Genomic DNA, 488,950 nt, shown 5'->3' with positions numbered 1-488,950 from the left:
CCACTCGCCGGTTAAATGAAGTAGCCTCTCATTTTGCATATCATAAATCTGTGTAAATTTCTTATTAGTGATGGGCCTACCTACCACACTCAAAATAAGGTAGTAATGAATCATTACCATGCGGAATGACTATGTGGCTCTACCACGTAGGTTACGATTTGTAGTAGAAATGGTAATAATAAGTTCAGGGAAATTCAAGTTTAATACATAATGGTATTAACTTCCTTAATATTGGTAATGAGTTTGAATTTCCCTGAAATTATTATTACCATTTCTTCTACGACAAATCGTAACCGACGTGGTAGAGCCACATAGTCATTCCGCATGGTAATGATTCATTACTACCTTATTTTGAGTGCAGAGTACGGTTGATTATGTTCTTAAATATCCTAAATATTTATGTAAAATGTTTATGTAAAATCAGATACCCAAAAGATGTATTTATGAAAAACATTTTTTAATTCGTTTTAAATTGCTTAAAAATTGATTTATTTGACTGCAAAAATGTCAAAAATTGTTTTAATATTTCACACTGACAAATAACAAGCTTTCCACATGCTTTGGTTTCATATTACATTAATGATCGAAATTATTTATGTATTGTGAATTTCTGCGATTTTACTAAAAAAATATATTTTTTGGAAAAAGCGCTAAAATATGTAAAAAAACCTATTTGAGTGTTTCAAAAAGATGCAGAATTTTAGCTAAATTCCAAAGCTGTATGTGCTATCCATTAGTGGTTTTTGCAATCTATACTAAATTTAAGATGAAAATAATAACTTTTAAAAACGGTATAGGTCACCGTATAGGGTCACTGATTGCACTTTGCTCACTTGTAACTTCATATTCTTTCATGTGAAGCAAGTTTAATCGCCAATTTCACTGGGCCGAATTTTACCTTTTTAAGACATTTTCTAGAAATCTCAACCCTATAGTTAGTTCGATTTTGCTGTGCTGATGTGAAAAAATCTACATGCACGTGTATCCGTTTTTTTACGAACGGGTACTGTATGTTTGTAAAGATGAACTTCGTCTAAATTATAAAATAATTTTTCGATGTGAATACAAAACCTGTACCAAGCGGAAGCGTGGAGGACCTGTTAAGTCCACAACAGCTTTGATTACCATGTGGTTTTAAAAAATGCATGCTTTTATGGAAGCCTCAACTTTAATTGCATATAAATGATACGTTTTTTATTTAAAATCCTAAAATTTTGGGTTGTAGATATGTACATTATTTTAAGAGGTAGTTTGCCACCAAAACCCTAATTCAAAAATAACTTTAGGAGGCAGATATCCATGAAGGGTACTTCTGAAATATTTGGAGGGTACTTCCCATTTAATTGGAGAGGCTTTAAATGCATGCCATTATATATTTCTTGGGCGTCACGAGTAGTAGGATTTTACTTGGCTTTGTTTGTTTGTTTATTAATTCTTTGATTTGCGGATCTTTGCCCCCCATTATAAGCTACCCGAGGGAAAATTTAGAGCATTAAGAGGTTGCTTTCCATTTAGGTTACTTCTTAAATATTCGGAGGGTAATTTCCATTGTTTTGGAGAGACATTAAATTACTTCCATATATAATTGTATGCAGATTAAATTCAAGGGTTTTCTTCATTACACAAATAAACACTTTATTCATTTATGATTATTTTATAATAGTAAATCGTCGTCATCATCAAATTATCATTATGATGAAAAGACACAAAATTCTGATATTATTATTACAACATACTTTTTCATTTCTTGTTGGTAGTATAATATTACTGATCAATGCTATTGTAGTAGTAGTTCGTGTGACAGGTTCGGATATTCTAAACATGTTTACAGTATCATACATACATAATTATACATATGTATCTCCCTCCTTCAAAAAAACATAAACGTTCAATTTCTGAGAGTTTCTGAGAGTTGTTGCATCTTGAATTTTCCATTATATTTAATAACCATTACGTAAGTAAACCTCGGTTGAGTAAATAATACATAATACCTTTTCGATTTCAAACCAATAAAAATGCAATATATTTACGTTAACTACAGAGAGCTCGTTATGATGTAATGAACTGAAGAACCATTATTATTGAGTAGATTTGTCATACTTTTCAAATTTTAACTACAAATCAGAGTTAATGAATGTCCTATAATTTTCTTTTTAAAAAAGAAAGTATTTCAGATTAAATGCGAAATTAGCAGTAATAAGCTGTACTTCGTAATCAAGATCATTATTTGTCCAGAGCCAACCATAATATATTTTCTTTGGATTGCTATACTTTTCGATGGAATATATGCTTGAACCTAAATAGAAAACTAGTTTTTCTCCCAACTAACTAAAAAAATTCTATAACTAAAACTAGGGTAAACGTGAAACTTATTTGTTATAATAAGTAATGTCAATTAAAAGTATAGTTCTATCGTAAAATGAGCTTATTAAAGTATTATGCATTATTATAATAATAATTATTATCATCATATCCAAGAGGAAGAACTGGTGTTCTTCTTTAAAGGACAAGTTTTAACAACTGAGAGACCTATATGAATCCACCATCCTCCGCTTTCTTAATAAATTATTAATTAGAAAAAAGTCGATAAGCAATCTTACGTAACTGATGATGACTCATTAAATACCACGGATCAAATAAGAGAGGCTGGGTTGAATTGTATTAATTATTATAATAGAAACTCAATGTAAGGTAAAATTAGTAAGCATTATGCATGTTTCTGTGATGAATGTACGCTTGTTATGACTGTTACATTTTATGGCACAAATATTAACAAAAATCAACAAATGAAGAATTTCCAACAAATCGACAAGTTAAAACAAAATGGAACAAAAAAAACACGCCTCGTTCGTTGATAAAAAGTTATTCGTTGCTAATTTAAAAAAATTAAACACAAACTCAACAAGTAAATTAGTGGGGATTTAAAAATGTCGGAAATCTGGTTTTATGAAGATGATTTGACCCGAAAATTAATTAACTATGCTTTCACCACTACCAGAAATAAATACAAATTTACATAAAAAAAAAGGCAAACAACTCATCAATCAACCCACTTTCCGTGCAGTTAGTATGGAATGTAAAAATCAAAAAAAAAATAAACTACACAGCCGGAATTGCAAAAGGAGATGGAGCATTATTATGATACAATAACCCCTATAAAAAAACAGCTAAAACATAACGAGTGAGTAAAAGTGAGTTACAGAAGATCAGTTTTTTTAAACACATCTTGGAAGATGATGAATTGATTATGCATTGATGAAAACTCTAAATATTGGTAGTCTAGCTGTTTTTCAATTTTTTTAGCAGATGAGAATTTACCGTCGCCGTCCTCCTTGTTTAATAAGGTAAGAATATCACACAGTATAGTTGTTGTAATGCAACAATAAAAATGCTCAGAGACAAGGATAAGTATTTCTTAATTAATATTAACTAATAACAATAGGAATAAATGCAAAATGCAATTATAGAAGAAATGCTTCCGTACCAAATAAGAAGACATTAAAGCTACAGCTTACATAGATATTTACTTATTTCGTACCTTATAGTCATGTCTCACAAAAATTGCAAACTTCGTAGCTTCAGCTTATCAAAGTAAAAATAGCTTAGATACTCTTCTGTTTGCTATAATGTACCTATTTTTGTTTTACCAGAAAGAGTACCGTCTTATTTACGTAGAAATAATGTCTGTCTGTACAACTGTTTATGTATATATGTGTGTATCCTTCCCGTACAAATTACTTATCAAGTATTACTTAATCGCTAATGATGATGACGATCTTAATTGTTTTGATGATGATGAAGATAATGATGATACATAATAGCTGTCTGTGTCTCATATATTTTGAACTTTTTGAATTCTATCCAATCGCTGCTAAAGTTGCTTTCATTAAATTCCACTGGAAGATACGACCATTGTTTTGTTACGAATTATAAGACCCAAAAGAGTTGCTTGAGTAGAGTCGTTTTCACTCTACTTGTATTATAATAAGTGGTAGTAATAAAGTGAGCTGTCATCAAAAAATTCACAAGTTATCTATAATGTTAGTTAATGTCCAAGCTGCGTGGCACTTTTGTTCACGTCGGAAGTCCCCTGAAAATAAAAGATGGGCACATTTTAAACATCAGTTTTTATGCACACATTTGATTTGCTCATATGATATGAATGAATTGGTGGCCTACATTGTTTCAGAGTTAGGATAGCTCACAGGAACTTGCATGGGGAAGGGAGGCGCCAAATGTGGGGGTGGTCCGAGAGGGTGGCCGCCGAGCTTTGGTCCGTCCTCTGCTTTCTCCTCTTCTCTCCGCTTTAAACAAGCTGCTTTGGGATTAAGGTTACGCTCTGAAATGAGCAAATGCACAAATCGGTAAGTTTGGGTACTCGTGAAAAGAACATGCAAACTTTACGTTACTGCTTGTAGAACGTGTTACCTCTAACTTGCTGTTCTAATTGCATTATTACTTCAACCGCCATATTTAATATTCCAAGCTTGGTTTGAGGCTTATCCGACTTCAAATGTTGCATACACATGCGACCCAATTCTTTCAGGGCCTCGTTAATATCTCGGATACGGATTCTACAAAAATCAGACAAAAGTTTAAGACAAGTTCCCATAAAATAAATTCGAATAACTTTCTGCATATCAACTTCCTCCGCCAATTTACCTTTCTCTTGCATTATTTGCCTGACGTCGTTCCCTTTCCCGTTGCAATTTGGTGTCGGGGTCAAGCCCTTCTTCATCTTCGGGATCATCCCTGCAAATGCGGATAGAATTTAGTTAAGAACAAGTTCCCAAACTCAGCCAGTGACAGACTAATTGAGAGAGAACTATAATAGTCGAGAGATCTTACGTAAGTGGGTCCTGCTCTTCATATCGTCTTGATCTCTTTGCATTTTTTGGCCCAGAAGATGTGGAAGAACTTGTACTTGCACTACTATTATTGGAACCCAGCCCTCCCAAATCAGGTTTGATGTCCGCAACCCCACCACCTGCAGCCGCGAGTTCTTTGCGTTTCTCTGCAAGCAAATCTAAAATTTTGAGATTTGATCCAGAATCGAGAAAAGGACCCAAATGTTTGAGGAGCATACTTCCTTTCGATGTATTGGGTGGTGGACGAGAGGGTTTCGTGTGAAGAGCGTCGGCATTCAGGTCGAGCGTGGAAGAAGAATGAGTTGGCATGGGTGGACCGTAACCTCCGGGACCTATCGAGCTCGCATTGCTGTGAGGGCTCTGAATAATCCATAAGAGAATTGTGATTAACACCAATTTCATAATTTCACATTTTTTTTTAAAAGTGACTACCAAGTGTGTGTCCATGGGAGGTGGGTAGGCCAAAAGTCCATTGGAATGTTGCTGAGCTGCGATATGAGGTGGGACAGTCAAACCATGAAACGAGGGGTGTGGACTGCAGACAAGTTGTTATCACGTTAAATTATGTATGCACAATCATCAAGATCAATTATTTGTCATCGTCGTTATTGCAATTTTTACCTTTCTGCGTGATTTCTTAACACGTTTATAGCGTCGTCCAACTCCGTTCTTGAACCCTGAGTTAAAAATGGCCAAGAAAACCTTGAGACATATACTCAAAACAAGGTGGAGAAAAGTATACCAAGTAAAATTACAAGTACAATTAAAAGTGAGAAGCGTAACATACATTCATGCAGCATGCGCCATGCCATGCACACATATACGTAAGAAAGCTTTTTGTGAATAAAGCCATCATGCGAGTTATAACTTTTTGCAGAAGAATACAAAATAAACAAAACAACAACAAAACATACCTCATTCTGATCGCGCAGAATACCGATCACATCATCCAAACGTTGCTGTTCAGGCACAGGCTGTTTTTCATTAGTATTACAAAACAATAAAATCAAACCGATTGTTTATTAACCCGACGTAATTAAGTATGTAAGTAGACTCCAATTATCAGAACAACAACTTGTGACCAGTAAAAAAAATAGAATTAAAATTCTATTTCGATAACAAAAAGCCATTCAAAAGCAAGTCATGAACATAAAAACGAACTACATGCATATATTTAGAAGAATTGGAGGTAAAAAAAAATGATGAGAAAAATGAGAGAAAGCACACTTGTGAAGCAGCTTTAGTTTAGATTAGAGTGAGCAGAGAAAAACAGTGGGTGTGAATAATGAGTGAATAATTAGTAGGAGTGAAGTACCATGTGATGTAAGGCCCTGTCATGAGAAGGGAATCCCCCAGGCGAGTTAGGCGTGTGGTTAAGAGGGGTGAAGGGTGTTACAGAACTGCCCCCACCCCACCCTGACCCCGCCGTGGCGGAGGTCAAAGGGGGCGGCGAGTTCACGGGCGTGGTCGGACTCGAGCTACTCGCACTATGATCCGTAGGATAAATCTGATCCAACAACATTCAAGAATACGCATGTCAGTCAAGCATTAGGTTCAAGTATGCACACTAATCTGGTTAAATATCTATTTAGGAAAAGAGAAAGTCGTATCCAGACCACAAAAGTAGGCAATTGGCGAGTTAATATTTTTTGAAAATTGATTCCAGGGTATGGGAAAAAGGTGAGAAGGGTGAACGTACCGAGGCCAAGGCTTTGCCCACCGTATCCCCAGGAGCTGAGTGAGGATGGGATGGGTGTGAGTGTTGTGGTACTGCAGGGCTGTGGTGATTGTTGTAGAGAGGACTGGACGCATTGTTGTTATTGTTGGGTTGGGATGGGTGCTGCTGCTGCTGCTGCTGCGAGGGGGGGCCGTTCGGGCGGAAGGACGACATTGGTGGGAGGGAGAGGTCACCATTTGGTGGATACCCGCCATGCATGGGGTCACCTCCGTGCATGGAACTCCCCCCGTTTGCTGGATATGATTGCGACAAATGGGGTGGGATCATGGAGGGTGAGTTGTAGTAATTGTTGCCACCCCCACCACCAGGACCACCCCCAGGATTCCCCCAGTCCACGCCACCCGTCCCGTCTGAAAACATAATTGGATAGCGTAAAGTTCCCGACTACTTTAGTGGGACCGACGAGTTAAAAAATAATCCGCTCCTATGTTATGGAACCTAACGGTTAAATATTAGTTTTTCTTACCGAGGAAGTAGTTGGATTCAGGATAGAGAGCTGACCCTTTCGGCGAAGCATACCGTGGCGAATCTTGAAAGTCTTCAGCACCAAACTAGATAAAACAAATTAGAGGAAAAATTAAAATTTCTGCCGACGAGACAATTAACCCGGATTTGATATACGAATTCCCGTCTCAATTTCATGATCACAAATAATTACGTTAATGATTATGCACATTTGCACGAGTACATATTTTGGTTAATTACTTTACTATTACATAGGTAGCCCAGTGTGTATGTATGTATGTACACACAGCAGTGCAACAGCTCAGGCTTCATTTCAGGAGGAAAATTCGAGCCGTAGTTGTTATGCGGACTGAATGCAGATTACGCTTGGTTTCACTCAACCAAATGATTATTAGGAATAAGAAAATGTGACTGGAATTTACAATTTACACAAATGTCCCATTCCCCGACCAACTCTGCTCTGAAGTGAAAGTCGCTCTCTACGTAAATCATGAGCACAAAGAGAGAGAAAGCAGGAGAGAAAGTGGACCAAGCAGAACTCAGCCAGGTGGAAATAATGGGAATCATTATCATGGACATGTTTAATAACTATTTTAGTCCCCTGTTGTGTACGGATTAATTCATCGCCTCTCTCACCACCAGCCAACCCACCACCGGATTTCTTGACGAATATTTTCCTGTACTTGCATAATAAATAATATATTTACCCTTAAACCATGTCTATGTACAGTAATGCATATATTACAAGATTATTTATTTGGGTTAATTAAACGAGATAGAATATATACATAGTTATAAATGTCAAGACTGACTGCGTACAATTGGGTGAGGATGTGGAGTGTATCGTCCAAAAAGCGAGGAGTACATGGAAGAACTGTACGCACAAAACATGATGAAACGCGTCAACTTGTCAAATACGTATTATCCAGATTACAAATTTACAATAACACCCCATCCCAAAATTTAATTTACAACAAATCTCGTATGAATTACTCTCTCTGAATCTGAGGATGGAAACTCGTGTATGTTTTCTACCCCGTTTCCAAAAGCGAACTAAAGGGAAAGTATGACCCTTTCTTCGAAGGCATGGTAGCAAGTGTCGTCTCATCATCACGACGACGAAGACCTACCCCCGTGTCGTATCCCAATCCAACAGCTTGGTGGATGTGCTACGCATAAGATCTGCAAGTCAGTATAAGTTTCCCTTCGCTTTTGTAAAGCTAACTAGGAGAAAAAACCAAGCCAAGGTATAAGAAAAATGTGTTTCATCCTCCACACCGACCAGAAAGCAAAGATCACTGAGTGGGATATCATGTCTCAGGATAAGTCCAGATTTTTTTCGGGGGGGTGCACCATCAACCATGCCACATTTGGAACTAATTCAGCCATGGATTCCTAAACAGCTTCGAGCTCAATGCTAATAAATAATGATACATATTTCCATTCGCTTATTTGTCATCAAACTTGACTAAGAGTGATGATTTGAGAATATTTATCACAGAGTTGATGGTCCTCCTCCTTAACGTAAACGATTGTATGCGTACAATCACAGTGTACCTTATCCATCCTCACTTATCATACTTTGCTTTCACCCAGGCCGACTTTCACTCACCCCAGACGAAAAAGATAACTCTATATATTGTTCCCTCTCTCATCTCGAAAACTTTCATCTTTCTCACACATTGTTTAGTCAACTTTTGGAAGATTCAACATTCTAGGAGATCCGAAACTTGGACTTCCTCTCTCTCTCTCGCAGTAGTTAGTTGGTTGCAGAGTCAAAAGTAAGTAAAGTAAAGTGGGAGAAGGGAAAGGAATTGGTTTGGGCGAAGGCAATTCTACACACGTGGTGCCACAGCCTAGCCTCATTTCTACCAAGAGGAAGACCACCACCACCACCGGTCCAATGGGTCCAACTTTCCATACTCCTCCTTTGGAAGTACAAGCTTCTTGTAGGAAACTTATTAGCCCCATGTAACCAGTCGTGACGATGGCATATGTATAGGGTGAAGATGAAGATAAGGTAGTGGAGGAGGAGGAGGATGATATCATAAGACGCATAACTGTAGATATTCCCCCCGCTTTCCCCAGTTTGCAGCTAATTTAACAGGTTTAAGTCGAGGATAACAACAAATTGGGCAGGAGCGAAATTGCTCTGGTATTATTCAAGAGGAGAAGAATCATTGATTTTTATTGTATTCCTTGTGTATGTGTCATTCCTGGGGAAGGGATGGAATAATGGAGACAAGTAAATCATCCCTTGTCATCGTTATTAGGTAGCCCGAGCTGACTGCTGAGCTCCAGTTGAGATGAAAAATTCATGAAAGAAAGTCAAATGTCGACTTTCGTTTCGTGGTTGGATTAGATGGATGAATGTAGAGCAGAGGCGGACATAATCCCAACCGCAGATATGTACAAGCCACCTTTCACTCTGATATTTACAATAGAAAAGTGTACGAAATTATTATTGGGGGTTAAAAAAATGATGCACGTTGGTCAAATTAGCAGTGAAAAGTTATGCTACCGTATTGTGTGTATTAATTTGGTTAATCGATCAAAAAAGCGGAAGGAAGTTGGGTAGGAAGTAAATGGGGAACTCGGTCAGCAACAATACCTCTAATACACCGGATATCACAACATATGAAGCAAATCAATCACCAATTTGATACTGAATTATTGACACGGTTTTAAAATTCACACCTGCCACAAAACCACAAAAGGGCATATATGTACAGATATGTATAGCATTGTAAAAAGACGGCTGGAAAATTAAGTCATTACCAATTTGTTCCTCTTATTTAAAAAAATCACCCGGGTATTGCAACTTTTAATAAGGATTCATTGGGTCGTGAAGAAAAAAAACAAACCTGTAGCAATAGTCATTTCCTGTTTTCTTTAATGTACAGAATGAGACTACGATACGACGATAAATCAGACACGAAAGCTAAATATCCTGCAAAACCAGCGTAAATCAATTATCTCACAGCACCTCATTCCTCATCCTTATATTCTTCCTCATTTTTGCATATTTTTCTTTATTCCTTTTCATAAAACCATCTTAAAATTTTAATTGCCTTCCAAACTCCCAAGATAAATAAGCATAGATTATCTCTCTCTAGATTTTTTGCAATATTACTCATAAAACACACCCATTAAAATTTTTGGAATTTCCACCACCACCACCACGACCACCACATTGGTTGGGTTATGATATGATAGAGCTGGATGGCCAAACCCGAAAATGCAACCAGCTTCGTTATGAAATGAAATAACATAACTTTCCCAACACTGGGCCAAGAAACAAAATGAAAACAAACAGAAAAAGACATAAATTGGGGATGGATGTGTGGCAGACAGACACATCACAAAAATGATGATGGTCCTTCTAGTGGGAATATGTAGAATATATCTCTCCTCTTCATAAATAAACCATCCGTCTGATTTACAACTACATATTTGTACATAGAGAACTACATACACTTGTAATCATCGGAGCAAAAATCATATTTAAAAACCTTGCAATTTGCATAAAAAATACTATTACGATTTCACCTAAAACGAGAGAAATTTCATGAAGGACAAATTCCTTCGGAGGAGGAAGCACGGTTAAAAATTCATTAAGTCAACAAACACCTCGGGCTGGTCGGAGACAAGCTCCTTTCCAACTACTTATTTGCATCAGCGACAATTCCTCGAGTAAAAACAACAACATGCAAACGACCAATATTTCTTCATTTCCTTGGAGGAGACAAATATCATGTCACCTCTGTCGTCTCATCATGTAACGACGGCCGGCTATATCGACTGACTAGCTCGCGGAAAGTGTCACCAGAAAGTAGAGAGAAGCCAAGTCGTTTTTTCAGAGTAAGTATCCTCATCATGGTGACATGATCGAGAAAAAAGTTGCCACTCTCGACTAGCTGACACGGTAATCACCCTGTACATTCTAATGTCGAGAACACGTCAGCAAATGTCTGTTTTACAAGAGTACAGGAAATTTATTCTACTCTCTGCCACGGAAAACGTAATGCAGCCACCTCATTTTTATTTCTCGTCTGTTTCTCCACTTTTTTATGGGAAATGCAAAATCTTTGAGAGAGAAGGAACACCGTTTAAAATCTCATTTAGTAGGAGGTTCCTTCCACCTAAGGAAATCTCTCTCTCTTTCGAAAAGAATGTCACCAGCGTCATCATTATTTCCCACTTTTTCTACATTAAAACACAATCTCCAGGCTTGTTTTTGTAGACAGACGACAGAACAGGATTTCAACAAGAACATGGGAAAAGTTTGTAGCAGTATTTGCTTTACAATAAGTTGCATCACTAATCTTCCGAACCGGGTGGTTGGTCCGTGTCGAGGAGTGAGTTAAGTCAAGAAAAAAAGCTGAAATTATAACTAGGATTAGCTAAGCAAGAGTCTACAATTTACATACTTTTTAACCAGAGAGGAGAGAAAGCGGATATGCATGTTTAATTGACTCAAAATATTTACAGAATTAATATTGTCGTTATTATTCCAATAAGCGAGCCTTTTCTCTCTTTGCAATTTCCGATAAAAATGATTGGGGTTTGATTTCTGCTCGGCATTGTTAATTCTCCGACTTCCGCCCTGGTGGGGGTCGAGATGATGCGGAGTCCTGGAATTCCAGTTGGCTTGGTTTTGTTGATAAGCGTGATTGTTGTTGTTGAGGAATGGTCGAGCATGGGGTCGATGATGATGAGTTTGCATTGTTTGTGGTTGATGAGGCCAATTAGAATTAGTCCCACCACCGATACTGCCACCACTATTACCATTCCCACCACCACCACCAACGCCCCGGATAAAGTGACCATTACCAAGAAAAGTTCTCTCGGGTCCAAAACTTTCACCACTTTTCCCATTATTGGGCAAAGAAGAGGAACGATTACTATTAGCACTGGTCCCATTAAGATAGCCATTACCACCACCACCGTTTGATTTCGCCATGCAGGCTGACTGGGAAAAACTCACATTTCCCCCCGAAGACGCACAAGACGAAGGTATTGGCAAAGTTGAGCTATTACTCCAGTTACAATTCCGATCCATCCTGATGATGATGATGATGGTAATGATGATCCGCACTTTTTTCGAAATTTTATTTCTCTCTCCTCCCGATTATTTTTTTTGTACACGGGTAGTCGACTTAATCCGTGTGGAGCAGCATCACCCCAGCAGCCCTCCTCCTCCTCCTCGGGCCATGTATCACTTTACGTTATTATTTTACTTTACGAGACCAACACTTTGCACGGAATGAAGGAAGAAGAGTCAGACTGGGAAGGAATATAAAACTCTTGGGGCTTTGCCAACCTTCACACAATCGTCAATTGTACTGGGAGAGGAGAGAGGAACATAGTAAGTTTTATTCTATTGCGCCGAGAAGATAAAGTTAACTAACTAACCATTATGCTGTGCTATGGATGGATAGGTGACAATTCCGAGCGCAATAAAATTCGCTCTCTCTCTTATTTCTTGAGGAGGAGGAGGAAATGAGAATGTTGAAATTCCAACGAGAGAGCAACCAGAAGGCAGCTCTAAAAAGTTGTGACTGGTTACTTCAAATTCATTATTAGGATTAACACATTCACTCCGAGAGGAAAACACAAGTAGCGAATAAATCAGCGAATAAAATCGGATCCAATTAGTCGGCGAGATGACGGAGATTAGATAAAAGAAGTAGTTTTAATTCCCCTTTGAATTATTGTACAAACACGAGTTGCCCCCTTAAAAAATTGGATGAGATGACTTTTTTTAATTTGCACGGTTTTATCTGCACTTTGTCAAATTGGTGTAGTAAAGTTAAAAAATATCTAAATGTTTAAACTTTGACACAATTTAGGAACAGTTTTACCCAGACGAAATGCAAGCCCGAACTGAGAGGCTGTAGCATTCACCTTTTTTAAAGTTTAAACAGGTATTTTGTATTCCTTGAATATTTCGATTCTTGTTTTATTTTTTATTATTTGGTGGATGGATGGATGGTTATGTGCAGACATGAACATGGTCCGCGATGAAGCTCTTATTAGTACGTAGGTAGATAGTAGATATGCAAGCTTCATGAATAATCTGAGTCAGTAAAGCAAGGTGAGTTAATAGTTGACTGACGGAGGATGAGTGCAGGTAGAAATGAAATAAGGCACAACTTTAGATAGATAGCCATACGTACACCTTGTACATATGTCCATATACCAATCCATCCATCTACCCATTCAAGCTTGGAAACCTTTTCTTGTTCTTTAAATCTGTTCCTTAGTTGTAATGAAATGATGTGATGTTGGTGGGTATGGCTGAAAAAAAGTAAGTGGTGGTGTGGCATTTCATCTCCTAAACGGAATGGACCTACACATGCACCTTACTTACTTACGTACTTACTTATCTATACGTATAACTTATACCTTCGTAGAAGCAGAAGGCAACAATTACTCGTAAAATATATCTACAGGGTGGAACTCCTCTTCCAACGCAGCAACAAAAACTAAATCGACTATTAATTGGGAAAAGTTGAGTAAGTTTTTAAAAAGAAATGACTTTTAAAAACATATTTATTAAAAATTTGATGAAAGAATTTTTTAAATTAGATTACATTACGAGAATAAATAAGTACGTATGAATATGAATTAAATAATCAACAAGGTTTTTTCATACGAAAGTTAGCCATTGGTAGAGGAGAGTTTTTCATGAAAATTGTGGATAGGACACCTTGTAAAGATCAGTTTGTTTTGTGTGTACGTAGTCGTCCATCGCTTGCACAACCTTTTGCTGCCCTTACCTGACCAAACCAGCTAGGCAACAATGTTATGAGTGCTTGAGCGTCGTCGTCCACTCTTTCTTGAAAGCCCTCCGGCCAAGAAAGGCAACACTCTGTCTGGTACAACCACGACCATTACGTGACATGGTGCACCCCTTTCCTTCAGCATCACCTAGCTCGACTACTACTTTAGTTTAGGAGGAGGAGAAGAAGTTGAAGAAAAAAGTTTAAATTATTTATGCAGGGTAAATTTCAAGTGTTATGTCTTGCTGTTGAGAACAGTGTTAATAAAAAGAGTTGAAAAATTCTTTCTCTGGCGTGCATGACATTGGCATTCCTTCCTTCCTCTCTCTCTTCAAACCTTTTTCTTCCATGTTCATTGCATCCTCGTTAACAATCAACTCCTAACCAAACTTGCTAACTTGGAAGTTTTCAAGAAAATGAGCCCTTAAGGCTTATTTGGGAAGAAAGACGAGAAAAATCAGAATGTAAAATTACTTTGTGCATGTACATATGTAGGTCTAAATATGCAGGTATCAAAATCAAATCTAGATATCAAAGAAATAGGGACAAGGATCACAGCCCTCACGGACGAGAAGAGGGCAACGAATTTTCTCATCCAAAGAATTAGTATAGCAGTTCAACGCGGAAATGTGGCCGCTATTTTAGGATCTCTGCCAGCAGGACGAGAGCTGGATGAGATTTTTTACCTTTAGGACTACAATTAGAAGAATTTTTTTAAATATTCAGATAGGGAAATTCATGTACGGCGCTGGTCGTTTAGCTTTTTCGAAATAAATGTATGTAAAATGATTTCATGGAAAGAATAATAATAATAAATAAAAATTTTTACAAATATGCAGGAGGCAAAAATTTCAAAAAATTATTCCAGATTTCTTATTAATAATGAGCACGTTTTCTTGGGGAATTCGTATTCTGCCCCTGCATATTTTTTCCTATCCAGCAAATAGTTTGGTGAGAAGAAGGATGAAGGAAACCAAAGTCCATCCGTGATGATTATGATGGCTCATTTTACGACCTTCTCTCTTCAGATGGGTATATGTAACTACGCCCGTCCTGGTCGACGACTTCTCCATCTCGACACTCTGCTGAGGAACCCTTTATATCTATACCGAATATCTAAAGATATGTGTGTGCGTCCTCTGCCTTTAGTTAAGTGCATATAAAATAGAGCCCTTAAACCGAAATGGCCGCCCAATTCCAGCCCAGCCAAAGGAGACCTTTATTCTCACCTCGACTGGTCTCCACTCATTTTATTTCCACGCAGAGACATAAGTTAACTGCATATTCCATTCCTTGAGTTAGCACTTCATATTTATTGCTGTACTTGTCTCCAACTCCATCATCATCGTCGGAGTCGTCGTCGTCGTCGTCGTCGTCGTCCCTCTAACGAAGGAACAACGCCAGAGAGCAAAAACCAGCTCGTCGTCCTTCTTGGAAATGTGTTGGAGGGAGAGGTGGACGGACGCACAGAATGCCAGATTATTACCCAATTCCAAAAATGGACTGGTGTGGGTGGGAAGATGGTGGTACACATCGCGCAGTAACTGGGTCTTTACATCATTTACACACTTCACCCTCTGACCGTGATGGGAATTATGCTATGAACTATCCGGCAGAGAGATTTGATTTGACCTCCTTCGCTCTTCATTTAAAAAATGGAATAAAATGAGCAATAAATTCGGATTTTAAATGAAAACATGTTATTACAGGTTTAATTGACAACTTCTGAATTGCATTACGACTTGAAAATTACAGACTTGATCCAGTTTCCCACACTGCGACCGACCCAGTGAGGACAGTGAATAAGTTCCCACAAGGAAATTCCGACTAACAATGCAATCCCTAATTCTGGACATGGCCTGTCAACCGTCATCATCAATGGTACTCGTTTAAATTCCCAATAAACCAACCCTTAATTTTTACAACGAGCATGTGCAACCTGTTCAAACTGAAGTACCTGGGACTAAACAAGGATAAAAAATGGCGTCCCCAGCCAGCTCAAGGAACCTTGAGGTCAACTCGACGCGAAATTAGCCAGCGATACCCTTGACATGGGTGCAGAGAATGGAATAAATTTCTCAAATTCTTTCCCCCTTGTCTGCATACAATAGAGGAAGGTGAACAATTGGGTAGAAGGGACGACTCTCTCGAGACCCAGATATATTTTTATTTTGTGCACAGCCATAAAAATAAGAGTCGTTTTTTCACACTTGAGAAGTAAGAAAAGGCGACAACCTGTCTGGCATGGCTGGCTCAAGAGTCGAGCCTCTCCTTGTTAAGAAAGGACAAATTACCTTATTTTTAAGGCGAACAACCGAGTCAATTACTCCCAAAGTTTATGTGCACATACATATGTCCATAGGTGATCTACATAATACAACTATGCACATACATATTTAGATACATTGCACACAATGAGTTCAACCTTTTCGATTGGGGAGTTTTTTCCTCCCTCGGATATCATTGTGTGTATGTGCTGGCATTATTTATGAGTGTGAGGTGCAAATTCATTGACTTAATAATCGGTCATTCCTTATAAATAAGGCTATCGCTGTTCCCATCAGGGCTATAACATGACAAAATGGACGTAAAATATGGTTACGTTTTACTGCACGGTTACAAATCCAGCATTAATTCGAGTTCGAAGCACACGAAGGAACGAGGAGACACAAAATGTAGTAAAAAAAACTGTTTCTAAATCCAACTAATCCCGAGAGAAATGATATCACGGCCATCGTCCGGTCCATGTCTCAGGCAGGGAATAGGCTTCTCCCTTCCCAAGAGACCCAGAGTACTTGTTTGTTACAAATTAGCGTTGGACGACTAGCTGACACTTTTGTCCATTAGGTGAGATCACCTCATTCCGTCCTTCCAAATCATGCCGTCCACTCCAGTCCACTTAAATGAAAATCCATTTTTAAAGCAAGTGAGGGGAAGTTTGGTGGAGCATGAAATTCAAAAATTTGTCCATGTCACCCTCCACCTGACCACATCCAATGTCCATCCTATTTGTCCGCAGTATTTTTCCTAATGTTGCTCATTTATTGTGAAACCTCGCTGTGCGTATGTAGTCTTGCGAGTGATTTGGTTAGAACGACGCATGTATGCTCATCTCTCTTCTTAAATTTGTAACAGTAATAAGTAATTCGTCTCACGGGTCGAATTTCTCAACATCAATTTTCAATCAATCAATACCAATATTTTACCTTGTACAGTCAACATTTATTTTAAATTGACACCTTAATTATAGGGTTGGAAAACCGGGACCAATTTCGTATTCCTCATTTCCAATTTAGAAGATTCTAGAGTTGATATGTGTTATAAAACAAAACCGGTATTGGGTACGAATCCCAGGGTTTTTCACTCTTCGTATGAATGAACATCATTATTCAGAAGGTCAAGAATAATCAGAAAAATGAGCGAATTTTTATACCATGTTGGCATTTTTTAGACCTTAGTCAACCTCAATTGAAGTGAGTATCAGCAAACTAATACAATTCGGAATCATTTAATAAAAGAGTGATGACATTTTTCAAAAAACGCTTACTGCCATTTTGAAGTTCGAAAATTCGAAAAATTTACACCTCCAGTCAGCCCTGATCTTAAAGTGAATCAAATTTGTACCCTTTAAATGCACCCAAAGCCGCGAACCTTTTAATAAATTTTGTATCCTGCAATGAAACAAGTTGGGTTAGTTTTTCACTCGCGAAAAACTGCACCTTAATAACAATAATATTATCTGCATAGCTTGCATAAAGTTGCATTATTGTGCAGGACTCGTGAATGCACTAAATTTTACCATTATCAATTTGTAACCGCATATTCCAATTTCATTGAGGAGTAAGAAAGCGACCACAATTTAGTAGATCAAGCCACAAACACCCACTTCTTCTTCTTCCTTTCACAATGAAAGATGAGCTTCTCTTACACGAAATCCTGCAAATCCCAAAATTACCAAAGTCTTCTCTACAAGACTGCAAATAAGCCCAGCATAATCTTGTCCTCATCGAAATGTAAATGTTTGCCTAGGCTCCTTCTTTCGCCCCGTGTCACCCACTTCCTCTCTCTCTCCAGCCTCATAATGCAGTCATTATTCCTCAGATGACACAAAAGACAAGAGGGACGAAACAGAAAGGAAAACCTCAACGGGACACTTGTAACTTGAGCCTCGCACGGTATTTTCCTTGAGCTTACGTATTTACAGACTTTCTCTCTGGCGGAAACCCCAATGTCAATGTCATGTTGTCCAGTGGTAAAAACCACACAAAGGATTACCGATTCATTACATAACGGTGAAGAGATTACACAAAGTGCCGGATATTAGGTATTTATTTGTACCGTAAAACCAAAATTAGATGTCAATCCAGCCAGGTTCAACACGTGGACACAAAAAATTAAGGGACAAGAAACTGTGGTTTAAAAAGCAAAACGGAACTTTCAAGAAGATGACAATCTTTATAGATTGAGAGAGTGGAAAAAACATCCTGCCCATTTTACAGGGATTCTTCCATTGCACTAATTAAATTCTGGGAATGTGTGCGTGTGGGGTTTTAAGGATCCCGGAATAGAAATCCATTTATTTCATGCTCGCATTTGTTTGATGACACATTTTTTTAAACTTTGCCTCTTTTCACTCACACGATACATATTTATTTTAATGAGGATAATGACCACTTCAATTAAGACTTGGAATCCTCGACTTACACAGACACGCTCTTTTTAAATCTTAATGAGACTCATAAAGCTACTTAATTCCAAATAATTCTAATAATGTGTGTGCAAGTGTTCCGCATCTAACTCCCACCACGCCTATGTACATGCTTATGTACTTACATATTAATATCCTCAGAAGAAAATATGAACATGAATCCCATACGTTTCTACCCATCTGATCTCGGAAATATGAAGGAAAGACATTTTTAGCCGTGTCAAAAATGCGGCCAAATCTTAAAGTGATGAATGAAACGAGTTCTCATCAACCATGTTATATATCCACGACTCATTTCTCATCGGAAAATGTGGACTTTTGCTTCCTCCGATATCGGGCTTACAAATTCCATGCAAAAAAAAACAACTACTGAGCAGATTGAAAATGAGTTGATTATGAATTCCAGAAGATCCATCGTCACTGAAACACTCGATGTTCGCTTTTATAAATCTACTCATAGACGAAAAAAGGTGTCGCAATCATGCCCCAAAATACTGTCCTACCGATTAGTTTCTTTTTCTAGTGAAAATAATAATACAAAACTTGCCTCCACTGGAAATAAATCTTTCGCCGATTTTTTCCATAAAAAATGACACACTTTAAGTTAATTTGATTGAAATCAGCTTTCACTTTTTCTTTCCCCACAAATGCAATTGAATTTCATTCCCTTTTTGACACTGATCTATAAATGCCAGCTCGTATCAATTTTGAAGCTCTCTTATCCCTGCATTATTCCGACTCGCATGGGAGGACTATTGCGTGGTGTATATTTATATCCCTCGTGACAAAGAGCTTGACAAATCCCAAGCCATCCAACAAAATAAAATAATCCCATCCCGAATCCGGAACATTTTACACTTGAAGAGTCACCCAACGAAGGCGGGGGGACTTCTTCTCCCCAATATTGCTCACTCTCTGCTCCTCTCGCGCTCCCTTCAGCCGAATAAATTTGGACGATTTACGATTCTCGATTTATGATCCGTCCCACTCCGCCAAACCAAACCAGCGTCACCATATAAATAACATACATAGACACACAAAGAAAGTGTGTAGGCAGCAAGGCAGAGCGACAAACAGATACAATTTGGTGGAGAGAGTGAGAGGGAGAAAGCACCACTCATTTTTACATCACATTATATCTGATTAGGACGCATTACACACTTCACCAGCTTAAAATCTCCCCTTTGTCATCAGACTCAGGAGGGTGTCCATTTCCACGCTGACGAAATCCAGAAATGGTGACAAATTCTGGGTGGGGATTTCAGTGTCTTCACATCTTCAAAGTTTTCTTTTTAAGCTGGGTCGAATTTCATATTCAAAACTTTATCACGGTTCAAAAGTGGTAAAAAATGTAGATAGTTTTTGAAAATTATAATTTCATGTCATAGAATTGATGAATGTCCTTCTTTCCGCTCATTTCATCCCTGATGGTCTTTTCTCTCTGTCCGCTTTATTATAACCTGGACAATATCAATCCGTAAAATTGGCTTCGCCTTCTATCCTCCTCCCCCTCTCGATCTCCTCCATACGACTGCACTACGTTTCTCTATAGCCGTTTGAAAATCAGAACTGCACTCCACACTGTCCATGTAGTATAGTATCGCCTCATAATAATAATAATAATGTCCTGCATCAGAATTCAGCCCGTTTCGGGGAAACATTTCCCCGAAAAAAAAAACGAAATCGTATTTTTTCCCTTCTTGAAATTCAGGTTGGAATAACGTGAATGAATGCATGATTCTGGGACGTAATGTAAGTAAAATGTATGATGGCGATCACAGCAGGGGAGAAGGACGTACTTGCGAATGGATAAGTTGACAGGGTTCTGAAATTCTGTAGGAAACTTTGTAGGAGTGGAATTTTTGGAAATTTTAGTCCACATTCTTATTAACCATTCTCATATTTCTCTCGTGCAATAAAATGGATAGAAAGCAGAAGTGAAAGTGAGGAAAGAGCAAGTTTCTCTCCGCTTTTATAACTTTGCCCAGCCAGGAAAGTTACTTGTCTTGTCTCCATTTTAAATTGCTCATACTCCATTTTCCATATTGTATCCGGGAGTGAAGAAGTAAGTTGGTTGGGAGGTTATTTCATATTCTGTTTTTCCGGTGCCTCTCCTCTTCCCTCGCCGTATGGATGACAGTGGATCCAGAGAGAGAGAGGGTAGTAATAGTAGTAACAGTAAAAAGTTGCCCATCCATTTCAATGCTATCTCCATAATAGGCCATAACCCAACGGTTGCCCTTCATAAATCTTGACAAATTGCGAGAAACGCTCTGTTATTAAATTTTTTAATGGGCTCACCCCAACTCTCTCTCTCTCTATTCGGATGGGAGGAGGAGGAGGAGGATAAAACAGAAAGTTGGGATTCTTCGAGTCACCGCCGTCCATGGGTGGTTCAATATATTGAGAAATATAGCAGGAAAAAGTTTGTTGTTAACAAAATACGTACGTACCCACACGGATGCATACATAAATACGTTTGAAATTAACTTTGAAAGGCCATTTTTAGTATCCAATAGTCTAAAAAGAGTGAATGAATGGTGGAAAGATGAGAGAAATTAATTTGCTCAGATCCTCCCGACTCGTAATGTCAATCCCAAGTCAATATGGATAATAATGGGGAACGGATGAGATGGTTGCAGAGAGTGTAAAAGTCACAAAACCCAACTTTTATCTCTTTTATATCTCTCTTAATCGTCAAAATCACTTTATGCTCTCGTCTCTTGAGGATGATTTCCTTCTGACACCCCATCCCACTAATCATCACGTCACATCATCATCTCATCCCGCTTTTTATATTGCCGTCCCAGTCGTCGTGATTAAGGTTAATACTTTTATGCCTTTTTCCAATCTGGGGAATGTGTCCTTTTAATTTTTAATCCGTCCCATTGAGTCTTACTTAATTCCTTCCAGTGGAAGGAATATTTTGCTCGTATAACGGAGGGAAGATGGGCATACATAATATATCCACCTGCCTCTATTTTTTCAGCACATATGGCAAAATGTGTAAAGTGCGTGGAATTGCACACGTGTTCCTTTGACCATCAATTCCTGCTCCGTCGTCGTCGCTGCACATGATGCAAAATGGGACACAACACACACCATGCAGCGTCAAAGGAAAGTAAGTAGGAGTACCACCCCATCTGGTCACGACCACTTTACACCTTTTGGTTTATTAGTAGTTGCACCTTCTGCTTCCCATGCCACACACACTTGTGTTAAAAATATTGTTGTCCCAGATCAGTTACTCGCAATATGTTCTCAACACCACGACCACGAGTGTGTGGATGCCGTTAGCTCATGGATGCATGCTCCTTATGCCGGATTCATTGGCACACTATCGGAATTTCTGGATAATGTCATTACACATTCGCACCAATTCACTCGCTCCACGAGTCAGCCAGCGCAGAATAATAACGCCAGAAGAAGAGCAGACCGAAATACAATTGGCGTGCAGTTGTAGACCTGGTGCGGCCTGGTGAAAGTGAAATCATTATCGGCCAGATGATGCTCCAGATGATTTAATTTCGCACATTACATATTCGCAACTACACATTTTTTAAATCATATATTTATGTATTTAATATCTTGGGATTGTTGAATTTTTTTCCCGGACATGGACCCAGTTTATGTCTCGCTCTTTACTGTAATGTGAGCTCGTTGCGTAATTTAGGGGATGATGATGAAGACGTGAAATGAAAGAATGTTGGTAATTCTTCGGGACACGTGTCGGAAATCTGGTCAGCAGAAACAGAAGGCACACCTGCACCTGCCCCACATTCATTCACAACATCGCCAACTGCAATGCATCTCATTCATGGATGGATGGATGATGCATATGGTTTCCTCACCAGCATGAATCTGAGGGAGGTGGTGCAGTTGCACTTGGTGCAAATAATATGTAGGACATAATGCCACATTTGCGAAAAAAGTAGATGACAGAGTGCAAAATTGTATTTTCACTCTACTCGGTGCTTATTAAATATATTCATAGCGCAATCGAGCTAAGGTTATCTTTCTAGTTTACAATAAATTTAAGAGTAAATAGTAATGAAGGAATTCTTTGCACAAATTGCTAGCGAGTTGAGATTGCATTCCTTCTTATCAGAAAATTAAAATCTGAGTGGAGCAGATTCTTTCTGACAGAAATATTCGGGTGAGTAAAAGCGGAGAAGATACCGATTAAAATTCTTGTCCTCGTACTCAAAAAAGATTTAGTGAATACGAATTCAATTATGGCTTGATTAGCAAAGTATTTAGTCAACAAACTCAAAAACCTTTAATCAATTAAGGAACCTTAATAAGCATGGTAAAATTTCAATAAAATATTTTAGTCTAGTAAAATTAAATTAAAATCAGAGCCTCGACATTCCACGTTTGAAGACATGGAATGAAGACAAGTTCTTCAGGGTTGTGAAGAGAGGACAGGTTTCGTGAGGAGGAGACAACAATAAATCCCTTGAGCCCTTGAAAGCCATCTTGGCTTAAATTACACAAGAATCCTGTCATTAAATCCCATTACGTAAGATCCATATTTCCTGCCTGGTCCTCCCAAAATACGGCCCCTTCTCCTTAAATTGGGTGAGAGAGCTTCACGTAAAATATATAATTTCTCAAAATAAGCCCTAAATGAATGATCGTTGGTTGGTTAACGAAACCCTCGTATTTCTGGAAACAACTGGAAACAAGACGAAAAAAATCCAAAAGTTGTACACCCTTCCTCCTCGTGTTTTGAACGTTTCAATAATTACCCAGAGTCCCCATGTCACAACACGAGGAAGACATATTCATCATCTTAACTTATTCTTTAAGACGCTCCATTTCTTGTGAAGAGCGATTATGAAATGTTAAAATGTTTTGAAAAATCCTAAATTTGTGAGATTACATGACTTGTAGAATTTCCCTATGAAATGCTCATTTACCCAAAAATCCTCATCAGGAATGAAATATTCCAACTAAATACAAAGCCCGAGTCTTTTTGGTATCTTTAAGGCTTGCTTGTGAAATGATGATTTTCACAAAAGGGTCTCATCTAATATATTTACTAGAGATATTTGTGCTCTATCCATACGCCTAACTTCACCCTTCCTCCGTTTTCCCTGGTGTGAACGTAAAGTGAAGTAAAAGGTAACTCGACACCATCCGGTGGAACATGTTCATGGTCCACTTTCCATTCCACCAAACTACATCTTCTCCTCCGCAGCCAAATTTCGACATGTCTTATATATTTAAGAAAGTATAAAGGGCACACTCAGAAAACAAGACCTTCCTCAACTCGAAAAGTGAAATCCTACAAACAACTACTTGCACTAATTAACTTTTCGTACTCAACAATTTAAGGGTAAACTAATTCTGAGTGAGGAACATACCAAGTTTTAAGGAAAATTTATATGTTTTACGTATATTTCTGTCTGGTTTCCAATCCTTTTTTTCTCACTCTTCTGCTCGTACCATGAGTGAGGGAACAAAGCAATATGATTTCCTTGTTATTTTTGAACCCAGCAGTCGGGATTAGATTTCATTCGTTTATAGCATTTCATACAAAATAAACATCCGGAACTGGACACAGACTCCACTCGAGCTACGTACATACGTACGCAGCCAGCGATAGTTTGTTTACTCTGCGAAACAAAGCTCGATAATCCCAGCCAACCAAAAATCCGATTCCCATTTCTGCTCTCAAAATAATTCAAAAACAATCATGTGGAACAAATGGAAGGATTGTTTCAATATTTTCTAGGAAAATAAAACCCTTCTTGGAAAACTAAAGTGCCAATTTGGAAAATTTAGCAGTGAAAGCATTTATTCTTGAACTAAACTCAGGTTTTGGCCACTTTTCATGACGTTTTTTTTTCTTCATTTAGATTGTTGAAATTGGTCTCATTCGTTTAGTATTAAACATGATATTTGATAAACTTGGGCATCTGTGTTTCCCATTCATCATCACCACGTGCCGCACTGACCTTGTCTTACTTATTCCGTAAGAAAACCTATTCTCTTAGAAAATTGTACCCCGGAAGTAAGTAGGAAACCAGAGATTCAATAGGCTGCATCTTTATGACGACCAACCCACCAACTGGCCACTTTTTCCTGGTTGTAGTCACAATGAAAAAACTGTGTGTGTAAATAAAAACAAGGCAAATTGTATATATGTATTTCGGCCTTGTATTTCATTTTGAAAAAATAAGATCTACATACATCCAACCGTAAGTTGAGATTCCAATTTTCATGCATCTTTTTCACAACAAACAGTAAGCAGAAGAAGGTTGACAACTATGTTTTAGCTGGTACTCGAGTAGGACATGTTTTCTCAATTAGTTCTGTCGTCACCCAATCTCATCCCTTGAAGCTCCTCAGCTACAAAATATGCATCCACGTACGTTCTTACGTACTACGCGGCGTCTGCTCAACATCAGACACGGAGACACAACAAAAAACTAGAGCAAATTACTTAGAAAGGACACAAATTCATTGTATTTATTATCCATACCTATTTTTCGTAAATGTCGTCCAAAAAATATTTAAAAAAATCAACTTCTAGATCGACATTAATCTCGTGAGAGTCAATCCAAAAAAAATAACAACAACAAGTTTACTGTTGCTGTTGCATTGGAGATGCCGTCATGGAGGAGGACGTAAAGTGCAAACCATCGCCTCGTCCTCCTCTCTCTCTCGGTTGGCAAAGAGCCCTCTGCGTCACATCACCCAAGCAAATTAGTTAATGACACATTACACCACACAATGCATTTCTCATTCATTACGACGAACGCCAGGCCATCAGCCCAAGAAACCATCCCGGGTGAGACAGAATGCATTTCCTTCAAATTTATTGTAACTACATCACTTCCCCAAGAAGAAGAAGAAGTCGACGAAGGAGAAGAAGGAAATCTTTATAATGCTTCATTCCATAAAATATGCATCCACCAACCAACCAACCAACCACTGTACATTGAGTGAGTGAGTGAGCATCCCTCTGTATCCAAGCCAAATTAGCTGCCAAATTTATTTCCTGCTCTCCTACCGCTCATTTCATCCAGAAATACCGAATTGAAATTAAAATACCTACAAATCAGTAAATTGTAAGAGGGTGAGGATAGCTTGACTCGATTAAATTTTGGACAACAAGATCAAACCTCGTGATAACTAGTCTACAATTTGGATTCTTAACGTACAAGAGGAGCCAGCCAGGCTAAATGTGTACGCGGCCAGAGATTCCTTAGCCTTGTTATCAATCCCAATAATAATTAGCTTGTTAATCTAATTTGTGAGTCGGATCAAGTCAAACATGTATGTGAGACTCTTCTTTTAGATGCTTCCATGCTGTAAATTCCCTCCCAATAAAACCCGTTATTTATCGTAATAAACTAAATGAGACGATAAATTTATCCGGATTGTAGTTCGGAGGGAAATTAGCGAATAAAATAAAATCCAGATTCCTCCATTCCATTCAATTGTTCAATTCCCAGTCTCTCTCTTTCTATCAGGCTCGATTAGTTTTAGATTTACTTATTGCCCCATTAAAAAGCATCTCTCCAACTTATCGAGTTAGTAAAACGCCTCTGTGCGACGATCCAATCACAAATTAGAGTTACACAAGTCCAATCCAATCCCAATTCAATATATTAAGTGAACGAGAGAGAGAGCCGTTATGCATTCTTGCTTGCTCGGTGACACACAAGACTTGAAATGGAATTAGTCCGAGTCAAGTCAAGTGTCGTTTACAGCTTTCACCAAATTACTGCCTATATCCTCCTCTCCACGAGAATACATAACAACATGGACCACTTTCTGCCTGTACTGTCTCTTATTTATTTACTGCTCCTCCTAAACGACTCCCATCCCAAGCTCCACCAAAATAAGTCCGAGGAGCTAATTAATTAATGGGATGTGAAATTTGTACTCTGCACGTTACGTACTCCACACTTTAGTCATGGGGAAAGTTGGACAAGTTTTTGACTTTTCGCTCCGTCAGAGCAAATATGTACGTACGATTTCATATGTTGTTGTGTGGGAATTTCATTGTGGAAAGATCACAAAGTTTGCCCAACCTGAAGTGCGCTAAGGCAACAAAAGAGTTATTTTTTATTCGGCTGCTCCGACCCGACCGACCCCCATGTGAGAATGGAGAATAAAATGTGGAAAAAGTAGGAGGAAAACACAACAGCACATCCGCCGGGGAAGGAGAGAGTCAAGTCAAGTGAGGCGTGGAATAAGTGAAAGTTGTTGTGCAAGAGGAAATATATGGTATGAAGTGAAAGGACATGGTCTGCTCGTGTAACGCAATGTAGGGCTACACCAAGGAAGGAGCCGTTCTTTCCCATGGGGAATACGGGACAAATCGCTCCTGATCTTTATGGCAAATCCACACTCCGTTCCACCTCCACAAATCTCCCAATAATAATGGAATGGATGGATGGATGAAGAAAGGGGATGCGGGGATAAATAAAGCTACCAGGCCAATCTGCCCACCCAAGTACCAGGCACACACAAACCTAACCTCACCACATACCAAGAAGGATGGACGGGATTTCGTACAAGTTGCCATTTTTAAACGCGGGTCCATCATAAACTAGGGTTCACATTCTTGCAAAGACGCACAATTTGTCTGAACGTTTAAAAATTTGGATTCTTTTGAGTAAGAATTGTTTCACTTTTTGCATTCATTTCTGGAAAAGTATGCATGTCTCAGGCCCCGTGTCGTTCATTTCGTTCCCTTTTGTCCTTGTAAAGTAAGTAAAGAAGTGTAAAGTGTGGACGCTTTTGGTAGAGAAGAACATGAACATAAATCCCGGGATCTTGTTCTTCTCGTGTAGCCTGGTTTTCACTCATGCAGTGGAAGCAAGGTCCCAAGGGTACCGTTCATACACCAACTCCATGCCATTTAACCCAACACATCTCTTTACCCCCCGTGTTATTTACCTTCCACGCAAATTATTTATTTATCGCCTTGGTACAACGTCCCTCGGTGCTGGGGTGGAACACGAGGACATGATCACATCACACCATCGTCAGCATCGTCATCACGATAATGACACGATTACTCCATTACTCTTCATCAAGAAATTAGCAGGGAAGAGCATTTTCCGTGGCAGTGCGCCCCCATTTTTATTTACAACCTTTAACTCCAAGGATTTTCTCTCTTTTTGAAATGATTTTATAAACAGATTTCTGCTCCCTCGAGAAGATTTATCCTTATCAGCTTTCAAATTCAAATTTAATTTACAAGACTTGAACACATATACAAAAGTCAAGAGTTGAAAACAAAGTAAACCAAACAAAAACTGGGAATCAGTCAGAGAGACAGTTGAGTCAAGTACAATGGATTTGAGAGAGGAGGAGATGAGGGAAAGGGGCAAAAACTTTTATTTATTTGTCTTTCCTTCTCCGTTCATTCCTTCCTAACACTTTTTTATATGCAAAGTTTAGTGCTCCATGCTAAATCGAGCTTTCTGTCCGTGTGTGTTAGTATTTTCTAGTATTCCCATTCTCATGAAATTCAATAGAAATTTATAAGGACGGGATTGCTCCAATAAATAAAATGCCCATCCAAAAAATTCCCATACTTCCCGTCAAATAATTTCCTTTCTGGTCTTAGCAATTAATCCACTTGCTTACGCGTGATTGATAATGCGGGACAACCCTCGGCAAATTCTTTGCATTTCTTTGAAAACCCCGAAAACAAATCAACTCTGGGGAGAAAGAAAGGTATCATCGACACGGCGTGACTGATGCACATGCATATTTTCCACAAAAAAGTTGCAGACGTTGTAAAGTTTTGCGTAGAAACATCAAAGCATTCCATTAGATTTACAAACACAGTTAAATTTATCGGTATTCTCGTAAATAAGGCACAAATGGTTTTGGGTGGGACTTTTGCTTACTCTTTATTTATGTGGGTGCGTGTATCCGTATAGGAGAGAGAGTGGGAAAAGGGAGGCATATCACATGCACATATGCACATAGATCAGCCCAACATGTAGCATGTATCTCAATGTGAGGAGAAACCCTCTTAAAAAAATTCAAAAAGTGCCCGACTTGTTCCAACCGACCTCCATAAAAAATGGTGGCTTATACTTGGTTGTTGGTTGGTGTGAGTGAGTGTGAATGCGAAATCGGACTAAAATTCGAGCATAAGTGGTAGCGGAGAAACCGAGGCGAGGGAAGATAAAAAGGCTAATTTTAGAGCTGGGCTTTTTAACTTGGAACCTCATAACCCATTACACATTAGTCAAAAAGATTACACCAAGAAACGCTTTGACTTTTAACTCGGGAACAAATCATGTTCTACTCGAAATTCAATTGGAACCGACAACCTACAAATATTACGAGAGACCAGCATATCATATCTGCAAAATGATTCACATTTCTAGTCCTTCATGCATACACCGTGGTGCCCCCACTTTAGCAAGATTCGCAAAATTTTGTACCATTCTCTTCCCAATGCACTGCGTACATACATCATTCGTATCATATCGCCTTGGATAGTGCCATAAGTATAAGTAATGCGGAGTGTCTATTTTTTAATGAATATTTCTTGGCACGATTAAATCTTTCCGGTGTAATATGAGCGTTGACGAGACCGACAAATCTTGCAAGAAGCTCGAATAATCTTGCTGTTTTTAAATGCAATTATTTTTTACAAGGAAAAATGTAAATCCTCATATTCTTTAGCGAAATGTAGGATTTTTCACTTATTATGATGTTAAAGGCGAAGCCAGTTTTCTCATCCTTTCTCTCGCCATGAATTTGTTCCCCTATTTGATTTATGAAGGGTTCATTTAGGTCACTTCATCCCTTTTCCCCGTTGTTTTCTCGCAGGAATGAAATTGTTGCCATTTGTTTCCCATCAAAAAGTGGATGGGGCCGAAGACTGGAATGGAGGGATTGGAATTGACCAGACCAACAGACCTCGTCGTCATCGTCGTCGTGGCCGTGGTGGAGCTCACCAGAGACCAGACTTTTTCCTTTCTCTCGCTTTTTAGATGAGGCTGAGAGAAAGAGAGAAATAAATCCCAAAGCCAATATACAAAATTGACCAGCCATCCGTAAAACTAAACTCAAGCTAATTCCACACTTTACTTGTTTTCTCTTACAACTTAAAATCGCCAAAGTTTTTTCCTCTCTCTCTCTCTCCCTTGAACGAAACAAGGAGCGAGAACCAAACCAATAACCGCGAATGACCATGGACAACCAACTACAATAATATAACAAAGTCGAGCATTATTATATGTTGGGGCGAAGTTTGGGCTGTAGTAGTTTCATCTTTATACTTACTTTCACCACTGACTTTCACCGAAAACCATCAATATCAAGAAGAGAGAAAGAGACCCACATCGTGCCACAAAATAAAACAAAACAGAAGACCACACCAGACCAGATGCCATGTAGCCAAGAGAGAGAGAAGCAGAAAATGGATCAATTCAAAATCCAATCAATCCATTTCCTCGCTAACAAAATAGATATGCCCAGGGTGGGAACAAGTAAACTCTGTTTGTTAGAAAAACAGCGCGACAAATTGCACTTACGACGATTTTTAAAGGATGAAAAATGCAAATGTGTAATAAATAGGAATGGACACAAATTAAATATAAAGTTAAGATGTCACCAATTATTATTGAGGGGAATCGTATACAGGCATCCGGGAAGTCAAAATTGCATTAAGTAGTCACTTGGCTTACCTGAAATTAACAAAAATTATAATTATTAATAAATACTTCTTATTAGCACATTGCCCAGTGATTATTGTTCTCCATTCATTTCTCAATCAAATCATGTAATGCGATCCTTGTAAAAATAGTGCACATGGAAAATATTGGTACAAAAAAGTTACACAAATGACCCCGCTGCTACAATGAAGATCAAGTCACAAAATCCAGTCGGGTTCACTTTCTCTTTTCCTTTTCTTCCTCTTGTGCTTCAATTCGAGAGAGAGAAAAACTCTTGTTGGACTGGACAACATTTGAGAAGAAAGTGGAAGATGGAAAGAGCAAAAAAGTAGGAAAAAAACTATTTTTTCCGTCCTCACTTAGAGTTAGTTAGCTAGTCGACCCAGGGCACTCTGCTGGGTAATCTACTGCTACGTACTTTTCCAGCCTCATGATACAGCATGATGAGTATATGTGCGCCACTTCTCGTCGTGGAGCTGGTCCAGCCAGGGAGGAGAAAAGAGAGAGCAAAAATAAAGTACCACCAAGAGAAAGAAGTCCTCCTCCTCCTTCTTATTATTGTCTTAAGAATCTCCCCGAATCTCGAGGATGAGGAGAGAACAAAGGAAACATAAGTCTTATACGGCATCCAGCAATCACGACACCCTAATTTCCCCTTCCTCTTACGTATAGAAAATACATCCCTCTTTTTAAATTTGTCCCATTTTCCACTAAATTACTAATTACTTACTTCATTTCCAGAATTCTGGGGAACAATTTTGTTGCAATGCTCGTAAAAAACTAGTTTCTCTCTCTCTCTCTCGGCAGTCTCTTAATCTTCATTTTCTTTTTATTTTCCCTCTGATGCCCGTCAACTCTACAGCCACCCGAAGCGACGACGACGACGAGGACGACGAGGAGGAGGACGACGTTAGACTCTCTTTATTTAAGCTACATTACATTACATCACATCACATTACGAGAGGAATTAAGGCTTCGTGGACCCTCTCTCACTCTCTTCTGGTATAAAACAATAAACTCTTTTTTCTATCTCTCTCTCTCTGCTCCCTTCTATTTTATCCTGACTTTTTTCTTGTTATGTTTAAACCCATTTCAGCTTTATTTTCTTTCTTCTCACTCAACTCAGTCAGTCCAAGCAGAAGAAGTCGACGGAGAAGAAAGGACAAAAAGTAAGGACGACGACGACGGGGGAAAGATAAAACACTTAAAAAATCAACAGTTCTACTCAACGAGTCATTTTAGAGAGAAAAGAGACGAAAAGTACAAACAATTCTCATCTTGGTATTAGTATTTGTTGGCAAGATTAAAAGGATGCACCCCTTAATCTGCGTCACTTTGAGAGTATTGTAATCTTGTTAAAAATCCTAGAAAGGCAGACATGCATAAGTCTCAAGAGAATAAAAAATATGTAATTTTTAAACATAATCTAGATTATAAATTATGCTGGTATTTTATGAGTGAGTAATAATGAAATTTCGCCGTCTTTTTTGTGCGATACATACTCACGTGAACCATTTCCTTCAAGACATGATTATTATTCACTTTATTAGGTGTACATGGCTTGTCTGTATGTATGCACGACTAGAAAAAGGTTACCCTTCATCTTTTGGCATTAGTGAAGGAATGATGATCTCATTTTTATTTCATTTCTCTTCTTATGCAGAATGATATCTGAAACCGATTTCCACTCCATTCTTCTTTTTTCTACTTTTTTACGATGAGGATATTTACAAGAGCCCGACCCTTCTTATCCTCTTCACTACTTCCTCCCCGTCCTGGCAAATAGAATAATAACACAATATCATTCGCCGTTACTTGTTCTCACAAAAAATGAGACTGGAGAAATATTGCTGGCATTCAAAAGTCTCCCAGCCAAACAATCCACGCAATCATGAAGAGTTGAATAATATACTCATTTTTTGCATCGCGATGTGTAGTTTACGTATGTACAACTAGACAAAGGAAATGAAAAGAAATGTGTAAGAAGACAGAGAGAGAAGTATCAAGTTTAATAACAAAAAAAGAGAGGGAGAGAATCATAATGATTTGATGAGGATGAGAACATTTGAATGGAAGTACTAATAAAAAATGTCGCTCAATTCGTAACTCAAAATGAATATTGTTCTCAATTTGTTACATCTGGATTTTGGAAGGAAAAGGTAGAGTACTAGGAATTTGAATGTATGTACAAATAAACAAATTGTTTCGTAAAGATCAAACGTAACTCGTGTAATAAAATTTAAAAATAAGTAAATTCCATTACAAAAAAATCCTTGATTCGTCAGAAAATAAGAAAATAGAAGAATTCATCCGTGAATTTCGTTCCTCAATTTCTTTCTTTTTTTACACTGCTCACTCCTTCTTAATCGGAGTGTCACATGCAATTGTGCTTTTTGACTTCTTTTGTTATTCTCTGATGATCCGAGAAAGAGGAAAAAAGAGAGAGAAAAAAGAGAAAGCGACGACGAGATTTGCCAATTTCTTCACTGATCTTTTCCTGTCAACCAAGAACAGCTCGACGACTTTTACCACCACCACCACCACCCAATTGTCATGGCTTTTATAAAGCAGCACATTTTCATAAATTATGCATGAGACACTTGAGCCCCACCAAGAACCAGCCACTCAATTGAGTCAAGTAGTCGAGAGCCATTGACAAATAATCGTGAAATCGAGATGAAAACACGGATTTTTGTACAAGAAAAGCGAATTAAATTAACCTTCCAGCGCAGAGATGAATTTCGAATCCGTCCTACGTCGTCGCTGTCCTTTTGCTGCTTTCTCATCAACAGCAATCATAAACAGGGTACAGGCTAGTGAGAAGAATATAAATTTAAGGAGCAAGACGAATAATTTAGGCGACTAAAAGTAAACTGGAGAATGTTGTCTCTCTCTCGTTTTCGTAAAAAATATGAGATTTTACTCGTAGTAAAAGGGACTGGGAAATAGTAAAAGTTGTTCAAAATCCAGTGAGCAGAGTAAGAATCGAAGACACAGTGAATCGTCCATTATTAGGGAATAAATGGGGATCGGGATGGGATTTCTCCATCCTGTGACTCGTATACCTATGTCATATGTACGTGGAGAGGGAAAGCCCATCCGGAGAAAGGAAGGAATGGTTGGAGATTGGGCTGAAATGGGTAATAGAATACAGCGGGGATTGAATTTTCTACTCTAATTGGCTCTGTCACTCAAACAAATCGCACTACACTCAGTCACTGGGAATGAATCCACTTCTCTTATTCCACTCTCTTGTTTTACTTCACTTCTTGTCTTTGAAAAGGGATGTAGCACCAGCATCATCATCATCATGACGGATCTGGCCCGACATTAAAATAATTCTCGGAAATAAAACCAGGAAAAAATCGAACCCAAGAAAATCAAAATCTTTCCCTATTCTTAAACATCTTGGTGTTTTTCCGTTTAGCGGAAATTTTGCGTAATGGGCTCATAATATTGGAATGATCCCTGACATGCATGGGAGGAGGAAAGGAAGCTAACTAACTTTGCCCATCATTCCGAGACATCTTCTTCATCTGTGTGAAATCAATGTGCTCTTTTCTACCTCTTTTGTCCCCGAAATCGCTACACTTGAGAATTCAATCCATGGCCAAATTGTGAAATGAGCTTATAGAAATCGTAGTGCGCACTAAACTCGTGCTTCCACTTCCCCTGCCTCACTTTCTCTTTCATTCATTCTAATTTGGAATTGACTCGACTTACTTGACTCGAGACTCCTTTGACTGGGAGAGCTTAAAGGATTAAATGGGAGTGAGATTGTGTAAGTAAGAGGGCTTCTCAGAGAGAGGAAAAGGATGGCAAAGTACGGCAAAGTGCGCTGTAAATGTCTGTAATGGGTGGGTGACTATAACACTAAAATCCACATTACCACCAAACCAAGAAGACTAATCCGACCAAACTTGAATTCATTTCCGTGAATTTGAAAGGAAATACAGTTAAGGAAAGTGAATCGTCTCATTTATTCCGTCCCTGGTGGTGGTGGTGGTGGATGTGTATGCATGCATGGCCGTGCTGACGGATTTAACGGGCAAGGAATCGGATCAACTTTCTCCGTCTCTCTCTCCTCGCACGGAGAAAGTTTAATTGTATGGAAGGGTCATGAGAAGCAAATAAATTGCCACAGTGTTTCTTCTCGCTTTACACAACAATTTGTCCTTTTGGGTGGAAAATAGCTCTTTTTCTTGATATGAAAACAACCATGCGGATGTATTTATGTGTGTATTTATACGTGTGGACATATTTAGACATCAAATGGAGCTGTCTCATGTGAATGTTGACTTGTCGAAAAGCTTTGGTGAATAGGAGGATTTGCATATCGAAAGTTGAATATAATTGTGGATGATGAACAACAAAATCTCTTTGAGGGCTGACCCCATGCCAGGCAGGCCAACATGGTCTCGAGTGAGGACAGTGAATCCTTTGTCTCTGGAGCCAAGCACAGGAGGAGGAGGAGGAGGAGGAGGAGGAGTATGTTATAAAGTGAAGGCAAGTTGAGCTCTTCTAGAGCAGAGTTGATTTGATGGGAAACTAGTAAAAGTAAATGAGGACCATAAAATAAACCCCAAATAGTCAAAACAGTTCTGGTTTTCTTCTCCCCAGGAAAACTTTCTTTATTTGATGAGCAAAGTCAGAAATTAGACTGGAACGATTATTTTATTTTATGTTATGATATGAATGTGTTTAATAGCTCTGCCTGCCTGGCTCCCTCAACTCCGCAAATTCCATATAGCTTGGAAACCAGTGGAGATTTTTAGGTTGCTTCCTTCCACCAGCATCCAAAATAAAAAAATTTAAAATGAGGAAAAATTGCAATAAACCGGTGATAAAAAAGCAAACAGCTTTAAAAATCTTTTTTTTGTGAGAAACTGCTTTGGTGTAAAACTGAAATAAAATTTGCACACTACTCGTAGCTCGTATTTCGTTCCCCTCTGGTCTTTCTATTTTGAGGAGGGTGACATAAAATTTGGGTGTAAATGAGTTGAAAAAAGATCATTATCATTTTAAACAGGGTGAACGTTGCGGAATATTTCGCAATATATTTTTTCACATTTCTTTGCAATTCCTTGTTACGTGTGTTGGACCTGTGTGAATAAACACTATTGTTGTAATTTTACCATCTAGTACTAATATTCACCCCTGGTCTCGTATATGTACATACATAAATAAACCACAATGCATTATTATTGCCTATTTTACGAATCCCCCGAAGTTTGTGTGCTACTTGTTCACTCAACAAAGAGTGAAACTTGCTGCTGAAATAAACACGGGTAAAGTGTAAGCTGGGGCAGTTTTTAAACGTGTGTGTGCATGCAGAAGGGCTCCATCAAGTCCCTTACGATGTGTACTCCACCCTCAAAAGTGATCCCAAGCAGGAGCAATAAGTAACCTGAACCTACCCTCACTAACTAACGACGACTTTAGTGGAGGAGCGACATCAACCCAAGTTTAGGTCCGAATGTTATGCCCCAAACTGATTCTGACTCAGCCAGAGTATGAGACTGTATGTGAAGATAAACCCGTTTTAAAAATGAGGTATTCTATTCTCGATATGCACGGCATTCAACAATTTTGCTGCCCGTTCGACAGCTGGCAGCTGCCAGACGAGAGAGCAAAGTAACCGACCTCAACCACCATCCAATGGACCCTCGGCCTTGGTCCAATCCTGACGCTACTTTACGCTATCCAGTACTCCTATGCTATGGCCCCAATAGGTTACAGCTTTGGAAAACCGGACTGGTTCAAAGGGTGGTGGATGTACGCTACTTATTCCCACTACGGCGTATGCACGTACAATGTAACGTGTTGACCACCAAGGTTCTTGCACTAATTGTAATTTGTAATCACACCTTCCTTATAGCAGTTTGGTTTTGGGTTTTATGGACGCCAAGGTAAAAGGGGAATGGATGCTGAGAGGTTGGAAAGATGGCACACGACCATGCATTCATATTCTCGCATTGTTTAACGATAACGAAGTTCATGCTCCTTCTTTCAGACTTGATTAATGCAAAATTTGTTTGTTTCTTGAATACATAAAATTGTGGACAGAGACGCTACATACATTTTATTTTCACGACTTAGAAATTCGTATTTCACAATGCCACGATCGCATGTATGGAGTCTCCTCCTCCTCTCTCTGATCCTCTCTGTAATCTCTGAATCCATATATTTTTTATCATCCAGTCTACAATCACAATCTATAAAATCTCCGATTTGAATGATTGAGTCAAACGTTTCGCGTCAGATGGTGAAGGATATCGTACAAGCGGATTATGTATTTATATATAAATTTATTCCGGTTTTTACAATGCAAAAATGCACCATTTCCAAAGGAGATTTGATTTTACATACTCGGCAAAGTGAGATTTTATCCAGCCAGGGAAGATTTCTCATGGGGGTGGTGTGCACTTTATTAAAGATTCTGCATAAGACGTTCAGATCTGGCCAATCCGGCCACAAAGCAATTTGAAATTCATACCCATTCAAAATATAATTCAACCTTCAACTCTTCTTCACGATCGAAATCCTCTTCCGATTCGTATTCCAAAAGGACGCACATTTCTGTACCGAGAAGCAGCAGCAGAAGGAGGAAAAACCACCTTGAATGGCAAACCGAGAAGTTGCATGTTTACCACTTAAAGGAGTCGTCCATGGTGAAACCAAACCAAAAAGGAAAGGATTCTCTGAGAGAGAATACCAAAGAGAGCAGATGGTCCGCACACTAGCACAGTTTATGTCAAGATGAAGAAGACTTGTAGGATCATCCACAGCACCAAATGCTTACCAAATTTCATTGTTCTTCTCACTCCAGCATTACATACATACTTCCAATCCAATCTTCCAACACAATTTGACCAGTTTCCATGAAATGATACAATTCAAGATGAAGTTGGTTAATTAACTCGAAGCCTCTCATACGCTAAATCAAAATATGGGGAAAGAATTGAACACAATGAAAAAGTTGACAATTGTTTCAAATTGTTTTTGCATAATCGACAGAAAATGACATGCTGCTCAAAATCAATCTGGTGATTATTTACTCAGAAATATCATATATATTTAGATCTCTCTTCTAGTTTCTTCTAGTGAATTTTACTTTAATTTTACCCAAGAACTTAATGAAACATGACACGACAAAAACAGGCTGGACTTTAGCAACAAAAAAGTAAAACTAGGATATAAAAAATAGCATCCTTTACTTTTACTTTACTGTCTTAAGAACTCATAAGCTTAAACTTAGAAACGAGATCATTAAGGATTTTTTCCTTGGTCCGACTCTTTCACGGTACATTAAGAAATTCATCATTTCTAATTAAAATTTTTCCTTTTTAAACAACAGGCTGGTCCAATAGTTAGGTAAAAAAATGGAAGCATCAAGTAACTGGCTGACGAGGTACATATGCATGTCCGTTCTTGTAAACGGAACAAAGACGACTAGATTTTGGCTGAGAAGCAGTGAGCATGACCACGGACGGAGGAAAATGGATTTCTAAACGGTGGTTTAAACAAAAGGAAGAAAACATATTCCGTTACGTTATGCAACTATGTAAACGACGAAAAGAGAGAGAGAGACATAACACATTCATTTCTTTGGAATTTTGCAAAAAAAAATGTTTTAAAAAAGTTCTATTTCCATCATAATTCTACACCATGCAAGGAACTCGATGCGACAGGGGACAAATTCTCAATGTCTCGTACAAAAGTAACCATGATGTTTGCGATGCTATTTCAACTCTTGTAATTTATTTGGTGACACTTTTAATAAAAGTCATAATAAGCGATGGGCGGCTATAAACTCGCATTTATCTTGACTTTTTTCATCTCACGACCGTTACCCACAACAAGTTTCATATACATACATACATAAATATGCAAATAGTATGCACATGAATCCTATCTATATTAAATATCCACTTGTTTTCACTTGGCCGGTTGTATATACATATCCTCAGTATATTGATTCTCTTATCAGTGGCTGAAATGAAATTATTTCGCTCGATCTCTCGCATGATGATACATATGAGTAATTGCGTGGGTGGGAGACTTTGAGACTAAAATTGCTATTGCAAGATTTCCTTTCTGAGATGGATGATCATCCAAGATTTTTTTTCAAGAAATTCTTGCGCCTTAAAAATTTCCACCCAAGAAATCAATTCTGTCCGATGTGTCGCATAAATCAAAGTATGGAGGACGCGAGTATAATAATCGTGTAAGCATGGCGTAACTGAGCCTGTCAAATTTCGCCGAGAGAGGAGAAAAAACATTTGGCACGGGGAAATGATGGCACACTTAGGAGTACATGACATGAACCGGGAATAAATATTTTGTCGCTTCATTTCCATTTGTACCAGTGACATTTATCTGCCAACTTACAACCAGGACTTGACTCTCCTAACCTTGCCGCTATGATCGACTCATCTACATCCATGTATACAAGCAGATTGGACCCTTTCATAAGTTTAGGTTCATGCAGTGGAAAAATGTTTCTCAAATCCGTTATTTTCAAAATTTCGAACTTGCATTTGTCATGGAAGATGACAACTGTCATTTTGATAAATTAAAGTGATTAAATGCTAAAATCTCGCGTTTTTTGTAAGAAAAAAGACCAAACAACGATCCAGAACCCGATCATGGTTATTTTACTTATTTTTTACAATAATAGAGCGATGATTATGAAAAAATCCGGGGGAAGTTGTTTGAATTTCTTTTTACGTAATGATAATGGGAAAATGGTTAGTGCGAGTCCCGTTTTTTAAAAATTATTCTGTTCATCATTGCATAATCGTGTATATCATAATACAACAGCAAGGCATGTTTAAAGAAGAGAAACGACAGGGCCACAATTGCCTTGATAACATGGCGACGTATTTACATATTTACTACTGCAGCTCTTTTATATAATGACGGGACTGTGACTTGTACTTTATTATTTGCAGGAGTAAATTAGCACATATTCAACCGCGATGATTATCTCGTGTCTTGTTACGTGTATAGAAAAGTAAATCAAGTTAACAACCAGTATCCATCCATGTATACAGGGTTTCTGAAAATGCAGTATTAAGTTCATGCATGCACATAGAGATTTGTAGCCTTGGTCTCGTGTGGGTTAAGTCCACTCCACAGATTTTAAGAAGAAGAACGGCAGATGGTCCAAATTTTCAACACGGCCATGGCCAAATCCACCCAGCACCAGCCGTCAATACCCAACGGAACAAGTAAAGTAATCAAACCACGGGGAGAATGGAATAATAATAATCATAGTAAAAACTTGAACCTGTTGCATGCCTCAAGTTTTATGTGACGATGAGGATGACAACCAATTCCTATTATCGAGATTATTTCGAGACATGATTTTGGCAAAATGTGCCTGAATTCTTTGGAATTCTATGCAATTTATTAGTTAGTTAGGTGTGCCTGTACCTGTGCGGCTGCAGCGAAAATGAGGTCAAACGTGGCTGCCGTGGCGTTGACAAGTCCACCCCCGTGACCGTTATGATGGTGATGATGAAGAAGATGATGGTCGGGAGGGAGGAGGCTGCCACCACCCAAGGGATGATTGAGATGGGGGTGATTCCCACCCCCCAACGGACCAGTGTTATGATGACCATTGCTCATATTGCCGCCATTGTTACTGTTTTGAAGACTATTTCCTAAACTTTGCAAGGCTTGGGTAACATTTTGCTGTACATTTTGTAACTGGTGGAACAACATGGTTTCCTGACTGTCCGGAAGTAGCCCGGGCATCTTGGTGTTAACAGTGGAGGATCCACCGGATGTCGGAGTGGTTGGTGACACTCGAGTAGAAGTCTCCCGAACTAACACCAAGTCCAGATTTCCACCATTGTTATTAACACCACTGCTACTGCTCGTTCTCGTCGTAGTAAATGAAGACGGGTGAGACACTTGCATTTGCATTTGGGCCAAGTTAAACGTTTAATTGGGTTCGACGTATAAAAATTAGAGTTTTGTAATGGCAGGAATTCATTTATAGCTGATTTTTTGAGTTCATATGAATTTACACGGGAAGAAAATCACAACGCTTGTTTTGCCCATGTTTAACTCCAATTTTGTTTATTAATATTTGATATTGCAAAATAACTTTAGATGTATTCGAAACGTGAAGAAATTTTCAGTACTTGGTTTTGTATTTCATTGCACAATCCCACTTCACTTTGTGAATAAATCACATTACGGTAAAAACCAAGCGCTGGATGATACAGACAAAAAACCAAATTGTAGATTTTCTTAATGTACACAAACTAACTCGGATTATTCAAGTAGTTCAACGAATTATTAAATAATTTATGTATATAAAGTAGCTTTAAACCTAGGGAGATAAATTTCCTGTAAAAATGTCCACAGATTGTGTTGATGTTAGGTCACTGCAGTTAACAGAACTGCGGGACTGATGGCTGGAAGGGTTCCATGCTCCTATTTTTTCATCTTTATTTAATTTAACATCTATGTGCGTGTGCATATGTATATAGGAAGAAGAGATGGAGTTTTATAGAACCATATCATGATGCCTCTTCTCCAAACTACTTCATCTATACGTGGGTACATACGTACTTACGTATAGGTGAAGTAAGTGAAATGGAAAGGGGTCGTCGGTTGGCTGGATGTCGGTTATATTGGAGGGTTGGTTGGGGGTACATACGTATCCAGCATTCTAAAGATGCACAAAAGTACCCGTCCCTTAAAAACCCGTCGGCCCAGACCACCTCACTCAACCACCGCATCATATAACAATTTCCACCATCCTTTGTGTCCCTCTAACCTCAACATCCCTGCAGTGTCGGGATGCAATGTGTGTAGATGCAATGCAATGAAAAGTGCGTCCCTATCTGAGAGAGAGTGATTTTAAATGAGATTCTCAAACACAAATAATGTCATCGTTGCCAAATGTCTCGAATTATTCTGCCATCAAGGCTCCGTAGTAGTTATTTCTAAAGACGTTGTATATACCATTTCTCATAGTTTCGTCGTGTTTGGTTGACTCTCTTTCTAAAATAGTGATTTCAAACTTGGTCCGGTGTTTATCTCCATTTTTTTCAGCCTCTGCCCCTCCGACCCAGAGAGATTCGAAACAGTATTTGAATGGAGACGCAAAGTCATTATGGATGGCCTGGCCTATACCTTTGCGTGCTATCGGAGGAAACAAGTTGAATCGGACATGGGCAGGGGTTGGGTTTGGTGGACCCTTTTCAGACTTTTCGACACGAGGACTGCACGCAAAATGCAGCCAGCAAGGTTTTGTTGGGGGAGAGGAAGGGAGCCTTTGAGATGATTATGATTTCATGGCAAGTAAAGTGCACCACGCTACATATTTGCTACTAGGTGTTTCTGTTTGCTACTGCAGATATGTATATATTAGTACTACCAACCAACGACCTATGTATTTATGTACAACCCGATTTTGAGGATTTTTATGGTATAGGCTACACTCGGTTTACGACTGATTCATCATTATCGAATCATGGCGGTGAAATCGTTAGTGGTAGAAAAACAGTGGTTAGAATAGAGCATACATTGGTGCAGTATGTTGAAATATGTAGCATGACAGAGACGCAAAGATCTACTGAAACAATCTAATAACACATACGAATTTTTTGGAAGATCAATTCAATTATTTTCATATCTCAATCGTCATCACCACCACCATCATCATGAAATATGTGCAAATGAAATGCATCGGATTATATAGTTTATATTGGCATCATCATCACTGTTCTGCGAGAAAGCGAAAAAGTGAACATCCCTCGTTCAAAACTGCTCCAGTTCTGTCCATTAAAAATATTCCTACGCTGCTGCTACTACGCCATCATCATCACCCTTTCTCTCCTACGTATTTACGAGATACTTCTAGCACGTTTACCATTTGTTGCGTATGTACGTACATTACTTATTTTTCACCCTTTACAATTCGAATCCTCATCCATAGTCATCATGCCTCGAAAAGTGCAACTTCTTCTACGACGCAGAGCAAGCAAGCCAAAAGGGAAGAAGATGGATTCAATTTGTTTACTTGTTACGTATTTTCCAGGACGAATCAAATTGCAAAAGGAGGAAGGTTGCCCTTGCCAAAAGAGGTTCGGATTTAATATTGCAGTCCTCTCTGCTGAAACAATTCCTTTATTTCCACCTATTTAATTCCAAAAGTAAACTTGTGTACCTTACACGATGCATGGGATGAGGATGACGACAATCTCTGGGTAAACTTGCTTCTCATCCGTCGTCGTCGTCGTATTCATTATTACACAAATTGTAATTATACTTGCCTTCCATGAAAAGTTACTTGGGATGATGATGAGATGACAAAATAAAGCACAAGCGATTCACCCATCCATCCATCACTAAATTAATTCATCTTTCATGACTCTCATCATCTCATATCCAGCAAATCCGGAGGGGTTCTCCAACTCTGTGATTTGCAGAGAAAATCACAGAAAATCACACAACTCGAGCAACTCGGCATCCTTTCAGCCCCGTCAACCAGAAGTAAACTTGACTCCATGAAAATGAAAACTTTCTCTCGGAACTAAAGTTTCGAAAGCAAACTTTCACTTTGAAATTTTGAACTTGTCATATTTCTCACAAACATGAGCTCCACCAGTTTAGGAAGGGTGTGTGTGGGGGGAAGGGCGAGGAGGGGGAGGTAGCTCATCCTCTCTGAGCCAGCTATACTATTCCGTAATGTTATTCCGTAATATTTTACATACATACACATCTACATATGTAACCTTTGCAACCTTTCCAGGAATAGAATTACAACAACGTCAACAAAATGCAGAAGGAAAATTATTATACAAATTTTAGCAAAAAATGCTGTAATATTTTCGCTTGTTATTGTTTCTCGCCCAAAATATCAAGTCACCACAACCTTGAAGTTTGAAAGGTTCTCAAATTTACATATGTAAAATGCCATGTCATTTATTGATGTTTTCTAATAACTCCTCCGAAATTGAGATGAAATTCTATACTTAGAAAAAATAGAATGCAATCCATCATTCAAATTGAACCTCACTCGTTCATTCTTTCTTTCTGCTACCCGAGGACTTTTCATGAGATGCATGCACGTAATATCCTTGTCCTTTATCAACCCGTCCGGCCAGAAAAGCATCTTGGTTTCGTTCTTCTTATTACTATTTATGCCAAAATTTCCCTTTTGCCTAGTGGGAGCCTGGACCTACGAATGTGTGCACATGATACGTGTACACTTTCATCACATCATATTCATATCTGACTGCTTACTTCCTCTGCATTCAATTCAGTCATCCACCTACTTCCGCTTATCCCTTTATCCATCTCTCTCTTTGGCATTCAGAGTAGCACAGCGAGGAGAAGGACAAGGAGTAAATAGATGAATTTTTAAAAAAGGCTGCTGCCCAGCATTATCCTTCCAAGAAATATGAAACTTTTCTCGCTCTCTTGATCTCCTCCCACGACATTCATCCCTCTCTCATAGTCACATACATACATACGTGGTGAGTATGTGAATTGTACGATTTTATAGTGGAGAAGTGCAGTGGCTTCTCGAAACCTGATGTATTTTCCATTCCATCCATTTCATTCAGCTCAACCCGAAAAGGAGAGAGTTTCGAAGAAGGAGATGAGAGTAAAAGGAAGAACGGCGACGGCGATCATCCATCTTCAATTTCTTAAAAAAGAGGACGAGGCGACGACAACTACTGGACTGACAACCAACCAGCAGAAGTGAATTACTCGAAATTGTAATGCACCACAATGGATTAACACAGCCCTTTTCCCTTTATTGGGACTAGAGTAAAAAGTGAAGTGACAAAAAGCGATGATGTAAAATAAAATGGGAACCGGCCGATTTTAGTGGAAAAAGGACACACTTCCGCTCCAGTTTCATTTAAGATGGCTTTCTAAAGAGTTAGTTTATATCGAAATGTATGTATCTCTGTAGTTATTTAGTTGACAAGTTTTTGTAATATAAATTTCAAGCGGTGCTATATTTTAAAATTGAGATAAATGCTGAAACGTATAGGATCTGTAAACCAGTGAATCTTGTTTTAAATTCAGCACGCCGAAAATCGTCCTATATCACATTCCATAAATAACTCGCTATCCGCTCTGAGTATTTAAGAAGGATTAAAGAAAGGTGAATACGATGTGGGTACACGTCGCGTGTCTAACCCTTTGCCACCACTTTTATCAGACTTAATACTCGTCAGATATCTCTGTGAGACGGCCCAATAAAGGGGTTCTTCATGTCCCCATGTTACGAGACAGGAGTGATATCCAGTCTCAACCCCATCTCTCTCCATCCATCCACAAACAATCCAGTTCATGTCGACACTGTGAAATCCCAAAAAATCTTGCATCTCAACCAGTCGGGAGACCAGCCAGGCCGGTTTTTAAACGTCACCACCACCACCACAATCACTAGCCTCCCTCATTATTGTGATGTTAAAACTTATTGTTGCCGAGAGGAACAGGGAGCCAGGAGTACAAGATAACCCCATCCTGCTAACTCCCTGGATGGATGGCAAGATTGTGCTCATGGCATGCTTCATCAGAGAGAAGTGCAAGTTCAGTCTAGTTTTTTTACTTGGATATTTATTTTATCTCTATGTTTGGCTCCCGTCGAAACACCTGCCACTTTTTTAACCGGTGGTCTCGTGGTTTCGTTATTAGGGTGGCGATACTATGTGCTCTGGCACTTGAATTACTACTCGGGCTCACTTGGACTTGTTGACTTTGTCTCATATTTTCACAAGAATTTTGATTGTACTTTCAGCAGTAGGATTTCATCATGGGCATGCATGCATTCTCTGGTGATAAGTAGGAGCAAAGTAATGCTTGGTTTCACTTCACTCTGGTTTTTAAAAACACGACATAATTGAAGAGATGAGTATATGGGAGGAAAGTTGGAGGAGTACAAAAAAAGCCAATGATTCATCGTGAGCTTCTCAAGGTGTACTCATATCCGTGAGAATTCTCAGTTGTAAATATGCAATAAGTGAGTGAGTAACAAACAACAAAAGCAGATGCTCTATGGTGAAATCATCATCGTTTATTAACCCGGTACCGTTTGCAGGTTTGAGTACATAATTGTGCTGAAACGGCCGCATTTTAATCGGACCAAAAATGAATTAGCAGAAATTGTAATCAATCCAATTTTAATACGAGTATGCCATGACAAGGAAGAAAAAAATAACAAAATATTAAATTTGACAAACCAAGACAGGAATGAAGCATAGAAAAATACAGCAAATATCTGTTATCAAAGTGTCAATCTTTTTATCAGATTCAGTCATTTATTTTTCTGATTATTGCATGCAAATCACTGATTTACATTTTGTGGTGCTTGTCTTTGTGTCTGGTCAATCATGCTATTTTCAACCTTCGTGACAATAACTCAAGTGGATAAACGAGATTTATTCCCCATTGTGTCAGAAACCACATCATGAAATCAGTAGAAATTTCCATTCACGAGTAAAAGTCAAAACAATTGGGATTACAAACATGTAATATCGCATGATGACAGCTTTTATTTTCAGCAGTTGTTACATTTGCATGACATGATATCACCCGTCCCTCACTTATCTTAGAAACCTGAATAATATTTTGGAAATAAATCCGTGCTTTACAAAATACATATTTTTCTGTATAAATGTCCTCGCAAATTCGACTCCACGTGTAGCTAAGGCTTATGTAAAGGATTCGTTTGCAAATCCAGTTTGCAAAAGGAGAAGTAAAAAACAGGTGAATACCAGAGTTAACAACATGATCTGATTGTTTGTTGCCATATTTGGATGTAATTATTTATCTCGTCTGATGTATGTGGGGTGGAGGAGAGCATGTTGACAGTACGTGTCACCGCATGAAAACTTTCCTAACCAAACGTGAACGGAATTAGGGAAGAAACTGCAAACTTGTACACATTATTATCAAGCATTGCATACATTCTCGGATGATACACACTCGGATAAGGGTTTAAAAAACCGTTAAATGTAATTGGCTCGCTGTAATGTGAGGAACAATAAAATAAAACCTAAAATGGAAGTCCATGCATGTGACGAGGACGTGGTAAAGGAATTCAGTTCCTTGCAAATATGTCTTATCCTTGGCAAAAATCTTTAGGTGTCAGTTTTTGGAAAATGTCAAATTTTTGAGGCTATTTAAACTAGTAGGCATACAAGTTAGGTAAACTATTATAATCGGTTAGTCATATTTACATGCACAATTATGCACACAAAAATTAAATTTGTATAAATATACATACATACAAATAGAAAACTTGTCCGTCATCTTGATTTGATTTGGATATCCAAAAATAGCTCAAATCTTGTCTGCAATCTTGAATAGCAAATTATGAAATTTCCGTGAAATAAAAATTCATAAGTTTTATGCAAAGATTTAAGCAAATTAAACCATAACGGACAACGAGATCTTATCTGAAGTTGTCACCAGTGTATATTACATAGCGTCTCTTTCACTTTTGACATGAATAATCCTCCTGGAATTTTTTAAACGATAGATATTTTCGATTTTTTAAACTATGCACGAAATTCTGGATGATTTTTTTATCCTCGAGGCAGGAAGGCGGGGGACTGCTTTCCATCAAATATTATTCTACCTTGTCCTCCCGTTTTATCCGAGCCACTGAATCCATATTAAAATAAAGGCATGATCCGTTATGAGATTTCACCCGTGTCGGTGGTGCCGAGTATAAAATGACATGGCACGATTTCATCTGTGAAAGCAAATAAGTGACATTTTCTTCCGTCTCTCTCTGGCCAGTCAGCCAACCAAAACTACGACTATGCATACATACATCTCTCTGTCTCTATATATATGAAACCATGTATCTCTCTCTCTCTTTAAACCCAGTGACAACCCAAGCAAACCACGAAACCCAAGGACAAAATCCCTACAAACCTCCCGAAATTGTAAACCAACCCGAGTTTTGATATTTGGCTTTGGCTTTGTGAGGAGTAGAACAAAATTTCGGATCTTCCCTATAATAATGCCGCCGTCATATTACTCGCTTGTTCCGTTTTGGTGGGTGAGAACGAGGAAATTTCAACACGTTCTCGGCAAATCTACAAATCCAGAAATGCATCGAATACAAACTAGGAGCGGATACTGAGATGGATACAACATGCATCAGCCAGAATACGTAAAACTAGAAACTGAACAAGTCAGCCAGGAGTATCGCGTTGGTCTTCTGAGGATGAGATGCATACAAGTTATTAAAAGGGGTGGTCCACAAACCATTACAAATATTGCCCAGCACGACGACTTCAAAGTTTCTGGATGATAAGAGTCTCCATGTTATCCGAATAGAGATTCGCACCATGCCCCAAAATGAATACCCACTTTCTCCGTACTTTCTCCACAACAAAGATTCCACGCAAGCACACTTTTACACACTTCCATGTGGTTTCATATCCGAAAAAGGGATGCAATTTTGTTGAGAGAAATATTCAAAATAAAATAAAACGTGGGGTGCTTCATGGTGGGTGGTGATGGTGTATTCTACTTTGCAGAGTTTCATGTTCGGTGTGCGGTGAATATTATATTATTTCATCCCAATTCACTCTTATTATTTGGTAAGGCGGCCTATATCCATGTGCGGAATATGTGGTGAGATATGCTCGTAGCGAATCGTGGAAGGCAGGAGGATCGGAGGATATATAAGTGGAAATCGCACCTAAATATAATAATATCTCGGCGAGTATCAAATATCCATATCTGCAACAACACGGCTAAAACTTTCCACACCACAAATATACAAATAGAGGAATAAATGATATTTCACTCGACACCTACGACACGACCATCGAGGAGATCACTTTTTGTTTGTTTTATTCAACTTTATTTAGTTTTGGTCTTTCAAAACGTGCCGTAAAAATTCAGGCGTTCTAAACCCCACTCTGTAAATGTGCTCATGTACATAGTTCTCGCTAATCCGACGCTTTCGGGATTAATGCGTGAAAATTGTCATTGGATAAAATAAAACGTATTTATACGTATTTACGTAGTTTATTTTATCCAATAACAAAATTACATAATAAATATTTACATCCCACCTCTTCTTTCGAGATTTCAGAAAAATGTTCCCAAGAAGGAAATAATTCATGACAGTAAAAAAATAGTAATTAAACGCAAGTAAATACGATATGATGAGGATTATGAATAAGGAGTTGTAGCGAGGGTGGTTACAGCATAAAGTGGATGATGAATGACTTAATTACTAATTTGGCTTTGATAATATACACGTTGAAATTGTGGGCATTGTTTTTTTGGTGTTGAATTATCCGCAATTTAGTCATAACCAATCCAGCCAAGTCATAAAGTCTCTCCAGCCACGACTTATTAAGAGGAATGAGGAAAATGCTGGATTTTATTGCATGATTTACTTTATAGAATCTATTAAGGGCAGTTAAAGTTAATAATATTTCATTCCATGGCGAAATGATGAAATAAGTTATTCTTTATCCTCAACATTGATTAGATGTCTCCATTTTGGACAATGCAATAATTTTTAGCTACGAACGATACAAAATCGATATGCATGAAGTGACATATCCAACTGATACATAAAAATGTACATACGTGCGTTCAGCGTGGACGGATTATGTGATACAAATATTTAAATCCATCTCATTAAAAATATGTATTCAAGTACTTATTTGCATTATGATGATGATGACACATCGATACCAAACCCATAAAATATTACATAGTATCGTATTCCTCTCCTCCTCGTACACCACTAATATTATGCAAATCGACAAATGATATCCTTCTATTACAACAACCTATCAAATTTAACGTGCTAATATTCTCTCCACTGATCCGATTACACACATTTTCATGATAATTTGTTTTCTACTATAATCCATTTTACTACTTCTTCTCCACAAAAATATAGAGCTGATTAATTCGAATTGAAGCGAAATTGAATGTAAAATTTAAATCTTTTTCTCTCCCGATTGCAAAATGGTTTTCTCATATTTAATCAACTCCATTTAACTTTTACATCTCATCTCTCTCTCTCATTGCTTGTCCACTAATTACATTTTCCTTTCCTGCCCAAGAACCCATCTCGAGCAGGGAGTCGTGGCATATGGCACACGTACTCCCTGCAGATTCAAAGAAAAAAGTTAATAAGTGGCACAATGCTAGATGGATGGATGGATACTATTCGTAGCTCTTCTGTACTCATCATCACCCAGAATGAAACCACCACCTTCCCGTTAAATACCAATAACACCCATGCCGCATCATTATCAGTGTCCGTCACGGTGCGATGGTCGTCGTATGCATATAAATAAAGTGTAAAAGGAACCAATAAGTAAACACTTTTGCGTTCGATCTTGTATCCATTCGTCTTGAATCATGAATGCATAGCTCGCCAGCCGACTCATCACGCCACTATCGGCTCGAGAGATGCGATAAATTTTATGCGGATATGACGACGACGACGACGACGACGACGATCGTAAGTAAAAAAGAGTATCCCTAATAACCAGCATGGAAATTGTGGACTGCACACGTATGTAACTGTAATGGGGGATGATGTGCTTTTACCTTACTGTTCTTTTCTGCATGATCCATCCATCCATCCATCTACATCTACACATAGGTCTACTCTACGGCTTTGTGCTAAGTTTATTTAGTGAGTCGAGTTCGTTCCCTTTTATTCTCATCTCATCATTATCATCGTGGTAATGTTTATCCTATTATAAAATGGTTGGTTAGGCTTAGCTCGAGCTGAAGCTGGTGTTGTGATGTAATAAGAATCGGAGTCGCCAGTAAAGCACCAGTAGAAGTTCAACTTTATATATTTTACTTTGTGCGGTAGCCTCAAGGCAGCAGGTGCTGCTGTTTAGCTTGATTTACTTGTTCAGCTTTACTTACAAACAACGCTAAGTACGCCGGCCACGACGACCACGACGACGACGATAACGACGACGAGGGGCAGATAAGTATTGGGTCAGACGCGTATTTAGCGGAGAGTACGAATGGATGGATGTGGGAGACGGGTGGGTTTGCTTTTTAAATGAAAACTTGTGTGCGAAAGTTTGGTCAAATGTGATTTTTTTTAAGTGTCATGAACATGTAGAGCGATGAGAGAAGCTCATCTCTAAAAGTAGTAAAGTTTAAAAATATTGATAATACGTGATGCATGTATAATAATTTGATGGAGATGGACAGAGTGACAGCTTGGTAAAAACAAGTAAATACTGATATAGCTCGAATCAAAATCATGTTGATGATAAGAATGAAATGAATGTTGCGAAATATCCACAAGTGCAGTGATGCAGTTCTTCTGACAGCGTCAAAACCAGGGATAAGTGAGTTGGATTATTATAGAGGCTACATATTTGTACATGCATGCAGAAATACAAATAGAACTGCATTATGTGGGCTGCTTTCACTTTGAAAACTTGAAAAGTTATCCCAGGAGTTATGCAATCCGATATTCCCGAAATGAAATTCAGCCATCAAGTCAGTATCATAAATAAATGTAGGTTTCCTCTGTGCAGTATCATGCACCATATTCGCCATAAAATTGGACAAGTGACATAAATTACAGGATAATTCTTCATTTTTTTTATACCAACTAAATATTTTCCACCCACCCAAATGTTGCGAAGGTCAAGGACAAAGCAACCAAGACCGATTTACATATTGAGTGCCTTACTTTTTGAATGGATGGACACGTAATAATGTGTCCTCAGAAGTACAAAAGTGGATAAAACATGAGTGAATGCTTACCCAGTTCTGCTGTTGTCCATCTCCAGGATCTAGGCTGCCCTCCATCCCCTATGAACACAAAAAGAAATATGCATATGTACGTGTGTTTTGCTTAAATAAATAACTCCCAATTCTAAAATGGTAATAATTCCACATAAATTTCCATTTAGTCGTGTTCCTTTCTTCCCATCCCACACGTCACATGGACCCATGGCATCTTAAGTGCTATATAATATGATGTATTATGATATACGGGCCTATGCGATAGTAGTAACAATGGATCGAAGCGTAATGAAATATATGTGAAAATTTTGCATGCTTCTTCTTTTCTGCTTAACTGGAATATTTGAATTTTGCATTCAAATTAAATAAAATTAACGTCAGACTTCTTGCAAGGATCTTACAGGGCTTGTCTGAAACAACGAAATTTATGAATCTTCCTGCTTTCTTGAATTCTTGTTGTTTCATATTGGCATCATTATTTGCATGTCATTCCAAATTTTGGGAGAGACCCATCCCAGACAAATCCTTATAAAGCAAAAATTGAATGATTAACAGCCACGAGTTTAGTCCAGAAAATAACTCATTTCATTCTAATTAAGGTGGATTAGGCGGTTTGGTGGTAGGACGAAAAAAAACTGGAGATTTGTTCTGTCTGTAACGAATTTAGGCATTAAATATTCTGTTATTGCGGCTTCTTTCTTGACGTGTTTTGCTTTGCGGTAGCCACTAATACATAAATAAGTGATTTTAATTTAACCGTTTTGGAGTAATAATTAGTAATTCAATTATTTTGCCCTTGTAAAAATTGTATTTAGATTGTTGGAAATCATCAATTGTGCACTTTCTTTTATTTCCTTAATATATTGAACACCCCATTTCCTGCATAGCACCTGTTAATGCGAATCCATATGGTTTTAAGTGAACAAAGTCTCCATTATTTGTCACAGAAAAAGAGTTGGGAAACAAAAGTTGGATATAATTAAGCTCATATTTTCCCAATTAATTTCTTCCAGCACACAATGGGGAAAATGTTAGGTTTCCTGAGAAAAGCGTACTTTGGTATTCTTGTCTGGAGCAAAAATGGAGACAGCACTTTCACGGTTCCCATTTGTCAGAATCAATCAGCGAAATGGTAATTATTCAACAAATGAAAAATTTTATGGAAAATAATTTTGTGAAAAAAAATTACGGGAATAAAAATAAATTATGCCTTGATTGACAACTAACAACTCCGAACGATTAGTATGTACAGATTAATGTCTGTATTAATATCGAATTGGGTATGGTAACAAAGCTCATAAAGTTACTGATGTTTCCTAATGCATGCAATGTAATTACATATTATGACAATTTCCAGGAATTATTTTTCGAGCAGTTCATACAATCAATTGTATTTTGTATGGCTATTTTTCTTGTTACGTTTCATCCAAAGAAAATGAAGTTTATCTTATTGTTTAAGTTTCTTTGAATTCCTAAATTAATTTATAAAGTTTGGTTTAAAAAAGCCGACCGATTTGCTCAGCCGTGTTTTTCATCCTTTATTCCGTTCAGTCATATGCCATAGCCGACTAATTGAATCTCTTTGTTTTCAGCTTGAAAATAAAACTTTTTGACAAACATAATTGAGGGTTTGACAAAATCCAATGTAAAACAGAAGCATATTGTGAGATACAAAAAATGTGTAGGAGGAGACAAATAAGAAACAACAAAGAAATGCCTTTTCAATAAGAATTTATTTAATACTTACTCAGATACAAGGATGAACATTTGTCGTTTTTTAAGCGGTTACAATTTCAGAAATAATATTCGTTTTCGTGAAACACATTTATTTATTTATTCGAAACCTTGTTTCGGAGAAAATTAAGAATTTCCACAAGCCATAAGCTTGAGGTACATGAATCCTATAAGGTTGGGCATATTAGTGATCTGCATCCTATCATTAACTGCTCATACCACGCAGCTCGTCATATTTATTTATTTATCTTCTCACATTTTGGCAAATATTCTCATAAAATTCAGACTTGCACGCGGAACAAGTATCCCACACAAAAGTGAACTTGCGTTGACATTGAATTACATGCACAAATATTGCAAGAAATGCTCATGTCCCAAACTTTAAAAAATCCAATGACTTTGCTTGATGATCAATAGCACAATTTCATCCGATTTGAAATATATTTCTTTCGTTTAAATATTCATCGCTAATTCAAACCTCGTTTTGTTTAAGTGATATATACATAGTTGAAGATATTTCATTTCGGAAAAGCATTAAATAATGGATTTGGGTACTGTGTCCTAGAATGATTCTCATGAAATATGTCTCCTTATAACAGTACACAATTATTAACGAGCCAATAATAATGAGATGCGCGTTTTCCTCGTCAACTCAACTCAATCCCCGTATCAATATTAACCAATAAGCAATTAAGCAAAACCTTATGACTGATAAATTACGAATTTCGTCATCCTGACCAAATTTCAATTAGGAGAGCTGTGACTTACCTCTTTCTTCCTTTTGACACTTCCTGGCAGCTGAGGATGGGACGACGACGACGACGACGGAATGATCCGCCGCTGCTGTTGGGAGGACGGGAAAGGGTTGTAGAAAGGCGACTCTGGGCCGAAGGAGGACTGGTCATCCACACCACCACCCCCGGCATACGGCGAGGGGGCGTAACCCCCCATCCCGTTGTTGTCCACCCCATAATTCCCCCCCTGCGAGTACGGCCCCTTCTCTACTGAAATCATATGAGAACCCCTTCGTGAGAATAAGATAATATCCAATTGCATCACCAGCGACTTGTGTATTTGCATACATACGTTTGTATGTATGTACATTTGTACATGCATAATTCCATTAATTCCGTTAATAACATTTAACCATTAAATACTTGTCCAGCTAGTATAATTTACTACGGTAATAAACGTTAGTGTTGTTTTTTATGGATGTGTGCCTTGCTTAAAATAGGAGTTGTTATGTGTTGATTTGATTGAAATGACCATGATTCTAACCCAGTAGAATTAATGCAGTTAGCTAAATATTGAAATATTTGAGTAAACCATTTCCTCTCTTTCATTACGGGTGTTTTTAAACATCGTATTATGTAAGACTACAAGTTTCAACTTTTTTGAGACTCACTGTTAAACAAATAGTGTCTTATCAGACTGGTCAGATAAGAAGACTATGTACTACATATGTATGCATCACAAGCATTATTGTTTTATGCATCTCTCCTTTATTTAATTATTTGTCACGATATTAAAAACAATATCATCTAATTCACCAATTCAGAAAAAAACACAATACACTCTTGAACGAATGACGCTCAAAAGTCATCAATAGTTTACTTAATACGTGGGTTATCAAACACGATGATATTGATAATGATAGGTGATAAAGTGATAAGAGGTTATCTAACTGTCACTCCCGTGCTTGCATGCAGATGAGTGCTCCACAAATACAAAGAAAATTAAATGACATTCTTCTATGTACATACATACATTTATAGGACTGTATGTTTTAAAGCTTCAGGTCAGGTGTGTAACTCCAAATCTATGATTTAGTTGAGTCTTGAGTTAATTAATTTTAAGTCATCTAAAAATATTGACTTCTCCTTGAAGGTATGTACTAGTAAGTATTTGTGAACACGGGTAAATAAATGCTTTCTCCAGGAGAAATTCTCCTGCTGCATTCCGAGTTTTGCACCAATTGTTACATGAAAATGTGATGTATGATTTGCAGTATTTGTCAATAATTTATTTTGAGACGATTTGTGCATTTTACTGTGAGTGAGTATGAAAGATATTGACCTTCTCAGATAATCAATTATAAAATTATTAATCCCAAGAATACATAATTCCCCTGAATATGAAGTAGTATGAAGGATTATATTTCTAACGATTTTCACTTGGAAAAAGGTTATGTTAACTAATAAACTACAAAAATTATGGAATTATGGAACCCGTTCTCGAAATGTAAACCAAAACGTGTAATGTAAGGAGTAAATGTACGTTTTACAAATTTTTGACCAAATAGATAATTGTATTTTTCAATAATCACTTACCTTGTGGCTGTTTATTTGCAATCTTGTTAAAACAATTTTGGAACACTTCATAGAGATGCATTGGCTCGTCATCACTCGCAGCCATGATGATAACCAGCTATTTTAATCGCAGGACACTACGTTTTTAACAATGAGTTAATTTCATAAAGACAAAGAAATGAATCCCAGTCGAAGTAGGAACTATTTATTTATTCACCTTGTAACACAAACTGCAACTAACTCAAACTTTAAACCGATGAAACAAATAATTCATAACTAAAACTAAAAATCCAAATTAACAAAATTTTCACCCTTTAAAATCCATAATTTGTGTCCATACTTTAATTCAGTCCTAAAAAACTAAGGTATAAAATTATTTTCTACTGTATAAAAACACTTTCACGGTGGAATTTTGCCACAGAGTTAGAGTTGTAATCTTTTTCACACATTAATTAAAGAATGTTTTACTAAATTAAAATCTCACGTTCCTAAATTTATGCTTTCCTTGCATAACATGTAAAATCTTTCAGCAACTTTTTGTTTTGTGTAATTGTACAATTGGTTTAAATTTTTTCTCGCAGTCCAATTATTCTGAGTAAATACTCGGCTTGCGAGAAGAAAGTAAATTAGCAATCGGACTCTTGTGAGTTGGTGATATTATTATTTTGTGAGTAATGAAATGTAAAATAGTTGTAGTAGGAGGCAGCAGGCCATCGAAGACCAAAAGCAACCAACCAACCAAACCACTGAACTGAACTGATCTCAGTCTTTTGTCCTTTGGCTCCTTGCTAAAGCCAAAAACTCGTATAAAAACTGAGAGCCGAACGAGTTAGTTGCATTTGGCTTAAAGCACAAGGGAGCATCCGGATATCAAATGACGAGAAAAAATTAACTAACGGACGGTCAAAAAGCAAAGGAGAAAATAATAGATTAAATCTGGACAAGGAAAAAAAGTGAAAGCAAAGTGAGAGTTGAAAGACCAAAACGCCAATAATAATTTTTTACAAAAATAGAAATATAAAAATAAATTATAATAATTAATTTACATCGTAAAAATCAACAAATGGCGTTGAAATATGCCCATTGTATTTTAGGGGATGGATTTTACTAAAAAATGCTGCAAACATGGGAGTCTTGCCATGTATGTGAATTCACCAGTGTAGTAAAAAGTCTAAAAGCCTCCACTCTCTTCACAAGAGTGAGCCAAACTACGGGCACTAAGGATAAGCTAAACCGTTTTAGCAGGGTTTACTCTCTTGTAAATAATATGGGAGAGAAAACAAGGGATGTAACGTTGTTGTTATAATGCCCCCAGTTTGCCGACTACTTATCAGAGTAATTGTAATGCATGTCGAATTTAGCTAAATTCTTGTTAAATTCATGAGATATTTCGTATGAAGATCATGAAATCAAAATTATCGTAATTTAATAACAATGCTTTATTTCGATACAGACACGGCTAAACTAGAATTTTGAATGAAAAAATTTCATAGGCTAAAATGTGTGACATGTAAAGTAAGATTAACAGATTTAACCATAGAAGAAGTCTATATTTATGCTAATATAGGAAAAAGCTAAAGGGTATTGAAGTAAGGAACATTAAGTTTATGAATTGGTGGATACGGAATTACTTGGAATTTAGAAACTTTTTTTGCAGGCAAACTACAAGTTAGCTTTGCATAAATATGAAATTCCAGTCGGGTTTCAAGTAGACAAGACAAAAGACATGAGTTAGTCATTAGTAGGAGGTCAAGGATGTGATAAGCTTGACATAGCAAGAAGAACATATGTAGGTTCGATAAATAAGATGACTGATAACCCATTCAAATATCGAAAGAGAACAAGACAAACACAAAATAAATTGTACACACAACAAAGTAAGATTCTTCCTAACGGAAAAACGGATAAGAATCCCTATCCCATAATTTTAGTAGGCTATGACGTAAAATCCTAGATAGATAAATAATAGGAAAGTCATAACTTATTCAAGTTTGAACTGAAACAGACGAGGAAAACAGTTTCAGGAAATTTTCGTTCAGTCCAGTCTAATCCAGTGGATTTGTTAAGCAAACAAGTAATAATAACGTATTGACATATCAACGTCGACTGCGATGTCCTCGAGAACGAGACCTTGATCTTGAACGAGATTTTGACTTTCTTGAGCGGCGATGACGATCCCGGTCCCTGTGGTCTTTCCGGTCTCTCGACGAGTCTTTGCGATGTCGGTGATGATGATCTCGGTCACGGTCACCGCGATGGCGACTCCCTTCATCCTTGGAAGAATTCCTTCGTCTTTTGGTTTCTTCACGACCTCCTCGATCGCGTCCTCGACCGTGACGATCCCTGGATTTTGATCTTGACTTTGATTTAGATCCTGATTTTGAACGGTCTTTCCGAGCAACTCGCTTCGATGTGGAAACGGCATCATCATCGTCCTTTTCTTTACCCGTGATCCCTACATCTGAACCACCACCACCAATGCTCGCAGTTCTGCGAGACAATCCTCTGTGCGCATTTAATGTTTTCAGTTCAGCCTCGATAGCACTCTGCAGCTTTTTTTGATCAACTGATTTATCCTTGTTTCCATCTTCGTCACCCTCGTCGGCACTATCTTCTTCCCAATCCTTCAACCTTTTCTTGAGAAGTTCACGTCTCAAACGAAGTTCAGCCAACACATTTTCGTCTTCTTCCCCAGGTGGTCCTTCATCTTCGTCCCCGTCCCCCTCTGTCGTAACTGCTGGGATGAATGATGATGACACGTTGTGCACTTCCTTGCTGACTTTTGGTGATGGTGGGTCCAAATCAAAGCCAATATTCCCGAGCAGAGCTTTATTAATTGGCAGAATATTTGCAACTTCATCATCATCATCGTCGTCGTCATCATTATTATCCGCGACTTTGTCATCATTCTTGTCTTTTGAATTTAAATTCATGGCCGAAGTGGTATTAGCCTTGTACAAGTGTTGATAATAAACAACTCCATCTCCAGCAGCCTGGAGTTTTGAGGTCAATTCTTCCACAATTTTAGCCGACCTTTCTTCATCCTTGGTTTTTGATTTTGGTTCAGATTCCCTATCCCGAGTGGATGAGGGCATGTCTTCAGATTCTGACTCTCTGAAGCGATTGCGGAGGGATTCTGAAAAGTGTCGACGGGGTTCTACTCCTCTGTTCTCAAGTTCCCTTGGTCGGTGGTCGCGTTCTCTGCCTCCTCCTCCTCCTCCTCGATGATCTGGTTGAGTGGCACGTTCAGGTCGAGACGATGGGCGCACAACCGCTTCTGTTTCTTCGTGGCGTTTTTTCTGTTCTTCTTGTCTTCGACGAAGCTCGTCATCCTTGTCACGTTTTCGTTTTTCGCGTTCCTAATTAAATGATTGAATTCAGTATTCCAGCAATAAATAATGAAACAAATAATTAATTAGACACCTCAAATTCCTTCATGGTAATGGTTTTCCTAGTTTCTGCCTTCCAATGAGGTGGGGTTTTACTTCTGGATCGGCTTGAGAAACGTGGAAAGCACTGAAATGAGGTTACAAGAATTAGGATTACACACAACCCACAATAAGAAAGACGTGTTAAATAAAAATCCTCACAATTCTGCCCCGTCCTTTAATTTTTCTTCCCTCATTGTCAGTAGATCTGGTAGGACCACCGAATCGAGCTCCACGATCACTGCCGTTACGATCACCCCTTCCTCTATCGTCTCTATCGTCTCTCCCTCCACGGTTACGACTTCGACTTCTCGACCTTGATTTACTCGTACTCCTTCGACTCTTCCTTCTATCCTTGCTGGTGTCCTTGTCCTTCTCACCTGTCTTATCCTTGTCATCAGCTTCCTCCAGTTTCCCTCTGCTTAAAAAATGATTTGATGGATCTTTCGGTATTTCATCTGGATCAATGCTTCGTAAAGAAACTAATGGATGCTGAACCTCCCTGTTGAACATTAATTTGTAAGAGTAAACAGCAAAGTTCAATTAAGGCAGTTCATTATGTAAGATGTGTACATATTAATAATGAACATAATATTAACAATAATTATTTACTGGTTTTCGATCACGTCGGCTGTAGTACTGCTTTCCGAAGCTTTTGCTTTACGTTTCTTAGAATCAGACCCGCTTTCAGATAACTCCCCAGAAGACCTTTCTTCATCCTCGACGTCAGATTTTTCCTTTACAGGTTTTTCTTTCTTTGGTTTTTTCTCTGGAAATATGCAAATTCAAAATTTAGTTTTGACATTAGACCAAACTTTGAGCAACTTTTCAAAAGTAACTTGTACAATACTTGAATAAGAAAATTGTCAGTCATTCAGTACCTTTCTTTTTCTTCATTAAAATCAACTCTCCGCAATTAGAAACTCGAACGTCACTTAAAGGTCTAGACTTTCTATCAACTGGCAATCCTTCGACCTGTTTTATAATCTGCTGACCACTAACAACTCTTCCAAAGACAACGTGAATACTGCAAAAACAATGCATGATTAAGAAACACAACCCAAAAATACTCATAAATATGCAGCAGAGCACAGTTAATATAATTTTTGTGGTGTTTACTTACCCATTCAGGTGAGAAGCAGGCTGGGTGAGTCTAGTTTATAAGAAGAGACAAAATACATCGGGTTAACATCGTATCTCAACATCATCATAAATCACCCACCAACACTTGCAAATAAAAGAACAAGAACGAAGTACAATTAGTTACCAATCTCAAGACCCTCATCATTGTCATCAAATCTCCTTCAAGACAAGCCCCGGTATTAATTTTATCATTTGTGGCATAATTAGTTAATTATAATGGATTTTTAAAAGAGAACATGGGTACGACAGAAATCGAATTCTTTAACGAACGCTGACGCCCCTTCCCCCAATCACGGGTTATATGTTTATATTTTTATTTTTATTTAATTTTAACCACAAAATCAACTTACATGAAGAACTGTGATCCATTAGTGTTGGGGCCACGATTCGCCATCGACAGGAGAAATGGTTCATCATGCTTCAGTGCCAAATCTTCATCTACAAGTTAAACCACCCACAAACAAAACAATAATAAGATCGATATGCTCACTTATTTGACTTATTTATTAATACGCAATTAATGTATAACCTTCAAATGTTCCACCGTAGATTGATTCTCCTCCGGTGCCATTAAAATTGGTAAAATCTCCACCTTGGATCCTGTGAAAAATTATGTGTCAAAATTTATAACTAATAAGCACGAAATATAGCGAATGTATTTCTTCGTCAAAGTCTAAAACGTACATAAACTCCTTGATGACCCTATGAAATACGGTTCCCTTGTAGTGGAGTGGCTTTCCCGTGGACTTTCCCACACCACCCTCTCCTGTGCACAGTTGGCGAAAATTGTCGACAGTCTTGGGACATTTATTAGCAAACAGCTCAAAAACTACCCGACCAGCACTAACGCCGCCGATCTCGACATCTATATAAAAAGTAACGCAATTAGTATCCAGAAAAGAAAAGTTATTTATTATATAAATAATGAAATGACGTGACTTAAGTTATTTATTATATAAATAATGAAATGACGTGACTTAAGTTATTTATTATATAAATAATGAAATGACGTGACTTAAGTTATTTATTATATAAATAATGAAATGACGTGACTTTTCTTATTTACTTACCAAAAAAACACCTTGGGTTGATTACCACGTCTATCTCGTCTTCCTCACCGCCCATCTCCTTCTCGTTACTAACTGTCATTTAAATTGACAGCAATTGACAATAATTTTTGGTAATTTATAAAGTATTCAAAATTTTAAATTTAATCAGAATTTCGAAACCGGCCCGCAGTGTTGTGTTACAATCTGCATTTCCTCCAACGCCACACACGATTTGGTTTCCCCTGTCATTCAAGCCCTTTTCCCATCTCAAAAGTCTCAATTTGCCTCAAAAAGTCTCAATCTGCATCCAACCAAGGGTGACGACTTTCACTGCTTTCTTTTCTTTCACACTCTGTTATGAGTACGTTGATAGAAATGCATAATAGAGAAATAAATAGTATGAAATATGTAATCAAGTATGCCACCAAATTTGTTTAATACAATACAATTACTGCCGTTTTATTATATTTCCTATATTTTTATCGTATCGTCAATATTGATTCAGCATAGCGCAACTATGCGATAATAATTTTAAGAGTATTGAGAAACTGATAAGCAATCGTAGTAAGTAGTATAATAATTAAATCAAGAACACTGAAGAAATTTAAGAAAAACGGAATCCGAGACCGAAAGGATTCATGAAAACTGATCTAAATAAGCAATTAAAAAGTTGTAGCAAGATGATACGTATTAATTCTAGTTGTATGAAGTTTCGTTTGATGTATAAACTAAAGAAGATAATATTGGAATAATAATTAATCCTATTTATAAGTTTGTTGACACAAATTCAAATAATTATTAATTTGTTTCAGTAATACTGCGGGATAGAGCATGTATACAATACATTGTAATATTGAAAAGTTTAAATTTCCTTCAAGTTAGCCAAGCAAACTTTCAAAGAGAATAATGGAAACATATATGTAGCTGCTTGGCCTTTGTCAAAAGTGGAAAAAATTAAATTAAATCATAGCTCGGTCATTAAGGTCCGTTCGCTAACATGTGCGCATTAACGTCGGTACTAATCAAGTTGCACGTGCAAGCATGGGAAGTAGGAATTATTAGTATCGAAGAGAGGAGAACAATTTGAAAAAAATAATTGTAACATGATTGCATCTTGAACTTGAGAATTTTCATTTCAGATCCATTTCGTCATATATTCTATTATTATTAGTAATTAAAACTTGGAGATTTTACGTGCATGAAATTAAATAGTTAAATTTTGACTACATTTTCCACCATGTACCTAATTATTTTATACACTGCTTCCCCGTAAATATAATGACCAGCACGTGACCTTATTTTATTATATCTGATTAATATGTTCCCGATCCTAATTCCATGCAGCAGAGCAGTCGTTATTTGTCGCTTTCTTTTCGTCATTAGGGGTCCAAATAGAACGGAATGGGTCACTGGAAGAGGATTTCGAACGAGTTCCCAAACCGAAGTAGTTGCCACCACTACTGTTGAAACTATTATTAAGATTACTAACGTAGGGAAGGGCCATGGGGCTCAAGCTGGCAGTGGAATTTGATGGACTTATCCCACCCCCAACGCCTCCCGAACTACAGAAACTACTGTTGCCATCTCCAAACTCAAAGCTCGGTGTGGAAACAGACGACGTGAAATTGTTATTTCCTCCTCCTTCTCCTCCCCCCAAAGAAGCCAGTCCAGATCGAAATATGCTGGTGAGGGCGACATTGCGACGACTTGGAAGGGCAGATGGTGAGCAACCTGAATTGTAGGTGGTTGCCTCTCCAAATTCGGCTCCATCGAAAGTATAAAATTTGAAATTGTCCGAGATGGACAAGCTGTCGGTGAATGATGATGAGGTAGTGTGTGGCTGAGATAGGGCTGGAGCAGTCTGCATTAGGCGATATAAACGATACGACTGGGTTTGTGGATCATTGTCGCCCAAAAGTATGGTCCCAATTGTGCTAAACAACAGAAATGTTGAAATATATATTTCTGCTACTAGTTGTTGTATCAATATTTTGTATTTATTAATGGCACATACCGAAGACTGGTATAGTCCAATGGTAGAAATCCAATAAGTCTTCTTTCTTCAGGTAAAATGAAATTACAGGTAGTAACGACATCTTCAAGGTCAATATCATGAGTTGTTGCATTAATTAAATTCAAGACTTTGACTAGATTCGACATGTGCGTTTTTTCTCGAAAGAATCTGACTTGTTTCACAGCCTTATCATTCCGGTAGAGACGGACCAGCCAGTCTATCACAAACTTCACTATAATGTAATTAGAAGAAAGAATAACTTAGACTTGAAAAAAAAATATTTACAATGAGTACAAAATAGATAGATATGGATACCATGAACTGTTGAAGCGATTCGTCTATCAGGCGTATTTTTATTATGAGCGAAATAATGATCTCCAAAAATTCCGACAGCTGTGATAGAACAAAAACCCATTTTAAATAAATAAATTAGCAAACCAATTCGAACTACTTTGATAAGAATTCATTGGGAATCATCAACGAGCTCATGAAGTAGTATTTTTGGCTGATGTACATATATGCAGATTGCTTAGCTTCCAATAATTGTTTAAAAGTCACTTACATGCGATTAAAATGGCGTTGAAAATTGCAGCAATAATTTCCAGAATGGCCTCTTCATTTCGCGAGCATTCTCCTTCTTCACTGTATAAAAGTCGCCATTGGGTCCACATTGCGATGCAAAGCATTTGGAACAGAATGCTCGGCTTGATTTGTTGATTGGCCACTAATGGGCTCAACATTGGCACCAAATTGCTTGTGAAACTGGAGGGTAACATATCTTTGCGAAGAACAGAAGAGATCATGAGCAAAAACTGACGAACAAATTCTTGATACTTGTTTGTACCAACGGGCATGCTAAATATGCACATAAACATATTATTCATCAGTAGTCATTATAATTAAAAGTAGCAATATGAAATGAAATTCTGTAAATTTATGTACTTACGCCAGTATCTTGGCCGTTATTGCATCGAAGGCGTGATAAGACTGCAAATGAGGATTGGAAACTGATAACGCTCGTGCATGGTAGAAGAAAGAAGACACAAAATTGTTCATGATAGTGTACTCGTCATTTGCTGGAATGAGCAATTGGGTCACACCCATCTGATGGAAGGAAAAGCCATTCGATGGACAAACTGAAGCAGATTTTTCGTACCTTGTAATAGATGCATTATCATTAATAATTACGTAATTATGCATGCAGACTGACCACATATTTGACAAAAAATGTCTAATAAACTTGACACTTACATTTTGCATGCTTCTGGAAAGCTGCCTTGATATCGCAGTAGATCACCGACATGAAGTAGACAATTTTGAATAATAAAGTACACAGAAGCCTTGGATGGACTCACCTTACAAACGGGAATATCAACTTATTGGACTGAAGGATATTTGCATTTTAACATTTATTCACTTACTAGTGGACTTTGCGATGTCTTTGTGCAGTAGAGTTTGTTGGTTGATGTTGTGTTCCTGAAAATTAATTAATTTATCAGATCAGATTCAGATCTCTCAGATTCATGGGTAAAGAATACTACAAGTATTATAATCGTCATTCTCGCCATACGTGATGAAGGAAATATCGAAATGAACCCCAATATCTTGAATCAGTCCCAAATAAAACCCGACCCCGGACTCAATCATAAAGTGGAACAAAGCCTTATCAGTGCGTCCAAATCGCGTCAATGGGGCCTTGAAACAATCTCCCCACAATCCCAATTCCAACTGACGGGACACTGCATCATCCAAATTGGCCAACAGTAACTTCTTGTACAAGGGCTACATAGCAGTAACAATCGATTAATAATTAAGAATACACAAGTTTATATATATTAATATTTTGAATTAGTCAAATAATATGACATATTTACCTGAAGTTGTGAGCCTATCGTCATAATTGCTTCATTCGTCAATGGTATCTTTGGCACATTCAGCTTTTGTCGCAATTCGTCTAATTGTCTGTGTAACAAAATCATAATATAGCCAGGCAGTTAGCAAAACTACTTTAAAAGTAATTAAACTTAAAACAACGCCCTCACAATAATTAAATTCGCGACTTACGCATGGACTTGGACCAAGTGTGAAATCGCTGTTAAAGATGCCATCTTTGAATGTTTTTCAACTGAAAAAGGATCAAATGGTCACGTTGTGGCGACCGATTTTTCAGCAAGGCAAGATTTCTTTCTACTAATTCTAAATACAAAATAGGGCTACACACTAGTATACAGACAGAGAGATAAAAAAGTGAAGGTTTGATCACTACCACCAGCCAGCAAACACTGCCACTACGTTACGTATGTACAAATGCACTGCTACTGAAGCCATCTCCACGCTATTTAAATCTGATGCAGATTAACAAATTGCAAACTAGCCCAAAATTGTACAATTCAAATTCTAGAAAAATGTCATCATGTGTAGCTTGTTTTGCAAGCAGAGTTTCGAGACAAATTTAAATAGCATCTCCGGTTCCCCATCTTTGTTACATTTCCATAATTTACATATGATTAATTTTTGTAAGCTCATGAAATAGGTTATGCCAGGTTAAATCCGATTATGTGTAGTTGTTAGTTTTAGTAAATTTTGGTAATATATGGTATTGTTTAGTCATTAGTATAAAGCATAACATGGGTAATGAAAGAACGGTAAATAAAATTTACATGTACATGTACTTCAACGATATTTACTTTCGATTTTATTTCTAATATTAATAAAATCACACGAGTATAAATTACAATCGCAAGTTTATGCATTTGCGGTAAAATAGTTATTTATAACAAAATAATGCTACAATAGAATCAGTACAGCAGTAGTACAACGTTGTGAAGGTAAATAAATAAAGGGAGAATGTAAAAAGATCATGATTATCAAAAGTCCGAATCGCAATATAATTTTAAAAAAAGAAGTGAATTATCTATCAATTATTCGGATGATATAAATAGACAGATTTCTACCATCTCTGAATTTTGAGATCGTAACACATTATAGAAAACGAAGAACGTTCGTTTCAAAACTGAGTCAAACAGGAATAGTGATAGAAAATAATGAACACACGAAAGTTATAATTATAGCAACACAAGTTATGGCTCATATTTTGATAATTCGAGGGAGGGAGGACAGTCGTCACATTCCCCAATTGCAGGGGTTTGATTAGTTTCTGGCTCAAGTATGGGTATGGGTGGAGACCCCAACGAGCTAGTTTGACACACAGCTTCGAGGGGAGAGACAACTGGTTCCATATTATTAGCTGGGCTGGTATCATAATTTTGTAATTGTTGAGGAGTCGGGGATGAGGGTGGATTAACAGCAGTTAAAGTTTCTTCTTTTTCTTCAAACAGAAATGAAAGTTCTGATTCAATAGGGTCAGCAGAGATGTTGGGAGTTGCGTTGGATTCGATTGGAGGGGAGACGCTTCTAGTACTTTGTGGGGATTGGCGATTATCCTGGAATGGGCTTGATACCTCATGAGCTGGAGCTTGTCTAATAATTTCTTCTGGCTTATCCTCGCCTGATGTTTGTGACAATTGCGTCCGATTTTCCATTCTATTAGCTGAAGGGGTGGGGTCCGGTTTTCTCATCTCCACGTGTTTCTCACTATTTGAGGCCACAAGATTGTCACCTTCTTGTTGATTTGTTGATAACCCTTCTGTAAATTGAAATAGTTGCGAATTTAAATTAATACAGTATCTCGAATAGTGATAATATTGAACCCAAAATACCTCTCCGATTAATTTCTGCATTTTCATAGAACTCATTATTATGCAATTGTGGCAAGTAGTTGTTTAAAACGTTGGTGTATTGCTTTCCACTCTCCAGTTCCCCTTCAGACTGATGCGGAGAGTTGTTTGACGAGGAAGAAAATGTTGAGATTTCACTGACATCCGTTTCCGAAGTTTGACGACTACTTGGTTTAGCAGAGGAGGGATAAGATGACATTCTTGTTTCGACATTCGCATCTGAGGAATTCTTGTCTCTAAATTCACAAAATAACTCATCTTCAATGGAAGCAAAGTTTTTTCGAGTTTCGACTTGTTGAGCTGTCATCAAGGAAATTATTTCAGTGGAATCTATTCCACAAACAATCGGACCTCCAATTTCAACAGATTGTTGTTGTTGCTGAGAACCAGTTATAAGTATTTCTCTAACGCCATCATTATCATCATCATCATCATTGTCTGGAACGATTCTGTAGTCACAAGAAGGAATTTCTTGAAATGAGAAAGACTGATGATCAGAAAAGATAGCTTCTTGGTTTCTGGTGAGGATGGATGGATGGATGGATTCAATTCCCATTCCATTCTGGTGAATTATTTGTGGTTGTACTTCAGCTTCATCGTCCGAGTCGCTAAGATTAATAACTTCAAGTAAAGGATCCTCGCGACGAGCTTGAGGTACCTTCTTCACTGTACAGTTTTTAGCTAGGTATGTTGTTTTGCTACGTATCCCATCACATGTTAGAGGCTTCGTTTGTGTCGGTAAATTATTTCCATTTGTCGTCGTCGTCGTCGTCGTCTTGGCTTTTTTCGTGGGCCTGCGTTTATTAACGACTGGGGGTGTAAACTCTTCAGCCTCTTCAACTGGACCTTGGAAAATGTTCATGTTATGCGTCAAAACGGGATGAGTTGGCGTAGAAAATACTCTTGGCGGTGGTTGGTTGGTTTTGTTGGTATTATTGGCGATGATAAGGGGAGTGTGATGACTTGTTCTTATATTTATAACTGGAAGGGGAAAATTCAAAGTTCTTAACTCAGACGAAGATGGCATTCTTAATGAACACACCGTGTTAGGGTTGGAAATTATATTAATGAAATTAAGGTCTTGTGGCGGTGGCGTACACTCGACAGGCTTGGTTTGAGAGGAAAGCACAGGTTCAAAAACGTTTCGTTGTGCCTTATTATTCATCTTGGACAGATCCATTTCATCCGGGACGTAATCAGGATCGCTATCTTTATCTTCGTCGGAACTTTCGTCCTCAAAATCATCAAAGTCATCGTCATCTGGACTCTTCCTCCCTTCATCGGCAGGAAGAATGTTCGCACTTTCACCCAAATCCTTCCCCGACATGGAATGTGAGGACGAAGAACTTGATGAAATGCGGCGGCGTCGTTGTGGTCGCTTGGTCCTCTTCCTGGCTACATTTTGTACTTTTCCGTTTGCTTCCTTTCGGATTTTACTATCCAGTACAGTGGCGGGGGAAATTGTAGGTTCTCTTGTCGTTGTCACTACAGCAGCAACCGCTGCCGCAATTGATGCTGAAACTGGGAGCAAGTTCTCTTTTTCTTTGTCCACACGGCGCTTCTTGCAAGTGTTGATAGTCGTGGAGGAGGAAGAATCCCCATTCTGTTGTTGTTGGACAGTCACTTCCTCAGGTTTTCGCTTATTGCTGGATGAGACGATAACCCCATTTATCGTCGGATCCTTGTCAATCGGATGAGCACCATTCAGCTCTGCAATTCTTGTTGGAATCCCACTCTTAAAAACTATTTTGGGCATACTGTGAATTCTTCTGGATCTTTTAACTTCTGTTGTGGCAGTGGAGGAACTTTCCATTATACTTTCCATTACTTTGATTTCTGGCGAGGGCAATGAAGGGGACAAAGAATAATTTGAGGAGGAGCTAGTACTAGGGTGCTTATCTATATATGCCTGCACTTCCTGACGATTCAAATATATTCGGCACTTGAGATTATTCTTGAAGACAATCTTCTGAGGTGTTGGGTCACCTATCACGGAATGGTAGATGACCTTGGTCTGAGATAGGTCCTCTTCTTGCCCCACCGTCTTCTTTTCAAGAGTGTCAACGAGGATCACATCACTACCCTTTTCATTTTTATCCTCTAAAGATATATTAATTTCCTTTTTCTTTTCAACTACGACTTCCTCATCAGACCACGGGGGAAGAGTCGCAATTATTTTATCCAATGCCGGGTCGTCTCCAGTGTCATCGACTATCTTAATTTCTCCGGTGCTATCATCGAGAATTTCTTTTTTCGGTCTTGTTGAAGGAATTGCTACACAATAAAGATTAGTTTGGCTGTGTACGACAATTTTATTGAGTCAAATTAACAAAAAAACGTACCAAGTGGTTTTCCAGAAATACTTTCAGCCGATTGTCGGAAGATGGGATTATAAAGCATTTGCAAATTAACTGTTGTTCTGGGTTTTTCCTTTGGCTTTTCCATTGGTGGTGGAATTTCGGGACCAGAAGTAGGGGCAAGGGTAGCAACAGAAGTTGCTGGGACAGGGGCATCGGTAGCAGCAGGAGTTGCTGGGACAGGGGCAATTTTGATGGCATTGTCTAAAAGCGAAACATCAGACGACTGTGTTGAGGAAGACTCTTGTTGGGAGGTTTGGTCATGTGATGGAGACGGGCTCCTTTTGTCTACGTCCAACGACATCTTTGGTCCAGGTTTCCTCAGTGGGGAATTTACTAAAAGTTTATTGCATTGAATTAAATTACCATAAAGTTATCCCAGACTTATGCGTGTGTATATTGCAAGTCGGTTGTGCTCACCTTTAAATCTATCCACAATAGCGACCAGCTTTTCGAATGAAATACCAGCCAATATCGCTGCTCGTTGCAAAGTAATCTTGCCTTTTCCAAACATTTTAAGTGCAGGCAAAAAGTCTTCGTCGCTCTCCTCCAAACTTCTAGCGTTACGGGCTAGCGAAGCTTCTTCAAATACATAAAAACATTGCAAAATTTTAATTTGCCCTTTCATAACCAATCTCATGACAAACCATGAACTACATATACCTAACAGTTTATCATCAGGATTGCCGTTCGCTAGTAAGTTCCTGTCATTGTAGGGTCCTTGTTTGATGTTCTTACAGTAGAATTGAACTGTAGGAGCAGGAACACCTGTTTTCAACTGTGCACTCTTACAGCTAAAGTTTCTGAAAATAACTAGTCGAATAGCTTCGTGTAAGTCAGCTTCAGAGTATGCCTTCCTTCTCTTGTCTGACGGGACATCCGAGGAGAAAGAGTTTCCTTTAAACGGGCAACAAAGTTTCAATTAATATTTTTTTATATTAAGCAGCCCTTCATTGAGACAAGGGACTAGAGACAGCATAGTGTGCATGTATAACAGTGATTTAATCTATCCCCAATATAATGTATATACGCTTTCATTAGTTTTGTACCTCAGGATATTGATTTGAAAGCTTTGGCATGGATGTACTACGTATTTTTTATCGATACACTAATCAAAATACAATTCAAACCTTCCGCGTCCACATTCATGGCCTCCAATAAATGCGGAGGGATGATGAGTTGACCCTTTTCTCGAATTTTCATGACATGGAGTCTCTTGCACAGAGCACTTCTGCCAATTCCGTTCATTTCTGCAGCATCCTTCATTGTTTTACCCCTTAACATGGCAATGATGGCCCTGTAAATGACACGATCAGGGTAATAGTTGTAGCGTCTTTTGTTGCTGGCGACGTGAGCGGAAGTCGAATACGAAGACGACGACGAAGAATCTTCAGAATCTGTGTATATATTCGCAAAAATATGCACCTGATGTTTCGTCCTTCATATTATTTAATCAAGCATAATTTCTTCTCACCAGACTCATCCAGATATTTTTGTTCCTTCCGACTGGCATTACTAGATGCTAAAAAATTGACCATTATCATTTAAAAAGGTTATCAAGAACATTTATAATAATTACAAACGAGAGAACAGAACCTGAAAATAAAACAGACACTAAAGAACAATACAATAGAATTTATCATTCACGTCAAAGCTTTCAAATCAAAATCGTGACAAAATGAGGAGAAAATAATTCGCAATAAAAAATTAAAATGATGATTTTGCTAGAAACAAAGAAACATGCATGTGTGCATACATATTGTCATAATTAAACAAATCTAATAGTACTAATACTACTAATTAGTAATTCCAGCAAACAAGTATTTCATACCTCTCCTTTTCGAACCTCTTTGAGAAGGAGGGTGGGTGGACGGGGTCGTTCTCGAGTCTACACTACTTCTCCTCCCTGATGATGCAAGGACAGATGACGGAGTCGAAAGTTCGGGTTGAGTCTTGTCTGTCGTGAGTCATAACGAAAACGCATAAATGTATTGCCGTTAACAAATTATTAAATAATTATTACATATTATTAAATTATCAAATGCATCATAGATTTGAGACTTGAAGCTTAACCTTACATTTCTTGTTAACTGGAGGGCATCTAAACGCAGGTGCTGATCGACGCGAAAGCCTTTCCTCTGCTCGATACTTGTCAAATGCAATTTGTTCTTCGGTGAGGTTCTCCCCAGTAACGTTGCACGCTGACAGGAACTCAGGCCATCTGGAAATTTCTGTTAAGAAAGAGAATATTTCAAATCTGGCTACATACATATACGAGAGAAAGTACATTCATACAAGTTGTTAATTATTACCAGACTCAGTTCTCATATCCTTCTTGGCGTTGTCCAAAACTTCTTTCCATTTGTACGTCTCCAGTTCCAAATTAGTCTTCATTCTCTCCGTAGCGTCCTTCAACATGGCTTGATGTTTTATCGTCCTAGACGGACCACGGGATGGCTCAATGCGCTTGCTGTTCAACCCCATTTCCATAATTAAGCCAAATTGGAATTCTGAAACAACATCGTCCTTGAACACCATTTTTCTAAATTTGTCTCGCATCTGAGCAGTAGTGGGGCTTCGATTAGTACGCCTCACATCGTGGTCTCCGGACTGGCCGTTTTCGCGCAATTGTTCAGATTTTAGGCTGAGATACCGGGCTGTAAGATTGATCAGCTCGACTGGAATCTCGTCAGAATTTAACCTGACTGTAGAACTCATCAGATTGAGATTGGAGTACATGTCTACATTCCTCTTCTCTTCAACCGCCATCCAATCAGATTCCTCAACTTCTGGGAGAAGCAAGTCAACCTGAGTCCTGACAGAAATTTGTCTCGCGTCTTCCTGAATGAAGCCACGAGCCAGTTTGGACGCCAGGGCATCTTCATCCTGATTCTGCCATCCCGTTGAAGAGTGGAAAGGAGTCTTCCTCGGAATGTACCGGGTTGGTACTTTCCTCACTGGTTGTGACTCTCCCTTTGTGAAAGAGGAAGGGATGGAATTGCTTGACGGTTTAGGATCAGGAATCCAATTGTATGATCCAGGCATTGGACGTGCCGGGTGACAGAACCGCTCCTCATAGGTTTTCATAATGTTCTTCTGCTGATGACGATTGCGCTGATTCTTGATATCGCACACATTTTTGTTGACGTACTGTTTGATAGTAGCCAACATTTTAGCCAAATCAGCGTTTGTTCCTTCATTTCTTGAATGACTCAAAGACTTGCGTGAGGTTTGTTTTGATGATGATGTTGAAGGACGAGTAAGATGATTAATCGAGGAGTTTTTCATAGCGATTCTTAAATCTGTCTTGAACCCGGGCGGGTGATGATTTCCTTTCCACGATAACTGACCAACTTTCCGATTAATATTGGCAGCATTTTGGATTCGTCTCTTCACAAAATTATTACCTCTAATTTTGCCGTTGTTATTTTTTCTATTAGCAATTCGTTTGGGACACTTGTTGGGGTCGTAGAAACCCCTCTCGAATCCATCGTGATCATCATATTTAACGGGCAGGTGGGCATACTTTTGATAATTGGGATTCACAAACTCTAGTTCTTTCTCTTTCACGAGAAAGTCACTTCCAGCTTTTAAGAGTTGCGTGCAAAGTCTTTTGACTTCGGGCCCTTTTGTAAAGCTACGCAACGCACCCCATCGTGATGTCTGCGAGACGGAGTTTAAATCATCAACCAGAGTTTCGGGAAGTTGGAGGTCTTCTTCTTCTTCTGGAGACGGGTTCTCGAGTTGTGACTTATTTTCCGACTTTCCCGTCTTTGCTGGTCCTTCTGTTGAAAATGATGAAATTGGTGACGGAGGTGTTGAAATTGCATCACTATCATCTGGATTAGAACTGCACGGAGCAGCGTTTGGCGGTGCAGTTCCTATTTGACTAGTAGAAGTAGTAGATGATTCATCATCACTTGGGAACAACTCGTTGAACAGTTTTTCCGTTGGATTGAGAGAAAATGCCGTCAACTTTAATTGTCTGGACATATTTTTAAAGTCTTGAAAGTAGTTGGAAAGGGAGACGAATCGATGAGATAATTTGAAATATTCTTCCTGTAATTTTACAGGGTCTTGAGGAGTGTCTGCACGAAGATTTTCAATCACGTTCATATCTTTGAGTATGGCCTTCAGAAAAGTGTTCACATAATGGCGTCGAGTGTCCTTATTTGCATGATCAAACTATAATTCAATTCATCCCAATTGCATTTTTTAAAACTTGCAAAAGTTGTGAAATAAAATGAAAAATGAAAGAAATCAGTTCAATACCTTCTCTAAAATCACTTCGCTCAGAGCGTAAATATTGTCAGATGTCTTCATCTTCTCGAGAGAGAGATCATCCAGCATTTCTTCCAACCGTTGAACTGGATCCGGATTATTACCAATGCAAATATCCAACCGTAGTGTGACTAACGATTTAATATGTCCCACTTCACAGACACGATCTAGGATGGGGGGTAGGACGAGCGAAATGAGTGGGGGGAGGATATCCTTTGTATTTTCTTGCCAAAGTTTTGGCAGCAATCGTCCTTTTGACCCAGTCGTTGATTTTTGTTTCAGCATGCTTATCACTTCAGAAATGATGGACGGGCTGAGATCAGTCAGTATCTGCACAGGACAAAGAAGTACATATTTACTGATATTATTACATAAATAATATCTATTATTCATGAACTACATGTACAAAATTAATACTTACATTCGTTGCGAATGCGGCTTCCACTTTACTCCAAAGGAGTGCGTAGATTTCCAAGTACTCCAGATAGTTATGGAATGTGAATCGGTAAGGATCGAAATCACTGTTTTCTTCACTGTCGTTTCCCAAAATAAATCTCGTCCTGCCCTTGTAAAGAAGTATGTGCAGAATTTTCGACATAAAAATTGCCGAAGCATCCTTAAGCTTCTTTCCGCGGGCCAAAACTTCCAATCTTGCCTCGAGAAAGATAACGCCTTCATTCTCCCAAAGCGAATCAATTACTGTGTATGTAAAAAACGATGATTGTAAAAAATCTTGTCAATTAAAAGATTCATTTAATTTTTCTAATGAGCAATTTATTAGAGCTCACCTTGGACTGACAACTCTTTTGTGGCAGCATCCTTGAAGGCCGCGTACTCCCAAGGGTCACCACAGATCGAGTTTAGGGCAGAACAAACTTTCTTTAAGTTTGAGTCAATCACGAATTTCTCCACCCCTTGAATGGCGTCAGTGAGTATTGTCTTTGTCGAATTCTCAATTTTGTTCTTATATTTTGCATCCAGCACCGTATACGCAGTGTATCTACAAATAAAATGTAAATTATTTAATGTTTAACTCGTAACAAACTCTAGTTGAATAAATGCGTAACTTTACTTACAATAGCAATTGACGCAAAACATCTTTAACTTCGACTATGGTGTTCTGTTCCAGGCTCGTTTTAACGCTTTGCCAAGCACTAGCAAGATTTTTCACCAACTCAAGATTAACATTCAACTGCTTTTCGCTTTCCAGATGTTCAAGTCCAGGAAGATCCAAGGGTTGCTGTGATTTAATATGATATATTTAATATAGACTTGCATAAACCTGAGGAGTCTAAAATACTATCATCACATACCATACAACCATCATCACGCTTTTCTAATGTGAGATCGCCCATCTTATTGATTGCTTCCTTTGTCTTTAGTAATAATCTTTGTAACAGACTCTCACTTGCCAACTACTGAAAGTCAGTTGGCAAGAAATAATCAGCCATCAGTCTCATCAGCACTCTCCTTGTAGTAAAAAAAATTACTTTATCCTCAGTCGACTGCAATCATACAAACAAATAAATGCAATTTGATTAATAAATATTTGTAATATTCTTATCTCACTTATTAAGTTTAGTTTCATCACGAATGAAATGAAACAATCAACATATTAAAGCAATTATAACTTCTTGCTAAATAATATCTGTTTCTCATACGAAATGATCAATATAGGGCAATATTTGTCAAATTTATTTACCAAAACAAATTTATTTAATCAAGCAAACAACCATAAAGACTCTTACCCTCGTTACAATAAGCCACCGCCTCGTTATGGTTTATTGTATTTTCTTGATTAATTTGCTACTCCATACTGTTAAGAGTTTACTAAGTTGAGGAATATAATATATATTTGTTAAAACACTTGAACAATTAAATATTAAATTTTTAAAATTGTTCATTCATTGTTTTTATTCTCTCGTCACTCGTGAGAAGCTCGTTCAACTCGACATTTGCATCTCCCAGATCAAGCACCGTGCGGTTGGGGAATCCTGAGCCCAGAAACTTGGGAAATTTTCTCACAACTTTCTCCACTTTCTTTTGACATGCACATGAGAAAAACTAGTCAATTAAATGTAGTAAGTAAATATGCGGATACGAGGTATGCGTACTTAATTTGGATAGCGGAACAACCTCTTAATCTCAATAGCAATAAAAATAGGATTTATTATCTCACTGCATGCAATTAAAATTATGGTATTGATTGATGCACGCTTTTACTTTTATTTTCACCTGCTGAACTTCTGATCGGGAAGAACCAAACCGTACTTACTTTCACTAGACTTCTTGGTTAATATTTTATATTTTGCGTATGTACACACATAATAAAAGAGTGATAAACTAACCTAATTACATAATAAATCGAGTCACATTATAATATGAAAGTTATGTATGTATAAGGAATGTCAGGTAGGAAATCTGTTTGCCATGTCCTCCTCATCGTCATCGTTGTTATCTTCTTGTTGTTCTTCTTTGTCCACGGCTTGTTCGTCCTCTTCATCCACGGTGGGGAGCATCTTCCTCGCATCTTGGTTTACACCAGTTCCACCCCCACTTTTAGCCACATTCTCCCATGCTGCATGATCCAATAATTGCTTCGAAATTTGGGGGAATTCCGACTTTCCGATGTTAACTCGAAGTTGGCGAGGCTTCTTTTTGGAGGACATGTCGCGAAAAAATTCTTGGCGGATGATGGCCAATTTGGATTTGAGTTTCATATAACGATTGTAACGACTGCGACGAATGGGTGTTACGCTGTAGCGAGATTCCATATTTTTTCGGTACATTGTTAACAGATTATCGGCCATTTGACGGTGCAGATTCATAAGTCTAACAAGAAAATAGGGGGAGAGTGTGTGTTAATTAATATAATTTTTTCCTCTGCATAAAAAAATGTCATTAAAGTATGAATATTGTCGTATTTACACATTTGCCGTGTGATGACATCGCATTTCGGATTTGTAAAACGAATCCATCCAAAGTGGCGAGAATTGAGCATTGTTCATCTCAACGAGATCATCGTGTCTGAGCAGTTTTAAGAATTGGGAACCTAAATAGTAAAAGTCTGCGTTGGTGGAAACGGTCTGTTTTGCGAGGAGTTGTCGCATGTCCAGCTTTTGACGACGGAAGACGATTTCCTTTTTGAGGGTAATGATTTCTTCGCGTTCGTCTCGCTCCCGAGTCTACGTGCATACAAATGCATACGTATATTTTTTATGCACGCACAACATTGGGGTTGATGGATTTTATGCGATTTATGACAAATACGATACCCTGAATGCTTCCGTAGCTTCGGAGATTTGCATGATAATAATGGCAATGAAAATATTGGAGATTAGAAAGTTTCCGAGAAGTATGCACACTAGACAAAAGACGCGTCCGCTGTGGGTATAGCCAGCTCGTTCAAACTCTTCACTCGTGTCTGTCCACCCGTCCAACTGTACACACAAACAACGTAGGGCTGAAATTCTATTTGGGAATGCTTAACCAAAAAAAGAAGAAGTATAAGTTGCAGAATAATTAACCGTGACGAATGAGAAGAGTCTGAGCATGCCCTTGAGAATGTTTCCCCAGGGGTGGTTGAGCCCTTCGGAGGGGGAGAAGAAGTAGTAGGCAATGATGGCCGTGATGTACATGAGGAGGAAGAGGAGGATGAGGACGGAGAGGACGTGCGTCTTGAGCGTCTCCACCAAAGCAGTGATCAGCACTTGGATTTGAACTGACATTGAGATTCCACGAAGGATTCGAAGCGCTCGGAAAATTACGAGAAGTTTCAAAGCAGGAAGATTGTCCACCTTTGTCCAGACGAGGATTGACTAGGAGTGCAAAATTAAATACATTACTCGTTATTGGTGCATCTAACGCGTCTCATATTTTAAGAAAAGTGTTGCCGAAGAGTTGGAACAGAGTTGAAGATGAGATCGCTTGCACAAGTTGCCAACTTGTGCAAAACTGAATTTTTAAGCAATTTTGAACTCCAAGATAAAAGGGTACTGCAAACTGCATGGTATAAATTGGAACAAAATTGAAAGTTGATAATTTTTGGCCAGCTTGTCTACAGCCCATTTACGGCTTAGTTTGCTCTAAAGATAAAAAAGATGAAATTTTTGTTATATGAAACTTGTACCGTTTCATTCCAAATTTATCTGAGAGTCCAAAAATGCTTAAAAATTCAGTTTTGCACAAGTCACAAGCTGGCCAGTGGCCACTATTTATGGTGCATGGCCAAACTTATCGGCAACACTTAAAAAAGTTGAGCCATGAATGTGCGCACGTTCAAGAGGGAGACTGCTAAGATTGCAAAGTCAAAGAGATTGAATCCGGATGTCCAATACCGATATGGATGCGCATACACTGTGCAAGCACGAGGATTTACAAAATAAGTTACCACTACTTCTTCGTATAACGACTATGATGTATCACCTTTCAGGAGAAATTCTGAAATTATAAGACATGACAGTCTTTAATAAATATGAGACTTGTGAACTAAGCGAACTAAAAGGGTTATTTATTGAAAAGCCTCACCCACAAGGTAGATTGACAAGAAGAGATTATCCAAGATGTCAAACACAACGTGATAAGTTTTCACCTCGCCAGTTTCGACGGCCAGAGACACGGCGTTGACCACGATTGCCACCATGATGAAGGACTTGAAAAAGCTCGACCCCACGAGGGCAACCACGTAGGCGTGGAAGCTCTCGTCACATCGGTAGTGGTGAGGGAACCGCTTTGCTTGTTTCCTGAAAAAGTAATATCCATCCAACCATCTTTTTATATCACGACCCTCTAACTTTAGGTGATAATTATGAAGTGGCGTCAGCCGCTTATTGTGATTGTGTTGTCCGTTTGTCTGTCTGTCCGTAAGCACGATATCTCCAGAACGTTGCAACGTAGTCAAAAGCGGGTATCGTCAATGACGATTCGTCATAGTGCTTCTAATTTTTAGTTCTCATTGTCAGTTCGAGTTTGATAATGGAGGGTTTGGTCCAAAATGAACCTTTCTCATCGTAAAGGAAAGTTCGCCACGAAATCAACACTGTCAATATTTTTGTCCTTTGACGTACACATGGGGACCAGGTCAAAAGTCACCTAATTTTTATGTGGTATCATTATGGCACAGTCCATAAGCTGATAATTCAAAAATCTTAAAATCTTACACTGGCTCCATTGGACAATTTTTGACCCAAATGTTGGAATACTTCCGAGATGGTGCTTTATCTTGCAAGTCTTTATTCTTCTTCTTTATTTCTTCTCGACGTTTCATGTAGTCCGAGTTCTTAATCCTTTCAATCCACGACTTTGGTTTGGGGGATACAAATTGGTCCCGTTTATTGGTCACGAGCCCAGCTAAACGTTCCTCCTCTTCTCGCTCGTGTTGTTTGAGACCTTTCGGGATTCTGTGGAGATCTTCTTCCACTTTCTCAGCAATCTGCGATATGGAGTGAGAGTTAACGTGGGACTCGATGACTCATCTCCTTAGTCGTCAAAATTAGCACGTTGTTAATCATTTCTCGGCTACGAGAACTTATTAAAAAATTCTGGACGACTAATTTGTAGTCAGTATAAGTTGATTCATAGAATGGAGGTGAGGTTTCGACGAGTTCCATATTTCTGAAGCCTTCCTAAACTTCAAATCTTCAAAAATTGTCAAATCTGGCGTGTGTATTTTTACATAAAAAATTGGCAACGACCTGCCTTACGAATTTGTCTGCAGAATTTTAAAATTAATCCCAGACCTAATAAATGATTAAAAATGTGCTAATGTTGACGATTTTGGCAACGAGTCCTACGTCAATTGGAAATTGGAACCCACGATATAAGAGTAATTAAGTAATTGATGACTACCGACCTCTTCCTTAAAAGTAAGATTGGTTCCAATGATGTCCTCCCAAGATGGTTTTTTGAAACGATCCGAATCAGCCACGGTCCCCTGTTCGAGCTCATCGTCATCGTCGCCCTCTCTTTTCATCATCCCCTTCTCATTCTTCGCCAATTTCTCATCCTCCGCCACCATTGCGATTTCAGACGGCAGGGGTTGCGTCAACAGCGCACGTCGCAATGTGGTCGCTGCCCGGTGAACGGTCGACGGTTCCCAATCCTGCTCCAGGGTTGTGGGGAGCTTCCACTTCCATGCTGAACAAAAAAACGCACGACATTGCACCGTTATGATTTTGTGATGCAAATTGTTCACACAACCATTTTTCCGGATTCTGCATTTCCTAAGTGGCGTCATTCGCTGACTGACTATGCATTGTACCGTACAATTTGTACGTTTGTCTGTCTGTCTGTGCGTCTGTCCACCCGTAAGCAGGGTGGACAGACAGTACATGATCTAACGTTTCGCCAATGTGCTTCTAATTTTAATTTTCGGTCGAGTTCGATAATGAGACCAATCGGACCACCCCCCAAACGCGGAGATGTGGTCCAAAAGTAAATTAATTTTCATATGGAGTGCCATTTTAAAGGAAATTTCACCCCGTGATCAACGCTGTCAAGAGTTTTGACCTCCGACCAACCCATGACCGCAAGGACGAGGTTGAAGGTCAAAAATACATAATTTTCATGGGATGTCATTTTACATTTCACTCTGCGACTTCCTTGTTTATGTTCGTTTGGGACGATTTATTGTTTGGACTGTTTGGACTATTTACCTGCAGTCTTCACCTTGAAAAGGTCATCTTTCTCCATGATAGCTTTCAATTCGCTATCCTCAGGTTCCGCCTCACCGCCACTGAACCTGGCGTGTTTGACGAGGGTGGGTCTATTCTTCTGGCCTTGTTTTGTGGGCCGATCCATGTCGTCGTCCTCCTCATCCAGGGGAGCGATTGTGGGTCTGCTGGGGGGCACGATGTCGCCCACTTCGAGCGTGTATCTGTCGAATATTTCAGATTCGTCCACGTCATCTTCGTCCATTGCTCCGTCGTGCTCATGCTCCATGTGCTCCGCTCCCGTCCCTGTCGTCGTGCGACGGGTCTCCACATAATTCGCAATCTCCTACAAACAGAAGTAATTCATGAATAGGTACATTCGTTTGATTGCATACTTCTTTGGAGGTCTCCCAGGGTATGGTTACAGATTGTGACCAAAATAGTGTCAATCGGTCACAAAATGTGACGTTTGGAAAAGACGCTCTCTCACAATACTCAGGTTTAGCGAGATATCTATCTGCATCCAAAGAGGAGAAAATGCTTTTTAAAGTTAACGAATTTTACACTTTCGAAATTTACTGCGGTTTCTCTCCTCTTCGGATGTAAAAACTGCGCATGCATATTTTGCAAATTTCATATTAATTAAATTTGCAATAAATCGGTACTACTTAATTTGGTCAAAGTCGGAGAGCACACGCTGGGAGACCTTCATTGTCATTTATGTATCAAAGGTTTTGATGTACAATTACTTTCATACTTTGATAAAATGGTGGGTATGATGCTCAAACTTTGCATGAATCTGGTCATAGCGCATCAAAATGAGGAATCTTAACCAGCTCGGGAGTCGGCTGAGTTGTTCTCGACTCTCATGCGACACGAAGGTGTTTGGCCGAAAAGATTCAATGACATCCAGTTGACACCCGTAATCGTAGTTGATGGCGATTTCATGCAACATGGCGATTCGCTCGTCCGACAGTGGCTTCGAGTAGGGCTGTTCTGCCAGGGTTTGCGTCTCAACCGCCGAGTTGGGCTTGTACACGTCGTTCGGATCGTTCCTTGGAATCGTGAACATCTCAACAATTTTGGCCTGTCGGTCTTCGTTCATCGCTTTCTGCCACTTGTTGGCAAACATGGCGGTTCCGAAAATCGTGGTGAAGAGGGAGACGCCTTGAGTGTTGGGATTGGTGGCGGAAGGAGGCTGAGGACCCGTTCGAAATGGCGACGGTGACGGCTTAATTATTGGGGAAGGAACGATGACTTTCTTGGCAGCCGGGGCCGTATTATTAGTTGCTGCAACTGGAGCAGAAATGACATTTTTTTGAGGAGGTTGCGACGGTGGAGGTGGTTTCGGAGGAGGTTTTGATTGTTCGGGTGGAGCTGGGGATGGTTTGTTTTGTTGTTGTGCAACCGGGGGTGGTTTACTAGGTCCCCCCACGCCTTTGATGCTCCCCACCCCGGATGGCGGAACACCTTTGCCACGGCCCGTCATTGACAAGTGTTTATTATATCAAAATTTGTTCTTTGTTTGAAGAAAGCGTGATTGTAACGTAAGGTTCCAGGATGAATAATTTAAGCTCGACGGCAGAATTGAGTTTGGGCTCGAATAAAAGAAATACCCAGATACAGGTAATTTGATAAGTTATCAAATTACTGTATCTTTAACAACCCTGACAAATACCTCTACTTCTGTCAAGCTTTAAATCAGGAATAACGCCTGACACGCAATGCAGTGGGTGGGGATTTCAGAAAGAGGGTGGATCCGTGTCGAAAGGTCTCATGTGTGCTACAGTACCCACAATGACGGATGATAAGTGCAGAGAGTCTTATGGGAAAAGTGAGATTTTTGATATAATGCTATGCGTCGGATATTCAGAGGGTGGGGTCGACTCGTGCCAGGTAATTAACTTCATACAACATAACTTTAATGATTAGCATATGTACATGATGATCATGTTTGATTTAAACATAGGGAGACAGTGGCGGAGGATTAGTTTGTGATGGTCGACTCAGGGGGATTGTTAGTTGAGGGTAAGTCGGCACCCTTATTAACATGCTGGATGGATAAAATTGAGTTGAGATAGCTAATTATTGACCTTTCCTTTCTAGCACACGACCTCAATTTCCTGGAGTGTACACAGAAGCCTCACAAAATGGACTCTAAACTGTTTCAAACCCAAACATTTTACAGGACCCAGAGTGCCTCTGAATTTTTTTACTTCTAACTTTCCTTCTTGGAAAAACAATAGTTAGAAATTTTGGACGCTACAATAATTGCTAATTTATTTGATTTGTTGAGTACACAGTTCTTCAATTCCAATGAAAAATGAGTTTTAAAGGAAATAAATTTTCTAATCTTCTCTTGGTTTTTCCCGTTCTCCAATGATTTGGGGTTTGTAATCTGGTTTGCTCGCTTTCGTAAAGAGTTCCCCATACATTGGTAACCGTTGAGTCATCTAAGATCATAGAAATGGAGCACATGCATAAATATTTATGGAACTAACTGTTTTGCACCTGTTGACGACAATTTAGATCTATATTTGATAATTCGTACCCTGAAGCCCCACTTGTCTCGAACTTGCCGACACAAATTCAGATCTAATTCAGCCACCAATAGTCCATCCGAAATCCGCGAAAGACCCTGCGGAAAATTCGCCAATAGAATTCAACCAAATATAATGTATCCTACAGATAATTTCTGGGATATTATATTATTACTGCACTTCGAGACCCATCCGGCCCTGCCACCTGCAACACAATGTTTGATATTTAGAGAAAATTTGGCCGTAGAGTCAAATTATTTGCATACTAAATTATTTATGAAATTATTTACGTAAGAAGATCCGTAGAAATGTCCAAAGTCCTTATGCGCCGGCTTTCCATCGCCTAATTGATTTGTACGTTAGCATAATTTAAGGTATAAAACGTGCAAAATCTGGATTACATATACAATTGATTTGCATGCGTACCTGATGTAAACTCATTCGGAAAGCTCTCCGTTCCAACACGGTTAATCGCACAGGCAAAGTAACTGTTGGCAATGGCTAAAATGGATAAAAAGACGGAATCTTTACATGTTTGCTTTGACAAGTTACTGCATGTGATTATCTGTCCATGCTTAACATAGTTGATGCTTGTTTGGCTATATAACAGGTTACATTGAATTTGTATTTGAGCTTACAATTCGTACACGTATAATTTGTGCATACACACCATTCACACGTTCTTACGAGTACGAGTACTTAATTTGTTATCCCCCCTGCTCCTCCCCCTTCCTCACACAAGCAGGCACAAACCTGCATTTCTGGCCTCTACGCCCCACAAGGGTTCGCTCAGTGCTCCCACAGTTGCCGACGGGTTGAAAACAATTTCCGCATTGTTGAATCCAAACATGGCCCAGTTCAAGGGGTGATGTCCTGGAAGTAATCAGTGAGATTAAGATTCAGTATGAGACAGAAGTGCTGTTTCGTGCTTCTCAATTTTATTTTGCTCACTCCCGTAACAAATGTTGATCCCAATGCGACCAAATGCAGTATCGAAGACGGGATGGCCAAGAGTGGATTCCATGTAATACGTCGACTCGTTAAAATCGCCAACTCGAGGGATGTGATTTTTCCTCGTTTTCCCCAAAACTTGTCCAGAATTAGAAATCACGACCTAGCAGAGAAAAGTGGATAAGCCTCCTAAAGGAGACCTAGAAGGCTTAACTCCATAAGAACGCATAAGCCACATTGAGATCAAAACTGACCAATTCGACGCCAGGGATCCGTTTTCGACCCCTCCCAACTTTCTCACCATATAACCTCTCACTTTTTTTGAGCTTGTGAAACAATCACAAATATAAACTTGTTTCGATTTTGGCGTCCAACCTTTACAATTTACTGCATTTTTGATAAAGTTGAACTCCGAAAACTAAAAAAGGTATAATAAATAATATTTAATTAAAAGAATTTTTTGATTGGATGGCGATGGGTGGGAGGAGTCGAAAACGGATCTCTGTCGTCGCATTGGTCAGTCTGACCCTCAATGTGGCTTATGCGTTCTTATGGAGTTAAACCTTCTATATGAATGTATGTTCAATGACGACCTAGAAGAAGAACACCTTCTCATCTCTACTCGTTAGCCATTTAAATTACTTTTCGTCAATTTTCGAAAAGTTGGAGTTTGTTTTTTGTTAAAATTAATTAGAATTCTCATCTTATTTCAATCTCAGAATAGTATGTATGCATGCATGTTGAGTGCATAAATTACATACTACACTTGCATCAAGATAACCTACACAATAGATAACCTTTCATGGCCTTTATGAAATATTTATGTACACCTCAGACGATTCACTCTGACTTACGGCCGTATTCCAAAGGACATCCCCACCATCTCGCTCAAGGATGGGATTAATGATGACCATGTTGTAACGTTGAGCGAGCTGTTGAAGGAATCGCGTTGTTGGGCCGTCCTCCGCCGGCTCGGCACATTCCACCCACGGAAGTCGCTCTCGAGTGCAGAATGCAAATGGCATGGCTGCATGAATGAAACAAGACAAGTGGAAGAATTTGTTAAAATAAGGCTTTGTAGGATTTATGCTTATGCATTTACAGGGACTTACTCCAGGTTTCTTGAAAGCAAAAGACATTAACGCCAGCCTGAGCGGCAATCGTGACAGCTTTCTCAGCAAGTTTATGTAGGGCCGCACGCTAAAAAAAATGCACTGTTACATCAACGTTCTATGCAGTTCTATGTAGAATTCACTGACCTGTTCTGCGACGGGGGTGGTTGTTGGGAGTGGCAACTTATTTTGGAAGAGACCCACACGTACGATGCGTGGGGGGCGGAGTTGCTCCGAAGCTGCGGAGAATTTGTGCGTCTTCACCTGAATCGAGGACGCGGAGGCCAAGTCTACCGTGGCTGGGGGAATTGTCAACCCACTATTTTTGTGCAGAGTAAATTTTGATTCAGCCAAGATGAGATATGCACATCAATTGTTAATGGAAATATTTTTAACTAAACCTAAGGTTAATGGGCTTACCAGGGTGGGTAGGTTGTCCCATACAAAATGGTCCACACCCTTGCCAGAGCGTCTGGGGGCAGGTTGGATTCCAGGATGGATTCAAGGCTTTCAACTTCTTTGACTTTGTCGGCCATTTTTGTCGCAAGTTTGTCAATTATGTACTCTTTTAGCAAAATTTAAGGATTCTACCCTGTTGAAAGTGTCGACTTTACGAAAGTGGAAATGTGATTTGCCGTGCCTGCTGTTATATACGCACAAACACTATTCAGACGAAAATTTATTAAGTTATGGGATCTGGGTTGGTGATAATAACCAGCATAATTATGCAACGATATATGCATTAAGAGAGTAGGCTCATAAGTAACACAGGATGATGAATGTAGGCATAAATTGGTGACCTTGGCATTGACTCGGACGGACTGGTTGGAAGATTATGAGAAACGAATGCTCAGCCAGATTCTGTGCACATTTTTGTATCCTCGTTTTATAACTTGTAGCAATTTTAATAGTTTTGATGAGGATTGAATTTTACAAACAATAAAAACATGGTCATGATCATGTGCTAACAAGACAGAGTAAATTGTAAGATTGTAAGACAGAGTAGAGAGTTAGTAAGTCTTAAATAATACAAATTACGATTAAAAATTCCCAATTCCAGAGAAGGGATCATCTTGTGGAGGGTTAAATGAATCGTCATCTTCTTCCTGTGTTGGAATGTTAACAAATTTCCATTTGTTAGGTTGTTCTGATAAACCAAACATATTTAACTTGTTGATATCATCGCTGATATCATCGCTTTCTCCGTTAAAAATTTCGTCTACTATTTCATCTTTCACCAAGTCCAGGTCAACCTCAGGATATATTTTGTCCTCAAAGGTTGTTGGAGGACGTTGAGGTGATTTAAAGGTCTTGGCAGACTTTTGAGGGAAAAGTTTTCTAGAATAGAGTTCCTCCAAGGTCCTGACCAGTTCGTCGCAACGTTCTAAAGATAGTATGAGTTCCTTGGATGCTGGCAGTGTAGGCTGAACAGTAGTGGGTCGCCTCATGGATCTTGGAGCAATAAGATTTAATTTTCTGGTTTGTATAGATTTTGGTGGTGCAGATTTCCTATTATTTCTTGTAGAATTATTTGAGCAGTCATCATTTTCGCCACAATTTGATTGGACCAGACGTTGTTCTCCAGCTCTGGTCGACTTGAGAGCTTTATCGAGAGGTTTTTTATTGTGGTCATCAACTTTCGTCTTTTTTCGTTTTGGTTGACGCCTTGAGCTACCAGGATTTTTGTACGATTCTTCAACCGAGTCGGACTCAGACTCGGTTTCTTTCATTGTTGACTTTCTTGGCCTCATAGACCTTAAACGTTTTTTGGTGCAAAGGTCAGGACGATCAGGGTTACTCATTGCTGATGATAATTTGTCTTCTCCTGAGTCCCCTTCTGACCCTTCTCCATACACGGCACAATCTTCATCAATGTTGTCACCCTTATCTTCGTCAGATGAAGAAAATATATCAGCGTCATCATCTTCTGACGAACTGGAACTTAAGTTCGTTTCTTCGTCCTCCTCCTCTGAACATGAATGCTCCTTCTTTTTCCTTGCAGATGAGATTTTCCTCCAGTGGGCAGCCATGATTCGCCATTTTGGCCATTTTTTTTTCTTTCGTTGCCTTGATTTTTTTGCAGGTTCAAAATCTGCCGACGTTTGAACTCCATGCTGGTTGTAAATTGTCTGGATCATTTCCACAACTTCCGTAAGGGTAAGGCAAACTCTATCTTTCTTCTTACGAATTTCACGTATGGACTATAAGACAAAAACACAAATCAAAATATTGGACTTATGGGTACTTTTAAAAGTACATTATAAGAGTATATTCATAAATATTTATGGCTTGCCTTGTTAAAATGGTACTGTTCTATGTGCGTGTTTATAAACTTTGGATTCATTTGAAGTCCACAGTGTTCTAAAGAATATAAAACTTGGGATCATTTATGTGTAATGTATAGAGAATAATAGGATAAAATATATGATGAAATTGTGGGGTACAAACCACAAAATGTTGAAAAATGCGTTGGAAAGTGTTTATTTGTCATGTGAGATTTTAAACCGTCGTCTGTTTTGAAGCTGGACGAGCAAATTTTGCATATGAAGCTATTGGGAACGGTTTCCAACACTTTCTCCAGTAAAATTTCCTGAAACGCGAATAGTACAAATTAATTTGGTAACCAAATTTAGGTTAACTTCATAGGCATGGATAAAGTTGTTCTATTTATTATTACCTCAACATCACCCACCGCCCACAGGTCGCGTGGGTGGGCTTTTCTCGAATGGTCTCTTAAATGATCCATTCGCTGAAAGAGTTTTTTGCAAACTGGGCACTTGAGTCTAGTCAAGTTCTCACGGTGGTGAAATCTGTCGTGCTTGGAAAGATTATTTTTTGTCGTAAATGTACAATTACACTTGGTACAGGCCACTCTTGTAAAGGCATCTTCTTTGTGAGCATCAGCAATGTGGGCATGCAGAAATTCCAACGTTTTGAAATTTTTTAGACATACTTTACAAGTTGAAATCGTGGTTTCTCCATTGGCCGTTTGTAACTTTGTTGTTGAGGACAGTTTTTCGTAATCTTCTGGAACCAGTTCTCGTGGCACAGTTGGTAAAGTTTTTCCTCTCATAACGACCATTTTTTCATTCTTGGGAACGCCGTGGTCTTTATGTATATGAGTGAGATAGTTGACGTGGGAAAAGAATTTTTTGTCGCAAATCTGACAAATTCTAATGTCGTTGTCTCTCTTTATGAAAAGATGATGAGTATGAAATTCTTGTATGGTGAAGTTGGTTCCACAAGTGCAGGGTATGCAATCGGTAGCATTAACATCAGGAGATCCTCTTCGACCAGAAGGCAGGGGCCGAGTCGTTTGATGGGGAAGGATACCATGAGTAGCTTCATTGTGTTGAGAGAGAACATTGGTTCGAGAAAATAGGCGATCGCATGGTACGCAGTATCGCCGCATTAACTTATCAAAAGTTTTATGGGTTTGGTGTACATCGAGGTTAGTAGCTTGGCACATCGGGCATGTTATGCCAGTAGCCTGTTCAGACCGTTGAGCATTTGCTTGTGCCAACTTGGGTTTCTCTTCTATTTCTTGCTCTGCTGTTTCACTTGCATTTTCTTGTGGCGGATTCTAAACAAAAATATTTTTTAAAGATGTCGCATATTTATAAGAGGGCATTAAAAATAAATAAAAGTACCTGTACTTTAACATTCTGCAAATACTTGTACAATTGGTGATTGTGAATCCAATGAAGTCGTAACGAATACAGCGAATAATATGATCGTTTGCAAAGTTCACACTTATAAGGCTCGTGGGAGTAAGTACAGTTGTCTTCCCGATTTTCAGGAACCTGTAAATGCATTGTTACAAAGAATACAAAAATAAGAAATGTGTAGAGATTTTAGTTTAGAGATGTTAGTTTACCGGTGGTTCTTGGGGGTGAAACTCCTTAATGTGAAGCTCAACTGCGTCTTCCGACGTTGCCTTGTATTTACACCAATAACAGATGTGATTACGATCCTTGCACGACTTGAAATGATTATCGCGTAATTCCTCCGTCTGGAATTTTTTATCACAAGCTCGGCAGAGGAAAAACAGTTTGTTCTTAACAGAATTGTCATCCGATTCATCGTGTAATAATGTGTGCCCTTGAGTTTTGTGTTCGTCCAAGAAATTTTGTGCAGAAAACTCCGAGTCACACTCGGCGCAGCGGAACAGATCCTCATTGTTTACTTCAATGGGATTTGGAGGAGATCGAAATGGTTTCTAAACATGGAAGGATAACAGACCGACGTGTGTTCATCCTGAATTTCAAATTGAAAACATGACGTAAATAGTACATTTTTACTCACATCAGGATGAAATAGTTTGACATGGTCCATCCAAAAGTCTTCCATTCTCAAATATATGCCACAGTAGACGCAGCAGTAACGAATTATTTCATGTGTGCTTTTGTAATGATCCATAAGATCTGAATACGTCTTGTAACATTGTTGACAGTGCAGACACCAAAAATCCACCTTATCTGCGATCGCCTTAGGCCGATGTATTCCCATGACCCACTGCAATAGATACATTGAATTACATATCAATTTGTGTCATTTATTGTTTGCTTACAATTAGACTTGCTTGTTTCTCACCGAAGTTTTTAAAACGTCGTAATGCTGACGATTAATATGATTCCTTAAACTGTTCCTTTCAAATTTATAACTATCGCATGCAATAGGGCGACCTTTTGAGAAAGACACTGTCTTTGAAGGATGTTTAAATGGACACTTGTACTGCTTCGCTTCAAAGTGGACACAAAAAATGTGTTGGACTAAATTATCAACTCCCTCCACTTGGCATGTACACTTTGGATCCGGACAGTCCAGTTTTGGAATGGGAGTTGCTGGACGTTTCCTTGTATTTGCTGCCGTGTCGTCTTGGGTAGCTGGTGGAGCTGGAGGATGTTCCGCAGCCACGTGTGACTTTAATGCAGCATCTCCATCCAGTACTTTATCACATTGAGGACACTTTGGTAACAGGGTGGGATAAATTTCAGTCAAGATGGAGTCACGTATTTGTTCAGGATTTCGTTCAAAAGGTGACTCCATTGGGGGAGGAGCAGTAATGGTGGGAGGAGGAGGAGGCTCCATATCCCGATAAGGAGTATTATAAAATTTTCTTCTCTTGTAGTTATTCCAAATATCTCGACGTTGTCCAGGAATGAAGGTCGATGAAGTATTTCTTTCCAACTTTGTCTTGGTCCAACCTTTTGGTCTTCCTCGTTTCTTTTGTTGTGTAGAGGGCGACAGATTCTTAGAGGAATTTGGCTCTTTCTTTGGTGTTTTAGTAGTGGAATAATGTTCTGAAGTTGTTAGTTTCGAAGAAAGCTTGGGTTTTACTTCGATTACTTTCTTTTGGGAGCGACGCTGCTGAGGTGGTGGACACTCCTCCTCACTACTACTTTCATCAGTATAAGTACATATTGGAGATGGAGGCGCAGAAACAGCATCGTGATCATCATCGGTAGCTCGTATGGGAAATTGAGCTTGCAGGTGTGGCATTTCACCGGAGATTTGATTGGTCATTGTACTGGATTGTGCATGGCTCCAATCATACGATTGCTGATTTGATTGGGACGACGAGGCGTGCTGTTGATATTGGAGCTGTCATGAAATGATAAATGTGGAGATTAACAATTATACAGTAGAAGATAATCTAGGCTACTTTATAGACGCCTCCCAACGGATGCTCACAGATTTTGACCAAACTAAAATCTATATAAATCAATCACAAAAGTTGGCAAATTTTACACTATCCAAATTTACTGCAGGTTTTCTCCACTTCGGATTCTAGTATCTCTGCCAAACTTGAACATTAGCAGATCGTGTCTTTTGCAAATTTCATATTAATTAAATTTGTGGTTGATTGACATAATTTGGTCAAAATTTATGCATCCGTTGGAAGACTTGGAAGAATTGCTAGTACTTACCATGTTAATTTGAGAATTTGGTAAAAACTGTACCGAGTAGTTGAGCGGTTGAGAAATGCCCTGCTGCATTTGGATGTTAGGATTCCACTGAATTTGTGAGTTTTGCTGATTGGTCATTTGATTCGTAAACTGGTCAACTAATTGAAGTTGTGGCATATTTTGATACAGATTAAAAGGATTTTGGTGTTGATTTTGAGGCTGTGAAAAATTTGCATATGAGATAGAAGTTTGTTGTGGAATGTTTCCGGTTCGTAATTGCTGCGGTATTCCTTGCAAAGTAGGAAATGATCCATGCTGAGCACTTTGAAAATGTGCAAAATTGAAAGAGTTTTGCTGTTGTTGAGTACCACCATTATTATTTGGAAGATTTAGCTATTCCAAATCAGAAACGAACCATTAATTAGTTAACCTGATTACTGAATTAATTAGAATATTCATAAAATTATGCTTAGATTACAATGTCATTTCGAATTACAGAGTCAATTTCACAAGATCCAAGCGGAACCCATCCGCTATCATCTTGATGGTCATGTGCATCCCCTGAGTCTGCAAACCCGTTGCTGGAATTGGAATATTCTACCTCAATCTCATTACTGTAACAAGGAGGAGTGACGGTGGTGGTGCCAATTGTTTTGCGTGATCTTTGACTTCTGGTAATCCGAGGGGATAAGGAGCGAGGGGGAGGGGTAGCTTTTTTCTGTCTAGGTTTTGGTTTCTGGATTTAATTTAATATACAAGTTCAATTTATTTATTTTCACATATATGACATCATAAACGTAAAAGTATTAAATTTTGTGGTAAAATTACCCTAGCCACATGCACTCGAGTGCCTTTAGAGGCTGTTGTTGGTGATTTTGCGGATCCGATTTCGGGGATTTCTTTACCAGCATTTTCACTATTTTCATTACACGTGGGGTTTGGATGTGTTCCTTCTTCTGCCCTTTTCCTTTCATACGCAAGATATTTCTTTGGTGGCTTCTTCACAGCAGACATTGTTTTCTTATCAAAATATTCCCCTTTGCCCAAAATGACGCCGTATTTTTTCTTAATATAACTTCTTCTAAGCCGTTCATTCTGTTCGATTCGGCGTTCTTCATAAAGTATGGGAGAGTCGTGTAAATTTTTGTAACTGTAGTCTTTGAGTTTTGTAAGTGTGTAAAACCTCTTGAATGACAAATGCTCTTTCACAGCATCACCAAACTTGGTCATAAAGTCAACAAACCTTCGAATATCTTGGAGAGATTGTTCCTCAGAAATAGGTATCCATTCATACTGAGGTAGTTCATTCGCGAGGATACTCTTGGTAACATCTCCCACGTTTTTGGTTGAGGATAGTTGAATCGAATCAGTAATTTGACCAGTAGGAGACACTATTTTTCTTCGAGCCGACAATAGTTCAAAGAGTACGTTTCGATAAGACCTGACTTCTACTCGAACATTAACTGAAACATTGACAGAAATCCAGTAATCAATTCCTTTATAATAGTTTTCGGTGCGAAAAGCGGATTCGAATTTATCTATCGAGATGTTGCCTTCGCCAGGCACGTTAGCAGTAGAATTTAATTTTTCAGCGTCTTTTTTATCTTTTGTCCGCCCTTTCCGCTTGCCAAATTTTGCCTTTGGGATTGGAAGCCCTGTAGCTTCCAAGAGGTCGATGTTCATCTCATATTCGGCTCGCTCCATTTTTATTCGCAGCTTTGCATCTATTTTTTAAATACATGTGTACATAAAAACCGGTGTTTTAAAATACAACAATACAATAATTCCTGTGAGTTTTAGACTTACTTGCCGCATTTATGGCGTTAAGTTCTGCTTTAGTTAGATCCTTGGACAAGATCAATTTTTGTTTCCTTTTCTCCTGTTTCTCCTCTTCCGTTAACTTTTTAACCGCTTCTTTCTGCTGATTGTATTGTTTTATATAGGAAGAGATGCCCTTGTAGAAATTTTCGATTCTAGCTTTCCTTGCAGCTAGTGTTTCCTGGCTAAACATTTCCCTTTTATGAACTAATTCTTTACTTATTTCCTGTAAATTGCGACGTTTTGCTTTGTTTATTGTTTCCATCAAAATATTCCTGTCCTTGTCTGCTTGAGTTCGTTTCTCCCCATCGTCAGGCTTCTCGGAGATCCAACGGTTTCTGGATAACAGGAATTGGTTTTGGAGTTTTTCTAATTTATACTCGTTCGCTGACTGCATAGCACGTTGTTCCCAATCACTAAGCATATTGTCTCGGGCTTCCTTTGAGGGTGCATTAACGATGTCCTGAAATTTGTCAATCGCTTGCGATTTAGCTGATCTTGTTACTTCTTCAGTTCCTTTTTCATCACTTTGGCCAGCCTTGTTTCTATTTCCTCCTTGTTCATCAGTGATTACTCGAGCAATCCAGTCTGTGACCTCGGTCTGGTATTGCCTATTATCAGTTGTTTCATCATCACCACCACCTTCATCACGTTCTTCTGCTTCTATTTTTATTTGAACTTGATTGAAACAATTCATAATCGCGTCTTCATCAGGGTTCAAGGCACCTTTCCAGCGATTTCGAACTACTTCCTTTTCTGCTTCATTTGTGGTTCCAGTACTACTACTAGGATTATCCATGTTGTCTATGTTTTAAATATTAAGATATGATAAAATGCCTGTTAATTAATTGATTAATTGACATAAACCCTTAAATAATGAGAAACTGGTGCTGACCATTATCATTTGGAGCTCTTACTACGCCCGGTAACGTAGGGACGTGTGGTCCTAATTCAAGTTCTAGTAACTCCTCACAAAGAATTTTTCTCTCATTTTCAAAGTTCATTCTAATTTTGAGTAACATAAACTCTTTCCAGGACAAATCGTCTTCCACTTCAGGATCCAATTTCGAATGGTTTAACTTCATCTTTTCCCATTCGGCTTTCAAATTCTTAACTTCTGCACGGATTCCTCGCTCATCTAGAGTATCTAATGCACGGTCAATTCTTGCAATAACTCTTTTTGGTGCATTCTCATTTGTTCGAACTTCAAGGGTTCTAGACGCCATTTTTTCTTGTCTTGATTTTTTAACTTTGGCCCGTTGACGGCGACGACGACGCTCCAAAAATGTTTCTCCTGGTACAGCATCATCCGGTGCATTTTCAGTGGGACAGACCAGATGATCAGTCTAAAATACATATGCATCCAATTAAAACTAGACAATCTGAATCCATGATCGATAAGCAAATAAGAAACTTACGCGCATTCTTCGCAAACGGGTGGTCAGGGTACGGTGAGCTCTTCGAGCATCCGCCTGACTCGTGTCTGCTCTAGACTAAAAAAAACGAACTTTTTATCAGTTTAAATGTGATTTGTGATGCAATCAAATTTCATAAATTAAGTTTTAGTAGTTTCTGCATTAACCTTCCTTGAGCGAAGTTTTCCCTTGAGACGTGCCAAATTTCTTTCTTCCTCGGTCATATTAGCTCGTTTCTAAACAAATAAACAAATGATTGATGACAAGAGAGCTTATAATAATTATTTATTTAATGCACTTTATTTAAGGCATACTCACTTGTCGTGTTCTTATCCGATTCAGTTCCCTTTTCCTCGCCAAGGCGGCATCCCTTTTGGACTGGACACTGGGACCAGAATTGTCAGGTTCATAATCAGAAGCACTGTCAGAATCAGAAATCGTGATCTCCTCAGGTTCTGGTATTTCCTCCTTGGAACCCTGGGATATATCAAAAATGTTATCAAAAATGTCGACTGTACGTATTTAAGTCAAATTAAAATGATATTTACTCACAAGGACTTGTTTTCTTCGGTTTCGTTGTTCATTCTGTTCCCGAGCAAGACGGGTAACAGTTCTCGTATTATTTGACATTTTGTCAATTATTTTGTCAACATTGCTTCAATTATTCAAGCACGATTTTAGACTTTAAAGTTTCATAGTACGTCACCGAATTCACAGTTTTGTCACCAACAAGGGATGTCTTATTATTGCTTATCGATTTTGTAATTACTTGAAACAATTTATTTCATGGAGTGAAAAAATCAGAAAAGCAGCCAACAACCAAAACAAAACCTACAAAATTCAATGTTCGCTCTTTTTGCTCAAATTCACAAGATTTCCAGACTTGAGAATTCTCATCGTTTACTTTCTTCAAATGTATTATGTTTTACTTTTTACACTTTTTTTACACCAATATTTTCGTCATTCAATTGAAATTCGGTTGAATGTGAAAGATGTTTAATTGTTGTAATTTAAGTAGTTCGTTTACTACTAAAGTCCTTTCTATTACCAGACCAGCATTCACTCACTTTACCGTCATAGTTGTAGAGTCAAGTCAAGTCAGCTAATTTTGAATCGAGACCGACAATAATAATAATATTAAAACTTGAATTAACCTACGTTAATTCAGTTTTATTGTATTTACAGTATGAAAATGTGATACCTATAGTATACCTACTCACTATTACTTGGAGCCCATTAATATAAATGGGATATTGCATTTAAGTAATGAAGTCATTAGCGTGTGAACTTCCCATAATAATAGTTAACCCTTTGCCGGTTTCAATGTGTGTAAAGTTCTACGTGAAGTGATCATTGAATGATCACTCTTGATAACAAATCATACACATGTACTATAACACAATCTAACGTTTCGTGGAACTTCAAAAATGTATAATTTTAACGTCGCGTACATACTTTTTTTTACTAGTCACATTGACTGATTTCATAATAAAATCTACATGTGATTTTCAGTGTTTTGGCCTCGATAAAAATGTGATATTTTTTTAAGACTTTAAAATCTACAAGTGTTTTTTGAGACGCTAATTACGTTACGTCTTACATTGTCAGCCATTGTTAGCCACTATTCTCATGGACGCATCATTATTAACCGGTGTACATAAATTACAGACGGAAGGAACAACGACAAACAACGAAAAACACTTTTGTAAATGAAAACCGATATGAAAAATTAACATGATATCAAAATCGTTGTTCCGGTTTGGAATCCCATTGGGAAGTGCGACTGTTTTAACGGCGTTGTTAGATTTTGTAAGATAATGTTTGACAAATAACCTTTACATAGTGATTCATACATGATGTATGAATCAGTTTTTTTTAATTTGCATGTATGATACATACAAATTGCATAACCTGTAATAAAATGATGGGTAATTTTGTTTTTAATTTAGGCCGTCTCCTGTTACTGGTTCCTAAACTATTTAGGAAGTTTTGTCTACACTCACACGTATGACGACGTGCCTATCGGATTTCGAACTATTTTCGGGTTGTGTATAATTTCTCTGAAAATTATTTTGTCGTTCTTTCTTTGGGGATTCATTTTCCTGGTAAATATGTATCCAATTTAAATCAAAAATTTGTAGAGTTACACATAGTTTTACATTATTATCTGCACGCAATTTTTCCAGGGTAGGCGAGGAATCCTCCTTTCATGGTTACCGATCTCCATTATTGCAGACTTTCTCTTCGTAGGCTTCGGTGTGTATAACACCACCCACGACTTGGTCTCGGACGAAATATGGTTCATAAATTTGGCCGTCGTTGTCATCCTTCGCTTTTATATTACCATCGTCCTCCTGCAAGCTTTACGACGACTCTTACAAAACGCTAAGGCGGAAGAAGCTTTAAAAACTGATGACATTAGCCCATCTCGAAAAAACGAACTAGAATTACAAAACTTTGACACATCAACGAAACTAGAAACTAATACGACACAGTTCAACAAAAATGACATTGTTGTTGTGGTGGATTCAACAATTCAGAGCCAGAATAATGCTTCCGAACCGGCAAGTTCACCCAAATACTCGCCGAGGTTCTTGCTCATGGAACCTGTCGGAGAAAGCATTGATAAGATTTTCGAATTTTACAATGACATACCAAGGCTCGGAGCAGCGATTTTAGTAATGTTCGAATTTGTAAGTGCATGCATGTTTATCATAGCTCATAAATATGACTTATAATTTTTTTTGTAATAACATGTTGAATTGATTTCACCGAGATTACAGATTTGGAACATATTTGCTCTTAGTTCTCATGCACTCACTGAGTTCTTATTGGGTGGAGGAATGTTCTTCATTAAAGGTACAAAGATCATGGCTTCTAATTTCAGTGCCCACTGTCGACCCAAAATCATTTTGTACAGTGGAAACAAAAATGTCCACGTGTCTCAATGATTTTGACAAGTTTGTATGTTTCCTTCCAGAGGAAGAATTGCGAATTTGGAGGATCATTCTAAATCTGGTTGGACTGCTATTTATCTTTAAGGTACTCGTTATGCTAATTATACAGTAATACTTATGATGCATAAACAAATAATCTAATATTATTTGTTTGCAGAAAAAGAAAACTTTCCTCCGTTTCTGGCTGATTGCGTATCTCTGGACTTTATTCGCCAGCCTTTGCATCTTTGTCTACGTCTTGGCAGACTGGCTTTACCCTCCTGTGGTTCAAATAATTAATGTTTGTGCATTTTTCTGTGGAGATAACTCCATTCGATTTGGAGTCGTATATTTTGTACTGAGAACAACCATTCAGCCTCCGGCAGCCACCCCTTCCAGTGACCTCAGCCCAGCTGGGTCGGGAGGAATGCAAGTTCGAAGTAGTCAAGCAAACAATGTGTTCAGATCACATAGTCTAAAAAGCCAAACCGGTCCTCGCATTAAAAGAAATAGTTTATCCAAAGCTACTCGGAAGAAATACGGCACCCGACGACTTCATACATTGACTGATCCAGATTTTGAAATTTATTGAAATTTGTGTACCTTATTTTTTGCAGAAATTCCATCCTGCAACGTCTCAGAGAGATATTAAGTGGATCTGATTTATTGATATGTATATTTATTAGTATTTTAATAATTTCCTGCCAAACTAAAAATTTGGCAGCTTTATTTAGTCAACTTAATTGACAATCCTACGAAAATGACAATATGTGATTATGTGATAATCAATTATAATAGATGCCATAATTTTAGTATACGCAAAAAATACCTCTTGTCAACAATTATATCACACAGACTTCCAATTTGTTTCGATTCTCATTATCCGTGATTTTAGGTTATACATAAACTTTTTAAAGCTGTTTATGCATTACTATTATTGTTATATTATCTTATTATTAAAATCAGGGTTCGGAATACCTACTTATTAAGGTCAAAGTCAAAAATTTACAACCCGTGAGTTTTAAAGGGACTTTTGGGTTTTTTTAGTAATAAATTCAACAAAAATTGTGGCAACTATTGCGAATTAAATTATGTACAAAATTCCGGATTTTCGAAAATTATAATGACGACTTGTGTCTTCCTCCCAGTTCTTGCAAAACGACAATTTTGTTTTCGTTACGAAGGGTTAAATTCGAGTACAGTACTCGGAGTACTTGAACCAGTTTTGTAAACTGATTACTATTGACACGTGAATAAAGGTCTAAATCAATTAAATCTAATCTAATTATTCACCGAAATAAGAAATCTTCCTCTCCACCAGATCCCCAGTAATTTGAGATATTTGATTTTTATTGCTTCTTTATTTTAATACACACACCGGTACAAGACAAGACGAGGCTTACTCTTAATAAATGGTAACTAACTATGCATAATCTATGAAAAACTGGCTAGCGACACTATAATTTTATCATTTTGTGAAAAGTCCATTTTCATGTAATGAAACGAAATTTTGGTAAGTATATCACCGTCTTGGTACGTATAAATATCAGGAAGTCATACTATTCATCATCACTCTAAATTCTATCATATCATAATATTACTGTAATTCAGCGTATGGATTAACTAAACTAAAATAACCGTTTGTATATATTCCCAAATTTTATAAATCCCAACCCCATTATTACAGTTTCTATATTAGTTTACTGATACCTTACCTAAACCTTACATTTAGCCTACCAAACTATTTATTACAAGCACATGATAAAAACGACTAACCAACCACCATAAGAACAACCCAAATATTTTAGAAATCCATAACCATCCGTAAATATAAACCACACTATTCCATTCCCAGCTTAAAATTAGGTATATTTGGCACTGTGATGAATTAGCGAAAAATTTACAAAACTATAACTTATGTATACTTCATATTATTATTTACAATGAAATTAACTAATCCCTGTTTTACTTGATTATACTAAAGCTAGATTAAATTAGCTAAATTAAAACCCCAAATTTGAATGTATGTATCCTAAATAATGTAATTCGAAAGGCTGGTACGAAATGAAAAGCATTTTTTGTATATGCAAAACATTTCACTGACTTTGTAAAAGTAATTGCTTTTCTACTGGTACAATTGTTCCGCGAAGGAACTAATCTTACTAAAATCATGTTTTCTATCCATTTTTGGAATCATCACAAGTTTAACATATTGCAATCGATAGCAAATAATCAAATAAAATCTACCAGCTTGGAATAATAACCAAATTATGTAAATTACGATTAAGGTCACATCGTACAAGGATTTCCGCTTTACTAGTAGACGCTCTTAAAAAACTATGGATTATTTTTACTCTTTTGATTATTTACTCGGCATATTATGAAAAACTACTGGGGACCGTCTTCATCATCGCTTTCCCATAATTGGTGGCATGGGGGATGACGTTGGGGACGCCCATCTCGGACTTGGGGTGGCAGCGTGATGAGAATATGGACGCAGAATATCAGCCACGTCCAACGAGTCGTCCAACGACTTGACTCGCCTCATCCGGAAACACATGATCATGGTGGAAATGGTGAGAAGTATGAGAATCAGAGTGCTCAGACCTGCGTAAATGTTCATAAAATAAATAAATCATTAAGAAAGGGACTCCATTTTTCGACTAATTGTGCAGATATTTTACGTACCAATCATTGCAGTGAAAGTCCCCGTTTTTACACACACGCTTTCATGATCATTAAACTCGGATCGGGTAGCTTCCGGTTCTTCGTCCTCTTGTAAAACTCGCAGTGCTTGGAATAAACTCAGATTTTCTGACAGCGTCGAATTCCGATCCTTGTCGTCAGATTCTATCCCGTACTCGTCTACGGAACGTTTCCTAACGCTTTTCACATTTCGCCAGTAGCATGGTTGGCTCTGTGATGCAAATAATTTTCAAGACAAAGTTTAGAAATTGGATTTCAATTTGAAAAACCCAATTTTAAAAAATACATAAATACTTAATTACCGGACACTGCCCATGACACATGCGAACATCACATTCAACTGAAAATAGAAAGGTTTTTAATACTTTGGATAAATATGGAAAATTTCATATGATTTTTATGGTCTCTAAAGACAATTATTTTATGAGTTTGTGCATAATTCGCATTCAGAACTTACTGTAGAGAGCTGGTGACCCAGTGAATCGGAACGTTTTAAGATAAGCAAACACTTGTGTTTCATAAACTCCCGTGTGAGACCACGTCCCTCGGAAGGGCGACATCAATTTGCTGTCCACAGGGCACCTATTCAAGAAATTAATGAATTAACGTACGAATAAATTAACATCGTCATAAATTTTGTCTGAATTCTTGTATCTCGTTTATTTTATGAAAAATAAGGTTTGACATATCTACTAGCAGATTGCTCTAAAAATTAAAAATTTTGGGAATAAATTGAATTCGTTGGGATGTATAAAACATCTTGGCTGCTTCAGACAATGTCACCTCGCAAGAAATGATAGCTATTACCGAGTCAACGATTTACTTAATTGCTGTAACAGTTACCTATAAAAATTAACTTGTGCTACCGTCGTTCGCTTCTATCCCTCCCTCCCCACTCAATAAAACTAAAAGCACCTGCATTTCACCCACATACCCGTAATGGTCGATGAGCTGAATCTTCTTGGTAGCCCCGTTATGCGCGTAACAGTCGTTGACAACAATGTCGAAACCGTCGTACTGCGATCTGTATCGGAAGAATTTAAAAAAACGTTGGATTAAGCGACATCATTGATAATTCATAGCTGGCTCATAATAAATATGGATTTGCATACCTCATGTAGATCATCAAGGTGAGCGGATCTCCGACGCGAACAGGACCGCCCACCCGGGTTCCACTAGTTCCAAACCCGTACCGAATTTCCATGTAGCATTCGGGCGGAGTAAGAGTAAATACGACTGGGTTTCCTGTCGCCACTCTGCATAATTACAATTGTTATTAAATAATGATCAACGAGATGATGCTAGGGACGAAATGTGAAAGTTCATCGTCTCAAACTTACTCGACATCCAGGAAGGGAAATGTCACCGTTTTCCAGAAATCTACGAATTTACATCATTTTATTATATGTGTCACTCTGAAACTTTGAAGATTTCAGATTTCTTCAACTCACCATATCCATATTCGCAAGTGACCTTAAAATGTTCGTCCCATTCCTCCTCTGCAATAATTATGTAATACAAACTTAAGTAAATATGTATCTACTTACATAATTGTGTTAATTTCTCTCACTGCACTGACAATCAGATTATTAGTCACAAATCTGGGGGACTTACCAATCATTGGATTGTACTGAACTGTGACCGTATTCCACATAAAATTTTTCTGGAGGATACAAAAAAGCAATTGTTTTTAGTCTCAAATTTCTCAAATTTCTACCTCTTCAAATGGCTATCAAACACGTGGAGTGGTTTACAAATTAAAAAAACTCGCTGTTAAATCTGTCACTTTTCGGAGGATGAGTGAATAACAACTAATGAAACGACGCGTTTAATTATTTTCTTCTCCAATTTGTTATTTTTGTAATTACCGACGGCTCTTTTCTGCCCTCCGCGTGATTGCTGGCCCCCAAAGTTCCGCAACGGTTGAGCTTGATCAAGTATTCATATCCGTCTCTTCCAGTCCCGTTAACATAGACGCAGTCAGGGTCGTAGGAATAACCTGTGGGTGAGAAAAATAGTGGTTTTACGGCATGGTAAAACTTATTTGTAGTCGTAAAATGGGAATCGGAAATTGAAAGTGGGGGGGAGAGGTACTTAAGGGCAGATAGTAAATTATTCTCCAGTCATGGAGAGCCAAAGGGACGTTGTTGGTTTGGTTAATTGGCTCCTGGTACATACATAAATCACGGTACAAAATTAACAAAAAAATGCATATGCATCCCTTCCGACGACGTTGCATGAAATAGGCGAGGAAAAAAGTGGTGGAGGGAGAGATCAAGAAAGGAAAAGAAATTAAGTTGACGATGATTATTTTCATCTCTAGAATGGAAAACTAATATATCTACATAAACAGCCAGTTTTTTCTAACATTTCATTTAATTTTGTCCTGATTTGTAGTTAGCAAGACCGAGGATGAAAATATGAGACAAACGAAAATGAAGCCATGCCCATAATTATTTAATATGCAATTCATTATCAATTTAATATTCATTGTGATGCTGCTAATTTAATTATTGCTACGTAAAGAAGCTGTCTAGAAACAATAATGTAATAAGTAAATCGAATTATAGAGTTTTGAATAAAGCATGGTTTTTGCACTGGCTAAAATGATAATAAGTACAATTGGCCACCTTCATTAAGAGCGATGAATCTTTACAAGTCTTGCAGCATAGTAGCTGTAGATTTGATGATGATGTATTTTATTACGTAATTTTACCTCAATTTCAACTAACTGGCACTGACACTAGAAGCAGAACTACTTGCGAATTACCACCACCATTGCATTGCCCATCTCTCCAAGATTTACAACCACGCTGCCCAAGTCACGTTAACTCATGGCACTACCCAACCAAAGTCGGTCGGTAACATAATAATGCACATTAATAAGATTACAAACTCTTTCGTCTCAAAATTCCCGTTTTCTTCATTAAAAAATCCTTCCATAATCATAATCATAAAATCGAATCTCTCTCCACGCGAGGAGGAGAGAGATTCTTGCCTGTTTGTTTTCCTCTATTTGCTCAAATAGATAATGCAACTTTGTAATTTTTCGACGAGCAGGAAATGTGATTTGTTTTGAGCACAATGAACAAACTGCCAAGATGAGATTTTTGGGGCTGGTTCTTGCCGTGTAAGAAATCAGAGCTTCCCTTTCTTTTCTGTCGTGATTTGCCACAATTCAAGTAAACTAATTGACGAGACGGATAACGATAACTAATCAGGCGTGATGAAGGTTTAATACGATTTTGTCAGCGTGTTGTGTAATTAATAACGCTAAATTTTTCACTGTTTCTCATACGTAGATACTTATATTGCGAACAAGTTGAAGAGGTAGGCACCCAACCTGGACACTAATATTCTGCTTGGATGGGACACCAAATTCTTATCCGTCTCAAAAATCCTTCTTTCTACTTTTGAGTCGTGCTTAGCTCATAAGTTGAACAATAAATAATTCAAGTCAACGTCAAAAGTTTGATTTTAACCCATTTTCGAAATTGCTCTGGCCTATTGAATCCCATCCCACGTATCCCCGTCCCGTTACACATTCTTCCCCTCTGAACATGTGCATATCTTGGACACAATCTCCTTCCTGTAGTCAATCCCACGTAGGAAGAAAAAGGTGTAATGGAAACCCAATAATGGAAACGAATGAATGACTGCACTCGAACCCGTCTCCATCTTAATTGTACGCAGCTCAAGACAATTACACGAGGCAAAGGATGATAATGGGACACCCACCACGGAACCAAAGTCAAGTCCGCTATCGTACACAAACGACGCTGTCTAAAACCAAATTGAATTGACAGTTATCCGTTTTACCCTCCTGTTTGCTTGCTTTAACTAATTACATTCTCTGATTAAAGTTACCGTAGCATAAATAAATAAAGTAAACGCGAATAATTAAGTACACAGAGAGATAAATGTCACGTTACTTGTGTGTAACGTGACTAAACGTCATTATGTAATTAGCCGTATTTCTTTTACTTTTTTGCCTTTGCGAGTCAAAAAATAATTGGGTTGAAGAAGACGAAGAAGATGTTATTTTAGCAAATTTTTCGAGGAGGAGTGCGAGGGTAATAAGGGTGTAAAAATGAGAATGCTAAGTGTTGGTAAGAGTGGACACTCACCTGAGGAGTAAACCAGACCGTGGAACGATCCATTAAATGCAACACGGATTTTCATAAAGTCGTCCTGGCACTCGGCTTCGATGTCTGCACAACCAAAAGTCCAGTTAATGACTCAAATTATAATATACGTATGAGTAATAGAAAGACGATTAGCACAATGTGAAATTAAGCTCTTTTTTGCAATAAAATGAAAAAATTGACGTGTTACCCATGTTGGGTAATAATAAAACTGACCCAATCTTTTTAAACCGTCCGGTTTTTATAACAGAAAAAACTCGTCGGACATAGATAATTAGCAAAAGTGTGTCACTACAAAGATGACGGCTTACGTTGAACTCTGGTCATGTTGAATGGATTCCTGTAATTGCGATCCCAGGGGGACTGGTGGTGAACGGGGTATCTGGACTCGGCCGGGGCGACGGGTCTCGTCTGGTAGATGGGATTCGCCGCCTCGAGAGACGGCCTTTGTCGCAAAGAGTTTGGAGGGACGTAGCCCGGCCCCCCCACAAAGACGACGGGTTGATGGTTGCTCCCCTCGCCTTGCAGCCCTTCTCGCGTCCCACTCTCATTTTTTAAGGGATCCCCACCAGCCCCAAGACCCGTTTTGTATTCATACTCGATCTTGTCCTTGTCGTTGGAATCTAGGATTGGGTCCTCCGTTTCTAACGAGTCTGCATGATGAAAATGCGTAGATGTCATTTGGTCACGCCATCCATTCCCTGGAACCAAGCGGTGTAAGTATATTTCAGATTTGAAATACTATAACCACTTGATTGTAAATTTACCTGTTGGGGGGAGTAAGTAGTCCCCACTTTTGTCGAATTTTCCCCCTGCCGAGGCCGACGTGCTGGTCTTGTCCACACCGAGGACTTCCATCGTGGAGCTTTCTCCCGAGAAGGAGGAAATCGTTTGGAGTTTGATGGGGGTCACGGACGCGGACGTCGTTTGGAATTCGGTGTCTTCAACGGATCCAAGCTCCGTTTTTAGGGCGGACGGGGATGGTTTCGTGTTCTGGAATTGAGAGCAAGAAAAATAGCATTTTTTATAAGAGAATCTCAGCTGCATATTAAACACTATCACAGTTTTTATAAAGTAACAATGACCCAGATGCAATGAAATAAAAAAACGTGTGAACAATGCAACGAACGTCCAGTCCAGCGATGACCCCGACACCCTTCCACGAATAAAGGGGGAGATGATGGAAAGCGATAAGCTCTTTGTAACTGATTTCTAGATTGCAATTTCTAGATTGCAATTTAATATGGAACGCTTTTTTGTGTGTATCAAGTTCAACAAGGATTTCATCATGGGTTTTATAACTAAATTCACTGCGAACGGTAACAAGAATCCCTTCATTCCACTTTTACTTATGTTACGTGTTACCCAACATGTCGGTCACCACATTTGCCATAAAATGATTTGTCGCGCATTGTCGTACACATTTTATTAAAGGATTATCTCACTAATACTAATGATATCCCGTCATTAGTTAAACACATAAATTATAATTATGATCACTGTCGGGATATGTGCCATGCTATGGACACACCTATTTAAAAAGGGACACTTCAGTAAACGTCCCATTGACACATAATTCCTGGGTGGGGTCGACAATTAGCAGCCTAATGGATTGGACAAGCATGCATGGTCAGTTTTTATTGGAAGGGGAAGAAAGTAAGAGTGAGAGGAAAGGATGTGGTGCAATTTGTCATGTACATATGTAAATTAGATAATGTAATCCATATCCTATTGTGCAAGTAAAACTTGGTGCAATTAATAATTTTGTTGGGAGGGAGCAGACGCGTACTTTACAGTTTTCAACGCATCAACAATCACCACGGTAAACAATACCAGACCACCATCGCTTTGAGACTGTACACACTGGACTAGATGGAGGAATGAGAGACGTGAAGGTGCACAATAGGCAGGCCTACGTACGTATATGTGCATACACCGGATGTGACATAATAAGCAAGATGAGTCCGCAACGTGTTTCAAATAGATAAATGAGGTGTTTATTGTTTATTTACAAGTGCTAATAACATGAGTGGGTATGAATTGGGCGTTTTTTGTGCCTTATTATGAATACGCGTACTTATTAAGTAGCTTCAGCTACTTTATGCGAAGACTTTGTCTGTCTGTCTGTCCGTCTGTCAGCAGGATAACGGAAGAACGGATTGAGATAATCGAAATCGGTTTTCGCCATTATACATATGACCCTAGGGGGAGGATCCTATCAACTTTTGGGGGCAACCGGACCACCCCCCTTGGCGCCAGGGGGTGTGGTCGGGGCAAAATGAGATTTATAGTGCAATTTGATCTATGGATGAAATAGAGTGAAATGAAGTGATCCCGAGTTGTGCCACACCCCCTCCGCGCCAGGGGGTGTGGTCGGGGCAAAATGAGATTAAAAAAAATTGAATCTATAGGTGAAATGGAGTGAAATTGAGTGTTTTCGCGATGTCATGGGAGTGGTTGGGGTGAAGTAGTCTGAAGCTACTTCCGTATGCGCGTTTGCGACGGTTTATTTTACTATGATACTGGACATGGTGTAAAATTAGAGGGATTCATTTAGAAAGTAGTTCATGGACTTTTCCTTCTTATCAATGGAATGAATCGGAAATATGTGAAACATGAAACTGTCCAAACAAATTCTCAAAAAACTAAACTGTTCTAAACAGTTACGTAAACAACTTGTGGACTTATAAAACCTCCCAAAGAGAGATCTTTTGCCCACAACACGTCTCATTCCATCCCCTGCACGACTTGTAATTTCACCCAGATTAATTGCCTATTGTTCCCATCGTACAAAATTAATTAGTTGAGGTTACCTCAGACAAAAGACGTACTAACTGATGACAATGTGCACACTCAACTATCCTCCTCTCAGGTTTTTAATCAATTAATCATCCCCAAATTATACCCACGTATGTATGAATATACGCTACTAAATAATCAGTGTGAAAGGTCGCTTTTAAATTGTTGCGGATGAAACAAATTCATGTTTTTGCCTCCACGGGGTCATTTCCGTGACGCAACTGACTCAGAGACGGACACGACTCGTCTTCTTCCCGATTTGACGACGTAATAATGTTTGTCACCCTTCCATTCATCGTGTCATTCTGAATTTGAGATCGGCTGAAAAGAAACGTTTTTCTCCCTAGGTACATACTTTACTGAGCAATCTGTAGCAATAACAAGGATGGTGAATGGCGATAATGATTGTCATCATTATGTCAATGTGAGAAGGACTGGGTGAATTTTTTAAAGAGGAGACGGAGAGCAGGAGCAATTCATTTGTTGTGAGAAGAACATCATATCGAGAGGAATGGGACACTTACGAGTGATGTAACGGGAGATCCGACCAAAAAAGTGGATACGATGAGGAGCACAGAGCCCAAGCAGAGGGGCGACGAGGAGAAAGGTGAGGACGACCAGGGTGACATGTTTCTTCTTCTAAAGACGCCATTGTTCCTCCTATTTCTTGAGGCTGGGGAGGGTTTCGGAAGATTATTCGTATCCATAATTCGGCACTGGTGGGAAGAATGGGCCGACTTTTTTGCACAGGTTTCCAAATTCTGGGTATTGCTGTCGGGCGGAGGAGGAGTAGAAGGGGATGGAAGGTTCAACATTCTTCTTGGTGACAAGATCCCCGAGAAAGCAAATCCTGCGGAATGAAATTAAGCATAAAATAAAATAATATATACTACATTTCACATGTTATTTGTTGTTGGAATTATTTTCGTAAAAGCTTCAAAGTTGTATTTAAAAGGTAGCACCGTTTAGGAATAGTCTCACTTCTACTATTAGCTAACCTTCAGTTTAAATAGTTGGGAACATTAGCTGGATAGTATTTAACCAATTTAATGCCATTTCAAAAGTAAAATTTTATGGCCTTACAAAATTTTCATGAATTTGTAGTACAAATTGTGTACATACATATGCAAAATGCCTTCAGAATATATATATGAAAATATGAGAATAATATGTGCATGCACACTTGCTGCATGGGGTTCAGGTACAGTTGATCTATTAAATTTCATATGATAAATTAACTTTTAACTCGTACAATAATCAAATTTTATTACATTTTAAACATTGTTATCCACATTTTTTGGATTTTAAAAATTTCATCATTTTGTATTTCTTCTTTGACGGAGAAGAGAACGGTAATTTTACCACATGCGTTGTACCAACTCATCTGCATACCTACCACGGCATCCTTATTCAGACCCCTTTAAACGAAACTTGTTAATTTGCCAATCTGAATTGGCTTCTTGAGTCAGTCCGCATTATTAGCAAGCGCCAGTCCTCATTGGCACAACTGAAATGCCACCGGTTCTCACATCTGTTCCCTTTATGTCAGTTTATGGTTTTGTTGGGTACAGTTGTTACAGTTTATTTTATGCAATTCTCACCACCTTCAGCCTGCATTCGTATTTTTACCACCTTTTACGCGTACACACAAAACCACGCGTCAAACAAGGACCACAATGCAAATAAATAAAGTGAAGTTAACCCTTCCTTCTCCCAATGTCCGTGCCTCAAATAAATTGGGCTGGTTCTGCTCCTTCCTTCGTAAATAACTGTACTCCACTAACTCATTTCTTAAATTCCTTGAATAAAACACACAAAAAGGGCTTCGATGTGATTGAGGATACATAAAAGAAAGTAAAGCAAGCAAGACGAGGAAAGATCAGTGGAATATGAATCGAGCAATGCATCTGCCATTCACTCAATTTAAAATCGCTTTAAAAAGCGAGTGCTCAAGTTTTATATTTGGAGATTATTTTGAGACACTACTCCTTTCCCAAATTTTTCCAAAAATTAATGAGAGATATTATTCGAATAGCTTGAGAATGAAAATTTCCATATTTTTAATCACAAGCTTTCTTCCAAAACCCTTTTTCCCTTTCATATAGTGCATTATCGAGAAACAAATTAGGGGAAATAAGACATTGCTAAAAATCATTTGCATGCAACGAGTCATTCATGTGTTTATCACTTGATTTACGAATAACGGATTGAACTTGATGTTCTGAGTGTCTCCAATGCACGCTGTTTTCTTTCACTTGCTCGCCTAAGCTAAGCCTTTGGTTCACCTCTTTAATACGAGAATGGCTGTGGGGATTTTTGCCTTCCTGCAACAATCTGTCCGTGGCCCGAGTAGTGTGACAATTACAAGGTAGGAGGTCTTAGAACAAAGGCTGGTAGCAGAGCAGCAGCTTTTTTTTACCACGGGAGTAATAATGCATTACTGCAACAATGAGGAGGGAGATGGATTACTCGTGGTAAAGTCTGACCGTCTGAGAGAGATCTGGCCTCGTCGTTCGTTCGTATAATGGTCGCCATAATAAAAATACCTTCTCCACTTGGAAATAATGACGAGCTTGTAATGCAATCCAATTGCATATTTAGTTGAATGTCATGTCATTGTTAAAAATTGCAAAGAAAGGAATGAAACTTGCAAGTTTAACTAACGGCAATTTTTAGCTATTTGCAAAAGTGCCGAATTTGGAAGCAAATTGAGTCTTGTCGACAAGTGATCCAGTTCCCACAAGCCGGCAGGTAGGGAAACGATTAAAAGGGGATGAGTGACATAATGAAGGCGGAAAATCCCTCGTCCCCGTGACATTTGACTCTTTCGTGAAACTGAGAGGTCTCTGTTCACATTTCAAAACGAGACAAGCACAAAGTTCCTTATCAAGGATTTATCTATCGAAATCGGTGAAATTTGGATCAGTCATGACTAAAGAGAGACAATGAATGGTGACATTATTCCGAGATTGATTCGTGGTGAATCTTGCCCTGATTCATGCGACCTTTCTTCACTGCAGGGTGACCTTTATTAATTTCACTGGGAATAAGGACGACAAATATGCACGAGTAGGTCACGTCATTTACAAATCATGTATTTATTTAGAATAATTCATCACGTTGACAATTTTGTCAGTGAAATGCATGGACGAAGACATAGATAATTTGTGACAAACTTACAGCCAATTGTGAAGGTGAAGGTAGTTCATTGCCGTCGTTTTTGGAAGCTATTAAACCAACTCCGTCCGTCTGTTGTATTGTCGACGCTATTTTAATTTAGTGCTTTAAATAAAAAAGAAAACAATAAAGCGCAGTCAGACTAAAAGCTTCGCCACCACGGAGTTTGCATTGCACTACTTGTTCGTTATGAACCTCACCCAACACGTTACTGCCTGAGTTTTAGAACCAGTTCCGTATTTCTCCAATTTTTTGTGGCCACTTTTATTACGTAATTCTCCGTCTGTCTACACCAATAAAGCAAACATTGAGTAAAATCAGGTAAAAAGGGATCCGTTTTCTATTTCATTAACTTCCTTAATTCCATTCCGCTCATTCGGTATCATTATTTTATAACGTTCCTGCCTCCTTTTAGCCAGATGTTGCACAAATCTGGCTGAAAATCATGCACTTTGGTAAATCGTAATGACAATGCGATTCAGTTTTTTTCCCTAAAACAATTGTCGGTCGGAAGAGGGGAAAAGAACATGTAAATAAATTGAGGCTTTATTTTGGTCAAAATTTTGGAAATCTTCGAAAACTTCATATTATACCACCAACCAAGAAGAGCATTCTCTCAGAATCATCATTCCTCATCATTTCGTAAATGTAAAAAAGGCCTAAAAGAACTCCCAAATTTGCGATTTATTTAATTCCGTTCACTTTTTTTCTATATTATTATTTGTTCAGTGATGAGTACGAAGAAGTTCAGTGAACGAGTCACAATGCGCCGTCTATAAGAAGATGATGCGGGTTTAATGCATGCACATGCTACACGGCCAAAAATAAATACACTGACACAACTGCAACATTACTTTACTTTTAATTGTTGCGGAGCATAAAGGGGAATGGAGGAAGGGTTTAATTGTTGCGGAATCAGTGTGTGGTATTGGTTGGTGAGAACTCGTGAATTTTTAGATAGACTTTATCCTCCAAGAAAAGAAGGTAATTGTTGTTTAAATTTAAACTCTGTCCGACGACGGATGAGGTAACTTCCTCACTTTTTCAGGGAAAATGCGATCTTGTTCTTGCTCAACTTCCTCCTTTTTGGACAACAGGATTCGATTTGTAGATTGTAATTTATTATTCCTTCTTCTATACATAGTTGAACAGCCAACGGTGCTTCTTTCTCTCAGGTCTCATCTCTCTCTTATCACTCCTTCAGTAGCAACTAGTGCTCAGGAGATGATGAAATGAGTGAAGGTGCAAATAAGTCACAAAAGTAAACGTGTTTTTCACCACAATGCACCGGATCATTGCCTCCCAAAGGCTAAAATCTACGCAACATGAATTGAATGGAGGAAGAAGAGGGAAACATTCCCATAAATAAAATGGAGTGGTGTCAGCTAAACCGCTTAACTTGCTCAGATTCCCATAAAAAATGACTTGCTCAAGAAAACTTTGCGAATTTTTAGCATCAAGTGCTACTACTTCAATAGAGAAACGTCATTCTCTTGGAATTAAGCAGTTTATATGCATCAAGTTTTTTGAGACGTGATAAAGTTCCAAAATTAATTGAAATGTGGATGTGATCGATGTGATCAAAGTTTCATTTTCTGTGGATTTGATTGAGCTATTTTTTGCCATTTTTGAACATATTTATCTATTTATCGATGTGCGAGTCTACTTGTTGACAATTTTTTGCCTCGTTTAGTAAAGTAATTCAAAGTGCAGTTATTTCGCCGTGGTTGTGCTTCGTCATCCGCATATTACTCATTTTGATCTCTTAAAGGAAATATATGGCTCGTTATTGTTCTTCGTACATATTTACTAATATTTTGCATCCTGTAAATAAGTAAGCATGCGAGAATTGCAAGCTTTCTAGCAAATCCATGCTTAAAACCATACCGTTTTGGCGAAACTTTGCCAATATCTCGACGCTTAAACCTCTTAGACGTTGTCCAAGTCCAGGAAGGAAAGGTCAGCAATAACTCAAGCTTTATATTCCTTACGTACGCATACCTCGCCCCATGCCGAAACTGTTACTATTATGCAGCCCCATGTGCAGCCGTCATTTAAGGAAAATCATTTATATAATAAACTGCACTCTTACTTAACTAACGTATGATTCTGATGGTGATGAGCTGATCTCACACCCTCCGCCTCGTCAGCCAGCCAGGAAGGGATGAGATGACAGATTCGCACAAGTTGACAAATGAGCCTTGTTTGCTGTAATGTCATCTCAGTTCATCTCACCTTATTATTCAGCACATTGCGAATAATAATACTTTTGCTAACCAAACCCATACTTAGTTCTGAGGGGAAGAAGAAGAAGAAGAAGAAGAAGAGGAACGTTAACAGTTTAGTTTAGTAAACAACAAAACAGCGAGAAGAGAAAGAAGGGTGACAAAGGCAAGAGGTGAACCGGGACCTTTTGTTAAATCCTTCAAGTTTCGTGTTACCAAATGTTTATCGTTGATGGGAAATTAGACTGTAAACTTTTTCACAAGTGTGACCCATCCTACGCATTCCTAAACCTTGCTGATGATGGGCACAACTAATTCTTCTCCCAAATGATCTCCAACTAAAGCCATCATCGGCTTGAGCAAATAACGCAAAACTGAATTAAACTAGGCATGCATGTGGTCGTAACGGTGATTATTGTTGGAATTAAGAGTTATTTTTGCAAGTGTAAATGTCATCTTATCGCCATCATAATCTTATCTCTTGGGCGAGGGGTGAAGGGTCAAGTCACCTTAGACGAGAAGGTTATCTTGGACGGATATCCATAAATATTCGATCTGGCAAAAATATTCTTAGTAGAGACGGAATAATGGTCATTAGTCCCAACCTGGGTCTCTGGTATATTAATTAAAATACGCTAACCACACCATCCACAATTCCACTTCAACAACTGCTCCCGTCCAAGTCTCAAGTCTTGTCCACCAAGTGGAAATGTGCAAATGGACTCTGCACAGATTTCCTTGGTATTGTAATCTAAATGAGATTTCCTCCTGGAGATAAGACACAAAGAACAATTGGTTTCGGCATCTCATCATTCGTCCCGTCCTTTTACTCACACTGATCGAGGAGTGATGAACCAAAAGTGCAATCAAATCATCATCATCACACCTCAGCTCAGCTCCACATTTTGATACACATATTCTGACATGTGTAATATCCTCAGTGCCTTTCTTGCCTGGTAAATGGTCTCTCTTTGTGCGGAAAAATGCGGATGTTCTGAATGAAACCGTTTTCGATGGGGTGGAGGAGATTGCATTGTTTCATTTTTAAAATTATACACATGGACGTGTATAGTGTAGCTCCAAATGTGCTAATGGCGAAGGTGATATGTATATATTACTCAAGCTAAAAGTGAATATTATGTTATTAGTGAATCAGTTCAGAATCATTTCTTCTTATGGGTTGATTAGATGACGGGATATTCCTTATCTCTTATTCCTAGCCATTTTTCTCCATTTAATTCATCTCTGACTTTTCTTATCTCACAATTTGCAAAACCGTTTCGTAACGGGACAATATTTTGGCAAAAATTTAATCTTGGAGTCTCAAGATGCAAAAATATTTTGGACACAAAATTACCATTTTTAATTGATCTTAAATAAACCCTTTCTGCGTGCGTGACCAGGACAGGTGTAATCTGCATGCATACATACATCGTTCTGGTACAAATCTTGTCCAAAAGTTGTGTAACTTTAATTCATACAGGATATTAAAAAAAGACCAAAACTAAAACAAATACTGATTGAAATTGAAGGTTGTTTAAGATTATGCGGTAAGTTTTTTCTCAAAAAAGTGAGAAGAAGACGATTTACTTGCACGCCTCTTCATGAAAGGAAACACGTGTCACTTGAGCACACAGTGGACCATAATTTGTCTTCCCAATTCGTAACGGGCAATCATCCACAAATTTAGGGAAAGAAGAGGAAAGAAAAAGTGTGAACATTGTAAATTGTTACAAGAAATTTGGAGAATTTTAAGAAAAAACGGGTGATATTTGCGAAGAGTCTTGTTCTAAAAGTGTCAATATACTTATTTACGTATGTTAGCTTCTGTACTAACTTATCTGGTATTCGTGCATACGTATATGTGCATATCCAGATAGCATAATATCGCGTGTCTCTAATTCACCATTTCATTGCATGCACTTAAATGCGCAACCATAAACACACAAAAATAAAATCCTGCCTGTGCATGCAGCCATTGACTAGCAGTAAACGGAATTATGAGTAAAAGTCATCCGTAAAGTCATCATCATCGTCACACGTTAAAAAACAAAACGTATTTTTTTATAGGCGCAAGTTCGACATGAGTATAAAATTAGCTTAAAATTAGACACTTCCGTGTCCGTGTGCAATATCCGAACACCGGTTCGTCCTCCTCCCTCCCTTTGCCTTGCTTCAGTTTCAGCCACAGGTCGTTTTTGCAGCAAAGAAAGTCAGCACGAGAAGTGAAACAAAAGTTGAGCTGAGCAAGGTGTCCAAGATGAGACGAGCAATGATCAAGTGTGGTGAGCAGTGGATTTGTGAGATTGAGAGGCAAGGTGAGACATCGCGTCGTATCATCCTTGCGCGTGAAAGGTGTGCAGTGTAATTGGAGGTGAGGTTTGTCGCAATTTGTGAGACGGAGCGAATTTGTGATACAACAATCAATCCTGCATGCTTGCTCTTTGCTATTTAAATAGGATGATGACAGTGTGACCAACGCATTTCCGGATGTCCGAGGGCACTTACATATTTGTTATGCAACAACATTTAAATTTGTATATGGTATTGAATTTAATTGTACATTGAAGTACCAAATATTGGTTGATGATTTGCATAATTTTTTGTAATTTATAATCTATCGGGAATTTAATTATTATAAAATTATTGACAATAGTTTCCGCAAATTGTGAAACATCGAAAATGAGTATTATTTTTTTCCCTTTCGTACCACCTTAAGTTAGAATTAGTGATAACTCCTGCTTGGCTGGCCTACCCAAAGAGTGAATTTATGACCAATTTAGAACACTTTACAGGAAACGTTTCATGTCCCATCAGAGAAAAGAACAAGTGATGAATGGGCAAGAGGATCATGTTTTTTTCGCCATCACCTTCCTGGTGGATCTGCTTTACCCACAAATAAAATTCAACCTGACTCCTCCAATAATTGCATGTTTTAAACTTTACTGTAGATAAGAAGGAGAGGTGGATGTGCGAGTGAGTGTTAAACTTTTATTGGTTCAGTCACATGGGCTGCAAGAGCGTAAACAATTTTAGTATCTGCTTTCTGAGCCTAGATTTCCCAGTCCTCCTTGTTTCAGAAATTATCCCTTTTTTGGGGAAGCCGTTGCGTTAATAGGAGCGATTAACTGCTCGAATCCAAACTAAGCGACGCGATTCACAGTTACTCGATGCACATGCACACACAAGGCTGCAATTACTTACCTCCTACTTTTCCGAAAAAATGAAATATGTGCATATGTACCTACGAGAGATTTGTAATGTAATGGAAAGTTGGAAAATTCCTAGTCGCACGTACGTACGTATCCTAAATAGCTATGCATGGATCAAGTTTCGAGTTTCCTAGCACTACGTAGTGCGTCTTTTTTTAAAAAAACGTGTACGTGCATTTTAGTTTTGTAATAAATTCATAAGAGAAGAATGTGTATGATTTGCAATTTCTTATCGAGTCTTCTCCTCCTCAGAAGTGCAAAAATATGACAAGTTTAGTTTATGTTTGTCATTTAATTGAGGAGAGAAAGAAATCACGATTTTCACCTAGTTTGGATATTTCCTTCAAAAGGAGCTCTTTACCTTGACAAAGAAGTTACATACGTAAATTTGCCATGTTGCTCAAAGTCAATGTTATTTATGGTACAGTTAAACACATACGTAAAGAAGCAACAAATAAGTTTTTTTCTGCGTGAATGATAAGGTGACACGGTCACAGGATTAGGGAACTGATTTGATTTTCCACCCCGTGGCAGACGAGATAAGACCAAGTCTCGCACGGAAGTAGACCAGATGACATAAAATCCCGAATGAGTAATATGGAAGTTACGTTATTGTGTCACCAAATAATCAACACTTGATCTTTTTACCCAGCACAAAAGAGAGCAAACAAGTCGTAAATACTGCAGATTTTTCTCCTCGAGAGAATCAGACTGAGAAAAGTATGTGTATGTCCATCCATTTAATTTAGGATTAGTCCTGCTGCCACTAAATCGTTATGAGATAACCGACCCTCGAGAGTTTCTCCAACTCTCATGTCTGATTATCCACCAATACATTTTACGTATTTTTAATGCACCAGCCACACAATTATCTAACAAAGCTATGGATTTGCTCGCTATGAAAGTTATGAAACTGCTTGGATACATACGTAATACGTAGCTTTGGTTGAGGACAATGGGTCAAGTGCAAATTAAAAATGTGTCGGTTAGTAAGTCAAGAGTTTCATTAGAGATTAAATAAGAGTCAAGTTGTTGAACTTCATCTTCTTCTCGAAAGAAGAAGAGCTCTTGTGACGAGGTTGAAGAGTTTCAAAGAGTTTACGGTAGAAAGAAAATGTCTCATCTCGCTTGACGATGGGTTCCTGTGAATCAAAGCAGAACCAAGCCAACCATCGCTCCGACCACGAACTTGGTCTTTCTTTGTACACCGTGCTTATCACCACCACCACGTCTCCTAAAGGCTTTTAAAACACGAAAAATGTCATTTAGCAAGAGAATGGTGGTGGTTATAGCAGGTAGCCGCAACAGGCTGTAATCCGTACACTGATAAATCAAGGTGGGTAAGTGATGCTCAAGGAAATAAGTATAAAAATACTTTGAAACGGTGATGTTGCATTTTAACGAGCCAATAAGGGAGCAAAATCAGCCAATTTTTTTGAAGACATTGCTAATTAATCCATAATCGTTTAAATTGTGCCATTAACAGTGACATGTGCCTATGTACTTTAAAAATGTTAATTTTAATTCAGTTTTTTTTACAAACTGTCGAATAAATAAATTTATAAACGGCTCGATTCAAATTTCTATGCATTTATACGACCATCCAACCCACAAATCTCGTGCAGACTTGCATGTGTGCATATGCAGACTCCTTGTCACACGGGATGCTTTTAAGGGATGCCTTTACATGAAAACCGTTCACTCTGTGTTACTTTGTTTCAGACTTTCAGAGGACAAATGCAGGTAAATAAATGAAATCCCCAACAATTTTGAGATTCGAGGAAATGGAGGGATGACATCAAGAGCGGCATGCAGCATGAAATCGGTGGCAGGATTTTTATTACACAGCAATTCCTCCACTATTTTGTACGCAAGCAACAATAATATTCCTACAGCCGCAGTTGTGGATTAAAATTCTACCAGAAGATCAAGGCAAAGTCTTATTTCCACATAAATGCGCGGATTTGGTTAAGACACAGACAAAGCACGTAAATAAATAAGCAACCAGCAGCAGCAGCTCGACTCTGTGATTACATGACAAGAAAAGGGGAAAGAAGAAACTGTGTGACTGTGACATAACTGGGATCTGGGTGTGTATCCGCTCGAAATAATTAGCCCGTGCACATCGTCATCACTTGATCATCACTAATCCCACCAACAAAGATTCATAAAAAATTGGTGTAACGATAAGTCAGGAATCAGGTGTCGTTTGGAAAAAAACTTCGAGGGAAAAAGTTCGAAAGAAATTGGCAAATTATGAACATATCTGGAAAATCTTGGAATTTATTACATTTTACTCTTGAAATTTGGACAAAACTGAGCAACAATATATTTATGAGCAACCCGCAAGTAACGTTTTTTTTCATTTTACTCGTAAAATAGAGAAAAATGAGTCAAAACGATGAATTCAAGCATAAGGTAAAGGATTTTAATCGGGTTCATTTGATTCCACGGTGGATGGCATTGGATTTGAAATGTTTCGAATTAAGGAAACTGTAACAGGACTAACGAGCCGTATTATTTTTTAGTAAATATTTCACTTGATTATTATTGTAGGGAGGATGGCATTCATTTTTTTTCTTTTCCTTCTTCTTGGTATGATACATATTTACCTACTTTGCCTACTGACTGACTCTGAGACATTGTTATTTATGTGTGTATTTATGGTTGCATGGTTGTCAGCTAACTAACTGTTGTACATACCACATCTTGGGTTATTTATGTGCCTATTTTTGCTCATTTTGGCCATTTTGTCTCATATGAATGTATGCAATGCATGTTATTGTCTGGTTTCGCACTGGGTTATGCAAGAACCGATTTATTTTGGAGTAAACAGCACAAGTATGGCAGAGGATTATTCGAGGATTTTGTTGACGAAGTCATATTCTTTTTGAATTTGAAGTCAATAAAATGTCTCTAAAATATGAAAATATTGCAAATAATTTCGGTTACCTGTTAAACTTGGAGGGACCTTTGTGGGTTATCTGGATGAACAAGAGATATCTCCGTCTCTGGGCAGGTTGAAGGTTCCTTTCCCCCAAGGTGAAATCCCCCCAAAAACACAAGATTAAAAAGGATTATGTCGTAAAAATCAATATGAATCTCTTTATTTCGTCATGTCCAATCCTCCAATTTCTTTCTGCGACTACTTCCTCTCGACAAAAAGTTTTCTTCTCACGCGTCGTTTCACAACTTTTTGCCACTTTCTTCCCACTTTCCTCGTACGAAATTGTCAACTCGTTGAAAAAACTCAACTGGGTGGAATACTGGTATTTAACAAGGCAGGAGAAACGTAGAGATAAATGTCGTTATGAAATAATCAATTCCACAAAACACTCCCAGTAACAAAATAGTCTCACGTTGCCTCCAAAAAAGATGCGATTACTTTACTTAATCCTTCTCCGATCCTATGCTTCCAATAAAATTTCAGATCAAACCGAGGAAATATTATTGGTATTTATTATTGCAAAAACTTTATCAAGCTGTCCAATTACTGTTGTGGGAATTTGCGACACTTAATAAAAATAGCTCGTCGTGCTGGTCCATTTACTTGAAGAGAGAAATGTGTAGGACGGATTTTGATCGGATGTGGTTGGCTTTGAGAGTGGAAATGACTCCGAGTGAGATCCGCTGCTGCTTTTTACGTTGCCTTGCCTGAGAGGCGCAGGCAGAGCAGATGCTACATAAGTTAAAAAGGTAATGTGAATTGTGATGCTAAATATTACATGCGATCTGCTTATGCCATCCTCTCAGCCTTTTGTCCATTCTTATTACGCTACGTTCTAAGCGTTACTTAACTCTGAGCTTGTGGAGAAGATGAGACGCTCTGTGTACACAGCAAGCAGACCAAGGTGACGAAACTAAATTGGGGTTGAGTGAGGTGCATTTTTGCACTGAAAGTCGGCTTAAATATGGTGACAAAGATAAGGTAGTTGAGCTGGCGTTAAAAAAGGTGGAGTGGTCTAAGAAATGAAAATTATTCTGTTAAAGAGACGGATTGATGAGACGTTTGAAAATAAAAATAATACGTTTTGATAAGTATTAAATTTGCATAAGAAAAAAGTAGATAATCAAATTAGAAACACGTCTGAACCATTTGTTATAGGAGTTGTGAAGGAAATTAAAATTTATCAGCAAGTCTTTAGAAATTGATTCCATCGTGGTAGCAAATTTAATACTTCTTGCAGTATTAAACTCGTAGCCACAATTTTCCTGCCTACTACTAAATACATTCTGCTACTGATGTATATTTATAAATATGTACAGCCGTCCGTCTCACAATGGGAAGCCTGCCTGCGTAATAATGCAGTAATTAAAAGGAGATCAAGAATTATCACCTTGAGCTGAGGAGGAGTGATTGGAAAAGTCCTGGTCAGACGGACTAATCAAGTCGGGAGCTTGATATGGGTTCAATGGATCGTTGAGGGATGAAATGACAATGAAATGGATGATGCATTATTAAAGGAATGAAATGCATGTTGTGTGCGGGTTGATGACTTAATTTAAATTAGTCTCGTACTTAATTCAACAGCGAAATTGTAATTATTGGTTATTGACAAGGATCATAACATTGCATGACTGACACGTACGTAGCTATCATCTAAAGCGACATACGAGCCAAAAAAATTTTTAGAAAGTTCACTAGTTAGGTCCAGTTGCAGCTCTAAATTGCAGGAAATGTGGGTATTAGGGAACGATTAGGCTGTAAGAAAAAATTAATTTTCCCCGGAATTTAGCCAACTTTTCCTTACTTTCCTCCGACAAAGGTATTAAGATCAATAATCACCGTGTCACAAGTAAATTGCTTTAAAGTGAACATCTCTCTGAATGGATTCTTGGTTGGGACGAGGACACGCCATAATTCGGTAGTTCAACATTTAAAGCCCGTTGTTTCATTGAACATTCTCCGTAATGCGAGGAAAAAAATAATTGCATCAAATTGGGATTTTATTGACCGTCCACTATGCACACAAAGTAAAGTAAAAACTTGATGTTGACTTTGTCCACTTACAAATGAACCAAACGTATGTAGCTTTTGCAAAACTGGTGCATTGTCAGAAGGCGGATATTAATTTCCAACTTTTTCATTAGGTGACGGTCGACGGTCAAACTTTGTGGGTGTATGTTCCCTAACTCGCATAGATCGCAAAAATTCTCGCATTTTTTTTACATGGCATTGCATATTTCTAGGCTTTCGGATGTATAAACATTTCCGCAATTATTAAATAAAAAATACGTAATTTTTTTGCACATTTTTTCAAAAATATATTTTGTAAATATTTCAACGATGTTAGAGAAATGTGATGCTGAAAGAAATTGGACCATAAAAAGATTAGAGTATTAAATTTCAAAATACAGGCTTTACAAAAATTCATATTTTAATGTTTTTCGCAAATATTTCGTAAATATTTGGCGTTTCTTTCGTAAATATACATATTTCAGCCATTTTTCGTAAGTACATATCCGCCCTCTGATCATTTGTGCGATTTACTACTATCAAAATTCTCAACGGAACTGTTGCTTCCTTTTTCTCCTACATTCATCATTGACTTATTGAACAATTTAAAATTTGAATCCCGTTTAAATTACGAATGAAATCTTGGACCAAATACTTGCATAAGCAAATATTATGTGTGCTCAACAACTCAAAAAGTTCAAGTGAATTATGAATCATAATGCAAAATAAAGTAGGCTCTTATCAACGTGTAGAATCTCCCCCTCGTCGCTGGACTGGATGACTGGCTTCACAGCACATTCGACTACAAAAACTGTCAAATTTGCGGAATTACTTTAAACTATAAAAAACGGAAAATTGTCGTCGTCCGCGTTATCAAAACGCTTCCAAAAGATTTATGAAAGAAAGAAAGGGAATTTTTTCTCGAGCCTGTAATCGTGTCCACCATAAAACAGGATAATTTGCACCTTTTACCACCTCTCTGACTACTTGGTAGTAATTGCTTGGTTGACTAGTGACGAGTCGAGTGATTAAGTGACATGACATCAAAATTAAAAAAAACATTGACATTGACATTAGTTTTCAGCTTTATTACTTGAAACTCTCACTTTGCAAGTCATCCCCTCCTCCTCCTTCTAACCAACACGGGATCGAATCAAGTACATATTTCTTGAAAAATTCCAAAAATTTCCACCAAATCAGATTTAAGCGAGACATTATGTAATAATTAAGTTGGTGTTGAGCCGAGGGGACTGACTTCTTCTGTCTGATGGCGAATTCCTCCATGTCGTCATTTGCATATGGATGGAGTATCTAAAAGCTTGGTGTGAATCACCTTTGCTTCTCGATTAACGAACAAACCACATCACTGACATCGCATCACTTGACTTTGACTTGGCAGTCAGTAGCCAATAAAAGAATTCGATTATACTCCCATTCCTTTCAGACTTTTTTTTCTTACACATGGTCCAAAATTACTGATTGAATTTATCGAATATTGATTTCCTCTCCTTCCTTCCTCCTTTTCGCCATGATTTATTCATCCTCAACGAGAAGAGTGTTGTGTTATGTTATTGCCGTGTTATTCTTCTTGGGGAGGAGGAGGAGTGGTTGCGTTCTGAATGTGGTTTTCTCCCCTGAAAGACAACACTTGAAGGCAACAATCAAATCAATCATCTCAATTTAAGTGTCCAATTCGTCCGACAATGAATTGGCAGTAACAAAAAGGAATGGGCGGCTGGTCCGACTGGCTACTGGCTGCTTGGCTTTCAAGATGAAGATGTGATCTTATCACGAGATGATGGAGATGGATGATAAGCCGAGTGAGTAGTCGAGTCGAGTGAGAATTGAGTGATTGATAAGTGTTTTATTACCAAGGCTTAATAAATATGTTGATGATGTATACATAATTTTTTTTATTTTGTTAAAAAGTTCAAGTAAAAAAAACGCGGATTTTTGCAGTCAGTTTATTTTTTTTATTAACTAATCAAGTGTACTCATGGATGGAGCATTATTCGATATAAATGGCGTAAATGACCGCCGTAGCGAAGGCGTGATTGGACTTTGCCGTGGCCATGTTGTACGTGTCTCGTTCCGCGTCGAGGAGACCACGAAACCCGATGTGGACACCTTGACGATTCAAGGGCCCCACATTCGTCATCACGATCACCTTGTAGCGGTCAAACTTGAGGGCGAGGACGCGTTGACGAATCTTCTCGGCCATCTTTATCGCCAAGTCGCTCGCCGTATCCGCGACGTAGTACACGCCCGAGATCATTTCCTCCAGCGTGGCTTCCAGTATTTTTTGCACGCGGTCTCGACTAGGAAATGGAACTCAGTTAATAATGGCTTATCTGAAAGGGGTTAAGGTTAACTTATCCCAACCTGTAGGGAACATGGGCCTCGAGACGGTAGCTGTTTTGATAAATTTTCTTCGGACGCCGGAGTGGTTTGGTGGCTTCGTCCTTGAGCCTTTGTCCTTCCGCTTGAGAGAAAAAGTTTTTGACTTTTCCTGCCAGCTCGACCGCGCCCTTGTCCGCCGTGGCGATGGCGCCTTTTCCCTCTTTCGGTCGCGAGACGGGTTCGGACTTTCTCTTCTCCTCGGAGGGAGGAGCAGCTTGGTCCAAAATCTTGGACTTCCGGTCAGATGATTCCGCTGGTGGTGCAGCGTTGGAAGTTCGAGGTGGTGGGGCGGGAGTGGTCGTGGCGGCGGCATCTCCACCCTCCGCGGGTGCGGGTGGTGGTGGGTGTGGTGCAGTAGAATCAGGCTCCGCTGCTGGTGGGGGTTCCGTGGGATCCGGCATTTTGAGACAATTTATGAAATCTTAAAAAAATCTTACACCACAAGAGTTGAAAGGTGTTTAAAAATGTTGAGAGATTTTATTACGAATTATTTTGCATGTTGATAAAGAGCAGAAGAATATATTTGATTTTCTTGGCAACTGATTAACTGATTACGCATTCATAATTTTTCATTGGATGTGCATGCATACGGGTCCAGTACATATGAAATATGCACATGCACATTATGTACTTTGAGTCGAATCAATAATAATAAATATCCGATCAATCTCCACTCCACAATGCAATGACAACATGAACCCCGCACTCATCCTGTCAAAAAGTACCTCCATCCATGCACCATCAAATTATCAATACGTACTCAATTCATAATTTTATCAAGTATATCCACTCATTTTTTACAACATTGTTCATTCCACAACAATCAGAACGGTATTCGATACAAAGATTTAACTGCAGATTGTTAAATACATCACATTAACAAATTAATGACACATAAAATACACATACGTTTGAAATCGTATTTTAAAAATGCTTCCGATTTTAGGTCGTGATTATGCTCAATTCAATCAGTGTATCGATCAATCACTTAAAAACAGTGGAGCTTAAACTGCACATTACAATATAAACAATATGTTAACTTGCCTCCCTTTGTGAATTATTTCCATCCGGAAAGCTACAAAAACATGATTCATTCGCATTCATTGTAGATAGATTTTTTAGCAATAATAATAAATCTTCAAGTTTAATGCTTTGTGTGAAAATGAAACAGTTATCTAAAGCACACTTGTAGATACACCTGAGGGATCCATTCGATCCTAATGACGGGGTTTGGCTGTGGAATGTATTTGAACAATAAATGGGTAAAGTTCTTCAAGAACACTTGGCTTGGGACTTGGGAAAGCCTACAGCGAAAATTTATTTCATCCATTCATGGGCAATCAGGGCATCAGGAGTGAGTTTGGTATTAAAATAGATGTGCGATTTCTTCCCAATCCTCCTCATCGAAGGATGCATTTACCAATATGTGCATATGTACGTTCGCAATAAACGAGTCCAGGTCAGTTCAAGCGAGAAATATTGCAAATATTTAGTATGTAGGAAGCATGTGCGAATTGTCATATCATAGATTCAAGTGTTGACCAACCCTGAAGTAAAAGTACCGTTCCTTCGAATCGGTGATATTAAACTTGTGCCAAAAATTATCCACTTTAACAATCGCGCTGAGTGAATCTAATTTAATGTAATGTAATGTAACAATTTTTTTTATTCAGGTTGGGTCAAGAAGACAAATTGGTGAAGCAGTTTTTTTTTAAATTCCAATGAGAAGTGGGACAGCCAACTGGATAGATTTATCTACATGCAAATAAAATGCATATGATGCAGCTCATAATTTTAGTAATTCAGAATTATATATTGTAGTTAAAAGTGTAAACCAGCCGTCCTTCACAAGCTATTTCATTGTTTCAGTATTCAAATGGAGGGACAACTACGAAGGTTATCTCGTAGGATCAGTACAACAACTGTTTTTTTACACATTGACGCACTGACAACTGGCAATACTGATATTTATCCATGAGAAAATAATGTTTGAATGAGCAGATCAGAATTTAGTGAATACTGTTGAACTTGTTCGAAGTTATCGGCGGTTCCAAGTTATCCACGATTACATCAGCAGAATCAGCCGAATTATTATAATATATTGATTCGGCTAATATAATCGCGGATAACTTGGAACTCTTATAACAAATGCAACATGTAGCTATTTAGTTTGGTTGGCTATTTTAGAGTTTGAGTGAGGTTCTGGGACGGATGCCGTTTCAAACCTGGACGAATGAGCGGATAAAATAACTCAATTATGTATTCGCCAAGTGAAGAAAGTTATTTACTGTCACGTTACATAAATGTATTGAATTTCATAACACGACAAAATCCATAAGAAGGATTATTACCACAGAGTGCAGAAGGGAATAAAGTAAAAGGTGACAAGTTGTATTTCTAGATAGTCGCTAACTAAATGTACACTGCGGTTCAAGTCCCGAAATAGTGAAACCATGAAAAATCTCTTCAAAACAACAACATCCCTCAACAGTAGCGTTGCACATTAATGGGCTCCAATATTTTTCATACGCCAACACCGCTGACAACGCATTGCTGGGAAAATCCGCTCCATTTCTGAGGTTTATACACACTGTCGATCATGATGCTTGAAAAACGGTTCGATTCAATTTGCTCACTGTACAAAAACCTCTTCATGGGAAACTATTTCATGCAGAGATTCATTCCTGTCCAAACAGATCAGCTTCTTCTTCCACGCGAATGCAAGTAAGTGATGGGCGCTACGGTAAATGAGACTTGTTTAAAAATCAAGAATAGAATAAAAATTCACTTTCTGGTCATCAAAGATAACTGGCGAATGGCCGTTATTATTTCCTAGCATTATGTCACCTTCATTGTGACTGAGGGTAAAAAAATTGCAGACAAAGTTTGAACTTGAGATTTCCAAGATGTTACGTTTTTCAAGTGTGGCTTCCGTGGATGTATTCGCCACAAGTTGAACACTGAACGGCGTGGCTGCTCGTCTCATCAGACCCCCGCCTTGGCCACACCCACCACGACATTCTGGGGGACAGATTAGATCCAAGGACTCGGTGTGGACAAAATGCCATTGTCGCATGGAAAATCTAATTGTTAAGCAAATACGGCGTTATGAAAAATTAAACGTGTAAGACAATTAAACTAACCTGAGATGTAATGGTTGCAAATGTAAATATGTATATTTGGGAGAATTTTGGTTTGAACGGGTTGTCCGTCTTCTTATCTCGACTTCCGATCCGACAAATGCTGTCTCATTTTATATGTTTTTGGTCATGAACTATATGAGTCAGTGAAGTAAAAGTATTGCTTAAATTGGAATTCGTTGAAGATGAGTACGGTTGACACATGCGTACCAAGGTATTCATGAGTAAAATATGCTGCTTTCTTGGTTGATAATCTTTTTTTATTTTCATGAAAGTCATGAATTCTATTATTATTCACGTCAAATGGTGCCACAAGTTACTAAATTTATGTTATGTTTAGAATTGTATTGGCAGAGAATTGAAAGAAATTTAAGGTACATACATAATAGGGACACATGGGCTGGTCGTTCAGCTTCCAAAGCTCGGTGACGTGAAAGCCTTCATTATTGTGCTAATTATGTATGTATGGCCATCGTTTTATTTTTTCAATCATGATCATGACACTTCATGACACTTATGACTTACCTCATCAGCTTCATGAAGAAAAACCGCATGCGCCCAACCTCAGCTAAACTGCTTTCTCTCTTGCACATTATTTACATTACGTATAAGGGTTGTAAATATTATAATTCTTAATGTGCAACTTTACTCCAGACCTCTTTCTTACCACCCACTATGAACTAGCTGGCTTAAAATCATTTCAAATCCATTGATTCCGGTCAGTCAGGGATTAAGCACGACTTAAACATGAAGTGCTAATCGAATAGGCGTCCCTATAAACGAGAATTATTTACAAAATTGAGAATGGAATACAAATTGACCTTCTGGACATTAAAGATGGTTGTACGTTATATAGTCTTTATTCGTAAGAAGAAGTGTTATGTCACATTCATTTATGTTCATGAACGTAAATTTAATGTTTCTTTCAGAAAACCCTTTTGCATCACGTGTAAAGTAAAGATGCGTTTATTTTATTGTTGTACGTTTATTTGTAATACCCATGTGCTGATTCATCTACATAATTAGCACAGACACATGGATTGGTTTGATCGAATCGAGGTGGTTTTTGGTGGTCTCAAGTTCTCAAAAACTTGTGAATTCCGAGTTCATTTTTAATTCCAAATTTACATATACTCATTCTAATATGTTTCCAATCAGTCATTATAATTAAACATGCCAATCAAATTTAATTCGTATCAAGTGATCATCATTCTAGGTCCCAAACCTACCAAGAAATCGCCCACATACCACACCACCACCAAGGACCAACTAGATGGATGGCAAACAAGGGAGAATGGATAAATAGAGTCATCATGAAAAGAAGACCATCCTCATCGCGTGTAAAATTGCACACAAGAAAAAACTGTTTTTTGTGCTGATTCCATTCATTCATGCCACGAGATGAACTTGAGGTTCGGATTTCCGATAACCAATTTCACGCTCGTTTGCTCCAATTTCACGTAAACTTGACTCCTTTTCTGATCTCTACTCCTTTGTAGCCACGAAATGAAGACTCCAAAAGCGTTCCTACGTGTAAGGGGATATTGCCTCGCAAATCTTGCATATTTGGATCCACAAACCAATCACCGTTGCCCGATTTGCAAATCATAATATCTGCATTAATAAACAAGACACCATTATCGACATGCTTCGTAAAAGTATACAAGAAACATGCAGGATTCGCTTAACGGAGCTTATTTCTTGATCATTCAGCACAAATCATTCTGTCAAATTCAATTTAGAACTATTTGCGTCCAACTTTGACGATTTAATGGCTGGGTGTGTGCTGTTTGTTCAATGGTAAAAATTAGCTTTGATTTCACGCCTTAACACGGCCCTCGCATTGCTACCCTCGTCTTGAAGGAAAGGATGGGAAAAAATCGGTAAAAAACAACTTCCTGTAAATCACGGAGCATGTGAAGCTCAAGGTCCACGAATATTATGACGCATGCTGATGAAATATGAAATTCTTTAAGACAAAATTTACCTAATTCTTTGTGTACTGTACGCACCACCAGTGGCAGGAATCATACTTTTCTTCTTCATTATAAATATGCCTCTGCAAATGGTAATAATTACTGGTATGAATAAAACCAGGGAAATCCTCCAAGGAAACGGGAAAAGGGAAAGGCATTTGCCTGAGGGAAAGTCTCACAGGTCAAGGCTATTGCTCCTTTTCGTATGAATAAACTTTTACCTTTCTCGCCAGGCAAATCCCCTTGGTTTCGGGCAAATCCCCTGACTTCAATTACATGTAATTAAAATAATACCATCGCAACGAACACAAATGCATTTCAAAAATTTCTCTGACCATGATTTTGATCAAATTCTTAAAGAAATGTCCCCCAATGACCCCCACTGGTTTGTGATGTTCGCTAAAAGGGCTAAAATTCGGTATCGGCGCATCTCAGAATTGCAAAAATCAAGGAAATTTCAGCGTTGTTTTGTTGTATATAAGTGTATTTAATTTAATCTATTTTTGATTTTTTGAACACCCTCCAAACTCACTCAGACTAACCTGGAAAAAACCACCTTCAAATGCTCGCCAAAAATCAAATTGTTCTCAGAATTTAAAAACTCTTTTACGATTATTGTCCCATACAGTTATTTTATAATATTCAAGATCAAACTCATTTTTGAATTTTTTATAGATTTTCAAAAATTTCCTAGCCAGGAAAAATACTAAAATTCTAACCTCCTAACTTTGTATAAAGCTAAAAATTTTCGAATTTTGAAACCTCCCTTTTTGTAAAATATGCACGACGATGAATGGGTTTCAAAATCGCCATTTATATGGAGGAATGGAAAGTTGAGACACAAAAATTCAAACTCAAAACCCACATGCAATGGACCCTTAAACGGCGAATAAATGAGCGAAAGCAGAATTTAATTAGAATCTTGGAAAATTTTCAACATTTATATGCAACTTGCGCGATACCGGTAGCATGACCAGTTGGCCGAAATCTGAATTTAAAAATATTTCAGAAAATATTTTCAGGTTTTCAATGAAAATATAAAATACATTTTTTCGATGTCGATAGCAAATAAAAATCTATATTTTTGTCGATAAATCTGGTTTTGTGAGTTTCAAAGCCCTAACATGTCCAACTAGTGTCCAACATTCATAAAAAGTACAACAGATGCTTAAAAACTAAGTTTTATTGCTAATTTTGTTAGTTGGGGTCAGCATAGTAGCTGATCGGTATTTTTTGGGGAGATTGCCTGAAGGAAAGGCTTTCACCTTGGTTTTATTCATACGAAAATCCCCCTCTCCAGGGAAAATCTTGAGGTTGAGGGAAAAGCTATTCCCTTTTTCCTTTCCCTCGGGGAAAAGCAAATGCCCAAATTTTTATTCATCTATATTGGGGCATTCTCCTCAATTTTTTCGGAAAAAGGATTTCCCTGGTTTTATTCATATCACCCAATTTGTCACCATTTTATTAGCGAACATCTTCACCCAAGCAGAATTAATTATAATGGCAAATTAAGAAATTTGTTCCACACCCACCATTTTTCTAAGGTCGAAACAAAGCCAAGTTGTATTTGTGACAAGTAATTAATTTGTGACATCCTCCCTCTCGCATTCACACTTGGACAAAGGGCTGCCCATTGAATTTTAACGGTAAAAAATGAAGGTGGTGTCGTCGTGCATACATGTTGAGTGACAAAAGATGAAAATACAAACAAACCACTGGACTGGACCTATCGTGACACTGACACAATAAGAGAACGGCAAACAGGTGCAGGCAGAGAGGATCTCCGGATTACAATGCTATTTGCACACACATTTATGTCGCCTACAAAAAAGATCGTTTCCCTTGTTAAACGTACACATTTGTCTTTTCTCCCTGCATTGTTGTGGGCTGGACAAATAGTGGGCTAACCAAGGAGGATTGATTGCATTGCGTAATAAATTTCTTTATTGGGTTGCAATTTGAGTGACCTTGCCTTGAAAAAATTTTCACTTTTGGGATGCTTCAAACATTAGATTATTATTAGGTAAGCTTTGACATGAACCTGTTTTTACATATGTAAACGGATTTTAAAATACAGTTGACCGTTGGAATAAATAAATTGCTCATACAGAAATATGCTAAATTATTTTATCCACTTATACAATAAGTGAATTATATGAAATATACAAATTTTCAGTATCGAAACTTTAATTTTAAACATCTTGTCGAAGGTTAAACACCTTCAAGAAGATGAATCACTTTAGAGAAGAATAGTTGGCAATTTTATGCCCGTTGGTTGATAATCTTTCTACTTGCTACATGATTCAGGTTTCAATTTCATTCTGTACGTAGATATGCAGCATTAGAAGAGGATTCCGTGGTGGTCGTGAGAACTGCACGAATCATTCGGGTTTTGGTGGGTGAGTTTCATCTCAGAAATGAAATTGAAATGTGATCCTGTAAGAAATAAGGAACGTCTAATTCGCATTAGTCGTCGGCTAAGGAAAAATATGTAAACTCATTCCAGGCCCAAAGCGTAGAAGCACTTTAAAAAATTGCACAAAATGCTAAAAGACCCATTCCAGTGGTCACTCACTTACTTAGGATTAGTTGCATGTCGTCCTGGGTAGATAATTATAATATTACCTCTTTTGACACGGTGTGGGCAGTCTTTTTTTCGAGTAAAAGTGTGAGGTATGAATTTCGTGAGGGATGAGATGCACTTTCTTCCGCGAGCGAGATTGACTTTTTCATTATTGACCATGTCAGCAGCAACTTTTAACTGGTCAGTCATGACGAGATGAAAAGATGACGCCAAAATGGACACCCGTCCAAATTAAACTCTTTTTTACTATATTCTTGAAGGAAATAGTAAAAGTGACCAAGTGATTACTACATTACACGTATCATCACCTTCAAATAAGTACACTACGTTATAATGCTTAATTAATATGTATGGAATTTTATAAGATATGTGAATGACTACAATTGTTGAGCACATTTTCTACCTTCTGATCTCTATATTATCATTTTCGATACAATACTTTTACAATTTTTGGCATGATACAAAAAAATTAATGAATAATTTATTTTTTACCTGAGGAATTAAATTAATTTTAGCATGAAAATACTTAAATTATAATTACGATCAGGTACAAATGACTGAAAACGTTTATTCTTATTTTATTTTACACTTTGAATAAACTAACATAGGTAAATAAATAAATAGATAAATGGTAACAACAACGCTTAAAAATGATACGCAGGTATTTACAATTTGATAACACACCTTGATCACAAATACAGCTTATAGAACCACCCAGTAACAATAACTTAATGTTGCAAAAAATCTGCAATCCCACGATTAACTACTAAAAATACAACTTATTAACAACTCATTAATAAAATTTACTTTGTCATAATGAAACCTAACATTTGGCAGTCATAAAAATAACAAATAAAACCCAACACCCATAATTTACAATATAAATTCACTAGCTACATATTTGCGACCTGGTAAAATGGCTCAGTCTACACGAAATACGAATTTCTCCCCAATTTTTGAATTACCAATGTGAGAATCTATAATAGGGCTGAACACCGGTGTGTTGTTGGGTGAATGGTGCGTGTTTCACGGCCTGTCGATACTTCCTCGCTTCCGACCTCTTCAGAGCGAACCACAAGGTCGCGGTGGCAGAAATGACGAGAACCACGCCCAGAATGACGAGGGCCAGAATTATCGAGCCGGGTGACACACAGACGGAACTCCCACCAAGAAAGTTGGGCTTCGTGGCGTTATTCTGAGCGTTGGAAGAGTCGCCGTCGTCCTCCTCGTGGGACGTGGACGAGGACGACGAGGACGAGTGTGCGGCAGACTTGGTGTCGCTGAACCGAAGGTGTCGACCTTGACCGTGCGTGGAGGTGATGGAGCCTCCCAAGGGCACCAAGGACTGGTGCCGTTCAAAGTGATGGTCCCCTGAAAAAAGGTAAAAGTTTCGTTTACTTAAACTTTTAAAACGCCGTTGCAGCAACCTTGTATGAGTGGTAATTATTGTGAAGAAATCCTATAATGACTGAATATGTATGATGGAGCTTGAATATGAAATGGAAATTGGACACGCTACATCATCATGCCCGTAACATTAGATTTGGAAAACGCATTTTCTAAATAGGCGGAAGTAACTATGTATTTGCTTCTTTGAGTTAATGTGATATCGTCACATGAATTCCATCAAATGAGCTGTTTGAGCATTTCATTATACGTCAGGAAGTAAATACTTACGTGCATACTGAAGTGACCTTTTGTCAAGTCAGGGAGTCAACTCTCGACTAATTTGTCTTCTCACGTAACGGTTCTTGTGATACGTAATATAATAAGATTTGTAAAGTGTGTTACTAATGAGGTTGGTCATTTTCATGGCATGCGTGCTATGATGCACACGAGTACAAGATTAACAAGTTGCAAAAGATGCATTGACTTAAGGAAACTGAGAATTACATTTCTGGAAATTTTAATTTTTTGGAGTTATTTGGTAGAACATGTACTATCTGTACTTTGTTTTACTTTTGAAATGTCTCTGTTATATAAGATGCTAACGCTTGACGAGATTCGATTTTTGTGCAGTCGCTAAAAAATCTTGACCCCCGACTGAGGAGAAGAACCGTTCACGTCGTATTATTTATTTGCAGCCAACAAGTGCAAGCTCAGTCTTGAGATTTTTGCATTCATTGTCAATTATTTGTGCATGTCTGTCCACGTCATTTGAGTTTGCTGTTACACATTCTCAATTCTTTCGTGGAATGAATGCACAACATGCCAAAAGTGACCACGCCATGTAAGGACCAGATTCTTCTGGTGAAATGAAATGATTACGGATATCAATCGATCAGTAATTATGTGGACATTGATCTACTCTTGATGACAGTAATTCTTTGTACCGAAATATTTTTCCCAGACAGGTTAGAAATGCTTTGTCGTTACTTAACTGTCTTCAGTTAAACATTATGAGTGGGTTAAGTACATATTATTTTTCTTTATGACATGAAATTTAGGTTCGAACGTATGAAAAACCTAAGAAAAGCATAACAAACGCTCATAAAAAAACACGAGTTAAAGGATTCTTACCCCCATTTGCACCCCCCGCACCCGCAGCATCTTCCAGCTCGGGGGCATACACTTCAACCGAGTTAACGATTTCGGCCGTGTCTACAAGTGCGTCCGCAATTCGGCCGTACCTTTGAAAAATCAGACATTTTACTTATTTTACAATCAGTTATGAGCTACGTATTTGTTTGCAATAGTTTCCTACTTGTCCCTCCAAGTGCCAAAGTGATTAAGTCCAGAGTCACAAGGTTCTTGAGGACAGGGTCCTTGGCAGTAGGCCACCATGCTGTTTGTATAAAAATATAAAAATTGTACCACACGCACCAAAATTATTTCACTTTCTTACAATGGAGGTCTCACAACATATGTTCTCCGATTTTGACCAAAATAGTGTCAATTGACCACGAATTTAACTAATTTGAAATTTGCAAGGAGCACTATCTGCCAAGGGACAGGTTTCATAGGGACCCAAACCCTTCTCCTGTTTAGATGCAAATATCTCCAACCTGCCCATTGGCAGATCGTACAATTCGCAAATTCCATGTAGTTTGGTGAAATTCGGAGAACATACTCTGGGAAGCCTCCATTGATACTTGTCTTTACCATTTAACGTGGAGATGATCCCTTTCTGGAAATTTAAATGCAGGGAAAGTAGAAAAATGTAGAGTAATCATGCGATTTCTGGATTCGATCGGAAGACGCCGCCTCCTAAAATTGGGCACCAACGAGGTGTCCACGGAACATCCCGCAGAATCAAGAATTTGTTGGGATCGGAATCCATCAATACTGCCCAGCCGAGTGCCATCGTTGGCGGAACAGTTCACGATTCTGGCATCATAACCTCCTGAAACAGAAAACATGTGCATAAGTTTCCATAAGTAAATTCACTTGAGTGAGGCAACAACAAAGTAGAAATGTTGACACGACGTACTCATGACTTTAGTTGAAATGACGAGCGTTACGTCCTGACCGACAGCGACGGGCAACATTTTCCTCGATTTTGGACTTGGATCCTAAACAAACAGGAGATTATAAATATATATTAAATGGATTAAAGACGCATATAATTTATGTAGCTATTCATTTTATTACCTTCCCATGAAGAATTTCCATCCAAGACTCTCCAATTTTGGATGAAATTTTTGTCCCAGTTTGTGAAGTCGAGGACGACGACGGTGCTGGAGAAATCGGTTTCCCCGTTTTCGTATCCTTCACGCTTCCCATCATTCTTCGAGCTTGGCGTGACGTTGTAGGGTTTGGATCTTCGTTCGAGGAGAAATCAAGCCTGTGAAGTACACACACATTTTGCTAATTAAATCCAAACCGAGTTTGATATAACAATCTCGCTCATCTAATCTTTGTGATATTTATTCATTGGGCATACAATTTATTTACAAATGGCGTCAACCAAACCCAAATTGAACACTTCTAGATGATGGACGGACACGTTTTTCATTTCCAACTTTCTTCAAAAGCCATTCTTGCCTTATCTCAACTTACAAGGCAACATTTTTGTGTGCTCACTATTCATTCATATTACTACCTGATGTCACAAATTATGGGTAGCTTTTAAGTGAAACAATGGATGGCACCATTACAATTGAATATTTTGCAATATCATCAGTAATTAGATTTAGGGGTGGACCTACATTTGCATGGATTCCTCGAGGGGTGAGCGATGTATCTCGACGCAACTGACGGACACCTTGTCATCAATTACTTGCTGGAGAAAGGAAGAATACTGAATGTACAAGGTGACTTCGTGCCGTTTAGGAGAATCAAATTCCTGGAGAAAAATAAATAAATCCACTGTAATTGCCGTTTTCTAAATCCATAACTAAATAACCAAATAAGTTGTGATACACCAACCGGGTCCAACCCCATCATTTGCACGCCGCACTGTCCCAGAGGAAGACTGAAGGTAACATTTTCTCCTGGATCTGAAAACGCACTTTTCCCACACTCGTTTTCATCCGGATATCCCAAGGAGTAAATTCGACCCTTGAATTTTGACAGAAATTGGCCAACAATGAACATTTGATTCGAATCACAATTGGCAGAAATGTCTGAAAATATATAGGAAATTTATTTTAGTTGAACTGAAAAATTCATGGTGTTACAAAAAACTTGTAAATATTGTACACGAACCGAGGTAACGTTTTCCATTTGGCCCAACGAGGACAGGGGTCGAATCCTCATTGACCACTCCTCGTCTCGCAAGACCCTCCGTCGTAGGGACGGTCGTCACCTTTGGCGTGGATGTGGGGACCTCTGTCTTTTTTGTCGACGCCGCATCCTCGTCCTCAATCGGTGTCATTGTCGTGGTTTCCACCTCGTCCTCCAAAATTCCAACGTCTGAGGCGACTGGTTCGAAAACGACTTCCGCCAGAGTATCGCCCACTTCTTCGGACCTTCCTCTCAAACTGAGATAACCTGGAGGCAGGTGAGATCCTTCGGCTTGAACAGAGAGCTCGAGCAACGCCACGAGCACGAGGCCCAATCTGGCTACCAAACTCCATTTCGTTGTCTTTGTCTGCACAATGAGGAAACCAAATCAGTGACAAATTGTTCCCACCTTTCTTAAATATCTATTATTTCTGCTAAAATTGCCATCACTTGATTTTTGTTTTCCTCTCATTTTGGCAATAATGCGACAATAGCAAAGGTACCCGTTACTGAATGACTTACCGTGGTGTCCCTTTCCACATAATGACCACTCATTTTGCCACAAGTTTTAGCTCTACGACTCCTTCTCGATCTACATCTCATTATTTCCTCGATGCATGGACCACTTGGCCATGCAACAAATCCTTTTATCCACCTTTCACTCCTTCTCTTCCGGTTTCTTTTACTCGCAATTAGTTCGGTTAGGTTAGTTGTTAGTGTTCTCGTCTTTGATTAATCAATGCAATCAATTCACCGGCAGATGCACAATTTCTGGGTAACACATTCACGTCAGAATTCCATTAAAAACTAATGACAATTCAGCAAATAAATAATGGTTTGTTTCAACTTTTCTAAGCACCAACCAACCACGGGACTCTGCTCACATTGTGTTTTTTTATGTGTAGTATGTAAGTTCAGTTTAATTCTTGCGTGTCAGTGTGAACAGGTTGCAACAAATTGTGCAATAGGGAGTCGTAATTGTTTAACTTTGGTGTAAACAATAGACCATGATTTTCGACTTTCTGCTCCTCCTTCGAATAATTCTTCCTCAGAAATGCGATAGTCAATAAACGACTTGTTTCCTACTTCCTGTCCAAAATGTGACTGTCGTCTCCTCTTCGGCGTCTCAAAAGTGACACCAGCGAATCTTTGGTACTTGTAAAATTAAAAAAATCCGAGTAGAATTGGTAATCTGCAGAAAAAGTAGATCCCTTTCCTCAAATTGGTCCAATTCCAATTTGCACAGTTGCTTCTTTCTTCTCTTAGAGCGTAACGGGTTTCTTATTTTTCTCCAATATAGAGATTTTCACAGGATTAGGAAAAATATGTGGCAATTTGGGTGCCAGGTTTTTCATAAAAAAAAGACGAGATTCTTCAGGATAGGAATAAATGAAGCGTTCACTTCCAATCTGAGGAGGAGATGATGTACGCAATTTTCAAAGATCTCGTTCAAGATTGTTGTGCGAGAAACTTGGTAAAATATTATTTTTTCTTTTCGACGTTGTGGATGATAAAGCTTGAGAATTAGTTTGGAGTCACATCCTCGGCTCCCTTTTTGTGTAATATTGTGTGCAAAGATGATGTGTCTGTTTTGTGTGTGGAATGGAGTTTAGTAGGTGAGGTGAGGTAACTGCAAATTACAAAAAATTATTTGGGTGAGCTATAGGATAAAGCGTGATAAATTAGTCACCCAGTCGGATTTGGGTAGGATTAGGTAGACGATTTTCTCCCAAATCTCAACATTCTCGCCTAAAAAAACATCTCAGAGACAACACGTTACGTTATTGTTGTGGGAATCATCTTTTTATTGCACCCTATTAACTCTAAGAAAGAACTGTTCAAGATGTAGGAAAAAAGTCAAATAGTAGAATATATTGGGTTAAAAAATTACTATTGCTGCGTGTCTACAAATTGTGAAACATACATGCTCTTGAAAAAATCTATGCGAAAATTGTGTGAATTTTATTTTTGTGACAACTACGTAAACAATGCGTACATGAGCAAAGTAATTGTTTTTTTAACTCGCCACCTCCTTCCGTATGTGCATGTATGATACCCTGTCCTGTTATTTTAATTGTTCTCCCTCAATGTGAAGGAGCCAGGAGTAAACAAACACTCGAGCTAAAAAAATGCATACAAACCGGAAATAGTCATTTACTTGTTTAACAATGTCAACTTTTTACTGTTCGCTCTGCAACTTAACTTATTTAACTGATTAAAACAAAAGGAGTGTTCCGTTTTAGAGTCAAAATTGTTTCCATTTGCAATTAAAAGGTTCATCTTTAATTTGAGAGGGTACACTATTCATTCATTGGCGTAGATGGTGAAGATTTCGGTGCAGAGTGACAACAGATGTCCACCAGTGTGATACATGGATGAGAAGAGTTTAATATGTGCAAGAAATTGCAATGGTTCGTTGGGTGAGTTCTTTTTACGGGTGTCGCATTGTTTCAGAGAAAAATAAGGAGCTAAAAAACACAATTTAACGGAGATTTGCATAAATTAAAGTGTTTCAGCTTCAACAAGTGAGTGACACTTCACGGTGGATGAGAAGATGATGAACTTCCGTTTTTTAGGTAATTTGGTATGATTAATTAGTTATTTGGACGTCACTAACACCTAACAACAATCTGGCATTTGGACAAGAGGAAAGACGTAGTATACCAAATTTACTAATTACATATAAGGAACTTATGTACATAAAGATAAAATATTAATAATTTCATTTCGCAATCCTATTGATTCAGAAATTGCATGATTTTCCTTCCGTAATCGGTAGGTGATTTTTGCATGCGAGTTAAGCAAAGCTCATCCCAATGAATGATCCTGTGTTACATACAAACAAGCTCCTAGCTTAATACGGTTTAAAAAAATTTGGTAAAAATCAACTCCAACTTCCGTGCCGATTCTTTGCCAAAGACTTATTTCTTGGTAAATATTACCAAACGCACATACCTATTGCACATAAATATAAATGCACATGTACTTGGTTAAAGTTCTGTAGTGGTCGTAAAGGAACAGGAACGTTCCACCTGTTTTTATCCTTTCATGGTCTATGATTTGCTATTTGTTATCATGACAAATCTTTCTTTCCTGACGTCTGACTGAGTAGGTTACCCTGCTCAGAAGGCGGATTCCTAATAAAAATCCAAGAGAAAAAATTATATGGTGCAATTCTACTCGAGTGAGATGCCATGTGTGGGTAGACATTTATTGCTTACTTACACGCTAATGATGCAATGCAATTTCAGTGGTTAAAGGTTACAGACAAAGTGCAGTATTGGGAGTAAAGAGGAGCAGTGTAAATGTCAGATTGCGATCGGAAAGCACCATTAACCGAGTAATATCGGATGTGTGGTCTGGTATGATTAAATTATTTTGTTGGTCTTCCTTTAAACTGGTGTAGTAATTGAATTATTTACTTTGTCAAGATTTTAAGATAAGTAACGATACGATTGCTGCGTGCGGCGTGGCGATCCGTGATAAATAAATAAATAAATACAAAATCTATGAAAGTGTATGTATTGTATAAAAAAGAGATAAGGAACGAGGCAAATGACAGAATTCGTACAATTTCCTCTATACGTAAACAGGATATTATTTTGAGAGATGTTGTTCATTCAATCATTACATTTCATGGTTTGGTTTCGGTTTCATAACTTTTTATAAATGCACGTACGCATGTATACGATTCCGTTAAAATGCTTAGGAAAGTGAGGATTTCTACTTAAGTCCAGATCACATTCTCATGAAAACATTTTAAAACTGTTCAACGAAACGGATTTCTGGCAAAATTGAATCGACAGAATTAGTCTGCCGAGCTAAATAAATTGTGAGAAAACAATATGCAGTAGCTGCTCTCATATTTATTTGAAATATTTCTTAATAGATATCCCTGACAAACTTCAATCCTGATTTCTGCCTCCTTCCAAAAACTAATTTCCCATGCACACGCACTAACTGATGAGAAAAATCCCGTATTTTTAACAAGTCCAAAAATTTGCTAAATCCCTGTGTCACGACGAAAATTACATGCATGATGATCATACGAGGAATATGATTACAGTCGTCTAAATCGACCTGCAGTTGTAACAACATAACTCACGACATGCCATTGATTACTGATACAAATCTGGCTTAATTACGTATCATATCGTATTCGGAGAAAACAACGGAGTGATTTAGCTCCCTTCCTAAAATCTCATGAATCTTGTCTCAAAAATTTCCTACTAAAAAATCTCAGCTCATATTTCTTCCTCTTATTAACCGAACCCACGGCATGCCCAACCTGCTAAACACACACACCCGCCAGACCCATTAAACCGGAGTGACAGTTATGTATATTAGCATCTTCACCACGACACGGCAAAAACTAACAATGACCAACTTTTTTTGCAAAGTTTGCTCTTGTCTCTTTTTCAGAGAGGATAATACATAATTCTGTTTAAGCAATTAAGTATAACAATACGACTTACACATGTTAATTGACGAAGAAATTACAGTAACGCGTGGCATGAACTTAAAGACATCACAATATTTGTACATTATTATTGTTCTTTATTTTATGACGACAATGCTTCTTGGTCCCCACGTGACTAATAAATATTCGAGTGGAATGAAAGGTGTCCTGCTGCGTTTTCCGTACTCATCATCATCACCCGATCATGACATCCGACAGGACTACTTTTGCAGTATTATTGTTATTACTATGAAAACTTGTCCGATTCGTCGGATTCCTGTTGTGGAGGAATTATAGCTCGCCTTAGTGGCCTACACTCGCTCACGGCCGAACCGGTCTTGTCCCTCGAAAAGAAACACAATGCACGACGACGACGACGACGACGACCACGAACGACGACTATTCAAGTTCACTGTTCAAGCCAATTCAAAGGAAAAAGTGACGTTATGTAATTTTCTCTGCCAGCCAAAGTGCGAACCTAGTTTTGTAATATTTCCTGTCAAATCGGGAATTACATTGTGTTTCGTAATTGCCAATTGTTTCTACTTTAGAGGAGAATTAGTAGCAGGAAGGTCGCTTCTAAATAAGGAGGATTTTTCAGTAAAGCTATTTCACCTATTTCCAACTATTCTATGAATACCGTAACATATTAATAGTAAGTACTTAATAGAAGTACAAGTCATGACATTGTGATGACGGGCAGTGGTTTATTAAGCAACAAAAAATTCAGATTTTTATGATTTCTGTATGTATGAAAAAAATCACTCGTTTGGGTGAAGAGAAATTGACAATATCGACTCATCTCTATTGTCCCATATCAATAATTAGGATTAATTTCTGGCCAATTAAATTATTAAATGGTCCACGATTAGGTTTGTAAATGATAAGAATTACACAACCCATCATTTTCAAGTTTAAAAAATTTCTAGCCTAATGACATAAAGTAATGATGTCATAATGAAAATATGTAAATATGTAAAATCTTAAAAAAATAAACCACGTCCATATCAAACTTGACTTAATTTCCAAAGTGGACGGGAAAGCACGTTCCAAAAACTCACGGTATTTTATGCATTAACTTTTGCATTATTTACTTATTAACCGCATACAGGTTGACACCGCTGGGTCGTAAGTGCTCCGTTCTTTTCCCATTGTTTAGTTATTAAATCGAACAAAAAGGGAGGATCATTACACGATTTAATTGTCATTTTATTGCGAGCGGCGTTTGTTATACCACTAAAAAAGTAAGTAATACCGGTGATGATGTAACTCCTTTTCCTATGCACTTTTCATTAATATTTCATAATAATTACTTTATATGACACAGTGGTGAGTGAGTGAGCGCATTACTCAAATATCTAGTTCGGAACAAAAGGTCAAGTGGATGTGGAAACTTTTTACTAAAAAAATTAACTCGCAATAAATTAATAATAATGAGGTATGAATAAGTACATAATTTTAATTTAAAAAAAAGTTGGGTCAGTTGAAACCCGTTGTTTTTTGCTGCTCAAATCTGTTACAATTGGTTCTTCTTTCTTGAGTTGTGACACTTGTCAACCGATAGGAACATATCACGCTCATAAAAACTGACATTTTTTCATAACCTACATTTAATTGTATAACATTTAAAGTAAGACGGACCGAATCTGGTCAAGAAGAAGGAGATCTTGATTGATCCGGCGGAAAGAAGTGTGCCAAACGAGCGAATAGAATCGATTGCATCTTGACTGACTGACTTTAAAAGACCTTCGAATGCATGTATGTAATACGGATCTATTTGTACGTAGGTAAAAAGAAGATCAACTTTTAGACCACTAATTCCTCTTGCATGCCCACTTTTCATGGCAAGCGGAGTTAGATGGAAATACGGCTTTCTTACCCAATCGTATTAGATCGGCATGTAGACACAATCATGCAAAATCTTTTGTGGGTTCATTCCCTGTCACAATCTCATCTCACTCACCGCAAAATCTCGTTTAAATTGTTATCGGTGGGCATGCCTGCACTTCTTCTTTTTCGAATGGTGAAGAATGCACCGTGTTATCTCACTCAACCACTTCACCTTTGGAGGAGTGAAGGTTAGATTTTTATTCCAAAATCTAAGTCAAAAGTTCAAGGTACGAAGAATGAAATGGGATAAATGAGATTGTCATGAAATTCTAATTTGTACGCTTTACATGCACACAGATTTTTTGTCATGATCGGAAGTCGGATATAATTTTTGGGCAAAATGCTATAATGTTTTAGATTTATGTTATCTTCTTTCTTTAAAAAGTTAGTTAGTTAGGCGTGAATATGAAAGATTTGCATAAAATTTAGTACTAAAAATATTTTACCTGTTCACAAGTTTCCTAATAATCCAGAGAATTTTCAGAATTTCAATTTTTCCAAATTTGTATAAAACCAAATTGTTCACAAACTCAAATAGGAAAACTCGCTGCCCTTTCCACACACTGCACTCTGGGATTTATCACAATTTTAGAATTTCTCACAAGTTCACAGTTTGATATTGGGCTGAGAGGAGATTAGAAGTTGTTCAAGGAAGGGACGCCATCAGGGGAATGGTTCTTGCGGACCGATGCATGCGTTTGCTTGGATTGGAGGCAAGCAGAAAGAGCTCGTGCTTATTTTTTGCATTTTGTATTCCACTCTAGCGCTGAAACATCTCGGAAGAAGAAGAAGGGATAGAAGAAAGAGTTGAAGGATGTTTTATGCAGCGACGGACCGAATCGTCGTCGTGGAATTCAAACCGTGAGATCTCGCCTTGCCAGTTTACTTGGTTAGTTAGCTGGCGTTCCTTGCCTATCTGCTGCTCAAGGGTATTTTTCTTCTTCTCCTTGTTCAATTGTGCAATTCAATGTAACGATAAAATACCCGTTAGTTTCTCTCCCACTTTTTAAACACGGCGATGCGTACGTACAAGTAAAGTATTACTTGTTGCAATTACTCTAAACTTGTGTAGTTTTAAGTTTCATACTCCTCAGAGTCGCATTGTGTTCAAGTGGTAATGAATACGAGGCTGAATTACATATTTTAAAAGGTTTACTTATTTACAAGTAACTCGTATTCTAAATGATGTAAATGTAATTTAGATTACTTAAGAATTTCAATAATGGGTGTGTAAAAGTATCCCAATCGAATTGGGAGTGACGAATGATATTTAATTTCAAGGTGACGATGCAATTTTAAGAAATTCCTTGGTCAGAAATCGCATGGCGTTGGGTAATTAATTGTCCCAGAGAGATGCATAAGTTGGGCATATTTTGAATAAAGATTTTCCCATAAATATGCAAAAAATATTTTGATGCTACTAATAACTTATGATGACCATTTTAAATAACTGATCCTGACGTATGTACATACACATTTCATTATTTCTAAAATCGGGGCTTCAGTCTTGCAAATTGTTAGAAAACTAAAATGTACAGTTTAAACCGAAGAGTTGGCAATAGCTCATCTGCTCTGTCAAATAGAAACCGCTGTGATTTTATTTTATTGCATTATTACGTATACCATTCGTCCCATTTGCTGTTCGTTTTAATTACTTTCGTCCGTTTAATTACTTCGTGTTCGATTCGGACAGTAAAAATACTCGCGGTCCACACTGCACCAGCATACCAATGATTTTTCTTCCTTGTTATCAACTATTCAAGTGCTTGTCAAAACTACAACCAGACTTTTATAAATCGTTGAATAACGAATAAGAAAAAATTTTACTGAAATGTATTCAATTTATTTTCATGTGGAAATGTTAAATTGGAATTAGGCATCCGTTCAAGGAATGAGAATTAAATGTTTATAATTCATCTTCCTCCCTGCAACTAGATCGTCTTTTGGATTGGAGGGGATTGGAAACTAAAAAATGGTATCTGTATATGTAAATGTGGGACAAAAAATAAATGCAAAAAAGTTGCACCAATATGGCTTGCATATCATGTGAATCTGATACGTGGGTATGGTATCAAATCAGATTGAAATTTTCTCTCCCGACAAAAAATTAATTACGTAGAAAAATTACAAAATTCACACCCATTTATGCAGTTTAACAATAAAACGCCATATTCAGATTTTTAAGTTTTTTCCTCTCCTTGCAGTGACACAAATCCATAAAATCGCGTGTTCGGTTTATGACTTACTTACCTAAACTTGTGTACATGCAATTTCCGTGCGTCGTTTACCGGATGTTACTGCAGCAGTAATAACATATAATAACACCAAGTTATCCCTATAATAATGTGTTATAAGTAATATTATGTTATGGAAGAGAGATAAATGGTTACATGTCCGAATTGCCAGCAGTATGTCAGTAGAAGAAAGTACGTCAATTGACATGCAGTCAATTTATGCATAATAAAAGTTGCCTTGCAAGACTCAAGGCCTGATTTAGAGAATCATGTCAAATTATTTATGAAATAACTATCAGATAATCTGGTAATTGAATTCAAATTAGTACGGATTATCCGTTTTTACCAAATTGATTGGAAGTAAATGCTACTATGTACGATGCGATTTCTGCTGGATCAAATTCACTGATCAAATCTTCAAACAAGGCGACGAGTTACTATCAGAATTTCGTATTGCTTACAAAATTATGGATCAAGCCAATTCAATATGATCTGCTAAATATCGCCCAAAATTATTTGAAGGGTTATTTCCTTGACCTTTACACAAGTTTTGGTCCACAATTAAATTTCTCAAAGGCTAAAGAAAAATATATTTGGATTATATCTCGAATACTGGTGGATTATTTATGTACACAAAAGGTGTTTTATACCACAAAAGGTAAGGTGCCACACTTTGAGGTATCAACATCAAAATCATTAAGCCCGAAAAAACACTATTTCATTGTAGATGTACCTCTAATTAATTATTCACATTAATTTTTGTCACATTTTTATTCAAGTTTTGTAATCCATGATTTTTCCAAATGAAGTTTGAAATTGTTACGGTAAGTTCCGGAAATCCCATCTCCTTTTGCTGCTCCCATGAATTGTCTCATTTTCCCATGAGATTTCCATCATCAACAAACACACTCCACTTTAAAGAGTGTCATCATACGTCGTGATATCCGTATCAAATCTGAACAAAGCTACTCCTACCTCCTTATTTGCTAACAGTATCTCACATTTTGCACAATTAAATCAATGTCACTGCCAAGAAGAAGCCTCGTCGACAAAACTCCACACTCAAGTACGTGCACCCACCAGGCAAATAATGATTGAGATGACGAGAAGATTGCCACCCTCATTTCAATAAACTTCATTTCATTTTTTCCATTCAAGCAGCAAAAACATGCCATTTCTTGCGTGATGCTAGATAAGAAGAGTTGTTGTTACCCTCATTATTGCGTGTGCATGTAACTCGACGTGAGATGCGGTGTGACTCTGGCTTTGATGTAAAAAGAGAGAAATGCCAACAGAACTGTCGGATCGGGTAGTACTTGAGTGAGAAGTGGAATAGATGATGATCCCCCCGACGAGGTGCATAAAAAAGGTGACCCAAATCTCATTTTTTGTTAGACCAGCATTGTCGGCGTGTTTTTTCAGTTGTGCGGATAATAATGAGATCTGTTTTGCATGGCACAATTCCTAGTTTCCCTTTACCTGCGTTGGAAAATAAAAGAGAATTTGCATCCTGCAGGCTTGTCTCACTCCTTGATGATAACATTCTATCAATTCGTAGAGATGAATGTGCTATTTTGAGATGTGGACGACGAGCCGAGTGATCATCTTTGTCGTAATGATGATGTTATTATAGCTTTGAGAATCGCTGCTTGGTCCACTTTCATGGTCGTCTCACAATAAAAGAAATCATGTCAGAAGAAGACGTATCAAATCGGTTATGAGATTCAAGAGATGACAAAACCACCATATACTATTTGGGTTGGAGAGGCTATGTGTTCACCATTAGTTGTAAATGGGGACAGGATTAATTAGTGATAAATAATGAGATAATTAACGGAATATGATTATATACTTATTACTTATGAAAGACTTTCTGTCCGTTGCAGGCTGAATTTGGAACATGATTTATTTATTAGTCAGCAATTACATACATGCAGAATGCAATTTGGGTGCATAGAGGATAATAGAGTTTAAAATTGTACAAATTCGCTGAAAACTGCAACAATTATACAGTAATTTTTCGAAAAGGGATACTGCCATGAATTTTTTAAAAAAGTAATAATTGGTGTGTCCACTCGACACAAAAAAACCTACTGAATCGAATCGGACTGATGAATGAATGATCTTTTACATAAGAAAGAATGCAAGTTTTTTGGTGTCATTTACCACACCTGCTGCTGGTTTTAAAAAAAACATGCGGTGCATTACCATTTATCATTTGCATCACCCTTATTTTTATCCAAATTTGTATTCTTATCTTGCATTCGGACCCACTCTTTGGAAAAATATCGATTTGTATGCAAAATTCGTAAAATAAAATCACTGTTACTTGCCATTCATTCTTTATTTGATAACTGAAAATTTAAAATTATAACAGTTTGTGTAAGTAATTATCTACTTATTTCCTGGTAGGTAAATATTTTTAATTTCTTGTGGTTTTTACATCCATATTTCTCTATTTTGTTAAACTATTCTACGCTACAAGATTTGTCTGGCGGTTTTGGTAATCATGATAATTTGGCCTTGATAATAAGAGGATAATTTACTCTTTAATTGGGGTAAATGTTAGTGCATGCTACACAATGTAAGAGGGTAGACTAGTACATAAGTAGCAAGGCTTTGTAAAATGCAAAATCCCAACAGCAAACATTTTAAACAATATAGCACAATTAAAACATAAGTAGATTAACCAAACAAATGCTATATTTTAAGAGTGAACAATGCCAGCAATCACTTCCATATGTCACCCGTAGGAAGACTTTGAGTTTAGGCTATTGAAATCATCACCGGGATATAAATCAAGAATCATGATACAAACACAGAAGAACTCGGATCCCAAAAAAGTCAACAGTTGAAATCAAAATGTCAAGAATAAAGAAAACTGCACACTCATCTTCTGTATAATGCACCCCATTAAGCCATATTATTATTATCATAAACACCACGTCAACAGTCTGAAAAAGAAGTATAATTCTTTGGAACGGGAAAAATAAACGCGACAGTTGGAGAGTGACTTGAGAAAGATTAGACACTTCTTCTTGCGCCCCATTATCACCATATTAGCCAAATAGCAGTCATGCTGCATGGGTTTGGAGAAGGGATGGGAATTGAGCACGGTCAAAATTATTGAAGGAGAATATATTGTCATTGCAGTCATTACACGACAGATGCAAACCAGTCCTGGGCATGTAATTAGAACAGAGTAACTGACCAAATCAGCATATTTTTTAAATATAGGCATCAGTTGAAGTTATTGAGTAATGGAAAAGGCCTTTTTACACATGTATGTATATTAATACTACTGCTAACCAGATCAATTTTACCTTGGCTCAATGAGATCTATGTATTTAAGGAAGGACACGGCGAAAGCTGCCTGAATACTTTTTTTCCCGACACGAACTACTGTCTACAGAATTAGTTTGGTCGCTTGAGGTAAACACAGAGTTTTATCAATCAAGGTGTCATCTAAAACTATATTCATTGTCTTTCTTTGGAAATCTTCCTTTGTCAACTAAATATTTCGTAAACGTTTGGATGGTTCGTATGTATGGTTTGTCATTGCATAGAAAAATTTTGTGATTATTCTATCCAAGCCGTCCTGTGCATAATTAGGCGTGTGAGAGGTATGACAAATACCCTGCTCCTACTGCACTCGAAGCCAAGAGAAGGAAATTACACCACCACGAAAGAAACCCAAATATTCCTCGAAACACGACAGGACTGAACACCTAGAACAAAATTTTAGTTTACATAATTGTAAAATTGTGCACTATTAACCATCAACATAGAGTTAGTTTGGGTTAATAATTCGTTAAAACTTACAACTTTGAGTGATGATAAAGCTACAGAAAAATGCTCGGCAGCATATTTCACGTCATCTGTATCTGGCATCACGGAAGAGAAAATGGGGGAGGTTCCATTTGCACCAAAGTCGGCAGCTTTCACGGAACCGTTCCACGATCCACCTCCTCCTTAAAAAATGGGACAAATAGAACCATTAAAACATTTCATACTACAAAACAAACACCTAAATTCTTAACCTAACCCACTAACATATTTAAATGAGGAGTAATAAAAAACAAATTGGTCTTTTTAAAACGTAATAATTCCTGACTCAAATGGGCAACATAAAACTCATTGCTGTACACAACAACGCACTACATAAAGTCTAAATCTCAATACAAAACGTCATCTTTTTCTTTTTCAAAGTGCAACAAAAGCCTTTGAATTGCTTTTGAATTGCAACCATTAGGATTATGTTATGAGATTTGATGCCATCCTCAGCAATAATGGTACTCAAAAATTACGTGTAGCGTAATCGAAAATGCAGAAGCCATCATAAAAGCATCATTAATATTTGTAAGCATTCTGGGATGAAAATATCCCGAGGCAGGCACATTAAAAAATATTATCGCCAAGCATCACTGACTTTGACTTTGAGACTTGATTAAGTTTTGTGGTTTTCAAATTTGGGAACTCGGACAAGAACTTGGGAATATGTACAAATGGAAAGAGTAGCAATTTGTGTAATAATAATATTCTTTTTCTTCTCTGCCGAGAAGACGAGGAGCGACGAGACGACTACTTTTTTGGTAGCATAAGAAATAATAAATTGAGGGTGAAAAACCAACAAAGAAAAAGTTTATCATTGTTCAGATAAAAAAAACTGTCATTGTTAAACAGGAGCTGCAATGAAGTGGGATTCTTCTTCTGTGTATAAAATCTATCTAATTGAAACTGAAAAAGCATTTGAATGAGTGGGTAATAAATTAAAACTCCCGTTACATAATGAGCAGACCACACCAACCAAATAATAAATGCATCCTCTCAAGAAAAGATCAACAATGGGAATAGCAAAACAACAGATCATGCCAAAAATATACAGAAACGTTCCAAACAATGAGTTTAGAGAAGAATCTCCCTTTTTACCGGATATTCGTACGGGATAATATGGAAATCTTACACACATAACCAATTGCACAATGGTATGACATAAAACGGAAAGCATGCATATTTAGAAATGCAGGGCTTTGGTCACCTTTTTTTGAACCAGCAAATAATAAATAAATACATAATATTCATACCTAAAGTTTTATAAAGGAAGGTACAATGAAGGACAATCAGAATCGGCGTTATGTACTGCAATGCCACGATGCAGAGGTAGTAGTACACACCGGCAACCTGAAACAACACAGATAACATACTTAATCAGTTGTATTGCCTTTTTTGAAAAGCAGGAGAAAAATATTCCCACGATAATATTATACCTTTTTCTGGAGGTCAATATTCAAAATGCGTCCAGCCTCTTTGTGCAGTTCAGTCAGTCTATCTTGTGCAATGTTGAGGAACGCTTGGAGAAAGTAAGGCATCATGGCTACGCGTAAAACTACCATCAACACAACAAGCACAAGTCGGAAAGTTTCAAATTGCTCCTCAGTCATTCTAATACATTAAAAAAGTACATAATTAATTACATAGTCAGGTTGTTAGTTAAAGTCAACTGACAAAGTGCTGCATCTAATACTCACAAAGCTGGAGAACGGCCAAAGGAATTTGTAAATAAGTCACGACCAATAGGACGAATCTGTATGACAATTTCAAGTCAGTATGTGCGTACGAATACATAAAAACAACCCCAACCTACATTAGATGATGATACTTACCCACATAGCTACCACGATCAAGGGCGACACAAATGATAAGTTGAGCAGCAGTTTAATAAATGGACGGCCTTCGCAGTACCTGAAATATAATATTTTGTTTAGATGTCAATAACTTAATTTAAACAATGTTTATGCTGAATATTAATTTTTAACCCACTTTAAACTATCGTAAAACATTCTGCTCATCCTGATTCCAGGAAAGGTGAATAAAACTCCGAGCATTCCACCTGCCACGGCTGAAAATGACGGAATAAAGTTTATTATGTTTTTCGTTAAGCCTTTCAATGTTTTATGTGTTATTATTTGAGATAAGAAAAATCATACCTGCTGTAAACTTGATGAGAAGCTTGGAGGCTGGACCACTACGAATGAATAGTTAGTTGATATTTTGTCAATCATTAGACGTTTTTGAAAGCATGAGCTTAGTAAGAGACTTACGCTGTTGGAAGTCCTTGTGCCTGTAAAAACGCGGAGGCGTGATCGTGAAAGCTTTTATATGCTGGGTCCACTCCCACTTCCAAGTTGCTCTCATCAATGATAAGAATAATCATGGCCACGAGTAGATAAATTCCCCCCATCACCATACACATGGCTCGTTCTCCCATCACTTCGTCCCCACGAAAATATACGGCCGTCACAGAACACAAAACTTTGCTACACGGAGGAAAAGGAGGACCATATTTAATTACAATTACACTAAGGAAATGATAAATTTATATTTAGTCAACTTACAGGCAAAGGCCTAATGACAAGAAACACCAATATACCGACAAGTTCATTTCGTCTTGTGGGACATTAAAGAAAGCGTAGTAAATCTAAAACAGATCAAGTCATTAGCTAACTACTTTCTTTCGCACAGCAATTATCCATTACTTACCTCAGTGACTATGTAAAGTAATGTGGCGTACACTGTATAATCCAAAACCCAGTGATATTCTGAATAAAATCGTAAATGAATCACTTCTACGGGTGTCACTTTTACTGTTTCTAACTATATTAAAAAGAGAGATGAATTTATAACCGCAATTTCCCATCTCATTATTATTATTACAGTGGAAACTTTGAGCTTACAGTAATGTCCAAATTTTTTGGAACGTGAAACGTGTTTGGACTTTTATAGTCATCCTTATTCCCTTTCTTGCCCTTCCCTTTTCCACCCCCAGACATGTCTTTTGGTACACCTGCCATTTCTCGAAGCTCCGTATCTGTAGGGTGTAGGTAACGGATAAGCCTATTTATGAAACAAATTCAACATTAGAAATTGTCACAATTAGTAAATATTAGTTATCACAGCAGAATATATAACTCGTACCCAGTATTGCACAACAAGTATCGAGCTAGGGACAGTGTTCCTCCCAATTTCGAAATGATACTTGCCACTATCATGGAAAAGGCTAGCTGAATTCCAAATATGGCCTAAAATATTTAATTACATTACAAATAATTAGAAATAATTTTTTTCACTAGATTTCTGGCTAGTTTAATTATCAACGTTAGTTGTTCCTAATAAAACCAATAATAATAAATGAAAGTTAGAGTAATAAACTTACCATTTTAAGTAATTACAAAAAATATAAATCGGCGAATGGGTCAAATGCTTTCACGTCACTCCACAATTATTCAATTTCTTCCACACAGAGGTCCAAATTTGTCACTCACTCTATCACACTTTCTCTCTGGCACTGCTCGAAAAGAAAACCCTCACATTGCTGAAAATGGACCAGATTTTGAAAATACCTAACTTTGCAGAAATAAAAAAAACCAAAACAAAATTAGAGCAGCGGCATAGAATTGGAGATTTTGAGGTTTGCCGGGGAAGTATTTTTGGCCCGAACTTGCACAGGTCAGGGGAGAATTCACCCTCCACGAAGAAGGGGGACCCCTTATCAGAAGAGTGTCGCAGCTTATCTGAAATAAAATTTCTAGAAATTTTCAGTCTTATTGAATATCTGATGGGGCTACGTGTCAGTTGATGAATGGTCCCTTGGCTCGCCATTCCAGCACATATTCGCCGCAGTTTGATCTTCACTATAACAGCAGAGAAGAGAGACGTGTGATTTGGTGATAAATTTTGTCTGCTCAAATTTCAAAAATTTAGAAAACTTGAAAATTTTGTAAGTTAAAATTTTATAATACACTTTTTGGTAAGCATAATAGAGTTGATAGATTATAGATTCTGAAATTCGTGAGTTTCCTATTTCCTGTATATGTTTTAATGTTTTCCAATTTAGTATTTTGAAAATTAATTCGTATAAAAAGTTATTTGTGCTTCACTTCGCACTTTATACTTTAAAGAATTTGCTTGTACGTGAAACGTGACTTACACGTAGATATATTTGGGTTAATATTATTGCACTTTTTAGGTGATCGCCTGGACCTTTATTGAAATCGCCAACATGTCGAAATCGAAAGGCATCGGGCTTTCTGGACTGAGCTGGTCTAGTGCTAAGAAGCATCCAGCTGTAAGTTCAAAGTTAAATTAACAAACGTTTTATGGAATCTAATCTCTGTATCTCTTAATTAGATTTTACCCATCTACGCCCTAATGGCGGCTGGGGCCTTGTTGGCTGGAGGCTACATCTTCCGTCTTGCTACCAGAAGCCCGGACGTTACATGGAATAGAAAAACCAACCCGGAACCTTGGAATGAGTATACTAACAAGCAATATAAGGTACACACACTAGTTAGTTACCCGAAAAGAATATGTGGTCTCTAAAGTTAAGTATATATTAATTAAACCTATTTTTTCAGTTTGTCGCTTCTGGTCGCGGTAAGTTGGTTATAACGAGAATATGCACCACCACCATTTAATAATAAACTATATATGCAGATAAGTAATTATTCATTGTGTCATAATTTGCAGACTACACGGAAGGAAGCCCTGCTCCCAAGTACAAGTAAAAAGCCGGAGAACAATGGGAGTGGTGAATGAAATCAAAATATCTTGCAACGCAATTCAATCCAGCTATGTTTCACCACCACCATAGAAGCAGAATAGTCCATCAAGTTAGCTAGCAAATTGATTCAACTATAAGAATATATAAACTGTAAACTGCTAATAGCGTAAATCTAAATCCTTGTTTTTCAAGTGGGATAGCGTACCAAATCCCTTGTAATATTTCGGAATTAAATTTTGTCCAGTCAGTCATCCAGACAATTAAATTCCGACAAAATATGAGAATATAATAAATCCACCTGACACCTCATTGCTTGGTCCGTAAGAAATACTTATTCCAAACACTTCAAAGTTGAAACGCATTTACTACGATGATAATTTAAGTGAACAGTTTATTTATTTGGGTAAATCAAAACCTTCGTAATTAAAATTTAGAAATAGTAGTAGTTTTTACTAGTGAATTTACTGCCACATCGGGCAAGAAATAAACCCCTTACCCAAAATCGAGACTTGAAAATTACTAAATAATAAATAAACTATGCATTTGGCTCGTTAAATATCGCTGAATAAAGTAGTTTGACTATATAATTATTGATAGCAGTTTATTTGGATTTCGTAATTAGTTAAATCAAGGAAACAAACAAGATTAACGCGAATTCATAGTGATAGCATCCAAGTCATCTCCAGTTTGATTGATCTGAAGTTCGGTCAGGGTTTTAGAAAATCTAGTCCATTCATCAGGTCTTGGGTTGGCCAATTGCTAAAATGTATGAAAACCGACAAGTTAATAAAGTACTGAGCTACATTCCTTTACTCGGAATTGAGTAAAAAGTGACGCACCTCGCCCACATCATACACGGAAATTTTGCCCATGTCATCAGCAGCGACGACATGAAGACCAGACTGTGTCCATGAGACTCGGTTAAGGGCTGCAGGACCATCAACGGTCACTGTGGCAGATGGGAGTTCAGTGTCGTTGTTCAAATTCCACAAGTTCAGCTTGCCAGCACCGTCAACATCGGCTGCAAAAATATTAATAGTTATTAAGCACTTCAATGATTCTAGTAAATTTCTAGTAAATCTGTCCTTAATTCTCATATCTATATCAACTTTTAAACACTGACTAACCAAAGACTGAGGGATGGATGGGGGACCATGCAACGTCGTAAATGTAGTCTCCACCGACTTCAAATGAGTAAATGGGTTTGGTTTCCTAAAGGAACATTAATTAAATTAATATACTAAATTTATAAATATATAAATTTCTGAGAAGTTGGGTACCTTTAAACTCCATAATTTTACACTCCAATCAAAACTAGAAGTTAAGTATAAATGAGAAAAGTCTACAGCTCCAGAAGCATTGTGAGGGTGAATTCCAGTAATTGGTGCATGATGATGACCTTCAAAACTATCTAGAATTCCGGTTTTTGTTCCGTGACGGCAAGCTGTAAGCACACAATTGTAATTGAAATACAGACAAATTTGTAAATTACTTCGAATTAGGAATTAGTTTTACCTGTATAAACTGCCCCTTCTTCACTACCAATCACAAAATTGTTGACGCTTCCTTGTGGAAATGCCAAACACGTGGCTGGAAACAAAAATTGCATACTTCTTATTTGACATAATTACAAAAGCGGGCCATTTCTATAGATGATTGCCTCTACCTGCCACCGCTTTGTTCTGCTTATGCTGAAGATCTAAAATTTCCTGGGGTTGAGCCAACATGTCCAACGACCAAGAACACAGTTTCCCATCCGTTGAAATACTAATGACGTTGTGAGAATTTTGGGTACCGACTACTTTAAGGCAATAGACAGGATGCTGCAAATTATAAAAAAACTATTATTTTTCTTGAACCATATTTTGCCTTTTAGAGTGCATCATCTTTCTAACCGTATGAGCACTTGTCGTCAATGGGCTTCGCTGGACAGGTGTCCTCTTTTCTAAGCGATTGTCCCAAAGCACAATAGAGCCAGAATATGTTCCACCAAGCACAAGATTGGGATGAAATCTATAAAAAAAACAATACAAAATATATTTATTTGTAATTACGTAGTAGTTTGTAATTCATGCAAAATAATAATTGATAGACACTCACTTTGCAAACGACACAGCCGTAACTGATGACTGACAATGGAAAATAAACTCTGGAGTCGTCTTGTTGAACTTTGTATTCCACACGAGACAAACGCCGTCAGGTTCATGGGGCGAATCTTCATTGTTGGAATAACTTGCTGCTAAAAGTTCTGGATACTGAGCTGACCAGTCGAGACAGGTGACGCAGCGATTCTTAGACCACTTTTCATCGTAAAATACTCTGTTGAGGGATAATCTCGTGGCAGACTTTTCGTCACTAGAGTATATAAGACCAATTAAAATGAAATTAATATTCCTAATGCATTATTATCTGCAAGATTATTTTTAATACATACCTTGCATCATCTGAATCCGCAGATCGTGAATAATCAATAAAAATATCTGCATGTGGTTCGCACAAGGCTCGCTCCATGATTCGGACCGATTTATCGAAAAATCTTTGAAAGGGCTGCGACATGATTAGCACTTGTTTTTCCTCGTCACTCAAGTCCTTGGGTTTCTCAACTTTCTCCTCCTTCTCCTTCTTGGCCTCCTTTTCCGCGGCCGTGAGGGCAGGCTGGACGTCGACGGCTTGGGGGAAGCCGTGCGGCAATATTCCCGGAGGAAGCTTGTGCCCCCGATGGTCCATTGTGAGTGAGGAGTCCTCTTCGTCCGCTTGATGGTCATCATCAAAAGCCAATACTGTGTGTCAGCCATTTTTCACAGGACAAAATGGAAAAGAGAGAAAAAAACCAAACCAAAACCAATAAGGCGTTTGGAAGCTTATCCGAAGCGGGTAAAGCACTCGTTTCAAGTTAACCAAAAACCGATAAAGATTCCAATAAAGGCTGAAAGGGGTTCCGTTATTTATTCCCCCTCCAAGGTTTTTTTGGTTTATCTTTTGTACGGTAACTTTTTGCAAATAAATTACTTTCCGTCACTTAACAAAAATATTTTGTGTGGTTCACAATTTTAGGTAATTACAAAACAACGTTATATTGCGTGGAGGTGCATTTGCATTTACCTTCTCTTCTCAATATGCTGCCAAGTTGTATAATAATTTACAATACAAGCTCTTAAAATTAAGCAGGTGGATGGATATCGGTTACCAATCGTTTAATATTATTTACTCAAGAGATTACTGCAATTACTTTCCAATTATTATTTTAGCAAAGCAAAAAATGATATGTAGCTGAACCCAAAAAAGAATTAAAATCGTGACACAACTCAGTGAATACGAGTGTTAAGAAGTGGAGTTGGGTACAAAAAGTATAAAAACGGTGTTAAACATGTAAAAATAAATCATAACTTTAGCCCGTGTAAAATTTCTCCAGTTATTAGTAGACCACACCATACATACATACATAGTAAAATTGCACATTAATTAGAACAAAGCTGTATACATACTTTCCGACCAACAACGGGGACAAGGTGCAAACTTGAGCAAGTATTTATAGCCAGCATTCGCGAATTTGCAAAAATGTTACCAACCAAAAGATTAGGATTAAGAACAAGACGCAATGGTGAAGATGTTCTACCTGCAAACTCGTCATCCCATTCTAACATCCCAATAGATGGGTTTAGATTGTATTCGTCTAAAATGGAGAATAGAAATAAAAATGTCCTTTTAAAAGGAGGCATTAAGTTTAAAGATTCTTGAAAAAAGGCAATTAAAAATGTGGGGAAATAAATAAAAAATAACGTAAAAAGTAAAATATTTGATACTTGTGTAAACAATCCGCGATACGTATAATTCAATAATTGCTTTTTATATGGCGTAATTAAAAATGAGACAACTTATTACTTTGGGAATGCAGATTCAAAATGAGAGAGATAAGAAATTGTATAGCCCAGCAGACCATTGAGATTTTTTTTAGCTCAGCCGAAGCTTTCTTCTAAATATACATACATAATTACTAAATAATAATCTAAACAAACCAACAAATAATAGCACAAACAATATAATAAACCCATCACCCAAAGAATCAAAACTAAAGATAAGTAAACGCAAAATGCACAACCACGAAATGATTCAACTTATTATCTGACCCATGTATTGCAGATTTAAATTCTGGCAACAACTTTTTATGAAATGGTAAGAATTACAGTTTAACGAATCACTCAGGAATAACGAACGACAAATTAACGGAAGTATATAAAGTGACTTTTGCAATGCTTTCTGACGACACGGTACGACAGACAAGACGAGGACTTACCGTAATAGTCGAATGCATGGGCTACGAAATTAAACAAAAAAAGAGTCAACAATCAATCAATAGTTCTATCTAACAAGTACTCAAGTCAAGTCTCTCAAAATCTCTACACACTCAACTAACTACATAAATATTTGCTAACTACAACAACTAGTAAAGTTAAGACGATGTAGTCTTTGAAAATAAATATTAAAAAAACTGACTGATGAAATATGTGGTTTGCATGCCGGCTATGTAATTTAGTTCATGCTGGACAACAATCAAATAAACTTTGAGCTTGTCAAAGACAGACTAATAGCGTAACGCACTGGACAAATTGTACATTTAACGTTACAACAATTTCATCATAAATTCAATTGAGTTTGCAAACCCAAAGCGTTCTCTCATTTTTCAGCTTAATCGCCAGCAGCAATTTTTTTGCAATGGAGTATAAAACAATTTACAATACTCAATGACTGACATGTGTATCAAGTACAAAATTCATTTGGAAATATTAAGCCATATTTATAAGCAGTAATTTTGAAAATGACGATAAAGAATTCGTAAAAAACTGGAGGGTATATATATGAGAAACATATAATGAACGATTTAAAGACAACTTGTTTGCCCAAACCAACAGACGTACCTTTTCGTGGTTTCAGCCACATATCATAGTAGGCTTTGCATAATAGGAAGTCAGATCATAATTTAATTATTTATATGAAATTTATCCCACAAAACGAATAATCGTAGAAATTCAATAATTTTCTCAAACAGATTTCACCCTATCAAATATGAATTCGGTTATTGTGCAAAGTTCAATTTACTAGTCGAATGACATATTTTCAACCGAGGAGTTCAAACGGTACATTGTAAAAAAGCCGTGTTTTAAAAGTATATCTGTAAATCTAAATTCTAAAGGATTTGAAGGAAGTACATAGATCTACTCTGAACCAACTGTGTAACCAAGTTAAAGAGGTCGAAAGATTTATTGGAGACTTACAGTCCCTATGATCAGGTCCACTTTGCGCAGTCTGCGTCTCCTTAGAGTACGCAACTTTTTCTTGGGCAGGAATGTTCGTTTGGGTCACTTGGGTCACCACGAGTTTAACTTTTTTCCTAATTAACAAACCAATAATCAATATCACAACTGGGATAGAATTTGTTTGCAATACAAATATTTCTGCCATACTTTTGACTATCATCACTCCTCAAGGATCCATCCTTCCCGTCGTGCGGTAAGCTGGAGTCTGGCGACGGGACCATCGAGTTTAAACTGTGCATTGCTTCTGAAAAAATCATTCATTTATTAACTAAAATGAAATTCCAAATTCTGATCGGTGACTTTCAGTATAATTCTTACTGGACACGGGATCAATATTGAAAGAGCCCAGCATTTTATCCACATCATCCATCGACAGCGACGCTCCCGCATCTCCACCAGCACCAGGATCCTACATCAACAAAGAATTAAGATTACAATATTTCGAAATAAACATTCACGACAGATTCCCACATTAAAATAAAATATTTCTAAACATTACGATGCCTTTTTGGATATTTGTTGGGCACGAGTTTTTACGCGTTCTTCTCGCTCTGCGCGCATAGCATTAATTCGTGCCTGCTTCCTCTCTTTCTCCGCTTTCCAATTTTTTGAAGATGGTAACATTTTCAGTTTTGTTATAATGATGGATAAGAAGACGAAACTAAAAACACAATCGAGAATACTCTGTCTTTGTCGATCAATCTTCTGTCATCGAATATTGAGCCCAAATATTGAATCTAGTAATAAGTTGAACTGGATGAAGGTAGCGTAGTGTACTTGGATTACAACTTTTTATCGCACACCCCAAATCTGATCTGATATTGATTTATGTTGCAAATTGATCAATATTACCTGACAGCACAATATTACGTAAAATAATACTACTTTAGAACAATTGGAACACAGACGCTGAACAGAACAAGTGATAAACTGCCAAATTGCCAAACATTAATATGAGATCGTCTTGTCGTCGAAAACAACAGACTTTGCTACAATATGTTGCAATACTGTTTAGAAACGGTTATAAATATAATAACCTTTCTGTGGTGATCTGAGGACATGCATATTGATGACGTGTATATAGTTGTAGCACGCACAAACAAATTGAGCAGTTATACTATACAAATGAACAACATCTAATTTACTTAATTGCAGGAATGCCAGATGAGAGTTGGCATTATATAAGTAGGTAGCTGATCTAGTTAACAAAGTAAATCCCAATTTAACACGAAACGCTAAATGTCACTATATCTAAAAGCTAAACCAAATTATCTGTCAGACAGATTTTTAAATCGCTGAATGAAATGAAAAGTAAAAAGAAATGCACACTTATATTCTTATTTAAATTGCCAAACAATTCATATTCTGAAGCTATAAACGTTTGGAATAACACTGACTGACTGAAACCAACAGATTTCTCATGCATCCCAAACATTTTAGCTTCATCATCATTTACAAAAAAACGACATCACGAAAAGTATATCGAAATTCAACGCATTCGCCTCGTTACTCGTGTTTTTATGTCGAAAAGCCAGATACTTGAAGCGTAAATAACATCAGTCTGTCTGTAACAGAACCACAATGTCCAACCCAAGAATAATGTGACAGACCAAGAATCACGAAAAAACCTGCAAATAAAATGCCTGGAGCAACTGCCATCATTCTTTTCTATTACATATTATGCGCAAAGCGTCAATACCGTTTTTTGCCGAGTTTTAAATCTCGCTAGTTTTTAAGCTATGCAATTCTGGGAGAAACATGGTTGCCGGCAATTGTACACCAATTCCATACAATAAAATACAGCAATAATTAAGCAACTGACTGCCAATCAATAATTAAATAAATATAAACGCCCAAAAAACGAAGAAATAACTTGCCAAACTTTTGAGCTGTGAATTTCTTTCGCGTTCCGTCCTCATGCGCTCTTTCTCCTCCCTAATCGCATTTAACTTTGCGCGTTTCCGCTCCAATTCTGCGCGACGGTCAGCCATCCTTTCTTCTTGAGCTGATCCCAATTAATTTGATTCGAAAAACAACACCGTAAACTAATTTAATCTTTGAAGTTGTATGTAACAATCAAATCAAACCATTGCAGGTGTTCAACGACTATTGTTGACCAATGATTGTTGGAGAGCAACAATGAACTGGCAACCAGTCTGAAGGTTGATAAGTCTAATCACTCGATAAGTTGTAAAATTAATAATTCCACTGCAGTTCAGTTTTTCTGTGAGTCAATAATAATTACTAAATAATAATAATAATAAGAAGAAATCCGGGCAAATGAGGGGATGAGCTGTCAAGAAGTAGTACGCGAAAACTCCAGTAGACGCCGCACAAGCTCGCAAATCCTATTTGCACCATGATGAAAATGAGATTTTGAGAATCTCAATTTGTGTAAAATCAAGGAATTTTCTCATTTCTCAAATTGCCCATGAAAGTGTAATATGATATTTTTCATATGAGCTTCAAGATGGAAATATTACTTTGAATGCAAGGAATAAAATCAAGTCGTGTCATTTTAACTATATTCTTTACTACAAAAAACACCAAATCAAACTGGGACATGAGATAACAAAACTTTTCTCCTATTATACAGCAGTATATGTATAAATATTACTGATACTGCACAACGTAAGAATCTATATCAAGTGGAGAATGCATCATCAAATCTCTTCACCACCTTTTCTAACCATATAATTGGTAATAATTCCTCTTGTTTTTAAATAAATATTATCAAGTCAGTAACAAAGTCAATAAGTAAATAATAATATGGCATAGTAGGTTCTTCTTCTTCTCTTTCTAGTTGGTGGTGAAATATTATTCTTACAGATATCCAAATACTCTATAAATAGATTATAGCACATTTCAGCATAGATTGATTCCTGTTATTGTGTACCAACTACATTTTACTCTTATCATAAAATTACAACTAATTTAACTTCAGTACAGTTACGTAATACATATAATAATAATAATAACAATAATAACGTAAAGATAAGCTACCTTATCATCTTCTTTAAGAGTCAACGGTATAAGTACTATAAGTAATAGTAACTTGGTGTAAATGTCATTAGATTTCATTTCATTTGGATTTCAAGGAAGAAAAAGACTCGAGTACTGTTTTATATAAATTAACAAATGGCTTATGTTTTCTTTTGTTTGGAGAACTCAGAACTATATTCTTTGGATTCTTGTTGTTGGTTTTTCTTTTAACTTATTTTGTCTTGCCTAAATGCTCTGCACTCTCGAGAAACTAAACTAAAATTTGTTTGCATTACCTCGACGAGTTTCCTTCTCATGGTAGTAGTTATTAATTTTATCTTAATTTAGATCCTGGGAATATCTGCTTTCTACATAATCTTCCTCTCGTGTACAACAACTTAACTAATGAGACCGATATAAACAGCTTGAATTTGTGGGGTAATAAATGAATTGGATTTACAATAAATAAATGCAAACCCCTGAAGAGGAAAGGCTACGTCATTTCTAAAAAAATCCGAGTCAAGAATCAGTACAAAATAAATAGGACTCTGTTGTATTTGCTACAAAAGTTATCATTAGTAATTAATTAATAGGTAGAACAATAACAAAATTAGGAAGCTTTTCCAATTATCAGAACTCAGTAATTTGTACAATTTGCATATTCTTCACCTGGCATGACCTGACCTGATACTGAAGTAGTTATTATTGTTTTGTTATCGAATTCATTATGAAACTTATCAAGTTAACAAAAAACAAATATAAATGTATATATTATATGTGTTCAACAGTTTAAATAAGTAGAAATTAAATGCATATAAATTCCTTGCTCTCTCACCTGCATATAAGTATTACCAGTTAGTGAAAGTCACTCATATATGTCATCAATAAAGTAACTGTTATTATTATTATCATTATTAGCTCAACTATGTAGTCTACTTATTCGTTTCACATCGTCAACAATTCATTGCACTCTATCCCAATTTTAAATTAGTTAATGAATAGATTCTACATGGTACGATGATTCATCGTCATGTACTTTTTTAATAGTGTATGTTAATCTCAATCATCTAATTTCAAGGGGTTTTCTTGTAAAGTCCGTCCAGGAGAGTCGGACAATTACGTTAAATCGTTAAGAATTTGACATGATGGTGGTGGGTCAGTATTTGTAAATTTGGTTCATAGGATTTTTTTGTTCTCCTGTGGGCGAATGATGACGATGACACACACCAACACCACCATACATACAACGTCATTGTTGAACTCTTTAAAAACTCACCAACAACCACACACACAGACAGAAGGGGCAAGTCTAACTTTTATACAAAAAAAACAACCATTTAATCATAAAGTATTCATTTTTTGAGAGAAAATGAATAGAAAATCAACAAAATGGGGAAAGAAGCTATATATAAATAATTTAAATTTGGAAGTAGAGTTACATAGGCCACGTGCATTAACTCTCTTTTGCTCTAAAAGTGTGTGAATTCCTACTTGTTGAATGGCTTTGTCTTCTTTAAACCTACTTTTGTACGAAGTAAAGGAGATTATTGTATTGCATTTGCAGAGATCGCTCTATTTCTTTTCTTTCTTTCTTTCTCTGGGGCCGAAGAACTGATGGATGGTGATGCTGTTGATCGCATAATGGTGAAGTGTTGTTGTATGAGGTCAACGTTTATAAGAAGGAATTTACAAGTCGAGTGTTGTAGGAGGAGGAGAATGCCTCTTATTCTTGTCGTCGAGAAAGTTGTTTGGGAAATGTTGTCCCGTCGTCGTTGTTGTCGTCATCGTCATTATTGTTGAATTGTGGTATTTGTGAGTGGTAAATCATTCTCCCTGCCACCGCATTATGATGATCTGTCGGATGTGAAACGAAGAAGAGAATTTAAGTTAAGCAAATCATAACTCAAGGCGACTAATGATATCCTTCACGCGATTCAGGAATGGAGCAAAATGAACTGAATTTGCCTGAAAAAATAAATAACGGTTTAAATAAAAAATTCTTCATGTTGCTCCATAAATAATCATGTGTTCGAAAGCTCTAGACCCTTACTTCCTGCATGGCTTTTACTTCGTTCATGTACTTGTCGATCGTGTGGATATTGGGGGGTTCGTGTGTCCCTGGAAGCGGAAGCGAGGCTGTAAGATTAAAAGAAAGTTTTGTCGTTAAACTACAATTCGCAAAAAAATTGGGAATATTATGAAACTAACCAAAAGACGACGCCAGCACTGACCGCAACCGATTTAAGTTTTGGCTCAACATTTCATTTTGTAGTTTTTGTTGCCTCATCTCGTGTTCCATCCTTTCAATCTCTTGCTGCATTTGCTCCACGTGCTTTTGCAGAGTCGCATTCTGTTCTTCGCATTCCGTCACGGTCTTACGAAGGGCACGCAACTCGAGCTCCCTCGCTGGAGGGGAAAATAAACAAAATTCATCAATTATTGTACGTTATTATGCGGAGGAGTAGAAAAAGTAGAAAAAGAGTGAAAGCGAGTTCCACACAATATGGTTTTATATAGGAAAAATAAAAAATTCAATTTCATCTGACAATTCTGTGTGACCATCGAAAGTAAGGCTGGGGAGGAGGAGGCAATTAAGGGGGGATTAGAGACGAATTCAATAATGGCCCTGCGACCTCCACCACTTTCACTTTAGCGCATAATCACTTCCTTGTTCTTCTAAGGATGATGCAGCGCTGCTCGCTCGCTTCCTTATCCATTAGGTGAAAGTAATAACATGGCAATAAAATAAATGTTCTCTCAAAATCTCCTTCCGGTTTTGTCCTGCGAGGCTGCTAATCGGGTAGTGATGATTCATGACCTGCCACTTTCCTTTCTGACTTTGAGTTTCACTGCGTTGCGTGTCACAATGGATTATTATATAACAAGAAGGTTCGTCGTCTTTGCATTGCATTATTTCCCTGTCCTCTGCATGAATTGGCTAATAAACTAATGATAACTACGACTAATTAGGGAATCTACCCACAATATGTCTAATCATACATGCTAAGCATAATTGGTAGCAAATTGGCCTCAACCAATTTCTTATCAATTTTGTTGTCTCCTCTTAATTACCTTCCATATAGCGACCATAGCCGAAAATTTGTTGCGTGGTTGGCTTATACGCTGGTAGATCTGTGTAATGGCAATTCCGTGAAAACAGAACTTTAGTGATCAACACTTTGCAAGAATAATTCGCACATACTCTGCCAAAAACTAATGCATTATTTTCGAGTCCAACTTATCAATCGGATAGTAAAATAAGTATCAAGAGAAGATTGGACTCTAGATCTACAAGCATTATTGTTACATTATTAATTTTCAAAAACTGATCAATGATTGATTTAATTTTTTTTAATGCAACAAATAACCTCGTGGTTCTTACATACCTGGTGCTGAGCTATGACATGATGTAAGAAGACAGAATACAAACAGGAAAATTTTTACCAGATAAATCCCTGATTCCATAAGCAAAGGTTTGTTCCCATTCTAAAAATCTAATTAAATAAACAAAACTGCGCAAACCATTTAGAAATTAAAAATAGATTGGCCAAAATAAATAAACCTGAATTATATGCAAAACTAAATGTTTGAACTAATACAAAAATTTTATACAGAAGGAATTTAAAAATAATTATTTTAAATATTTGACAATAATACTCAATGCAAAAACATGCTTCATTTCTTAACTCGCTATTACCATCTACATATTTCTAATATCACTGCCTTGATATTGTGACACTCGAAAAGTCAAGTATTGAAGAGTGCGTCGTACTTCGCATAATTCGTTCTTCATCTCAAATGTCCATTATTATACAACCATGGTCGGTGTGAATTGTCAGAATTGAACAATAAAACACTATCGTTGTGAATAAGTAGTGTGCAATAAGACTCTTATTATAAGAGAGAGGGAAGGAGAGAAAGGGAGAAAGATAAACAAACATTTAGGAACTTGAGACTTGCAGATCAGGGATTGCCAGTCTCAAGTTCCGAACTTGTCGTGTTTTCACTCTGGGATGAAATCGAATTTAATTAAACAAAAGTAAAAGAAAGCAGATGGACAAATTCATCAGAGAAATATCATTTCAGCTCGAACTAGTGAAACTTGGTTTTGAAAACTTGTGTCGATCTGCTTTACCTCGTTAGTTTGTTGAGTCATGATGTTTACTTAATTAAAACTGAGTAAAAAGAGGCGGAAAGTAATGAGACAACGGAGAAAGAAGCAAAACTCAACAAACCTTTGTTATGCTCAAGAAACTCCTCTGTAAAAATGGGTACTGAAAAAAACGTCGTTATTAGATTCGTGATTTCTGCCACGCAAGAAATTTGCCAGGGTGTTGGTTTCTTTCTATGTTAAAAATGAGCAATTGAATATGTCCACAGCCGCCTGACGGTTTAAAACAGCATGATGGCATTTAAAAAATTCTCTCTAGTTTAGTTCTAGCTGGTTTGTGACTAAATCTGATCTTACACATAATTGTATGCATATTAAGGTGTATAACCTACAGTTTTATTTTTGACTGAACTCTTTCACGTTTTTGTGCAAATATATATGCACCTTGTTTATTGGCAAATTATCCGAGCGAGGTAGTGATGGGATAAAAATTTGTCTCATGAAACCGTCAACGATACTCCAAATAGAATGAACAGGTTCGACTAATATCCAACACCCTGACAAATTTAGTGAAATCAGAAATCTAAACGATACTTACTTTCCATACCCGTATCATGATTTATGTGAGAAGGTCTGCTCATCATGTTCATAGCAGAGCTGCCAGGTAAGTTCGAACTCATCATGGGCGAATTGTACGAACTGTTGGCAGTGGACATTGCATTTGCTCCTGACATCGACATGTCCAGTGTGGAATTTTGGGCAGCTGCCGGATTCTTCTTCTTCCTCTTGTTCATACTTTTGTACTGTCGAGCCCAACCAGCAGCACAAACATCATAGAAAAAATTTAAAACTTGTGTCAAGGAATGTTAATGAATCTCAAATGCTTAATTAAAAGTAACAAACTAACCTGTTCAGTCTTCTTGTATGCGCTCATCTCTCGCTCATAATTTTGTTTATCAGCTTCCGCAGAGTCGAGGTATTTCTGAAAGTAAATAACCGAAATTAGTACGTGTACTGACGCTCATAACCTCAATCAATCAATATGGATGCTTTCTCCCTATACAAAATCAATTAAAAATTGTACTTATCGCTCACCTGTTTTACTTCGCGGTCCATATTATTCCACTCCTGAGCCTTTTTTTCAAAAAAGGTCACGATTAAGGTCACGACAAAAAAATATTATTAATAAGTGCCAAAATTCAAAATTTATGGACCTTAATAAATGCTTACGTGCCAAAATTCATAGAATGTTAAATAAATAATTGTAACAATAAATAGTAACATTAAGAAGGTAAGTTTGAGTAACAAATATACAAATATATAAAATGGTCGACACCTTTGTACCCAACACCATGAATCTTGAAATAATCGCACCCTGCTGCGATGCAAACCCAACGGAACCGCTGGAAAGAAAACTGGTCCTCGGTTAGTCCAAAGCAGCTGGGCAATTTGGATCTTTGGTATAGGTCACCATCCCCCTTCACGTTCATCTTATACATGACCTGTGATATGAAATAAAAATATTAATATTAAATGGATTAAATGTTGAAAACTAAATGTTGAAAAATTTCTAATATTCATACAAATCTACAGTTGTGCACGATGAGGTCACTGTCTTCCGTGATAACTGCAGAAATGATGCCATCTCGCTCAAGTTTTGCAAGCTGGACATCTGACTCGTACGGGGCTTCGATGACTTCCACGCCAAATTTCTCCAAGAACACGATAACATGTCTTATCAGTCTTGAGAATGATCCTGTCGAAATTGTGGATCCGGCTGCATCTCTGGATTTTCGCCTATCTTCCACGGTCCCTTCCTTCAATGGTGGAGTTTTCCCATCGAAAACGAAAATCGGCTGGATGTTGTTTTCAGCAAAGAGCTGTAGACGCCGGTGAAAGTAGTCCACCACAGCCTTCTCGTTGAATGTTACAAGTTTGTTGTAGCTCTTGCACAGCCAGATGTTGGCGTCAACTCCGACCACCTTTCCGGACAAAACGCTGATATTCGTCCTGGTAATGGCGTCCCCCAAGTTTGGAAGAAGTCCTGGGATCCCCATTCTAGAAAACATTAAAATATGAAATGAATTATCTGATTAAAAACCTCTCAATACAGCTTTGCTTAGCCCGAACCAAGGAAGTTGTCCGATTATATAACATAATTTCTACCAAATACTCTGACTATCTATATGCAATTAAACAATTTGGAACATTTAGAAAAATCGGTATGGGTTATCCCCCAGGGTACCTTCGGTTCAACATTTTCTCAATTTTAGTAGCAAAGCAACCCCCCAATCCAAATTTCACGTCCATCGGGAGATTTTGAAAAAAATCGGAATGGGTTACTCCCTAGCCTACCTCTGGTTCAATATCTTCACAGTTTTGCTTCTAAATTTTCTATCCGCAGTCACTAACAACCTGTGTGACAAATTTCAGCTTCCTACGACAATATATATGAAAACCAGTGTGGGTCACCTAATAGGGTCTCGCCAATTGAAAAATTTTCAAATTTGACTTCATTCTTCGAGTATATACCACCATTACTACCATAATACCGAATTTCAACCTTTTTTCGAATATTTTACACCAAATGCACACTACTTATATGACCCCCACCGGTCCGAAACTTTTTTGATCGAAGCCATCTTCGAACTTGGTTCCTGAATTGATGACGATGAAGATAAGTACGAGCCCCCAAAATGGGACCACAAGGTTAATCATAAAAAAAATATTTTTAAAAATATACATAAACTATTTGAACCATTTTTTGTTTAGGCAAAGAAAGATTGCAAGAAGGTAAACAATCCAGAGTGCTGCCTAGGGAAAAATTGTAAACCTGGATATTACTGCGCAAATTATGAGTGTCATTCGTACTATCCGAAGAAAAAAGGGGGCTTTTACTATGGGATAAGTAATTGTTGAATTTGATCCCTTCAGTTCTGCTAAATTAATGAATCGACAATCGACTTCTTATTTTCAGACTTATGGGAGCCTGGATGAACATCATCACTAATAAATCTTGAATCTGACTTAATTATTTTAATTTGCACACTTCAATTATGAAATGACAATTCTATGCAATTTATTGGAGACCATATTTAACTAATAAACAATGAGTTGTTCAATCCTGAAATTTGGGATAATCAGATCATCGCAGGTACATGTTTATGCCAAATTTCATGGAAATCGGTCAACCCGTTCGACAGCTATCGCTAGACAGACGGACATGACGATTACATAAGCCCTTGGTTCGGGCTAAAATATAAATATAAAAAACTTACCTCGTACCGAACCGGTCAACTTCTGGATAGGGGGAGGGGGGAAGAAGATTGGAGGAGGAGAGTACGACGACAACGACGAGAGTGTCGAGGTGGAGTGAACGTTTCACACGCAATTGAGAGGGAGTCTGTTGTTGAAGGTGAGGTGCGTGTGATGACGTCGCAACTTTCAAAGTTGCCCGTAACATCATCATGAACGGGGCATTGTGGGACACACGCATAATTATGTGTATATAATTAATAATAACAAAATTCCTTATAAAATCAGGTAACAAATTTATAAATGTTAAAATTTTAATAATAATTAATAATTAATTATAATTAAATAATTAATTATAATTAAATAATTAATTATAATTAAATAATTAATAATTATTTTAATAATATTAAATTAAAAATAAAATTTATAAAATGTGTAATAATTATAATTGTGAATTTTGGCACTTTAATTCATTATACTACTTTAAGATACACTATATACTACTTACAATGCGATGCCGTGACGTGTTCAACTCCGATCTTGATTAGACTAATTTTAGTTTGTTCATCTACAAAAATAAGATGACCCATATTTTTCCGTTTTCGATAATGCGCGAATTTGAACGCGTATCGGGAATTTGAAAACTTTTTCAAGATAAAATTTTGAATTTTCAAACCACCAGAACTTTTTCAATTTTGGCGCGAATTAAAAAATTCAAAAACATGTATGTTCAGAATTATTTCCTTGAATTTCAAAAAATACTTTCTCAAAAAATTTTTAAAATTTGAATTTTTAAGCTGATTATAATTTTTTCAATGTTTCGAAATTTTTTAAAATTCAGAAATTTTCGGAATTTTCGAAATTTCGAAAACTTTTACTTTCTGAATATCAAGGAAGTAATTCTGAACATACATGTTTTTGAATTTTTCAATTCGCGCCAAAATTGAAAAACTTCTGGTTATTTGAAAATCCATGATTTGGGCTGAAAAAAGTTTTCAAATTCCCGCCACGCCCTCAAATTCGAGCATTATCGAAAACGCAAAAATATGGGTCAGCTTATTTTTGTAGCTGAACAAATTAAAATTAGTCGCATCAAGATCGGAGGTGAACAGGTCACGGCCTCGCATTGTTAGTACTTACCAATTGTCGGATAATCTCATAGAAAGGCATCTCCGGGTACATTGAACGCAGTTGGTCACGGCGTTCCCTCATGTACACGTAGTATCCTGTTAAACAATACAATCAACAAATTATTACACAACGTGAACAAGCAATAAATAGCTAGATAGAAGTAGACATGCTAAAAAATCATATATTACACATTATTCCATTATCACTTGTAGACAATGGGAATCTCCTTCTTCCAAAATCAAATTTGAATAAGATGGGGATTATTTGTTCAATTTTAAAAAACTTTCTCCTACTAATGATGCCACGTGAAGAAAATAAGCTGCATCACTAAACTAAAAACACGTCCTAATAATACTACCAAGTTTGCATTCAGTAGTTAAAAATCATTCAAATATTCTACCTCACAGAAAAATAATCCGACAGATTTCATTGTAGGTTGATATATCCCTTCCTCCCTTGGCAATTGCACAGCTCACACAAGTATTACTCCCCCTTAATTATGCAATCAAAATCAAACTAAACTTCTCCATCTAAACTAAATAAAAACTCTACCGACTCAAGAGAGAGAGAGAGAGAAGAGTAATTAGCATACATTTGTCCACCCGACAAACAAAATAAGTCGTATCCACCCACCCCTCTCCTGGATTTTATTACATTTTCTTCTTTTACTACTCAAAGAGAAAGAGGAACTTTCATAAACTACTATACCCTCACCAATTTCGTATGCAAGTGCGATATTTCCCTCAGCAGGGAAAAGGAAATTATGGTGACGTACATGACATGAATAATAATAATGCTGCTGCGAGAAAGGAACAAAGCTACGGATTTTATCCAAAATTGAAAGTAAAATCAATTTGTAAAAGGGAAGAAAGAAAAAAAACAAAGGTGAAAGTCCAGAACGCAATTATTAATTATATCCCATTTCATAGTCAACATGTTTTCTCCATATCTTTGAACAATTTCGGTGAGACAGACCACACCCCTAAACAAGAAATGAAATAAATTTCAAAATCTCAACACAAATCTGCCCCCAAACCATTTCATTATTATTATTATTATCGTTTGAACTGCTAAAAAGGACCCATCCATCTCCAAAGTGTCGGATGTTTTCTGATTATTATGAATTCCTCGCATCGTAATAATAAAAATACATTCACATTCATTTCTCTCTATATTTTCTTCCCCCCCCTGAGGCGGATAGAGAGAGGGAATATTGGAGTAGTGGTGGTGGTGGTAGTGGGTGTCGAGGGTGGAGAACAGAGAGAGAGAGAGAAAGTAAAATAAAGTGGATGGATAGAGAGCCACAGAGACCAGACCCACAGCCAGCAAATCTTCCATTATTCTTCTCTGACGCCAACCCACCCAAAATGCCAACTAACGAGGAAGGAAACCAAAGCGAAGAAAGCAATCGATAATACTGACAGTCGGTTTGGTCTAAGCTATAATACTATAGCGTATGTAGCATCGTCTGCTGGGAAATTCCACTCTTTCTTCTTCTCCTAGATGGATAAAACTCTCAAGTGGCGAACAATGACTGGATTTCGAAAGAGAAAAGAAAGTTTTTTCTACATTGGGTAATAAATAACTCGGAAAAGTGTAAGAATTCAAACCAACAAATTGCAACCAAACCACAAAAGCTACTTACTACTCTACGATATCATAATAATAATAATGGCCATATAAATATAATGTGAAGAGAAAGTTTACAGAATAATTTTCCTCTGCCAGCAGACATCTTAATATTAAGTATTCCTTACCCGAAAATCTCCGCTGTTTGGGTGCATTAGGGTCAGGTTTCTTATAAACTTTCTTTTTAGGCCAAGACTTGTTATTATGCTGCTTCTTATTAGGACTGGAGGATTCCCCGCCGGAACCCGCACCCCCCATTCCGCCAGAATTTTCACCCCCACTGGCACTACCCGGATTGGAATTGGAACCTCCGGCATTATTACTCGAGGGGGCGTTACCCCCCTGGTTTTGATTTGTTACTCCTTGCTGCTGTTGTTGCTGCTGCTGCTGTTGCGAAGGGTGGGAGCTGGGGGCTTGCTGCTGCGGGGGACCGACGTTCATCTGTCCTTCGTTGTGATGTTGGGGTGGGCCGCCAGAAACGTTGTGCGGGGGTGGCGGGGGCATCATGGAGGGGGGCAGGTAGGGCTGGTGATAGCCGTTCGGATTCATCGACATATCCATTATTGGCCCCGGACCATTTATGTTCATACTGTCGTCACCGACGAGAAAAGCTCCTCTCGATCTAAACACAGAAATATTATTAGCCAGGTCAAAATATGTCTCCTTCCATTAACACACAATGGCATACCGTAGATGCACATAAGTACAAGAAAACCCATAATATACTAGATATGTGCAGCTAGAAATCACATTTCCGCCGTCAATTCAAGAAATAAACGGCACTCGAGTTGCAAATTGAAACAAATAGTTCAAACAACAAGTTCCATATCTTGTGCACTGTGCAGCGCTTGCAAGAAGTAGTAAACTGTCACGCTGGGAATAAACGGAGATGTCACTTGACAAAAAAAGGTAAAAACTTGGTAAAACTTGTTGTGAACTCGGCTCATGTAATATTTGCATAACCAACTTATGTACCAACTTGATACATGTGGAGGTGAAGTGCACATATGCATGCCTGACTTTCTCCTCTATATTTCGATCCAACTTTAAATTGGAATAAGTGAGTGGAAAAGGGTCTATAGTTTCAAATATTCGATACATTCCCTTCAATTCGATCAATGAAACGTAATAAGTCACGTTTCCTCAACATCAAAGTACAACTACGTGCATTCCCAGTGAAAAAATGCAAATAAATCTACAACGCACGCATGAATAGCAATAGAAGAAATGCAAAAACTGCATTTATCGTCCTGTTTTCTTTCCTTCTCTTTGCGGAAGAAAATCAATAAGTCAAGAAGTCAGCATTATTGTATTATTGTTATACGAGGAGTGGCTCATATATTAGATTAGTTTGCCTTGACCTTCACTTCCGTCGTTATTTTTTGGGGGTAAAGTGAAAGCAGTTGTCTTTGTCAATTATTGCATTGACTCAATCCACTCTTCCTCTCTCAACTTGGCTACATACCAGCCTTTTTTGCAAAAGGTTATCTTGCACGGCCGTTTTTAACGCGCCACATTTTCACAGTTTAGTTTGCCTTATCGCCACGAATAATTTGTAAAGATAAAGTTAACAAGTAGTTATGTATACTGGGTCGAGTATATATTGATGAATAGTGCTTTGTAGTCTGGCTGCTCTGCTTGCCCCACATAGATAACAACATCAGTAAATGTGTACGAGTGTAAAAATGTAAAAAGGCTTATCTGCAGTTCAATGCTCGACAACTTAACGCACATTCTCAAACACGTGGCGATACAAACAATTTAGCTTTAACGAAAAGACTGAGAAAAAATTGCGAGCTTTCACCGAAAGAAAGTCTCAAAACCGTGGTGCATCCTCTTCAAAAGGGGCAAAGTGAGAATCGTGAGTTCTCCTCTTTCACTCTTCTCAATTGGGTGAAATTTGTTACAAAATTCATACACATACCGAGCACATGATACACGACCTGAAATCGATACCTTTACAAGAACATGCATTTGGATTGGACTTTATAATATGAAACCAATCAATAGATCGATACCGCCCAGTGGACGTAACGTACATCTCTTGTACCTGCTGGAAAGTCTAGCCCACTTCAATATCTGTCTGAATGAAATGACAAAAAATGACATTTGCTTTATCACTTTATCATCCATCATCAAACAAACTCGAGTCGAACGAAGTAGGAGCAGCAGGAGGAGCAGTACGGATAATTTAAGGTAAACAAACATTAATCATCCCCACACTGTCCTCTCCTCGTGAGATTTTGCGATCTGCTGCGTATTATTATTATACACGAACAAGGATGAAGGATGAAGTTGACTGGCCTCTATTATGTATGTCCAGGTGTGTGTGCTGTACAATAACAAAATACCCCAGTAAAAAATCCATAACACCTCCATGTTAAAATTCGCTGCTAATCCTCTGCTCAAATCAGATCTTCTTCTCAGACAGTCTAGCCCATGCTCTGCTGCTAAATTGGATAATAAATTATATTTGCAACTTTGTCAAGTTGGGTGTTAATTTATATTTTATACAAATTGCAACAAAAACGATGGCACCAACACCAAAAATCTATGTATGAATTTGCAAAAAGTATGGGGTAACTTGAGAATTGGCAACTTTATTTAGAGCCGTGCAAATTTCCATGAATGAGAAAGGTAAAAAACGTCAACAGTACCATGATTATGGTGGAAAGTGGATCCATCCAAGTCCAATATATGTATAAAGTCCGATATTATATCCAAATGAAGTGTGCTAGTAGATAGTAGGTAGGAGCACATAGGAAACTGCACGCCATGTGCGAACGCGACGTAAATAATTCTCATTCACTTATCCAAGCAAACCATAGGGAACTATAGTCTAACAACCGCACCGTGAGTACTCTATCCATCCAATAAGTGAATTGGTTTTAGTTGGAGGAAAAAGCCGGTATAAAACAGTCCAAAAACTTGAAAACAAAGTGTATAGGAGGATAAAAGGATGATATTATTATAGAACAAGTCTCTTGTAAATGGCATAACAGAGACGTGCCAGCACGTGAGAGAAACCTTTACATATAAATAAATTGGTATAAACCTACTTGAAGGATATCCTTCCCCCAGAAAAACCAGAGACACGGACCAATTCTCGACTACTATCAACCAAAACCAACCCACTAACTAACTAATAATATAAATTGGACACACGAGAAGTAGTCTTATACATGCATGCTCACCCCGTATTTTGTCTACTTTGTCGAGACTGGTGGTGTATGTATATTCCATTGATCCGTCAAATAAGAACAAGACGCGACGGATATATAATCCGATCCAATCCAGCCAAAGAGATGCTTTTATAAAGAAAGTAAAAACAAGATACGCCTATAAAACTCGCTTCTGCACAAAACTATAGTACTTCTCTCTCTCAAGTCTCAATCTGTGTAATCTTGCCTGCCTTTCTTTCCCCCGGTATGAAACACGTATAAAATCTATTCTATAGTGAGTGTGCACACAGCTTCTATTATTCAATATGAACAACTACTTACTAACCGAGACGACGACGAATACGGAATAGTTTGAAAGAGTTGATAGTTTTAAAAGGTGGATGATTTGTTGTGGTTATTTTATAAGAGAGAGGTTTCATTCACAATTTGCCATTATATGCGCTCTCTGTGCTAACTGCTTACCCGTATATCTTTTGCTTTATAATAATAATACTCTCTCTCCTATCACTCACTCACTATTACGTACGATTGCTCTGCTTACATAATAATAATATCGCATAAAGCGAGTATAATTATACCTTTTTGTCAGTATTATATCAGCATCAACTCTATGTGCATATTCCTCCTTTCCTCCTCAACTTGCTTCACACATTAGTTTACTAACTTTGCTACACTTTGTATATATGTGAATGAGTGTTGTAATAATAATAAATTTAAACCTTCGGCCTTCTCTTTGTCCTTGCACCTGAAAATGCGGACACACTGTTTATATCCTAACCTTACCTAATGTGATGTTGACTCTTAATTTTACATTTGTTTATTTTTTACTTACTTGCGTTATTTGATTGTAAGCAAAATTGGATAAAATCTAGAGATGCAATTTGCAACGACTGTTTCTTGTTGTTTTTTTATCTAAGCTTCTTCCTTCTTCCGGAGGTGTTGATGGTTTTTTGCATCTTTTGTTTTGTGCAATGCAGAATATTGACTATTGAGGAATGTAGTAAATTGAAAATTATTAAATTATGCAAAATGGAAAAGTGTGCTGTGATGTTTGATATTTTTGTATCTCAATTAAATTCTAGCCCCCAGTCATAAGTATAAATTAATTGCGGTTTAGTAATTATGTTGCAAAACCCTAAATTGGTTCAAACTTTTTCGACCAGATAAAAAGTGATGTTTGAACTTTTAAAATTTCCAAAAAATGTGGCATTACCTTATCGAAAGATCCTTGGCGGAAACCTGGTGCATTTTGCAGTATATTATATTGTAACCTCAAGTAACTTGCAATGTTTCGTTCGAACTTTTCAATCAAATCAAATTACATTACACACCTCTTGACTTTACCTAACTTTGTAGTCTGCTCACCGAATGTTAAACTCGCAACCACCCAAGACCAATGTCACCGATAATAGGTTGTTAGAGTTGTTGAAATCGTTGTCGCACCAAAACATTACGTACAATGGTTAAATCTTTATAAACTTGAAGATCTCAATTAACCAAGCAAATCTTATTAAACTCAAAAATTGTGAACACTTAAAACTTGCGAAAATTGAGCTTTTTTGCCCTGAAAGAATGATGAGGAAATTCCGATCAAAGTCGTTTTACTTGCAATTAAACAAAATATTCTTTTAAAACTTGTGTTATTTGGAAATTGTAGATCAGAAACAGAGCGAACGATCCTCTCAAAATTGTGATAACCGGAAACGTTGTTCGTGCTGGATCTCTGCTGATGCGCGCTTTCCCTCCAAATTTAAAAAGTTTACTGATTTGCCGGCTCGTGCCTCGCTCTTTGTGTTTGATTGTTGAGTAATTAATTAATTAACTAAACTAAACAATTGTTCACAATTAACAATTAACTGGTAATTTTTCATTGCATGTTTGTAATCGAGGTTCGGTAAGTGTCTAATTTGATTACTACTCTAACTTTGAGTCTCAATTTGAGCCTCTCAAAGATGGACATAATTTGGAAAATAAATCGTAAATCTTTGGATTTGTGATTTATGTAACTTAAATTAAATTTCAAATCAAAATCCTTATTTCAATTGTGAATCACGGTATGAAGTTCATTGTCGTGCCAGTGTCATCACATTTAGTTAATTTAATTAATCTCGCCAAAATTTAATATTGTTCTTACAATCCAGTACGCCTTCAACTAAGCGAACTAGTCACTAGTTGCGGTTTTTGGTAGGTTTAAGTTTTTTTTACAAACGAATTTGCTAGTTGCATTACAATTAATACTAATTAAGCATGCTTACCTGTCGAGAAGAACGAGGGCTGGCTTGATGTCCGTGCTGCGGTCGCTGTGATCGGCAGCACTTTCAATAATGTCCACAAACACTTTGAAACCTTTTGAATCCCAGTTTTATAAAATGTTATCTCAGTCACACGACTTGTACTCTTCAAGTAAAATAACCCCCCAAGTTTTTTCAAGTTTCAAGGTTTATATAAACAACCACATTTGAATCTCAAAATCAACTTCTTGTAGTTGGAAGTAGCATTGGAATTGCCAATTTCAAGAAAAATGTGAGTGATTGTTGTTTTGTTGTTGTTTTTCAGACACGGAGTACGGAGAGAGGGGTGAACAAGTTAACGAGCAGCGGAATCACTCACATGCAAACAACAATACTTTTTCGAAACTTGCCAAACCTGAAACTTGTGTGATTCTTTGGAGTTGAAGTAAAAGGCCCATGTACACGTTAAGGAAATGGTTACTATCAGAAATCTGGTTTTCTTTTGCTATGTCTCTTATCAATTATTGCACTTGACACATTTTTAGGCTTCGTTGATTGCTCGCTTATCCGCCGGTTCAAGATAAGAAGTAATCTTTTGAGGTTTGTGGAACCTTCTTGATTGACGAATCGACGAATAAAACGACGTGGAAGAATACTCTACGAAAGACTTGATGAATGCAATTTGTCAAGCATTCCAGAGAACCAACTGTGATAGAAATCAAGAAAACAAAATTAACACCACGACCGACGTAAGAACACAAAACTTTTTAATGGATCAAGTATTTTTGTCCGAATCCATCATTCTCTCTCCTCCAATTTGGTGCAGAAACAATTCAATTATGTACAAGAACAGCCGAATATTATGCAGCACATGATAATTGGAACGACAGATTGCATGGTTTCCTCCAAGAGTAAAAAAAAGTGCGTTTAGTATTAGTTTACATTCCGGTAATGGTCGTCGATGGTCTCGCACAAGTATAAAATGAATGCGTGGGTTAGTTTATTTAGGTTTATTTAATGTTGTGACTGACTGACTGACTGACTATGCAAAAGTGTAATTATCATTTTGTTGTGTTACACATTGCGTATTATTATTGTTATTACTCACTACATATAATAAGTCTTATGTATGTAGGACTACATTATCCAAAAGGCAAAGTCGGTAGTGGAAATAATCGGAATATAGTTGCAGTAGTAGTGGTGGTAGTAGTAGAAGTAGTAAAAGTTAAAACGAGTATGAATGATGATCTTTACTCAATACTATAATATTATATGCAATAAGTGATCAAGTAATAACACGAGAACAACGATAGGTAGTAAGTATGTAAGTAGGAGATGGAGATACTCACTCACACTTCTTTCACAGTTTTGTTTTGTTCTGTTTTTCTCTTTTCTGTTTGATGTTACATATAAAGTGTAAGTCAGTAATGCGGTTGTGTGATGATGATGATATGATATTACGAATAGGGAGAAAAACGGTCCGTGTTGTGTGTGCAATGTAGTGTCTCCTCGTCTTGTGTGGATTGGAATTTATATGTAAAGTCAAAACCCAGTGTTGTGTAGACTTTGAGGAGTAATGTGTAATAATATATAATATGTAATGTAATGCAATGCAATATATGATGAGAAGAACGGTGTCCGTACCAAATATGCGAAGAGGAGTTGATAGGATTCGATACGAGACCAGTACCAGTAACCAAATAATAAGTATGTAAGCAAACCAGGGAAGATGGGAATAGTATTAGCCAACAGGGCACACATACACACACAGAGAGAGAATAGAATAATAGTTGATAGTACCTTACTTTACTGTTGTATGTTGTAATAATGTAAAAGTAAGTAAAGTAGTAGTAAGTAAGTGGTGAACGCGCTATGTCCTGGTCGTCCTAAACCGTACTAAAGTCGGAGGTATAATATTATTTTGTTATAAATATACGGGTAAAAGTAGTGGTGATGCTCTTAAAGGAGACGCTTGTAAAACTTGCTTGGGGTTGAAGGATGGATTGAATTGTATTCAACTTGGTGGCTATGTGGTTCTTCTCTCCGAGAGATGTGTATGTATATGCAGATGCAGAATAGGGTGGTATTATTATGGATTGTGTATGGTCTTCCAGAACCAGAGATAGATATTGCGTGGCGTGTAGTAGTGTAGAAGAGCCTTCCTCCGTAATGGCTATCCTGTGTGGTGTATCTCGAGCTGTTTCGATGGATGGAATGGATGCAGAGAATTTTATATTGCCTAACGAAACCCGAGATATATATGTATTCCTTTAAGCTGCAAAAAGCCTTTGAAAATACACGTATCTCTCCAGCGAGAGCGTTGTTGGTTGGCTTGGCGTAATAGGAATAGCTTGTGACTCGTTCTCTTATTATTATACGAATTGCTTGTTCTCTGACTAAGTTTTGTTCTTATTAAACTATGTGCAGGTCTCTCCCCACTACTACTTTTTGGTCGGTCGGATATGTCTATCCGCCCATTGGCTGCTGCCTCGGCTTTATTATCGTACTTGGTGTGGAGTCGGGCCTGCTGGATAAGTATGGAGAAGACTGCTTTAACGCTGGAGAGAAGGTCGTCCTCGCCGCTCCGAGTCGGTCTGATATGCGCTTCAGACTTTGGTACTAATAATGGTGCTGGATGTTGGACCTAGCCCCCTCGTGCGTTCACGTATATGATGTACAACCCAAGTCGTAAGTTGAAGCTGCCTACTATAGTATACGTACGAACGTACGTACCTCGTACTCAATCTCGCTTTTCCATTTCAACCCGTTCCATTTATTTTATTTAACTTGGCATCTCTCTCGCAGCTTCAGGCGAAGAAGGAAAGTTCGCTTTAACGAAGTTCCAAATATATCCAACCTGCAAAAGAGATGAAGCCAAGCCAAACCAGCAGCATCATGATGTGGAGGGCGAGGATGGATAGGATTTTAAGAGGATGGATGGATGGATGGATGAATGCATGCATGCATGCATGGAGGATAATAAATATCAGACCCAGACGTGGTGGATAGTAGTAAAAAGGTTTTAGGTAGGTATTTCGGAGCAAAAAGTTATAATAAACCTTATCTGGGTGCTTCCAAGAAACATGTTAATTCGGTGCAACGACTTTTAACACCTATCTCTAAATTTTGTCAATTCACACCTTTACAAACTACTTGTATCCCATTGTTGCATGTCATTTGTATGACCAGTCTTTGTAACAACGTTGCATTTCATTGATATTTTTAGATTTCCTCATTTGTGGAGCACCCTTTCTGGATTTCATGGAACTCCAACCTTTCTATAAGAGTCGACAACAACATGAAGCGAGACCGTCGGACCAGGCTGTCCGTCAGTGCATGTTTTTGTAAGAAGCCTTCCCAAAAGAGCGAGAGGGAGTGAGAAGAAGCCCAGCAGGGCAAAGTTTTCAAGATATTGGAGCTAATGCATATCCACTTTATACGAAGAAAGAACCCCAGGCAGTCAAGCAAGAGAGACGAAGAAGGGTAACAAATGTGATATACGGAATGCTATGTAGGTATATATCCTTAAAGAGAAGAGATCTTGTTTTTGGAGCCGTATATAGTGTGCGCTATATATATATTGCACCCGTGTATTTGCAGGCTTGACAGCTTGGGGTTATAATAAAACCGTCCGGAACTGATGCCCAGCCAGTCTTCTTCCCTCCCTCGCTATTCCTCCTATTACAGAGAATTCCACTCTAAAAGCATGACTTGCCTTCCATCCTTATGATGATGACGAGTAGGCGTTTGAAATATTATTTCTCGTCGTCTCCTCTTCTCTCGTTAGTGGCATGGACCCGGTTTAATACTTGGCTTCGTACCAGACATGGTTCAAATTCAAATGGTATAAACCTAGCAGGTAGTCGTCAACGCTTAAGTACGGGCTCCACTTGTACAAGTCTCACGTTTATTTGCATTCACTTAATACTTCTCTTTTTGGATGGATTCCACTTGATACGAGTTCTTGGAGACCTATGGACCAGTAGCAAAAGTAGTATATACAGACCCAAAAAGGTCCTCCCTCCTGTTTTCATTGATCCGAAATTCGGAAACGGAGAAAGCCGACGATGTCGGGACTCATGAAAACAAGGTCCCGCCATATCGCATCGCCTTGCCAAAAAAAACTTTTATGTGGCATTCGTCGAGTGTTCCTGGAAGAAGGAATGCTGCTGCATCATCATCATCATCACGCTTTATTTACACTTGGGAGAAATACGAACCCGGATAGATTGAAAGAATGCAAATGCCATTAAAAAAGTCGGCTGGAGCCCTAGGACAGACGAAGCGAGGGACGCTTTGTAAATCAGGATTATTTTTTATGCGGGTTTGAGGAAATGAGAAAATGAAATGAGGAGGTGAAAGCAGAATTTCTGAATATCTGATTTCATATATATATAAAAAGGTACAATTTCCAAATCTAAAATCAGACTGGAGTATAATCAATCAACTTTCTCACACTCGTCAAATCCATTCACTGAAACTTCACTCACTGCTCAATTCCTCATTTTCTGCCAAATACATACTTTCATCCACTTGAGAAAAAGTAGTTTCACCAGCTCTCTGATTTCACTATTTTTCCCAGTTTTGATCTATTAGATGATGACTGCCTATGTAAGTATGAGTGGTAGGGAGGAAAAATAGTATCAGATTTCTGTTGACTCAGCTTTTTCATGGCATGAAATTGTCCCCGAGTTGGCAAGGACTTCAAAAATCACGAGTTATTGCTTTGCATGCACTCGTCGTATGTAAAGTTTGTTGAGTATGTGACGTGTGATGGCCGGCTTAAAAATCATCATAATTCTCTAAAAGATTATGTGTTTGTCATTATCAGCATCTTATTTAATCTTGTTGTGTTGTGTCCGTTGGACTTAAGAAATTTCCAACCTTCCACTTCCCAGGCATTCTGTTGGATTTTACTTCCTCCTTGAGATACCTAATGACATGTGTACACACCCTTTTCATTTGTTTTAACAAAACCCAAACCTGCCATCCTGTTAATCTGATAAAGCCACCAATATATGCACAGCACATAGCAAATAAACGACACCAGTTACATTCAGTCACAAAACAGATTCAATTTGTATGGTCATGTTTGAGCTCATTTTATTTATATGCTAAAATTACACGTCCTATTTCATATTTGTACATTTTACACACATTTTCAGAACAATAATAGTACACACACACACCTTAGAATTTATATATTCAATTTGGTTTGTTACGGACTGGATTTCAATTTGACAGTTCTTAAATATCTAAGTGCATCGCTACTCTACATGAATGATATATTGCATTTGGTTAAAAATAATATCAGGATGTGACTTGTACATGTATTCAGTAAAAGTATATATTAGGTATTTATAAACGCAAAGTTTAAAATAGGATAATTGGATTGATAATGTCACTAGTGCATTTCGAGATTAAATTGCATTTTATGCGGAAGTGGATGAGTGATTTGCATTCTTAAATATCACATTGTTATTCAGGTTTTAACCTTTTCTACTATTAGTGAAAAGATTCTGATTTCTTTTTCATCACATCGTATTGCATTATTATTCGCATTTTAAAAGAAAAAAAGTAATGGGAAAGGAAACGAGATTTAATTCATTTTCAGAGGTCTCTACAAACCTTAAAAGTTTAAATATTATCTATCTTCTACACATTCAATATAACCAAGATAAATAAATGATTAAGAACTTGATTCCGGTCCGTCAGACTCATTTAATGAATACTGAATGGATACACAAAGATGAACCTCGATAAGACGTTTAAGAGACAACAAGGACGACTCAGGATTGATGGTGATATGAATTGAATACTCAAATTAACGAGTAGCATGAATACTTCATATCTCTCTCAACTTTTCACACATACATACGTACATACATGGCAAGGAAATCTGAATTATATGTTATGCTGCTGGCTGGACAAATGATCCAATGTTCTATATTCTCGTTCTGTTCCTGAACCTCTTCTCTTCACAAGGATTCCTTATTCTCCTGAGAATGACTTGACTAGAGATATACATATATCAGTTAAATATATATGTACGACGATGAGAGGTAGGATGGATTACAATAAGAGAATGAACTTGAATGTACTCTTCTTCCACATATATGTTTCTGAGCAGAGCATGCAGTCAAAATTCGAATTCGTCTATCTATTTGGCAAGAGTGCACCTATGTTGGTATGCTAAATTTTGTCTGCATAGTTTCGTTATAATTTTCCATAATGTAGATATATACATATATGACTTATCCGTGTTAGGCTCTTACTTCTTGGCTCAATCGCGATCTTTGTCCTTTTCTCGCTCCTTTTCTTTATCTTTGTCCTTGTCTTTATCTTTCGTAAACTGGACATGCCAAGCCATCACGACTCTGTCGAACCCGCATGTGAATAAATTGCACTTTTGGTCTTCGATCCAGGCAGCTGAAGTAACCATTCTTCGATGACCCTATAACCAAATTAGATTATTAGAATTTATGTTATTCAAGCTTACTGTTCTCCATTACTCTAGTAAGTTAGGCACCAACCTGACGATTTGACCGTGGTAGTCTAGCCAGTCTCTGCCCAGAGAGATCAAATATGCGAATCTGTCGGAATTTTTTCGTATGCATTAGGAACTACCTTTTGTTATACAAAAAATATGCTAATATATTTACGAACATGTCTATCGTCCTGTGGAATGGCAATTAATCCAGCGTTAGAGATTGAAATACGATTCACTGTAGAGTAAAAAAAATGGTTATCATTAACTGCTGCATAACTAATTAGGTATTGGGATTAAAATCTTCAGAAGATTGATTCCGTCAACACAAACCTGCCGAGTCCAGTCTTATCGTGACCAGAGATGCTCGCATGTTTCGTATATCCCAAACTTTCACAGTTCTGTATAATGAAGTAAACGATGTATCTTTTTTTTAAATCACCAGCAGCACATATTATTTAAATGCTGATGGTAGAATAGCGGTGTGGTCAACTAAACAATAAAATAATAAATAAACCAAAAAGTCTTTCGTTTAATAATTTTAATTTTGGATATACCCGTCAAATTGAATCAATACTCGTTAGCATTTATTAAGGGGTGAAAACCCCTTTATGGAAATGTCTTGTCTGTCCGTCCGTCCGTCCGTCTGTCCGTCTGTATCCACGATAACTTTAGAATGGTTTCGTATTTCGGCATGCGGTTTTCGTCAACGTGTTTCTAATTTTTGAAGTATGGATGAGTTCGAAGATGGGTGTTGTAGGTCGTAAGGTCACGGCGCCACGGTGATGACGCCAACGGTCAAAGGTGTCGAATTTTTCGTTTCCACCGTTTTAGACGTATTTTTGGATGAGGATTTCAGAAATCGCCATCATTTCGACGTGCGATCACCGTGTGACCGTGTGGACGACGCCAAAGTCGAAAATTGTCGAATTTTTTGTCGCCACCGTTTTAGACGTATTTTTTGGCGGGGATTTCAGAAATCGCCATCATTTCGACGTGCGACGACTCCATGACCGTGTGGGAGGTGTCGAATGTCGAAAAAATGACTTTTGTCATGTGGTGTGTCTATTGAAAGGTATTGTCGTGTACGTTTGAATTACGCGGGTGGGGTGTCAAAACGGGGCAAATTGAGACGTGGGGTAATGTGAGACAACGACGGGAAAGTGCTGAAAGACGCTGTGGGCGTGCCACAAAGACAATTCCGTGTGTTTTCACCCCTTTGCTACATTTCGTTTGCAACGGTTTATTTGTTATGTGAATAAAACCACGATAATAATAATTTTGCAGGAGTAAACAAAATTGCAATAAATTGATATACCTATCGTCCGAACCCGAAACCAGTCTGTCCTCCTTTGTAAATGCAGCACTTGTAATATTGCTGAAAATATTTATTAGAGTGTGTAAAGCAAACGAAAAATGCATAGGTCAACACAATTATGAATAAAATGAAACCTTACTCTGTATGGCCTTGAAATACGCTGACTGAATAGCCTTGACTGCGTAGATCCCACATGCGAAATGTAGCGTCTCTGCTCGTAGTCACAACTAGCTTTTGTGTGGGATGAGTAGACGCGTAACTAAGTTCTTGATCATGACCGCAAAATGTTTGAAGTCTTTCGCCCGTTAATGTATCCTAATTATATAGGAATTATATTCATAAATTATATTCATTTGCATTTCAATTTAGGTTATTGGAAAGTTTGAGATATTCAAAAACAGAAAAGGTTGGGGGCGTGTGTTACAATCCCCCGATCACCCGGTCATCACAAATAATTCACTATAGAATTCATCCTCCTTTCACTCTACTCACCGGCCCACCAACAACCTTATTTTTTTGCTCTGTTCACTTTTTGTAATTGATAATGGAGGGGGGCGGGTCATGCTCAGACGACTTCCAATTAAGTCAGATGAAGAGACCACGTGTGGTTAAGAAGAAGAACGTTGCTGGAGCTTCTAATCCTGCTGCTGAACAAAAGACGTGAGTTTTTTTCCTCCTCCTCCCAATAATAATTTATTATTTAAATGTATATTTTTATTGTGTATTACAGTGCCAAGAAAGTGAAGCCTACCCCTGCGCCACTTCTACCCACCCCTGACAAACTATTAACCGTGGAGAAAGCGAAACATCCTCTCGCTCCCCTTGGTCAACTGAATCCGGCTGGGACGGAAGATAAGGAAAAGAGAAAATCGGTGACCGCCACAAGTTCTGCTCGAGACGACCAGGATTTTCAACCCGTGCAGTGGTCACTCGTTGCTCAAGAGGAGGATATAGAGGTGAAGGAAGAGAGACGATTGAGAGATGGGAGGGGAATTAATATCAAAGAGGGGAATTTGGCTGACGAGTTTCAAATTAAATATTCGGGTTCATCGGATGCTCGAGTCGGAAGAATAACAAAAGGTGGGTGAACATTATTATTATTGGTTGATTACTAAATTATAATAAACATACTATATAGATGAAGGGGTGGATATCACTAAACGGAAAATACTGGAGTTGGCTGGTGTCGAGTCTACCTCCTCTGCCGGTCTGAACATAGACGAGGCGTCACCTGAACTTGTTTTGACGCAGGAAGATCATGGTCTGACAGATGAACAAAGAGAGTTCCTTTTTACCAAGATTTTCGAGAAAGGAGGTCGTGTCCCTGTCATTGACAAGCCTGGATGGAGTCTCATCATTCATAAAGCCCCCACCACCGGGTTTATTCATTTGTGTGTAGAGAAACCAAAAGTTCACAACGGAGTAGGCATTTATCAAGCTTACAGGCTTTGTACTGAACCCAGTGAGTATATTTCATGTGAATTAATTATTGTTTGCGAAATGCATTGAAATAATGTGTCAATATTATTGTATAGAATGCTACCAGTACGATCAAACACTCTCAACTGATGTCCTCCCAAAATGTACTCATCATCAACCTGAGCCAGTTTACACCGTGGTGAAAGTAACCGACTATAATCGGGAAGACGTTATGGTCCAACTACACATGAAATTTCTAATCTCCGTTAAATTAAATGTATCCGACAAACAGAAGGATGATGAGGCGGAATTTAACCTTGGTCGTGTGTGTCTTAAGAACTCGGTCTGGTTAAATTATTGTGCCACGAAAGGTTTAAAAATTCGTCCCATTCCCAAGGCAATTTCCATGAACCACTTTGCCAACGAGGGAGACGCTCTCAAAAAGTTGTCATTAGAGTCTGTGAGTGAAATTGATTCGAAAATGTGCATTATTGAGTAAAGAGTTGTGACTTTAACATTATTATTATGCATTTTTAGACAATCGGTATGTTCATGAAACCCCCGGAACTCAAAAATTCATCAACCTCGACAATCTCATCCCCCTCTGTTACGGAATGGAAGGTGAGATTGATGCTCGACTGAAGGAGCTGGGATGGAGCTCAAAATTCGTCGCCACTTAACACCGGAGGAGAGGGTAGAGGCCAAGTATCTGTTTCCAGGAGAGTACTTCCTCACCAGCACCTTCACAACCACTCCCACCACCACCACCTTCATCACTACCGCAACAGCAGCAGCAGCATTACAAAAACCGGGCAAAGGGATGTCGTTTTTATATGCCATCATGAGTCGGAACATGTGGTACTTTGGGTGGAGTGAGACCCCCGATTTCAAGGACCGATTAAAGAAAGGAAAAAAGACTGATGGTGCTAGTGAGTACATGCGAATCACTAAGGCTAGAGCTGAATCTGCAGGAGTAAAACCTCCCACGATGACCTGCTACCTTCTCTCAAAGTGTGACGATGATCATGAAAAGAAAATTAAGACAAAGTCGATTGAGGCTAAAATGATTATTGCAGGTTATGTTGCATACTTGTTAGGGTTGCGTAATCCCATTCGACCTAAGTCTGATCTAGGCTATTCAACAAATAAGTGTGTTTCTATAAATCTTGTTGATTCTACTTCCTGGGGAGAGATCTGTGACTTTGTTAAGTTATTTTGGGGGTTTGAGCCAATGCTGGGCCAATTTAAGAAAGATTAAACTATTTGAGATTTTTTGTACATGAAGGAAACCTGAATAAATTTTCAACAAAAACAACTTTCCCAAAGGCAAGCACTCCTGTCCCAGGAAGCCGTAATTATTTGATCTCCTCCAGGCAGCCAGTCTGCGCAAATCACGACGGATGTGTGTCCATTTAAAACCGAGGAAGGTGTTCTCAACGTTGCGAGACCCACGGGACCATCCACATTGTCATCGTACTCTTCTTTTTCCGATGACTCGAATTCTTCTTCGGATGAGACTCCTTTTTGGATCTAATTAAAAACGATCAAGATTAAATCATAACTGATTATTTATAGACCACGTTTAAGTGTGGTCACCATTTGTTCCCACGCCACCGACGCCTGCCAGATGTGCGCTGTGTGATCGCCGCTTGATGTCAAAGCCAACTCTCTTGAAGGATGAAATCGTATGGAATTTACAGACCCATTATGTCCCTGGTATTTTAACAGGCACCGACCCGAATCAATTGCCCACACTCCAGCTTTGTGATCTGGAAAGCAATAAGAATGTCTGACATACATTCTAGACCTCACACTGTTACAGTAAAATTACTACAAACCAGCAGAAGCCGTTCCAACAACGCCAATCCCCATTCGAGCCGCTGTAACATCCCAAATTCCATCCTTGTGTCCCGCAAATTCTTTAACGTAGTTGCAAGAGACGATATTAGTTTTGAAACTGGAAACGATCTTGCTCGTCTGTTGTTTTAGCCGTAGTGCAACCTTCTGCTGGCTTGGAAGTCCACCTGAAGTATTTGAAGTAAAATTATTTTTAAAAAACTGTACACTACCACCATCGTATAACCTTAATAATTATCGACTGACCTTTTGCCTTATCTTTACCCAAGATGCTTTTTTGTCCTCCACTCGGTGTATCAGGCACGTCAAATCCGTCATGTTTTTCCGGATTGGAAATAAGGCTCGAAGGCTCTCCACGCAGGTCTGATGTTGTTAAATTTTCCAGCTTCTCATGAACTAAACAAAATGAATTTTTCATCTAGAAAACACATCTACCTAGTTATGTAATGTATAGCAAAAATAATTTACGAGCAAGATTTTCCATATACAGAGCCTCATACTGAGCTTCGAACCTGAAAGTTTCGAAACTTTAAGTTTTCCTTTTTTCTGGAAAATATCCAACAACTTCTGTATGCAAGGCGTTACGGTAAGCAATTATTTGAAAATAAATAGAAAAAATGAGCCCACTGGCGACTTGGGAGATGTTAGATATTTACACATAATACGTAACGATAAAATTCAATTGGAGAAATTATAAATAGTTCATGGGCAAGTGCTACTGGATTTGCAAATTAACTCACTCTTTCTCGATCTGGTTGAAGAGATCGTTCAATCGGGATTGGAATCCTAGAGGTAGGATAGATTCCCCTTTTTCTGTTGAAAATACAAAATAGAAAGCTAGTTAATATTTACATTGCAATTAAATCTTAGAAGCATAACTTACTCAAGCTAGAGCGTTTTCTTGAAGCCTTTTTGTACGACATTTCGTACTTTGGCATCCCTTCTCACGTCCTCTCCAATACTGTTCCGCGTCACAAACGTATGGAATTAAGCCGATAAATCGATTTCTTCTAATTGACGCACAATCAATAAATTAATTTTTATCGAATTCAAAATCTATGTCGTGTTAGAAGTGGCAAGTGCCAAAGTGCAAAGGTGTTGTAAAACTGATCAAGGTCGTGACCCATTTCCCATCACTGGAGGAAATGGATTCAAGGCCGACCAAGAGTAATTAATAATTAAGCCTTAATTGACATTAAGTATTTAATAACTAATAATACAGATCGATGCGTGGTCGATGTCAATCCTTTCTCGCAACAACAATAATAACAAACTTTCAACTTGGCACGGTTGCATTACGCCCCGATTCTCATTTCACATTTTGCAAATAACACGTGTTTATTCCAGACCTCCTTCCAATAATAATTAAAAATAGTAAACTTTAAATATTTCTTCAAAATTTTACATTTCTAGTTTGACTTCCGCCAATGTCAAAATAACCATGTCTGCAGCTCTTGTCCGAAAAGCTCTCGAAGTTTCTGAAGATACGCCCAGACCGGTAGATAATTCAGGAAAGAGTGAGAAGACTATTATACAAATTACTTACTTAATTAGTTGTTTATTTAAATTAACAAGTATACCAATATTTAAATGTGTCATGTCGTTTAGGAAAATTAAAATCCATCGAGAAGAAGAAAAAGAGCAGATTATCCTCAGCGGAAGTGTTGAAGAAGAACTTGAAGATTTTGAAAGCACTTGAATTCTCTTCACGAGCTAAGAAATACGGAAAAATCTCGGTAACGCCCACTATCCCACTAGCACCAATTCCGGCAGCGATAACTAGTGACGAGGACGATAAGAAATCTAAAAGGAAAAACAAAAAAGGAAAGAAAAATAAACCCGACACCTCCTCAGGGTCCGCATTTACTGAAGAAGATTTTCTAAAATTCGAGAAGGAGTATTTCGTCACGGATTAATTTGCTTAAGAAATATTATAATGCTAAGTTTATTTATGAATGGGGACGTGGCGCTAGGAATATGTATATTTTTTGTGAGTGCACTCGCCTTTATTTTATTTGGGGCTCCCTTCCTCCCATTTCTTCGACACTGGGCGATAGGATCTATATTTGTATTGGCCATCTTAGGAAATATTTTTGTACTCGTGGTTATCATTGTGACGCTTTGTATTCGCTTTTTTGGGACACAAGCTTCAAAATGTGTTGAAGAATCTAAACAGAGGAAAGGGAAACCCATGCCGGAAGCTGATAAATTTTCCAAACTGGATGGTAAGGCTAATCAAGTTTATCGTGTTAATAATGTCAACTCGGAACGGAATAAGGATGTCGTAAAACGGCGGTCACGAAGATCTACGGTTAATTAGAGAATACGTAATATAAGCCTTACGATTTATAACGTTCTTTTAGAAATACATAAACAACAGTCTCAACCCTCTATTTCATTGTTATCGCGTGGTTCTTTTAGTCTAAATATTCTAAATTACGTGACATCATCATGAAGTATGCATAGTCGAGTTGATTTGGTCACATGATCTCATTCAATTGCGGTGGGTGAAAATTCTCTGAAAATTCTCTGAAAGTTTATATATATTGTCGGTGTCGGCACAATCTCGCTATACACTTGGCCATATTCATATGCAATCTCTCCCGAGTCGCTGTTTTCAGCACTTTTCGGTTAACTTGTTTCGGAATGATCTGGACGATGATGATGCCATAAACCTAAACCAGCAGCAGCAGTTCATGATCTTACGCGATTATTTTTAGCAATGCAGTTTTCTACTCGTCTTGACACTTCCGTATACACTTCATTTGTTTGAAACCGTTCGTCCCGAGAACATTGTGCATTTTTTCGCATCCGCTTAGCACCAAAATGAACCGTTTATTTCGATTTTTCCAACCGATTGGATGTGCACTTTTAACATTGGCTTTATTGGATACGGTATTTGCTCAAAATTTCACGTGCATGTCTTCATTTAATCCCTAAAATGGGTCCTTATTTATTTATTCCAATTATGTAGATCTGCAACTCATTTTGGCTTTTGTTGCAATACACGAGTTTGGAACACAAGTACTTTCGGGGTGAAACTGCTACTCAGGGTGACCTTTTTGAAAACATAATGCTGCTTTTATATCATTTCATAAACTGATTTTATATTTATAATTATGAAAAGTCTACAGATTTCTGGAAAAACATTTTATGGAACTTTCTCATAGTTTTGAGATTTCTGCTCAGCATTGTTTTATGGAGTGCAATACTTCTGGTATTAATAAGACAAATTAAATTTTACTATGTAATTAAATAAACCATTTAATTTTTTAATTTGTGCTTTTTACTATGTAAATAATTAGGGTAAAAATGCAGTTCTTGTATTTTGGATTGGTCTCTCATTTCTCACGGATTGTGGAACCGTGGCGTTTGTCTTAACGGAGAAACTGGTGTTACGGGGCTCCACTCCTCCCGATTATACGGATACGACCAGCACCGGGGGTATTAATATTTGGGGGATTATTACACTCGAAGATCCCTGGCCTATTTTTATCAGCCTCGGAATTTTCGTTCTTCTTCGACTTTACTTGCTCCTCGTGGGGGTCCAAGGCTGCCTCTGTCTCCACAGGAAATACGACGTCAGCAGGAACCGAAGCCTTGCTGAAGACATAAGTGACATTGAGGTCTGTCTGGAACCAATCGGATACGGATTTCAAGAAGTTTGGGCATTTCTTAAAGATTTCCCTGGAATGGGAGCAGTCATCTTGTTGACCACAGAAATGGTAATAGTATAATATGAGATTCAATACTAAATTGCTCCAATTTTTTATGGTATACAAAATAAATAATTAATGTAGATTTGGAACACTGAGCATTTAGGACTTCGCGAGCTATTCGTTTTCATGTTGGAGAAAGCAGGGAAAGCTTTATTGCTAGTTGAAACCGAAAAGGACGTCCTGGATTACGTATTTTGTAAGACGTCTCAAAATATTGTCAAAAATTTCAGACAACTTTCATAATCCCAAATTTTCTGAATTAGTGGAGGACAATGTGCTACGCGGAATTCGTATTTTTCTCGCATTTGTGGGAATCTATTTTATTAACAAGGTAGTATTTACACACATAAACATAAATATGTATGCATCTGCTACTTTCGCCTCATTCTTAAATAATTCGTATGTAATGTGCATATATTTATAGGAACACCTTAATTTTGTCCGTCTCTGGATCCTCGTCTACTTCATCTCGCTAATCAGCTCGAATGTGATCTTTGCCATCACCGTTACAATCAAGGACATCAGTTGGATCGTGTTTCACGCAATTTCTCACATTTTTGACAACTTGTTGCGACTTTTTGTCCTCTATTACAGCTTCAAATTCGCCATTGTTCATAGACAAACTTTTCGTAAATAGTTCGAACACACACACTTCCTAAATTTGTATAAATATCGTTGAGGCGGACTTTGTAGATTGTTTTGAAATTTGTCAAACACCTACTTTTCCCAGGGATTGTCTCCACCCAAACCTAGACCAGTCCTAAGCTAAAGCCTCTGTTGCACATTCTATGAATCCACAAAGTCATACTTAAATAATTCAAAAAATTATACGTATGTAAATCATTCATGAATTTCTTACTTTTAATAAATTATATATCCACATAAATCGTTCATGCGGACTGAGTTTTTCAGCAAAGTTTTACAGGGTCAGCTCAAAAAAATAATAACCAGACCTATTTTAGCAAAAAGTAAAGTTATTATTTTAATTCTCGCAATTTTATAAAATGGGTTTTATATACATCTCCACCAAAAGTCTACAATTTGGCTGCATAATGTCACAAATTTGCCAAACGGCACAGAATTGATCGATTGTAAAAAAGGCCGAGTAATTGGACTATCAACTAATTTACAAAGAACTATGAAGCATGCATAAGGTTTTTGATAGCTTTTCTCTCTTTTATTTATTTTAGTTTTGTCCTACGTTTAACCCGGATCTAATGTCAAAATCGATTTTCATTTAAGTAATTCTGGTTCTCTCAACTTTTTATCTATTTTTTGTATACGTGGAATATTTTGTATGCAAAATAAAACTCTTTTTCCTCAGAGTCAAATGTTATTGGGTTGACTTTCTCTCAAGACAAGAAAGACGTAAGAAATTCTACGCTATATTTTAGCAATGGGTTGAATACTCTCCTTCTCTGGACTGTTTTCTCCTTATCAAAATGGGCGTGGATAACGTAACTTTTCTCATCATGTGGTTTATGGTTATGTTCGTTACATTATCGGTAAAATTAATTAGTCCAATAAACAAATGTCTCATAATTAATTTTTGTAAGTAACCGTGAATAAAATTAGTCAGGAATTCTCGTCATCATGTATCGAGTTGGATGCTTCAAGTGCGACAGAAAAATCGGCGTTGCAGACCTCCCTACCAGTTTGCAGAAATTGATCCGTACTTAAACAACACCTTTTGCCGTCACCATCAATTCGCTAATAAGTTTTCATGAAAACTGTTCCCATGAAACAGGACCCCAACAATCCCAGCAGCAGCAGAAACAGGGAGAGCAAGAAAGGGACGCCGAAGCTGCTACTGCCGATGGGATACGTTTGGAAGACATGAGTCCACGTGATCAGCAGTCACACCCCCACAACAATCAGCCCCACTCGTCGTCATCGGCCAGGACGGTGGGGCCGGCCCCACGGATTCTGCTCCAACGTCAGCACACTGACCGGAGTGAGGGGAGCAGTGGCGGAGGTCGCGGCGTTGGGCCCAACAAGGTCTGCACCGTTTGTGGCGAACCTTTGGGACCGGAAGAGGTAACATTAAATACAAACAAAGAAATAAGATCAAGAAAAGAATAGGAAAAATCAAAAAAATCGTATATTTAAGGAGACGACGGACAATAGCCACCCCTCCTGCAGAGACATGGATGCATCATTTTTGTAAGAAGATTTATACGCTAGGAGGACGAGAAAATTAATAAGATTTTCTGCAAAGAATTGTTTGCCATTTTTTTAAGATTTCTTTAATTGTTTTTATTGTGTTTCTAGTTGAAAGACTTGCTTGATAATGACTGTCAACCAATGCATTCACATCACACATATGTACAACTTCTGTACCTTCATCATCTCTAATGGTCTCCTGCTCAATACTCTATTTTACTCATTTATCGATTATAAAATCTGTAAAAATACTGTGTTCCTCGTTTTACGGGATAAAGAACATTTAAAATAATTATTTATGTATTGGTCACCTAATTAATACCGAAGCCATTTAAAATTCCTTTGTTTCAAAATTCTTACAATTTTCTCGTCCTTTATCGTTAATCTGTTGAGGATGGGTTGTTTTTTGGTGGATATTGGTCCACATTCTCGATAATGATTGAGAAGCGCAACGCCAACGTCAGCAATGATGGAGTTTTGTTGTCTTGGGTCCTGATACACTTCGACTTTATCATCTGTCCTCCTGCCTGAATTGCTGCTGTTCCTCCAAAAATTATGAGCAGTGTGATGGCCCACCGAAATAGATAAAGTTGGCCGCAGGATAAATTTAGTTCTCAATTTCGCATGCCAAACTCGTTTCGTCCTTGTTCTGCACGTCGTAATGGGAAATGTGTCCTCCAAGGTCGCCGATGTCACTGTGTTCTCTCCAGTTGCAGAGCAAAATTCCGAACAGAAGAACGTGTTTCGGATCAAAATTTGAGGAGGAGAGATTGACAACCTGCAAACAAATCATAGCTCGAAAACACAAATATTTCACTACGACTTTCTCCAGCAGGCATAAATACGCACCTATTTTTGCTTCCACTTTTCTCCTCCAAATAATTGATCAGTTGTCCCAACGAGTGTTCTTTTTGCGGGACTATAAACTCATCGAGATCCAGGAAGAGGACATGATCGGCCCACATATTCCGGTAAAGACAGTCGTTCAACGCCGCCAGGGAACCATAATCCTGTGTATCAGTACAATTATGTTGAATTCTATTGTGGTATCCTATGCATATTTGTACATAAGTACGTACCCATAATTCGGAGGTATTTCCTGTCGGCAAATTCCACTTTTGTACATGCAACCGGAAATTGTGCCGGAAATCCTGACGGCGTCTCAACTCTCTCAAGTACTTCCTCACTCCTGGGAAAGTGCTGAGTTCGTAGAAAGTAAAGAAATTCACTCCAAGTGCGACGTAGTAGGAAATAAATTGAGTTAGTTTTCGAACGAGGGCAAAGTCTCCCTCGGGGGACGAGAACAGGGGCCGGGTGCAAATGGCCAATGATAAGTTTTTGACATTCTGTGGCGATACAACATCGGGCCGACGGGTATTCTGGATTTTTAGTAGTTTGAGTGGATATTCCCCCTCATTTTTGGGGACCAAAGCTACAAATCCTCCTCGAAATAAGTCGTCATTTCCTTCGAGGTCGAAATAACAGTTGAAGAAAGAGGCCGCAAATGTTTTGATTCCTTCCTCCACGACGTGATACGTGAGGACGGCGGAAGAGAAAGTGGAGCCATTCGCGAGGAATAATTTGCACTCGTGGTCATCACTGAACAGCGTCTCGTCCTTGATGAGAAGCCAGGCCATGGGATTCCGAGCGATGATGGTGGCCGTGGGTGGGAATCGCCTAATTCCGATTATTCGAACCAAGCTCGACTTATGCAAATTACTTGTTCTCATTTTCCAGGAATAGTCGGGGGAGAATATGGAAAAGTGAGGTCCGTGGATGATGCGTGGGTCGAAATGGGCGCTGTACACGTGGATGGAATCACTGATCCTGGTCCACACCGGTGAAGAGTATTCATCGTCATTGTCATTATTTTGCTCTAAATTAATGACACTTTCACTTTGACGACAATCATTATTTGAGAATGATGCATACAGTTTTGGGTTTCTTGTCATAAATAGAATCAGAACACAAGTAATGATTCCAGTGAAAGCGACAATCCCAAGATGTTGAGGATAATTTCGGAACACATTTTTACTTCTTTTGCACCCCATGTTACCGAATATTCAATTTTTGCGTGGAGTGAGGAATGGTCAGAGTCAGCGGTATAATTGACTTGCGGAAGGACAATAACTAAATATATACATGCGACAGGTAGGCATCTTATTATCACATAATTACGCTATCTGGATGGATACTTGTCCCCACTCGAGGTTACTGATCGTCATCATCATCTCCTGTCGATTCGATTAGTTAACATGTCAGTCAGTGTCACCGCACTGCACGCACCGCACCTTCCTTCACCTCACCATTGCTGCATAATAGATATCCACGACGGGTGAAAAGCTCACCTGCACAAATTGAAGAAAATACATGGCTCGAACTGGACTTGGTTAACTCGTTTGTACGTGTGGTGCACACATGCATTCACGAATTTCACAAGAATTTAGATACGACATGTATGATGAGACTCCTCGCTTTTTCCTGCTTTCACCAACGCGTGTCTCACCCACAACGTAGCCAGAGGTATTTTCATACGTAGCGTCGTCTGGAGTTTTCCATGTCACGAGAACGACGACTTTTTCATGAGAGTTATAACTTTGGAGACTTCTCACTTACAAATTGACTGGCTTACGGGAAACACATCACAGTATTTGAGGATTTTTTGATATTTTTTTAATTTCTGGGATTGCATCGGTACTGACAACTGAATAAATAAGATGACACGACTGCAGCCAGGTTTTTACTTATCCGTGTTAATCACACTCCTCTTCCTTGTCCAAACTGTGTTCGGAATTCTGCGCTACTCCGACCTCTCCTGTTCCGACTTTGTCCCCCGGAACGTGGACAGTGGGAACGACAACGGGCAGGATTACGCCCAGTACTACGGGTCCTCTCGCTTCGGGGAGGGCGGAAGTTGGGCTTCCAGGTACCGGATTCGAAATCGCTATGGGAAGAAACTAGTGCAGAAGAAGAGGTCGATTGGGGGGCTGGGGGAAGGCTACTCGAACGAACCGCCCTACAAAATATCCGTCACTGGGCGAAGGTATCGCAGGAACTCCGATCTCTTGGGTGAGTGGAAAGGCACGAATTATTCATGCCACAAAATTCATGAGCTTGTTTATTACACCGAAACCGTTACGTAATTAGCATGCGAGTAAACAAGAGTGTTTTTCTTGTAATTGCTTCCTAGTTCGCATTGAGGGTGGAGATTTTGACGGTTTAATGGTTCAGTCCCGTGTGGTTGCGGGGGACGACGTGCTGCGAGGCGGGGTCGGACTTATCGGCCAGTTTCGATATCTCCCTTATCTCTTCGAATACAGCCCCTGTTTCAACCTCCCATTCGCCACGGTCATCGACAAGGGGCGACCCGTGAAGCTGGGAAATGTTTCCTTCATCTGGACCGCACCAGATGCGGAGGCAGGCGACATCAGATTCATGTAAATTAGTTTTGTGCATAACTAATTTCATTAAACATGCGATGACTTGTTGTCGTCTGCACAGAGCCAGCGTCCTTCGTGGGATTCATTACTGGATCATAGTTTCCAACGTCCTCTCCTTCAATCCGTTTCGTAAGAACAATTCACAACCTTTTTCAAGTTCAGATACCGTAAACCGTACAAGTTTTAAGAAATATATGCAAATACAGCGATAAGCACTTATGCCTGTGGTTCGTCCATGGCGTGTTTCCGGGTGTGTCCATACGGAGCTTATCCTTGCACTGCTGCGGAGGCCTTGCTAATATTCTCGTACGGGGTGGACTTCCGGGACAAAAGCGAAATGTACTTTCACCATTATTTTCACTAATGCGTTCACCAGTTTTTCACTAATATTTTCGCCAATACGTTCACTAGCACTTTCACCCTCGGAGGACGTCTTCATCACAACAGGGTTGGTTCTAGTTTGCTTTACGTTTACTACATAACACGAAATGAGGTAGTGTTTAACACTGTTTATTTATTTAGACCTACATTGCGGTCGCGTTTGGGGACGACCTGAGCAAGCTGGTCCAGGCGGACATGACGGTGTGCTACTTGGAGCGAGGAAGGGCCAGAATGGAACATCTGCTCATCGAAAACCTCCAACTGCCTCCCTATCAGCACAACGAGGTGAAAGTTGGCAATTGCGTTTTTGTTTTCCTCTGCAACTTCTTTCCTATGTGTCTGGTTTTTATTTAATTAAACAAAATAGTAAAATTAGCACTTAACGATTGGCAGGTAATTGACCTTGACGATTTCGACGTGGACGGGAAAATGTTATGGTGCAAATTTCGAAGGCCGATTAATCCCTCGACCATAATTAACCCGAGGACGAGTCTTTACCATTTTTACTTTTCTGGGAACATCGACTACCAATACCAAAGTAGGAAATTTATGCTATATATTTTTTCCCTGGTCTTACCATTAATTTAAACTTTAAATGATACAGGATTCGTTTTGCCTTCGAGGGACAGGATCTATCATTCTGCTTTCAAACGCAACTTTTCACACGCTTTCAATGAAATTGTTTCCGGGACTGGAGTCCTATCGTCAGAAATTTGGAGTTCTTTTGCGTGTTTTGCCCTTGTCAAACTCATGCATTAAAAATTTATATATATATTTTTTGTGTACCAAAAATTAATAATAATTGAACGATTTAGAAGTTTCAAATAAAAAAGAATGAGTGAAGACAAGTTTTCTGGGCAAAATGATTGACCTCTATCCGCCACCGTACTCCCCGTGTACGTTTTTTCAAGAAAGAAAGTAAGTCAAGGTGAAAGTACGAGTTTCAAGTTCGTTGAAGCTATTCTGAAAAAGTGTCGATAAACTTTCTTTACGAAAAAAAGTCTCACCTTCACGACGAAATGGTGAATTTTATGAGACTTATTAATCCTAAATAACTTATTAATCCTTATTATGAATCACGCACACACATCAACACTCAAAAATGGGATTCTTCAGAACACGGACGTATGAAATCTGCTGGACAATGCGTGCAAGAATTGAATATGGATATAGTCCAAATCATTACCAAGCACGATGGGGGTTCTAGTTTCTATTGTGCCCTCATTTCATTGTGTTTCGTCCTTCAATGAAAACTAATACGAGATCGCATGGCATCAAAACTTTTACAATTTCCAAAATCAAGTTTACATTTTATTTATCACTGAAACTGATGGAAAAATGGATCAGTTCCCTAGTATGTATATATTTTGCTACAATTTTGACTGTTTTGGTGGATCCGGAATCCATTTGTACTCCGGAAGTTTGTCATGTTCTGTTGAAAATTAATGTTTTTGCATAGAATGAACTGCACCAAATGCATGCAAATTTATATAAATTTTAACCTACCATCAACATTGTGAAAAAGTGGGGAATAGAGACTTCCAGCAGCATCGATATTTAAGCAAGTTCCAGAAATGAAGCGTGCAGCAGGAGAAAGGAGAAAACACACGGCGCCGGAGACTTCATCAGGGCGACCCGTTCGCCAACTTGGCAGACGTTTCTTGGCTTCTTCGAAAACATCGACGTTATAATTCGCTGCCGCAGTTGGCGACTGAATAACTCCGGGAGCTGAAAAAGTGGAAATTTCACAAAGTTAGCGTATTTTCTTACTTTTTACATTTTAGAACTCGCTTTCACATACCCACGCAGTTTACCCTGACCCCGTCTTGCGCCCACTCGACAGACACGCTCTGAAACAAGTTGAAACTTGTAAATTTAATTCCCAGTTTTATGATTTTTAATTAAAATTAATAAGAATTCAGAGGAAACCTTGGTCAGATTCAGCACGGCAGCGCGTGCAGCTCCAGTATGTGACATCATTGGGAAACCTCGCCACATGTCGGCAATGATATTCACGATTGCACCCCCATTATCCCGCATCCACTGAGTATATGCTGAAAAACGTTAAAAATGCACTCTGAAGCATCTTACTTTATTTGCATGGTAAATTAATATGTTTACTTTCTCTCATCATTAAGTAAGTTCCGGTCAGATTGGTCTCAATCACGGCATTCCATCCTTTCAGGGTCATGTCCGCGGCAGGAGAGAGGAACTGACCACCACCGTTGTTGACTAAAAAGTCTATTTTTCCGTGGCGCTTGAGCGTCTCTGATATCAAGGATCTGTTAGAATATCAGGTTTTATCCGGCAGGCGATTTCAAAATTTCCATGTCCTCCGAGATGATTGCTCACCTGACTTCATTCTCCTTTCGAATATTACAAGGGATCGAGGTAATATTCCCGGAACCAACTTTAGCAAATTCATCCACCGCAATTTGCAATTTTTCTGCACTCCGTGAAGCAATTACAACTTTGGCACCTACATGTAATGTACACGTGTATTATGCATGGAATGTACGCAAGGTTTAAAATAAGGAGCATTACTACATTTTTAGCGGATAGTGTACGCACCCAAGGTTAACAGCTCATAGGTTATTGCACGTCCAATCCTGTGATATTTAAAGAAACATAAACCTTATATAAACCATGCAGCCGTTGGTATCCATAAATTTGTATTTACAAACCCAGTTCCACCACCGGTCACAATCGCCACACAATTTTTGAAGAGTTCCGGCCTTAACACAGACATTGCACTGTTTCTAATTAATTTTGTGAACAAATTATGCTTTCTCTCTGTTGTGATCTGCTGATTCCAGCTACATAAACTAACCCGTTTATTATGCTCTTCTACTCAATTGCATACATATACATACGTACACATCATAACAAGACAAAGTCCAAATCTCATGCATTATGCAATACAGTTGTTATGCGTATGCAAGTAATGCAAGATAACTTTATTTTATTTTACAATACTTTTATTCAAGAAATGCCTTAATTTCCACCATTGAAATACTGATAAAGTATAAGATACATAGACTCATATTATAAAATCATCCTAATTCTTAAATTTTTATTAAAATCTTATGACGTCAAAGATGCAAATTATTTTTTGCACCCCTCGCCATTTACATGCGATGTATTACCTTATGATCATCAAATTTTGCCAAATTACTCAAATTATTCCACCAGAGGGGAAGCCAAGTTTTGTAAATCAACTCAAACCACGGTGTCAGACTGACCCCTTCAATTTCTGACATTTTCTTGATGTTGTCCAAATTCACGTATCGAATTTCAGAAACCTCCTCCTTATTGGGTTTCAGTTGGATATCTTTCTGCAAAAAGAGGATGTAGTCAATCTCATGTTCGCCCCACATGTCGTTGGACAAGGCTTTATAATGGATTCGAGTGAGGTAATGGAAATCGGAAATGTCGATCGCATCAGGAGAAATTCCTAGTTCGAATTCCATCCTACGCTTCGCCGCAATCTTAATTCCGAGAGCTTCCTTCTCAATAATTTCATCCGAAACGTAGAGTGGATGACTGCAGCAACTATTCGTCCATAAGTTGGGGAACGTTATCTTGGTTTTGGATCTTTGCTGGAGCAGTAGTTCGCCTAGACGATGTAAAAATAAAGATTAGAGTCAGCACTGCCATAAAAACACGGCATTGGAGCAAATAAGATATTGTGCAATCGGGAAAATAATTTCCCACACACGCTCCATGTAAAGATATTATTACCTTTCGTATTGAAGAGGAAAACGCTGAAAGCCCGATGTAGCAATACATCCCCGTTGCGAATGAGATGACAATTCTTTTTAGAGTCGTGACCTATCACCTTGTCATCCTTATCTAGCACGATGCACTCTTCTTCCAGCAGCTTCTTCTGCACGGGGTCCAAATTCATGTCCCAATCTTGCACCATGGTTGGAGCTGAACGGATCGAGGATGAGAAGAAGGCTGAATTTTTAGCTCGGCGTTGTTGGTCGGACAAAGGTCTGGAAGGAAATGAGGAGCTGCGAATGTTCCGTCGAGTATTATAATGTGGCAATTGTGTCAGAAGAAGAGCTTTAGTAGTGCTAAGTAGTTTTCCCTGACGTCCTCCCACCACTTGAGCCAATGATGACAACTTTGAGGCGAAGAAGGTCGTCGTTGTTGGAACTACGGCTTGCGTCGTTAGAAGTCCAATGAGACCTCGGGAAGAAATTGTAGTTAATGTCATGTCAGGGATTGATATCTTGTAATGCAATATTCACACAATATTTAAGATAATTGTACGAGAGATATAGTGTGTTCTGTAGCGGGTGTATTTCATTCGTGTGGAGTAATCACATTGCTTGACGCACAGGATCACTGACGATTCTTCTTTCAGTCGAATGGCGTTTGTGTAAGTTGATTGTAGTACTATTGCAAAACAAGGAACGTAGGTTTCCCATCCATTTGTCTGAAAGGTATCAAGGTATATACATTAAAAAAGGTGTTAGACCAGTTATACTCGTGATCGACCGTGTGTTATACCGCACACCGTGTAGAATCAATATGGTCAGTTTGTTGGCTTATAAAATTTGGCATAAATTGGGGTCAATTAGTTTAATAGAGTAAAATGTTTCTTTTATGAAAATGATGATTGAAGACAATCATGTAGTGCCAAAAAGACCGACAGTCAACAAACAATGAGTCGCAAAGATTTATGTATTGTCGTAGTCTCAATTCTTTCGTGGTTTGAGAAAGTCATGGCCAAGATGTGACGCTAACTGACGGCAGTGCACGTGTAAAACCAAACCTTTATCTATCGCGTTGTGTAAACTGATGAGCGTAATGTCGATTTTTCATTCACTTGGATCAAGATCTAGTTAAAAAGTCATTAAATTTTCTATTTCATATCCTTTTTCCTCGTGATAAAACTACTATTTGCATTGGACTGGATATTTCATGCTGAGAAGTTTGTAGTTCATGTACTAGTAGCTTGTGAAAATTACCCAATAAAAAAATAAAGATCCAGCAAACCATGATACGATTCGCCATTAGTTAACAACAATGCTTAACAAGCTAGTTAAATAAATTGTTCCAGTTTCCTTCGTTAAACTAATATTGCCCAATCGAAAAATTAAAACCAGTACACACAAATATTCGCAAATTGCGAATCGCAATTCAATATGCTCTGCCTACTGATAACGATCAAGAGTAGATTTAATTTAATCAACCATTTATTTACTCAGGACTAGTCATACGAGGTGACTTTACCAGAATTTAAGATATTAATACTCATAATATCTTCACTGGCATCGATCGAGTAAAAGTAAAAGAAAGTTGATCTATTAAATCAACAAATGGATAAGAGCGAACAAAATGTGCTTACCTAAATCAATCTGTCTTGCAACTGGAATCGGCTAATAGCTGTGCAGACTAATTTTATGTTGTCACATATATCATCATGTAATTTACTTAATATATATGCCAAATTTAATCAAATAACGGGATAAAATGCACTTCTTCACAGTTTCACACCGACGAACAAACTACCATGTGTTTTGTTTTGCTTTGTTGGTGAAATGAAATGGGATCTCATCTCCGTGGTTGAATGTAACATGCGAATGCGAATCCGAAATGCAAAATGGTTAAATTAAAGATGGTGAAACATGGTGAAACAACAAAAACCTGTTTTTTATATACGTTTCTTGAATACTTTAATTGTTAATAAGTGTAATTTATTTTGAAATTATTAATCTGCTAAAATTACATACTCTTGCAATGTTTCATGATAAAATTATTTATTATGTTAATGGCGTTCGTCAGCTTTCACAAACCTCACTTTCTATCTGAATTAGGTGTCTTTTAGACTTTTTCTTCTTCTTTACCAACTCCTTACTGATTTCAAGTGATGGGTCTGGTTCACAATAATTCTCTTCAGGGGTAAATTTGTCAAATTGTACTTTATCCTTTGTTTTCTCCCTTTTCTTATTGTTAATTGATACATCTATGCATTCATCATTCTGTATATTTGGTTCGAATAAATCTGTCGCTTCTTTATTGCGTTTTCTTTTCTTCTTGGGGCGAACTTCTTGAGGAGCACATTCTTGACTGGTTTCGTCAACTGTTTTAATTTCTTGGGACAATTCAAACTCTTTCGATTTCCTGTCTTTCTTCTTTTTTACTTTGATTTGTTTCGAACTTTCTGAATTATCCGAGGACCTATTTGATTTATCCAAATATACAGAGTAACTGATTTCATCTTGTGCTGCAAGGCGTGCCAACTTTCCATTTAACTTGAGACCAAATCGGGCTGCCCTATAAGTAGATGAATCAGTCATAGTGAATTTATAATTTAAGTGTCAACATTAATACAATGTAGTTGCTTACTTGTGAGCTGTACGTCCACCACACGCTTTCAACAATTCTTCATCTGAAAGAACTTTCACTGCTAACGTTTCTTTTGAATCTGGGTCTTCGATTTCTTCCCCTTCTCCTTTAACCACCTCCCCATTAGTTAGAAGAGTGCCACCCTGCAAAGGAAAGTTTTTCAATTTCAAACCATTATGCACTACACAGTTGACAACAAACGGTCTTGCATGACAATCGTGATTACCTTTGAAAATGATGTAAAATTGGCTTTCATCATTCGTTTTCGCATTTTTTCTATCGGTCTCTCTTCAATCCCAGAGCAATAAAGATTGTTTTCACTTTTAGCTACTTTCTTCTTGTTATGTTTTATTTTTTTGGTGCTTTCACCCTCCACGTCCCCAACTTGGTTATCTTCTCGAATAGTCACACCCACATCTTCGGCGCTGGGAGAAGTGGATACATCGATTCTGTTGAGACAGTCGGAGTAAGCTTTCGTCCACCACGTGTCGGTAAGATCTTTACAGAGATCATAGCCCATTCCTTCCTTCCCCGATTTTAAACGAGGTTTTAGTGCGATTAACATTCCTTGGCACTCCTTCCCAAGACCAACCCCTACGGATAATGGATTATGTGATGGATTTTAAACAACAGACTTCACATTTACTACAGTTATAAATTTGAGCAAGCAAAGATTAGATTTTGCATTTAACGAAAACCTTACCATCTTTCCACCCATACTTCTCGAGCTGCTTCCTGGCAAAATCCATTTGCGACGAGATCAAAGGTAAACTACCTACGGAATACTAGCACTAGCGAAATTAATTACCAGTTCGTAATGGCATTAAAATACATAAATTTAAGTCGTCAACTCACAATTTTATCCGGCACATGGGTAACATTGAGAAATTGAATTTCGCGCTATGAACAAAGGAATATTAATACACAACTGATGCATTAACAGTTGATCCAAACGAGAGTGAATTCGAGTGTGACTTGAATTTAACTGATTAAAATTGATCTTAAATTGACACTGATAAGCAACTTAAGCAAACTTCAAATATAATATTTTATGCTGATGACTTCTATTAGCGCCTTAGCGCAAATGACCAAAGATAGTGTACTATTGTGATCGATTGACGATTATGTACAGATCTAGAAATAAACAACGCATTTGTGATTTGACAGTTTATTATTACAAAAATGTGACTAAATTTACAACACAATCTCTGTTGACTTGGTTGAAGTTACTACTTACTATATAGTATTACTTGATTAAATTCTTGATACGAGTTTCGTATAACATAACATTAATGACGATGTACGCAGAGGACATGGACAATGAATTAGTATTTATGAAGATTGATATAAAATAAGAAGATAGTTGTTCGCTTTCTTAGCTTCGTGCAACATTTGGTCCCAGAAGCATTTGACGTTGCTGCATCTTTTGCATTTCTTCCATTTGGTATTTTTCAACTTCCAGTAATACAGGGGCAATTGTGATGATCGCGGTGGAAAAGAAAAACCAAGTTCCTGTCCGACCCCAAGAGTAAGCTTCTGTACAAAGCAGACATTTAACTTATTAAATTCCTAATCTAAAATTAGCAATTAATAAAATCTTAAAGTTCAAACTCACTTTTCACCCCTTTCACCATAAACTCTATCGTTTTGGCCGTCCCCTTTCTCACACTTTCTGGAAACATTTCTGAAAGTGCGGTAATTCTCTCGAGCGTAGTCTCATCATCGTCCTATACAAAATTAGAAATAAAGATTAAAACAAAACTCAAAATTTCTTACACCTTTTTAAATTTTCTCAAAAAAACTCACGTCCTCTGGAAGGTAGTCTCCATCTCGTGAAGATGACGACAGAACCACATCTCCACCTTCCAATCCAAACATGTCACTTGTAATTTAAAAAAAATCCACTCCAAAAATTGGGATTTTTCGAAATTGACTAGCACTCAAAATCTTGGACTCGATGAGTGAGTGATTTTATTTTGCCGTGTGTGGAGTATTTTTTGCTTGGCGGGGTCTCCACCTTCTCGGTGTGATTCGACTCAACGCGGACTCAACCACGCTGAACGAGCCGTAGGGGATGTCCATTAATTATGCTCACGAGAAAATGATGCAACCTAATTAGTCATATCTAATTCAAGGTTAGATGGGTATTTTAGTATTTTTGGTATTAATATGTGGTTTTTAAATAAAAATAAGGCGTAGAAAATATTTGCAGTCCTCACTCAACCACTTTAAAGGAGGAATTTATCAAGGGTTGGATTGAATGAATGAGTGCATGGGGGTCGTATATATTAGGCACGTTTTTTAGTTCTGAATACTAGGATTGGGAACGATCGTAGAAGCTAAATCTTATCACCAACCAGTTTAAAACAGAGGTGTTCACATTCATGAATTTAACGTTGTGAATGAATATTCATTCCTATATTCATCAATGTTAAATTCACGAAGGTGAACAGGTTTTAAACTTTAAAACCGAACTTCGGTAACCGAAGCTGTTGAATATTGAATTATGATTTATTCATTTACGACATGCGTCTTCATAATTAGTTTTTCGAAAAAAAAGTGACTTCTGCTAAAGTTTGCAGTGATTTTAGTTAGACTTGTCTTTAGTGAAAAACTGACTTTTCCAAGCCTTATTTATTTTTGTAATCGAATGCTTTGCTCGCTTTGCATTGCGTAATCTATGAACGGCCCCTAATAACGAATTGCGACCACCACCAATAACCGCTCTAACATGCATTGATGTGATGTAAATGCTTTCTCTTCACTACATTGTACGTGTCTATATCATCATTTGATCATCATCTTGTAGTTTAACAATTTGAAAACATTTCTAAATTGATCACGAACAATTAAGGTGAGCATAAAACGGGGTGTCTGTTTATGAGAATGAGCAAAAAGAATTAATTATTGCCAACCGGTGTTGAATTTGAGTTAGAGCGAAGGTCAGTATGTGTTTTTAGGTTCCCACTCTTCACGAGCCGCTCTTGCCTTCAAATATTCAAAATTTTGAGCGAAATATATAAATACGATAAAAATATTAAACCGAACCGATTAAAAACTTGATTAAACTAGTGAATGAGATTCGGGTAGAATGTGGGTGGTGGGGAGACTGGGCGGATATTTGCAAGTTTTGTGGGGGACACATAAGTGTAATGATAAGCAAAATGTTCGCTTTTTAAGTCTTTTAGTTAGTTTGGAGTTTAAACAAGATTACTGACTTTCTTTTGCAATTAACGTTAACGATAATAATAATGAAATGAATAATAATACATTTTTGAAGATGCTTTTTATACTGTTTTAGGTGGCTAAAGTTGTACCAATTACTGTGTTAAATTCTTATTTACAATATGACGGATCAAGAACAAGATTTAGAGAATGTTCAAGGATACAAAGATGATGATATCCTGCAACAGTTTCAAACCGCAGACGGTGGAACAATTGTTCTTTCTTCGGAACAGATTGCTCAGATGCAGCAGGTCCGAAAGAATAACCTTTACTAACTTTGTGATTGTGAAATATGTCAAGCAGATTTAGATTGATTTAGTACAATTTGATTACTTTCGTAGGGGATGGAGGAACAGCAGCACTACGTCGAGGAAATAATTGGTGGTGACCCAAACGTGGAAGTACATCATCGTGACGACGGCGATCCCAATATGGAAGGGATGGAAACTCAGCAAATTCATTTAGATGCGGATGGAAATGCTCATATTGTTACCCAAGGTCAGATTGGAGACCTAGTAACGTTCCACGCCGTAGGTGTAGATTCGCAGGGGAACTATGTCGGACAACATGAGGCAGAGGAGGAGGAGGAAGAAGGAGAAGAAGAAGACGGCGATGTTGGTGTAAGCAACACTTTGCAGACAATGCAATTTTTAATCTGATTTACTTATAATTGTAATTAAATATAAAGGTCGAATTGGACCATGATGAACATGGAGGAATAGAGCAAATGATGGAAGCTGATAATGTCGTAGAAGAAGTGATTACACCAAATAATCAAGAAGAGGCTTATCTTGGAGGTGACGGACTAGAAATGGAAGTTGGGCAGGATATAAACCAACAATTCAACCAATATCAAGTTTTTAATCCTGATACTGGAACCTTCAGTCAAGTTCAGGCACCCGTCGTACAACAACAGCAGCAGCAGAAAACGATTCTGAGAAGACCAGTCCAAAAGGTTCAAACGCAACAACAATTCAAGTACGTCATAACTCAACCATCAGCAGATGGGCAGAATCAACAAATAGTTCTCGATGCAAATTCCTTGCAAGGATTAATACAGGGCGGCGCTTTCTCGCTGGATGGTTCAGGTGGAAAGGTAAAATCACTAAACACAATATTGTATTATAATAATAAAGATATAATTAGATGAGTACTAAATAACTCGTTCTTCTAATTAGCAACTGATTCTCTCTCAGCAACATTCTCCTCCTAAACCAAAACAGATAATGCCGACGACACGAAGTCCTGCAAAGATTCTCCCAGCCCCACTTCCCGTAGGTGACCAGCAACAGGCTGGCACAAAGAAGATTGTTTATATGCAAGGAGGCAATATAATGTCTACGGTACGGGTAAATAAACTATCATGCACTTTGTACCATTCAATTTAGTACCAACTCGACAGTATGTAATTAAGCTTCTGTTATAACTATTGATTTCATTTTTTGTTTGATTAATTTAGGGAGATACCAAGTTCATCACTACCGGATCCGGAAATCAATTACAGTTTGTCCGCGTGATTCAGAAAGGGACTGGAAATAAAATTCCGATTGCACCAGCAACACTGAAACCTAGACCAGTTGCTCCAAAACCAGGACCCGGAACGTTTATCCTACCAGCAGGAACTTCTGCCGCGGATATTGCTTCGATTCAGAACACGACAGGGCTCGGAAATGTTGTTGTCCTTCCCAATTATCTGGTAAGAAAAATTTGTGTATGTCACTTTCTTAAACTCTTAACGTTACAAAGATTCCACATATTTGCAAAATTATTTTACATTCCTTCCAGTTGCAAAAAGATCAGCAGTCTCTCAGACACTCGGACTCGGGATCAATTTTAACCGACTCCAATTCTATCATGAGTGGATTGGGATCCAGTTTGGCAACGGCAGGAAATTTAGACTCTTTCCGATCACTATTAGAACCTAATGGGATGAGGCCAAGAAAGCCTTGTAATTGTACAAAGTCCCAGTGCCTCAAATTATATTGTGACTGCTTCGCCAATGGGGAATTTTGTCATTTATGTAATTGTACAAATTGTTTTAATAATTTGAACCATGAAGAAGACCGTCAAAAGGTAACAACTCAAAAATATATTATTTTTTATTGAAACAGTGACACTAAAAAATGAAATTGGCTCATTTTCCAGGCAATTAAACTTGTACTTGAAAGAAATCCTGGCGCTTTCCGGCCGAAAATAGGAAAGAGTTCCATGACTGGAGAAGCACATGAACGGCGACATAATAAGGGATGTAATTGCAGAAGATCTGGCTGTTTAAAGAATTACTGCGAGTGTTACGAAGCTAAAATATTTTGTTCGTCTATCTGCAAATGCACTGGGTGTAAAAACTGTATAGAAAATATTCCCTCTGGCCTTCCCAATGGAGTTGGTGTAGAACAACACTTTGCAGGGGCTGGAACGGCCCACAGACAAACGTTAAAAGATCTCGCGGAAGCAGCAGAAGTTCGAGTACAACAACAAAACCAAGTAAAAAATAAAATGAGGGCACAGATGCAGGAAGTTTCTCCTCAGAATAATCTCGGAATCATGGTTCCACCCATTGTTTTTAGGTGCGTATACATGCCTTTTCACAAAATAAGTTCTTAGGGAATTATGTTTACTCGATATGTAATTAATCTAGTACTGCTTGTCTCACAGGTATCCACATGGGTCGATATCATATGAAGTTATAACTTCCACGGTAGAATTGCTCCTCGCAAAAGCTGAAGCTGGTGAAAAGCAAAAGTTAAATCAAGGAGAGATTGAAAGACTGGTTCTTGATGAATTCTCCGAGTGTCTTGCTTCCATCATGGATTTGGGAACTTCGGTAATTTCATATTTCCACTTATTGTCCTCTGTTAATTTGTGTTGATGCATAATAATTGTTACTTTCTCCATATTTGCAGATTGACAGACATTGGCCATAGGTGTGGTTTGCGACAAATTTGATACTGCGAGTAACTAAGTTTAGTATTTTTTTATCACTTTACATGTTTTATGACTCTCTTATAATATCCTGTCCATATTATGATCAGATCAACGTAAAAGTTGTTCATACCTACACATTATTATGATTTTTTTAAATTTAGCCGTTTCATCTACTACCGTTATCCGTTTTTCGAAGTTACAACCCCGTTATTACCATATTCTTAAAAGAGGAATTAAAAGAGTAACTTATAAAATAAGACAAAGACATGATAGTTTGAATTGTAGATTACCTGATTAATCTCACAAAATGCATAACAATAATGGTGGAGTTATAATCCCACAATGTTTTTAAGAGTCCTTAAAGAAAGAGTTTAAATAAATTATAAATTATTATGGCCTGAAAAATGCCCTAATGTTACACAGGTTTAAATAAGCCAAATAAAGTTATTCCGAAACAGTACACTTTCAAATCTGCTACCGTCATAAAAATCCTACAAGTGTGGTATGATTTTCTTTGTAGGTTTTCTTTTCAAAGTTAAATATTGATTAGTTCTGGTTCATGTTGTGCTAAACAACGTTTATCAAAAATCTATTTTGCCTATAAAATCCTAAATTGAACCAGGAGAATCATCCCTAAATTTCAGATCTCTTCAAAGCTTGCGTTACGTAAAGGACGGACCAGAAAATATGATGCATTTAGGAAGATGAAAATCGATTTGACAATTTCATCAAAATATTTTCAAGATGAATGAAATGCGCAAAAATGACTATGATTCTGCTGCTTACTCGTGTTGACTGTCAGTTGTCAACCATGTCTTCTTATTAAGGAATCCTTATTCCTATCTCTTTACGCAATGTTATGTTACGTTATTAGATACCAGATTTGCTACATACTTACTCTGTTATAAAATCACAGCAGTATTCCATCGCATCAAATCCTATACTTTGTACTTTGTTACTGGTTGTTGCGTGGTCTCATCTCTGCATCTGCCTCTCCTCATCGCCTCGTGCTCTTCCTATTGCCAAAAATGTGATCTCGCTCCTCTTGGTGGAAGTTGGTCCGGGGGTGAGACTCCCCTCACAGCGTCCTCATCTCCTATGTGATCTCTTACGAGGCGGATGTGATCTGCAAGGGAAGCTCTCTGCGAAGTACAATCGGTGGTTAGAAAAGTCTCTCTTTTGCTCAGATTCTTCCCCACGAAATCCTCTCACTTTCCATCCAAACAGTCTCACGACAATCTCATCTTCTCATCTCGCCTAGCCAAAACTCGGCATTTTGCGAAATTCTTGACATACCCCCACTCCTCTCCTCTCCTCACTACTCCTTACCAAATTCTCTACTTCTACATAATAAAATCGCTTCACTTTTACAGCCTCGCAATTTACAAGTTCTGGTGACATCGTTGTAAAATTTATGCACACTTTTTCCCAAACATGTGGTGCCCTCAAAATCCAGCTTCTTCTTTTGATATCGGAACCACCACTCTTGCGATTAAACGATGGAATTCTTTTGCAACATGAAAAACTTTCCATGCAATTCAATTTCACCTCTGATCCCCCACATCTCGGCCAAAATTGTCAAGCTTTCCTACTTTATTATGCTCTCTGCTGTATTTAAGAACCTCATAAATCATGGACATTGTATCGCCTCATAATTATCCTGTCGTTTTTGTGCATTCATGCCCAACCCAACTTCTCAATGCGAATATTCTCCATTTTTACACACACACTCTCCATTTATGATCGCAAGAAGCATTATTCTTTTATGATCACAATATTCCACAGCACTTTTGTCCATGCAGCAGAGTCTTTTAAAATCCCATGCAAAATCATGCGAGAAGGCATCACGTCGTCTTGAGCATGGAATTTCTCCACCCATTGTCCAGCCCTTATTATTTCCATAATATTCATCATCTAGCCCTTCACCCTTTCTTCCCCTCCCTCCTTCCTTTTGGAGGAACATTTTTCCAGTCTTGCTCCAGGCTAGGAGGGCAATTTAGCTGCAATTTGGTACATTTTCTCCTATATAAAGGAGTGATTGCCTGCTAAATTGCTGTAGGCGAGTTCTCCAGCATGATGAGAGCCTCTCCATAAATTGAGTTGATTGTATGCATATATGAGATATCTTGTAAGTATTTCTCTTCCATGGATTGTATGTATGCCGGAGATGCATGGATTAAGTTCCCCTCGGAAAACTTGGGCAGTGTTTTTTACCATATTTTTATGACTTGTTGTGTACATTCAGAGAATACAATGAGGTTGTCATGTTATGTAATGCATTCTTAATTTAATCAGTCCACTACTTGTGCAATAACAACGTCCCTCCTCCTCCTCCCTCGCTTCCCATCAGTAGTCCAGTTGGTCCTCTTTTTTGTCTTGTCATTCATCCCATGTCGTCATTTCATGGCAATATTTATCTTCAACTCGGCTGATCCCACTAAATGACTAACTCGCTTCTTGACATTCATTTATTTCGTCGAGTGGTATGGAAGCTGCATAAAGGCAAACTTTGGTCAAGTGCGACAAGAAGTGGGATCTTGATTGATGTCAAGTTTTATTTTTTAAAATTCGCATTAAAGTGACAAATTCAATTCCCGGCGTAAACTGAGGAGCTGTTTAATTAATTCGATTGTCGACATAAAATCTGTGAAGTAGTGAGTGCTAAAAACCTGATTAAGCTGAAACCCCCTTGGACACAAAAAGGTATCGAGTTACGAAGTCAAAGTGAAGTGAATATCTGAGTGCCGGTCCTCGCGTCCTCCTCTACAACTACCCGGGTATTATATTAATCCGGGACATATATTACTGAACTGACTCCTCTGAGCTCTTCTTGGCTTGTTGTTACCAAGCAAGAAACAAACCGAGAGCACGATTCCTCCCGATTTGCAAGGGAACAAAAACCAAGAATTTGGCACAACCGCACCACCAACTCTACCAACTCTATCGTCGCTCTATTTTAGCAAATGCCAGCACCAACCTTTCCAGTCTTGCAGTGTTCTCTCGCAGAATAATAATAAGCGACATGCTCCAGCCAAACACGCAAAAATACATGACAAAGTTTTTAAAAATCTAAATAAGAAAGACGATATTCTCAAAAAAAGACCTACACCACCTTTGCACATTCTTGTCTCAAATTCATTGCATTTTAATAAGAACGGCTCAGAATACATATGAAAGTAAGTGGCACTTTATTACCTCCGCATAATAACTATAATCAAATAAAGTTGCATTCCACTCGATTGAATTATTGTTCAGTTTGATTTTAACTTCTTGCCCACGCCACGCCACGGACCGAAGCCATTCTCTCCTCTTCGTTCTCGTGCATACATATTTGCATCATTGGAAGCAATAATGTTTATTGTTATTGTGAGAATCTAACCAAATCCATACCCAACAAAATAACTACATAGCTTCATCTCTCTCTCTCTCTTTCAACGTACGGACATAAACTTTTCGAGGAGTTGATTTGTTTAACCAGCTTCAGCAGCTTTATGCAACAAGCAAGTGAATGCAGTGATGATCTCATAAATGCGAAAACTGCCTGGAATCTGGGAGAAGAACTAAACTAACAAGTTACAGATAAATGTGGTGGTCTTCAAAATAGTTATATCATCCGCAGCATGACTCTTCTCTATTGTGGAGTGGATCTCGTTTTGCCGATTCCATTTGCTGCTTGGCAGATTCTGCATTATTCTGGAAATACGAGTCGGCTTCTTACTTGAGGTCGTTCGTTACATAATTTATACAGTAAATCAATATCTCCACACGTACATTGTTCCGTGCTATTAAATTTATTGCATTATTAATAATCAAATAAATAAGTGGGACTAAAATATCAAATTTTTTCATGTCGACTTGCTAAATGTTTATTTAAGTGAGTGAGTGACTTAGCAAAGTGACTTAGCAAATACATAAATGCGAGTTATGACTGTAATAATAGTAAAGTTGTTAAATATGTAAATGCGAGTGAACGATCTTCTCGCTAATAAATGAGCAAGACTTGGACTTGAGATTTTTGTTTGGTCACAAGTCGGCGTGAAATTGTTACGTAACAAGTTTTCGAACGCAGAGTGAAAGTGAATAAAAAAAGGATATTTCTCCGAGAAAATGCTGGCCGATAATTGGAATTTCCGAGAAACCGGTAAGAAAAAATTGACAATTTCTTCTCAATTTCAGTGAAAATGTGCAAAATTTTGAATTCGATTTCCTTAAAAGGTGTGTAACTATTATTGGGTTGAAAATGTATCTTCTTCTGTGTGTATGGTGCGTGTGTGTAAAGTGCGTGCGGTGTAAAGTGTGGATAAACACCATTTATCGATGCGTTTATTATTTCATGACCACTTCTTCTTCGGTGGGATCCCTTTACCTCCTCAGTCAGAACGTATTTATTCCTGGCTGAAAACACGAAACGGAAGCATAAAATAAATAAATGATTAGTTCCTCCGGAGTCTTGAACGGCTAAGTGAATGTACACACTTTTGCTTTCCTGGGCCCGTGCCGTGAAACGTAAATATTTCCACCTCATAAATCAATCAAGGATCGATACATTTTCCGTTTACCTCCAGGCAATCCTTGTTGGTTCAATAAAAAAGATGTGAAAATGCTACAATCATTGCATGCACGCCCATATTTATATTTTTGCATTTTTAATTAAGGGAATATTTTGCAAATTTACAAAATAATTTACGGGATACGTTTTCATCCAGCTCGACAACAATATCTACGTATCCGTATTTTTAATTATGCTTAACTAATTTAACGAGAAGTCGACACTGCAGTTGCACAAATTCTAGCTGTGCACCATTTCTCATCAGAATTGTGCGTGCCTTGGCGTCATAATGGTAACGTGTAACGGGATGAGGGGTTCCGGTTGGGTGTGGCTGATAACTTTCTACATATACCACCAGATATATTTATATCATATTCGTACAAAATGCACACGCCACCGTCCAGTCATTTGCCCAAGACAGCAAGAAATAGATGTACATACATACAAATAATGGCAGCAAAATGACATGACATGTAACGAGGGGAAAGAGTGAATAGATGTCATTCAGACAGACTTGATCCCCTTTTATTGGTGCTCAACAGAAGCGACGGATCTCACGATGATCATTTATTTTATGGTCAAAAGTAAACAAAAAACAACTGTCTGTAATGAATTAAATGAATCCCACGGAATATTTCCATTAGACGAAGTTCACCTAATTGGGAGTCGCCTTTCATGACATCGTTTAAGCCATGAGACACCCAAAACTGCACATTTCCACTGAAATTTTCGACATTCAAAATTATATCTCGGAGTTTACATAATCACACTTTACACGATTCTTATGTAATTTCAGGTAAATTGGGAACCATGCTTCGCTTAATGCTCTTACTCAGCGTGTCACTCACGGTGGGGTCGTCACCACCTCCGCTCGACGAGTATGAACCACTCCCCGTCCCGATGACGTTACAGGTAAATCAAATAAATTCTCTAGTTCACACACGGATTAATTTGGTCACAATTTTCCTAATTTTCTCACATCTACATACCCACGAAATAAATTTACTTGCATAAAATACCACTTTTCCTCCATTCGCTATTTCCATGCCCTGCTTTTCATGCCAAATAATAATGCCAGCCAGCGAGTAATTTAATTTTTGCCGAATTTCATTAGCGTACTTTCTCCATCTCTTCATCTAATTTGATCCAAAAGAACATTTATTCTCACTCGCTCGCTCACTTCACTAGCCAGCCGTCCAACTTTACTTTCTCCCCTTTCACCACCTTCGTCACAGGACAACTTTTCTCGTTAAGGTCACCGTTTGACATTTCGTTTTATTCCGTACAAAACATCTCCGCGGAGAAGAATGCTGTCGAAAGGTATGCATGCATACGGCCTCCACCGTACAATTCCTGCATATCATTACACTTATCAGAATTCAATACAATTTTCCATAAAGAAAAAGAAATGGAGAAAAAAAGAGAAAGAAAAGTACTTTCTTTTGTCAAGGTTATCACATTTTCTGCCTCGTTGGAGTTGAAGCACCTCATCTGCACTTCTGCATAGCAAAATAGTCACATCCCTCTCGCTCCTACAGATCTTTGGGAGACGTATGAATTTCATTTTCCTATGTAGTACATGCATACATATTTGTCCCCTTCTTCATCTCCATGCAACAGGAGATGTGCTCCGCTACGTATAAACCTCTAACTAATATGAGACAACGATACGGTCTTGTTTTGGCGTATCAAAATAGGCGTGCAGTCAGTGTTTCGGGGGCAAGTAAGTAACCACTTGCAAGAAACAACGGTAAAAAAGTGGTTTCTTGCAGCTAGTTTGACCTGCAGGAAATACACGGTGCTAGAAAATACGCCCTGACGCTAATACTTCATAGGACACATAGGCGCATATTTCTTGCACTTTCTTGCACCCTTTTTTGCATTTTTTGCGTTTCTTGCTTTGCGGTGCAAGAAATGTAGCAAACCCCCAAGAAACGAATCACTGCGTGAAAGTAGTCACTGCTGACCTTCTGTTTCGGATGCAAGAAATAACCGCAAAAAATAAACCACTTAAGTGGCTTCTTGCAGATATTTTGACCTGCAAGAAATGCAAGGCGCTAGAAAATACTTTCCGCCGCTATACTTCACACGCGCGTGGCTAAAAAGCGCATATTTCTCGCATTTTCTTGCAGTTTCTTGCACCTCGCATTTCTTACGTTTATTGCTTTGAAGTGCAAGAAATGCAGACAGTCCACAAGAAAGGAAACCCTGGGTGCAGTTTCCTTGCGGGTGTAATAAAGCAAAACTTCAATCCCCACCAAACTCAGAAATACAAAGCAGGTTTTTTTTTACCTTCCGTTTCCACTTGACGATTTGCCAGCAAAGTAAATCTACACCAGAAAGAAACACATGAAATTCGTGTCCTCATAAGAAAAATTCATACATTTGTTCCATTCCATGCAGGCTGTCCCGTCCCGAACAGCAGCAATTCAGTTAGTAACAACACAGATAATCATTTTTTGTAATGGCTTCATCTTCTGACATGGTTTTTTTTTATCTCCAAAGCTATTTCGGGTATTGCTATTTCCTTAATGTCCCTCATTTCGCATTATTCGCCATTCCATGAAATATGTATGTTTGTCGACACATAATCAATCATACGTAGCAGTGGATGACAAATGTGTTTCTTATCGATGTACACAAATAAATACATGTTTTGAACGAACCAAATGCACTTTATTGGATTCTTGCGAAATGTTTTCCTTCTTCGACTTTGCTGGAGTAGATATTTGCAATGTTTTTTTTATGTCAACAGGTCCCACCCCCGGGGATGAGTGGTCATCATTATTATGGAGATGAGGAACAAGGACGAGCATCGTCAAGGAGCAAGCGGGACATCACGAGCGACATATTCGATGCCGCGGGGTCTCTCGGCGTTGGAGGTTAGTTTCACCTCCAGTATATGCGTACAGAATAAATAATCGTAGAATTCCAGTAATTTTACAATCAAATTATGGACGATTTCTACATGTTTTTCATCGTACTCCGACCTTACTGCCTGACGTATTTTTTCCTCAACGTGATGATACTGACCAGGGAGTAATATTTTAGCTGTCCTTCTTCCTTTTGATGGCCAGATTACGTGTGTTCCATCAATAAAGGAGACAAAAACCAGGATACCATTCAATTCAGGGTTAGTCTTATAATCAGAGGGCGGATATATATTTACGAAAAATCAATGAAATATGTACGAAATGTGTACGAACAGAACCATAAAAATAAAAATTTTCGAAAAATTTGTACTTTCAAATTGAATACTCTGGATTATTTGTGATCCAACTTTTTTCAGTGGAAAAAAACGTTTCACATCGTTGAAATATTTACAAATTATGTGTATGTATTTAAAAAACACGTAAAAGATTTATGTATTTTTAAAATAATGCTGTTGCGAGTTGAGGAACACACCCACAAATTTTGATCGTCGGTTCTCATCAAATGAAAAAGTGAAAATAAATACATGTCCGTCCTCTGTTCGTAATGTAATCGATGAGAGAAGAGAGAAATGTCTCCTCTGGAAGGATACTATTGCAATGTCACCCCACCCACGGTCTCACCGACTCGGGAAACATTGCTCAAAACTCTATTTCCATTCGCATCATTGAGTTGGATGAGATCAACTCGACTGGGTTTTGATAGAGGAATAACCACCCAAGGAGGATTACGTGAAAAGGGAAATCCTAGAGAAAGTCAACATGGAGTAGGTAGATCAATTCGCTGGGTAATCATCATGGAGAAAGGAGGCAGGAGATGATGTCGAGTTGGGAAGTGACTACTCGTGTGTAGGATGCGTTGACGGATTGACGTGGGACGATGAGGACCTCGTCGTCACTCTATGCTCGGCTTGACGACGACAATTACTGGGATTGAAATGTGATATTATGTGACACGACGAGATCCTTGACAAAAATCAATAGACCGACATTTCCCCTCTCCATCCCCGGCATTAATTTCTAAACCGTGTGTCTCCTTTTTCTCTAATTTCATGTTTTCTACCTCCATCCGGATTTGATCCTCTTGATTCTAATTGGATTGGAACATTGAAGAGGGCTACCTCAAGTAAGTGCATGTATCATGGCGTCCTAAGTAGGAATATGTATGTATGCCTAATTGGAGATAAGGTGTTATCTCATGGCCATATTTTTCTCTCTATTTGTTCTTAGAAAGTTCCGCGCTCTTGTGGAGGGCACGCCGCCCAAAATGAAGGACGCCCTTCTCGCTCAGGATTTCTCGAACGTGACGGCTGACGACATGAGACGGCTTAACATCACCGTCATCGAATACCTTCCGGTAACTTGTGGAGCTGACTCATAAATTCTGAACTCAATTTTTATGCAAATTCTGTTTTTTTTGTTATCATAGCCGAAAATTATAGCGAAATTGAATTCCACTCTGCTCTTCCCCGTGGTGGAGAGGCTTCTTCAGGCCAATAAACCCATCGCGATGGGAAGGGTGATGACCGCTATGGGCGATAAGCTGGACTCGGACGCTCTTTTGGACAAGCTGCAGGATGCTGGTGGTTTTAAAGATGTGAGAAATTGGAGATAAGTTGGGACAATGGAGGTCTCCCACGATTTTAACCAAATTAGAGTCAATCGGTCACAAATTCAAATAATATGAAATTAGCGAAATGCACTATCTGCCAATCCTCGCAGGTTTGGTAAAGATGCTTGCATTTGGTAAATTTGAAATTTAGATTAGTGTAAAATTTTTGAACGGCACGTTTTACATATGTATCATCCTTTATGCAAATGTCTCCGCCAAACGTGAGCATTGAGAAATCTTGCCTTTTGAAAATTAAATATTAAGTTTGCGATCGATTTTTTGGTCAAAATCTGCAAGCATACGCTAGTAGCATATGCACTCGATGATCGTTGCAATTTCTGATTTTTTTTTTAAATTTGAAACGAAAAACAAGTTGCTTAAAGTTTAAAAAGATGACACTTTCGAAATAATATGTCGTCCAATTGTCACCATTTGTCATGTGAATCCTTGTAAAATCCCTCGCTAAAATATAATTTGGTTCCCTTTGTTGCATAGTCGACCGAGGAAGCAGCCAATGTGCTCTTGCACACCGCCCTGAACAAAATAAGCGACGGGAAGCGTGGTCTGGACGTCATGATGATCAATCGCCTGGGTCGAGAGCGTCTCCTCGACCTCGTCCCCGAAGAACAACTCATGAAAGTCAGAGACTCGGATGCAGCTAAAATCCTACTTCAACGAGTAAGATTAAATTAAGTCTATCCCACTCTAACATCCGCTCATGAAGTTAGTCGGTTCTCCGACTAATTAATTTACTCTGATATAACTCAGGTCTACTCTTCTCAAGCGACGGCATCTCCGGAACATAAAGATGTCGATGACCAAGCCCTCATTTATAAATTGGTGCAAACGAGTTATGGCAAGGCGGAAGATTGGTAATAACACAAAAATTAATCTAATTTTCTGTAAGCTAAAAAAATCATGAAAACCTACAGGACTCAGAATACCATCAAAAGTTTGGGCGGAGCTGTACTTGGCCAACTCCCGGCCAGTTTCTTAACCACTTTCAATCCCGAAGCGGTCAAAAATTCGATGGCGAAATTAAGCCAGGTCGGTCAGATTGTTTATGTAAAGTGAATGGTGAGGTGTATGTGGAGGTGTTGAAAAGTAATTAAAAATCTTTTCAATAACAATTTGCCTTGATGCAGACCGACTTTGGAAGTCCGCTCCAAGCTAAAGCGATCGCAGATGTGTTTATGAAGTCAGTCTCTGGAAATATTTCGACGACAGAGGTCGGAGAGATGGGAAACTTGGCGGCGTTCATTAACCCAGAATCCGTCGCTGATAGGCCGACCGTTCTTCATAGGATTATCTCGTCGTGTGAAAACCTCAACCTTCCCGCACCCCTCAAGGCAGTCTCCGAAATCTTGAAGCAGAAGGTAATGAATGTCCCAGGAATTTGCGAATTTTAAAATCTAAACCTATTTCTATTTTTATTAGTCCGAACCAGGGCTTATGTAATATATCCGTTCGTCTGTATGTCTTTCGACAAACATGTCGACAACACAATGGAGGAGATTGTGTCCAAAAATGGTGCAAATGGGATGAGAAATGGCAAAGTTATGGCGAAAAAAGGTTTGATTGAGATTTGTTGCGGTGCAGTAAAATTTGGCTGAAAATTGTGCCCGAAAACTGAGAATCTGCAAGGCCATCGACCTCGTCAAATCGCTTCCATATCAAAATTCTGAGACGAAAATTTTGAGATGGAAGCGATTTCACGAGTTCGATTGCCTTGCAGATTCTCAGTTTTCGGCCACAATTTTCAGTCAAATTTTACTTGGCACCGCAACAACCTCAAATCTTTTTTCGCCATAACTTTGCCATTTCTTATCCCATTTGCACCATTTTTGGACACAATCTTCTCCATTGTGTTGTCAACATGTGCGTATCGCCACGACCCGGTTTGAGTACAAGTTGAACGAAAAATTGCGAGATTATGACCTTGCGAATAATTACGAACTCGATAATTGTGGAATTTGGCATGGAGCGTGCCATTCTGACAACCATGAGTTTACGAAACATTCCTGGTTCGGGCCTTAGCCAAAGGGTTACTAATAGGTTTTTACCTTCTGTGTGTATTTCCAGCTGCAAGGTGGAGAGAAAGCCGTGTCAGATTTGGATTGGAGTGACATGAGGGAAATGTCGGGCTCTTTTTTGAAGAATTCGCCCCCCGCCGTCCTCGGCAGGGCCATAGAACTCACCGCACTTGATCCCAAACAACTCGGCGAGATTGCGGGAGGTTCCGGTGGGAAGGGATCCTTCATCAATCCATTCTTTCAGGGAGTCGTAAGTTGGTTATCGCATTTCAAACACATTTTATGCAAAATTTCTCACCCGACGCCTTCATACGTATCTCTCAGATTTCTCAAGTCTCCGCATACGCCGTAAAATTGTTCCGCGCCTCATCAACCGGTGGACAAGGGTTCCGCGGACTTCCAGCAGCATTTTTAGGGGCCCTTGGCATTCGTGGGATTCGAGACATGAGGTGAAGTAAAATTTGATTAAAATAGCCTAATCGTTTACACAATTAAATTTAAATATTTACAAAATTAATACAAAGCCAACGCGACATGACGGACGATCTCCCCGCAAAACTCCGTGATAATCCGGACGCTCTTGATGACGCGCAGAAAGCCATGTTGATCAAACGTCTCCGAGATCAAGATCTCCTCAATACGACGCTGCCCATCCTTCCGCCCGAAATTAGGGGGCTCCTCCCAAGAAAAGGTGACGGGATCCCGCAACCTCAACCACGCCGAAATAATAACGACATTCTCGATGGGCTCCCATCCGATGCGGAATTAAGATTGGCGTACGGATATGGGAAAAAGGTACAGAGTTTAAAGTTACACGAATAAAAATTCCTAAAATAAATCCCACCAATATTTTTGTAGTTCACCGCCGCTGATCTTGAACGTGATCCCCGTTTGGTGGGAACCTTAACGCCGAAACAAGTCATGGATATGGACATCGAGGAAATCCCCGCTGTGCTCGCTGCCGTTCGTGAAAGCAAGGATGGCCCACAACAACAAACCGTAAGCAGAAGAATTTTGCAATAATTAATACAATTCGCACTATAAAAGACCAACAACCATATTTTCAGCTCGCCGAGTTATCCAAACGTTTCGCTGAGTATATTCGGCTCAAATCGGAAGATTTTGATTCCCCGGATAAAAAATTGTTGAAATACATATCCGCCGCGGAAGTCTCAAAACTTCCCGCAACCGTTCTCGCCTATTTTATCGACTCCCGACAAACCGCCAAACTCCCGCCAGATGTGAGGAAGGAGATTATGATTGCAATGGGAGAACTATCGACGAAGGATCACGCCGCCATACCGGCTAAAACACGCGAAGAGATTATTCTCCAAGGACTGGCCGCTATTGTGAGTTTATTCTATTTATTAATTAACCGTCGGAAGAAGGTTATGCATATTGAATTTCATTCCATTAGGACAAATTGACGGGCGGGGCGTCCAAAAAATTGGACGTAACTGAACTTGCCGCCATTGGTGGCAGCGTCGGGGACCTATCTCCCTCCCGCATTGAATCCTTAACCCCAGTGGCTGCCGAGCAAGCCCTGGAAATAATTAAGGGCGCAGCGGATGATGACGACGACAGGCTAAAACAGCGCGCATGTCTCAACAAGGAACAAAGAGCTGCCTGGCGAACAAAGATTATTCAACTTTATGGGTATACATAACTCTGACTGAAATTATGCAGTTGAGTCTGTATAACTTTTAACAATTATGCAAATTTGATTGTCAGGGATCCGTCGAAATGGGACCCTTCCACGGTGACGTCCCTTTGTTGCGTGATCGGTCTGCTGAACGAGAACGACATGGTGGCAATCCACCCTGAAGCCCTGGCCACGTGCAGATGCGCATCCGACAGCAACCCACCCTCACATCTGCGCGAACTCAAGAAAGCTCTCGACGCCAATTGTCGTCATTCTCTGGGCGGCGATGCGTCCTCTGCCGCCTTGAAGAAAACCATGGACAAGGTCAAATCGGAAATTGCCTTCGATCTGGACGATCTTGAGTCTCAAATCGTTCCGTTGAGACGTCGTCGTCGTCGAAATTCGGAATCCGACAATGAAGACATTAAACTGACCTGTTTCAAGGTTCGCGTGGCAGGAAATGCGGCTCATTTTTCGAAGGAGCAGCTCGAGTCCCTGGACCCAATCGAGATCAAGGATTGTCTCTACGAGCTGGGCTCTGAACCTTTGCCGCACGATCATGCTCGCATCCTGTGGGCTAAACTGGTCAAGTCGAAGGGACGAGATGGCGGGGTTTTGCAACCGGACGATATCCGCGCGGGTGGCGCTGTACTGGGAGGAATTCGGCTAAGCGACGTGAACGGACTGAACTTGGGAGATTGGGATATCGTTTATCCGTTTGGGAAAACTGTGGGATTGTCGAAAAATGTGGTACGTAAAACATTGATCCTTCTTACAAATAGTTAAAAAATACGCTAAATTTAACATTGATTTCCCGCAGTTGGAAAAGATCGCGTCCAATTTGGAGGAGAAACAGTCGAAACCACTTTCTCAATTTGACACCAATGATCTCGTCGTGACTCGGAACATCCTTTGCGGCTTTAGTCCGGAACGTTTGAGTGAAATCCAGATTAAAGCTTTCCGGTAAGTAAATTTAAAGATCTTGCCAACATTTCAGCAGGAACTTTAATTACTATTGTCTTTCCCCCGCCCGCAGTGACGCTCTTCCTGTTCTGTCATCCCTCGACCCTGGCTGCGAACAAACCCGCCTCGCCAAACTTGCCGGTTTAACCCTTCGTCCCGAAATATTCGGTCCTCCCGCATCCTGGGGTCCTGCCGATGTTCGCGGCACGGGGATCCTCCTGGTCGGCCTGTCCTCTCGCGACATCGAGTCCATCCCACCCGAAGCGTTCCTTGGTCTGAGCCCCTCCGTCGCGGAATCCTTGCCATCCTCGCTGCTCGAAGTCCTCTCTCCCGAGCAGGTCGAACATATCCCGCAATTCTCGGCCCAAGCCATGACATCCGCTCAACGGGGCAGTTTGAGTTCAGAAGCGCAGGAAAAGCTAGACTCGCTCGTGGCGGGACCGGTCGTTTCGCTGGCCGGAAGCCTCAACCAAAACGGCTTCATCACAACTCCAATACTCTCCGTCCTTCTGACGGCAATTTTTGCACACAGAATATTACTCTAAACTTTTACGAGGAAAAATGAAAAATTTGACAATTTTTTAATTCAAATACCAAAGAAAGAATATCGACCAATTCAATAAGATAAAAATAGTATAACTCTACAACAACTTTCCAACAGCGACCCATCCCTTTTCTACGTCAAAGATAACCTATACAAGTTTCCCATCCATTTAAAAGGTGCATATTTACCTGGATGTTGTCCATTTCATGAATTAATTATATGTACACACTAATTACTCAATTTAACCTGTAGAAATTTCAGAGGCGAGTATTCACAAGAACAGAATTCAGTCTTCAGGAGGTATTATAAATAACTTGATAATACTTTGTAACGATTTGTAGGTTAATAACTTCCTCGGTTAACTTTGCTTCCACATTTTCCAATTTCTAGCTGTGTCTAGAGGTCGATGAGATTATTAACAATTAATTGTCTAGAGCAGAGCTTTAATTATATGAAATAGAACCAAAGCCGACATGCCCATTTAACTGTATGTAAAGCAAAAAAACTGGGATTTGCATTATTATACATTGCAAATCTATGAAATGAATCTCGTCTCACTACAAAATATATGTAAATTATGCACCACTAACAAGTAATGGCTAAAAATTTATATGTAACCATTTACAAGTGCAACTAATAAGATTCAAATATTTAATTAATATCCTCCGCATGTTTGTCATTAGAATAAATTACACGTATCAAATTTTACCATAAATCTAGAAGGTTCAACAAAATAATTGCGTATATACGTATTTACTAATTATTTCAATAATAGTGAAGAACAACTCTATACATTGAACAGTGTCATATTTAGATACTGAGAATATTTAATTGTCTTCTTTAACCATTCAGGGATTAATTATAGTTACGTTTTAATTAATTTTATTATTATTCTATGTTGTGTTAAAAAATCAGTATTTTTTGAAACTTTAACGTCTTTAACTATGTTGTAAAATTGGAGTCAACAAGTCAGAGAAAAGCGTGGGGGACAAGTTTAGCATTAATTAATTAATTCCCAGTAATAACAAAATAAATTTTAGCTCGAAAATCAATTTAGCATGTTAGACTTGTTTACAAATATGTCAATAAGTGTACAATTGTCAGTAAAATTACATAAGTAGTTATTAAATTAGTAAATAATTTGCTGCATGTTCACTGCCAACATTTTGCCGGGTGGGTGGATAAAATGAGGATGAAAGAATACAAGAAAAATTACGGTATACATACATAAATTACAACTTGATAAATGTGAAAGAAAAAGAATATTCATTAAATAAATAAATACCAGTACAAAACATAATCATCAAGTAATGACGGAATTATTAATTTGCATGGAAAAAGTTGACATTTTCATGGCTCTCGTCTGATGAGAGAGACGCGATGGTAATGGATTTTTGACATGTCAACTAACACATCGTTTCATGACTTACCTATACGGAAATTTTCATGGAAGGATATCATGGCAAATCCGATGGGTAGTATCTTAGCATTGGTAAATACAAAATGCATAAAAGATAGTATTAGTGAGGGCTCTAGCGACGAATAATTAACCACCACGATATGAAGATGCAGAAAGAGATGCTCCACCTCACATAACAGATGGAGTAGGAGTTAACTCTGCGAGTTTGCCATTTAGTTTAACATTGAGGGCTTCTGGCGACCTCTCGTATGTGACGTGGAGAGTCATCCCCCTTACTTGCTTAACAAAGAGCAGAGTGCTTCTTCTAATTCTTTCTATTCTATGGGCAAATCACAAATTGTACCACAATTTACATATAACTATCAGAGGGCGGATATGTATTTACGAAAACTAGCTGAAACATGTATCTAATATGTACGAAAAAACATAAAGATATAAAACTATCGTAAAAATTTGTATTTCTGAGTGTATTGAATATCTTTGAGCAAAAAATTTCGTCTCGTATGTTTGAGATATTTACAAATATCTGTGCTTTTTAAAAAATGTCTAAAATATTTACGCATTTTTCAAATATTGGGGGAAATATTTATAATATGCCTGAAAACCAAGAAATATTTCAAGGTATGTAAAAATATTCTGAAATTTGTGTGATCTACCCGAGATAGGGAACACACCGACAAAGTTTGACCGTCCGTCGTCATCATGAAATGAAAAGGTTTAAAATGAATACATATCCGCCCTCTGATATAACTATTCAGAGTACATGAAAGGTCACGATCAGGGGTCGCCCAGCCTCCTTTTCCTGGCTTGCTCATTCATCTCGGTCTTCTTCTGGGTATGTCCATTTTTATAGGAAAAGTGGAGTTATGTACTAATTACTTAGATGTATAATTAGAGGAGTCGGATAAGAAGAAGAGATGAGACCAAGACTGTACGATTACGAAATTATGCTTTATCGCGAACCCCACGAGGTGCAGACCATGCCACCAAGATTCATTTCACTAATTTACCAATCTAGTCCCACACCATGCACAAGGTCGCAAGCTAAATAGATACTGCTTCAGAAAATATATATATTTTGTTAATAAAATTCAGTTTTCCGATTTTAAAAATGAAATAAAAACTTTGATAAAAGAAAGGCTTCATAATAATTAATAAAAAGTTGACAATTTCTCCTCCGTCGCCGCTGCAGCAAAAGATAGTTTCCTGGTGGTTCAAAATGTTGGGGAAATGGGGCATCAAAGGGCTGGACCCTTTCTTCATTAAGAGGGCGAAAATGCGAGGATATTTTCCAACCGTTCGTCAAACCTCGTCGGTAATAAAAGTACAATTTTTCATATAAAGTTAAAATTTTTACACCATTTTTTAAGTTATTTTGAAAATTTATGCATTATACAAAAAATGTCTTTAAAAATTAGGGGTACTCACATCAGGTTTAGGGATAATTTTCCAAGGCATAAAAATGATGCAACATTCAATCGTAAAATATGAGTACGCATTTCATACAATAATTTTAGACCAAAATTTTTACTTAATTTCCTCCAACAAATTCTGACTTAATGACGTTATGCAAATAACTATGTAGTTACATACCCGTTACTTGTAGGCCAACATTCCTATCGCTCCTGTGGAGAAGAAGCGTCCCTTTTACGACATCCGTGGCCGGACTTTGGGTATCCGGCGGGAGGAGCAGTCGGTGTGGGAGCGAAGGGCCCCCTTGGCCCCTTCACACGTCAAGAATCTCGTCAAACGGGGGGCCCGCGTCCTCGTGCAGCCCTCAAACAGACGCGCCTACCCCATGCAGGCCTACGCCCAGGTCTCCTATCATTCGTTTTAGTGGCTGACTTATTATGAATGATTATATTTAACTACATATATTTTTTTCAGGCGGGTGCAGTCATTTCGGAGGACTTGGTGGATGCGGACGTCATCTGCGGCGTCAAGCAAGTTCCTATCGACACGCTAATCAAGGGAAAAACTTACTGCTTTTTCTCCCACACGATTAAAGCGCAAGAAGCAAATATGCCCTTGTTGGACGCCATTTTAGAAAAGGTACTCAAGTGTTCTAAGACGTTTGATGAGTTATTCTAACTAAATTTGTACTGTGTTCATAAAATTAATACGTTTTCAAAAATAAGTTTGAAAAACACTTCAAAATCCTTGAAATTATCCACCATTTTTCAGTTCAGATTATAAAATGCTTAATTTTTCACAAATTGTACAGAACATCCGCCTCCTCGACTATGAAAAGATGTGTGACGATCACGGTCAAAGGGTCGTCGCGTTCGGGAAGTATGCGGGCGTGGCAGGAATGGTCAACATTTTGCACGGACTGGGGCTACGTCTCCTCGCCTTAGGTCATCACACCCCTTTCATGGTATAAACTCCAATCTACGTAAAATCCCAAGAAATCAGAGTGACTTGAAAATTTTAACTTTTTGACTTGACAGCATATCGGTCCGGCCCACAATTACCGCAATAGCGGGATGGCACGCCAAGCCGTGAGAGATGCTGGGTATGAAAAATGTCACCATTTTCTCTAGGAAATACGTAATAACATTTGTACATGTTTCAGCTATGAAATGGCGATCGGAATGATGCCAAAATCCATCGGACCCCTCACATTCGTCTTTTCTGGAAGTGGGAATGTCAGCCAAGGGGCTCAAGAGGTCTTCCAAGAACTCCCCTTCGAATACGTCCCTCCCGATATGCTCCACAAAGTAGCGGAACATGGAGGTTCGTTGGCTATGCAAAATTCAACACAATGGTTAAATTAAAATCCATGTTCTGCATTAATTCACAAAAAATTCTTAATTGCTAATTTCAGCGACGAATAAAGTCTATGGTTGCGAAGTTCGTCGACACGACCACTTAATTCGTAAAGATAACGGAACGTACTCCGCTCGCGACTACGATCTCCATCCGGAAGCCTATATTTCCACGTTTTCCAAAAAAATTGCCCCCTACGCGTCCGTCATTCTCAACGGGATCTACTGGGCGGTGAATTCACCAAAGCTGCTCACCATCCCCGACGCCAAGTATCTCCTCCAACCCCAAGAAATCCCCTGGCTCCCTTCATCCCCCGGCTGCCCCGTCTTACCCCACAGGATGCTAGGTTTTGCTATTCATCATAAGTACAGGGGAATTATTGTGCGTGCCACCTCATTTGCATAAATACCACTTTGCCCATTTTCGTCTGTACGGGCTTTTCATGAATAAAGTCTCTCAACAATGCGTCAAAATATGCAAATGAGGTGACTGGCACAAACAATTCCAATTATTACCCTAGCTTAATGTTTTTTTACTCAAATTTTTAGCAATATGCGACATATCTGCTGATCCGGGGGGCTCGATAGAGTTTATGAACGAGTGCACCACCATAGACAATCCGTTCTGCCTTTACGACGCGGATCGGAACAAGGACATCACTTCCTTCAAGGGCCCTGGCGTCTTGGTCTGCTCCATCGACAACATGCCCACACAACTCCCCAGAGAGTCCACCGACTTCTTTGGCGAGCTCCTATTCCCCTACATTCCGGAGATTCTGCAGTCCGACGCCAAAAAACCCTTTCAGGAAGAAGACTATTCCACCGCGATTGGCGGCGTGAGCTAGAAAATTTAATTACATAAATTCCCGTAACGTCGTAATGTACTTAAATTTGCATAGGCCATAATTGCGAGCAATGGGAAATTAACGCCCAACTTTGAATATATCGACGAGCTGAGAAAGAACAATCGAAGTCGGCAAAAAATTGGTACGAACGTGGGAACGGTGGGGATTCATTCGAAGCGTGCTCTCGTTCTAGGAGCGGGATACGTGTCCTCCCCCCTCGTGGAGTATCTCACCCGAGAGAGTTCTAACGTCAACGTGACCGTGGGTATGAGAGCTGCATGGCCTTAATTTGCATATATGTGCATTTTTCTCAAGTTCTACAAATACGCAGCGTCCGCATTGAAGGACGAGGCGGACGCGTTGGCAGCAAAATATCCCGTCGAGCCTGTTCTACTGGACGTTACTGGGCGAACCGACCTTTTAGCTGACCACATCAGAAAAGCGGACATTGTCATCTCCCTCCTTCCCTACGGGCTGCACGCGCAGGTCAAGAAATATATAATTTCCATATCATATCATGTAATCCTGTAAGTGAATTAACTAACTATGACTATATGTAAATTAGATTGCTGAGGAATGCATCCGTTCGAAAGGTATAAAATAAATAAGGATAGACATTATAAAACAAAATAAACCATGCAATTTATAAATTTAATTCTCAGTGAACATGGTCACGGCGTCCTACTGCTCTCCGCAGATGACAGAGTTAAACGACGCGGCCAAAGCGGCTGGGGTCACGATTGTGAACGAGGTGGGGCTCGACCCTGGGATCGATCACCTCCTCGCGATGGAGGCATTTGACGAAATTCACTCCCACGGGGGCAAAGTCGAGTCCTTCGTCTCCTACTGCGGCGGACTCCCCGCTCCCGAAGCCTCCGATAATCCGCTCCGCTACAAGTTCTCCTGGTCACCAAAGGGCGTCCTGCTCAATGGACTCAACGGGGCCAAGTATCTCAAGGCTAACGAGGTGGGACACTAATTCGCATATCTATGCATACATTTTTGCACATTGTTTTGCACACATATTATTTGACCAGGTCGTCGAAATCCACCCCGGTGGCGCCCTCATGTCGCAAGACCACGTCCACAAGGTGTCCTTCCTCCCAGGATTTTCCTTCGAAGGCTTCGCCAACCGGGACTCGCTCACGTACAAAAGTCTGTACGGAATCCCCGAAGCGCACACCGTTCTCCGTGGAACGCTGAGGTACTCCGGATTCGCGGACACGATGCGGGCATTTATCCGACTCGGACTTATTGACCCCACTCCACACCCTGCCCTGCACCCCAAAGGCCCAGAAATTACTTGGGTAAGAATTACTATTACCAATAATTAAGTAACTTCACTTGAATTGTAATTACTAAAAAGTTGCATATTTAATTAGCGTCAACTCATCTCCCACCTGATTGGTCAAGTGGACTCGAACATCTTCTACGACAACTTGAAAGCCCTCGTGGGTCGCGAACTCGACGGGGACACGGTGATGGTGGGGGCGATTGAGAAGCTCGGTCTGCTCGACGACATCCCCGTCCTGAAACAGGGCTCCCCTCTCGACACCATTTCCCACTACCTGAACAAGCGGCTCGCCTTTGAGCGGGGGGAGCGGGACTTGGTCGTCCTTCGCCACGAGATCGTCGCCTGCTGGCAGGACGGGAAGCGAGAGTTTAGGGGGATCAACCTGGTCGTGTACGGCGGAACGTCGTCCCCCCTTTCCGGCGATGGTCATGCGTACTCCGCCATGGCCAAAACGGTCGGCTACCCAGCCGCCATCACGGCCAAGATGGTGCTTGATGGGGAGATTCAGTCCCCAGGAATGGTGTATCCCCTCTCCCCAGATATCTACAAACCCATCCTGAGCAGACTAGCTGGTGAAGGGATCGTCCCTGTGGAGAAGGCCTACTCGCTGGATGACCACAAATAGTGGAAATTTGGCAATAATTAAGTACTAATTATTAATTAGTCTGAAAATCAATAAGTACTCAAATACATATAAAAGTGGAGTTGATAATAATTCCGATAATGTGTTGGTTGGTTAAGAATAATTGCCACATCTTATATAACACAAATTTTTAATTTAAATTAAGCTGACTAGATATTGTCAAAGAGTTTTATTAAGAAATTAAACTTGTAATACATAATACCCAAATTTTTAACTGTAGCAATTTTAATTTCATCAAAAGTGAGAGTAGATCATGGTAAATCATCATCTTCTTTATGCCGTCTGCGTCTGTTTCTGTCTGCATTTTGGGTGCGGACAGTCGTTTACGGAGGGAGGCGTACCCGGAGGTGTGGCCGATGGGGAGGAGTCTTTATAACCCGGACAACAACGACACAACTTTCGCCAGCAGACCTGCCCCGCCCACAACGCTCGGAGGAACTTGATGCCTGCCAACTCCTTCCGCTCCTCGTCCTCTTCCTCTTCAGACTCATGGAAAAGCTTCTTCCAACAGATGAAGAACACGATCAGGTTCGCCACGAAGCCCAAGAGGACGACAAATCCGGCTGTTAATTGCATGATTTTATATACATTTACCTTATCATTGTGGCCAAATTTTAAATAAACATGGTCAATTTGATACAAACTAGTAAAATAATTGCTTTTTCAAGTCTAAATTACCAATTTTTGCCGACACGAGGAACGACTCATCTGTAATTTGGTTATAATCTGGCTTGTATTAAATTCGTAGCCTTCTTGATGACTGAATTTGGTGTATCATACCGTTCCGAGTGACGATGAACATTTTTTCCGAGAAACCTGCCGAATTTTCCGCCCTACACTTGAACTCGAGGGTGTGGTCCGTGTTGGAGGGGTCCATGCTTTCCGGAAGGGTGATTTGCGACCAGGACATTTGCTTCCCTTTCCCATACACTTCAACGACCTGGACAAAATTAAGTACATGACAAATTTCCAAAGTGGAAATATAGACAAAATTCGTGAGGAAAAATTGACACTGGAAATTTATTGGAAATCCACACCCACCAACCTTGACGCGATCTTCTCTATAAGTCCAGGAAATTTTAGGCGGCGGCACCCCCTTCGCCAAACAAGAAAAGTTTCTCCTCGGGGCAAACTCCATGCTCGTCGTCCCATTCCCCGTCACGAAATTGGGATACGTAACGTCTGCAATTTGGTTAAAGTTATCGGGACGAGATAAGAACAAAACTGCGAATTAAGACGACACCACTCACTTGCCACGGAGACGAGGACTCTCTTCTCCGTCCAGGCCGTGGAATTCCAGATGGGGGCGTAACAGGTAAACTCGTATTCGCCGGGGGGAAGGAGGACGTTCGAGGCGAGGAGGGTGCGCTGGATAGGAATTTGGTTCCGCCAGAGTTCCAGCGTTTCCTCCAAAGTTGCCGACGCCATGGAAGTGCTCAGTTCGTTTTCTGCGTAGGAGGGCCGACCCGAGACGCTCTTAAGGGTTAGATGTAGCCCCCCAGCAAAGTAGTAGGCGGAGGCTGAACATTCAATCTCGAGGGACTCGTTTTCCATGATGTGGGTCTTGGAGGTGGTCAAAGTCACGAGGTCAGAGGGGTCAGCCTCGTCCCAGTTCACATCTAAAACACAAATAATTTCAGAGTTAAGGTAGAGCCTGCAAATTTCTCTTGGGTGTGGCTACTTAAGTACTCACAGGAGGATGCCGGCCGACCATTGATCTCCCTCAGTGAGTGGAAATATCCGAGTAGCTTGACCACCCCCAGTTTATCGTCGTCCACATTACTTCCAACCAGAGGGGAAGCCGAGCAAGATATGACTTTCGGTATAGGGAACTCTGACCCCACACCCAAACTGGAGCAGGGGTTGACCCCAGGGTAGCATGACCTCGCGTTCCTGTTATTTGATCGGGTGGGGTGTTCCCAACAGTCGACAGAGTTCTCAAGGTCCTACATATTACATTTTGAGAAATTTTTCATGAAAAATCAGTCTTACAATTGGGTACGATTTTTTTCTACGCAAATTATTTATTACGGAAGTAGAGACGCCACACTCTGTGGGGTTGGAGCAGTATCTGAAACTCATGGTGGGAAGGAGGAGAGACTCATTCATCGTGGGTGGCGATCTATTTCGACAGAAGAAGTGACCCCCACTTCCGCTACCGCCATCGTCATCGTACCAAAGATCAACGCTGCTACAGTTCTTTCTCCTCGTTCCTACACCCCCTGCAATTCAGAGAAACAATCAGAACGGACCTATCCAATTTAAAAAATAGTCAAAGAATTTGCAGAACTTCAAACATCAAGTATGCAATTTACTTAATTTTGCTCAAATATGTACACCACTGTGAAAAACTTAGCTTATCTTCAGAAATTCGTACCAACTAGAACTAGAAATAGATTAAGGCATCAAATTAAATCACCATTTTCCAGGGTTTGATTCCTTGTCACATTGTTGTAAGAGTCACCACTCCCCTTCAACACGATTTCCGGTAGCCCCACCCCCGCACAGCTAACTCCCCCCTCGACGGGAGCACATTCCGCCACAAAACTGTCCCGCAACTCGTTCCGGGACACATTTTGAAAGGTGAGGACGGAGAGAAAAGTTTCCGCTCCGGGGGAGTCGTCCAACACGTCGCGTTTGACTCGAACATGGGACACGTTCCAGGCGAAGGGGGGACCATTTGAGGAGGATGGGTGGTGGTGGAAGGTCCAGTGAGTGGGGTAGTCGGAAGTGCAGTTCACCACGAGAAGGGCGTACGTGGTCAGATGAGGCGTCGAAATGGGAGTGGCTGTGACGAGCTGAACGAGGGGTGGAGGCTCCCCGTTCGTCGTGGGACAATGCGTTGGCGTGGGCGATGAGAACGTCTCCGTGGTCAAGGGTAAGATCAGGAACAATAATTTGAGACGGACATCTTGAAATAGGAACATTTTTTAGAGGGTGTGGTTTTGCTTTGTGGGAGGAAGAAAAATAATAATAATTAAGAGGACACTTAAGAGAATTCTTGAAGGAGAGTAAAATAACGTGATGCGTTTTGGAAGGGGAGAGCCCAACGAAAAAGAACTGTAACACGACCAAATTGTGAGAGACATGACAATTTGCATAATATAGAGTATGATAGGTTAGGAAAGAAACCTTTTAAAAATGCCTGTAAAATCCGGAAAACTTAATTAATTCCAATGACATTTTTAGGGGTTAAGAACAGGGTCCTTAGCGTTCAATTTTTTGCTTCATAAGGTCCATAGACCCCCATCCTTCCTATCTGTGAAATTATTTACCTCGCGGTCCCCAGAAGTGCTTTGCCACTCTTTCTCGCTACCACTTTTGAGGTGTGTGTCCAAATGTGACGGAATCTTACCAAGTTTTTGGGTGGTTTTGTTCGACGACTATATTGTCTCTTGCATAATGCCCAAAATCGTTCAATTGGTCTTGCCCGAGGGACGTAGGGAGCATATTCCTTTTTTGCAACAAAATCGATTTTTTCGACCGCAGGTAGTCCAGAACAACTTTTGAAGAATGACATGTTTCTGTGTCCGGTCAGAAAAGTACATTACGATTCTTGATAAAGGCGATCAAGATCTTCTTTACACAATCGTTCAGATATCTCTCCGAGGTCATGGTGGCTGGGGTCACGAACGACTTTGAGACGTCCCCCAATGAGTCCAATTCTTGCCCCATTATGTGCTTTGTGGGGAATTTTGACTTCGGCATGTATTTGAAAGAATCTTTAAACGTTTTTTTATTAGTACATGAGTAGTACTTCCTCCCAGGGACTTCATCTGGATCATTCGAGCACTTGGTCTCATTATCCATTACCAGAATCACGGGCATGTTTTGCTTGACTCGTTTTTCAGCATTCTGCCGAGAGTTGGGCTTTGCTCTTTTTTGTTGACCTTGGTTGTACTTTGGTGCTGGTGTCGCCCTATAGGATTTGACCCTCAACCTGGTAGGTTTAATAACATGTAAACTTAATTTTGCTATTTTCAATTTGTAGCCCAAATTACCATCTGATATCCCAAGGTTATTTTTGTCTTCTTTCTGAACTCTACCTATCACTTTGGGGGTCGCTACACGACCAGGACGATTTTTTAATTTTTTGAATTCAGCATTCCTGCTCTCCTCATACATATCTAAACCTCTGAAAATTGCTCCATTATGAATTTTTTCTCTTTCGAAGTGGCTATAAACCATTATCCGGACGCGCTCGCACACTTTTTCGTAGTAGTGGCAAATGTTTTTTGCGAGTTGTTCTCGATTTTTTGTTCTCATTTTTGAACTAGTCGAGATATCGACTTCCGGTTTTCGGATTTGGGTAGTTAATCGCATGGACTAGAAAACTACCGCGTTTCAACTCAGTGGCAATTTTTCTTTCATACGAATAAATACATTTTTCAAAGGTTTCTTTCCTAACCGACCATACCTTATTTGCTGCTAAGTACGTTGTTCCAGGAGTAATTAGCACCAATGCAAAAACTCTGGTGTCAGTTAGTTGATTTGCGCATTTCAAGTGACGAAACTTACCTAAAAACTGCACTGGACTGGAATCTTTAAAGTCATCAAGTTGCTCGTCAGACAAGTTTTTAATTAGCGTTGCATCCTAAATGTTGCTTCACAAAGTGATGGCAGAAATTGAAACCACCTTCACCTCCACGCGAGCGTCACTCCGTTACAAAATAATAATTGGAGTTTGGACCTCAACGGAAAATTTCACCCCGTTTAACAATGAAGAATCATTACCTGGTTAGACCTGGTTCTTAAATATTGACAATGAAAATACGCATTACACATTTGTTGGCATTCTTTCACAACAAGTCGAATCTTTTAATCCCATATGCTTTGTCAATTCTACAAAATTCTGATAATTATCTATTCAACTTTGACTCCACTCGTTTTCTCAGCGGGACAAATAAAGCATAATTGTTATGCTAATATGATTCATCTTAATAATACTCGTAATTGTAACTTACCTAACTAAATACTTAACAATACAATAACAGAAACATGGGAAAAAATTATTCGTAAAATATAAAATACGACTCCAATCTAATCAAAATAATCAATATCCACTCAATCAAATATTCTTACTCACAACATGTATATCAATAATAATTAGCAAGAAATGAGTAATCAAAATTCGGACATTCTGTTCTTGGAGCACTTGGAGGAAAGTGTGATTCTTTTACAAAGTTTGTTGTTGAACAAGAAGAATGAAAATACATTATGGACATAGGAAAATTAGTAAGGAAACCTATTCCTGTGAATAGTAATAACTCTAATCAGCCATCTAAAAACACTTAACAATAAATAATATTAACCATAAACTAAATTTAAAACTCTCTCCGATGGTACTGATCGGGGTCAAAGTAGGAGGTGACGACGACACGATTGCTGAACCTCCGTCCAGCCAAAGCTTGCTGCGCCTTTTGACAGTCTGCAGGAGAGTTGAACTCTACGAATACCTTCCCACATCCCGGCACGTCCACCCCCTCGATAGGGCGAGGTATCTCCAGAGATCTGCAGATTTTGATTGAACATGCTATTAGTTAATTACTCCCAACTTTAAAAATTATATAATACTAACCGGACGATCCCATATTTTCCACATTCTTCCTTGATGTCTTCGAGAATGTCCTCGTATTCTTCTTCGTCCTTGAGCTCGTCCGGCGTCACCATGTTCATAAGACAGAGGACTTCGGAGGGAGGTCCCGCTCCGCCCATGCTCATCAAACCCGCATTCAGCCCAGGCACCTGGATTGCCACCGCGCCCAATGCTCCAGCCACAGCTGTGTTCTTCGCCCCAATCGAGGCCCGCTGCACAATCAGTTTCTTATCGCCAAGCGTCATCCCGTTCAGTCCAGCAATAGCCTAATTAAAAAAAAACATTACGATAAGCATTTATCTTCTTATATGCACTAATTAATCTAATGATCTTACATGGTCCGTGATCGTGATGTCGGCATATTCACAGAACGCGTATCCCTTCGACAACCCTGTAGCGGAGTCCTTCACCAAGTTGAAGGCTCTCAGTTTCCCAAACGAGCTCAACAATTCTTTCACCTGGAAAAGAAATAAGAAAACATTATCCCCGAGAGTCCAGCACAAATTGACGCGTAATTGCTTTAAGTGATTCATACACAATGGAACAATAACATAGAAATAATTAATTAAGAATTGATGCTATGCTGCAATGAGGGAACAAAATTAAATTATGAGTTAATTGAGTGCAATCAGACTCCAACGATTAGTGATGAAGTGAAGACCTGAAATCATGATGACCTGAGAAGTTTAAACATAATTTAATCCCATCCCACCCGGATTCGATTAATTATTTCGCCTACCCCGAAAAGGGTCATGTTTCCTGATTTAATTTAGTAAGCCATTGCATAATGACTTGATAGTCTCCTTAATTGAAATTGAGAAAGTATTAAATCAGCAAACAGATCTGTCCACAATTCCGCACCGCATAGTTTCCGCCATCACCACACCGCCCTAAATATACTGTCACTCCACTTTCTCTCTCAATATCCGTTTGAACCTCTGGAACCTAATAAACCTAAAAATGACGGAAAAACCTAGAAAAGGCTGAAAAATGGAAATGATTTGAAATCCGTGACGTCTCTCTTTCTTTCCTCCTCATCCTCCAATGTCCAACCTCATTGCATCCTCTCTGTGACCGTGAAACCTGTGCCTGTGGGATTTTACTCAATCTTTTTGTACGCAAACTTACCCCACCACGACCGACCGTGATCATGCACCACCACCACCACTCAAACCTATGCTGCAAGGTTTTTAAGTACTTTTTTGACAATTGACAAGAGAGATGGTTGTACTTGCCTTGATTGGATTTTCATTTCGGAGAAGTTATAAAGTTAGTGCGTGAGCAGAACGGGTACCACCAAGCCAAAACCACCATGACTTGCACTTTTGCAAATACTTTGCCCACATACCTATGGGCTACAAAAGGGGAACAAGGAGAGAAAAAAACGGTATTTAAAATGGTCAACCCAAACACTTTTCTTTTCTTAACTTATAATTAGCTCTCTAATTAAGCAGCCTAACATAACCAACCACCAACTCCTTAGTTTAATCCCAATCATTTAAATTCAACTTTGTTATACACTAAAATATAGCCTGTATATTAAAACAAATCCTAAGTTATCGTCTCGTCTTGTCAATATCCTAACTCTTATCCTACTTCCTGCCTGAACCAGTTTAAAAATCCACGATCTCTTTTCTAAGCTTATTACTCTGGCTTATTATAATAAACTAAGCAAATGTTCAGCCATTTTACTTTCTGTCCTGTGTGAATTGTGAATTAGTTCTTAGAAGAACTAGTCCGACTTGCACACACAGAACAGCAAGCAAATGGAATATGTTTTTTAAAGAACTGATTCTTGTATGCTCTTGTTTATTTATGATGACGCCGTTTTCCGAAAAAGTTCTTGGGGTCCTTACCTGGTCTTCATTCAAATAGTTAGGAAGCCCACCGATAAATATTTTATGCGGACTGTCTGGAACGATGGTGCTCACCCCCGCCGCAGCAGCTAAATATTGCAAGAAAAAAATCAATTAGAGTGTCACCATAAAGTAAATTAATTGCAACTATCCTTCACTTACGAGCACCCCCCGCACCAATCGGAGCGACTGGATCTACCCCCGGCGTGGGTTGATAATCATGTGGCCTACGTATCTTTAAACTCTGGCCTCTAAAATTAATCCCGTCAAAAGCCATGGCCTGTGTCGTCTCGTCAATTGAGCGAAACTGTGTCGATCAAATCGCAAAATAAGTCAAAATTTCGATCAATTTTTAATGTGTGTGCAAAACTTACCTCCAGGAATGCAAAATTTTTATCTAGATTGACTTGGCAGGCGAGGATGGGGTTTCCTGGGGCTTGAGCGAGACCTGAGAGATGCATTTGCTGATTAAAGAACTCCATCATCTCATCCTCGCTGATTCCAAAGGGGATATTCCCCACGTAGAGTCGTCTCGCCTAGACATTGTTATGCAAATTAAGCCACCAATACGCACGTAAGGGGTAGGATGGGGTTAAAGTGTGTAAGATACAATTCAACTAACATGTCGGACTACCTGTCTCGTGACGGTCGCACCCACGGCCGGCACCGCAGCCTGGGGCGTCTCCAATATCAGATTAGCTGGAATCTGACCAGCAGCTGTAAATTTAGCAAAACAATACAAATTAGTGACAAATCCTGTTAGAGGGTATACTTATTTAAAGGGCAAGGGAATAAAAAATCGTGAATCTGAATTAAAATCTGCACACAAGAAAAACAAAACTAGATATCTCAAAATTTAGGGAAAAATTAGAACTAGTAAACTAATCGCAAATAGGAAGCATTTAAAACTTTCGACCCCAGGTCACGAGTTAGTTGGTGTGGTTAGTTTACCTTGCATGGCTTTGTACTGCATTGGGGTGATATGTTCGAAGCCGGTGGGAGGATAATCCCACCAGACAGAGACCTTCCTCCGTCGCGACACTCTCGGTCCCGATGGCTCCTTGGAGCGTGACCTTGAACGAGACTTGCTCTTTCGTTTTCTCTCTCGGGAACGGGAACGACGTTTCCGCTCAGAACGGTCGCGATCTGACCTGTCGCGCGATCGGGAACGAGATCGTTTCTTTTTATCTAATAGGTAAATATCAAACATGTACTTGTGTAATTAATTATGTAAACAGGAAACAATTCGAACGTAGTATAGACTAACCTTCCGATCCCATCGTAAATGATTAAAATAATAATCTATGAGGTAGTGGCGACAGGGAGGATGACGTTTTTTGGCGACACGATCTTTAGCAGATTGGACTAGAAAATCTAGAAAATAAAAACGACATATAGATAGAATAACAGATCAAAATGATCATATTTTCGAGCTAGAAAACAATAAAAAAGTGCAAAATATGATTAAATAAAATATTAAGATAAAATTCCAAACCTCGAACTTAATCGTAAATTGTGGGGTGGGCGTTGTCACTCTTTTCTTTTTGTTCCTCACATCCACCCACGTCAGGAAGATTTTAAAGTTTCCGAAAACTAGTTAATTTCAATCTACTAAATAAAAATTTGAAAATTTTTTGGAGGAGCTGTCTGGCTGTTCAATGGTGAAGCCAAAAGACGGAATATTCATTTGGTGGCTCTTCTTTAAAATGGTGGTGGACTCACCCGCGAAATTCATAATCTCACCCATTCCGACGGCTGGATTTATTTTCTTTTGGAAAATTGGAAATGCGAATTTAAAATTTTCAAAGGATTTTTATTTTTGATAAGGAAGAATAATATATTCGGGTGAGGCCAGCTAACCAGTAAATTTTGGACTCTTCAAGAGAGAATTAATTCGAAGATATGGAGCTTACTAAAGTTTAATAACTAAATTGTGTTAAATGCTTTCAATTTCAGAATCTGAAATTCAGATAGCTTGCAATTTTGACTTTTCGATTTTCGACATCAGGAACAGCGGTTGTTGTCTGGTCGTGGGATGTCGACACGTCTGATTAGTTAAATCTGTAAGTTGAAAAATATATTAAAATTTCCCCTAGTTGTGTGTGCTACTTTTGTGAATTACAGGTTGTAATTTTTGATTTAGATTTGATTCCTTGATTATTGGACAGAACTTGACGTAGCTATCTGATGAGATAAGGGAAATGGCGTTAAAAAAAGTGCCGTTCTACACTTACAGCAAGATCATCACGTCCGAATCTTCCTATGGAAAAAGGATGACGAGACTGAGAAACTCCATTTTCGGTGAACCCCTCCGCCCATCGCAGCACATCCCAAAAAACTACAAAGTACGCCATTATCGATAAATAGTTCAGTTTTATCATTTAACAGTGAAAGTATGCTAATTACTTCGATATCTGTGGTAGACGGTAAGGGTGCTATCTCGAGAGCCGGTGAATAGGAGAGATGAGGTTGCCAATTGGTACCCACGTCACAGGGAGACCCACTCCCTCATGATGGCCCTTCGCGAATATGGCCTTTTCAGGTATCAAAATCTGAAGAATATGATATAAACCAATGTAACGACTAGAATGTAAATATTTTATTTTGCTCTTTTATTTGACTGGGTGTAGAGATGAGCACGAGGATTTCAAAGAAGAGATGATCCGCCTACGCACTCTTCGTGGGAAACCCCCCTGGAATCCAAAGGAGAAGAACAAGGACAAAAAGAAGTAGAGACTCCGCATTTCGACAAGTACCTCTTGTTGTTGTACTTTTAGTCATCATGGTATTGAACAATTAGTTCAATATTTAAATACGGATATGATTAATTAGAATTAACTATCATTATTGTGTATGTGCATTGTTAAATAAAAGAATATGAACATTGGAGAATGAACAAATTGGAGAAATTGGAGAATGAATGAATTTTGCTAATCATACGATTAATCTAAGGATCACGTATAGCTTGTACCATTATTATTTATTAGCCATTCATTGATTGATTGGTAGATAACACACATATACAATAAATAACAAATGATAACCACTCCACGAGGATATCATGAAGATAAGCATGAAATGAGAGAGGGAAATTGAGATAAAAGTGAGACGGCGGTGGCAAGTCAGAGCTCTGCAACTTTTCCTACCATTCAGTCACGGGATGATTTTTTAATAGCTCTCTTTATCTTTAATCTCTATCGTCATCTATCTACTTAAATATAGTTAAATTATTTATCCAAACTTCCTTCCCACATCCTATTATGTGTAGTTAGTTGTTACGCCAGTGTTGGTTTCGTTACCACTTTTATACGGTCGTCTCCTGGCTGGATTGCTCTCTATTTTGATATTAAAGAAAACAACCTTGTTTTATCGGACGTGTAGTTTCGTGGGTTATCTTAATTTGGGTTTGGATGACTAACGATTCTGGACCAGATAAGACGAGAAATATCAATCCACTTATCATAATCCTCCTCCTAGAGTATGACTGGCTGGCGATGTGGCATTCCATAGCGTGTTTGTGAGGCTGGATTGTGATTTGTGGTGTCGAGTTTCGAGTCCAAACTTTCGACCGGCGAATTAGGCGAATGTCAAATCATTAAGTCATCTACCGTCTCACCGTTCAAATACCGTAAGAAATCAATGTCTTTACACTTGTGGCTTGAGACTAATTGATTTGCGTTGGTATGAGCCTGATTTTTATCGCTCTGCCGTCCTCGTCATTAACTCGACTCGAGATTGACTTGTCATGAATAATTCATTAATTGCAACTTAATTATAATCATGCGTGCTTAACCTTGCCTCTCATTCTTAAAAACAAACTAAATCGCTTTTTTGTTCCTTAACTGCAGGTTGTGTCTCTGATCCAGCTCTAATAACCTGAAGTTACAAATAATGTCTTGCCATTTTTGAAGCTACGTCGTCGTCGTCAATTAGCCAACACCTTTTACTTCTAGTCATCTTTACCACATATCCGAGCATTGGACGTTCCCATATACTCAACCAGATGTCTTTTTGATCTATCCAGTATCGCAGTCAACGAATTTCAGAAGTAGTGACCCTGCTGACCTCATCATAAATCGTCCCCCAAAAATAAGTTTATCCCCCTAAACGACAAGATGGCCTCCTCCACCCTCACAGCCTCTGAGATGAAACTGAAGCGAAAGTCTCGCTGGTTTTTTGGTGGAATTGCCTCATCTGCCGCGGCCTGCATTACCCATCCACTCGACCTGATCAAGGTAACCCCCTCCAATCCAGCACACAATATAAATTCTGATGCAATTTACTGATAGTCTGTATTTTCTTTTAGGTGCACATGCAAACTCAGCAAGAAGGAAAGTTGACGATGGCTGGACAATCGGTCAAGATCGTGCGGACTCAGGGGTTCCTAGCCCTTTACAACGGTCTCTCCGCCTCCATCCTTCGCCAAGCAACCTACTCCACCACACGATTTGGCATCTATGAGGTCAGTCACTGTCGTAGATTGTCTCTTTTTCGAACCGATTTTCAATTCACAAACTTCCATCAATTAATTGAATCCACAAAATAGTTAACTTGTATTTTCTGTAGGTGGGCAAGACGTATCTGACCCCGCCTGGGGCTTCGGATATTTCTTTTCTCCAAAAAGTGGGTCTAGCTGGCTTTGCGGGCGCGTGTGGCGGCTTTGTCGGGACACCCGGTGACATGATTAACGTCCGTATGCAGAACGATATCAAACTTCCTCCTGATCAAAGGCGAAAGTGAGTTAGAACTATAAAATTTGGTGTACAACTTATTTATGGTTAACGTTGGCTTTGTTTTTCGCAGCTATAAACACGCGATCGATGGGGTGTTCCGCATTCTGCGAGAGGAGGGCCTACCGCGTCTCTTTTCCGGCGCCTCCACCGCCACGACACGTGCCATTGTAGTGACGATCGGGCAGCTCAGCTTTTACGACCAAGTGAAAGTCATCCTTCTTGGTACGGGTGTCTTTGGCGACAATGTTCTCACCCACTTCCTCTCCTCGCTATCAGCCGTGAGTAGCAATAACATGAAAATATTAATGGCAAAGAATCATACATAATTTCTATTTTCTTACTCGTGTAGGGAGCAATCGCCACTTTTATGACTCAACCCTTAGACGTAATCAAGACAAGACAGATGAATGCGAAACCTGGGGAGTTTAAGGTTATTATTCAAATGTATATGCTTAATATTCAAATGAATAGGAGTAATTTAAAGAGATAATACCACAGAGTTTGTTTCATCTCATCACCTACACGGCGCGTCTCGGACCATCCGGTTTCTTCAAGGGGTTTGTCCCAGCTTTTGTTCGCTTAGGACCGCACACGATCTTCCTCTTCCTCATTCTCGAACAGTTGAGGGCGAACTTGGGCTATCTCCCAGCTGAAGACTCAGTTCCGGATAGGAAGAATTAAAAAACTCTTCTACTACTCCTCATTCTGCCTAATTTTTGCTTAATTAGTTATTTAATTAATTATGGACTTGATCTAATAATGAGCATTTCATGACATTTTATTACTTGCTACTTGCCAGCTAAAAAGATTATTTTGGAAACAAGAAGAACGAATTATCTATTTTGTATCTTACGTTACGTTACTTGCCAAATTAACTCTCTTGTTTCATTAGCACGTCGTCGTGAGTGGAAATGACCTGACGTAATTTGGCGATATAAGGATTATGCAATTGAGATGAACTTGGATAAGACAGTTGACAATATAGATAAACGAGCTAGTGTCGAGATAATGTCGATTTAGTGACTGGTAAATATGCTCTGAGTCTCAAATTACTGAAGGACAGAGAAAGAAGAACGACCTAAATAATGGGAATTTAATACTAAATGTGATTCACAAATAGTTTTAAGAGTCGAGTGGTCCATTGTGTTGTATCTTGTATAGTCATATTATCGAACAAAATGTAAAACATGTCCCGCAGATTTTATGCTGATTTCTAAATGTTCAAAGTGTTTTACTTAAAGTTGATATTTTTGTTCTGTTACGTCTTGTTTAAGAAACTTTAGAGGTCCAATGTTATCAATCCACAGGAAAATGGGAGGTGGAAAAGGGATGTAGTTGTTACTAGATGTTGATATTTTTATGTGACGCTAATCATCAATGTGAATTCCAAAAACATTCGTAATAATCATGAAGTAAATGTGTAGTCGTGTCGTCGTATCGTTAGTCAATCATGTCAATATTTAATTTAAATGAACTACTACTACGTATATATATATAGATTACATATACGACCTGTCAAGTGTCAGTTTCATTATTGTTCCAATTAATAGTTGAGCGAGACTCATCCTGTGATGATGGTGTGCTAGTAAATTAAACAGTAATTATAGTGGACATTCCTTAATTAAACGTTCATGGTGGTGCATAGCTCTCTATCAATGATTTATGTCATTTTGTAGTTGGGTGTGTTTAAATTTTAATTGGAAAATTACAGTAGTTCTGCGAAATAAAACAAACGAACTGAAGAAAAGACTTGTTCTAGGTATTTAAAAATCCATATTTATTTTCATCTTCTCAAAGTGGGGCTGTTACTTAATTGAGAAGATTGAAAACGGACGCTTAATTAATAAAATACGAATTAATTATTAATTAACCGAATCTGTAATTGGATTATGCTCGCTCCTTGACTTGCAGACCTAGAACAAATAAGAAGGAATTAGATAAAATGAAATACTTAGATTCGTAGGTGTGTTGGATGGATTTATATTTTTATTTACCTGGTGGGAGTGACTGCTTAAGTTTCTCGGCCTTTTCCTTGTCCGTGATGACGAGGGTATAAAGGAATCGAGAACAACGCACCTTGAACTTGACATTCTCCGTGTTCTTCTTTATCTTGACGCTTTTTGCATCCTTCCTCCTCGCCTTCAAAAGGAAGTCCTTGATCTCCTTGATTTCACGTGGCTGTAAAGAACAAAATTATGCATTTAATTATTATTTATTACAACTACAAGTTGTAGTTGTAATAAATTGAATTTGTATACGTTGTAGTCTATAACGTATACAAATTCAATTTAAAAATTTGAAATGAAAATAGATTGAATGAATAAAATCACAATAGAGTGACGAGGTTTAAAATCATCAGAATGTTTACATAACCGGTAATGACATTGACACCCTCGTTTAACTAGGATTAGAATTTCTAATTTAGAAATTTAAGTATAAATTTATACTTAAATTTTGGGTATTATTTATAATACCCAAAATGGAAACGAGACTAGAAATATATCCTGTCTCTCTCAAATTGCATAAAAACCTGAAATGACGAGTAACTCTCTTGACTCGATAGTTAGTAAAGTACTTACCATTTTGATAATCAATAAATTTCCTTATTTCTGGAAAAGCTGATAAAACTTTGACGATCAGTCTGCCGGAATGAGTGAGTCGAGAAGGTGTGCTTTCTCGTTTGAACGTGGCGACTGTACCGGCGCGATGTTCGAATTTGACAATTTGGGGTGAAGTGAGCCAATGCCCCGTACCCGCTTGAGTTCAAACCCCCTTCCACGAGATCCACGCTCCCATTGATCCATTCCATCAACAGCAAGAGGACCACCGGCCGGACTCGGATTTTGGATTAAATTTGTAAAGTTTTTCTTTGCCTGACCGTGTTTTAACAACCACTTCAACGCGTCAATCATGGGTCGCATGCACGCCCCTGGGTGAGTATCGACGTTGGTTAATATTCCCATTTGTACGGAGGGGGAGAGAAAGCAATTTTATGAAAATTTGGATTTATATGTTGTGTAGCACAATTTGTGCTGGAAAAATGAATTGAATGAAAGTGGTCATCATCATCTACAATAGTTTTGTTCCAACTCATTTCAATTTCCACTCCAGTTTTTACTTCGAATGATAATTAATTGTGGAGTATCACGTCTTGTTTAGTCTTTAATTAATTAATTAACTAAGTGCTCTCTTAATCTCTTTCTACAGGAAGGGTATTTCCCAATCTGCTCTCCCTTATCGTCGCGGAGTTCCCACGTGGTTGAAGCAAACTCCTGAAGATGTTAAGGACCAGATTTATCTCCTCGCCAAGAAGGGTCTAATGCCCTCCAAGATTGGTATGTCCCCATACTTACTACATACTAACACATTTAAATAGCTGTTATTACATTAATTTAACTATGCTTAATTCAGGTGGTATTTTGCGAGATTCTCACGGCGTTGCACAGGTGAGATTTGTCACTGGTAGCAAGATTCTCCGAATTTTGAGAGCCAAGGGACTCGCCCCCGATATTCCCGAGGACCTCTATTTCCTCATTAAGAAGGCCGTCTCGATCAGGAAACACTTGGAGAGAAATAGGTACGACACATAACCAAGATACTTTCATCAGTTTTACGTAGATTTACTACTTAAATCTGAATTATAAATGATTAACACAGAAATATTTATACATTTCTACTTAGTTTGATTAGACTGATGAATTAGTTAACCATGTATAATTAATGATTTTAATTTGACTGTCCTTACAGGAAGGACAAGGACTCTAAGTTCCGTCTGATTCTGGTAGAGTCTCGCATTCACAGGTTGGCCCGCTACTACAAGACCAAGCGAGTGCTTCCCCCCACTTGGAAGTACGAGTCCTCCACGGCTTCCGCCCTCGTCGCCTAATCAACACCTCGACAAACAAAAATCAAAAACACCTTTGTTTAATGATGACGACGGTCTTTAATAAATAAATATCTTAAAACCCAGATAAGTAACTACAAGTTTCATTTCTTTTGACCTTAATTAATAGAAGAACACATGGTCTTCACTTCATTATCATCAATCATCATTACCACACTATGTAATTGTTTATTTAAATTAAATATTATTAAATGAATCTTTAGTGACACTTGATTGAATTTAAGGTTTCACAGTTTGTTGATTAAGTAATATTTAAATTAGTATAGTTATCCACCTAGTCCGTAATTTTAATTATATATTTTCATAATTCAGGGTCAAGCATGTGGAAGAAGTATGCAGAGTTCAGCTGAAGTGCTCTCCTAAATTATAATTATGTTTTAATTATATATAATTAATCATTACATGCATTATTGAGAAATATCTTTTATCATGTGCACATACAACACATGTTCTGTTGACGTTATGATGTGGTTTTAGATAAGAGGAAGAGGTACTCAGTCTTTCAGTGGAGAAGGAAGCTTGCCATCCGAGTTTTCGTCATCGTCGCCTGAATGATTCTGTTTGTACGATTGTTGAATTTTTGTATGGTCTGGAAGAATCATTGCATTCTTGTCGAATGTTTCTAACATAGTCTTTGCATGAGTGGGTTGGCTATGAAACACCCATTTCTGAGTCAAGGCACGTGTATCCAAAGACATTCCACCAGGTTGGATCATTTGATCATAAAACAAAGGCGTTTGTTCTGGTTGAATTTGGGCCAATCTCAGTTTTCCTGACGCTATAAATAAAACGTTAAACGCTACTTAAATAAATCAATCTGAGTATTGATACGTGATTTTACGGTACAATTTTTACCCATCGTGTGAGGACTTGATGTTAACGGCCCAGGTCGTGACGGTCGTGACTGGGGACGATCTCGACTTTTTTTTAACTTTGACTTATTTGAAGAGTTAAATCTAATACAACGCAGTCCTGCTAATTACACATTAAAGTTAAATAACACATTTCAGACAAACAACTTTGAGAGTAACGTATTTAATTTATAAAAAAATACCTGAAATTGATTGTGGATCTGATTTTTCTACAAACAGAGGAACGGGAGGAACTGGAATTCGGATTGGATCCATGGAGTACTCCAAATATTTGAGATCAAGGGTGTTCGCTGCTATGTCTCTCAGTTGCGAAACGCAGCCAGGTTGCCGTACCGGAACTATGAACTTGGACCCTTGCCGGGCCAAAATTCTTAATTTTGGCTGTAGGCACCTGTCTCTGGCTTAATTGACAATTCTTAATAAAATAATACAATTTTGTAGTGTTTAAAAAGCATAAACTTCGAATTTAAGAACAATTTTTTTAATTCGAAAAAAATATTTTTTTTTAAAATAGCAGTTAGTGTTTAAAAATATGTTTTAAACACTCCAAAATTGTATTTTTTATTAGGAATTGTCAATTAAGCCAGAGACAGGTGCCTACAGCCAAAATTAAGAATTTTGCCCGGCAAGGGTCCAAGTTCATAGTTCCGGTACGGCAACTTTGGCTGCGTTTCGCAACTGAGAGACATAGCAGCGAACACCCTTGTTTGAGATACCACTTCTTGTACTTCGAGGGGTCTTGAAAACGGAAATAGGCCAAAAAATCGCGACGTCCTCTGGACTCACCTTGTCATCTCGTTGAACTATTTTCCTCAACTCTCGTACCCACACTTGATCTCCGGGTGACCTGCGTACCTCATCACAAGTGACCAGCAGTTCCTCTGTCACGGCGAGGATATCTTTTGCCAACTCTTGTTCCTTCCTGTGAATTCCATGCCTCCACAATAATGATTTGGTCAATTCTTCACAATAAGAGTACGCTTCTTTCATGAATCCAAAATCGATGAGTCTTTTCGCATAGTTTAATTTGCTCTCAACAAATGAACTAATTTCTCTGCCCTCTTGCCCGAATTCTTTACGGTTACGCCTGTGGCTGACATGCTTTACACCCGGACTGGGACTGCTACCATATCCGTTTCGAAGTGCTAATAATTTGTCTGAAACAAATGGAGAAAATTGTCGTTTTTACTACAATAATACTACATAAGTAATGCTTTTATGAAAATTAATAAAATTGTTGATCAAGTTACCCGTAGCTCGAAGTGGCGTCGTTCGCAATCTTAGCGAACGATTTTGGTTGGTCTGGACATCTTTAAATCTGGAGTCATCTTGGCCAATAACTCCATCAACTGTAGAACATTTGCTAAATGGAGAGCCGTCAGTCCTGTGAGGTGCACGATAACAACCGTACCTATTACTGTTCATATTTAATGGTTATTTTATGATATCTATTTTGCTCTTGTTTATTTATGTTCTGTTCCTCATTTGTAGGACTCATCCCAGGATGAATCAATTCGTTTCCTCTTAGGGTGCGGCCGTAACTCAGTCAACGAATTATTTTTTAATTATTTGCTAATTTGGTGGATTTTGCCAATCACTGACAATGAAGCCCGAGTCGGGGGAGTAGTACTTAGCGATAAATTCGATATCAAGTGCATTACATATTTTGTTGTATTCTGATTATTCTGAGGATTTACGTTTTAAGGCGGCCTTATAGATTTGTCAAGCCGTCCTTCCGTACGCACGATAACTCTATTTAAATACAACTGGAAATTTTGTATAGTTGATCTTCGGTGAAAAGTAAGGATGACTTAGAAGATGGGCATGATGGGTCAAGTGGTTGGTCGGTGGGGGTCATTTAACTAACAAAATGCGATGACGCCAGCAGTCTCGCTCTGATTTTGACGAAACCACGAAAATTATGTAGCATTAGATAAATTATTAAACACGTGTTTCAGTATTTTTCATAATGCTTAGCTTAAACGAAATTATGATGGGATCCGTGATCGAGAATTTCCATTTTTGTGACATTTATCTCGCGAGGGACATAAATACAGATTCTCGCTTATGGATTCCATCAGAATTTCGTTTAAACTTAAACTTAAAATGGGCATGAAGTGGTTTTTCCGATTTTGACAGGATCAGTTTTAAAATTTTCAGGAAAAAAGCGGAAGGCTTCAGTTGTACCAAGATCAGTCAAAGTCAAGATTTTTGAAAATGCCGTAAATTTTTCCAATTTTGACTTAAAAAATGCAAGAACCTTTCCCACACAATTCCATTGAAAATCTGCTTTTCAAAAAGTTCTCGTTTGTTACATTTTTCAAAATTTATCATAATTAAAAATTTGTGCGAGAAATTTAAATTCCGAAATTCTCGGAAAAAACCACGTCACGCCCACGAATTTTAAGTTTAAAGAAGATATGTATGATGGAATCTGAGAATCTGTACTTTCCTCCCTCGCGAGAAAATTTTCACAGTAAAATTGAAAAATCTCGCTCACGGATCCCGTCATAATTTCGTTTAAACTGAGCATTATGAAAAATCCTGAAACACGTGCTTAATGATTTATCTAATGCTACATAATTTTCGTGGTTTCGTCAAAATCGGAGCTAGACTGCTGGCGTCATCGCATTGTTAATAGTTATGTAAATGACCCCCACCGACCAACCACTTGACCCATCATGCCCAATGTAGATTGGATATTTAGCATTGGAATACTGATTTTTCAAAATCGTCATATCGAGCTGAAATGTTTCTTATGTATCTTAAAGTAAAAATATGGAATGAAATTGGTAAAATTTTTATCTGGAGCGACCCTATGGGGTGAACCATCCAGATTTTTAGAAATTGCTTTAAAAACATTAAATCCGGCACGGTGATACTTAATGGCTTCTTATGAAAGAATATGAAGTTAAAAGTGAGCAAAGTACAACCAGAGTGACCCTGGAGGCTGACCACCGTTTTTAGAAGTTGTTATTTCCGTCTGAAATTTGGTATTTGAGGGATAAAAACCACTTCTCGATAGCACACCCAGCTTTGGAAATTCAATGTGTTAAAGGTTTTTATGCCAAATTGCCAAATAATAGAGAATCTAACAAACATTTAACTATCCACAACGAGTTTGGTAATATTATGTCGGTCAATTCGGAGAAAAATTTAGAACTCACCGAGTAAGGACTCTATCCCTGACTCGGCTATATGGAGTCTGCCTGCACTATTGATTTTTATTGAGTATTTTAATTTCTTATTTAATTTTTATGTTAGTTAAATTGTAACGAACAAGCAGTTTACGTAAAAGCATGAATTTGTGGAATTTATGTACAGACAGACAGACAGACACATGGATACACAAGGCTGGATATTATAATATCCAGCTTTTCAAAAAATGAAATTTTCCATTTTTTCCGAGTTACAACCGAACCCAGAAACACCGGCGTAGCCGTTAGTGATTGAAGAATCCTGGACTCATCCATATTATTTTTCAGAATCTTATCAAAATTGTTCATAATCGGGAAGAAATAAAATTTACTGCAACAATCTTTGGTGTCATAGACAACCAACAAGTCGTTCGGCAGACGAACGTGCGTTGGGGAACGCTTTCTCTCAGGTCGAAGGATACAGGGAATTTACATTTGAGATTTTATGGTGAATTTATAAATGTGAGATTTATTTAACGTGGTACGTACATACATGTAAATGCCTACGTGGATTAACGAAAGACAAACACATTTTCAATGAAAATTACTGATTTCGAGAATATGCATAATTTTTAAAGGCGAATGCGAAATTTTTCGTCTGATTGGAACTGTTTAAATTCTGTCTGCAGACGCGCATCCACTCTAATAAAGCGTTAGTGTTAAGTCGCTGACTGAGTCCCTGTGGCTCTCAATGCAAGTTGCCCCGTAGAGGAGACAAAGAGGGAAGCGCATGCATAAATTTTCATACTGCATGAGTCTCACTTCGCCTGCACGTGACTTTCACGTACGTTCACTTGCCATCAAGCTCAAATTAAATGTTTTAATATATAAACACAGTGTGCAAGTAAATTGAGTGTGCAGTATACATACATACATCACATCACTCATCAATAGTGGTTATCATGATAATGGATCTTAATAAACACTATTAATTAATTATTTTAGTTTGAGAAACTCCACCCACAGCGAGTGGCATATCAATTCGAATGTATTTTTGACGCTGAATCCAACGCCGTCAATAGTTTTGACCTGCGAGGCCCTCGTGACCTTGCCGTGACCGTGGGGACTAAATATGGCTTATTCGTGATGTCGCATATCAATTCGAATGTATTTTTGACGCTGAATCCGAATCCGTCAATAGCTTGGCGTTAATTGTAGAAGTTAACGGGGTTTATGGAACTTAACGGGAGCGTGAAGCGGGGGAATTTAAATAGTTAGCTATGCAGTTACTCCCACGCGACGGGAATTTAAGTAATTAGCCATTCAACTACTCCCACAGGGGGAAATCAAATTGTACTGTGACCAGATTAATTAAAATGCAGTTGACCTGGGCAAACCCTCACTCTGATGCGTGTATTTGGTATGACAAAGTCTCCACTGGGAATTATTTAAAGTATAGTATGACGGATTTTTCGCTTTGGGCACACCCCCCACTGGAACCATAGAACCCGGCCTTGGCCGGGCTAAACGCTAGTAAGCTATAAGCTTGCAATTATAAGTTTATTAGCATAAGAAATCTACATAATACGAAAATAGTAGAGATAATAGAAGATAGAAATTTACATGCAAAATAAAATCTCGACCGTCCAGAATACACATACATTATGTACAAACTCTGATATGCATCCATTAAAATAGGTCACCGATGGCAATGTTTTGCTATAAATTTACGTAACACTTTTATTATTTTATTGCTCTCTTTAAAAAAGGAAGGAAGGAAGGGGTGGGGTTTTCAGTGGGTGGGGTTCGTTCTCTTGGACCATTTACAATTTCTCTCGCCCCCATCACTATTTTTTAGCCTTAAATCACCGCTCCATTATTCTCCCTAACATTCATCATGCCATTACACAGATCGCCGCAGTGCACACCTCTCGTTTCAAGTGATGTGACGACGACATGGATTACTTGTTAATTAGAAATACTACTAAAAAACTTAACTTATGCTTACGATTAATATATGATCGCAGCAGTTATTCGTTTGTTTTGTGGTTTGGGTTGGTATGTGATGATGATAAATATTACATATGATCAGATCTGCACATTTAGATGTAAATCTTTAACTTATCTACTCACTTATCATCATCACCCCGTTAGGAGGATAGGGAGGGCAGGATGGATGACACCGTTTAATTATTTAAACTTATATTCTAATCATGTAGCGATTATTGTTATGTATATTCATATCCAAATGTAAGTAATACCTAATCTAAGCTATAATTAATTAGTCTACTTGTTGTCCTAATTAATATGTAAAGTTAAATATACACATTTTGTAGTAATTTGTGGTTGAAAAAGTAGTATCACTCGTCCGTCTCTCTTTCTCTCTCTGGCCATTACAACTACATTATATTATCATGGCGTATTAGCTAATTAATACCTCGTTTAAACCAAACCATTTTACTAAATAATTAGTAGTCTACATGCATAACAATTAATTCATGTGTAAATAAGTACACATACGGTTTTTAAATATCCGACTTAGATTGACATTAATTTTTTCTCAGCGAAAGTAATGTAAAAACCAAGATGTTAGTCAGTTTACAATTAACAACAACTATTACTTATCACACTTTAAATTCTTGATAAGTTTCAAGCCATCTTTTCGTCTTGAGGAAAAATTCAATCTTAATCAAAATTAACGGGCAACAATAATTCTCAGAACAACGAACAATGAATGATTGCGTAATAATAGCATAACAATAACGGGAACGGGAAGTTAGTTAACAATTGATAACAAGTAGTTAAATAAATCAACAATTGTTCTCGGGTCAAAAACTTGTGTAGTAACAAACTTTTAGGTGATTCTGATCCTGACATCTTTTCTAACAAACAACACAAATTAAAAATTGTACTTCGAACTCGTAATGAAAATACAATAATTTCAGTATAGAAATTAACAAACTAATAAAAATGGATGTAATGTAAACTCTCTAAATGCCACACTTAAATTACGTACCAGAAATAATTTACATAACCATGATTAAACTCAAACGGTAATAATACACAAAGATTAATAATCTTAATCTTCCAGAATCCGTCCACTCTCGGGAATACACGATCACTTGTTCTCATTAAAATAAATTGTAAACTTTTCTTATTCTTTTAGTTTGGTTCTTCGATATATTAATTAATTAGCTAATTTTTAAGACAGTTCACTAATCATTTGTAGTAGGAGATAGATTTGCAGTAAACTGGCTTTGATTTGATTTTTTCTTTGTCCATCTGATGATTTATTTCACAACCCTTTTAATTTCCCGAACTCGTACTGCTACTCGTGCTCCCACCACCCCCACCAGTTTTGTGGGCTTTGCTCTGATGCTTTTTGAGGATAGAGTTTTCCGCAAACTTGCGGGAACAGATGGTGCAGATGTACGGGGTGGGACCGTCGTGGGCGGAAATCATGTGACGCTTAAGGTTATGCCCTTCCGCAAAGTCCTTGGTACACACGGGACACTTGTGGGCTGCAATCAAATATATTACAATTAGTTAAATAAATATCCTAATACATGCATAGTAATAATTTTATCAAGGCTCACGTTTTTCGCCCGTATGCGTTCGCATGTGGCGTTGAAGGTTGTGGTTTAAGGAGAAGGACTGGGAACAAACGGTACAGGAAAAGGGCTTCTCGCCCGTATGAATCCTCAAGTGACGCTGGACGTGCTGGCTGTTTTTGAAGGTCTTGTTACACAAGGAGCACGAGTACCTGGAATTTTAGGGGGAAATGACAACATTAGTTCAGAAGGAACAAAACCTACTTGTTTGTGTCGCAGGTATAGATATTTAACATTTCATTCAGGATCAACTATATCAGTGTTAGGAAAATTAATTTTAAAACAAAAAGCAAATAAACTTAGCACATTTAGTGTAACATAATTTCAGAAATTGTGGTCTAAAAAAATGATTACTTGAATTTTCTAAAGTCGTAAATAGACCTTGCATCGTTAAAAGCTAAAAAAAACTTTTTCTAACGTTGCAAATCATATTGTAATTTAGAAATTTGTTAGATAAAAAAAACAGAAACGATAAAGAAACAAAAGAGAAGCGGAAGTAACAAAACCAAACGAGCAGCGGACACATAATTCATAATAATCACCTATGGTTAGGATTAGCTAAAATTTCCACGTGGATATTCGTCCCCGAAATGGTGTGGGCGTGGGCCACTCCGTGCTGGATACTATTTGCTACCGCTATCACTCCGCTGTGATTATTATTCGCAGCGTTATTATTGTTTGCTCTCTTCTTTCGCTTCGCCTTTGGTTTGGAGGGGGGCGGGTTATTGGCCATGGAGGAATTGTTGTTGAGGTGCTGGTGGTGGGCGGCAGAGGAGGTCGTGATAATCCCAGAGGACGGGATCACAACGACGTGACCGAGGTGTGAGATGTCGATCTGGGAGGAGTCCACGGTAAGGGTATGGCCACCGCCTTGAAGCACGTCAAGGTCGAGGGCCATCGGGTCCTGTGGCTGAACTTGGATCTGGATCTGATATTCACTACGAAACCAAACAAAGAAAGGACAAACTCAGAAAAAAATGATAAAATTCAACGAAGCGAGTAAGTAAGAGAGTAAATTTGTCATGCGCATATGCAAATTGTATACAAATCATCACGCCACGGTCACGACACGACACGCTTCTCGTATAGACAATTTCATTTGAAGTTGTAACTAACTCGTGAAACGGAGGGCATTTCCGATTTCTGGAAACACTTGAAAATTTCTATCAAATTTCCATCAAGAGTGTTTGTATTATATATCCATTTCACTAGCTAGTTAGTCTTTCATCAGGAGGACTACAGATAAGCTATACTATTCTGAAATAAAGGTGTCGTGATCTGACCTCCTCTCTGCAGCCGGGTTGTCGATGATGACGGGAGCTGATCCGGCTTGTTTGTGGCAGTTGAGGTGATGGGTGAGGCAGGCTTGAGAGGGGAAGGTGGAGCCGCAGATACCGCAGTTGATGGGGTAGGGACCTTCCCCTTCCCCCTTGTTCCCCATGTGGGCTTTTAGCTCCTTGTGGGAGGGAAAGTTTTGCTCACAGAGCTTACACTGGAACAGTTTGTCCTTCATGTGTTTTCTCGTGTGGCCCATGAGCTGGGAACGAGTGGCGAACTGAACGTTGCAGACGGGACAGGCGTAGGAGGATCCGGAAGAGTCACCAGGAGAAGCCTCGTCCAACAGGTCCGAGGGGGAGGGGATCGGCATGGTCAAGTAGATTGTGTTCGCGTCGGTAGCCCATCCTCCTGCAGACAGATACAAATATTACTTCATACTCCGTAGTTTACAAATTAATAAATTATAAAGTGTGTTTTTTTTAGGCTGCGATTGAAAGGGGGATATGAAATGGGGAAGAGAGTGGTTACCAGTATTTTGAGCCTGAGATATATTAATGTTCATCGCAAGTTGGAAGGAGCTTTATATCCTTCGGTGTTGGGGGAGGTGGTTGGAGGACAGTGCAGTGTAGGAAGAAATGCGATTTGACGACACAATTTTTTCAAGTACGGCGACACACGGAATGTTAAATGTTCAACCACGATTTATCATTCATAACAATGTTTTGTATTGTTCAGCACAAGTTTTTTAAGTGGGTGACAATATAAAGTTGAAATTGTTCGTATAATGTGACGACACTGACACGGAATATTTTTAGCGTTTTTAAACTTAATGATGATGACACACGAAAGAGTCGTTAATTGTTTTCTATTCACAAGTTAATACTTGGTCACACTCAGAACAATTTGTCTTTTCAAAATTAATGTAACTGTTCTTTTCTCGACTTGATTTCGATTTCGTTGAATTATTCTACTTGTTCGCTGCGTTCGTTGGTGGGTACTTCTGTCCACAGATATTTATCGACATGGTCGTTTGAACAGGTTCAATCTTGTCTTGAAGGGAGGAGAAATGAGGTATCGGATTTCAACTCCGCGAAAAACTAAAATAAATCAAACGCATTAATCAAAATGGACAAAAATTAAACGGAAATTAATTACACAAGTCTTCTATATACATAGTTATACTTGAAATGTCAACCAATTTCTTACCTTAACGTGACGTTAACTAGAACGCCAACTAAAAAATTATGATATCTCATATTGTAAAACATCTACGCCACACCCCTCTTCTTTACAGTTATCAGATAAAAACTTTTGACAGCTTGCCCTCACTCTCACTAACTTACCAACTAAAACAATTACCAAACATTTAACTAATTAATCATCCCTTCCTTCCTATTTCCTTTAATATTTCCTCCTTTTCACAAGTTTAAGCCCTCTCTCCTCCTCTCTCGGAGAGATCAGCCTCGTTAAAAGTTCTCACTCTATGTTACCCACAGGAGTTAAGTGAGTAGTTAATCCATCATGATTAACTATGTACATAAATAAATTCGCAAGGACATGAGTTTGAGAAGAATTTGCGAAATTTTGGCTCGTTTTTTACTCTTAGCTGGAGGAGTTGGGAATAGGTTGATGTCAACAACAAAAGGCATTTTGTGTAAAGTGTAAACCGCAGGCAGGCATAGGAAAAAAATGTATTTCCCCAATCCCATCCTTCCCTCAACCCAGCAAGGTAACCGCAAGGCGCGAGGAGAAACTGAGAAACTCTCATCTCTCCATTCGTCTCAAATCCCTCTACGTTGCGTTTTGTATGTCGTCCCCAGCGCAGTGATTCTGAAGATAACAAAAGTACGCATTATGCAATATGCTTGTACCATTTCATTTCACGCAATGTTTATTCATAAATTGTAAAATGCAAAGTTAACAAGAACTATTTGATAAAATATGTAGTATTTTTGTAACGATTTTATAATGTCAGTTATATCCAGAAGTAGGAGGAAAAGTCGCATCTCGACTGGATTTTTCAGCTCTTGTAGAAGATAAAGCTAGCGCTGGAACCCGAGTCAAATAACTGGCATAAGGGACATCGGCGCAGCCTGTAGCACAAGTACGTGGGTTCAAATCTCAGTGGAGGCTAGTTTATATTTTTGCAACCCCGTTTTGACTAAAATGCTTTTAACTTTGCATACGAGGTCAAGTTCCACTAGTAGGATATTCGGACCGCACCGAGAGCGTGTGGGGGTGTGGTCAGTACGAAAAAATGATGACATTAACCACTCCCAAATATCTTCCCAGGGGTGGTCCGACTATGTTGCTAGTAGAACTTTACCCCCTATACAACAGTATAACGATTGTGGTGAAAACTAGGTTGCAAAAAGTAAAGTTAGCTGTACCGTGCTGGGGTTTGAACCTGGAAATGCTTGTACTCAAGCCGAGCCGATGTCCCTTACGCCAGTGTGTTTGACTCGGGTTGCGGCGCTAGCTTTATCTTCTACAAGAGCTGAAAAATCCAGTCGAGATGCGACTTTTCCTCGTACTTCTGGATATAACTGACATTATTTATGAGTATAAAACTTGCATAATTAAAATTTTAAACTGAATCCAGCCCCCGTGGGCTGTCTTCTCGCGTCTCCTCCACCAAGGAAAAATCCGGCCGTGTCTTCGTCATCCTTCATTCCTTTGAACTGATGCCCTCCAGAGGGTGGTTTTGGTGACGCGGCTGCTTTCCTATGACCCAGCTCGGACTTTGCTGGCCACGTTGGGAACATTGAGGGATCTATTGCTACGGGCATTTCTTTAAAGAAGGCGTGATCCAATGCATCTTCTGCAGTAATTCTTTTGGCTGGATTGAATGTGAGGAATTTGTTCATCAAGTCGATTCCTTGATCTGTCAAGTGTCCAAATCTTGTCTTTAACTTATTGACCGGATAATCGGCAAATGTCATCTTTTGTACGATGGGAAACTGTGAGTATCCTGGCCATATTCGGTCGTTGGGTGTACCTGGGAAGGAAGGAAGGATTTTTAATAGATTAATCTTTAAATGCATTAATATTTACTTGAAGAATGTATATTTTTAAAAAATGACTTAAAGGACTCACCCAAAGATTGAAATATTAAATTCAGTTGGTTTGATTCCATTTTTCCTGGAAACATGGGCTCCATTTTTAACAGTTCTCCGAAAATACATCCCACACTCCACACGTCAATGGGCGTCGAATATTCTTTTGTTCCTAGGAGGAGTTCCGGAGCTCGGTACCACAAAGTGACCACGATGGGAGTGTACGCTTTCAAGGGGGAACCATATTCTCTGGCCAAGCCGAAATCTCCCACTTTTAGAATTCCCTTATGGCTAAGAAGCAAATTTGAGGTTTTCAAATCCCGATGTAGAATCCAATTGTCGTGCAAATGTGCGACAGCACGCAACAACTGGATCATTAAGCATTTAACTTCTTCGGGGAGGAAAACTTGACCTTTTAACTTTAAAGTTTCCATTAATGCTTTAAGATCATGTTCTACGTAGTCCATCACCAGGAAAATCTTGTCTGTGTTACTTCCGACAACAATTTCTCTGACGGTGACAATGTTTTCGTGTTGTGCCTGTAAAAATACAAATGTAGATTTATAAATATAAAAGTATGAAGCATGATAGATAAGGAAGTACAGACTTAATAATAAATGCTTAATTATCCTTAGACTCACCTTCAATAAGGTGTTTATCTCTCTCAATGATGTGATGGGAAAACCGTCCTTTTCTTTCTCCATTTTCAGCCTCTTCAAAGCCACTACTTCGTCTGTCCTTTTTTCTTTTGCACGGTAAACTACTCCATAAGTTCCTTCCTCAATTCTATTCAGTAGTTGGAATTCCTCAACTCGACGGCATCCTTGAATTGCTGGATAATATGGGGGAAGCAAATCATCCTCTTCTTCGTTTTCATCCACGGTAATTACAACGGAAGGAACTTCTCTACTGTCATCACTCATCTGCTGCTTGGAAGAAGTAGGGTCATTATTTCCTTGTCCACCAAATGGTGTTGGCGAGTCCTTTCGTGGCACTTTGGACGGTTTTGACGGCCCGTCTTGTTCACCATTATCTTTGGTCTCGTTTCCTCCTTCATCATCAGAATCACTCTCAGAGCTAGAGGAGGACGAAGAGGATGCATCTGATTTTTCGGAATGAGATTTTCGAGACGATCCAGAACTGCTAACATCGCTCGCTGCCTTATTTGCTTGTTCTTCATCGTGTTCTGGTTTTTCTTCCGTTTCGTTATCTGAAGCACTGCTAACATCAGATTTATCCGAAGCATCTCCGTGTCCATCTTCCTCCTCCTCCTCCTCTGGTTCTTGATCTTCTCTCGAATGGGCTGATCCTGACCGTTCACCTTCTTCTAAATCAGAGCCACTGCTGTCTTCGATATCCTAGAAAATGAAAATGATACACACAATCCATAATATTCCACAACTTGAAGATTTTAAATAATTAGTAGTTGCATTTAAATTAATCATTGCACGGTGTGTACTACGTACCTGTACTTCTAACTGAATTCTGGGATCTACAGCTTCTACAATTTCTTCCTCCACGTGCTCTTCTGGTGGCGTAGTAGGCAAAGCTTGCCGCCGGGCTCTTTCCCTTTCACCGCCCCGTTGTTCACGGTCCCTGTCCCGATGTGACCTCTTTTCACGCCGATGTCTCCCACTTATTTCACCATCAAATGGATCTGGTTGACCCTTTTCCTTTTCTCGCCGCCTCTCAATTTCTCGTAGCGCCCGTTCATTCTCCAATTCAATATTTCTCCGTTCTTTCTTAACTTCGAATAGGACAACATCTCGCGAGCTACCGGCAGATTTGTCTTCGTCGCCTCGCTTTCTACTGCTGCTCGATCTATGGTGTCCCTGCTTCGACGACGATGATGATGAGGGACCTCTTTCCCTGTCAAGTAAAAGATCAACGATTTAGTAAATGATTAAAAATTACCTTCATGAGTAGTACATTCATATTACAACTAGTTTTTAAAATATAATTTAAAATAACTTTGGCATTTGGGTACCTTTCTTTTCTCTCAATCCTTTCCACCTCTCGATGTCGTGGTCGTTGATCTTCGTCACGATGATGATGTCTTCGCTCATGTTGCCTTCTTTCACCACTTCCTCCACTAACCACACCCATCGTCCCTTGAGTAAGTGGAACGTCTTTATTATTCCGACTCGACTTTTGTGAGTGCCGGTGACCTCGGTCTCGTTTACGATCCTTGTGTCGGTGGTGTGGTTGTGGAGGTTTAATGTGCAGTCCATCGTCCATCACTTCGTCCTCCGAGGCACTCATTTTGTTGTAACTATTTTACTATAACTCAATTTTAATTTAATTTTTTCTCAAACTTTATTTCACAAAAACAAAATTCACACAATTCGTTTTGCAATTTTGCAAAGCGAATCCTACTTTTCCCTCAAAACAGCAAGGCGCGAGGAAAAGGTGAGATTTCAGTCCATGTGACAAAACAAATCATGCAAATGAGAGCTCAACTGCTATTTAGGGATAAGAGGTAAGCTATAAAACTATAACCCCCACTTCATTTGCTCGGGCACACCCACCCACTTATTTGCTAATTAGTTTGAACAGGAGGAGCTTCCTTCTAGCTGTAAAACAGATCACAACCGGTTGAAGAATTTTAACCCGACAACAAACAATTTGGAATTTGAGGTATGCAAAAAATTAAATTTCAAAGATCACGAATTGGAATTTGTAATTACCAAAATGTGAAATACCTGCAATGTGTTCTTCAAAAATTATACAAAACAACGAGATGCATTTCACATCTTTCTTTAGGATTATTAGGATGCACTTTACCTCTGAAAGATTTGAAAGAAACCACATACAAAGTAAAAGTTAACGTTTAACAACTTTTCGTCTTTATTCTGTAATAATTAAGCAACCATCTTATCTATGTTACAATAGAAGGATATACATTTCATTTGTTTTGACGGGTGTGAATCTCACATACAAAAATATTTTACCCTTAAAATTTTCCATGAATTAAATAGTGTCGAGATCTTCTGGCCTGTGTCTTAATTATTATGTGCGTCCATATCCTATCCGTATACCTAACTAATTAATTAATTAACTAATTACAATAATTAATTAACAATTTGTCGTTCTTTCTCTCTCTAACTAGGATCTAGCAACGACGCTTTGAATCCAGTCGTGGTACTTGGCGACGTTGACGTAGACACCGGGAACACCGGCTTGACCGCAGCCTACGCCCCAGGACACGATCCCAGCGACCTGCCAGACTCCTCCCACTTCGCAGACGAGTGGTCCACCTCCGTCCCCTTTGCAGGCGTCTTTGCCCTCTTCTCCACCGGCGCAGAGAAAGCCGGGATGTAAGACAAAGGCGGCCCCCAGACGAGTCCTCTTCAGTCGCTGTTCGCATTCAAAGTTGTTCACGACGGGGAGGTCGACTTCCTTGAGAACGTTCTGGTACTTGCCTCGCTCTCCGAATGCATCCTTCCCCCATCCAGTGACGAAGCAGCGGTGGGAGGAAACGTCCATAGACGAAGGTGGTGTGCAGACGGGAGAAATGTGCGGGCTGTAAGTAAGGTAAGACACGAAAAGTTTTGTTAAATTTCGACCAGATTTACGTGTGGTTGGGTGGGTAGAATTTTAGTTACTCTCATACTTTTGTCTAAAGTCGACGAATCCTTCGAGTGTGACGATGGCGAGGTCGTTAAAGAGATTTCCAGCGTAGAATTCGGGATGGAGGGTGATCCCAGCGACGTCCCGTTCGACATGGGGGTAGAATTCGGTCTCATGGTTCACATCCCACTCTCCCAGTCGAACCCTGATGTCCTTCGGAGAATGACCCTTGATGCAATGTCTATAGAACATAGGTTAAATTAAGTTGCTAGTTTAATATTAAATACAACTTCTGGTTTAATTTTCTACTTACGCTGCCGTGAGAATGTGTCTCGAGTCAATCAAGGCTCCTCCACAAACGTAGACGTTGTCGTAGCCGTCCTTCTTGAGAATAGCCACCTGCCAGGGGTACTCGCCGTAGTCGGTGTCGCCATCGACATGACCTGGATTAGTGACACGACCCGTGATCCCGCGAGCATTCCTCTTTCCACATTGTCCAACTCCGGCAGTGAAGGGATTTCCATTTCCGACGGAGAATGGTCCTTGGCCAGGAACGTGTTGGATCGAGTTCTGGTTTGGGTACGGACTTTGATTAAAGCTGTTGGACTGCTGGGACTGAGAAGATTGAAATTGGTTATTGGACGAAAATTGGTTCTGATTCTGACGTGGGGCTCGGCAGCAGACGTATCCTCCTGGACAGGAACCTCCAATGTTGAGTTGTCTCTGAGAAAATAGAGCAAGGCGTATTTTAATTATGGAGGCCTTATCCAAACCGGAAGTGGATTACATACAATTTAAATAAGTAATTAAAGTATTAAATTTTTAATGTAATTGTTACAGCATGAGAATTAAGAAAATTAATGTTTGTCAGTATTTTATTTAGAACTTGGAGTGTACCAACCAACCAACCAACCACCAATTCCACACCCACCGATTGTCTACGTACTGTTTTGTGTTATTCTCAAATCGCTAGTAGTCACTTTCTTTGTGAATCGTGTGTTACCTGTGCACCATAATTTCGAGGTTGAACGTCGGTGGTGGTAGAATTGGTTTCGGTTGTGGCGTCGGACTCCAAGTCGGTGGTGGTGACGTTGTTCTCGTCGTCGGTCAGTGTGTCTCGTCGTCGTCGTCGTCTCGTAGTTTTTCCTTCATCGGGAAATGTCACCCTGCTTGTTGGCTCGTTATTATTATTAAAAGACATTACATTGTGCCCTGAATTTTGGTCTCGTGTTTCGTCAGGGAACGTGATCAATGAGGATGAGGCAGAGTGCGTGTGTATGTTTGGGGGCAGCCGTGTATGAGCAGGACCAGGAAGGTTAGTATTCTGATTATTAGTGTTCAACTTTCTACTCCCACGGACAGAGTTAGTCCCCCAGTTCGAATTGTAGTTGGAGTTAGTGGAATAACTGTCCCCAGGAATGCGGTCCTGCATGATGGACCGGAAACGGGAGTTGGTTAAGGCATCAATATCACCAGAAGAATCGGAAATTCCCTCCTCTTTCAGCAACGTGTTAAGCAGACTCTCTTCATTCGAGGTTAGACCAGAAGCTTGATTTCTAATGGGAGAAGATACCCCGGAAGTTGACCCTCCACCACCACCAGCAACCCCAGAAACTGTGTCAATCAGGGAAGAAATCCCGTCTCGAATCCCACTAAAGATTCCCCCACTGCTACTCCCAGAGTTAGTCGTCTTAAGACCATTATTGGCTGCCCCTATCTTGTCAAACTTTGTGTACCCTCCGTAACCTCCCAAACTACTAAAACCGGAAGTCGGCGTCGGTGTGCCGTAACTATAATACGGCGTCCCCACCAGTGAAGACGAGGAAGACCCAGTGCTATACCCACTCGACGGATAAGGTGAGGAATAACCATAAGGCGGATTACTAATCACGGTCGCTCCACTACCTTCGCTCCACCCTCCCACGGAAGTGGACAACCCTCCCGTCGCGTGATAGTGATCGTGATGATGCTTAACTTGATGATGCCCCAGAATTTGCACGGGGACTGGAATCTCGACCGGATGTGGGATTGGGACGGGCACGTATTCCACGCTGTTGTGCCCCCAACCGTGACCGTACCCGTGACCGTGACCGTAGTGGTATTCCGGCGCACCCCAACCGAACTTGTCCCCTTTTCCTAGAAGTCGCTTGATACCCTTGAGGACGCCCAGGTTCGGCGTGATGTGGAGATTGACGAGGGGGCGGAATATTTTGGTCTTGTGCTTGTCCTTCCCCTTTTGGAAGGAGACCAGCGGGTTGATGGAGATGGGACCGAGTGGGATCCCATCTTGGTACGGGTTGACCCCCAAGTGGGGATTCAGATGAGGCGCATAACCCCCCACAGCCCCATGATTCCCACCAGGCAGACCGAAACTCACCCCAACCGTGGGCTCCATGCCAAAAAGTTTCCCGAAAATCCGAAGTTGTTGCCCATCAATTTTAACCAACTGGGTCGGGTCATCCCCAAAGTCGTAGCCGGCGAATTTCGTGAGATTTTTGAGCATATCAGAGTCACGGAGCAGGGAGCCGAGGAGGCGACCCTCACCTGAAGCGGGCATTACGTGTGGTGGAATTTGGTTAGCTATCTAAAACGCGTGTCATTTCCGGTTTGTGTCAAAAAGTACAAATAATAGTCATCCAAAAAAGACATGAAATAGAAGAAGAAATAGATTGATGATACTACTGGAACTGGATTATGAGTATTTCCAGTTTCATGATGATGGTGTGTTAGTAGTCTGATACCCGGGTATTAAATATTTTGGATTAAATAAAACTTACGGGTTCTGAGGTACCATCTCCTTCACTTGCAGCCGTTTCCTCATCATGATTCTCCTCTTGTTGTTGGGATGCGCTCTGTGGGAAGTTGTTGTTGTTGCCTTGTTGACCATACGTTTGGACTTTTGTGACCTCTCGCCTTCGTCGCCGACTTGGCGCCACGGTGGTCGTCGTCGTCGTCGTGGTAGTAGTTGTTGTGGAATTGTCGTCATCTTCTTCTTGACTGGACAGAGCTTCGATGTCAGTGCTCAAGTGACGTGCCTGATTCTCCTGGCTTTCTTGCCCGCTGACCTCTTCACTCTCCTGGCTGTCGGGTTGCTCTTGACCTCCGAGGAGTTCGAGCGTGGTGGCGTTGGATTCGACGAGGGAGGCTGTGATTTTGTTCCGGGGATCGATTCCAAACCCGACTTGACCATAATTGGGGGAACCCAGGCCGGAAATTACTTGGTTTCCATTTGTCCCAGAGGACACAATGTCAAACTGGGCGCATTCCGAGATGCGGACGCACGTGCAGTCCTCGACCCTGTTGGAGTTGAAGGAGTAAATGTCCCCACCGTTGTTGTTGTTGCCGTTGTGGTTTGGAGTTCCGAGCGCTGGGATTGTTTGTGGTGGAGCGGCGATGGAAATTGGATTCTTGGCTCCAAGACCATACTCGTCACCGATCCCAATCTGTCCATACACTGAGTTTCCGTAGCCTCCACCTGCAAATTAATATTTAATCAAGTTGTTTAGGCTTTTGTCTCATCAGTGAGATTATTTTTTACAACTTACCCGAATTTCCTATTCCAATTCCTCCCGAGCTGGACGGCGTGTGGTGAATGTGATGATGAACATGTTCCACGAGCGGCTTTCCACCCCCAATTCCTCCTCCCAGTCCACCTCCATAAGTCGGTTTTGGAACATACTGTGGCGACGGTCTGAGTGGGATTGGTCCCGGTCCTGGTGGATGGTACACTGGTTTCGCAATGGGTGGACCGTACTGTTTCGCATAGGACGCGTGGTGTCCTCCACCACCATACCCACCACCTCCATTAAAAGGAGGGGGAGGAGGTCCTGGCAGATAACCACCACCTCCACCATGATGACCTCCGTGATGATGACCCTTTTCCAAAGGCACGGCCGCAATTGGGTACCCCACCGGTTTCAGCGCGACAGGTTGGACCAAGGTGACGTCCTTGGCTGGGATTCCTGGTCCCCATCCTCCCCCGTGACCTCCATGATGGCCTACGGGACGAAGACCATGGTGACCTCCATGATGTCCATGTGGTGGTCCGCACGGCATAAGTCCCAACCCACAAAGTTTGTTGCGAATGTAGCCACGAGCCTCGACCTCATTTCCGGACGCGAGCTGTTGCTGGATGACGGGATCGGAAGCAACTTTGGCCAAATCGGCGCCATTGCCATTTCCGCCATTGGTGGCAGAAGAGAGGTCCATGCTCTTTCCGGAACGGGCTGAGCGGAGGATAATGTCGATGGCCTCGTTCGCCGCAGCTTCGTCACTCACATCGGCGGCGGAGGAGGAGGATGAGTCCATGAGGGGAATGACCAGATCTGATTCTTGCGGAGCTGAGGACATTCTCTCATTCGTCGAGGGGGCAGAGGAGCCGGGAAACTTGAGACCTTTATTTTTGGGAGAGGAAGATGGAAAGAATTGAGAAGCCTCGGCCACGTAAGGGTCGCGATTTGAGGTTGTGATGTCAATCTTGTGACTGCTCGATGTTGGGGAGGAGGACGAGGGAAAGATGGATTTTGGAGCGTCACACGTGCAGGACGCTGCCAACGCTAGGGTCACCAGGACACTGGTCCATCCTATTCTCGGAGGCATTTTCTTTCCGATCTGTAATTTCGAGTTGTTTTCCAGTCTAGTGAAGTAAGCAGATACATAAAAAAATATTAATTTGCAGGGATAGAGGAAAAATGTAGATTAAGATTAGTTCATGGGGATGATTGGATCGATAATAATTTATTAATGGGCAACTTTCCATTTCATCTTTTGTCTACTAAATGCCTTGTGTGGGTGAGTGAGAGCATTATTCATCTTATTATGTGCATACGACGCCTATTACAATTTGAGAGGAGAACTGGTTCCTTCCCTTTACGACGACTTCCTTCCACTCGAAATAATCTAAAATGTCGTGGTCACTCACAAATCCTGCTGCACAGCCTTTTATTTAATGTTATCACACCCAAACTAACAGATCATGTAACGGAAAAGGTGCGAGAGAGTTTCTCTTCTGATCACAATCTCGCTTTGTTTATTCAAATCCTATCGTATCCCATTAAGTATTATTACGACGCTCCTAAACTTGTCACGTTACGTCAGCTTGTGAGCTGTTGGAAATGCATAATAACTCAGATTTCGTCACGGTCCTTCCATTTCTAATTTTGGATATTTAACCAACCACATATTTCTACAAATAAGTTTTCAAGATTGATTAATTATGCTTCGCTACGTGTAAAAAAATGTTTTCCGTTTCATCTAAATCTAATAAATGCGTAGTGACAATGACATTGACGTGATTGTGAACCAGAGCGGAAAATCAGACCTGGTGACGATTTCCATCAAAAAGAAAAAGCTAATTGTTTCATTTCTTCGTCTTGGCAGTAAAAAAAAATTTAAATGAGGTCTCCTCCTATGCAAATAGTGATAGAAATTGCAGATTGCTTGCTGCTGCCAAGTCAATTTCATGATAAAACCATCATCTACGTACGTACAACGTGACAATGGGACGATCTATCTGCTGGCGTCGGTCGTGCTTGGACGATTTCTACTACCTCGCAAAGACAAAGTACGCTGATAAATGACTGACTAGAGGAAAAAGTGAAATTTCAAATTTTTCTCGATTTGCTCATTATTCCAACTATTTTTAAAGTGATGAATTTCGTTTAAATCAAAATGTGCTATACAATAATGCAGCGACTTACCTTTGGTTTTATGGTAGAAAATCCGCACAATTCGTTTCCACCGACGCACTTTTTACAAAATATTCTGGACCAGTTTCGGTTAAACTCAGATTTTATGTATGCACTTCGGGTTGCGTTAACTCACTTTTTGAGATTATTTCCAAAATTCTGTCTTTTAACTTTGCATTCAATTTTATGATAAGCTGTTGTGCTCTTGTTGGCTGTCTGAGCCACTGTGTTGTTGATGACAAGCGGCGCAGCGTGGTTATATAGTGGGGCATGAATTTGAGATCCGCGTTCATGTACAAAGGGCTGACATTAAGGTCTGTCGTCGTCCCTCATCATCCATCCATCGCTGTAGTGCATATTTATCTCCAACTACATACACATCTCGCTGCCGGTATGACTCACAACAATCGAGTGGCATTGTTATTACCGTGTGAAGGGGTATTTTTGCCAACTAACCAAGTAATAAGAACGAGCTACATACATTAGAATTGCAATGTTGTTGGGAATTCTCACCTTACTCAACCATGTTGGTTGGCTGTGATTGTTGAAGGGTGCCTTACAATACAATCTGCAGTTGGGGGAATCCCGTGCAAATAGGTGTGCCATGCGATCTGATCCAATTGCTGTGAGGTTGGTTCCCTTTTCCGCTGGGGATTCCTTGCCATTTTTATTATGCAATTTTTGCTACCCTTCAGTGCTCCTTGGTTCCTTCTACTTCGATAAATCTGATGTTTAACTAGCATTAAATTCTTCCAACTAATTGAACCATTCGATTTGTGAGGAAGTCTTGAAATTATAAATATTTACATGGATCGATAATTCCCACAAAATTGACAAATTATTGTTAAAATCCACTGTATATATGATTGCTGCTGCATGGGCTTCCCTTGTTGGCTAAAAGTGAAAGTAAAAGTAATTCCAGGAATGCACGCAATTATTATAAGTTAAAGCAGTGCATAAATGGGTCAATCAAAAGTGGGATCAGGTTGGTTTGGTTGTTGACACGGCGCATGCAATGTTTATTTCCAACAAGACATGGAATAAGATGAATGAATTATGATAATGGAGATGAGAGATGAGCTCACAAGATGTTATGTCATCAGGATGCAGATCTGCACAAATTGCAACAGTAAACAATCAGTGAGCTGTTAACTGCATCCTCATTAATAATTTTAAAATGCATGTTTAACAAGGTATACGTAAGTAAAGTACACACGTCTTGGTACGTATGCACTTATCACCACCACCACTGCCGGATGGGATTACTTACTTACGTACACATGTGTATTTAGTTGGTTGGGTTGATGAGTACATGTATTGTTGTGTGTGTGCAGTTGTTGTTAATTGTTGTATGCACTTTTGTACACTAATTATCTCTCTGCTACTCATCGTCTTTATGTGCATTATGTAACTTGTGAATGACTTGTCTGTGCTGAAATGGAGATTTTATCGTAGGGAATCCCCAAGTTGGGCTGCTTCTTTCTTGGGATCATAAAATTGGTTCATTCATGCCCTATTTTTCTCTCCTTTTATTCTTCTCAGCCCCATTTGAAGGGTTGCGTTGACTGGGATTTCCTCAGGAAGGAAGGACCAGCAGATTTCAAGGGGTTAAAGAAAACAAATATTAAGCTGGTCTTTGTTCGTTCCTTCCTTGTTTATTATGTAGATCCATACGAGATCTCCTTCTTGTCCTTGGTAATTTCCAGGCATAATAACAATTGTGCAAATTTGTACGAGTAAGCCATGGTGTATGAACTCTTGCAAACAAGAATAAGTAATTTCAGTTTTTGTTACACCCGGATCTCGCAGGATTTGGGAAAGGTTTAATTGTCAAACGTCTAATTTAAGGGTTTGACTAACTAGTGACTAAGTTTTTTGCAACTTTTGCTGCTTTATGACGAAATGTTTCCCCTTTGCATTACGTCTTTAATATTTGTTTCGGTTGAGTAATACTGCGTGAGAGACTTATGTATAACTTGTGGTGTCTGTGGTGTTTGTTGGATGTATCTTAATAACTTTCTCCCGGATCTGTAGCAGTAAAAAAAATATGAAATTGGAGGAAATATGTTGGCATAAAAAGTTTGCAAAAAAATCAGTAGAAGAATCTGTGTGTATCTTATATTTTATGAGCCCTTATTTCATATCTTAATACGTAGGATGATTCGTGTAGGATTTATGACGTAGTAAAATGTAAGTGCGTGCAGAGTTATGCAATGTTTTGTCCCCCATTTCTTGTACGGATTTTTATTCTCAGAGAGAGGGATGCAAATTGAGATTTTTTTTCAATTACTTGAGATGTTGGTGGGTGTGTAATTATGCAATTGTGTAAAATGGCTTGATTTTAAATATATGAAATTAGTAAAAAAATCAGTCTTCCGTAAATAGCGTTGCACATGATTTACGTTATGCTAAAATTATTATGAGGAGAATTATCTATGGGATAGATAATTCTCATAGAATTCCAAACGTGGACGAACGCCACAGTTATTTAAGAAGCCACAAGGCGTTCATGTCATTCGGGTGGTGGCAGCAGTGATAATAATAAAAGAGTAAATATTATATTTTCTCCCCCTAAATGGACACCTGGCTGCGACGCCATTCAAATAACGACTTGTGTAGATATTAAAGCAGAGGAGAAAATATAAAGCCAAGTATAATTTGTTATTTAACAAGTACCATATTTGACACCTTCACAATATTAATTTAGCCGTCAATATTCAATTTCTCTGCTCCTTCTGGCAAACAAATTAATAAATCAAATCAATCTGAATGCACGGAAAGGAAATGAGGATTAATTAAAGTCGTCATCACGAACGCGTATCTAGAATACCGATTAGGAGTTGAAATGCAGTCTCACTTCTCATCATGAATGCCGCTGAGACTTTCATGACCAAAATACTGACCATGCATCCATCCACATCCGCCCACCCAGGAGTCACACAAACCCATCAAACAACTCTAAAACTGACCAACACTACGACTTTTCTAGTTAATGAGCAATTGTGTAATGACGATCAATGCCAATTTTTTTCTGGTTTTCTCTTTATTTTGTTGCCTAAATTCCAGGTGAAGGTGCCATAATTTTTGCGAGATATGGACCAAGACCATGATGAAGAGGAGGAGGTTTCCTCCTACTGGGGATCCGATGCCAACACCGCAACTGCTATTATCAACTGCGACGCCGATAGCAAAGTTGAAAAGATGGAAGTAATTGCCAGCCCTACGCCACGTCTTCTTCGTCATCCTCTCGGAAAAGCTAACTCGTCCCAATCCTCATTCTCGTCATGTTCCCCAGAGGATGGTGACAACGCCTCCTCCCCCAGCACAACCGAAACAACGACGGATACGCCGCCCACTTCCGGTGAAAGTGGAAGTAACCGAGTCATATTTGGGGGCAGGAGCAGTATAGGAATTGAATCTAAAAATGCCAACGATGGTGGTATTATTAAGGACCAAGTGATAGAAATAGGAAGTGACGACGACGGTGACGATATTGGCGAGGCAGATGAGACATTCTTTGAGGAGGAGGGCAGCAGCGGTGGGAGTGGCGTCGCCGAGAGTAGTCAGAGCAGTCAGATAAAGGCCATCCAGTCAGACGTGGTGCATCAAATATGCTCTGGGCAGGTGGGTTGCAATCGTTTAGTAATTATTGTCATCATTTCAGTATAATTACTAGAATCAAAAGTAAGCAGTTGCATTAAGTACGTAGTTGGTGACATTAGAACGACATGGTCAATCAGCTCATTGTTATGACGAGAGAGAGAGATGAGAGAGGATGTTAATAATTACTGTACTTTTTATTCTCACTTTCCATTTTGTGATTGCAGTAGAGTCTCTTTATTATTTATTTTGGATTGGATCCTGTAGTTCAGTGTCCTCGACCATCTATTGTCATTTCTGTTATGATCGCTTTGTTGACAGTTAACGGATTTTTTTTACTGCTGATGAGGTCCAACAATTTTATGAATATGACATGGTCACTAAAGTGCCAAACATCCATGCCAAAGTGATTTGAAACTGGATTTAATTAAACTCTGAAACAATGGAGTTATGAGGTGCCAATGAGTGTCGATGAGTAAAAGAGCAATCGAGAATGACATTGATTTGTCCAGTGGATCATTAAACGCATTTGGGTCAAGTACACCGATTTCATATGAAAACCGATAGTTTAATTAATTCTTTACGCAATAATTATGACTAGTTAACTGAGGGGTAGACAGGATGTCACAGTTTTACTAACTAAGGTCGACACTGTCTGAACCATCAATTACGTCACTGCAACAATTATTTATTAGGTGATCGTGACCTTATCAACGGCTGTGAAAGAGCTTGTCGAAAATGCCCTTGACGCTGGCGCAACTGCCGTCGAGGTTCGTCTCCTCGAGTGGGGTTCCTCTCTCATCCAGGTCATCGACAACGGGCGGGGCGTTGACGTGGACAATTTTGAAGGACTGGGTAAGTCTTAGGTTATCCTAAGCGTTGCTTAATTATCATCCACTTATAACTTCTTATTCTTGTCTAGCCTTGAAACATCACACTTCAAAACTATCAACATTCTCCGACCTCGGGACAGTGGACACTTTTGGCTTCCGGGGAGAGGCTCTTTCCTCCCTCGCAGGCCTAACTTCCACCGGACTCGTCATCCTCACGAGGTCATCTGGGTCACCGACCGGCTCCTTGTTGACCTACTCTCCTTCCGGAACGTTGATCTCAGTTGCCCCCACTCACCGTGAGGTCGGCACGACAGTCACGTTGAGAGACATCTTCGCTCCACTTCCGGTCAGGAGGGCAGAATTTCTCAAGAATTTAAAGCGAGAGTTTAACAAAATGGTGGGCGTGCTGAACGGGTATTGTCTCATAGCGAGAGGGGTGCGGTAAGTAGATCTTAATAATTATTAGCCAACCCTTCAATTTTGTGTGCTGATTGATTTTTGTTGTTGTTGATGCAAATAGAATCACGGTGGAACACAAGCATGGAGAAGCTACAACTTTCTCTCCAGTGGTTTCTGTTCCATCTACGAAAACGTTGCGAGAGCGGATCGTTGGGGTTTTTGGGGCGAAGCAGGTATTTACCACAGAACTTTCGGGACTTTACAAAATAAATTACTACTCAGTTTTTTTGGGTAGTTGGCTTCGCTGGTGGAGTTTGAGCAAGAGGAGGTGCTCGACGAGGAAACGTTGACAGAATTCGGGTTAAATTGGAAGACCTTTGTAAACGACCGATTTTTACTCGAGGGGTACATTTCGGGACGGAATGCGGGACGAGGGGGAGGAGATCGACAGTTCTTCTTTGTCAATGAGAGACCCGTCGATCTGCCAAAGGTACCGTTAGGATTGCCTACATATTATGACTTCGATTTATATTTCTCCTAATAATTGTGCTTATTTCACAGATTAGCAAGATTGTGAATTCGGTGTACAACACTTTCAGCACACGAGGAAGCAGTTCGTACCCCTTCGTCTGCCTCAACATCAAGACTGCGAGGGAGGACGTGGACGTTAACGTCACTCCAGACAAACGAAATCTCTACCTCATGAGTGAAAAATCCCTGTATGCCATCGTTAAGGTGACCAATCGGAAATTTTGGAGGGGAGAGGAATTGAATGAATTGTTATGTGATAGTAACTCGTGTCGTTTTTTTACAGGCATCACTTGTCTCCCTTTATACGACGGAATCGTCGTCACTCTCTGTTTCATCATCTTCACAACAGGTCGGGAAGCAGTTACCGTCCGCGACCATGTTTTCTACTCAGTTGTCCACTTCTGCTACAAGGCAGCAGCAAAAGGCCACCAAGACGACGACTACGTCACCCTCGTCGTCACAAATAAGGAAAATGCCCAGTTTGAGGGAACGGTTTGCTAAAACTGGAACCAACTCGTTTGGTCATTCTTCGTCGTCCAATTTCAAGCATACCAAACCGTCAAACGTGTCGGCCTCTGGTTGGATATCCACTCGTAGGGGGCCCATCGTGCATGTCGAGAGGAAAGTTCTCAAGAAGGAAGAAGAGCACGAGGAAGAAGAACCTGAAGCAGCAACTGAATCGGAAGTCATTCCCGTCGTAATGGATGTCAAGTCTTTACTGGAGCAACGCAATGACAATTCTGCAATGTTACGACGGCAAAGAAAGCGAGGTCATGATGATGACAAACAAGATGAAATTGACGACGTAAAAGTGTGTGTCTTGTATGACGACGACATCCTGGCAGTAGGAGACGACATCAACTACGACGCATCATTACAACCCAGCGTTTCTCTCTTCATTGATTGGGAGGAAATTAAGGAAAATGTGAAAAGAAGAGCTCGTCTGCAGGCAGAAAATTCTTCCTCCAAGACTTTCAACCAAAATTTCCGTGCCCGGATTTCCCCCGGAGAGAATGGTGTGGCGGAAGAAGAGCTGAAGAAGCAATTGAAGAAAGATTCCTTTAAAAAGGTGAGTAAGAAGTAAGATATTATTATGGACGATTTTGAAATTTAAAATGTTTTATGCATTTTGCTGCAGATGGAGGTGGTGGGTCAGTTTAATCTTGGTTTCATCGTGGCCAAGTCTGGGTCAGACTTGTTCATCGTGGATCAGCACGCGTCTGATGAGAAGTGGAACTTTGAAGAGTTGGAGAAATCGACCGTGTTGCAAACCCAGAAGCTCATTCGGTACATTGCTTGACGATGAGACATTAACGCTAACGTTTACATAAACCAATTTTCTATTCGCTTTTTCGGTTAGAATCGGTTTTGATTTGTTTAATTTGTTTGTCTTTTTCTGACAGTCCCCTCGACCTCGGCCTTCCCGCTGTGAGCGAAAACATTGTGCTCGATCATTTAGAAACGTTTCGAAAGAACGGATTCGATTTCGAAATTAATCCTTTGGGTAAATGAGTATTGAAATTTGATAAGCAAATTAAGATCCGTTATCAATGTGTCTGAACGTAGCGGAACCCACCCAGAGAGTAAAACTGGGCAAAATACCTTTCTCCAAGTCGTGCGAGTTTGGGAAGACTGACGTTGAAGAGTTGATCTGGATGCTGGAGGTGGTACTATTAGCTGATTGTGACCGTAATAAAGTTATTAATTACCATGTAACAATTATAATAATTATAGGACTGTGACGAACCCTACTTCTGCCGCCCCTCGAAAATAAGGAGAATGCTGGCGTCTCGCGCCTGTCGAAAGTCTGTTATGATCGGAAAGTCTTTGACGGGGGTTGAGATGCGGAGCATTCTGGACCACATGGCGGCCATGGACCAACCCTGGGTATCCAACTATGTTAATTCTTTACTACTTTTAAATTCCTGACTCGTCACGTCACGATCATCGGAGAAAAAGGATTGCAATTCGACACCCACCACATCACTGTTTCGCTCCGCCGAGTAAATTGTTCTGGCTGTTGAGTTGTTAAAAGGCAAAAAATTAGTAGTGGTGATGGTGGTGGTGGTGCTGGCAGTAGTATTTGTGTCGTATCCTGTTTCGTGCAAAAAATTGAATGGGATAAAATTTCGAATGAATTGAATTGACCACCGAACGTGAAAGGGTTACATTAACTTTTTGGTCTTTTTTTTGTCTCAGAACTGTCCACACGGAAGACCAACCATCCGACACTTGTTCAATGTAATGCTTCTCCCCGACTATGCAAATTAGGATTCGTGCAAGTATTTCGACGGGTGGAGGTCGAGGTGAAGGTTCTAATTAATTATGGCACCTGCTCCTCGTCGTCGTATCGAACATGGTACATCGTCTCCTAATTGACGCTCACGCCCAGGAACTAAATAAAACCAGGAGGAGATAAGGACTCACATACACTGAGGAGCGAGATTGATTAATGAGGCCTTTACGCCTACACCCACCCACCCAGACCGATACGTCGTTTAATTTAATGAGCAGATTATTTAAATTAGTGTTACAGAGTTGAAGAGCAGATCTCATATTTTCCCCAGTGATGCGATCGAGTTTATGAGATTATTTCGTTTAATACGCAATAATTTCTCACTTCAGATTTCAAGATTAGATATATGTAATTGTGATATTAAGGATAAAATACGTTATCATTATGTGGTATGATGACTATAATTAAGTCTTGTAATAGTAACTTTTAAGGGTGTAAAGTAAAGTACGCTTTTTTACCAGTATGACAGGAGTAGTAGATATTATCATCTCTTGTACCTAATTTAGAGTCACGTTGAAATCATGGATTAGAAGCATCATGCGTGATGATCTGTCCTTCTGCGGTTTTAGGAAGTTTAGTGGAATTTGGTCTCCATCTTCTTTTGTCTGTTTGTCTGTCTAGCGCATGTATACAATTTTAGATTTTCAATCGTGACCAAGACACGACTACCTCCATTAGAACAGACACAGACTAGAGAGAGATCAAAGTTTGATTTCTGTATCGGATGTGCAATTTAGTCTGGTGTGTGTGGAAGTAGAACTTGCACACAGCGTGGGTTTGCTTACATACTTGACGAGATTCGTACAGTGCACGACCCGGATCTTGATTTTTTGCTTCCCGACTTCTTTGCGGAACTTTTCCAATCAGTGAGCCCATTGTTGTCGTCAACCAGATCGGGGCCGAACATAAACCATGTGATCCATTTTTATCCCCACCCCCATGACAAATATGCCCCATCTTACAATTACTATGAGAAGGATATCTAGGTATCAATCACCTGCTTTTTGCACAGTCCGAAATGGACGACTCTCCTCTCCTGAAATCTAAACCACCCACCACCACAGCCATCCATTTATTTCATCTCCCTCCTCTTCTTGTCCAAGATGAAGAAGCAAATCAATCAGAAGCATCGAATTTCATCCATTACTGCCAACTTTTTGCACCTCCTCGCTCCGTTCCGTTTCATGATAAGACCCAACGCATTAAATAAAGCGCTACTAAAAAAACGAGTCTAGAGATTGATCCGGATTTCAGGAGCGTTTTAAACCTCACTTAAAACGTCTGACTCATCCCGCCCGACGCGAGAAGTAGTAATCGCACAGTTAGTTTTTAAGAAATGGGATGTGGTGTTGGTTACACAGCCAAACTGCGAACAAAGGATTCCTACAGAAGAATGTGCAATTTAGACTCAAACAACATTGTTGCATGTAATCATCTCAGAAAGAGATCGGAGGTAAAGTATGCGTGAAATTGCAAGTTTTTTTCTTTATCTTCGTACATGGAATAAATTGTGCATGCAGTATTATTAATTTGCAATTGGGACTACTGCATGTATTACATAGGAGGAGGCGGATACACTGCATGAACAAACGGCTACTACTGGATTTATGTATGTTGTTGGCTAAAATGCATCCTTAATTACTACCCGTCCGTCCTCCTCCTTTTCTTGCAATTTCTGTCCTTTTTTATGCACCCGGCTTATTATTTATCGTGTCCACCTAAAGAAGTGGTCCTGTTCTTGGTGCAAGAATAACGTGTAGTATGTCCGGATTCAGATGAAACTGGGAAAACCCAGTGAGTCGAGGTAATAATAATAAGCAGTGCAACAAAAGTGTGATAATAATGACATGCACAATTCTCCTGGATGAACAGGAACACAATGGGATCCTTTGTGTTTAAAAATATACTCATTATTTCGCATTCTTGTGGTTGGTCAGTAATCAGGAGTCCAGTCTGCGCATCCTTCATTATTATCTCGCCTGAGTTCATCAAAGATGACTTAATTCATAATTTCCTTCATCTTTCGCCATTTTTACCAAGTACATATTATTTACCTCGCTGTATTGCAAATTCTATTTTTCTATGCATTTCGTGGGGATGATGATTACCTTGCATGCATGCACATATTTTGTTTACCCGTTGATTATCGCATGCAATATTTTATGCAACTCTTCTACCACATCTTCATGATGATGAACAATGCAGAATGTGTAAATACGTTCTTGTGTAGGGACCACACCCTGCCCTAAAGGAGCAAAATGTAGACTTGGTAAACCCACGTTGTTCTGTATCTTCTTATTTATTCCAACTCGGTCTCCTCTTCTTCACTACAGCTAAGTTATTTAGCCAACAGGTGAGTTGAGTCGTCGGATTGAATCCAATAAATAAATATTTGCCGTGGAATTTCAACTTGAGTGAGACGAGATACAAACTTTTCCCCTTGTCAAGAAGAAGACGTTCATAGATAGATACGCTTCTGAGATGAAACTGTAGACACAACCCGAGTCGCGAGAACAGATCTCTGCGTTGATCTGGATTAGTTTATTTGACACCTTCTCAATTTTTCCAAAGTGAGGTGGCTGTGGCATCCTGGAGCGTCGCTCCAACATTTATTTCCAGATCCTTAACTACTTTGTCTGCACCTTCGCCATTATTACAAAATCCGATTTATTTACGACGATATCTTCCTCTTATCCCCGCTTGTTAACTGTGTTGTACGTGGCTGCTGAAAAATCGACACGATCAATAAAAAATCAATCCTATCAACCGTCTCCTTAATATTCTTATCTGCAACTAGTCGTCGCAATAAATTGGAGGCTTAAACAGCCTAATAGTTCCACTCCCTCCCTCCCTTCGTCTCCTCTACTTATGCAACTTGTCTGTTTAATTCATTGATTTTTGCCGAAATCAATACCTCATAATTTAAATTATCAACATGATGACGATTTGTCTTATAAATTATGCAATTCGAGACACTCTTTGATTTGAAAAAATTGTAATTTAGACGGACCAAATTCCGTACGTAGTTTTATTGGCACGCACACAGGAGACAAAAGTTATTAGGGAATCATTGATCTGCAAGACTGATTGATCTTTTTTCTTATCATGTTTTTTATTCTAGTTTGTTTTGACGCTGACTTTGACATATTAATCTGACGAGTAATCGTACAAGAGAGATGAAGAAGACGTTGTCTCATCAATGACACGATGAGAATGGCAGTGACACTTGTTATCCAATCCAATAAAACTCATTTCGTGGGTATGATCGTCCCTTAAGTCAGCCTTTTTCTGTCGAATTGTCTGTCTGAGTGGAAAAAGGTTTGCAATTTTGAACAATTGACAGGTTTCAATCCGCTTAAAAGCTGTTATTTATTTGTCTATGGTGTGACGCTTTTTAAAAGTTTCTGGTAAATGCAATATCATAAAAGAGAATTAGATAGATTAATTTTGCGTGAGTTCGAAATTGTTCAAGGAGGTAAACCTACTCTTTTCCAAGTCCCGTCCCGTTTTTCCTAGAATTTTCTATCTCTCAGATTCAATTGTAATTTGCTGGTTTTAAATCTACAGATTTGTTTGTATTAATTTGTGACCTTTATAATGACGATACGGCCGTTGAAAATTTTTAGTGACGAATGAAAAATGGAATGGAATGAAAAAAATCGCAACTAAATATGTGAAAAAACGGTTACATATTTACACCTATATAGTTGTGAATATTGGTTAAAACTCTTTAAGAAAAAATTTGAATTGTGGTTAACGTCTTACAAATAATAATACCAGTCGTTATTACAGAAACACACGGACTTTGACAACCAATACGAGCACTAAATTCACCGTGACAAATACAATTAGAAATTTTGTTCTGACTTATCACATTTTCGAGGCCTTTACCTCTTGCTGCACCCGAATATTCTTTGCAAAGGTTAGACTTATGTGCAGGAGGTTACTAATGCGATAATTACACCAGTTTGGTTCCACTAATCAATTTAATGTATCATTATTTTGCATATTTTGCATACTCTGCTATGCTTTCAAATTTCAGAATAATTGCCATTTGGATTTATTTGTGCTAAAAATTTATGATTATTGCTGTCATCTCGCTAACTAATGTTGAATTTTTGAAAGACGAGAATGATTCATTACATCGGCTAATTTGGGCTGGGTTAGCTTTTCGATGGATTCGATCCAGTTTTAACATGCAAAACATGATTTGATTTGATATGAGTTAATCAGATGGGACAAGATCGACTAAGAAAACCGACAAATATTACAAACGATCCGTATTGGGCAATTATTAAGGTGTTGATTTTATTAAAAATCGATAATTTCCGTAACAATTTCATGATATGTAAAAATATGCCCAACTTATTAGCATAAATTTTTAAAGTAAATCATTTTATTTAATGATAAGGTACTCTGATCCTTTAATTTGATAGTTTGTTCATTGTTCAACAGCAAAAAAAAACGTTTTTCCAAATTTGGCAAGAATTTTTGCAACAAATTGAAATTTTATGTTGTGTTTTAAACGGTGATTTTAACCTGAACTTTTTTGTTGGAGTAAGATTGCAAATATTTAGTTGTTGAATCAATTAAGGAGTAATCAGCGTAAAATTAGGAGGGACTGTATAGCATTTTGTGTCCAGGTGAATAAATCAGTCTGCTTAGGTGGTTTTTGTGAGCGGTGGAAAAACAGGAATACATAATAAAAAAGAGCTTTAAGCAAATAATACTGCAAGCACGCTCATTTAATTAATTGGACGGACAATCTCATAAACTTTGCTAGTTGATGATGTGATACGCTGTTTTCTGACCCATCTTCTTCGTTCAGGCCAGTTTGCACGGCCAAATGGACAGGGTGACAAAAATCTCTTGTCAAATTTGCGAATTTTTACCAACTTTGAGATTTGCTTAAAATTTAGACACGTTTTTATTTAAAATGTTTACGAACTTTGAAATTTTCAGACAACTCAATTTATTCCTACATAAAAGGTCTATAATATAATCGTACCCTGGGTTTTGCGCTTTTTGATAATTGTACCCAAACCGCAATTAGTTATTCAAGTATTTAAAATTAAGCAAGAAACATGAAACTCGCTATTACCCATTTTCCTTAAAAATGTAAAAAAAACAAGACAACCATTCCGCCACGATGCCACGAATTCGTTTTGTTTATCTTTAATTGTAATTACAATGTCAACTGCTACATCTAAAATAAATTAGCAAAATGAACCCAACGCCCACCCACATTCTTTCCCATCCACTTCCATTACATGCATATTTGCATGCTAAATTCGCATGGTTGGCAATACATGCAAAAATCTAAGCTTTTTTCGGATCTATGCATACAATCAGATGTATAAGAATATCACAAGAATGTTTTTTTCCCTGTAAACGAGGCTCAAGAACAATTGAGCTACTAATGAATTCACTTTTTTTAGATTTCGCAAATATTTGCAAAAACATGACAGGTCCAGCCAGATGACTAATAGGTAGACACACATATTGAATAACTTCCTTATTTGAAATTCAACCCAAGTCCGGTATCTCTTCGAAGTTACTTGACTTTTTCGCAACAAAAACAGGCGCAAAAACTATAAAAATTAATAAACCTTTCTTTTATATAGGTAACCTTTCCCTTACGAATAACCTTTAAATTATGGACACGTGTATTCCGTACCTACCTACCCACCGACCGCCGTCGTCGTGTCACGTAGGCAGACTTTAATATCGAGAAAGTATGCAAATTTTTCGCAAATTACAGATTACCCGCATGCAATGGGACTGAATCATGAATGGAGTAAACTTTATTTTAAGAATATTAATAAAGCAGAACAAGTTATGCGAAATAATAAAATTGTCAAAAAATTAATAAATTACGAAGCTATGCAGACACTTGGCCACTTGGCCTCATCTGTCAGGCACCTTATTTAGAGTGAGATTACGATCTCTTAAAACCATTTTCCCGAATCATGTGAAACTATTTTTATGCGTGTTACATACAAGTTGTTTGCCTCACCTTTCGTGAGAAGGTGACCCAAACAACCAGTCAAAACACAAGTTTGGTTTGTTTTGGTTTCTGCAAAAATGCAACCAACCGGTTGTAGCCAGTAGTAAATACCAAAATTTGTGGAATAATAAAAGTGCAACAACAAGTCGCTTTTTCATAACTTTCTTTAATAGATATTCTTAAATTCGGGGGAGTTACGCGAAGGTGGGAATACAATGAACCTGCCGGCGAGGCACGTGGATGACCGGAGACGACCGAAAAAAAATCTGGACAATTAGATTCATCGGATTAGCAGTGTTGACGCTAATTTAATTAAGTGCATTTCCCTAATAGTTATGCATATTCGTGGACATTGCGGTCTCATGCGTCGTGTCAAAAGGTAAATATTTAGTGCACCACACGCCGACTTCTTTATTGGAGGTGTCACATGCACAATCTCGTATTTAGTAATGCTCACTTTCTCCCCACTTATTTAATTGAACGCAACCTTTTCTTAAACTGTTTTCCTCCAAGATTGACAGGACAATGAGACCCGCGAGACACTCGTGTCTAACTTGTTTAAGATTTATTGTCCCAATATTGTGACACGTCGTCATCACCAACCAACGCTGATATCTTTATGGATGATAAGACAGGTAGATTTATTTTTTACTGGAAGTTTACCAACAATGTGACCAAATGTTGCATACCGACTGAAATTAACATATATGTAATATGCATTTTGCGAATTTCGGAATGTTCGGTAAAGATAGTTACCTGCAAATATAATCGTGGCATTACTTCGCTAAATTTACTAACCCTGGTACTACAAATTCATGTGGTGATAATTTTCAAATTTTTATATTTTTAGACTGCTCTTTTTTGGTCATGATTTTGTAATTTGCACAAATCGTACCGAAATATTCAAATTATGTTACAAGTATTCACTTACGTAGCCATGAAAAAATAAAGATAAGCTGGATACATTTCCAATGAGCCAATATTATATGTTACCTCCGTGCAAAAATAGTAATTTGCAATATAGACAAGCGTATACTTTCCCAACCTGGGATTACAACAAGTTCATTATTTTATCACAAAAAAGTTTACGAAACTAAAGTGCAAAGTTTTTCCTTGCAAAAAATACAGTAATAAATCGTTCATCGATATGTCGTTACAACTGTATGTAAATAAGTATGCAATTAAATTGACGAGATGACGACATGAATGTGACGAAGAGTGTCATTACAGGACAATTAAGAGGCAAACATTCCAGGAGGAAGAGATGACGGGGCAGATAAGGATCTGATCTGATAAACTCCACCACTTGGCTAAATCTCTCCTGTGTCAATGAAATGTAGACGATATGCAAAAAACTAGTTTTCTGCACCACATAAAACATCCCTGCCTATAGTGGCAATAATTGTGTCAGAGAAACCTTCCTGCTATTGATAAGATGAATGGCTAAGGGGCAAATAAACTGCCTCAAACGGACATAAAAACCTGGCGTCATACAATAAAATGACACCACATGATAATTATGTGATTTATGACCTTTGACCTCGTCCTCACGGGAAGGGTTGGTCGGAGGTCAAAAATATTGACGGCATTCATTTCGCGATGAAATTTCCTTTAAAATGGCACCTCATATGACAATTAGGGTTAAATTTAATTTAGGACCACACCCCCTCGCGCCTTGAGGGGTGATCCGATTTACTCCATTTTCGAATCTGACCCAGAATTAAAAATCAGAAGCACGATGGCGAAAACGACGTTTGATTAATAATTATGGTAAAGCGTTCTGGAGATAAATATCCTGCCCACGGACAGGTAGACGGATGGACAAAACGATCACAAAAAGCGGCTGACGCCGCTTAATAAATACGAACCGTTCCTTGCATATCGGGAAAATAAAATTATTTAAATTTTTATGCATTAATAAATCAAATCGCATTTAATGATGGGGAGCAATTTGACTCTGGTAGTGGGATGTTAAATACATACGTGAAAGAAGGGATAAAATGGGTGAAATATTTTTTAAGGGAGCAATAATTTGGATAATTTATAGATCAGCTTTTGGTTTCGAAATCGGAAACAATTCTTCCAAGTATGGGCACAGCGAGCGAGAGGTGAATACTCGCAATGCTTTTGCAGAGATCAATATCCGCAAAAAAATTAGATTTATGTATCCAAATAAAAATTCGTAATTAGTTTCATAACTTTTGGAAAAATTTAAATTGTTTTTATTTACTCGACAGTTTTATACATCATTGATTCAATTCACTCACTGGGATGTTTCTAACCCATAAAACCCGCAATAGCTAAACAACATCTAGAAATTTACAAAGGTTACGAAAATTTTGCCACAAATCAAAGGATGTTCTCTTTATTCTGTAAAATTTTGCAAGTAGAATTCTACCCTGAACTGGCTGATTAATTAGTACTAAAATTTGAGAAATTAATGTGACTCGAACTCCTTCAATTAATGATCCGTCTTCCTCAGCCTGAACTTTTTGCAAACTTGCATTTACAAACAGATCACATCGTACGGCAAGTTTTTAGTGCTGTTATGATGCAAGTGCCATTTCCTCGAGGTGAGACCCGTGCATGTAAGAAAAGGTTTTAACTTTAACGAGTTCAACAGTCTTTTAGCTTCAATCTTTTAGCTCTTTTCTGCACAAATCTACCAGTCTGGCTCCCATCTCTCGACGGGACGTGTGTGGATTTGTATTTGGACTGGACTATAAAAGCCAAAAAGGAACGGCACATGTCATCCCGAACTGACATTCACGAATGAATTGGCAAGTTTTATCACTCTTCAGCAAACCCCAGTCCAATTTGCAATTCAAGCAACTTCTTCGTACTTACTTACCTATGTATGTACATATCTCGTTGGATGGAAGAAGAATCCCAATAAAAGGAGGCAATTTGAGATTGAAAGGCAATAAAATCGAGAAAATGTGCCGTGTTACAGGCACACACACATTATTCCTTTCATGAAAAATGTACAATGTTACACACGGATTGTTGGGAAATTGACACTGCGACAAAGACAATGGAATTCACCCAGAATTACACGACTCTCTGGTTTTACGAGTCATCCGATTTCGTGGAATTTTACAATTGTAGTTTTCTCAGTTTGATTTAATTTTATTTCGATTAAAGAAATAAGATTAGGAAGAATTAAGCAAATCCAGATGCAAAAGTTTCTAAATAATTTGGTTATGTCTTATCAAGCTAGAGATGGCCGTTTACTTATCACCCCGTAATGACGGTGTTAGTCCAAATTAATGTGCAAGTTAAGCGTCGATTTGTAAATATTGGGGATTAATTTATATTAGAATAAATCGAGGTCCAATTTCTCCTAAAGGAAAAATTTGTATGAACAATCGTAATTCAGAATTTTTAGTTCATATTTTTGTTTACAACTCACCCCGTGTTTCATTTTTATGTATCTTACAATTTTTTGCCGACAGATATACAAATCATCAAGGTGCAAAACCCACTTCTGTGCATACATAAGTACAAATACATAAAATGGCACTGATTACAACCCATAAAATGTACTACACCACATAAAGAAAAACGTGCAAAAACCTTTAATTAACTTATTCCACAATCCATACATACCTCCATTTCTTAAATGGAAACGAATCAATAATTAAATTCAATTCATAACAATGACAAATGAGACATTAAATCAACCACTTTTTCTCGGTATGCCATTCCCCACGAGAAAAAAACAATTCTCGCTAATAAAAAAAATGAATGAATGAATGAATTCATTAATTAGATGGTGATTAATTGATTAACTTGTCACTTTGGCCATTGGAGGAGGACAGGACAAATCACCCCATGCTAAATATTCGCATCACTGAATAAACACAAAATATTAGCGAGAATGAGACTTGCTGTTCTCCTTGGAAGTCGATGTGTAGTAGTCACCAACCACTCAATCAATTACTTCATTACGTCACCAATTATTAAGTCATTATTAAAGTTTCTCAAGAGGTTAAGCTCATGACGCAGCAGGGTTATACACATTTATTTCAGGTCTGCATCCACCAACCAACTGACTGAGGGACCATGTACATAAATAAGTAAGTGGTGAAAATCCAATTTTTTTAATTAGCTGGAACTTGCATGTACACCTGAAAAATATTAAAAGTCGTGATTTCGACCAGTCATCCTCATTCTCCTCTCGAGAAGAATGACATACTTGGATGACGACGTGGATTGTTGGTGGGTTCCGTATTGAAGCGAATTAATAATAAGTGATGACGGCACCATAATATTCACCAATGGACAACTCGGTCCGCGTTCAATGGCGAAAATGTGCGAGCATGAGATCAGAAAAGATTTAAATTTATGAATGGACGGATTTTTTTAGAGATTGGATTGGATTGTTTGGCAGGACTGCACTTTAACCAGCCCCGCAGGGGAATTGCCCATTACATAATGGAGTTCCGACTTGCAGTAATTTGTTAATCATCATAATTCACTGGTATTCAGGATTTTTTCAAACACTGAAATTTCCAGGGACAAGACTCTTTAAAACTCTTAAAAATATTTATTTTTAAGAACTGGTTTTTCTATAAAACTTGGAATTTTACTCAACTTTTTTGCAATAATATCAAAGGTGCCCTGATAAAACGAGACTAATTTGGGAACCATACGCATAATAATACAAAATATGTTAGCTTCCTACAAGCAATTTAACTAGAAAATAAATTTTCTAAAAATACGGTTTTTTTAGTAACGATTTTATGATCGTTAAATCAGTATCACTTAAATTTTTCAGCAGAAATCAATCTCACTGAAGGAATATGTCACAAACCTATCTCTGCTTAAGAACTTGGCGACAACCTAACTTATTTTAAATATTTGCAAATCAAGGCATCTCAGATTGCACAATTCTTCTTTATTAATCGGGACATAAATCAGAAATCTCATCATTACAGAATTTTGGCGTGTAGTCTGCGTTGTGGTTGGGTCGAATTGCAAATTATGGATGCGGATGCATCGAGATCAACCGGACCCCGTGCATACGAATGGATGATACACGAAGCCGTTTAAGCGTCTGCTTCTTTCCCTTTTTTGTGCGGAATGCATTACAGCTCAGAGAAGAGCAAACATTGTACTTTGTACAGTTGAATGAGAAGTGGACAAAAAACGGCTTTAATGAGATCCTGATCAAGCAGAAGAAGAAGTGAATCGTCGTCCAGCTAAATAAAACGAGAAACAAGTCGCTGGCTGCATACTTTGCTCACCTGCAATCAGCAATTGCGGAGGTGAGGTTGCCCAGAGTTGAGATGTTGCAGTCGGCCCAAGACCAAATTCAGTCTTCTTTCCCCCGTTGGCCAGACTGGTCACCAAAACATTTTCTCTAGAGCAAAAAATTAGTTCAATTATTTCTAAACTTTTTTTTTTACAAAAATTTGCTCATTCACGTCGATTTTATTATAAAGATTAATTACTTCATAAGTTAATTAGGAGATTAATTAGGAACATGCAATTTAATTAGTTTATTAGAATTCTTGGTGGCATGCTTTGAAAAATTGAGACAAGAAATTTTGTACTGCTAAATAATTGTGGTCACACACTGAACAAGAGGGAGGAAAGTGAGACGGGAAAAATTGAGTGTGCCCAATTCCTGCTGGAGAAGATGAGACGACGACAAATTGACTAGCCGGCCGGCATATTCAGCAATTTGTGGTAAGCGTTTTATTTCTTTACTATTTTTGATATATTTTTTAGTTTTATTTATTAATAAGTAAACATTAGTGACATTTTATACATGCATTAAAACGTAAATATTGTATTGCACAAATTTAACATATTTTTTGTATGCAAAGTTTGCTATTAAATTGCATGAATTTTTCACAGAAAAAGCTCGTCTAGTCTTATCTGTCCATTTAAGATTTTATTAAATTTTTCGTGTTTTCTAAATAGCGTTTAGGATAAAAATATATATGAAAATCATTACTTATTAGGATACATACAGATTAGAGACCCCTGTTCATATAATTTTGTGATTCGTTACTTGTGTTCATCTAGATGTAAAATTATACAAATTTTTTGATAACCAAAAAACCAGCAGGGTGCAGTCTTACTTGGCCTGAGTCAGATTGTATGGTTCCAACTATCAATCGATTAGTTTGTCATTTTACATAGTTTCCAATAAATTGCATAGGTTTTAGGAAGCCAGAAAGACCGTCCGACAAACATGTACAAGCCTTGATTCCATTTTAAGAAAAAAACTTGTCCTCTAAACTTGTAACAATTCTCAAATTTTTATAAGATTACACAATGTTTCACACTGAATATTGACACCAGAATTGCACTCGTACATAAGTGGTCATTCGTCTCAAGAACGAGATGTATAGCTTCTCAGGATTTTTTGATTGACTGGTCTTATTAAATCCACGTGCCACCCAATTTCCCCACGATAAATAAACATCCAAGCATCGACCCCAAATCAGAAATAGGTGGTGAATCCATCAACCAGCGAAACAATCCGCGAGGGGAGTAGAAAATCTATTAAAATAATAATGAATTGTATAATGGACAGGCAGGTTATTCCCGTTTGGCTACTTTTCCCCCGATTCGCACACTATTTTACAACTTGCCCTTTTTAATAATCAATTATTTGCACACAGTCTCGTTATTCCTCGCGATGTGGGATTCTCGTTGGGTTTGAGTGCCGGTGTCACTCTCATTTTCTAATAAGGCACCATTCCAAAGTGGACACCGTTTAATGCTTGATTGATTGATTGATTGACACCTTTTGAATTAAAGCGTTTGAAATTGTGTTAAACAAACCCCTTGGGTTTCGTGTAGGATTAAGTTTTGCATAATTTATTAATACACGTTCATGGGTTTCTACATACGAATTTCCGTCATTGGATTTAATTGTTCCATGTTCAAAAATATTGACTGGATTATATTCACGAATATGTAGGACTGAAAAAGCGTCTTAATTTGTATCCTCTATTCGTCAGTATTTTTAATCCGTACAATTTAATCGTTAATAAAGTGTCGGGTATATTTTTAGCCTTAAAAGTAATAGTCGAAGACACATCCTTTATTGCTGGCTGAATAAAAAAATAAGGATTTTAGAGTCTCGTCTACTTGTTACATAAATTGAACTAAAGCCACGATTTTTTTCATACCACTCATCACTCGCCTCTAGGCAGTTAAAAGCTTAATGAAATCGGATTAAAAAATATTCCTTACTTACGAAACTTGAAATCTTTTTAAGCAAAGTCGAAAGTCAAACCACAATTCAAATTTGTATGCATAAGCAAATTTGTAAATGGACACGTGATCATCATGGTCTCTCTCGTTAAGGCAATTTCAGTTTCGATTCACCAATTCGCACATCATCGATTCACTCGTCATTGTTGTCCACTTGTTGGAAATTAATTTGCAAATTTGCAAAAGTGCACGTTCAATTCCATGAATGAGTTAAAAAAGTGGAATCTCATTTATACCAAGAAAACCACTTTTTTCCCATGAATTCGATTTCGGATGACATAATGAAGAGAGAGGAATTTATACCAAATTTTGTACCAGGTTTTAATTTCTTTATGTATTTATTCATTAAAAACTTGGGAAGGAGGGAGGAGCGGCGTCAAGGGCTGCGGAACATACCCTCGTCCTGGGGACATTTACAGGGTGGGACATCCCACAGCAAGTGTTCCCACGATGACGTGATGTTCCCCAGCCGCTGACCAGCCGTTGCAGAAGTCATGTCCAAAAAGTCAAGTGAAAGACGAACCGACGTCGGAAAGACCTGTCCCACACAGACTGCACACACCTTAATTAACTCCAATAGTGCCCGTCGTGGTGGTGTAACAGGTGTGTGAAATCGTTGTAATTGTGACTTGCACAAATTTGTGGGAATTTTATTTCTCCCAGGACGTAAATTTTTTTGCAAAAAAATACACTTAAAACCTTTTCCTGATTTGTCAATTTTTTAACATTAATTTATTCAAGCTGTTTTTTTTATATTGATCCATTACATCGGCATCAGAGGACATTTTAACTTGAAGTATTTATTGTTGCAAGCTTTCGATATTCATACAGAATTTCTTCATCAGGCAAAAATATATTTGTAAACTAAAATTCATGTGTACGTTTCCTCCTCCAAGTCAAGTTTTGTTTGATATCAAATAATTACATGGTTACATTTATAAATTTTTACGTGGACTTTGAGAGCTATTGTGTATATGTTAAAAAGTTTGCTAGTGTACTTGACCAGATAGGGCTGACTGCGACTCCTCTCGAAATATTCATCTTGTTAGTGGTACTTTTGATGAACAGTGCTTCTTTAAATTTCCGAAAATATCTTCTAGGTTCTTTTAGAATTAATTTATACGAATTTGGGTCCAAATTGTGTTCATGTTCATGCATGTGTATTCTGTTTTTTTTATTTCACATTAATTTCTAATGTATTAATTATAATAAAATGCGAGAAATGTTGGCTTATCTTTGAAATGCAAATTTGAGGAGGTAGAATTTCTCGAAGCGATTCGACTTATCTATCAGTGCCATTTTGGTGGGATACTTGTTTATTATTCTCGAGTGGAGATCCCACTGCAACCCCAAACTAAACAACTTTAGTGTGAACATGATCGTAAATATTTTATTGAGTGGGTTCCCACACGAATTAATGATTGAATGTCGTTGAGCTAAATTTCATGCAAATATTATTTCAGCGGGGACGGTACATGCTACACGTGTTTTTATGCAAATTTTTCTTGTTTTATGTCCATGCCAAAATGTACATGATGAATAAATGGCCTGGGAATAAAATGATGACCGGGCGACATGACGAGAATAAATTTAGTTTTGATGGTTCAATGTCATGTGCAATTTTTTAAGTGCAGCGAGACAGATGAAATATTTGCACAGAGTGAAAAGGTTAAGGTTTATTCTATCGGGTAAAAATAACATGAAAAACATGTGTAATTTGACAATTTACATGAAAACGTGCTCATGGATAGTTTTTTTGTAAATTTTATCGCAAAAAGAGATCAACAAATGTGTTTAATGTGAAGCATCTTTTTTACTTAATTTCACTGTAAATTCAGTTCATTTACTCGTCTAAAGTTGGTCCCATATTATTTATTTTGCCAATTTTTTTGCAAAAGAAATGTTCAACTAATCCTAAGTTTTAAAACCTGCAATTTTACAAACTTATTGCGTTCCTTAAATCAAACTAGATCAATAAGTATGAAGATTAGCTATCCCAAACGCCAAAATTCCTAGAATCGCCTTAAAAAATCAATTTTCATGACAATTTCATTGTTACCGACACGCAAAATATTTTTTTCCTTCCCTGTTACACACACAATTAATTTTTATGTATTCCCCTCTATCAACTGCTATGCTGCATGAAATGGATAAATGTGGTTGCACGTACATAAAGTCGCATTTTGTAGAATTTACATTTTCCGAATCTCCTTACCAGTTTTTTTTATTAGAATGGATGGACCAAGAAATGCTGTGTTGATTTTTATTGGTGGGATTGGATTGTCCATTATTCACTCACTTGAGTTGATGGAATAACATGCATAATTGTTTTTGGCAGAGAAAACCCCTCAACCATTTTACGACCGAGGAATGAACGAAACCACTGAAGAAGAAGAAGAATAGTAAATGCTACATTTGTTTTTTAGGAAAAAAATCTGGTCACTTTAGTCTTCTGGCTGAATTGTCGTGCAGGAAAGGTGAAGATGTTGATATAAAAATCTGCGGTTTCCCCGTCTTGTTAAATCCCAGAGAAAAATGAAGATTTTGCATTTTATTGGAGTCCGGTTTTTCGTCGGGCAATAAAGTTTTAGCATTATTTGGAAAGAATGTGATAGAAAATGAATTCTATGCAGAATAGGGAAACTATCCACTCTTCGGCTCTTTGTAAATTCCTGCGTGTGTAAACATAGAATTGCAAAAATTACGAAAGAAACTTAAAAACTTACTTATTATAAACTTACAAAGATCAAAAGACATCTACTCATTTCGTATCAAAATATTTTACAAAATTTACCCGGTTTACAAATGTCCGAGTAAAGGCAGCCCTAACTTGGGCTCAACTTTTACATATAAAAAGCCATACTTGTCAAACTTCGGGATTTTTGGTGCGGTTGAGAAGATTTCAAACTACTTAATCTACAACCGATTAATTAGACGTAAAAAAATACTAAAATAATATTAAACCAACATCAACATTAAAATACTAAATTATCCAAAATGCATAAATTAATTTTCTGTTTTTAATTTGCATCATCAAACCTGCAAACTTTATTGACAATTTCTTTATTAAACAAGTAAAATTTTGTGTATAATAATTTCTCTAATTTATTTTTTTAATAACTTAATCAAATTATTGCGTCTTTGTCTAACAACTTGCATATTTTATGACTCATTTATTCTTCATTATTATTTACGATATCCCAAACAGAACTTTTAATTTCAGCACATTTACTTAATTCTCTTTACAAAAGTGCATATTCCTCTTCTCCACACATCATCACTCCTTGTCCACAAGTTACTCGTGGAAGTGCAATCATAAAAAACAAACCAGGCTCACATCATTCATTCGCTTCTCTTCGTTTTACTTATTCCAATCTCATCTCCTCATTTGCAAAATGAAATATGATCTGGGCACGGAACGGTGCCTGGTGGGATAATTTATAGGGAATTGTGTACGTGGACATAATAAAGAGAAAACCGGATTCGATTTTTTTTGCAAGAAAACATAATGTAAATAATGGAATGGGTTTTGATTTTGTGTGCCTGCGTTTTTTTTTAGATTAACTACAAATTATTATCAAAGATGGATATTCTCACAAGTGTATCGAGTTGGGAGGAGTAGGAGTGGATTGATTTTGCAAAAGTGTTGATTGCAAATTTTTGGCACGTTTGTATCCACTCATTAGTTGGCGTAAAAGCGGAATTATGTAAGCATGTAGATTGACAGGTGAGGTGAGAGAAACACCTCCAATCGCTAATTACTAGAGGATTCAGATGAGGAAGATAGTTGGTTTGTTAGTTATTTAGGTATCCGTTTTATTATATATTGATGTCAATAACCCATAATAAGAAGAAAAATTAGGAAGTCTAGACTCCCGGGAGGGACATAGGCACAATACAGGTCGCCCACAGTATACCCTCCGATTTTGACGAAATTAGTGTCAATCTATCATAAATTAACGGACTATGACTTTTGCAAAAACCACTGTCTCCCAATGCGCAGATTTGGCAGAGATATCTGCATCCGAAAAAGAAAAAAAGTTGTCAAATCGCCCTAAAAGTTGACAAATTTACTGTGCATTTTCTCCTCCTCAATCCAAATATCTCTACAAAACCTAAGCATTGACAGGTTATAACTTTTGCAAATTAATATTAGTCTTAGAAACTGTAAACGTTTAAAAATGCATCTTTCTAAACATTGATAAAACAAAATTCGCAAAATATTTGCATATTTGCATTAAAATACACACATCTTCATATGTACATATTTAGTTCAAGATGCATTATGCAATTCACCAACATTTCATTTTTTGGCAATTGCACATATTTCCTTAAACATGAGGAGGGATCAAACTGAGATAGCACGCAATTACCAATATAAACTTGAATTTTATGGATTGCACATTTTAGACATTTGCCACACATTAAACCATACGAACTTAAAAATTCGGGTCTGAATTTTTAAAATTACTTATTTCGTAATATAATTATATGCAGATTTTATTGCCTGTAATTCGCATCATTACATAATTTGCGACTCGTCTCATGAATTCCTGAGGAGCAAGTTGATCGCAAATCCAGGGTGTGGATAAGGAAAGTGCATGAGCTACTTTTATTTGGTTTGCGTTCCATTTTTATTCCAAGTCTTGTTTGAACAAAGGAGATCCGGGTGTGGGTTTGGTTGCTACTTGATTCTTTCTTCTTTGGTCACTTAAATGCTCGCAAGATGACGATTCCGCAATAACTTTTTATATCCATTCTGCCTTCTTTTGTTCTCCTGCCTTTGATCCTGTTAGAGATGTGGAGCTCGATAAATGGCATGTATTGTAAGTACATCGATCGACCCGTCCGCTGAGTCCACTCCACGCCGTCAACCATATTTTGCCAATAATTGCATCCCAACAAAGCTGTTATCCAGATGAGAAACATTCTAAACCCAAAAGTTTGGAAGCTTGGAAATGTTAAGATTAAATTCGGTCACTTCAGCAAAAATGGATCCATTCATCGAGTAGCAGAATTTTAAAGAATGCTTATTTTTAATAGTTTGATTAGATTCTTTCTGGTGGTTATTTGTAAAGCAGTAAACTTGGTACAATCAGGAAATGTATATCACAATTTTTGGAAGATTGCAGAGGAAAATCAGGTTACAAATCTTCCAAGTATAAAAATGTATCTTTCTAAAACCCCAATTTTTTCTACACAAACTTACAAATTAATGGGTATTTTAACTGGCAAGACTTTCACCCAGCAGCAGCACAATTCAGGTGGCCACAATTTTTAAAAGTAAAACATCTCCACATTGTAAAACTAACCAGTTTAGGCAGAAGATGTTACACAAACGTAGTCAAAATCATGCACATATTTTGCTTGCAAATGGCTGTAACATTTTTCGTTGCAAATCGCAAACCGTGAAAGAAAATAGGTGTCAAATCTCTCACCCTTTAGTTTGGTGATTGCATACCTTTGCATAATTTTCATTTGCATATATACCTAAAATAATTCCATGCCCTTCTGGGATCTGAAAATGAACCGGACATTTTTACAATTTCATGTCGGACACGTCCAGGTGTGCCGTTATTCTTATCCGATCGGAAGGGATAATCAAAAACCAGAAATAAAAATCGGATAGATCGGAAATTTTTCAACTTATCCGAGAATATTTCGTAGATATTGGAATATCTGTCGGATAGGATAGTCATCTCAAATTTATCCTAATCTGATTACCTGAGTGGTGAATTTATCGGATATGGGTAATTTTTTACCCAATCCTATCCGATCGGACAGCGTCTTGCAAAATTCTTAAAGAGAGATAAGAGTTGCAGTTACTGCCAATAAAATGGAATCGAATCTAGTTTTTCACACAACTTATGCAACGCCTGGATTAGTAATGAGTAGCTATTTTCTCGCACGAGTTACACAAGAAGACGAGAGAGAGACTTGAGTATGATTTAATTGGACCAATAAACATAAAAATGAATGATCCGTGTCACGAGATAGGAGATTATCTGGGAGGATATGGTTTTGGACACTCATAACAACGTCATAAGTATTTTCCCAGTTTTGATAATCCCTAAGTGAATTTCATGATCCTTAACCACCCAATAAACTCTACACATTTGAAAAACATGATACTTTGTACGATTTCCATCTTACATAAATCATTACTAGAAAATAATTCATAAATACGTTGTGCCATGCTTAACATAGTCGCTGCAAAATTGGCAACTTTAAATTCTAACAATTTCACAATAAATACTTGCTATGCATTCTTTCACCTTCCTAATTCGGCTCTGAATACGTCAAACCCCTACAATTGACATATTTACTAATACTTCATGAAAACCGGCATGCGAATAACATGTAAATTATAAACTTGTTATATAATTTCTTTCCTTTGTAGTCATGACATTTCGCTAATTTTCCCCAATTTCTGGGTTCTTCTGGGCAGAAATGAGCCCACGGTCCGGTGGGGTTCTTGCTACCAGAAGAAGTGAGTGATTTGCTTAATGAATCCTAATCTGGGCAAGCCTCCATCCACATCATCCACCTGTTGCTCCTACTTCCTTAATTGTGTGGAACTCGATCCCATTATACTTCTTCCTTCCTTTCTACTAATTAACTCCCACGCGCCCATCCTAGCTGACACTCACAATCCGCACAAGAATACGTACGTACATAGTAGGTGCCAGACGTGCCCATAAAAAAGTGAGGCATATTCATTAACTGCTCTGTTGAGTGAACCTGATTAATCAGCAATAAGAGAGCTGCTTCCTTTTCTTTCAATTCATTCCATTTCGTCTTGAATGAAGGAATGAGTGACTTGAAAAAGTGCACTTAAAAGTAAATTAAACCTCGAATAAAGCCTGCAAAATAGCACCTGCTGCTCAAAAACTCATCCAAACTTGAAGGAATTAAATGAAATGAATGAAAATTGAGCCATTGGGAAGATTCCTAAGTAGTGTTTTTTTCTACCTTGAAAAAATTCTGGCTGGATTAAAAGTCAATGAATTTTGGTTTAACTATGTAATATGTATTTACATTTTCTGCCCACGATGTTTGCAATAAAATGTTGCAAAATTATTTTGCAAATTATAAATTAAAGAGAGAGACACGTTTAATTTAGAAGAAATTTTATAATAATATTTCACATAAAGATTTTCTGTGGAATTATTCTCAGTTCTCGACTAGTTTTATTTGTCGATTTTACCAAAATGCATCCTGTCATTTCATCCTCAAAGTCACACAGTTCAATTTTTTTTGCCTGCATTCCAATTAAAATTCCTTCCCAATTATGACAGCATCTCCATTTTTGACATACCTGAACTGAACAAAAGACCATTGCATTGAGCATTCTTTTAGACTTGCAGATAAATAAATTGCGAGCATTGCATTTCATTCTTTTCCTCTCGTCGAGAAATAAAATATTTATCTCTGTAATTACTTGGATGTGATTTGATACCCATTAATTTACTTCACTTTATCTCTCAGAGTACACAAAAGGTGCAGATAGATACCTGGGGAATTAGTTATGTACCTGCTCCGACTGCTCATTACACACATACACATCCAACTCTGGCGAGATTATATCATCCTCCATCTCACAATCAAACTTCTAACCTGATAAATTTCAGAGCTGCACAAATTTTTAAAACGCTGCCTGCATCCAGATTATAATATTATGGCGAAAAACACATTAAGATTTTCAACTACAATAATTGTACTGGTTTTCATGGCCTAAAAAGCCCATTAATAAAGACATTATCGAAAATCCACACCCTTTTACACTGGCCCCCACTCATTCACTCACTCACTCGCTACATAATAATAAGCACATCCCTCTCGCTCACTCAATTTAATTACGACCCGATACATACAATTTGCAATTTATGCAGATATGAATCTGCAAATAATCTGATAAATTTTATGTGCGCGAAAATCCAGCATACATGACATCACTTCGTCAGGTCAATGTGCAGGATTTCTCGGAAATATACCTAACACGAATGGATCAGGGCGGGTTGGCCGTGTCCCAGGTCGGGACTTAATCACGGATTGGGGTGCTTTTTATTGACTCGATAATGATAGGGCTGGGTTACCAGGTTTTTTCTTGGGTCAGGTCAAGATTTCCACCAATTTCCACATCAATCAAATTTACACGAGGGGTTTTCGCCCCGCGACAGGTGCGCAAAAGTGTGACGAATGTATGGTAAAGTTTTTACTGAGGTCTTGAACAGTTCAAGAATACTTTTTTGCGTGAATTGCCAAATGTCTCGTACATGCATACATGTAGTTCTATGAAAAATCAGCGTGTGAAATTTTACCCGGATAAAGAATACGTCGCAAAATGTCATGCAAAAAATTGGCTGTCCCATTCAGAGATACTTTATACATTATACTATAAATTCACAACTTGGCAAATACATTTCTACCCAACTTTTCCTCTCATCTCGAGATAAGCAATTCGCGAAAAATATTTGCAGCATCTTATACAAGATTGTGCAAATATTTTTAAGAGGGTATATCCTCCTACAGAGGTACACATATGTTATTCACCTCAGTCAAGTTTTCTGGAATCGTACTCGCCTAATTGTTTGGTTTGGGTACAAAATGGTGCAAAACGAGTAATAAATATGTATGCACATACATATTCTTCTGCATGGAATTCTTTTGGGTGGTGTATGTGTGTGCATGCTTAATTTCTGTGTAATCCATCCAGGTAGATTAGATTGGATCTGATTGCGCACTTTGTTTCACGTTGGGCTAGGTCGGGACGAGGAGGAGAGATCGTGATGTGTGGCAATTAACCTCTCAACACTCATTATTATCCGCATTACAAGGAGAGTTTGGAATTATTTTAATTTACCAAGTCCACAGCACAGGTTTAGCCAGATCTACCCGAAAAACTATTTCAATTATCTCATTTAAATACTATAATAAATATGTTCGACTGGTTTTGAATATGCAAAAATGACATCATGAAGCCCAAGAATTCCACCTGCTCATTAATTAATCCCTGGAAAACAATTACGCTCGACAAACGGATGAACACATTGAATTATGTATTCTCCTTTTACAGGGTTCGGAAAAACCCAGGGTTTTAATCAAAAAGTAACGACCCAGGGGTTTTAATGGGTTTTAATGGGTTTTTTGGGTTTTATGGGTTTTATTGGGTTTTATTAGGTTTTACATAAGTAATACATTGAACAACAATTTTCACTACTATTGCAATACAATTTCAATTAATATGCAAATCCTACTTGTCCATGTTAGAATTTGTATCCGTTTCGAAATAGTCTTGTTTAACTGATCATAGTTTAATACTTTATGAGAACATATATTACCTTTTTCTCTCCTCTCATCATAATGAAATCCAAGTTGTTTAAAAGTTTTAAAATTTAATATTTCAATGCGATCTTAACGTGTATTATCAATTCTGGAAAAAATCGAGTACTTATGAACAATGAAAGTACGTATTATTATGATCGAGAATATAATAGGGTGTCCCAACTTTGTAAAAAAAATCGCTTTTTCCGCTCACGATTTTTTCGCTCTTTTTGTAAACCGCACTGCGCATGCGATTCCGATCTGCCTTTTGAGATATCATGATGCACGAGTAATTCCTTGATCACGTAGCTCAAATTATGCATTTAGTCAAACATGGAATGCGAAACTTGTAATAAATCTGGAACTTGTTTAGGTGGAGGAAGAACTAAATAATTGCAGTAACAGATAGCAATTAGATAATTACTCAGGACAGGGTGGCATCGGATTTCAGTTAAACAGGTAGACGATAAGCTCTGGCCCGATATGATTTGTCAGGTCGGAAATCCATTCCTTCTAAAACTAACTAGTGACAAATTATCACCAACCTTTGTGCAATACAAAAATAGCGAAAATTATTCTAAATTCTGCTCTAATTTTATACATCATTTTTTTACGAGAACCCATTATCCAACCCATTTCAGTCCACTATTAAAATTATGTAGCTGGGTCCCGCCCGACTTGTCGACACTTTTTTTTCCCGTCTGCCCTAAAAATGCAGATAATCCGCAGCAATATATATTTCCATCCATGACATCACAAGAAGAGTCAGGTACCAGCTTGGGTTCGATTTCTCAAAATTATGCTGCATTGCATCCTTGCGGTTTTGGGGAGAACAGTGTTGCACACTTTTTTCACTTATCCATCTCCGCGTGGTTGGTAATAATAGCAGCGTAGGAAATAATCACCCCTCTGGGCGGTTGTCTTAGGTCAGTACTTATTTTCCATGAAAAACTGTAACCGTCAATAATCCAACACAAATATTGCATAAGATTTAACAACGACTAAGCATTCAAGACCCAAGGATTTAATGGTTACGTAAACATGCAAATTATTGTGTCAGACAAGATAATGTGTCGGGTTGGGTTAGCTGGGATGCCATGAGGTCTGCGGTCGGGAGGTCCTCCTCCTCCTCCTCAGCATGTTATATAATTACTCGTCGTGTTTTACATAAGGTGGGAAAATGACGAGGTATAAGACTGTCACCTGTGGCTGGCAAATCTGGAATAAAAAACGTCCCAAAAGTTGAGATAAAAGCGCAACCGAGCTGAAACCCGAAATCTAGCGTGTAAACTATTTCGTTACGTAAAATATTGTAAAAATTGGATGCAAAGATACACCTTGAGCGTAGGGATTCATTGCCATAAAGTAAGTAAGAGTATGTATGCACATAGGCACCTGCATAATTCCATTAGACGAGATACAACTTGAAGCAGGTAAACAAGTTGCATAAACACGTTTTCTTGGGCGTGAGGTTATACAGATAGGGGCGAAAGATCAGATTAATTTACATATTAGGAAAACGAGGAAGATGTAGAATTTCAATTTTGTCCAGCATTTAAGAAAATCTATTAAGCAAATCAGTGGGCCTCCTCAGACACACGAAAAAATCGTCGTTTCTAATTTCGCTAAGTTTTTCGCTTGCTTCCTGATAAGCGAGCTCTGGGATAAGCGAACAGAAACTCAACTCAGAAGTGGGGTTAAGGTCGGTTAGCTGAAGTCGAAACAAAATTTTACAATTTTCATAATTCTTGCCATGTTATCGATAAGCGAAAAACAAAGCAAACTTCGAAGCGACGATTTTTTCGTGTGTCTGAGGAGGCCCAGTATATTTAAATTATCTGTCTTCAACTTGAGGTTTGTGACGCAAGAAATGCAATTTCAGGGGTCAAGATTTATAAAACTGAATATATGCTACAAATAATTGCAAAATTACTACTTGTAAAAAGTTTATCTCGTTAAAATAAAATGCTTGCTTAAATTTTCATCTTGATGTGAATTTTCAAAAATTTTCAAAATTCGACTTTTCGAGTTTTTGAGAAGTTCCGAAAAAATAGAATTGTTATCAATATTTACTCTACGTTTTTAAGTGCCAATAAATTCTGTGTATTTTATTTTGTAAATTATACTCTTTTTTTTATATACTAATCTAAGCTTTTTTCCTCCGTCTCGTAAGAAGCAAATGATTTATAGTGCTTGTCTCGACTCGATGCGGTTTTTGATCTTCAGTTTCAGAATCACAAAGCACACACCGAGTTTGTTGATGATGCAGTAATCGGATGCAGTTTGGTTCTTGGAATGGCGTTCATTTTGGCAAGGTTACATTAAAGGTTACAATGTGCAATTCTTGGAACAAGATTACACCAAAAACTCGTTTTTACTCTCTGAATCAAATTCTGCATCTCTTGCACTTGATTTCATTTGGTTAACCAGTATCCTAACCAAAAATTTGGTCATGTTTCCATCCGCCCAATTAATTAGCAATATTTTGTTTTAGCGGACAAATTTTAAAAAATGGTGCCGTTTTTACCACTTTTTTGTTGTCTGGAATAAATTTATAGGAAGGGCATGCTAGACTAATCAGGGTTGGAAATTTATTGGATTTTTACTTTATAAATATTATCCAATAGAATAAACATGCATATTTTTTAAAAACCAGAAAAATTGCGTAAGTTTGCATCCATAAAGTAAAAGTTGGGCGTTATCCTTAGTAGGTATCGATTCATACAATTATTAACGTAGGACTCGATGACTCATGGCTAAAATCGTCAGAATCAGGAAATTTTAAATCGTTTCTCGGCTCTGGGAATTTAATTTAAAATTATGGAAGACAAATTTGTAAGTAGATTAATTGAATGACGGTGAGTTTTTTAAACCAGTTCGATAAGTTCCAGTTTTTCAGAAGGCATCTTAATCTTGAGTCTCATCCTTCAAAAACTGTCAAAATCAGGAGTGCGTATATTTTTTTAATTGGCAACGACAAATTCGTCGTCCAGAATTTTAAAATAAATTCACACAGCCGACAAATGATTAAAAATGTCCTGATTGTGGTGTTTTTGTCGATGAGTCATCGAGTTTGTAGAATCTTAAATGTTAAGCCTAAATATTTTGTGAATGAAAAGAAGATGATTTTTTCTTTCTTTGACATTTTTCCATCCACTGTCCATTCCATTATTCATTTGGATTACGCTGAGTTTTAGTAACGAAACGAGGAAACTTTTAATTTGCCAATATTTCCATTTCTTCTGACATCCATTATACACAGAAAAAGACGAAAAATTGTGGCGACGATTTTTGGAAATTCAGAAGAATTGTTGCCTTGTCATACATATGTTTGTGTATCGGATACTGGGGTCCAGTTTTTGAATTAAGAAAATTTTAGATAACCTTTCTTGAAAAACGAGAGTACGTTTAAATAATAAGGATGAAAATGACTCCATGCATGACCATGACCCTTATTAATTTAGGTATGTCTTAGACGCGCGTGCTCATGCCGAGCGTCTAAATTCCCTATGAAATTTTTTAAATGCAATTTTATCCCAAAAACCACTAAATTGTCGAAAATCAAATATTTATTCTGCTTGGTTTAAACTATAAACATATTTCTTAGCCCCCTGTTGGCTCAGCAGGTGGTAAAACACATTTAACGATCAAGTCATCCACCATCCATCCATTCATTTTTGGCAACAATGTCCAATTTGCGAAAAAATGGCAATTGCTACATTTCCATTCCATAGATGTCTCGCTCACATAAAATTGAACTTGACCGAGTAAATAATAATTCAATTGTATAGAACTTTGTTGCAAATTTAAATTGTAAAATTAACCAGGGTCGGAAAATTTGATTTGATTTTTATCCTTATTTTATCATCGTCGTGAGTCGTAAATTATAAGTCAATTTATTAAAGGCCAGAAATCACACGGGGTGAAAATAAGAGTGAGTGGGCCTACCTGCTAATAAGATAAACCACTTTTCAACAAAAAATAAATGTGATACTTCAAGCACATACCGCGGTTCACATTTATTTTGTAGTTATATAACAAAGTTGTTAAGAGATGCAAGGCTTATCTTTATCGCGATCTTTCCCCATTTTTTAGACGAGAAGAGCAGAACTAATAGGGATTCTTCGTTGTATGAGTTGCATATCATCCTCAATCCTCACAATTAGATAAGGTCTCATCGTGAAAATATGTTCCTGCACTTCTTCTCCTTGTTCAACCAATCAGCACTTTCTGGCTCCACAAATATTGCATGGGCAGGTTCATCAAGATCAAGGGTGCATAATTAATTTGAGCAAGTTTTACTGTATGTGAATCAAAATGCAAATCTATCTAGCATAGAAAAATACGAACAATTCTAGAAATTCAAGAAATTTTGGAAATTAGATTGGTTCCATGAACCTTGCAATAAATGCATAAATTTCAAGAGTTGCACAAAATCATAGAATTGCAGTTTGCACAAAGTTAAAGATTTACGAGGACAAGAATTTTGCATATGAAATTACAAAAAGTGAAGTTATAAAATGGTCACATCTCGAAATTTCCAACAAAATTTATGTCGCAATACTTTTCACACTGCAGTATCATGTACTCAACACCCTTGGTTTATTACATTCTTTGCCCTCTCAGCGGATCGGATGTTATGTTGTTTTAACCACCCATCCGGATATTTGAAGCAGTTCGTGAACAGAATATATTAAGATCTTTGATCCACACGTTTTAATTACTACAAAATTTTATCCCCATATAAAATGCTCCATTAAAATAATAATAAATGGGAAAAAGTAGAGTGTACCAAGATTATTCGCATCATTTTTACCTTTTATTTTTATTTTCCTTGTTACATAATTGATCTTAATTGATCCTGTCTTTACATAATTGTGAAGTATGCAATGCACCCGGATTTCAGGGCGTGTGATGTCTAATTATAACTTTTAATATTTTCTTTCCTTGCAGAGAAGATGAATCCACGGGGTGATTGTGAACATGACCAAGGAATTTGAGATATTTTGGGTATAACACTCGATTTTTCACTTTATTTCTAAATTTTTATACTCGCGTATCAAGATTTGGTAAGGATTTGGATAAATGTGTAATACTCATAAAGAATAGTGCAGTGTAAAGATGGCAAGATTTACGAAACACGTGCCGACAAAAGTTTACGAGTCAAATGAATGAAAAAACCGGATATGAATGGGTAAGGTGTGCAAAAAAATAAAATTGCAAAAAACACGTACATGTACACGTAGGAAGAATTACAAAGTTAACATTAATGCAGCCAAAGCAAAAATGGATGCAAAAGTTACAAACTTTTAATAAATATCGCTTTTAAAATAAATCTTAAATTAAATTTGTAAAATTTTCATTTCGACGTTTAGGGAAATACATAAATTATAAGTTCTCTAGAAATTAATTTGGTATATAACCAAAAATATAAATAAATATATGCACAAATATTCGCATATGCACAGATTATGCATTTTCACAAAATTGTGACTATTGTCAATTGTGAGTATTGTATGGAGAGAGAGACATAAATAATAGATGCAAGATATTTCCGTGTTTAATTTTAGATTTTTTAAATACAAAATCGTTCTCAGAGGGTTGATTTAATTGATTAGGCCCACACCAGCTAGTGAAAAATTGTATTGTCTGAGTTTGATTTTTTTTACCAAGTGTGCGCTTTTCACCATTCAACTAATTGAAATTAAAATAGCTTAGTGTACACAAAGTAATTTTCATGTAATGTAATAGCCACCCAGGGGGTGCAAATAAATGCCCAACATTTAAGACATTTTGGGCATGGCACAAATATGAACCTTGAGAATTTATTATAATAATGGCCTTGTGATGGCATAAATTTAAACGCGGGCAAAATAGGGCATGCTATAAATTTCTCGGGTCATAGACATGCATAAAATTATATTGCACAAAAATGGAGAAAGAAGTGTAAAACTTTTGGGAGATTTGGCGAAAGAAAAATCCACAGTTTAGCAATGTAAGCAGACCCTGCCTAATTAATACATTCCCATAAATCATACCGAGTACAAAACTTGACAGATTTGTGAGGATGCAACATGATTTCTAGTTTGGTTTCTTCTCAAATGCAGAAGCTAATTAATATTCTGCAAGTGTGTCCCTCCCCGATAATCGTTTCATTGTTGATGCACTTCAAAAAGCGAAATGCAAGTGCAAAAGCGTTTAGCTAATTTTTGCATAGCGTCATCATCTTTGTTTAACGGGGCGTGTCATTACTGCTAATTGCTTCACTAATAATGTAGAGATGAGAATCTGAATGGCTGAGTTATTTATGCACGTAGGATGGTTTAATCCGTAATTTTTTTTAAATATTGTGTATGAAAGTCGACTTGTCGAAAATGACACTGCAGAGGAGACGGGCAGGATTTTGCGTTTTACTTTTCAGACTTGAGGAGTTGTTTTTTTTACAAAAAAAATTCTGCAGGTTTGTGCAGAAAAATTTATCAATTGTTTCGGATTTTAAATCTCTAAATTTCCAAATCTCCAAATTGGTAAATTATGAAACACTTATTAAACCCAAAGTTCGAAAAATGCATACATAATACATATCTACAAAAAATATATTATTTGTAGTTAAGCCATGTCGTTTTTAGTTTCTTAATTTATTACACAGAATTTTTTATGACATTTAACCAAAACACTGCAAAAACTAATTACTCAATTTAATTCCAGTAAAAATTTGCTCTATTAATCTATTAAAAAAATATAATCCAGCCAAGTCTGGCAAAATAGATACATCATAACATGACATCACATCAGACGACCACTATCACTGGCAAGTATTTGAGCAGTATTACCACTTAGATAACAAAACAAAATTTTCCGTCCACATACAACTCCTACATAAACATGCAGCTAAACTCCCTCCAGTTACATAAACTTATGTAAAAGGAGAAAGGCTTCACTTTTGGCATGAATAATCCATTAGAGGATGACAGAGAAAAGTATAAAACCTACTCCAAGCAACTTTGCGGGGCCTTTTAAGATGGCATTAATGCCATCTTGGTAGTTAATGGCAACACATTTGGGTGGAAAAGACCCCCACCGGCCAACTACTTGGCCGATCATGCCCATCTCGGAACTCATCCTTACTTTTGACCCGAAGATGAAGTGTGTAAAATTTCAAGTCGATAGCTTGTGTTTAAAGAGAGTTATCGTGCGCACAGACGGACGCACAGACGGACGGACAGACAGACATCTTGGCAAATCTATAAGGCCATCTTAAAAGGCCTAAAAATGCAGTGGCAATGGATTCAGTGACCCATCTAAATAATGGGACAGGATTCGCAGCTTTTTTAACAATTTCGCCAGTTCTCATAATTCTGACGTGATTCTGCTGGCTAATTATTGTTATCTTTTGACAGCATTTTTTTTCACGACGAAGAAGAAACCCACCAAACCAGTGCTTTTTAAGCCTCCTCCTTGTCTAATGTCATGTCGAGCTGCTGCACATTTTTTAAAATTCAAATTTATTCCATAACTAATGAGAAGATGACAAATGGATTGGATCAAAAGAATCAAATTTTTTTCTAACATCAAGTGGCGGTTGCAATTTCAATATTTACAAGTAAAAATGCAGTAATGATTAATATTTGCCAGTGGTTAATTAAGATGCAGAATACAGATATACTTATTTATATTTTTTGATTTTACTGAAATGCTCGTTTGGAGGTTAAAAATAATAATATATACGATTAAAGTTAGGCCGATGAATGAAATATCAAATTATGAACTTCATTATAATTTTATTTTATTTTTGAATTTAGCTTTTATATTTAGTGCAATGCATTAATGAAATATGTATTTATTAAAAGTGAAGCCGGAATTAATTTAGCATCTTCTTAGTTTTTAAATTTACAAAATTAAATGCGAATGCAGCCTCCATCCATCACGTCTCATGCATAATATTTTTGCACATTAATTACTTGCTAGATTATGAAAAGTACTTTTATTTTGCATCTATTTCCAGGGACCGATTGCCATCGTTGGACCTTTCGTGTAAGGGGTAGGAGAAATTTTTTGAAGGGAATATTCCGCCCAGGGTCTTGGTAGCTCAGTTGCTTTTTAGAATTTTCATGTAAAATTCGATCTACTGGCCTGCTAAGTCCCAAGGAGGGTACTCCCCCAGTCACCACGCCCAACACCACCCACCCACGCAGCTAGAATCACTTGAAATTTTGACCTGTCTCCTAACTACAAGTGTCTCATGATGACAATAACCGAGTCGACTCACCTTACAACTTTGGGAAGTATTTTTTATAATCAATTTCTATAACCAAACCTTCGAAAATATTTCAATTTTTTCGTAAATTCTTGAAAATGAGTGCAGTAACAATACCACCTCAAAGCTCGAGACGTCAAAAATGTACATGCAGTATTTTTTAGCCCGAGTCAGGGCTTGTGGAACCGTCATGTCCGTCCGTCCGTCTGTCTGTCTGTCTGTCTGTCTGTCCGGCACGATAGAGCCAAAACGGCTGAACCGATTGACTTGAAATTTTTACCATATGCATATTGGACAAAGTTAGGAAACGAGTTCGAAGATGGGCGAAATCGGTCCAGTGGTTGACCGTTGGGGGTCATCGGAGTGGTTGGGGTAGTATGCACCAAAATTTCAAAATTGTTATAGAGAGCTGAAATTTGGTACAGAGGTTGCTAATGGCTCCTACGAGATAAAAATGACTTCAAGTTGGAAAATTTTTTATCTTGAGTGACCCTATGGGGTGACCCATACTGATTTTTCAAAATCGTTATATCGAGCTGAAATTTGATATGGAGGCTGAAAAAGTGAAAACCACTGCTGGGTAGCACATGCATACAGGAACAGCTTAGAACTTCAGGATGTTAAAGAAGCCCACTGGTCATGGTGGTCAAGGCACATGATTTGTAACTAATTCAAAAATTTTGTACCAAATGGTAGAAACTATCTAACAAATTTTGACCATCCACAACGCGGAAGTTTGTGCTATTATGTCGGTAAATTCGGAAAAAAATTAGAAGCGGGCTCGGACTTATTGAGTCAGGGACTATGTCCCTGACTCGGGCTATATGGAGTCTGCACTGTAGGTTTTTCAGCTCTAAATTGGAGAAATTGTACTCGTAGTAAATCTGACGTTGATACATATTTGTGCGGAGGGGTAACAAAATAAGTATCATGTCAGGATGATATATCTCCATTTGGCCATTATGTAATCATGTCAAGTAAAACTAAGGATAAGTAAATGTCGCGTTTTTTTAAAATTGTAATGACACCACAAAACCTGACTCGGGCTAAATAAGGTCTTGTTTACTCCACAGACACTATTACTTTTTGAATGCAACTTAATCCTAAATTTTTATTTATTGAATTTGTGTGAAACAGAGAAAGAGAAATAAAAGTGATACATAATGAAAGGTAATTTTTTATGAAATCATAAAATTTCAAATATTAATTAATCCCACTATAGGTATTCAATTCAAGTAGGATCAATTCAATCAGTTTTTTTTAGGCAGAGTTGGTAACGTCAAAGGTTTCGTAAATCGCGTCCCAAAATTCCATTCGCTTTTGGAAAGCTTCCGTATCTCGTACAATTTTGGGGGTGACATCCACCTTGTAAATTTTGTTGGGTTGGTTTCCATCAAAATGGAACTGCTCCCATTCCTCCCCTTCTCCCCAAGGTGCGCTGGGTTTCCTGGTAAAAAAATGGTAAAATGTACATCGGAAATTATGAACACTGATTTTATAAAATAATTTTCTCACCCAGTTTCAAAAAACGAAGTCCACATTCGAACCATTCCTTTGGACAAGATGTACTCGACTGGTGGCGAGTCTCCCGTCGTTACCGGAACCATGAAAGAGTTGGACATGTTGAACAAGTACTGGAGATCGTCCCAATGGCCTGGACCTACGCACACAAATATTTACTAACGTAACACTCGGGGACTTATCACCAAAATAAACATATTTTTAATCATAAGTAATTAATCAGTTTTAATTTTTGTCGTTAAGAATTTTAAAATAAATTCCCAGCGCCGAGAAATGATTAAAAATGTGTGGGTTTTGACCATTTTGGTGATGAGTCATCGAGTCCTATATTTATTAATTAATTAATGGAACATATTAAACGTGGCCTTTTTTACTGACCCTTGGGAAGATTTTGATATCCAATCATGTCCACTGCCCGATTCGGGGTTTCGGTGTGGTTGAATCGGTACACGTACATTGGGACAACGCCATCCCAATGTTTGGAAATAAATCGCAAAAAGTGTTCGTACTGCTTGTCCGTAAACATGTCAATGAAGCTTTCACTCGAAATGGTTCCGTCCTTGGAGTAAAAGTCGAAAATTTGTTTCGCCATTCCAGCAGGGTCTTGCGCATCCGAAAAATCCAGGATTTGAGGCCCATCTTCAATCCAATCTTTAATCGTTTTCTTATAAAGGGCCGTATCGTTGAGGAAGGCTAAGAATAAAAATTTGTGTATTTTAATCAGAATTTGGTTTATTTTGCTAATAAATATTCATATATTGTGCGTGACTAGATTTTTACTGGCACTGGCCGGGTCCAGCCCATCCATCGCGGTGGTGCCCATAATTAATGGCACGTTGTTCGGGACCTTTCCACTCTTTATAATTTCGAACGGATGTTTCGGCAGAAGTCCGCCCTTCCCATCGACTGATGGGCCAAAAATCGCGATCTGCTGCATCGCTTTGAAATCGGACATGTCTGCAGTTGGAACTTTCATTTTCTTGAGAAGCTCAAGTGGTTCCATTTCTGAAAATTTGCATCCATTCTTAATATCCAAATAAGTATGAAAATGCGTAACTTTTTTTTAGGAAATCTCACTCTTCAAGCATTTCACAAACTCGTCCGACTTCTCACTGTTTGGACACCCAACCTGTTCACCCATCTTTTTGGCCTGGATTACCGGATCTTTGACGAATGAGCAGGAATTAATCGTGCTGCTCATGACGACTGCGCGATGAAAAAGGCCTTTGTCCTCGGGGTTGATGAGATGGAGAAGCGCATCCACGCCCCCAGAGTCTGCCCCCATCAACGTCACCCTCTCCCAGTCTCCCGAAAACTTGTGAATATTCTTCCTCACCCAGTTCAAGGCGAGGCTCTGATCCCGCAGACCCACGTTTCCGGGAGCATTGGCATCTCCCGTGTTTAAGTAACCGAACGGGCCGAGGCGACTGTTGGGCGTGACGAGGACGACGTCTTGGTCCATCACGTAGTGCGGATTGTATTGTTGTGCAGAGCCGAAAAAGTGGCCCCCTAAGTGAAGAACGACCACGACTGGGTAAAGTTTCGTGAGATGACCGGATTTGGGTAACTGGTATGAATCAACATTTTATTTACAATTTATTACAGTATTTTCAAATTATTTATAAATTTCCAGAAATTTTATAAACACCTTTGGAGTAAAAACGTTCAAATTCAGACACTCTTTTTCCCCAGTGAATTCTCCGTTTAAGCAATCAAACTGGGCGCAGACTGGGCCAAACGCGGTAGCATTGAAGACATTTGACCACTTGTCGGCAGGGACGGATGGCTGCATAATTAGTCAAATTGATGCATATTTAATTTAAATACTCGAAAGGAGTTTACTTTTCGCACCTGAAATCTTTCAACGACTTTTCCGAATGGAATTCCCTTAAATTGATAGAACACTCGACCACCTCTCGCATTCTCCGTGGAACCCTGAACTAATCCGTCTCCTAATTCGAGCAAGGGTTCCTCAGCCAAAGTTGGAGTGACCGCTGCACCCACAACGAAAAGTAGAAGACAGGCCAAAAATGTACGAAAACTCATTTCTCTAGTTTTTTAAGAGTTTTTATCCGACTCAATCTAAAGTCAGGTACGGACTGGGACCCGGCATCAGGTTTCATTCCTTTATATATCGCTTACATTTTGATTTGCAGCACATCATCCTAGCAGCATTATCAGCGGAATGGGACTGAAAAAAGAATGAGAAGAACGCAAAAGGAAAGTTTGGCATGTCAATATTGTGCAGTTTTTTGCCGGTGATGCATGATGCTATTGACCAAGGTTAATGGGAATAATCGTGAATGCAACGTTCCTACATTTACTCGACTGAAGTGGGTTTTGCAATGTGTAAAATTCGTACAATTCGCGTTTCTGCAACTATTACGTAAAGACATGGGTACAATTATGCACCCACACATGTATTTTAGTGCTGGGTGTCGAGTTTTTAGCCTGTTTAGCATGGTGACTTATGTCTGTCGACACAAAAAGCGTTTTATTAACGTTGCTTTGCATGAAGATGTACTTCCAATTAATTATTTCAGGCATTTCTTCGCGACAATATAACGTTTTATACTATGTTTACTTACATGTAGAATTAGTATAATTTTACTTCACTAGTTAAATACTTTGCTACTGTAATCTGTGTTTTGCTGGAGATTGGCAATACCTGCATCTATAATCTTATGCACACTCTCGATAATCTTTGGATAAGATTGTTCCCGGTGGAAGCAGTATGCACTATGCAATTCTACCAATTTGGTAACTTGCCACTCAAGTGAGAAGGTAAACCCTGCTCAATCCATCATATCAGCGACCTAGTATGTAACTTGATTAAATTGGATATTTTACTAAATTTCTGAAAGTAATGAGAATTAGTCAGCAAATAAATAATCTAATTTAATTAGACTTGTACCTAAAATGCAACAATTTCAAATATTTGTAATTAGTACGAATTGTCTACAAATGTTGATAATATAATTTTATCAACCATTGATGGACACCTGCTGCAACTTTTTATTTCTTAATCGGATCTCCAGATTATCGTCGCTAAACCTTTCCGTATAAAATTCAATGTCACATTCCATAAATAATTCAATAGTTTAAACTTAAAAATAAATTAATTGCACGTTTCAAACTTTTCTTCCTTCTTTGGAATTTCGAAAAGTGCTTTCCTCAATTCAATCCTAGCTGAATGGTTTCGTTTTGTCGTTTGAAACGGAGCGATTTTTATGTTTTATGATTTATCCTAAAAAATCTTGCCATTGGTCAGAAGTTCAAATTTATACAAATCGTAAAATAATGAAAATAATTAATCCTGCAATGTATTAATTTAATTATTTAATACAGCAATTAAAATAGTGTATTGTCAATTTATGGCCAAAAAGAAAGTGATTAAATTGTTGCGGTGTGTCGACATTCCCATTTATTTTGACGTGTTTGGTTATCACATTAACATTTTAAAGTCTGCAAATACAAATTTAAATTACCAAAAGTAATCCTGTTATTTAATTTCGCATGTACATATTTACATACATACGTACTGAATAACACAAACAAATTATTCCTTACCTCATCTTTCTTATCCAATAATCCTTTGGCAAAACAAATCTGAAATTTTGCTGCTTTTATGCACACATTTTCGTTAGTTTTATCTGCAAAAAATAAGTAGATAAGTCTCAATGATAACCACATTTCATTATTTCTTACCTCCCTCATCCGCACATGCAGTCATAACACTCAATCACTTTATCAATTTTTTCAATCGAAAATTTCAGTAATTTTAAAAATTCCTGACGATTTAATTTTTGATCCGATGTTATCTGCAAAAAATTAAAACCACAAAAGTTAATTTCTTATTAATCACCACATTTAGCAACAACTCACCAATTTCAACTCGTCCCCAACACATTTAGCGAAACATTTGTCGTCAAACTTTGTCGCTTCAAAATCAATGAAAAACTTACTCAGGTCAGATTCACTTTTTATTTCTGGAAATGTAAATTTTGTAGAATTTAGACAAGATTTTATTGCCGATGCGATTTGAGGTGTATTCGGCAAAACGGCTCCATTTGCTGGGTCGCATTTTGCAGGGGGTGCGGCTTGGCTGGTTGCCAAAACCATGAAAAATACTATTTGACCCAAAATCATGATTTCGACGATTGGAATGATGTAATATTTTTTGTGCTCGTTCAATTTTATTATAAAATATTCGCAATGTAACGTCCGCTAATTATTTTAAATTCGACTTTTTGCACATGAACATATTGACAAGGTACATATTGGAGTGCAATTGCTGTCTCACTATAATTAACTTGTTAAATTTAAACTTGATTATTTCTAATAAAACTTTTATGATTTTTGTCCACTCATAAAAATGACAAAATACTTAACCTTGATCTCCATGCACTTACATAAATCTCTAAATTACGATCTTCACGTCTTTTTGCTGTATAGTTTTATTTCGGAAATATATAATCAGAGTCACCTACTCATAATTTAGCGAATGATGCTTAAAAAGGAACAAAAATGGAAAAAAGTATGAGCGTCATATCATATCGTAACTATTGAATTTTTACATCAACACTCAAATTTAGTAACATCCATCCAACCAATATGTGCATATGTGTAACACGTCATTTCATCGTGTCGCTAAAATTTTTTTCTTCTGTATCTACACTAATTGATTGATTAATGCTTTATTCAAGTGTCTAACAAGTTCACAGTACAAACTATACCTTCAATATTATTGCAATGGTTCAGAATAATTTTGTTTTATCGGCGTCACTTTTTCACACTTTAAAAAAGCTAAACTCAGAGATCACAGATTTCGCAGTTTTTATTTTTCATTTTGTAAAAATTGATTAAGAACAGATATCAAACTATTTAGGACGGAAATTATTTATTTACAAACTCGGTGGATACAATTAATCATGTATTCTTATTTAGCAGACCACTCTTGTTCCCAATCTGTTTCGCAGGATTTCCGGAAGTCGGACATCCTACAAGCAAATTAAAACCAAAAACAAAATTAGAAAACCAAAAAACCTACACGATTTTGAGAAGCACGTTGCATAATTTTCGTAAATTCTTTAATACCTTTAGGCTTAAGTTGATCTGTCTCCTTAACAGCGTATTGACTTCTTTCCTCATCTGAGGTTCGAAAGCTGCAAACAGTGCCGTGGCGAACATGTTGAGGACCGTGTTTGCAAACCCAGATGCGATTTTATTTCCTCCCAACCCGTCAAAATTCACTTCCAGCCGACCCACGCGCATCCGAAAGTCTAACGTCGACACGGAAACTCTCCCCGTGTCAGGATCGATCACAAATTTTACATAAAACGCATTCGAAATATTTTCATATCGCGTGGAAAACGGGCCAGAGCCGATCAGTGGGAAGATTTTTAGTAGCTGGCCGTGCAGTTCGTAATTACCTGCGGGTAAGAGATCAGCAAAGGTAAATGGCAAAATTCGTGGATGCAATTTTTACAAATAAGTTCGCATACAATTTTTGCATACAAATTTTGCATAGGGTTTTGACTGTAAATGCACACAAAATAGCACTAAATTTGCAAGGTTAATTAGGTGAAAACGATACGTAAACCAAAGACAATGTGTATGCGCCTAGTAGAAAACCTCACTTGTTTATTACCAAAGATGAATACTTACCCGATATTTTGAACCGGCCGAGATGAATGTCAAGGTCAAGGTCAACCCTTGATAGGAGGTGAGTATCGACACGGGTCAGATTAAAAGTGGATAAACCGTGGATGGAAATGTCTCTGAAAAGTAAACCATATTTTATTTTCAAAGTTTTCCTAATTAATTAATTTCTTGTGTTTTATGAACAACGTTAGTTATAAAAAATAAGTAACTAAATATTTAGACCATTGTCTAAAAATTTCCAAGGTTGAAGCCAAAACTGAAATTAAAGTGGGATGGCAGTATTAATGTAAATGAAAAGTAGAGTAGAGAATACGCTATGGCGTGAATACGTGGACGTGGAACGCGTCATGTTTATAATTAAATTACTGATAAACTGGCATAATTTAACGCCAAAAAGTTCAATCTTAAGGCTGTTAAAATATAGTATAGGCTTCCTATTGATCTGAATTTTGTTTTAAATTAGTAAATTAAAAGCTTTTAAGTGACAGTTTTAATTTAATTCCAAGTTTCTGGAGCTCATGGGTTACATAATTGATCAGTTTGAATATAAATGGATTTAGACTCACGTGAGCCACCCCCAGACCTCGTAGTACTCGTGGTACAGGTGGAATGGGAATTTTTGGATGTGCAGAGGTTCGAGGGGAGGTATCCCCCACTTGGTCAGCCCCTCCCTCATCCTCCCCCGCAATTCCTCAGCACCGGAAACCACCAGCTTTTTCACTTCCTCAACAGCTATGCATATTTGCGCCTCGATCTGCGAATTCAGCTCAACCATCGGACTCATGGCGACATTATTCGCCATCGCTTGCCAATCTGACGCCATTTCGGGCGAATCTGGTATTTCGGAAATAAATTTTCATATTAAAATTTTCTATTGAACTTCTGGTAAATATTTGTTTTTTAAAAATTAAGTGTGCTTAAAATTTCCAATTTTGTAAGTCAAAAATGTAGGAAAACATTCTATTCTTCAAAACTTTGGTTTATTTTCGCGTTATTTTCTACGAACTTTCCCAATACCTTAAAATTTCGTATTTTGAACGCCTACCAAAAAAATCTGCCTTCAAAACGCTCCATAAGTTCGGCAAGAGTAGGAAACTTCGTACGTCGGCACCTTTTTTCATTATGTAAATTACTTCCTTATTCTCAGTACAACTTTATGGTAGAACTAAACGATTGATTGGGAACGATTGGGAATTACTTTCGCGCAGAGATGCGAAATGGGACTGAAAACAAATATCGTGCAAATCTTGGAAAAACATCAAGCTCAAAAGCAAACTAATTAATGTCGGAGTGGAACAATAGGACATGAAATTATTTTTATAGTGACATTACTTAATCTAATTTTAATACTTTTTTACGACGGATGTACGCTTCATTAAGTTCACGTGCAAATATTATGATGTGCTCCATCAGAATAAATTTACTCACTTGTATTTACAAATACATAGTTTGTAACCCAGTAAAAAATGTGCAATAAGTTCGAAGTAAAAATTATTATAAACTTTATATTAAAAAACTCTACGATCTAGATGTATAAGCGAATTTTATTTTTAAATATTCAGTAAATGGATAATAATACTTCGAAATGAATGTCTTTGGTCATTACGATCTTGCATAGTTACAGTTGTATGGGCTATAACCTTTCTGCCCAAAAAGTCCTGTTTTGATAGGAATCGAGCGTGCACGCGCTCTTCCCAACTTTTGCACGAAATTTTAAACTTTGTCCTAGAGATGCGAAATTTGGCATGCACATGCACCAACATATGCTACATCATAATATAACATCAATTCCTGTTCCGTTCGCTATAAATTTTTCAGGAAAAATCAAAAACTAAATTGAATACGGGTGACATTTGGTTTTTGATTTTTCCTGAAAAATTTATAGCAAACGGAACGGGAATTGATGTTATATTATGATGTAGCATATGTTGGTGCATGTGCATGCCAAATTTCGCATCTCTAGGACAAAGTTTAAAATTTCGTGTAAAAGTTGGGAAGAGCGCGTGCACGCTCGATTCCTATCAAAACAGGACTTTTTGGGCAGAAAGGTTATAGCCCATACAACTGTAAATTAAATTTAAAGTATGAAAGTATTTATTAACGTCGTGTATGGTATACAATTTACGTTAATCTTGATTTGCTTGAAATGCCAGAATTTCAAGAATTGATTTCGGTTCTGAAGTTTAAAAACTAATGTGTCAAAGATAAGTACTGTCCAAGGCATGATTTCCGGCTAAATTGAAACGGCTGTAGCAAGTCTTGCCAAAATCACCTTTCTTAGATTTTCACACGAAATTTAGTTTATAATGTTAACTACCTCTGAGCGAAAAAGCTAAGAAAGGTGATTTTGGCAAGGACCGCTACGGGGGCTCAAAGTCAGGTTGGATTTTGACTTTTCCCATGAAAAATGAATGAAAAAATGTTTTGCATATTTTTAGTTGTTATGATGATAAAAAATTGTAAAGAGACAGATAATAACAAACACAAAGAGAACATCACATCACGGAACTGGGTTTGTTTTATTTCTCTGTCCTCCTGTTCATCTCATTTTTGAAATCTATGTTGGAGTTTTCGGTGCTACTCACCGTCATTAATCGTTCATTTTTACATCCTCATTTATATTTTCTGCACCACTCGTCGTTTTTCGTTCGTCCAACCTACTCAAGACAAGACGCTGCTCAACTTTACGTTCGAGACGATTCGACCACCTAATCTTCTCACGCCTCCAAAATTTTTTTTTTCTCCGCCATCATTGTTCAAGGTATATTTAACTTTTCTTAAATCATCATCACAGTTGCCAGTATTGTTGGATACAAGTCGTCAGACCACGATGCCGCTCTTCAAGTCACTAGATATATGGCAATATGTAAACTTGACGCTACTTCCTCCCCTCCCGCCATCATCGTCATCACCCCCGCTGCCGCTGTCATCGTCCCCGCTGCTGCCGTCATCGTCCCCGCTGCCGCCGTCATCGTCCCCGCTGCCGCCGCCATCGTCCCCGCTGCCGCCGCCATCATCATCCTCACCACGACCACATCCAGGACCAAGAAAGAAGAGGAATAAGCAAAAGAAGAGGACAGGACCAAGAAAATGTCCTCCTCCCACATCCTCCCGACCGCTCCCCCATACCACCGAGGGTTTAAATCCCGTTTCCGATGACCTTTTCTGTCCGGTGTCGGGCTGCCCAGGACCATCATCTTCAGCAACAGATGAGTGGATAGAATGTTCTGCATGTCTTTTGTGGTATCACACCTCTTGTCTTCTTTTGCAGGCCATTCCTGAAGATGACTGGTTCTGCGCAAACTGTCCCCAAATACATACACAAATAGGCCCCCAAGTAAACTCAAACACACCGTCGCCTGCAAATCAGTCTACTCTAGGCACACATAGTCAAATTACACAGTCAAGCCCCTGTACAAATCCACGTGCATCACAACCAATTTCTACATTAAGTACACCACTTTCAAATTTTATATCTAGCAAGGCAACATGTACATCTCTCACATTAGAGTGGCTAAATAACAATATAGTCCCAGGAGGTATAATTGAGAAAAATCTGTTACATGAAGCGTATAGACAGGACTCGTTCGGCATTTTCAAACCCTTAAACGATGCAGAAATTGGGAAATTGATAAAAAATTCATTTTCAAACATTAGGACCAAAAGACTTAGGACAGAATTTCATGGCGCTTCGAAATATCATTACGTAGGGATCCAGTTAAAATCAGAACAAGTTCCAGAAACTGTTTTTGATTTCAAATCTATTATTTCCTCTCTTAGGCAAAATTGTCCAACTCTCAAACAATGCCCCAAGGCCTGTAGAATTCCGGTAGCACAATCAATCAAGTCAGCCATAGATAAATGCATAACTGAAAACACACCAGAGGCATGGCACCTTCTTTTGACTTTTCCATATGTAACATTACAATGTGATTCAAGGGCAAATATAAAGAATGGTCAAAGTCTTAACAACAAAATTAGAAATAATTTATCTATTTTTGAATCCTTAGATAAAAATACTTATCAGGACTATCTCATTTCACTTTCATCCAAAAATTCAGTCTTTGATAAGTCAGGTAGCAAAATCAACGACATAGGGCCAAAAGTCATATCTAAAGTTTCCGAAGGAAATATTCGTGGCGCGATACGGGTTTTAACATCAGATGATGTTGTCGCTCCCAATTCTTCAGCGACTTTGGACACACTTGTAGAAAAGCACCCACAACAATCTTTAGACAATTTTACTGTTTTAGATGAGCCTAACATTCCACCATTTACTACGACAACAGAGCAGGTTATCTCAGCAATATTCTCATTTCCTAGTGGTTCAGCAGGGGGTTTAGATGCATTACGACCACAAATTCTGAAAGATCTAGTTTCACAACATACTGGTGACGTAGGAACTCAATTGTTAGAATCTCTTACAAAATTTTGCAATTTTATGTTAGCAGGAAAAGTTCCTTTAGATATTTGTCCTTTCATTTACGGTGCAAGTCTTACGGCCCTTAAAAAGAAATCAGGTGGTATTAGACCTATAGCGGTAGGTTGCACTTATCGTAGAATAGTTTCAAAGATTTGTGTGAAGGTCATGAATCATGTCTTTCAGGATTATTTTAGTCCAGTCCAAGTAGGTTTCAACGTAAAAAATGGTGCTGAAGCAGGAGCACACGCTGCCCGTAGATTCTTTTCCTTTCCACATCAATCACCTACAGCCTTCCTTAAAATCGATTTTAAGAATGCATTTAATATGGTAGATAGAGGGAAATTGCTTTCATCCGTTCACGAACTTGTACCAACTTTGCATCCTTATATTAATCAGTGCTATAGATTCTCATCCAGTCTTGTGTGGAATTCTTCTTTAATTGATTCATGTAGAGGTGTTCAACAAGGAGATCCGTTAGGTCCACCACTTTTCTGTTTAACCTTGCATCCAGTCATTTCAAATTTAGGGTCAGAATTTAATATGTGGTACTTAGATGATGGTACATTAGGTGGCAATCCTACTACAGTGTTAGACGATTTTCAACATATTATCTCATGTGCAAATGAAGTAGGTTTAGAATTGAACTTTGATAAATGTGAGGTTTCAGTTTTAGGTCCACAAACTAACACGCAATGTATACTAGAATCTTTCCAATCAGTTGCACCAGGTATTTCATGTATGACTCAGGAAAATGCTGAACTTTTAGGTGCACCTTTGACTCTTGAATCTATTGAACATGTTTTCCGCAAAAAGATTCACGCTTTTACTAACATGGCTGGTCGATTGCATTCCATTCCAAGCCATATTGCGTATTATCTCTTGAAACATTCACTAGCTATTCCACGATTAGTTTATCTACTAAGGGCAGCCCCTATTTTTAAATCTCCACATTTGCTAGAGGAGTTTGATTCATTGCTCCATAATGCCTTAGAACAAATTACAAATTGCCAAATTAATCCTTTGTCTTTAGAAGAAATTGCATTACCAATTAAATTAGGTGGTTTAGGAATTAGACAATCTAAAACATTAGCAACTCCATGTTTCCTTGCATCTTCATTTGCCACCACTGACTTGGTTTCTTTAATTTTGCCCTCGTATGTCACTGCTTTGTCCGATTAACTTGTGACCGAGGCGCAGGACTTGTGGAAGTCAATTAGTTGTGAAGAACTACCTCGCAGTACAATTACTTCTTTTCAATCATCCTGGGAAAGTCCAATTTTCAATTACGTATCTTCACGTATCCTGGAATCATCCACCACCCCAATAAATACTGCTAGGATTTTGGCATCAAGGTCAAAAGAATCAGGTGCATGGTTGCAAGCTTTACCATCGAGGAATTTAGGCACACTTTTAGACGATAATTCCTTCAGGATTGCAATAGGTTTGAGGTTAGGGTTAAATTTATGTTTCCCTCATAAATGTGTTTGCGGCGCACAAGTAGATGAACTAGGCTTACATGGTCTTTCATGTAAAAAAAGTGCTGGCAGGCACTCTAGACATACGCAAGCCAATGACATTATAAAGAGAGCCTTAATTTCTGCAGACATACCAAGCATTAGGGAACCATTAGGGTGTTGTAGGACAGATGGAAAAAGACCGGATGGTCTAACACTAATACCTTACAAACAGGGACGCTCACTAATATGGGACTTTACATGTACAGACACTTTTGCCCCCTCTTATCTCTCTCACACACTTAGACATGCTGGCACAGCAGCAAAACTAGCCGAGACCAAAAAACACAAACTGTACTCTGAACTTAAAACAAACTATATCTTTGTTCCGGTGGCTATCGAGACATCAGGAGTATGGGGGACGGAAGGGTTGAAGTTCATCCAAGATGTTGGGAGGAGGATGAAGGATGTCACTGGACCAATGTCGACAACTTTTCTCATTCAACGGATTAGTTTGGCAGTTCAACGCGGGAATGCGGCATCAATCATGGGAGCTGTCCCCAGTCAACGAGGATTAGAAGAATTATTTTATATTTTAAATTATAGGTCGTTTTATTTACAAAAATCATGTAAGGGGCCGAATGGTGATCTCGGACGCCTATCCGGATCAAGTAAAGGTTTTCCCAACCCACCAACATCGGGTTTTTCCTCTACTCCCCAAGCCAACTAAGCGTATTTCATAGTTTATCAATGTTTATGTTAATAATTGTTTTTAATTTTATAAATAGGCTAATAAAATAGAATAAAAGTTTGTAAACTTTTCTTAATACTCGTGCATAAAGTATGTGATGGATTTTTGCAAGATTTTAACCATTTCTTGCCATTATCATCAAGTTTTACCCACAATTCCTCACGCCCACCACAACTCGACCCCGGCTTTGATTAGTTTAACCGGTCGACATCTCTTCGCGTCCACCGACTCGTCATGGAAAAATTCCTCCTTCCCACAAAACCAGAACGAGATCGTGTTTACTGCTGCATGAAAAAACTCGGAAAATGTAAGAAGAGACTCGAAAAGAAAACCCCCAAGCCTAAAGTGCTAAAATCAAGTTTAGCTGAAGCCTTTAAACACTTTGTAGGCAACGACATCAATCTCTTCGATGAGCAGGATACACTTTGTCCCGGGCATCATATTAAAGTGAAGAATAGCTCAGAAAAGTTGGAACAATCAAGAAAATGGAAGTTAAGTAGCAACCTACCTCCACCAGCATTTAATAGGGAGTTACGATCTGGACGAGTTATAATCGGGGATATTTCTACAGTGCACAACTCACAACAACAACAACTCACTCTTCGAGTTTCCCAGAATTCGAATTCCAATGAAGTCAGTACAGTGCACGAAGATATAGGAATTCAGGACGAAGACAGCTCGATTTAGTCCTTTAATGACTATCCAAATTCTGCATCACTAATGGAATTCACCTGTTCAGAAACTCAAGACATGTCTTTATATGACGAAGAAGAGCAGTTTTCAGTAGGAACATCCGCTCAAGAGTCTCAACTTCACTTTAATGTCAGTCAAAGATGATCTATTTCAATGACAGATTCAGATACGACATCAACCTCCTCAGTACTTGCATTCAGATATATTCAAGGAACCAAGAGCACACAAAGCAAGTGTTTTATTTGTGACTCTGCGGGAGGACGGAAGTCGGTGCCATGGTCAGCCATACGTCAAGCCTGGTTCAAACTCAATTATTATATTCCGAAAACTAATCGAATTTGTCCTCGACATTTGGATGAAAATCAACGATTCACAGAAGAAGCTCTACTGCAAATTGAGGCCACCAAGCAAGGTATCCATGTAACCAGTTTCGACTTCGGACTATGGTTACATGAAGTATCAGACATGCCGATAAGTCCACCATTCTCCTTCAACCAAGGAGGTGTCGAATCTGGGAAGTACAAGACATGGCTTGGATTGGAGAAAACACAGTTTGAAGACTTACTGTCTTATCTACCTGAAACTGAAATGAGGAATACATCGGCCCGCTCTGTAAGAAACGGATTGGCAATGTTTCTCCTTCTTCTTCGAAATAATCTGAAGCAAGAAGTAATCGCAGAGATGTTCGGGACAACTCAGCAAGTAGTCAGCCGGACAATAGACAAAGTATCTCTAATCCTTGAACGCGAGTTTGTTCCAAAGTACCTTGGATACTATCACATCACGAGGGAGGAAGCCCTCGAGAAGCATTCAAGAAGCATGAGTTCCAGAGCAATAGGACAACCGCTTGATCATATTTGCATTGTCATCGACTGTACCTACATATATATTGAGAAACCAACCGACTTCACCCTCCAACGCAAGACCTTTTCCCTACACAAGAAGAGGAATCTGATCAAGCCGATGCTCATTGTATTTCCAAATGGATACATTCTAGAAGCTGCCGGCCCCTACTTCTGCGATTCAAGCAACAATGATGCGGCCATTATCTTGCACCACTATGAAAACTCTGACCTATTATTATTTCTTGAGGAGTGGGACAACATTTTCTGGGATCGAGGATACAAGTACGCAGAACCAGGAACAGCGGAACGCAAAATTCTATCCCATATGCCTGCATTACTTTCAAAAACGCAACAGCAATTTACGGCACAACAAGCAAATGATTTCAGTGGTTTCGGAGGAGGTGTCCATGTGGCCATGTCTTCATCGCGATGGACCGATCGTCGTCGTAGATAAGTTTTTGCTGTGTCCAATAATTTGTAACTCTGGTTAATTGTTTGCTGTCTAAATAAATTTGACAAAATTTCCAATATCTCCAGTAATTTGTAACCGTGGTTAATTTTTTTTGTTGTCGAAATAAAATTGACAAAATTTCCAATATCTCCAATAATTTGTAACCGTGGTTAATTTTTTTGTTGTCGAAATAAAATTGACAAAATTTCCAATATCTCCAATAATTTGTAACCGTGGTTAATTGTTGGTCTTCTGAATGAAATTGATGGTGCTGAGTGGGTAAAACGGGTGTCTGAGTTGCTTGAAAGAACGAGAAGGGTGGGGCGTGGGGTTTCAGATGGACGGCAGAGATTGGGATATTTAAGCAGGGGGAGATTTAGGGAGGGCCTGGGTGAGGAGGTCTACGGTGTAAAGAAAAGAAATATCCGTCGTAAATTGAAGGGGGGGTGGTCTTTGGAGGATTGAAAAATTGTTGCGCCAGGCCGGAAGTGTGTAAGAGTCTATGGCGTGGTCGATATCTGATGAGACCTGTAGAGTGACGACGAGAGGCGGAATAAGATAGAATTCCGGGGCGTGTCTTAAAATTCGGGGGTAGATTTGAGGAAGGGGAGGTCGTGGGGGTGATAACTGGTGACCCATGTGCCTCACCAGTATTTTGGGCTGAGGAGGGGAGGGTAAGCAAAGCTTGATTGTGCCTGCTGCAGGTGTCGAAAGCGCCTTGGTGGGTGAGGACTGAAGGGTGGGAGATAATTTCTGGCAAAATTCGTCGAACCACGCAATGTCAACGGTTGAAGTGGCGTGACAAAACTTGTTGGAGCGTGGGGGTTCCACTGTTGTGGCGAATACATAAAAAATTTGTTTGAGGTAAAGATGGGTGAGGTGGAGTCCCATTTTGAACAGGCGACGTAATTCGGAGACCAATAAAAGTTCTTCCTCGTCTGTCAGCATCAAGATAATCGAGTACGGGCGGTTCTGTTGGGAGAGATAAGTGATGTCGGGTAAGCATGGCAGGAGAGGATCCATGGTGGGGTGTTTTGGTCTTTGGTAGCGCACTGGCAAGTGGTTGTAGTCCAATGGTTGAATTTTGGGTTATGCGGTTGGAGAATGATCCTCGTGAAAAAAAACTGGATTGGAGCCGATGAGGCGTAGTTGAGGATCACCGATGTGTCTTCACTTTCAGAGTCGGGAAGTCTGGGTTACTTGTTGAAAACGTTGAAGTAGGAGAAGGGAGATCGGGAACTTTCAGAGTAAATGGAAGGCGAGAAAATAGTGAGGCCAACTTATATCGAGTGGAAGGTGTCCTTTAGATTGAAAAAAAATTGAAAGGGGGTTGTGTATGCAGGAAGTATTGACGCAAAGGGGCGTATTTAGGCAAGGAGGATCCGATGCATGGTGTGGGATAGGAGTCACATGAATCTAGGTGTCTGAACGTTGTCACGCTGGTTGGGTGAGGTGGAGAAGAGGGGTGAGGAGGTGGGTTGGAGCTAGATGGTGGTCGGGGGGTCGGATCGTTGTAATTGAGACGGCGAATTGTTTGTGAACAGCATGGGAGATGAGCCCTGAAGCGACGAGAGTAGTATTGTGGTCCAGTTGGTCCAAAAGGTATATGGATTGAGAATAATATCGGGGGCGAGTAAAGTGTTGAGTCAACCGGTGAGGTGAGGTATAGTGAGATTGGACAAAGTGTTGTAGCGATTGAGTATGTAGAGGTAGAGTAGATGATACCGTTATACCAAACGTATTGTTGAGTCGCGTACGTGGTTCGTGAACAGACGGGGAGGTACGTAGTAGCGATTAAGAAAGAAAACTAATGTAAACTAATGTAATTGAGCTGACAATTCGCTACTGGTTGAAGAAAGATCGAAGGTTGCCTAATACTGGAAAAATGTGCAGACGAAGGTGACCAGGAGGAGCTTACTAGTGTTAGATCTTAAGGTAGGGGAGTGAGGGTACTCATTAGGGGAGATGCCCATGGAAGTCTATATGCAACGTAAATGCACTGCACTGGAGAAGGAACTCTCCTGTGGATTTATGATTATTGCGTCGTTAGTTCTCTTATATATTTAATGCGGCGAATGGTTGTGGGGACCATAGAGCGACCGCTGTTTAATATGGTAGACTATCCGGGTTTCACTTCTAAGTAATAGTTATGTGGAACAAAAGAAGGTGGGATGTCTACGTAATCCTAGATATCGAAAATAACCTATGGAAAAGGGCAAAAAAAATACACAGGAGAAAGAATTCTCTTGTGGATTTTTTTTTTTTTTTGTAAATCATATGGGTAGGTTTTATATATATCTGTATGACCGGTAAGTATTACTATTTACTACTATTGTATTACGGGGATAGTCAAGGGGACCATCCTGGGTTCGCCGTGATACGTATAGAATTAATACAGCTATCTGGGTGACCGGCAATTATTACTATTTATTACTATTGTATTACGGGGACAGTCAAGGGGACCATCCTGGGTTCGCCGTGATACGTATAGAATTAATACAGCTATCTGGGTGACCGGTAATTATTACTATTTATTACTATTGTATTACGGGGACCGTCAAGGGGACCATCCTGGGTTCGCCGTGATACGTATAGAATTAATACAGCTATCTGGGTGACCGGTAATTATTACTATTTATTACCATTGTATTACGGGGACAGTCAAGGGGACATCCTGGGTTCAATTCAATTCAATTCAATCTTTATTCAAGTGACTGCGATAAAAATATGTAGGTACACATTGTTTCCATTACCAAGTCACAGAGGTCATAATAGGAAATTCTATTCTAGTCAATATCCTAATTCTATACTCGATTACTTTATATATTAAACAACTTCAACTCTCGCTATACTCGTGCTTTAATTTTATATTCTCTTAACTTAGGGTAAAATTGTGAAAACAGCTCACTATCTTTCATTTCATATGGTAAAGCATTCCACATTTTAATTGATTGGTACATAAATGACATTTGACCAAACTTAGTTTTCGCTTTAGGTAGTACAAAATCGTTCTTTGACCTTAAATTTTTATTGTGGTCCGATCGGGTGTATTCTGGAAAACATTTGAACAATGGAGATTTTAAAATAATATGTTTAAATATAAATTCTAGCGTATACACTTCGTACCTCTCTTTACATGATAGCCAGTTTAGTTTTTCGAATGCGTCATACATTAAAATCTTTTTATCTTTCAAGATCACTAATCTTGCAACTCTAAGTAAAATTTTATCAATTCTGTTACATACAGTTTCGCACATATTTCCATATACAGGCAAGCAATAGTCCAATTTACTACATATTATGGAAGTGCAAAAGATTTTCAACCAGTTACTACTAAAGTAGTTCTTATACTTATTTATCATATACATACGTGCACTCATTTCAGAACAGACTTTAGTGATATGCAAATGAAAGTTTAAACTTCTGTCTAAAATTACTCCAAGATATTTGAAGGAGGTGACACATTCAATTGTTTGCATGCCTACTTTCACTTTCACCTCTCCTTCTATTCTCAGGTTTGCAGGGGAGAAAGTCATACTTTGTGTTTTCTTAATGTTTATTTCCATCCCATTTTGATGGCACCAATCCTGTAGATTCTGGAGGTCTCTTTGCAATTTATCGTTGATCTCATTTATCGTCTTTCCTGTGGCAATCAGAACGAGATCGTCTGCATATTGATAAATGCTGCATTCTTTGATACAGCATGGGATGTCGTAGACATAAATGTCGAAGATAAGTCCAGAGAGGCTGCTACCTTGGCTAGTCCCTCGAAGGAGCTTGTGAACTGCAGACTTCATCTTTCCTCTTCTCACCAGCATGGTTCGATTAGTGAAATAAACTGCAAACCATTTGTTTAGTTCTCTGGTGATTCCTAATGATTCCATCTTTTGTAAGAGACGACTATGAATAATGTTGTCAAAAGCTGAAGAGAAATCAACAAAAATTGCTCCTGAAATTTCACGCGCGTCTCCAGTGTTCCGGATCTCGTTGGTCAATTTAAGGATAGCACTCTGTGTGGATCGGTATGGTCGATATCCGTGTTGTTGATGGTTTAATTTGTCCTCTTTCTCCATAAATGGCATAATTCTATGATATATGCAAGACTCGAACAGTTTTGTTGTTGTGCAAAGAATTGAGATTGGCCGATAACATTTAGGATCACATCTTTTTCCTTTTCCTTTGTAGAGTGGAAATACGGCGGCTTGCTTCAGTTCTTCAGGATATTCTCCAGTGGATAAAAATTCATTAAACAAAAGCGTGAGGATAGGGACCAGTGAGTCTGCACAAATTTTGTAAAAAATTGGTGGGATCGCATCGATTCTTGTAAGTTCTTGAATAGCTTTCTGTATATCTTCTGGGGTCAGTATGATATGACACATCGTGCTCAATGGTTTTTCGAATTTGAACGGATGAGTAGCAAAAGGTTCAGGTCTTATGAAAGCTTGACATAAAACGTTCAGCTTTTCTTTTTCATCACATATTTCTTGCCCATTTACAAATAGATTTGGGAGTGTAGAATCTCTTTTGGTTCGTCCAACTTCTTCATTAAACAGTTTCCAGCAAGTCTTACTTTGGTTATCAGATTCTGCTACAAATGATTTAATTACATTTGCTTTGAGTCTGCACTTGATATTGTTGGTTTTATTTCTGCATTTTCTAAAATCAGCCCAATCGTTTTCACTTCCAGTTTTTACTGCATTTTTCTTCAGCTTTTTGCACAAGTTGTGAATTTGCTCATATTCTGCATTGAGCCACTTCTTCCGAAAATGTTTCACTCTGATGTTTTTTAAAGGCGCATATATATTTAATGCACTAGTAACAAACATTTTGAAAATGTTGTACTTATCACCACTTGTTTTGCAATATTCAAAAATCCACCAGGGGGACTGCATTATTCTTTTATTTAATTTCTCTTGGTCAATGTCCTTGAATGATCGTATTTCGATTGACTTTAACGGGCACTTTGCAGTTTTATCTTTCTTTCGTATTGCATAGATTAAGTCATGATCAGAAATACACTCAGTTATCACTCCAGATTTTATGTTTAGTCGTGGTCGATTTGTGAAAATTAGATCGATTAGAGTTTTTGTTTGTGCAGTTTTGCGAGTAGCTTGCTTAATTATTTGATAAAAGCCTATTTGTTTCATCATTTCTAATAATTCACGCGCCTGATTGTTCGGGTTAAGTTGGTCGTAATTGAGGTCACCAATAACGTAGGTTTCATTATCTTTGTTTGCGAGGAGTTCATTTTGCAAAGACGTAATGAAGTGTTTCTTTGCAGTAGACACACGGTAAATTAGATAAAAATATATAGTTGGAAAGGAATGCTTTCTTAAACTGATTTTGATTGATTCAATAGGGGATGAGAATGGGGACTCATGACATAGAACTTCATACTCTTCTGCTACGTAGATTAGCAGTCCTCCTCCTCTTTTTCGGTAGGTCTTGATCTCAGGTCTATCTTGTCGGAACAGTTGGTATCCGGGTATTTGTATTTCTGTATCTGGGTTTTGGTCCCACAGCCATGTCTCGGAAACGCAGAAGACGTCGTATTTGTTTTGTTGTATTGTCATTGCTATGTCATCTTTTTTGGTCTTGGAAAGAAGATCTCGAACATTGAGATGTCCGACTCGAAAACCTCTAGGTAGGTTTTGATCTATCGTTGGTACTGAAGGTACTGATGGCGCAACAGTGTTGCATTCATAACATGTCCAGGAAAGATTATGATTTTTGAAGTTTGGGTGTTTTTTCTTATGACATGTGTTATGAAACGGTGTGAAGCATTGATTGCAAATTAACTGCACTTTTATATCCTGTTTTTTGAAGATGTTGCATGTGTTTGGTTGGTTGTTGGTACATGATAAGCATTTCCAGTCACCTCCATTATTTAGTTGGTGAAACGTTGCGTAGCTGGGCAGGGGGATCATGCACGTACGATGATAATTTGAAGAACATGATACACATTGAATGGTCAGTTGGTTGATTCTGCCTTCTCTCTCGCATGTTGCACAGTTTGGGCCTGGATTGATAAGATTTTGTCCAGCAAGTAATAGTAACAGCAATAGCAGTCGGTGAGATGTAGCTCTGGGTTTACTTCTTATCTTTGTAGATTTCTTCTGTTTGTGCCATGAATAGGAACGATACGATGAGATAAGGGAAGGTTTACCATATAACAGTATATGGAAGAATTGAGCATAATGAGTACCCTCACTACTTTTAACTGTCGGTGTTTGATGTGGTATACCTCTTAATGTATTTGTCCCAAGGCGAACAATATTTTCACTAAAATGCAGTTTTTCAAGAAACTTTATATTTTTGCTATTTGCACAATAAATAGAATCTTCGCAGTTTAGCCACTTAACTCTTCTGATAGGGCACGAATTTATCTTTGAAATGATAGTATTATAATTAGAGTAACTTATCAAAACTGCTAGCAGAATTGATGTGAAAATAATGTAACGAGAGCTTGACTTTTGCTGGTGCTCCATGGCTTCAGGGCAGATCTAATTCGCCGTGATACGTATAGAATTAATACAGCTATCTGGGTGACCGGTAATTATTACTATTTATTACTATTGTATTACGGGGATAGTCAAGGGGACCATCCTGGGTTCGCCGTGATACGTATAGAATTAATACAACTATCTGGGTGACCGGTAATTATTACTATTTATTACTATTGTATTACGGGAATAGTCAAGGGGACCATCCTGGGTTCGCCGTGATACGTATATAAGTAATACAGCTAGTGTAATATGGTGATCTAATTGAGAACGTTGCCGAGGGGCAGAGGTTGGTCAAACTCTGCCTGGTTTAAAAGTATGTGGGATAGAGAAATTCGTGTGTCGTGAGGCGACGCAATCGGGGCATGAAGGAAGAGGAATGTTGCCACCGGCGGTGTGGGGGGCGAGGCGTTGGCTGGGTGAAGAAGGTAGAGGGTTAGAATTGGAAAGTCGTCGGGAGAGGTTGTTAGGTTGATTAGGTCGAGTTAATAGATCTGCTCACCAGGTATTTGGGATATGTGAGAAGGAGCGATTTGGATTGTAGTTAGTATGTATAGGCAGTGAGTTATAACTTGATTGGCGGGGGTGTGCGTTAGGGGGAGAATACAACAAGTGATTATCACTACGAGGTCGGTTAGCATTGGGTTTGTAGCGTCATCGAGAATGGACTCTCCCACCTCCACCAAAATTACGGCCGACACCATCCTGTATGTGATGTGTATCTCGGAATTCTGTATTCCTGGATTGCCAGTGATTCGAAGGTGCTGTGATATGGAATTGGCTATGTACATTCTGGCGGGTAGAGAAACCGCCACCACGGTTGATGGAATACGAAGATCTACCCCTATGGTTACGGTTACCCTGGGAGGTGCGCTGTTGGTAGTTATTAGCTCACCCTGCGAAGCATGAGAGCTATTGAATTCCTCTTGTCCGTCCGTCTGTCTGTGTGTTCACGAGTTTTTTGCATCAATTGATGCTAATTAATAATCCCCTTGACCATTGTAGAATAAATTAGGCGCACCATTGGTATCGAACAATCCGTGGCGCAAATGGTGCGAATTAATTGTGCAAATGGATCGAGAAAGGACTACAATTTTGCAATAGGTAGCACCGTTCGTATTGAACAGTTGGTTCTCCAAGCTGATGCGAAACAATTGGATGAGCAACAACTGATACTCACTAGAATGGATCAGGTCCATTTTTTAATAAATTAATAGCACCGTTGGTATCTAACAATCGGTAACACAAAATGATGCGAAACAATTGGGTTAATTGATGCAAAACGCACCAATGGTACAGATTAGCCGGGAGAATTTATTATATAATTTTGACACAAATTTTTTGAAATTTTATGGACCCACCACGGTTAATCTCCAACAGTGGTGCAAAATACTTTGTCATCTACCTCGTTTTTCTGCATCATTGATGCATAATTGCATAATAATTATTGATCTATTTTATGCCTCGTTTTTCTGCACCATTGATGCATAATTGCATAATAATTATTGATCTATTTTATGCTTCGTTTTTCTGCACCACTGGTGCATAATTGCTTAAAAATTATTGATCCATTTTGTTGAACTACTATAATTTTGCACCCAAGGTGCAAAGGTGCCAGGTAATTATATATTACAGGGTGAGCTACTTCTAACGTTACTACGGTTTATTGTGTCTGAAACCACCCGTGGGTGGGGAATCTATGAAGGTCATGTGCTGACCCGACAACCGAGGGCGAGGTGCATCTAACATATGAATAGAATCTGAACCTGCAGAGACTACATGAGGCCTCATGTCGGATGTACCAATCCCTTGTTGTAATTGGGAAGGAAGTTGTTGGGCTAAGAGAGAGACGAAGTGCGGGTCGTTGGTCGATCGGGGATTGACGAATGGGGGGTGTGCATTACAGTCTTGAATGGAAGTAAACCTTAAGGCTTGAATGAGGTGGGCGAAAACTGCATCGTAGGAAGAAGATGTAGCGGGTGTGGGCCACCCCGTCAAATTGTCGATGTGAGAGATGTGTGGTGGGCAGGCGCAGAAGTCGCCATCAATGGTCGAGATATGCGAGGGAGGGAAAGGTGGTCGATAGAATGCGTTGGTATGGTGTTGAGGTACAGGTTGGGAGGAAGGTAGAACGTGAGGTGGCACAAAAATGTTAGCAGAGAGAGGTGCCGCGGGGGTTGGTAAAGGTTCCAACTCCGTATTAGGACAGACTTGTGGGAAAAAAGGAGGAGAGTTAGTATCTGTCAGGGGTGAACATCCTGGAGAGATGGTGATGTCGTTGATAGGTGTCCCCATTTGGAAAAGAGTGGGTGATGCAATAATGAAAGGAAAAATTGGTGGTGGTTGAAGAGCGGAAGGGTGTTTTGGGCAGGGTCTCAACCACTGCTGGGAGGTGGAGTAAAAGATGTTGTGGTACCAATAAGGATTGAGGGGTTGATGGGCACGGAGTCGTTGTGCAGGGGGTTTCGTAGACTACGGTGGTGGCTGGTGGAAGACGTTGAGGGCTGGCGTTTGGCTGAGGATAGAAAGTAGCCGGAGGCAAGATACTAGTTTTGAGATAAAAAGTCGCAGGGATGGATGCTGCAGGTAGTTGATTTGCACTCGAAACTGGATTTTTAGCTATCGGGGTCAGAAGAGAGAGGTGATGAAGGAGAAGCAGTTTCTGGTTGGGGTGAACGTCTTGGACTCAAAATGATATCGTGGTGAGGAGCAACAACCTCGTTTTGAGGTGGAGATGTTGAAATTGGAAAGGGGGTGGCAGGTTGGAGAGATTGACCAAGTGACGTGGCACCAAAAGTATGCGGAACAACCTCGATTTGGGGTCGAGATGTTGAAATTGGAAAGTTCCTCGCTGATGGGAGAGATTGGCCAATCGACGTGGCACCAAAATTATGAGGACCAAGAGTGGGAGATGATGCAGGGGTTAATTGAGATGTAAGGCCGACTCGTCCGCCGAAAAATGTGGGTCTAGTGGGCGTGTCGGATGAAAATGTGGATCGTATGTGGTTATAGGTAACCGGTAAGTAGGAGGAGAACGAGATTTCGGGGAGGACGATGTGGGGTTAGTGGTTTGGGATGTGTAATATCGATGTCGAGAAATGAAATTATCCTCAATGCCGTCGAGTTGAACGAACTGCCGCTCTCTCTTATTACAAAGTGATGTGAGTCAGGTATGGAAAAATAGCTATAACTACCAACACGCTAAATTAAACGGAGGATGCCCTAACGGCTGGAGAGACAACGGGGTGCGTACGACTTACTTTCACAGGGTAAATGATTTTCAAAATATATCGGCGCCCCCTCGGAGCGTGAACCGATAATTAGAAAAATACGCTTAATGGCGAAAAAATGGCTACTGTGGCCTACTTGTGGTGCAAAAAGGACTGAAAAACGACCTCGTCCTTGCTGTCTCCGCAGTCAAGGAAAATAAATTCATAAAGTCTTCTATGTGTACTTGAAATGTAGGGGCCCCTATGGGCAAGAAGTGTTCCCCAAACTTCTCCCCGTCCTTTTTAGTTCTGACAGGTACGTGATTCTAGGGAATTGTGGACGTATGGTCGGTGGTGGGAACTCAAATTTTTTTTTTCTGTAAAATATCGACGGAGTACCGACCAATGGTGGATCGTGTAAAATGGTGAAGGGGGGAGAGTGTGGAGGGGGTGGTTAAAAAGTCATGGAATTTTTTTTTACTTACTTTGGTGATAGTCTATCACACCGACGTCGTGAAGATGGGGGGTAGAGAGGGAATGGGGCGTTTTGTCGTTGTGACACTTCGTCACACTGCAGTCGTGAAGATTTGAGAGAGGGGGTGCGGCGTCCTTCTCTCCTTCTGACAAGGAGAGGCCGCCGTGGGTACCAATGTGAAGTTCCGTTTATGGGGGGTGTGAAGCTCCGTTTATGGGGGGTTCACTGCATTGATGGTGGTGATGAGGCAGATGAGACGATCGTCGTCGTTGCTGTTGTGTGTGCGTAATAATTGTGAGGCGAGATGAGACTTGATTGCACTTTTCTTATAGAGGTTTTATTCATTACTTGTACAACAGGCAGAACTCTGCCTCTCCCAATAATATTGGGAGAGGTAACCTGTAGTAGCACAAAATACTTCCTCGACCGTGGTTTTTGGTGGCTGCGCTTTCGCTTATATATCCTAGCAATACCTAATTGATACCTATGTGTTGACCGATTATGAACCGGTTGGCCACGCTGAATAGAGATATCTCAGATGAGCTTGTGACGAAGCTGGTTTGCAACATTGTCTCTGGTTTGTAAGAGATGATGGAGGTGAGTGGCATACTAATTAGGGGGTTTGGCATTAATGAAGTTGACCAAACCTGCTCTTTCACAGTTTTATGAATAACGTTACTTATAAAAAATATATTTAGACCGTTGCCTAAAAATTTGAAATTAAAGTGGGATAGGAATATTAATGTAAATGAAAAGTAGAGAATACGTTAGACGTGAATACGTGGACGTGGAACGCGTCATGTTTACAATTAAATTACTGAAACGCCAAAAAGTTCAATCTTAAGGCTGTTAAAATAAAGTATTTATAAGCTTCCTCTTGATCTGAATTTGGTTTTAAATGAGATAAATAATTGTGGACTGTTTTCTAATGATAATTTTAATTTACTTTCTTAATTTAAAGTCAACGATTCGTTTGTTTGTTTGTTTGTTTGCCTTTATTTCACGTGCCATACAACCTATCAGTACAAAATTAGACTGGTCTCCCTAGGGTGACACGACTGACCACATTATTATTAATTAATTAAATGATTAAAACTAAAATATAACTAAAATCTTAACCAAAATCATACAATTATGACCTCTTATCTATTAACCACTGATTAACGGATTTTCTGAAGTTGAGACTTTTGTCATCGATATCACAAAACTCTCGGGGAAGAGAGTCCCATAATTTGCAGGCCGAATAACTGAAAGAGTTCTGATATATAGATGTGTTGTGATTTTTAACTGAACAGAGGTTGGTATTTCTGGTGACCATGCTACAATTATTTATCTGAGGGGAAAATATTTCACATAACGTCGAGATCTTGCACCCATATTTTCTAACTTTATATATAAACCAAACAGAGAAAAAGCTAAATCTCTCGCCAACCGTTAAAAGATTGTGTTTCTCCAAGAGTAGCGAGAAGTCTATAGATTTGAAGGCTTTGTAGCATTCCTTACGAGCCTTCGTGGCTTCACCTGGAGTCAATTCTGACCAAAAACGCTTATGTTTGTATTTGTTTGTGTTTGGATAATAATAATTGGCGAGTATGTTACGTGTGACTCTTTGCGCCCCAAACTATTAGACTATAATCAATTATGGAATTAATATAAGCATTAATAAGCAACATCAGAACATGAGGAGTAATATTTCTTCTAATTTTACAAATTAGACCAGCATTTACACTAATTCTTCTGTAAACCTGATCAAAATGGCATTTATAATTTAAGTATTCATCAAGATACAGACCCAGGTACTTAAATGAAGATACTTTTTCGATCACATTATTATTAACAGTGATATTTGTCAGATCCATACGAGGTACTCCGGATTTCCTAAAAATCATAAACTTTGTCTTTGAAAAACTAATTGGAAGACCAACTGAATTACACCAAGTATCTAGACGGGATAGGATGACATGCATACGTTCACAGGCGGTCTCCAAATTTGAGGCCTCAAAATACACGACCAAATCATCGGCAAACGCTATGAAGCTACAATCGTTTAGTACGCTTGCGACTTTGTTAAAAAATAAAATAAACAGGGCGGGACCGTTGACCGTTCCCTGACCTATACCCCGGTTGTCGAAGAATGTGGTCGACACGTAATCACCTAATTTAAGAACAAATTGTCTTTCAGATAAGAAACTAAAAATAAGTAAAACTAATCTAGAATTAAGCTTAAAAATGTTAACAAGATCTTCTATTAATAAACAGTGTAGTATATTATTAAATGCTTGTTTTATGTCAATGAAACAAGCTATAACCAAAGTATTACGTTTGTCAAGAGAATTATACAAGTCGTTTGTAAAAACTGCATGCGCTGTTGTACATGAACGACCAGCCCTAAATCCGTGCTGGTTATCAATCAACAAACCTTTTCTTTCAACGTCCAACATTAATCGTGTGTTAATTACATACTCAAATAGTTTACTCAGATTCGGGAGCATAGAAATAGGTCGATAGTTTCCGGGATCAGTAACTGAACCTTTTCCCTTGTAGAGTGGTACAACAACAGCTTTCTTAAAATTAACAGGCAATGAACAAGATTCAAAAAAACAGGAAAATAATATTGATAAAGGTATTAAAATATGTGGTAGCAAATTTTTCAATGCTACAGCAGGTATGAAATCGGTGGGAGAAGACTTCCATTTCATTCTAGAAGAAGAATTTGCCACCTCAAATTCAGTTACATTACAGTTATCACTGACCCCCTCGTCCATTGCTTGCTCTTTCACGGATTGCATCAAGCTTTCTCTTACTTCTGGAGGAGTTAAGTCTGGAACTACAAAACAATTGGCCAAAGCCTGGGATTTTTTTAGATTATCCGATTCAAGGTTGTCATTTACTTTTAAAAACGGGATATCAGCACTTCGTTTAATATCCCTACCAGATAACTTGTAGTAAGTTTTCCAGATTGAAGCTGAATCGTCAATTTTGGAAAAATTTTGAAAATAAAAATCTTTTTTGCTTTAGAAACCCTGCAACCTACAAAATTTCTAAACTTTCTATACTTTAGCAATAATTCAGCAGATGGATTTGACTCGTAATCTTTTTTCAACGAATTTCTTTCATTAATTAACGAGAGTATTTCATTTGACATCCAGTTTGGCGAATTTCCTTTGATTTGCTTCTTTTTTTCTGGACAAAATTGATCCAACGCAAAAGTTACAACGTTTTCAAAAGACTCTAAATTTTCGTCACTAGATTTGCCTGGGTTTACTCCATCCCAATTAACTTTACTAATATACGAACCAACAGCCTCCCAACTGACATCTTTAAAAGAGCGATAAGTAATTAACTTCGAGGGTACCTTATCTTTTTATAACTGCTAACACAAAATGTAAAACGATGGTCAGCAGAAGTCAGAGAGAAAACACCAGATTGTTTGATTCTGCTTGGAAAGGATGTAAAAATATGGTCAATCAATGTTGACGTCGTTAACGTTACTCGTGTTGACTCGGTAATGGGTTGTTTGTAGCCGAATGAAGAAGTAAGGCTACTCAAGGAAGAGGTAATTTTGTCACTAATATTGAGATCAATATTGAAGTCCCCAAGAATAATGGATTCAACATTATCACGTTCAATTTGAAAAAGAAGAGATTCGAATGAACGAATAAATTGTGGTTTTAGTGAATCAACTGGAGGACGGTAAATTAATACCACAATAATAGGTTTGTGGAAAGGAGGAAAGAGTTGAACACAATTAACCTCGACTTCATTAGGAAATGTTACATCGTAATTTAAGGGTAGAAATCTAAATCCGTCTTTAATATAAATTAAGGATCCACCCCCATCCCTACCCTGCCTGTCAAATCTTAATAGTGAGTACCCTGGCACATTTATGAAGGAGGAGGGAGTTGAATCGTCAAGTTTGCTTTCATTAATACATAAAATTGTGAAACCTGCTGTTTCCAAAAAGTGACGAATTTCATCCCTCTTTCCCCACAAACGGTTGCAGTTTAGCTGCCCAAATTTCAAACCATCAACAAAGTTAGGAATTGGAACATTGATTATTTGATTGGTATCATAATTATAATTTGTATAACTAACAACGTCGTCGCCTTCACCCGGTAAGGGCTCTTCATAAAATGGAAGTGTTTGCAGAATTGTTGTGGAAATCGATTGGGGGTTATCGACACAAATGGGGCAAGTCCAGTTTGCTTTAAAAGTGATCCAATTCTTCGGAGGAACCTTTATCTGAAGACAGGTTCGGTGTGAAACTTTACAACAACTTTGACACGTAATTTTGTTCTGTCGAGGCTTGAATGACTCATGACAAGTTGAGCAGTTAAGTCGCATCTCGATAAACAAAACAGAACAATTATTAATAATAATCATATAATTAAATAAAATAATATAATAGGTAATAATGTGTAAGACAAGTTTCGATCAAATATATCTCGGCGACGTAATTCCTTGAAGTTGGAGGAGGTCGCAAGAAAAATTTTTAACTCGGTATCAGCTCACGTTGCTGGGTGGGAGTGGCTCTGTCTATATGTGTATATATGTGGCCAGGTGAGGAGGAATAGAACCTCACCAGTTCCAGGCAAATAATCACAGACTGCCCACACCCAGAGGTTCCTTTTCCAAATTAGGTCCTGGCGACTTAGAGGGGGTTGGGCGGTGTGCGTACCAGGCCAGGCATTGGCGTGCCATTACGGCAATTAGGGAACGATGGAGGGGAGGAGAATGCAGCAGTTGGTAATCAAATTCGCAGTGAAAGAAAAAGTACTATTTTTCACAATTTGTCAACATTGACAAGCTTCCAATTAATCAAATTTTATTAGTGGGGAGTTTTTAGTCACTTTTATATCTTTTTGTCAGTGGGTGTGGCCACTTTTGAACAATTTTAAATATTATTCTTTATTTTTATTTTTTGGGAGCGAGAGAAGGTGCGTGTCTCTCAGTTGAGCTCCCCGATATACTTCAAGCTTGTGGAGTTCATGGGTTACATAATTGAGCATTTTCAATATATGTAAATGGATTTAGACTCACGTGAGCCTCCCCCAGACCTCGTAGTGCAGGTGGAATGGGAATTTTTGGATGTGAAGAGGTTCGAGGGGAGGTATCTCCCACTTGCTCAGCCCCTCCCTCATCCTCCCACGCAATTCCTCAGCACCGGAAACCACTAGTTTTTTCACTTCCTCAACAGCTAGGGTGCGATGCAAAAGTAAAGAAACATTTGAAAAATGCCTGTAAAATCCGGAAAACTTAATTAATTCCAATCGAATTTTTAGGGGTTAAGAACAAGGTCCTTATCGTTCAATTTTTTGCTTCATATGGTCCATAGACCCCCATCCTTCCTATCTGGCGAATTATTTGCCTCGCGGTCCCCAGAGATGCTTTGCCACTCTTTCTCGCTACCACTTTTGAGGTGTGTGTCCAAATGTGATGGAATCTTACCAAGTTTTTGGGTGGTTTTGTTCGACGACTATATTGTCTCTTGCATAATGCCCAAAATCGTTCAATTGGTCTTGCCTGAGGGACGTAGGGAGCATATTCCTTTTTTGCAACAAAATCGATTTTTTTCGACCGCAGGTAGTCCAGAACAACTTTTGAAGAATGACATGTTTCTGTGTCCGGTCAGAAAAGTACATTACGATTCTTGATAAAGGGGATCAAGATCTTCTTTACACAATCGTTCAGATATCTCTCCGAGGTCATGGTGGCTGTGGTCACGAACGGCTTTGAGACGTCCCCCAATGAGTCCAATGCTTGCCCAATTATGTGCTTTGTGGGGAATTTTGACTTCGGCGTGTATTTAAAGGAATCATTAAACGTTTTCTTATTAGTACATGAGTAGTACTTCCTCCCAGGGAGTTCATCTGGATCAATCGAGCACTTGGTCTTATCATTCATGACCAGAATCACGGGCATGTTTTGCTCGACTCGTTTTTCAGCAATCTGCCGACATTTGGGCTTTGCTCTTTTTTGCTGACCTTGGTTGTACTTTGGTGCAGGTGTCGCCCTATAGGATTTGACCCCCAACTTCGTAGGTTTAATGTCATGTAAACTTAATTTTGCTATTTTCAATTTGTAGCCCAAATTACCATCTGATATCCCAAGGTTATTTTGACATTCCTGCTGAAGTCTACGTATCACTTTGGGGGTCGCTACACGAGCAAGACGATTTTTTTATTTTCTGAATTCAGCATTCCTCCTCCCCTCATACATATCTAAAACTGTGCAAATTGCTCCATTACGAATTTTTTCTCTTTCCAAGTGGCTATTAACCATTATCCGGACGCGCTCGCACACGTTTTCGTAGTAATGGCAAATTCTTTTTGCGAGGTGTTCTGAATTTTTTGTTTTCATTTTTGAGCTATTTGAGATATGGACTTCTGGTTTTCAGATTCGGGTAGTTAATCGCATGGACTACAAAACTATCGCGTTCCAACTCACAATGCGACGGTGTGAAGTGTAACCCTCCGATTTGGTTGAAATTTCGAAATTATGTTGCATGTCAATACAACCAACGTTTCTTCAGGCAGTTTGTGCGATAGTCAGAGTTTGACAAGATATTTGAGGTCAAAGTTGAAAAATGCGCAATTTTTAGCACGGGAAGAGAATGGAAGTTGAGTTTGCTTCCTCCGCCTGGCAAAAACTACCTGTTTTTCAACTTTGACCTCAAATATTTTGACTAATTCTGACTATCGCAAAAACTGCCTGAAGAAACGTTGGTTGTACTGACATGGACCACATAATTTCGAAATTTCAACCAAATCGGAGGGTTACACTTCACACCATCGCATTGTCAGTGACAATTTTTCTTTCATACAAATAAATATACCTTTTCAAATGTTTCTTTACTTTTGGACCGAACCCTATGCACATTTGGGCCTCGATCTGCGAATTCAGCTCAACCATCGGACTCATGGCGATATTATTCGCCATCGCTTGCCAATCTGACGCCATTTCGGGTGAATCTGGTATTTCGGAAATACATTTTCATACGTTAAAATTTTCTATTGAAAAATTATTGATGTAGCCAACATTTTTACAAGTATGAAATTATTTAAAAAATCCTAAGTTTTGTCATGTTTTGCAAAACTTTCAGAATTTTTGTTTGAAAACTATGTCACGCCACGCCTGTTAGAAAATAGATATACATATATTCAAAGGGCATTACTTACGCAGGTGTTTCATAAATTTTTGCTAAATTTGTAAGTGCAAAATAATTATCACAGCGGAAATATTTCCGGCAAATATTTGTTGTTAAAAATTAACTGTGCTCAAAATTTCCAATTTTGTAAGTCAAAAATGTAGAAAAACATTCTATTCTTAAAAACTTTGGTTTATTTTCGACTTATTTTCTACGAACTTTCTCAATACCTTAAAATTTCTTATTTTGTACGCCTACCAAAAAAATCTGCCTTCAAAACGCTCCATAAGTTCGGCAAGAGTAGGAAACTTCGTACGTCGGTACCTTTTTTCATTATGTAAATTACTTCCTTATTCTCAGTACAACTTTATGGTAGAACTAAACGATTGATTGGGAACGATTGGGAATTACTTTCGCGCAGAGTTGAGAAATGGGACTGAAAACAAATATCGTGCAAATCTTGGAAAAATATCAAGCTCAAAAGCAATGTCGTGGAACAATGGGACATGAATTTATTTTTATAGTGACATTACTTAATCTAATTTTAATACTTTTGTACGACGGATGTACGCTTCATTAAGTTCACGCGCAAATATTATGATGTGCTCCATTGATTGATTGATTGATTGATTGATTGAAGTTTTTATTAATGGTGTCGAACGAGCGTCAGCACACGTACTGATTTTCAGCCCTGGACACCAAGCGACAGTAATAGAATATAGTTTTACAACATAACTACTCTAAACTTAACTAAATCTATCAAATTAACAGAATATCCGAATGTATAAATAAGTACAGTTAACCTTTGTCTCGCATTCGAATAATATACTCTTTCAATGACTCGCAAAACGCTGAGTAAGTCATTTCATCGAATACCCAGTTTTTAGTTTTCAGTTTTTAGTTTTTCCATGCTCCATCAGAATAAATTTACTCACTTGTTTTTAGTTTTTCCATGCTCCATCAGAATAAATTTACTCACTTGTATTTACAAATACATACGTTTGTAACCCAATAAAAAATGTGCAATAAGTTCGAAATAAAAATTATTATAAACTTCATATTTAAAAACCTCCACGATCTAGATGTATAAGCGAATTTTATTTTAAAATATTCAGTAAATGGTTAAAAATACTTAAAAATCAAAAATGTCTTTACGATCTTGGGCAGTTAAATTAAATTTAAAGCACGAAAGTATTTATTAGCGTCGTGTATGCTATACAATTTATGTTAATCTTGTATTTCTTGAAATATCAGAATTTCAAGAATTGGTTTCGGTTCTAAAGCTTAAAAACTAATGTGTCAAATTTGTATCGTCCAATTAAGGAGAAAGTTTTTAAATGTCAAAATCACCATTAAACCCATGTGAAAATTTGCCTTTACATTACATTCAAACTCAATTTCTCCTTATCGATATATATTTTTTTAATACTTAATAGTCTTTGATGAGAATGCAGACGTTTTCCAGGAAAAATACTGCAGATGGGCAAAGAATTCGAAAAAAAATCCTTCCAATTTCATTTTGACAAATTCTCGATTTTATTTATTTGATTAGTAGGAAAGATTGAATTTATACAAAATATTAACACACATGGTTTTCATACAAAACCATAAGTTCAATTCATCCATTACAACCTCGTAACTCCCAAACCTTTAGACTAAACTGTTCGCTGAGTCTGAAATTATTTCCATGCAGCTCCAAACCTCTGCATAATTATTCGCAAATTCATATGTAATTCGGAGTGCATGTACCTCTCCATCTCCATACCTCCACCTGCTAATTCCGTACATATGTGCATGCATAACTGACTAAACCATCTTCCTACACACGTATCAGTGGCATTCTTCCATATTTCCACGCTAAATACATTCACCCCTTCAGTTTTACCTGGCTGGTTGGGATTTCACACACATCATCTTTTTCACCTCTGCAGCTTTTCTTTGTTTTTCTTACCGTGCAAAATTCCGTCTGGACTGGCATCATCATCATATCTTGGCAATGTCATCACGCTGATGCTGATTTTGCCAAGCTAAACATTTACAACGAGATTTCTTTACCAGATCCCTTTCCACATCAAGGCATAAACCAAACCGTTGTCGTTCTCCTAGGAAAAAAGAACAAGTGTGAGCATGCACCATGCTAAACTAAAAGGCACAGCAAACTGACAATAAGAGAATCACAACACAAAAGCCAACCAGCATAGATATTGGATATGCAAGTAGGAAGGGATCACAGATGAGAGAGAGAGGCCAGGATTTGCACACTAGATTACAAATCAAGCCTATAAATGTGCAACTAGTCCTTTCTTCCAATTTCCAAAATTTTAGCAACAAAAGACTTGAAAGTTCTTCAAAATTTGGATAAGAATCTAATTCCTTCCTTGCACTTAATTTGGATGAACTTGAGATTAATATATTTCTGAATTTTTTTAATAAACGGTGCTGAACTTGTGCTACAATTATTTTACTTCACTAAAATATGAAGTCTGTAAATCCTATGTGCAATAATTTAAATTTGTGATCGTATGTACCGTGTTTTGCTACATTAAATACTTGATATTAAATCGATGTGTTATTAAGTAAGTTATAATTGGTCATAAGAAGTTGCAACTAAATAAAAAAGGCGAGAAATTAAGTAATCGAGTATAAATAAATAAACACTCGTAAATCTCCTGGCATTTAAAAGGAGTCATATCTAATACAACTATAAACAAGTGAAGGAAATCATTTCGTGATAACGGTGGCATTTAAATGATTAACTATTTATGAACTTTATGCCATTTTGAGTGGAACAATTCTCCATACATTCGTACCACCAGGATGAGATGAATGAAATTCATTCAATGAATTACTAATTTGGTAAGTGAGAAATTTATAAATTATAAATTATAAATCTATAGATGAGTTTTTTTCCAAAGTGAAATTGAAATACTTTATGAAATACGTTTTCGGAATAAAAGAAAGTTGTACATTTCCATTTTTTCATTTTATTTTTGAGGAACATTAATTTGTTGTGGTCCATTTACATACATTCGTAAATATTAAATATGATGTTAAAAGTGATTAGTAATTGTGAAACGTGTGCAAATTATTTGAGTCAAGTTCACCTTTTACTTTTGGTATTAATGAATATTTATTTACTTTCATACGGTGTGAAATGGTTTAACCTAAATATTTACGTTATAATGAAATGCAAACAAATTAATAGTCGCTTTATTAATTTGCAAGTAGTTGAGAAGGCGTTGAATTATATTTTATGTACAGTTTTACTCGTAAGTTTTCCATAAATTTATTCGCAAATTTCAATTTTTCATGATGTAGGTTTACATTACTTTTTTAAAAATTTTTGCAAGAAAAAGCATCATAATTTTCATACCCCCCAAAACATAGGAATTTTGAAAAACTCGTTTAAAAAGACTTATTTAAAAAGTCCTAAATTAAAAGTACCTTTTAATACAAAAAGTTATTTAAAGTTGGCCAATTCTCGTCTACGGATTTGTCTCATGGGATTGATTAGTAAGCGATTACGGCTGTTTTTTATGTTTTCGAAGGTCCCTTCACTACCTTCTCTTCTGCTAAAGTCTGGCTTGCAGTACTTTCAGCTCAGCTGTACATTGTGGCGTCGCTACCATTTTAGTCGCTTTGATTACTGTTGACACGTCACCAAAGTACAATGTGTCTCTACATAAGTAAAACGAATGCCTAGGCAAAAGGGGCGAGAAAGGCCGTAATCGAATCAAACCACCTTTTAGGTGTGGTTGTTAACTCTTAACACGCCATGTGTGTAAAAGGTGCGATGATGGGAGGCCGCACAATCCACCATGACGGTAATTAGATTCTCCTTTATTATTAGCCCACAATTTCCACTCTGAAGACGGGAGAATGCGAAAATCTAATTTTACTCGACAAACTTTACTTACTCTCAAATCTATCAATTTATAATCGAATCTCACCTCGCATCCATACGTAACAGATTGAAATCCAGTAAAGTAAAAAGTTCGAGTAACCAAATTGCAAAAACTTACAGGAATGTTTTGCAGTTGAAAAGTTACCAAAAATTATGTTAGACGTATTTTTCGTAAGGAAGGACATCCATATTTAAAATATGTATGGTTATGTTAAAAATATATTTTTAGCTACCAGACTAAAATGTAGTCCTCGTTTTTGCTACAATTATTATTTACTATGTCGATTGTCTTTCTCAATTGGCGAATTAAAATAATGTTCCTTATTCCTTATCGAATTTAAATAAGTAGCTGGAAAGAAATCGGACACTCACACATTTAGAAAATTTCCTTGCTGAAACCCATATTTGTTGTTGCGTCGTGAATACCTTCACCTTGGCCTTCCTTCCATTAGGCAAACAGGATATGCAGAAAATCTCAGCCCTATATAAAACCAAGTAGGGACTCGATGTGTGGACGGATGACAATATAAAATCTACATGTTACACAAACCAAGACTTGAGCACATACATCAAACAAAACGATGTCAATAACTTTATTATACGTTCAGTCAACTCGAAAAAAAACAATAATTTTTGACGATTATTATTTACACGACGTTTTTGGTCATGAGATAGTTTTACGATTCGTCGTCATCCCTTATTTTTAGGCTCATCCAAGAAAAGAAATATCTAGGATCTACAATTTCACAAAGGATTTAGTTTCATCTCATATTTAATTATCTTGGTGACATAAATACCCTTTGCGGTCCGGCAAATAGCACTATTTTCTCATCGCATCGCAATTTTTCAGGTACTTTTTTTGTTCAGCTGCTGATTTAAATAAATTACTGTCCAGTTCACCAACTGAATAATAGCGTTCACATCATCATCAAGGACAGTTTATGATTCTCTGGCCAACATAAATCCTGGAATTGCAATAATTATTTATTTCAGTTACAAATTTTGGCTCGAGGATGATCATGGTGTGCATTATGTAGATATTTGGTGGCTGACTCTGACTCATCCCTTCAAATAGATTTCTTCTTGTGCAAGACGGACAGACAATTTTTTTGCAGACAAAAACGATTATCATCTGCACACATATGCGATGGAGGACCCAAAAGAAAGAAACGAACAAGTAGGCATTGATTTCTCGTCGGCCATGAACATTATTATTAACCATTTATTTGTGAGTGAGTGTGCATGTAATGAAGACCGAGATGAAGATTGTGTTACCAAATTGGTCATGTTTTTCCATATCTGCAATCTCTCTCTTCTGCAGCGTTGGTCGTCCCAACATGTTTGTTCGGCACGCAGAAGTAATTACAAATTAACTTCTGATACATACCTAATGAAGCTCGTCATGTCAAAAATAGGGACTTTTTTTAGGCTACAATTTTACGTGGACGATATGGATTTTTTTTAAGAATATCTGCTACTCACATACTTCCCTTAAAAATGGGATGTGAGCTTTGATAAATTTTGAGATATGAATTTAATTACTAAACAAAAATTTGATAACAAGAACCTGATAACAGCAACTTGATATGCAAAAATCTAACCTGCATTTGTGCCTATCTTGAGATCTTAATTAAACAAATTAGTACAATTTCAATTAGCAAAAATTTTGAGGATGATAGATTGAAAAACAAATTGTGAAGGTTGAACGCTTTTTATAAAATTAGAAACAAATAGTTATTTAATGGTTGCATAAGATACGGCATGTGCAGGACCAAATAAAATCAAAAACTCAAGTGGTGTTATCTGCATACAAAAATTAACAAAAATCCGTGCCTATTTACTTATTTTGTGTGGGTCAGTTGCACAAATTTGGCATGATCAAGACGAAGACGAGTCTTTTGATTATGAAAAAGAATTAGTCTAAAATTATCAATTTGATTTTTCACACGCTTTTGTTACGTTAAATCATCTTTATTTATATTTATATCGTAACTTCCAGTCCAGTTTATAAACCAAATAAAGTTTAACGTTTAATGAAAATCAATTAAAATGCAATTTACCCATGAATGTTAAATATTCGTATGCAGTAATCCAATGCTTTTCATGAATCTGTCGTCGTGTTAAGACGTCCGAAGCAAAAAATTTACTGGCTTCACTTTTCGAAACACTAATCAGATCGAGTCCACATGACTTTTAAATCGTCGAATTTAATAAATGACATACTAGCAAATTATGTATTGCGCCAATGTCGTACAAATTTTTTGTTGGTCGAGGTAGGAAATTCTAAATAGTTGCCATCTTACGTATGCACAATGTACGTACATGGATACTAAGAAATCGTTAAGGTGCAGTTATTGAGGAACGGGACCCCACCCACGCACCATTTTTATTATCATGATCAACCTCGAGAGTTGGATGACCACGACACACAAAGATTCGTCATCCCGTCATCCCGATCTGCAGCGAAATCAGTGCAGTTTCACTCATAAATTATGCTGCAAAACGTAATCCGCTTCCAGTTGACGTTCTTTTCGCCCGAAATTGAATCACAAGTCTGTTTGTCATTCTTCATTTACGCATTTTGAGGCAAACTGTTCAGTCCAAAGGCTTAAAAAAATTGCGTCCCATCCTTTTGTGCAAAGTTACCAACTTAAAACTCCACCGTGGCTAAAGTATATACAAAAATTCCAATTTCTAAAATTTCCGAAACATTTCCATCCGTTTCAAAATATTTAAACGTTTTTTAAAACATCTTTTTAATTCTTTCAGAGTAAACTAAACCACTCAAATATTTCCGACAATGTGGATTCGACATGAGTGACGAATAAGGTCGCCATTTCCGCCAGACCACACCCACTCGAAGGAGAGAAATATCACCGCCAAGTGGGTGGTGGGCTGGACAAGTAATAATCATGGAGACAATTACTACGCATCATCCCACGCCCACAGAAAACAATAATTACAACCAGGGTCCAGGCAAATTAATACCGAGATGGAAACCCTCCGTGAAGACGAAACATGTACCAAAGTGTTCTCTAGTGGATAATTTATTACCATCAAAATGGATCATGGTCACCGCGTCGGTAATGAGTGTCATCCTTGCTCTCACCCACTTTCAACCTGTGGAAGGGTACAGCATCCTGCCTAAAGGTTAGAATTATATTTATGCATACACATACGCTCCGTGGTGGCTTGCGCCATAGTTAAGCTATAACATTGGCGCAAGTGGAGTTGGGTATAATGAATAAAAAGGCTCGAGTGTTTTTAGTTAAGAAACAAGGTTACAAAGTTTAAAGTTTCTAAAGGAATATGAGCTGACAATTCAATTTTTATACAGATCGCTTTATTTTTCTTAGGTGAGGCATAGTAACCATAACCACATGAAAAAGTGCATGGTTACGGCGAAGCCTAAGAATGCAAACAGACCCCCCCTCCCAAAGTTCCACTCAAGTTTGTGACAAAACGGCTAATCGTATCAAAATGGTGTAAAAGACAATCGTGCAGACCTTGCTGGGTAGATGATGCCCGTCAGGTCTAGAGACATGGCAATCTTACTTTAACGCATTTAAAATCGATTTTAAACTTTCAAACGACTGGCAAATTCATTTCTTCCATGCAATGATAGTGCGAGACCCTGATTTTCATGTGCAGAAATCTATAACGCGTCATTTAAAGCAAACCCGAGCGAAATCGGATAAGAAATGAAAAACTTTTCTTGGTGGTATCTGCAACCAGTTACGTTACTTCTAGCAGTCCTCCATTACTTATCATGCATACCTAAATACGAGGTTTCCATTAGTAACCAACATAAGTGAAACAATTGAGACCTGTACTGGCGTATGGAAATATGTACATCTACATATATTATGTGTATATCTAATATTTATGCACACTCTTAACTGAAGTTAAGAATGTACACTCTTAAAACCCGGTGCTAATCGTAACCAAACGGTGTACATATGCCACTTAACCAAAAGGTGATATGTTTTTCACAGCCTGATGATAAATCTTCCAGGCATGGGGACAAATTGTCACTAGCTAGTGTTAATTTTAGGTGAGACACCTTATTACCGCACGGTGAAGTCACATACGCACACCGTTTGGTGACGATTAACACCGGGTTTTTAAGAGTGTAATAGAACATGTAATAGCTCCGTACTAAAGTTTTGCCATATCGGCAGCAAATTTTTACGGACCGGTATAATTTTAATACCACGCAGGAACTTTGATACTGAGAAAACAATACCTACCTGAATATACCAGATTTCTACAGTGTATTTACACTTACATATAGGGAATTTATCTGATATGTAACGCATCCGCACTCAAAGGTTATAATTAATTTGGTATGCAATGCAATGCATCTATACCATAGGGGATGGTGAAGTGAATTTGGGAGGGACTCTTATTTTTAGGCTTAAAAACAAAAAAATAAATGAATTCTTAAAAAAAAGCTTAGGTGAGGCTTGCTTAAAAGAGGAAAACAAGCTGTTATCATCGTGTACTAAAATAATATGCGAAGTCAATGCTCATCTCACGATTTATAATTTTTGGCAAATGTAACAGCAAATTATATGCGTTTGGGACAATTTGCCTCGCCGTGGGCCAGTTTGTGATACGAAGAATTAAAATATATTTTAAAATTTATTAGTGTCCAATGTCGATAAATAATTCATACGGAATGATGCGGGATTTAGTTAATTTCGTTATTAATAATCGCTTGCTGATCAAATTTACGAAGTGTGGGCTATTTATAATATAAAATATTATAGTTCAGAACACTTAATTTTTCAAATATATGTAGGCTGATTTTTGAAACATATTCATGCAAGTCATCAAAAATAACAGAATCAAATAATAACGAAGTTTAATTACTGCAATACGTATCATAGCTAAATATAGTTCAAATTTAGCTATGATCATTAAAAGATATATTTATATCAAACATTTAATCACGGCCCACGGCGAGGTATATTGTCCCAAACGCATATAATTTGCTGTTATATTTGCCAAAAATTATAAATCGTGAGATGAGCATTGACTTCGCATATTATTTTAGTACACGATGATAACAGCTTGTTTTCCTCTTTTAAGCAAGCCTCACCTAAGCTTTTTTTTAAGAATTCATTTATATAAATTTGAAAAAGCATATAAGTTACAAGTTCCGAGTGAATTGCATTGCCTCATTGTCTCGAAATCTATTCAGCTAAATTATATCAAACATTTTGATGTATTTAGCTCAGCGGCGTCTCGGCGATGCATATCAAGAATCCGTCTACTACGACCCCGATTCCCTATTGGAGTTGCATACGAGGAGAAAGCGTGAAATCCGGGATGCTGGAGAGGAATTCGAATTCGGAGAACCACTCCGATTTACATTACATGCAAAAAGCCGGTATTATAATTTCGTTTCATTTCTCAAAACAAAATTTCTCTCAACAAAATTCCCCTATTTGCGAATTTATGTATTTTGAAATTGTCACCTGAATTCAAATAATGTACTATTTTGTTATCTAAATTCACAGCGACTTCCACCTCGTACTAAAACCCGATGAGGAAGTGTTGCATCCCGGGATTGAAATTGAGTCAGCGACAGGACACAAATCCACGTATTCTCCGAAGGGAAACGTCTTTCATGGATATTTAGAAGGTTGCTTAATTTTTTTACTTAACTTAATTTGCATATGTACATATTTACCTCGAACTAATTTTTGCTTTCTCCCGCTTTTCTTAAGACGAACCTGGTTCTTCCCGGGTGGAAGGGCTTGTCACATCAGACGGTTACTTTGACGGTGTGATTACCACGGGAGATGGCGACCAGTTTCATATCGAACCGGCCGAGCGGTATGAAATAAAGCTTAAAATTTACCCAGTCGAACCATTCATGCTATTCAACCCTCCATTCCATTTAATTCCAGCTACATCGACTCCGCTACGCCTCCCACCAAACATTATTCATACTCTCCCGCCGGCGTGCTATACGATTCTGCCACAATTCCACTTCCCCCCGAAGACGAATCTCAACACCTCTTTCAGCACATTTCTCACCCTACGAACCTAAATTTTTCGTCCCCGCCCCGTTCCAAACGTGCCGTTACACTGGACCCACGACGAAAAACGTGCATGCTCTACCTCCAAGCGGACCATTTATTCCACGGTCACCTGGGCTCAGAAGAGGCCGCCATAAACATGATGACCCGCCACATTCAGCGTGTCAATGAAATCTACCGCGTCACGGATTTCGACGGGGACGGGACTCCGGACGGGATTTCCTTCATGATCAAGCGGATCAAGGTGCACAACTCGTCGAGCGGGGTCAACTACCCGTACCTCGGGGACTTCCAGGTCATCAAGTTCCTCGAAAAATTCAGCGAAGGGGACTATGAGTCATTCTGTCTGGCCTACATGTTCACGTTTCGCGACTTTGAAGGGGGCACGCTGGGATTGGCTTGGACGGGAGATTTGAAAAATGCGGGCGGCGTCTGCGAACGGAAGGGGCATTTCCGTGGGGGGCTAAAATCCTTGAACACGGGGATCATCACGTTGCTAAATTATGGCAAAGTCGTCCTTCCCGCGGTGTCATATGTCACCTTGGCGCACGAAATAGGACACAATTTCGGAAGTCCGCATGATCCCGAAAGCGAGCGGGAGTGTGTGCCGGGTGGGCGAGATGGCAATTATATTATGTACGTGACACATTTATTTATTAACTAATCTTGTGTTTAAATATTTAATACTATTTCTAACAACCGGGTATTTAAAATTTTCACTACCAGGTTTGCCCGAGCAACGGCGGGTGATCAGAGAAACAACCAACGCTTCTCACCATGCAGTTTGCGATCGATTAGACCAGTGTTGGCCGCCAAGGCGAGAAACATTCATGGCTGCTTTACCGAACCGAAGAAGGGAATTTGTGGCAATAGGGAAGTCGAGGTACAGATAACCACCTAAGATAACCCCATAAATTAGTAATAGCAACAATGACAACCATCCAATTTTGTTCCAGCCCGGCGAGGAATGCGATTGCGGTTGGGAAGAAGACTGTACGGAATCCTGCTGCTGGCCGAACCGCCTCGACCCTCCCCCCAACGAGACGCCCTGCACCCTGAAACCCTTCACCGCCTGTTCCCCATCCCAAGGCCCGTGCTGCACCTCGGCCTGCACCCTCACTGCGGGAAACGCTTGCCGATCCGACAACGGGTGCCGCCACACGGCCTCCTGCTCCGGCCGGTCCGCCGTCTGCCCCTCGTCCGTGCACAAACCCAACAAAACCGTGTGCGGGGACGGGGCTGCGGTGTGTTTCATGGGCGAATGCACCGGCTCCATCTGTCTCGCGTACGGGCTCAACTCGTGCCAGTGCTCCCCGCAACCCTGGGACTCGGCGGGAAAAGTGTGCGAGCTTTGTTGCAAACAGCCCGGAGATGGCGCCCCATGCTTGTCCTCCTTCGAGCTTAACGACGCTCCCTACGACGTCCCAGACCTTTATGCAAAACCAGGATCGCCCTGCAAAAATTACACCGGTTACTGCGACGCCTACCGAACTTGTCGCGAGGTCGATCCCTCCGGACCGCTGGCGACGTTGAGGAATTTACTACTCGCGGACGAAGGGCTGTCGGCCATTGCGGCGTGGATCGATACGCATTGGTACGCCGTCGTCAGTTTCGTCGCCTTGCTGATCGTCATGATGGTAAGAACTATTAATAGTTCTATGTAGTTTAGTAGTGGAGAGCGGGAATTTTGAAAATTTTGGAATTTCAGGTCCTCACCGCAAAGCTGTGTGGGAAGCAGGCCAAAAAGAAGCTGCGCAAGATCACGATCCTCCACTCGAACGTAGACGCCATTCAGATCGAGCGGTCGTACTGGGACGAAGGTGGCGAGGAACACGTCGTCCATCCCGCCGCGGTCAGGAAGAAGATCCCGCTGAGGAAGAAGATACGAGAGAAGAAGAACAAGGGCGGGAAGAGGAGAGGTTCCAATTTGAATGGAGGTGCCATACTGCAAAATGGGGCAGGTCCGTCCACATCCAGTGGACCTCCGGCAGGGGGCGGGAAGGAAAGTCATCGAGGTGGGGTGAGATATGGGACCCTGTGGAGAAAACGAAGGGCGGCTGAAAGGTGGGTTCGCATTCTGCATTAGCTAAATTCCTGCAATTTTATCGTTTCTTGTATTTTTTCAAGGTCCCGCCTCACCACCGGAAGTAGCAAGCACAAGACTGACAATAATGACCACTCTCCACCCTCACAACCCGTCCAGAGCTTTGATCTCGTCAAACTCAACACGCCTCCTCCCGTGGCCGCGCATCACAATTCCGCAGCGGGATCGTCAGCACCAGTGATTTATCCCAGTTTAGTTGTGGCTGAGGCCGCCACGCCGAGCACGAGCAGTGCCGGACCGCTGCCTCCCGCCACCACGAAAAATGAGCATCAGTACGAAGCCAAAACCGCCATTTTGCCCTCGGCGGGAGACGCCAGGAGAAAGAAAAGGTTTGCGACGTCGAAAGCGACGAATTTTGACTGCTAACCACATAAATAATACTAAAAAAACTGATATCCACTTGGTGCAGGGATACAAACATATGCAAAGAAACGCAATTCTAGTGATTTTTGAACGGTGATGGTGCCTTTTTAACTCTAAAAATAGTTATAAAATCCGGTTCAAAGTCAACGAATCCATGAAAGTTGTGTTCGTTATCCCGCCAAAATCTCGCTAATAAGTTGTTATACCCCGAACGTTTTAATTAAAATACGACTTGAAAGTGGATCCGTTGACCCTGAAGCAGACTTTTAAAAAGTAATTCTTCAATTTAATCTTTTTAGTTTAGTGTCTTTTTCATGACGTTCGCCTGTAATTTTTTAGCGGTGTTAGTTAGCAGGTCCTGAATTTTACAAATCGCGGTATTATTATTGCCGAGTCATTAATTATGATATTATTGCTGAGATTAAAACAATGCATTTATTACCACGTTGTTATTAAATTGTTGATGGTAACATTCTGATCTTGGTATTACTCACGCTCTAATTCTGTACACACACATTTGTAACCAGTAATTACTCACGTCAGTCTCACCTTAATTCACTATCACACACACCTTCATGTAATATTTGAATCTTATTCTCGCCTATTTAGATTCCTGAATAATTTCATAGTCACCACGGGTATTCATATACTTTCTCAAATCTTGCCCAACTTTCACTCACTTTCACCAATTCCCGCTTAACTAGCGCCACTATTAATTGCCACAAGGAACTTCCCATATGTATGATTTTTGTGTGTATAATTTGTGGCATTTTTTGAAAATTCTCATCCCCAGAAGTAGTCGACGTCCTGCCCCGTCGGGATCTCCCCGAGAGAAAGAAGGTAAAATTTCCGGCAGGACAAGCAAACCGTCCTCCTCCTCCCGCAATCCCGCCAAGATGCCCGGGGCAATAGGGAAAAGTAAAAAGTCCCCATCGGGAGCTCGTCCTGGTAAGAAATCTGTCACCACACCCGTCGCAGATAAGCCCAAGACAACCATGCAAATCGTCTACACGCCGCCCTTCTCGGTGAAAGTCGTCCACGTCCCGGTTCCAACGGACGCTGCTCCCACGCCGACGCCGACCACAAGTCAGCCATCGAAAATTACACCGCCTAAAAAGAAAACTCCCGCCATATTGGACACGCCCCTCCCGCCCGTCCCGGAAGGGGCCCTCCTCCCCACGCCGCTGGTGGTGGTGGAGGACACGAGCGGAGGTGGGCCCCCACCCCCCTACACCACGCTGCCCCCACTTCCACCCCAAGAGGCCGCCCCGCCGCGCCCACAGTCGTCGTCTTCGTCCTCGAAGCGGGTGAAATCGTCGGGGTCGTTCCTCTCCAAACCGCGGGGGGCGAGGGGGAGGATCAGGAAGGAGAAAGGCGAACTCAGGGTGCTAATCCCACCGCCAAATTTGAACGATGACGAAACAGAAACGCCAACGCCAGGGACTTAATAATCATTAATTAACCTATACAATGATACCCATCCATAACTAACAAAATGATAATCAATTCATGGCTAGCTTTGTAACTGTCTAAACTTTAGAAAGTAATCAAGTTTACGGAAATCTTGAATGCAACTTTAGTCAGGAAAATGTTTAAGGTTAAGTATCTCTTGAGTTTGCAAAGTATTCTTTTATGAAGTTTACTCATCCTCAGTTTACAAACGTGGCTTGAAGTCCGCCATTAAAAATTAATTTAGTAATTTATACAAACTTTATATGCACGTATTTAGTTTGGAATTTATTAATTTTTTAAATAACTAGTTTATGTAAATTGACGCGATTTTTTAGCCTAATTTATAACCATCCTGTTTTATGTGTTGCATCTCAGCCTGTTAAATATACATTTGATACAATTAAATAAAGGACATAAATAAGATTGCAAAAAGTACTCTATGAAGGATAAATATTAGAAAACGAAATTCTATAAATTCAAAGTCCTGGTCATGCTTTAATACTACAAAAGCAGAGTGAATTGCATATTGCAATAAGGCGTTTATGATGCACGTGGAGTTTCGTTGTAATTCATGATCGAGGAAGCAATTTCACCTAATTTGCGTAGTTTTACCGTTTTTTAGTGCTTGTGTCTGGATCTGAAAAATGGTGTGTAACTCGTGGTTTGAGACACTTATTGAATTAAATAGATTAAACAGTAATAATTAAACACATCGAACTACTGAACACAACCTGGGAATCGATCGAAGTACCAAAAACCACCTCATTTTGGGGTCAATTGGCTTCTCGGCCTGCTTAAATGATGTTAAACTTACAATAGAATTGTTAGAATAGTTAATAAATTTTTCTAATGCTGATGATGTTATAAAATATGAAGGATCCGAAAATATTGATGACATTGAACGAGACCACTCGTTCCACAGTGTATCAGCAACCTTCAAGGCCGAATTTGAAGACTTACAATCTACAATAAATAATCTGCAATATTTTAAGGTCTACAATCATCCTGTATGGGGGCAGGAAAGCTGGAAAGTATTCAGTGCTTGAAAGGGGGCGTGGTTAGGAGAGGGGTTTTAGTCGAATTTTTAAATAGTCTCAAATTCCCCAAGAAATTACACACACTTTGCACAGAGTTTCATGCTGGTTAAATCGAGCTATGCATCATACATGTCCTTAGCTCTCACCATTTTCTTGCAAAAGCATCGAAAGTAATAGAATTTTTATAAAAATTCCTTAAAATCGTCAAGTTCGAAGGGGTCTATACCCTTGAACCAAAAGTACACCAAAACCAGAACATGACAAACTCCGATGGACTTTGGATCTACTAAAACAGTCAAAATTGTAGCAAAATACTGATCCGAATTTCCATAAGTTCCAGTGATAAATAAATTATAAACTTGACTTTGGGAATTGTAAAAGTGTTGATGCGATGTAATCTCGTACGTGTTTTCATTGAAGGGCGAAACACAATGAAATGAAGGCACAATAGAAACCAGAACCCCCATCGTGCTTGGTAATGATTTTCACTATGACCATTTTCAATTCATTCACGCATTGTCCAGTCAGAAGACTTCATACTTTCTGAAGAATCACATTTTCGAGTATTGATATGTGCGTGATTCGCAATAAGGCTGCTATTTAGGATTTAATAAGTCTCATAAAATTCCCCCATTTATGAAGGTGAGACTCCTTTTTTGTGAGGAAAATCGACACTTTTTCTGAATAGCTTCAACGAACTTGAAAGTCGAACTTTCACCTTGACTTACTTTTTTTCTTTAAACACACTGAAAATAAGGTGCAGATGCAGTACATCAATCATTTTATGTACGCATATAAACCTACTTCCATAATATGTATGGATATGTTATGTTCGTATAAAAACTTATGTATTTAAAACTTCTAAATCGTTAAATTTATTTATTTTTGGAACACAAAAAAATATAAATTTCAATCCATGAGCTTGACAAGGACAAAGCATGCAAAAAAACTCAAAATTTCTGACGATAGGACTCGGGCCCCGGAAACAATTTCATTGAAAGCGTGTGAAAAGTTGCGTTTGAAAGCAGAATGATAGATCCTGTCCCTCGAAGGCAAAACGAATCCTGTATCATTTAAAGTTTAAATTAATGGTAAGACCAGGGAAAAAATATATAGCATAAATTTCCTACTTTGGTATTGGTAGTCGATGTTCCCAGAAAAGTAAAAATGGTAAAGACTCGTCCTCGGGTTAATTATGGTCGAGGGATTAATCGGCCTTCGAAATTTGCACCATAACATTTTCCCGTCCACGTCGAAATCGTCAAGGTCAATTACCTGCCAATCGTTAAGTGCTAATTTTACTATTTTGTTTAATTAAATAAAAACCAGACACATAGGAAAGAAGTTGCAGAGGAAAACAAAAACGCAATTGCCAACTTTCACCTCGTTGTGCTGATAGGGAGGCAGTTGGAGGTTTTCGATGAGCAGATGTTCCATTCTGGCCCTTCCTCGCTCCAAGTAGCACACCGTCATGTCCGCCTGGACCAGCTTGCTCAGGTCGTCCCCAAACGCGACCGCAATGTAGGTCTAAATAAATAAACAGTGTTAAACACTACCTCATTTCGTGTTATGTAGTAAACGTAAAGCAAACTAGAACCAACCCTGTTGTGATGAAGACGTCCTCCGAGGGTGAAAGTGCTAGTGAACGTATTGGCGAAAATATTAGTGAAAAACTGGTGAACGCATTAGTGAAAATAATGGTGAAAGTACATTTCGCTTTTGTCCCGGAAGTCCACCCCGTACGAGAATATTAGCAAGGCCTCCGCAGCAGTGCAAGGATAAGCTCCGTATGGACACACCCGGAAACACGCCATGGACGAACCACAGGCATAAGTGCTTATCGCTGTATTTGCATATATTTCTTAAAACTTGTACGGTTTACGGTATCTGAACTTGAAAAAGGTTGTGAATTGTTCTTACGAAACGGATTGAAGGAGAGGACGTTGGAAACTATGATCCAGTAATGAATCCCACGAAGGACGCTGGCTCTGTGCAGACGACAACAAGTCATCGCATGTTTAATGAAATTAGTTATGCACAAAACTAATTTACATGAATCTGATGTCGCCTGCCTCCGCATCTGGTGCGGTCCAGATGAAGGAAACATTTCCCAGCTTCACGGGTCGCCCCTTGTCGATGACCGTGGCGAATGGGAGGTTGAAACAGGGGCTGTATTCGAAGAGATAAGGGAGATATCGAAACTGGCCGATAAGTCCGACCCCGCCTCGCAGCACGTCGTCCCCCGCAACCACACGGGACTGAACCATTAAACCGTCAAAATCTCCACCCTCAATGCGAACTAGGAAGCAATTACAAGAAAAACACTCTTGTTTACTCGCATGCTAATTACGTAACGGTTTCGGTGTAATAAACAAGCTCATGAATTTTGTGGCATGAATAATTCGTGCCTTTCCACTCACCCAAGAGATCGGAGTTCCTGCGATACCTTCGCCCAGTGACGGATATTTTGTAGGGCGGTTCGTTCGAGTAGCCTTCCCCCAGCCCCCCAATCGACCTCTTCTTCTGCACTAGTTTCTTCCCATAGCGATTTCGAATCCGGTACCTGGAAGCCCAACTTCCGCCCTCCCCGAAGCGAGAGGACCCGTAGTACTGGGCGTAATCCTGCCCGTTGTCGTTCCCACTGTCCACGTTCCGGGGGACAAAGTCGGAACAGGAGAGGTCGGAGTAGCGCAGAATTCCGAACACAGTTTGGACAAGGAAGAGGAGTGTGATTAACACGGATAAGTAAAAACCTGGCTGCAGTCGTGTCATCTTATTTATTCAGTTGTCAGTACCGATGCAATCCCAGAAATTAAAAAAATATCAAAAAATCCTCAAATACTGTGATGTGTTTCCCGTAAGCCAGTCAATTTGTAAGTGAGAAGTCTCCAAAGTTATAACTCTCATGAAAAAGTCGTCGTTCTCGTGACATGGAAAACTCCAGACGACGCTACGTATGAAAATACCTCTGGCTACGTTGTGGGTGAGACACGCGTTGGTGAAAGCAGGAAAAAGCGAGGAGTCTCATCATACATGTCGTATCTAAATTCTTGTGAAATTCGTGAATGCATGTGTGCACCACACGTACAAACGAGTTAACCAAGTCCAGTTCGAGCCATGTATTTTCTTCAATTTGTGCAGGTGAGCTTTTCACCCGTCGTGGATATCTATTATGCAGCAATGGTGAGGTGAAGGAAGGTGCGGTGCGTGCAGTGCGGTGACACTGACTGACATGTTAACTAATCGAATCGACAGGAGATGATGATGACGATCAGTAACCTCGAGTGGGGACAAGTATCCATCCAGATAGCGTAATTATGTGATAATAAGATGCCTACCTGTCGCATGTATATATTTAGTTATTGTCCTTCCGCAAGTCAATTATACCGCTGACTCTGACCATTCCTCACTCCACGCAAAAATTGAATATTCGGTAACATGGGGTGCAAAAGAAGTAAAAATGTGTTCCGAAATTATCCTCAACATCTTGGGATTGTCGCTTTCACTGGAATCATTACTTGTGTTCTGATTCTATTTATGACAAGAAACCCAAAACTGTATGCATCATTCTCAAATAATGATTGTCGTCAAAGTGAAAGTGTCATTAATTTAGAGCAAAATAATGACAATGACGATGAATACTCTTCACCGGTGTGGACCAGGATCAGTGATTCCATCCACGTGTACAGCGCCCATTTCGACCCACGCATCATCCACGGACCTCACTTTTCCATATTCTCCCCCGACTATTCCTGGAAAATGAGAACAAGTAATTTGCATAAGTCGAGCTTGGTTCGAATAATCGGAATTAGGCGATTCCCACCCACGGCCACCATCATCGCTCGGAATCCCATGGCCTGGCTTCTCATCAAGGACGAGACGCTGTTCAGTGATGACCACGAGTGCAAATTATTCCTCGCGAATGGCTCCACTTTCTCTTCCGCCGTCCTCACGTATCACGTCGTGGAGGAAGGAATCAAAACATTTGCGGCCTCTTTCTTCAACTGTTATTTCGACCTCGAAGGAAATGACGACTTATTTCGAGGAGGATTTGTAGCTTTGGTCCCCAAAAATGAGGGGGAATATCCACTCAAACTACTAAAAATCCAGAATACCCGTCGGCCCGATGTTGTATCGCCACAGAATGTCAAAAACTTATCATTGGCCATTTGCACCCGGCCCCTGTTCTCGTCCCCCGAGGGAGACTTTGCCCTCGTTCGAAAACTAACTCAATTTATTTCCTACTACGTCGCACTTGGAGTGAATTTCTTTACTTTCTACGAACTCAGCACTTTCCCAGGAGTGAGGAAGTACTTGAGAGAGTTGAGACGCCGTCAGGATTTCCGGCACAATTTCCGGTTGCATGTACAAAAGTGGAATTTGCCGACAGGAAATACCTCCGAATTATGGGTACGTACTTATGTACAAATATGCATAGGATACCACAATAGAATTCAACATAATTGTACTGATACACAGGATTATGGTTCCCTGGCGGCGTTGAACGACTGTCTTTACCGGAATATGTGGGCCGATCATGTCCTCTTCCTGGATCTCGATGAGTTTATAGTCCCGCAAAAAGAACACTCGTTGGGACAACTGATCAATTATTTGGAGGAGAAAAGTGGAAGCAAAAATAGGTGCGTATTTATGCCTGCTGGAGAAAGTCGTAGTGAAATATTTGTGTTTTCGAGCTATGATTTGTTTGCAGGTTGTCAATCTCTCCTCCTCAAATTTTGATCCGAAACACGTTCTTCTGTTCGGAATTTTGCTCTGCAACTGGAGAGAACACAGTGACATCGGCGACCTTGGAGGACACATTTCCCATTACGACGTGCAGAACAAGGACGAAACGAGTTTGGCATGCGAAATTGAGAACTAAATTTATCCTGCGGCCAACTTTATCTATTTCGGTGGGCCATCACACTGCTCATAATTTTTGGAGGAACAGCAGCAATTCAGGCAGGAGGACAGATGATAAAGTCGAAGTGTATCAGGACCCAAGACAACAAAACTCCATCATTGCTGACGTTGGCGTTGCGCTTCTCAATCATTATCGAGAATGTGGACCAATATCCACCAAAAAACAACCCATCCTCAACAGATTAACGATAAAGGACGAGAAAATTGTAAGAATTTTGAAACAAAGGAATTTTAAATGGCTTCGGTATTAATTAGGTGACCAATACATAAATAATTATTTTAAATGTTCTTTATCCCGTAAAACGAGGAACACAGTATTTTTACAGATTTTATAATCGATAAATGAGTAAAATAGAGTATTGAGCAGGAGACCATTAGAGATGATGAAGGTACAGAAGTTGTACATATGTGTGATGTGAATGCATTGGTTGACAGTCATTATCAAGCAAGTCTTTCAACTAGAAACACAATAAAAACAATTAAAGAAATCTTAAAAAAATGGCAAACAATTCTTTGCAGAAAATCTTATTAATTTTCTCGTCCTCCTAGCGTATAAATCTTCTTACAAAAATGATGCATCCATGTCTCTGCAGGAGGGGTGGCTATTGTCCGTCGTCTCCTTAAATATACGATTTTTTTGATTTTTCCTATTCTTTTCTTGATCTTATTTCTTTGTTTGTATTTAATGTTACCTCTTCCGGTCCCAAAGGTTCGCCACAAACGGTGCAGACCTTGTTGGGCCCAACGCCGCGACCTCCGCCACTGCTCCCCTCACTCCGGTCAGTGTGCTGACGTTGGAGCAGAATCCGTGGGGCCGGCCCCACCGTCCTGGCCGATGACGACGAGTGGGGCTGATTGTTGTGGGGGTGTGACTGCTGATCACGTGGACTCATGTCTTCCAAACGTATCCCATCGGCAGTAGCAGCTTCGGCGTCCCTTTCTTGCTCTCCCTGTTTCTGCTGCTGCTGGGATTGTTGGGGTCCTGTTTCATGGGAACAGTTTTCATGAAAACTTATTAGCGAATTGATGGTGACGGCAAAAGGTGTTGTTTAAGTACGGATCAATTTCTGCAAACTGGTAGGGAGGTCTGCAACGCCGATTTTTCTGTCGCACTTGAAGCATCCAACTCGATACATGATGACGAGAATTCCTGACTAATTTTATTCACGGTTACTTACAAAAATTAATTATGAGACATTTGTTTATTGGACTAATTAATTTTACCGATAATGTAACGAACATAACCATAAACCACATGATGAGAAAAGTTACGTTATCCACGCCCATTTTGATAAGGAGAAAACAGTCCAGAGAAGGAGAGTATTCAACCCATTGCTAAAATATAGCGTAGAATTTCTTACGTCTTTCTTGTCTTGAGAGAAAGTCAACCCAATAACATTTGACTCTGAGGAAAAAGAGTTTTATTTTGCATACAAAATATTCCACGTATACAAAAAATAGATAAAAAGTTGAGAGAACCAGAATTACTTAAATGAAAATCGATTTTCACATTAGATCCGGGTTAACCGTAGGATAAAACTAAAATAAAAGAGAGAAGATAGAATAGCTATCAAAAACCTTATGCATGCTTCATAGTTCGTTGTAAATTAGTTGATAGTCCAATTACCCGGCCTTTTACAATCGATCAATTCTCTGACGTTTGTCAAATTTGTGACATTATGCTACCAAATTATAGACTTTAACCCGTTCTATAAAATTGCGACCAAGAATTAAAGTAATAACTTTACTTTTTGCTAAAATAGGCTATTTTTTGAGATGACGATGTGACCCACGCTGGTCCGGAATGCCGAATTTTGTCGCTAAAATCTGTTCCCACCGATTCGAAAATGAATTACCCTCTTTGACATACATTCATGGAACATGAACAATTATGGAAAGTTGGATTTACATCGTTCAACTATTTAGGTTGTGTTTTGAAGTGGCATATGCTGGAACTTGCATTATGAGATTAAGCTAAATTGGAAAAACTACAAGTTAAAAGTCCTACCTAGTCCTATGCTAAATGCATTATTAATTCCATATCTAAAAAGAAATTTGAATCTATTCAAAGGCAAATTGGCATAGGCAAACTACTGGGCGTGCTACAATCACGGGCTTGCCTTGACTTGTTCATGGTAAGACGGACTTATTTGGCTAGCATTTTTGTAGTTTTCCAACCTCCAATGAACTAAAATTAAGCAAATTGATGCACATTAAATTGGGAAACTATTCACCTGATTATGACTACAGGAAAGTGTAGCCCTATCAATTAGCAAGTCTTTATAGTCAAAGTTAAAACACCAAGGTCAAGAATAAATTACAATTTTGTTGTTCACATTTATACTCTTAATGAGACTTTAGTCAGCTATTAGTCACAACTCGAGTTCTAGATATTACATATCTCGACTTATCAACCTTCTCAACTTAATTGCACATTTGTGCCAAAAAAATTAAACAAAGTATTTCATTTTTACAACGGAATTATATTTAAATCGATAAGTATTTATATGGACGCCCAAGATGCGTTCATCGTTCTTGGCGATGATGAAGATATCCACAGTAGTTTAGAAACTGAGGTCAATTCATTGTGGGAGGTAATACTTCTTATCGCCGTTGTCCTTGGAATTCTTATCTTTCTGGCTTATCGAAAATGGAAAATTCACCAAGCAAGGAAAAAAACGTTGGCGATTTTTAACTTTCCATACTCAGGTTCGTGGGGAGGGGATAATTTTAAAGGGTGGAAATCTATATATGTGCAGATAGTATTTGTTAAAATCATTAAATCTAAATGTAAATTTTCCAGAGCTTTCAACCCCGATCGTGTCTGCAGAAGTCTGCAACGGTTGAAATTTTCCTTGGGCACAACTAAATAGACGCATTGAATAATTTACTAACGCGATCGTATAAATTATTTATTACTAATTATTTCGTATAAAATATAGATATAAACGATTTCTCATATTCACATTCACAAGATTTATGTAGGTTTGTTGGTCGTTTCTCATTTTGTCTCATGCAGTTCTTTCGCCATACAGTGAGCGAAAGCGAATAAACAAACTTTTTGTATTTTCACGTGTGACAGCAATTTGCTGTGCTCTTGTTTCTTTAATTTCGTACTTTTTTACCTTCATTCTAACAAAATCACACCATAAACTAACTGGTATGCGACATACCGTGTGCCGATTTATCACCATCTTTCAAAATCGGTATGATCTCATTTTGACTCAATCGTAAAGGTAGTGTTTTTATTGGCTCATTACTAATTCGAGGTTGCTTGACATTTTATCATTATACTAGAGTTGTCAAACAACCTTGAATTTTATTTGAAGACAAAAGACAAAGCAAAAATTGATAACACTATTTTGTTTTGTGTCAATCACAACCCTAATAAATTATACTTTATACTCAAAATTAATGAAAGGCAATTAAGAACCATAACTAGACGACTAACAAGACGAAGTTTACATAACTGGCAGAATGGATATGGATAACCAACAACCTGTTTCTGGGGATTCAAGTTTAGCAAAAAGGCCATTCTACATGACGGAGTCAAAAGGTAATACTTACCATGAATTAGGGCAATTTCGAGGGTCGAAGGTCATGTGTAATCTGTAACTATTTACAAATTTATAATAGAACCCTTGCTAAAGGTACAAGACATCCCTCAATGTGTTACAAATTGTCAAGGAGTTCCACCCCATATCCAAATGCTGATGAGCATCAAAGGGGACCAGGATTTCATCTCTGTCCACGAATTTTCTGCAAGATTGTGCCACATCTTACTCGTCGAGACGGGATTTTTCCCTGTTACTGGAGACGTTTTTCAGTCAACAGGTTTTACTTTTACACCACAGGCACTGATGGATATGCCGGATAGTTTGAGAATTCCAGAGTAATAATCATTGTTTGTTCTGCTTGATAACTAATTTTGGTACATCATTAAAATCTAATATCTGTTACACAGGTTTTCTCGGAAGATGCTGATTTCTTCAATGTTTTCACAACAAGGCATTTATGCATTAAAGTACAAAGTCATTCTTTGCGAGTTGGTGCCAGAAAGTGTGGAAAATAGTGGGGACGATAAAAGTACTGGTGAAAGCTCCGAGGCTAAGCCGTCCGAAAGTGGGGCTGAAAGTGTGTGGCAGTACAATTTCTCGAATGACATCAATGTAACAATGTTGTTTACGGAAGATCGACTAAATATTACAGGTACGAAACGGTATCTATACACGATAATAATTTTAAATTATACAAATAACACTTTCGATTATTTTAATCTGATTTGCAGCTGTGTGCAACATGGGAGTACCAAAAAGAACCATCACCCAGCAATTGACACTGAATATTGAAGAATTTTTTACACAAAGAGCAATAGTAGTCCCGGTTCGGTTAAGAGGAGATCAATGGATGCGAAAATTTGATATTAACTACACCAGATTGTCTGTATACTTTAAGAACAAGTTTGCAATTATTCTTCTGGACCAAATGGATGGAATTTTGCTGGAGCGAAGGGGTCTATTTTCATTGCCATATTTAGCACTAATTAAAATTTTGAAAAAGTCGGATGTCATTACAATTTTACGAATGAGCAAAACCTGCACATGCTTTTACAACATTGTGAGAGACAATAGACTGTGGGAATTCCTACTCAAGAGGTAATTTATGTAAATGTATCTGTTAACTGTGGGTTCTCGATCTATATTACGGACGTAACACCATCACGCTTTAATATTTTAATTTGTAGCCCAAACCAGGGCTTATGTAATCGTCATGTCCGTCTGTCCTTCGATAACTCGGCATCTCGTTTTGACGTACAAAGCACACAAAATTTTTGTAAATCTGAATTAAATCAATACATTTATGTAACTTGCCCGTCAAAACTAGATGCAAAAATGAAAATATTAAACCATGGGGGCGGTACAGTCCGCAACCACTTATTCCCCCCAGTGGATAACACAAGTGGTGGCGGATAAGTCAATCCGATGGAGAATGTACTCTAATTTTTTTTATATATTTCTCCTTTGTATAGGGACTTTCCAACTGACTCCGACCAACCCACCAGTGCCAGTATTTCGTCTCGCCCACCACCCCCACCTCCACCACTTCCAGGAATAATGGCCCCGCCACCAACACCTGCACCAAGATCTACGACTCCCACTGAACCCTCGTCCCCACCTGCTACGGATAATCAACAAAAACTGAAATCAGACGAGGATCCTAATTATTACGAGATTTATAAACAAAAGTATGCTTCCAAACATCGAAGGTTGCACCGAATGAACTCGTTTCCAATAAGGTTTTTCCCGACTTTACGAATTAACCGGAGAATTCCCAGTATTCCGTTTCATTTTGATCGTTTCTAACTTGTCAGAGGCAACCCACAGAATTGTAGGTCAGAATGAAAGTTGGATGATGCCACTAGATTTTGAGTGAGAATCTCTGACAATTGAATGTGATATTTCCTTGTCATATAAAATTTTAGTGTTTGAGGATGCAAACATAGTAATAAACATGCCAATATTTGTTGATAATTCCAAACCAATCAGTTATGCTTGTATAAACCAATATCATCTCCCTCCAGGGTGCATAAACTTTTTTGTTGTCCGTGGTTTCTCCTTAGAAGAAACCACGGACAACAAAAAAGTTTATGCACCCTGATCTCCCTCCAAGTACGATGGCTTTTGTTTCGTTTCACGCCCTTTGGGTTCCTCGGTGCAAAGTTGTATGCAGATTGCGATTAGCTTTCTTAATAAATTAGTGAAGGGGAGTTTGTAAATTCGATAAGTTTAGGAGATATTTATTTCATAGGCTCACTGAACAAATATGCAAATAGGTACTATTTCCCGTTACAACTTGGAATACAGGCTTTTGGAGATGTCTACCCAGTCTTTAGACTTTTCAAAGCAACCAGGCGTCTGTTTCATTGCATTTTCCAAGTGCTTATAAACTTGACCATCGCTCGCACCCAGGCACGAATTCAGAATAAAATCCGTAGGTGCGAGCGCATCTACTAAGGAAATCGCTTCAGCTTTCAATTCCTTACAAAGCTGGATAATATTCTCCCGGATGTACCTGCCGGGTTTGGGCCCTGAGAAGTAGCCACCCGCATACAAAATTCCTGCGTGCCTCTCCAAACAGGACAAGCCGTAAATCAACATTAGTTTTTTCAACACTAAGCGAATATTCCAAGAAATGTCTTCATTGTTTGCAAATTTGTGCCAGAAGACGTCCAGAGCATAATTCTCGACAAAAACGATGGACAAAGTTCGAGCGTGATAGAATTGAGAGTCGTTCTTGGCCGTGAAATTGTCTTCTCCGGAGGCTTGAATCCCTTGGAATTTTTCACTTGTTGACTTGAGAAGGTAGCAGACCAGCCATTTGTACGCTTTCAGAATTGCTCCCGGCTGCAAGAAATCTTCCCGAGGTTCTCGCGATTTGAAAACAAATTTCTTCTTTAGTCGAGCGTCCGCATTCTTCAAGAATTTGATGGCACCGAAGGGAGAACTTGTGGCCATTTCTTCTCGCTTGGTATTCACCCATACGTTGAGGAGCCAGTTACTGGCTTGCTGTAGAAGGACATTGTTATCCCCTAGAAAAAAGTCTTGCACTTTTAGTTAGGACTATTTTTTTCTAATTTCGATAATCTACATACCTTCGAAAGTCAAAAATGAATCTCCATCATCTCTCAACCTCCCAATTCCTGCCGCTTTCAAGTACCCGTGACCCCCACAGGCTTCTCTGCATGGGAACATATATACATGCATGACTAATGAGGATTTTTGCAAGGGTGTTTAATACGTGCATTATTCAGTATTATTTTAGCTCATCATCCAATTAAATGGTCTTACAATAGTGCAGTAATGCTCATGCAGGTATCACTTTGCGTTTGCATTGTTACACATTATTTTGCGACACTACGAATTTGATACTCTACTTTTCATAATAATATGAACCAATTCTGGCCTTCGGTCACTTTACATAATTCTGCTGCATATCTACCAATACGTTTTCAAAGGACACTCGATGAATTTGTTACCTGCTTTCTTGCACCGTATCTCGTGCCAGCCACCTATGCAATTTAATGTGTAATTAAATATGCATACATAACTGTCGTGTGACGATATATTTATCAAGCTACTGCACGTAAGTAAGTACCCTGCAACTGGTTTTGCGGCAGCGCTGATACCATGCAATTCTGCCCCCATTACTGCCCGCTCCTCAGCGGAAATGTCAGGATTGAACTGGCTGAGTATAAATTCAAACAACGTGTCAAACAAGTATCGACTGAAGCACTTGAAAACGTAACACCCAGCCAAAAGTGGGAACAAACGGCATTGCTGCATCTGGTACTCAATGACGGGAAGTTCTGGGCTTCCATCCGGTCCAAATTGTCGCCTCACGGCGCTGTACCGAATAGCGATAGAAATGGCAATGCTTGCATTGGCCACGACCAAACCAACGATTCCGAATCGTGGACCGGAAAGAACCCCAAGCGATGCGCCTGGTGAGAATATTTTTATGATAATCATTCATAAATGTGTAAAATTTTAAGGCCTACTGAAGCGTTTTTTGGTATCCTTGATTGGAGAAATGTAGGTTCCTTCCGGCGTCACTGTGCCGGTCTTATCGAGCAGCCCCTCGATGTCCAGCTCGTAATTGTCGAACATCATGAAGCCATTATCCAACCCGTTGAGGCCGATCTTGGCCCCCATGTCGCCTATCGTCACTCCGGGGAGCGGATTCATCTGCTTGTCCCGAATGGGAACGACGAAGCCGTGGAGACCGTGACATTCTCCGTCCGGAGTGTACAGTTGGGCGAGGATGTATGCATAATTTGCAGTCTTACCAAGATTGGCAGACCAACATTTTGCTGCCTTTTATATACGCGATTCATTAATAACGTGCGGAGGCAACTATTTCATGTACATTATGACTAATTCAAAAAAGGTGGATACATACCTCAAAATCGGGAGTATGCAAAATGAACTTTTGTTTCCGTGTGTCAAATGTAGCCCTGGTTCTGAATGCTTTTGTGTTGGTTCTATAAAATCAAGCATTTGATGATTTACTTCTACCAGTTTCTTGAAACATTTCCAATAAAATCTCGATTACCCATGAGAAATTTCGGTCATTGCAATGCAACCTGTTAGCTAGAATGATGGCGACAATTCTCATTGCATTCGTACAACGAATAATTTTAGATATGCGCATACTTGAAGTTTCTCAGCGGCATTGATATATTTCCTGTGCTTCTCGGTACCCAAACCTCTGACAGCGTTGGGGAAGAATCCCAGCAAAATTCCTCTTCTCAGACAAACGCTCCAGTCATATTGACCAAGCGCAGTAGCAATTTCAACATTCTTAAATTAAATCATGTTTAAATTCAAGTAGTATACATTTAACAACTTATTTATTATGAGGGCGGGTATGTATTTAACCAAAATCGCTGAAACGTGTATCTACGAAAAAAACGCCAAAGCACGAATCAGGCCCGTAGCGACGTGTTGTCCGGCCTGGAGAGTTTGGCCGTGGTACGGCCTCACTATGCTCTCCAAAAATTACTGAATCCCTTATTTTATTGCTGATTTATTGCTGACCCTGATTTTACCTAGTGTATTTTATTGCTGACCTTGACGGTACGGCCCCTTGGGCTGTACGGCCTGGAGAGTGTCTCTCCACCTCTCTCCAGCGTCGCTACGGCGCTGCACGAAATACAGATATGCACGAAAAAAATTTAAGATACATCGCAAAATGTGTATTTCTGAGTATCCAGGATTTATCTCCGGATTTTTTGTTTCCAATTTCTTTGAGCAAAAAAACTTCGTCTCATATCGTCTAGAAATTTACAAAGTCGTCATCAAATGCAAAAGTTGAGAAATAAATACATATCCGCCCTCTGATTATTATGAAGTGGCTAACCAAGCGTGGGTTAATATTTTTGGGAATGAACTCCTGAAATCTGAAAACTTTTTTCAAAGTGGATATTCGATGTTCTTCCAAAGATAAGTCGACAGGGGAATGAGCAAATAAGGGATCTTGCTCCATCTTTTTCCATAATCCGTTCTGTGGTTAAACAATTATTATAAAACTCAAATATTCACTGTATTTTGGGTTGAGTTGAAAGAATCGTACCTTTATTCGAATTGCTTCCTCATCGTCCAGAGTAGAAGCCATTTCCCTCCAATTAAACGAACATTGCTTCCGGTAAACGTCCAATGGGCCGGATTTACTGAAATCCGGAAGCACATTTTCCAACGGTTCAGACCAATCAATTTCAGACTCAATTTCTTTCACCATCTTATTATTTTGAGCGAACTTATTGTTAGTTAGAATTTATGTATTCTATTTTCCCAAATAAATGCAGATTGATGAATGAATGAGCTGTGATAAGCACATTTTACTCGTGTGACAGTACATTAAAGAAATTCAAGGACATATTTATCTTTGAGCTATGTATGTATATGATAATATGATATACAGCTTGATGCATTTAACCTATGAATTTTGTACCATAATATCATGACAGTCTGAATTGTATTTACGTATGTATTTTAAGGTCAAAGGTTAACAGTGAATAGTGCTCGTGTATGTAATTCATGCTGAAATTAAAACACAAAGAAGTTTCGCAGAATCCAATCAACATGTTTGTTCACAATATTTAAAAAACATACCGTCATTCTATAATTAATCAAAATTGACAGGCAATTAGTGCCCATTTGTAGCATTTGGGCGGGTTCGCTTGCTTTTATTACGCGCATAGATTTCGGAGAAAGTCCAAAGTGGGAGTCTACCATAGATCTTGCATATTAAGCAGATGGTACGAGTCATTCCTTTGTGGACAAAGGAGGATACTTTGGACCCTCAGGATTCAGAGGACGCGTACCTTATTGGACCTCTGGAGTGAGCTTGCGCGCCCTTCGAATCGTCAGCCAGCCTAAAATTGTGCTGAGGTAGTTAGCATTTTTAAACTCTGTTAGAATATTTTATCCAACAGTTTGATTAGAAAACGCAGCGCACATCAAGTGTCTTGTCCCACATTTAGCATTGGGGTCATAGGTCACGTGATGCGCGTTCCTGGGCAAACGTTTGGATAAAACTATAAAACTTCTAGCCCATTGGACTTTACCTACAACTATCATGAACGAATTGTGTCCTGCATTGTTCCTAATATAAAAAATATAGATACATTTATGAAACATGATTTTACTGTAAGCATAAAAAATAATTTTATTCTCTATACTACATTTTCCCAAGAAATGTAACCATTTCCTCTTTCCAGCCAGCCCTTTATCATGCTTCAGAATCAAAGGGTTTTCTAATAATCCGAAAATCTCGGGCTTTCTTCGGATTTTATATAAAATCTCTCCACGCGTGCAGGTGACGGAAGTGAAGGAACGGAAATTATATTTTCACAGACTTTCGTTTCGTCTCCTCACCCAGAACTTTCTCCCCGAACGAGTAGAATTTCAATCCATCCACGAAATGGAATGGGAGAGAAAGTCCAACTACTCGTACTGCAGCAGAGAAAAAGAAAGAAATGGAAGCGTAATTGTATTTTGTCCTTTGTCTCAGACAATCCAATCCCAATCGTCCAGAAGCGCATCAATCCTTACGTCGTGTCGCCATCATAATATCCTTTTTCACAGGCTTACGTATGTATGTACATACATTATATTCTGGCTCTTTCACTGAAAATCTTCAAAGTTCAACCGTCCCAACGAATTGCGACTAAATATTGGGCAGAAAGTTACTCTGACGATGCATGCACATTGACTGGTTGTAAATACGTATGCAATGCATACATACTATATGCATAAGGTTTCTCCATCTTGTAATAAAAATGTGACGAAGATGACAACTATATTTTGCATAAAAGCTGTACAAAAAATAATTAAATGAGTGATTGATTTTACTACTTATGTAGGATATTATTTTATATTAAAATAAATGACCTTTATATGTACAAATTGATGCAATCAATTTCTGAGCTACTTAATTTTTACCAATAATTTATTAGATTGATGGACCATATAGACTATGCAAACGCTGTAAGAACACGCTGTTATGCTAGCATGGTATTGGGAAGTTTATTTTTTGTGCGATAAACAATTCTGAAAATGCACGACATATCAACTCGTTCTGAAAATCCTGTCTCATTTGCATCGAGTCGTCATCGTCATTATCACCCTTAAAAGCCATCCAATATTACAGAGGGCACCCAGACTAAATACAAAATGCCTGCATTCTAAACGGATGAGTCACAATTACAGGCTTGAAATCGTTCCATTTTACTTCGGGTGGCCTCTGCACATCTTCTCGAGATTTTCCCTTGATCACGATGATCACTACAAGTGGAAAGCAAGATTACTTTTGATGCAGGCAGTGGTACACATCTTCATTCCCTTATTCGTTCATTTTCCATGCTATATACGTACATAGGCAATAATGACTACCAAACTGTAGAAAATGTGGGCTGGAGAGAGGAAAGAAGATCTCGAGTAAATCCCATCTTTTCACCAAAATCATTCAGCACAGACACGGGAGACTTGAGTCAGAAAGCGAAAGTCATCATTCTTTCTTTTCAGACGTCGTCATCGTCACTGCCGACCACAGACCACCACCACCACGCCCCGATAACTTAATTCCGACAGTCTCCAGACAAGAACATTTCTCCAGGACAAAATCTGCCATAAAATCCCACCGTTCAAGAGGGCCGAGTCTACACCCAACCAACCATCATGCCTGATTGACGTTAACAAGAAGAAGAGTAAGCCCAACCTTGAGATGAAATGTGGACCTCCAATTTATTTATTCCCTACATACCTTTCTCCCTCTGGACACAATATGTGCATCGTAAGTATCATTTCACACCAGGTGAAACTTTTAATTGCATTTGTAATGATGGTAAAATTACAGCGCAATTATGGATAATATGTATGAGCCTATAGTGTTTTTATGAATACAGCAGAACGACAAATATTAATAGCGTGTGGGTTGCTTGCATTTTTGCACACAGACTTTTTATAGGTCTGGGTATGACTACAGGACACGATGGACTGTCAGTGTGATTACTTTTCTTGTTGTGTTATGGTTATAATAATGTCACGTATCCCTTTGGGGAAAGCTTTCATCACACCATCAGCACCACCACCACCATCACTTTTGCTTTGAACATGCTCATCTCATCCTCCTCGCCAATCCGATCTCTCCCTCAACCCCAAGTGAACTTCTTCTTCTCCGGGGAGAGAGAAAGCAAAGCAAAGCAATATCCACCAAAAAACCAACAAGCCATGCACATCACCCTCGTGCCCACGACCGACACACGAAACGATACTGAATTCGATCCATCCATTCCCCATCCACGTCCGACACATCCATCCAAGCTGCACGGCCATCCATGGAGGCCACATGGATTCCGATGTAGGATGGACCCCCTTTAATTATCACTTTCAAATTTGATGACTTTCTTATGTCTAGCCAAAAGTGAAAGTCCTGCAAAATAGCGTAACCAAATTCATACCGAGTGCAAAATTGTAAATTACTTTTGGTCCTTTAAGTTCTTAGATAAACCTTAAATGTTCAATGCTTTATCACAACATGCATGTTTTCACAAATCTGGTGAATTTCTCCCATAATATGTACTACATACATATCCTCATGGGTTTGCTGGGAAGGACTTTCTCCCCACATCTCTCTCACTTTGCACTCTCTCCCAACTTTCTCCACTCATCTCTGTCGAGTTTCGGCTTTGCAGGGAAAGTAGAACAGGTCGGACTCAACAGTCTGCCTGGCTGGCTGGAGTCTGTCTGTGATATTCATAAAATAAAATGAAATAACACAACGCAGAGTCATTTTCATTTCATTCCTCCCTTGCTAACCGACCTGCAGAAGCTACCTTCATAAAAATCCAATTAACATCTGCCCCTCAATTTAGAGCTTCTCTCCGTGTGGGAGACAAACATACGTTATTAACAACACACGTACGTATGTGGATATATTTCAGGATCAGTCGTCAGTGTCACCCAGTTTATTGCTGATTGTATTTATTTACTGTGGGGAAAGTAGGGCTGTAAAATTGGCGTAATTATTTTCCTTGCTGTGCGTACGAGGGGGAATATTTTGAAGCTTGATCTTTCCGTAATTTCTGAATATTTTGCCAATGCTAAAAACTATAATGGCGACAACTTCAAAAAAGGCCCGGAAAGCGGTGCCCGTCCTCACGCTACTCATTCCTTTGTCCGCACTCATCTCCGTGGTCAATGTCGCAATTGCAATGTCCACAAGCAATTGGCTGGATTCTGCGGAGAGGATCCCCATATCCAATACCTCGTAAGTTATTTATATTTGCAAAAAGATAGCTTTTTTAATTAATTAATTTTAATTATAAAAAATTGTGATTCAGTTTTATGGAAGAATTCATGATCAAACGAACAATCTCTGGATTGTGGAACTTGTGCACGTTCAACCTGACTGAGAAGCAACAACGCGACTCTGTTTCGAGAGGTAATAATAATAATAGCAGTTATTACTAAATATGCAGTTAAATAAAGTGACGTTATCATGGCTTATCTAACAACGGAGGTCTCCCAGCGTGAGCTGTGCTCACAGATTTTGACAAAAATTAGTACTAATCGATCACAAATTTAATTAGTGTGACATTTGCAACAGGTCCGACCTCCCAGTGCGCAAGTTTGGCAGGGATATTTGCATCTGAAGAGGAGAAAGCGCGCAGTAAATTTGCGAAGTGTAAAATGTGTCAAGTTTAGGGTGTACTTTCTCCTTGTCGGGTGCAAATATCTCCGCCAGACGTGCGCATAGGGAGATTGCATGGTTTGCAATTCCACATATTTGTGATGGATTGGCACTAATTTGGTCAAAATCGGAGAATATATGGAGACCTTAGCTGCAAAGTGTATTGTAAAATGTAACTGATTGTACATATGTATTTCCAGTTCCGTCGGACTTGATGAACTGCAGCTCTATTGAATACTTTGTTAAAGATCGCTACACTTCTGACCCCAACGATTCTACGAACGCTATACGATGTAAGTGATGTTATTTTTATGAATTTATCAAATACATACCTAAATAAATTCACAATGAGTGTTTACTTACACGCAGTTGCGGTTACAAAGGCTGGACCTCTGTTTGTGATTGCTTCAATTATGTTGGGATTCGCAGTGATCGCTGCGATATTTGGGTACCAGCGGCACCGACGAATTGCCCTGTTCGTATCAGGAATCGCTTTCATTATAGCTGGTACTTAATAATCCATAAATGAATATGCATAGTTATCCATTTTAAGACATGCAATGACCAAATTCTCTCCATTCTGTAGGTCTCATGCTTCTCATAGGCCTCGTTGTCTACTTATCAGCTTTACAGTCTGAAATTGGTAATTTTTCAAAAGTTTAATTAATATTTAATTAATATTAGCCACTTCGGTTTGCCCTCGATCATCCGATTTGTTACTAAAAATTTGCAGGACCTAAACTTCGCCCCAAAAACTCAGTGGATTTGCCCCAGTTTTCATACAAGTATGGATTCTCCTTCGTTCTGGTTGTGGTTGGATTTATGGCGACGGAATTGACTGGGATTTTGGCCATCTTTTACTACATATATTGGCACCAGCTCGACTGGACTCAAAAACTGGGGTCCACCAACGACTTGATGATGGGAAATGGGAACAACAGCTTAAACTTGCGCAGCAGCAATGTGGGGGAAGGAATGGGTGGGAAATCTTGTGACGCAGCCTCATTTCGATGTCACTCGCGTCACCATCAGAGCAATTCGAAGCAGGGCTATAAAATAATGGACATTTACAACACGTCCAAAGTAGGGCCTCACAATCCCTCCTGCAATGCATATCTTCTAGACAAAGACATTCCTTACCCGCCTCCCCCGCCCCCGTCGTCCATGCCCCGTGATTACACGACCCTCACGTCATGTTCGGACGAAGAAGGAAGCGTCATGTTTCCACCCCCACCGGCCCCCTCAATGGGGAGGAGTAGCAACAATAAGGATGGGCGAAACACGTCCACGACCACAGTGTGATATTAGGCTTGGGAGTCTCAGCTTATATAATTGATAAGCTGTCTCCATAATGCGCAATTTTTACCATATAAATACATAGGTATGTATGTAAATAATCCAACCTTACCTTTATTCATTGAACTATGAATTGTATTCGCAGAGTATGCGTTATCATTTTATACATATGCATAATGGTTAGAAGAGAAAGTACTAATATTAAATTAATTATAGAGATGCAAAATGAAAGTCACATTTCTTGCTGTACAATTCTTTTAGCGCAATTTCAGTATGAGTGTCCTTAAAATTGTCAAATTTGTAAAAACGTAGCAAGTTCATGTATGTATGTAAATGAGTGAAGAAGTTTTGTGACAATCGTAATCTTAAGATTAGTACTCATGTATTTACGTTTGGTTAGTCCAAGATTTGTACAGATATGATATTTCGTCGGTAGAAATATTGTAGCGTGGAAAATAAAGCATGTATGTATAAGAATAGTACATTTGTAGTATTAATTCGATATTACACGTGTAGTTTTTAGCCCGAGTCAGGGCTTAATAGGATGACCCATACTGATTTTTCCAAAGTTATCATATCGAGCTGAAATTTCGTAGAGAGGTCTTAATTGAAGAAAACAAAATGATCAAACACGGTCGTAGCGATAAGTGCAGTATACAAACATGTCGACAACACAATGGAGGAGATTGTGTCCAAAAATGGTGCAAATCGGATAAGAAATGGATAAGTTATGGCGAAAAAAAAATTGAGACAGGTTGTTGCGGTGCAGTGAGATTTGGCTGAACGGGTCCCCGAAAAGTGAGAATCTGCACGGCCATTGACCTCGTCAAATCGCTTCCATCTCAAAATTCTGCCTTGCAGATTCTCAGTTTTCGGCCACAATTTTCAGCTAAATTTCACTGCACCGCAACAACCTGTCTCAAATCGTTTTTCGCCATAACTTTGTCATTTCTTATCCGATTTGCACCATTTTTGGACACAATCTCCTCCATTGTGTTGTCGACATGTTTGTATACTGCACTTATCGCTACGACCGTGTTTGAATACAAATTGAATGAAAAATCGAGCTGAAAGTTGATAAAGAGGTTGTTTGTGGGTCTTAATAGAAGAATACGAAATGGAATTGATGCAATTTTTATCTAGAGCGACCCTATGTTGTGAGTGGCCCATACCGATTTTCAGAAATTTCTTTAAAAACATTACATCCGGCACAATGATGGCTTCATTTATCTATGCATGAATTATGTTGACTTTTTCCTAATTTTCTTAATTTAAAAAACTATACATACAGACAGACCTTCGTACTGATCACATATATATTCTAGTCTTAAGAATGCATAATGAAATGATGCATGACAGAGGTAACTTTATTAACTGAAAACATATTTTGCTTGTCACCGGCTTAGATACATGAATATGTACATTCATAACAAGAAGACGCTTATTATTATATAGTTACAAAATAATTTCAAGGAATCATGAAACTAAAAGGATGTGTAATCGGTCCACAGAATTAATGCTATTACACATGCAGTAATAAAATGTACATCAACATAATTGACCAATTAATCCATCTTGCTGCTGGCTGCTGCAGCACTCTGCCGTCTTCCAGCTTGTCTTTTTTCGTCCACTACTGCCACCCGGAATGGGGTCAAAAGTTGATTCAGACCTGCAAAAAATAATTTAACGTGATTAGCGTAACGCGACAGGACAAGTGGGCAGGCAGTGCAGTATCACCTTCTCTCTTCAGGTCCTGCTCAACAGCCTGCAATTCGTCCAACTCTTCTCCGCTGCAAAGGGGTGTGTCCACCTCGTAAAATGAATTAAATAAACTGTAATCCACCGAATACTCGCCCAGTTCTTTCTTGAAGGAAACCAACGGCTCGAACCGATGACCCCACAAAATTTCTGCAAAAATAGATCCATGATTACGATCAAAGATAACGCTTACGGTATGCACATATCGTCCCTGTTCGTGCATAAGTTGTCGGCTGAAAAACCAGTTGGAAAACTAATAAGTTGTGGGGTGAAAATGTGGGGAAAACGTTACACAATATTATACTTATAAAGTCTCATATCTCCCAAAAAGGGATCCGACAACTTATGTTTTCTGGTTCTGAAGGCGACAACGTCTCACTAGTTTCTCAACCGATAACTTTTTCACGAACAGCGACGCAAAATCGTATCGCTTGTACATAATTCCCGACCTGAGGGCAAGTAGGATGTTCGAGCTTGTGTTGTCGCTCCCGTAGATTCAATGACGCCTTCGAGAATTACGACAATTTCAAATTTTTCACGGGCTAAATCTGCAGCAGAGATTGTATAGAGTGGACTGTCTTTGTCAATTTGATGGACAACTACCATTGGCCAGATGAAAAAAATGGCTTGCTGGTCGCTATCCACCCCCACTTTTAACTCATGCTGGTAAAACGGGAGCACTTCTCCTTCCATCGTACTCCGACGTTTAATCAGTTGAGCTCGAACAGATGCGCAGATAATGTGGCTCTGAAATGACAACGCAGTTTTTTATACAAAAGTTGGATTGGATGAGGACTGCATTCCAATAAGTTCTTTGATAGATTATACATTACCAATGGAACATTGTTTCAAGCTACACCGGGTTTGTCTACCGAGTTATGTCATGTGATTCCTAATTTTTGGCCAGATTTTTTGACATAATTCGCTGGACAATCCCGGTGTAGCTTGAAGAAAGGTTCCGTTGAGACTACCTTTCGCATATCTCCGACCCTCAACATGAGACAAAGTGAGCCATCCCTTTGACATATCACAGCATACTTGCTAAACATGAGGGTTTGAGTGCGCTTCTTGGGGCGACTAATTTTGGAAAATACGACACCGACCATGACTGCCTACAACAGATTCATTGTATTCATATCAATTTTTTAGCATGTCATATTTTTAGTTTAGGAAATATGCATGTACCTGAATTATGACTCCTAAAATGGTTTGAACACACTGAAAGAAAGAGAAAATCTTACTGTCAACGAGGAGAAAACACTTGTATTACAATTTGAAATTTGTATGTACCATGACGAAAATTGCGTCTGGACATTCGGTGGTGGTATATCTAAAACCGTAACCAATTGTGCTTTGAGTCTCCAAAGAGTACAGAAATGAGCTTGTGAACCCCCAGAAGTTGGCTATACACGGACTCCAACCTGAACAGAGAGAGACTCGAAATGTTAATCACCAGTATAGAAGGTACATATGTAAAACTTTTAACATTCTGTTCAACTGTTACCTGACGTTTCCTGATTTTGTGGCAAATTTTCCACTTCCAAATCCCCATGACTGAGGGAGATGGACCAGTAAATTATTGCAAAAAATGTCCAGGACAGAAGGAAGCTCATCGTAAATATTAGGAATGTCCATCGCCACTGGAGATCGACAAGCGTTACGAAAATATCCGCTAAATATTTTCTCCTCCTCTTGGAAATGTTAGTTTGATGAAGATTACAGTCCCCATTTTTAAATACGACCCTTTTCCTCATCCGACCGTATCTAAAAAAATCAACGTCAAACATGCTGGAAATCATAAGGCGAAATTTTTGTTAGAAGTAGTGCTCGACGACTTACTTGGAGCTCATGCGGTTCCTAATTTTTCGAAAAGTCGTGGAATCCACCGTGCTCGTGTCGGTAATCGTATTTTCATTATTGTTCGTGAGCGTATTTCTGTACAAGGACGTGGACATGGAGTCCATCGAAGTAATGGTGTCTCCACCACGGAGAGCCACGCTCTGAAATCTGCTAACCCCTTGATGAGTAGTGGTCGTCGCGATTGGAACTTGGTCATCCGACGGTGTGGAGGTGGAGGGGCTGAAGGCTAACCGTTTCCCACCCCCGGTGGTTGGGGTTCGGGGACTCGGAGGTGGAGAAGGTGACGCCAAACTGCTTTTGATCATGGCTTGATTATTACTTGGGAAATTCCAGGGTCGAATGATTGACGGTTTTGCGGTCTGTTTTCCATTTTTCTTAAGAATGGAGTCCTTTTCACTCCCCTCCACTTCAGGAGTGGAGGAGAGCAAGGGTGTGGTCGCTATGGGACTGGTCGTTCCTCCAGTCGGGCTGAATAATGTGGACGAGGAGGAGGACGACGGTGATGTCAGAGGAATTTGGGATTCAATGTCGACCACTTTGTGAGACATGGTGACAAATTGTGTCAAAAATCGATGGATTAATTAAGATGTTATGCAAAACCAAGAATCACGAAGTTAGAGTCACAACAACAAGTTGCTATAAATCCGAGGTCATAAGAGTTGCCAATTTTACGACTGGAGTTATCTATCTACATAAACATTTATCTCACATGTTTAAATTCAGCTTGGCCTAAAACACCACTATTAAACAGAATGGAAACCATACGCCTTTTAGAAAATTTAAACAACTGCTTCGCACGTGAATATGTATCCGTCCGTCACCAGGAGCAATACAGTTTAAAGTTGGAATGAAATCGATATAATTATTATGAAGTATTGTTCTGATTTCATTCATTCAAGGACTGATGAGTCTGAATCTGTCCGTCCTCCGAGTCTGACATACGTGCGATAAAATTCTGCATTTATGTACACTGCTGATTATTCACTTTAACTCATTCATTCATTTACCTACATTGACACGATAATAATACGGATAAATATACCTCGAATAACTCGCCCTGCAGTTGTCACTTTTCATTACAAGCTAGACCACTTGAATCACTCCACACAAAAATCCCAATATTAACATGCAGGACGAATCACTTTAAATTTTGTCCTGCTTTTTGAAGTGTGTCTGGAAATCGTTTTTTTTTCATGGGATTGTTTTCTGTCTTGGGGTGTGCGTCTTAATTATTTTGTGAATCTTAGCACCTGTCATTACACATAAATGTTTGTGGTGCAATTAAGTGGTGAAATGTGATCTGATGAGATGGAGATGAGAGTTAAATATGTAACGGCGTGGAATGCATACAAATGTGCATGCACACGTCCTTTCTAAATAAAATCTGAAACGTAACTAAAAACTGATGTGAACATGAAGTTAGTTAACCCTTCTCCTGTGCAGTAGTTATGCATGTATACTTGATTATTATAATATTAAAAGTCGTGTGGTTTGGCTGCTGATAATTCAGTTATAACACACGGTGGGTGGATGGATGGTGGTAGCGAGGCGGTGGTTGGGGGATGGAGAATTATTTAGAACCTTTTGCTTTGCTGTAAAGAAAGAAAGAAGGATCTCTGGACCTCAAATATTATTGGATGAATGCCGAACCTTTTTATTGCTCATTAAATAAAAATCATGGAAATCTTCTAGTGTCAATAAAATAAAATTGATGTATGAAGAAGCCGTCGAACCACTTGCACTAATAAAAATTACGCCTTATTACAGCTTGTTTGATGTTGATTTTTTTTAGATATGCACCTCTCTGCGTACAAAATAAATAAACAGAGACATAAGCACATATGTACAAGTCGTATAAAAAATATAGATAAATTATATTAGCTTGTGTACAAGTGTACCTACTTGTGTACCTACATATTTACGGAAAAGTTCAAGTCAAATCATTTAAGGACACTTTATGCAATCATGGCTACATGTGTATATAACCTTTGCAATTTTTTACAAGTGCAAATTTGCGATAATTTGTAACCTTGCAAAATCTGTGTACAACGTATGTATGTTTATTAAATATTTATTACTGGTTTACAAACATTCAGGTGAATATTAGCAACTTTGTTAAACTTCGATGGTAAACATGTCACTATTTTTTTGTCCATATTTTTTTTAATTTCCGGCATAAATGCCATATTTTTTCTTAAATTTACGGATCCTGCATAAATGATGTGATGAATTTAAAAAAATTGGTGGGTATACATACATAAATTGAGGCAATTAACGCCGTCATTTGTAACATATATGTACATAAAATCTGCAAATTTTATAAAACAATTTTTTTAACCTTTTATAAAAAAAAGACACAAAATTTGTACAATTTTGTGAAAGTTTGAACGCTTGCAGAATTTACAGTTTATAATGTTACCAAAACCTGTGTGAATTTTCTAATTATAAATATGGTAATTACGCCCTTCAGATCTCAAACACTGTCGGGTTAAGATCCCCTCGAACCAATCACATCCTTTATGCACCGCCCCTCGTAATTTTACCAAATTACAAAACTAACGTCTAACTAAGATATATATTTAAATATGTACACTCACCCAACTAAATTTCACCACGAACTGAACCCCCACAATAAAAAATAGTGGGATATTTTTACCCAATAAATTCAGAAATAATTCCCCTCTCAGCCGAACCGTCCCCACACTTGGCGTCATGTCGAACGATGAGGAACGACTAACACACAAAAATATTAAAATAAACTGCAACCATGACAATGGCATAAATTTGTCACTTTTAATTTTAGACGACAAAAGTAACATGATGGACACGTACATATACATAATTACAAATGTCATGCTTGATTGACGCGAATGCAAAACTTACTCGTCATCTTCTCGCCTGGTTCTTTATGCGTGTACCCAACACAGATTTGTGTTTACATATATTTGTATACAATTATTTTTTCCCGTCGTTCATGTGAAAGTAAATAAATAAATGAGCAAATCAGTGACAACCAAATTCGGACTGAGATTTATGGGTGTATTGTTTTTTTCACTCTGAGACGCGTCTGGTTTGACCAATCTGTCATAAATGGTGGGTCATTACTCGACACTTGTAGTTTTCATGGGATCCACTAATAAATAATGTAAATATGGAGGCGAAGCTGTGAGGAGGTTGGTTATCATAGAAGTAAATTTCACACTGCGTTAAATCTGAAAATTTACAAATAATTTCTCAATTTTCAAACACTACTCCGTTGAGACGAATGTATGTGTATACATATGTATGCACGTACATAGGCACAAAATGAGCAATGGTTCGTATGTAGGGATAACAAATTCAAAACCAACTTAAAAAATTTATCTAACTCACGAAATAAAATTTCCGGCTGGGCTAGGTGAACCGCATTTAGAAAATTTAGAAAAACAAGCGATTTGTAAATATTTATGTACATACATATGGGCAGGCATAACGAGCTTTGTAAAGAAGCGAGCTTGATTAATAAATAAATAATAATAATAATATGCAGAATCGAGCTCAATGTAGAATTTGTTATGTAATTCTAAATGCTAAATGAAACTTTATTCATGCAAAGGACGAACATACACAGTACTACGTATGCAAGTATGCAACTGTGTCTAATGTTGATTGACACTGCCTAAGTACATATGCACCTTCCTCCTACCTTCGAAGGAGCAGGTGAAAAATGGTTTACTAAAATGTGACTTTTATGTGCAATAACAATCTTTAACAACAAACTCGCATTTCTTTTATTCTCGGAGGAACAATGCAACGTGTATGACCATCAAACAAGCAGCATGTGCATACAGATATTTGCCAATGCTTAATTTCATATTTATTCATTATGTTATATATTATTGTGGTTTTTAACATGTTTTAACTGGTGTTTCGTCCACCCCCAACTTCATATGCATATGTACATGCACAACAACAATCTTAATCATTCTATGTTTGTACATTGTCAACTGTCGTAATTTAAATATTGTCTTTTTCTCAGCACAGACACGTACACGAAAATCTACTTCCACTGACAATTCCGGTCCACATCCTCCTTGAGACTCTTGTCATATTGATAAGATTGGTACGCATACGCCTCATTGGGTAAATGATACTTTATTGAATGGAAGAAAACCAACTGTTAGCTTTAAGAGAAAATAAAATAAAAATCAAGAGCGCGATTAGAAGCAATTGTGTGGATAATAGCATATAAAATCCTTTGCTAACTTTAGCCAAATTTAGAACGAAATTAAGTATGCAACTCGATTAAGCAGCTCGTTTTAAAATATGTAACCTGATTAAGCTGCTCATTTGCAGCTCATTTATAATTTTGTTACACAATTACCTAGCTAACTTAACACTCCATCCACACTCTCACATGGCTCTCCCAAAGGTTCGTTTGGACAAAGAAATCTCAACTCAAGATTATGTATTCAGCACTATTCAACCATCTGCAAACTTATTTCGTAAGCAACACCTCTTCACTTACATATTCTAAAATATTTACATTTTACTCTCCTTGTTCATGACATGTACTTACTTGCTTGCTATTCATGTTCATAACAACAGAAGACGTCTGAACATTGAATGCTTCATGTGGATGGACATTTCACTCATTTTGCAATGAAACTCAAACTCTTTGTTGTTAATATTTTTCTTTACACTTTGCACATGGAAAACCACGAAGTTCCAGACAGACTTTAGCCCTACTGGAAGGTCATGCACATGCTTATTTATTAGATGTCGTTATTACAGGAAGCTATAAACCAGAGCAGAATTTCTTCTAATCAAATAACAACTACAACATATTACATGTCACCATTGAACAAAACTAAACCTCCACTCCATCCATACATACATGCAGCTCGGTCTCTAATCTCGCCAGAAATTCAACCCTGCATCAGACGTGCTGTGCCTATTATATCAAACTGAATGATTTGATAAACTGTTGTTCCAAAGGAGCTTTGGCCTGTGAAAACGAACCAGTAATAATTTTGATGTCTAAAATAGATGAACTGTGAATTATGAGGATTTTAAATTTAGCACTGGGCTTTAACTTTGAAAAGGCAGCTACTCCATCGTTTCAAAGACTTTAATTGTGTAATTAATGGAATTGGATATTGTGATATGGGCTAAACTATGTATTGCAGCTCAAAAATTGGCGGTGCTTTTGTGATGCCATTCAACGCGTCAAAGTGTCGGACACTTTAACTCGTGTTAGTGTCAATCTGTCAACAAAATCATGCTAGGTTCAAAGATTTTAAGCACGTGTAATTTAATCTTCCATTTACTCAGATTTTGTAGCGGAGAAATCTTATTTACACATTGGTATTTGATATGTGTGGGTATAGTTCGTAAGTACAAGTAGAAGTGTACTTGTTAAAAAAGTAAGAGTTATGGGGTTATGTTTTCTAATTTTCTGGGTATGTAAATGAAATCAATAGTAAAAGTCATTTTTTTTAGATCTATACAACTAACAATGGAGCGTACGCTGTCCGATTTTGACCAATCTAGTATCACTCAATCACAAATAATTAACACGAATTTTGTAAAAGACGCTATCTCCCAACGCGCACGTTTGGCAGAGATATTTCATTGGCAAATCCTGACTTTTGCCAATTTCAAATTAATTTTTGTGATCGCTTGACACTAACTTGGAGAACATACGCTGCGAGACCTCCGTTATAAATATGTACATACATATGTAAATATATACGTAGATTAATATCTGTATACCAGATTGGTTTACACCCAGTCATCAATTCTAATGTATTTCAACCCCCACTTTGATTAGAGAAAATTCTAGTTTGATTTGGTTATAATAATGAGTGTTAAATCAAGTTTATGACGTGACGTGCAAAAAAACAAGGGGTTCTTAAATTAAATTCTATTCTTCTCCATAATCATTCACTCGATCGATCGATCGGTTCTTGAATATTGATGGGAACAAGGTACAAGATTTTGGTTCAATTAAGCCTGCACTGGAGCTGGACAGACGGTCGCAGTAAGACGAGTTTATTGTTCACAATCGAGAGGAGATGAGATCATGATGCAATTCATATTTATCGTGCAAAGAAGTTCAGCATCACGCCGAAGCAAAAAATTGCATATACGTGGGTGTTTTATTATTAATTTTCAAAATGTATGTTCCACACTGTTTCTGACCAAACTTTTGATGAAATAACAAACTTCAAATACTTTTAGAATGCTGTGATTTTTTTCAGTTCTGTAGGTTAACATTAACACTAGCAATAACTCATTAAAATTTACCTCGAAAATATGCCAAAATTTACGACTTGATTTCATTATCATCCGAAAACCGTTTTCCCCTGATGTTTTTCTTTAAGTTTCGAAACGAATAATAATCACTAAGGGTCAAGTCCGGACTGCACGGGGTGTGGTTTGTGCAGGTAAAGCGATTTTCGTCTGCACTAACCCTCGCAAAAAGCCAGGTATGAGGTGGCGCGTTGTCGTCTAAAAAAAGGCCAACTCTTTATTTTGACCCCACGTTTCTTTTCAACCGGAGGACGCAGCTCCTTCGGGGTTCCTGCATACACGGCCCCATTTATTGTAGTATTTACAGCAATAAATTTTATAAGGAGGGGACCTTTGGTATCCTTGAAAGTGGTCATCATCATTTTTTTGTCAGATTTTTGCACTTTTCAATTCACGGGCGGTGGCAACCCCTCGTGCTTCCAATGAGGGAATTATTATTTGGTCACCGGGTCATAATAGTAAACCCAAGTACCATACGCAACTAATAAAATATTGAGCAGGTTCAAGTCTTCATTTAATAGGTTAAAATTGGCATTGCAAAAGTCGACTCGATCCTGTTTTTGAGATGCTGAAAGCAATTTTGGTACCCAACGGGCGGAAACCATTTTCATACCTAAGTCTTCAGTTAACATGGAACAAATTGCTGGTTTTGAAACACCCATCTCATCTGCTAAATAGGACAGTTTCAATCGCGGATCTCTCATTATTTGTTCCTCTAGTTTCCGGAGCCTTTCTGTGGAAGAAACGGATTTTGAGCGTCCTGGCGACTTTTTGCCCGAGACCTCGTTTCGCCATCATTTAAAATTATTGACCCAATTGAATTTGTGTTTTGTGTTGGGCAGTCTTCATCGTAAATTTTAAGGATTCAACCATAAATCTGCGACACGTATTGCCGATCCAGCATTAAAAATTAAATCACACTACGATATTTAATTTGCAAATCTAGCATTTTTTCCGTCGAGGTAAAGTTTGCCGATTTATTGCTAGTGTTTATGTTAACCCACAGAGCTGAAAAAAATCACAGCCTCCTAAATGTATTTGAAGTTTGTTATTTCATCAAAATTTTGGTCAGAAACAGTGCGGAACATACCTTTTGAAAATTAATAATAAAACACCTACGTATTTTAATAACTATCGAGCAATCGAATCAGCCATCCTTATGACTGGTTCGAACGGAAATTCTTCGCACATGGTGGTTTCTTGTGCTTGTCAGGATTCTTCATCTGCTGGTGTAGAGCCCAAGACAAAGATGCGATATAATTGAGAGAGGGACATGTCTACGCATTATAACAACTTAATTCGTACTGGTGGTGGTGAATCGAAATCAATTGTATTCACATTTTGGAATGTGCATGATAATGTTACAAGCTAAATTTAGCATCTTCACGGCGAGACGAGTAAGATTCTTCATTGCACAAACTGCCAAATCTTACTCTGGGAAAATCATGTTCCTCGACTATGGCCCTATTTTTCGAATCCCTCATCCAAGGGATGGCCTACATAAATATTCCCGTGGATCGCTTGTCCCTGACCTATGAGCGAAAATCGACTATGTTTACATGCTTCATAAATCTATACATATAAGTACTAATTGTAACTATATTTCTGTTAGTTAGTACAATACTAATGTCAAAATTAATTATTAAACCAAGACAAACTTTCAATTCTAAGAATTTGTTTCTTTGTTCACATATTTATAAATTTATTCCACTCACCTAAGAAATACGAGATGTGTTTGTATTATGTACAAATATGTATGTATGTATATTGAGTAAACATGATGGACGGACGAAATAGGAACATGTACATACCTACAATATGCGGCGATAAAACTGTTTGTACAAAAAAATCAACATGAACACGTGCCTCTTATTCTCTTTACATACAAATTGAAAAAGATGATAATTAGCGTCGGTTGAAGTAGTTGAGCCACTAATGTCGGTTGAAGTTACCAAATACGACGATTTGTGTACCGGCATGTCACATGTAAAAAAAATACTGAAAAAATAATTTGTAACTAGTTAAACCCTTTTCATTTCAAATTGAAAGCTAAACTGAATACATATTCCAGTCAACAATTAAATGCTTCTTTGCATGCGAGTGAGAATCATATCGTGAATACTACAGCTCTGGTAATAATAGCCCGACAATGACATGTACAGCAGAGATGAGAGGTATGTAAATACATAGATGGCAAGGATGCGTTTCAATTGTAGCAATGAGATCAAGCCAAATTAACTCAATTAGCTGGATGTGCAATCTCTTGCATATCTAGTGTATTTATATTTATTCAACGATTATTACTGCCAGTTATTCACCAATTGCTATATGTATCTCGTTGACTGGTTAAAAGCGGATTGTTTGCTGTGCATGTTCAATCAGGACGTATGACAAGGCTTGGATGGTACGTACGTATGTATACAAATTAAATTGAAAATATGCATGTAAAAGTCTGCCTGGTCGAAAATGGCATGACCAGTGTCTGCATAAAAGGGGAAACACAATCTAATAAACATTAATGAAAAGCAGGTCAATTAGTCGAGTCTCTAACAAAGAAGGTTTAATTACGGCCATTTTGCAATTTAAATTTGTTTAGTACTTACAATAGTAAATTTGCGGTTCTGTTATTAAGACTTGTAAGAAGATTTTGCATGTGTGATAGATATGGACTAGTTTTCAGTTAGGAGGGTGGTAATTTTCCAATGAGACGTGCAAAATTACCTTCTTGCTTCAATAATTGTGAGGCTGGGGTTTATGACGGGGATGAATTGGTAAATTTATTAATTTCCATACGTATGGAGTGAAATGCACAAAATATGCAGCAAGAAAAACTGAAGTTATATTGGGAAATTTCCATCTGTTGTCTGTGGGCTTAATTCTGGCCGGAAGTGTACAGATAAATGGATGAGCAGTTCGTTCTTGATGCTTTTTAACCCATATTCAGGCATAACTTAAAAGATGGATTATCCGAAATTGGGAGATTAAAAAAAAAGGTTTTAGATTTATCCGATATTGAAAATTTTTCATGAAACCAAATTTTGGATTTCTCCGATTTCTACAAGTTTTTGTCAAACAAATTTTAGTGAAAGCGATTTAGTCTAAACTTGTGTCAACTTTACAGTATAGGCCTTGATCTCCAACTTATTTCCCATAGTTTTTCCCTGTAGAACAAAATATCCACAAGTTGGCTTTTCAACTGGACAAACTCGATGCTACGTCATCCCAAACCCAAGATGTAATCATTTTAAAAATTATTTTGTATAGTTAGGTTGTCTGATTTCCGCTGCAGATATAAACAATCATCTCTTGGCTGGAGCAGGTGGTTATCGAGATATGCACGAGTGAAACTAGTGCACAAAGTATAACAAATTTCCATCCTAACCTTTTACGTCATCTTAATTCTTTCACATTGAAAGTGAAATGAATAATATTGTCCGTGACGAAAATAGAAACGGAAATTACCCTTTTTCACGAGCAGTATTGTATTCATACATATTTAGTTTCACTTGCTCATTTTTGTAGAGAAATCATTTTTAAGCCCATTTATTCATATAGTTCATATGCTCATAATGCTCATATTGTTCGTGGCTTTGTGAATGGAACAGCTTATTTTAAAGCACATTTCCCAAATAAATGGGACGAAAACTCCAGTGCCCAAAGCCAAAACCACGATTTTTTTTTACTAAATATGGAGAGAATAAATTTATTTATTTAAAAAATAATAATTTTAATTAGTGCAGACAAAAATATGTTTAGAGTGTGTTATAACAAACTTGCATTAAACTAGTCTAATCGACTGAATATGATTTGAATAAAGGTATTGGTTTAAGGCTTGGGGCGCGGCTGAAATTCATTTTTAGCCGTGGTCCCATCAAAAGTGAAACGGGGTTTAATATAATCCTGACTTACAGCGGAAATTACGTAAGTTTCAGTTGCAAACTTAACGCATTTTTTAAATAAGTGCCACTATCATTGGAAGGATGAGTACATATAATCTTATCATATCGTGACTTGAACATGACTTATGGCTTCAATTAACCGTTCCACTTTTGCTTCAAAGCCTTTTATTCAACTACACAGCATAGAATGTCTGGTCCCTCCGTTGAAGGAAGAAGCCCTTATTTAAAGGGATCCCCATATCACGTATCCAGGTAGAAAAAGAACCTGTCTCGTCTCATATTCTTATTATGTATTTGTGAGACTATTACATAAAATGTAACATGCACATAATATAATACGACATAAACAAGGATAATCTCTACACGGGATGCATTTATGTATCTTATGCCCAGGATTTGTGGGAACCCTAGCTTTTCTCTGAATTATTTGAAAGGGATGGTTCGTAATGGCCTCATAATTACAAGCACTTACCGTGATATGGCATTTTTCCCTGCAGACAATAATATTGCCTTAGGGAGCGTCCATAAATCACGTGATCGACTCAAGGGGGGGGAGGGGTCTGAAATTTGTCACCAATTATCACCATAGGGGGGGGTAATGGCAGAAGGCACGTGACACGCGTGACATAATAAGCAAAGATTTTTTACTTTTGGTACTAAAACGTGCCAAGATATTTATATTTTGAATATAACGCAAATTAAATAAGTTTGATAAGATTTGCTTAGCCCAATATCTTTCACCTAAAATTCGTTGTGTGACGTATTTTTAAATTTTTGAAGTACAGTAAGCTGGCCTGTGTTTTACTTCATATTCTAGGTCGGATTTGCCAAATAAAATTTTACCTCTATAATTCCGTAATAATATCTTTACTGTGATGTCGGACATTGAATAACGATTTCTATTAAAAACACTTATCTGCATATTTAAATATCTGACATATTTGGTGTACAAACTGATCAGTATATCATTATGTTTGACAATAAGTACGGTAATACATACGCTTGTTCTCCAGACGCTAAGCATGCCAAATTACAGTTTTTACTATACATATATTAGTAAGTAATTTTTTTACATATCTTGAAATTTAATTTAATTGCAGATTTACAAAAGGCGTTAGGACATGGTTTTGACGAATTCGCGGGTGAATATCTCTGGCAGGGAGTTGAATTTTGAACTGATTTTTGGTCAGTTGCAAGATAATACTCTCAAAAAGATATATTTAAAATCTTAGGCCGATAGCTTTATAAATGCCCCCTCCAGTGCCCCTAGAGTTGGAAGGAGCCAAAAAAACACTTTCCAAACTGATTTACTCATATAGCATGATAACCTAAGAGGTCAGAGGTGAATGATTGTTAATATTACAACCCTAGATAATCATTGCATGTAATAATAAAAGAATCTACATGAATTACATAACGTTGGGGTTCAATCGTTGCTGATAATTTTTCATGAAAAGTGGTAAATCGGACCGTGCACAGGAAAATTGACCTGCTGACCTTGAAAGCGGACCCACTCGGTCAAATGAAGGTTGAGGGCAAAGTTCTAAGTGTCCCAAGTCACATTAAATTAAACAGTGAAGATTTTGTGTAAACAGTTTTGGAGAAGGACCCTAGCTAATCAGCTGACGGGGAATAGTAAAAAACTCGTGAACTAATTTGGGAAAATAATCGTCAAATTTTGTTGAAAACAAATTTTAATAACTTTTTTGTGCCCCCTGCTGCAGAACTATTTTATCTACAAGGTACATGTGACAAAATAATAAAATTATTGCGTTTTGGTTAGTTAAATTAATTCTGAAGTTCGACATCGAAAACGACGGGAACTTTTCCAAAAATTTTATAAGGTCTGATGAAAACTCAGTCCGTGGGGTATAACCACTTATCAACATTTTGTCAAAAGTACTTACAGTGCAATATACTATATGTACCTTGGATAAAAACCACGTTAGGGATTTTTAGCATCAAAGTCGTAAAATGTGGGGGCCTTAAAAGTCGAGGAGTTGCGTTCACGAGAGCATTCCATTAGGACAAGTATGAAGCTAGACTACAAAAGGGACTTAAAAGATAAGCATGATACAAAAGTGGTTTTATATAGTGAAAAGCATGCTTAGTCCCTTGATAATAGTCGCAAAAACGATTTACCACCACCAGGACCAGGACCTCAAAAAAAATATTTTGTTCAACGCCATTTTATAAGAACGCTGGTTTGGAAAACTAAAAAAGGACACCTCTCTAAATTTGACCTTGCCTCATTTCGCATAGTACACAAAATCGGAAGCCATATATGTTTATCTATAGTTTAAGACATGGGCTTTCACATAAAAAATGTTAGAAATCTCTACAACTAAATACCATCCTGCAATTAAGGTATGAATTCGTCAAAACCATGTCCTAACGCCTTTTGTAGAAAGACCCCGGAATAATATTATTAATCTACCCAAGAACATAGTTTGTAGGGAACATAGTATGTTCAACACACATAGTTTGCTTTGTGCAATTTGTCTGACTGTCACGTGACCGCAGGGGGGGGGTACTTAATTTATCATCATTGGTCACCAAGGGGGGGGAGGGGGTCAAAATTGCCTCAAAATCGATCACGTGATTTATGGACGCTCCCTTACTTGCACTAAAATTCTGAGTAGCGCATCAAGTTATTTCCTACCAGATAGGGTTTAATCATTCTTGTAAATCATTGACTAATTCGTGTGCTGGATCTAATTTGAACGGACTCCATATTCGCTTTAGCTGAAGAGTCCTAAGCTGACGACATCATAAAATAGACAGGAAAATACCAAACTTCTCACTATTTACTAGATTATTCAACCCTTCGTACCTGGTTAACTTTTTTAGCGACAGTAGAAACGTACTTCCCAACTCTTCACGGCGTTCCTTTTCTATGAATGGCTGTTGTTTTGTGCACCTGTTCCCTGATTGCCTTAACCTTAACCGACGAAGCTGAACCCAATGAAGAATCACAATAGGAGCCCTATCCGATTTATCCTTCAACTCCTTCAGCTACCTGTTGCTTCCATTCAATTCAACGTCACACACAATGTGAGACGACAAAAATGAGACACGCTAAAATATCCCATGCAACAAATCCTCCCGTTTAAGAAGTCATAATAAATATGCAGATGGGTGCCACAATATATGTCCAAAATATGCATACTAAATTGGTTGTAAATACGAAATGCCTGGATCCCCTCAACTTTAGGCACCTGTTTTTCCCTATTTTAAACGTAACCTTAACATAGACAGACTCTGAAAGTAAGCAAACCTCTGAAATAATGCGGACTAGAACACAACGGAAAACAACAATGCCCACAACACCATCAATCCTGCAACTTATTATTCTGCTTTTCTTCTTTGTTAAATAAGTGAGTTTCAGGCAGGCAGGTATATATTGCCCACCGAATCTACCCTCTCGTCGTCGTCATACCAGATAGCAAAATAGGAGGCAGTTGTAGCCAGAGGGGTTGTTGTTCTAACAGCTAAGACCGATTAAGAAGGTGCTTTATTTTATTTCTCGTCGTCGTTTTAACCCTTCTTCATCCTCTCTCACACACACATCATCATGATCATAATGGTAATAATAATAATATAATAATACCTGTTCGTTCTTGGGGTCTCCTCGCAAGAAGAAACTCGAATCTCGTAAGTAAGAAACCATCCCCAGCCGTCGTAGTACCTGTTTGCTGGTGCAGTCGAGTGCAGTAATTCTTCGCATATTTATTTATTTACTCGCATGACACTGGCTGAATTCAACGAGAAGGTATTCTGCAAGACCAATTTTGTGTTAGTGGATTGTGCTAAATTTTTTGCACGTATGAATCAAAGGAGGACTAATAATTATATGGGTTATACTTACTTCTCTTTCAAGACAAGTGATCGTCTCCACATTTTATCCAAGAGCTTGTTAAGAAAAGGGAAAAAAGTCTTTACAAGGACTGAAATTATTGGCGAGAGAGATATAAAATACTTATAGACGAAAAGAGGAAGGATAACGACACGAGAAGAGCGAGGCCTATATGTAAAAGTGTACGGTTTGCATAAAAGGAGGCCCAAGGCGAAAAGGGAAGGATTAAGATTATTAAATTGCAAAGATAGTTTTTTTTGGGAAAAAGGAAGGGTAGAAAATGTGCAGAATCAGAATAATCCAGTGCAAAAATAAGCAAGGGGGCGGTTTGCAAGTCTGAGAGCTTATTGTAAATTTGGCAGGATTATCTATTATATTGCAAATTTACTGATCGCGTTTACCCTATCCGGTTTTTGGTAAAGAATGCCGAGAAATTCTGAGGCCCTATTATTTGTGCTAAAAAGTGGTCACGAAAAATATGAAGGCTAGAGTTTCTTCAGTGTACCGAGTTTTGCCATGAGATTGAGTTTGTTGTATCCTTACAATGAACCTGTGCAAAAATGATTGCGCCTTCTCGGAAGATCAACCGCAGTACAATGGTACGGTGCAATTTCAAGATGTGATTTGGTGTGTATTTCTGAAGTAAATTACTAAATTTTCTCTTTTATCCAGTGATTAGCCCATCCAAGTCTGGCAGTTCAAATAATAATAATAATAATAACAAGAGCAATAGTCGCTACTCTGGGAAAATCAGGGCACTGGACGGACTTTGGTTAGAGTTGAGAAATGCTGCCGTGGTGGAGTCATCGTCAACGTCCGCAGAGTCAAACTCGAAGGGAAGTAACCACACCTCTTCTTCCGGTGGTGGGATGGTCAGTTGTCTCCCAATCCTGATGAGAGAGGCTTCAAGTCCCCTCCTGGGAGGTGATAAAGGAATCAGCAATGGATTCAGAATTGACTGCACGGGTCCAATCCATCGGAAAAGCCATCAAAGAATCATTTCCATTAAGAACTTGTTCTCAAATTCACCAAAATTCCAGAAAAATTTTCAAAGGTAGGTATCTACAAACCAATAACGTTATAAAATGGGGAGAATTTATGAAAGAGGCACGCTATGTGGGTAGTGGGTACATGTTATTACAATGAATGAATGGTAACGTCTAATCGTAAGACAAATCGTGGGAAATTAAGTATGCCTTCACTTTCCAATTGTCATCCTCTTAAACATGCATAGTATTTTTATTGATTTTCACACTATTTCTCCATTCATTAATTGCAGAGGCGTCTTCCTTTCATGTCTGATCTATTCTGAAGATAAAATCCTTGTGACATTGGACGATCTTTTGCCAACTTTTCAAATAGACGAAGATCTAAGCAGTTCTTTTCAACATGATTTTCACTGGCTTCACAAGGTGACATAAATTAATAATCAGACGATGCATTTTAAAGTAAGTACTGATAAACTAATGAAAAAATGTAAAATTTAGATTTCCTCGATATGGAATGATGCAAAATTTCTCAAGCAAGAAATGGAAAAGTGCGATAGTGCTTCGACTCTCCATTTCAGGGTCAAGCTACTGCAAACTGTTGTGACCATGCAGGTAAATATTTATGAGAAAATGTGACTTGTTTTATTGTATGGTTATAAATATCATATACAATTTTAATGCTACATAGGAATCCCTGGATTTGAGTGATCTTGGAAAAGTGTACTACAAACCAATTACAACGGAAAACAATAATGTCACCTTTCTCTGTACAGTCAATCATCTTCGATCCACTAAACTTGTGTCCACTCCGTGTGGGAAATGGATTCCTATCGAAAAGTATAAAGCTAAAAAAATGGTCAGTGATACGTACCAAGTTTTGAGTATTTCTTCGCAGGTAATTAATTAATAATTATGCGTTAAATATTCTTACTTTACAAGTTATCATATGACTTTGTTCCTTTAGAATTTGATGTTGTACCACCAAATGAGTAATATTCCACTGGGAAAGGGCCTATATATTGGATACTTTAAACTAGTCAGCTCAGTTGATCTGCTCAAACTCATTGTACCGGAGAAAACGCCTAGCATAATTCCATGCGTGAAAATTAGAAATAATCCACAAGTTTCAAAGTAAGTAAATCCGAGATTTCTACATTTAAATTACATTATTTTTTTATTGATTGTCCTTGTTGCAGGTCGGAATGGGAGCTCCTCACATCTTTAACCACTGCAAATCTGAATTTTATAAATAATAACGAAGTGGAGAAAGCTAGTCGTTCACGGTTGACAGAGGGACAACTTACATTCAAACATGATTTGGACTCAAGCCTAAAGAAATTATTTTCTAACTTGAAAATCGATCGAAATTCTGCCCTAAATCATAGGTACATAAATTATAGTAAACTGGATTAATTGAAACCATTGTGGAATTTTAAAATAAAATTCTATTAATATTTAGATTTTATACCACCGAAGTGATTGAGGGTATGTTGAAAATTCATGCATCAATTAATCTACCAGCGTATAGTTTCTGATTTTGCCCAAACTAGTGTGAATCGATCACAAATTGATTAGTATGAGATTTGCGAAAGACATGATCTGCGAACAGGAGAAAACGCGTCATAAATTTGACAAATTTTACATTTTCCAGATTTACTGTCAACGTGCGTTTTCTTTTCTTCGCATTGTCAGACCGTGTCTTTCGCAAAAGTCATGAATAATTAAATTTATGAGAGATTTACACTAATTTGGGTCAAAATCGGAGAGCTTACGCTAGGAGACCTCCATTGCAAGAAAAAAAACAAACTTGCAAGTTACAATTTATTAATTCATTTTTTACTCAATTTCAGTTAGCTCTTCAGTAACCCTCCTAATTCTGCTGCCCCCGATAGAAAAAGCGTGCTCAATTGAAGGTGACCCCGACGATCTGAAATGGATCGAGGATAATAAACTAATGGCACTCCCAGTTCAAGTATGAAAGACGTGTGTTAAACAAACTAACAATTATTGTGTTTAAATTTAAATATTGAACAGGTTTTCGAAATGACTCACATGCTAACGTATCATAATACTTTGGCCAGACGACTGATGCGACTAAGCTGTACTTTAGAAGTGGAAACAATTCTGGCACAGCATAATCGTCGCAAGGTATACAAGCTCCGAATTGTTCCAGGGTCGTCTTTTATTATATGATTTCTGATCATAGTGGTTTAAAATTTCAGGCATTTTCTACTGAAGAAATGTCCCATGCCCAAACCCAAATATCTACACTCACCAGATTGCAAACGAAACTTGAGCACAGTTGGAAAGAGTGTCGATGGATGATGGACGTTGTGAAAGCAGCTCGTGCGAAAGATAAGAACTTCATCAGTCTCCGAGACTTTCTCAACCAATACAATACCACGTCACCATCATCTTCGTCATCGTCATCCCCTACGAAGAAATTCAGTACTGCAAGTACAAATTGTTCATCTTCTTCATCAGCTTCTTCTTCTACTATTAAAAAATTTCCCAAAGGAAGTTATGTGAATGCGAATCAGCCATTCAGTCGACTCCAACTACAACAGTTACTCAACTTGAGACATGAATCCCAGCAGCAGAAAAAATGTGAAGAAACTAATCACAGAGGATCTTTAGAGCTTCAAGGACCTTGTATACCTTCGAACCCCAATTTTAAATTTGAATCCTGCTCAAGTCTGCCAATAGTTGGGAAGACCTCGACTACCAATTTGGACAAATTGAGAACCAGTGCAAGTTTGTTTGAATTACAACTTGGGCCAACGAACAAGAACCCTTCGAGTAGTAACCTCCACCAGAAATTGCAGCATTGCACTCAAGAATTTATGAAACTTGGGTTACACTTGAAAACTGAAGATGAACCAGACCACCATTACCAAAATGTTCAAGAAGCCCTAGAAGAGAATAAGAGAGACTTGTCAGTAGTTGATCCTCATGAGTACCAAAATCTCCAAGATTTACAGAATGAATTTATCAGATATCCGCCACCTCTGCCAACAATTTCGGTTAATAGTAATGTCCCAATGCAACTAGATTCTTACATGAGACATCAATCATCTCGAAGTAAATTAGTGAGCTTAACCACAATGACGAACAGACTGAAGGACAACCATAATGAGGGCAACAAGGGTGGAAACAGTGAATGTGTCCCAGGCACGAGTGACCCCGCAGGAGTAAGGACACTCTCTTGGACCAAGCAAAGAACAAGTTTGGATCGGTGTTTTAATATTAATAACTCAACCACGAACACGACCATGTCAAGTTCTTCAATCTGTTCGGATGGAAACAGTCATAGTCGAGAAATTCTTCACGAAGATGGAAATGAGACTGATTCTTCAACCGACGTTCGAAACAGCTCTGCCTTTGCTGTCTCGGGAATGTCTAAAATTGTCGAGGTTTATGCCGCGTACGAGTGTGGTCTTTTAACTGGGACATGCGTACGGTTACAAATTACTTGGGACACTGGCGCCAGACAAATTATTAATTTGTTGATTAATAAACTCAACGAGAAAATGCAAGTTAATCAGGATCAGCAATATCCCCAAAATGTGGATGACTTTTACTTGGGTAACATTTTTCCTCGTTACTATGATTGAATATTTTAAGCAAATTTTGTACTGTACTTTTCAGTTTCCGTAATCGGTGCAAGAGAACGCGTCCTCAGAATGGACTACAAGCCTTTACGACTTCAAAAGCCGTGGGATGGTGCCAGATTGTTTGTCCGGAAAAAGAAAGACGTAACCGCCGCAGTGAGCTTAGAATGGAATCTTAGATCCCATCTTAAAAATCCTGATTGATTAGTGCACATTTAGCACTGTTCAATTTTTAATTGCTCCTCCAACTTATTTATGTGTTTCAAATCGACTATGACGATCTCAACTTTGCAATATTATTATTTATTTCAACCCACGCGAGAATGGAGAAAAATGTTTAATCTTTTCACATTTCCTCTTATTTTTGTATCTGTATGATGATTTTTTTTACAATCACCGAGACAGTATTATCACTGCCAAGATTTTACGTTATATGTAATAAATACATCAAATAAATAAATAAATCTAATTATACAAACTCATTCATTATAGAGTATTTAATTTATTTATTGCGCTATCTCGTGTCGGGGTTATAAGCAGAATTGTCCACGACCAACATGGAGTTCCCATGCTCATCCTGGCTTTCGTACCACGTTGGGAAGGGGTGGACAACGAACCTCCAGTCGAGGTGCATGGGGGTGTGCCTCCCAGTCCCAAAGACGGTAGCACGCTGATCTAAAGTAAGCGGATGTTCGGGATAGTTGTGAGCTCCTCGCCAGGATCTGGGGTCATCGGTGGGAAGGAGTAAGGGTGGATCAAGATGTTCCGCGGTGGCGTGCTCAGCCCTGTTAAATCAGGTATCAGTTGAGTTAATCAAATCTTAAAAATAAGGACATTAGTAATATAAGATTTATTTCAGGTTATATATATTGTTATATCATACTCTGTGTTATATACTCACCACAAATCGAGACAGTAATGGAACGCACAGAGGAGAAAGTAGATCCTCAAAATCCAGTAAAACTCGAACCACCTGAGCCATATGTACGCATGTTGAAATGTAACCAACGCCCAAATCCTGATGATGGACGTCAAGATGTAAAATATCATCCAGAGCACGACGCAAAATCGGGACCTATTTTTCACTCCGAGGAACAAGAGGCCGGCGATGGGGGCGTAGAGAAAGCACGTGATGGAATGAAACCACAAACCTTGCAGGAGAGGGAGAGGCACCTTGCGTGTTAGGCTCTTAAAGTCATACGATTGATATTTTTTAAAAACCTTGTAAAGGATGTTGGTGTGCAAAATGTTATCAATCGTATGACTTTGGGGAAGCAGGACATGTAAATAAGGCCACCTTTTTCCCAGTCTTCATTGTGCTGATGGATGATCAGTTGATGCTCTTCAGAATCGAGTGCAAATTCGTCTTCGGATTCTCGTTTGGTGAACATAATTACGATCCATCCGCACATTACCGGCCAGAACCCGGTTTCCCAGAATGCAATCATTTTCAGGGTCCGAGGTTTCAGCATATTGCGGAGCTTGTGTTTGCACATTTTGCATCCTCTCTTATCTTCGCCTTTCTTGGGATTTTAACTAACGGAGAAAAATTAAAATACTCTAATTGGAGTGAATTGTTGGATAGTTTTTTGCGCAAACTTGGGGAATTTTCAGATCAACTGCAAGTATTTAAATTTTAAACCCTTGGTGATGGATGGTAAATGAAATTCAAATTATTTAATTAGTGGCAGAATGGTGATCGCTCTCGGACCCCTATTTAAAAAAAATTATGAATGTGTTTGTGTCCGAACAAATGCCCTCCGAAAGGGTTAATAAATTCATTCATGATTAAATTTCAATGAAAATTAAATAGTCAAAAGCTACTTTAGATTATATATCGCTGAGATGTTTGAACTTGCAAATAATTTTACGGTTTGTAAAATAATGATGGTAATTATTATCATAGTGAAGTGACGCTCATTATCAGTTTTAGTTAATACACGGTTTAAATTTAATGAGATTTCTCTTAGGAAAGTTTTAGGGGTATATTTATTTATTTCCACTACTTATTTATGTACGTCGTTCATCTACTATGAATGTGGTATTGTAGATACATACATATATTGAATGCGAATTATACTATTTATCACTAAAGTCTTCAGGTTTTGATCAAACTAGTGCCAATCGATCACAAATTTAACTAATATGGAGTTTGCAAAAGACACGATTTCCCATTGAGCAGGTTTGGCAGAGATATTTTCATCCAAAGAGGAGAAAACTCGCCTTTAAAGTTGACTAATTTTACACTTTCCTACTGCACATTTTCTCGAGATGCTAAAAAAATGCTCCTTCTCTTCAGATGCAAATATCCCTACCAAACCTAAGCACTGGGAGATGGTGTCTAAATTAAAGTCATACGAATTTTTGTGATCAATTGACACTCAAAATCGGAGAGCATACAGAACCTACATTTTAAGTTGTAGACCGTGTAATGGCATTATTAGTTTTACACCCTGGTCTTTTACCAAAGCCAGAATATGCCCGAGCCAAACGTATTCTCAAGGTCGAGTGATACAATAAATTGGTTATCAGCTAGTATGTACTTTCTACTCGTATGTATTGATTTTTTCTCTATTCCACTTATCTTAGAAACGGCGTATTAAGCAGGAACTGTGTCAAGCAACATGGCAATATCGATTGGGAGAGAAACATCTACAGAAGTATGTCATAAATGTATCACCTGTGCGTCAAGACTAAATTGATTGCATTTGTTGGACTTGTGAACTAATTGAATAGTGTACAATTCTGCCTTTTATACTGTTTTTCACCCCCTTTGAATGGGTGTGGCAGGCGGAAATTGTGTCACTTTATGGTTTCAGTTGACTCGTAGGATACCATTTACAACTTATTCAAAGGGCATCAAAATCTGAGGAGTAAAAGGCACAGGTCGCGTGCTCCTTAGGAATATGCACATATGCAAACCATTCGTGGTGTAATATCGTTTATTTCACGACTTGCGAATAGTTACTTAAAGTACCTTACTTTTGATGAGAATTACTTACAGTTGACAGTACATAGATCAGAAAATATGATTTACACGTGTACAATTATGCAAATAAACGCTATTTTCAGATTTTGTCTCTACGTACATCATAAAGTGTTGATATTAAACGCATATTATGTGCTTTCTTCATATGGACTTCCTTCCTTACTTCCTTCATTCAATGTGTCAAAGAATTTAAATTGCAAATAGGATGAGTGAGTGACTGTTAAATCGGTGTGAATCAATCAAGGCAATTAATTTAAATGTGAGCATATAGTATAGTACACACCTGCTCATTTCATCAATAAATTGTCCAAATCTAGACTTAATTTTAACTTATAACCTTCTACTTCTTCCATTGTCACCAATCGAACGCAGCGAAGTAAAGAAACTTGTGCAGTCAATGTACATGAACTTTTTAAGAAGTTACATATGTACAATGTGCAATAACTTGTTGACCACTTTCTTGAATCTTGACCATGGCATTGACGCCAACATACATGGAATTGCCATCACTATCAACGTTTTACTTTGCTCTGTAGACAGGCAAAACCAGAATTGTACTCCGTAACCAAATAAATAAGTAGCAAGTAAGCCGTGCTAAAACACGTGCTTAGATTAGATCTATGTATGTATGTACATACATATGTCCTTGGAGTTTTGCCTTGCAACTTGCAAGGCAATTTTTCAATGTGGAATTAATAGTTTGGGAAAATGACAAGGAAAAGAACTGGGTTAGCGAATTGCCGAATGCAAAGTGCATGCGCTGGAATTAACGTAAATTACAGATAATACGGGTATGAAATCCTTGTCATAATTGTGGAATTGGTATAGTTTTATTTTACAGTTAAAAATAACCGTTTTTTTAGATTTCACAGAATGGTTGGACTTGACAGAACTGACTTCACATATTCATAGATATTTCTTTGATGACATGAATTGCCATGAAATACATTGCATGGAATGAATGAGTAACGACTCCAAGTCAGATTTATTCCAGTCATATCTCATATCTTATCACAGTAATTATTGTCTTATCATTATCAACATCCCGTCATGTGATCCAGTGCTTACTGTTTATTTAACTGTCACTGTCGCGTATTTTCCTTTGTTCATAATACAGGTTCACTGATACACATGGTATATGACAAGTTCTAGACTTGTCTGCAACGCATATTTTAATCGGAGAGATGACAAGCTAAAAGTTCTCTCGACAAAAGTTAAACAATCCAATACTGTAGCAAATTTAGGTTTTGCTTCGTAGGAGCAATTTTTAATTGCATAAATCTAGAAATTTTAAAATTGAGATTTTCTTGTACTTAATAAGCGGTGACTCATCTCCCGTGACATCACAGGCCTCAGAATTAGCACATTTTTAATTATTTGTAACATAAAAGGCAAATGTAAACAAGATAAAAAGCTTTCGTGCTGTTGTATTTTTGCTTTGAGATTTTTTGAGACGATTAGTCACATTCTCACATTAAGAAAATAGTTCAATTTCTTCAAAATGGCTCACCACAAGGATAAAAATATGAAATTTGATCTTCGTATTTTTTATTTCACATCCGTCATTCGTACAGAAATGAGACGAGGGATACTAATTCGCGACGAAATGCCCATTCATGAGACACATGAGACTTGATCATGATGAGACAACGTCAATTTCATCATCATTGCAAACCACTTGGTACAAGTGATCGAGTTACAAGTAGTGCTTTGCAACTAGTTTTTGCATGCATCATGCACGGTCAGCAGAGCCGATTTCATCATTGCACTCGAGCCAGTAGTGTCGTCGCATTTCCCATGAATTCAACGTTAAAATTCTCATCTGAAATTACACATTTCTAAACAAACACGTCATGATAACGTGATTCATAATTTAGTCAGTAACCTATTCTATTGCATAATAATACAAATATTATAACAGGATCTCTCGTACCTTCCTGAATATTCCAAACATCTTTCCTGATTAATTTTTCATGAATCTGCACTAATTTGCCCACCTTGATTGATTGATTGATTGATTATGCTTTATTCAAGTGTCTACCAAGTTCACAGTAACAAACCATGCTCTTCCACGAGTGACACATACAATATACAAATACAAATACCTTAACCTCATCAATCATCACGAACCCTGTCGCAGTAATCCAAATTGTTTCTCCTTGTTTTTAATAACACATTTCTTTCTCATTTCATCATTCAAAAAAATCCGAACTGAACTTCTGGAATTATTTCCCAAAATTTCAGCAGAAATATCTAATCGTCTCACTTTTATGCAGTTCTTTGTTTCATTCATTCATTCCACGTTTTGCATACGCATACGCCGGCGGGGTGAGATGGAAGGTTCTCGTAGCTTGGACTTTTGGGGGGCGAGAAAAATCATGTCGTCCAATTTAACCGATCCCATGGAAGAGAAATACAAGATCTCTCATATATGAACCGATCCCATATTCACACTAAAACTACCACTGGCTAAATTATCTACTGCGATGGTTAAAAATGCAAAAATTAATAGAAATAATTATTTCTACCCGTCATATAATTATGCCTTAATAGAAAAATGTAGCTCATAAAAATAAAAGATGCAAATATATTTACATAAAATATAAAAATCGTCTCCTATAATTATGAGATAGAATCTTACCAATTTTTTTATATTTTTTTCAAAATTTTGAAATGCGTACGAAATGACGAACTTGATGGGTGGCCCAAGGTGGAAAATGACCAATGGGATGAGGACTACGTCAGAAGCGAGAGAATCTTCCAGACCAAAAATCCACCACCCATGCATCACCGGTACGAAGGAGGATTCCTCACTCTTTTCTCCTCTCTCTTTTCCTCACTGTATGAGCTCCTGGCAGCACGCAACCTCTCCAACTCTGCGAAATTCACGCCAAGAAGTCGGAAACTTTTCACTTTTTCACAATTATCAGGAGAATAGATAAGGTGAGTTGGTTATCTCCAGTGGGGGTGCCCTTCCTCAGTCGGTGGGGGACGAGGGAAGTGGGAAAGATAAAGTTCTTTTGGGGGGAAGAAAACGGAGGGATGGGCAACAAATAACGGCGTGGTTTAAGCCATGCAGTGAAGTTGGCTTTTTTCTTCTTTTCTTTTTGAGTAACTAATCAAGTTGAATTGTATTTATCCATTTGCAGTAAAATGGCTAAAGCTCCAGCTATCGGGATTGATTTGGGGACTACGTACTCCTGCGTGGGAGTGTTTCAGCATGGAAAGGTCGAAATCATCGCTAACGACCAGGGGAACCGGACCACCCCCTCGTACGTCGCCTTCACTGATACAGAACGTCTTATTGGAGATGCTGCCAAGAATCAGGTGGCAATGAACCCGACAAATACAATTTTCGGTAAGTTTTTTTTGTCTGCTCTCTTTGGTGTACCAGGTATATAATCATGTATTTATCAAATTATAATTATGTTTTAAGATGCGAAGCGGTTGATTGGGCGAAAATTTGAAGATGCTCCTGTCCAATCTGACATGAAGCACTGGCCATTTGAGGTGATCAGTGATGGTGGAAAACCCAAGTTGCAAGTTGACTATAAGGGAGAATCTAAAACCTTCTTCCCTGAAGAAATCTCGTCCATGGTTCTCACCAAGATGAAGGAAACGGCGGAAGCCTACTTGGGAAAGACGGTAATCACCTTTAAACCATAATTAAATAGTATCATAAATTGTGTATTCCTAATTCTTGACTTTTTTATTGAAATTGTTTTAGGTCACCGATGCTGTCGTCACTGTCCCTGCTTACTTTAACGATTCTCAACGTCAAGCGACGAAAGATGCTGGGACTATTGCTGGATTGAACGTATTACGAATTATCAACGAGCCCACCGCCGCTGCTATTGCTTACGGTTTGGACAAAAAGGTATGCAAATATATAAAATCATCAACACCATTTCCTTTATTTGCATCATTACGATTTACGTTTATTATGAATACGTTTGTAATCATTTTTTAAAAATTTATTTACAGGGCAAAGGCGAACGTAACGTGCTCATCTTCGACTTGGGTGGGGGAACTTTTGATGTTTCGATTCTGACGATTGAGGATGGAATCTTTGAAGTAAAGTCTACTGCTGGTGACACCCATTTGGGAGGAGAGGACTTTGACAACCGAATGGTCAACCATTTCACGGAAGAGTTCAAGAGGAAGTATAAGAAGGACTTGAAAACTAACAAGCGAGCTCTTCGTCGTCTTCGAACTGCTTGCGAAAGGGCCAAGCGAACTCTCTCCAGCTCTACCCAGGCCTCGATCGAAATCGACTCTCTCTTTGACGGAATTGACTTTTACACGTCCATTACCCGGGCTCGTTTCGAGGAGCTGAATGCTGATCTTTTCCGTGGAACTTTGGAACCTGTTGAGAAATCTCTCCGAGACGCCAAGATGGACAAGTCTCAGATTCACGACATTGTCTTGGTCGGTGGATCCACTCGTATCCCCAAGGTGCAAAAGTTGCTTCAAGATTTCTTCAACGGAAAGGAGTTGAACAAGTCGATCAATCCGGATGAGGCTGTTGCGTACGGAGCTGCTGTTCAAGCCGCCATTCTTCACGGAGATAAGTCTGAAGAGGTTCAAGATTTGCTTTTGCTCGACGTCACTCCTCTCAGTTTAGGAATTGAGACTGCCGGAGGTGTTATGACGACTTTGATCAAGCGAAATACCACCATTCCAACCAAGCAGACTCAGACTTTCACCACCTACTCTGATAACCAACCAGGTGTGTTGATCCAAGTCTACGAAGGTGAGCGAGCCATGACAAAGGACAACAACTTGTTGGGCAAGTTCGAACTGACTGGAATCCCACCTGCACCACGTGGAGTTCCCCAAATCGAGGTCACTTTCGATATTGATGCCAACGGTATTTTGAACGTGACTGCCATCGAGAAGAGCACGGGCAAGGAAAATAAGATCACCATCACGAATGACAAGGGTCGTCTCAGTAAAGAAGATATCGAACGGATGGTGAACGAGGCGGAGCGGTACAAGGCTGATGATGAGAAGCAGAAGGATAGAATAGGTGCCAAGAACAGTTTAGAGAGCTACTGCTTCAACCTTAAGAGTACCGTTGAGGATGAGAAGGTCAAGGATAAGATTCCAGGTAATTTTCGCTATAATTTGTATTGCCTATCTCAATCAGTCATTCAATATTTATTTATGTAGCCACTTTAATTATTTTAATTTTTTAAAAATATTTAAAATGCAGCAATTGTGAAGTAATTGATATTAATTGGACTATTTTGTGTTCTATTTTCAGAGGAGGACCGAAAAACAGTGATGGACAAGTGCGAAGAGGTCATCAAATGGCTCGATGCTAACCAACTTGCTGAGAAGGAGGAATTCGAAGACAAGCAGAAGGAACTCGAGAAAATCTGCAACCCCATCATTACAAAAATGTACGCTGCCGGTGGTGGTATGCCTCCTGGCGCTGGAGGCCCAGGATTCCCTGGTGCTGGAGCTCCCGGAGGTGGTGCCGCCCCAGGCGCAGGAGGAGCTGGGGGACCCACGATTGAAGAAGTTGATTAATGCCACTCACGTTAATTTCTATTCATAATAACTTAAATTATTACTGATAATAATAAGAATTACTTTGAAACTTATGATACAACTTGTACAAGCTCCACATATACTAGATAGCATTCAACCCCCTAAAAATTCCTGTTTTTTCTTCTTTTTCACCGATGCCAGCTTGTTGAAAGTCTTGTGGTTTTACACACTGATGAATACGACTGTAATATTCACGACTTTGTGTTAACTTTAATAAATAAAAAAATAATGTAAAAAATACACGAAAGTAAAAGTTGTGTAACGTTAATGGAAGGATGCTTATTATTATTGTTGCATATAATAATAATTAGTTAGTTAGTTAGATGTTTTTTTAACAATGATCCCTTCTTACAAACCACCCACGTTCTTTACCCCAGTAGTTCAGTGATTAAATAAAACATGAGAAAATAATCGTGATCTGGTCTTAAGACGTGAAAGGAAACACTGCTATTTGTTAGTCTGAATGCTCTCGTTTTAGAAGTTGGAAAGTAAGCAAGCAGGGAACTCCTCGATGAATGGTACAATTTTGATGTTAAATGAATTGAATGAGTATTAATGTAAACGAAATGTGGTAAACATTTGAACATTAATGAACCAAATAAAAAATAATCTTTAAAAACTCATTTGTGCATTTTTGAGAAATTATTGCCTCCAGTTTTTTTTCCGAAATCGCATAGAATGCTTCAACGTAAATATACTTTTATTAGTATCATCTCTCACATGGTTTAATCCCGAATGAATATTAATAATATAATGACTATGATGACGACTCGCCACTCAATCAGGCAATCTTTCATAATTTGATCTTTTACATATAGCTTTGTAGTAATAATACTTTTCAAATTTCTCAGCATCACAAATCCGTCACATCATTCGTAACATCACATTTATCTGTGCACACATGTACCAACTAAATAAATATACCTTATCTATATACATGGGACTCGTCATCCTCAGAAAACGACGCTACATTTAATGCTCGACTACTCTTTGGTTTTCTCATAATGTGAATCGTGTGAATTATGTACATAATCTTGCCATTCCTAAAATACTTACGTAAATATATGTACAAGCACGGTACATGGTATTCGGTGTTTTACATAGTAATTCTAGTGCTATGCTGTTCGATCTTCCACCCTTTTTTTCAGGGCTAGCTTATTATTATATACGATTAAAATATTAGATTGCTTGTTATCAATACCACGATCCGTAATACCGATAAAGTGCTGAATGAACTTTGGGTATCGGGCTTCTGTTTCATGCATACGTAAACTTTCACTCCAAGCATTATCCTAGTTATTATCTTAACTCTGATGCTAACCTTTCTTTCTAAAGCTTCATAAACTTGGGGAAATTAAGACTACATTTTCTGTACGTATGTATACATGCACATACAAAAGTAAAGTATATATACATAGTATCGTACATACCTAGCTACCTATGCTATGCCCTTGATATTTAACGCACAAGTTTCCATAATGCCAGCATAAATAATTAATTTTAATCAAACTGGAGTAAATTGGCATTTCATGAAAAAAAGCTTTGGTTCACTTGAAGCAAGTAAACGTAAAATTCCCCTAAATGTACTCATCTACTCAAAACAATGTACATGTACAAGCGTTGTGTTTAGGTGGGCGTTATTAAATTAATGGTGTCAGTTATCATATAGCGAATATCCTGTGTCATCTACTTGGTTGTGTTATGTTATACAAATCATCTAATGGAACACACATCCATCCACACGGAAATAATTACAAATTAATTCAAGCGAAAGGTGTGGGTAATTAGGTCACCTTCTATGATGGACCTTAGAATACAAAGCAAGTACAAATGTCAACTGTTCTACATATGTACATACAGGGAAGAAAGTTAAATTATGTACATCTAATCCTAATCCTGATACAATTATTATCGCTACACACGACATACTAGTATTTCACATAACAATTCTCTGCATGAATCTGTACTTTCCTTCAAATTAAAAAAAACTATTTACACAATGCAACATCATCAATGAAATAATATTAACTAAGTAATTAACTAGAAATATTTTAGTTTTAAAAAGTAATTAAGTATGTAACAATGTACAAAATAATAAACAAGTAATAATTTAAAAGGGATAATTTAAAAAGATGAAGATACACGTGGATTTATTTTTTCTCTGGAGAATGACTCCGAGACGAAGCTATTCGAACCCCAACTGGCCACCGTGTAGATAAATAATTCCATTTCGTCACAATTTGCATTCTGAGACCACTTAGCAGAGAGAGTGACACTGCGACGGGTGAAGAACGCCTTGGGCCAGACACCTTCAGAAGGAGAAAGCATTATATAATATTACAGTCTCAATAAATCGGCATCTTAAAAGTCTGGCTGGGATGGTGGATAGATTATTTACCTCCGCAAGCAGCGTGGACTCCGCTTCATCAATCGATTGTACCGGATGTAGGATGGGATCAGCGTCATTGTCATCTCGCTCGCTTCATTCGTTCCAGGAACTGGTTGCTCTGGGTGCTGGTGTCCTGTGGACAAAATTAATTTGCATCATCAGCACACACACACATGAAAGTGGGAGAGAAAAAGTGCAATAAAAGTGAGGAGAGATAGAGAAAGGAAAGAGATTAGACTTCTTTATGAGAAAAATGAGTGGGTAGAGGTTAGCGTTAGGCTTGGTATGACTGTATCCTCCCAATTAGGCGGACAGATAGCCCTGTGACGTCGTTGATTTCAGAGTGTTAAGATATTATCCGGTGAAAATGGATTTTTCTGATAGAATTACAATGAAGGGGCTAATTTTCTTTTCAATTTTCTAGAAATAGGGCAACAACTCGATTTTGTAGTGTGTGTGACGCAGACGGGGCGGCGGAGAAGATGATTTCTTAATTAAAATTGCTAATCACTAAATTACATCCGGATATAAAGTGGATACCTGAGTCAGAGTTGGTCTCGTCATCTCGTCCTCCCTCCGGATAAAGTTGGGCGGCTTGGCGTTTCCAATATTCCGAATCCCCTGAAGACGCCAACTTTCTCGCAGCACTTCCATCCCGCTCTGTCTGGCCGTCTATTTTTTGAATTACAAATTCAAACGTCAGCCCACTCGGTTATGTTAGGATAGTATTTTGCATACATAACATAACAAACAACTGGGTGAATAATTAATTTGCAATCAAATTTGCTTGTGATTGAGTAACGAGTCGAGAACAATGGGATCATAATGAATCGCACAAGTATTGTCAAGTTCACATTTGACTCTTGGTGAGGAAGGCAAGGCAAATACCTACCGATTATTTCCATATTACATAACAGAACTATTTAAATACTTTTAAGCACTCCTTCCTACACAGAATTCTGGCTGCAATTCCACAAAGGCAAATAAATCAGGCTAAATTTATTCTTGGAAGAAAGCCTATCTCGTGCAGCAGCATGGAAAGGTTTCCTTTCCAAAAAGAAATGGAAAAACTTTCGTCAACAAAAGAATGAATTAAAGAATGAAAGTCATAATTTTTCTGTTTCGTTTTTTTCTCTATTTTGATTAATGAATGAAAATATCGTCATATTTATTCATCCACGTCCACGACTTACCCAATGCAATCTCACTTCTTTTTTCGGCTTGAGGTTCGTCACTGTGCTTCGTACCGGTCGGAACGATCCATGGTTCAAACTCGTAGCGGTGCCGGATCCCCCCGTCGCGTCGTTTGTAACCTCTGATTTCCCCCCTTCGTCCCCCGTAGGTTGAGGCCGAGGTGGATTTCTGCGGAATTCTGTCGAGCATGGTCATCGGCATGTCGTCTGGATTGGTGTCACCTCCTCCTTCCGACTCTGGCGGTGACGAGAGGAGATATGCGGCACGAAACAGGGCGTTCTTGTCATTAGTTTGCGTGGGAGGAGATTGCGCCTCCTCCCAAGAAGATGATGCACAAGCATTGCAGGAAAAGGAGGTGGAAGGTGACATGTCGTCATATCTGGGTGACGGTGGCGAAATGACTCCCCGTGTTTCACTGGGTATGATCAAGTTCTGAGGTGCTGCCGTACTTGGGCATACTTGAGACAAAAGAGAAAGTCATAGGTAACAAAGTGGGTACAAATTAAAGGTGGATATCCAACATGGCAAAATGTTCGCTGGTTCGATTTTACCCAATGTTTGATATGTTGCAGAGCATTAAAGTACCCTTGAATTGAAGTCGTCACCTGTGACCGTGTTTTGGAGGTCGAAAGGTCACAGAGCCCCATAAATGGGATATCGTGGGAAAGTTCTCGGCGAAAGGATTCAGAATATCTGCATCTATAACTTTATGGGGTCTGGACCACCACCTTTGACCTCCTGGCTTTTCGACCCTCAAAACAAGGTCAAGCAGGTATATTTCGACTTTGAGGGTAACTTATCTATTGTTATACTGACATATAAGCTCTAGAACATATCAAGAATTGGGTTAAATCGAACGGGCGATCATTTTGGGTGTGTGATATCATTTATTTATTTGCTATCGGAGATGTAAGAAGCTCGGAAAATTCTCGCAATTTGTGAAAATAATGGGAAATTAGTTTATCACGCGAGACATAATAGTTATAATAATACCAACCAACTTGTATAATATTTGACATTATTATGCCATCGACTCCATTGCAGGATGTTTACTACAAACAACCTACGCGCAAATGCTGTTTCACGATTCGAAAGTTAATAAGTACGAAAGGTCAGAAGAAAAAGTAACGCGGTTGCGATAAATGCCTTTGTAACCGCCATCATTACGTAGTGAAATCTAATCATATCGATGCAAAAATGACGAAACTTCCGTAAAATATATGCATCTTTCACCAGCCGAGTGCATGGATCATCAGATTGTGCCGATTGTGGGTGTGTATGCAATATGTATAAAACTGACTTATTTAATTTCAATAACACCTACACTCATTTTGTATGTGCAGTTATTCCAGTTTGCAAAAACTGTATTATCCGCGACAACAACAGCTTCCTTGCGTAATCAGGATGATGAATATGCAGCATTGTCTGGTGCACTTTTCTATACGCTTTAAAATCATGTTTTTCACGCAATATGAAGAACTAAAATCTTCTCTGCCTGATATTATGTGAGCATATTTATGTAGTATTGAATATTCTGGTAGTAATTCCCACAAGGATGGAGACATACGCTGTTTGCATAGGCAAGACTGGATCCACGGACGGACAATAATTTCATGGAAGAGCTGCTTGAACTATGCCAATTGCCTTTGGCCACGCACAACCGAACCAAAATGCTTCATTTATCTGTACAATACCAAACTCTATATGTAAATATTCATAGCACATGTAGTAAATGGTTACAGGTAAATGTTTAGTTTTGGACGTCCAAAACCTTTTTGAACTCCAAAAGTGTCCAAAATGCCCAAAAAGGTTCAATATTGGAAAATGGGGCAACATGTTACAAGTTCTTTATTAGAGACTTTTTGCAAACAGATATGTAAACTCACATTAACTTTTAGCATTTTGGTGCATTTGCAATGCAACGAAATTTGGAAAAACTTTTGTTTTCACATGATTTTATGAGAAATTTCTAATAATTTAAACATAAACCATGTCGTAAAATGATCAAAATTTATGGGAGGTTACACATACTTACGTCAATACATTGACTTGACGAAAGATTTAGTAATAAAGAACTTGTATCATTTTGCCCCCTTTTATACTTTAGACACTTTTTGACATTTTGGAAGTCCAAAATTTAGTGTTCTAAACTCACTAACACCGGTTTTGGACACTGGTCAAAACCACGGCGACACACTGAGGGGCAAATATGCATGCCTCCCATGTAGTACGGATATTTGTAGTTTAATTTTGTAATTTTATGTTTTTGTGCTGTTAGTCTGTTGTTTTTGTTGTGTTGGGTTGCAAATTGGGATTTCAACACCAACCTCATCTCGATGCCACTAACCTTTTGAGCTAATTAACTCGTCCAATCATGGCTTAGTGCAATTTCCTAGTAGCATAATATTCCCAGCTTATTTATCTCGTCTCCATTTATCTAGTGGCATTTACAGGCTGCTACGACAAATTAAACACATTTCTTAATGCCTATGAATAAAGCCTTCTTTCTGACAAGGGAACCTTAAGTACTGTCACCTCTCGATTTCCTTCCAAATAGCCTTAATCGACAGATAATTTAGTGAAACTTAAACTTTGTCATAGAACATGCGGTGCAAAATCGCGTTTTCGCGAAATATTTGGCGAGAGCTGCACCAAAACCTGCCATTTGCCCAATGCTTTTAACATAGCCACCAGCCTTTCGAATGATTAAATGAACTTCATATAATCTTATTAAATTATATTTGTACCTGTCCGCGTAATTTCAGCCCGATCACCAATATGCATAAAACAATGCAAAGATTCGCATATTTTTTGCAAATTGCGAAAATCTGAAAACTTGCAAATTTGAATTTCTTCGTTTCTTTAAATTCAACAAACTTTAACAGTTTAACTGTTAGAAAATATATTTTTCTTATTGCAAAAAATTTGCAAAAATTTGCAAAAACTGAACTTCGCAATTTTTCATGAAAATAACTTAAATAACCAAGGCTAGTCTATTTTTACGTATTTTTCGAAATTATTTGCGGTATTTCTTTTGGTAAGTTGCAAAAACTTACAATTTTTTAATTCAATATTATTATGTAGAATTTGTTTGCAATGTTTGCATGTTTAATTGTTTAACAAATTATCTTTCCCTTTATTCGCTCATATCTGCATATATGACAATTTTTAAGTTTCTCTAAAATGCGAAATTTAAAAAATGTAAACTTTAATTGTTACAAATTTTTGCAAATTTTTTGCAATAAGAAAAATATATTTTATAACAGTTAAACTGATAAGTTTGTTGAATTTAAAGAAAGAAAGAAATTTAAATTTGCGAAAGTTTTCAGATTTTCGCAATTTGCAAAAAATTTGCCAATCTTTGCATTGTTTTATGCATATTTGTGATCGGGCTGAAATTACGCGGACAGGTACAAATATAATTTAATAAGATTATATGAAGTTCATTTCATCATTCGAAAGGCTGGTGGCTATGTTAAAACCATTGGGCAAATGGCAGGTTTTGGTTCAGCTCTCGCCAAATATTTCGCGAAAACGCGATTTTGCACCGCATGTTCTATGACAAAGATTTAGTTTCACTAAATTATCTGTCGATTAAGGCCATTCCGAAGGAAATCGAGAGGTGACAGTACTTAAGGTTCCCTTGTGAGTAGAATATTCGTCAAAAGTGTTGTCTCAAAACGCCCTCTAATTACTTTTCAGAATATGTATTTATGGAAGATATGATTCTATATTATGTACTTAATAATAGGAAAGTTTGTCGTGTACTATGTCGGCTTTGATTGGAATGCACTGCGTGGGTTATATCATAGAACTTGTGTTTTTCATGAAATAAACAAGTTATTGGGAATGTGATGCAACTCTGGAAAAGTGAAAGTTTGACGAACGAGGGAAAGTCTCTCATTTCAGGGTTAGGTCGTGTTTACGTGTTAAATTGCACCTTTGTTCAACTTCACTGCGAGTGAATTCTTTTCGGTGTGAAAGAAACCCAAGACTCGGATTCAGGTGTAATTTGTCACCTGGAGAAAGTGCAAAGGAGATCGCACGAGGCAATCGGCTGCTTACTTTTAGGAGAACATGCCACCGAAATATGAAGTTGGGAAATAAAAACTTATGCTTTTTTCGTCTCAGTTTGATCAAGTTTCGGAGAAAGTTTTTGAGAAAAACCCAACAAGAAAGTGAGTGGATGGGGGTTTGCAATTCTAAATGGTCTGATCCTGAGTAGACGGTCAAGATCCTCATATAACTTTTAGGTGCATTAATTGCTATGATAAATAATTATAATGTTATGAGTGAAAGGGTTTTTTTTGCAATCATGGGAGAAAGGCGACATTATTGTTGAGAACTTTTTTCATTCCAATTTTTTGATATTTTCATTCATACCTACGCAAATTCTTGGCATAACAGAAGCCTTGGGAAAGCAGTGTGTTTGTGATAATTATACTCTGCCTGCACAAGGTTCGCCAATCCCTAAATGTGCACATACATGCATTCGTTTGTCAAACTTCTATGATTTGTCCTCATCTGGACAATTGGCCGTGGTTCCAGTGAACAGTTTGTCGGTTTCAATAATTCAGCCTGTGAGGTTTCGTTCGAGCCAGGAAATTCAAGCTCTTAAAAACTTATTTCATCCCGATAAATGGGAGCTGATGACAATGGAAAATTTTGCATATTTCCGACTTTCGTAGGTACTATCATACCCAGCACGTACTTACATGTTTTAGGTACTTTTTTCAGGGAATTAGGTGTTTACAGTTCCACTGGCTAGGATCAAATAAAGAATAACAAATCCAGACTTTGAACCACCAAAGCCAAACTGATTAAAGGAAAACTCAAGTCAGAGAATACTTTGCACATGGCTTGTGCATATTATTTAGAAATGCGTGACTTCTCGCATAAATATCCTGTCGCTGATTTAATTGAGATGCTGTGATTCTCTATCGTCTGACCTTTACCTAAATATCATACAAATATGGTGTACATACATACATACGTAGAAGTACTCTCAATTGTGATCTGTTTATTTTAATGATGCCACTAGAATCAGCACAAATGCAGATTATTTGTATATAGACATGTACTTATATACGTTTGCATGTACAAGAATCTGACTCTGGAGTCTGTTTTGAGGAAAACGTCGTAAATTCAATTTTACGTAAAACTGCACATGTCCCTTATCTGGCTAATCTTAACTCTCCCCTTATTTGCAGGTCATGTCTAATCTTTATTGTTTACTGTAGCACTATTGTCGAGTGGGTCATAAAGTGGAGGGACGGAAGGAACTCGTTACGTGTTCCCTTCCCCGATCCGAATTTAGCTTTTGCCGTACCACAAATTTAACATTATTTTGCAGAAGTGACTCGTGTTTAATTGAAAGAACCGACCCGTAATGCAACTGGATTAATGCACGTCACCCAAACAAAGTTTATTGATGGGTGTAAATAAAATCGGTGTAAAATAAACTTTCATCGCCTCTCGATCCAGACGCAAAAATCTGCAAATCATAATTATTTAAGTACACCGACCAACCCACATAACACGATGGGAAGTTTCTACATATTTAAGTGCACATTGAAGATTTTTCTTATCTACCCATGCATCCAGTAAGCCCACTCAGTCAGGTCGTAGTCAGATTTAATTAAGATGTCGTCACGCGTCTTATCTTTTCATCTCCTAATTCGGTGCCTACTTGGTAATTAATTGGAGGAGATTGAGCAGGGTGAAGTTAGTGCGAGTTTATGCACCCCCTGCAAAAACAGGAAATGAACCAATTCCTTCTTATGTAAGTAGGTGCAGGGAGTAAAATGAAAGCGTTTTCTCATGCAAAACTATTTTATTTATTTCTTGCGGCTATTGTCCGTGTGCGTGGGTGCAGGCTTAATTCAGTATTTGTTAAGTGGTGTATTGGTGTATAAGTCGCTTATTGTGACCGTTTTGTCCGTCCGTAAGCAGGACCAGTCCAGAACGCCTCAACATAATCAAATGCCGTTTTCGCCATTGTGCTTCTAATTTTAAGCTCTTGGTTGAATTCGATAATGAGATCTTTCGGACCACCTTCCTAGCGCCAGGGGGTGTGTGCCAAAATTAAATTGAACTTCATTTTCATTAGGAGTGCCATTTAAAGGAAATTTCACTACGAAATCATCGTCCTCAATCTTTTTGACCTCCGACCACCCCATGACCCTGAGGATGAGGTCAAGGTTCATTAATCACATAATTTACATATTGATTTCATTTTACATTCCAGACGCCACTTTTTTATATTTGTTTGAGACAGTTTATTATATATATTTTCAACTTTCTGTCAGCTTATTTTTTACACAAGATAATTTATGTGAGACAATCAACCCAAAAATAGCTAACAATGGACATAAATATTCATACATTCTTCACGACCACGGAGCAGTAATATTCTTCCAGATTACTTTCTGTTTCGACTGACCACCTTCTACCTCGCCGCCTTGCAAAACAAAAATAGACTGATTAAAGAAATGTTGGGATCAAAATCGCATCGATAAAGATTAAGTAGGCCGTCAATCGGTCAAATTTGCAGGATCAGGTCAAGGAAAGTGATCGACATACGAGTTGGACTTGATTGATTGGATAAAAAACTTTTCCTCTTGCCACTGAAATCAATGCATCAAACAAGTCATGATTTATTGAGAAATATGTCACATGCTAACTAATCCTAAGATAAGGTGCAGACACGTTTGTGCACAACTAATTTCTATGGACTAAAGATGAGTTTCGTCTGCCTTCCTCATGCAATTGTATGTCCATTAGACATTCACAAGGAACAATGTTTGACAGGGAATCAATAGGATGTCCGAAGTCCCAGTCAATCAGATCAATAAAAAGTAATCAAGGCGAAGGACACAATGTTAATCGTGTAATAATCAAAGAAACTCGTATTGTTAAATGGCAAACCAATTTCATAACTTTCGCCCAGAAATCTAACTATCTACATGTGTAATCATTCCGGAAACTCATTGCAATACGAAATTGATTTGTGCATACATACGTATGCACATACGCCAAGAAGGAATATGTTGTGCACCTGATCTTTCAATTACAAGAAGGAAATTATCATGCATTTATTCTGAAGGCCAGCCAAGGACAGAATGACCGAGACAAGGTTATACAAGAAAAATTAATTTCATTCTGTGGTGAAAGTGGGGTGAGTAATAAGTTTAAAGCAATCCGTCAATTAAGTTAGAATTGACTACAATTAATGTTCAATTATTCATCGAATTTGAGGATGATTGACTCGAAAATATGTATTATGTATGCATGTCATACTTCAGTAGGAGTGTGCCGTTTGAAATTTAAATCAGTCGTTATGAATTTACACGTCTATAATAATTAATCGACTGAATTTAATTTCCATCGATTAAACGCTTATGCAAATTACGGAATAAATAATTTCTGTCCATCAAATAATGCGGGTATGCTTTTAAATTTTAGCTTTCACCAACAGAGCCGACCTGCTGTTTGCAGGGCATAGAACTCATGAATGGTGAAGAATGAGAAAAATGCAGAGACTTGTTCCCAAGTTGGTTGTGTCGCCATTAGGAAAAGCTCAAATCTTCAATTTAGCCTCTGATTCTTATTTTGGTTTGATGTGTCTGTAACCATCTCAAATTTACTGTTTTCAGACGGCTGGTCGGTTACGTAAGAAGAGAATCCATGTTGACAAACTTTTCCAAAAAGGTTCAATCTGAAACGAGGTCGAATTACCAATCTTCCCCGAATTCGACCACTTGGTGTCTACTAATCCTGAGAATAACACGTCTCGCATAACATTCGTCTTGTGTGGGACAAGTGAAAGCTACGTTCAACTGACACGCACAGTGAAGCCAAGCCAATGCACACATACATGTACATACAATTGTATTTGCATAATGAGTTTATAAGATGTAAATTATGTTCTTGTTATTCTCTTAAAACGTCAAATGAGAGTGACTGACCATCCCAGAATAGACCTAGCCTGACAAAACCAAATTCATAAAACCTTCTTGCGCCACCAGCGACAACAATGTGACCAATTCGATTGAGACAGCGACTTTAGTTAGTACAAATAGTCGTCCCTGCTCGTTCTGCTGGCGAAGTAGGTCGAATTAAGTGTACTTTCAAGTTTTGTTGTTCATGCGAATAAGAGGGTGGCAAATTCTAACGAGAGTCATCAATTTCTCGGCCCACACAAACACACACGGCCCAAAAATTCATCAAATTAGTGAATCAAGTAGTAGTGTACATCATACATATCAATCATTATACGGACACATTACGTAGCACTTCCGGTCTGACGTTTCTTATCAATTAGCAAATGAATGTTAGAGTGTTGAACAAATAACTTACTCGACATGATGTGACTCAGCACTACCACAGTCATTGGCAGGATTTGACCCCACATTTTCCTGTTAAATATTAAAATGCGGGTTTTTTAGACCACCGTAAATACATAGGTATATACACGAAGGAGCCGGGGAAATGTCAAATGCGTGCTTGGTGGTGATATTTATGTCAAAATGGCAGAGCTGGCCAAATTACTTGGAAGTCAAATTACAAATTACAATTACAATCACAACATTTCTACAATTACAATTACAAATTACAATTACTCAAGAAAACTCAATTACTAATTACAAATTACAATTACTTCTCTAAAAAAAATTCGCTTCAATTACAATTACAAATTACAAATTACGTAATTGAATTACATTACAAATTACAATTACATTTGAGATTTTTTAATGAAAATTCATCATGTACTAGTCAAATTATTTACAATACTTGTTCACGTTTAACAATGTAAATGCATTTACATCAAAATTTCCACCTAGAAAAAAATAATTTTCGAAGGAAAATTTTGCGAGTAAAAGCATTTGTTAGCATGTATATTGTTAAAAGTGAACAAGTATTGAAATTATTTGAATATTAAATGATGAATATTCATTTAAAATTGTAATTAGTAATTTGTCTTATAATTCAATTGCGTAATTTGTAGCATTTACTTATTTTCATGCATAAGGCCCTTATGCATGAAAATACACCCTAGTAATGAATTCTGACGTAATTAAAAAAAATTGCGAATGGGAAATAATGTTTGTTTTAATCCAAAAAGTGATAGGCAGTGAAATGTTCACGTATGAAAGTACGGCAAATTTAACAAAAACGTTGAATTTTGATTGGTTCTACTCACAGCAGATGGTGATTTAGTAATTGTAATTGAAGAATTAATTGAATTACAATTACACCATGTTGAAATGTGCAATTACAAATTACAAATTATCAATTACATTTGGTCCAATTACAAATTACAATTACAATTACATTTTTTGAATGAAGTAATTGAAATTACAAATTACAATTACTAATTTGTAATTTGTAATTGTAATTGTAATTGTCAATTACTAATTTGGCCAGGTCTGCAAAATGGATAAATGCCATCCATCTTTTTATAAATCAAACAAAACGTTTGACACGATAAATTGATACAGCAATTGATTCTATCTTTCTTTAAAGCTTGGAGTAATCCTACTCATTTTTTGTAAAATGAGAACTTAAGCTTAATAACTCGAACGGATCTAATTTGGATTAAAGTCGAAACGAATCAGACCACCAAAATAGTTTATGTATACTCGATAGTTGACTCGTTTCAAGGATCTTTCCGAATTTGACCTTTTCTTCGGAAAGTATTTCATACAAATCTACGTAATACGTAAAGATTAATCACAATTAATTTTTAATGAGACTCAGCACGTGACATTTATAAGCATCCAGAAATTTCTGGCCATGCACATACATCCGTGTTCCAAATTGATGGGTAAACGCACCGTCATGCAACTTGGAGTGGAAAGACACTCGTTGTTATCTCCCAGTCCACAAAACACACACATAAAAATTGACCATTCCGACTCAGACGTAAACAAGAAGTCCCAAAGGGCAAAACTTAATGATTGAGATGGCGTCCCCCCCGAACCCAAGTGGACAATTGAATGGCACCATGTACATATGTAAATGGAGACGGGCGAGTTTCACTTACCACTGATCAGCAGAAGATAGGATGAGACGAGATTGGGTGATGTGAAAGTCTGCCGGAGTGAAAGTTGTGGGTGGGTGGATGGGTCCGGCTCGAGACTGACTTTTCCTTTATGGCCAAGTCAATAACAAGGGCAGACGAACTTGAATCAAGGTCTTCAATCTCTCCAAGTCTTCGATTATGTAAATCCGCAACTCTTGGCCGTTCTATATTAAACGAATTAAAAGATTGTTTTACATCTGGGTGGACTTGCTTTTGACTCCATTATGAATTTCTTGTGCACGATTTCATTTCATTGAGAAATATCTCAGATTTGCATGGATGGATTTGAGTTGAATGGAAACACTTGAAAGGCATAGAATGAGAAACAGGATCGGGGAATTTGATATCTGGAGATGATTGAACCGATATCTGGAGAAAGGGGACGGTATAAGAATAAGAAAGTATTTTACTTTCTTTTAGGCGCACAATATTATGTCTGTCTGAAGACTATGTAAATCTGAATCATGGCAAAGTTTTGCTCTCGATTTTTGCAGGAATTGCTTTAAAACACAATTGACGTGACTGTGCTAAATGAAATAATATTACTTTGTTTTTAATGGTATGCATAGATGCCAAAAGTTGCGTACGTGCAATCTAAAGTATTGGTTAATCGACAGTTGACCGAATTGATGAAATTTTTTAATGAATTAATCCTCAGCAAGGAGACAGAACTTTTATGGAGAATACACAGATCCAGAGGATTAGGAAGTTTCTCAGTTCAAAAACGGGTTTAAAAAATCAGATATTTTGAAAACTTTGAAAATACATTTATGAAAACTCAATTTGCAAACATAATTCTACCTACGCATGCATGTTTTTGATAATTTAAATCTCACCGAGGTTCAAAACGTCACATCGTTTTTAAAACTCTAGGTTTTTAGGTGAAAGTGATTTTAAAAATTCTGTTAAGTGGCCAAATTCGCGTACTTGAAAAAAATGCAGAATACGATTCTGCCAATTTTTGTGCATGAAAAAATTGAAAGGTGGTCGTAGTCGGAATGTAATCGCCTTGCTTTGTAAAAACTTTGCATTGTTAGTCCTTATTTGTGATAGTAAAACATGTTCCTTGAAAAATATTGAATGCATGCCACAAGTTGTCAGCAGTTTTAAAACTCCTTACAACTTACTCTATTCAAGTGCCTTTGTTCGCATCCAAAATTTTCGTCACACGATCAAAATTTGGCCAATCATGCAAGTAGGTAAATTACGGGATAACGGCATTTTTGACATTCAAGGATTGTGTAAGGTTAAACAAACGGACGGAAATAGTGACCTGCATAAATAACGTGGGAGTTTGTGCCTCTGTGCAGAGCTATTATTGGAACAAAGATTATTGAAATAGTTGGGCAATAATGGGCACCTCGACCAAAACAGAAAAGTGAACATTTATGAAGTGAACATTTATTCGGATTGGTCCGTAATCTAGTGAACAAATATTTGCATTTTGATACACAGATACATTTTAGTACTCATTATGTGCCCATCTTTGTTTGCATTTACTAAAATCATGTTTGTTTTAGCATAACCAAAGGGTGGATATGTATTTCCGAAAAAATACTGAAATAAATATGTCAGAAAAATAATTACAAAAATGTTCGCAAAATTCGTATGTCTGAATACAATGCTCTGGATTTTTTGTGATCCAATTTTTTTAAGAAAAACAAATTTCGTCTCGTATCGTTGAAATATTTACAAATTATGCATTTTTTTATTGTCTAAAATATTTATGTATTTTTCAAATAATATATGTCTGAAAACCTAGAAATGCATGAAAATATTTTGAAATTCTTTTGATCTATTAATCTAGGGACATATTGGCCGTCATCAAATAAAAGAGTTGAAAATGAATACATATCCGACCTCTGATTATAACCTTCTCCAATTTCAATCCACTTTACAATTCGTCTCTGGGCATCACGCTAGTGTTGTAATTTTCAACGTGATCCTTTGATTTACAGGCCGATCTGTTCTAAATATGTGAGGCCTCCTTGAACAAGGTTGTTAACAAGCTCGAATGAATTTTAATGCAAAAAACGTATCTATTTATACCAAAAATAGCATCGGATATGTTGAAATTTACACTTTAATAACTTATTTTTAGCCTAGTCAATAAAAGGTTGTTGGCTGGAGGAGGTGCTGGGCAAGATTTTCAACAAATTTGACTAATGGCATCGTATATGAAGCCTTAAAAGATGTGTAAAAGTTTTGAAAAGTTTGGGGCAATTATTAGCACTCGCGGAGGTGGGAGAAAGCTTGCAAAATTTGTGGCCTAAAGCACAGCCTCCGCTTTCCTTCAAACCTGTTGAACATTTCACGACTTATTTGAAAAAGTGATGCAATTGTGGCTCGGGTCGAGGTTCTCCACACCACACACAACCAATCTCCAACTTTTGTCGAAAACATCCGTTAAACTGAAATCAAATTTTCCCCTTTTGGTTCTATAGTAAATACAAATAATATGGAAGGAAAACTGTGGTTTCTGCATCGCTGCAATTATATTCGCGTTACAAATTATTAGAACGAAACGAAACAATTACGACTTGATCTGAGAGGCAATTTATCACAGAGTAAATTAAAATGACGTCTTTCGTCTAAATAATTTCTCTCTTTTAGAAAAAGAAAACGTGAGACGGTCTCAATTTATGAAGTTGAGAGGATCCCAACCCTTTTTTCAGGCCAGTGATGATGTCACCTTTCCACATTTCGACCACTTTTCTCTCACCGAGAAGGATTGCGTGGTTCTTGTTATTTTCCGGCCACCAAGTGAGAGGCAGTGAACCCATAAATGAGTAAATTAGAATGAGAATGGTGAGAGAAAGGCGGAAATTAATGCAAATGTTTTCTTTCTCCCCAGCAGCAGCAGGAGGAGCAGGAGGATCTCAGCAAACAGGAGATGATGGGTGGCTGGGTGACGGTGAGATTAAATTGGTTTAAGTATCGTCGAGTTGAGAAAAAACTAGCTATCAACCTGTTTATTTCTGCAAAATAGGATTGTCCTAAAAAAATATGAAGGCTAAAAGAATGCCCCGCTTACCTTCTTTCCAAAGACAAAGGTTGTTTCCTCTCTTTTGCGTCGTGGGAAGATTGAGAATTAATTTGGGTTTGGTTATGTATCCAGGTAAAATTTATGTCGTGTTGGGTGGGCGTTATTAGAACGAGGCTGAAGTGAAAGTGGAGTTGGAAATTATATTTCTTGTAGGACCAAACGAGACAAAAATATCATGATACTTCTCAATTTGCTTAATCTCAATTCAATTAAAAGTTTGTATATCAAACTTTAAAATTGTCATGCATTTCTTGCAACTGGAGATGTAAACTTGAAAATAGAATTTGCATAAAGTTTTTGCTTATGAACTTTGATTTTGACTTTGACTTATCTGCTTTAATTTTTGGTGAGGTAATATGTTTAGTACGTTTTTACATAAGTCGTGGTGTAGCTCAAAGTGCTTTCTCTTTTGAAAGTGGGGTAAATTGAGACTGTTAGATTTAATTCAATTTTGTTTATAGATTTTTTGCTAAGATCAGGATTAAATCTGGCCTAGTTTCATTCACGTATTGGTAAAGAGTGGATTATTATCGAGTGGTTATTGTGTTGGGGTGAACGGTTTATCAACTTTGGCCAAAATGAGACGAGGAGTTCGGACGTGAGACGACGAGGTGTGCAGCAGGTCGGACTGTTGAAGCTCAACTGCTTTCACTCCAACCCTACGAAACCCATGGCTTCAACTTTTCCTCTCACTTGGTCGTCCTCCGTCTCGTCAAAGAAGTAGGCAGTGAGCAGTTAGTTTCTTCTCTTGTCAGAACAGAATACCTGATGGAACACCAACCAGACAGGTATTTTCTGTGGAACGTTTAAAGTACGCTCGGCATGCACCACAAATGCTATTTAAATACGTATAGATAGATGGATGGACAGATAGAGGGAAACAATTCCAAGTAGCGCGTGTTAAGTAAGCTAAAACCCGTACAAAAACGTCAACCCAACGATACCGGGAGGTTAATGATTTCGCATTTGTTTGTCTACCTGAATCACTAATTGGTTTAAACGTACGAGTTTCTGCGAGGGGAGATATGTAGGAGAAAAGGTGTGCTGAGATGACCCCATGTACATATGAGATCAAGATGACGTAGCAGAAGGAAATTTATTTCCCCATTAGAAACTACCTACATGTGGATTCAGAGTGGAGATAAGATTCAATTAGATGACGGTCAACATCTCTTCCCACTCGCTCATCTGTTTATGGATGACGACGACGAGAGTGTTATACTGATTGGATCACGGGACGTATGTATTGCAGACTTCTGCAGAGCGGTGGTCACACGTAATCTCTGGTAACGGGATAAGCTTAAAAACATTTTTTTCTTAAATGGATTTTCAGATTCCAGCGACTACCACACAAGGAGAGAAGAAAGGGTGAAAGGAAGCGTGTGTAGGTGTGGTGGGTGAAAAGGGTTTACTAGGAATGCCCACCACATACTCGCCTACATACATGTGTGCTAGAATATTATGCACTATAGAACATAACGACGGTCTGACTGAATGTGGGTTGAGTTTACGACTGTTTTGATTGCTGGGAAGAAATCAATTGGTCCTGAACAATTAAGAGTTTGATCAGTACCACATTTGGACACTTGCTCTTCGTTCCTTCACGTCTTGCTTGGATGGATTTGGAAGTGATTTGTTTCTAAAAATGGAAAATGTGCAGTGGGGCTTGAAATTCGATTTTGATAGGAAAAGAAAGAAAGAAAGCACTCTTTGTCCAGATTGAGGAAGGAATCAGGTTTATAACCTGTACGTATTTGTAGTAAAAAGGTCAAGTTTCTCGTTGGTGTGATATATAAAAAAATCAATTAGAATATTAGCAACTTTAGGACATATATAATTGCATGGACATAAATAGTGGACATTATCAAGATATTATTCACGTCAATATTTTTTTGCGTAGAATCTGAGCATCATGCATTCCATTTGAAGTTATGTGTGTACATAAACGCTCAAAATGAGACCGCTCAGCTCTATTTTTTCATGGAAAGGTTGATGGAATATGAGATGAAATATGGCCAGTCTTAGGTTATCTTTGTACCCAGCATGGCCAATATTATTTCTGATATTTCTTGTCTGTCTAATACTTTTCATCAATTTAATACGGTAATTTTATCTTATCCCACCATTAACATTAAGAATTGGTTCAACTTGTCCTCATTCGCAACCTCATTCTCTCTCAAATGAGGCCAGGTTACACTCGGAGAATGTTCCTTTTTGCAAATTTTCTATGTTGAGGAACACAGTGTAAACATTGGGCTCAGATTTCGGGAAAATGTTACAATACATTTTTAACCATGTATACAACATACGACATATATATCTGAATGCATAGGATTTATTTTAGTCACACTGGAACAATGTCATCGATTTTGACTCGCCGATTTTATTTCTCGACATCCAAGACCATGCATGTCTAATGATTTACATACGTCATCGAATACCTCGTATTATTTTAACTTATCCATAAACAGGACATTGAAATGACAATTGTATTTTTAGAAAAATTCATGCATATGCTTGTCGCGTGACAAATTGAAGGCGAAATCAAAATAAGTTGTTCAAACTTGTCGAATTACAAGGGTCGAATCAATTTCACTGCATTGGATGCATTTCTGGCTGCAGGGATATTGCATAACGTTATGCACTTCAAAAGATTTAAATTCAAGAGGCCGTGATGCGTTAAGTCCAAACTGCCCACATCTCATCATCCTTAACCGACATTGCGAAAATACTGACCTTTTTATGTCAAATATTGCAATTCAAGTGGAAAATCTGGGTTAAATAAACCTGTCTGTCGGTGGATGGAATTAATTCCGCAGGTCCGATAATACTAATAGAAATTAGGCACTCGATGATGCAATTCTCAGGTTTTGAAGTTATTGCCGACAGCATTTTGAGTGCATGCATACATTGCCAATTAGGTTATGAATGCTACCAATTCTGCATTATTTGATGCGCATCAAGTACAGATAATTCAAAGCCGAATAATCCCACTCGATTTAAAAATATCGCTTGACAGGTTGAATAAATTGTTTTATACGAAACCACTCATCAATTTTAAAAGGAGTTAATTTACGTAAGGAATATTAGTAGTGCATGCTTGTGGATGACCTTATGCGAAATTTCAAACATAATTTCTCAGACAAAACAATACGAGTTAAAAAGTTCAACTGAATTTTTCTGTCAATCGCATACTGACAGAATGATGAACCAAGTACGTAGTTCATGGAGATGCACTTATCAACCTCTCCCTTTACGTACTTACAATTTTGAACTTTTCCTCTTTTGATGATTGATGAGCAAGGTTTAATACACTTGATGAAGAGTGTGCCAAATAAATTAGCGGAATTAAATCACCGTCTGCATCTGCATCAAAAGTAAATTGAATATTTGTGCAATTTGAATTACAGACTGAGGATAAGCAAAGTCATTCACTTGTTGGTCTTCAGCGTTGACAAAGTAGCTTTGACTTTGACTCCCACGCCTCGCCACGTCACGGCTCCTTTTCATCGTCGATCATAAAGCGATCCTATGCTTATTGGACGACCTTTCAGTAACCGGTACCCGGAAGATATGGGAAATTCTGTGAATTTGATCCCGCAACCTGTTACTTATTTAGAAAGGACTTTAACTTCTAGGATTTCCTTGAGTTGTGAAAATTTGTTATGATGACACCTATGAAATATTTATTTATGGCGACTGACTTTAAAAACCAAAATTTTTCAGAGTTTTGTAAAAATGTTTCATTTTGCGTGTGTCAATTGAGGAGAAAAGCTACTTACTTATGTAAGAACGAGTAGTTGTACAATTTCCTACGCTGTATGTTTTTCCGTACTTCCTGCTTGGCTATTTCGTCAAAGATTTTAAAATGTGGGCCAACTTCAAACATATATTTGCATACATTTCGAGTTGAAAATTGTACAAATGGATTGAGAAAGAAGTTGGGAAGTAGGCTAACACGAGCACAAAATAGAAAGCTTTCACCCTGAATGACCAGATAAGTACGGATAATAAAAATCGTCCGTTCTACAGATACTCGCTCTCTCTGCCTCCACGAATTGCCGTTACTATTTCCCCCGGGGGATCGTACATAAAGCATGGGATAAGAATTTTTACCTCTACCGGGCGGGGCGGCTGTGGGCATTGGCGGCGCAAGCGGGGGGACATTGTCCCAAGAATTTCAGTAAAATCGTATCTTGTCCATATGTCCCTCCTGCTCCTATCCACAAGGAAAATGTCCCCCCAACGTCCCTCGGCTGTGGGACCGGTGTGGCTGATTGTAAAAGATGGAGAAAGAGGATGTCCCCAACCGACCACACTCTTTATTCAGGCTCCTTACCACAACCACCTACATACTACTACACAAAAAAGGAAGATCTGGAGTACAACGACATTTTCAAGTAAAAACCTTAAAAATCTTTGAAGTTCAAGTTTCTTTAAACTTTATTGCGAAACATTCATGTCTTCTTCTTAAGAGGAAGAAATACACGTACTTCTGGTTCGATCAATGAATTTGTCAACCAGGAAAACTTTCGTTGTGCAGTGCAGATTTTATGATATTCTAAATAATATGCGTCCCGTTTTACTCAATTGTTATTTCAAGTCTTTAAAAAAAAGTGAAAGCTACATATAAAGACTGCACGAAATAACAAAGTTTCACTGTGTCGTGGAAAAATTATTCATCAGGAGAGCGTACGACGATAGTTGTAGAAAGTTATTGCAAAAAGATCGCCATTCTTTCTTTCACCTTCTTTCTTTCTTTATTCCAATAAAATTATTAAAGTGGGAATTGAGCTATTCTTGTCTTGATTTCAGTCGACGGCGTTGGCGTGTTGTGCATATTTGGGTGTCTAATACAACCATTTTGTCACTTTTATGTGTGTACGTCCCTGATAAACCTCTCGAAAAACCAATCTGCCTGGGTGTTTTGAACTTTAGCGTTGAGTTCGTAATGGAATAAAGAAATACGTAAATAAATACATATGTACGTGACTTGAGTGATCTAGATTGGAGGCAGGTAAGCATATGTCAATGCGGGGGTGCGAATGATTGATATATTTAGACCACATACATAAGTGTGATGTAACCTATTACGGAATAATGTAAACATTATTTGAATATTTGGGATAATTGTACACACTAAATTTCACAAAACTAGAAAGTTATTTTGAAATTATTCATTTCATTTGTTAGAAAACTAATCAAGTTTGCCGAAAGATACATTTATTTGTATTGCCTCTATTCACTATCACAAGGTGAATATGTTCATGGATGGGCAACATACTTCGTCAAAATGCAGTGTTTTGATCTCCCTTCTTCACATAGGGTTAGGATTTCCAGGGCCCTGAGACCTACAAAATGTTTAGGTTTTATGAAGAAATTAATTCTTACTGTAGTCAAAATGCATTGTTTTCAATAAAGTATTTTCAGAGTGACAAAAAAGTTAATTTTTTCACAAAAAACTGCAATTTTCGTATGACTTGTGTATTCTCCATGCAGATTCTCGACTTGTAGATGTAAAGGCCCTGGAAATCATGCAAACCTTTGGTAGAGGCCAGAGGGAGATCAAAATACGGTACGTTGACAAGGTATTTTTCCCATCCATGAATACGTTAATCGTGAAGGTATATACATTACGGGAAAGCATTTGATGAATTGTTCACAAAGAATTGAAAATCAGGCCTCAAAAAATGAAACGTAGAAAAAATTATGCGCAAATGAAAGTAATTTAATTTCGCAGTTGTTACATATTTGTTACATAATCATCCTTCTTCTGCCTCCGCAAGTATCGGGACGATTGTCCTTTTGTTTTTAGGTACTGGTCCCCATTTTATTAGTTTTATCAATTTGTAGTTCATTATTACGCTCCAAGACGAACTTCTTCTGCTCCTTCTTCTTTGAACTCGTGTGCAAATAGATCCGAAAAATATGACCCATAATTTTACCAACATTTTCCTGACCCTCATCATAACTTCTTTTAGTGCATGGACAAAGGTTGTCATTCGTACGCTAAATGAAACAGAAAGTTATTTGGTTGCTAATTTATTGCAAAAACCTGAGTGGCGACGTTGGGTGAAGTTGAGACGCAGTTCACAAATATAAACCTGGAGATGCTCTCGTTGACTTTCACCATCAGGCCTAATTTGTCTAATTCATCACATCCCTTCCTTCCTTCCGTCATCAAACCTTCTACATTAATGGAAATTAAACGTTAACAACCCACACTTTAACATTGTCGTCATTTATGTACGAAGTTCATTTGATTTGAATGATCATCATCTCTCTCTGCTACGTGCTTGACATACATATTTATTTGTGTTCACATGTGAAAACAAATTGAGAATGAGGACGCAGAGTAAAACGCTTTTATCATTTGTTTGATAAGATGAAAAGCGGAAGGAAGGACGAGCCCGTTACATCATTTGTACGTGCGTAATAAGAATTTAATTAAAAAAACATCAACACAAATTAGTTTAAAAGTGAATTTCAGAAATCCGGGGTATAATTTAAGTGAGAGTCATATTTTAAGGGTTACACTGTCAGAGACGGAATATGCTCTGTTGAAGCATGTCCTTCGCAGGTGGGAGGCCGTGTAATGAGATGACACGAAATGTGACACGGACGTGACAATGACTTTCCACCGAAATCGGAGGACGGAGGAAATGGTGAAAATTGTCGTGTGTCTCACTTTGCCTCACATTTATTACACTCTACCCAACCGGACCTGTTGCTTATTACGATTTTATGTATGTAATAACACAAAGTAGTTGTGTGTACAAGGCAACAAGGCTGGAAGTTGTACTTTCTCCCGTGCAATAGGACATGCCACTGCGACTTACGTGGTCATAAACGTATTCTGCAAAGGAGAAGCTATTGTTGGTGGGATTAGTGACACCCCGTGGAGGATTAGGCATGATGAGTACGTGCAAACGTACTTTCAGTGAGAATTTGTAACATCTGGTGAAAGTCAGGCCACTCAAAACATGGTTGTCAAAATTGTAGGTTATCATGTAAACTATTTATATCCATTTTTGCATATGTAGTAAAGTAGTAAACAGGAGACAATTCTGTGTCATCACTCAACGTTACGTGGACTGGCTGGAGGATGGGGGCGAGTGAAAGGTTTAACCTGAGAATCGCACCATTCAGCTTTCTCTTTCTTGTGCAAATCGGCGAAAAGAGTTCTTTTGAAGTGTGTTTATTTATAAACGTCGTTTTCCTTATTTTTAAATCAGTCGGAGCAGATTCTAAAACAATGAGGCCGGAATATTTAGAAAAGCCTGTTTATCATTTGACAGAGTAGAGGAACATTATGAGACAGATGAGAGTGAGATAGATTCGATACGGTCGTGTTTAGAAGCCCCAGTAACTTGTTTTATTTCGAGATTTGACCCACCACCATTTATTTATTTTAGTACTTTCTCCAGAGAAAAGTCGAAGGGAGAGGAGGAAACAGCCCAATTTTTTCCAGATTTCAGACGTAACAAGGCGTGGGAGGCACTGATTTAATGCATGGCTACACAATTTGTGTCCTTGGAGAGGTGAGTCTCAATTCCGTTCTGTGAAGTAAAAAACAATATCTACAAAGAAAGAAAGATTGTTGTACAAGGTCCAGGTTGAAGGAATAATGATCCTAATTATGGGCGGATGATTGATTAAATTATGTAAATTATATGCAACACTCGAGTCGTAGTTTTACTTATTCGAACGAGCATATTTATTTTTATTTTTATGAGCTTTCTACATAGAAAACAGTTGTATCAAAAGTTGCATCTTTTGATTTCACGGAATTTTACATTACACATTCTGTGCATGCATGGAGGAGCTGTATCTATCTAGTAGAGTTAATAGATCGGATGACTTTCATTGTAGTTGGTTGGTGTTATCATTTTTTATCTCACTTACCGTTTATGATGGCCACTAATAATTTCACCATGGTGTAAGTGACCAAGGTTTCATTACTCTGAACCAATATAGAAGTACGTATGATCAGTAATCACCTCACTTTGTGGCATGGCATCTTGACAAAGTCGTCGACAAGGCACTCATCTCACCTCCACATACGCTTTTTTAGACGCTTGGCTTTGCTCATGGAATCAGAACTTGTGACAAGATGAGATTTTCAGCCTCTAGCAATCTCATACCATGCTATTTCCGTCGACCAACTAATGTCATATTCATATTGTGCATTAATATTGGTGGTGGTTGACGAGGGAAAGAGATATGCAAGTCGAGAACGTTTTTACTCCGTCTCAATTTCACTGCCTTTTTCTTTCTCCTTTGCAAACTGAGAATACGTTAAGTTTCTGAAAGCATCATAAATATACATGGATTGAACGTACAGATGGCCCATTAACTTTAACTATTTAGCATTTTATATTGTATGAAATTGCACTATGCTGTCTTTCCATGTTACATGCATATATGGTATTTGGTATCGAGTAATGGTGGGGGTGGATATAATATAATTTGGTACAATTAAATGCAGGAAATATTTTACTTCCGTTGCTTGCAAAATGCATAAGAAAGTTTCGTTTGATGCTGAGCAAAAGTTCATTATGAACAGGAAATGGTTTCAAAGAAAGACTACATAATATGCATCCCTTTAAGATATAGATGCACACATATTTTAAAGAAAAATATAATATAATCAACAAGCAGGCCATGTTCACTGCATAAAATATTTTACGCAAAAGTTTTATTCTTCCATACTCTTTAAACGTTAATGGAACATTTGCAAAAACAATTAGTTTATCTTCCAGCTGGCCTTAATGTTGTTTTTTCCTGAAGGAGCATCCTATAATAAACCAGAAATAAAATGATTAATTAATTGTCATCCTTTGCAACGACGGAGAAAGTTTTAAACAGTAAAATATAATATACCTTCCGTTAGCCTCGCTCTACCTCCAGTTGGTTGACAAAGAACTGTGGAGCAACCTGCACAGATAACAACTGATTGGGCATGGCTAAAAACAGTAGTGATCTTGTAACACCCTGAAATAACAGAAATAGATCATGGTTAGCACAACAATACGTCCACCCACACATTTAACGACATTCAAATGCACTACAAATTGTATTATACAACGCATAAATCCTTACCAGGACATTTCACGTCCATAAAGTAAGAGTTAGGATGTTGAACTAGGCGTTTTAATTTATGTGTCCTTCTTTCATCCTCCGGGGAGGGATGCAGCAAATCTCTCGCGAGCTGAAATAAAACAAAGTTTCAAAATTATCCGATAAGTTCAATACACGTTCTACATGCCATGCTCCCCCAATACATTTCTTACGAGGAAACGTCACAAAACGTTTCCTCCAATCTACGAGTGCAAAAACTAGAAACTTGTCACTCCCACTACTCCACCCATCCAGGGACACCTTACAACTACACAATTTGCTACAAACTATGATAATTTTCGAAAAGATTAGAAACTTACTGGCATTTTGAACTCGGTTTTTATGATAAGTTCGCAGCAAAAATACGGTCAGAGACACACAGAGAGAGTGAAGAGTGAGGGAAGGTTGAAGAATGGACCATGCTGCTTGTGGTGGTTCGTCGCCTCTGAAACACGACACCCGAACCAGCCGAAATATAGCACACAATTTTACATCCCCATTTTTCAGAATTTTATTTCGCAAATTGTATTTCTTTTGAAACGTACATCATCATATCTGAATGTACACCATAAGTCTAACATAACGTCTACCCTATCAAGTATATTATTCCCTAATTGTATTCAATTGTATTTAAAGAAGTATAAAAATGCATAGTAGTGCATGCACCTCCGAAGCCAAGAAACTGGTGAATTTATCTGCTCAACTTCGTTCTATTTGACAAATCTACTCAACTAATGTATTGTTCGTTACATTAATTACAAAGCATTTAATATTTAATTAATAGCACTTAAAATTGAAGCATTTAATTCGTTTTTAGTTTCATTTTCCAATTTCATACCGCAGTCCGGATTAAATTGGGCTGTGGTGTTCGCAAGTTCGGCTATCTTTCTCGACTACGAGCCGGTTGAGCTGGATTTGAGAAAATAATACCTCGTCATCGCCCATCGCTCCCACGTTAGGAATTCCGAGAAGTTAGCTGGACCGTGTGGGTTCGTTTAGTTGCAGACTTGTCCGCCATCCGGCGTTAATTCTCGAGCTGGGCAGCTTGTGGGAAAGAACCCGTTAAAATCTGGGAGGTGAGTTGGAATTTCGAGCTGAGTGATGATTGGCTCCTTGGTTTTCAGTGGGAAAATTGCAGAGTGAGCGGCAGAAGGCTGATGGATTTTTTTGCTCGCAGTTTTGTTGTGATTATTTTTTAAAAAGTGAAGCATTTTGAGCCTGAAGGTTCTTGAAGTGTGATCGATAAGATAAGAAGATACGATGGCTGGTAAGTACCAAGGTTGTGAAAGGTCAATGTGTACTTCGTCCTTCTCTGTCGTTGTGGCTGTTCGTTGTTGTGATTAAATTAAATAGATTATGGGCGAGATTTGTATTGTATTACGTAAAGTTTAGTATGCAAATTGCAGAATTGTGTTTTTTTGTAGCTGAAGACCCCAAGATAAAGTCAGACAAATCCTCCGAGATGGATCGGTTCGTCTGCGACGGGAACGATGCAGTACAGTTTAGATTGAGTAAGTGCAAAGTAACGTCAATATATAATTATCTTGATGGACTATTTTGTATTTTACATAGTACGCAACGTAAAGGATTTGGAGAATTCACGTGATGCTTTCCACCCAGAAATGTGCCATCAAGTTTTTAATGAAGGGTAACCTGTTTAATGTTTTAAAATACGATGAAATGAACCTAGTCTTATGCATTTATTATGTGTTTGATTTAGAGAAACAATTTTTGGATATGAAAACTTGTCAATTAATGTTTGCCTGACGGCAGGAAGTCTGAAACCGTACATGGGAATTTCGTACAACAAGAAGGTTTCAAAAGCCCAGAGTGATGGCATTGAGGTTTGTTGGACTTGATTTATACAACAATATTTCTTCTATAGTCCGAGACATGATGGAGCTAAAACAGCTTCACTAATTGAGTTCAAATTTTGCACACATGCATATTAGAAGTAGGCGTTCAGTTCGAAGGTGAGCCAAATCGGTCCAGCGGTTGACCGGCATGTAGGGTTCTGCACCAAAATTTCGAATTCGGCACAGGTCTCTAATGGCTTATAATGAAAGTTTCTGAGGTGCGAAATTGGAAAAAATTTTCAATCAGAGGGACCCATATCGAATTTCAAAAATCATATCTTGAAATGCGAAATTGGGCGTGGTGATTCTCAGAATATGAAGTTAAAAATGAACAAGGTGTGACCAGAGTATGTATGTTAAGCTTAAATAAATTTCTACTAGCTGTGGTAGGTAAGGATGATGTACATTAGTACCATTAGTACGGATTCCTTACAAACGACAAAATTTTATATAGAAATTGTTCTGTAAAGATATAATATTCCATGATATGGATATGGGCACTAAAATACGAGTACTGATTGACATTTTTTTTTACTTTGAAGGCTGACGATGTGATTAGTAAGATGAGTGAAGTCCTCAGAGAAGGCTACACGGAAAATTTAGATGAATTCTCAGGATTCGTCGAAAAAGAGGAAAATGAATTCAAACCTGTTGGAGAATTACTTCACAATTTTTCTACCAACTTCAAAGTCCGACAAGATGACAAAGGTCAAAAGGCAAGGAAGAATACGAATGGCGTGTCATCTAATGGGCATGGAGATATTGGAGCAGAGCGATGTTTCGAGATCTATTTGGTGGATGTAGTCAGCTCTCCCAAATTTATAGAGTATTTGAAACGAATGGAAACTTTCGTACTCTTTTTCATCGATGCTGCGACGTTTGTTCCGATCGAGGATGACAAATGGAGATTCTTCACAATGTAAGATAGCTAATTTTCTAAGCTAATCAACTTGTTCTGCATTTTCAATCACTCTTATTTTTACAATTTAAATTTCTCCTTTAGGTTTGAAAAGTACAAAACGTCACAGGGAAACACGGCGTATGCTTTTGTTGGTTACTCATCCGTCTATCAATTTTATGCGTATCCACTCAACATTCGCCCTCGCATCGCACAAATGCTTATTCTTCCGCCGTTTCAAAAACAAGGATTGGCCCCAAACCTTCTTTCAACGGTCTATCGTTATTACAGAACTAATCCAACGGTTACCGAAATTACTGGTAATAACTTATTTTATTCCCAAAATTTTTCTTAAAGTATGGAAACTTTTTACCTTTAGTATAACCTTTTTCACTATCTATTTTAGTCGAAGATCCGTCGGACGAATTTGAACTTCTGCGAGACTATGTAGACGCCAAAGACTGCAAACAGCTTGATTCATATTCTAAAGATAAGTTGAAGAATGGTTTTAGTGCTGAAATGGCGAAAGAAGCACATGATACTCTCAAAATGACTAAACGACAAGCTCATCGAGTCTATGAAATTTTACGGCTCCAAGTGACAAACGTGCATGATGACCTTGAATTCAAAGAATATCGATTGAATGTTAAGCAACGATTAAACATCCCTTACAAGGTATGCACAAAAGTTCGACATTATATGATTGATATAACATTATTCAAAATTTGTGGTTTGGTTACAGAAACAAGAGAATGACATTAAGCGAATGATTCGTAAAAAATGCTACGACCCGGAAATGAATAAAGCTGCAGCCCTGGATGATAGTACAAGAAAGACGGAGCTCGAAAGCAATTTTCAAATGCTGTTGTCCCATTATCAAAATGTCCACATGCGGCTAGATAAACATGGATGCTAAAGTGCTTAACTTAAATAATTCACTACGGACTCGGGACTATACACGGTGACTTCTTGGACTTCCTTTTTTCATATTGTTTTGTACAATAAGTTTGGTGACCAGTAAGTAGTGTGTAGTCTTTCCTTAAGTAGCAGTTTAGCATAAGGAATATACTTGCGTAGTAGCTAACTAAGATTCAAATAGATTTTTTCATAGGATAGGGGAAGTAGAGATTTAGAAATTAAAATGTAAAAATAAATAGTTAAAATATTTATATAATATCTTTCACCATTTCCTATATATTTTTCCTATATTCAACTCTTTCCCATTAATTTGTACGCTGTATCTGCATGCCAAATTTTAACAGCGAAATTAATTCCCAAGTCAAAATAAATAATTTGATTACAAAAATTACCTAATCAAAAAGTCTAATACGGATGACGGACTAAGTTAATTATCTGGTATGCGTTTGTCATGCATCACTTCAAGTGGTTATAAAATAATTATTCGTTCATTTTCTCACTCATCATATAAAATACAGAACTAGAAATATAGAATAGGTATGCATATGTGTAGATCATCATGAGGAACTCGCCCAACAGGCATCTGGCATCAATTTTTAAAAAGTACGTAATACAAAACAAACACTCATCATTATAACCTAGTCCCGGTGCAAAGTAAAATTGATAAAAGTAGTAATAACAGTTAAATAGCAGTGTAGATATCATATAGCATATCTATCCTTATATTATGTATCTCTATGTATCTATCATACGTGTTTTACCGACGAAATACAATTGAGCTTTGACTCAAAGCCTTTGAGCATCGTCAAAAAAGCGAGTAATGCTTGGTGTTTCGCGTTAGTAAAGACCAGTCCGTCTCTGTTTCTCATCGTGTAAAGAGGTGTTTTGCTCGAATGATGAAAGAGAAATAAGAATTCACACGTTTCTTTACACATATTATTGTAGTACCACTCGTTTACACGATTTACACTGTAAATTTTACAAACTTACAAGAAAATCAGCGCAAATTAATTACAGCTATCCATTCTATGCAAAATATGAAGTCCATTCTTCCCCTGTATGTGAAAGGAAAAGTGGTCAAAGGTTTCGGGCGAGGTTCTAAAAGTCTTGGAATTCCGACAGCAAATTACGAACAATCTGTAGTCGATAAATTACCGGACCAACTTAAAGCAGGGATCTATTTTGGGTGGGCAAAAGTTGGGAATCAGGGTGTGGTGGAGAAGTGCTGCTTATCCCTTGGATGGAACCCCTACTTTAAGAACCAGGTCAAGTCCATGGTAAGCGACTAATTTACATTCTGTTTATTTACATAAATAAACCGGTCTAAGGCATTTCAAATTATAAATTATAATTTGGTCGGTCATTTTTTGTATGAAAAGTTCTTATCCTTATGTGAAACCTAACTTTTATTTTCTTTTCTTTCAGGAAACTCATATAATCCATAATTATCAAGAAGATTTTTACGGGTCCATCCTTAAAGTTTGTGTTGCTGGTCATATACGAGACGAACAAAATTTTAGCAGCATTGGTACACAATTTACAATTTTATGTGTATATATAATATTAGTGTCCTTTAAAATAATAACAAATTGATTTAAATTTCAGACGAATTAAAAATCGCCATCGAAAATGATATACAATTTACTCTTAAAGAACTAGACAAACCGGAAATGCTGGAGTACAAGAACAACAATTTCTTCATGACTGAAAATGGATTCGCTTAGTTAGATTAATTGCGTTATGTGTGGTTAAATGTTAGTATGAGTCTGAATTTGCAACTGAAAATTTAATTAACAAAAATTACTTTGTAATTTCATAAAAATAGTCAGAATGCCTATAAAAACAGAAGAATCTCGCAAAAATTGTACCTGCGCACATTTTATGGAAATATGTATTAAATAAAGAATGACTATTTTAAGGATATTTTTACTTTCCGTTAAACTTGGTTTATTAAATTGACTAATAATACAGAGCAATAAGATTAATGCTAACGCAGACTATAATATTTTCTTAACTAGAATTTTTCCTTGAGATTTAAGTTTCATTTTCGCAATGAAATCCTCCAATTCATCCTCGTTCATTTTCAAGGGCTCAATTGCTGGGAGCTGGGCTTCAATAACTTTGTCTTCTTCGAATAAGAGTGGTGCAGGCTTTTTAAAAGGGAACGGAACCCAAGGCAGTCTTTCTTCGACTTTACTCGTCCAGTGAACGATTCTGCTTCTTACTATGACTTGCTCTGTTTTGTTTATCTTTAAATAAATGAAGAAAGATATAGAATTAAATCATAAGTAATGTCACGTTTACACTTACTGTTACTGTCACATAAAATTCTTTGCCATTTAAAGTAAGGTCTGGTCCTTTTATAGGATTTTTCGGCAATGTTATGGCATGGTCTGGAACTATGATGTGAGCTTTTCTAAATGCTAGAGGACACAATATCGTATTAGATTTCTCGGCCAACAAAAATTAAAAGGAAAGTGCTAAAGTAAGAAGTTAAATTGCTCAACGACGTTATCTTACCTACACGAACATGCCAAGGTTCCAAGGTCCAAGGAACATCTTTGTTCATTGTGATAAACAGGATAAGCTTTGACAAAATATCCATTGTCTGTAAAACAATAAATACATGCAACTAAAATGTATACTGAAATGGAATCGAAAATTGCAATCTATAAATAGAGATAAATCTTACATTTTTTACATATCTGGAACTGTAATTCATAATATTTAAAGCAGTCGCATCCCTATACTTTTCCTTATTTTCTGGCGTTGGGTAGACGGCTTTATGTTTTAAAATCAACTCACGTCCAGTTTTCGCCCAAATTTCGACACATTCTCCAGGTTGTCCCACATCTGAAGGTAAATAACAAAGTTTATCAAACAATCAAAGCTTTGTAAATCACATTTATGATAATATCCACTCACTTTCAACGTATTCGGTGAGCAAAACATTCATCAACGGGCGCACATAGGGAGTTGGATTTTTATCTTGGACTGTATTAAAAACCTGGTGACGTCTCCTTAAGCTAGGGTATTTATGAATCTTGGCCAATGGGGCTGGATATTTTCGTTCAACAATGTAAGTAGCTGTCTAAAATTAAGTACAAAAAATCCTAAATTAAATATGAAAAAATATTTTTTGTAACAAAATTATTGGAGTTGGTTGCGTTCATTATTTTAATAGTAGTTACCCACCCTGAAACTTTGTTGAAGGAACGGTCTTTTTGCGACGACCTGGAAAAGCTGCAACAATTGTTTCCCACTGGCAGAATTCATTTTCATAAATTTTATGAAATTAACTAATTTGAACAAAAATAATTCTTGTCCACATGTGCACCGGGTGGGAAATGTGAGACTTAAAATTTGACTTTGCCGCGACTCCAGTAAATGAGGTTTGTTGAGCGGTTAGAATTTCTGCTGTGTTGATTATTGTAAGAAAGACACGTTACAAAGTTTCTTTCTAGATTACCGTTAGTTAAAAATTAAAAATTAAAAATTTGAATTTGAATACAATGGTCCTGAGATAAGCGAGTCAAGAAGAGATTGGAAAGCAGAAGAAGAAGAACTTTAGTCGGAGTAAGAAACGGTAACAAAGTCACATTTTATTCACTCTTTACACTTTACATTTAATTGATTTAATCATAAATTGCAAATTGTATTTACAACTTTTTAGCCCGAGTCAGGGCTTATAGAGCTATTATGTCCGTATATCTGTCTGTCTCTTGCTAAACTCATGGCTAGACTTTAGTTAACCGTCGGTCTCCGATAGGGTTAAGTGATACGTCATTTTGTTCGTCTCGGCGAGCTGAACAAGAATATCGAAGCCAGAAGGCGCGGAAATGTCCCGTTCAAAAGTTATGGCGGGACAAAGTTTGAAATTTTTATTGCATTTTTGGACGTTTCAGAGAATTCTACGACTTTGTCTCACTTTGCCCCAAAGCGGGAAATTTTTTGGGGTATATTGAGATTTTAGGGGTAACGTGAGATTTTTAGTTTTTATTGCAGAGTATTGAATTTCAATCAATTTCCGACATGGGAGGACATTTTTGGGGTAAGATGAGATTTTCGGGGTAACGTGAGATTGTGGCAAAACGTGGCAAAACGGGGGCCCTCACATGGCGACCGCGAGCGAAGCGAACCTGGAAAATGCGAAAGCGGGAGCCCCGCACTGGTAGTAATTATGTCGAATATTGGGGTATTGTTCGTATTTTAGCGAGCGAAGCGAGCAGGTTAGGTTAGATTGAATACGCGGAAAGTGCTACCTAGGAGAGCTACCTAAAAGTGTTACCTAGAAGAGCTACCTAGAAGAGCTACCTAGAAGTGCTACCTAGCAGTGCTACCTAGAAGAGCTACCTAGAAGTGCTACCTAGAAGTGCTACCTAGAAGAGCTACATAAAAGTGCTACCTAGAAGAGCTACCTAGCAGTGCTACCTAGAAGAGCTACCTAGAAGTGCTACCTAGAAGTGCTACCTAGAAGAGCTACATAAAAGTGCTACCTAGAAGAGCTACCTAGCAGTGCTACCTAGAAGTGCTACCTAGAAGAGCTACATAAAAGTGCTACCTAGCAGTGCTACCTAGAAGTGCTACCTAGACGAGCTACCTAGAAGTGCTACCTAGAAGAGCTACATAAAAGTGCTACCTAGAAGAGCTACCTAGAAGAGCTACCTAGAAGTGCTACCTAGAAGAGCTACCTAGAAGTGCTACCTAGAAGAGCTATCTAGAAGTGCTACCTAGAATTGGGGAATTGGATAGGAAATAACCCCAAAAGTCTCAAAGTACCCCGAAACCCCTCCCGCCGTGCCGTAAAATGATTGTAATTCAATATTCTGGAATAAAAACTAAAAATCTCACCTTACCCCAAAATCTCAATATACCCCAAAAAATTTCCCGCTTTGGGGCAAAGTGAGACAAAGTCGTAGAATTCTCTGAAACGTCCAAAAATGCAATAAAAATTTCAAACTTTGACCCGCCATAACTTTTGAACGGAGCGTTTCCGCGCATTCGGGTTTCGATATTCTTGTTCAGCTCGTCGAACTGAACAAAATTACGTATCACTTAACCCTATCGGAGACCGACGGTTAACTAAATTTTTTCCAAACTCATTCTATCGACTTGTTCCAAAGTGATAGTACAATGTCATACGGACGAAATTATTATTTTAAAGGACCCCAATGCTTTTCTAATTTTAGATTAAATGTAAATTTACATAATCTAAGGCTCAATGCAAAAACTGAATCCATTTTCGTTGCTAATATTTCCTGCTCCCTCCAGTCGAATTAGCTCCTAGAGATCGCTCCTCCACCACCAGCAGACCCACCCCCCGGAGTAAACCGTCCTTTTCTGGTCTTCGCCTCGTACAGAATTTGAGACTGGCGTTTCACAAAATTTCGTGTCACAGCCTCCTCTTCTTCACTGGAGTCCTTTCTCCCCCTCCCTTTTCCTCCCTTCATGCCCCCTGCACTGTCCTCTCTTTGTGAGGACTCTCCTCCGCCTCCCACATGCAACCCACCACTAATTCGGTCATGGTCATGAACTAGAATGGAAGGGGCGCGATCTCGAAACGAGGCCAGAATATCGGATGCGGACCCTGTCGACATGTCTCCAAGTGCATGACCCCCGCCTATTCCTACGTCCAGGTCCGAGATGGAACCTCCAAGTCGGAAACTGGTCGTGGAACCCACGGGTGAAGGCAAGTTGAAAATCGACGGCCCTTCGGCTGCAATTTCGAATGGGATCAGGCCACCACCACCTTCCGAACTGGTATTGAGGTCGTCATTGTTTCCATATTTTTGAGCGAGTGTCGTCGGGGTAGTTGGGGGCATAGGAGAAAATGAAAATGACGACGACCCAAATTCAAACCCACTCCCCAATAATCTTTCCAATTGTTTAAGTACCAGTTTGAGTAAGCTTACTACATTTTCTGCCGGAATTTCACTGCTCACAGAATGAGCTGGGACTTTGAATTCATTTATTGTGCAGATTTCGTTAAGTTTTGCAAGCATTTGTTCCATGACGAGGATGTGATCTTCACGCCAACTATTGAGCTTGTCCCTTTGCATAGAAATTGACGACATCTCCTTGTTGATTTTAGAGGTTCGAGTATTCAGCTTTTCCCTCTTGAGGCCTCCGCTAAATTGGAGTTGGCTCAGTTTGTCGTCGAGGAAGCGTTTCCGGAGTTTCGCCTTCCGAACGACTGATTTTACGTTTTCTTCTTGCACGAGGAGCTCTTTCGCATGGTTTCTTTGTTCCTCAAACCTCGTGACAATGAGAGATGGATCAGATTCGCCAATCATTGCTGCCAATTCGGCGTAAACGGTCTCCACGATGGACTGACCTTTTCCTTCTCGCTTATCATCTGCAGATTGGTAGCCGACGTAGAGGCCTCCACCATCCGCAACTGAAGAGTCGCGATGAATCATATGGAATTTTGGGAAAGATAACTTTGCTCCAATTTGCTCCATTTTTTCTCGAATAGTTTTTAGCTGAAGGCGTGCCTCGTGGAGGTGTTGTTCTCGTTCAGAATAAGCTTTAATTGTCGTTTCCTCAATCTAGGCAAAGTTACCATACATTTTGATCATAAATAATACTTAAGAACTTAAATACCGAGATGATGAACCCATATTTTCTACCTCGGTCAATCTTGTCTTCGCCACCTTCTTCGCTTTCAACGAATCAGCTAGCACTTGTCGAATCCGTTCAATTTCTGCAACGTCAGAGGCCAACTTCTTATCATTTTCTGAAACTTGCATGTTCAGAGAAACGTTTTCTTCTTTTAAAAGAGTGATCATGTTTTTGTAACGGGATCGAATGTTGTCTGCCTCTGTAATTTTCATCATCATTGCGGCCGTGGACGTCTCGGTATGTTTTATCCCATCCAGTCTTCTGTAGTTGCAATTATACATATGTACGTTATGCATTATATTAATAGTTAAAATTAATTAAGCAAAATAGTGGCAAAATTGCCGTACTTTTTAACTGCTGGTGGAACAGTTTTATTATTAGAACTGGTCCGTTTTGGTCTTAAATTGCCTTCCATCATCTTATGCAATTGTTCCTCCTCCTCGGCCACTTTGCTCATTAAAGCGACTTGTTGTTCTTTCGAGTATTTCAAATAGTTTTGCTTGTTTCGCAACGTTCCAATTTTGCATTCTAAAATGTCTACGACCTCTGCAAACTTTTTGTTTTTGAATTCATACGCTTTCTTCTCTCCTCCCAATCTGGCAGAGATTTCCTTTACAAAAATCTCCTTGGACTGGATCATCGTCTTTCTTTCACTCTTCAACTGAACATTTTTTTCTTTTATCTCCTTTAAATTGGTCTCGTTCTTCTTTAACGTCTCTTCATTGGACTCGTAGTTTGCTTTTCGTTCTCCTTCGACCAGGTGAATGCGGCGTTTTAGATAAGAAATTTCCGTGTAAATTATTCGATGAGTGTCACTCACAAAGATATTTTCTAAGGATGTGGCTCGTGCTTTTTGCGACATTTTGAAAAAAATCTTTTAGTTATCAGACGGTTTTAAAAAATGTTATATTAATAACTTTAATAATTTGTCTTTAAAAATGCACAGAAAAGAAAGCTGGCATGTTAAATCAATAATAAATATTGATTCAACTCTTATGGAGAAGGTTTCAGATTGGTGTATTGATCCAACTGCTTAATTAAGTATGTTTTTAGTGCTTATAAGTTCATGCTTATATACATGTACTTATTTGAGGAAATTGTTTCTTACAGATAAGAGCCAAAGGTTAGAACAATGCCCAAGAGGGCGGCCGCCAACACCCCGGCGAAACCCAGGAAGCGGGGACGCCAAGCGAAAAACAAGGAAGGCGCTGGCGAAGATGTTGGAGAGAATGACGAGGACTTACTTCATCAGATGAAAAGACGTGCAATCATCGAAGCTAAAGATGATGAAGAAGACTGGGTTCGTGAAATGGAAAAGGAAGAGGGTGGGCATTACTTGGAGGACATTTACATCCCTCCAAAAATCACTCGAACGGAGCATCCCTTCACCGGAGAACGTTTAGTGATTGAGAAGATTGTTTGCGAGAACTTTAAAAGTTATGGAGGAATTAAAGAGATGGGACCCTTTCACAAGTCATTCTCTGCCATCATTGGGCCCAACGGGAACGGAAAGAGTAACATAATTGACGCCATGCTGTTCGTGTTTGGATATCGGGCATCTAAAATCCGCTGCAAGAAAGTATCCACTCTAATTCACACGTCAGAGTTGCTTCCTGATCTCAGAAGCTGTGCTGTCACTGTTCACTTTTTTAAAATCATTGACGACGGGGATAAAGTGAAAGAGGGGGCGGACGACTTTCAGATTGTGGAGGGGTCAAGAATCGCAGTTAGGAGGAAAGCATTCTCGGACAATAGTTCCAAATACTATTTGAATGGAAAGACTGTCAAATTCCAAGAAATTGCAAAATTTCTCAAGTCCAATGGTGTGGATTTGACACATAATCGGTTTCTTATTTTGCAAGGAGAAGTAGAGCAAATTGCTCAGGTATATAAATCATACACTGCTCACTTTATGTATACATTAAATGAATGAATACGATTAAAATATGCTTCTCTAATACATTTATAGCTACCACCGATTGGCTCTAATGGAAATGATGGCTTATTAGAGTTTTTGGAAGATGTAATTGGCACCCGTCGTTACATACGTCCCTTGGCTCAATTAGAGGAACGAGTAGAAAAGTTGGATTATGAACGTGACGAGAAATTGCAACGAGTGGACAAGGCAGAAAAAGAAAAGGCTGCTTTAGCTGAACCTGTCAGAAAGGTGATTGCATATTTAGGCTACATTGTTATATACAAAATTCAAATTGACTTATTTAGACATTTGTTCCCTTAATTTAATTCCTTACAACAGGCAAAGGAATATCTTCGAGATCAAAATGCAAAAATGCGCTACCAAAATATTCTTTTTCAAAAACAAAAGTACACGGCGAAGCAGAAAGTGGAGGAGAAGGAAAAAATCAAGCTGGAGTTGGAAGTAAAGATTAAAACTTTACAGATACGTCTCGACGAAATCCTTTCCACCAATCAAAAAAGAAAAGAAGAGACAAAGAAAGCAGAAGTTGAATACAAAACTGCAGAGAAAGAATATGCCAAGGTGAAGAAAAAGTTTGATGCTGCTGACGCCGAATTTATCCAACTTAATCAAGAGTTGCAACGGCTAAACGAAACACGTAAAAAACATTTGAAAGAAGTCACAAAGTTACAGGAAGACATCGAAAGACAAATCGGAATCCCAGCTACTCACAACAGGGACATTGAGCAGTTGACAAAACGACAGTTGGATTTGGATACGGACATTGAAAAAGAAGAACGTTCCGTCAAATCAGACTTGGAAAAATTGAACATAAAAGTTGAAGAAGCTCTGAAAATGAAGGAAATTACGGACAAGCAGTTTGCTGAACAAAAAGCTGTACGGGATGAAAAGAAAGCTGTGATGGACAAGCTTAAGAAACAATTGGGCAATTCAAAAGAGCGTGAGGGAGTCGAAAAGCAGAAATTGAATCAAATGGAAGAAGACCTCGAGAAATTGAAGGAAACTATTAGCAAAAAAGACAAGGAAGCAAGAACCAGTTTGGGAAATAACAAGATAGCTACGCTGGAGGGGAAACTAGAGCAATTGATCAGCGAGGAGACTCAACTTCAGGAGGTGGAAGCTGGAAAAAGAACTACATTCGAGCAGGCGAGAGACGAGTATCAAACGGCTCAAGAAGCATTGGAGGGTAACAATCAAATGGATAAGGTGAGGCATTAGGCATTTTGTTCGGCATTTATAAAACCACCCCCACCCTCGTCCACCCCCACCCCCATCCACCCCCACAATTTTTATGGGGCAACGTGAGATACCTTGGGGCAAAGTGAGATTCTATTTCATATTGGGGTATCGTTCGTAATTAGCGAGCGAAGCGAGCAGGTTAGGTTAGATCAACTAGGTACGCGGAAAGCCTGGAAGGCTGAGCTAGCAAATCTAGCTAGCTAGGCTAGATAGAACCTAGGTAGCTAGGGTAGCTAACCTAGCTAGCTAGGCTAGATAGAACCTAGGTAGCACTTCTAGCTAGCCTTGCTAGCTAGCAGAGCTACCTAGGTTAGCTAGCTAGAATTTCTACCTAGGTTCTATCTAGCCTAGCTACCTAGGTTCTATCTAGCCTAGCTACCTAGGTTCTATCTAGCCTAGCTACCTAGGTTCTAGCTACCCTAGCTACCTAGGTTCTATCTAGCCTAGCTAGCTAGATTTGCTAGCTCAGCCTTCCAGGCTTTCCGCGTACCTAGTTGATCTAACCTAACCTGCTCGCTTCGCTCGCTAATTACGAACGATACCCCAATATGAAATAGAATCTCACTTTGCCCCAAGGTATCTCACGTTGCCCCATAAAAATTGTGGGGGTGGACGAGGGTGGGGGTGGGGGTGGTTTTATAAATGCCGCATTTTGTTTACAAAAAATATGACCTCAACAAAATAATCATGTAATTTTATGCATTTATCTATATCTGACCTAATTATGATATAGGTTGATCGTGCCTTACTCGAAGCGAAAGCTGATGGGACACTTGCCGGGCTGTACGGAAGGTTAAAGAACTTGGCAAAAATTCCGGAAAAATACAACATTGCTGCAACTGTGAGCACCGGACAACTTGAGCACTGGATTACTGATAATGATGACACGGCCGGAAAATGCATTGAGTTTTTGCGAGCAAATGATCTCCCATTTCAAAACTTTGTATGCCTCAGCCGACTACATAACTATGTTCGACAGGCGAAAGAACGATTTGACACACCGAACCAGTCTCATCGTATTTTTGACTTGTTAGATATTAGTGATCGGGATCTTATTCCTGCTTACTACAAAGCGTTCAGAAATACTTTGGTGAGTCAACTCAAAACATTATACGATATTTCCTGTTTAATATATGGCATGAATTTTTTATGACATTTCACAATCTGACATCTTATGAATGAATATGTCGATTAGTGTCTTGTCAATTTATCACGTTGGTACTTAATGTCGTATGTTTTCTCCTAATTTCCAGGTTGCTGATAATATAGACATTGCTACAAAAGTTTCTTATGGTGGAAGCCGAAGACATCGAGTCGTAACATTGAAAGGAGAAATTGTAGAAGTCACTGGTAAGAGCGATTAAGTAAATAACAAGTAATTGATTGGGTAAGTAATTGCGTGCCCTGTCTTTCCTTTTAGGATCCCTTGTTGGCGGAGGAAGACCAATAACAGAAGGGAAACTGAACTCTAATCGGTCAGGTATTACAGTTACTAAACAGCAGTTGGCTAATTTAAGGAAACGCCACGACGATGCTCTCCAACACTATCAAAAGGCACAAGAAACTCGTCAAGCAGCAACGCAAAACGCACGAAAACTCAGCGAAGAGATTGAAGAAATTAAACGCAAATTGAATAATTTCACTTCGGATATGGCCGCACTGAAGGCACAACTTCCCTTGAAGCAAGCCAACGTTGAAACTCAGAGTAAAAAAGTGAAGGATGTAGCCCTCACTCCTGCTGTCCTAAAAGCGAAAGAGGCTGAAATTGAGCAAGCCGTCAGTGAATTCGACGAATTGCTAGAAGCATTCCAAGAGGCAGAAGAAAATGCTAATCGAATTAATCAAAAAGTTCATGATCTCCAAGTCATAAAGAAGAAAGAAATCACAAAGAAATTAGACAAGTTCAAAGAGCAGAGAAAGAAAGTTGAAGAGGAGCTTAACAAGAAGATCGTCGAGTTGAAAAATTGCGAGACTAACCGCAAAAAGTCGGAAAAGAAGCTGGAATCTCTTCAACAAGAAATTGTTAATTTGCAAAACACAATGGAGAAGAAGAATGAAAGGAGAAAGAAGGTGGAATCTGAAGCCAAGGAAATTAAAGATCTAGACGAAGGGCTCTCAGCAAGAGTGAAGGAAACTAAAAAAATATTCGACGAGTTAAATTCACACTCTCATGAAAATCAAAAAGAAGAGAATACGTTAACAAAACAAAAACTCTCTCTTGAGAACCAACATCAAGACGCCGCTAATGAGATGAAAGGATGCCAAACATATCTCAAAAATGTGGACGATTCGAGAAGCAAATTAAAGTTGCATGATATTCCAGAAGAAGACGTTGAGCAATTTAAAGAATTCACGGACAATGAAATCCGGGCATATCCTGTGCCAGAACTGGAGAGAAAAATTCAAAAGTATTCAGAAAAAATTAAAAGTAGACCTACTCCGAATTTGAATATTTTGGACGAATACAGAGATAAGGTGTGTATCAAGTCTCTTTGAGTGAGTACTGATTTGTTGTATGGATAAAAATGTTAAGTTCTTTCCTTCTAGATTGAGACATTACTGGAACGGATCAAAGAATTGGACATGATCACAACCCAAAGAGATAAATTTCGAGAAGCCTACTGCCTGCTGGACCAACAGCGATCTACGGAATTCATGGAAGGATTTGCTTTAATTTCATCACGTTTGAAGGAAATGTTCCGGATGATATCAATGGGCGGAGACGCTGAACTGGAAGTTGTGGACACGCTAGATCTCTTTGGCTGCGGGATTAATTTCTCGTGAGTATTATTTATGTACATTAATACTAAACTTGTTGAAATAGTTAAGAATGATGTTTATTTCTTCTGACACCTCTAATGAGCCGTGTTTTTCACAATGATTCAACATTGCATTAGCAACTTACTGACTTTTAAAAATAACTCCTTCTATAAATGTTAATTATATAAAGAGTCAAGGCAAAGAATTGTAATTTGATTATTTCGGCGTATTTTTAGGGTAAGACCGGCACGGAAGACATGGAAAAAGATTTCCAACTTGTCTGGTGGAGAGAAAACCTTGTCGTCACTTTCTCTGGTTTTTGCCTTGCATCATTTTAAACCCAGCCCTTTTTACGTCATGGATGAAATTGATGCTGCCCTGGATTTTAAAAATGTATCAATTATTGCGAATTACATTAAGGTAAGGTTAAAAATTCTACTACTTGTATTGAACATTTGTGTTATATGATGGTAATAAATTATTATTTTACTATTTTATGAATAGGACCGAACAAAGTTTACCCAATTTATCATCATTTCGCTGCGTTCCAACATGTTTGAACTGGCCGACAGTCTTCTCGGTGTTTACAAAGTGGACAATATGTCGTACTGCATTCACTTTGGTGTGAAAAAGATTGTTGCTGAACTTCGACGTAAGATTGACAGAGCGCGAAATCCATTGGCAAGCCAAGGACAAGGGAATACTGGTCCTTCTACGAAAGAACTCCAATCCCAAGACGTTCCAGCGTCACAAGTTCCTCCAGTGCAAAACAATTCTCCTATCGCCGGCACAAGCAAAGCTGCAATGTTGGAACTAATGCAGCAGCAGCAAAATAGGACGAGAAAGTTTCCAAGAATTGATTTATCAGCAATCATCGATGAGGATGTACAAGTTGACGTCGAAGAAGAAGAAGAAGATGGTGAAGAGGAGAATCATTCCCATTTACCAAAAAGTCCGACAGTTATAGAGAAAACTGTTTTAGAGCAACAAAAAGAAAACAGTTTTACACCTCCAGGACGAGTCTCCGATGCCCCAAGTGCTGCTGCTGAAGAAGCTCTTGGGAGTGCAGACATGTTTGAAGACATGGATGCAGATGCAGATGTAGCATCTATCCCCCCAAAACGAAGTTCCTTGCCAAAGTTTACCTCCACACCCTTTGTCGGTAGAAGGCCAGCACATGCAACGAGAAACCAGGGTGGTGGATTCATTAATGACAGTGACGAAGAGGGTGGTGTTATCGGCCCGACTGATGTCAGTCCTGAAATTTCTCCGATAAAGGGCAACCCACCCGTTGTGCCATTCACTCCCGCACCTGCTGGTGGTGGTGGTGGTGACGACGAGGAGGATAGTTTTAAGTCTGCTCGAGATTCTCAAGATTCTGACGTCGATGAGATTGGTCCGTCTCAAGAATGAGCCAGCTAACAGACACCAAATAATATGGCAATAACGGGACGATATGGTTTCTATCTATGTAATAATCATAATCATAATAATGACATGTTTATAAAACAAATCTATCATAAATTCCTTCTTGTCAAATTGTTCGTTAGAGTTTTATTGTATTTAGATTAATGTTTTCTTGTAAGATTCATGAATATTCTCTCTTCTCTCTTTCATGTCATTAACCAAGTACAGATATTTACGCTTATACCTCACGTAGCACAAGATTAGACAATATTAACCTATAAATAGATTCGTGACATTTTGCACTTTTTTATTGTCTACAATTCTACAAATCAACTACGGAGATTTAATAAAAGATGACAGAAGTATGAAACTAAAAACTCCTCTCATGCACGGCTCATCACTATATCAGATAATATCATCATATTAAATATTCATAACCAAAATGAATTGTATCCGTTCCGATGAGACCAAAAAGTGCACATAATCCATAATAGCAACAATTTTTTGCTTCTTCTTGATCTTCAATGAATCAAGGTCAAGTGAATCTCCTCTTCACCAAACCAACAATGAAGCTCGTCTTTGAATCCAAGAATCTGTTCTCCATTTGGCCAAAGCAGTGGTCAAGTCACAAAAAAATAACGATTTGATTTATGCCAAGTCGACTCGACCAAGCAACACCAACCTCTCCTCTCAGAAACAATGGATGGATGAAAGAGATGCTGTGCAAGTTGGATGAAATACATAAACCTTGTTTTCTGAATGCGAAAATCAAGTGCATGGTTATGATACCTATGATTAAGGTGTGTAATTCATAATTGAGTGATGAGACTAGAAGTGAGGTTAGCAGTTTGGAAAATCTGCACTTTGGGTATGTATGTACACATGTAAGTAAATACAAAGGTGGACGGTCAGTCAGTCAGTGAGGCATGCTAACTATCCACTTCTTGGTATCATTATATCATCATCTCACTTACTCATTGCATTCGTAATGGTAATGCTTTAACATTTAACAGCAGTATGGTAATTGGAAATTATTGGGTTAAACAGAATCCGGCAGCAGGGATAATAAACCTTCAAGAAATACCAGCACCACCATCATCGCTGCATCGCGTTTTGTTTGTTGCAAACAATAATGACGTGAAGGAATAGTGCTTCGAGGAAGATTCGTCAAGATTTTGGAGTCTTCGTAGTCCAGTCTTCAAAAAATAGCGATATTGAACAGAGTGCAGTTTCCTTCAAGCCGTGTTACTGATCGAGTTTGTTCATCTTATTTAATAATTAATTAAGCAAGTCAAGTTAAAATAATGAATATTCGATAACCAATTTCTATTGTGAAATACAAGTATTAAGCACGATAGCAAGTGTCTAAAATCTACAGTTTTCTGTAACAAATGCACCTCGTCTCAAAACTGTGAGCAATATGAGACTGCCCCAAACTTCTACCCCAGGAATCGTTCTCTTGCTCGTCTCACTTTCCCAGATCCACGGACAAATCGCGTTCGATGTGGGCAATCGTGACTAAATATCTTAAAGTGACAATTTTAATGTCATACTACTTGGAATTATTGATATGCATTCTTGATTCTAGGGACTTCAGACGATAGTGATTCAATTTGACGATGCCGTAACAACAAACGCGCCTGCTTGCAGCACCCCGGACGGTGTACGTAATGCGTTTTGGTTGGTCGTTTAGCAGTAGCTACCTAGATTTCGAATTTGAATAAATGAATTAGCAAATGTGTCAAGGGAAGCGGTTAAAGAAAATAATTAGCAATTCCCTTAAAGCTATTAATGATCCGTGTTTGAATGTCACTGGTGATGAGATGAATGTGGTTTGTTGCATGTCTGCATAATATTGAAATTATCAATGTTTTCATGCCTGAATTTTAAAACAGAGGCAAGGTTTCTGCAAACCTCTCGCTCAATGTGCCATCTTCTACGCGGAAATCCCCACTTTGCTGGAAAGGTACACACAATTATTGTCATCATTTTATTGTCCCATTTCCCATCCCGTATCATATCGCGTAGACCCTGTGAAACTAAGGCTGGTCAAAAAGGCGTTTGTTGTCCTATCGACAACGCCCAACAAGTGGTTGGACCTCGGCAAAAACCGCAGGGCACGGGCGTGGGTGCCAACGGAGTTCTCACGGCACCCCCGCCCCCTCAAGTCGTCATTCCTCGATTGAGTAGGAAGGAACTGGAGAATATTGCGGAGCGGAGTGTCGCAAAGTTTCAAGAACGGGTGGAACGTATTTCAGATTTGTTATTTAACAAGAGAGTTAGTTACACATTATTTCGCCCAATTAAATTGGGTAAAGAATTTGGATTAATCTCGCTATAATTAATTAGGTGACGATTCCGAAAGGGTCTCCAGCAGCAGCGCATCAAAAGTTTTTTGAGACAACGAACCAAGTTTTGGACAAGGGGAACGACGCCCAGCTGAACATTGAAGCTTCACAAAACATCGTAAACGAGTAGGTTTACTTTGTTGCAATGCTAAGCAAATTGTACTTGCAGAATTATCTTATGTACAATTTTCAGCCTGAACCTATCTCCGGAACAAGGGACATTTGGTCTGCCTCAGATAACCGTTCGTGGAACAAAGGTTAATATATGAAGGAATCATTGAGAAACTTGCATTCAAATTTTTAACACTGTTCTTCTTTTGCACAGGTTGAGAGTACTTGCCCCCCAGTGTCACGATGCAACCCAAACTTTCCTTACCGTACAATGGATGGAAGTTGCAACAATAAGCAGAATCCTGATTGGGGCGAGTCGTTAAACAATTAAATAAATTCTTTAAGTTAAAATAACAATTTAAAATTTTGCTTGTGCAAATTTTTAGGTAAAAGTCAGACCGCATTTCAAAGAATCCTCCCACCCAAATATGGAGACGGTATGCAGTGATTTGAGCATGAATACAAAGGTAAAAATGTTTCAATTCTAATTCCACATTTTTTAGGGATCAACAGTCCAAGGGCTCAAGCAAATCGTCAACCACTCCCGTCAGCAAGGACGATAAGTGATCGTTTCATTACGGATGAGAACAGACCGTACAACAATCTGACGTGAGTGAATATTTGTCCGATGAGAAACGTCAAAATCTTTAATAAAGTGAGGCATACATGTTGAAACGATATTATTTACAGGCTGATGGTAATGCAGTGGGGTAAAAAACAGTGTTTATCAAACTCATCTCGTGCATGACACATGTAAATATCATAATAGAATTTATGTGACTTTTTTGTTAAATTAGGTCAATTTTTAGACCATGACCTCACCCACACGCCAATTGTCAAAGGGAATAATTCAGTAGGAATCTCTTGCTGTCAAAATGGACAACCTCTCCCAGAAAAGTAAAACATTCCTGCAATATCCGAATTTTAATTCAGCGTCAATTTACTCTTATGAAAATATTTCAGCTTACGACACCCAGATTGTTTCCCGATTGAGGTGAGTGATACAGAGTCTGTACAAAATCTGTAGTAATTTAATTTATTTGCTTTATTTAGATCTCATCAGAAGACTCATTCTATCGTCGGTTCACGCAGCGTTGCATGGAATTTGTTAGGTTTGAATAGTGCAATCCTAGAAATATTCCTTAATAGTTACTTGATCATTAATTTCCTCTAGATCCTTGCCAGCTCCTCGAAGAGAGTGCAATTTTGGTCCCAGGGAACAAATGAATCAAATCACGGCGTATATTGACGGCTCAAATGTACGATTTTCAAATAAGATTATCTCGGTATTTCATAATGGAAACTTCTATAATTAATTTATTTCTACAGGTTTATGGATCTTCTGACAACAGGGCACGATCCCTCCGAGAAGGGGTCGGAGGCCGTCTTCTCGTTCAAACTAATCAACGCACCGAACTTCTCCCTGCAAATTCAAACGAGTGTTCGAACGCGGCTCAGGACCGATTCTGCTTCAGAGCTGGAGATCTTCGAGTTAATGGTAACATTTTTTCAATAAAAGAAATATGAATGATGTCGATAATTGTTGACATTTCTATTTCTAAGAACAAGTCGAACTTGCCCTCATGCACACGATTTGGCTTCGCGAGCACAACCGCATCGCTCGAATCCTTCAGGGTCTCAATCCCACGTGGAGCGATGAAATCCTGTATCAAGAAACGCGACGCATCGTAATTGCAGAGTTGGAGCATATCACGTACAATGAATTCCTCCCACTAATTCTTGGACCCGATTACATGCGAACCTTTGAGATGCAACCGAGGCAAAAGGGCTACACTCGATTGTACAATGAGGAAATCGATGCCAGTATCACGAATGCATTTTCAACGGCTGCCTACCGATTTGGACACTCTATGGTTCAAGGGATCATTCAGTGAGTTGCCTTAAATAATCCAGAAAGAAATATTTATTCGTATCGTGTTTTCAGAACGTTTTCGAAATTTGGTTCTTCTCGTACGATGCCATTCGCGAAAACCCAATTTCAGCCTTTTCAACTTTACGATTCTCTGGATGACCTAGTTCGTGGCCTGACTAACCAAGAGTCTCAGAGAATGGACCACTTTGTCTCAGAAGCTGTAATTGCATACGCTTTCTTTCTTTTCATATTGTCATTTCATGCCAGGTTTATGATGTTTTTGGCAAACATGTAGATTACGAACCATTTGTTCGAAGGGTCATCTGGGTTTGGATTGGATCTCATGGGTAAAATTGGACGCGATGATCTTTCCCCTGAGAATTAAGTACCTCATAAAATTTACGCTGTACTTGTTTACAGCTTTGAATATTCAACGGGGCAGGGACCACGGGCTTCCGTCCTACAATGATTGGAGAGAAGTTTGCAGTCTTAAAAAAATTGGGTCGTGGCAGGAACTCGTTGGCGTAATGGATGATTCGGTGCGTGAATATTAACACGAGGAGGATAATTATTGTGATACCGTGTTTTTAATGTTTTTTGTGTACTTACGAAATGAATCACCAAATGGTGGATTAATAGGCAGTCCGGATTCTGAGCCAGTTGTATCCAAGTGTGGACGAAATTGATTTATTCGTGGGAGGAATAGGAGAGCGACCCCAATCTGGAGCTGTGCTGGGCCCCACCTTCGTCTGTATTGTGGGTGTAAGTGTACAATTACGTCTCAATTTAGTTAATATACTCCAGCAACGGATATAATGAAGCGGAGTGCGAATTGTCGGAGGTTAAAAATATTGACGGCGTTGGTAAATTCATGGTGAAATTTCCTATAAATGGCGAGACATTTGAAAATTAAGGCCCAATGTGGCGTTTGACCTAACGCCAAGGATAACTTGACCGCAAGGACCCCATTTTCGAGTTAGACCGAGGGTCAAAAATTAGAAGCACAATGGCCAAAACCATGTTTGATTATGAGAGATATGAGTCCTACTGGGGATATCATGCTTGCGGACGGACGGACGGACAAAACGATCACAAAAACTCTGCATCTCTTGGTTCCGCTCGTTGATAAAATATGTACAACTTATGTATGTCATCCACTTTCAGGATCAATTTTCGAGGTTGAGGAGAGGAGATCGATTCTTTTATGAAGAAGTGAGTTCCAGGTTCACGGAAGGTACTGGTGAAGACGATAGAATCATAACAAACTGTGATATAACAGTAGTTTCATAATATTTATGGATGCATGTGTTTGATCTTTTGAAGCCCAACTGGACCAGATACGGAAAGTGAGCTTGGCCAGAATCATTTGCGACAACTCGGACGATATTTCCGTTATACAACCACTCGTTTTTCAACAAGCTTCTTTCTTGTAAGTGATCAGTTTGTTGCACTTTCTCCTCGTGTATGTGCATATGCATGACTTCAGTCCAGTCCCTGAGACACCTTTGCACATATACTCTCCATCGTTGTGCTGTTTTGCATTGAAAAATGCGTAAAAAATTGAACTACAAAAGGATGACTAGAAATTTAAATTGTCAGACATTTGTCCGTGACAGTTTGCTTAATTAAATTGAATTTGTAACAGGAACCAAAGACAACCATGTAATACGGAAGTCATCCCAAAATTGGATCTAAAATTTTGGACGGAGAAACGAAGAGAAAGCACTCCCACTCAAGGACCACCACCACAACAAAATCAAAATTTTAACCAAAATCGACCTAATCAGAGCTTTAACAATCAGAATCAAAACCAAAACTTTAATCAGAATCAGAATTTTAATCAGAATCAGAATTTTAATCAAAATCAGAATTTTAATCAGAACCAAAATTTTAATCAAAATCAAAACTTTAATCAAAATCGGCCAAACCAAAATTTTAATCAGAATCAAAACCAGAATTTTAACTCCAATCAATCCCCCAACAGAAATCCGTTCCAAAATCAAGGCCAAAATTTCCAAAGTAGTAATTTCCAACAAGGTGGCAATAGGCAAAATTTTGGGGGAGGAGGAAACTTTAATCGTGGATAAATCTTAGTAAATCTTTAGCTAGAAATAATATTTACTTACTGCACATAATCATAAGGTGTTTGTTAATCCTGTTGTTTTCTGCCTGTTAAAATAATCGAATTTCTTAATACCGGTGACTAAGTAAATATACTCAGAGTATGGAAACTGTATGCAAATCAATTATTTTAGCACACTTACCGAGTCTTGGACCAAAATTCTTGCACTACCATAAACTTATTTCGTTGCTCCAACATCCAACTTGACTAGAGCTGAACGAACAAACGCTTATAAATCTGGGCAACGCTTACCCGAACAGCTCTGGTCAACCGGTCTGCTTTCTTCGTTACTTAATTATTAGCACAACGACTTATCGAAAATTGGTACAGTAAAACCGGGATGATCCATGAAATCCCATTACTGTACAGACGGTCATCTCTCTACGTACTTACCAATACCGTCCCGTTACGCCGAATGCAATTACGATGCGTATCTACTCGCAGAGTCTGGACAAAAAAGTAGAATGTCTGGAAAATGGTTGATACTGCTCCAGCATCGAATTAATTTATTGCTGACACGTACCACCAACATATTGATTCGTGCATCCAGCAATACGAACGAAGGTAGCATTGTCACCGCGATTTTCCTAATATTTCTCATTCATCATTATTAAAATGTGAGGAATACATAAATAAAAGTGTGTGGGAGCATTATGATGGAGACGACAGCGACCAATTTGTTTTAGGGGAGCTAACTGGTGGCTTTTTTGGACCCTCCGTCCCGTACATCACCCAACGAGCTGGGCTAATTGTATAATAAGTTTTGTGGTCGACGAGTGTCGTGCACCTGTACCAGGTGTCAAGTGGTTTGCATTACACTGGTGGTGAGAATCCGCAGCCATTTTCACGAGCATAACCCGATTAAGTAGCTTTGGTGTTAAATTGGGTTCTAATCGGAACTGGATTATACATGGATTTAGTACGTATATTTATGGATGTATGTAGATCCTCATTTTATGGAATTGAACTCTTGGAACGTTCTCTCCACTTCCGTCAAATATGTACATGTGAATATTTTTAACATTGTTTGGCTAAATTACGTACTTAAAAATAGTAATAAAGTAAATATTTTCGCTAGAAGGGCGTGATGTCCCATTGAAAGTACAATGCTTGAGGTTTTGCAATTTGAATTTTATTAATCATACACGTAACATATTGATTAATATATATTGACTCCACGTTTACATAATATTTATAAATTGGGATTATTTTTATTCGCAAATTTCTAGCATGAAATAAAGACACAATTATTATGAGAGTATGTATTAAAGATGAATGCAAATCGTATATTGCGGTATAAGTATAACTCATTTACATATTAATAACAGCACGTGCATATATTTGCGAGATGGTGTAAATTGGAAGGAAATGGAGGGCTCTGGATAATTGAATTAGGTATTTCATTTACGTAAATGCGTAGCATTGTTTCATGCGGCCTTATTTATTTCTTGTTTGATAAATATTTTATCAATGTCCAGTTTTTGTGGTTGCATTTTTTCCATTAATAAGTATATATGCACCTTAAACTTAAAAACATGAATTGAAAATATTGTGTGGCAAAGTTTTAAAAATTTAGTCCTAATTGTAAAAGTAAATTTCCACCAAAGCCACAAAGAAATTAATTTATGCACATTATTCCAGCTATGCCATAATTATCTGTAATAACAATAATTACACACGGAATTTTCCATTCTCGGTCAATTTTACATTAAAGTATTTCCCAAGTGTTCAAAGTATTTGTGTTTTCACGTATATTGTTATGCAAATATTAAGTATAATCAAACCGTGGATAAAAAATACTTGAGAATAAGCCCAGCCAAGTGTATAATTAATTCTTCTTAAAAAATTAATTTGTTCATGCGAAAAAAAGAAAAATTTACACATGAGTTGAGAACTTGATGCCTGAAAGTGCGTATGTCGCATTCTCTTAATTGCTGCTGACCACAATTTATCACCAGCACGTTTTGACAACCTTATATGAAATAAATGATGAGATAGAATTTACTCATTGAGCGAATTGATGGGCAAAAAATATTTTTGTTTGTTTCATAATTTTCCTACATCCATCCTTCAATTATGTGGAGTAGTAGTTTGTTCACAAAGCATGGTCCTCAAATTGGTCTGACACCACAAACCAACCAAGGTGAGCTTACCTTATTATGGATCAAGTACGAAAGAGGTTTCGACTGACAAAGATGCATAATTATGGCAAATAAGGTGGTCATATTCCACGATTTGGTCTCCATTCTCTGTACCTGAGTCGTTGAAATGAGTTGAATTCGACGCTACAAATTTCCCTAATATAGAAGCTCAATTGTAACATTTGAAGTAATTGGAAAAAGTCCAACGATTGTTTTAAAATTGTTGTGTGCCAAAAAAATAGAGCTGTCGTTGAAGCAAGAGCGTTACAATTGCTCCGAGTGTGTTAAATGTATCGAAACCTAAAAGTCTTTGAACTTTCAAGTCAGAAATATTTACTTGCGTAAAAGTGCATCATCCACGTTTTTTACAACTAACTGCATGGCGTTGTGAGAGGTGTGCAGTGCAGAGGAAATTTTAGTTGAGCATCCCATACTGCATATTTCTTAAGCGAGTGCGAGCGTAAATTTTACAGTTCTCAAGTTCAACGTGTGGAATGAATGACTTTATCTTCAGAAGTGCATAAGTAGATGAATCAACCTCATTTATGACTGTATAAATGCTTGATTATAAACAGTCTCAGTTTATTTAGTTGCATTTGAAATGCCATTCGCAAACAACAAGCATGATTTTATTGAATTTGCAAAATAATTGAAGTAAGGTAAAGTAGATATTTAGTTAAGTCAACATGCAGAAGCTGCCCACAGTATTTGTGTGGGGAGGGGTCTTGTTCTTAATTGTGTCTGTGATATGTGGATGGATTCTGGGTCCTTTTGTGATACGAGATCAAATTGTCAGGGTAAGCTACAAACACAAGGTTTTCCTGGGGTTTTAACCACTGGTCAAAATAGCCGTCCAAAACCGGCATTAGACACTGAATTTTGCACGTCCAAAGTGCCTTAATGAAATGTCCAAAATAGAAAATGGGGCACAGTGTTACAAGTTATTCGTTATTGAATCGTTCGATAATCCGACGATGTACATATGTGTAATCTCCTATTAATTTTCAGCATTTAGGTATGTAATGTGGCATGGGTTTGAAAAGGTCTTCATTGCTCACAAAAAAACATGTGAAAACAAAGTTTTTCCAAACTTCTTGGTATTACACACCAAAATGATCAAAATCAATCAATCAATGTGCATTGATTCGCAAAAAAGTCTTTAACAAAAAAATTGTAACATTTTGCCTCATTTTTCAATGTTGGACGCTTTTGGACATTTTGGACACTTTTGAACGGTGTTCAGTCCAAAAAGAATTCTGTGTAAATATCAAAATTTTGTGATGCATGCAATAAATCATGTTAAATGACCACATTGCTTTCACTCCTATGAAACATGTACATTTTAGTAAAATGCATGTAAAATTTTACATTCAACTGTGACAACTTTCATAAGGTTTGCGCTATTTAATTTTGCAATCCGATCTACATAGATGGCTCAATTACGAAATAACACATTTATCTGGGACAAATGGACAAACCCCACGAATGAGATGTTCCTTCGCGTCTACTTCTTCAATGTGACCAACCCCTCGGACGTCGAAGCAGGGGGAATTCCTATCTTCCGACAAGCCGGACCATTCACCTATGAGTATGAACTTCCTTTAGCGTATGAAAGTGCGCTTTTAAATTGCAACTACCTGATTTAGGGAAACGCGATTCAAGGAAAATCTTGCCTACCACGAGCAAAATGACACCATTAGCTACACGCAACCAGTGACGTATCACTTTCGCCTGGATTTATCTTCCGGATCTGACAAAGATTTGCTAACCGTTCTCAATATTCCATTGGTGGTAAATATCTATGATACCCTGTCAAATAATCTGAATTGATGCTAAGGTGAAGTATGTAAAAATGCTGCATTTTGTAGGGAATTTCTGCCCGTCTTCATACCTACTCATCTTTTATTCGCTACATGGTTGGAACGTTCCTGACTCAATATGAGGAACCCCTTTTTGTTTCCAAAACCGTAAAGGAGATGCTCTTTGATGGGTATTATAACGAAATGGTGGACGAATTGCAACATTTGACTGGGGAAAACTTTTTTCCCGATGCATTGGTCGGTGTTTTAGTAGGAGTAAGTAAATAATGTGGATAAGAATATCGTCGCTGTTCTTGCAAAAGTTGTCGGTTGAAACACAGAAATCGCCTTCAAAACCAATTGGGAGTTATCGGATGCATTTTTGGGAGATATGAGACTCCATAAGTATAACATGGTGTCACGTTTTCCCCGCATTTTCATCTGACAACTTCTATTTCCGACTGGTTTAGAAGGCGACAACTAGTGCAAGAACAGCGACGACATGTTACAGATATTTTTCGTTCCAGTAATTGTCTCAGTAATCAATTGATTCGTTGTTCTTCCACAGAGAAACAATTCTCACGAAGGTTTGTACGAGGTTTACTCTGGAATAAAGGACTCCACTCGGCTGGGCGAGATTGCCTCGTTCAATGGTCACCGTCACCTCTCCGCCTGGCCCAGGGAGCCTTGCAACATGATCAACGGAAGCGATGGGTCCGTTCTCCCCCCGCTCTTGACCAAAGACTCCGTCCTCCGAGGATTCCATCACGATGTTTGTCGCTCATTTTACATCACATTTACGGGGGAGGTGGAGTACGAGGGTGTGGCTGGGTACAGGTTCGAACCACCAGAAGCTCAGTACCTGGGTCCCAAGAAGAATCCAGACAACGCCTGTTTTTGCTTGGAACCCAAGGAGGATTTCTCAAACTGCTTTGAAGACGGGGTTTACTCCGGGGCGGGGTGTCATCGAGGTGGGTGATTATCTGATTACTTATCAAGATGGATAAGATTAAGATGTGTGTAACATATTTCTTAGACGGACCAATCACCATTTCTAATCCACACTTTATGTATGCGCCATTCTACCTGAACAAAACCAAAGGGTTGATGCCAGATAAAGAGAAACACGGGCTGTTTGTAGACCTGGAACCGGTGAAATGCTTTTAGATACTCGTCGAGTTTTATAATGCATACATCAGTAACATTAGTAATAACTCTTTGCATTGGTTTTACAGAGTTCCGGACTAATTCTGCGGGCAGCGAGACGAATGCAAATAAATGTGGATTTGAAACCGAATCGGGCCGTGGATGGGATGCATAATGTGCCATCCATGCAATTTCCTATTCTTTGGGTGGAGGAGGTATCCATTTATTCAGCTTTAATGAAGTGAAAAATTTGCATATGTACTTAAAACCTGATGATTCGTGTTACTACTTGCGCAGACATTTGTGCTGGATAAGGAGGTTCACTCGAGCCTCCTGTACTACTTGGTGCTGGCGGAGACAACGCTTCAATTTGGGAAGTGGGTGTGCCTGGCAGCCAGCTTGGCTCTCCTCGTCGTGGCCATCACCATCTACGTCGCCAGGGCTCGGAATAAATCCTATATTTACAATTAGTACGAGTTTCTAGTTTAAAATCTGTTAATTTATAATACGTCCATAAATAAATCTATTCTTCTATGCATCACTTTAAATTTTACGATGAATATTTTAGAATTTTGCTGCTTTACATGCAAACTTTACATTTTGACAGCAAACGAACAATGGAGATCTCCCAGCAGTGAAGCCTCACAGATTTTAACCAAATTAGTGGCAATCGATCATAAATTTATTTAATATGAAATTTAAAAGAAAACACGATCTGCCAAGACTAAGGTTTGGCGGAGATATTTGCATCCAAAGAGGAGAAAACCGGCAGTAAATGTAGAAAGTGTACAGTGTATCAACTTTAAGGTGCATTTTCTCCTCTTTGGATGCAACTATTTCCGTCAAACGTACCCATTTGGAGATGGTGTATGTGAATGTCACACTAATTAAGTTTGTGATCGATAGATACTAATTTGGTCAAAATTGGAGAACATACGCTGGGAGACCTCCATTATATGTACATACTTGTGTAGCAATTAAGGCTCACTGATTTCCTAAAATTGATTTATCTGGGTAAATCCATCATTGAGCAACTTTCTGCTTATCAAATTGACGTGGAATTAAGGAACGAGTCAAACTCCACAATTGTATTGCATCTGGATTTAGGATGAGACATGAGCCAGACCGGAAGCAGTTTTCCTTATTTCCTGACCCTGACATCATGAACATGAACCCACAAGCCAAACCCTGCCTTTGAATGAGCACATATTTATACACGACTACTGGTTCGTTGGATGGCTTGGTGGTGGTGGTGATCGGAGGAGAAGAAGAAGAGTCGGTTAATAAATATATCATCATCCGTTTTGCATGCATTAAGTACTTACCTCCACAAACATTTGACTACTTTTTTCCCAAATGCTTCTCATGTACTTACGTCCGTATGTACGTACGTACCTCTTAAGAAGAAGAATAGACCAGAATATGTAATGAGTCGTCTTCTTCACAACATGAACATTTTTCGAGCCCGGCCAAATAAAAGTTTGCATTTTGTTTTACATTCGAGTTAAAAAGACGAACAATAGGACATATTATTGCTTTTTCTGTACAGTTCGAATTTGATGAAGTATTGATTACATTTATTGATCGGATATGCATATTTAATGTAAAGTAATAAAGTATATAATGCCAAAGAAAAGTGAATATTTTATGCTGAAAGATTGTTTGTCAGTCGTCGTCGTCGTCGCCATGTCATGTCGCATGCATGCACGGATGCTTATGCCTTTTCCTGTCCTCGAATAAGTAAAGTAGGGTACCCGTGGAGAGAGCCAAGCTAACCACGAAAATAGACAAGGGGTAAGTACTTTATGTCCCATTATTGAATTATACTTTGCGTGGTTTGGTTCCACACTTTTTAGGAATTATTTCCCCATGAAATTATTTATGAATGAGGACAAAACTCGGACTTTATAATTTCATATTTACGGCCTGTGTAAAGTGGATTAAATACAGGCTTATACGTTCCCCCCTCGCTTTTAATAAAGGTGATTTTGCATTATATGTACCACGGCACAAAATGCGGTATCATGACATGGATGAGGGAGACGAGGGTGGTTTGAAACGCTACTGCCCATAAAAAAGGATACCTATTTACACTGGACAAAATACCTGCCCTCCAAGGAACCACCAACAACCAGCGCTGCACACACGGTGGAAAACTAACTGGACAGAAAAAATATGTAACTCGAGTTGAACTTAAGCCTTTTTACTTTTTAGTGTTCAGTCGGTTTCATGCCTTTTGCCCGGACAGAGGACCGGAAACATCAGACCGGACACTGACTCCACTCCACTCCACTCGACGCAATAAACGGAAAAGTTTCACCCTGTAACCGACAACATTTTGAAAAATTCTGTCTGGAAGACTAACGATTTCGTTGCTTTTCTAAAAAATAAGGCAACGTGTCTTTGGTCTTTATTCAGAGTTGTTCTCTCTCCGCCGAGACGAGTCTGGAATTCGGGAGGTGGGCTGGCAGCGTGAGTAATTTGTCAGTAATTTGTAATTAGTCATTCATTTCGTACGGATTCATGTGACGGGGGCATGTTTAGCATCACGTTGTCTCCATCAGGGCAGCAAGTATCGTATTTGCAAAGGCTTGAGTGCATGCCAACGATTATGTACGTGTCCTTGCGTAATGTTTGTTATGTGGAAATTTGCGCATTGATTTGCTCATGACTCTCGCATCTTCACCAACGATTGCAAAAAACAATTGCAATGCCATTGCCATTAGCAGTATTATTTTATGGGAATATTTTTGTGACTGGATTTTTTTTATGTTTTTTTCAGATAAGACGCACCATCACCTTGAGACACACCTCGTAAGTAAGTGAGTGAGTGAAATGGATTAGTGGAGACAGCTTGACTCCAGCAAGGGCAAAGGTCACAAATCTTGACCATAATCATAGCAGTGAGAGAGAGAGGTTGTTAATGTAAATAAACAAAAATTGATTACGATTTGTAGCGCATACCTAAAAAAAGTTATATAAATTTAGCCACGGTGTATGTAAATGCATATGTAAACATATTATGATTCGCGACTAACAGCACTCGAATTGCGACGATCCAAGTACTTCAGACTTCATTCATGAAAAACCCATAATGCATGGAATCTTATTGCTAAAATATTTCCGCAATTTGCTACCTCCGTCTGATTAGCACAACCTGGAAAAATCCGTTCCATTCCCCAATGATTCATTTTCCTCACCAGTTGTGAAGCTGTAGGAGGGCAAAGGTTATCAACTCGAATAAGTGTTGAGTTATGAAGAAGAAGATATTTTTATTTATTTACATTTTACCCCAAACTGTAGTCGTAAACTAATGAAAACGTATTACTAACACTAATAAAGAGCTGTATGCATACATAGTCCGAAAGTATTTAGAGCCATACTGTCTACCACAACGATGACCTTTTTGCCACCACGCCATTTCTGATACATTTGGTCTTTTCCCTCTTAACCCCGACTAACCCCACCCCACCCCGTCCATCCATACTACGCGTCTACTATGTATGGCAGAACTTATTTATAAAATTTTGGCATAAGGAGGGCGGCGGCTCTCTGGTAATATTCCATGTCATTTCGGAGCAGTGATAGCTTGGAGGATCAACCTAGACAAGTCAATCAACAAGGGAAAAAGTCAGTCAAAAGTTCACTTGGATGTTTATAATTTATTAAAAACTACGTTGACCAAATCCATACAGATATAGTTTAAATATTTAATTGTAATACAAAGTTACAACTTGACGTCCTTGATGGAAACGTTGTAGGATTCATTCAAATGTTAAAATGAAACGACACGACGCCTTGAAGGGGTGGGTCGTAAGTTGGAGGAGACGTGACACGCATTCAGCATAGCTTACGTGTCCCAATAGTCGATCAGATTGAAAAAATTCAATAATATTCATTTATTTATGTAATTTATATTTATATTTGTACTCACAAATCGTTAAGTTGACCTAATTTCGTGACAAATGACATTTCTCGAATAATTCCGCATTCGTTGGTGTTGTCACATAAGTCATCATCATCATCATCATGGCTGGATTATATCATATCTAACCTCAGACTTTGACTATTGACTGACTGAGAGAAAAACCAATAAACATGGTCTCAAGTTGTCGATGATCTCATAAAAATAAATGTTTTTTCATCTAAATTCTTTCCTTGTGTTACTTTGAACTCTTTGGTAGTAAAAAAAATATTCGGGAAATTTGCACCAGTTTTATAGCAACAATGATGTCAGTGACATATGTATGATATCATTATTCTCGGGAATCAGTTCCGAAATGGTAGGTTGAGATTGTGGGAATAAAAAATGAGAAATATTTGCATAGATGTAACAACCGGTAATGAGTCTTAAAGATTCATGAACTGTGGTGCTAACCATTTCGGTAAATAGGATATTGCGATGTATCAGGAGTATTGGAATGTTGAACGAGATATTTCCAGTCTCCTATCTAAAAATGACGTTTTTATATGGTGCTCATGTTTTCGTCAACTATTGACGAATTTTGGGGGAAAGTGGTATAAATTAAAATTACAAAACGTAACAAAAAACATTACGATGTCCTTTGTAATTTCCAGTATTTCATGAGGACAATGGTTTCCTGTGTACATTTCCATACATCATCATTCATGATACATACGTACACCACTTAGCACATTTTCTTTCAATTCGTACTATTTGCCAATCATGTGAGCACTGTTTTTACCACAGACGTCAAAGAAAATCGTCACTCTAAGACGTAATTTTTTGTATCGGCAGCAATCATGCCAAAAACCGGTCCAGAAGGTTTATTATGCCATCCACGAGGTGAGAGTTTCACCAGCCAATAAACAATAAACCACGTTGTGCTCCATGCTGCCGACGGTAATGATGTCATGATTCAGCACATTTGACTGCGTACAGACAGATGGATTCACTTTCATTACAATTACCACGTCAATTCGCAACTCTTAACGAGTCTGGAATGTGAAAAAGGGTGACGTTCCGAACAAGAATGAATCAATATTAAACCAACTTCCTACACCGGCTGGAATGTATTGGATGCAGTGGGATTCCCTGCGATAATCACTTATCATCATTCTTTGATTCCCACCCAGAGCTTCATACATAAGTAGAGAGAGATGTGATTGTATTACGGAATTGTCAATATTTGATCATGATATTCAATTGGCTTTGGCAAGTGTGTGACACCAAATGATTTTTACCACTTTTCCAAATCGGGCCCCGTAATTGATTCCAGTTCAAGTGGATGTGTAACCAATCAATCAATCGGACGAGCCATCGTCTCACCTCACCTCATCCCACCAACTAATGTAGTAATGAACTAGATATAGTTCATTACTTCATAAGTACACGTTCATATTAATAAACGCGACACCAAGTAGACTACATTGCAGCCCATAAATCATGATGATGTCGCGTGTCAGGGATTTCATATAAATATCTCGTCTAATAAAAGAGGCTCGGGATTTGCCCAACCCAACAAACATGTCAATAAAAATACTTATACCATCATCATGCCTAATTTCACACCGATTAAAACGGAGGCGGTGGGGGTGTAATTGTATAAAATAAATGCATGCAGCATGTAATGTTTCTCTAATGACTGACACTTGAATTGAATGATTTTCACAGAACAAATATCATGACGGATTTAAGGAGAGAATGGATGGGGCAAAATCCAATCCAACGAACGAGAGGTAATTCCAGGAGGCAGTAAGCTATACAATATTAACGAAATAATCTATGGCGTCAAGTGGTTTGGACTCTGTCCATATTTCCAACGTTTCTTCTGCCTCTTCTTCTCTTCCTCCTCAAGTCAATGAATCAATTTGTGAATGAATAACAACGGCTGCTAATCTGCCTGCTCCTAATAATAAAAGAAGCAGGATGATGTGGGTGAGGAATACCGAGAAGATGTAAAAAAAAGTGGTGAAACAATGCAGGGGAATGTGGAGTGGGAAGCAGAAAATCCCAGTCAGTCAGTCAGTCATTAAGTAAACAAAATTTTTACGCTCTTTGCATCACTCACACTACGCGTACGACGACGTAACGAGTGCTGAGAGAGATTATGATGTGCTAATCGATCTAATGTATTGCAATATATGCATGAAATCATATCTATCATGCTTACTTGTCCATTGCATTCGCAATTCGTACATATCATCCGTGTTGGACTGAATTTAATAAAAGCGAAATCAGATCCCAGATCAGAACTCAGTTTGAACAAAGCAGTTAATTCGGAAAGATCGCGAGGTGCGAGAGACAAAATCGGAAGTTCAAAAAAGCGTATCTGTAAGTGCTTACCTTGGTGAAAATAAAGGATAATTTATTCAGTGCAAAGTGCAAGTTTGCAATAAAAGTGAAGCCAAGTATAATAAAATTTTGTACGTCAATTCCAAAGTTGAAGTGAGACAATAAAAAATATCTGTAAAATGCAGTACACGGCTTTGTCAGTTATAGTGGTTCTGGTAAGTTCCTATTTTTCAATTAATTAGTTAATTAATTAGCAATATTAAAAATATGCTTGGCTATAATTTCTTCTTTTTTTGGGAAAATTACAGATTTCCATGCTAAAAGTCTGCACCTCTTTCCCCGCAGACAAGGCGAAACCTTACAAAGTGATAGATCCACTTCCACTCTTCGTACTGAGGTAAGTTGAGACAAGTTGAGGCAAGTGGGTTTCTAGCTAGGAATGAAATCTCATTTTTCTCAATTTCCCCCAAACAGTCTCCCCATGGAAGTTGATGAGCCAGGAAACACTGTTGAGAACCTGCCAGGAAAACCGAGCAGTGAAAATGACCAAAAACCAAAAAGGAACGGAATCTTTAGCGACAATTCGGACGCGTGTTGTCCCACCGTCGTTGAAGTGATTGAACCACTCGGTGGCAAAAACAGATCAGGTACGTAAATCCAGCTCTTAGAAAAATCCTCAATTTTAGAAAAAAAATCTAAATTTTCTCTTTTACAGGAGACCTTGTCGAGCTTTATCAAGGCGTGGATGGCGTGCGCCAACGTTTTTACGAAGTTTCCTGCTCTCCCTCCATAGTGGATAAGCACTGTCGTTTTCTGGACCGGAAACACCAGCACAATTCCAGATGCGTGCAGCAGTACTCGTACACGTACGCGTTGGTTCGAGACTTTGGGGTTGATTACGACGACTCGGTGAACGGGGGTGGTTGGAGGCTGGACTATATTCAGGTCAGGTCGGGCTGCTCGTGCAAAGTGAATTCCTCCAGGCATCACAACAACGGAGGGTCAAATTGAACACTGGAGAGTTAAGTGAGATTTCAAAGAAAAGAACTGATGGAGCAAACCGAAAAGTCTTGATTTACCTCTCATCTCATCTTACTCACATTATTTAATTAAATACCTTTAAAATAATAATGATGCTAGTGGATTAACTTGTCAGTTAGGTCGGAAGGTGTCTGTTACCCACGCTTATGAGACAGAAACTATTAGTGGTGTACTTTTACGTTAAGAAATGAATCTCAATTTATGCAGTATTCCGTTTATTCTCAGGTGTTATATATACTTTGTGGATAAATTATGCAGTTGGTTTTAGAATTAGTTTTAGATTTTTGGTTGGAGAAAGTTTTTTATTATTTTTTTCAGTTTGTGATAAGGAAACTGTGATTTATTTTTTGTTACTAAACGTGGTTTTTAATTTAACGAAGGAGGGCGTGAATTGCCTCTTTGCGGATGTATAATAATTGTTAAAAAACAGTATTTGGCTGGTCCACATGCCCTTTTACATTTTAAATAGATTGCAAAACATAACATATTTAGAAAATTAGTTTCAAATAAATAAATAAATAATGAATAAATATTATGTATCAATCTACTGTGTTTCTGCATAAATAATTTCTCCCATTAAATGCAACATTCGTATATTTGACTCACTCATTAAACCCGAGAACTTAATTAATTCTGCAGGGAATTAACCCGATTAGCCGGCCACATTCGTCGGGGTTTCGTTTGGTTGTGGTAATTGGCTATTATCCAAATTAGTCTTTTCAGCGTAGCCGTCTCCTCCTCCCGGTTGCACAGGTTGGTTTTGGTAGTAATAATATGGATAATTATTTTGTGCAGAACTTTGCACAGATTGTCCTCCTTGATAAGCTTGGCTATAATTTTCCTCCAAATTATTAGGCAGCATTTTCTGTGGCTGTGTTTGGTCGTTATTGTTGCCGTACATGTTGGAGAGGTTGTCAATTGCGGTGAGGATGGAGGTTTGTCTGGAGAGTCCTCCTCCTCCAGGTGACCCGTAGGCTGGAGATGGAGCCCCATAAGAAGAGGACGGCACGCCGTAAGCTGAGGATGGGGCGGGGGCATAACCTTGACTTGGGGAAGACCAACCATACCCTGAATCGCTGGGTAATAATGGATCCACATTAACATTTTGATAATAAAATAAAAGTTGGTACATAGTTTTTTCTTGAACCGAACCTATCGCTGTCCTCGGAGGACTTGAATTTTTCGAAAAAATGACTCGTAACACTTGGGATCCAGGCTACAATGAGTCCGATGACTTTGATGGCAATCGCGACCCCAATTATGGTGGCGGGGGCGATGATAAAAATGGGGATTTTTACAATGTCCCAGAGTTGGAGGGCAGTCTGAGAAGGAGATATTTTAAGACAAATTTTATATTTTGTCGTTGAAAACTTACTTGACCACACCCTCCTCCACTCGAGATTAGACCGCTGGTTTGGTTTTGCACCGTGGTCTGGATATCATTTCCAAGTCCACTCGCAAGTAGTGTTATATTCGTAATAGTGTCATAAATCTGGTTTTGCAACATTTCGAAAACTGAAAATGTTCGACCCACTTCAAAAGTGTCCTTTCCAGAATTTGATGGTTTGACATTATCCGCTTCTAAAAAAATTGCAGGCAAAGTTTGCATAGTCTCGATTAATACATAATAGCTTTAAAAAACCTATTTTAAGTTTTAGCTGCCAGCAATTTATCGAACCGACAATTTAAAATGAAATGATACTACTTAAATAATAATTTCCTCCATTTCTGCTTACCGAGCAGTTTGCGTCCTTCAGCACATGAAAATCGGGAGGGATTTAATGCACAAAACAGTCCCAAAATTAATGTAATTTGGCTTTTCCACTGCATTTTTCCTTCTACATGGAGCAATTTGTTGCAATATCCGACCCACTAAAATGGCTGACCTTCTCTGACAACTTTTTAAAAACAAGTTCGCCTTTTTTCTGCAGAGAAAAAATATGAACGTGGGCTGGGTACTAAAATACGTCACATTTAGTTTCATGCTAAAAACGGCCTGCACCGATTTGCAACTGTTTACCCCACTTATTGCTTAAAATTGGCAATGTTGGTGAAAAGTCAAAGTTTTCGGTAAAGGCAAAGAGTGATGCATAACATAATAAAGCGGCTTTTTTACCGTTCAACACCACTTTCTATTCCGAGATAAATTTACATTTAAATGATTTCAGGTAAAAATGTCGTTGACTCTGCAAGGCAAGAACTTTAGGCTAATTTAAGCCACCAGTGCTGCTTAATTTTATGCGAGTGGAAACGTCTGTACGTACGTGGGTATGGGTCAAGGTGGTGGTGATTCATGTGGTATTTGTGTAATTGCTTTAAATTGCGCACGTACAAATTAGAAAAATGTTCTACGCAATTACAGAGAGCTGCACATGGTCCATTTTAGATTCCTCGAGTCCACACTAATTTATTTATTTGAAATGAAATGCCACGATTTATTTAAAAACTTGGGCAACAATTTGTAAAGTTAATATTGCAATTATGTACTAGACCCATATATAATGTTTAAAATAAAATAGTTTACCTCAGCGTAGCTATTTACATATTTAGTGCAGGTGAGTTTTAAAAACCTACAGTGCAGCTTTGCTTAGCCCGAGCCAGGGTGGGTACAACTAGAATTTGTTTACCAATCTTTACGCCAAAATTCAGCTTAATTGAGTGATTTTGCAAAATCAGTATGGGTCACCCCACCGGGTTCCTCTGGGTCAAAATTTTCAAAATTGTACATCATAAACTCCCATTATAAGCTGCTATCGACTTCCATACCAAATTTCAGCTTAATTGGACGATTTTGAAAAATCAGTTTGAGTGACCCCATAGGGTCCCTCCAGATAAAAATTTTCGCAAATTCACTTCATATCTTTTCATTAGAAGCCATTAGTTACATATTTACCAAATTTCAGCTTTCTACAACAATTTTGAAAATTTGATGCATAATAACCCCACCACCCATATGGCCCCCACCGGCCAACCACTTGACCGATTCGGCTCATCTTCGAACTTGATTTGTCTTTTGGGTAGATATAGATGTGGTAAAAATTTCAAGTCGATCGGTTGAGTTTGAAGAGAGTTATCGCGAAGACAGACGGACGGACGGACAGACAGACAGACATAACGGGTACATAAGCCCTGGCTCGGGCTAAAAATGCAGTGGTCTTTTTAGCAAATAAACTGCATAGCATTCAAAGTGCATGCAAGTACGAGTTATGCCCTGAACAAAGATCGAATGGAACTCGAATCCTTCCCGTGAGAGGGCTCGCCATTCCCTTACAACGAAGTTCTAGCTCCGAGCGATCTATCAAACATTGGTTTCGAAAAACGACTAATCTTTCGTTTTGAATTTTATTTACAAAATTCTCACTTTCAAAGCTCGTCCTCCCGAGACCCATGACTCGAAATTCGTAAAACTGACAAATTCAAAATAATCGCAAATTTTGATAAAAATATTTTTAAAAACCTCCTTGAGAGCTTTCTTCCTCTTTGATACTCTCTAAGATCTTTATTCCAAAATTACTTTACTAAATTTGTATTTTAAAATTCTCATTTTCGAAGATCACCCTCAAATTACATTTTGATATTAACCACTTGCCATGAATACGCCCATTACTGTCCGAGAGGAGAAAATAGCTGATGAGACTAATGTTTTCATGTACAATTCTGTTCATCATGAAATTCATTCTGTTCATCTAACCCGTTTTGCACAAATATGCTAATAAAAATCTCGTAAAATTGGATTTTCTTGAAATGACATTGTTCCAGTGGCGGCGGAAGTTGAGGGGACAGTCACATCGTGAGATAGGAAGAGGAGAGGTTTATTAACATGAGAAAGATATGATTTTTCTGAATTTCCGGGGGGGAAATGTCCCCTTCCAATGTAGTGTCCTAAACTATAATGATGAACTAAATACACTTACGCGCTCGCGACCTGATGCACTATTTATAAAAAAAATTTTTTTTTTGTAAATCCTTGATCGAAACTTATTGCACATTTACAGTGTCATTTTTATGAAATTGTAAATGTCTTTGGAAGATCATTAGTCATTATTATTAGCCTAAATGAGCAATGAACACAGCCAAGTCACGACTTTTTCTCGTGTTCCTTTTTCGATCCCTCTTAACAAAAAGTAACCTTTGACCCACCCATCGCTACAAGGATTCGACTTTTGAAACTTTGTTGCAGGGGATAGAATTTCATCCAACCAATTATCAATTTGGCTCAGCTCGATACAAAACTTTAGAAATTTTGAGAAAAAGGTGTGAGAAAATATAAAAATAATACAATCGTGACACATTTCATAACTGAAATGTGCGTACAAATAGTTAAACAAAATGGATAGCTGTAGTATTTAAGTACAAGTTTGCTGACAATACCATTTTGAAATTTTAACAGACAATTTTCTACAAATCTCCAGTTTTTAGGTGACAACTGCACTTGTTCACAACAAAGGACACGAATGACAATGGATTCATCGCATCCAACACCGCAAGGACCACCGTGAAATCGGAAATCACTTCACGCCAACTTTGCTCAAGCCTTTCTTTCTCGAGATGACAAAAAAGTGAGCGAGATTCTCAACAAACAATGAGAAATGTGTGTGTTATATATTTGACGAACTTTAATCTTCATTGTGAGACTTTGGCCCAGCTTGGGTCCGTTGTTTTCACATAAAATCGGTTATCGTAACTTTGTATGTTTATGCGAAAGGTGAAATATTGGCTGAAATATAATTCACGAGTTACATATTTATGTAAGTTTTAAGGATTCGTTTGGTCTGGTGCATTCAACTTTAGTGCAGTTGATTATTACTTCATAATTCATCCACTAATTACACGAGGAGGATGTTTGTTCTCATATTAAAACATTATTAAGTTTCAATTACACATACCGTCTTACATTTCGCCAATTACTGTAATAACACACGTGTCCATAAGTACTCAACTTCATACTTCATATATGCATGCATGTATGATGTATGTAAGTACCTCTTGAATTCAATAAAGTTGGAAATATTACAAACATGTACATATCTACATGCACATGTAGCAACTGGCAGAAAATAAGTCGGGTTGAAGTAATCCAAGCATATCTTTCATTAAGTAAAGTTATTGAGTACCCTGGCTTCCGAAACGTGTATGTAGGTGGATAATTGACCATGACGTACGAATACTTTCTCTGCGGTGATATATAGTAGTCATTTTTGAAAATATAATGTACGCACTGTGCCACTCGTCATATTGGGTCCAAGGGAGGAGCAATTATTTTGCGAGTGGCATCCCATCCAACGAAATGCCACCCTTCCAACCGGAAAAGAAAGAAATATGAAATGTGTAGGCTTGCTCAATCAATTCGCGACATGTGGAATTATTAGCATATTTATTAATTAGTGACCACACCCACGCCAAGCTACCCAGGCACAGGAATGACAACATGTACCAGAACTGATCCAGTATGGAAAAGGCAAACAGAGAGAGGGTGACAAGACAAACCCCTCCGGAATACAATACGTGATGTGTACAGACATACACGCAATATGGACGACTTGGTATGTATGTCGACGTGATGAAACAGAAAACTGAAATGTGACAAGAGGATTCTCGATATAGGCACTTGGTGTTGTTTGAAATGTGAGCAATATGGCAAATTAATTAGTTTCAGTCGCCACCATCCACTCAGCCAATCCACTCAGAATGGAGGTCTCCCAACATTTTTCACAGATTATGGCCAAATAATGAATTGATCAGAAATTTAATTAATAACAAATTTGCAAAAGATATTCTCAGCCAATGTGCAGGTTTGGCAGGGATATTTGCATTTGAAGAGGAGAAAACGCACAGTTAATTTTGAAAAGTGTAAAATTTGTCACCATTAGGGCGCGCTTTCTCCTCTTTTGATGCAAATATCTCTGCCAAACCTACGCGTTGAGAGATATTGTCTTTTACAACTTTCATATCACTTAACTTTGTGATCTATTGAGACTAATTTGACCAAAATCGGAGAGCATACGCTGGAAAACCTCCATTTTGAATGCGTAAAACTTTCACCACTAAGCGATTGATTCATCATTGTATGTTATGTAGCTTTTTTCCCTCCACAATAGCAATAATACTAATTCTGAGAGGCTCTTATGCCCATTTCGACTGGGGAGAGGTCGGCTATGATCATAAAAATATGTCATTCGATAATAATGGTAAAAAGACCAATTTATCCATCCACTCACAATAAATCCCGGCTCTTATAACACCAACCAACACCACACGGCCATGAGGAAAGTACAACAACAACAGGACGGGCTGGCATTCGAGGTGTGCCTTTACCCAACACCACAGGCAATTTATCAACTTAACAGGAGACAAGAATAAAAGAGGAAAGCAAGCAGGCAGAAAATTGGGCAATTTAGCGAATTCACCCCAATTCGGGTAATTGAATTGTCTAACAAACACTGACACTACGTAGCAGCCAAAACCCAACCGTTTCAACCTCTCTTGAATTATTTTCTCTACAATCTCGCAGAATTTCCTTCCCCAGAGCAATTTACAGAAATCTAAGAAAAGCAACAGTGGTGCAGTGTCGCGAATTATTTTATTAATAAAAGGACGCCATCGGTGCGTTCAGCAATTCTGCCACAGTTTTCGTGTCAGATCATATTTTATCTCGAGTACTTATTTACCACGACATTACTCACGATTTAATTGATCAAACTTCATTGTCCAACTTTTTCATGGCGTTTATGCATCAACTCCCAACTTTCCCCGCAACTTTCTCCTATTTCGTTGTTGGGAGAAGCTGTTTTTCGAGAAAATTGAGGTCCTAGTGGAATCGTTCCTCTAATATTTTATTCATCCTTCATCTATGTTCTTGGAGAAAGCCACAGGTAAAAGTGGCGGAATAACAGGAGGAGAAGCATGTTTCACCCACCACGGGCCAAACAAGTGCTAAATAAGTTATAAACTAAATTGCACATTTATCCAGCCCAAACTTTCCCGTAAACGGAGCTTATTCATCCATCCCCTCTCATTATTAGGGAAATAATAATTTTATTTTTCTCAATTTAAGAATTTCCCTTCCCTTCATTCGTGTCGACGAGGTGAACATTTATTTCTTTAATTCTTAAATCCCTTCAATTTCCTAATCCATAACATTACTTAAAACGTTTAATTGTGTTTAAATACAAGTCTTTAAATCTCTCAAGGACTGGTCAAATTTCGAGTTTTAGTTTCATTTTAAAATTGCTATGTATGTACCACCAGAAAATCGGCAGGATTATTTGATACACATTTCTAAAAACAAGAGATTTTCTATTTCGACACGATTTTCTGGTTGTGCTCGATTTGATTACAGAATCGAACGATGTAGGCAAGTCTTTGAATAGCGAAATCTTTCGACTCGGAGTCAAAAGTGGTTGGTGGCGTTGGAGGAGGTGGCCTGCGAGGCGTAATCCAGCCCAAGCGTTTCTGAGGCGGAGTCGGAAAACTACCCATCAGCCCAGCACGACCATAGCGTCAGAGCCATAGGAAAAAGGTACCTTTGCTGGGGGTAGTTTAGCATAGCTTTAGTTTAGTATGGGGAAGGTAAGGTTGGATTTGGTTTGGTAAGGTGAGGAATGATTCCCATCCGCAATTACAGTTTCACGAGGGCAAGCGAGCTGACGAGATCACGACTCACCTCACTTATTTACTCCCAACCAACTTCTTGTGAAAAAAGTCTCAATAAATTTATACACGGATCAGCCTCGCTTTTAGATACGATCTGTCATTTGTGGTTTCACAGATAAGCTGCACAAAGATTCCCAGCCCAACGCTTAATGGGCAATTTGTCCACGCTGCTCACTGCTCCTCTTCTTCTAATCCAGACCAATTTGTGGTTTATACGCGTCTCAAATGGTATCGGGAAAAGTGACACAAAACTAGAAACCTAGTTATCTAAAAGATAAGGACACGGAGGAAAAAGATAAGGCTGGAATTTTTTTGGGGGAAATGCAGCATTGAAAAGTGACTGAATTTTACGGAAAGTAAAAATAAAGCCGGCATTCAACAGTTTAGAGTTTTTGTGGTGCACTCATTAAGTGTAATTAGTGAAATTACTCTCACGTGCGCGTACCAACGAACGAATGAGCCCTTCTTCTTCGCCTTACTTCCGCTTGGGTTGAGTGCAGGAAGTGAAAGTTATTTATGAAATAAAACCTCGATTTTGACAAGAATATTGTAAAAGTAGAATTTTTCGAAATTTCAAAGACAACTTGACACGACTTAAGTAAGCTTGATATGGAACTACAGAGTGAGCTGAAACTTTGCAATTTGAATATCCTAGTGACTATTGCGGATAGTGAACATTTGATCAGCTAGAAATAAAGAAGGATTCCACGGGTGTCAGTTTACCCCCGATCGAACAAAACGTTAATCTCTGGGACTGAAACAGCCTGTCCCCCAGAGAAATTTCCAGTACCACGACCCGTCACACGACGTCGACAACAAGTCAGATTTATTTTGTCGTGATAACCTCGTTACAAACATTCTGAATTTCGGGGAATTAAACCCGTTTCCGGGCCTGGGACTTTCGTCACCGGGACCCGACGGGTTAGACGAAATGCAACACCAGGGGTCCTCGTATAGAGCGGCCGCGGCTGCTGCGGCCGTTGCTGCTTATCAAGAGCAGAACTACAGGTCAGGTGGATATCCCTTCCCCCCACAAAACCCGTACGGGTATCATCTCGGAAACTACCCGCCTCAATGTTCCTCCCCTCCGAAAGATGGTGAGTGACCGAATTTTTTAATAAGTTATTATTGTGACACGAGAATTGTAAAAATGTATTCACAGATAGTCAGGCATCGGAGAGAAATTCATTAGGGCGTACAAATTTTGGTGGTATAATGGACATTAATTGTCAGAAATTCTAAATAGTCAGATTTATTTATCGAACATTGCACTCCACAAGATCCTTTCTTATCATATTTTGTATTGCTGGTCATGATGCAATATCAATATAATCATATCACAATATATGTATAAGTCTGCATGGATTTTCTGCAGAACATTAATCCATTCTCACTCTTGTCAGTTGTAATGTTGTAAATGTATGTACACGCAAGTGTCTAAGAAAATGTGTCTCATAAAATCTCGACATTCCCCAAACAGGCATCGATGCTACCATGATTATTATTTTATCCTGGGCTTCCTTTTAAGTACTCGAATATTTTATGCATACGCTTTTTCCGGACATAATTTCTCCCATCGTGAATAATTAAGCATGTTTAACCAACTATTTAAACAAAAGCCTGGAATCATGCTCCCTACATTTATAAATATCTACTTGAGCCTAGTTAACTCTTTCACAAGGGCTGCAGGAGGGGTATCACGTATCCGACCGAATTTCCATCAGATAAACGACCACAAGAGCAAAATGGGTGCTTGCTAACTCGCTCATCCTATTAACCCGTATTACGTATTCATGATACCCGGTTGTTTGTATTCCTGGGAAAGGTTTACGAGCTCTTGTGTCACATATGTAGGAACCACCAAGGAGCTGTTGACATTAGCGGTTGGTGGGATTTCCTTCCTACGAGTGCTTAGTTAGCATGGCATGACAGTCTGTTTACTTTGGAGCTTATTACTGGGAAATATTTGAGCAAAATTGCAACTGCGAAGCCAAGAATGAAATGAAGTAACAAACCGTGAAAAGAGCAATTTTAGAGATAAAATAAAATAAAATAAATAAACGGGTTCGTATTTTTCGGCTTATGTACATATTCTTAGCTACATGTTTATGTAGTCGGCGTATTTTTGGTATTCAGCAGAACCTGAGTAAACAGAAAATAATATATAAAATAACAATGATTACGCAAAATCATTAAGTAGAAAATTTCCACGGCTCGCAGTCATAGTTGGTAAAATGAAATTGGTCTGGTTTCGTGTACAGCATGGAATAATTTAGTATGACGTGTTGAATAAGGAATTGAGGGCTCAAGTATTTCACTCTGCATTCACATTCATCATATCAAATGACACATGAAACTCTGGACAAACTGCGTACATGATCCCATCGTTAGTTGGTGAAGAACCAACCTGATCCACATCCCCCTTCCCAGCGGGACCAATAATAATAACTCGTCGCGTATGTATACCTGGTGGCCAGAATTGAATGACAATGAAACAAGGTCCTTGAGGAGTTGGGTCATGTTCGGGTCATCTGGTTTAAATGGGATCAAGTGTCAGACATACGAACTCACCCCCACCTCTCCGCCTGTACTGATCTCTGCCCTAATAAAATCGGGCATATCGTGTGCATACGTCCATTTGTGTTAAGACGGGCATAGATACGTGAAAATGGGAATAATTGTGATTTTCAGAGCCGAAAGAGGAGCCGGGTGGAATGCGGTTGAACGGAAAAGGGAAAAAGATGAGAAAACCACGGACAATTTATTCCTCCCTACAATTACAGCAGCTCAACCGCCGCTTCCAGCGCACGCAGGTTCGTTGCTTAATTATTTGGTTAATTAAACACTAATTAAAAATATGTAATAATGACTTAATTTCATTTTTGCAGTATTTAGCTCTACCTGAACGCGCGGAACTCGGTAAGAACCATCTTTATTTGCAATTAGTATTTGTAGTACAGTTTAAAATCTGGTAGAGTCACTAGTTTGGCATTAAATTCCTACCACATTGGTAGTAGTTTTGTTTCCCAGTGGTAAATTTTTCCTTATCACAACATTGCTAAACGGTAATGCCCGTGTTATTAGAGCCACATACGTACTCCGGTCAGTAATGATTTAATACCAGTTTTTTAAGAGTATATGGATAAAATATTAGCAAAAAATTCTGATCAAATTTCGATTAAGATTCCCTGTGCAATATTAATAACGCATCATTCTTATTTTATTTCAGCTGCCTCTCTTGGTCTCACACAGACACAGGTTTGCAACCCTTCCGTATTTTTGGAATTTTTACCTCATAAATACTACGAGCAATTCGGCTTGTTGTATCGCATATATACTTAAATGGTTGAGTAGATTTTACAGCAAATCATATCGTGGAGGAAAATATTATTGTATGAAATCTGAAAAGCACATCATCTCGAATATCAAAGAATTCCCTTTCGTCACCTTTTAAAAGAAGTATTAAGACTCCCAATAAATAAATCTCAAGTGCTCTGAATGTGTAAGGATCGTCATACGTGGTGCTGTTCCTCCTTCACTTCTTTTCCTCATCTTTTTCCCTCATGTCCCAATCTGCTCACCTTTCCTCACGTGAAGTTTGGCCGGAACGGAAATATCAAAGAAGCAAGACAGCCAAGATATGGGACTGAAAGAAGTTGAGAATTTAGAATCTCTTAAAGCAGCAGGGGACCATTCTTCAATTAGACACGGTTCTCCCTATTTCACTCGCCCTCTGTGCTCCACATTCCCTCATCTTCTCCTTCAGACTTATCACTTTTCGGTAGCTATTTCCTTCGTCCTAGGTGAGGTTGCAGACCTCACGAAATCTGAGACATTTCCACTTTTTACTACAAGTATGTACTCGAAAAAACAAATTTTTACACAGATTTTGAAGCCGAGAGCAATAAATTTCCTGGATAAAGATAACACAAAAACAATGCTGCTGCTCCTCTTGGTGGTAATAAAGCGAGAGATTAATTGCTTTCGGCTTGATATTTCACATTCTGTTGAGCACAGCAGTAGTTCACACAAACACAATGCGATATACGGACATAAATTCTGTTTCTAGTGAGTTATTCTCTACGTTCAAGTGTCCTTCCTGTCCCAGGTCGCACATACATAAGCATAAGTATTTAATAAATAGTAAAAAAGACAGCAGTACGGGTACCCTTTTTACTTTCCTTTTCTTAATAAAGTTCTTTTTTGCCGTAGTGTTGTACTCACCAAGTCAGAATTGAGAGCATGTCCATCCACATATCTGTAGGCAGGGAGAGGAGGAAATACAGGAACAATAGGCTGTGAGCAGGACAAGATAATTTATTTTGAGGAAGCCCGAACGGTAGCTAATCCAAGATAATTTATAAATTAGTCGTGAAGAGGGAGAAATGGAAAAAGCCTCATCATTATTTAACTTGTACAAGCAGAGAAAATCCATTGTGCTCCATTTAAAGCGTAGCGTATTAAAAGAGTCGAAGAGATGCAGCACAAGTAGTTCACTTCTTCTCCTTCTTTGGGGAAGAATGGATTAGATTTGCACGGTTGAGGTTGAGGTTGACGGTAAACAAGTGTGACATGATGTGATTGTGAGGACCTAAGTGATACCCCTCGAGCACAAGCAACCACATTTTTAACCCTTTTTTACTGTACCCCAGGAATTCCTTAAAGGATTGACAAAAAATAATGCATCGCAATTTATTTTACGATAATATTTGCGTAGGACTTGTGCACATTATGAAAATGTGGATGATGGGTGCATATTAATCGCACATGCACCCACTCCTTTCCAATGTTGTTGTTGTTTAGAATGCAGTTTGAAACAACACATTGTTGTCTGTGAGTGAGTGGAGATGGTGAATGTTTTAGCAGTTGGTAATGGAAGGGTTCTTCTACTCATTTGGTGTGGTTATTGGTGCCCCGGCCGAGTTGATGATGGGGCCGGTCTGACACCTTAGAATTAAAAGCAGCAGGGGAGCAGCTTGTCACTGTCAAAGTCTTCATGTCTTGCACTACACCAAACCAAAAGGTAATGATAAAATGCAATGTTGCGACTTTCTTCCTTCAAATGTGTGTCATGAATGAAATCCTTGGAACAAGCCATGAGACAGGGAAGTGTACATACATTCGATCGAGGGGTTCAAGTTTCTTAAACTTTTATAGAAATTGCAGAGTGGAAAGAAATGGTGAATCCCGTTGTGACGCCTTCAAAAAGTACGACTTGACTTGTTCTTGTCACATCAGAATCGAAATGAGATCAACTTTTGTAACATGGAGGGAGACGTCTGTGCTTGAATTGCTTAATCATCTCTTGGATTATTGTCCCGACGTCAGTGCGTGTGACACATGATTGTTCAAGAGGGGACTCAAGTATGGAAGTACTTGATCTCTAGGATAATCTACTCCTCCTCGTCGGAGGAACGTACTTACTTTATTATTTTGACTCCCGCCTGATGTGTGTACCGAAGGGCTTTTGTACTGCAAATTACAAATTACCTTAAATAAGTGACCTTCGTAGGCAGTAGGCACCCGCACCTTGCGGGCGTTGCATTGACCCTGTTCATTTACTAAAAGTGAAGTATTTACGAGGTTACTCCGTTCAGAGGGAAATAGGAGGACGAAAAAGTAATTGTGTTCCATTGTTCATACTGCATTCTGATCTGATCTTTTTGTATAGATTGTCAAAATATAGTATTCCAATCAGGCAGCTACTTTTGGCTTATTGCAAATTTGTTTGGGAACATTGAAATTCTAGTTTTTCCAAATTTGTGACTCGATTGAGTCGTAATTTTTTTTACAAATATAGGTAGATTTTTATTTTCACAACTGTCTCCACTTCTTGCTCCCTCGTGTACTTGGACCACTTTGAGCAAAAGTTTCCTCCTTTTCCTTTACTTTTGTGGTTTCGAGATGGTATAGGCTCGTAACTACATACGTTGCTGATGAGTGAAGTGGTGACCTTCCGAGAATAATTGAGGTATAGAAATTGAACGAGTGCTGACATTCACTTGAAAAGTGTGTATTCAAGCATTGTTCACGTTTCCTATTCTTTGATACAAGTTATACACATAGTTTCAAAACCGAAGGCCCTTCTTCGCCCATATTCACCAACCCAGCAGCATCATCTCGTCCCCGTACTGCATTGTATTCCATATTGTATTGTACAAGAGGAGAGTACATCATTTCATACAACATGAACCATAGTGAACAGCCTTTGTCTCTTTGTGCCGACTCATCTCGTCATAAACAAGAAATCTGCTGCTGCTCCTGGCTATGCATCCACGTCCAACTGACACCTTTTACCCGCAGTTTTATAAATTCTCTGAAAGGCTTCCTCAAAGTCAAGATCACTAAATATTCAGCGTTGATTTGTTACAAGTCGAGAGCGAGAGAGATGCGAGTAGTAAAGGATGGATGATGAGGTACAAAATTTCCAGTGAGTCAGTCAGTCAATTGCGGTTTCGTATTGTTGCGTAGAACTGAATGTGTCAAATCAAGATGAAGATAAAGAAAATGAGAAACAACAAGTCGACAAGGGAGCAGCAAAATACGTGGCGTGCATCATGATGCATAAGATCTTCCATTCTGGAGGAGAGTGGAAAAATTTTGGAAAATTGGACACAAAATTATGAATATTTATTTTGAAATATTTGAAATTATGATTTATTAAAAATCGTAGCAGCAACAAATCAAACACTGTTCAAAACTAAAATCTTGTGCAAATCCCATAATTGTTTTGTTGGGAATACTTTTTAAACTCGGCGAGGCTTATGAACCATTCTTCTCCTGTGTATCTGTGCATACGAAGTTTTTTAAGCCGACACCACAAATGGAACTCTTGCACAAAAGTAAAGTGATTTCATTTCGGTGCTTTGCTTTGCTTTACTTTTTTGTCGTTTTATTGACTTCGTGATGACTACAGTGGAGGGATGAATGGCGGTTGTTGGTGTTGTTGTGGACAGGAATTGAATGGTGGTGTAGTGACTCGGACACAAAACCAAGTGGAAAAAATGAATGAGTGCTAATTACAGGAAAAAGTGGAGCTTTTATTTGTCTGCTTTTTAAATGTGGTTGGTGGCATTGTGTGCTCTCTGCCACTGCCAAATTCAGCGCATCATATTTCATTGATGTTTTCCAATTTTAAATATTACTTTGAGTTCAAGTTTATAAGAAGCAATTATGAAATTACGGGATTATCAGAGATATGGTGAATTGAATTTGTGTCATTTTGATGCAAATCTCATGCCAAATAAGTTAAGACCGTGAGTAATAAACGAGATTGCTTAAATAGGCGATTGACCAGATATTTTGCAATGATTAGCACTAACACGCCGTACGAGTCATATGCAATATAAACTGAAACTTCAATTTATTTAGACAAGTATTGAGAAAAAATTCACACTTAAGCCCCACGGATTTGCATCACATGCATCCTTTTAACCCTAGGATGACCATTTTTATGTACATAAGTTATTTTAGCATTTTTTATAAAGTTGAATTTTTTTTCCCTCTGAAAGAACACAACAAGTGTTTACAAACGTGGATCTCTTATTTCTCTCGAGGCTTTTGGGAAAGGAGTGTCCCAATCCTGTCCCCGGAAGCTTCTTCGTCTTCACAACCGCCAGGGATTTCCTCGTCCTTTTCATTTCTCTCAAAATTTCCCCCAAACCCCAAAAAAATCTTATGAAACGGTAGAAGATCTACGATTAAAAATACTACGGACACCCAAACACCATAAATTTTACACTGCTATTTACTTAAATGGAACAGTATTTTTGCGTCTAGCGTGTGCATTTATTTCTGCTTAATTAGCAATCTCTGACTGGAACATTTCCACGTGTTACACAACCTCAACCCTAGGTAGACGTAGGAGTATTCGGGCGTCTCAAATAGCTCAGAGGTACATGATTTTCCAACAATACGACCTCGTATTTACAATACCGCAACCCTAATTTAATTGAACACTGTGTAAAAACACTTTTAGCTCGTACGGCACACGCTGTACAGCACCAAGCATCATTATCGTCATAAAGTTATTATATAAGTGAGTAAAAAGGAGTACGTAAACAAAGTAAACCGTGAAGATTACCAAAGAATTTTTCTCATCAAACTAATGTTTTTCAGCGAAATGAAATATATAATGGTGCACTTTTCTGTTGTACAAAGTCAAATTTTATGCTACACTTGCTTGCATTTACTCATTTTAGGTAGTGGTAAGCAAGGGAGGAATGTGCAGCATGCTGTAGTAAAATCGCATCCATTCATTCCTCCATTCCACTACTTGTTGGAGTACACTTAATTGTTTAATTGTTGAAGGTATTGTAGGAGATTTAGAGATACATATTCAAGATGCGAGATGAGTTATTTCAGACGTAAAGGAATCTGACAACGATATGTATGTGCATATGTGCATATGAAAAGTGTGGAAGAACCTGCACGATGACTTCTCATTTATTACATGCTCCGTGTAACGAGTAATTTCTATTTTCCGTACTATTATTATTATGGATGTAAGCTAAACTATCACTAATTTATTGCATAGGTACAACGCGATAGTGTTGTTCCTAATGCAAAATTACAATGTAGAATGGTCATAAATTTAGAGTCAAAATTCACTTCATGCTCGTTCCTCATGCTCGTACGTACCTACGTAGGTTCCTTATAAATTCGCGTGTGTGTGAATGGGTTTTCTTTTCACAGAGGCACATGAGTTATCGATTTCTGCAAAATTTTTTAGTGGATCAGATAACGCATAAATGGTGTTATCGTCACACTACGCCAAAACTGCTACCAGCTGGTGTACGTGTGCACATACGAGTTTATTCCATCCTGCATAATTCTACTCGCTGACCAATTGACCATTATTAAGTACTATTTTGCATTTTGGGTTGTTTCTTGGCAAGCTATTTGAGGTAAAAGTCCTTGTCAACGTGGTCGTCTTGTGGTGGTTGGTGTGCAGTGGTGGGTTCCATGCCTTGGTGCGTGTGGTTGTGGGCGAAGGCTGTCGTTTACGCTATCCGTGACATGTGGCCAGATTGGTTATGCGGTTTTCGCAATTTGTGGAATCGTGGCAAAAGAACAACAACAATGCGAAACGAGATGCAGTGCAATATCGATCACTTAAAATAAAAAAGTTGTGTGGGTGACATTGTTTTTTATTATCTTGTATTTTTTCTTCTTTCATGCGCACGCACAAGGTTAATATGTAAAATCATAGATATGAAGGGAATTTAGACGAAAACTGCATGCATGCACAAACGTGATGGTTGGTAAATATCTTAAAAAAGTTGTGCTCAGTTTATGATGATCAGACACAAGCTGAAATAATACGAAATGAAGGGAAATGAAACTTTTTAGAGCTAAGACTACATCCCTTCCTTCGCTCGCTTCGAATACGGCCAGTCTGTCAGTAACCAACTGTTTTATCTGGTCTGGCCTTCTTGTCAATCATCATCTCTTACTTTGCTTACCACATGCATTACCTGTTCTCTCGTGTTTTGTGCTATACTAAAATGCAGACTTTTCTATATGATATTCTCACTAAAGCTGCAACATACTTCGTTCCTCGCTGGCTTACATTCACATCACATCACAACATGGCATAATATGATGATGGCAGTAACAAAGGCTGCCAAGCTGCTTCATTTCATTTTATTACTTGTACAATTCCACACCACGTAAATGCATGCATGTAAGTAAGCACCTACTTTTACTTATTTACCACTCGTAAAATAATGCCGATTGGGTGCAGGTACCCACATTTTCGAGTGGCCCTAACAGCCCCATGGATCGAGTAAAGAACACAATTTTGGACATTATTGATTTTGCATGTACACAAATAAATAGGTTCGTTCGTGTTGCAAAATTGAGCTATTTATAATGTAATGTATCTTGTGTCGGATAATTAAAAATGAGATTACCTTTAAAGTAAACATGTAAATAGGGTTGATGAAAAAAGTCATATCCCTCACGGTCCTTGTGTCAGGTTGGTCGGCCCACATTAATTCAATCCCACATTATCCTCGCATCATAGAAAATGAGAGATATCTATGAGTGGAAAAGAATGGAAATATGTGAGTACTACGCGTTTTGTTTGATATGCATGTAGAATAGGTGCGATGTGTGATGGATGGATGGAAGAAAGAGGAGTGTGTAGAGATCATATAAAAGTTTTTAAGCAGATACAAGTACGTATTTGATGCATGTTATGCTCGGACCGGCCCAAACAGCAACCAGCTTGAGATTTTGGTTTGAAATTTTGAGATCAATCTGACAGCTTTTGATGTGGGTTGTCCCAACTCGAGTTAGTTTTCAGGCCATGGGAGATGCATCTCGTCATGATGATCATCAAATCATACCACCTCGCTCGTAAATACAAAGGCCAAACACGTACTCCTTGGATGGATGGAATCCTTCTCGAAGGTTGCTCCATCCCTGCAACACAAAATTTAAATGAATTTCAAGCATTTAGATTAAAATAAAATAATTAATTTCATCAAGAGTATCGTGAAGTTGCGCAATACGTAACTCACTCAGCTCCATTCTACTAAGGAGTATGTACAACTTGATTAAGAATTGCTTACATGATTCGATTAAATTGGAGAAAATGGAGTTGAGCAAATTTAATGTATCAACTGCTCATTATTGTGTAAAATAGTTGACCCAAGAACAGCATTAGATCAGCCATGAATAGGGTAGTACCACCACCAGACAACCAAATATAACAGCTCATTAGACGTCAATGTAGCAGAAAATCTCAGCCGGCTTATTTACCAAGTTACAAATGAATCTCACAAACAAATCCGTAAATCTTGTTGAGCTCTTTCTTCCTTTACCGGTACTTATCCTTAGCCAGAGTAAAGGGACCTGAGGGCCAGACTGGGCGAAAAAGCTTCTTCTTCATCTCGTAACAAGGGCCGACAGCAGCAGGCCAAAAGTTATACAACCTTTATTTTTATTACCAAACCAAACCAAATGAACCGACGGTCGACCACCGCTGCATACCTACCAGCACCTTTATCTACAATGCGATAATACTGCATGTAACAACTAACAAACCGCTAATTGATTTAAATGAATCTTATTCTTAAAGACTTGCTGAACTCGTCGATCTCATCATTCCATTGTTTGCGCAAAAGTTACATAAATACAATTGTAAGATGGAAAAATGATTAAAACAACAAAGTCAAAAGTTGTAAAGATTATCGGAGCACGTATCAATTCATAACCTGACTAATCAACATTTTCACCTTAAATGAGCTATACAGGAAGCTGAGGAGTTGGTTTAGCTGGGGGCACTTTTTGGTCATATGTTCATACTTTTGTGCAAATGACTTTATTCTCCAGTCCTGAAAAAGAAGAGCGTATTCGTTCGTTAGTTAGTTGGTCATCAGGAAGCCTTGCATTATTTTATTACGACCCGCATCATCTCTTTTTTAATAAATTAGTCGTACTTTGTTAGCTGCGTGGCGTGTGTGTGTGGATTATGGTAGTGGCAATAAATTATGGAAAAGCTTAGAAAAATTATTTCCAAAGAACTTCCTCTCTTTATTCCGAAGACTTCCTCAGGCAAATTTTTTCTCGCAGTTCGAAATGCGGAGGAAAACATTATTTTTAGATTAGCATCTCAACTCGCTGTCCCATACGCTTACCTGCCTTCGTATGTGTACCCTTTCCTTGAGAGTAAGGCCGAGTGGGCGTGGGAGGCGTTGTGCTGCAAGTTGGTCGATGTATTTAGATGGCAAAGTTCTCCGTAGGGAAGGTAAGGGTTGCTTTTTACACGGCAGAAGAGTCTCCTCGCATTGTCGGAAGAATAACACTTTGTAGCAATAATATACATAATGTGGACGTAATGCACGGTCAACGGTCCGCCGAACGAGAGTCTCCTCTTAATGATGATCATGTGAACGTACGTAAACATGTACCACGGGTCGGATTTTTTGTGAATTTAAGGTAAAAGTAAAAATATCGTAATCAGGGAAGAGAAATCTGAACGCATGGAATAAAAAATTAGGGTTAAGGGTTAAGATTTCGTGTGGTGGTGTGCGTCTGCCTACATGATCCTGCCTAATGTGGTGGTATGGCAGTAGACCGGGTAAAGGGGGGACTAATCACCCGTGAAAAAACGGGTTGATGATAATGACTCGAGTTAAAATTATCTAATGATGTTTGCCATTGACCGTGTGTGGCTTATTCGTCGCTGCTGCTTTGAGACATTTTATTTAGTCTGGAGGAACAGTTTTGTGAGACTTTTTGTGGTTTTAGCAGCAGTGGCGAGATTGTGGTGATGATGATACGACATAGCTTAACTATTTAAGCTTTTAGCTTTGGTGGGAGTGTGGGTAGTGGTGGGCCGAGAAAGTAAAGTGAAGGCGCCAGGGATGGGCCTTGTGTGTTCGGCCTTGTCTCAGAACAAATGATGAGGCACACCTCCCTTGTTCTCTGTCACCAGCGAGACACTTTTTTCCTCTCGAGGGAGACTACATACACTCGCCCGACACTTTTTTATCCACTTGGTTAGTACATATTTTAGCTCCTCTGGAAGTTAGTTTTAAGCCTTCCATTTTAGCTCTCGCAACGTCAGTAATTGTGGATAATGCAGACGTGATAAAAGTGAAAGCAGGGATTGCAATATTACACAAAGCTTCAAATTATCATTATCCCTTGTTACATAGAATATGTGTGTACACTTTAAAACGTGGAAATACGTAATGGATCAAGTAGTTTGAACGAGGAGCTTAATGAAGGATATAATGCTGCGTTTAACCCTTTCTGCAAACCTGGCGAGTGTACAACCACTTGCATAACTTTGATTTCACAAAAAGTCGTCCGACTCATCACTATGCGAGCAAGAAGTCATAAGTGAATTGTCGGTGGATTGAAGACACTTTAATGCTTTTCAAATGGTTTTTATATACTCATCTGCGTCCCGTCTCATAGCGTTGTCGTCATCATGATGAGAGTGTGAGTACCTAGATATGAACGAGTAGGTAAAGGCTTCTCCGTTCTTTGGAGCTCATCATGACCATCTTCATCGGATGTGGGATTCGAAAGGGAAGCAAAAGCAACCCGCCCAGGCGCCGGTTCAAAATATTACAACAAAACAATACCCTCAGGCCTACCAGTATTCCGTCCGGAGGAAAAAGACCTCCATTTCCACCACACACCAACACATTTCTTACTTTTATATAATTCCTCTCTAAAATTGTCGTCCGTTTATTAATGAAGATTAGGAAGAACTTCGACATAAATTGGTTAAAAACATGCATTTTTCCGAGTCAGAATAAAATGGGGAATCCGACTTATTTATAACTTTGTATGGCATGATGATCTATCTCCACACGTCATTAATTGGTGTCCATATCGAACACCTTCATGTCCAACCTTTATGCGACTTGCACTTTATCTCCCACTCGAAACTTGAAAGTATTAACAAGTGGCACGTTTTATCAGCGTTATTTACGTACATGTGTACGAGGAGGTATGCACCAGGTAAATTTCAAGGGTCATTAGGAATTGCACTTGAGGTGAAATGAATGCAGTTTTCTGCCCGTCATCCAGATCCCAATTGAGAACGATATAATATGTACTACAACACATTGCTTGAGTGTGTGAGGTGCATTGCATGTGAGGAGTGTATATTTTAATACTTGAGGTTTTACAACCATTCACCGAATTAATGCGGATGATACGGTTTGGGTCATTAAACATGATGAGATTCGGAAACAAATGTCTTGCCTTTCTTCATAACTGGGGTGATATATCGCTCTTTTTATTGAAATAAGCCACTTTATCATGATGAGAAGACTACCCTGCTGTCTGGCTGGGCTTCCTCTCTCCGTCCGTCTGAGGGCCACAATAAACTATGGGCTCGTATATAAGAAATATCAAAATCTGATAAAACTCTGATGGCATTCATTCCACTTTTCTCAATCTAGATCACATCTCACGCACTCCTCGTTGCCATTCCTGTGCATTCGTAACAGTGGTAAAATGATGTAAATTGCTCCTCGTGTCGTGTCGTCGTTACTAAATACGTACGTCCGAGATGTTGTCTCCTCTTGTCGTGGCATTGCATTGTCAGCAGGGCTTATCAGTGAGTTAGATAAGATGAAAAGGAAACTTGAGTAGTAGACAAATTGCATCCGTCGTCCGCATTTTGTTATTGCGTGCGTGAGTCCCAGCAATTTACTTATTTAGTGACTTTTATTGGCAAAAAGTACATAGGAAGGAAGCGAATTTATGAGTTTGAGAATAAATATGGGTAACTTGAAGATCTGCATATGCCCAAGTTTTGCACATATTTTCTCTCGTTACATAACTAAATATTTACCTATGAAGTGGCGGCACTATTTTCCTTCTTCTAAACTCGGCCAGTTAATGAGTCGCTTTGTTTCTCGTGAGTGTTACTTGTTGCACGTGCTGTTTTCAATAGTTTTCATTTTAACGCAACGCTGAAGCCCTCACCTGAAAGTTGAAGACGGTGAACGAGTGAGTATAAAGTTATTAACA

The 488,950-nt window shown here is 38.4% G+C and overlaps 62 protein-coding genes and 6 long non-coding RNA genes across 122 annotated transcripts in view; 29 read left to right on the top strand and 39 right to left on the bottom strand.

The window, feature by feature from the left end:
• Positions 1-1,609: 1,609 nt before the first annotated feature.
• Positions 1,610-56,302, bottom strand: LOC110858316 (transcription factor 12). 11 transcript variants are annotated; one of them, XM_035858709.1, is made up of 16 exons: positions 55,248-56,302; positions 55,052-55,167; positions 53,490-53,725; positions 51,006-51,053; positions 7,073-7,157; positions 6,568-6,956; positions 6,184-6,375; positions 5,783-5,842; positions 5,490-5,545; positions 5,301-5,403; positions 5,087-5,228; positions 4,849-5,014; positions 4,663-4,752; positions 4,429-4,574; positions 4,180-4,339; positions 1,610-4,090 (listed from the first exon to the last, which is right to left on the bottom strand). In XM_035858709.1, the coding sequence occupies exons 2-16, from the start codon at positions 55,134-55,136 to the stop codon at positions 4,075-4,077; spliced, it is 1,974 nt and encodes a 657-aa protein (XP_035714602.1). In that variant the 5' UTR covers positions 55,137-55,167; positions 55,248-56,302; the 3' UTR covers positions 1,610-4,074. The 11 variants fall into 11 exon arrangements, with proteins under 11 accessions (XP_035714602.1, XP_035714604.1, XP_035714601.1 ...); XM_035858711.1 differs by having other exon boundaries at positions 53,490-53,722; XM_035858708.1 differs by having other exon boundaries at positions 55,052-56,302.
• Positions 56,303-56,451: 149 nt separating this feature from the next.
• Positions 56,452-60,899, bottom strand: LOC110858380 (peptidyl-prolyl cis-trans isomerase G). The gene is made up of 10 exons (XM_022107145.2): positions 60,672-60,899; positions 60,286-60,466; positions 60,131-60,201; positions 59,952-60,039; positions 59,582-59,611; positions 59,340-59,485; positions 59,071-59,227; positions 58,621-58,960; positions 58,454-58,546; positions 56,452-58,389 (listed from the first exon to the last, which is right to left on the bottom strand). Exons 1-10 carry the CDS (start codon positions 60,748-60,750, stop codon positions 57,127-57,129), a joined length of 2,448 nt encoding a protein of 815 aa, XP_021962837.1. The 5' UTR covers positions 60,751-60,899; the 3' UTR covers positions 56,452-57,126.
• A 180-nt stretch (positions 60,900-61,079) lies between these two features.
• Positions 61,080-64,966, bottom strand: LOC110858504 (protein SMG7). The gene is made up of 10 exons (XM_022107314.2): positions 64,729-64,966; positions 64,539-64,626; positions 64,235-64,446; positions 64,086-64,140; positions 63,916-64,019; positions 63,611-63,820; positions 63,227-63,519; positions 62,980-63,057; positions 62,665-62,896; positions 61,080-62,584 (listed from the first exon to the last, which is right to left on the bottom strand). Exons 1-10 carry the CDS (start codon positions 64,770-64,772, stop codon positions 61,981-61,983), a joined length of 1,920 nt encoding a protein of 639 aa, XP_021963006.1. The 5' UTR covers positions 64,773-64,966; the 3' UTR covers positions 61,080-61,980.
• A 361-nt stretch (positions 64,967-65,327) lies between these two features.
• Positions 65,328-74,986, bottom strand: LOC110858346. 3 transcript variants are annotated; one of them, XM_035858705.1, is made up of 16 exons: positions 74,788-74,986; positions 74,353-74,544; positions 74,116-74,279; positions 73,828-74,039; positions 73,461-73,738; positions 73,031-73,369; positions 71,071-72,943; positions 70,837-70,989; positions 70,590-70,715; positions 70,233-70,280; positions 69,889-70,155; positions 69,422-69,655; positions 69,179-69,340; positions 68,744-69,094; positions 66,384-68,675; positions 65,328-66,310 (listed from the first exon to the last, which is right to left on the bottom strand). In XM_035858705.1, the coding sequence occupies exons 2-16, from the start codon at positions 74,392-74,394 to the stop codon at positions 65,745-65,747; spliced, it is 7,107 nt and encodes a 2,368-aa protein (XP_035714598.1). In that variant the 5' UTR covers positions 74,395-74,544; positions 74,788-74,986; the 3' UTR covers positions 65,328-65,744. The 3 variants fall into 3 exon arrangements, with proteins under 3 accessions (XP_035714598.1, XP_035714599.1, XP_021962775.1); XM_035858706.1 differs by having other exon boundaries at positions 69,179-69,337; XM_022107083.2 differs by lacking the exons at positions 69,889-70,155; positions 70,233-70,280.
• A 192-nt stretch (positions 74,987-75,178) lies between these two features.
• Positions 75,179-79,995, bottom strand: LOC118438444. Its single transcript, XM_035858750.1, has 10 exons — positions 79,693-79,995; positions 78,891-79,174; positions 78,199-78,470; positions 77,567-77,781; positions 77,465-77,479; positions 77,316-77,395; positions 76,567-76,857; positions 76,315-76,479; positions 75,968-76,224; positions 75,179-75,871 (listed from the first exon to the last, which is right to left on the bottom strand). The coding sequence occupies exons 1-10, from the start codon at positions 79,976-79,978 to the stop codon at positions 75,448-75,450; spliced, it is 2,289 nt and encodes a 762-aa protein (XP_035714643.1). The 5' UTR covers positions 79,979-79,995; the 3' UTR covers positions 75,179-75,447.
• A 1,940-nt stretch (positions 79,996-81,935) lies between these two features.
• LOC110858338 (beta-ureidopropionase) lies at positions 81,936-85,004 on the bottom strand. The gene is made up of 11 exons (XM_022107068.2): positions 84,713-85,004; positions 84,440-84,611; positions 84,293-84,380; positions 84,035-84,207; positions 83,181-83,343; positions 82,983-83,102; positions 82,656-82,730; positions 82,520-82,572; positions 82,405-82,434; positions 82,241-82,327; positions 81,936-82,142 (listed from the first exon to the last, which is right to left on the bottom strand). The coding sequence occupies exons 1-11, from the start codon at positions 84,826-84,828 to the stop codon at positions 82,038-82,040; spliced, it is 1,182 nt and encodes a 393-aa protein (XP_021962760.1). The 5' UTR covers positions 84,829-85,004; the 3' UTR covers positions 81,936-82,037.
• A 155-nt stretch (positions 85,005-85,159) lies between these two features.
• On the bottom strand, positions 85,160-94,250 carry LOC110858596. Of its 2 annotated transcripts, XM_022107414.2 has the most exons (17): positions 93,987-94,250; positions 93,753-93,911; positions 93,602-93,670; positions 93,438-93,512; positions 92,915-93,365; positions 92,008-92,823; positions 91,030-91,925; positions 90,680-90,937; positions 90,223-90,594; positions 88,886-89,896; positions 88,598-88,807; positions 88,170-88,511; positions 87,943-88,095; positions 86,970-87,875; positions 86,741-86,882; positions 86,586-86,653; positions 85,165-86,493 (listed from the first exon to the last, which is right to left on the bottom strand). In XM_022107414.2, exons 1-17 carry the CDS (start codon positions 94,062-94,064, stop codon positions 85,333-85,335), a joined length of 7,167 nt encoding a protein of 2,388 aa, XP_021963106.1. In that variant the 5' UTR covers positions 94,065-94,250; the 3' UTR covers positions 85,165-85,332. The 2 variants fall into 2 exon arrangements, with proteins under 2 accessions (XP_035714717.1, XP_021963106.1); XM_035858824.1 differs by lacking the exon at positions 93,987-94,250 and having other exon boundaries at positions 85,160-86,493; positions 93,438-93,507; positions 93,753-93,825.
• A 116-nt stretch (positions 94,251-94,366) lies between these two features.
• On the top strand, positions 94,367-97,650 carry LOC110858427. The gene is made up of 6 exons (XM_022107206.2): positions 94,367-95,243; positions 95,384-95,539; positions 95,621-96,127; positions 96,218-96,293; positions 96,415-96,476; positions 96,549-97,650. Exons 1-6 carry the CDS (start codon positions 95,169-95,171, stop codon positions 96,960-96,962), a joined length of 1,290 nt encoding a protein of 429 aa, XP_021962898.1. The 5' UTR covers positions 94,367-95,168; the 3' UTR covers positions 96,963-97,650.
• A 52-nt stretch (positions 97,651-97,702) lies between these two features.
• LOC110858426 lies at positions 97,703-118,257 on the bottom strand. The gene is made up of 15 exons (XM_022107204.2): positions 117,587-118,257; positions 106,545-106,870; positions 103,989-104,214; positions 103,533-103,922; positions 103,204-103,287; positions 100,945-101,075; positions 100,691-100,739; positions 100,528-100,575; positions 100,417-100,456; positions 100,189-100,332; positions 100,011-100,100; positions 99,534-99,658; positions 99,379-99,416; positions 99,059-99,287; positions 97,703-98,977 (listed from the first exon to the last, which is right to left on the bottom strand). Exons 2-15 carry the CDS (start codon positions 106,833-106,835, stop codon positions 98,778-98,780), a joined length of 2,085 nt encoding a protein of 694 aa, XP_021962896.1. The 5' UTR covers positions 106,836-106,870; positions 117,587-118,257; the 3' UTR covers positions 97,703-98,777.
• A 3,298-nt stretch (positions 118,258-121,555) lies between these two features.
• Positions 121,556-122,418, bottom strand: LOC110858595. Its single transcript, XM_022107413.2, has 2 exons — positions 121,974-122,418; positions 121,556-121,909 (listed from the first exon to the last, which is right to left on the bottom strand). The coding sequence occupies exons 1-2, from the start codon at positions 122,390-122,392 to the stop codon at positions 121,600-121,602; spliced, it is 729 nt and encodes a 242-aa protein (XP_021963105.1). The 5' UTR covers positions 122,393-122,418; the 3' UTR covers positions 121,556-121,599.
• A 7,668-nt stretch (positions 122,419-130,086) lies between these two features.
• Positions 130,087-141,762, bottom strand: LOC110858614. The gene is made up of 11 exons (XM_022107435.2): positions 141,152-141,762; positions 134,879-135,986; positions 134,339-134,723; positions 134,060-134,256; positions 133,840-133,976; positions 133,283-133,475; positions 133,122-133,203; positions 132,794-133,034; positions 132,396-132,476; positions 132,212-132,321; positions 130,087-131,062 (listed from the first exon to the last, which is right to left on the bottom strand). The coding sequence occupies exons 2-11, from the start codon at positions 134,957-134,959 to the stop codon at positions 130,653-130,655; spliced, it is 1,917 nt and encodes a 638-aa protein (XP_021963127.1). The 5' UTR covers positions 134,960-135,986; positions 141,152-141,762; the 3' UTR covers positions 130,087-130,652.
• Positions 141,763-145,263: 3,501 nt separating this feature from the next.
• LOC110858495 (transmembrane protein 161B) lies at positions 145,264-150,411 on the bottom strand. The gene is made up of 14 exons (XM_022107301.2): positions 150,153-150,411; positions 149,915-150,018; positions 149,674-149,833; positions 149,480-149,593; positions 149,335-149,417; positions 149,041-149,256; positions 148,927-148,964; positions 148,760-148,838; positions 148,603-148,681; positions 148,468-148,523; positions 148,207-148,381; positions 148,024-148,120; positions 146,762-146,910; positions 145,264-146,667 (listed from the first exon to the last, which is right to left on the bottom strand). Exons 1-14 carry the CDS (start codon positions 150,153-150,155, stop codon positions 146,548-146,550), a joined length of 1,473 nt encoding a protein of 490 aa, XP_021962993.1. The 5' UTR covers positions 150,156-150,411; the 3' UTR covers positions 145,264-146,547.
• Positions 150,412-150,575: 164 nt separating this feature from the next.
• On the top strand, positions 150,576-151,808 carry LOC110858309 (cytochrome c oxidase subunit NDUFA4). 2 transcript variants are annotated; one of them, XM_022107019.2, is made up of 5 exons: positions 150,576-150,716; positions 150,966-151,064; positions 151,127-151,273; positions 151,354-151,372; positions 151,466-151,808. In XM_022107019.2, exons 2-5 carry the CDS (start codon positions 150,999-151,001, stop codon positions 151,501-151,503), a joined length of 270 nt encoding a protein of 89 aa, XP_021962711.1. In that variant the 5' UTR covers positions 150,576-150,716; positions 150,966-150,998; the 3' UTR covers positions 151,504-151,808. The 2 variants fall into 2 exon arrangements, with proteins under 2 accessions (XP_021962711.1, XP_021962712.1); XM_022107020.2 differs by having other exon boundaries at positions 150,642-150,746.
• Positions 151,809-152,073: 265 nt separating this feature from the next.
• LOC110858307 (cytoplasmic dynein 1 intermediate chain) lies at positions 152,074-159,111 on the bottom strand. 11 transcript variants are annotated; one of them, XM_022107012.2, is made up of 15 exons: positions 158,692-159,111; positions 157,133-157,223; positions 156,962-157,058; positions 156,773-156,888; positions 156,416-156,448; positions 155,116-155,172; positions 153,934-154,279; positions 153,600-153,854; positions 153,395-153,512; positions 153,166-153,322; positions 153,015-153,089; positions 152,780-152,943; positions 152,627-152,711; positions 152,339-152,520; positions 152,074-152,258 (listed from the first exon to the last, which is right to left on the bottom strand). In XM_022107012.2, exons 1-15 carry the CDS (start codon positions 158,803-158,805, stop codon positions 152,145-152,147), a joined length of 2,004 nt encoding a protein of 667 aa, XP_021962704.1. In that variant the 5' UTR covers positions 158,806-159,111; the 3' UTR covers positions 152,074-152,144. The 11 variants fall into 11 exon arrangements, with proteins under 11 accessions (XP_021962704.1, XP_035714680.1, XP_035714682.1 ...); XM_035858787.1 differs by lacking the exon at positions 158,692-159,111 and adding an exon at positions 157,319-157,786; XM_035858789.1 differs by lacking the exon at positions 158,692-159,111 and adding an exon at positions 157,319-157,785 and having other exon boundaries at positions 153,934-154,252.
• Positions 159,112-159,327: 216 nt separating this feature from the next.
• LOC110858301 (high mobility group protein 20A) lies at positions 159,328-175,661 on the bottom strand. Of its 5 annotated transcripts, none has more exons than XM_022107000.2 (10): positions 175,360-175,661; positions 170,051-170,544; positions 168,303-168,388; positions 165,003-165,041; positions 164,815-164,889; positions 164,506-164,710; positions 164,032-164,070; positions 162,005-162,202; positions 161,847-161,932; positions 159,328-161,761 (listed from the first exon to the last, which is right to left on the bottom strand). In XM_022107000.2, the coding sequence occupies exons 2-10, from the start codon at positions 170,508-170,510 to the stop codon at positions 161,693-161,695; spliced, it is 1,257 nt and encodes a 418-aa protein (XP_021962692.1). In that variant the 5' UTR covers positions 170,511-170,544; positions 175,360-175,661; the 3' UTR covers positions 159,328-161,692. The 5 variants fall into 5 exon arrangements, with proteins under 5 accessions (XP_021962692.1, XP_035714692.1, XP_035714693.1 ...); XM_035858799.1 differs by lacking the exon at positions 175,360-175,661 and adding an exon at positions 174,318-174,367; XM_035858800.1 differs by lacking the exon at positions 175,360-175,661 and adding an exon at positions 174,318-174,367 and having other exon boundaries at positions 159,328-161,650.
• On the top strand, positions 173,648-180,405 carry LOC118438466. Of its 5 annotated transcripts, XR_004836811.1 has the most exons (8): positions 173,648-174,910; positions 174,994-174,998; positions 175,246-175,288; positions 175,661-177,243; positions 177,763-178,023; positions 178,141-178,361; positions 178,562-178,846; positions 178,936-180,405. It is a non-coding gene; the product is annotated as an uncharacterized LOC118438466 (long non-coding RNA). The 5 variants fall into 5 exon arrangements; XR_004836809.1 differs by having other exon boundaries at positions 173,648-174,998; XR_004836812.1 differs by lacking the exon at positions 175,246-175,288 and having other exon boundaries at positions 173,650-174,910.
• Positions 180,406-180,794: 389 nt separating this feature from the next.
• Positions 180,795-187,661, bottom strand: LOC110858660 (WD repeat-containing protein 37). 5 transcript variants are annotated; one of them, XR_004836807.1, is made up of 15 exons: positions 187,300-187,661; positions 187,157-187,229; positions 186,885-186,928; positions 186,663-186,812; positions 186,398-186,583; positions 186,156-186,328; positions 185,880-186,089; positions 183,280-183,455; positions 183,141-183,200; positions 182,156-182,223; positions 182,002-182,060; positions 181,869-181,928; positions 181,611-181,789; positions 181,412-181,495; positions 180,795-181,349 (listed from the first exon to the last, which is right to left on the bottom strand). XR_004836807.1 is itself a non-coding variant. In XM_035858798.1 (14 exons), the coding sequence occupies exons 1-13, from the start codon at positions 187,352-187,354 to the stop codon at positions 181,619-181,621; spliced, it is 1,485 nt and encodes a 494-aa protein (XP_035714691.1). In that variant the 5' UTR covers positions 187,355-187,661; the 3' UTR covers positions 180,795-181,495; positions 181,611-181,618. The 5 variants fall into 5 exon arrangements, 3 of the variants coding, with proteins under 3 accessions (XP_035714691.1, XP_021963185.1, XP_035714690.1); XM_035858798.1 differs by having other exon boundaries at positions 180,795-181,495; XM_022107493.2 differs by lacking the exon at positions 181,412-181,495.
• On the top strand, positions 183,455-185,858 carry LOC110858661. Its single transcript, XM_022107494.2, has 5 exons — positions 183,455-183,800; positions 183,871-184,220; positions 184,279-184,602; positions 184,676-185,019; positions 185,097-185,858. The coding sequence occupies exons 1-5, from the start codon at positions 183,685-183,687 to the stop codon at positions 185,199-185,201; spliced, it is 1,239 nt and encodes a 412-aa protein (XP_021963186.1). The 5' UTR covers positions 183,455-183,684; the 3' UTR covers positions 185,202-185,858.
• Positions 187,662-187,730: 69 nt separating the features above from the next.
• On the top strand, positions 187,731-191,021 carry LOC110858594. Its single transcript, XM_022107412.2, has 8 exons — positions 187,731-187,933; positions 188,025-189,311; positions 189,391-189,469; positions 189,551-189,633; positions 189,722-190,141; positions 190,217-190,331; positions 190,399-190,466; positions 190,560-191,021. Exons 2-8 carry the CDS (start codon positions 189,243-189,245, stop codon positions 190,770-190,772), a joined length of 1,047 nt encoding a protein of 348 aa, XP_021963104.1. The 5' UTR covers positions 187,731-187,933; positions 188,025-189,242; the 3' UTR covers positions 190,773-191,021.
• On the top strand, positions 187,858-188,332 carry LOC110858662 (active regulator of SIRT1). Its single transcript, XM_022107495.2, has 2 exons — positions 187,858-187,933; positions 188,025-188,332. Exons 1-2 carry the CDS (start codon positions 187,858-187,860, stop codon positions 188,330-188,332), a joined length of 384 nt encoding a protein of 127 aa, XP_021963187.1.
• A 122-nt stretch (positions 191,022-191,143) lies between the features above and the next one.
• On the top strand, positions 191,144-192,528 carry LOC118438465. The gene is made up of 5 exons (XM_035858803.1): positions 191,144-191,640; positions 191,711-191,807; positions 191,883-192,172; positions 192,246-192,298; positions 192,407-192,528. Exons 1-5 carry the CDS (start codon positions 191,578-191,580, stop codon positions 192,408-192,410), a joined length of 507 nt encoding a protein of 168 aa, XP_035714696.1. The 5' UTR covers positions 191,144-191,577; the 3' UTR covers positions 192,411-192,528.
• LOC110858593 lies at positions 192,407-194,522 on the bottom strand. Its single transcript, XM_022107411.2, has 3 exons — positions 193,378-194,522; positions 193,148-193,308; positions 192,407-193,076 (listed from the first exon to the last, which is right to left on the bottom strand). Exons 1-3 carry the CDS (start codon positions 194,347-194,349, stop codon positions 192,614-192,616), a joined length of 1,596 nt encoding a protein of 531 aa, XP_021963103.2. The 5' UTR covers positions 194,350-194,522; the 3' UTR covers positions 192,407-192,613.
• A 467-nt stretch (positions 194,523-194,989) lies between these two features.
• Positions 194,990-197,260, top strand: LOC110858592. Its single transcript, XM_022107410.2, has 8 exons — positions 194,990-195,367; positions 195,489-195,735; positions 195,800-195,867; positions 195,945-196,077; positions 196,150-196,186; positions 196,261-196,404; positions 196,513-196,657; positions 196,724-197,260. Exons 1-8 carry the CDS (start codon positions 195,016-195,018, stop codon positions 196,876-196,878), a joined length of 1,281 nt encoding a protein of 426 aa, XP_021963102.1. The 5' UTR covers positions 194,990-195,015; the 3' UTR covers positions 196,879-197,260.
• Positions 197,261-197,400: 140 nt separating this feature from the next.
• Positions 197,401-198,964, bottom strand: LOC110858447 (peroxisomal trans-2-enoyl-CoA reductase). Its single transcript, XM_022107233.2, has 8 exons — positions 198,804-198,964; positions 198,691-198,728; positions 198,472-198,598; positions 198,241-198,401; positions 198,049-198,173; positions 197,921-197,969; positions 197,626-197,847; positions 197,401-197,551 (listed from the first exon to the last, which is right to left on the bottom strand). Exons 1-8 carry the CDS (start codon positions 198,866-198,868, stop codon positions 197,490-197,492), a joined length of 849 nt encoding a protein of 282 aa, XP_021962925.1. The 5' UTR covers positions 198,869-198,964; the 3' UTR covers positions 197,401-197,489.
• Positions 198,965-199,075: 111 nt separating this feature from the next.
• On the bottom strand, positions 199,076-201,669 carry LOC110858446 (isopentenyl-diphosphate Delta-isomerase 1). Of its 2 annotated transcripts, XM_022107231.2 has the most exons (4): positions 201,479-201,669; positions 200,398-200,563; positions 199,861-200,313; positions 199,076-199,735 (listed from the first exon to the last, which is right to left on the bottom strand). In XM_022107231.2, the coding sequence occupies exons 2-4, from the start codon at positions 200,432-200,434 to the stop codon at positions 199,248-199,250; spliced, it is 978 nt and encodes a 325-aa protein (XP_021962923.1). In that variant the 5' UTR covers positions 200,435-200,563; positions 201,479-201,669; the 3' UTR covers positions 199,076-199,247. The 2 variants fall into 2 exon arrangements, with proteins under 2 accessions (XP_021962923.1, XP_021962924.1); XM_022107232.2 differs by having other exon boundaries at positions 199,861-200,563.
• Positions 201,670-201,787: 118 nt separating this feature from the next.
• LOC110858425 (G patch domain-containing protein 4) lies at positions 201,788-203,396 on the bottom strand. Of its 3 annotated transcripts, none has more exons than XM_022107203.2 (5): positions 203,335-203,396; positions 203,183-203,264; positions 202,706-203,073; positions 202,480-202,622; positions 201,788-202,407 (listed from the first exon to the last, which is right to left on the bottom strand). In XM_022107203.2, the coding sequence occupies exons 2-5, from the start codon at positions 203,226-203,228 to the stop codon at positions 201,912-201,914; spliced, it is 1,053 nt and encodes a 350-aa protein (XP_021962895.1). In that variant the 5' UTR covers positions 203,229-203,264; positions 203,335-203,396; the 3' UTR covers positions 201,788-201,911. The 3 variants fall into 3 exon arrangements, with proteins under 3 accessions (XP_021962895.1, XP_035714540.1, XP_035714539.1); XM_035858647.1 differs by having other exon boundaries at positions 203,183-203,254; positions 203,335-203,391; XM_035858646.1 differs by having other exon boundaries at positions 203,183-203,364.
• Positions 203,397-203,631: 235 nt separating this feature from the next.
• LOC110858490 (mitochondrial import receptor subunit TOM22 homolog) lies at positions 203,632-204,487 on the bottom strand. Its single transcript, XM_022107294.2, has 3 exons — positions 204,286-204,487; positions 204,095-204,206; positions 203,632-204,015 (listed from the first exon to the last, which is right to left on the bottom strand). The coding sequence occupies exons 1-3, from the start codon at positions 204,355-204,357 to the stop codon at positions 203,855-203,857; spliced, it is 345 nt and encodes a 114-aa protein (XP_021962986.1). The 5' UTR covers positions 204,358-204,487; the 3' UTR covers positions 203,632-203,854.
• Positions 204,488-205,186: 699 nt separating this feature from the next.
• On the top strand, positions 205,187-209,091 carry LOC110858509 (protein lin-54 homolog). Of its 5 annotated transcripts, none has more exons than XM_022107319.2 (10): positions 205,187-205,333; positions 205,781-205,955; positions 206,046-206,324; positions 206,393-206,800; positions 206,883-207,053; positions 207,164-207,400; positions 207,490-207,777; positions 207,850-208,271; positions 208,360-208,528; positions 208,608-209,091. In XM_022107319.2, exons 2-10 carry the CDS (start codon positions 205,827-205,829, stop codon positions 208,626-208,628), a joined length of 2,124 nt encoding a protein of 707 aa, XP_021963011.1. In that variant the 5' UTR covers positions 205,187-205,333; positions 205,781-205,826; the 3' UTR covers positions 208,629-209,091. The 5 variants fall into 5 exon arrangements, with proteins under 5 accessions (XP_021963011.1, XP_021963016.1, XP_021963015.1 ...); XM_022107324.2 differs by having other exon boundaries at positions 205,188-205,333; positions 206,883-207,047; XM_022107323.2 differs by having other exon boundaries at positions 205,251-205,421.
• A 1,844-nt stretch (positions 209,092-210,935) lies between these two features.
• Positions 210,936-224,202, top strand: LOC110858458. Its single transcript, XM_022107245.2, has 19 exons — positions 210,936-212,770; positions 213,975-214,090; positions 215,934-216,060; positions 217,222-217,234; positions 217,339-217,465; positions 217,538-217,705; positions 218,216-218,398; positions 218,489-218,592; positions 218,653-218,767; positions 218,866-219,096; positions 219,803-220,003; positions 220,078-220,202; positions 220,278-220,548; positions 220,612-220,752; positions 220,821-221,102; positions 221,171-221,409; positions 221,485-222,145; positions 222,216-222,358; positions 222,432-224,202. Exons 1-19 carry the CDS (start codon positions 212,737-212,739, stop codon positions 222,901-222,903), a joined length of 3,753 nt encoding a protein of 1,250 aa, XP_021962937.1. The 5' UTR covers positions 210,936-212,736; the 3' UTR covers positions 222,904-224,202.
• Positions 224,203-225,307: 1,105 nt separating this feature from the next.
• LOC110858421 (alpha-aminoadipic semialdehyde synthase, mitochondrial) lies at positions 225,308-230,079 on the top strand. Its single transcript, XM_022107198.2, has 14 exons — positions 225,308-225,637; positions 225,929-226,138; positions 226,210-226,374; positions 226,547-226,699; positions 226,773-226,837; positions 226,898-227,058; positions 227,150-227,437; positions 227,640-227,926; positions 227,990-228,200; positions 228,267-228,421; positions 228,501-228,528; positions 228,598-228,902; positions 228,973-229,242; positions 229,318-230,079. The coding sequence occupies exons 1-14, from the start codon at positions 225,542-225,544 to the stop codon at positions 229,852-229,854; spliced, it is 2,931 nt and encodes a 976-aa protein (XP_021962890.1). The 5' UTR covers positions 225,308-225,541; the 3' UTR covers positions 229,855-230,079.
• LOC110858422 lies at positions 230,013-232,940 on the bottom strand. Its single transcript, XM_022107199.2, has 8 exons — positions 232,292-232,940; positions 231,904-232,094; positions 231,566-231,818; positions 231,123-231,491; positions 230,918-231,054; positions 230,653-230,812; positions 230,551-230,580; positions 230,013-230,435 (listed from the first exon to the last, which is right to left on the bottom strand). Exons 1-8 carry the CDS (start codon positions 232,797-232,799, stop codon positions 230,146-230,148), a joined length of 1,938 nt encoding a protein of 645 aa, XP_021962891.1. The 5' UTR covers positions 232,800-232,940; the 3' UTR covers positions 230,013-230,145.
• Positions 232,941-234,656: 1,716 nt separating this feature from the next.
• LOC110858474 (splicing factor U2AF 50 kDa subunit) lies at positions 234,657-238,977 on the bottom strand. 2 transcript variants are annotated; one of them, XM_022107271.2, is made up of 10 exons: positions 238,820-238,977; positions 238,592-238,698; positions 238,276-238,512; positions 237,947-238,041; positions 237,699-237,860; positions 237,487-237,631; positions 237,325-237,413; positions 235,804-235,926; positions 235,451-235,734; positions 234,657-235,383 (listed from the first exon to the last, which is right to left on the bottom strand). In XM_022107271.2, the coding sequence occupies exons 2-10, from the start codon at positions 238,602-238,604 to the stop codon at positions 235,197-235,199; spliced, it is 1,335 nt and encodes a 444-aa protein (XP_021962963.1). In that variant the 5' UTR covers positions 238,605-238,698; positions 238,820-238,977; the 3' UTR covers positions 234,657-235,196. The 2 variants fall into 2 exon arrangements, with proteins under 2 accessions (XP_021962963.1, XP_021962964.1); XM_022107272.1 differs by lacking the exons at positions 238,592-238,698; positions 238,820-238,977 and having other exon boundaries at positions 235,197-235,383; positions 237,959-238,041; positions 238,276-238,534.
• A 58-nt stretch (positions 238,978-239,035) lies between these two features.
• LOC110858496 (28S ribosomal protein S33, mitochondrial) lies at positions 239,036-240,225 on the top strand. Its single transcript, XM_022107302.2, has 5 exons — positions 239,036-239,169; positions 239,281-239,387; positions 239,468-239,669; positions 239,748-239,866; positions 239,955-240,225. Exons 3-5 carry the CDS (start codon positions 239,526-239,528, stop codon positions 240,055-240,057), a joined length of 366 nt encoding a protein of 121 aa, XP_021962994.1. The 5' UTR covers positions 239,036-239,169; positions 239,281-239,387; positions 239,468-239,525; the 3' UTR covers positions 240,058-240,225.
• A 226-nt stretch (positions 240,226-240,451) lies between these two features.
• Positions 240,452-243,806, top strand: LOC110858384 (mitochondrial dicarboxylate carrier). The gene is made up of 7 exons (XM_022107151.2): positions 240,452-240,952; positions 241,173-241,559; positions 241,631-241,786; positions 241,891-242,060; positions 242,128-242,335; positions 242,407-242,487; positions 242,556-243,806. The coding sequence occupies exons 2-7, from the start codon at positions 241,440-241,442 to the stop codon at positions 242,736-242,738; spliced, it is 918 nt and encodes a 305-aa protein (XP_021962843.1). The 5' UTR covers positions 240,452-240,952; positions 241,173-241,439; the 3' UTR covers positions 242,739-243,806.
• A 1,023-nt stretch (positions 243,807-244,829) lies between these two features.
• On the top strand, positions 244,830-246,035 carry LOC110858310 (40S ribosomal protein S13). The gene is made up of 4 exons (XM_022107022.2): positions 244,830-244,990; positions 245,265-245,392; positions 245,469-245,634; positions 245,805-246,035. The coding sequence occupies exons 1-4, from the start codon at positions 244,968-244,970 to the stop codon at positions 245,941-245,943; spliced, it is 456 nt and encodes a 151-aa protein (XP_021962714.1). The 5' UTR covers positions 244,830-244,967; the 3' UTR covers positions 245,944-246,035.
• Positions 246,036-246,162: 127 nt separating this feature from the next.
• On the bottom strand, positions 246,163-247,342 carry LOC118438463. Its single transcript, XM_035858783.1, has 4 exons — positions 247,016-247,342; positions 246,817-246,933; positions 246,403-246,739; positions 246,163-246,320 (listed from the first exon to the last, which is right to left on the bottom strand). Exons 1-3 carry the CDS (start codon positions 247,086-247,088, stop codon positions 246,456-246,458), a joined length of 474 nt encoding a protein of 157 aa, XP_035714676.1. The 5' UTR covers positions 247,089-247,342; the 3' UTR covers positions 246,163-246,320; positions 246,403-246,455.
• A 4,342-nt stretch (positions 247,343-251,684) lies between these two features.
• Positions 251,685-256,589, bottom strand: LOC110858489 (zinc finger protein 658B). Its single transcript, XM_022107293.2, has 6 exons — positions 256,066-256,589; positions 255,388-255,956; positions 254,865-255,267; positions 254,124-254,519; positions 253,567-253,733; positions 251,685-253,491 (listed from the first exon to the last, which is right to left on the bottom strand). The coding sequence occupies exons 2-6, from the start codon at positions 255,419-255,421 to the stop codon at positions 253,277-253,279; spliced, it is 1,215 nt and encodes a 404-aa protein (XP_021962985.1). The 5' UTR covers positions 255,422-255,956; positions 256,066-256,589; the 3' UTR covers positions 251,685-253,276.
• Positions 256,590-257,000: 411 nt separating this feature from the next.
• Positions 257,001-260,206, bottom strand: LOC110858394 (cyclin-dependent kinase 11B). Its single transcript, XM_022107163.2, has 5 exons — positions 259,903-260,206; positions 259,382-259,784; positions 258,557-259,273; positions 257,956-258,454; positions 257,001-257,857 (listed from the first exon to the last, which is right to left on the bottom strand). Exons 1-5 carry the CDS (start codon positions 260,175-260,177, stop codon positions 257,439-257,441), a joined length of 2,313 nt encoding a protein of 770 aa, XP_021962855.1. The 5' UTR covers positions 260,178-260,206; the 3' UTR covers positions 257,001-257,438.
• A 77-nt stretch (positions 260,207-260,283) lies between these two features.
• LOC118438457 lies at positions 260,284-260,894 on the top strand. The gene is made up of 2 exons (XR_004836800.1): positions 260,284-260,394; positions 260,463-260,894. It is a non-coding gene; the product is annotated as an uncharacterized LOC118438457 (long non-coding RNA).
• LOC110858657 lies at positions 260,739-267,412 on the bottom strand. The gene is made up of 7 exons (XM_022107489.2): positions 267,185-267,412; positions 265,031-266,121; positions 264,263-264,960; positions 262,489-264,069; positions 261,799-262,208; positions 261,529-261,726; positions 260,739-261,438 (listed from the first exon to the last, which is right to left on the bottom strand). The coding sequence occupies exons 2-7, from the start codon at positions 266,082-266,084 to the stop codon at positions 261,021-261,023; spliced, it is 4,359 nt and encodes a 1,452-aa protein (XP_021963181.1). The 5' UTR covers positions 266,085-266,121; positions 267,185-267,412; the 3' UTR covers positions 260,739-261,020.
• LOC110858656 (mismatch repair endonuclease PMS2) lies at positions 261,317-275,295 on the top strand. Its single transcript, XM_022107488.2, has 13 exons — positions 261,317-261,449; positions 270,239-270,796; positions 271,468-271,627; positions 271,695-272,046; positions 272,126-272,237; positions 272,300-272,494; positions 272,566-272,739; positions 272,819-273,604; positions 273,674-273,822; positions 273,939-274,039; positions 274,102-274,199; positions 274,270-274,422; positions 274,735-275,295. Exons 2-13 carry the CDS (start codon positions 270,266-270,268, stop codon positions 274,804-274,806), a joined length of 2,883 nt encoding a protein of 960 aa, XP_021963180.1. The 5' UTR covers positions 261,317-261,449; positions 270,239-270,265; the 3' UTR covers positions 274,807-275,295.
• Positions 275,296-306,737: 31,442 nt separating this feature from the next.
• On the bottom strand, positions 306,738-309,253 carry LOC110858591 (esterase E4). Its single transcript, XM_022107409.2, has 7 exons — positions 309,028-309,253; positions 308,825-308,962; positions 308,254-308,743; positions 307,957-308,181; positions 307,555-307,869; positions 307,171-307,315; positions 306,738-307,102 (listed from the first exon to the last, which is right to left on the bottom strand). Exons 1-7 carry the CDS (start codon positions 309,220-309,222, stop codon positions 306,916-306,918), a joined length of 1,695 nt encoding a protein of 564 aa, XP_021963101.1. The 5' UTR covers positions 309,223-309,253; the 3' UTR covers positions 306,738-306,915.
• Positions 308,606-310,083, top strand: LOC118438413. Of its 2 annotated transcripts, none has more exons than XR_004836766.1 (3): positions 308,606-308,746; positions 308,810-309,208; positions 309,333-310,083. It is a non-coding gene; the product is annotated as an uncharacterized LOC118438413 (long non-coding RNA). The 2 variants fall into 2 exon arrangements; XR_004836765.1 differs by having other exon boundaries at positions 308,810-309,268.
• A 396-nt stretch (positions 310,084-310,479) lies between these two features.
• LOC118438412 lies at positions 310,480-311,535 on the bottom strand. Its single transcript, XR_004836764.1, has 4 exons — positions 311,062-311,535; positions 310,885-310,997; positions 310,747-310,829; positions 310,480-310,641 (listed from the first exon to the last, which is right to left on the bottom strand). It is a non-coding gene; the product is annotated as an uncharacterized LOC118438412 (long non-coding RNA).
• Positions 311,536-312,011: 476 nt separating this feature from the next.
• LOC118438411 lies at positions 312,012-313,678 on the bottom strand. Its single transcript, XM_035858630.1, has 4 exons — positions 313,407-313,678; positions 312,844-312,956; positions 312,274-312,608; positions 312,012-312,176 (listed from the first exon to the last, which is right to left on the bottom strand). The coding sequence occupies exons 1-4, from the start codon at positions 313,661-313,663 to the stop codon at positions 312,120-312,122; spliced, it is 762 nt and encodes a 253-aa protein (XP_035714523.1). The 5' UTR covers positions 313,664-313,678; the 3' UTR covers positions 312,012-312,119.
• Positions 313,679-340,797: 27,119 nt separating this feature from the next.
• Positions 340,798-353,099, top strand: LOC110858640 (disintegrin and metalloproteinase domain-containing protein 10). Of its 2 annotated transcripts, none has more exons than XM_022107471.2 (11): positions 340,798-341,647; positions 345,465-345,845; positions 347,934-348,090; positions 348,221-348,345; positions 348,431-348,539; positions 348,614-349,381; positions 349,472-349,628; positions 349,702-350,382; positions 350,454-350,809; positions 350,873-351,178; positions 352,006-353,099. In XM_022107471.2, exons 2-11 carry the CDS (start codon positions 345,608-345,610, stop codon positions 352,658-352,660), a joined length of 3,552 nt encoding a protein of 1,183 aa, XP_021963163.1. In that variant the 5' UTR covers positions 340,798-341,647; positions 345,465-345,607; the 3' UTR covers positions 352,661-353,099. The 2 variants fall into 2 exon arrangements, with proteins under 2 accessions (XP_021963163.1, XP_035714522.1); XM_035858629.1 differs by lacking the exon at positions 340,798-341,647 and adding an exon at positions 345,244-345,367.
• A 1,453-nt stretch (positions 353,100-354,552) lies between these two features.
• Positions 354,553-356,499, bottom strand: LOC110858590. Its single transcript, XM_022107407.2, has 8 exons — positions 356,122-356,499; positions 355,754-356,000; positions 355,622-355,689; positions 355,412-355,544; positions 355,303-355,339; positions 355,085-355,228; positions 354,832-354,976; positions 354,553-354,765 (listed from the first exon to the last, which is right to left on the bottom strand). The coding sequence occupies exons 1-8, from the start codon at positions 356,471-356,473 to the stop codon at positions 354,611-354,613; spliced, it is 1,281 nt and encodes a 426-aa protein (XP_021963099.1). The 5' UTR covers positions 356,474-356,499; the 3' UTR covers positions 354,553-354,610.
• Positions 356,500-356,966: 467 nt separating this feature from the next.
• On the top strand, positions 356,967-364,166 carry LOC110858639. 4 transcript variants are annotated; one of them, XM_022107468.2, is made up of 7 exons: positions 360,936-361,333; positions 361,428-361,830; positions 362,101-362,180; positions 362,261-362,516; positions 362,589-362,833; positions 362,913-363,279; positions 363,654-364,166. In XM_022107468.2, exons 2-7 carry the CDS (start codon positions 361,787-361,789, stop codon positions 363,985-363,987), a joined length of 1,326 nt encoding a protein of 441 aa, XP_021963160.1. In that variant the 5' UTR covers positions 360,936-361,333; positions 361,428-361,786; the 3' UTR covers positions 363,988-364,166. The 4 variants fall into 4 exon arrangements, 3 of the variants coding, with proteins under 3 accessions (XP_021963160.1, XP_021963161.1, XP_021963162.1); XM_022107469.2 differs by having other exon boundaries at positions 362,046-362,180; XM_022107470.2 differs by having other exon boundaries at positions 361,428-361,860; positions 362,046-362,180.
• LOC118438410 lies at positions 358,914-359,966 on the bottom strand. Its single transcript, XR_004836763.1, has 4 exons — positions 359,849-359,966; positions 359,317-359,778; positions 359,191-359,243; positions 358,914-359,082 (listed from the first exon to the last, which is right to left on the bottom strand). It is a non-coding gene; the product is annotated as an uncharacterized LOC118438410 (long non-coding RNA).
• A 234-nt stretch (positions 364,167-364,400) lies between the features above and the next one.
• Positions 364,401-368,038, bottom strand: LOC110858588 (peroxisomal acyl-coenzyme A oxidase 3). Its single transcript, XM_022107405.2, has 10 exons — positions 367,757-368,038; positions 367,544-367,687; positions 366,838-366,984; positions 366,737-366,774; positions 366,584-366,665; positions 366,183-366,498; positions 365,780-366,125; positions 365,661-365,693; positions 365,277-365,362; positions 364,401-365,213 (listed from the first exon to the last, which is right to left on the bottom strand). The coding sequence occupies exons 1-10, from the start codon at positions 367,919-367,921 to the stop codon at positions 364,471-364,473; spliced, it is 2,100 nt and encodes a 699-aa protein (XP_021963097.1). The 5' UTR covers positions 367,922-368,038; the 3' UTR covers positions 364,401-364,470.
• Positions 368,039-371,364: 3,326 nt separating this feature from the next.
• LOC110858586 (voltage-dependent calcium channel gamma-5 subunit) lies at positions 371,365-374,156 on the top strand. The gene is made up of 6 exons (XM_022107404.2): positions 371,365-371,953; positions 372,027-372,127; positions 372,577-372,669; positions 372,746-372,883; positions 372,963-373,019; positions 373,110-374,156. The coding sequence occupies exons 1-6, from the start codon at positions 371,784-371,786 to the stop codon at positions 373,676-373,678; spliced, it is 1,128 nt and encodes a 375-aa protein (XP_021963096.2). The 5' UTR covers positions 371,365-371,783; the 3' UTR covers positions 373,679-374,156.
• An 857-nt stretch (positions 374,157-375,013) lies between these two features.
• Positions 375,014-380,012, bottom strand: LOC110858638 (G protein-activated inward rectifier potassium channel 3). Of its 3 annotated transcripts, none has more exons than XM_035858628.1 (9): positions 379,888-380,012; positions 377,270-377,825; positions 376,935-377,194; positions 376,721-376,851; positions 376,616-376,648; positions 376,402-376,542; positions 375,880-376,177; positions 375,410-375,580; positions 375,014-375,341 (listed from the first exon to the last, which is right to left on the bottom strand). In XM_035858628.1, the coding sequence occupies exons 2-9, from the start codon at positions 377,593-377,595 to the stop codon at positions 375,238-375,240; spliced, it is 1,464 nt and encodes a 487-aa protein (XP_035714521.1). In that variant the 5' UTR covers positions 377,596-377,825; positions 379,888-380,012; the 3' UTR covers positions 375,014-375,237. The 3 variants fall into 3 exon arrangements, with proteins under 3 accessions (XP_035714521.1, XP_035714519.1, XP_021963159.1); XM_035858626.1 differs by lacking the exon at positions 379,888-380,012 and adding an exon at positions 378,333-379,095 and having other exon boundaries at positions 377,270-378,245; XM_022107467.2 differs by lacking the exon at positions 379,888-380,012 and having other exon boundaries at positions 377,270-379,095.
• A 743-nt stretch (positions 380,013-380,755) lies between these two features.
• LOC118438409 lies at positions 380,756-391,460 on the bottom strand. The gene is made up of 3 exons (XR_004836761.1): positions 391,352-391,460; positions 391,094-391,260; positions 380,756-381,453 (listed from the first exon to the last, which is right to left on the bottom strand). It is a non-coding gene; the product is annotated as an uncharacterized LOC118438409 (long non-coding RNA).
• On the top strand, positions 391,108-396,421 carry LOC110858585. The gene is made up of 12 exons (XM_022107403.2): positions 391,108-391,938; positions 392,012-392,393; positions 392,619-392,751; positions 392,827-392,940; positions 393,017-393,223; positions 393,293-393,459; positions 393,525-393,713; positions 393,788-393,813; positions 394,179-394,300; positions 394,363-394,476; positions 394,551-395,913; positions 395,977-396,421. Exons 1-12 carry the CDS (start codon positions 391,884-391,886, stop codon positions 396,141-396,143), a joined length of 3,039 nt encoding a protein of 1,012 aa, XP_021963095.2. The 5' UTR covers positions 391,108-391,883; the 3' UTR covers positions 396,144-396,421.
• LOC118438455 lies at positions 396,239-397,435 on the bottom strand. The gene is made up of 3 exons (XM_035858769.1): positions 397,205-397,435; positions 396,841-397,127; positions 396,239-396,724 (listed from the first exon to the last, which is right to left on the bottom strand). The coding sequence occupies exons 1-3, from the start codon at positions 397,433-397,435 to the stop codon at positions 396,454-396,456; spliced, it is 789 nt and encodes a 262-aa protein (XP_035714662.1). The 3' UTR covers positions 396,239-396,453.
• A 4,277-nt stretch (positions 397,436-401,712) lies between these two features.
• LOC110858637 (heat shock 70 kDa protein cognate 4) lies at positions 401,713-405,107 on the top strand. Its single transcript, XM_022107466.2, has 6 exons — positions 401,713-401,871; positions 402,078-402,286; positions 402,365-402,573; positions 402,656-402,805; positions 402,913-404,038; positions 404,195-405,107. Exons 2-6 carry the CDS (start codon positions 402,082-402,084, stop codon positions 404,461-404,463), a joined length of 1,959 nt encoding a protein of 652 aa, XP_021963158.1. The 5' UTR covers positions 401,713-401,871; positions 402,078-402,081; the 3' UTR covers positions 404,464-405,107.
• LOC110858584 lies at positions 404,779-421,820 on the bottom strand. The gene is made up of 7 exons (XM_022107402.2): positions 421,186-421,820; positions 418,113-418,315; positions 416,426-416,484; positions 408,067-408,525; positions 407,414-407,545; positions 406,883-407,006; positions 404,779-406,793 (listed from the first exon to the last, which is right to left on the bottom strand). The coding sequence occupies exons 3-7, from the start codon at positions 416,478-416,480 to the stop codon at positions 406,742-406,744; spliced, it is 822 nt and encodes a 273-aa protein (XP_021963094.2). The 5' UTR covers positions 416,481-416,484; positions 418,113-418,315; positions 421,186-421,820; the 3' UTR covers positions 404,779-406,741.
• An 8,042-nt stretch (positions 421,821-429,862) lies between these two features.
• On the bottom strand, positions 429,863-430,795 carry LOC110858636 (40S ribosomal protein S27). Its single transcript, XM_022107464.2, has 4 exons — positions 430,638-430,795; positions 430,300-430,408; positions 430,081-430,191; positions 429,863-429,994 (listed from the first exon to the last, which is right to left on the bottom strand). Exons 1-4 carry the CDS (start codon positions 430,641-430,643, stop codon positions 429,966-429,968), a joined length of 255 nt encoding a protein of 84 aa, XP_021963156.1. The 5' UTR covers positions 430,644-430,795; the 3' UTR covers positions 429,863-429,965.
• A 637-nt stretch (positions 430,796-431,432) lies between these two features.
• On the top strand, positions 431,433-434,380 carry LOC110858632 (histone acetyltransferase type B catalytic subunit). Its single transcript, XM_022107460.2, has 8 exons — positions 431,433-431,584; positions 431,742-431,828; positions 431,890-431,965; positions 432,038-432,161; positions 432,716-433,092; positions 433,177-433,391; positions 433,478-433,746; positions 433,814-434,380. The coding sequence occupies exons 1-8, from the start codon at positions 431,578-431,580 to the stop codon at positions 433,985-433,987; spliced, it is 1,329 nt and encodes a 442-aa protein (XP_021963152.1). The 5' UTR covers positions 431,433-431,577; the 3' UTR covers positions 433,988-434,380.
• A 331-nt stretch (positions 434,381-434,711) lies between these two features.
• LOC110858635 (riboflavin kinase) lies at positions 434,712-435,910 on the top strand. The gene is made up of 3 exons (XM_022107463.2): positions 434,712-435,266; positions 435,415-435,517; positions 435,595-435,910. Exons 1-3 carry the CDS (start codon positions 435,018-435,020, stop codon positions 435,711-435,713), a joined length of 471 nt encoding a protein of 156 aa, XP_021963155.1. The 5' UTR covers positions 434,712-435,017; the 3' UTR covers positions 435,714-435,910.
• Positions 435,904-437,369, bottom strand: LOC110858634 (39S ribosomal protein L9, mitochondrial). 2 transcript variants are annotated; one of them, XM_022107461.2, is made up of 6 exons: positions 437,185-437,369; positions 436,915-437,080; positions 436,682-436,842; positions 436,510-436,597; positions 436,300-436,412; positions 435,904-436,238 (listed from the first exon to the last, which is right to left on the bottom strand). In XM_022107461.2, exons 1-6 carry the CDS (start codon positions 437,269-437,271, stop codon positions 435,987-435,989), a joined length of 867 nt encoding a protein of 288 aa, XP_021963153.1. In that variant the 5' UTR covers positions 437,272-437,369; the 3' UTR covers positions 435,904-435,986. The 2 variants fall into 2 exon arrangements, with proteins under 2 accessions (XP_021963153.1, XP_021963154.1); XM_022107462.2 differs by having other exon boundaries at positions 435,911-436,238; positions 436,915-437,102; positions 437,185-437,325.
• A 52-nt stretch (positions 437,370-437,421) lies between these two features.
• Positions 437,422-448,332, top strand: LOC110858631 (structural maintenance of chromosomes protein 4). Of its 2 annotated transcripts, XM_035858625.1 has the most exons (11): positions 437,422-437,575; positions 441,557-441,651; positions 441,721-442,495; positions 442,580-442,777; positions 442,868-443,755; positions 444,522-444,878; positions 445,042-445,138; positions 445,209-446,263; positions 446,336-446,568; positions 446,785-446,968; positions 447,053-448,332. In XM_035858625.1, the coding sequence occupies exons 3-11, from the start codon at positions 441,743-441,745 to the stop codon at positions 447,959-447,961; spliced, it is 4,674 nt and encodes a 1,557-aa protein (XP_035714518.1). In that variant the 5' UTR covers positions 437,422-437,575; positions 441,557-441,651; positions 441,721-441,742; the 3' UTR covers positions 447,962-448,332. The 2 variants fall into 2 exon arrangements, with proteins under 2 accessions (XP_035714518.1, XP_021963150.1); XM_022107458.2 differs by lacking the exon at positions 441,557-441,651 and having other exon boundaries at positions 437,424-437,575.
• Positions 439,266-441,561, bottom strand: LOC118438454 (coiled-coil domain-containing protein 151-like). Its single transcript, XM_035858768.1, has 3 exons — positions 440,958-441,561; positions 440,619-440,871; positions 439,266-440,537 (listed from the first exon to the last, which is right to left on the bottom strand). The coding sequence occupies exons 1-3, from the start codon at positions 441,470-441,472 to the stop codon at positions 439,266-439,268; spliced, it is 2,040 nt and encodes a 679-aa protein (XP_035714661.1). The 5' UTR covers positions 441,473-441,561.
• Positions 448,333-448,872: 540 nt separating the features above from the next.
• LOC110858630 (peroxidase) lies at positions 448,873-454,523 on the top strand. Of its 2 annotated transcripts, none has more exons than XM_022107457.2 (23): positions 448,873-449,459; positions 449,553-449,618; positions 449,851-449,921; positions 449,984-450,233; positions 450,305-450,429; positions 450,497-450,560; positions 450,629-450,725; positions 450,801-450,851; positions 450,918-451,023; positions 451,105-451,124; positions 451,212-451,311; positions 451,378-451,408; positions 451,468-451,526; positions 451,589-451,673; positions 451,744-451,912; positions 451,978-452,305; positions 452,360-452,507; positions 452,583-452,634; positions 452,708-452,826; positions 452,927-453,049; positions 453,452-453,521; positions 453,611-453,716; positions 453,933-454,523. In XM_022107457.2, the coding sequence occupies exons 1-23, from the start codon at positions 449,376-449,378 to the stop codon at positions 454,372-454,374; spliced, it is 2,766 nt and encodes a 921-aa protein (XP_021963149.1). In that variant the 5' UTR covers positions 448,873-449,375; the 3' UTR covers positions 454,375-454,523. The 2 variants fall into 2 exon arrangements, with proteins under 2 accessions (XP_021963149.1, XP_021963148.1); XM_022107456.2 differs by having other exon boundaries at positions 449,544-449,618.
• Positions 454,524-456,677: 2,154 nt separating this feature from the next.
• Positions 456,678-460,043, top strand: LOC110858583 (lysosome membrane protein 2). The gene is made up of 8 exons (XM_022107401.2): positions 456,678-457,347; positions 457,981-458,138; positions 458,197-458,341; positions 458,419-458,625; positions 458,918-459,320; positions 459,386-459,501; positions 459,585-459,710; positions 459,793-460,043. The coding sequence occupies exons 1-8, from the start codon at positions 457,237-457,239 to the stop codon at positions 459,964-459,966; spliced, it is 1,440 nt and encodes a 479-aa protein (XP_021963093.2). The 5' UTR covers positions 456,678-457,236; the 3' UTR covers positions 459,967-460,043.
• A 5,367-nt stretch (positions 460,044-465,410) lies between these two features.
• Positions 465,411-467,336, top strand: LOC110858629. The gene is made up of 4 exons (XM_022107455.2): positions 465,411-465,966; positions 466,060-466,148; positions 466,226-466,398; positions 466,467-467,336. Exons 1-4 carry the CDS (start codon positions 465,931-465,933, stop codon positions 466,760-466,762), a joined length of 594 nt encoding a protein of 197 aa, XP_021963147.1. The 5' UTR covers positions 465,411-465,930; the 3' UTR covers positions 466,763-467,336.
• LOC110858628 lies at positions 467,296-468,760 on the bottom strand. The gene is made up of 4 exons (XM_022107454.2): positions 468,529-468,760; positions 468,168-468,373; positions 467,945-468,114; positions 467,296-467,868 (listed from the first exon to the last, which is right to left on the bottom strand). The coding sequence occupies exons 1-4, from the start codon at positions 468,620-468,622 to the stop codon at positions 467,445-467,447; spliced, it is 894 nt and encodes a 297-aa protein (XP_021963146.1). The 5' UTR covers positions 468,623-468,760; the 3' UTR covers positions 467,296-467,444.
• A 5,643-nt stretch (positions 468,761-474,403) lies between these two features.
• The window catches only part of LOC110858627 (homeotic protein distal-less), a 23,805-nt gene continuing 9,258 nt past the window's right edge, over positions 474,404-488,950 (top strand). Inside the window, exons 1-4 of the mRNA XM_022107452.2 lie at positions 474,404-475,542; positions 477,137-477,258; positions 477,334-477,364; positions 477,675-477,703. Coding sequence (XP_021963144.1) covers positions 475,377-475,542; positions 477,137-477,258; positions 477,334-477,364; positions 477,675-477,703 — 348 coding nt within the window. The 5' untranslated portion in view covers positions 474,404-475,376. The remainder of the gene's footprint in view (positions 475,543-477,136; positions 477,259-477,333; positions 477,365-477,674; positions 477,704-488,950) is intronic.

This window comes from Folsomia candida, unplaced genomic scaffold, assembly GCF_002217175.1.
Source record: "Folsomia candida strain VU population unplaced genomic scaffold, ASM221717v1 Fcan01_Sc021, whole genome shotgun sequence".
NCBI lineage: Eukaryota > Metazoa > Arthropoda > Collembola > Entomobryomorpha > Isotomidae > Folsomia > Folsomia candida.
Note: the sequence above shows the minus strand (reverse complement) of the source record. Positions and strands in the feature narration are given on the sequence as shown.

Bases quoted from the DNA above. Each gene is read 5' to 3' on its own strand.
- LOC110858316 (XM_022107035.2), bottom strand. From the start codon at position 40,163: ATGCAAATGCAAGTGTCTCACCCGTCTTCATTTACTACGACGAGAACG. The intron at 5,229-5,300 runs GTAGTCACTTTT...TGGATTATTCAG, and splicing joins CTCCCATGGACACACACTTG to AGCCCTCACAGCAATGCGAG. The intron at 4,753-4,848 runs GTAAGATCTCTC...CCGCATTTGCAG, and splicing joins GAAGAGCAGGACCCACTTAC to GGATGATCCCGAAGATGAAG.
- LOC110858380 (XM_022107145.2), bottom strand. From the start codon at position 60,750: ATGACAGTTAGTAACGAGAAGGAGATGGGCGGTGAGGAAGACGAGATA. The intron at 60,202-60,285 runs GTACGTTTTAGA...AATTTTTCACAG, and splicing joins AGGGTCATCAAGGAGTTTAT to GATCCAAGGTGGAGATTTTA. The intron at 58,547-58,620 runs GTGAGGATTTTT...ACCTCATTTCAG, and splicing joins TTAAAGGACGGGGCAGAATT to TGCTTTCCACGTTTCTCAAG.
- LOC110858504 (XM_022107314.2), bottom strand. From the start codon at position 64,772: ATGGCATCTTTAACAGCGATTTCACACTTGGTCCAAGTCCATGC. The intron at 63,821-63,915 runs GTAAGTGTCAAG...ATCTATTACAAG, and splicing joins TTTCCAGAAGCATGCAAAAT to GTACGAAAAATCTGCTTCAG. The intron at 63,520-63,610 runs GTAAGTACATAA...GTGCATATTTAG, and splicing joins ATAACGGCCAAGATACTGGC to CATGCCCGTTGGTACAAACA.
- LOC110858346 (XM_035858705.1), bottom strand. From the start codon at position 74,394: ATGGGCGATCTCACATTAGAAAAGCGTGATGATGGTTGTATG. The intron at 72,944-73,030 runs GTATTGAACTGA...ATTGAATTATAG, and splicing joins GCGAAGTGATTTTAGAGAAG to TTTGATCATGCAAATAAGGA. The intron at 68,676-68,743 runs GTACGTTTTTTT...TTTATTGTGTAG, and splicing joins TATTTCTGGAAAACCACTTG to CAATTCCTTCAACAAGACCG.
- LOC118438444 (XM_035858750.1), bottom strand. From the start codon at position 79,978: ATGGAGCATGAGCACGACGGAGCAATGGACGAAGATGACGTGGACGAA. The intron at 78,471-78,890 runs GTCGGTAGTCAT...TCCATATCGCAG, and splicing joins ATCTTACTTTTAAGGAAGAG to ATTGCTGAGAAAGTGGAAGA. The intron at 77,782-78,198 runs GTAAGATTTTAA...TTACTTTTTCAG, and splicing joins AATTGTCCAATGGAGCCAGT to GAAACAAGCAAAGCGGTTCC.
- LOC110858338 (XM_022107068.2), bottom strand. From the start codon at position 84,828: ATGGCCGACAAAGTCAAAGAAGTTGAAAGCCTTGAATCCATCCTGGAA. The intron at 83,103-83,180 runs GTGAGCAAAATA...GATTACTTCCAG, and splicing joins GATCAACATTTGTTACGGGA to GACATCACCCCTTGAACTGG. The intron at 82,435-82,519 runs GTAAATAATTTC...ATTGTGTTGCAG, and splicing joins ATTTCTACGGATCTTCTTAC to GTGGCAGGGCCGGATGGGTC.
- LOC110858596 (XM_022107414.2), bottom strand. From the start codon at position 94,064: ATGTCAAATAATACGAGAACTGTTACCCGTCTTGCTCGGGAACAGAAT. The intron at 90,938-91,029 runs GTAATTTTACCA...AATTAAATCCAG, and splicing joins CTCGAGTGCATGTGGCTAGG to AAACCAAAACCTAGACAGAA. The intron at 90,595-90,679 runs GTAATCTAAGCA...GATTTGGAATAG, and splicing joins CTGTAATTCGAAATGACATT to CTAAATCTTCCAAATAATAA.
- LOC110858427 (XM_022107206.2), top strand. From the start codon at position 95,169: ATGATATCAAAATCGTTGTTCCGGTTTGGAATCCCATTGGGAAGTGCG. The intron at 95,244-95,383 runs GTAAGATAATGT...TTTTTAATTTAG, and splicing joins TAACGGCGTTGTTAGATTTT to GCCGTCTCCTGTTACTGGTT. The intron at 96,294-96,414 runs GTACAAAGATCA...GTTTCCTTCCAG, and splicing joins AGGAATGTTCTTCATTAAAG to AGGAAGAATTGCGAATTTGG.
- LOC110858426 (XM_022107204.2), bottom strand. From the start codon at position 106,835: ATGTTGAACCTTCCATCCCCTTCTACTCCTCCTCCGCCCGACAGCAAT. The intron at 100,101-100,188 runs GTATGCAAATCC...CTTCCGATACAG, and splicing joins ACCTTGATGATCTACATGAG to ATCGCAGTACGACGGTTTCG. The intron at 99,659-100,010 runs GTATGTGGGTGA...TTTCTTGAATAG, and splicing joins CAGCTCATCGACCATTACGG to GTGCCCTGTGGACAGCAAAT.
- LOC110858595 (XM_022107413.2), bottom strand. From the start codon at position 122,392: ATGCCGGATCCCACGGAACCCCCACCAGCAGCGGAGCCTGATTCTACT. The intron at 121,910-121,973 runs GTTGGGATAAGT...TCCATTTCCTAG, and splicing joins GAGGCCCATGTTCCCTACAG to TCGAGACCGCGTGCAAAAAA.
- LOC110858614 (XM_022107435.2), bottom strand. From the start codon at position 134,959: ATGAGATGTAGATCGAGAAGGAGTCGTAGAGCTAAAACTTGTGGCAAA. The intron at 133,977-134,059 runs GTTGGTGTATCA...ATTTTTCTCCAG, and splicing joins AAATGATGGGGTTGGACCCG to GAATTTGATTCTCCTAAACG. The intron at 132,322-132,395 runs GTAGGAAACTAT...GATTTTTCAAAG, and splicing joins TTTGGCACTTGGAGGGACAA to GTACGGCCGAATTGCGGACG.
- LOC110858495 (XM_022107301.2), bottom strand. The intron at 148,839-148,926 runs GTATGATTTTTC...CGTCATTTTCAG, and splicing joins TCTCATCAAGTTTACAGCAG to CCGTGGCAGGTGGAATGCTC. The intron at 148,121-148,206 runs GTATAATATTAT...GTGTTGTTTCAG, and splicing joins ATATTGACCTCCAGAAAAAG to GTTGCCGGTGTGTACTACTA.
- LOC110858309 (XM_022107019.2), top strand. From the start codon at position 150,999: ATGTCGAAATCGAAAGGCATCGGGCTTTCTGGACTGAGCTGGTCTAGT. The intron at 151,065-151,126 runs GTAAGTTCAAAG...TCTCTTAATTAG, and splicing joins GTGCTAAGAAGCATCCAGCT to ATTTTACCCATCTACGCCCT.
- LOC110858307 (XM_035858787.1), bottom strand. From the start codon at position 157,438: ATGTTACCATCTTCAAAAAATTGGAAAGCGGAGAAAGAGAGGAAGCAG. The intron at 156,449-156,772 runs GTAAGTCTCCAA...TATTATGCAAAG, and splicing joins TGGACCTGATCATAGGGACT to CCTACTATGATATGTGGCTG. The intron at 155,173-156,415 runs GTACGTCTGTTG...TCTCCATTTTAG, and splicing joins GTGGCTGAAACCACGAAAAG to ACGAATACAATCTAAACCCA.
- LOC110858301 (XM_035858799.1), bottom strand. From the start codon at position 174,352: ATGCACCAGGTTTCCGCCAAGGATCTTTCGATAAG. The intron at 165,042-168,302 runs GTAAGTACTAAC...TTTGAAAAAAAG, and splicing joins ATGAGATTATCCGACAATTG to GCTCAGGAGTGGAATAATAT. The intron at 164,711-164,814 runs GTTAGTTTGTTA...TGGGCTCGACAG, and splicing joins CATACAAGAAGACTGAACAG to TACAAAAGTATGAACAAGAG.
- LOC110858661 (XM_022107494.2), top strand. From the start codon at position 183,685: ATGGAGGGGGGCGGGTCATGCTCAGACGACTTCCAATTAAGTCAGATG. The intron at 184,221-184,278 runs GTGGGTGAACAT...CATACTATATAG, and splicing joins AGTCGGAAGAATAACAAAAG to ATGAAGGGGTGGATATCACT. The intron at 184,603-184,675 runs GTGAGTATATTT...ATTATTGTATAG, and splicing joins CAGGCTTTGTACTGAACCCA to AATGCTACCAGTACGATCAA.
- LOC110858660 (XM_035858798.1), bottom strand. From the start codon at position 187,354: ATGCCAAAGTACGAAATGTCGTACAAAAAGGCTTCAAGAAAACGCTCT. The intron at 186,813-186,884 runs GTAAATTATTTT...CATTTTGTTTAG, and splicing joins GTATATGGAAAATCTTGCTC to TTCATGAGAAGCTGGAAAAT. The intron at 181,929-182,001 runs GTTCGTAAATAT...AAATTCCGACAG, and splicing joins TTCCACAGGACGATAGACAT to ATTCGCATATTTGATCTCTC.
- LOC110858662 (XM_022107495.2), top strand. From the start codon at position 187,858: ATGTCTGCAGCTCTTGTCCGAAAAGCTCTCGAAGTTTCTGAAGATACG. The intron at 187,934-188,024 runs GTGAGAAGACTA...CATGTCGTTTAG, and splicing joins GGTAGATAATTCAGGAAAGA to GAAAATTAAAATCCATCGAG.
- LOC110858594 (XM_022107412.2), top strand. From the start codon at position 189,243: ATGAACCGTTTATTTCGATTTTTCCAACCGATTGGATGTGCACTTTTA. The intron at 189,634-189,721 runs GTATTAATAAGA...GTAAATAATTAG, and splicing joins TATGGAGTGCAATACTTCTG to GGTAAAAATGCAGTTCTTGT. The intron at 190,467-190,559 runs GTAGTATTTACA...ATATATTTATAG, and splicing joins GAATCTATTTTATTAACAAG to GAACACCTTAATTTTGTCCG.
- LOC118438465 (XM_035858803.1), top strand. From the start codon at position 191,578: ATGGGCGTGGATAACGTAACTTTTCTCATCATGTGGTTTATGGTTATG. The intron at 191,641-191,710 runs GTAAAATTAATT...GAATAAAATTAG, and splicing joins TTATGTTCGTTACATTATCG to TCAGGAATTCTCGTCATCAT. The intron at 192,173-192,245 runs GTAACATTAAAT...CGTATATTTAAG, and splicing joins AACCTTTGGGACCGGAAGAG to GAGACGACGGACAATAGCCA.
- LOC110858593 (XM_022107411.2), bottom strand. From the start codon at position 194,349: ATGGGGTGCAAAAGAAGTAAAAATGTGTTCCGAAATTATCCTCAACAT. The intron at 193,309-193,377 runs GTACGTACTTAT...ACTGATACACAG, and splicing joins GAAATACCTCCGAATTATGG to GATTATGGTTCCCTGGCGGC. The intron at 193,077-193,147 runs GTGCGTATTTAT...ATTTGTTTGCAG, and splicing joins AAAAGTGGAAGCAAAAATAG to GTTGTCAATCTCTCCTCCTC.
- LOC110858592 (XM_022107410.2), top strand. From the start codon at position 195,016: ATGACACGACTGCAGCCAGGTTTTTACTTATCCGTGTTAATCACACTC. The intron at 195,368-195,488 runs GTGAGTGGAAAG...ATTGCTTCCTAG, and splicing joins CAGGAACTCCGATCTCTTGG to TTCGCATTGAGGGTGGAGAT. The intron at 196,658-196,723 runs GTAGGAAATTTA...TAAATGATACAG, and splicing joins CATCGACTACCAATACCAAA to GATTCGTTTTGCCTTCGAGG.
- LOC110858447 (XM_022107233.2), bottom strand. From the start codon at position 198,868: ATGTCTGTGTTAAGGCCGGAACTCTTCAAAAATTGTGTGGCGATTGTG. The intron at 198,599-198,690 runs GTGCGTACACTA...CATTACATGTAG, and splicing joins CTATGAGCTGTTAACCTTGG to GTGCCAAAGTTGTAATTGCT. The intron at 198,402-198,471 runs GTGAGCAATCAT...ATATTCTAACAG, and splicing joins CGAAAGGAGAATGAAGTCAG to ATCCTTGATATCAGAGACGC.
- LOC110858446 (XM_022107231.2), bottom strand. From the start codon at position 200,434: ATGAAATACACCCGCTACAGAACACACTATATCTCTC. The intron at 200,314-200,397 runs GTACAATTATCT...TTTCTTCCCGAG, and splicing joins CAGAACACACTATATCTCTC to GTCTCATTGGACTTCTAACG. The intron at 199,736-199,860 runs GTAATAATATCT...TACATCGTCTAG, and splicing joins TTTCCTCTTCAATACGAAAG to GCGAACTACTGCTCCAGCAA.
- LOC110858425 (XM_022107203.2), bottom strand. From the start codon at position 203,228: ATGGATTTTGCCAGGAAGCAGCTCGAGAAGTATGGGTGGAAAGATG. The intron at 203,074-203,182 runs GTAAGGTTTTCG...CATTATCCGTAG, and splicing joins GAAGTATGGGTGGAAAGATG to GGGTTGGTCTTGGGAAGGAG. The intron at 202,408-202,479 runs GTAAGCAACTAC...ATCTACTTATAG, and splicing joins GGTGGACGTACAGCTCACAA to GGCAGCCCGATTTGGTCTCA.
- LOC110858490 (XM_022107294.2), bottom strand. From the start codon at position 204,357: ATGTTTGGATTGGAAGGTGGAGATGTGGTTCTGTCGTCATCTTCACGA. The intron at 204,207-204,285 runs GTGAGTTTTTTT...AATTTTGTATAG, and splicing joins GAGACTACCTTCCAGAGGAC to GACGATGATGAGACTACGCT. The intron at 204,016-204,094 runs GTGAGTTTGAAC...TGCTTTGTACAG, and splicing joins TATGGTGAAAGGGGTGAAAA to AAGCTTACTCTTGGGGTCGG.
- LOC110858509 (XM_022107319.2), top strand. From the start codon at position 205,827: ATGACGGATCAAGAACAAGATTTAGAGAATGTTCAAGGATACAAAGAT. The intron at 205,956-206,045 runs GTCCGAAAGAAT...TTACTTTCGTAG, and splicing joins AGATTGCTCAGATGCAGCAG to GGGATGGAGGAACAGCAGCA. The intron at 206,801-206,882 runs GTAAAATCACTA...TCTTCTAATTAG, and splicing joins TGGATGGTTCAGGTGGAAAG to CAACTGATTCTCTCTCAGCA.
- LOC110858458 (XM_022107245.2), top strand. From the start codon at position 212,737: ATGCTGGCCGATAATTGGAATTTCCGAGAAACCG. The intron at 218,768-218,865 runs GTCGGTCAGATT...GCCTTGATGCAG, and splicing joins CGATGGCGAAATTAAGCCAG to ACCGACTTTGGAAGTCCGCT. The intron at 221,103-221,170 runs GTGAGTTTATTC...TCATTCCATTAG, and splicing joins TCCAAGGACTGGCCGCTATT to GACAAATTGACGGGCGGGGC.
- LOC110858421 (XM_022107198.2), top strand. From the start codon at position 225,542: ATGTTGGGGAAATGGGGCATCAAAGGGCTGGACCCTTTCTTCATTAAG. The intron at 226,375-226,546 runs GTACTCAAGTGT...CAAATTGTACAG, and splicing joins TGGACGCCATTTTAGAAAAG to AACATCCGCCTCCTCGACTA. The intron at 227,927-227,989 runs GTGAGCTAGAAA...AAATTTGCATAG, and splicing joins ATTCCACCGCGATTGGCGGC to GCCATAATTGCGAGCAATGG.
- LOC110858422 (XM_022107199.2), bottom strand. From the start codon at position 232,799: ATGTTCCTATTTCAAGATGTCCGTCTCAAATTATTGTTCCTGATCTTA. The intron at 231,819-231,903 runs GTAATAAATAAT...TGTAATATGTAG, and splicing joins AGTGTGGCGTCTCTACTTCC to GACCTTGAGAACTCTGTCGA. The intron at 231,492-231,565 runs GTGAGTACTTAA...TTTGTGTTTTAG, and splicing joins TGGTCGGCCGGCATCCTCCT to ATGTGAACTGGGACGAGGCT.
- LOC110858474 (XM_022107271.2), bottom strand. The intron at 237,414-237,486 runs GTAAGTGAAGGA...TGCAATATTTAG, and splicing joins GATTGGTGCGGGGGGTGCTC to CTGCTGCGGCGGGGGTGAGC. The intron at 235,927-237,324 runs GTAAGGACCCCA...TTTCTTTTCCAG, and splicing joins ACTATTTGAATGAAGACCAG to GTGAAAGAATTGTTGAGCTC.
- LOC110858496 (XM_022107302.2), top strand. From the start codon at position 239,526: ATGGCGTTAAAAAAAGTGCCGTTCTACACTTACAGCAAGATCATCACG. The intron at 239,670-239,747 runs GTACGCCATTAT...TATCTGTGGTAG, and splicing joins ACATCCCAAAAAACTACAAA to ACGGTAAGGGTGCTATCTCG. The intron at 239,867-239,954 runs GTATCAAAATCT...GACTGGGTGTAG, and splicing joins CGCGAATATGGCCTTTTCAG to AGATGAGCACGAGGATTTCA.
- LOC110858384 (XM_022107151.2), top strand. From the start codon at position 241,440: ATGGCCTCCTCCACCCTCACAGCCTCTGAGATGAAACTGAAGCGAAAG. The intron at 242,061-242,127 runs GTGAGTTAGAAC...TGTTTTTCGCAG, and splicing joins CCTCCTGATCAAAGGCGAAA to CTATAAACACGCGATCGATG. The intron at 242,336-242,406 runs GTGAGTAGCAAT...TTACTCGTGTAG, and splicing joins TCCTCTCCTCGCTATCAGCC to GGAGCAATCGCCACTTTTAT.
- LOC110858310 (XM_022107022.2), top strand. From the start codon at position 244,968: ATGGGTCGCATGCACGCCCCTGG. The intron at 244,991-245,264 runs GTGAGTATCGAC...CTCTTTCTACAG, and splicing joins GGTCGCATGCACGCCCCTGG to GAAGGGTATTTCCCAATCTG. The intron at 245,393-245,468 runs GTATGTCCCCAT...TGCTTAATTCAG, and splicing joins TCTAATGCCCTCCAAGATTG to GTGGTATTTTGCGAGATTCT.
- LOC118438463 (XM_035858783.1), bottom strand. From the start codon at position 247,088: ATGGATCCAATCCGAATTCCAGTTCCTCCCGTTCCTCTGTTTGTAGAA. The intron at 246,934-247,015 runs GTATTTTTTTAT...TGTAATTAGCAG, and splicing joins AGATCCACAATCAATTTCAG to GACTGCGTTGTATTAGATTT. The intron at 246,740-246,816 runs GTAAAAATTGTA...TTTTATTTATAG, and splicing joins ATCAAGTCCTCACACGATGG to CGTCAGGAAAACTGAGATTG.
- LOC110858489 (XM_022107293.2), bottom strand. From the start codon at position 255,421: ATGAACATTAATATATCTCAGGCTCAAAATACTG. The intron at 255,268-255,387 runs GTAACCACTCTC...ATCTGTCTGCAG, and splicing joins ATCTCAGGCTCAAAATACTG to GAGGATGGGCTACCGACGCG. The intron at 253,734-254,123 runs GTGATTATTATG...CTAAAATTCCAG, and splicing joins TTAGCTAATCCTAACCATAG to GTACTCGTGCTCCTTGTGTA.
- LOC110858394 (XM_022107163.2), bottom strand. From the start codon at position 260,177: ATGAGTGCCTCGGAGGACGAAGTGATGGACGATGGACTGCACATTAAA. The intron at 259,274-259,381 runs GTACGTAGTACA...TTCATTTTCTAG, and splicing joins GAATTCAGTTAGAAGTACAG to GATATCGAAGACAGCAGTGG. The intron at 257,858-257,955 runs GTGAGTCCTTTA...CTTCCTTCCCAG, and splicing joins TTTAATATTTCAATCTTTGG to GTACACCCAACGACCGAATA.
- LOC110858657 (XM_022107489.2), bottom strand. From the start codon at position 266,084: ATGCCTCCGAGAATAGGATGGACCAGTGTCCTGGTGACCCTAGCGTTG. The intron at 262,209-262,488 runs GTAACACACGAT...CTATTTTCTCAG, and splicing joins CTCGAAATTATGGTGCACAG to AGACAACTCAACATTGGAGG. The intron at 261,439-261,528 runs GTATGAGAGTAA...CCTTACTTACAG, and splicing joins TTCGTCGACTTTAGACAAAA to CCCGCACATTTCTCCCGTCT.
- LOC110858656 (XM_022107488.2), top strand. From the start codon at position 270,266: ATGGACCAAGACCATGATGAAGAGGAGGAGGTTTCCTCCTACTGGGGA. The intron at 273,605-273,673 runs GTGAGTAAGAAG...ATTTTGCTGCAG, and splicing joins AGAAAGATTCCTTTAAAAAG to ATGGAGGTGGTGGGTCAGTT. The intron at 274,423-274,734 runs GTATCCAACTAT...TTTTTGTCTCAG, and splicing joins CGGCCATGGACCAACCCTGG to AACTGTCCACACGGAAGACC.
- LOC110858591 (XM_022107409.2), bottom strand. From the start codon at position 309,222: ATGAGTTTTCGTACATTTTTGGCCTGTCTTCTACTTTTCGTTGTGGGT. The intron at 307,870-307,956 runs GTAAAAATCTAG...TTTTATTCTTAG, and splicing joins GCTGGACCCGGCCAGTGCCA to CCTTCCTCAACGATACGGCC. The intron at 307,316-307,554 runs GTCAGTAAAAAA...TTGTGTGCGTAG, and splicing joins ATATCAAAATCTTCCCAAGG to GTCCAGGCCATTGGGACGAT.
- LOC118438411 (XM_035858630.1), bottom strand. From the start codon at position 313,663: ATGGCGTCAGATTGGCAAGCGATGGCGAATAATGTCGCCATGAGTCCG. The intron at 312,957-313,406 runs GTGAGTCTAAAT...TTTACTTTTCAG, and splicing joins GAGGTCTGGGGGTGGCTCAC to AGACATTTCCATCCACGGTT. The intron at 312,177-312,273 runs GTATTAAAGAAT...ATTTGCTTGTAG, and splicing joins AGATCAACTTAAGCCTAAAG to GATGTCCGACTTCCGGAAAT.
- LOC110858640 (XM_022107471.2), top strand. From the start codon at position 345,608: ATGGAGACAATTACTACGCATCATCCCACGCCCACAGAAAACAATAAT. The intron at 345,846-347,933 runs GTTAGAATTATA...TGATGTATTTAG, and splicing joins GTACAGCATCCTGCCTAAAG to CTCAGCGGCGTCTCGGCGAT. The intron at 351,179-352,005 runs GTTTGCGACGTC...TCTCATCCCCAG, and splicing joins GACGCCAGGAGAAAGAAAAG to AAGTAGTCGACGTCCTGCCC.
- LOC110858590 (XM_022107407.2), bottom strand. From the start codon at position 356,473: ATGACACGACTGCAGCCAGGTTTTTACTTATCCGTGTTAATCACACTC. The intron at 355,690-355,753 runs GTAAATTAGTTT...TCGTCTGCACAG, and splicing joins GCAGGCGACATCAGATTCAT to AGCCAGCGTCCTTCGTGGGA. The intron at 355,545-355,621 runs GTAAGAACAATT...ATGCAAATACAG, and splicing joins CCTCTCCTTCAATCCGTTTC to CGATAAGCACTTATGCCTGT.
- LOC110858639 (XM_022107468.2), top strand. From the start codon at position 361,787: ATGCGACATACCGTGTGCCGATTTATCACCATCTTTCAAAATCG. The intron at 362,517-362,588 runs GTAATAATCATT...TCTGTTACACAG, and splicing joins GATAGTTTGAGAATTCCAGA to GTTTTCTCGGAAGATGCTGA. The intron at 362,834-362,912 runs GTACGAAACGGT...TCTGATTTGCAG, and splicing joins AGATCGACTAAATATTACAG to CTGTGTGCAACATGGGAGTA.
- LOC110858588 (XM_022107405.2), bottom strand. From the start codon at position 367,921: ATGGTGAAAGAAATTGAGTCTGAAATTGATTGGTCTGAACCGTTGGAA. The intron at 366,499-366,583 runs GTATGTATCCAC...CGTATATAAAAG, and splicing joins TGCATACTCCCGATTTTGAG to GCAGCAAAATGTTGGTCTGC. The intron at 366,126-366,182 runs GTAGGCCTTAAA...TATTCTCACCAG, and splicing joins GGATACCAAAAAACGCTTCA to GCGCATCGCTTGGGGTTCTT.
- LOC110858586 (XM_022107404.2), top strand. From the start codon at position 371,784: ATGCTAAAAACTATAATGGCGACAACTTCAAAAAAGGCCCGGAAAGCG. The intron at 371,954-372,026 runs GTAAGTTATTTA...ATTGTGATTCAG, and splicing joins ATCCCCATATCCAATACCTC to TTTTATGGAAGAATTCATGA. The intron at 372,884-372,962 runs GTACTTAATAAT...TCCATTCTGTAG, and splicing joins AATCGCTTTCATTATAGCTG to GTCTCATGCTTCTCATAGGC.
- LOC110858638 (XM_022107467.2), bottom strand. From the start codon at position 377,838: ATGTCTCACAAAGTGGTCGACATTGAATCCCAAATTCCTCTGACATCA. The intron at 376,852-376,934 runs GTAACAGTTGAA...CTCTCTGTTCAG, and splicing joins ACAAAATCAGGAAACGTCAG to GTTGGAGTCCGTGTATAGCC. The intron at 375,581-375,879 runs GTCGGGAATTAT...CTATTTTTGCAG, and splicing joins AACATCCTACTTGCCCTCAG to AAATTTTGTGGGGTCATCGG.
- LOC110858585 (XM_022107403.2), top strand. From the start codon at position 391,884: ATGAACCTGTGCAAAAATGATTGCGCCTTCTCGGAAGATCAACCGCAG. The intron at 393,714-393,787 runs GTACATAAATTA...ATTAATATTTAG, and splicing joins AATTCTGCCCTAAATCATAG to ATTTTATACCACCGAAGTGA. The intron at 393,814-394,178 runs GTATGTTGAAAA...ACTCAATTTCAG, and splicing joins TACCACCGAAGTGATTGAGG to TTAGCTCTTCAGTAACCCTC.
- LOC118438455 (XM_035858769.1), bottom strand. From the start codon at position 397,435: ATGTGCAAACACAAGCTCCGCAATATGCTGAAACCTCGGACCCTGAAA. The intron at 397,128-397,204 runs GTCATACGATTG...TATGACTTTAAG, and splicing joins ACATGTCCTGCTTCCCCAAA to AGCCTAACACGCAAGGTGCC. The intron at 396,725-396,840 runs GTGAGTATATAA...CTGATTTAACAG, and splicing joins CATTACTGTCTCGATTTGTG to GGCTGAGCACGCCACCGCGG.
- LOC110858637 (XM_022107466.2), top strand. From the start codon at position 402,082: ATGGCTAAAGCTCCAGCTATCGGGATTGATTTGGGGACTACGTACTCC. The intron at 402,574-402,655 runs GTAATCACCTTT...AAATTGTTTTAG, and splicing joins AAGCCTACTTGGGAAAGACG to GTCACCGATGCTGTCGTCAC. The intron at 404,039-404,194 runs GTAATTTTCGCT...TTCTATTTTCAG, and splicing joins GGTCAAGGATAAGATTCCAG to AGGAGGACCGAAAAACAGTG.
- LOC110858584 (XM_022107402.2), bottom strand. From the start codon at position 416,480: ATGTGGGGTCAAATCCTGCCAATGACTGTGGTAGTGCTGAGTCACATC. The intron at 407,546-408,066 runs GTAAGTCGTGGA...TTCAAAAAATAG, and splicing joins AAGAAGTGAGATTGCATTGG to ACGGCCAGACAGAGCGGGAT. The intron at 406,794-406,882 runs GTAAATAATCTA...CTCCTTCTGAAG, and splicing joins AGTCCACGCTGCTTGCGGAG to GTGTCTGGCCCAAGGCGTTC.
- LOC110858636 (XM_022107464.2), bottom strand. The intron at 430,192-430,299 runs GTAAGGATTTAT...CTGTTATTTCAG, and splicing joins TATGGACGTGAAATGTCCTG to GGTGTTACAAGATCACTACT. The intron at 429,995-430,080 runs GTATATTATATT...GGTTTATTATAG, and splicing joins TAGAGCGAGGCTAACGGAAG to GATGCTCCTTCAGGAAAAAA.
- LOC110858632 (XM_022107460.2), top strand. The intron at 433,392-433,477 runs GTAATAACTTAT...TATCTATTTTAG, and splicing joins AACGGTTACCGAAATTACTG to TCGAAGATCCGTCGGACGAA. The intron at 433,747-433,813 runs GTATGCACAAAA...GTTTGGTTACAG, and splicing joins GATTAAACATCCCTTACAAG to AAACAAGAGAATGACATTAA.
- LOC110858635 (XM_022107463.2), top strand. From the start codon at position 435,018: ATGCAAAATATGAAGTCCATTCTTCCCCTGTATGTGAAAGGAAAAGTG. The intron at 435,267-435,414 runs GTAAGCGACTAA...CTTTTCTTTCAG, and splicing joins AGAACCAGGTCAAGTCCATG to GAAACTCATATAATCCATAA. The intron at 435,518-435,594 runs GTACACAATTTA...TTTAAATTTCAG, and splicing joins ACAAAATTTTAGCAGCATTG to ACGAATTAAAAATCGCCATC.
- LOC110858634 (XM_022107461.2), bottom strand. From the start codon at position 437,271: ATGAAAATGAATTCTGCCAGTGGGAAACAATTGTTGCAGCTTTTCCAG. The intron at 436,843-436,914 runs GTGAGTGGATAT...ATTTACCTTCAG, and splicing joins GCTCACCGAATACGTTGAAA to ATGTGGGACAACCTGGAGAA. The intron at 436,598-436,681 runs GTAAGATTTATC...ATTGTTTTACAG, and splicing joins GTTCCAGATATGTAAAAAAT to ACAATGGATATTTTGTCAAA.
- LOC118438454 (XM_035858768.1), bottom strand. From the start codon at position 441,472: ATGTCGCAAAAAGCACGAGCCACATCCTTAGAAAATATCTTTGTGAGT. The intron at 440,872-440,957 runs GTACGGCAATTT...TTGCAACTACAG, and splicing joins GTTCCACCAGCAGTTAAAAA to AAGACTGGATGGGATAAAAC. The intron at 440,538-440,618 runs GTAGAAAATATG...AACTTTGCCTAG, and splicing joins CGAAGACAAGATTGACCGAG to ATTGAGGAAACGACAATTAA.
- LOC110858631 (XM_035858625.1), top strand. From the start codon at position 441,743: ATGCCCAAGAGGGCGGCCGCCAACACCCCGGCGAAACCCAGGAAGCGG. The intron at 442,496-442,579 runs GTATATAAATCA...ATACATTTATAG, and splicing joins AAGTAGAGCAAATTGCTCAG to CTACCACCGATTGGCTCTAA. The intron at 445,139-445,208 runs GTAAGAGCGATT...CTTTCCTTTTAG, and splicing joins AGAAATTGTAGAAGTCACTG to GATCCCTTGTTGGCGGAGGA.
- LOC110858630 (XM_022107456.2), top strand. From the start codon at position 449,376: ATGAGACTGCCCCAAACTTCTACCCCAGGAATCGTTCTCTTGCTCGTC. The intron at 450,561-450,628 runs GTTAATATATGA...TCTTTTGCACAG, and splicing joins TAACCGTTCGTGGAACAAAG to GTTGAGAGTACTTGCCCCCC. The intron at 452,306-452,359 runs GTGAGTTGCCTT...TCGTGTTTTCAG, and splicing joins ATGGTTCAAGGGATCATTCA to AACGTTTTCGAAATTTGGTT.
- LOC110858583 (XM_022107401.2), top strand. From the start codon at position 457,237: ATGCAGAAGCTGCCCACAGTATTTGTGTGGGGAGGGGTCTTGTTCTTA. The intron at 458,139-458,196 runs GTATGAACTTCC...TACCTGATTTAG, and splicing joins GCCGGACCATTCACCTATGA to GGAAACGCGATTCAAGGAAA. The intron at 458,342-458,418 runs GTAAATATCTAT...TGCATTTTGTAG, and splicing joins TTCTCAATATTCCATTGGTG to GGAATTTCTGCCCGTCTTCA.
- LOC110858629 (XM_022107455.2), top strand. From the start codon at position 465,931: ATGCAGTACACGGCTTTGTCAGTTATAGTGGTTCTG. The intron at 465,967-466,059 runs GTAAGTTCCTAT...GGAAAATTACAG, and splicing joins TGTCAGTTATAGTGGTTCTG to ATTTCCATGCTAAAAGTCTG. The intron at 466,149-466,225 runs GTAAGTTGAGAC...TCCCCCAAACAG, and splicing joins CTTCCACTCTTCGTACTGAG to TCTCCCCATGGAAGTTGATG.
- LOC110858628 (XM_022107454.2), bottom strand. From the start codon at position 468,622: ATGCAGTGGAAAAGCCAAATTACATTAATTTTGGGACTGTTTTGTGCA. The intron at 468,374-468,528 runs GTAAGCAGAAAT...CAATTTTTTTAG, and splicing joins TGAAGGACGCAAACTGCTCG to AAGCGGATAATGTCAAACCA. The intron at 468,115-468,167 runs GTAAGTTTTCAA...TCTCCTTCTCAG, and splicing joins GTGGAGGAGGGTGTGGTCAA to ACTGCCCTCCAACTCTGGGA.